Source organism: Carassius auratus, chromosome 40 (assembly GCF_003368295.1).
Source record: "Carassius auratus strain Wakin chromosome 40, ASM336829v1, whole genome shotgun sequence".
In the NCBI taxonomy this organism is placed as follows: domain Eukaryota; kingdom Metazoa; phylum Chordata; class Actinopteri; order Cypriniformes; family Cyprinidae; genus Carassius; species Carassius auratus.
This window is the reverse complement of record NC_039282.1, coordinates 15,898,824-16,386,323: the sequence shown is the minus strand read 5'-3', so window position 1 is coordinate 16,386,323 and position 487,500 is coordinate 15,898,824. Positions and strand designations below refer to the sequence as shown.

The 487,500-nt window shown below is 37.5% G+C and overlaps 7 protein-coding genes and 1 pseudogene across 10 annotated transcripts in view; 4 read left to right on the top strand and 4 right to left on the bottom strand.

Moving 5' to 3' along the window:
• LOC113058718 (ephexin-1-like) overlaps positions 1 to 14,716 on the bottom strand; it is a 30,919-nt gene extending 16,203 nt beyond the window's left edge. The window contains exon 1 of one of the 3 annotated variants that reach the window (XM_026226875.1): positions 14,666 to 14,716. Coding sequence is in view for 1 of the 3 variants with exons in the window: in XM_026226873.1 (XP_026082658.1) it covers positions 3,734 to 3,941 (208 nt within the window). In the remaining 2 variants the exon portion in view is untranslated. Of the gene's footprint in view, positions 1 to 3,733; positions 4,270 to 9,581; positions 9,664 to 14,665 lie in introns of those variants that run through there. The other 2 variants (XM_026226874.1, XM_026226873.1) reach the window with 2 other exon arrangements.
• LOC113058719 (lysophosphatidic acid receptor 6-like) lies at positions 9,529 to 18,844 on the top strand. Its single transcript, XM_026226876.1, has 2 exons — positions 9,529 to 9,652; positions 16,461 to 18,844. Exons 1-2 carry the CDS (start codon positions 9,634 to 9,636, stop codon positions 17,456 to 17,458), a joined length of 1,017 nt encoding a protein of 338 aa, XP_026082661.1. The 5' UTR covers positions 9,529 to 9,633; the 3' UTR covers positions 17,459 to 18,844.
• A 1,023-nt stretch (positions 18,845 to 19,867) lies between these two features.
• Positions 19,868 to 22,021, top strand: LOC113059031 (lysophosphatidic acid receptor 5-like). Its single transcript, XM_026227269.1, has one exon. It carries the CDS (start codon positions 20,377 to 20,379, stop codon positions 21,292 to 21,294), a length of 918 nt encoding a protein of 305 aa, XP_026083054.1. The 5' UTR covers positions 19,868 to 20,376; the 3' UTR covers positions 21,295 to 22,021.
• A 2,755-nt stretch (positions 22,022 to 24,776) lies between these two features.
• On the bottom strand, positions 24,777 to 31,327 carry LOC113058717 (integral membrane protein 2C-like). The gene is made up of 6 exons (XM_026226872.1): positions 31,011 to 31,327; positions 28,253 to 28,396; positions 27,256 to 27,444; positions 27,063 to 27,173; positions 26,830 to 26,980; positions 24,777 to 26,004 (listed from the first exon to the last, which is right to left on the bottom strand). Exons 1-6 carry the CDS (start codon positions 31,104 to 31,106, stop codon positions 25,913 to 25,915), a joined length of 783 nt encoding a protein of 260 aa, XP_026082657.1. The 5' UTR covers positions 31,107 to 31,327; the 3' UTR covers positions 24,777 to 25,912.
• Positions 31,328 to 31,639: 312 nt separating this feature from the next.
• On the bottom strand, positions 31,640 to 42,970 carry LOC113058716 (calcium-binding protein 39). Its single transcript, XM_026226871.1, has 9 exons — positions 42,811 to 42,970; positions 39,386 to 39,540; positions 39,141 to 39,305; positions 37,024 to 37,142; positions 35,485 to 35,653; positions 35,307 to 35,366; positions 34,804 to 34,869; positions 34,069 to 34,212; positions 31,640 to 33,980 (listed from the first exon to the last, which is right to left on the bottom strand). The coding sequence occupies exons 2-9, from the start codon at positions 39,497 to 39,499 to the stop codon at positions 33,792 to 33,794; spliced, it is 1,026 nt and encodes a 341-aa protein (XP_026082656.1). The 5' UTR covers positions 39,500 to 39,540; positions 42,811 to 42,970; the 3' UTR covers positions 31,640 to 33,791.
• Positions 42,971 to 51,794: 8,824 nt separating this feature from the next.
• Positions 51,795 to 54,297, top strand: LOC113058715 (40S ribosomal protein S5). Its single transcript, XM_026226870.1, has 6 exons — positions 51,795 to 51,915; positions 52,507 to 52,614; positions 53,252 to 53,461; positions 53,592 to 53,720; positions 53,945 to 54,043; positions 54,180 to 54,297. Exons 2-6 carry the CDS (start codon positions 52,507 to 52,509, stop codon positions 54,246 to 54,248), a joined length of 615 nt encoding a protein of 204 aa, XP_026082655.1. The 5' UTR covers positions 51,795 to 51,915; the 3' UTR covers positions 54,249 to 54,297.
• A 52,722-nt stretch (positions 54,298 to 107,019) lies between these two features.
• LOC113058714 (roundabout homolog 1-like) lies at positions 107,020 to 327,709 on the top strand (annotated as a pseudogene).
• A 25,980-nt stretch (positions 327,710 to 353,689) lies between these two features.
• On the bottom strand, positions 353,690 to 413,378 carry LOC113058713 (roundabout homolog 2-like). 2 transcript variants are annotated; one of them, XM_026226868.1, is made up of 28 exons: positions 413,133 to 413,378; positions 412,063 to 412,183; positions 411,544 to 411,682; positions 407,778 to 407,914; positions 406,292 to 406,303; positions 403,678 to 403,802; positions 402,392 to 402,563; positions 398,011 to 398,216; positions 396,933 to 397,014; positions 396,389 to 396,554; positions 395,957 to 396,123; positions 395,365 to 395,486; positions 393,282 to 393,513; positions 388,974 to 389,098; positions 387,398 to 387,569; positions 386,373 to 386,555; positions 384,852 to 384,878; positions 381,614 to 381,656; positions 373,807 to 373,928; positions 372,400 to 372,675; positions 371,115 to 371,240; positions 366,251 to 366,410; positions 365,023 to 365,286; positions 363,797 to 363,999; positions 358,212 to 358,370; positions 357,488 to 357,742; positions 354,069 to 354,263; positions 353,690 to 353,924 (listed from the first exon to the last, which is right to left on the bottom strand). In XM_026226868.1, coding segments are annotated over exons 1-28 (4,227 nt in total). In that variant the 5' UTR covers positions 413,367 to 413,378; the 3' UTR covers positions 353,690 to 353,922. The 2 variants fall into 2 exon arrangements, with proteins under 2 accessions (XP_026082653.1, XP_026082652.1); XM_026226867.1 differs by lacking the exons at positions 371,115 to 371,240; positions 384,852 to 384,878 and adding an exon at positions 358,930 to 359,115.
• Between the last annotated feature and the right edge of the window lie 74,122 nt (positions 413,379 to 487,500).

The following is a 487,500-nucleotide window of genomic DNA, read 5'->3' as shown; positions in this document are numbered from 1 at the left end:
GTTCAAGAATGTACGTGTAACAACACTGCATAGACTTTGTACGGTAAGATTAGGGGATTACCGTACAGACTGTGGTCACCGCACTTACACTAACTTATGAGGCATTACAAAACAAACACATTTACTTTTAGCATTAGCAGTGGAGTAAATCCTCTGACAACGAAAGACACATTCTCACACACTCCCTCTGACTCTCACTCTTCATATTCACACCAAACCGTCAGTGAATAAAAAAGTGACAAATTCCAGAACAGCACATATTCACACAGTCTTATACACCCACAAACACACGCACATGCAACAGTCACAGGCAGCTGCAAAAATCAAACACCACCAGAGCAGAGAGCACAAGAATTTTGCAGTTTTGCAATGATGAACACACAATAACCAGTGCAATGCTGAGTCTGCAGCGTCATGTAAAAATGAACGATAATTAACCAGTTTTAAAGGCTTAACTGAATTGTATTCGCTGGCTGCATGCAAACCTCAAATCACATTTTGCATACAATCTTCCCTAAATAGTATCCGAGAATAGAAAACATTCAGCACCATGTAGTACATTTCATACAGAAAATCACACGAGTCGGTTTTTTTTGGGATCATCAAAAACATAGCACAATCAGGGTCCGAATCATGAATAAAAATGATCAAAAACACACCCACAGCTAATGTAGTCAGACTTGTGAGTATGAACTCTTATGTACTGGTTATTTTAGTGCATCTAAAACACATTGCGCAACCACATGACTCTAATGCAGCCGGATCTTTTTGGTTCATCAAAAACATTGCAACAAACAAATTGTGAATCAGAAAAAGAAATACCATGCAACTAATGTAGTCAGATTCATAAGCATGAACTCTTGAACTTTGTTGTTGTTTTTTTTTTTTTTTTTATCATTTGTTTGTGAATCGGATACCCTGACTGAGTACATGGCACAATCACGAGTGACTCCTACGAGCCGGATCTTTTAATGAATCACTTACTCAAGACTTGCTGGTTTAATAAATCCTTAAATGGATAATAACACCTAAAAATGAAAATTCTATCATTAATTACCCACCTTTATGTTGTTCCAAACCTGTAAGACCTTAATTTATCTTCAGAACACAAATTTAGATATTTTTCATAAAAAACAGAGAGCTTTCTGAACCTGCATAGACGGCAAGGAAACTGCCTCGTTCAAAAATTTGCATTTGAACCACTTATATCACATGGACTATTTATTTACTAGTTTTCTGGTCCTTGAATGTGATAATTCCATTGCTGTCAATGCAGGGTCAAAAAGCTCTCGGATTTCATCAAACTTATTTTATTTTTGTGTTCCGAAGATGAACAAAGGTTATCCGGGTTTCGAATTACATGAGGGTGAGAAATTAAGTGATTGAATGAATGATTTTTGGGTGAAGTATCCCTTTAAATGAACACTCTGAGAGGGGTTACTGAATCTTATTCACTGAAAAACTGTATATTATTTCTTTCATTAATGTTAATATGGTATGATGAGCTTTCAGAACCTTTCATCTCTAAACTTTCTATGAGCAGAACACTAAAAGGTTTGTCCTTTTTATCACAAAATGAAAAACAATTCACACTGCAAATCCACCTCTTAAAAGGGCTGTTAAAATAATGATGACTACAAAGTAATTTAAGATAATAATAGGATCATGGTAAAGCATTTTGCACTGACATTTTCTTCAGACAGCCTAATTAAAAATCCAGTTTCATCTTCTTTGACAAAAGAAGGTAGGTGGGTTTGATAATGGCTTTAAGTAAATGTGCAAATCCAGAAGTCTTTTGACCAGCCACTTAAAACAGCTTTCTCTGGAAAAACAGGTGAGGCACTGTGAATAATACAATGATTAACAGTGGCACATCAAATGAAACAGATGCTGATACACTGTAAGCAGGAACTCATGCCAAGAAATTCACACAGTGTTTGGTTTAATTTGTTAGCGGCTGCTGAAACCAAGGATGTTTACTGGAGATCAAAATACTAAAATACCAATTGCTGTGTTGTTTTGCTGGCAGATTCCATAAATACAACATGTGGGCAAAAACCTCAATTCACAGCTCTTCAAAAGCACACACACATTCAGATGAAATAACATTTTTTGAAACATAAATCACAGGGATGCTGGCAGTGGCAAGATCTCTTAGAAGAGGTGAAATTGACTTGTGGTTTTCTCTGTTTGCTGTCTAGAGTAATGTACGGCTCAAGTAATGGGTTCAAAAAAGTGTCTCAAAAACTGATACACAAGAAGCAAAGACAGTCACTTCTGATGTTGTGTACTTTGAGGCCTTTGTGTGCTAGAAGAGCAACCACCATTGAGTAAAACAGAAATGCTAACAGATAGCTTTCTCCTCTTGGACATTATACTGAAACCTATTGATGTGGAGAGAAACCATCACACAAAAGCAAAGCTCTTTGATTGAAGCAATACCTAAAACACTGACATATTTGTCATTCATTATTATTCTTGTCATCTTTAAGCTTAATCTCAAGAACAGAGCCACAACTAAGGAAACTGTGTCGTTCTATGATTCAAAATGGTCTGCACATGTAATTCTCAGAACAATTAAAAACAAACAGTGAACTATTAAACCCGTTTCTTGAGTTTCGGTTGCTTTGCAATTTACCGCAGGGCAAAAGCATGCACTTTCATTCTCTGCCTCAGAAAATTTCTATGACTTGTACTGGTTTGCCAAGTCATAATTTTGTACAAGCCATTTAAATACACGAAATGTTTTTATTTTTCAGGACTTGTTTGACAGGCAGATCTATTACTGCTGTCACTCATCAGAGGCATCACAATCAAAAGAATCCCATTAAAAAAATTCAAAGTATGCATAAACTTCTTAAAGAAGCAGTACTTAAGGTTTGATACCTGTACAAAACTGCTTTGGTGTTTGATGTTGGTTTCATCACTCTTAAAAATAAAGGGGTTTTCACAGCAATGCCATAGATTAGAAGAACCATCTTTGGTTCCCCAAAGGACATTTCTGTAAATGGTTCTTAAAGGGATAGATCATTTTCAGTGGCTGGTCCTCATTGAATTCCATAGGATACAGGAAAAAAACACACTGCAAGTCAATGAATTATCCATTTAAACGATTTTAGTGAGAAGAACATTTGAATAATCCAAAGAACCTTTTTCCACTCCACCTTTTGTGGAATTCAAAGGTCAGTGGATGTTAAAGGTTCTCCATTCAACCTTTATAGATGCCAATAAAGAGTGTTGCACAGTACAGGTCATACAAGTGAAATGAAGAGGGTTCATTTTGTTTAGCTACTCTATACAAACCCTACAGGAAACAATAGTTCACTCTGGTCAGATGTTTAGACCGATTACTTTTGCTAGGTAACGCAAAAACAGCAAACATATCAGTTTCAGGATCATATTCAGAGTTATTAGCCAAACAATTATAAAAGCTTCACTGATTTTAAAATGACAGATGTTACTCCTTTGATATATATAATTAGATATATTTCAGTTAAATGTTTTTTTTTTTTTGTTTTTTTTTGGCATTTTTATCACATTTTTAACAGTATATGTGAGGTTTTCTAGATTTCAAATTGTTATATTATATTATATTATATTATATTATATTGTATTATATTATATTATATTATATTATATTATATTATATTATATTATATTATATTATATCATCATATCATATCATATCATATCATATCATATCATATCATATCATATTATGTAGTATTCTCACTTTCTTGTTGTTCTGAAGTCGACGTCAACTTTTTCTTTCTCATTGAACGGTAAAACCGTGAATTCCTGCGTATCGGAGGTCTGCTGGGCAACGTCTCATCGTCATCCTCGTCATCCTCGCTGGGCAGACGGGGCACTGGCGCCTGAGGTTTGGTCTGGACCACTTGAGGTTTATTACCCCACATTCGGAACAGGGCTGTCATCGCCATCAGCTATCAGTAACAAGATCCAGCCGTTCATGGAATAATCCCCATCTGACAAGCACAGAAGGAACTCCCATCCAGACTGAATCCAAAAGTTCGGGCTCCCAAACACACAATCCCACCACAGTCACAGAGAAGTTATGCGCCCTTTCTAGATAAACAACTCTCTCATTCTTCTTTCGCCTCTTTTTTTTCCCTCTGTCTGAGGGGCAGGCGTGTTTTTAGCGACTAGTTCAGAAGTCTAAAGTCTGTCTTTCTCTCTCTGAATCCTCTCTTGTTTGGCAAACCTGTCCTCTGGCCCTCAGTGTCAAAGTTCTCCCCCCTCCCTCTCATTCATTCTCGCCGGCCCAGCCTCCCCATGTCTCCCGCCCTCTTTTCCTCCTCTGTTTCGCTTGCCTTACCCTGTTCTTCCCTGAGCACATAACTTCTAGCCCCACGTGTGTATCAAACAGGTAGAGTCAGTCATCTAAAACAGCAGATCTTGTATTTTGAGTTGTCACTTTGTTAATATGACGTTCACACCTCACCCATGATGTCTCATCTAACAACATTAATGTAACTACTCCCACACTTTGAAAGAAGCTTTGTCAAAGGATGCACGGTCAAAAAAGAGCATTCTGAGTTGTAAAGCAATGATTACTGGATTATGCATTACGCAAAAATACTATGTTTATATGTTTTATAAGAAAATCCTTTTTCAATATTTTCTCCTTTAAAAATTAATGTAGAGTTCAATGTGCTACTTGCTGATTCTTTGTTTGGGAGATTGAGATAAAACTGTTTCTACACCATTTTTCTTTTTCCATGTTAATGTACTGTATCAAAATCTTTCTGTCTTAATTTTCAGTTAAAATAATAATAATAATAATAATAATAATAATTTTAGAACAATATAGAACAATATGACCACACTTTTGTAGATTTAGACTTTTTAAAATAATATTAATTAATTTAATATATTTTAATTTTCATTATTATGCATAAATCTGACCAATAATGCTTACAACAAGAACAATGTTTTTTTATTAAAAACTTTAAAAACAAAAATACTTATATAATATATATATATATATATATATATATATATATATATATATATATATATATATATATATATATATATATATATATATATATATATATTGTGACGAGTCAGCTGCCTCCTCCCTGATTGTCACCGGCACCCTGTCCTAAATCGCCGCCCTTCACCAGGCTCCCGACTGGAGTGGGTGTGTGAGAGGAGGGGCGCTGGACGAGTCAGGGCTGGCGGCGTGTGATGGGGCACACCTGAAGGAAGTGGAGCCTCATTACCGCCGCTGTTTAAAAGCCCAACGCGCCTCTCCTCAGGAGACCGGTCTCTTCCCTGTGCATGCACACTGGTGTCCTCGTGGGTCCAGGAAGGGTGCGTTGAGGGACTCCCGCGCCACCAAGACGTGAGCTGCCGGACCCGCGATCCGGATGGGAACCGCACCCGTATACACGGCCGACGGGCCAGGATGCCGGGCCGTCCATCCCCTACCAGCGCCGCGGCCAACGAGAGAGACGCGGCCGCTAGGAGAAGCCGCCGCCCCTCGCGCCCCGGACCAAGGAGGGGAGCGCGTGCGGCCGCCGGACTCCGCCCCTTGCCTGGACCCTTCCTTGATGAACACTGCCCGACCTACACAAATCCCGCAGCACAACGAGGACACCAGATTCCCTGTTATTTTGGACACTTTCCCCCTTTTGGCCACTTTTATTCCCTTTGTTTTATGATTTCTGTTAATAAAAGCCTCTCCGAGGCCTGACGCCACGCCCACTGTGTCTGTCTTGTGCTCCTCCCGTGACACTGGTGGAGAATGCGGGCAGGCGGAGCCTAGACAGCGCAGTTGGGAAACGTCTGGTGACGTCACCCCCTCTCGCTTGCAAACGTTCGTGAGAACCCAGACTGGGACGGAGGAAAACTGGGGACAGCCTCCCAGCCACACAAGGGGTAAGTGACTGTTCCATTGTCATTTTACCCTGTGGTTGGTTGAGGCTGTCACTAAAACCCGGTTTCTCTGTCCCTGTTCTGGTGCGCTGCGAGAGGGAGGACCGCCCGGAGAGGAAGCCCCGCCCACTCCGACCGTTTGGAGCCTGGTTGAGGATGGTAGCACTCCCGTGTGGGTGGCGCCCTGGGGACGGGGATGTCGCTTGGGAGGGGGAATGTGACGAGTCAGCTGCCTCCTCCCTGATTGTCACCGGCACCCCGTCCTAAATCGCCGCCCTTCACCAGGCTCCCGACTGGAGTGGGTGTGTGAGAGGAGGGGCGCTGGACGAGTCAGGGCTGGCGGCGTGTGATGGGGCACACCTGAAGGAAGTGGAGCCTCATTACCGCCGCTGTTTAAAAGCCCAACGCGCCTCTCCTCAGGAGACCGGTCTCTTCCCTGTGCATGCACACTGGTGTCCTCGTGGGTCCAGGAAGGGTGCGTTGAGGGACTCCCGCGCCACCAAGACGTGAGCTGCCGGACCCGCGATCCGGATGGGAACCGCACCCGTATACACGGCCGACGGGCCAGGATGCCGGGCCGTCCATCCCCTACCAGCGCCGCGGCCAACGAGAGAGACGCGGCCGCTAGGAGAAGCCGCCGCCCCTCGCGCCCCGGACCAAGGAGGGGAGCGCGTGCGGCCGCCGGACTCCGCCCCTTGCCTGGACCCTTCCTTGATGAACACTGCCCGACCTACACAAATCCCGCAGCACAACGAGGACACCAGATTCCCTGTTATTTTGGACACTTTCCCCCTTTTGGCCACTTTTATTCCCTTTGTTTTATGATTTCTGTTAATAAAAGCCTCTCCGAGGCCTGACGCCACGCCCACTGTGTCTGTCTTGTGCTCCTCCCGTGACAATATATATATATATATATATATATATATATATATATAGTAAACCCCCAAATATTTAAGCCTAAATTAACCTGGGTTTTTATTATTGTACCTCTAACCTGTAGTTTTTATTATTTCAGTTTTAGTCAGTTATCGGTTAATATTATTAATATTTAAACAAAATATATATTATTTAAAAATGTAGTTAAAGGTAACATTTGTGATTTTCATTCTAGCTTTCATTCAATATTTATATTGGATTTTATTTCTGCTTTATTTCAGTTCATTTAATTGATTTTTAATTTCAGTCAAAAATAACAACACATTCTCTGTAACACCCTGTTCTCTACAGTCAGATGACTACTCATGGTCAAAATGTTCTCTCTCTCCTGCTTGGCCAAAAGCTCTCTGTCTAATCCCATTGTGCTCCTGCTGATTAACACACACTGACAAGCACACAAAAGCATGGACACACACACAGATCACAATGTGCATGTAACCACAAACATTTACAGAAATGTAATCCTAAAATTTCCATTGAAGCACAAACTTCAGGCACATGCTGATGGAGCAACATGCATCAAGAGCAGACGTAAATGAGGCAAACCTGAGTCAGGCAATCTCACAATCTCTTTCACAGAAAAGAGAGAAACGCCTCTTACCGTTACCTAGTCAAACCAAGGATCAGCATTACATTACAAAGAGATAGAGCAGGCATACCTGAGAGATAAATAAGGATTATAGGATGTCTGTTTGTGTGCGTCTAATCGAACCATTCTTTGGAGTCAGGATTGCTGGATAATGTAAGTTAAGTAAATCTGACAAAACCAATTTTGAACTTTTTCGTATAGCAATAAGATTTGTATTTGTGTTTGTATTTTGTCTTATGTTCTAAATCTGTTATATCCCCATGTATACAGCTAGGTGAATGTGTGTGTGTCGGAGTATTCAGGGGTGTATAAACCAACCCTGCTGTCAATATTGAGTTTTGGGATGGAATGTGGATTCATTGAAGCCTTGGATTCCTGATGTTATGTAATGCCAGTGAAAAGAGCGCTGCGTCAATGTGAAGGGCACACCTCGCTCTCATAACTTCACCTGTGAAGAACAGGTGTGCTGCGGTTCTATATGCTACATGAAAAAGTGCCCAGCCTTGTCTAAATGATTATCAACAGTGAGATCAAGTTCCACGCGATAACAGTTTTACCTCTATTATATCTAGTCATTAACTATATGTGAACAAATATTATTAGTGCTGTTGCTCATGTATAGCTTCAAAAATTGCTATATTTTTTAAACATAAAACATGCAAATAAATAAGAATTAAATTATCGGTATGATAAATACTTTTAGTAAGCAAAGTGGCATCAGAGGTTACAAGGCATTTCAATTTAAGTATTCGTGAAAAACCAGCTGAAAAGCAGCTTAGTGAGGCTGGGAGAAAAACTTAAAGCCAACAATGGCTGTTTTCTTCAGAATTGTGGTGGTTTTAAGCGTTATTAACAGAGGAACTTGAGGTTTGTCGTCATCTAGTGGTGAGGTTTGGTCCTTCCCGTTGCAGGCCCTTCTGTAGGCCACTACTGTACATGAATAATGCTGAAGAAAAGGAAGTCTGAATGGTTATTTGGCTTTTAAAGCCAATGCCATTTCACACACTCTGTCTTCATCCATCTAACAACAAAGATGTTCTCAGAAATTGTGCTAATGTTTCATTAAGCTATAAAGGTTATTTCTGAATGTTTTATGAACATTTAAAATATTTGTTTTATGTTTTATAAAAGGAAACATTCAAACATTGTGGCAACATTATTTTGTATGTTCTCTAGACGTTTTTTAAGGGAACTTATAAAAAAAATATTTTTTTGTATATGAACCAAAAATTTTTAGACTGATACTGAATATCTAATATTTCAATGTATAAAACTAAAGACTCTTTCCTTGGTAAAGATATATTTTGTTGTATAAAAATGAGAGTTTGGAAATTGGTGATTAATTTAATAATTGTGGATGGGAAACACCATATACACAAACAAATATTATATAAAAGGGAACTATTATTATACATTGCATTGAAAGATCTTAGAAATAAAAAGCAAAAAGGATGTCTAGAATTTTGTTAAAATCCTTCACTTGTGGAAATTATTTATTTTCTTCTGTTTGTTCCTTTGATGCTATTGTTAATGTATGTTACGGTTCTGGTTATGCAATAAAAACAGACACACACACACACACACACACACACACACACACACACACACACACACATATTTCGAAATTTTACACTCATAGCGATTGTTGTAGCGGCCACATTTACATAATATAGTGGTCATTGTCTATCCATGTTTTCTAAACCTGTATGACGGCTAAGCAAGTCAACACAGTAAAACCCAAACTAAAGAAGTTTATTTATCATATTTGTTGCTCAAAGGTTGATACTTTTAACTGTTACGAGTTTCATAATTTGTATTGTTTAATTGTTGCTAAAAGCCTGTCTATTAAGAAGTCTTCTAACCCATATAGTGTAACAAGATGTCTCATAATCAGCCACACAATGCGTCTGCAGCTTAAAGTGTAATTATTTGGCTTCTCGTGTGATCGAGCGCACCGCGCGTGCTGTAGAGGCGTACTCTTGTGCGCGTGATAGTGTCTGTTAGAAAACCCTCACTAGTTTCTGTCTGATTGCACAGTTCAGCTTGTCTGCAGCGGAAACAGAAGAAAGAGAACCCAACCGCTCAACAGATCAGACGGCACGCGATGCTTAAGCGACATTTTTCACTACACATCCCGTGAGGACCTACAACTCACCTTAAAAGTGTGGATAAGGACAGTGGGGAATAATCATCCACCGGCTGTGGGAATGAACTCCAGCACACAATGTGAGTAATCCGCGTCTGTTCAACACAACCACAGCTTCCGACAAAGATACAGCTATATCTACAGTTACGATCTAGACTTCAGACTGTCGGACATGGGTCTTTTGTTTTATTTATTAAAGTTAATAACTAGACGTATCGTTGTAGATATGTGGACTACAGATGTGTTCGGTTCAATTGGATTCAGTTCAGAAAATATTAACTGAAAATGTTGTAGATTCTCTTGAGTACTGTCATTTCTACTTCTTGATTTCCAAGTTAAGAATTTCTTCATAACTACACACATTCAAAGTGAACTCTAAAAAATGCTGGGTTAAATACAAATAAATACATTTATGGACAAACCCTGCAATTGGGTCATTTTGACCCAGCGCTAGGTTATTTCCCAGAATGCTTAGTTTAAACCACATAACCCAAATGCTGGGTCGAAACTAGTTGCAGGGTTTCTCCATATATCACCCAGCACTGGGTTGTATTTAACCCAGCATTTTATAAAACAAAATAGGCAGCAATTAAAATGTTAACATTTTAGTGTAGGTTCCATAAAATGAAAAAGACAAAAGCAAAGAAAAAAAGCCCCTGGGCGACCACATTTCCAATTGCCACCTTCACCCATGATATCATCAGAGAATTTCCAGTGATTGGCATTTGATCTCAGGTCTGACCACACAGATTTAATCTAGGGGTACATTTGACCTCATTATAGCACGGAAAAGCCACCCTCTTGATACTTATATAAAATATCATATCAATTTGACTCATTTATAAAGATAATTTTAGGTAGCATACATGTTTCTCTGTGCTAAAGTAATATTGTTAATGATACACGGATGTGGTCAGCTCCAGTCAGCTGTTATTTACATATATTTTCATATTGCCTATTGTTTGTTTTAGATGACATATATGATAAAAGTCTAATCGCTACAAGGATTGGTATTCAGAACATTAAGACATTTCACAATGAGAATGATAACTATAAAGATAAATAACTTGTACACCAAAAACTATAAAGTTCTGTGTATTATACGCATGTGCTGCTTTTGTCCTCTTTAAAGGGTCAGTTCACCCAAAAATGAAAGATAAAAAATGAAATTTTTCACATTTTACTCATCCTTGAAGCATCCTATGTGTATATGACTTTCTTTTTTCAGACGAATCAAATCAGAGTTACATTTAAAAATTATCCTCGCTCTTCCAATCCATTCCTTTCAATAGGGGTAAATGGGTGTTTGTTGTCAACAGGGGGAGTTGTGGCCTGATGGTTAGAGAGTCGGACTCCCAATCGAAAGGTTGTGAGTATATGGCAGGAATTGTGGGTGGGGGGAGTGCATGAACAGTTCTCTCTCCACCTTCAATACCACGACTTAGGTGCCCTTGAGCAAGGCACCGAACCCCCAACTGCTCCCCGGGTGCTGCAGTATAAATAGCCGCATTTCCACTGTCGGGCCAGTGCGAGCCAGGGCTTAAAGCGGGCCGGGCGGGGCTCATAGCCCCGGGCCAGTAGCACGAGGCCAGAATAGCGCAGGGTTTCCACAGAGGAGCTTGAAGCACTGCTGCACGTCACTAAAACACGCCCTTTACACGCCTCTCAGAACAACGTCATGCAACCTCATTATTTCACCAACAAAGAGAAGTTATCAGAAAACTAAGAAATAAGCCACTGGAACATGCGCGATCACAAAACGAACACAATAAAAGCGGCCGTTTGTTTGCATGCTTTGTTATATATTCAAATTCAAAAGCATCGATGTTTTAACTATAGAATTGATTTATTTTATCAGGACTCAAAATTAATCACACATAAATACACTTATTACTATTTTATTTATTTTTAACGCTTATGAAAATAGCCTGCTTATTCAGTCGAGTCTGTTTCTGTTTATTAGCCACAGTAGCCGTCACATTTAGAATTAATGATAATATCTCTATTTTTATAAAAACTCCCGAACAAAAAACATTATTAGGCTATATTCTTTTATGATAGGCAACGTGAGAAAAACTCTCGAGACGAGGCTTAAGTTACTTAATAAATACACGACTGTGATAGAGAATAAGAAGCTGACGTCTGATTTCTCCAAGCAGTCATATTTAACATCTTTACTGTGTAACGTTAATGTTTAGCGTGCATAGTCTTTTACATCGCTTATAAATATTTCTGCCTTGTTTAGTGATTATAATCCACATCGGATCAAGTTATTTCAAACACTTGCTGCTAACTAAGAGTGAGTTTTGAGCTTAACTTATTTTAAAAGTCTTTAATGCTGCTGTTAAAGCTGTTATCTTTCTGAAATGATCCACGCTGACGCTCTCCAGACGCTGAGAAACTCCGCCTTTGTTCATAACCCCTCCTCTAGCCCCAGCTGGCCCGCTTTGGCCCAAGGTTTTCGTCGGGCCAAAAAACTTGGCCGTTGGCCCCGAGGAAGCCCCGGCGAGGCACGATCAAGCCCCGGAAGTGACTGTGGAAACGCGACTGGCCCTGGCACCAAGGGGCAAGGAACTCCACCGGAAGTTGAAGTCGGGTGGGGACTGCCATCTTTTAGCAGAACTTCACTTGCGTTAGCATTCCCATTGACTCCCATTCATTTTGGCGTCACTTTGACAGCGAATAACTTTACATCTGAGGCGTTTAAAGACTCTGTTTGTCCATTATTTATTTCTAAAGATACACGACAATGTATAAAGGGCTCAATTACCTTCTATGTTACATTATGGCCCCGTATAAACAGTTTTTGTAAAAAATAGGCTAACGATTGCGTCATAACCACTCGGCTCTCTGTCGCATTACCGTACAGACAGGAGGAGAAGCTCGCAGGCAATTAACTTAATATGGCGTACTGTCGTTACATTTTAAAATACTATACAAAATAATTAATCAGAATACTTACTCCTACTCACTCACGACAAAGAACTCCCCGCTCAAGCTCGCCGTCTCTGCAAGATTAACGATGGCAGTTTTCACGCACAGCTACTAGAAGATTTACATCTGCCAGACAGGTTGCTGACTTCGTCAAGCTTCGTTTGAGTCTGCGCGTCAGAAACGGAAGTGCTAAAAAACGCTAAAACTGGGCTTCATTTGTCTCAATTGAGTTCCAATGGGGTCGCTGTGTCCATTTCTTTTACTGTCTATGCCTGGCACGCACTAGCACGCCCGGTCCTAGCTCGATAGTGGAAACACGGCTAATGGCTGCCTACTGCTCCGGATGTGTGTGTGGTTGTGTGTGTGTGTGTGTGTGTGTGCACTTCGGATGGGTTAAATGCAGAGCACAAATTCTGAGTATGGGTCACCATACTTGGCTGAATGTCACGTCACTTTCACTTTTTTCTCTCCACTTTTTCAGTTCTGAGGACGTGAAACAAAATGCAAGCATCTGTAATAAAAAGTCCCTCACATGGCTCCAGGGGGTTAATAAAGGCTCCCTCTAACAAAATTTAATATAACTCTGATTGGATTGGTCTGAAAGAAGAAAATCACACACACCTAGGATGCTTTGAGGGTTAAACATGGATGAATTGTCTTTTTTTGGTGAACTATCCCTTTAAATGCTCAATCTTTTTAAAGAGGGGTGGAATCTGATTGGCTGTCACTGTTTTTATTAGTCATCAACAATAATTTTTCATCAACAATTTTTAAAGTGATTCCAATGATATTGTTCCTCTGTGCCATTATGGTTGCATGTTATCGTTATCTCTGTATTCAAATATGTTACACAAGTAATCATAAAATTTAATGTAAATATTCAAAAATGATTATTCAGGGAAGTTCTGAAAAGGAAACCTATTTAAAACACACACACACACACACACATATAACTGTTAAAAATTAATACCAGCATGAAAAATGTGTTAAATATGAGGCAGCACATATCATCAAGCAGGATGTGCTTTCAACATGAAGCTAGACAAACCTCAAGCATAGTGTGGGTAGACGATCCTGAGAATTTGGTCAGGACAGTGACAACAGTTTCGGCAAACCTGAGTAAACTAGAACCATGATGTCACTAGTGTACATAGTGTATACGTTGTTCTTTATGTCAAACAAAAAACTGGTTTCTGACTTGATACTTGATTCCTTCCACATATCTAAATATTTAAGACAGACACTCGTGTTTCCGTGTTTCAGCATTTATAGAAGTCAAACACAAAGATGTTTCCATATTCTGAAACATAAAAGATCATCCCACAGCCTCCTTTGTTCATGAAAGCCATTATAATGCTAACTGTAAAATGTGAGTTTATAATGAGTACAATGTGGGTCTATAATTAATTCATAAGGTCTGCTTATCTGCTATATATCTGCTATATATATATATATATATATATTATGCAATATACAATTCTTGCACATATTAAGACAGGAGGTGTTGATTTTGGATTCATTTTTAGTGCATATGTGCATTTGTATTAATGTAAATATGATTTGTAGGTCTCTGAGAGACTACACTGAATATTGTAGCTAAAAAAAAACATGTCACACCACAAGATTATTAAAGTGAACAGCCAAATTTATATTATAGTTATAACACCTTTGTATATTCTCCCATTTATAGATTGGCAGTGGCAGTGTAAAAAGCTTGCCTTCTTTAAATAAAAAAGCTGTCACTTTGTTCATTGCGATCTCACAAAGTTTTGTTACGACCAATGAATCATTGGTCATACATTCAATAACATCAAAATCGGTAAGTAACAGGTTCTTTTCTACCCTGGTTTTGAGGACGGCTCAAGAAATGCTCAGTTTTTATGGGCATGTCACATTGAAGACTTGGAAATAAACACCCACTGATAACACTGGATAACAGTTTTGCATAATAAACTATGCATACAAATATGCCCAGCAGCCATATCACCCTGTCGTAGGGTTGAGCTGGTCAGTACCTGGATGGGAGACCTCGTGGGAAAACTAGGTTGAGGCTGGAAGAGGTGTTAGTGAAGCCAGCAGTGTGTGCTCAACCTGTGGTCTGTGTGGGTCCTAAGTATAGACTGTAAAAAAAAACTTGGACGTAGTGTCTGTGATCTCACCTGTTCCTGAAGAGTGTTTTTGAAGCTCAAAGTAGGCAGAACAGACCGTCGCTTCCTCGTTGGCTTCATGAGACAGTGGGAGGTTTCTGCTTGGTCCTAAAGCCCCAGTGTAGTGATGAGATGTTAATTTGAGGTCCTCAACAGTGTTGGAAGTAACGCATTACAAAACATAATAGTTCTATTTCCTGTCAATAGCTGCTTGTGGTGTCCACTTTGGATATAAAGACTAAAAGACAGCCTCTGATATATATATATATATATATATTAGCAATTTTTATTTTTATTTTCATTAATTTCTCTCTCACTGGAGGAACTTTTTTATCAACACTTGAATGTAGGTAAGTTTTATAAAAAAATAAAAAAGCAATTTTTTATAGGCACATTCCAGATCCATTCAGTAGATGCATAATAGTGCCCCCAAGTGTATAATAGCGAGAATGGAAAATCCTGTGTTTGGCGGGGAAAGAGTTAATCTCAGTCTCTCTGCAAACCCAGTGTCTACCTGTTTCTTGTGTACAAAGTAGTCCTTGGTGAAATGAAGCAAACAAACACTCAATGTTTTACTCATGTGAGCTGTAACTTCAGATTTTCCTACCAGGGTTTACTGCGCATGCGTGCATCAATGTTACATATTTTTTTCATGCTGAACAACCATATTTAATGTTTATGCATTACTGTAAGTGTAGGTTTAGGGTTGGTGTCGGTGTAGACTTTAATACAACACAATCTAACAGGTAGAAAAAAATATTTATTGTTCCTGTTAATGCATCAATTAGAGCTACAATGCAATTATAACACAATTACTGTATTTGCATTACTGTAAGGGTAGTTTTAGGGTTGGGGTAGGTGTAGACAATAATGAACCACAATTTCAGGTCTGAAACTTACAGGATGTTATTTTGGTATGATGACCTCTTATATATCAAAAGCTCAAATAGAAGTTGAAATAGCTCCCTATGGTTTGCACTTATTAAAGAGCAGGTCATATGGGTTTTCGAAAAATATATATATTTTTTGCAATTTGTAACATAGCTATCCTTCAATGTAAACAGTCTGCAAAGTTGTTAATCAAAAAAGTGCATAATTAATAAAGATGTTGTCTCTCAAAAGAAAGAGTCGACTGTGAACCGTGAAACATGACCACTCTGACCTGCCCACAAACACTTCAGCTAGTGTGTTTATATCATGTCGAGAAGATGCTGTTTTTTCATCCTCACTGGGCACCTCAAATAAGTAACAATGACTGCAATAAAACTGCTGTCACATCATGTGAAGTACCACATAGAAAGTTTCAACTTACCACTGAGAAACGTCCTGATCGAGTCATGCTTGCAATTGAAATTCCGGTTAAGTGACTGCATCGATGCCATTTTTGTAACCCACCTGCATCAGTTTTTACAAGTAACCCTCCGGAGCAAAAAAAAAAAAACGTAATTATGCTAATAGACATTTTTTTATTACACGGATTGTCGACTTGGCCAGGCTTCTTTTGGAAGGGAGGAGTTTACAGACCATAAGCTCAGAACTGCTTTGAACGAATCGTTTCAAAATAATTGAAAAATTATTCTAATATTAAATGTTTTCTGCCCTTATGTATTTAAACCTGGTGTAGGGGATTCTAGCACAATATTAGGACACTTTAAAATATCATATGACCTGCTCTTTAATAATGTACCAAAGTTTATACAGTGTTTTTCCCCCTCTAATCATGCTCATGCTTTAAATATGACATACAGCACTTTTATTAAGTATTTCTTCAAATTCACCTCTTTCTTTCTTTCTCTTTCCTGGACAGACAGCTGTGATTGGGTGTGTTGGGTCCAGAGCTGTGTATATATACCCATCCTGGTTTTGGGTTTCCCTCTGATCCTGGCCGCTCTGTGGCAGTTGGTCTTCTGCGTTCGACAGTGGAGTGAATCCACGGTTTACCTCTGCAACCTGATCATCAACGACGGCATGCTGATTCTGTCCCTGCCCTTTAAAATACATGCATACAAGAGGGTTTGGACCCTAGGCAAGACTTTCTGCTCCCTGCTGGAGAGCCTGCTCTATGTCAACATCTATGGCAGCATCATGCTGAGTGTGTGCATCGCAGTCGACCGATTCGTCGCTCTACAGTTTCCATTCGCTGCACGCCGTCTGCGATCTCCACGCAAGGCGATGCTCGTGTGCCTAGCCTTGTGGATACTGATCTTTGCATGCAGCATCCCCATCTTCACACTTCACGATGTTGAACAAGATAACGAAAATTTTTTTTGCTTCCAGGACTTCTCCAATCAAACATGGACGAAAAGTTGGATTCTGGCGACTATGGAGACGGTGTTTTGCTGCAGCGCTGTGGTGATGGTGTTCTGTTCAGTGCGCGTGGTGCAAATCCTGCACAATCTGAGAAAGCGCAACCCTGGAGATTCAAAACTGCGCAACAACAAGAGCATGAAGATCGTTCTCAGCAACCTGGTGGTCTTCCTCACATGCTTCATTCCTTACCACATATCGGCGCCCATATACTTCCATGCAAAGACAGGCATGTGGCTGAACCACATCGATAATCTACGCTACTTTGTTCACATAACCATATGTATTAGCAACGTGAACATCTTAGCAGATGGCGCATGTTACTATTTCATCCTCAAAGAGAACCTGGAATCCGCAAAGCGTGAGAGGAGAATGGCTATACGCATCAGAGAGACACGAATTCGAAGCTCAAAGAGTATAACGTTTGGAGAAATGCATACTGTTATGTCCAAAGCCACTAAAACTATGGAACTATGTGTGGACACTGGTTTTACATAAAGATCTACACCAAAACTAACAGAGACAGAATGCTAGGAGGATTAATCCTGAAGAAACATAGCAAAGGAGGACAGAAGACAGTGAGTCATGCTCAAGTAGATGAGTATGCAGGTGGATGGGAAGTATATACACACGGGATGTGTGTTTACATCATGTGACGTATGAGAATTTTTGGGTCCCAATTAAAATCGCAGTAACTAGTATACACTGAAACTTTTAAACTGCTTTTTATAAATGTGAAACCACAAAAACTGTTAATGTGCTGGAAGTGTTGTAACAAAATACAGAGGTTTTTTTTTTTTTTTTTTTTATCATGTAAAAAAAGAAAATTCGGGTGGGGAGTGTCCAGGTCAGATTCCCCCAAAATATGTAACTGTCCCCATTACTGTAATCCAAAATAAAATCTAATTCTCATTATTGTAACATTAAAATTACTAGCAAAAAATAGAATAGAATAATAAAAATTATTATAGAAAACAATAATAGAAGAGGAAAAATAATCAAGTTATTTATGTTGATATTTTACTGCCTTTAATTTATTAAAAGATAATTTAATTTAATTTCTACAGTAATACAGATGAATAAAATTTTTATTACTGTGTATTATACTGTGTATAATAAAGAAAAGACTGATGCATTGCAAGCAGTGGTAACTGAGTGGTAAAATTAGCTTAATTATAAAAATTAGCTTAATTATAAAAATAGAATATTCTGAAGCCTGTCTTTGGTTTTAGGAATGACAATGTTTTCATGACAATGTTTTCATGAACACAAGTATTCCTCTTCTCACCAGCAGATGACGCACTTCCGATTTCACATTTGATTGTGGTAAAGCCTGTCAGTCAACAGGAGTTCAGTGAAAGTGCTCATGTTAAAAGAAATGACTAACTTTAACATAGAATACATTTTATTTCATAGAATAAAATTCAAGTTGATGTCAAAGGTTGTTGTTCTGAAGCAGATGCATCTGTGTGTGAAATGTGTCATGAAAGAGTAAAGGTTAAATGCAGTTGACGGCGAGGGTCTTGTTTTATAACAGCAAAGAGTGATGGTGTGCTCTATTTCAACTTTGTCAAATGTTGACATTAAATGTTGACATTTTGTGAAACTATTTCGTTTCTGCAACAGATAAATGTTGCTCTGCTTAAGATATATTTCCATGTGTTTTAGAATTTAAAATATAATTCTGCAGTAATGTTGTTTTGAAATTTGATAAAAGGTTAGCTTGACTCTTATTATCTATTATAAGAGTATTTTATCTTCAGCTACAGTTTTCGAGGTCCCTCACAACGCACTCGCAGATACTTCTGATGCACTGTTGTCTCCATCTCCCTGTGTCTGTGTGATATTCATGTTATTTATTGCAATAAATAAGACTATTAAAACATGTGTGCACCATTTGAGGCATATTCAGTTCAGCTTTCTCAAGATGATTGCCAGTGCTGCTACATGAAATCAACCTGTAAAATTTAAATCACGAGGATACAGATTTTCAGTTTTGGTAACGTGTTCAGGCATATAAATGTCACAAGTGCTCTCAGTAACACTCACGCAGTAGTTTTATGAATACAATATAACCACACTGCCATGCATTGAAAGTTTGTTCTACTTAAATATCAACTTGGGGGCACATTGTCACATCTGTTTGAATTTTATATATTAACCCAAATAGTTTATAAACCCCTAATATTTCTTCTCAATATTTGTTGTCTTAAATGGTTTGATATTGAGCAGTACAGAAGATACATAGACGTGCTTATATAGATGAGCAAGTGGATGTAAAGTACACACTCAGTATATGTCATCTTTGACATTACTGATATATGTAATATTTTCCAAAATGACGCTACGATGATGCAGAGAAACACAGAGGAGACTAATTGTGGAAAGAAGTCGTTATTTTTGTTTCCTTCGCATACAAAAAGTATTTTCGTCGCTTCATAAAGTTACGGTTGAACCACTGATGTCAGATGGACTATTCTGACGATGTCTTTCATACTGTTCTGGACTTTGACAGTGTAACTTACAGTCTATGGGACAGTCACAAGCCTCCCGGTTTTCATCCAAAATATCTTAAATTGTGTTCCAGAGACAAACAACGCTTTTACGGGTTTGGAACAACATGGGGGTAAGTGATTAATGACAAAACTTTCATTTTGGGGTGGAGTATCCTTTTAAGTTGTCTACTTTTACCATCAAGTTTATTTGCTGTGATGCAGAATAAACATTATTTTACATTACTGTAACATAAATACAAAATAAATAAAACATGTAAGTACATCAAAAGGCATTTACTGTACTGCCTTGAACAAAACATTTTTTTACAGTTATTAAAAACTATTAAAATAAAAAACTACATGCACTACAGTTATGACACTCTTCATTTAAGAATAATTCACCACAAATACTATAGATGCATTTGTAGACTTCATATAAATCTACATTTTATTAACCACTATATTAATTGTTTTATTTGAAATATTTGTTGTCCAAAATGTCACCTTATATCGCTCGTGCATTTTTCTTTTACTGTTACAATTTTTCTTTAAGCATATAAATAGGCTATCTGTTTAATGTTTTGTCAGGTTCCCACGTGACAAATCTCACGCCATAGTGTGACAGCATGTCCCAAAAGGTCAAAATGAGGTCAGAGAACCGTGCAATTTTCCTGGACACTGAAAGTGGACGCTTTTGTAGTCCATCAAATTTGACATTCAAAAAATCTTTCTACTGTGAGAAACGGAACAAGATCTGCTGAAGAGGCGGAGAACCCCCTCACCTTAATCTACATCCTTCCGCTTTAGTTTTTCATTACTCGCCGGGTTCCCTCAAAACCACTGTAAAATCTGCCCAGAGGTCAATCGGCCACCTTCGACCCAAGCTTTCTGATTTCGTAATCAGCGGTTCTCCTCTGAAACATGAATATGTCTGGGAACTTGACTGACCCGTGCACTCCTGTGGATCGGGACCGGCAAGTGGCGTCGGCCGTGGTGTATGGACTGGTTCTTGTCGTGGGTCTACCGCTCAACACGTTGTCCCTGTGGATCCTGCTGCGCAGTCACGGGTTCCGGTCCCCGTGCGCCGTGCTCATGGTGAACCTCGCCGTGTCCGACCTGCTCCTCGCGCTCTCCCTCCCGCTGCGCGTCTACTTTTACGCAACGCTCAAGTGGCCGTTTGGAGCGGCCACATGCACCGCTGCCATCGTTTTGTTTCGCGTGAACATCAGGACGAGCTCTATCTTCATCACTTTAATCAGCGTGGACCGGATGGTCGCCCTGGTCTTCCCTCTGCGCTCCCGCTCTCTGAGAACCTCCGCGTGCGCGCTGAAGTGCTGCGCGGTCGTGTGGATCCTCATCTCCATCCTTTGCATCCCCGAGATTATGAAACTTTACGGTTCCCTGAAGCAGTGTTCCAGGGCATCGTGCTTCGAGGTTAAAACGCCAGGAAAAGACTCAATATTCGCGCTCTCACAAGCGATATTTTTATTAATACTCCTGCTGGTCAATATCGTCTCCACGGTCGTGGTCATAATCACACTTAGGAAGCGTCCCAGCGCTGACGCGGCCAAGGTGAACAACAAAATGAACGTCATACTGATTTTTGTCATCAACATGTTGGTGTTTACGATATTTTTCCTGCCGTTTACTTTACGACTCTTGCTGTACAACGAGAACAACGGAAAGCATATACCAGCGCTCGTGTGCCTGGCGAGTGTCAACTGCTGTCTGGATCCGCTCATCTACTACTTCTCTCTGGACTCGTTCTGGCAGGACAAGGGGAAAAAACAAACTGATGCAGGCACTCATTCCCTCAGCAGGACGATGGAAATGTCTTGACAAGCTGAGGACAGAAAGGATAGACCATCCTAAGCAGCCCCCCAATGGGACATGGCGATGTATACAAATGTGAGATGGAAGGAAAATTATATTAGTGTTTTTCCGTTTGCTTGAGAAAACTAGCATTTGCTCGCAAAATTATTCAATTAAAGTGAAAGCAGGTAAATTGGGCACTTTTGCCAGCCATAGAGATGACTTGGAAAAATATATAATAATACTTTATTCACCACTATAGGTTTTCCTCTGACGTTTTTAATATTATTTCCATCGCAAGAGGTTCTCTGTAGGCAATCTTTTTTTTTTTCTTTTTTTTTTTTTGAACCATCATTTTTTTTTAGCACACAATATAGTTAGTGTTCAAAACACATCTGAACACTTTATGATTATCAAATCTTAGTGGAACATGTTATTGTGGCAAACTTATTGTGTTTTTAATCTTCTCGAGAACTTATTTCATTCATCCACTAAAAATGATCCTGAGCAGGTGAAACCAAGTTGATTCGGCATTTTATTTTAAATGTTCTATTTAAATCTCACAATTTGCACTGTGGGTTTATGTCCTGTTTGGTAAGAGTCACATATTGTGATTAAATTTATTACTCTGTAATTTCGTTATTTTTTAAACTGCCCTATGCTGAAAAAATAGTATAATTTTAACTGTAAAATATAGTAAAACTGATCTTAGAAAAGTAAGTTCCTGTATACACGGGAAAACTGTAAAAGATCTAACCAGACATTTAATGTAAATTTACGGTAAAATGCTGTTATTTGTAAAATGTTTAGGTGTAGAAATAGAACAAATCAACTATATATACATACATATATATATATATATATATATATATATATATATATATATATATATATATATATATATATATATAAATAAATAACTATTTCTACATCTAAACATTTTACAATTAACAGCATTTTACCGTAAATTTAGATTAAATGTCTGGTATATATATATATGTGTGTGTGTATATGTGTGGGGTGGTTACATCTCTGTTGTTTAATGAATGTTTATTGTATTATTTAATTGTCATGCATTACCATGATGGTGTTTAGAGTTTGTGCAAATGACTCGGTCTGCCTTCTATATATTAGTAATACTTCTGTCATGATTCTGCCCTCGTGTCCTTGATTTTTCCTAGTCTTGAGGCAGGATCATGACAGACCCGTGTTTTGTGTACAAGCGCATGGCCTTGTCTTTGGGCCATGTGCTTGTGTTGTCTCGTTCCCTTGCCCCGCCCCCCTTGTTAACCTAGTCGTGTCTTGATTGTCCCATCTGTGCCACCTGTCGTGTCTTGATTGTTTCCCCTATTTAGGTCTCCAAGTGTGCTCTGTCTTGCGTCGGTTCATTGTGATTTGTGTACCTCATATGTGTTCCTCACCTGTGATCGAGATATTGTATCCTGTATAACCGTGAGTGTTATTTGTAGTTAGTGTTCTCCTGTGTTGAGTCTTTGTTTATCTTGATTATTCAGTCCTGTTTAGTTATTGTTGTATCTGCCTTAGTCCTGTTTTCCCCCTCGTGCGTTTTGTTTTCCCCTTTTGTAAATAAACCTGTTTGTGTTGTAAATCCTGTCTGCACCTGAGTTCCTCCCTTACCAAAACCCTGACAACTTCAGCTTGTGGAAAAGCTACTCGTGATGAACAGATTGTTCATATTGCTGTCTCATTTACCTCTTGCATTATTATGGTGGTTGTCAATTATGTTAAAGAAACAAAACAGATTTTATTAGCAGTGTACATTGTGGAATGTACTAGTTTACACTCAAGAGTTTCTTGCTTGGAAATTATAGTTTTAAACTCTTAAATTTACAGTTTGTTCTTTAATTATTTTATTATTTCTGTATTTTTAACAAAATGATTCTGGCAACCACAGCTGGCAAAATGAGTTCGTAAAAACTTTTTTACGGTGTAGGTACTTGAAATTTAATTTTAGTCTTATCTGTGGTGGAGACTTGTGTGAAGACTTTTAGAATATCTAAGAAAAAAAAAGTTATATTTTTGCTGATAATGTAAATATTTTTTAGTTCTACATTTTATTTTTGTGATTATGGCCAATAAACCAAATTGAAGTTATGCTTTTTACCACTTCCTGTGTCACCAATGTGCAAAAACATGTTCTCATTCAATGTGCTCTTTAAAGCAAAACAGTTTGCCCTAAAATAACACTTCAGAGGAACTTCTATCTGCATCTGTCTTGAAAGCATGTCAGTCACATCCACAGCTATGTAAATTTACAGAGTCTGGTTCTGTCTAACACGAAAGTCTTTGATGTCATCTTTGATGATCACACTGTGCATTAAATAAAAGGAATGCTGGCTCCATACAACATGAAGATATTTTGGATAAAAAACTAGCATATCCATTTTTTGTCATCATCATTGTTAACAGTTGAGGTGGTTTAGTTATATTGTTGCAGTGGTTTATCCAGTGTTGTGATACATTTTCATAAATCAATGTCAGATGACAGTAATCTTGATATAGATGATTTCAAAGCACTTTTTTATGTCATAAATTGACTTCTTTAACACAATAATACATTTAATAAGTTTGTATTAATAGCCTAGGTTTAGGTTTCAACAATTATGGTTAATACAGATTAGATCTGATCGGTTGCCTTGCAGGTGTTATATTTTCATGTTGAGTCAGGTCTCCTTCTTTTTCTCCCCCGAGTTCCTGTGTACTATGTGTCAAATACTGTAACTAAATATAACATAGATTCCAATATGCCTTTCAAATGAAGAGCAGAAGTGAAGATAGTAAACATCCTTAATGCAAAATAGTGTTTCTGTTGTCTAGCATCTACAAACCTAATCTAATCCTAATAAACCTGTTTGATGAAAAATGTTTAGAGTCTGCCATTAAGAGAATTTGTTCTATAAACTATGATTATATATAATACAGCAGTGTTTTTCAGTTTAACATATTATCAGATTAGATTTTTGTCATATTTGGGTCTCATTTAGTTTCATTGCATGGAAAATAAATTCTTGTTCCACAGAAGAATGGCATATGTGTTTGGAACAACAGCTGATAATGTTTTCACCTCATTTGACTTAATTGTTCTCATTCTATTTGCTGTTAGGCACCCATCTAATTATTATGCCTCAGATCTATGCTTACAATCTTACTTTTTAACCTGAAACCTCTGGTGGTGAAGGGTGAGCATAGCAAATGCAAGGGCACAAGATGGTGCAAGATAATTTCAAAGTCATGCATAACAGTTATGGGGCAGAAAGCTTGTGCATATTTCATTTCACATTTTTTACAGTTTCAGAAAGAATACTGCAGACTTCCTTTGGGCTTTGCAGACGTTTACTAGCAGCTTTAACATCAAAATTAGCTATGATGAGTGTTCTGTTTGCTGTTTACCACCAGGATGTTTTTATAGAACCTGCAGAGGGTGTGAAACAAGCGGTTAAGGAACATCAACTGCAATTTTTGTATTATGCGACTACTTTTGTTAAAAAAAGAAAAGGGTTTGCCCATGCTATCAATGTTTTATAACAGAAATGATTAAAGAGGATGTAGCATAGCTAGGTCTTTTTGGTTTATTTGCATGTTTGCTTCACCCAACTAAACAAGGTTTTTAACTTCAACAAACACATACACGAAGAGCTATTGAGATTGTATACATAGTCCAGGGCATGAATCTGGCCTAAGGCTTCACTCATATGATAAGAAAATACTCAAACAATGCATGTTTTGTCTTGAAAAGCATGCAGACAAACAAAGAAAAAAGGAGGAAGTAGCACAGGAAGAGTGTGGTAGAAGCACTCAAGTGAAACTGGATATTGAGATACATAGTAAACATAAACAAGGGGTAAATGTGATGATGGCTGCAATTTTTCATCAAACGATTTAACTGGCATGTTTAGGATATCCATGAGTAGTGATGCACCGAAAGAAAAGTGAATATTGTGCTCAAGACCATACAAATTAGGGTAAAAAAAACTGTGTTTTTGCAACAGATGACACTTTACCATTCCAAATGTTTTGAGCAAAATAGCCTCAAGACTTTTGCACAAACAAACTTTCTTCATAATAATGTGCTTGACCAATAGTGGAAACAACACTAAAATATTAATTAAGAAAATATATTTTTTTACTGTGTACATTAACTGAACCCGAGTTCAGAGATTGGATGTAAGAGTGATGCTTTCTGATATTTGGGCCTGTTTTCACATCATTTTATGGTATTTATTGTCATAGTGTCGGTGCATCTCTATCCAAGAATAGGACTAAAAACACACAAATATATAAGAGAGCAAAGAGCAGTTTGAGGGAGCACAAACGGCAAGTTACACACAGGTACGAGCATGCAAGCATTGTGCAGCTTAATGCCCATGTGATCTTCCCATTTAAAGACTTCAGATGCTACAGTTACCGTTTTAAATGCATCATTTTGAAAATGCTCATTATTGCAAATATGCAGACACAAACTGTTCAGACACCTGACAGAGAAGAGATACAGACAGAGAAGTGCAAAACAGAGATAAATGGGGTGTAAAGGCGTGAAGAATTGTGTGATTTTCAAAGGGGTGTGGCTACTGAGAACATAGAGTGTGATCTCATCAGAAATAGGCGGGCCAAAGAGACGAACAGCCTAAGGAGACTCACAAATCACTGTCTCCACCACAAAAGTGTTCTCAAAGTGACGGATTCGGTGACAGTTCTGCGCCTCACGCTTGGTGATACCTAACAGGAAAAACACAAAAAATTTTTCATAAATTACTAGGGTTATTATACTGTAGTTAAATCTAAAACAGAAATTCAAATTCAAATAATTTAAAAAAAATTATTGTATGAAATTAAATAAAGCACAAAAAATTTAATGCTGTTGTCAAAGCAGCATTTTAATTTAGTTTACCTTTATGTTCTAAAATAACTAAAACTGAATTTTTTTTAGCGTGTGGACTACTATAAAATGTACAAGTACAAAAAACTTAAAATACATAATGTAATCACAAAATATGATATATACAATTGAATAAAACGATATAGAATATGAACTGCATGTCTCAATGAAATTGTCACTGTTTCCCCAAAGTTTGTAGTTGCCATGGATTTTATCATATTATATTCTCACAAAAAGATCTTCAGTAAGCAGGGAGAAGTAGATTGCTTAAAACAGGAAGCCGTACCGTGGGTGTTACTTAATTGTACCGTTAATTAGCTGCAATGAGCTATTTAGCTGGACTTGAATCAGATTTGTATGGCAGCTGTGAAGCCACAGAGGAAGATGCAGAATTAGTTCTGGATTAATATGGTATTGCTAAACTGGACTTGTAGCGCAGTACTGTGCATCTTATTTTTGAGATGAAAGGTTCATACATCAGTTTTTTTAAACAGATATTTTTATTTATCTTTCATATTGGGTGGACTATCCCATTAAATATGATGTAATTTGTATCTAATTTCAATCATGCTGTATGCTCTCTACTGAAAACAGCTATTATATGATCCATATTAGTTACCACTACAACTCACACACAAAAAAAAGACAAAAATGTGTGAACTTACGACGGCGTGAGTTGCGGCGATGGAGCCTGTACGTATCTTTACCGTTACACAGACGGTAAATAAAGCGGCCAAGCTGATGCATGTTATTAACACGGCCAGTCACCACCATCTCTTCCTGAACAATGTACGTCTGGGGGAGATAAGTCCCTCTCTACAAAAAGACAGAAAGGCAACGTCACCACATAGATATAGTTTACATTTCAACTGAATTTATATACAAACAATACAGGTACCTTGACGTTGATGAGCAGCTCCCAGAGGTTACGTGGTGGCATGACCACAGAGGTGTTGAGCTCGATGACATAACACTTGTCTAAAGCAATGTCATGGTAGGCTGTCAGACCCTAAAATCCAAACACAACACATCAAAACATATTCTGTTGATGCATTAGTATCAGTATATATAACGAGAGCTAAGAGCGCTACCCTGTTGAAATCATGAATGATATCAGCAGGGTCTGTGTTGCTGAAGTCGGGCACAGGAATGCTGATTTGCTCGTAGTTTTCCTTCAGGTAGATCCCAACGCTCTCCTCCAGCTCGTGAGACCCTCGCAGGGGAGCAGCCACCGAGTCCTCGTACACGACACGGCAGTGGAACCGACTCTGATCCGGAACCTGAAACACCATCACATACAATACTGTTTCGATGACTACCATGACCTAAGCCAAAAGAAACCCTGACAAAAAAACATTGATTTTCATTGTATAGCACTTGAAACATTATGAATCTACATTTTTAACAGTAAAGCATGATATTTAACATATGCAGTCTGAATAAAATGTGATAAGATAAATACTAAAAGCTAGAAAAAGCATTGTTTATTTTCTGTTGAGTTGTCCTCGCAGGCTGGTACACAACGGAAGTTCTATTTAGTCAATCCAAACTGTCACAAACACCTTTTGGTGTGAATTACAAACAAAGCAAACCGACTGTAGCCTATTTTGTAAGCAAATTACCATATTTTTTATATAGCCAATCCTTATGAATCATTCAAAAGAACTTGTGAACTCGGTTGCTGTATGAATCATTCTCACACATCATTTACTGACTGAATCAACATGTCAGCCACGTACCTGTGTTTGCTCATTTCTGTAAAGCTGACAAATCTTTCGGTGACTCTTTTTAAAGGTTATACCGCAACACCAGTAGGTGATTTATTGAGGCATCTATTCAACTGATTTGTTCAAAAACACTGATTTATTCAGTAATCGCAAACATCTTTATTAGTGAGTCATTGAATCATTCGCTAAAAGCAATTCAAAAAACGAATCACATAGCAGACGAATCACAGCAGTGAGCCATTAACAAAACATTTAAGCTCTGGCGGAGTCAAAAACAGAAAACTAGAACTAACTGAAGCTTCAGCTTTTAGCTAAATATATCATGGTTATTGTGAGTTTTATGCCACTCGCATAACTGTACCTGAGGGATGATGTAGTAACGGTAGATATAAATCGAAGCGTATATCAAACTGCAGGTGAAGACAACCAGTGCAGTTGTCAGACAGCAAAGTCCACTCAGAGAGGAACGTTTCCGTCCTACAGGTAACACCAGTTCCTCTTCCACCTACAAATACAAACACACGCACACACACACACACACACACACACACACACACTCATGTTGGTATATGTGGTTTATGGGGACTCTCCACAGGCGTAATGGGTTTTATTCTGTACAAACTGTATTTTCTACCCCAACCCTACACCTAACCCTCACAGGAAACTTTGTGCATTTTTGAATTTTCAAAATAACTAATTCTGTATGAGTGAGTGAGTGTGAGTGAAGTGACATTCAGCCAAGTATGGTGACCCATACTCAGAATTTGTGCTCTGCATTTAACCCATCCGAAATGCACACACACAGAGCAGTGAACACACACACACACACACACACACACACACACACACACACACACACACACACACACACACACACACACACACACACACACCCGGAGCAGTGGGCAGCCATTTATGCTGCAGCGCCCGGGGAGCAGTTGGGGGTTCGATGCCTTGCTCAAGGGCACCTAAGTCATGGTATTGAAGGTGGAGAGAGAACTGTACATGCACTAACCCCCACCTACAATTCCGTCCGGCCCGAGACTACAACTCACAACCCTTCGATTGGGAGTCCAACCCTCTAACCATTAGGCCACGACTTCCCCATGATTTATAAGCCTTTTGAATTACGGGGGCACTAAAAATGTCCTCACAAACCACCTCCTCATTGTAATACCTGTGTGATACCTATGTCATTATACAAATTTGTGTCCTCGTTAACCACATAAACAAGCTCACACACATAAAATATATTCAATACATCTGTTTTGCATATATTTAGTCATTTATTTTTATAACTTTTTGGATATGTTTATTTTTTTCTTGAATAAAGAATATTATATCTATTACTACCCCCTACCCCCATTTTGAAAGAAGACATTATTTAGGGATTTTTAAGTTGTTTTCATCATAAGCTACTCTCACAAGCCTCCACAAAGTAGGTCATTTCAGGTTATACTTTCTCTGCAGGGACATTTGGTCCTTACCAAGATGGCAAACCCAATGCACACACACGCACACGCGCACACACACACACACACACCCACAAAGTAGTGACGAAACCGTAAAGTCCTCAATATACCATGCCACTTTTAGTATGATCACCCACACACTGGGAGACGTGCTACAATGGGCATGGCATTCACTTGTATCCCGTGCAGCCAAAAATTGGATTATTCAGTGCTCTCGTACTACAGTAGGAAATTATTAGATGTGAAATGCTGATAGGCAATGACTAATAACACCCACAGTCTTGCAACCCATCTGCCAACTGCACGCACATGGCCTGATCTGGCCCACATTTGCAAACATCATGCACACATTTGGTTTGATAGTATGATGGAGACTTCCTTTTGACTTGACGGCTTATTGTTTTACATCAAGATAATAATATTTAAGATATCTGAAATATACTAGTCCAACACATACCCCATATAGGCATTGGTACGTTAAAGAAAAACATAATTTATTAAAAGGGAAAGTATTTTTCATGGCTCACACAGCTTTATGGGAAAGTGTCCACTGGCTTCTAACAAAAATATGTTCTAAGAATAATGTTCTCAAGAATAATGTTACGAAACCATAATGTTCTCTGATTGTCCTTTTTTTGTTTTAATGCAAACATTATGGGATTTTTTAAAAGTCTTTCAACAGTCTTTTTTAAGAAAAAATATTCCATGAACGATGTTTATATAAATAATGTCTTTGTGCTAACATTTATTACCAGATAACGGTGAGATCTTCTAGTGATATTGGAATAACGTTTGAGAGAACCTTTCCAGAACTAAAGAGCCAAAGTTCTTAAAATATTGCGTTAGCTGGGTGTTTGCCTGCTGTTTCATCAATACTCATACCAATTTGACATGATTTTTGCATATTTTATAGTCAGGAAGTATGTATAGTGGCCCAGAATTTACACACCTTGTTGTTTTCTTCGTTGGGAGCTCATTTGGCCCCGAAACACCACAAACCACCCCAACACACACACACACACACAGAAAACGTTATTAAACAGCTAAAGCTCACCGTAGCCATCTGCCATTTTGCCTCTGTTGGATTTGTGCCTGTGTGTGTGTTGCTTATACACATAAACCTGTGCTGCGCCATGTCAAATTTGATCCAGTCATAAGCTCATGAGAATCGAGGCCTTTCGCTCTGGCAATAACAATCCACGTTTTCATTACAATCAATATTTGTTAAAATACAGGACAGGGTGTTTTGAGCTATTTTATATTAGTTTAATCGTTTAATAAATTATTAAAGAAGAGCGATTTTATTAAAATATCACAAGTGTGAGTGCATGAAGAGATACAGTGCACATTTTATGGCTGATATAATCATGATGCATGTTTTATGATGTGATGTGATTGGTGCAGGTGGTGCAGCATCCATGTCATCTTGTTATGAAACCACAGGGCAACAATATTCCAGTACAAAACAGCTACAAATACATAAACAAGCATTAATGGAGCATTATCAATCAGTTAGATCGTATCACCCCACTAAATGACGTGATTACATGGTTTACCACGTATGTTATTTCCTTTCCGGATTTTGGTTCGTTTCAACCGCTATTTTCCGTGACATTTTAGCTGAGGCACACAAAAAGCGAAACTTACGTGTGGATGCGATATGAATATTTGAGTTTTATCTCCATCACTCTCATCTTTCTCGGCTTTTTGTCCCGTGATGGGCTGAAAGCTGATCTTCACCATGATGATGAAGGGAAAAACGAAGGTTTTTTTTTTTTTTTTTTTCTAAGCGTGGATGCAGATCCTTTATACCCCTCTTGGCTTTCTGAAACAATATTTGCCGTTTGTTATAGTGGACCGGAAGAATCTATTATTTATTTATATATTTGGATAAAAATCGCTCTTAAAGTCACAGCGCCAGCAACACTGGTGATGATGCGCGCGACCCAGAATGAGCAAGCGCGCGCACGTCTCATGTGCATCGTATGTGTGTACGAATGTTGCTTTTTAAAATATTTAATTTTATTTTTCAATCTAATGGTACTTTAATATGCCATATTAAAAATGGTAAATGCAATAAAGCGACCAAGAATGAAAAAGCGTGCGCTAAAAAAAACATGCAAGGCAATATCTTTCTGCCTGTCTACATAAAAGGCGAAATAATGTTGTTATAACATAAATTTGTTACCTTGTTACAAGGTCCAAAAATGGTTTTACCTTAGTATTTTAGTGAATAATCAAAAAAAAAAAAAAAAAAAAAACAGTAGACACAATTATTTTTATTCCAAACTTTATTTCCAATTGTTAGTCTGGCTACTATTGACTTTTCAGATGAAACTCCATCACTTCTGTGCCCGAGTCTTATCACTCATGCCAGATCTACATTATAGGTTAGATTGGACTGTTTAATTGAACAGACAGCAGGCCAAGAGGTTTCCAGTCCGCCCATTAGACGTTCATGCTTAATCTAAAAACATGCACTGATATGCCAAGATAAGTTTGCTAATTCTCAGAATCCTTAATGCTTGGGGCCAGAATGATGTCAGGCATTCAAGATGACTGTGAACGGCTGTTTTTTTGTGCCAACCAATGAAAAAGTCTAGATAGATGCAGATTAAACTACAGATTAGTCTGCCATATGCAGAGACTGAAATATGAAAAAAAAACATCTTTATCCTAAGTAAGGTTTTTTTTTTTCTTTGTACATTTCACTACACTAAAATACTGTTGTAGACAATCCCTGTTATTCAGACCAGTACTGTAAACATTCAGCAGAACATGTTTTATGAGAGGTCGGGTAAAGTTCTGCATCGAAAATGAGTAAGAGTTAACATTATGAATAACATCTGCTTTCACTCTGGGAAGAAAAGAAGGGTTTTATGGTAGATGGTTGCGGCTGTCTTGTGAGTAAAAGCAGTAATGCAAACTATAACTCAAAAAAGATCAACCAAACCCTCTAAATCACTTTCAGTTTTGTGTGGTTTTTCATTATTGCACCCGATTTAACGTATTAAATGAAAACCCCCATCAAACACTGCACTGTTCTAAAAACAAACCTACATAAAACATTCATAAAGGACGTAGCTGCTCAAATGTCCTCTGGGTGCTAATGTGAGCTTGAGCTTCTTCTCTACATCCAACCATTTCAGATTAGTCTACTGATAAAAACATCTCATACTGGACTCATTACTTCCCCCTCCTTAAAACTTAAAACCTACAGTAAGGAAGAAGACACAGTATGTAAGCTGGTGCATTCAGTCAAATATCACAAAACCATTAATGAACATGACCAAGTCACATTTCACCACAAAATGAAAACAAAGATATATGAAATTATAGTTTGTGCATGGTATTATAACTTCAGATTAGTAAAATTTCTGCAATGCATAATATACTAAAGTTTGTTTACAAATATAATTCAGTAAAATATTATTATTATATATAAAATACTTTTTATAATTATATTTTAAAAATCGTACATATTTATAAATGTTTTTAAATAATAAATATTAGTACTTGTACAGACTTTCTACCAATATAAATAATAATATAAATAATAATAATAATAATAATAAACCTTTCTTCTTTTGATTTTGGGGTGAAATGTGACCTAGCCATGTTTTTGTGTGACTCACCCATGAACATGAACTCATCTAATTATCCAAACAAGGGACAAGTTAACACATAAACTATCTAAATGTTATGAGTGGTAGGGTTAGTTATGCTGAGAACTAGCACTAAAAGAAAAAAAAAGGAAAAAAAAACACTGGCGCTAGTGCACAGATCTTAAAGTCACCGTCACAGAAAGCAGAGAAGTGAAGTTTCCATTACACCCACTCGACACAGTGACTAATGAGAAGACATTAAATCAGGGTCAACAGCTCTGACAATAACTAAACCCTCCTCGGTCAACACATTTACTAATTGCTGTCTTTGAAAATGAGTCTGATAGCAACCATAAAGGTGAAAAAGCCTATGTACACGTTCACTCACTCACTGTATGCAACCTCAAAATGAGCACAAATGTGCATCTGAATATCTTTCCTGGAATACATTAATATCCAATTAGCATCAAGAGCCATTTGAGTGTATGTTTGTGTATGAGGTACAGAACCCTCTTTCGTTTATGTGCAAAGCAGCAGCATCTACACCCGCCTTTTCTGTTCATTTTGCTCGATTTTTGTAACATGAGAATAAAACATTGCAGAAGGACAGGTTGAATTTCCAGCGAAGCAAGACTACTTTTCATCCTTGTCGTCATATTTCTCACCCACCGAGCTCAAATGGCATTTAACGGTTCCTGCAAAACACAAAAACATGCCCAGTGCTGCGGCCACTCAACGTCCCAGAGAGCCAAACATCATCCAGACGTTGCCTAAAACACTGTCTAGATGTCCTCTACGCATGTGTGTACAGTCGTGATCCTTCTCAAGCGTCCTGCGGGGTTGGCCTCTTGAGGTCTCGGATCTGTTTGATGAGATAGGTCTTCTCGTCGCCGAACTGCTCGTCCTCGCTGCGGTCGTTCTGGAACTTGCCGAGGAACTCGATGAGTTTGGTCTGGTTCTTCAGCAGGATGTCGAGGATGGGCTGGGTCTTGTTCGGATTGGCCACAAACACCTGAATGCGCAGAGAAAGCGGTCATCGCTCAGAATACTGTCGCTCGAGACAAGATTGAAGGAGGGAAGATTCAGCTGACAATTCATACCTTAAATACATGAAAGGCCTCAAACTGGATGTTGCGGCTCTTGTCTCTCAGCAGGTTCATCATGAGCTTGAGGTTCTCTGGTTTGCTTATGTACTTTGTCATTATAGTGAAGTTGTGCCGGTCCAAAAGCAGCTCTCCCAAAAGCTAAGAAGAAGAGGAAAGACATAAACCATCATAAAATAAAGATCTAGTGTACTACAGTAAACATTCACAGGATTTAGTTTAAATAATTTGTTTCACAGCATCTATACACACAAATAAATATACACTACCATTTAAAGTTAGGGGTAAATTTGACTTTTTAAAGATGTATTCATCAAAAGACATTTATAATGTTACAAAAGTTGTTCTATTTCCATAAAAATGCAGTTCAAACATTTTATTAATAGAAGCAAAAACAGCACAAGAATGAGCAATAAACTAGCATTTTAGAATGATTTCTGAAGGATCATGTGACACTGAAGCCTGGAGTAATAATGCTGTAAATTCAGCATTGCATCAAAATAATAAATTGCATTTTAATATTTATGGAAATAGGAAATAGTTATTTTAAATTGCAATAATATTTCACAATATTTACAGTTTTTAATGTGTTTTTGATCAAATAATTGCAGCCTCGGTGAGAAGAGGAGACTTCTTTCAAAAACACCAAAAATTCTTAGTGATCCCGAACTGTCGAACTTTAAGTAAGCACAATCATCAAAACACACAACATAGATATTAACCATTTCTTACCTTTAGAGACTGCCTTTTAGTCACATAGTTTTCTGAATGAAGAAGTTTCTCATATTCACTAAAGAACTGAAGAACAAACGTGGAAAAAATAAGGGATAAATATTAAATTAACCTCAAAGATATATTTGCATACATATAGCACACTTGCATTAGATAAAATACCGAACCGAGTGGCGTTTATTTATAAAAAAAAAAAAAAAAAAAAAAAAAAAAAAAAAAAAAAAAGATAGCACTTTCCAAGTACTAGATTGTTTGCTAATATGATGATGTAAAGTTAGTTCTGAGAAAAGCTCTAGCAGTATTTTTTGGTATTTTTTTTATCTTTTACATTAGATAGTCAAGTCAGACATAAGTGCCCATATACTCTTTGGACCCCATTAAAATTCAAATCACTTCCAATTGTATTGACTTTCACATTAAATTCAAACAAACAGTTGTGAGAAGGACCCGCAGCAGAATGACTGACAGATCCACTCAGATCCCAAACCAACCCAGTGACTCACTCTGTCATAGTGCTGCTCCAGGAACTCAGCGCTGAGCAGCTTGTGTCTCGTCAGCAGATCCTGGAAGAAAACCAAACAAATGCAATTCAGAATACACTTCATCTGAATATGAAGTAATCAAAGAAGCCAGCCAGACAAAATGAACACCCAAGGCTTGTACATTTACAAAAACACTCACTTTAAAAGTGGCAAATGCGTCCGAGGCGATGTCGAAGGTAGACATCTCCACGTATCTGAAGAAATCGTAGAACTGCTCGGAGCAGAGGGTGATCTTGGCCAGCGGCTCGTGCCGTATGCATTCCCTCAGCATGATCCCACAGTTCAGAGCGATGTCTGGAGACTCGTAACTACAAAAAGGACAGGAACTCAACATCAGAAAGATCATACACACATTCTCATGTTGATCCAAACATGTTTGACTTTCTTTCATAGACTCAAAAGGAGATGATAATGTTCATGCCGCTTCGGTTCTTTTCCAGACAATCAAACTAAATGATCCTTTATCACCATTCACTTCCATTTTATGGAAAACATCAGTGTGTCCAAACATCTACTCTTGTGTTTTACAGGAAGTTTAAATCAACACTAGGGTAATTAGTAATGGTAAGTAATGACAATTTGACAGTCAACTACCAAAAACTGCTTATATGCACACAGCAAACGTTGACTCAAAGTTATCTTAAGAGTAAACACTAATCTGTGATCAGATAGTGCCCCTAAAAACTCATATTAGTCACCTAACCAGTTTCCTGGATGAGATTTGATCTAAACACCCGCCTAGTAGTAGTAGTAGAAGTTTATTTCGAGCAAAAAAAAAAAAAATGTAATCGAATAAAAAAAATGAATACATATTAAGACACATACATAGAAAATTAGAACAATTTATCTCACATATATATGTATCCATACATATATCCTACACATAATAACTACAGATATGCGCACACACACACACACACACACATATATATATACACACACACACACAAAAGAAGTAGAACTTATTTGCTCCCACCCCCAATTCATCCCCATATATTACACCATATGGTTACTTCCATTGTCTGTTACTAATAATTTATAACTTTTATATACAAATACCCTATTACAATAGGACCATCTCAAGAACTCAAGAATCAAAATGATACAATATAATCTTAAACATTATAATATGTCCCAGTATTTATAATACTCATGAAATATAACCATATCCTATTATATTGTTAGATCACAGTTTAAAATAACAATAGTTACCAATAATAACAATGATAACGATAGTAATAATAATAATGTATTCTACCATCAAAATAGCAATACATCAGTTCCAATACTACTAATGACTACATTTTAGTTGTAAATTACAATATTGTGGTCATTTATTTATCTGCTCGTGTCATTATAAGAATTATTATTTGGTTAGCTATAAAACTGTATCCCAATCTATTGTACTAATATGACCATTTATAGTATCACTATTAATAGTAAGAACAATTAAGATCATCCCCACTACTGTTTTTATGCAATAACAATCATCTCAAGATCCCTCCCTCTGCCTTATATTTTGTGACCATTATTTATTTATATCTTGATTTAAAACAGGTAAATATTTGGGCATTGCTTGGCCTCTAAATCTTAAAAGTCAAGAAAACGGCAGAATTTTTATGTTATATATTAATAAATAAAAATAAGTCTCCAGAATATCTTTGTGTGCGTGTCTCACCCTTTAAGCAGCATGAAGAGTATATTTTGTTGAGTGCACAGGTATTCAACCGTAGGTGTCCGAGTGCCGATCTGACGTCTCAGGATATTGTTAAAGATCTGTGCCACATCTTTCTTGCCCTAGACACAAATAACATAAAATCATATATTAAACTGGTAGTATAACTATATCTCGGCTGAACGGATCATAAGTGGCCAGTCAATGCCACTGACATCTGATGAATGTAGACAGTATTAATGTCTCTCAGTTGCATAAGTAGCCACTTTGATTAGATCTCTTATGAGGATACATAAGGGAAGATGTTACATCTCCTGCATAAGGTTTTTCTTTTTGTTTTCAATTGAATGGTTGTTTCTTACCTATTAAAGTTGAAGTTTACATAATTATGTTATGAGTTGGGAAACATTAGGTGGCTTAAGCACAGATGGCTTAAAATGATTTAAAATGAGACTAAACAAACTTTAAAATATATATTCATGGAAAACCTTTTTTGTGATTTTTGGACCTGGAAAAAGCATGAAAAATTTATTATAAATTATAAAAAAAGAAAGAAAATGTTTATTATTGTTTCTAGCTATGTTACTCTTAAATATATTTTATCAGGTAGAAATAGCCATTTAAAAAAAAAAGCGTATAAAAAAATGACTAAAAAATTGTACCGAAATTGTGTCTATTGGTGTAAACCAAAACCATTTAGTTGTTGAAACTTCTGCAATTACAGAATTGTATTGTAGTAATTACTATTATTTTAATTAACCATTATTATAAAATTAAAAATATAATTTATAAGATTTATAGTAGGGCTGTGCGATTAATCAAAATCGAAATAAAATCGGATTGGAGTGTGCGCGATTTCTAAATCACTTTATAGCACAGTTTTCTGCAGCCCCGACCTCACGCAGTATGTTATCTGGTAGACTGGGCATATGCCTAACTCCAGGTTCACACACTCGGTCTGTGATGCGTAGCCTTTTTTTTCGAGCCCATGTTAACAGAACAGACCATTCACATTGCATGCGGTAAAAAGATGAGAACAGAAAAGGTTATAAATAGAAAGGTGCGAAAAGATTTAATATCTTGCGTATGAGCACAGAGAGTTGTGAGTACACAGGACACAGGTTGAGTGAGAGGAGACACGTTGTAAAGCAGCATATATCTGATCCTTATACAGTCTATGATCTGACTCTGAGCACGCGCATCTGGTTTTGTTAACAGAGCAAAGGAAATCTGCGTGCGAGTCAGTAATGCGCGGGTTGATCCAAAATGAGCGGGTGCGGTATTTAATGATATAAGAATTTTTTTATATTTTTAATGATATTCGGGTCGCGGTCAGTCGGGTCCTAGTACTAGACACATTTTTTAAATACATAGGCCTACACTTTATTGGCTGAATAACTGGCATGAAGATGATTCGCGCGAGCTCAGTCTGCATGTAGAGATGGAGGCGGCAAAGAAGACTGCATGGGGAGCAACGTCGCTGTTTTTGGTAAAACATGATTTTGACGCCTTCATTAAGTTTTTTTTTTTTATAGAAAACTCTTTTTAGTATATTGGGCAAAACATATAACACCTGATGCACAGCTACAGTGAGCTCTATGACCAATGCATAGAAAAGAAAAAAAAAAACACGGTTTGAACATGGTTTTATTTTATACATTTTTTTTCCATATGTCTAGACATTATGTTTGACATCTTTACTTAGTGATTATTTTGACTTATGTCTGTTCTAGAGACATTCGATAAAGCTCTAATTGGTTTTCTTTCGGAAATATGTTTCAAATTTATAATGAATGCACTTGTGATTGTAAAGCATGTCTGTGTGTCAAAATCGTGATTAAAATCGAAATCGCAAAATTGATCAAAAAAAATATGATCCATATCGCACATCCCTAATTTACAGACATATTTAATTAAACTCATTTAAATTGACACTCTTGGTTTCTGTTTCTGTCATTAAACCCTCAGAGCAAGAAAAGAGAAGAGCAGCAGAACTAGATGCATATTTAATGTTGTTCGGGATTCGTGGGGTATTTTGCACTACAAATGTGTCCCTGATGACCTTCACATCACAGTTTGATTCATGTGTCCTGCGTAGGTTGTTTTGACTCATTTGTCACCTCAAAGTCGATGAGCTGCAGATCTGCGACGAGGGTGCTGAGCAGGCCGCTGTTGTAGAGCTCCTGAGCGAGCTGAGCCACGGCTTCTGTCTGCGGCTCCTTCTCATTCGTGCCGTAGAGAATCTCCTTCATGGCCAGCAGAGATTTGGACACTTCTTCAGAGGCCTGCGGACAGACACTCCTCTCATTAATGGCTTTTAATGGGTAATAGTCAAGCACAAACACACTGCATATGTCTTTATTACCTTCTCAGCCTTCTTGTCTGAAATGTCCTGCTTCTCCAGAATGGTCATGTTGTCCTTTAGATTCTTCACAATGTCGGCTGGACACTTGTGAGACTTACCGAAAGGGAACGGCATGGCAACACGTTACCAGGGCAAACCAGGTAGAAGAAAGCCAACTTGTGAAAGAGAGAAAAAAAAAACAGAGAGAATGTCAAAAAAAACTGAGAAAGAGAGAACAAACAAACTCATTTACAAACAAAAGAATAACCAAACAAATGAACAAATAACAGAATGTACCACCAATTTCAGGAAAAGGAAAACATTAACTCTCAATGTCGCAGAACGCAAGAATGAACTAGGAAAATGAATAAAATAATGATCAATGGAAGAAAATGTGAAAGAACAAATTATTTAAAAAAAAGAATGAACCAAATGATGAACACACAAAGAGAAAAAATTACTTACGAGAAAAAAACACACAAAAGATTGAACATTGGAAGGAATGAATAAATAAACAAAAACCACATGAAAAGAAATGAAAGTACAAACCAATAAAAACAAGCAGTTGATTGAATTAAGGATCAAACAAATGAAAGCACAAATTAATGAATAAACTAAATGAATGAATAAACAAATGGAAATGTGAACAAACAAATGAACAGGAATAAAAGAAGGAACTAAAGAAAAAACATGAACCATTAAACAAACAATCAGGAATTCAAATGAAAGAATGAACGAACAAATGGAAAAATAAATGAAGTCATGGACAGATTGAACAAACAAACAGAAAAAAGAACAAATAAATGAAACCAATGAATGAACTAAAGATCAAAGTGACAAACTAAATGTAACGTACACTTTTCATCATTACTTGCTTTTTCTTAGAACTGAACCCATGAACTTGTGGTTGACAGTGCCACACGTTACTCTTTGACTACAGGAAGGTCAATTAAGTAATAAGCAGATGAATGAATTAAAGAATAAATGAATGGAAAAACAATTGAGAGAATGAACTGACTAGCAAAAACATGAATGAACAAACAAACAAGTCAACAATAACAAAAAACTAAATAATAAGCGAAAGATGAGTAACAAACTAGATTAAGAGAAGTGTAGGAAGAAGGAAGTAGATGTGTAGATAAAGTCAAAAACTGGAATCACCACAAACACGAGACTCACACTGAACAAACCAGACCCTGAACACACGGACCAATCAATGTCAGCATCAACCACACCCTACATATACAACACACACACATCATGCACACTCTGTAGTAGCCATGTGCCACTAACTGAATGACTGCTGGGAGCATAAAGTTCAAACACACACAGACACACACACACACACACAGGTGTCTCGAACAGAACAAATGTGCGAAGTCGCCAAAGCAAACAGGAAACGTGCATCAAAAACATTTTCAATGAACACGGCTGCATGCTGGCTTCCTCCATAAAGATCACAGCAGTGAAACTCAAGCATGCTTTATAACGAAACAGGAACTCAATAAATACTGACCTGAATACAACCATTCATAAGTGCTGCAGTTTTTTCATAACTCTTCCCCAAAACCAATCAATTACACTTTTATTTATAATAACTATTTTTCTGCTGCATTATTGAACACTGTCTGCATGTGGCAGCTCATGGGACCCTTGTGTCACAGAACCATACGTCCAGCCGGTTAATCTCCACACAGTTTGTGCAAGTTAGCCAAATCCTTGACCTGGTGACCACACTGACCATGTCTACCCCAACAGATACCACGGCTCGCTGAGACAGATGACTGACATGATGAGTTTACATGCAAACAGATGCATCTAAACTCTCACTCCACATTAATGTAATGCCATCACAAATGATTGCTGTTGCATCTGATGTTAACATGTGCATTGCCAGCAAAAATGGCTGCAAACTCTCAGAAATACAACAAATAAGATTTAATGTCAAAATCATACTTTACAAAATTATATGCAAAAGAGACCGGGGCTAGTTGTCACATGCCACAAGAGCTACATCATAGTATCTGGTTGATGTTTATTTATTTTTATTTTTTCACGTTGATTTCATTGTGTATCATATGTTGTAATTCTATAAAATTTATTTACTACAGTTAATTATAGTCTATTATATTATTATTAATCCATCAATAAATCTGTTTGATGTAGATCAAATATATAGTTTTACAATTTATCAATAGCTTGGAAATTATTATAAGAAAACCGAAAAAGTTTATTTAACCAAAAGTAAACTTGGATGACAAAATAAACAGATAAAACAAAATAAATCAAATATAAGTGATTTTTATATATTTATTCAGGAACTCTAAAACGTTTTTTAATCAAACAAAATCAACAAAATATAAAAGAGTAAGTACAGAAATCACATTTATTAAGGTAGTTGAATATTGCATTGTATGTTTATTTCTATATTTATTTTAATATAAAAGGTTGTTTAACAGCAAGTTAAGATTGTGACAACTTACCCCATATAGTATGATTTTGTGATATTCTGTGAAAAAATCTTTCATATAATGTTATTTTTACTTTAACAATTTGAATATATTAAACCTCATTTTTACACTTAATATTCATAATATCATTTTGCATACTACAATTTATAAATATAATATTATTATTTACTGGAAAAACATTTAACCTTATTACTAAACTATCCCAACATATAACTATACAGGCTAGTTCAATGATTTTTAGTATCTAGTAAAAGGTTCAGGAGAGAACTTCAAAAAAATACAGTAACATGCATACTTGTGTTCTAACTGTAAGTATTTTGATTTAATTCATTAGAGACTGATCAACATATGTATGGGTGGTAATGAAGATAATAGATCAAAATCACAGTAATAGAGGTGCATGACCAATATTTTATAGCTCTGGACACGTCCAAACTGTTCATATCAACCCACACTGGATGCAGCATCAAGATCTATGCAGATCAGCAGAAGTTGTGAAGCTTATCCCCCTGCAGATCATGTCTAAATGTGATATAAACCCTTAAACAAAACTCTGCTCATCAATCTGAATGACAGAGGAGCTAAAACAGAGTCAGCTGTCAACTTAGAATCATTCTATAATAATGATTCACTGGTTTAAACATGTCTATGATTGCCAAAAATGCCTCCTGTGTAGTTTGATCACATGGTTTGAGGCACAGCCTCAGTAATATTACACAGCCAGGGCTCATGGTGATGGATACAGGTAACTGATAAGTCCCATTGCTTTTGTTTATATCAATTTATCAAAATGAAGTCTCAGCACACTGCAAAAGATACGAAGCCACTTTCCTCCATTTAATATCTCACCAGAATCAGGCAATGTGCGAAATTTGTGGTTTGTGCATATGATGGCTGTAATAGGCCTCTGCGTGTTCTTTACAACACTGAGCTTCACAACAAGAACCAAGACGAGAGAAGTAAACAACATCGCACCTTGTTTGGGTCTCCTTCGGCCTTCTCTAGTGAACGGCGATGTAAGTCCTGGAATATTATGTTTAGGTGTGTTGTTTCTAAGGCTGTTTTGTGCGGACAACCGTATGTGTATGTGTGTGTGTGTGTGTGTTCAGCAGCGAGGACTTCCGCAAACCTGCAGCGAGGAGGATTTCAAAATAAAAGCCTCTGATGCTTTCAGGTTAAACGCAAAATACTTTATTCACAAAATTAAATCGGAATCACTACTACACATTCACCTATTTTAAAATATAAATGGGTCACTGCCTTCATACTAACAGCAACACAAAATAACAAAGCAAAACGTACTGTAGCTAAGTTACTCTAAAGACTTAAATATATATTTTAATTTATTAATTCACAATGCACATCATGTGGGCCCTACGATAATTGATTATCAAGATACCTATTTGTATCTTTTTCTTCTTTTAATATTGTTATGTTTATCTCAGTATTTAAATGAATGAAGTAGTAACTATAACTTATTATTTATAAAATGTGATAAAACAAGTTAAACAGATAAAATAAAAAATGAGGTAGGCTATATTTGATGTGATCAATATCTAAATATTTATGAGAACATTAAATTGATATTATATGAAATTAAAATATACCAATAAAACACAATGAAGTACAACATAATTTAAATTAATTAAAGTCCATAAAGTCTTAAATTAAATTAATTTGCTTTACATCTTGTCCAGGCACATTCAGTAGACATTCAGGTGTTGTCATCCAATTTAAAAATTAAATTTATCTGTAAATATTTTCTGAGAAAATCATAAGAAACAAATCAATAAAATAATAGTAGTAATAATAATATAATAATAACATTCCAAATAAGTAAAATAAAAGTCATTTATTTATAAAATGTATTTTATATTATTCTGTCTTATTTAAGTCGTTTCCGTTTCATTTAAGATTATTTTAATATAACTACATTTTAATCATTTTAACATTTATTGTGACCGCTGGAAGTATCTTGAGCCCCCCTGGAGGGCCTCTGACTGAGAACCTCTGCTCATTTCAAAGCAAGGCTCTGCCGCCCTCTAACGGTTAAAAATATTAAATAGAAAACGACCAGTAGATCCACCAAAATACATTCAGAAAGGTGAACATGATGTTTGTATATTAATAGCCCATGCACATGAATCAGGGTATCTTCCGTCCATTCCAAATCCGTTTCAAATTAAAAAACAGAAAACGAAAAACTCAAGAGGATTCAAGTGAGAGAACATGAATTAAATAACGAGAAATGGAAAGATGGCTCGTTTATTCGTTATTCCATCTAGGTTAACAAACGGAAAATTAGTTTTTGACTTGATTTCTCATTTTGTCGTTTTGGGTTTAAAAAACGGCTTATGGCTTCAATATTTCATTCGCACTTGTGGGCGGAACTGAAACGCTCCTTTCATCTGATTGGTCGGATCGCTCCGCCTTCAACTCGATCTTACATTCTTTCAGAATAAGAGTCTTATAAGAGTAGTGTCTAGAAACCACCGCTCACTGTTAATTAACATAATATTTGAGTCAGATGTTGCTGCGCACATAATTCGTGCTGCTGTGACTTGCAAGTCACCCCTTTAAATTATTTCTAGGTTATAGTATTGTATGAATATTGTCCCACTGTAAATACAGTGCAAATAGTTTTGTCTCCTTGGATAAAAGTGAAGAGGAAATAAAAATCAATAATAGACTGAACAGTTCCATGATAATATGTCTGTAACATTTACCACTCTCATCTTTTAAGTCAAAAGGCACTAGGTAGGTGTGTGTGACATTAATAATTAATTGGGAAAATTACTATAGTTAAATTTATGAAATATATTAGCAATATTCGTTTTATTACATACTAAATTGAATGGTTTTTCTTTTAGTCTTCTTTGTTGGCCTTGAGAAAGCCAACGTATATTTGAACATTATTATAATTTATTATGAGAGTAATTGACAACGACTAAAATTTTAATGTTTCACCAAATTTCCTTCTCAAAAAATCCTAGTGACTTTCATAATCTGAGCAATGAAGGTCTTACACTTAATGTCCACTAGAGGGGGAGACAGGATTTCTATTTACGTAAAATGGCAAATAAATACATTAATTTCATGTGTACTACCATGAATATGCCATATTTGTGTACAAGAATAAACTTCACACTTCAAGCTGTACTTTAAAACTTCCCATTCTGGCTTTTTCAACCTACCTCCAAATGTATTTTAATATATTTTTTATTCACACTGGTTTATTCATTTAATGTTTGTCCATCTAGAACTTTTATTTTTCATGAGCTGTACATTTTAAGATGTACTCAGTGTTGATAAATCACATGCACTGAATGTAAATGCTAATGTCAGGACTCTCAGTCCTCCTCTTGGATGGCCAGTGTCCTGCAAAGTTTAGCTACCCCAAATAAACACACCTAAGCTAAGCAAGGTCTTCAGGATCAGTAGCAATGTCCAAGCAAGTGTGTTGGAACTGAACTCTGCAGAACATGGTTCTCCCGGTTCAGGACTGGGTTTTAAATCTATAAATGAATTTGTACAGTTGGGTGTCTGCATGCAGAGGTGTACTTCAGTAAGTACAATGTAAACTGTAATCTATAAAGACAAATCTTCAGATAAGCATTAAGGCCACTGCCTTGAGGTCTCCATCCATTGGTCAAAACAGACCTCGCACCCCACCACACTCCTGCTAGCTGTCAACATTAATTGCGGCTGGTGCCAAATAAAAATTATTATGTATCCCTTGTGCATTGTTCAAATTCACTACCCTTTCGTTATGTTCGGGATGAAAACATTCACTCAATTAAACTGCTATAAGCATTAGATAAAAAAATTTTCCCCTAATTTATTGTTGGTGGATGTTTTTTTTTCACTGACTTCCATTATAATTACATTTTTGATTGCAAAGCCATGAAACATAATCATGCATTCTTGATTGTTTGTGGTTTTCCCTGTTGGGAAGAGGTAAAATTTGTTATTTTTTACAGTTGATCACTAGGTGGGACCATCAACCCTTTAGATAGGCCTGTGCAAAAAAAAGCTTAGTTTCTGACTTGTATATAGAGTTATGTGGAGTATAACAGTAAATTATATTGTGTGTATGTGTGTAGGAGAGAGAGAGAGAGAGAGAGAGAGACTTTTGCGCACTTACCTTGATGTATTTGAGAAAATCTAAATGTACACCTCAGCTCTCAGAACTACATGGAGTAAACAAAAGTGTATTTATGCACCTGCTGCCTTTTAATGGTGGTGATAAGTATAGACTAAACAAAAACAGTACATGGATTTAAACACTTGCATGCCATCCTTCTGGTCATTTGATGGTGAGAAGAGCAGCAAGCAATACGAGAAAGGGCTTGACTTGAACCAGAGTTTTAGAAATGATTATGCAGCTTGACCCCTCCAGCGAGTTGCTGCTTATTTGAAGTTGGTATTGCATTTTGGTCCATAATCAATTATGTTCAAAGTAGTTTTTTTTTAATAAGATTTAAAGGTTTTAAACTGGCTTCACCATCAAGAAAAGACAAGTATTTCACACATAGGCCCTCCGTTCTTTTCACCATCAAAAGTCAGCAGGTGCATAAACACACTTCTTTTTTTTATTGTTTAGTCCATGTAGTTCTGAGAGCATGAGGTGCATATTTGGATTTTTTCAGATACATCAAGCTAAGTAAACAAAGGTCTCTCCCACACTCTCTCTCTCTCTCTCTCTCTCTCTCTCTCTCAAACACACACACACACACACACACACTATAATTTGCTGTTAAACTCCATATAACTCTATATACAGGCCAGAAACTAAGCCTTTTTTTTGCACAGGCCTAAAGGGTTAATGGTCCCACCTAGTGATCAACTGTAAAAATAACAAATGTTACCTCTTCCCAACAGGGAAAACCACCAACAATCAAGAGTGCATGATTATATGGTGTCATGGCTTTGCAATCAAAAAATGTTGGTATAATGGAAGTCAATGGGACAAAAACAGCCACCAACAATAAATTGAGGGAGAAAAAATTAAAATCTAATGCTGCACAAAACTAACAATACATCAAAGCTAATCTACAGTTACTAATCTTTGACATGCCCAAGACTGTCATAAAAGGTAAAAAAAAAATATCCAGTCCAAAATTACTTTTTATATTGAAAATATGTCATTTTGTGTGTGTTTTTTCTTCCCAAATCAGTGACATAATTTATGAACTTGGTAATTAAAGAGTTAAAATCTTGGATTTTTTTTTTAAACATTTGGTGGTTTGATCAGGACTGAGGGTGATTAATAGATTTATGCAAAAAAAAAAAAAAAAAAATCTTTATCTGAGGACATTTTTACAGCATTTTAATTTAGTGGGTGTTTTATCCCAAACATAACAAAAGGTTAGTGAATTTACCCACAGTATACTGTTGAGTTTTTGAAAAATTTCAAGCATTTTCCCAAAATAAGTGTCAAAATAAGATTTGTCACCAATCATTCCATTAGCTGCAACACAGAGAAAGTTGTGGCCAAAATAAGACTCAACTTTACCCCCTAGTGGACGAAAACGTCCCTAACAACGCATATGGGGTATTATGTAACAGCAAGTCATTTGTGCAAGTACATTTGACTTGCAGTTTTTCCAAAACTTAATCATTTTTATTTGGTACCAGCTGCAGTAGTTAATGTTGTTTTATATTATACAGCTATCATTGAGCTAAGGTATATCCCCCTACCACACCATCTATCATTGAAGAACCTGTGTTACACAGATATGGCATATTCATGGTAGTACACATGAAATTCATGTATTTATCTGTCATTTAAACTTACATAAACAGAAATCCTGTCTCCCCCTCTAGTGGACCTTAAGTGTAAGACCTTCATCGCTCAGATAATGAAAGTCACTAGGATTTTTTGAGAATAAAAAAGTCTGACCAGTTACAGCAACGAGTCAAACGAGTCTGAAGATCTGAGCTGAATTTGGTGAAACAATAAAATTTTAGTCGTTGTCAATTACTCTCATAATAAATGATAATAATGTTCAAATATATGTTGGCTTTCTCAAGGCCAACAAAGACGACTAAAAGAGAAACATCATTCAATTTTGTCTGTAATAAAACTAATAATTCTAATTTATTTAATAAATGTAACTATATTAATTTCCACAATTAATTATTAATGTCACACACACCTACCTAGTGCCATTAGACTTAAAAGATGAGAGTGGTAAATGTTACAGACATATTATCATGGAAATGTTCAGTCTATTATTGATTTTTATTTCCACTTCACTTTTATCCAAGGAGACAGAACTATTTGCACTGTATTTACAGTGGGACAATATTCATACAATAGTATAACCTAGAAATAATTTAAAGGGGTGACTTGCAAGTCGCAACAACGCGAATTATGTGTCTACATCTGGTTTCAGATATTGCTCTTGTAAGACTCTTATTCTGAAAGACTGAGGAGCCAGAGTTGAAGGCGGAGCGATCCGACCAATCAGATGAAAGGAGTGTTTCAGCTCCGCCCACAAGTGCGAATGAAATATTGAAGCCATAAGCCGTTTTTTAATCCCCAAACGACAAAATGAGAAATCAAGTCAAAAACTCATTTTCCGTTTGTTAACCTAGATGGAATAACGAATAAACGAGCCATCTTTCCATTTCTCGTTATTTAATTCATGTTCTCTCATTTGAATCCTCTTGAGTTTTTCGTTTTCTGTTTTTTAATTTGAAACGGATTTGGAATGGACGGAAGATACCCTGATTCACATGATATGTGTGATACTATAGTAGTTGAATCTCCGAAGACGTGATTCCTTCTAAATCTAGAAAAACCTTCTGCTGAAAAAAACATAACACAAAACAAAACATGCGTGAGGTCACAGTACACGTTTAAAGAGAGACATGCCATCTTAATTTGAATTGTTTCATATTCACAGAGTTGGGTAAACTACTTACATATTGTAGTCTGTTACTGATTCCAGACGACATGACTAAAATTGTAGTATAACGGAATCCAATATCAATATCACAATGATTTAATAATCTTGTACCCTATATTGTTATAAAAGTTCAAAGAGTAAGACAATTCCATTCATTAAATGACAACATGAAGTGCATTACACATTACATTACACCAAGGTATCCCAAACTCGGGTTTGTAAATTAACTGCATGGGTTTGTGAGTTTGACGAAAAGCTAATAATTATTTTGAAATCAATCAAAATAAAACATTTACTAAAAATGTTGTATATTGCATGTGGTTACATGCACGACCATTAACCAGCCTCAGAGAACCATGGACATGCAAATGTGATATTTGATTATTAAATTATTATTTTACCCTCTCAGGGAGTCATCAAGTAAATATGTTGGTTGAAAAAGTTTCAGCTGACAAATGTTTGGGAATGTCGTAATCAGGGGCGGATCTACCGGGGTGGCATACAGTGGTAAATGCCACCCTAAAAGAGACCCCAGTTGGCAGCAACGAATTAAATGTTATGGCCAATTTGAAAATTTACGTGCGCGAATCTTTCGTGATCCCTCTCCGAACTCCCGAACTGATTCAAATGATTTGCGATCCTCAAACTGACTCAAATGATTCGCGAACGCGCTCCGAACTCCCGAACTGACTCAAATGATTCGCGATCCCGCTCCGAACTCCCAAACTGACCCAAATGATTCGCGATCCCCATAACTGACTCAAATGATTCGCGATCCCGCTCCGAACTCCCGAACTGACCCAAATGATTCGCGACACCCATTACTGACTCAAATGATTCGCGATCCCCATAACTGACTCAAATGATTCGCGATCCCGCTCCGAACTCCCGAACTGACTCAAATGATTCGCGACCCGCTCCGAACTCCCAAACTGACCCAAATGATTCGCGATCTCCATAACTGACTCAAATGATTCGCGACCCGCTCCGAACTCCCGAACTGACTCAAATGATTCGCGATCCCGCTCCGAGCTCCCGAACTGACCCAAATGATTCGCGATACCGCTCCGAACTCCCAAACTGACTCAAATAGTTTGCGAATCCCTCTCCGAAAATAAACCAAAACCAAAACAACCCACCAAAATAAAAGTATGGTCTAACTCAAAGAAATAATGTAAGAAATTGTACAGTAAAATAGCCTACTTTTAAATAAGATATACTAAAACATTATTTTAAAGGAATATCACACAAGTTTTCATAGAAGTTTTAATTCAAGCTTGCCAAAACAATAACACTATATTTTCAAAAACAATTTCTAAAAGTACATTTGTATTTGTGCCTATAATGCTTATTTATTTATTATTATTTTCAGCTAATAAAACCTATGCTTCAGGGACCATATTCATATTACATCTAAGTTAACATCTGAGTTAGATGGTGATTAACACTAAACAGAAGAAAATCCGTTGAGTCTCCCCAGCTGGAAATGTCATTGGCTGTTAATTTATAACACTGAACCTTTTATAATGCTCTTAAGTACATGTCGATGCATACTGTATGCATTAGTGAGTGTGGTGGTGCTTATGGGGTATGGTCTCTTGTTCCTTGTTTCAAATGCAAGACATTGATTGCATGAGATTAAGTTTGTAAATGGCAGCCTGTGTCCTTTTGTAGTGTGCACATATACTATTTGATAACTGTGACTAAATTCAGTATATATACGTCTGCCATACGTTGCCACCCCTCAAAAATTCCTGCCCCCTTCTCAACACCCCATCAATATTTTTCTAGATCCACCCCTGGTCTTAATGCATCCAGTGGACATAGCCACCTGTCAAGTGACTGGTCTTTGTGTGAATCTCCACAAAACTGGAAAATTTACTGAATGTATAAGCAGTAGGATATTTTAGAAAGGAACATTTAAAAGATGAAGAATTAGAGAGAATCAATAAGTTATGAATAATTTATTGTTATTGTGCGAATAATATATGTTTATGTAATCATTAAAAAAATAACTTAATTTAATTTAATTGAAATTACAAGTAATTTGGTATCTGATTATGTAATCCAGATTACATTTGATCAGTTACTATTAGTTTTGCATGTTGATTGCATAAAATCACAATAAAATGTTATAAAACTATGTCATAATTGATTTGTGTGTAAACAGCAGCCCCTGTTTTGAGAAAAAACTTGGTTGCAAGAAAAAATGGTTGCTTTTTACAGTTTATTGCTAAAATTACAAAAGCATGATATTAATCTGTTTTAGACTCTGTTTTAGGTTGTCTAAAACAGCAAACCCCACACAAAATGAATTTTAAAAAGTAGCTAATTTAATAATTCAATATGTTGTATAGTTTACATACTATGGCTATTCTTCAAAAAGAAAGTCTTTTATTTTGAAGAGTTTAGGTCAGATTTATTTGTACCCTTCTTCTTCTTATTCTAATGTTTATTGACGGCTGGCAGACCATCTTATTAGTGCATTATTTGTACCCTATTCATAGCAAGTGCCAGGTGTCAAAAATTCCCCGAAAACATTCATAGGAGAATGCAGAAGAAGAGCTTGACTTGGTACAAAGACCCAGTAACTGGACAAACAGTTGGACAATCTATATCCATCTTTCTAAGTATAAATATGCACATAAATGCATAATATGCACACAAATATATATATATATATATACATACTGCAAATGTGGACTTCCAGAAACTGTAGAGCATTTAATAATCAATTGTATGGCACATGAAAGGGAAAGAATTCAATTAAAAACTATTTAATTTCTGTTGAACTTTGCAAAATATACGTAACAGTTCTAACAAAGGATATGAAGCTCTTGGTTTTGTCTTGTTTTTTGTTTAGTTTTTTTTTTTTTTGAAAGCAACAACGTTAGAAATATAGAGAGGTATGGTAGGTGGTCATAAATATATTTTTTCTTTTTCTATTCCTTTTTCTTTTACGGTCTCTTATGATGTCACTGTCTTGCACTCCATCCCAGTAGGTGGCGGACTATGCATCGAAGCTGGTTTGCCATCCGCCGCTAAACGTCAGAGAAGAAGAGCTGGACGCGGACGCGCATCGAGCGGAAGTGGTTTTTTTCTCGTTCCTCGTGTTGCTCCTCCTTTCCGCCTGCTCGAGTGCGCCATTCACACACACGCTGCGAAGGTAACGATGAAAAACACGTATTAAAACGTTTATATCCCTTCCACCCTCATGAAAGTGCACACATCTGATTGTTAACATACTTATATTGACGTTTTGGCCCATATATGTCATATATGGCTTGTCAAAATGATGAATTTATACGCTGTCCGCGAGTCTACGGGTTCTTTAGAAGCGAGCATGAGTGAATCCTCACCTCGGTTCTGTGAAACTTTTGTTTTTATTCCTCAAATAACGGAAGAATTGATAGAATCGCTGTTTTTAATGTGTTTGGAGTGTATTTGGGATGTAAATAGTTTGTTGTCGTTTAATGTTTTCAACATGAGGACAGGTCGCGGTAATCCTTTTTTATTATTTGGCAATATCGTATTCATTATGCATTTTATTACGTTACTGATTAAAGCAAAATATTGCTTTTTCAATGACTGAAGTGTTTTCATATGAAAAATAATTTAGAAAGTCTTGTTTTTATTTAATATCAGAATTGGTACCCCTATTTGTTTAGTTATTTTGGCCATACATCTGCAAGATTTGTTGTTTTTTTAGACACCCTTGTGTAACATAAACTGATATTCTTCTCATTTGGTTTTGAAGATGGCTGAAGATTGGGAGGCAGTACCAGCTGTAGCTGAAACACCAGAGATCAAACTCTTTGGCAAGTGGAGCACAGATGATGTGCAGATCAACGACATCTCCCTGCAGGTGAGTTCCACATATTCATTTACAGCTTTTCTCAAAATTGCCTTTTATTTGCCCATTAGCCCTTATATATGAAAGTAAATTCTTTCCTCCCCAAATAGAAGTTTAATTTATGCAAAATATAGAAACATGCAAGAAAGTTTGCATATGTTTTTTTTAAATTCATATGATAAATTTTAGGTGTATAGAATATAATAAAATATTCTTTATTTTTTTTCCATCTCTATATATATATTCATGTGCCTTTTATAAATATAATAGTTATATTTATTTATTGCGGTGAACTAAAAGAAATCAAGAGATGTGCATTAACATTCATCAAAAGTCTGTTATATCATATTTGATACGTTTAATGTTTAAGTTCTGTAATCAAATGTCAGTTCTGAAAATGTTCATATTCAAATATTAATAGGAAAGTTGAGTTTGCTTAAAATCAATGAAGATTTCATGCCAAGTCTTTGTAGGAGCTGTTTTTAGAATTATATTAAAAGATCTTTTGCTGACTATAATTGGATAAACTATTAATCAGACAGCAGATGGCTTGAAGTAGATTTTTCAGTAACATTTTTGATCATATTTGGAGGCTTTAGAAATTCATGTATCTGGTACAATACAACAACACGTGTCTCTCTTTCCTCAGGATTACATTGCCGTGAAGGAGAAATATGCCAAATACCTCCCTCATTCCAGCGGCAGATACGCAGCCAAGCGTTTCCGTAAGGCTCAGTGTCCCATTGTGGAGCGCGTCACTAACTCCATGATGATGCACGGACGCAACAACGGCAAGAAACTGCTGACCGTCCGCATCGTCAAACACGCCTTTGAGATCATCCATCTGCTCACCGGCGAGGTGAGGCCACAGTTCTCCACAGATTTGGCTTAAATGTATAGTAGAATGTGAAAGTATAACTATAACAATTTATCAAGCTACTTCTAAGATGTCTTTCTAAATCGTAGACGATGTCTATTTTTTTCCCCAGAATCCTCTGCAGATCCTAGTGAACGCCATCATCAACAGCGGCCCTCGTGAGGACTCCACTCGTATCGGACGTGCTGGAACCGTGAGGAGACAGGCTGTTGATGTGTCACCTCTGCGCAGGGTCAACCAGGTCTGCTAAAACAAAGCCCAGATAGATATTTGTTTATTGGCTAACCTTTTATTTTTAGGGGTAAAGAATGCAAATAAGTTCACAGTGAGACCAGAAACATGGCATTAAGAAAGTCCATGTTATAGTCTTTAATGGACTTGTCTTATATTAGGATGCTTGTTGTATCTCAGGTGAAGATATGGTCTTATGTGAAAGTGGTCACTTACTGTGTGTGTTGATTGTAGGCCATCTGGCTGCTTTGCACTGGAGCAAGAGAAGCTGCTTTCAGGAACATCAAGACTATTGCTGAGTGTCTTGCTGATGAGCTCATCAATGCCGCCAAGGTGAGAGAAACCATCTGATTGGAGAGTTTTACTTGTACTATGTCTTCAGCACTTTCAGGCCTTCTATAGTAAATAGTATTTTATGAATTTTTGTAGTTGATTTGCTATTTCAAAGTTTTTTTTCTTTCTTTTGCAGGGTTCCTCCAACTCTTATGCCATCAAGAAGAAGGATGAGCTGGAGAGAGTGGCCAAGTCTAACCGTTAATCTCCATTTTGTTGCAATTTTGACTACAATAAAGGAAGAGTGAAAACTATTCTTGCCCTGTATTAATTTTCTTTTAATGATTCATTGCTGCTATAACCACTGTGTTTTGCATTGATGGGTAAAAGGTATAAGGGTAAATTGTGGCATTTCTACAAATGAGATAAGACAAAAAATGTTTTAACAAAGTAATCTATATCTAGTCAATACTCAATTTGTTATGCAGGCTATTTCAGCAGTTGTGTGGTCAAAAATGACATCTGTTTCCTATTTTAAGGGTATTTCTGTGCACTGTTCAGAGAACCATTTGTGCCTTGTTTTGCATTTAAGCTGCCTTGAGGAATCAGTAAAAAATTTTTATTTTTTATTTTTTTTGCAACGTTTAACATCTAATTCAATTTGTGCTGCTGGTCGGTAAGCCAGCTTTTTTTTTTCAGGGTGCAGAAAGCATTTTTAATGTTTTAAGGGGAGGGTTATAGGAAAATTATATAATGGATAATATACTTTTATATCTGATTTGAGGGTCAGATCAGTGATAAAAAAATGATCAGTTAATGTACAAACTGTACCGTTCTGAACTGTAAATGAATTGTGCTGATTAATTGCTGATTAAGAAAATCTAAACATGTTTCAAACTTTTAAATGCGTTCGCTCAGTCTGTAACAGATGAGTGTAAATTTAATTTCAGGCATCGAGAACTTCAAATATCATCATCATACTCGAAGAGCATTATCTTTAAACATTTATTCAAACCTTAGTTCACTGTGCCTTACTAAAATGAGCCTGAAAGCTTTGTGAAGATAATATATTGCCAGAACTGATGATTATGCAACTGCGGATACAAGTGATTATTAATGAAAATACAGGAGAGTGTGTTTTTAAAATCTGACAAGACGCTTTCCTCAAAATCAAGAATTGTCTAAATATACAGTGTTTTTACACAGTGAAATATATCTGAAGACAGTATTTTACAAGAACCAGAAAGAATAGCTGTGAGTATAAATGAAGATGAAGAGGATAATGGAAACCGTGAGGTAAATTAATAACTTATGCTTATTACTGTTTTACATCTAAAGTCCCTATTGCGTTACTAACACAATAATGTTGCCATTGTGTTTAATTGTAGATTGTTCTGAGTGTATTTGTTCAATAAGGACAAATTGGAATAAGCGACTATGACAGTCATGAATCTCTGGTTTTTTATGCCGGACACGATGGACAACAGCGCCCTCCACCTGCTGGACAGAGGTACTGTACCTCAAATCTCTCTCAGACTGCATAGATCAGTCGCTGTAGTTCTTTTCCATCATCTCTTAATTCTCTTTTTTTAATATCTCTGACACTACTTACCATCTGAGCTTTTGGATTGAACTGTATTTCGCCCGCTGCATTTTGTTCATATATTTTCTTGCATGCACAGTTTCTGTTGGTTGCATAATATCAAATCTAGTCGAAGAGAACAGTAATGCATTGGGCTGAAGAATGCATTTTCTATTTGTTTGATGGCCATTGTGTTTACAGTATAATCCATTTTCTGTTTTAGTCCAAATGTCATAATAACAAGTGCCAATATAAATAATAATAATATGTGCAAGTATAATAAAGTGCAGTTTACGGTAAAACTATATCCTTGTTCAGACGGTTCAAACAGTTTTCATTTTAATTATATGCATTTTTTTTTTATGCAGTTTTTGTTTTATTCACTTCTTTACAGAGAAAAGAAGGATGGTGGGTCTCCAAGATTTCCTGACGGATGTGGCTCATGCTGAACTGGAAAACCTGGACCCTCGTTTCTCCACCTGAGCATCATCTACATGCCTCTGGCCAGGAGGTGATTAATGCTGCTCTCCGTTTATTAAAGTCTGATGTGTTAACTAATTGTTGACACAGAGCTATTAACATAAAGGTTGCAGGTTCAAATCCTTGTTGGAGTGACCCAATAAATGAAGTGTCAGTGAGGTGGCCATTGTGCCCCTGAGCGGGTCACTTGTGACCCCAGCTTGCTCCCTGCAGGACGACTGTTCCTGTAATTAGTGCACTGCAGCAAGATAATAGCAAGCAGCTGTAACGACTGTACAGTAACAACTGTGACATCAGGGTTAACAGAAGCAGCAAACAGAGCCGTTTCATTTAATAAAGGAAGAGCTTGCAGTTAGTCACAGAATTTCAGTTTATTGTGAAATTTCTGTGTCACCAAACAGAACTCCAAAAATAATGATTGTTTCCAGATTACCCAAATACTCCTAAAATCCTCTCACTCCATTGATTATGCAAACAGGAAGTACAGGAAGTTCCCTAAAGGGCAGAATCAGCCTATTAAAGGTTTACATATGTGATCTCTGCATGTTCAACTTTGACAAAATGGTTTAATTTTTAAAATTGGAAAAATGGCACATTTCACCAGATCCTACTGAAATGAACAAAATGAATAGGTCTGAGAGAGAGTTATTGATAATGAGCAGCATAAGGTAGGTACTGCGAGCCAAATTTTGTAGTAGTACATACAGTACAATCAAATATCTGAAAAAAGTTAATGGATACTGCTTACATTTAACTGATATACATGATTACGTCATGATATTTCATTCTGTGTTGGATGATAGATTGGATTTTTACTGTCAGTGCCAAGATTACCCAACATGCTGGATAAACAGAGCTTTGAGACTGAGGGTCTTGATTTAATCGTGAATATGACAATACTTTTAACACAATATTTTCAAGGTAACACCATTAATAATTTAATTTAAAATAATGTCCTCAAATATTCGTGATAGGGTTTGTTTTAAACTGGAATCCGCTTATTGCACAGACTTTATCTCGTAGATAGTTTTATATGTCCTTTTGTATTTTTGATTCTTTTTAAACTTGTTTAAGATTATAGTTTGAAAATCTTACCTTTATTGCATATGGATCAAAGTGCTTCCTTTCAACAGAAAAGCAAGGTCATGGTACTGTAACTAATATTAATCACAGAAATTCAATGTGCACATGTGGAGTACATATTTCAGGTCTCTTTATCTTAGACTCATTAATGTTTGAGGGGTTGATAAGAGCTGATTTTTGCAATTAATTTATGGATTATTTCAGTTCCTATCAAAGGACCAACTGCTTTACCGTAGCACTCGAACCAAAGAGCTGGACAGCATGCTGGGAGACCTGCAATGTGACACCATAAGTCCTTTCTTTCTTTCTTTCTTACTTTCTTTCTTTCTTTCTTTTGAATAATGAACTGATTGCACAGAACCCTTATTGTGTCTTTTAAAACTGTTTGTGATCATGTTATTTTTTTTCAGATCTGGAGATGGCGGTAATGAGGAAGCTTCAGTCCTCATTGCTTCAGCTGAGCGACTGTTTGTATGAGGTCATGTCTCTGTGTGCAGAGATGGACTGTCTCATTGCTTTAGCTCAGGCTTCTCTGGATCACGGCTGCTGCTGTCCAACCCTGACACTGGCCCTGATTGAGTCACAGTACAAATCATCTCTTCTAATGAGATGAATTTTCTGATTTCTCTATTCTTCTGTTTATATGTTCATCATTCTTTGTCTTTCAGACATCCGTTGCTGGAGCTGTGTACTCCAGTATTTGTGTCAAACACCTACATCAGATCCGAAACTGAGGGCAAAGTGAAAGTTATAACAGCAATAAATATCACAGATTTTACAATCACGTAGCACTGTACATAAGCTTATTTCTAAATAAATAATAAAACATTTCATAGCAATAATAAAAAAGACACTATAAATATAGCAAGACAATGCACTTATATTACTATGAATGGGAGAAAGTGCAATATGCAGTATAGTGGAATAAATCCCTTCATTAGAAGTTGCAGTTCCCAGTCAGTGTCCTGAGATGCATGCTTTGGACTACACATGCACATCTTACATGAAATAAGATTTAAAGAAAAGAAACATCATTCATGGGTCAGTACATGTCAGATTTTTATTGCTGAATTGAAATGCTATTCAAATGTGAGTTTGGCAAGCAGTTTTTGAGATTTTGGTATTTTCCTGTTCATGTTGATAGAAATTAGACTTGTGTGCCAGAAAAAGATTCACGGAGGCATTACAGATATGTACAATGAGTGAACTGACTTTACTTGAAATGGACTTTACTTAAAATGAACTAAAGACAAGGTTCCATGACACTTGTTTGGTAATAATCCTAAATTTCATCGCTTTAACTGGTTACTGGTGGCTTTACTGGTGCAACAGAAACATGCTATGACCAGATAATAATATTTTCATCAACCATTTTCCGTCACTGTGATTTCAAGATCAATAAACCAATTTATGCAGTTTAGGTTTATGTTTGGCAGACTCTAGAGACAGCTATAGAGGGAGAAGAGTTGGTGTTTTTGTACCAAGTAAAAAACGGTATCTTCCAGTCGAGTTGTGCAGCTGGCTGGCATTCCTGATGACATGGTCAAGAGAGGAGTGGAGGTATGAGACAGTCATTTTATATATTGAATTAATTGATTTATATTGTTTTCTACAGAATGCCACAAAATATTTTTCTTTAGATTGATTTAAAACCAGTTTTGTTGTTGACTTGTTGTGCGATTCAGTTGAGTTCAGATTCCAGTTTGTAATAGTCCTTTGTTCATGATTTGAACACACTAGTTATGCTTCATGTTTGTTTGTTGTTGCAGCGAGTAAAGATATTTCAATAGAAAGGCATGTTGTCCGGTGCTGGGATGCGTCTCATTAATTTACTGTAAACAGGATTTGTATTTCATCACCTGTAGTTCACAGGAGCACCACCACCGAATGGTAGTGCAGAAAACACAGCAATTATTAACTCTCTAGAGGGCTGACTTGATTTCAGAGGAGCGTTAATGAGTTTCCTCAAGTAATCAGTTGTCAACAGCATTAGAAAGAAACAACAACTTGCTACGAGTTTATCAAATCAATTAAGTTCTCGTGCCATCTGTCGCAAGAGAACCAAAAAAGATCTGCTCCTGTAGGATTAGCTTCTGTGTGGGAAACCGAGCAGATCGAGAACGCCCACCACAAGAACCTGAAATAACATCCACGGCATTTATTACAGAATCAAAAACACTCCGTAGAGTGAACCAGAGGTTTGTCAAAGGTTATTATCTATTTACTATTGTAGTATTTATTAATGTTTTTTATTATTTTGAATTTCATTTATATTTATACTTTTCTTTTAAATGTAGCTTTCAGTAATTTTGCTATCTGCTTTTGTAATTTGTATTATTCTTTTTTAAATATTTGAACATAAAGCTTTAATAGAGTCCATCCAATGTGAGCCAAAATTCATTTTTAAATTGCTTGAAATTATTTTTGGTTACAACAGACTTGAGAAGTGGGAATTTAACCAATCTAACAAGTGCAAATGCCAGATTTGGCTACAAAAGGAGTGTAAGAGAGTCTACAGTGTGTTTGTGACGTACAGTCCTGGATAATTTGCACAAATGAATTCAAGCCATCTGTAAGAGCCATTATGGGCTATTGTAATTCTGTGTTTTACCACTGGGTGGAGTAAGGGCCTAAATAGGTAGGTAAAGAGTAAGACTGGGCAGGTGTGTAATTAGAGGGAAGCACAACATTGTTTGACCATGTCTGGATGTGATTATGTGGCAGCATTCGATGTTATCATAAGTGCATTGTGCAGCAAAACTGTGAGTTAAAATGACCAGTACAAGCTGTGATGAATAAATCTGAGAAAGCTGACTTTGGATCTCACGCGTCAGAAACTACCCTACAACACCTCAAGTGACAAAATGATTGGTATTTATGACACTATACCATCTATTCAGCTTTCTGAGTGCTATTGAGATGATCTATGTGCTGAGCTTACTGAAATGCATCTACATCCTCAAGTAACAGTTGTTAATCTGTAATGAATGAATATATGTCTGCTTGTGTCATTAACTGTGTTGAAGAAACACATGTTTGCAATGGTTGTGCTCGGACAGAGGCTTCACTGTAGCTGCAATAATTGCTGTTATATTGCGATAATGACAAAGCATGTGAATCGGCTATGTCAGAAAAACTGACATCATTAATTTAAATGGCTAAACAAATCTGTGACATTTTAAACAAGAGCAGATTGGGCTCTCTTAGATACTTCATATTGATTGAAAACAATACCAAAAACAAAATCTATAATAGATAACAGTTTATTTGTGTTTATAGTGTAAAAATTGAGAAACACTCATCAATGCAGTTGATATACAGTTCTTATTAGCAGGGCCTTGCACAGACCTTTTGAGGGGCATGTGCTGAAACTGAAAAAGGGCACACCCCTCCCTTTATTTGCAGCAATTGGCTTTCTTCTCTTGTTTCGTCTGGAGGTAATTCCCCCGCACCGGTCTCCATCACATTCCCTTGATCTACACTAGCAGTTCCATACTGGCTTTCTTCTCTTGCATCTCCTTCTGCTAACTCTCCTGCAGAGGCTCCTGTATCTTGTTCACCAGCAAATTCTTGTACATCATCTATCGCTTCTCTCTCTACATCTGAATTACTGAATCCGCCACTCACACGCGCGTATACAGCACTAAATCAATAATCTGTGCTAATTATTATACATTTAATTCATTGTCAGCTTCGGGTACTTCATTTATTATTGTTCAATTAAATGTTTGAAACAGAAAAGGGTTGTATTTCAGTGTCTCTGCAGGGGATTATAGATCAACAGCGCCACCTGCTGTCGACACAGGCTCCGAAGTCCCGATCTGAATCAACCGAGTCGCGAACAGGCTCCGAAGTGAAGATCGTCATTGGCGCCGATACAGGATGGCTGCCTCCGTGACATGCTCTGCAGTTGTTTTTGTGTTTTTGTTAGTTTGTCCTGTCTTTAGTTATATTCCTGCAATCAGTTTCACCAGGGACGAATTGCTGGACATTCGGCAACACGCATCTCCCGATATATCACCGGTTTTCGACTATTTTGATGTTTTGCTGGACATTCTTGTCGGCGGAGCGGCTGCGCTGATCACACGCTTCAAGAGGACGTGCAGACGGGGAAAAAGAGCTGGATTTCGAACGCCATTGCCTAGCATCCATCTGGCAAATCGGACTAACTGCTTCTGCTCTCTCGGACAAATAAGTGTTTCACGGAAACTTGGCTGAATGACGCCATCCCGGACAGCGCGCTCCATCTGCCGGACTTTCAGCTATTCAGAGCGGACCGCGAAGCAGAATCAACGGGGAAATTGCGCGGTGGCGGGACATGCTTTTACATCAATGAATGGTGGTGTACAGATGTAACTGTGTTAAAGAAGATGTGCTGTCCTGATCTAGAAATGCAGTTTGTCAACTGCAAGCCGTTCTATTCGCCGCGGGAGTTTCACTCGTTCATTCAGGTGAGTGTTTACATTCCTCCGCAAGCGCACGTGAGCTCAGCTTTACAGAAACTCGCTGAGCTTCTTTTGTCGTTTGAAGTTTCTGTTTATCTGTGAATCCTGAAAAAAAATGTCATGTAACCTTTTCCACAAAAATATTGTTCAGCTGTTTTCAATATTGATAATAATCAGAAATGTTTCTTGAGCAGCAAATCATAAAATTATACTGATTTCTGAAGATCATGTGACACTGAAGACTGGAGGAATGAGGCTGAAATCAGAAATAAATCAGATTCTAACATATATTCACATAGAAATCATCTATTTTATATTCTAATATACTATTTCACAATATTGCTGATTTCACTGTATTTTTGATTAAATAAATGCAGCCTTGGTGAACAGTTTCTGACTTTATCTAATGATCTAACCGACCCCAGATTTTTGAGCAGTAGTGTATGAATTAAGCTTGTTTAATTATTAAATTACTATGTAGTTGTTAAATTTCAATCACGTTGTATTTTAACAAAAAATATAATGTTTCAAATATTTTACAAATTTTTCTTTACATCCTAAGAGTTCTATACTTTTTTGAAAAAAAGTATACATTTTACTGACCACAAACTTTTGAACTATAGTGTTTATTGTTAGAAAAGTTCTATTTTAAATAAATGCTCTTCTTTTTAACTTTTCATTCATCAAAGAATCCTGAAAGAAGTATCACAGTTTCGGCAGCACAACTAATAATAATAAAAACTAATAATAAATCATCATATTAGAATGATTTCTGAAGATCATGTGATTCAAGATTTTTATTGGTCACATACAAAATTATATATAGCATACATAACCAGCAGTGAAATGGGAGTCAGGTCCACTCCATGGACAGTGCAATTATTAAAGAAAACAACACAGATGAAAAATACATAAATATGTAAGAATGAAATAAAAGTAAACAATACAAATATAAGAATAAAATATAAAAAAGATGTATATTGTAGAATTAAATATAGAACGCAAAATAATGTGCATGAATGTAAACTGTATTCTTAAATATTAAGATGTACAAGGATGTACAATTTGCATATATGCATTTGATCTGAATCAACCGAGTCGCAAACATGCTCCGAAGTGCCGATCTGAATCAACCGAGTCGCGAACATGCTCCGAAGTGCCGATCTGAATCAACCGAGTCGCGAACATGCTCCGAAGTGCCGATCTGAATCAACTGAGTCGCGAACAGGCTCCGAAGTGCCGATCTGAATCAACGGAGTCGCGAACAGGCTCCGAAGTGCCGATCTGAATCAACGGAGTCGCGAACATGCTCCGAAGTGCCGATCTGAATCAACCGAGTCGCGAACAGGCTCCGAAGTGCCGATCTGAATCAACCGAGTCCCGAACAGGCTCCGAAGTGCCGATCTGAATCAACCGAGTCGCGAACAGGCTCCGAAGTGCCGATCTGAATCAACCGAGTCCCGAACAGGCTCCGAAGTGCCGATCTGAATCAACGGAGTCGCGAACAGGCTCCGAAGTGCCGATCTGAATCAACGGAGTCGCGAACAGGCTCCGAAGTGCCGATCTGAATCAACGGGCGAACAGGCTCCGAAGTGCCGATCTGAAAACTTCGACCAAAGAATGTAAAAAATAAATGCATTTTAATATTAACAGCCTAACTTTTAACGAGCAATGCACCATAAGATCACCTTTAAACTATAAAAAACACTATATTTCAGCCTTTATTAATAACCTATATGTAAGGAAACATTGAATACTTGCCAAATTCATTAAACACGTTATTAAAACATAAATAGTTTTTAAACACTGACAGGAACTTTCAGGTTGCGTTTATAAAACAATTCTATGAAAGACTCAGATCACGTATCTAAAAATAAATCGCTATAGTAAAAGAGAAATAATAAGAGGAGTGAAGTTTCCTACCGTTCTGCTGTGTCCTCACGCCCGTCTGACGCTCCGCGGCGCGTCTCCGCCCCTCACACGCGCGTTTACAGCGCTAAATTAATCATCTGTGCTAATTATTATACATTTACTTCATTGTCAGCTTCAGCTTCATTTATTATTGTTCAATTAGTTAATAATATTTTAAACTATTTTCAATCTGGTTTTAGAACTGGTCACAGTACCATTACTGCTGCTATGGTGGTGATAAATGATCTTATTTGTGCCTTGGACAGAAAACAACATTGCGCTGCTTTATTTGTAGATCTTTCCAAGGCGTTGGATTCTGTAGATCATGAATTGTTTCTGAATAAACTTAGGGATGTGGGTTTCTGTCCTAATGCTGTTAAATGGTTTAGAAACTATTTTGTAGATCGAACTCAGTGTGTCCATGCAGAGGGCCAAAAATCTGAGTTTCTTGGGATATCTAAAGGGGTCCCCCAGGGGTCTATTTTGGGACCTATTCTTTTCTCTATTCTTATAAATGATTTAGGTAAGGACGTTCAAGCAAAAGTACACTTTTATTATGATGACTCTGTCATTTATACATATGCTCCTTCCATAACACAGGCTGTGGAAGAGCTTCAGACTGCATTTAAGTCATTACAAACTGCTCTGCTGAATTTAAAATTGGTTTTAAATCCTCAGAAAACGAAGTTCATGGTCTTTTCAAAAACCCCCCTACAGTTTCTTGATGATCTTAGCATTTTTACATCTGATGGTAAATCCATTGAAAGGGTACCCACGTACAATTACTTGGGTATATGGATAGACGACAAACTTTTATTTAATGTACATATTGCTATCTAGTTAAGAAGCTTTAAATAAAGATTGGCTTTTATTTTAGAAATAAATCTAGCTTTACTTTTAATGCAAAAAAAACTTGTGGAAGCTACTTTTCTATCTGTGATTGATTATGGTGACAAATTATGTATGCACGCAGCTTCCTCCATCTTACAGAGCCTTGATTCAGTGTATCATGCGTCTCTGTGCTTTATTACAAATGCAAAGTCCCTGACTCACCATTGCATTCTTTATGATCTGGTGGGTTGGACAGCACTGACCACCCACAGAAAACAGCATTGGTATATTTTTATATATAAAGCCATGCTAGGTAAACTTCCAGCTTACCTCTGTACCCTTCTCTGTCTCAATTCTGCTAGTTATCAGCTACGCTCCTCCAAGTGGTTGCTTTTTAATGTACCTAGGGTTTGGACAGATTTGGGGAAAACTGCATTTTCATACTATGCACCATGGGCATGGAATAATTTGCAAAAAGATCTTAAACAAGAAACGTGTATATCAATTAATGCATTTAAGACCATCATAAAAAATGTGATGGAGACATGTAGCTAGTTGTTTTTCTTGAGAGGTCTTTGTATTTTAATGATTTTTGAATGATTGGATGTGTGTATGTTTTTAGCTATGTTGTGTTATGTATGGCTGCTACCTTGTATGCAGCATTTTAATATGTTGTTTTTGCATGGCTGCCACCTTGGCCAGGTCTCTCTTGTAAAAGAGATTTTTGATCTCAATGAGACTTCCTGGTAAAATAAAGGTAGAAATAAAATAAAAATGCACTACGTCCACAGTGTTTTTGGCATATTGATGCACTGTTAAATGGTCTTTCAGGTCTTTTGTATGCTGACATTTAATTTTTAAATTTTTTTATTATAGTCAAAAGTATAATTTAATGTGACTGAATGACATACGTTATACCAGCAGAAGTATTAATGGAGTTAAGATCAGGTAGAAGTATAGCATGCTAAGATATTAATGTTTTTTTTTCTTCTGCAGTTATGAAGAATGCAAAACTTTAAGTAGGCTATATCTATTGCAATATATATTATAAAATGACAGACAGATTTTAGCAACATTTCCTCCTTAATGCAAAAAGAAACTGAAACGGTTATAAAAAAAAAAAAAAAAATTAGCTCTGCATCATCAGCTTTTACTGGGAAAAAAGAGGCTGCCTAAAATTGTGTCTTGTCCATCACATCTTGGCCCAAAAGTGCAGTTCATTTCATATTTGGATGACGTTATAAATGCTTCTTATATTTGTGTCAGATTTGCACACAGTAAGCCTCCCCCTTTTCATTAAAAGACATTTCAAAAAGGTACTTTTGTTGGCATTAATGGCCCATCACATGATGCACTGTTATCATCACATGAAGTTTTTCTGTTGTAATTTCAGGTGGATCCTTGTCAAGTCAGAGCTCTTCATTTTTACCACCTACTGTCAGCTTGTGAAGGGAGAAAATGACATTTGACATTTGCGGAGGCAGATGATGAAAGGGTCAGTCAGTCGCTCAGGATTTAGTGTCTTGCTGAAGAACACTTGAGTGCAGGGGGCTTGACAGAATAAGATAAAGTCAGCATTTAATGTTTTTTTTATGCTTCCTGCTTTCTTAATAGATTATTTTCTCACCAAAACACATTTTAATATAATGATCAGATTTATTTGCTGGCAAAAATGAAAGCTATGAGTTCATGAAAACAGCCGTATGTTGTTGACATAATTAGACAGTAATGCTAATTAACTTAATCCTATCCATAGTTGTGTTGTGCAGTTGCTTAAATTATTGCCCTGCGATGGGGCAAGCGACAGGAGAGTCTCTTTCAGTCAAATCTGGTCCTCACAGGGACAATCATGGTCTGCTTTGGCTTCAGTATCACTACAGATTTGAACTGCCACTTCATCCTTGGACCAATGTGATGTTCTTTTTAAGGTTTTGTGATGACACGGGGTTGTGAGTGATTGAAGTTGGTTGCTGCAACCCTTTTATATGTAAAAACCATCTCAAGCCATCCAGCCATGTCTCCTGTTGGTTTTCAATGGTGGTTTATGGCCATAGCTTGTGTTACTGCTCCATTTTCTGGCTGTTCTTGATGAGCAACTTTTCGTTTTAAATTCTTTCATGGGACCATATACAGGGAGTTATTCTGTAGTGTTGACGGCAGATTGGCTTCTTGGCTCCCTCTAGTGGTAAGTCTTTCAATTTTTTTACATGATGTGCATTACTTTAGATTTTTGCCAATTTCACTGTTTTACATTTCTTCATTTGAATGTGATATTCTGTGACAAACACATGTCATTTTGAACAGAAATGCCGCTTTGGATCTGGAATGTTGTGCATGTGGAGAGAGAAAGTGAAGAAGGATGATCTTATCTTCATTGTGAATCATAATGAATCAGCAACAGTGAAATTAAATGGTGGGTTCCTCCTGCATCCTCTCTATCTGTTTCACTCTCACTCATCCTTTCTCTGAGTCAGTTTGCTGTTTGTTTAAAAATACAGTCTAAAATGTGTACATTTCCTTGTTACCTTTAAAAGCTAATATATGATATATATGATTTCCATTACAGTTAAGCACAATTCTGTTACTTTTATTACTGTAATGAGATGCATCCAATCTCATTCACATTACAGTAAAGCAAAACACAGACAGTAATATTCTATCGAAATGAGAGATGTCATGACAGTATTTGTTCTGTCTTTATTTGTGCTGAAATACACAGTAAATATTTTCTGTATGAGAAGCAATGAAAATCTCTATTTAAATACTCAAGTTAAACAGTTACAATTTATGAGAATGCATGCTTAATTGTCATCAAAACAGTGTTTTAAAGTAATTATGTTTTTGCTAGAGTCTGAATTTGTTTCCATTCACATATCAACCTTGCAAATTATAACAATTTTCTCTTCATTGGAAAGATGCAAATATTCATTAGATAGAGTACATCCATATTCATTCCTTGTCTTTTGCTTTTACATTTCTCTTTCCAGCTTCTCTCTGCTTTTTCTCGGTTTAGCACATTCCCCTTGCAGTTGTCTTCTAATCGATAAGGTTTTTCTGCCTTGTATGTGCCTCTGTATGTGTGAGAGAGGGAGAGAAAGAGCGAGTGTACATGTATGTATTGATATTTCAGGTAAATTGCATCGCTCTATTACAACCCACTGAATTTCCCAAGACAGCTTGATGCTCATTGAAGACTGTAATACATGTTCTAATTACATGAATGCAGGAGACTGAGCCTTGACACATCACGTCTTATAGACAGACAAAAGACGAGACAATGCAAAGTTATTTCTTCTAATCGTGGTATTTAAAACACAGACAGTGCTCTGTCGGCATGTTTGCCTGTCACTATAATGTAGTCACTATCATTTTGATGCTGTGATAAGATCTTTCCCAGACTGACTGTGCACTATATGTAACATGCATTAGAAAACAGATTGTTTGCATGAGCTATTCAGAGCTATTGTGCCGTGACTGCACAATTGAATTTTACATGAATGCACAAAGTATCTACATTGCTTGGCAACCATAAACAGCCTACAGTTAGACTGTATTACTGTATTAATTGGTAGAAGATTCGATGTACTTGAAGCCTTGACATTGGTATTTGTACTTGACATTGAAGAGTAGACATTGGTGGCTTATTTAAAATCTTTCTTTGTCTTTGCAGAGGCACTGAAGATCTCGCAGACTATAACGGGTGCATGACAGAGTGGACATGAGACAGAGAATGGAGTATGCAGCCCATTTTGGGTTCGGTTAATGAGAGGTAGGTGGTCTTTCAGAGAGGAGGAGGTGCCATCAATGCCTTTAGCATTTGGCAAAAAATACTCTCATGTTTATTCATGTGGGTTTCTTGCGGAGCCCGGAGGAATAGGTGTATTGCGCCATAATGAAACCAAGCTACAGGCACGCACGATATGCTCGAGTACAACCTTAATTGCATTTGGCTTCCACTAATTTATCATTTCTAGATGAGCTTTTAGTTTTTTTTTGTCCCTGTATAATCATTCTCAAATTGGCTTTTGAGATTTTTTTTAATTGTCTGATGTCTGGATCAATCAAAATGAGTCTTTTTTGCGGTTAAATTATTGCATTGTTTCATGGCAACAAGCTACAAACATGGTACTCGCTATTCATAGCCATGATGTGAGTCAGGTTGACATCCAGAGGTAATGTAAACATTGATTCATGAGGTGAGATTTGAAATTCAGATTTTTAGACGATGAGACACAGGGCTGTAAATATACATTGGAAGAACCACCTCTGCATGTGTGCGACGTCTGTATAGAGTCTGTGATAATAGGATTCATGTAGATGATGGGGTTTGGATGAGCTTTGCGCTGTGGGGGTTGCTCCTCTTTGGATGAATCTGATGTCTTTGGCATCGTCTTGGAATCTCTTTGGTGCAGTGGGACAGCGGGACAGCTGTTACCAATGACCAGAGGAAAAACATTGATTCCTTTCCTTTCTGTCGGGCTTTTGTCTGAGAAGGAATGGGAGGTTGCCAAAATCACTTTTAATTGGCTGAAGGTGCATATAAAGATTTCTTTGTCTAGATTAGGACAATACTCAGTGTAATCATCACTGATAATTACCCCAAATTGATATCTGGCTTATATATGTTATTGTATGTTTGTCATTAAAAAATAAATATAAATTGTTCATTTTTATAATATAAATGTGTGTGTGTGTGTGTGTATGTGTGTAGTACAGTATACAGCTCCTGTGTCCCAGTATTTAATCCCTACATATTGTTCCTATGTCAATAATTAATCACTAGTGGAAATACTTTCATTTGGGGCTTTCCTTATTTAATTAAATTAAATTATTTTTGTCACTGCAAATAATATTACCAGCATAGCAATTGGAGTTGAATTGAAATGTGCATGTATAATATTACATTATTTAATATAAAGGCATATATTGGATTGATTAAATGCAGTTGTAAATTAACGTTCAGGGGGAGCATGTTCATCTGTTCCTGTCAATCACAATGCAATATAAACTGCAGCTTGTATCATTCATCTGTTACCCCTCCACCAACCAAAATCCACTTTTATTACTAATCATTTCTGTTGTATATTCAGTAATTATGTAGTCAGGGGGATTTGCAATGTGAATGAGCATTTGGTATAATACATACATGTTGTTTGCATATAGATGTAGTTTAGGTAAGAAAAAAAAGCAGATTATTAGTGGTGATGTTTTTTAATATATGTGTTTTATTTGTGTTTTTCCCAAATATACATTTTAATCCGTGGGAAAGGTGTCATGTTTAAGATCAGCAGCACTTTTCTCATCTTCTCAACAGAGTCAGGGATCCTGGTCTTTCATTAGCTAAAATCAAGACCTCACACTCAATGCATGAGCTCACGCCTCAGAGGACTACACTCTCTATTTGTGTCAGTCACTCTTCAGAAAGGACAATTGAAAGCAGAAGACTTTTTGTGCCACTGAGTTTCTGTAGGATTACCAATCACAAGCAAATCTCACAGTGACAAGTAGAAGCCAAACGTCATCTTCAAAGTGTCTGTCTTTGCTCCAATTAGCTCTCCGTCTTACTTTCCCAGCATCCACTGCATGTCCAAAAGGTTCCACTAACTGTTTTTTTTCTCTCTGAAAATAATTGGTACCAACAGAGATCATTTTAAATGTAGTTTTAAAGAAAAGAGACTCACAGAAGAACACTTGCAAATTTGAGGTCTGTCCCACAAGCTGTCATGTTACCAGTCACATTTTCCTTTTTAAGTTACAATTTTCAGTAAGTCTGCAAGAACAATTCATCTTGCTGGAATTATCAAGCCAGAACTGGTGGATGGCTACATTTGCATTCCTTCAAACAATTATTTCACTGTTGTTTTGCTCCTGAGACTCCTGCACCAGTGAGAAACCCACATTCATATCAATCAGCCACGGGTCTGTCACGGCGGTCTACGCAGCCAGTGTTGCATCATGGCATAAACTAATGAACTGACCATCTGGTTCGAGGAGGTTCTGGAACACCAGCAGTCATGAACTGGAAGAAAAGCTTGTTTCAACACATTTTAGTTTCAGTTAAGCCACCCAGATTATACTGAAACACTTTATGATCAGACAGCATGAAGAAACTATCTTGAAATACGTTACCAGATTGTCTCTGTCCATCTCCAGCTGGTGACCTTTAACACTTATTAAAATGCATAGTCAGTTGTGTACATTCGTTTCTTAAAAAGGCGTTTGGTTTCATGATGGAGTGCTCACTTCAGCATCAACTGCTGACAAAAAGGTCAGTGGAATCCAATGTTACAGCAAATTGTTAAAGAAATAAACAATTTACATCTAAAGCTTTTTGATTTGATTAAGAATTGAAGATAAAGCAACCACTTTTTACATGTCCAGATGACAGCTTCCATTTCCTAATTTGTAGAGTACAGATTACTAGTAATTAAAAACATGTATGTAAAGCTATTAATGCAGTGAATATTTCATGACTTACTTTCAGTTTAAGCCTGTAGCCTCTAGAGACTAGAGTCCTTGTGGAGTAATTGAATCATTTCTTTGCTCTACAATGTAAAAGCCATTTGAATCTCATCAGGATGTCACGTTTCTTTGAATTTACGGGCGGTTGTAATAATTTTGATTTTAATAGTGTTATGACTGGTCTTGTGTAATATTCTGATGAATGAAATTAAATAGACATCTTATATATGCTGAAAACAATGCATATGCAAAAAATTTACTGATACTTTATTTCTTTGTGAGGCGAAAGGAAACAAAGATGACTTCTTTGTAGAGAAATGCATTTGTCATGGATTCAAAAATGGATCTGAGCCACTGATTAATGATTAGCATTTGCACCTATGGATTACAGGACACTCATGCATAGCATTATGTGTAATTATTTGATTAGATTACAGTTAAATTTATCTGAAGTGATTGTTCTCCTTATACAATCTGCATCAAAGAAGCAAACATACTGTGACTTTTTAATGTAGCACAGAGCTGACGTGAATGTATTGCTGGAAACAATGTGTCACATGTAAAATTTTGATAAAAAACAATGCACATCCTGATTAACATGACGGGCAGACAGTGTGAAGACACAAAAGTAGCATACTTTGGTAGTTAAAGATGTGCACTGTTTGCATTGTGTATACATTTTTTCTAAGTTCATTGGTCCATCATTAATTATTCCTTATATAAAGGGAAGTAATGCAGCATTAAGGTATTTTTTTATGCAGACCATCTAATCTGAGCGAGATTATCTTCAAACAGGTTTTTCTGCAATAACACACGGCATTATATTGAACAATAATAAGTGAAATACCTGAAGCTGGCAATGAAGTAAATGTATAATAATTAGCACAGATGATTAATTTAGCGCTGTAAACGCGCGTGTGAGGGGCGGAGACGCGCCGTGGAGCGTCAGACGCCCGTGAGGGCCAAACACAGCAGAACGGTAGGAAACTTCACTCCTCTTATTATTTCTCTTTTACTATAGCGATTCATTTTTAGATACGTGATCTGAGTCTTTCATAGAATTGTTTTATAAACGCAACCTGAAAGTTCCTGTCAGTGTTTAAAAACTAATTATGATTTAATAACGTGTTTAATGAATTTGGGAAGTATGGTATTCAATGTTTCCTTACATAGAGGTTATTAATATAGGCTGAAATATGGTGTTTTTTTTATAGTTTAAAGGTGATCTTATGGTGCATTGCTCGTTAAAAGTTAGGCTGTTAATATTAAAATGCATTTATTTTTTAAATTCTTTGGTCGAAGTTTTCAGATCTGCACTTCGGATCCTGTTCGCGACTCGGTTGATTCAGATCGGCACTTCGGAGCATGTTCGGGACTCCGTTGATTCAGATCGGCACTTCGGAGCTTGTTCGGGACTCGGTTGATTCAGATCGGCACTTCGGAGCCTGATCGCGACTCGGTTGATTCAGATCGGCACTTCGGAGCCTGTTCGCGACTCGGTTGATTCAGATCGGCACTTCGGAGCCTGTTCGCGACTCGGTTGATTCAGATCGGCACTTCGGAGCATGTTCGCGACACCGTTGATTCAGATCGGCACTTCGGAGTCTGTTCGCGACTCGGTTGATTCAGATCGGCACTTCGGAGCCTGTTCGCGACTCGGTTGATTCAGATCGGCACTTCGGAGCCTGTTCGCGACTCGGTTGATTCAGATCGGCACTTCGGAGCCTGTTCGCGACTCGGTTGATTCAGATCGGCACTTCGGAGTCTGTTCGCGACTCCGTTGATTCAGATCGGCACTTCGGAGCCTGTTCGCGACTCGGTTGATTCAGATCGGCACTTCGGAGCCTGTTCGCGACTCGGTTGATTCAGATCGGCACTTCGGAGCCTGTTTGCGACTCCGTTGATTCAGATCGGCACTTCGGAGTCTGTTCGCGACTCGGTTGATTCAGATCGGCACTTCGGAGCATGTTCGCGACTCGGTTGATTCAGATCAAATGCATATATGCACATTGTACATCCTTGTACATCTTAATATTTAAGACTACAGTTTACATTCATGCACATTATTTTGCGTTCTATATTTAATTCTACAATATACATCTTTTTAAATATTTTATTCTTATATTTGTATTGTTTACTTTTATTTCATTCTTACATATTTATGTATATTTTCATCTGTGTTGTTTTCTTTAATAATTGCACTGTCCATGGAGTGGACCTGACTCACATTTCACTGCTGGTTATGTATGCTATATATAATTTTGTATGTGACGAATAAAAATCTTGAATCTTGAATCACATGATCTTCAGAAATCATTCTAATATGATGATTTATTATCAGAGTTGTGCTGCTGAAACTGTGATACTTTCAGGATTCTTTGATGAATGAAAAGTTAAAAAGAAGAGCATTTATTTAAAATAGAAGACTTTTCTAACAATAAACACTATAGTTCAAAAGTTTCTGGTCAGTAAAATGTATACTTTTTTTCTAAAAAATATAGAACTCTTTTAGAATGTAAAGAAAATTTGTAAAATATTTGAAACATTATATTTTTTGTTAAAATACAACGTGATTGAAATTTAACAACTACATAGTAATTTAATAATTAAACAAGCTTAATTCATACACTACTGCTCAAAAATCTGGGGTCGGTTAGATCATTAGATAAAGTCAGAAACTGTTCACCAAGTGTTAAAAGTATTGCGCCCTTATACATTAGATTACAGTATACAAAATTAGCTTTAGTTTCTATTTGGAGGTATACAGTTGTGTACGTGATGACGTTATATCATTACGTGATGTTCTCAGCTAAAAAGTAGAGGTGTGCGATACCGCTAGATTTGGTATCGATCCGATACCAAGTAAATACAGGGCCAGTATCGCCGATACCGATACCAATACCGATACTTTTTAATAATTAATCAACCTAATTAAGGTGCGTCTTCAACCTAAATCTAAATGAATTTTCATGACTTTTAATTTGTTTTTGTGATTTGCATTTTGGGTTATTAATCAGTACTACAAAAGCTTTTGTTCAGAAACAACTTTTGGTTACTTCTGATTTATTTAAATAAACAAAGTTACAAAATGATTACTTCACAAATATAAAAAATGTAAAAACAAATTCTCTTTTCAAGTAGCATGTTAATAAAAAAATGTTTCTCCTCTTTAGTGCACTTCTTTTCAGGATTTTTTTCTTAAAGTCACAACGTTTTACTTCACAATGTAAAACAAATTCTCCTTATACAAAATTTCTGAAGCCGACATCTTCCACTATGGAAAGAGGCTGCAGTTCCTTCACAATCATTTCTGATAGGCGCCTTGTTATATCCACTGCTCTTGGAGAATCAGCTATTGATAAAATAATAAAAATAATTAAGTCTGGTGCACATCTAGGTGAAGTTTAAATATAGAAACTAGTATCACTTTCACAGCTAACACAAAAAGGGTAGATCGGCCTGAAAATACAGCCATACAACGCTCCTCTTTCTCTCCGCCTCTGACTGACTGCTGTTAGAAATGCGCGGCTGAGCAGTGCGCGCGCCTGACTGCTGGTGGTAGCGCTAGTGGTGAGTCGCGTGACGGTACAACACAGGAGAGGGGGCGGAGAGCAGTGTCGAGGACGAGCAGCACTCTTAAGAGCTTGCTCTGCTCTGTGACAGCAGCAGCATTTTGACAAACACGGCCAGGTCGCAAAACGAGAGAAACTGAAACTTAAGTATCGATATTTTCCCGTTGGTATCGATCAATACCGATACCAACGTTGGTATCGATATTATCGATATTAGTATCGATCTGCCCACCTCTACTAAAAAGAAAAGATGTGAACTGATGTTATGTTCAAGTGATGCTGCTAAAATAAAAAGCTGCTGAAGAAAGGATAAGCACTGAGCTACGTTTTGTTTGTTTTCCCACACGCGAGTGAAAGTGAATAGCGCACTCGGGTGCTCAACAGGTTATGGGCCCAGTCACGGAAACAAACGAGCGTGAGTAAAGTTAAGTTCAGTCAGACGCGACGTATAACGCGTGCTATAAAGCTAACGATAAAGCTAAACTGAAGAAACATATAAGAAGAAAGGTCGGTGATCCTACAAAATGGCGAACAGAGCGGTAGGAGTCATGGCACACTCTTTGTTTGATGGATCTGAAGATAAATATGATCTTTGGGAAACGAGATTCTTAAGCTATCTACACACTCTAAAGCTAAAAGAGACTATTTTGCATGAGCCCACCGGTGCTAATGAAGAACAGCTAGCTGAAGACAGACGGAAGAACGCTGATTGCTATGCTGAACTTGTAAGACTGATAGATGATAAAAGCCTATCACTGATAAGACATGAAGCTGCTGACGATGGCAGGAAAGCCCTAAGAATACTGAAAGAACATTATTCAGGGAAAAGCAAGCCACGGATAATAAATATGTACACATCGTTAACTCAGCTACGCATGTCAGACAATGAGAGTGTTACAGACTACTTGATAAGAGCAGAGAACATCATCACAGCACTGAGAGATGCAGGAGAAACCATGAGTGATGGATTAACCATAGCGATGGTTCTTCGTGGATTACCTGATATTTTCAAGCCGCTAGCCGTCCACATAACACAGAATGAGGACGACGTTACATTCACAGATTTTAAGAGAAGACTGCGGATTTACGAAGAGGCGGAGAAAATGAAAGGAACAGAATCCACAGATAATGTGATGAAGACACAGACGAGACAAGGAAAGGGTCCTGCCAGGTACCACACTAAAGAAAGAAAAGATGAAGACACAAATATGACATGTTACAAATGTGGAATAAAGGGACACAGAGCGAGAAAATGTTACAAGAGAGTGTGGTGCAATCATTGTAAAAATAGTACACACGCTGAGTTTCTGTGTAAGAAAAAGGGTGACCAAGATGGCGTCAGAAAGGTTACAGATGAACACAATAATGACCCAGACCATGACCATCTCTTCAAAGCTGAACACTCAGAATATGAAAAACCAGCAAACAAAGTAAAGATGAAAGGGATCATGGTAGACGCAGGAGCTACGTCTCATATTGTGAGTGACATCAGAAAGTTCAGAAGTTTTGATAGCTCTTTTCAACCAGAGACTCATTCAGTGGAATTAGCAGACGGAACGAAGTGCAGCGGAATGGCGCAACAAAGAGGAACGGCAGTGATTTATCTCCTAGATGACGCTGGAAAACAGCACACTGCACAGCTACGGGACGCGCTATACATGCCTTCGTACCCACATGACATTTTCTCGGTAGCAAGAGCGACAAATGGAGGAGCAACAATCATTTTCAAAAGAGGAGACAATCACTTGATAACCAAAAACGAAAGCAGGTTTGATATTCATGAAAGTGGAAACTTGTACTATTTACCAACACTAGAAGAGGATGTTGACCAGTGCAAAGTGTGTCATGATTTACAAACCTGGCATGAAATTCTGGGACATTGTAACTACGAAGATTTAAAGAAGCTACAAGATGTAGTAAGAGGCATGGAGATAAAAGGAAATAAAGTGAAAGAGAAACAGCTATGTGAAGTGTGTACACAAGGAAAATTCACGCAGACCAGAAACAGGGAGCCAGACAGAAAGGCAAAGAAACCCCTAGAACTAATTCACACGGATCTGGCCGGCCCCATGCCAACACAGAGCAAGGAAGGACACAGATATGCACAGTCATTCACAGATGACTATTCAGGTACTATGTTTGTGTATTTCTTGAAGACTAAAGGTGACACAACACAAGCTACAGAGAAGTTTTTAGCTGACATTGCACCTTTTGGAGAAATCAAGTGCATCCGTTCAGATAACGGCACTGAATTCATGAGTCGAGATTTTCAAACACTGTTAACAAGGAATAAGATTCGACACGAAACATCTGCGCCTTATTCACCACATCAGAACGGCACAGCAGAGAGAGGATGGAGAACACTCTATGAAATGAGTAGGTGCTTACTGATAGAGAGTGAATTACCAGATGAGTTGTGGAACTACGCTATGCAAACATCAGCCTACGTGAGGAATAGGTGCTACAGTAGACGTACAAAGAAGACAGCATACGAGTTATTCACAGGCAAAAAGCCAGATCTTTCCAAGATGCAGAAATTTGGATCAACATGTTTTGCTTACAAACAAGAGAAAAGCAAATTTGACTCAAGATGCGAACAAGGTGTTTTCATAGGCTACGACAAGAACAGCCCAGCCTATCTAGTGTACTATCCCAACACTGAAAAAGTCCAAAAGCACAGATTGGTGAAGTTTACAGCAAAGACAATCAGTGAAAGAGAAACACAGACATCTGAGACACACACAGGATATGAAAATATGAATCCAAAGATCTTCAGCAGTGAACTTAATGTTGATCAAGGTATGGAGGATGAACCAGATCAGGGTTTTCAGAGGGATGTTCCAGAGATTTCGCCTGAACAAGCTGATCCCAACCAGTCAGGTAGAGTTGCAGAAACCGTGTCCAGAAAGAACCCACCAAGAACCAGGAAGATGCCAGCTCACCTACAGGATTTTGAAATTGAGGACACAGAAGACAAACTGCAAACATGCATAGATTTTTGCTACAGAGCAGTATGTGACATACCTCAAACCTACCAGGACGCCATAACATCAACAAAATCCAAGCAATGGAAGGATGCTATGGACAAAGAAATGCGATCATTGGAGGAGAATAAGACCTTCACACTCACGAAATTGCCACCAGGAAGACAACCAGTAGGAGGAAGATGGGTTTACGCACTCAAAAGAGACATTGACGGATCTGAAAAATACAAAGCAAGATTTGTGGCGAAAGGTTACAGTCAGAAACAAGGGACTGATTACGATGAAACATTCTCACCCACAGCTGACATGACAAGTGTGAGAGTGGTTATGCAGAAAGCAGTGCAAGAAAATCTGATTTTGCATCAGATGGACGTTGAGACAGCTTACTTACATGCACCAATAGATCACGAGATCTATATGGAACAACCGGAGGGTTATGAGCAAAAATCTGAAAGAGATGCAAAGTTAGTATGCAAGCTAAAGAAATCTCTCTATGGCCTTAAGCAATCTGGCAGAAACTGGAATGCTGTGTTACATGTATGTTTGACAGAGAATGGTTTTACACAAAACCCAGCTGATAACTGTGTGTACACAAAAGAAAAGCCAAATGAGAAAGTAATCCTGATAGTATGGGTTGATGATTTAATTATAGCTGCTAACAATGAAAGTGTTCTGGAAAATGTGAAAAGAATGCTCACAGAACGGTTCAAAATGAAAGACATGGGAAGGTTGAAACATTTCCTGGGCATAGATTTTGAACAATCAGAGGGTCTAGTCAAAATGTCACAGGAAAGATATGTGAGAAAAATACTAGATCGTTTCGACATGCAGAACTGTAAATCTAGGGAAACTCCATGTGAACCAAAGCTTGATTTTACAGAAAATGCTGAAAAAATGAAAGAGCCAAAGAGGTTCAGGGAGGCAGTAGGAAGTTTAATATACTTGTCCACTTGCACGAGACCAGATTTGAGTTTTGTCGTCAGTAAACTATCTCAGTATTTTGCTGAACCAACAGAACAGCACTGGAACACAGTAAAACATGTGTTCAGGTACCTTAAAGGTACAGTAGAACAGCAATTATGCTTCAGAAGGAATGACACAGAGAGGCTAGGTCTGAGTGTGTATAGTGATGCTGACTGGGCATCGGATACGAAAGACAGACGTAGTACCTCAGGATACTGTGTTAATTTAAGTGAAGGAAGCTCTTTGATTTCATGGAAAACCAGAAAACAACCAACAGTAGCCCTTTCTACTTGCGAAGCAGAATACATGTCCTTAGCATCCGCCATGCAAGAATGTATCTACTTAGAGCAGTTGCTTAAGGGTATGGACTCATACAAATACGCACAAACAAAGGTGTATGAAGATAACCAAGGTGCCATTGCATTAGCCAGAAACCCAATCTGTAGGCAAAGATGCAAGCACATTGATATCAAATACCATTTCATAAGAGAAATTGTAAATGATGGCAAAGTTATCTTGGAATATTGTCCTACAGAGACAATGATAGCTGACATAATGACAAAGCCACCCACCAAGCAGAAATTAAAGAGGTTTACTCAAGACATGTTTGGAACATAAAAAGTGTAAAAAATGTATGTAACACTAAACTTATGTGAAAGTTTATTTGTTATTTAATTTGTTATTTTTGGTAATACAAATGGCTAAGAGCGAGTGGGGGTGTTAAAAGTATTGCGCCCTTATACATTAGATTACAGTATACAAAATTAGCTTTAGTTTCTATTTGGAGGTATACGGTTGTGTACGTGATGACGTTATATCATTACGTGATGTTCTCAGCTAAAAAGAAAAGATGTGAACTGATGTTATGTTCAAGTGATGCTGCTAAAATAAAAAGCTGCTGAAGAAAGGATAAGCACTGAGCTACGTTTTGTTTGTTTTCCCACACGCGAGTGAAAGTGAATAGCGCACTCGGGTGCTCAACACCAAGGCTGCATTTATTTAATCAAAAATACAGTGAAATCAGCAATATTGTGAAATATATTTCACAATCAGAATTGATAAAAATCATAAAATTATACTGATTTCTGAAGATCATGTGACACTGAAGACTGGAGGAATGAGGCTGAAATCACAGAAATAAATCAGATTTTAACATATATTCACATAGAAATCATCTATTTTAAATTCTAGTATATTAGAATTTAAAATAGATGATTTTTATGTGAAAACCGGTGATATATCGGGAGATGTGTGTTGCCGAATGTCCAGCAATTCGTCCCTGGTGAAACTGATTGCAGGAATATAACTAAAGAAAGGACAAACTAAAAAAGACACAAAAACAACTGAAGAGCACGTCACGGAGGCAGCCATCCTGTATCGGCGCCAATGACGATCGGCACTTCGGAGCCTGTTCGCGACTCGGTTGATTCAGATCGGGACTTCGGAGCCTGTGTCGACAGCAGGTGGCGCTGTTGATCTATAATCCCCTGCAGAGACACTGAAATACAACCCTTTTCGGTTTCAAACAGTTCATTGAACAATAATAAATGAAGTACCCGAAGCTGACAATGAATTAAATGTATAATAATTAGCACAGATTATTGATTTAGTGCTGTATATGCGCGTGTGAGGGGCGGATTCAGTAATTCAGACGTAGAGAGAGAAGCGATAGATGATGTACAAGAATTTGCTGGTGAACAAGATACAGGAGCCTCTGCAGGAGAGTTACCAGAAGAAGATGCAAGAGAAGAAAGCCAGTATGGAACTGCTAGTGTAGATCAAGGGAATGTGATGGAGACCGGTGCGGGGGAATTACCTCCAGACGAAACAAGAGAAGAAAGCCAATTGCTGCAAATAAAGGGAGGGGGGGTGCCCTTTTTCAGTTTCAGCACATGCCCCTCAAAAGGTCTGTGCACGGCCCTGAAACCCATGAAGGATATCACAGTGATTTTGAGCTGAATGGAGAAGCGTTAGAAGCGCCACCTGTGCCCAGTTCCAAAGGTCAATGCAGGGGGACAACCTTGTCAATCAATCCCCAGGACCACCCCTATGAAACATGTATATTTTAACATGCGCATTAAGGATGTGACATGTGACATGATCACCGTTTTTTTGGGATCCAAAGACTGATGTGTGCTTATCAAGCCTGAGATCATATTTAGCTACCCGACGTTTAGATATCAGGGACAACATTATTAAAATGCTAATAGAGATCTCTGGTATTTGACGTGCCATTAATAATAGGCATGGTGTGACCTTTTCAAATTCGGCTCGTTCCTACTGCGTCATATGCACTGACTTGGACCACTGGAGCATTTAAAAGCAGCAGTGGTGTTCTAGATGTGTGAATAACAATATATGAGGTCTCGCAATTGTTTTTAGATGTCCAACTGAGCAAAGTGAGAAAATTGCCTTACTCTTTAGTTACCAGCTTACCACTCCTGCTGTTTTAAAAATGTGAACATCTGAGTTGGGCAAAATTCAGAAAATTCCCTCTGTTCCAATTTATGAGATCCATCCATTAATACATCATTCTAATGTTCTATTGTCCATCTATGCATCCATCAGGGCTTCAAAACATTTTCAAAACCTTCTAAAGGCATCACACCCATATTTGTACGTTGTATCTGTATATTTTCAGTACCGGCCTTTGTACAGGTCAGTAAATTACTTCCACACCAGACACAGTAAATATTTTCTTTGCAGACATACCTTTATGTATAGAAATAGTACAAGACCCCCCCCCCCCCAGACACTTGCAAAAAAAGAAAAATTCACACTATTTTCTAGTAGCATTACAATTTGTCTTCACTGGTTTATTAGATTAATATGTCCACATATTTTTAGTCATGTAGTGTTATATGGTGGAATGGAAGTCAGAAGCATCAGATTTTAAATGCAACTGAATTTTAAATGCAATGAAAATAATTGTCTTTTGATAATTGTTATTGTGTCAGAAAAAAAAGATAACATGCCTTTAAAAATTAAAATGCATTTTTATTTTTAATAAAATTGCATGTTGATCACTGACTGCTGTTAGTTGCAGTTTTATTTATTTTAAAAACAATACATTTTTTTTTTTTTTTATTTGGGTGCCTTTCATGATTAATACATTAGTAACGTATGTTTTTTCCCTCTCTTTTGTCATGTCTTATCTCATCTAGGGCATCAGATGTGCCGGGATTGGCACGAATGCCCACCTGAAGAAAGAAGGTAAATAACAATGATATCCAAGTGCTAGCTGAATACTAAAGACACTCAAAATACCAGTGGATCTCAATGGCAATGCAGCACTTAGCTATGGAAATTGCATTATACTTTCTCATTAAATACAGCTCCATTCATTACTTGAATATGACTAGGTAATAATCATATATTGGGAATAAATAAAATGACAATTAGGCTGCAATAGACCTCTCCCCCCAAATTAAGGATTTATAGCTTATTGAACCAGAAGAAATTTGATGGAGTCTGGTGTGATGGCTCAATGTTGCCCTAAACAAGGTCAGTTAGCTGTACTGAAAATGCAAAGGATCATTAAGTTTTAACAAGTGGCTATCATCATTAAACCCATGAAATTCATTAAAGAGAGCGAAGCTTCGATCTGGCCTCCCCTAGTCCTGCACAACAACATCAGAGCCATTTTCAGGAAGAGCATGGTGGTTGCCATGCATCCTTGAATCTTATGCCCCTTTTAAGGCCATTTTCTCAATTAACTTTAATGGTCAATTGTGTCCGTTCGTGCTTGTCTCCCCCTCAAGTCCATCTCGCACATTGTCTTTGCTCACTTTCTCCCACATCTCAAGCGTCAGGTGTTTAAACTGACTGCCCATCCAGCCAGTTAATCAGTATAGCGATGAAAGCTATAATTGGTTTACTATAGAAATGGAAAGGGATAATCCTTCTGTTTGATTAATGCTTGTCTAATAAATTGGTGTCTAGCAAAACTGCCCCTCTGGTCAGATTTAGGAACAGCTGGTTTTTCAAAAGGTCAGACTGATGCAGGGCAGAATGTGTCATCCAGAATGATAGATGGAGCAGCGGAGGTCAAACCACTCTGATTTGTAAGAGGATTTTGGCACATTTGCTGTTTTTGACCCCTTTCAGATCTCTGGATGAGTTTTTTGCCACCCAATATTAAGCATTCCACATAACAAGCACTCCTGCCATTCAGCTTCATACATGGTGCAATTCAAATAATTTGCTTAATATTTTCGTATTTGAAGGTATTTATATAGGTTTTCTACAACCATGCCACCAGTTCCTTTTGTGCATTTTCCAAGACTTAAAAGACCAACGGGCAATGGAATTTGTGTCATGTGACCAATTGTCTGCTTGTATGCTAATGATCATTGATATAACCCCTTCCTTGCCCTGACCTTTGTCCAGTGGTGTATCCCACATATTGACTATCAGTCTCATAAATTTGTCTTTGTTTTAAAAGCAAACGAGCAGTTTCTTTCAGATTCATATCGCAGGCATTTATCTCTTTCATTTTTTACTCTTAAAGAAAGAGTGGCCCTCAAGCACAAATCACCCACCATTTTTCAAGTCTTTTCATCTATCTTTCTAGAGCTTCTTATTGTTGGTGTGTAAATCAAAAGGGGCATCCATTTAAGAAATACGACCACAGTCATTCTTCTTACACAATGCGAGAACAAACATGAAAAATATCGTCGGTTTTTATAGATCTTGGAGAAAATCCCCAGCGAACCATTCCTCATTTCACCCTTGGGTGATCAGCCGTGATGTGAAACATTACATTTTTTTATTGATTGTTTATTGATTACGATCCTTTAAACCGAGTGCAGCGCTTCAGATGCTAAATTTATTTTAAATCCTGGATTAGTCTTAGTCTGTGTTATATGAGCTGGCTTTCGATATTACCCAGAGGGTATTGACAGCCTACTTACAGCTGCAAATAATCAACCATTGAGCACCCAAACAATGCTAAGCATAGCTCATTATTAGAAAAGTACAAGCGTTCAGCTTCAGACGTGAATTCACCCTACACAATTCCCCAACAATAGCTCTCTATCCTCTTACTATCCATACTGGATTAATGTCAGATTCAGGAAAAGGCTACGGTGTGATCTGTTCAGTTTCTATCCTAACATGGCATTGCTCGTATCTTGGTGCTCTGCATTGACCCTCAGTCTGTTTTCCAGCAGGAGATGGGCTTAGACTTCAGGAAGTAAAGCTGTGGAGGGGGCGGCATGGGTGCAGACGGTATTAGGGTGGAAGTCTTCAAAGATTCTGCTAAATTCTGGCTCATCTAAAGAGTCCTTTAATTCTTTCTTTCTCTCAAGTCTACTGTCCTACAGTTGCTATGAGCTTTCTGCTAGACTATCGTCTTGGATCTCATTTGCCAATGGCGCTATGAAGAAGAGTTGGATTGATACTAGTCTTGCGTAGCCAGACTTACAAAATTACTGCTGAAGGTCTGGAAGTCATGGAATCTTTCACTGGCCAAGGCCTTCCCATGAGGCCGTTTGACTGACATGTCAAACAACCAATCACAGTTCATTTCGTTCATTGTCAAGTTTCAAGGCGTGAAAATGTCGCCAAAATAACAGAACGATGTGTAAAACTCTCAGACATATTTTAAATTTTGTATGCCGCAAACTTTAAATATTTCACATACTTTTGAAAATCTAAAAAGCGCTCATCGTCACAGCTGTAAACACAATGACTTTCCTTGAATGCAATGTCAAGTCACTTTGGATACAAGTATCTGGTAAATGCATAAATGTACATTTATACATTTATTTATTTATTTATTTTATAATTTAGTGATGAGAAGTGAGAAGTCAGTTGCAGAGATAATTTTTTTTTTTCTTTTGTACAAAAACCATAAATAACTCATACTTTCTGACCAAAGACTATATCTACAGTTTTATTATTTTTTAATAATTCCAGACGTCATTCATAGCTACCTATTTCACACCCAGCACTTTTAATTCTGTTCATAAATTCATGCACTGAATCAAAAGCCGCTGTGAATCTTTCAGTTATTTGGATTGAAATGCTACAGTAAAGCAGCTACAGGTTGGTAAATGCAGCTCGGCAGCTTTATTCTGCACAATCAATTTTCTCTTGACCAGGCATGAGGAATATATGACTTTTCAATAATTCATTATGTTATGCAGCTTGAAAGCAGGAGTGCAAATTTTCGGCCAAGTGTGTATACAGAACAAGATGTGAAGCAAGCAGTTAATATCAATTACAGTAAGCAAGGTCACTAGAATGAATAGTTAATGTGAAATAAACTCACTTCACACTTCAGTGAGACTTACTGGCTCTCATGATAGAAATGGATGAATACATTTGAAGTGTCTGGTGCGGTAACTGCTTAAAGGGATATTTCACCCAAAAATGAAAATTTTACTCATTTATTCATTTGTGATGTTTTAAAACTGGTACACCTTGAGCAAAATCAATCAAAAGACATATCGCCTACATGCATTACGGATAATTTTTATGACACTTTAATGGAATCATTCGACCAAAAGTGAAATTTTTAAATTGGGCTCCAACTACCAAGATATTTTTTTAATTTAATAGAAAATACCAAAGAAGCCTCATGTCACGGAGTTTTTTCACATGTGGACTTCACCCTCTCAGGGACAGTAAACAGTAAATGAATCTGCTTTGTGCACCTCGTTTGAGAAGCGTGTACAAAAGAAGGGCAGTGGAGTGGACCACACAGTGTTATGTAATCAATATCATTGGTCATTTGGAACTAAATGGGCTGCCAAGCTGCTGACTGAAGCACTGTTTACACATTTCCTTCCCCCCTACCTCAGGATGCCGCCGCCAGAGAAGAAAGAAGCGACGGAACAAATAAAGGACTAATCTTTGTGGGCCAATGGTGCAGTTTAATCCAAGCCAGTCTGAGTTGATTGAGGATGCTTGCAAAAGCACCTAAGCCCGTGACCCATGTCACAGCCAGCCAAGGTCACGGCAAAGTTGCTTATCTCTGTAAATCAAAACTGTCGGCGTGAACAATAGGGGACAATTTCAATTAAAGTGTGTTCAGGAACCAAAGAAACACTGGAGAACAAACTAAATGACTTTGAGCACAGAGTATTGCAGTTCAGGAGTCCAGGCTAGGCCAATTAATGATTCAAGTGAAGTTTTGATTCACAAATTTGGCACTGGAAGACAAAACCTATAAGGCAGAGTTGGTGATTTGGTTAAAAAAATGTTTTTGTTATACTGTATGAAAGTCTCTTCACATTCCGATAGCAATCTATTGCTAGGCTCTCCAAAATTGATTACCATCCATATAATTGATACACTACTGATACTTTAAGTGTATACTGTAATTTGTATGCATGTATTTATTTATTTTTGAAGTTGTAAATTACACAATGATTATTTATTCATTACATTTTTCAATTTTATTGGAGCATGTTTATTGGATTATTGGATTATTGGATTAATGTGCGATTTGCCATTTCTTTGTAACTATATGTTAATTTACTATATCGATTTCTAGTATAAATTGCTAGTATAAAAAAAAAAGACGAAATAGCAGGTAACACATTGAATTAAATGTATAATTAAATGTATATATTTATAAGTAGAAAGCCTGAAAAAAAAAATCTTTTGGTTCAAAACATTTTTTTTTTTTTACAGTTTATGTTTAAAATGGTAAAATAATTTCTTAAGGCCAGATTTTATTCCTTCTCATAGTGTTATCAGTTTGCCACACCACATATCCAAATGCCCACGCCAGGATGGCATTCTAATAATGCCAATGTTTCTGGCAGCATTGGAAATCAACATTAGCATCATGGATGTGGGTTTTACACCAGAAAATGTAAAAATGTAGATAATTATCAGCTGTCACTATAACTTGCCAGATTTGTGTTTTGTGAAACTAGCAATTATTTACGACTAGCATGTTCTACTGGCAAAATGAACATTCATTTTGATATTTCGAGCAAGAAAACATTCCTTCCGTTCAAATTATTTGGCTCAGAGGTTTCAAACCTTTGTTGTTTGTTCAAAGGTTTCGCCTCAGGCGGAGTGATGCGTTCCAGTTTACTAGAGGGGAACGTCAGCGTTTTCGCACTTATCTTTTAATCATGTTTGCCTAAAACCTAATTGGAAAAATTATAGGGTCTCAATTTATTTAATGCAGATCTCAGCATAACTAATACAGGTAACAATCTGTATTTGACCCTTTTTTTGGAACTGATTCAAATGAGAATGGTATGCTAATTAGAATTGCATCCAAATTATCAAATTTTGCATGCTAAAATACAGAAATCATTTATTTTAATTTCGAATAGAACTTGAAAAAGACAAGAAAAACAGACACCTGTTGTGTGACTTGCACTTAAATGTTTTGCTGGTTGCCTCCTTTGTCACAAGATTTTTGTGTTGAGAATTTGCTTGATCTAAATGGCAAGTGCTTGTATTTAATTTGATTTCTTTGCAAATGCGTGAATTATCTCTGTTTGAGCTCAGTTGAATGCCTGCCTGGAGACTGATGGAAAGAACAATTTGAAAGCTCAAAGAAACAGAATAATTAGTGTTTGCAAGCCAATACAGCATTGATTTTTCTCAAACATTTTAGTTTGGGTTTGTTATAAACATCCAGCTGCAAGTATTACAATTCATAGACCCATGGACTGCTTTTATAGTGCTTTTATGACCTTTTTAGAGTTTAACAAATCGATCTAATGTCATAGTTTTTAACTCTATAGATTAACTTCCACAGAAAATGAACAGAATGGCATGAAGGTGAATAAATAATGAAAGGATTTTTATTGTTAGATGTGAGTATTCCTTTAATGTTTTAAAATTCCAACCGACTTTTATTTAATAGAATGTTCAGCATTCAAAAAGTATCTGAAAGAAATTACATGTCTGTAATATTTGCATATTTATTCTGATTGTCCTTCTAGGATCGGTTCAGGTTTTGCTTGTTATGCATTGATTCCCATGCAGTCAACAAAAACAACCAAAACAAGAAAATGTGTGCTGATAGTCATGACAAAAGCAAATTGTCTTGCATTTCCTTCACACCGAACAAAGTCTAAAACCTTAGCTTATCGTAACAGTATTTCTTTGGTATTGGTATTCCCTTTATGCAGTGAAAATCTTACTTCCTCTAGAAAGTTTTATTATTAAACAAAGTTTCTGAATGTTAAAAAAGCTGTCTATGCATTTTCAATTTCAAAGCTATTGGAACATTTATTAATGATGAAAGGTGCATTTAGTGTTCATCAATTTTGAATTATTTCAATTATTGAGCACTTTACCATAAGTTAGTCCTTGTGACATTCGATCCTGATACTTTTAGTCAAGTTAAATCATTCTACTCAACTGTGTAAAAAGCACATTAAATCTCACTCCTATTGAAGTGTATTAAATAATGGATCTCCTCACCCACTAGCAACTTTTTTAAGTTCTTTCTTTTTCTCGATCGGGCGCTCTTGCGATCGGAAACGCAGACTCAGGGGTGTCAAGCAAGCCTCTGAACCTCAGTTGGTGAGAGCAGTGGATGGGTCATGGGACGAAGGATTAAAAGACTCTTCCTGACTAGAGGAACTCTCACGTAGACCGGCACACGACGAGTCAGTCGTAGCCTCGGGCAGCTGCTCGTTTGTGGTTTGGCTGATTGAAGAGGAAAGACATGAACTAACAACTGATCTGAAATCCATCAGTAGTTCCAACCGCATCTTTCCAAAGTTTAGATGGGTCTTTCTGACCTTCACATGACAGCTGCGTAATGCACTGTCTAGACTTAATCTAAACGTACATTTGAGTCCTTAGCAATACAGATTCAAAATTGTAAGGTGCAATTAATAATTTCTAAAATTCTGTTACAAATTATAATCTATTTAATATCATGTACTGTTTTTCTTTTCCCATTGACCACAAAAGTGAATGGCTACTAGGGTAATCTGGCTAAAATGCTAAAAAGAACTAGTTTGTATGTGGAAACCTGTTTCTGCCACAGTATACAAGATTTGTATCAAACAATTCTGACTTTTTTTAAATTGCAAGATATAAATTTGCAATTCCGAGTTATACATTTGGAATTGCAGGATATAATCTCATAATTGTGAGGGGAAAAAAGAATCAGAAATTCAGGTATAACTCTAACTCTAACTCTAATTCTAACTTTTATCTCACAGTTCTAAATTTTTCTCAACATTCTGACTTAATATCTCATAATTCTTTTTTCCCCCTTAATCTTGGAATTTAACATAAAAAAGGTAATTGCAAACTTTTATCTCATAATAATTTTTTCTCACAATTGATAGATTATATCTCACTTTTCTGACTTTTCTCTTATAGTTTATAACCCATAATTATGAGTATATGTTATGAGTTTTTATCTTGCAATTCTGACTTTTTTCTCCAGTTTCTATAGTTTCTATTTCACATTTCTTATTTTAAATTAAAAAAATTGGGAGATATAAACTGGAAACTTGCGAGATATGAAAACAGGATTCCATACTGTACATATGACTCATGTGCTATTTGTTTTGGTAATCAAAATTTGATTAATTTCTTTTGAAAATCATCAATTCTGCCATTGATTTAATTTGCACTTCAGTTTGTCACTCCGTGGTCAATAATGAAACGCTTTAAGGTTATACAGTTTTCAGTCTGTATATTTGGATATAATATAATACTTTTTTTTCAAGAACTGTATGATTTTGTAGAATATTGAAAAATAAACAATTATATTGAATAGAAACCACCAGAAGGCCATCCACACTTTGTGAAATCAATGCTGCAACACAATAAATGTATTGTGGTGACTAATTCCTTTGATTTGTGTTTGGCTAACAGGTTTTTTAGCCCATGGGGACAGACGTCTTAATTGGAGAGGATATGGAATTGTAGAGCTGTGAAGATGATGACACGGGCCTCTTCCTCTCCGGTTTGCCTGCAGGGGTCTAGATGATTTCATTCATTTGCAAGTTGGCTGCTGCATTCATGCGGTCCTCCTGTGATGTTTCATTATGTTTTCAAACAGAAGAGCTCTTTGGTATGGAAATAACTTTTCATGGGAAAAATCTCTCTCTTTACGCCTTCAACACACACTATGCAAATGAAACATGAAACCTAAAAAGCAACGTTTCTGTTATATTTTTAGAGAAGCTTTCAGAAGCCATGCTCAGGTGAAAGTAAGACGCAGGAGACTCTGTCTCAAGCTGCAACTGTAAAGGATTTTCCCAAGCAGACTAATTAAAGATATCAGGTTAGCTAGACACATTTGACCAAAAACCAAAAATATATTTTTTATATATATATTCAGGAGTTTGTATTAAGTAAAACCGTACCATACTGTTTTTCATGAGCATAACACATTGTGTGGCTTAAATTCTTAACTTAATCACATAATAATAATTTAAACCTAGTACTGTCAGTACTGTAAAGCAACCGCATAGAACACCAAATTGAAAAAAAAATAAAATAATATAATAATATTAAAATCATTTTAATTTCCAATTTTAAATTTAATTCTGATAGTTTTGCCCTGAGATATATTTATTAAAATCACTTTTTTTTTTGGCACATCTTTTATGGACAAATTACAGTAATGAATTGGGTTTTTGATTTCATTTTTATCTTTTGATTATTGTATTTACAACTGGAAATATATGGAAACATATTTTTCACATGTCAAGTGCTTGCTCTGTGATATAATTCCCCGTTTGATGAACGAAGATGAAACGGTGCCGTTTATCATTACAGTTTCTTTCCCAGCATGCCTTCAAATCTCACACTTTCAGCGTACATTACAGACAGAGCCCATCTGCTGAGGTCAAACCTAGAGTCACAGAGCAGAAAGCTGATGAGAGAATAAATTTGTCCCAGTGGGAAAAAGCAGAACTGCATATGTGTGTGTGTGTGTGCATGAGTATATACAGACCCTGAGGTGGGAATGCAGGTACATGATACTGCCGAGAGTCAGGACGCCCAAAAGTGAACCCAGCACCAAATCGCTCTTATTGATGCTGTTGCCACAGAAACCAGGGTCGAAGGGCTCAAGTACACACACACAAAAGCACATCTGTGTTCACCTGCACACACACACGCACACACACAGTAATTGTTTTTCTCAGGCACTCTCAATTGTCTGCAAATGGGTTAGTGCTTTTAAACAAGAAGCAGGTTTTTGAAGAATCCATTTAGATTTTAAAAGAAGAAGCCACTGTTTGCAACAAAAACCTGAAAGTGACCTGAAATGAGGGGTCAGCTCTTTGTGCCCAGCGAATACGTTTATAGTACTTGTGATTGTGAGATTGAGATCTCTCCCCGCAGTCTAAAACAGAGGGCTGTATGTAACGCCGGGCTGAACATGAAAGTCCTGGTGGAGAGCTCTGTAGGACTCATCCCGCCCGAAGCTGAAACCTGTCTCAGATATTTCAGCTTTGAGTCCCCCATGAGCCCCTTTTCATGTTGGTGCAGTAAAGAGCCTCATAACCCACAGAAGAAAGCATTAAGCTTCCAGCGCGAGAGAGGCTGGGAAAGAAACACCTTATCAATCACGTCGCCGCTGTACCGGCTCTGGGTGTAATTCTCTATCAGGGGTTTAAAACTTTACAGGTCGTCCAGAAACTAGAATCACTGGCTGGAAGCTTGAGGATTGTTTGGTGTTATATTGGGCCGGTTTGTCTCCCAATGTCCTAGGTGCACATAAAGATCTCCCAAATGCAAAATAAAATAATTTGATTTTTACAGATTTTTATTTTAATCTTAGCAGTCTTTCCCTGAGACGAGAGAACATGAAATATAAAAAAATCCGCTGCATTTTATTTTTTGCTGTACACAATGCATTTAAAAAAATAAAAATAAACAAATAATAAATAAATATATTGAGTGAGGTCTGATTTGTGACCTACAAATTATTATTAATTCTATGCAATTTTTGCCCCCAAATAAAATAAAATAATAAAATAATGTAAGTGAGGGTCTGAAATTTGATTTGATCTTAAAATCAAAAGTTGTGGAGAATATCTTAATCATTTTATGAAATAGCCCCCCTCCCCCCAAATAAATTTGACTTATATTTAAAACAAAACAAAACAAATGTATTAATTTATTTACTATTATTATTTATTTATTATGTATGAAGGTCTAAGACAATACTGAGACAAGGTTTGAGAATTTTTTTTTTTTCACATATCGTTGTTTATTTACAGTTAAATTATAAAGAAAATCCTGGCTTTTGGTCTCTGACTTTTAGACAGCACTCCTTGTACTTCGTCACACACTCCTCCTCATATGTAGTTCAAAATGTCGGGGGTTATATTAGCATGCAAAAAATAAGCATGCATGGGTGTGCATGAAAATCATTGGCATACTTTTTTCACCATGATATGATTTGGGACGCTCTATTTCTATCCTTTCTTGCATGTAGTATGAATTAGTATGCAGCGACAATGCAGATATCTTTTACTGTTTAATAAGACACTAATAATGATTGCGAATGTGTTCTATTGTATCCAGGTCCTTCGGCCAGGTGGCGGGATGTTTATCTCATGCATATGAATGAGTCTGTTAAAATGGAATTAATATTTTTACCACATCGTTGCGGGCCTTACGGCATGCAGCTTGGATTTATTGTGACGGAATTCTGTCTCCCCGAAAAACAACATCGACAACAATGCCAGAGAAAAGATGCCAATCTTAACGTCTAACAGGAGTTGTGTGAGACAGAAAGAAAGATTGTAGATGAAGTCGAGTGTATTCAGGTATGTGTTTTGTGTGTGTGACCCTTGAGCTCACAGGTCTATTTGAGTCCAACTTTTCGGCGCAAGGATAAAATTGGATCTTATTTGAATACGGTCACTGGGGAGCACAAGCCAACGTTTGCTCAGGTGTTTCATGAATTTAATTTAGTGTTTTAGAGAACATCCAACTGTGCGGAGGAGATGGCAGCCCCAGCTTAGCATGCTGGCGCTGAGGAACTGGCACCACGTCTAAATGACACGGAAGTCTTGAATGATAAACAGGAGGCGAGCTTTGTATCACTGCAAAACTCTGCTGTTTGGCAGCTGGGATCTGGCAGAGCCAAATTCCAATATGTTTCTCATCTGTCTCATCTCATCTGAGCGGAGAGAGAAAAGGAGACGGGCCGGGAGAGGGAGAGATGAGGTGCAGGTGTTACGGAATAAGATCTGAGATGAAATTCTCAAAGGTCACAACCTGTATATCAACTCCACTCGCAGAAACATTGAGACACCAAGCTAAGCCTCTCACCTCAACTGCCCTTCTCCATCCGCTGGAATCCACCGCTCAGAGCGAGCGAAATGAGACTGGGAGAGTGAAATCGAGTGTGTGTTTGTGTATGTGTGTGTGTGTGTGTGTGTGTGTGTGTGTGTGTGTGTGTGTGTGTGTTTGTGTGTTTGTGTGTGTGTGTTGCAGCCAGTGGTCTTCTGAAATGAGAAGGCAAAATCCCCTCTCTTTAGTCCAATGGAAATTAATTTTTAATTTCATGTTTACACAGTTTACACAAGTAGAAAGCACACAGAGCATTATTTTACATTGCACATGGGACTCAGCGAGCAACCAGTGCCATATTTATTATTTAATAAATGATATTATGAAAATATTATTTATTGAAACCAGTTCAGCAGTCTTAAATATTGCTTGAAAAAATATTAGTTAGTAGAATACAATTGCCAACAACCAGCAAACCACAGGTTTTTATGTACGTATTATTTATATTCAACTACTTTCTTGCATCATTAGTCATCAAATCCTCTGTAAACACCACAAGGGTAAAGAGGGTCACAGCTATGGACATGTAGCTTTAATTTAGCTGAGAACCTGTTAAAATCATTCACAGTTCATTTTGATTCAAAAGCAACCAAAAGTGGTTTATTTGAACTAGTTTTAATCATTCTGGGACTGACCAGTTGCAAATGTAGTTGATATGAATTTTAGGCTAAATTTTAATTTTAGACTGTGATTGTGTGTCATGCAGAATTAGTATCGGATTCAAATTACTATGTTCTGATGACTGTTGAATTATTATGTTCAATGCAAAATAATATTTATTTATAATTGAAATTATTAATTTATATTGTAAATATTTATTATGAAAATATTGATTAAATCAGGCAAAATGCACTTTATAATAGAAGTTTGAAATAAATAAAATTAAAATGATTTTCTTTACAGGGTTATTGCAGTTATCTAAAACAAACCAAACCCAAAAAAAAAAAAAAAAAAAAAAAAAAAAAAAATTAATATAGAAAAGCTAAATCATATTTTATTAAATTGAACGTTTATTCAATCATTATTTTGATGTAACGATATAACTAAAACTGAAACGCAAATAAATATTAATAAAACAATGTAGACAGATAGATTTCTGTTTTATTCCATAAAATATATTTAACCTAATTAGTCAGAATGATTGATGTAATTATTTATGATTGCATTGGCATATGAATGTCTTTAAACTACAATTCAGCAATTCACTTTCAGTGTTTTTCCAGTTCTTTTCTCTTCCTCTGGCCAGTTCAGTTTATCTGCATTGAGATCACAGACACATCTCATATTCAGAATGTTCCTCAATCCTGCGAAGTGCCTCTGCCTTGTGTGTACATGCTAAGAGTTCATGTCAACATCAATACTACATACATATATCATGAGTTGACATTTACACAGCATACGTGAGTAGGCAGAATCATCAGTGTTTCATGGCTGGGGGAAATATGAGGCATCAGAATGCTTTGTACCGCTTATTATGACCTTTGGAGGCTGGGTTCAGACTTCTAGTGCTCCAGACGACAGGTTTAGACCTGACCTTTAACCAACTGCTGCCTCCCATCACAAATATTGTCTGGAGCATCATCTGTTGGTTGTCCACTGGTCTTCATGATGTGCCTTTATCAATGTCGTTGTAAAGAATATTCCATTGTTATTTCTGATTAATTTACATTTATGCATTTGATCCAAAGCAACATAAACTGCATTCAAGATTTATATTTTTATTAAATTTGTGCATTCCCTAGGAATCCAACTCTGTATTGTTTGAGCTACAGGAAGGCTGTTAGAGTATTTCTGGTTAAATGAAACGGGTAAGATTTCTGTAATAGTACTAAACTGAATGTTTTGATGTAATTATTTATTTTGTAAAACACAATAGGCAGGTTTATACATTTATAATCAATAAATACAACTTGTTTCAATCTCTATATATCACTTGTTTCACAGATGGCCATATTAAATCATATTCATACTTTTTTTGCAATGAACAGATTCATGATGATTCAAAGAAGTTTGAATAAATGCATTTTGAAGATATAATTAAATCAAGTAGATGCAAACATTTTTTTGTTTTTGTGAGTGCATAAATCTTACATTTTTTAATGCTCATTTTTGGTTTCAGCTTTTTACTTCAATTTCGTGGTTTTTTTTTTGTCTGCTTGTCATGATTTTTCATTTTGCAATTTCTTTGGCTTCTGGATATGATTTCTGTTATCATTTTGAATAGCACCAGTAGAAGGACACTTTTGGACCAGATGGTGTAGTTCTGCCTCAGCGGGGGCTAAACAGGGCTTTGACCCCTTGCTTGTGTCCTTGTATTGTTATCCTCCCTATTTGTGCCTCTAGTTCTGGTTTGTTCATCTGTTAGTGGGTTTATAAGTGTCAAAACAGATAAATATTTTTACAGCAGGTTGCTAAAATGTTGTCACATGACCTTGTATGTTGAATTCTACGAGTTGCATCCAGAAAAATAAAAATAGCTTTGCATTTTAATCCAATTTTATGTAAAAATCTCTTCAGTTTTGGTAACTCAGTTATCCACATTGCATTGTTGTAATTCATATACAGAAAATGTTACTCAGACCTCAAACTATAGCTACTGTATAACCTGCTTAAACTGTATGGAAAAGTCGGCTGGCCAGAATGGTCTTTCTGGTGAAGTGCGGGGTGGTGTTAGCACAGTGGATAAGACACATGTCTTTGGTGTGAGAGACCCGGGTTTGAATCCACTGTGAGACACCAGTGTGTCCCTGAGCAAGACACTTAACCCCTAGTTGTTCCAGAGGCGTGTGACCTCTGACATATATGGCAATTGTAAGACGCTTTGGATAAAAGCGTCAGCTAAATGAATAAATGTAAATGTAAGTTTGCTGAGCAGATCTCGTTGCCTCGTTGCAAGCAGCAGGATGGGGACAAAGCAGCACACCAGTGTCCCAAACACAACATATGCTGATCATATCAGCAGGGAAAACCTCGAAATTAGGTTGATTACACACGACTACACCTGCACAACAGAGAACAGTAGTAGTTTAACAAAGACAGTGTTGTGGTGGCACAGGGGTTTGTTTTATTTTCACTCTCTCTCTCTCTCACACACACACACACACAATCACATATAATGGGAAAGAGACTCGTGCTTACTCTGAGACTCTGACCTTGACAAAGAAAAAGAGCTCACTTCAGCAGTTCTCTCCCCGAGTCTCTCATGATCATCTCTACAGCTCTGCTCTCTTTCTCTCCCTCCCTCCACATCTGTCTGTTGTTCTCCTCATCCTCCCGATGCACCAGCACAAAAGCTCTGCCGTGCCCATCTGTATTTGCTCTCTGCACTGCATTTTGCATCTCTGTGTAAATATGTGATTTGCCTTTACACCACTGCATTATGAAACACCACATTACCATGCTTGGCATGTTTCCATGAGCATCACTATATGGAATAATTACTATTGTTTGTTCAGTACTAAAATAATGATTAAAGAACCAAGCTGCATTTTTACATAGGAAAACAAACAAAACTTGTGCACAATATTGCCTTTCAAAATATTTTAAGCTTTATTCTTCATTGGAAATCTGCCTCTGTGCTATAGCTCTCAAATCCAAATATGGCATCAGGTTTTATGGCATTTGATGTTAATTACATATTTAAGGGAATATTTTATTATACTAAAATTATATTGTTTTATTATTATTTTACAATTCTGTTTTATTTTGCCATTCTATGTCATATTTTAAGGCATATTTTATTTTATTAAAATTATTCTATTATGTCATATATGTATTTTTTTATTATTATATTACGTTGTATGTTATTTTGCCATTCTATGATGTCACAATTTATATTTTACTGATTTTTTATTTAAAACATGTTTTTATTGAATTTATTTTAATTTATTGGTCTAGTCAAAAAAAAAAAAGTGACTTCCATAGACTACTACTACTTTTTTTGTTTTTGAAGCTTGCAGTGAAGACAGCAATGGTCACTAACTATGAACTGTCATTGTATGATAAAAGAGCTGCTGAAAATACATCAAATTCTTTAAAAAGTGTAGCATCCGGGTTAAAAACAATGTGAAGGTGTGTTCATTTTGACAGAAGTTTTATTTTCTGTGAGAACACATCTATTAAACTATTAAAAGTAGCTCAAGCCTTGAGCACTTGCACGAATGAGAACTCATGCAAATCAACAAAAATGCCCTCGTCACCCACACTCACTCACCCAAAAGTGCTTCTGGGACACCAGAGTAATATTTCACTTCCTAAAATTACTAAAATGAGCAACAAATACTGTGTGCCGCCATGAGCACTTCTAGAGAACGCAGTCAAGGGTTCGCCGGCAGTGGATTATGAACGGTGGAAAGGTTTAGTGAGTTGTAATTAAGAGCAGTCTAGGTGGTGACTTGCAGAGCTGAGATAAGAGGGTTTCTGAAGCGCACCGGGTGTAATTAAGTCTATTTGCTGCAGCAGTTAAAGCCTCCAGCCTGTAAACACAACGAATTACACACTCAACTTCCCCTGTGCTTCTAGAAAGTGGAACCAACACGACCAAACTTAAGATTAGCAATAAGCGACAAATATTTGGATTTCATATCATTGAGATATCTTAGAGTAGCCTACTATGTAAATATCAATCTGCATTAATGCTATAATCATTCAACATCAAAGTGTACCAGACATTTTCCGACCCTGTTTCCAACTGCTGTTTTTCATAACAAATACTGTAATTTAATTTAGTTAGATTTGATCTAATCATGGTAAATAACTAGTTATGCTTTTACCTGTGATATTACTGTGGAAAAAACTTCCATAAAGGCAATCTGTATGTGAAATCTGAGTGATGCGCATTGATTCATTTCTACTTCATACTGACACTACTTTATACTGAAACACCTGACACGCAGGAGCTCTTGTGATTGTCAGGCAGACTTTTAATGAAAATGATCGGTATTCACATAAACACAAACACACAAATCACCAGTCGAGGCAGACAGCCTTTAAACTCATGCCAATCTGCCTTTTACACACCAGAGATTTATTGAATCTGCAAGACTGGGGGAAAAAAACACCTAGGAAGAAAAGACCCAGCAGGGGTTAAAATCAATCCGCAGATTAGAGTGAGCCGTAAACAGAAAGTGCAAGTGGGAAAAAAGTTTTCCTCAAGTAAGTTTAACTCCGTATAATATAACTGGAAAGTCTCCAGCTCTCAGCAGAGGCCTTTAACTCGCCGGTGACTCTGCATCTTATATCTGTAGCGATGATAAATTAGCTCTCATTCAGCATTTCACCCCAGCAGCTCTAATTCATTAGTCTACTTTCTTGTTCCACATCAATACCCACAGTTCATTATCTTCCTCTGGCTGGTCTACATTAGGCAATAGCACGCTAAGGATCTCAAGCGCAGGATGGAGGAAATTGATGCTACACATATACAGACTTTAAACAGAACAAGCTGTACCTGTGTCGAACACCTCAAGAAATTAGCCATCGTGCTTTGGAAATAAAAGATCCCCTAGAATCAAATCAGTCTGGGCATTTTATCCAAATGCTGAGAATATTATTCGAAATAATAATTCAGAGACTTGTGCACATGAATTGCTTATGCACAGATTAAAAAAGATGAAAACCTGTCACCCGGTCCTGCATTATCATTTTAATAACCAAGAAGACACAAGTGAATATGATCAATATAAGAGAGCATGTTTGGGAGGAAAGAAAGACTTCCACGCAGGGAGAATTGCAGATTGATTCTCAGTAATCATTTATAATCATATTAAATTTTCATGCGAGCAACGGGATGAACTGTTAGGGCATTTGCACAGAAATTGTCTATTTGCATACGCCATCACCATTTCTCAAACATGCACAGATAGTCCTGGACTGTGAGCGGCTCCTTGTTTCAGTCGCATCAGCGGATGCACTCAATCATCCTGAAAAGGTGTTTTAACTAGGTGATTGGATGGCCTTTCCAGGTTGTAGTGTAGGTCTGCGGAGCATGTTTACAGGGGCTGGATCCTCCTCCTCGACAGACCCTCATAAAAACCATAATCCTTTATACTGACAAGGCATTTTGCTGCAGGCCTGACAAATATCTCCCCAATCCATAAAATGCCTGTGTAGGTTTTTCCAGTTGGTACAACAGAAAAGGTCTGTAAACCTGCGGTGCTCCTGGATGCAGGATGTTTAAACCCTTATCTTTGTGCACTGATGTTTTGATGGTCTGTTATCTCAACAGGGCTCATGTGAATATTCTATTATTTCTTTGTTTGTGGTTGTTGGGCTAACAATTTAATGGGATATGTATTATGAATGAAATGGTTTGACCTGCAGAAGCAATCGGAGCAATCCCCGGGACAGAAAAGGGAAAGGCGGATCAGTGTTTTAACGTAAATGCTAAAAAATCCCACTGAGTAGATGCATGGAATGCTGGGTGTTTTTGAAACTAAATTGCATCTCCTGCGGAGAGTATTAATCAGTCTGTTTACCAGCATCATTCATGCAGTTGATTGGAAGACAATAGGATGCAGCTCAATTTACACCTAATTACTGTTTTAATGTGTGTTATTAAATACATTGCCATGTCCCAATTAGCAGAAGCTGGGCTCATACATCACACTAATTGATATCTAGCGCCTACTGCACTAGAGGCTGTATTGCAGGAGAATTCCCAGAGTAGCCCACATGGCCGCTGAGTAAATGTGTGAACCAAGTTATTGTCATGTTTTTATGTATAGCACCAAAGCAAGTGGCCATAGAGCAAAAATAAGGACTTTTCAAACCAACGAAAAAATAAAATTATTTTCTAGCTGTTTTTCTAGAAAATTATGTTGTTTGAATTATGTTAGATAATTAACAGGTTTCTTTTTTTTGTGTGTAGTTTTTTTAATATTTAAATGTTCTGTTTATATTATATTTTCACATATTAATTTTAGAAATCACCAAAATCTTACCCAAACACTTATCTTGCAATTGTTTTTTTTTTTTTTTTTACTCATATTTAACAAATATTAACAAGTTATACTTCCAGTTTGAATATTTTGAAACTTTTTGAATCTCACTTCCATCACCTCCTCTTTACATGGACAAAATATATATTCTTAAATGCTATGTTAAATGCTATATCAATTATTTTAAAAGTATACAGAAACATTCGGTGGAGACACCTTTGACACAGTGATGAAAAAAAAAAACAACCTCATGGACAAATTGTATTTGTCCACTGAATTATCTATTTTTAATTCAGTTTGAGATTGTTCAATGACTCTTCCTATAAAAACTATTTGTCACATTATTAAATCTGGTCGTTTTTATTGATATGTGTTAAGGTCTCCACAGAGTGTAGATAATAGGCTCATAAATTAGCACTAACAGTCTCCATCTCCAGTCATTATGATGTGATGCAGCTGTGAGGAAAAAGAGGTAAGAGAGGCCAGATGCTCTATCACCAAAAATAACACAACACAGCTGATGGACGGCTGCGAATAAAGTGCTAGTGCCACTCTAAGACCACTTCGCCCACTGTGATTGTGTTCTCTGTTCATCACCGCAGAAGAAGATAGAGAGGGAACCAATCAATAGCCATTTCACATCTGCACCCTTGATGTGATCCTTATCAAAGGGCAGAACCTCTCTTTCACCTGTCGTGCCTTCACTGACATCAGACCATCCTCTCACGCGGTCTGCTCATCTGTTGCCATGGTTGTGAGTGGGCTTCTGAAAAACAAACATATTATTACACAGACTAAAAACACAATCAGTATTGTTAACATGTTTATGCACCGTTGGGCTTGAGAGGGCTAAATATCAGCAAACAGTACAAAGCATGGGATGAATATCTAGTTTGAGGCTTAAAGGGACAGTGAAAATCCTGTTACCGTCTACTCTCGTAATTTGATTCGAACATCAGATTTGTGGATTCGTTGTGTTATTTTTGTGCACATGCACAAACTTTTATCCCACACATGCTTTTGAATGTTCAAACATGCTGCGTTTTTGTTACATGCAAGAATCAACCAAGCAAACAAGTCACTCTAAAACAGCTCTCACTCTAAATTCAGACTGGATGTGCCTCGTTTGAGCACATATACAGTAAGAAGGTGTAAAATAAATGAGATAAGCAGCTCAGAACATTTGGTCTTTGAAAATTTCATAAGCAGTGATCAAGTGCATATTGAAATCTTGATTGCAAACACTAGTATTTTTGTGCATCTGAATGCACTTTAAGAAATTGTTGGAATCCTAGAGGAGACATGAGGTTTGCATATTTATTAGAAAGGTTTAATAAAAAGATCTTATTAGTGATTTTTCTTTTCTAGATAGACAAATAGATGATAGACAGACAGACAGACAGACAGACAGACAGACAGACAGACAGACAGACAGACAGATAGATAGATGAATAAAGAGTTTGTGCAAACATCAGTGTTTTTTTTTTTTTGGCATGCTAACCAATCACAGAGCCTGATTTTAATTGATCAGCATATTGACAGTGTGAGGTGGAGAGAGGCTGCCCTCGACCCGACCCCAGCGCATCCTTAATCAAATGTATATTAGCACACACAGGCTCTCCAAAATCAACAGCGGAGGCTTCTTCTTTGATTCCCAAACAACATTAGATGAATAAGCTGTTGACTCGTGTAGGGAGAGGCAGTTCTGCGGCCTTGCGAGCGAGTCAATCCAGACCCTTCAAAGAACTGCATTAGCTTTGAGCTTCTCTGCAGCACAATGAAAGCAATTCAGAAACGCTGGTGTTAAAGGAAACCGGCTCACCTGGGACTGGAGTCATCCGTCCCCATTTCCCCGGCTAATAGCTTTTGGTATTGGAAGTTAATTTTGTGTTGGAATTAAATTATATAGCATGTCAAAACAAATTAACGTCCAGTGGCGAGCAGGTGCTTTTGTTGACAGGCCGAGGGAATTTGTAATGTAGTGTAGAAAGCCTCAAATGCATTAGTATTGCGGTCCTGTGAATGAAGCTAATACTCCAGGTTTGTCCTCTTCATGTCCTGTCTGTGTATGTGTGGATGTGGTTTTCTGACCTGAAGCACAAACAAACACAAGAGGACCATTATTCAGGATCCATGCTGGTCTAAAGGCATCTTTACACAATACAGCCAACTATGATGTTGTTTGACAGAGTAAAAAAAAAAATGTTTTTATATATATATATATATATATATATATATATATATATATATATATATATATATATAGTAATTTATGGTTGCATATTTTTTTTTTCATAATTCTGTTTATTATTTCATGTTTCTAAATTAATAATTTAACATAAAAAAATCTATGCATTTCCAAATATTATTTGTGCAGTTTTATTTTCTGTGTAAATGATAAACATGGCATTTTAACTCACACCCAGTCTTGCGTATTCAGACTTTGTCATGCAAAATAAAGTCAGGTCCTCCCTGCAGTTTACTCTGGGTTTAGTCTTCCCCTGCTGAAGGACTGGCATGACAGCTTGCAGCTATTGATTAAGCCTGTGGGACAGCAAAAACAGATTAAGGCTTAAGGTTTTCCATTCAATGAGCCAGACCTTCCAATGGCTCCTGACTAATACAGATTTATTATTTGCAATAAGAGATGAGCTGGTACTTCCTCTCCTGATGAGAAGTGATTTGGCTATTTAAAGGAACAATTCACCCAAAAAGAAAAATGTAATTATTTACACTGCAATGCAGTGATAGTTTATCATTTTTCAAGCTCTAAATTTGACAACAACAACAACAAAAACACCATAAAATTGTACATATAACTTGTGAACTAAATTGTGACAGATGGATGGATGGATGGATAGATAGAAGTCAGAGGGTTCGAGGGTGTGAGCGAGAGAGAGAGTACTGGACTGTTTTTGAAGGAAGTATAAACTCTTGAAGCAGCCAGAGGGCTAAAGACTCTCTCTCTCGCTCATTACTCACCAATAATCTACTCTGGCTCCCTGATGAAGGTCAGAGTGAGTCCTCTCGTCTGTATCATAGCCTCCGTGTCTCTGCATGCATACTAAACACAGTTTCACTTAAAGGGGGTACGGAGGGGGGCTAGGGTCACAAGGTCACCATTTGCTCTTTAATTATGCCAACAAAAAAGGCTGACGGTGGAAGGTAAATATAGTCTAATGAAGCTTGGCAGACAGGAAGTAACTATCAGCCTGATGGAATCTGCTCTTTGTGGCTCATCACTGCTGGATGAGTTTAAGAGGACTAATGAGGATATTTAGGAGAGAAAATAATTAGGGAAGGTTTGGAATGAACTGATTGCAAAGCAAGTAAGGATACTTTTCTTTCATACTAGTTTTCTCCTTTAACTTTCCTATTTGTCAAAAAAAGGAAAATCATTTTTGGATCTGATATTTACAGTAGCATCCAAAAGTGTGAGAACACTAGAGAAATGCTGCTATTTTGCATTTTTCAAATTCTAACTGAAACCTTTTTTTTTTTTTTTGTCAGTTTAACAATTGAATGGGGAAACAATGAAATAGATCAATATGGATTAAAAAAACAGTAAAAACACGTAAAATGGAGTAAAATACGCTAAATAAATAAACCCCCATAAAATAATGGATTATATAGATCGTAAAGGTGTGACAGTCACTCACCTGCTTCTTTCTTATTGTCTTTCAACCACAGCCGCACCATGAGTGGGATTTATTGAGCCTCTACATGGATCAAAATCCTCCTGAGAGAGAGGAGCCATTATGGTGACAATTTGTGAGGTGCTTTTGACTGATCCATTAAGGTCTGAACTCACACCATGATGTGAGTTTTAATGAGACCGGTTCCGTGTCAGGGTCTGGGTCCCCAGCAAAAGCACCTAGGCAGGGATAAAAAGGAAAGACGAAGCATTATAGGCAGAGAAGTTCATATGAGAGATGCACAATCACCTAATATCCAGAGTATGACAACCAACTCAAACCGTTCCACGTTTGTCTAAGAATTTCCTCGTCTTAAATTCAGATCTGACAATCTTTCTGTTAAATACCAATGTGTCCATCTCAAGCTGGCAGAAGTAAATGAAAGGAAGCCTTTACATAGTCACATTACACTTTTATCTTCAAAGTGCCATGAGAGCCCAGATGGAATAGATCTTGTATTTTGATTGAAATTATTTCATCTCGGCCCATCTGTTTGCTTCCAAGCCTGAACCTCAGCATGTGTTGCCTTATGCTAGAAGGAAACTCTAAAGATTGTTGCTAAAGAGTTCAGACTTCATGTTTTGCCAAATTTGAATATTTAAACTGACTTACTAAGGTTACATTCGGGAACCTAAGAATCAAAACACATCGATAGCTTGCGTCCAGGTTGTTGTTGATGAAGAACTTGGGTCTCGTCTCCATGGACACTCTCGGATGGAAGCCCATTGAGTCATCTGCAGTGAGAACTTAGCTGTCTCACCCTCTCCCACTAACCAGCTGTCTAACCAACTGCATCAAGCCAGAATCTTTTCTTTTTTTCTCTCTCTTTGAAATGCACTACATGAAGCTTTTAGATGGAAACTTTGTCCCTACAGAAAAGGCCAGGAAATGAGAATTGTGTTCCTGAATAAACTGGGGTATAGCCTGTGCAAATATCAGCAGGGTGAAAACTTTCACTCGAAGCAATCTCTTGAAAGGATCTCTGGTTTTGATGGAGGTAGGGAGCATTTCAAAGCCCCAAGTAAAAAAACAACATGGGGGCCACAAATGTGTGTGGAAGTCCATTTGGATTGCTATTGTAATGCCCTTGACAACTGCTGTCTGGCACACCTGCTCACTGCTCTGCCAATCTGCTTGTCAGCTTTTCCAAATGTTTACATGCATGCAAATTAGTTTTTATGCATGCTTAATAACCTTTTGTCCACTCATAATCGTATGATATCAATAACTAATCATCTAAGCTTGAGAAAACAACTAAATTATATCAATTTTGTATTCTTTTGAATTGGGATGAGTATCGTAATTATTATTATTAATTTTTAATGGGACTTTTATATTTTTGGATTGCCAACTTTAGTTGCCAAGATTATTTCGAGTTTAACCGATGTGAAGTTATATGCCAATTTGAGCTATTTTAGAAAGGCTTTGAACCTGATTCATTGAATCAGAATTTTGTTTTAACTTTTACGACTTTTGATGTAAAGCCTCAAGAAAAAACTGACATGGTCACAGTTATGTGTGAAAGTTCATGCTAGGTCCCATGTGACCGCTGTTACAATGCTCTTGACCACTGTCTGTTTTAACTAACTGCTGTCTAGTAAACTCTCACACAGCTCTGGCAGTTTTTCAGTTTGTTTAAATGCATGCAAATTGTTTTTAAGCATGCTAAATAATAATTTTTTTGTCCACTCATAATCACATGTCATCAATAATTGTAATCTAAAGCTTGAGGAAACAACTCAGTTACATTAACTTCAATGTCTTCTTTGGAACTCGGATGAGCATCAGAATTATTGGGACTTTTATATTTTTCCAATAGAGGCATTTATGATAGCCAAGATTTTATTAAGTCAGAGAAATGTAGTTTTTTTTGGAAAACTTTTGATGGCATAGCATTTCAAAGCCTCAAGAAAAATAAATAAATTATAAAAAAATTCTGACATGAGGGCCGAGATTTGTGTGTGGAAGTCCATTTTAAGCTCTGTTTGACTGTTACTGTAATGATCTTCACCACTGTTTTTACCAGCTGCTGTCTAAAACACCAGCCTGCTGCTCTGCCAGTCTGTTGGCAGCTTCTTGAATTGTTTAAATGCATGCAAATGACTTTCTATGCATCCTAAATAACCGTTTGTCCACTAATAATCATATGACATCAAAAACTGTCATCTAAAGCTTGAGGAAACAACTCACTTGCATCAAGTTCAAGACTGTTATTTGTGTCTGCTTTGAAACTGCAACGAGTAGGCGTTATTCATTTATTGGGACTTTTATAGTTTTACTGGCAGTTTTTATTAGGTTCATCAAATTTCTCAGGAGAATCTCGCCCTGAAAGACACAGTATTACTGATATTCACACTCATCCATCATTGTGGCTTGACAAGACGAAAACACTGAGACCCTGAAAGCAATTACTCAATAATGTAGTTACAGCTGCCTAATGTGAGGGACTCAAAACTGGAGGACTACACCAAGCTCAGGGCGCTCCTGATGAAGGTTTTAATAACAGGCGAAGGGACTGACCTGCCTTTGGGGTCGCCAAACATTAGACGGGATGGAGTGTCTCTCTATATTTTCAGATGAGGTGAGTGGCAGCACATTGGAAATGACGGGCGTCTCTCCCATTCCCTTTGGATGTGACCCAACCCCTACAATGGTCAGCCCTGGTAAATCTATTGTGTGGTTGGCTGGAGCACAAAGGTCTGTTTAATTCTGTGTGGATCACTTGGTCCTGCCAATGAATGACAAGTTGTTGTTCCTAAATGCCGTATCTATAAATGGGTTGAACATTTTACAAATAAACAACTTCATGTTGTGGACAAAGACATGTAAAAGTGTGAATGACTGAATTGGGAAGTAAGAAAGCTTAATACTAATAAATTAATGTCAGTTCATAATGCATATTCGATTTAGGAGTCACGCTTTTAATTTAACTACATGCCGATGATTAATTACCTTATACACCCATGTCGAAAATGAAAGTGAATTAATATTTGAATGTGCAATAAAGACAACATAATTCAATATGCAAAGAAATCGAGAAATCACCATTAATAAACCATTCTTTTACTCATTACAGTTCAAAAGAAGACAGAATGCAAAATCACTGTCAAAACTTGATGTTGATATAGTAAGACCACTGCTGGCACAACAATATGGTAAAAGACACTGAGGTTCAATCAGTACTGACTGAGATATATTACTGACAGACAGTTTAGTTCATTAGAAAATCTGTAGGGCGTTTATGGTGGCCAAGCAATGCAGCAACTTAGGCCTATAGCAAATTCAACTGATGTTTCACTAAATAAGAATTTAGAGTCCATTCACCATTCACTGCTATTTAATACAGTTTATTAAACCAATGACAACAGTAAAACCTCAAGTGGCTTGCTTAAAAAAATAGTAGAACATATTATTGAAAAATTACTGTTCAGAAAAGATTAATTTCTTGTAAAATGCACCCCAATCATCTTTGTTTTAATTTCAATTTTGAAAATCATTTTTACAAATAATTTCCTCAAAGCTGCGAGACACACACCAAAAGCCATACAACACTTATTTGGATTAATATTGGAGCATTGTCTATCTTTTTAGGCCTATTTATAATATTTTACAGCTTTGAGTTTAGATTTATTGTAAGTACGACTAAACTGACAGTTTGATTGCATTCTGTGCATTAGGGTGAATGAATTGTAGAAAAGATGGAAGAGTGAAGACGTTTCCCGGATGATATAATGCAATGCTCGCGGTGCAGTAACTCATTAAAGTTCAGTGGCGCTGCGGTTCAGCTTTAGGACCCGGGGAAGCAGAGCGCAGTGACAGCGCGTGGAGAGGTCGGTATGCTTTACCGCGCACGCACCGCATCAGCAGCGCATGAGAACGCGCCTAAAGACACAATCCACCGGTACACTCCGGTGCTCGCCTCGCTTTTTTTCTGAGTGGCTGAACTGCCATAGACTAAAGCTCACCTTCGTTTCCCAGCGCATCTAAATTTCCAGGTGCTGACGATCCATTGGAAAGTTGCGCGCGGCTCAATAGAGAGATGGAAGAGTAGTTTGACTTCTGTTCTTGGAATTAACACGCATCGGCTGTGATCAGGAAAGTGGGTAAGAGATTCTCTTTTCATAATTGTGTTTTGTGCACTAAGTCCTTTCTGTCAACTTGCATAATTTCTTGCGTTTTGGGGTGTTCGGATTATATTTTTGAATAGAAGTGTCTTATTCAGCCTGAACTGAACTTTCTACTGGATATGTATTGCATGCAACAGAAATTTTGATTAATAAATAAATAAAAATTAGATGCTCTCAGTGTTACAATTTTATCAGTCTACAGAAGGATGCCCATGGTTTGGTGCTGCATTTAGGACAATGCATTGAAAGTGGAAAGGTGTTACCTTAGGTATAGGTGTAGCTTTTCTGCCTGATCTCACTTTTCTTATTGTGTCCTATGTAGTCAGATTGATTTAGGTTGATTGTAGTTGTTGGACTTGGAACATATGAATATAATCATTTGATTTAGATGTGTGTGTGTGTGCGTGTGTGTGTGTGTGTGTGTTTAATGTTATTATAAATGGGATGGACTGAAGCACTTATATGCATGGTAGAGATATTGATAATTGACTAGATCACCATAGCTACTGCTATTATCATATGACATAATACAAGCTTTTTAAACTTTGCATGCAATAATTTGATCAAGTAATATGTGATATTCTCAGAGAGAGACACTTGTGATTTAAGTCTGTTTGAATGTCTAATTGCTTCTGCAGAGTAAGGTTTAATATAGACTCATGGCCCTGAGATCAGAATTTTGCTTAGACTTGCAATGAGGAGAACAGTAGACTGCTGAAACAGCGTGCAATTACACTGCTTATTGGTGGTATGCCATTTAACCCAAATGTTACAGTATGTATTTTTTTTCTCCAAATTTTTCCCTCTAAACTAATTAAACCCCAGCAGACAGACATTATTAAAGCTTTAGCCTGCAATTTCACCACAGAATAGCATGCACTTTTCAGACTATTATGATCAATTTGATCTCTTCAAAAACACATTCAATGCATTTTTGGTTTCTGTAACACCAACCAGGAGTAAAGTCTCTCACATAGGGTTTTATCATAAAAATAGGGATGTTAAACTGATATATAGGCATATATTTTAAAGCTATTTAAGAAGTCAGAACACTCATGTCTTGAGATCATGAAATTGGGAGCTGACTCTGGTGCTGAACATGTGTTGTTTAACCCTTTTAGAGAGATTTTCCATTTTAATTCCTGTTTTGAAGTTGAAATTTTAGTTCTTTGTTACATCCTAAGATAGCAGTCATACATATATTTTTGAGCCATTAAAAGTGGCTTGGTGTCTGTAAAACTCCAGACAGAGCATGAGAACATTCCTCAGTGTGTGAAAGTGAGAGCTGTCCCTACTGAAAGTTTTAAAGAAGAGCCAGGTGTGCTTGGAATACATAGATGTTTTTTTAATGGGTAACGTCCTTCATAAATGTATGAAATGGAGAATGCGTCCATGAATTAATCAACGCTCTCAATGTGCCACGTTTGTTTAATCTAGTTATTGGAATATAGTCTTTTGTACTATTCTGCACTATGCCCAAGAGAAATCAACCCAGTGCGGTCTTTCAATAAAGCTGAAAATATTTCAAATTACAAAATGCATGACCTGCTACAGTTCATTATATATGTTATCAAGCCTCAATTAAAATCGATGGCGAGGAGACATTGAGCTTTGCCATTGTGATTCTTTTCTAATCACAGCGAATGAAAGGCAGCTTCATCAAAGATCAACATTTAATTTTCTTTGCATGAGTATGAAACAGTTCGAGCTCTGAAAAAAAAAATAGTGAACAGATGCCACCAAAGTGATTGTATGGCCTCTCATGGCATTTGCATGTGTGTGCATGTGTTAACCACACAAGACATACAGTCTCTAAGGTATTCGGGCTGTCAATTTGATCTCATTTAGTGTTGTTATCCAGCCAGGTGCTGTAATTTAAAATTCATCGTTCCAGCACACTCTTCATTTGATGATAAAGTACTTTTTGGTGCCCTTTTTTGGAGTCTCTCTAGGGGTCCTTTGGCAGCCCAGTTTTAAGTCCTATGAATTGTATTACTCTGGGTTTCGATTAAAGACTGAATTTGAGGGTTCTGAAGGAAGCAGGTGGACCAGTGGTCTGTAAAATACTCTATTCCTCGCCTCTATCTGGGCTCTTTAGGTGGCTGGACCCATGCGTGACCTCCATAATGTCATGTGATTCACCTCAGTGAGTTCTTCCCTGGCACGCCAATTTCTAGACAGCATTACTTGATAGACAGTTCTGGACCAGCGCCAAAGTCGCTAGATTGCCATCTCTTCTTCTATCTCATTTTTCTTCTTTCTACTGTGTGTACGTCCGCAGGAGGTCTGACAGGAATTGTGTGACAGAACAGACTTTGCTTGGCTGGTGGTGTTCGGAAATATAATTTTGTAATCTGACATACACTACATGGCCAAAAATGATATGACCACCCTTAAACATGTAAACATATAATCTATTTAAACATATTTTTAAATGTAATTTAAATATAATTTTCAGCATCATTTCTCCAGTTTTCAGTGTTATCCTTCAGAAATCATTCTAATATGATGATTTGCTGAAACATTTCTTACTATATTATCAGTGTTGAAAACGGTGCTGTTTAAGAACTACTGAAAAATTTTCATTGGTCAACAACTATATCTTAACAGTTCAACTGTTGAAATGGTAACATCCTGAAATTAATATGGAAATTTGTTAATTTGAGCTGTTTTGCAAGCTTAAGAAGTTGTAACATTGGTGGAAAAGGGTAGTATTGGTGATTTGTGTGAACAAAGTCAAAATTGTTATGGTTTAAACACATACAAGGTGAAAGTGCTTTGAGGTAAGAGACATCTGCCGACAGAGTTTGAGCAAATTACTGACACACATAATCCATGCTGTTTACCAAAAATCACAATAATTTTTGTAGTGGAAAGAAATGTTAGATTGGGCAGATGCTTAAGCAAAAGACCAAGTGTATAAAGGAATTTGTCTGCAGATTAAAATTTCCCAAATTATATAGTTTTTTCAGTATTTTGTTATGCAGATATAGATGTGTTATGGTAGTAATACAGATGAAATATGCTAAGTTGTTGTATATGGTACTGGAAAAAGTAATCAGTCAATTTTACTGTAATTGGTTGTGTTTCATGTGTGAAAGTGGATAATTATAGAGAATTATAGATAATTGTGTGCCTTAGGGTTGGGCCACAACAGTAATGGCTGACAGACATCACAATGTTGAACCTGTATCGTTCAGAGTTGAAGTTGAAAATATCTAGTGGAAAATGAGAATGTTATGTTTTTAATGCTAATGCTTTCTCATTACAATTAATAAATGTACCTGGATGCACTTTTTAGAGGGACGCGAAATAAGTACCAATAAGTACATCACTGCAGTTTCCAAAATAAATGAACACTGGAGGCAGTAAAACTCCTTTTATTCCTTTTCACACAAATTTACAGAATTTCAATTATTAAATAGCGATTTTTGCAAAATCAATCTTATGACTTCAAAACCAATATTAATATCCTGGGAGATTTGAAAACAGATGCTTTTTAATGCTAGTATTTCACATATTGAGCTTCATATCTATGTGTTTTCATAGGTATTCGGTTTGTTCGGTAGCTCACGGAGTAAGAAGATCTACTTGAGAGGCGAGGAGCTCTGGTTCAAATCCTGTCTAACCACGGTTCAACAAAACAGCTCAAATCTGCATATCAGAAAAGTACAAATGGCACAATTGCATCGGCAAATGTGTTTTTATATCAGTTGAGCATTTGTTAACACTTAACACTTGGTTAACCTAGGCCTTGCCTAACCTGTTAACACTAGGTTTAGGGTTAGGTTTGGTGTAGGGCATATTTCCAACACAATAGAGAATTAACTTTTAGTGACAGTTCTCGGATATTTGAATTCTGAACTGAAGAAAAGTGCACAGAGGTACGTTTTTTATGAGACCTGGTTGGTGAAAGTAGTTAGGGATTGTGTTTGGGGATCAGGGGTTGGAAAGCAAGAGGTGGTTCTTGAGTGAAACAGTATGAACATGAATTGTATCATCATTCTACACCTGTCTGTACTCGATACCACACCGCCACGGCCACCATGCCCCTTGCCACTTCCGATCAGTCTCTGTTGCCCTTTTCTTGGATAAACGCATACAATCCAAAGAGGAACGCAACTCCAGTCCTCACGACAAATCTGAAGCTTATCACAGAAATTGGATTTTATCCTCCGTGCTGCAGCCAATGGGGACGTGCTGATACTGTCTGGTCTGGCCCGTGGAGGTTAAATATCATGAAATGTCTAAGGATTTAGAATTGGAAATGGAAATTATGAAATTCTACAAAAGCGGGGCACACTGTATGGTCTGTTCTCGGGAAATGACTGGTTATCAGCGGACTTATCGTTCAATAACCACAGACCTGAATAGCCTATGGCTGTTAATAAATCTCGCTCGCCCTCTTTCTCTCCTATTCACTCGCTCTCTGTCTTTGGGGAATTGTGGAGATAGATTATTTGTTGCGCATGTGGATGTGATCAGATGTCCTCTGGGTAGGTTTGCCTGAATTGTTTCCTGTCTTGTACCGCTGTCCGGAGGAAACCCTGTGTGCGTAACAGATGTCAGAGGCCTGGTTTTGTGACCCCTGTGTAACTGTAATCTGAAGGGAAGGCCTGACAGATCGTAGCCCTCACCCTGATGTGGAAAAGTGCCACATATTCTGTCAAGCCCTTAAACAAGCAAACAGAATTGTAGAGAGAATGCATGTATGAACTATAAAGTGCTTTTTGTCTGCTGCAATTCTTGATCCAAATAGGGTTAGGAATTCTGAACTCCATTTTAGAACTTTGGTAGAGCATAACAACTTTTAGAAATATATAGTTTGAATCCAAAATACTTGGACTACAGTGCATAAGTCAAATGGTCCAATTTTTTATGCAATTTTGGATTTTCTCCATTTTGAGCATACTCAAACAGTAAGTGATGGCAAAGTCATGGGTTTCTGTTTCCAATGAATGTAGGATAAATGCATGCTGGCGTATTAAAAGCCAAATGTATGTATTTTTTAGATAGCTGTAAATATATACAAATTCATAATTAAATAATTTATAAGAATTCATTAATTAAACAAATGCTCATTATGTCCTTCATATTGCGTAAAAGAGCTTCAACGCATATCGTATGAAATCTCTAAGCTGACATATCTTAGTCATTATCTGCTTGTAGTTTATCGTAGCCTTTGGCGCGCCCCACAGCATCACCAAGAGGGATGTGACTGCAAAGTCATCACACTAAGCACTGAGAATATCATAACAGCATCAGCGGACACCCTACAAACACTAATAGTTTAGAAAAAAAAGTCCCCGTTTTTTTCATTTGTATCCTCAGCCGAGTGGTGTTTCATAATTTAGCAGGTTTTAATGTCATAAAACAGCTTGGGGCTCAGCAGGGGTTTGGGGAGATAATTGGGGTGTTTTTCATCTTCACTGGTTTTTAATGTGCTTTTTAAGTCAGGACTTTCCTGTGGCCCATGTGAAGTACAGTCAGCGCTTCTCATCTCGGTCTCTGGAGGGGGAAGCGGGTGGTTGTGGGGGGCTCTTTTCAAATGGTCACTTCAGTAGGTGCTTTTCTCTTTCTACAGTCAGGCATGAATTGAAAGATGCCACTCTTCTTTCAATGACGTCTCTCATTCTGTCAGGCATTAAAAATGTCAGTTTTACCATAAAAATGAAGATTATTGTAATGTAGTTTTGGCACAGTGAACTGTTCCATTAAAGACTAGTTGTGCATGATGATGCTGAACTTTTCTAATGTTTTTCTAATTGCAAATTTATTCTCAACTATTTTTTTTTTTGCACCTCTGTAAAATTAGATGTTCTTTGAGTAGTTTTTATTCATTGTTTTGTGTATACTGTAGGTAGTTTCTTGCAGGCCCACCTTCAAGTCTCTGTCGACTGCAAATTTATGAGATTTTATTCACCTGTTTTATAAAATTAATAGCCCACCTCTTGTTAACAAGCCATGCAATTCATATTTGTAGCACAAACATGGTTAGTCAAAAATTATTTTTCTCATTGCTGCGCCTTGCAGAACAGCTTATATTTTGTTTGTGCTGCTATGTATGTGCCATTTCTGAGAGTGTAAACTTCTCAGTGCATATGTGCCCCCTCTGTGGTATTTTGTGCTTCACACCACAGTAAATGTGTCAAACAAGGCTTAACTCATTTTTTCTAGGGTCTTCAGTACTTCAGGGTTCAGAATTGAATTTAGAATACGTTTATTAAATTCCTGATTTTGAAACGACAAAGCAGTAAGAGAAAGAAGTAGAGGTTTATCAATAGGTTATTATGGACAGTCTCTTAATTTTGGTCTGGGTACATCTACCAGTCATCTATACTTAGATCTGTGCTCATTATATTTTCTCTTTGGCTTAGAGTAAATATTTGCATACTGTCTTTCTTATAATTAATGGAAAACACAACGAGTACACAATAGCTCTGCCAACTGGTGCTCATGAATGTCCCAACTGTTGCAATAACAATCAACTGTCATAATAGCAATGCATTAACAGTATCTCAAACGAATTATAATGACAAACACTGTTTTCCAAATCTTAACTAGCCAACTCGCTGCCAGTTTGAGGAGACACTTTGGCTAGTTAGTGTGCCAATTTGTAGTGCAGATGACATAACGCTTTAGTTCTGTGATATTTTTTCCAATTTGTTGGCATGGCAGCTGGTTTCTACAAAGCCTTACAAACATTGCATACTGGGTTTTGTGGTCAGTTGTTCTCAATTATTCGCTTGCATCTTTTGGTTGAAAACCATTTACTGTTCACCAATGATTGAGTTTGGGTTCTTGCTGCCAATTTGATCTCCATGCAAATTTTTTGCTCGTAGATCTGATCACAACTCTTCTAGGCTCTTTGTTGCCAGGTTGGCCTTTTTTAAATTAAACTTACAGTGACGCTACAGCTTTCCTCAAACCACTCGCAGTCAAATGCTAACACAGCCACAGCAGTGAATCACAGCTTTATTTGAGACAATAAAGTTTGATGTGACAGGTGTACTGCGCAAACTGATAACTCATCCATCAAGTCCAAACCACTCAACACTCACTTTCTTCAAGGTCAGCAAAGAACAACGGGCAGTCAGATGTGAACCTCATTCAGCTGCTTGGTTTAATAGGTACAACAGTGTTGGTAAAACATTGAAGTACTTCATCAATTTGCATAGAACTGTTCCATGCTTGTACGCACCAAAAACATTTTAAGTAAATTTTGTGCATGGACTCTGAATTTAGACATTTAGGTTCATGTGACACTGAAGTCTGGAGTAATGGTGTTCAAAAATTCAGCTTTGCATCACAGTAATAAATTACATTTTAGAATATATTAAAATAGAGAACAGTTATTAAAATTGTAATATATCACACAATTGTATTTATATTTCATAATAATTTACAATTATTTTATCAACTAAATGCAGCTTGATGAGCATTAGAGACTTTCAAAAACATTACATAAACAAAATTTTACCAACCTCAAACTTTGAGATCAGTAGATCGATTTAGAAGAATCCTTCAGCTTTTGGGATTTAATGCTTTGTAAAAGACCAAATGTAAAGACAAAAGAAGATGAATCGCGGAGCATGCATTCAAATCAGAGTGTTCAATCGGTTGAATATGGGTCCTTAGGTTATTGATGCGACTTGTCAATAGTGTAGGTGAATGACCGATTGACTTGGAAATTGTTCTCAGGCCATTTGCATGCAAGTTTAAATCAGCGACTAACAAAGAACAAAGGTTTGGGTTAAAGGTCAGGTGAGGATTATGGGTGAAACTGTTATTCTATCCATATTTGGCCCTGGGATAAATGCCCCGGATACTTCCAATATTTCCCATTTCTCATTTAATGGAACATCATTTGACATTTGCTACTCAAAATTTGTCAGTATAATGAATGCTCTGCTGTCTGACAAATAGTTCACTGCCCTGAGGTTTTGGCCAGACGTCAATTTCGGTTTGTTAATGGTTGGATTTAATGTCCCCCTCTGTCTCTTTTTTCTTGGAGTGAGCTGATGGGACCATCCTGCCGTTTGTCTGTAATTACGCCCGGTGTACATCACCCAACCTATCCCAGCAGGCTTTGGCAGAGATGCTATTATTTTACTACTGGCCAGCTTTCCCCTTGAGACAGTGTTGTGTTTTAGAGCGATTCCTCTGTAAACAGTCCAGTAGTGTCACGTAGCCAGACTTTTGACTTGCGACATTTAGTTTGGCCCTTTTTGGAGGTTATTCTGGCCAATAGACTATCTGGCCAGCATGTAAAGTGGTTCTTTAGATTTACAAAAAGTTTAGCGGAGGGTTTATTCAGGATAAAACTATGTGGTGTTGAAAAATGAATTCAAATAATGATGCAGTGTCCTTCAATAAAGACTGTACAGAAAGCAGCAAACAAAATAGCCGAAAATGTATTTCATAGATTTGAGTTGGTGAATACAGAGGAAGAAGGCAATGGGCTGCAATGCTTTCTCCTGTTGATTAGCTTTTTATTCATTGCACTTTTTTCATTTTTGCAAATAATTAAAAAAAAAAAAATCATGTTCAACTTGACTTTAGTCTGAATCTTTTTTTTTTTTCAGTGTACAGACAATAATTCTGATTTTTGGTTTGAATTTGATATTGACATCTGTGTATTATAGTACATTGTAGTGTTATTGTGTTTATTAATATTAGATTTTATTTTTATATTTTACATTTTCCTTTTCATTTTAGTTTTTTTTTCAGCATTTCTATAATTTATTTAGCCTTTTTTTAGTTTTAGTAATTTTATTACTTAATCTTAAAAATATATATTTTTATATTTTTTAAAGTATTTTTTCTTTATTATTATTTTTGTAATCATTTTATTTAATTTCAGTCTAATTTCAATGAACGCAAATTATTTTGAACAGTTTTAATTAACACTGTTAACATCTTCAAAACTAGTCATTATTTCAGTCTAGTGCTTTGTGATCAAGATGAAGTGATCATGAAATGAAGCCATGCCTTTATCCAAAAACCCTCCCCAAAGCCACACCCTCCACCGGTTTTCCAAAGGAAGTGGCCCACCGTAGATGTCCATGGTCAGCATTCACCTAGAAGCCATTCCCGTCGTCCCTCCGTCAGATTTTTTTACAACCAAAAAATTCCTTTCATCCACAACATACTTTAGAAAAGCCCTCCACCATCTGTAATGCTTTCAATATTTCCTGACATGCTCTATTAGGCCCCTTAATGTAGTATTATAACAAACACAACTGAGATTGGCTACACCGGCCCCCCATCCGTCTGCCTGCGTGTCAGCAAGTCAAACTAAGACGGATGGAGGCCTGCCTCCACCCCAGCTCCTGACCAATGCCTTGGGGCCTCTACACTTATTGAAATGACCTAATGTAGATTCAGACTCAACAGGGAGGGATATCTATCTATATCAACCTGCAGGAGACAGAAATGTGTGTATGTGTGTGTGTGTGTGTGTGTGTGTGTGTGTGTGGCAGCTTCTTAAAGAAAGAGTTGGGTTGCTGCTGTGTCTTTGTAATTGAAAGCAAAAGAGAAATAACCCTGTGGAACATTAAGCAGGATGCTTGCCTCTGGACACCAGAGTTGGACATAAGGAGAGATGTGAAGAATGAAGGGTACAGGGGTCATAAAATGTATGTCTGTAACACTATGGGTCATTTCATTTCATACCTTTGTTATTTTTTGCTTTTGCAATCGGAGAAATAAATGGACACATGAAGACGTACAAGTGAAGTATATACCTTGTCAAAACTGATTTGTATTGCTGATGGAGATACTCATTTTGTTGCTTTTGTTGTGTTTTGTTGACTCTGAAAGAAGGCTATGGTGATAATGTTAACAAAGATAGCAGTAGCAGCAATGACAAAAGTCTTGCAGTTTGCCGTGTTTGTTGTGAATAGGAAATCGAGTTTCATTGATCTGTGGTGGCGTTTTTTATTGTGTTTCAAATGGATTGTTTCATTCAGTTTGTATCAATTCAATCTGATCTTCCAAGGTTGCATTTGGAAATAAACGTCATAACTTTCCTTAAAATATAAATACAGTATATTTGATTTATTACGTTTCATTAAGGCCTTATTTAAACATTTGATGCAGCCATGCAGGTCTAGCAAAAAATGGTTAAATGCTTGCTTAATGGGCTTTCTTTATTTTTAAAGCAAATAAACCAGCAGAACAGTGAATAATTGGATCTGTGATTTGCTTTGAGTAATCAGTGCTGAGAAATGAATTGAGAACAAAAAAGAGATCAAAATTGATTTTTAAAATGGGAATTTAACTGACAAATATATTAACTGAAAAACACAGTTGGCCAGACGAAAACATGTTAGCTTCAACTAAATATAAAATGAAAAGTTTATCCAAAGTGAAAGTTCTGTCACCATTTATTCACCGTCATGTCATTCCAAACCTGTGTGATTGTGTTTTGCTGAATATTCACACAACCAAAACATAAGTGAGACTAGAAAATTTACCAAAGAAGCAGCCATGCTGCACACTACATTTTTAAGTCTTCTGAAGCCATACAATATCTTTATTCAAGGAGCAGACCAGAATTGAACCTGTAAACATGGCATATTGTATAATAATTGACATCAAACTGGTGATGTGTCTGCTTATGCCAAGTATTCCAAGTGAACCTCTCCATTAGTGTTCTATACAGAAGAAAGAACATCATACACTTCAAAATAAAGGTTTGTGTTTTCACAGTGATGGCATATAAGAACCATTTTGGGTTCCTAAAAGAGCCTTCCAGTGAACACTACTTCTTAGAAGAACCATGGTTTTCTTTCTTTTTAATAATTTAAGGAATCTTTTTTTCACTATGAGGCTTAAGGTTTGCTTTGGAAGCATCAGTTTCAACAACAAACTTTATTTTCAAGAGTGTCTAGGTGAATTAAGGATGAAAGTATTTTCATTATTGATTCAACTTTTCATTTCTTTTCAGTTTTCAAGCCACTTTTTAAAATCTGATCATGTTATAAATACATTTTTGAAATGCTGTTCACACTTCACTCGCACCTAGACATAATTCATGTACAACAAATGATCTCAAAAAGAGGAAAAAAGTCCATGTGTAGGCTCAAATATCCTTTGACCTCTGCTTCCACATCTTCTCCCATTCTAATTGGGTTTTCTTGGACCTTCTCCATGATCCAAACCTCGCAGTGCAACTTCATACAAGTCTTATTATTATTATCAAAAGCGCTTTGAAGTCTATTCATTAAAATCACACAGCCACATGAAAGACCAGTATCTCATACAAATAATTTCAATACACAATAGAGAATGACTTGAAGCGTGCATTTTTATTGCCTGCTCTTGACTTCCAGCATTTCGTTTGACTCCAGCTCATCATGGCCTTCTCAAAAAAGCAGTCACATCCACAGCGGTCTCCTCTGATTAATCTACGAATCCTGAAAGCGCATTAAGATGTGATTCATTTCCCACACAAATGCGCCGAGTTCCACACTCTCTTGGCTCAATAACCTGCAACTAATAAGCCAATTTATGATAATATACCATCGGTGAACACAGGCGGAAACTTAATTTTGCCCTTGGAGTGAAATAACGAGAGTTCAGGTGTGACTGCAGGCTTTGTTTATGATCGTAGATATGCAAATGATGCTGTTGTGTTTTCCTTTGTATTATTGCTCATCAGGAACAATTATGTGGGACACTAGAATGGCCAAGCACCCTCTTCATCTCTCAGGTGCTTTTAATGAGGATCCAACCCTTGATCTGTTAGAGAGCATTTGATTTGGGAAAGGGCTGTTGAAATGTTTCAAGCTGTCTGCGAGCTGGCGAATGGGCGTTTTAAAAATGGATATCACATTTTTTTTTAAGCCAAAAAGCAAAGTAAAAAGAAAAAGCCAAATTGTTATGTTCTCTATTAGTGTATAACCGCTTGAATAATTGTGTTTGTCGACTGTACATCAGCTTTCTAATTAGCTGAGGCTTATGGGAGGTGTAATCTAAATATCTATTGTTATTAAAATGCATTATCTTTAATTAAGCTTGTGTGATACTGCTTACTGATACCGATAGTGCAGTGTCATTTATTTGTGAATAATCTGGTGAATTCATCTGAGGAGCTGAGCAAATCAGTCTGTCTGAGTTAATTATGGTGTACGAATGATATGTTTAATTGTCGGAGCTGAGTTATTCGCTGTGAGATTTCCCTCAGGATTTAGAAACGGTCCTGCCATCAGAGCGCTGGGTTCAGCTTTACAACCAAAGACTTTACATGCATAGAAGTGTCTGTTAGGAATATTATGGCATTCAGCATGTTAACGTAGTCTGACGAATGAAGCCTGGTTAAGAATAGTCCAGCCAAAATGTTGGACTTTTCTTCTTCAGTGAAACACAAAAGGAGATATTTTGCAAAATTTTCATGTTACGCGTTTTCAGAAAGCTTAAAAGAACTTTTAAACTGTGACTCTACATTTTAGGCCTCCAGGTCTTCGTAAAACTATCGTATGAAGTCAGAAAACGCACAAATCACATGGACTACTTTTCTATCTGTTTTTTTTTCATTGTTTTAGAGTCTATGACCATCATTTTTCACTTTAATGGAAAAAAGCAGATTGAACATTCTGCTAAACATTCATTCAAACATTGCCGAACTGAATTGTGGATCCGTCTGCAACGTGCGTAGGCGTTGAAAATCTATCAACTTTACAAGCGCCAATGGAGAAGTCAGCCAATCAGATCGCCTTATGCAAATAGCGTAGCTCAAGTGCTAACCAATTGCCGTCTAATGTAATGTTGTCATTATGAGGATCGCATCAGTTCCAAGCTAAGACACACACTCCGTTAGAGTTTCATGGATGAAAATGTATACTGGTTGTGAAGGTAAATTAATTAATTTCTTGCAAAAACTTAAAAACAGTGGCTTATAATATCTTTAGATCTTTAGCTTTAGCTTTGCTCATTTTGATGCTCAAGCACATCTTTTGATAATGCAGTTACTATCAAATCACTAAATAATGGGAAACACACAAATCTTTATTTTATTATTATTATTTTCTTTCAGCATTAAATCTCTTAGAAACAGGAATTTCTAGAACTTACAGACTGAAAACAATTTTAAAAATCCTAAATTATTTTTTGATGATTCCTAGTATTCCTCACACCTTACAGTGAACTTTGTTTCAACTATGACAGCTAAAGTTAACAAGTCATGTATGTATTTTTAGTGACAGTCACTTGTTATAAATCATAACATGTCATCCTCCGGTGAGTGCCGGCATGCCTGAGACATCCCGAGTGTTTTCGTAGTGGGACGGTGACAAGTACCAGTGCAGAACAATGACAAGTGGCATTTAGGGATGTGTTTGCAGCGCACTACTCTGGTAATTAACATCGTGCAACCTCCGTGCTTACAAAGCATCGCTCTTAATTAGAGTTATGATTGCAGTAAGGCAAAACCGGCGATCCTTGCTCAGGATAATGACTGATACAGTCAGAGTGGCAGAAGCTTTATTGTTTGCACGCTGGACTTCTGACATCTGGGATACAAAGCGGCACAATAGAAAGCTAGCATTCTTTGTTCTTTCTCTTGCTGATCCAATCAGAACAGGCAAATAGAGCCCAGGCGTCTTCCAAATGAGACCCTCTCTCAGCCTGAGCGGCGCAGACACCTTTGAATTGAGCAATAATGTGGAAAATCTCCTTTCAGTTGAAGGACCGCACACATGTCCTGTATCAAGATAAGCCTGTGTGCTGCAGTGAATGCAGTTTTTGAAGGTCGTCTTTCCCATAATGCATCTGTCTATAACTCATAAGAATGATAACGACAATTATCAGTTGTAAGAAGTTGTTTCCATTTATTTTTGCAAGTTTATGTCTCACAATTCAGAATTGCACCTTTCCCCCCTTACAATTCAAAAGTTATATTTCACCATTCTCACTTTTTTCTCATAATTCTAAGAAAGACTGACTTTTTTTTTACATCGAACATAATTTTTTTTTTACTTTTCTTTTTTTTTTACATCGAACAATTTTGAGTTTATATCTCGCTGTTTTTACTTTTTTTTTGAGTTTACCTTGCATTTCTGTTGTTTATATCCACCATTGACATTTCCATGGCTTTAAATTTTGAAAATAGCATTAAATGTTGTTTCTGGAGTTTTTAGGCAAATGAATTGTCCAGTAACGTCTGTCTTGATGGAGGACAGCTCTTAATTCTGTCATGATTCCCCCATCCTCCTTCTTGGCAGACAGTTGGGACTAATTCATCAAATTTAGCTCGCAGACTGGGGGGCCCATGGTTTTCCTCTTCTCCCTGCAGGATATAATCAGCTTTTAATTTCTCCACGAGCCTGCAGACCAAAAGACGGATAACTACGGTTGGTCCCTTCGGTGACTGGGCCTGTCTGCCTCCTTGTTGGCCAGGAATGCTCTGTTGCTTTTGCAGAAAATTAATCGTAATTTTGGCTCGGCCTGCAGTTTCTAATAAGAGGCTTGCATGCACAGACACTGTCAAGTCTTAAGCATAATTTCCCCAAACGTTTCCACCAGGGATACCCAGCGTGTCTTGTTACCCAGGCTTAACAAATCTTTTGAATAAATGTTGTGCTATAAATATATATGAAGAGGTTGATGGTTTTTCCTGTTCATGGTCGATTTCGGTAAACGTAAGCAAGATGGATTATGTTGACTATGCTTTTCATACTATTCTGGACCTTGACAGTGTATTTTACTTGGCAGTCTATGTGATAGTCACAAGCCTCCTGGTTTTCATACAAAATATCTTAAATTGTGTTCCAAAGATGAACAAATCTTTTATGGATTTGGAACGACATGAGAGTAAGTGATAAATGACCAAATTTTATTTTTGGGGTGGACAATCCCAAAATGAAAAATCCCTCTCATCCCTTGGAAAAGTAATAGCACACCTTTTCTGAACAAGATGCACAATTCATGTCCTCAGCACCGTTACACTTGCCAAAGTGTTAGGGATTTGTTCAAAGTAGAAGGAAAATATATGCTTGCCTTAGCAAAAACCCAGAGAATTTTAAAAATGTTTCCATAGTTTGAACCCAAGTGAAAGCTCTCTCAGCCAGGTTGATATCTCCGACCTTGGTTTTGTAAGCAAAGGCCTGTCACCGTGTTGGGTTGCACTCAAGATTCATAGCGCATTGCCCTTCTTCCATCTTTCTCTGCACAGCCCTGCAAGAGTGTGAGAAATGGGTGCTTGAGAACGAGAACGAGTGTGCGTGTGCTCGCATAGCTTGTGCAAGCACATCATGATTAGTGTGTGCTCTCCTGCTGGCCGACAGGAGCTAATATACACTGAGAGGAACAGACGGTGTGGCGTTCCTGCAAAGCGAAGCCGCAGGTTAATCCTTTTATTGTAATGAAGTGGCAGAAATATTAATGCACTGTAAACACAGGACGTTTAAACCCTGTCCGTCATCTTTATGAGGGCGGAGCTGTGTGGAGAAAGCCGAACGGCGCCATCCATAACAAACATGACATTGACTCTGCAAAACAGCTGAGCAGTCACTTAAGGAGATTGTCCTAACGTCTGCGGCAAAGCCTCGTTCTTTCCTTTTCCATTGCTTGCTCACTTGACTGCATTCACACAATGGATACCGACGGTGTGTTTGTAGTATGTAATGAAGCCTGCTATCCGAATTCGTCTATTCAACAGCTTCTGAGGGGCAATTTTGCCAGAAGACTAGTTGTGGCACATGATTCAGCAGCTCTAGCGCAGAAGCTTCTCCCCCTCCTCCAAACTCATCTCCATGCTCCGCGAGCTTCACTGGCCTCACATGCTGATAACGGATTACAATAATCAAAGAGCTGAATGTCTGAGCATGAAATTGTGTTTGTTCGAACAGTTTGATATTTATTCAGAGGGCTTGTTGGAGAGTGCGCATGGAAATTGAATGCCAGCATAATGTTTAAGACTTTTACTGCATCGTACCACTGTGAGTTAGAGCATTTTTCAAACATATTAATGGATGTTAGAGATTTTATTGATGAAATACATTAAAAACAATATGTTATAGTATAGTTGAGAGTGGATGGGGAAACAGTAAATGGCCCTTGTTGCTTGTTTCAGATTTGGGCAAAAATAAATTTTTTTGAATGTGACTTGAAATTGGATCGGCCCGACCCAACAAGATTTGGACTTTCCAAAAATAATTTACTAAATTTAAATTCAAAATGATTTGACAGTCTTTCTTGTATTCTATTTTTCTTTCCCAATTTTGTGGAAAGATCTGGGAAAGCATATTTTTCCACTGTCTATCTGTTTGGATGAACAATCATACATCATACAATCCTTTTTGTTGATGCTGGTTGTGCAGAAATGTCAGATTACCCATTAAATTACCTTTATCTTAAATAGCTCAATTCAAATTCAGTAATATTAAAGGCATTCTCAACGAAAGTGTCCAGACCTGCTTATGTTGAAGTATTTGTGTTTGCCTCCAGGCCATGGCTTCTCTATAGCCCCTTTCACACTGCACGTCGGACCCGCAATATTCCCGTAACATTGCCTGGTCGCCTTCTGTGTGAAAGCAACCACGTCCCGGAATTGATTACCGAATCGAACCCGGGTCGGGGACATAGTAACATTGCGGTAATCGATCCGGAACGAGCGCTGTGTGAACAAAAGCCAGATCTAATTCGATATCGAAGTGATGACGCGCGTTATCGCGCGACTTTTTTACCGGCTGTTTTGAAGGAAGATCAACATTCGCGACGAAAACATATGTGCAAACTGTAATGAAGCAGAGATCAGTTAGTTCCTCACTTTCCGCGCTGACGCAGAGATCGTTTGCTTGCTTCAGTTAAAGTATAACGTGCCAAGCTTTGTCGACTCGTACATTACACGTCACGCGCTGATGTCACGTGTCGTTACGGGATCTTCAAGGGTTGTGTGTGAAAGCACGCACATATACCGGGTCATCACTGGCAGTGTGAAAGTGCCAAATCTAGCGACCAGGGAACAATTACAGGAACACTTTACCCCTGTATTTGCCGGAATGGCAGTGTGAAAGGGGCTTATGTGATTAAATGCTGCCCAGTCTAAACAACCTGCTTTCAAATTAATGAACAGGGAGGAGGAAAGGCCAGTGGAAATGCAGTGCTGGAGGTTTCACTGAAATGCCTGGAAATCATGAACAATAGGCGAATATGTGTTTACTCACTATCCTGGCTGTAGTCCCGGGGGACAGCATCTGCGTTGTCCAGATAGTGCACAGTGTAGCTCTAAAGCATGAACAAGAAATGAATACGTAAGCGTGCCGCTATAGAATGCTTTGCTCCTTATGGCTTGCATTGCACACTCCTGTCGGCGCATTGCATTATTCCCTTAAAAACGTCTCGGTCAGGCTAATTGAACCACCAGCCACCTTCCCAATAAGAACACCAGTCCATTGGGAAAAGCCAGCGCTGGGCAAAGATAATGATTGGGATATTGTGCATCTCTGTTTCCTTTCCATTTGGACCATAATGGAAATGGAGGATGATTTAGATTTTTAACAATCGCAGACCACTTTGTTATTCATCTGCTTTGTTCTCTCTTTCCTTCCCCTCCCCAGCTCTCGTAGCATCTGGCTCCCTGGGCTGAAGTTACAGGGAGCTCCTAGGCTAGAAATTGGAAGATGAAAGGCGAGAGATTAAGCTGAAAGGAACAGTGGGTGTTGTCAGAGGTAATCTGAAGTGCATTTGATTTCTCAGAGCCCTCTGAACACTTTCCTGCAATAATTTATCGGCTATATGCCTCCACCTTTAACACGCCAGACGCCCCTCATGAGATGTGAAGAGACCTATTCATGCGGAAATGGTGTCATGTCATGTTGGAAATGAAAGCAGTGTGTAAAGGAAATGACAGTTTAGTCGGTGTCTGCCAAACCTCAAAACAGTACATGGAGGGTCGGGTGGCTTCTGACTTTGTTCACGTCACCCACTATGACAAAAGTAACTCCAGAAGCAGAAGAAAAAGAGATGGGGACACCAAAAGAGCTGCTATTTCTCTCAGAAAGCACTTGTTGTGCATTTGTTAAAACTGAAATGTCTTCATCTATTTCTTGTTGTACCTTTTTTTGATTTTTTCCCCCATTCAAATACAGAGTTTTACTGTGAGTCGGTGAGGTTTGGGCCTGGTTGTGGACTTATTTATTTATATTTTGGTTAACTCTTTCTATAAGTGTTGATCCACAGCGATCTGTTGTCCAGATGACAGATGGAGGACTCATTCAGGCTGGAATTTGACACGGCATCTTTCTCAGAAATGTTTCAGAATTTACCTCTACTTTTCACATTTGCACACATGTACATACATTTCTTGCTCATAAATAAGTATGTGTTTGCAAAGATAAACTGGAGAAAAGGGTAGAAAACTGATTTTTGTAGGCTCAGGTCTGTTTGTTGCTGATTGGCCCAATCTATGTGCATGTAATTTGGAAAGAGGATGTCCTACACATTAATCTTCCATTATCTTTAGTGGTTATATTCATTAATCAACAGAATTGAATAATTACTCTTAGCCATCTCCTCTGCCTGAACTCATTGGTGCAGTGTGTCAGATGAGGAGGCCATCTTGGTTTGGTGCACCTCCTCTGACCCGCCGACAGTGGCATCTCACCGCTGGTAATTGGGTGTTTATCTGATCGCTTGTGAAAGACGCTTTTGGCTGCTTATCTGACACAATTATCTGGAAGAATTCAATCCGACCCTCCTGTGTCCACCACAGAATACTTGGAGGAAGCGGACCAGAGTGTTTAATGAATGAAAGAACCCCAAGAGCTGAAAAATAAATGCAACTCGCACTCGACCGTCCGGTTTGTAGTGACTGCGTCTGTCATCATAGCATGCAAATTATGCAATTGCTAGGCACAATAATTCTATCAGGCTGCCAGAACACTAGGGAAATAAAAGATGATAAGGTACGATTGTGACAATGAGACGGCCGGTTGCTCCAATCAGATAGTGGAGCTCTAGACTGCTGTTTCAGCTCTGTGGCCAGGAAACGGTCCATTTGGAGACAGGGAGAATGTTTACTGTGCGTTCTATGATAAGAGTAGAATAAAGCCCTTCTGTCAACAAGCTTACTCTGTCTACTACAAACAAGACATCATAGTTAAAGAGAATTATGAAGTGTTTTAGAAAAGTAAAGATGTCTGTAAATAAACTATATATATATACATTTTATATTAATATAAAATTGTAAATGAATTATTTTATTTTATTATTTTTTTATTTTATTTTACATGTAGCAAGTTGATTTGGTTTGTGCAAAGTCATTTCATATTTCTGGATAAGTTGTGTTTTGTCATGCGTTCTCTCATCAGATATGAAAAATATTATTGCATCCAAAGGATGTGATGCTTACTCTTTGATTTTGGGTTTCAGATCGGTCTAGGCTGGCATGCAATCTCAGTGCATTTGTATTCTGCAGATGGTTGTTTAGCATTACCAACAAATTCATTTTGATCCAACAGGCAATATTCCTACTGGGCATGAGATTTCATATAAGTCTTGAGCATTTATCCACATAAGTTTGGTACATGAGAGAATAGGTTTTTAATCTTTCAGTCTTCTGTATCACAAAATTCACCTCTTTAAATCTGATTGTCTTTTGACACCAGACCTCAATAACTACATTTTCTGTTTTGATTTGATGCATCTGTATTAAGCAAAATATAAAAAATTAAATGATATGTATAATTGACCACCGACCAGTGTTATTTTTGTATCATTGATATGCTTTTATGCTTTTGTTATTTTGAAAATGGATTTTATTTATATTTTCTGTTTTCACTTTCAGTTTATTTAAAAGTGTTATTAATTTTGTTGTTTTTGTCATACTCTTTTTGTTACTAATACGGCAAAAAAAAAAATTGTGTATTCATTATTTATAAATGTTAATTATTTTAGTCCTTAAAGTTAAACTAAATCAAAATCAAAATTTTTTTGTATTAATTCAGTTAAGTGTAAATTTGTAAAATAAAATTATTTTTTTATTTTTATTTTTATTATAAAACATTATTTCAAGTAAAAAATATATATATATATATTTCTATAGTTTTAGTCAACTAAAGTAAACCTTGCAACTAGATATTTTATGATATGTAAAAAAATCACTGAATCATTGATTATCTCATCCAAAAATGCATTAACAGAAGTTTTCAGCATTTAATTCCTTTGATTTTCTCTTTCTCTGTCTAGATTTAACTTGGAGACATCCAGGGATGCCAGCTCTGTAAGAATCATGCAGGTCACATGGTCAGGTACCACAGTCCTCATCATTTCCATCTTGTTGCAGTTTGTCCAGTCAGAGCTGTCGGAAAGTCCTTTAGTTCCAGGTAAGCGTGCATGAGCCCTGTGTTTTGTGATTTTATTCCCAGATTCTGATGTGGATTCCCAGGTTATTCCCAAGCTACTTGGAACAGACACATAAGCCTAATAATTGTATCTGAACTCTGAAAAAAAAAAATAACAGTTGTTTTTTTGGGAACACAGAAATATCCTGACTTTATATTCTGCAGTACAGGCTTATGTGCTTTTTCTATGTGGCTCTGGTGTGTTTTTCCACTTCGTCTGTACTTCCAGTCGAATGATGAACTGTCTGTTTGTGTGATGGACACCATTCAAGGGATTGTCAGATCAACTGGTTCTCTATTTCAGGTGAATGATGAATAATGTTAAATGAAAGGAGGAATTCAAGATAAACGACAGACATCAGCTAGGAGTGACTGCTGTGTGACTGTGTTCCTTTATCATGGGTTGAAGAATTGAAGCGGATATATTAACTTGTATGAGTCACATTTGAACCGCTGAGCTTTTAAAGGGACAGTTCACCCCAAAATCATTTACGTAGCCTCATGTTGTACCGAACCCACGTGACTTTCTTAATTTAGAGGAAGGTTCTTTTTTTGTCCTGGCTGTTCTTATATTGAAAGTGAACTGTACCATAAATTGCAATAAAAATTGGATACTCCAATTTGACTTTTGGAGACAAATAAACCACTTCTATTGTGAATTTAGGAGATAGACAGTTCTAATTCTCCTTCATTATACTGTACACTACTGTTTGAAAGTTTAGGGTCTGAACGATTTTATAAAATTATTTATTTATTTTAAAATGTCTCTTATACTCACCAAAGCTGCATTTATCTGATCAAAAATACAGTAATTATTTTAAAATATTACTATTTAATTGTACAGTTTTGTGTTGTAATATACTTAAAAATGTAATTTATTCCTGTGATCACATTGTGTGATCAAAGAAAAAAAAAAATCCACGTGGGTTTGAAATTACATGAAGGTGAATAAACTAAGACAATTATAAATAGTCATTGTATGGGTGACCTATTCCTCTAAAGCTTTTTTCATCTCGTACACTTTTACCTAAGGACACCTGAGTGAGGGTGTCATCAGTTTTTGCATCACTGGCAGCATATTGTTTGTTCCATGTAAAGCGTAGTTTATTTGTGCAGTTCATCGTGACCGACTTCTGCAACAAGCTCTTTTTGGTCCTCTGTATCGTCATTTATAGCCTTTCCTTTCCTAATTCACATCAGCCCGGATGATATCTCCCCAAATCTCCCTGTTATTGAACCATTTTCCTCTTTATTGCTACACACTCCTGTATGATTCCTTCTCCTCACTTGTTTACCTTCCCTCCTTCTCATCTCCCTCCGATCCCTCTCCTTTCACCATATTCCTTTGCCTGCTGCTTTAGAAACAATTTACTTGTCAGCTCAGTCTGTTGGTGCGCGTCTCTCTGGGTTTAATGTTCTTTTCTGGTGTGCTGTTGGAGGCGGCTGTAATTTCAGTCGCGAGCAGGCGTGCGGTGATGCCTTTTGCTCGCTGCGAGCCTGTACTGATAGCTGGAGCCCGATATAGCAGCGTTAATGAACAGGGCTGAGCGAGGCGCATCCTGCCTGAAGTCCAATTCACTCCACCTGATGCGCAGGAACCGCCGCTGAGCTGTAAACAGATGCTGGAGCCCAACAATGAGCAGAGTGCAGCTGAGCATGATGGGTTGCATTCTGCAACCACCTGACAATCTGCAACCGCCTGACTGTCTAGCTGTACATTATCTCTTATGTATAGGTTTGTAAGCTATTTTTATACATCTATATCTATAATATCTATGAGAAACTGAGAAAAAGGGGCCTTGAAGGAGGATTAAAAACACACAAGTGGACTATGTGTCATTGCTAGATATCTGACCGAATGTATAACACAGCAGATTTGGTAGCTGTGCATCATGGGAGCAGGCACTTGAAGGAGAAGACTTGAAGGCATCCCTCACGCGTTGCTGACAGCAGCACTTTGGTCTGCATATGTTCCATTGCCCTGCCACACCAGGATGCTCCGTCAGTGTCCTACCCTCCGTGATTAAATATGTAGTTAATACAGCGCTATAAGATTATTGAATTACACCACAGCCGCTGTGACCTTTTTTGAAATTACAGGGTCAATTGTGCGAGACGACCGCAGCACTTTATAACAGGTGCCGGCTGGAACACAGCCTGAAGGAGAATACATTTTCACCGCTGATGACCGGCTCATACTCTCTGAATGCCACTGGAACATTTAATAGCAACAATATCACAGCGGCACTTTCCTGTTTGTCACTATTTATTGCCATTTCATAATATTCCCTATATTTACACTTTATCACTATATAGCTCCCACATGGGCCTTTCACCCAAGACTGAAGGGTCTTTTTCCTTATTCTTAAGGTAAAATGCAACTGTTACAACTTTACCCAACGTTTTTTTTATATTTCTATGTATTTAAAAGAAAAATTGTGAATTGTGACCAGATTTGAACCTGTATTGCCGACACAAGCACCATGGCTCAATGCATTAGAAGTGTTTTGTTTTACACCCATCTCTAATATTTTATAATGGTCACTGTTTTAGTTTTAGCTCATTTCAGCCATTTCTAACCTCTTTAAATGATGTTTGTCGATGTTTTGTTCCTGTTCCTGTTTTTCCCCTTGCAAACCATTTTCCCTAGAGGGTTGTGTAAACCAATCACCTCAAAGAAGAAGCCGAGTTTGTCCGATTTCATCCAAGCCATCATCTCCACTTGTTCAGATCCACCATTCACCTAAATGATGTGCAATTTAACCGGTAATGTCCACTCTTGGCACACGGCGCAGGAAAGCTTTTTAGCAATGAGACGGGTACAAATCACAGCACTGAACGCAAATGCCCTCACCTCTGAAGAAGAGCAGTTCAACATGACTTTGCACAGCACTTTGCAAATTGCCTTGTAATTGTGTTTGTTTGAAGAACGTTGATTTCAGGGCCATATTTTCATTTCTTTTGTAGTCGGAGACGGGGCTATTTTTGAAACACTGGATTGGACCGGGGTTGATATAGACAAATACAGAGGGAACAAACAGAAAATTCTACGCAAGTCATTTAGTGCTGAAATACTAAGCAAGCGCCTCTGTAATTTAGTGAGGAAAACATCTGATATTGAAGATATTTACAGGTTGTCAGGTTTATTTGGAAAGTTCTGTGTTTTGCACGATAAAGCAACAAGTAAGGAAAGCTTTCCTTCCCATGTAAATAAGAACATTTAGTTTAGTGAGTTCACTAAATAGTTGAGGTATTCAAACTGCTGTATTTTAGTTCAGAAAGCATGCTTTTACCTATTTAAAGGACTTTTCTGAAAATATATTGTACTCACCTTCAGATCATCAAAGATAATTAAGTCCATCATTAAAGCTGTTTTAACAGATCGAGCACCTTTATTTATGGATGTGTTTCTTATAGACATGCAGCTTTTAGCTTCACGGGATGCAAATGGAGTTATGTGGATTATTTGTAGATTATTGTGATGCTTTTATTAGCTGTTTGGACTCTCATTCTGACGGCACCCATTAACTAGCAAGTGATCTAATGACAAATTCTATTAATCTATTCAAATGAAGAAGCAAACTCATCTACATCTGCATTTTAAGGTATAGATGTATGACTCTGTATAGGTCCATGAATCTGAGAGATGGGGATTTGTGCATACATGAAATGTTTTTTGAGCATAATTTTCATTACCAGAGTTACCTATTCTTTTAGTGAATCAGGGAAAACAATGCAAAAGCGCTTGCATAAATGATGCTATATCAGCAGGCACCATTTATGTTTAGTGAAGTGCATTTACACATTAGATGATCTGTACAGATTAATAAAGGACAGGGGCGGATCTACCCCTGCTGCCACCCCAGTTGGCAGTAACGAATTTAAGGTTATGGCCAATTTGAAATTAAGAGCGCAAATCTTTCATGATATTCACTTTCAGCTGATATTCACTCAAATGATTCGCGAACCCGCTACGAACTCTCGAATTGATTCAAATGATTCGCGATCCCCATAACTGACTCAAATGATTCGCGATCCCACTACGAACTCCCGAACTGATTCAAATGATTCGCGATCCCCAAACTGACTCAAATGATTCGCGATCCCGCTCCGAACTCCCAAACTGACTCAAATGATTCGCGATCCCCATAACTGAGTCAAATGATTCGCGATCCCGCTACGAACTCCCGAACTGACTCAAATGATTCGCGATCCCCATAACTGAGTCAAATGATTCGCGAACCCGCTTTGAACTCCCAAACTGACTCAAATGATTCGCGATCCCCATAAATGATTCAAATGATTCGCGATTCCGCTCCGAACTCCCAACTGACTCAAATGATTCGCGATCCCGCTACGAACTCCCGAACTGATTCAAATGGTTTGCGATCCCCAAACTGACTCAAATGATTCGCGAACCCGCTTTGAACTCCCGAAATGACTCAAATGATTCGCGATCCCCAAACTGACACAAATGATTCGCGAACCCGATTTGAACTCCCGAACTGACTCAAATGATTCGCGATCCTGCTACGAACTCCCGAACTGATTCAAATGGTTTGCGATCCCCAAACTGACTCAAATGATTCGCGAACCCGCTTTGAACTCCCAAACTGATTCAAATGATTCGCAATCCCCAAACTGACTCAAATGATTCGCGAATCCGCTTTGAACTCCCGAACTGATTCAAATTATTTGCGATCCCCAAACTCAAAGTATTAATATACTGTAATATTTTTGTTGTTGTTGTTGCTATAAAAACAGACTTAAGCCATCAATAGCCTCATAGCATTATATAGCTCAAAATGCATTATATAAAAAATAATCAGGCAATAATGATTGGTTAATAATAACACTGTTAAAAAACATAATGTAGGCAAATACAAAATAAACTATTTATTTACATGTTATTAGAAATGCCATGTGATTGCTGCTGTTACACTTACAGGACAATCAAATGCTTGTTTAGGCTACTGACCAAACATTTCATTCAAATATTCACTTAATCTTTCATTTTTGGCCACCTTTTTGCTATAGATGACACAGGCTTTATAATTTCTTCAACAAAAAACGTGCATATCACAACCCTTACAAAAATAAACCATGGTTTTATCATAGTAAAACTGCTTAGTTTCCTTTTGCATGATTTCTGAATGCTTGAGACTATAAAATAAATTATAGTCGTAATAAAGTTATAGCCACAGGTAAATGTCAAGAGCTACAATTGTAATTTGTAAATAATACAATTTATTCATTTAGTTTTTTATTTGATTAAAGTTATTTTTTCACCCCCATAGTAGTTTTTTTTCCCATCATCATATTTGAGGAAGGGGGGCACAACAATAAATCCTGCTTATGGGAACCCTTAAGGTGTTGTTATACACATCTCAGAATGTGTGCTCTACTACAAACACACATACACACACACACAGACACTGAAGCACACATGGTGTTTTCAGCTCTTCACTATATTGATGCATGATGTATGCTACACATATCTCAGTGTGCTATGAGAGGATTTCACCATTTCATTTGATAAAACTATTTGTGCCTATAATGATTATTTATTAATTATTATTGTCAGCTAATAAAACCTATGCTTCAGGCACCATATTCATATAACATCTAAGGCTAAATCTAGCTCTTGACTGGTTGAGTTAGATGATGATTAACAATAAACAGTAGAAAATCAGTTGAGTCTCCCCAGCTGGAAATGGCTGTTAAAATCTTGTGTTTCTTATAATAAATGGACATATTGATAACATTGAACCTTTTATAATGTTCTTAATTACATGTCGATGCATACTGCATGCATTAGTGAGTGTGGCGGTGCTTATGGGGTATGGTCACTTATTCCTTATATGTTTGTAATGTTTGTTTCAAATGCAAGACATTGATTGCATGAGATTAAGTTTGTAAATGATAGCCTGTGTCTTTTTGTAGTGTGCTGCTCATATATTTATCATCAAACTGATAACTGTGACTAAATTCAGTATATATACGTCTGCCATATGTTGCCACCCCTCAAAAATTCCTGCCCCCTTCTCGCCACCCTATAAATATTTTTCTAGATCCGCCCCTGATAAATGATAAAATATCATCTTATGATGCTTGAGTTAGAGACATGCATTTGATGTTAAAGGCCTTTATGATCTATATTTATTGAACGATACTATAGATTAGGATTGTGTAGTGCCATGTCTATGTCATAGTTAAGTAATACCCAAGGGTTTTTGAAATACTGACCGGTCTTGACAGGAATGTACCTTAAGATCAACACAACATGGACATGCTAACCTTAGCAGGAGCAGGAAAGCAACCTAACATTGCCAGACTCATGCAGTTATCTCTCTTTGAGAACCAGTGCGTTCACAGGCTTTACTGTAATTGAGAAAAGGATAAAAAGATGGAGGAATATGAGCCGTCGTTGTGTTTTAAAGTGCTGACAGAACAAACATTTAGAGCCTACACACTGGAGTTATCTTGGGAAATCCTAATAATTTTCTAGATAATCAAGAAAGATGCCTCGTATGCATTCGCTCCTGGACAACACTGTGGTACACTAATGTTCAAAAGTCAGTTTTTTTTATTTATAAATTACTATTATTATTCAGCAAAGATGCTATTAATTGATCAAAAGTGATACATTGTTACAAAAGATTTCCATTTCAAATAAATGCTGATCATTTGGACTTTCTAATCATCAAACAATCCTGAAATCGGACTGTTTGATGAATAGAAAAAAATCACAGTTTTCACGAAAATATTAAGCAACACAACTTTGTTCAAGATTGATAATGATAAGAAAGGGCTGATGAAAATTCTGTATTGTCATCACAAGAATAAATTGTGTATTAAAAATATATAATAGTTAAAGTAAAATAAATATTTCACAATAGTAATCAGCTTTTACTTTACTTTTACTTTAAATTGATGTTTTTGGAATAATTGGTTATGGGACTGCTTTATCCATCCATGCTTTTCCCCCCATTTGCAGTTTGGTCTGTCAAGCATTTGATGAAAATCCTTTTTGGATGTGATATGACACATATCAGCCAAAAGCAGCAGCCACTCACTCATCTCGCTATGGAAGCTGATATTCAGCCATCACGATTTTTCTCTTTTCCATCTCTCCATCGACATACACCCTGCGGACTCTCCCCGTCTCTGTCAGCTCCCAGCAGGCTCTCTGCGGAGCGATGATGACTTATTCCTTGTAGCATTTGTTGTGTCTACAGAAATGATGCCCCTGTTAAATCGCCACAAGTGAACGGTTTGCGACCATACTCAAAATATCAAAGCAAAGTGATGAAAATCTCCTCGTTTAACTTCTCAACTTCTGCAAAACGGTCTTGCCAAGCCAGTGTGAGTTAGCTACATATGTCTACTGATAATATCAGAAAATAGAGCATGCATTGTTGATTTGAAAGTCTCTGCCGTGGTTTATCTGTCATTGTTGTCAGAGCTTTCAAAAGTAATATATTTAAAGGGACAGTTCATCCAAAAATGACCCTTCTGTCATCATTTACTCACCCTCATGAGCTTTCAAGCTTCAAAAGGAATGCAAAAGTATCATAAAAGTGGTCCATACAACTTGTGCACTGTTCTGAAGTTCATTTGTGAGTGAATTATTCCTTTAAATCTTTTTTTTGTCTTCCATCAAACCTCACCCGCTGAAAACAAAGGACGGACAGGTTAGACAGGACTCTGTGATAGGAAATCCATGAGGCTACGTGCCAGGGTGGAAAATGAGATTCCCTGTCTTTCCAAACCATACATCCTCATCCAAGTATCATGTTTGAGAACTTTTATGCATATTTATTTTGAGAGAGATGTGGGTGTTCGGTTTCTGTCATCTCTGCATTTAGTTTGTGTGTGTGCTGTGATTTGCGATTTTCTGAAGAGGCCCACATCCTTGATGCCACCTGCTGTTTCCCAGCATGCATTCATCCTTCTGCGCATCTGAAAGACTCTATGGAATATGAGAAAGAGCTTGGAAAGCACAGAATTTTTATTACCCTGATGCAAAGACCTGCATGAATTTCCATGCTTGTTTAGGATGGTTATGCTGGTTGGTGGACAAACATAGTTATTTTTGTCGATTTGATATTAATATTTTTTTTAAAGAACATTCTAGCCACTTTATCTAGTGGATAAAGACTTCAAGACTGTCAAGGTCCACAATGACAAAAAGTGGTCTATGTACTTTATTCCAAGTCTTTTAAATTAAGCATAAAATGGGGAACACTAAAAATTATTGGTCGCTGATTATCTTCTCCAGTAGATTGTTAATGAATCATTCTTTGAGTTGGATCTTTTCAGTGAATCAGTTGATTCAGTTCACTGCTTTTTGGGGATTTTTTTCATTGTTTATTTTACCATTAGATATCTAAGATTTTTTATCATATGTTCTTTTTTTTTTTTTTTTTTTTTTTTTTTTTTTACAAAATTTGCAGAATTCTAACTGCTGTATTTTTGTGTTTATTTTGTTTTTATTCTGAGTTTATGTAAATGTGAATATAGTCTTAGATGCTGACATGACAATAAAAAAACATTACTATTACTGTTACTACCTGAATTCGACATCCACTTTTCTCTGGCAAGAAGAAAAAATGTCATACTTTCTTAATTATTGGTTTTATTGATTAAGCAGGAAGTCCACCACCGCCTGGTCATGTGATCGTGTAGTTATAGAGTTTTGAATCTTTTCCCATTAGCTGCTGAGTGAAGCACATTGATCCCTCTGCGAGGGGATTCATGAATATGTAGTGTTCTTAGCAAGGCTTGGTGTGGCCTCTTTTTTTAAAGTGCGGCATTTAGCGCTGCTTTTGAAAGAATCGAATGATGCCAGTTTCCATTTCTACCCGTCTTTCTCTTCCTCTCCCAGGTGAGATATTAAAGATGATCTCCGATTTGGCAGCTCTCTTTCTTTTTAAAAGAGAAGCCATTTCAATCCTTTCATTTGTCAATCACAGCTCCGCCACGTCCGGGCCAGGAAATAATTGTCGGCGTCTCTCCTCTTCCCTGGAGTGGCCGAGCGCTTTTGCATGAGAAAAGAGAGTAAGCAGAGGAGGAGGAATGGAGAGGTGAGGCTGGAATAGATGCACAGCTGCATTGTTTTCAGGACTCGATTTATGTTTACTATGCCAGGAGAGTCTCGGTCCGCCGAGGCAATCAGTGAGAGTGTCTTCTTACATTTACAGGAGGGTTTCTGCGTGTGATGCTGAAGTTTCTCTCACTTCAACACAATAGCTGTTAGATTTCACCTCCTATCTTAGCTGCTATTCTCTTTCAATTCATTATTGTTTAAATAAAGACGAATATCAGTGATCTAGTTAAACTGTGCAAATAAAAAATGCCATAATTTGATTAATTTTAGTATTCAGTACACCCATTCTGTCATCATTTACTCAACTTCAGTTTGTTCCAAACCTGTATGATTTTCTTTCTTCGATTGAATGTGAAATAATTTTAATGAATGTTGGTTGACGGTAGCCATATCATTTTTTTCCCAATAAAGTCAATGGCTCCCAGCTATACTTTCCTTTGTGTTGTTCTAAAACTCTCATGAATCCCTTGACTGGCCTATATCAGAAAACACATATACTAAAATAATAATATTTAGAAATACTGCACATTCATTTGATATTTAAAGTGCTTTAATGTATGCTAATCTGTTTGGTGATGCTAGGTGCATGAAAATGACACACTTATTTAGCATTTTCATGTTTGGTTAAAGGCAGGAACAAAATATTTTACTATTTTCACATTTATGAAGAACAAAATATGTGAAAAAAGACATACACTACCATTCAAAAGTTAGGTTGCAGTAGATTTTAAGATTAAGATTTTAATTTAATTTAATTTAATTTAATTTAATTTAATTTAATTTAATTTAATTTAATTTAATTTAATTTAATTTAGAAAAATACTTATACTTTTATTTGGCAATTTACAGTGTTACAAAAGATTTTTATTTCAAATAAATGTACATTATTTTAACTCTTTATTAATTAAATAAACCCAAAATATGAAGCACCACAATTGTTTTCAACATTAAAAAAAGAAGAATTTTATATGTTTTATATTTTATTTTATTATTATTTTTGAGTGCCAAATCAGCATATTAGAATGACGTCTGAATGATCGTGTGACGCCGGAGTAATGATGCTGAAAATTCAGCTTTGCATCACATGAATGAATTACATTTTGAAATATATTACAATAGAAAAACTTTTATTTTGTATTGTAATAATATTTCACAATTTTCAGATTTTTACTGTATTTTTTATCATATAAATGCAGTCTTGGTGAGCATAAGAGTCAGTCATATTAAAAATGATTAAGAAATCATAAAAACTTTTGAACACTAGTGGAGCAAATCAAGCACAAATAAGATTAGAATGTCAATGTCAATTATGAAAATGGCACTTCTGAAAAGAATTGCATATACAGCATTGTAGAGATTCAACTCAAAGTTAGCAATTTTTCAATTTAAAACTCTGTGATTTGTTTCAGATGCAGATGTTTGAAGCTTGATTTAGGTAGAGGTGCTGTTTAAGTTGTTTAAATAGTCTCTAGCTCATGTTTAAGGTGTTTACTACAACGTTTCATTTTCATTTTCCATCCGGCGACAGCATCTCAGAGCTGCTTTTACAGTTCCATACTAGTACACAGCTGTTTCTTAAACACACAAACATGGTGGATTAATCAGTGCTCTTATATTCAGAAGCATCCCCAGCTCTTTTAATTCTATACCAGCTTCTACCCTTAAGAGTCTGAGTGTGTGTGTGTGTAATGTTAAGCATCTGTACACATGCTATCAAATATTGATGTGCATTGTGTCGGTATCTGTTTAATGAGCAGCTCAGGGGTTTGTTTAGTAGCCTGAAGGCTGGATGCTGTACTGATGCACAGAACGTGAGACCTTCCCATCAGCCCTCATCTCTTCTGATCCGTTCTTGGAGTTAATCTGGAGGGGTGCAGCTTTATGAGTCACGAGACTTGAGCGAGCTCTCCAGACCACTGCCGATGGCGGCTGGCTCTCTGCTTTCTCCCAAACGCTTGAGCTGCAAGCAGTGCTGCTGTTTCATATCGGCTTCTGTTTATTTCCTACAGAACGTGAGTGATATTGTGCCGTTCAGAGGCACAGGCTCATAATGTCTTTTAGGAAATGAAAAATAGAGAGTGAATCATCTGGCTTTATCAGCACTGTGCTGCTGCCTGGCCTTAATCCAATGTATCTCCACCTGAGGTTACATTTCTTCAGTAACTGAATTTTAAGTTCTTACAGATGTTTACTCGACCATTATATTTAGTAAACTTTGATTTAAAAGTTTTGATGAAATCATAGAATGAGATAATAGGATTGCTGTTTTTAAGTTTGGTGTAGGGATGTTTTATATCAGGGACTTGATTTCTTTGTAGTAAATAATGGATATGTACAAATTGTCCTAATACCTTTTCATAAAGGGATTTATCATTAATTTTAATTACTTTTCAAATGCCTTTTATAGGTTTTATTGTGTTACGAGACTCAGACTTTCCATCTTAAACAGTATTATTCAAACAATGCTAAAATAATTAATAATACAACGAATTGATGAATATTGTTTAAAATTTTAATGAATAAAATAACAAAAATATAAAAATACTATATTGAATGAATTTTTTTTTTTACATTTCTATTTTTTGTTTGTTGAAGTAAAATTGTTTAAAAAAAAGTTAAAAAAATTAATAACAATACTAAAGTATATATTAATAAATGCTATAATAGTATATAAATGATACTGAATAACAGCATATGAAAATCCATCAAAGAATATTAATTATTTGATCTGAAAGCTCTGGAACAAAGAGTGACAAGCTATTTTAATGTTAATGTGAAAATAATTTTACCAACCTTTGTCAGTGTTGACCGTCCCAGCATGGTGACATCATTTCCACCCATGCAATTTTACAGCTAATTCTTTTTTTTCAAAGGTAAATGTGCTTCCAGTAGTTACCAAGGAAACAGCAGCATTAGTGGAGTGCTTGAGATGAATTAAGACATGTGATGTGTCAAGACAACAAAGATAAATCTAGGTAAATATCAGCTGCACTGAATATTTCTTTAAAGTGTTTTTTTTGTGCAGTTTTTTCAGATTATGCAAAAATGTAACAAAGTTATTTAATTGTTTGTATTTTAAGATGCATTAAAAATAATTAGTCATTGCAAGACAAAGAAGTTGGCCATTTAAAAAAAAATGCCACTTACATTTCTATTACCATAATTTCCATATTAAAATATATGGAGATGTACGTGGAAATGTAATTTGCTCATGTCGTACATTTTCAGAATTCATTCATGCCCTTATGACTTAGTTCCTAGAGTAAAAAGTGTGTTTTAAGACTGTTTTCTCTTACAGGAGCCTGTGTGCGTATAGTTGAAGTAACCCCCTTGATAATAATTCCTGCTGTTTACTCTCTCCTGTCTCCCTCGACTGTTACGTTTGAATAACAGCTTATGCATTTTGTGCTAAATTAATCTTATTGTAATCAATGTTGTCATCGCTTCTGTGGAGTCTCGGGACTCAGGTTTCCGTCTGAAAGATTATCTTGATTTGCAGTCGTACCTCTGCTGGTGTAGTCACCATCTTTAATTAAAAAAGATGTTCCCAGTGCGCAAAACACAAGTTTACTTGATCAATGACTCAAGTACAAACTCATTAAAATGCATCTCACCTTGTAGTTATATCTCATTTGTTATCTTATTGTCTCTCTCTTGCTCTCTCAACCCCACAAACGCTCACAAATAACCACAGATACTCTGGAGCAAAATTCAGCCACCCAATCAAACAGAAAGGTTTCTTATTGATCATTTTGTCCAGTGTGGTTTAATGATCGTCATATTGTATTTGATGGATTCTTGCATGACACAAGATGAATAAAGATACTTAGAACTAGCGATAAAATAATTGTGTTTGATTTGCTGATGATATGAAATGATAAAACATTGTGAATTTCACAATAATTTTAATGTGATTATTACACTATATATAATCTTAAATACATTGTAAAATACTGTACATTTTACAAGGAAATACTATTTCCAACTTTCTGTTTTAAATGTTTTATTGTTATGTGTTACTTGCCATTTTTATACTTATTTATAAAACGGATCGTTCCAGTCCTTGATTCTGATTGGTTGAGCTGCGTTCGAAGCTGTTGTAAATTACACTACAAACATACACCTTTTGTTTACTTCTGTGTGTTGCTCGGCAACCACTTTGTCGGAACCACAACTGTTTCTGAGGAACTACATTGTTTGGTGGAAGATATGGAATAACCATTTTATAAAAGCAATAAGCCCTGTGAAAGCCATGGTTTATAGTGATTTTATAACAGCTTAAGGGGGTTTTAACAACACTCCTTAGCTGTTATAAAATAACTGTAAACCACGCTATCACAGGGCTTATTGCTTTATTAGGAAATTTACTAGAATATATATATAAAAAATAAATCCATCATCAGTTTTTGTTTTGTTTGTGTGTGTGTGTGTGTGTGTGTGTGTGTATTTACTTGTATTTAGCCTTGTTATATTAGTGTGTATAAACTGTTAAATGTTTCATTTAAAAAATAAAAACATGCAGAATCTAGATTTTAACTACTGGTGTTACAAATAATGGCTCCTTTAACTGAAAACAAACAAACAATCAGAAGCCATTGAGAGCACATACATAAACATTGAGATCTATTTTTAGTTATATATCCGCCAGCCCTATTTCATAGCCCTGTTATAACACACTTCTTGATTGAACTTCAGCATGACATTGGTTTAATAACGGCAGGGCCGCGTTAACCGCGGAGACACAGTGCTGATGAAGACAAAACTTTGCTGAAATGTTATTGGCTCGCATCCCAAATCAGAAGCTCTGAGGGATGTTGAGGATGAGAACTCCACACATCAGTGAGATGAATTTCAGCAGAGATGTCATCATAATCAGGCCCGGCCCGTAGCCAGCTATGAGGGCACCGAGGTCCGGACCTCTGTAAATTTTTCATGTTCGAAAATAACATTTGTTCTCTGATTGATTCATTTTCTACTAAACTCCTCATATGAATGTCTGCATGCATAATTCAGAATGTTTAGCGTCCGTGGAATGAAAAAAATAGCTTCGAGACGCTGCCGAAGTGAACAATCTTCAGAGTGTTGTGAGTGAGAGCTCACGATACTCTGTTATCTCTAACACTAGTGCAAAGATCTGTAGAACAAGTAACTTAGGGTACAGAATGAAATGAAATACCCAAACACTAGCCATTAAGAAGTCTTATGCTAAGTCATTCAGTAAAGTTAAACTCTTACAAATCATGCTATAAACATTCATAAGAGCACTAGACAAAGTTATCAGCTATATAATGGTGATAAATAAAAACAATAACAGCAATATGTATGGTTGCATGAATAGTAAACAACTGATAAAATTATCCACACCATAAATATAGTAAAGTAATGTCATGCAATATACAGGGTATGATTTAAAAATGAGCATCCCTCCAAAAACATCTAAATTTCTGTCTCTTTTCAAGTGTTGGAGTATATAATTAGTTGTATTTATATGGGTTATAATAGGACAATAATATAATAAGGGGGTTATTGTAGAAACCCACTGGACCTCACTAATTTTCAAAGCCTGGCTACGGCCATGATCATAATACTGCAATTAAATTTGAGATCTGGTCTTTTTGCACACACCCAACACATGCATGTCAAGACGTGAATTTTATTGTGTGCCATTGTTACTTCACAGTAAAAAAAAAAAAAAAACTGTTTGTCACATCTTTTAGACAAACACTTTAAAACACTTGTGTGACTACAATATCAGATTAATATTATAATTTATTTCGGTAAGTTGTGTTAATTGGCTCATCAATCTGCAGGGCTTGTCAGTTTGAATGTGAGTGACGCTTGTGACTTTCAGGCAGTAAATATGGCTTGTGAGACGTGTGTCATTATCAGATGGGCTCCGCATGCTTCTATCTGTCCTTCACATTAATGTCACGCTGTCATCTCACTGACGGGCCGCAGAGACACACACACACAGAGATGGAGAGATAACACAGGTCATCTGTTCTTTCCTGTGTGGTGTCACCAGTGCATTCAGAACTTCTGCCTGTTATTGTTGTTTCTGTGCATCTGTGATTTACGTCACTTCGACTGAAAATATTTTAAAGGTTTTTAAATGTGTTTATGTTTTAACTTTATGGCATGGCTGACTCACAGTGTTATTACAGTATCAATAGCTGTTTTTCCATTCAAAGCTATGAATATAACCCACACACAAAATTAGAATATTGCATAAAACATTTGTAATTAAAGCAGTGTTTCCATCCAATGTGTTCCAGAGAATAAAATTGTAACTTCCTGGGAAGATGGCACAACCTATATTTATATTTAATCTTACATTATTTTATTTTATTTTTATGGTGTTAGTTTACTATAACCCTGCTGTTTCTACAGGTGGTCTCATAAGGTCTGAGGGCCCACAAGATGGTTCATAATGATTAATCAAATCATTACTTCTGACAAAGATCTTTTTATGACAGATTTTACACTGTTGGTGGGCAATTTCATGGTCTTTCACAAACCTATGTGTATGGCTTGCTTTATGGGATGACAGGGGAATTAGTTCACGTTTGTTAACCAATACAGTGATTGATTCAGCTGAAATACCGTCAGACTGAGCTGATGGTTTGAATGTTGGCTCACTAATGAGGCAGAGAATCTTTAGAGCGACTCTATGATGTGAAATGTTCAATAGAACACGCTCTACTGAGGGTCTTTCGGCCCAGGACTTCAGCCTACACACTGAAAACCCTTACTGTATATTGCGCAGCATCTCAAATAGATGTATGTGTGTGTTCCCCTGTGTGTGTAATGTTTCAGATTTTGAAATCTAGTATGAAATGCTGATGTGCTTTTAAAATTAAATTAAATTAAATGTATGCATTTAGCAGACGCTTTTATCCAAAGCGACTTACAGTGCATTCAGGCTATCAATTTTTACATATCATGTGTTCCAGGGGAATCGAACCCCCAACCTTGCGCTGGCTTGCTTGTTAGCGCAGTGCTCTACCAGTTGAGCTACAGGAACACAAAATTTTTATTTTTAAAAGAATATAAACAAAAGCTTCAGTTTATGTTTAGGCCTGTGTCGATTAGTTTCTCCTGCTAAGTTTTGTTGTTCCATAAACTAGTATTGTAACACGCATGCATACAGTACAGACACACTCATTATGCACACACAATCACACAAGCCTGTGAAAATGCGCATACACTACATGCGTCATACATATGTAAATGTGTACACACTTATATATGAATGCACACACACACTCAACAAGCTCAGATATACATAAAAATGTTGCAAAATCATGTGCACACAAAGGTTATTGCTTTTTCAGATTAGTTTTATTTTAATACTAATGTAAATTTTTTTGCTACTTTTTTGCAGTGGTTTTGGTAGTTGCAGTTCTCTGGAAATATGTCTTGTGCATTTATATATATTTTAGAATAAGTTTTAATTTGAGTATTTACAGCCAATGAATCAGATAAGTATGAACCTTACTGTCAATACTGGAGTGCTCAATGACAATTTGATTTATTTATTAATTTAAATACGGTTACTTAATCACCTTTATTTATATAGTGCTTTAAACAAAATACATTGCGTCAAAGCACTGAACAACATTCATTTGGAAAACAGTGTCTCAATAATGCAAAATGATAGTTAAAGGCAGTTCATCATTGAATTCATTGATGTCATCTCTGTTCAGTTTAAATAGTGTCTGTTTTTATTTGCAATCAAGTCAATGATATCGCTGTAGATGAAGTGACCCCAACTAAGCAAGCCAAAGGCGACAGCGGCAAGGAACCGAAACTCCATCGGTGACAGAATGGAGAAACTTAACATAAACATTTACATTAAACACATTTAAACATTTAACTAAATTTTTAACTAAATTAAAATGTAGTTTATTTTAGTTTCCTTTTTACTTGATGCTGCTGGATTTTTTGCTGAGGGAATTCTTTTTTATTTTTTTACGTCACTGAATAAGGATTTTTTTTAATTTGTTTAAAATTAAAAACCTATATTTAAATGTTATATATTGCGATGTATATTCATATTTCATTTAAATATTTTATTGTATTTTATGTTTTATTATGCACACATGCAGACTGTGGTGTATTGTCATGTATGAAGGCTCTTCACACTCACAGATGCTCTTTCCATCGTCCCGGTGTTGCTGTAGTATCAGATGAACTGTGTGGGGTGGTGCTGGGGGTGTTGTGGATGTCAGTCATTGACTGGCCCGTTGAATCTTTCAGCCCACGTGGAGCTTCGATCTGTATGGATTGTGTGTAGGCTGAAGGGTGAAGAACTACAGACTTTTGTAATTCTGATCATTAATCACACTGTCACCAGGGTCCGGGGTGTCATCCTGTCCAGCTCGCCACACACTTACACACAGGTGTTATCCAGCTAAACTCCTGCCGACACTCTCTTTCTCTTTGGCAGAACATCTCTCTGTCCTTTTTGGCAGACCACACACATAAGCCTTGTGTCATCACTTCATCTGTCCTTGGTGTAGCTCAGATAGTGAACAGAGGAGGGCCGGCCACCCTATAGCAAACTGACAACTCTGAGTGGATGCCACTTAATGCTGTCCACAAGAAAAAATATATACTATAGGGCAGACAGACTTATATGGATAGTGCATCTTTAAATAAATTACAATTATGACATCATTTACTCATTTTCATGTTGTGACTGATTTTCTTTTATGGAAAACAGGGAACCAGGGTTACATACGTAACCTTAGACGTTCCTCTTCAGGAACTCGAGCTGTGTCGAGAACGTTTGGGGAACGGAATGCCCACACCGCCAGACTTTCAAATCTCTGCCTAGTGTGGAAGAGCACAGCTAAAGCAAGAGAAGGAGACAGGAACCTGACAATAATCGGGGACAACCTGTCCAATGGCCAACTTCAGAAGGAGTGAATCTTGACCCCCAAAAGAGGGGAGATCAGAGGACTCGAGGCTTAGGATAGCATCCTGATCACCGCTTAGCATAAGCTTCTTCTGGCTGGAGGCCTCAGCTTCAGCGCACCATGGAGGAAAGATGTAACCAGAGGGTCTCTGCCAACTAACTGGCCACGAGAGGGGCACGGTAGGCCGCCATGGCCACCACATAGACCTTCAGGGTGGAGTGGGTCAACCCTGCGGAGAGCCTCCATTGGATTGATTACACACGTTATTCAGAAACGTCACGCTGGAGGCGTTCCCCGAACAAAATGTAGTATATTCTGATATTGTTGCCCCAGCAACTGAATAGTTCATAAAAAATAGGGCCCAAATGTTAATATTTAAGGAATTTTCCATATAGATTATTCACAGGTGTTTTCCTTATATTTTGAATTGCACATTTTGTTGTTTTTAGACTTAAACAGATGTCTGTAAATTCAACCGATAATGTCCTGGCAGAAAATTGCCAATACCTTTTCCATTTTTTTATTTTTAGTTTTACAGAATTGTTTCTTACAGGTTACTATATTAATTCATTGTATGTAGAATTTTCATTCTATATCAAGTCATTAGAATTAGAATATATTGGTCCACCAAATTCACTCTTGCCATTTTTTAAAGCTGAAGTATCTGGCTCATGCAAGAATCTATTTGTCTTTATTTACATGTGAATCACAGAGTTTTCATTTTTGGATGAACTGCAAGTTCATCTAATCATTGTGGCTGTGTTGGTTAAAGTGAGAGTTATTAGTCAGTTTTTTTGCTGAGATGCTCATGTGACCAGCGTATTATGCTATGGTGCATTAATTGGAACTGTAAGCCAGCATGGTATTTTGGCATGTGTTTGCACTTTAGATGGAATTTTTTTTTGTCTGTGAGTACATGTGTGTGAGTGTGTGTAGGCCTCAACAGCTGTTTTGAGGCAAAGTGCAGCACATCTTCACCCTGACGCAGAAAACGCTGACGGTGCACGTGTCATGAAGTCAAGGTTACATGTCTGTGTGTGTTGGCATCACCCGTTTTTCAAGCAGAACATTATTTATTTATTCCACCTATTTATTTGTCTAATAGGTTTTCATTCCTCTGTGATGACCCAGTGATTGTCTGGAATTCCTCAGAGACTATGAGATCAATAAGTAGACAGAAGACAAAGACAAGGGCTGTGTGATACGTCTTGACTCAGTACAGATGTGTGTGTGTGTGTGTGTTTTCATGTAATCATTGTTTAGTTTTTGCTTTTACCCAGAAGAAAATTGGATTTCTCTGATGTTTCTGTCTCATAACTCAGAAAACTTAATTGAGAATTCTTAGTTTTGTTTCAAGTTTTGACTTATAGGAATAGTTCACCAACCCCCAACCAAAAAGAAAGAATCACTGTTGTCGTCACTGTTGTTCTTCCAAACCTGTATTGAATTTCTTCTGTATAACATGAATATATTTTAAAGTCCATTTCAAACATTTTTGTCAATAAAAGTACATGGGATCCAAAATGACATGAGATAATTTCATACTGAGATCTTTGAAATTTGATTTCTGATTCTGATATATTTTCAAATCTTTTCAAAACAGTTTCAGATGTCTCTTCAGTAGTTCTAGGTTAGACATATGACATTATCTGATTTCAGTAGATAACTACCTTTCTTTTTTCTTTTTTTTTTGTTGTTGAAAGAAATCAATACTTTTCTCATTAACCAAATGATCAAAAGACTGACTCAGCACAACAGTTTTTAACTGATAATAACAAGAAATGTTTCTTGAGTATCAAATCAGCATATTAGAAAGATTTCTGAGGATCATGTGACTCTGAAAGCTTGGAGTAATGATCCTGAAAATTCAGCTTTGCTGTGACAGAAATAAATTACATTTTAAAATAGATTTGAACAGAAAATAGTTATTTTAAATGTTAATAATAGTTCATAATTATACTGTTATTACTGTATTTTTGTCAAATAATTGCATCCTTGGTGAGCAGAAGAGACTTCTTTCAAAAACCAGAAATCTCACAGTACACCTTTAATGTTATTGCTGTCTAAAATAAACAACTGAGATATTTTAGAGATCTCATTTATGGTTTTCTTTCCTCCGGGTAACTCTCTTTTTCATACTCTCATTTACAGACTGATGTGTGAATAGATGTTCTAGACCCTTACACACTTCTCACTCCGTCATGCTCTTATCACATCCTCATTTCTCTGCTGACAAGTGTTTCTCTTCCAATCTCTGACATCACCAGTGTACGAGTCTCATCTCTACTCAAAGCGCTTCTGAGAATTTGGCCATTCTGTATTGATTCCCCATCAATCAGTGGGCCACTTTGGGGTTCGGCCCAAAAGAATAATCCCTGTGTGTTGAGGGCCAGAATAAGAAGTGAAATTGATGGCAGAGAGGGATCGATTGTCTAGTGCTGGTCTTTGTCCGCGCTCGTCTGTAGATCCCCTAGCATCAGGAACCCGTAATGAATCCCTGTTCTGAGAATTTCAATATTGATGAAGATGTTTCTGCTGACAGTGGATTTGACACTTGTACAAAGCATATAGCGTTTTATATGTCAAATTTATAGTGGAATACAAAATTATGCATTTAAAATGGTGCATTTAAAATCTTTTTAATGTAATAATCAAAATACCATAGTAATATATTTGCATAAAAACAGATCAACACATGCATGTCTCAACATCTGAGCATGCCTTTATGAGTTCATCTATCATTATACTGATATTAGAGACTATAACCAACATGTGGCAAAGTGTGGTGGTCTCACACAAAAGTGTAGCACTCTACCTAATGGGATCTGTTGGGAAAGTGGAACTAATGGGTAAATTTAGTGCCATGCAAGGCCTTGCTAGTGTATTTGGTGCAGCATACTCTCTAGGAATCAGCAATAAGTAAAACGCAAGTCAAGCTCTATTGACCACATCTGCAATTACCACAGAAATGAATCATACAAAATGTGTTTACAATAACACACTTCCAATGGAAGTCATTTTTTGTACTAGCGGGAACTATTTTCATCCTTAAATGCTGTCGATAGAGCTTAACTTGTATTTAACCCAGAATATTGCTCATTTTAATGCTGAGGTGGTGTATTTCACATCATACTTTACTCTGTTAGACTTGTACAATTAGACTTGACAGCTAATTTAATCTGGATCCAGTGCGCTGATACAGACCTTGGTCCAAAGCTGACACATGCGATGATTAACCGCCAGCGGTCCACAGCCCCAGACAGACAGCGGGCTTTTAGTGTATTAACACACATTAGCACTTTCCTCAATACAAAGTCTTACTTCAGCCCTGAGCTGCCAGCAACACAAATTGAGCAGAGTTTTTTAAAACGACTGACCTTCCGATTCAGCGAGTGAATTATGGGCAATTTTATTACCTCACAGGCCTTTCAAACAATGCAGATACCATTTTGGTCTAGAAGAATTAAGCTAATCGAATGGGACCACTAGCCGGGGGGTGTCAAGAAGACAAACGGATACAGAAATTTAAGCCAGGTCCATTTCCGCATGGAAATGGTATCTAGAGACATCTCATAAGACCTTTAGCTCAAAAATAATGATCACCTCAGTTTTAAAGGCGGAGACTTAGAGACTTTCTCCATTTTTAAAATGAAGCCAATTATCCAGCCTTAAACCACCGTCTGACCCGGGTCTTTCAGTTAAGCATGTGCTCGTACCAGTGTCATGGGTACCCAATTAAGCTAGCCGGGGGAGACAGGTCCTCACTGCTGCTCTCTCGCTCCCTTGCTTCCCCATTACGGAGTAAAAAAGTCTGAGAGGAGGATGCCTCAGGTGGACTGACCTCCCGACCTGGTGAGGAAGGGGAGCAGTGCTTTCATGAGCCCTAGAGCCTACAAGTACCTGCGGGTTTTGAATTGAGTGTGTGTGAGAGAGAGGAAGATTAAGAGAGGATAAGAAATAGAGAGAGACAATTCACAAGGGAGGAAGCGAGAGAGAGAGAGAAAAAAAGAGGCCAATTCAGTGACTTTGGTTTCCCTATTTTTATATTTATGGAGTGCACACTTGCACATTTATCAGTGCATTGTCACTTACACTTTCATATAGATTGCTATGTCAAATATCAGTGGCCAAATACACTCTAAAATGATTTGTTAGGGACTACCACATTTAAATGCATGAGAGAATACACTGTAAACTATTCATTAGCTCCAGATTCCAAAAATAACATCTAGTATCATATCTAGTTTATAATTCATCTGTAGTTTTGGCAAATGTTATCTTGCAAGTTGGCGTTGGTTGATCATATCTTTATCTTTCCTCCATGCAACGCAAACACAGCATGGGCAGTGATGTCCGATTTGCAACCAAATGGTTCTTCTTAGCCATAAAGTTTCATGAAACCACCTCAAACCTGTTTGTGAGTGAACAGTTTAATCATTCAACAACAAGTTCACAAATGACTCCCTAATTGAACTTAAGTCATTTTCAATTTTTGTTCAATTCGAAATAAACCGGGAATTGTTACAGTGATATATACGTTAAATTTGTGAGACTTTGTTTACATTTGTGTTCAAATGACAATGTGTGATTAAAGATACAGTCACAATAAAATTATGTTGAGTGAAATGAATTATATGCTAATAATAATAACATTTAAAATGTGATTTAATCTAAATTTTTTTGATTAGTTTTTAAACATATGAGGTCCAATGGCTTGAACAGGACTAAAAATTATTTAGATTTGAAAGAACCCTTAAACTTAAGTATGAGCAATAATAATAGGGATTCCTTAGCAAAACCCATTAATAATACTGAATGATGTTCTTTTGTCTGTGTCTAACATAGCAGCAATGATTATTTTATTTTATACTGTGCCCAGTGCAACAGTAAAATGAGCAATAAGGAGCCTTTATGGCTAATTTAAGGTGTTGTGTACAGCCCTGTTGTTTTCTTAAAGAAACAGAACGCATATAAAACCTTTGGCAGTCATAAAACTCTGTGACTTTATTTTATTTTTGTAAAAATAGCTTCTATGAGAGATCCTACAGTGGGTCTTAACAGAACCTATATGCACATGGTACATGGAGCATGAAGGGTGCAATTCTTGCACACAGAGTTCATCCGTGGCCATAAAATCATATGGCGTGATAAATCCTCCTCTTCCGCAGCATCGCCTACATGCTTACTCAGTGCTTTTGATCACCCGTGGTCCAACTGTCCTTTTCCCTGCTCTCCTTCTCTCTCTTTCTTAGACTCTTTGTCTCTCTCTCTTTCTCCTGGGCCGTCTCTCCATCTGGAAGGATGGCAAACAAGGGCTGGACCTCCACCCCCCATCTGTCTTTCTGGGCAGAGTTTGTTCGGTAAACTCAGAACTAACCATGTAAACAGAGGGCAGCACATCCGATGGTGGACATCTGTCCAGATGAGCCCAGTGGAGACAGCTGTTGTGTGTTTACTGTTGAGAGTTCTTTTTTCTTCCAGGTACAGACCCTCCACCCTGGTGCAGACCCCCCCTCAAGGACAGGGCTGCTCAATCTTACTGACCTTGATGTGCGCCTAGAGATTTTTTGTAGCTTTTTTAAGGTTGATCGTTGTGTAACATTCATGAGAGCTATAAAGAGCAGAGCAGACAACTCCATATGCCAGGGATAGGCAACACCGGTCCTGGAGGGCCACTATCCTGCAGAGTTTAGCTTCAGCCCTCATAAAAACTCACCTGCCTTTATCTATCTAGTAATCCTGAAAACACTGATTGCCTTGGTCAGGTGTGTTTAATTAGGGTTGGAGCTAAACTCTGCAGAACAGTGGCCCTCCAGGACCTGAGTTGCCTATTCCTGCCATATGCTTTCGAATCGCCTTCACGTGTTTGTTCGTTCGTTTGACTTTGTTTTTTTTTTGGATCAAGTCAATCGAACAAACAAACACGTGCACATATTTGCATCGCTCTGATCGTTCCCTCTAGATCTCACCTTCTCACACGCAGCCCCACGATTGGTTGATTATGTGCAATACCTGCATGTTATTGGTTTAACTGCTCTGGATGTTTTAGGCAATATTAAAATCCTGGCCGGGACGTGTCCCGTATGAACGGTGCATATTGCCACCCTAAATAACAAGGACTTATAACTTATTAAATATCCACATATATTTGATATAAAATAAAATATAAAATATAAAATGGCAATTGAACAGGTGTACACTTTATACCGACCGGACACTTTATTAGGTATTCCTTTTCAATTGCTTGGTAACACAAATTGCTAATCAGCCAATCACAGGGCATCAACTGCATTTAGGCATCTAGATGTGGTGAAGACGACTTGCTGAAGTTCAAACCGAGCATCAGAATGGGGAAGAAATGGGATTTAAGTGACTTTGAACATGGAACGGTTGTTGGTGCCAGACGGGCTGGTCCGAGTATTTCAAAAACTGCTGGTCTACTGGGATTTTCACGCTCCTGTCAGCTAAGAACAGGAACTGGAGGCTACAATTCACACAGGCTCACCAAAATAAGACCATAGAAGACTGGAAAATATTGCCTGGTCTGATGAGTCTTGATTTCTGCTGCAACCTTCAGATGGAAGGGTCAGAATTTGGCCTAAAGAACATGAAAGCATGGATCCATCCTGTCTTGTCTCAATGGTTCAGGCAGCTGCTAATGGTGTAATGTGTGTGGGATATTTTCTTGTCACACTTTGGGCCCCTTAGTACCAATTGAGCATTGTTTAAATGCCACAGCCTACCTGAGTATTGTTGCTGACCATGTCCATTACTTTATGAACACAGTGTACCCATCTTCTGATGGCTACTTCCAGCAGGATAATGCACCATGTCACAAAGCTCAAATCATCTTAGGCTGGTTTCTTGAACATGACAATGAGTTTACTGTACTCAAATGGCCTCCGCAGTCACCAGATCTCTATACAATAGAGCAGCTTTGGGATGTGGTGGACAGACAGACATTATTTTGTTGACATTGTGACAGAAGAATCCAAGAAAAAGCTCAAGGTTTAGACAAAGTCTCTAAAATGAGGTGAGACTGGAGGAAATTATCATAAAGAGTGCTTGTGACCGCGCACCCGCTCAAATAGATTCAGAATCTCAGACAGACTGATAAAATCAACAGCGGCATTCTGTATTCTGTGAATGCGGAGGACAAAATCAGCTATAAATATGGATGTCCAACAATCTTTTCTTACCCTCTCCCAAAGACAAAAAAAAAAAAATCCTATTCAGCAAGCTGTGAAGTACAACATTAAAACTAGAAACAGGAGCCTCCAGCCGCGATTAAGCTTCGGCTGAACCATAACCTGGTAATTGTGCTGGACAACTGCAGCCCCATGATGATGATCCAGGGTCGCGTTAGTGAGAGGATGACATGTTTGAGGCAATGAACCAAAAGTCCAAAAAATTAGATGATTCTTGGACACCTTCCTGCGCGTCTGGTCCTCTGGACGGTTAGTCAAACCGTAACTGAGCAATTCATTAATGAGGACGCTGAGAGGAATTGGATTCACGCTTGAACAAACAGCCAGCAAACACAACGAGGCTCAGAGACGAAGACCCTGCTGCATTTACATAATTTCGAGTTTGGGTTCGGGAATGGTATGATAAAAGTGTCATTAGGTCTTGTGTGACGAATTCGCGAGCGTGAAGATGAATTCTCTGTCGCCTTCCTTTCCACTAATATGCCATAAGACCTAACGTAATGAGTTCAGCTTTCCTATGGTTAATATACCTGTCTAGCCGTATTGTCCCCCAAAAGACATACCAGTGTTAGTTGTTATTTACAGTATGACCTGCCGTCCCCAGTGTCCTCTCATGTTATAGAATATATGAAGTTTATGAGCTAGAAGAGATCGATAATTTAGCACAGAGAAAGAGATATTGGTAATAGAAGCTCTGCATTAAGGAAAATCCTTCAGTGTGATATTTTGATTATTTTTTTATTGCTCCCATATTGTTTTGACAACAAAAAACAATGAAAATGTTGGAAAGAACAACCAAAAGTTCTTTCAAGAGACATCCTCTATGTCTTTAGGTACAGATGATCTGAAAGTTAATGTAATTGCAGCGTGCATGTGCTGTAGCTCTTTCTTATGCAGCGCAGCATCTCACTTTTTGCTGCAGGGAAACTTGCTGTTTAATTTGAAGTGTCTCAGAATAAACCTCTCGTTTGCTAAAATACTCAAAGTGTCTGATTCATGCAACCATATGTTTCAGATACGATCCCACCAAGACCACGAATACCAATGTTTCTTCAATTATAGGCATGTTTATGTCCCAGGGTCTGATTCTGTTAAAACTGGCATATTTAAATAGTTTCTTTGAGGTACATTAAACATAAGGTCTAATTAAAATTCTTGGAATTCTTGGAAGACATAACCACCTTATTTTATTGTGTGAAGTGCAGTATATTTATTTACTTATACATTTTCATACATGCATCCTAAATACACAAAATTAAAGTAGTTGTTGTGTGAAGTTATGATGCATACATTTCAGACAAGGAAGTATGATTAATTTCCACCACCAATGGTATGAATGGTGATTTGATATGTGATGCAGTTTACATTTATTGATGCATAAAAATGACCGAAATCTCCTGTGATGCATCTATATCCACTTTTGGACACTGTTAGTGAAAATATGCGAATCTGAAAACTGTGTTTATTTTCTAACTGTCCACAGGGTCGAAAGTGCCAGTGGCTGGAGAAACACCCGTGCATGCACTAATCCTTGTGTTACACCAAATTCCCTGTGACTTTTTTCTGGCAGATCATACCCTATTGTGATTTCTCTGGCTTACACAAGTAGCATTGCCCACAGTTTTGATCTACAGCCCCAGAAATCTAATGAAACAACAATGGCAAAAAAAAAAAAAACTGCCATAATTCCCCTGAATAACACACATTGGTCCTTCTATATCTGTACAGCAAATGTCATCTGGGCAGAGAGCTGTTCCATTCGTCAGTGGAAATGGCCCTAAAGACTACATCTAATGTACATTCAAGTGCAGTTTATTCTTCTTGCAACAGGGACGCAATGACACTTCCAACATCCAATCCGATTATTAAAATGGCTCCTCAAGCCACTCGTGTGTGGCGTCTTTTTTTTTTTTTCTCGATTACTGTCGTATCTAAGGCAGTAGCTCAGCAGCAGATGTCAAAGAATCCATTTTAAAAGCTTTGACCTTAACAGAATATGCCAGCAAATAGAGATTCGGCGTCTCCAATGACATTTCCCCGGCTTAGATAATACAATGGCTATAAAACCTATTTGGAATCACCCCTCACGGTTGTGGATTAAGCTGCCCTGCTTGATGAATTTCCCGCCTTAAATCTATCCGAGGGAAATTTTCTTTTGGAGCTTGTGTCGATGTTGAACTCTTTAGGGCAGACTTAGCTCAATGTGGCGGCTTTTGACAGGGTTTGTGGTTCCTGGGAATTGGAAAAAAAAAAAAGTTTTTAGGTGAAACAGAAATAGTTAACATTTAATTTAAAGTCTGTTTATATAATATGCAAATTTTGAGTCAAATCAAATGTTGTATTGATTAACTGCACTGCGTTTGAACTTTTTCACCCAAAACGATGTATCTGTATTTATTTCCTCTCACAATTCTGGAACCCTGGCTAGTTTATGTTTAAGGGTCAGTATCAATTGTCTCGTCTTGGTTTGACTGTAGAATCATTCGAGCGTTGAGGCCTCTGAGCTCAATCTGGGACATTATTGAGTCTCGCTGTTTTGACACGCGGCTTTATTGAAAAATCCTGAGACAGTTATATCGAAAGGACGCCACTTTAAGAAGTGCCGAGATGGCCGTGTTGGAGAATCTATATCTAATAGGCCAACACAGAGCACACACAATTGAGAAAAATCAATGCCACTTTCACATCTGGCAAAACACTGGACATACCTAAAGCACTGCGGTCTGTAGGTTTTCATCAGAATGAGGAGGGCTTGAAATGTTGCTGGGCTTTTTTGAGGGATATTAATATACTGTTGGTGTTATCTATCTATCTATCTATCTTGTTGTTTTTTGTCCTTCTGACAGGGAGGGTATATATTTATCTGTATCAATATCTCCCTATTAAAGATTGTTCAATGTCATGTTGGGGTCCTAGGGTTATTTTGTGGAATTAACTGGCTGGCTGTACATTTATCATTGACTTATGCATACAGATAGGAGGAGAGAGACAGCACTTGTTTGGGATTCAGATAGCAGTGCTTTAGCTTAACAGGAAGTAGACTGCTCTAGGGAAGCATCTTGTAAGTTTTAAAACAGCAGGAGTGGACTGACCGCCTGATCCCGTTCATCTTTCCCTTTCAGAGAGAGATTAGGAGAATCCGAGTTTGAGTCTGAGAAATCCACGCGATGGAGAAAAACCAAGTGTGTAGAAATGAAAAGTGTGAGCTTTTGTCTTGGGTCGGTAGGGAGTCCCCATCCAGCTGCGATGTGCCGACTTCTCCACCCTAGTGTTAATGTCACTTCGCTCTACATGGACGCTATTATAGCCGCAGAAAACGAGGTGATATGGAGGGAAGGATGACGGTCTCAGCTGATAACCCTCAGGAGTGGTACATGAGACGGAGCGGGTGGCTGTTAGCTCGGGCGCTGCAGGGTCACGGCCGGCGGGGTCATGCAGGGTGCCACAGGTGGGGTGCGGCTCGGTTGGCACTGATGAAAGAGAAGCGTAATAGATCTGCTCCCTTCCCCCAAGCCTTCTCTGTCCTAAAGCCACCTGAGCAAGTTTAACATCCCTCCGCTCTCCTCCCCTCTCCAAACCTCCTACTGCGCCTCTCCGTTTCATCTGCCTCCATCTGAGCGAAAGGGAATTTCAGGAGAAATTAGTGTGTGGGTATGTGTGTGTGTGTATGGTGTGTGTGTGTGTAAATTGGAGCCAGAAGTTTGAAATAATTCTCTGGATTCATCTGTTAGTATGCTGGTTGTGTGTTGAATAATATTCTTTTGCTTGAATATATATGAATAGTATAAATAAGATATACTATTAACGAAAATATATAAATCGTAACATATCCAAACACACACACACACACACACACACACACACACACACACACACACATATATATATATATATATATATATATATATATATATATCCAATATACACTGTAAACTATTATTTATTGTAAAATACAACAAAGATTAAAGATAAAACAATTTAGTATGTTTATAAAGAAAATAATACACACACACACACACACATATACATACATATATATATATATATATATATATATATATATATACATATATGTATGCATAACAATTTTTATTTTTTATTATTATTTTTGTCTTGTTTTATTTAATATTTCTTACACTGAACCTGTATTTCTGGCTAGTTTTTAATGAAGGTAAAACACAAAAATTAGTGCAATTATACATGTAATCAAGACAAAGCACATATAACAACACAAGAGCGTGTGGTTTATCCCATGTGCAGAAATTTGACTTAGAATGTCCCTAGTCACCCACTGGCCCATTAGGAGTCCATCAAACCAATATATAAAAACAGCCCCCTCCACCCATCCCCTCACGCTATCATGAATTCCCCTCATGGGCTGCTCCCCGCCCTGGCTTGGACCCTTTTTGGGTATGAACTGAAATTCAATCAGATGTTTAATTACATCTTAACACAGGTTCCTCGCAGCTGGCTCCTATTCCCCTGCTTCTGATTAAGGGGATTAGAAAAATTAAATTTATCAGTGGATTTGCATACTGCCACTGAGAAGGACCTGCCAGCACGTCTCAGGATGCTGTTGGGATGTCTCGCCCGGCCAGCCGTTGATCTATGTTTTTTCTCTCTCACTCTACGCCCCTGTAATGCTTCAAATGAGCCATAGGTAAAAAATAGCTGCTGTCTCGCACTGCACACTCACAGTGCATGTGGATTCTTAAGAGTTTGTGATTATACAAAGCCTCCTGTGTGTTATTGAGATTGGTGTAAGTTGTATAATTGTAGTTATTATAGTTTTATAGTTTGATAACTTAAAGGGTTAGTTTACCCAAAAAATTTGATGAGGAAAATATGAGGAAAAAAATATATGTAAGTCTCACTGGACTATAAGTCGCATTTATTTAGAACCAAGAACTAAGAGAAAACATTACCGTCTACAGCCACGAGAGGGCGCTCAATGTCTTCAGTGTAGACTAGAGCAGCATAGAGCGCCCTCTCGCGGCTGTAGATGGTAATGTTTTCTCTTGGTTCATTTCTCTCGGTTCATTTCTCTTGGTTGATGTCAAATTAATTTTGATAAATAAGTCGATAAAAAAAATTTAATATCTCATACTTTTGGATTTTATTTTGCAGAAGCATTGCAATTAATACTTAGGATAATTACAATCACACATACAATTTGCAAAATACAAATACAGGGATAAGTTTATACAGATTTTTTTCACCCCAAAATGAAAAGTCTGTTAATTATTTACTTACCCTCATGTTGTATCAAAGCTATGTAGACCTTATGTAGCCCCGCCCCCTTCCATTTGTTGTCTTCTGTTTGTATTTCCACAGCATGAAGTTAAGGTTGCACAAATTTTGGAATGAACCGCTCATAAAAAAAAGACAACTGATTCGAACATTACAATGCTCATCAAATCTTTCGTTAACTCTACAATAAGTAAATCCACTTCACCAGCTAATTACTCTTCAACAGCGTGGCTATAGAGCTATCGGAAAAACGGAAGTTTAAAGACAGAATTCTAAAGACAGCTGCACATATGTCTCTCTCCCTGATAGCACACGTAAATCACAGAGATGTCTATTTAACATCTGCATTTACTGTATAGCTGCTTCTTTTTTATTTTTTATTTTTTTGAGTTTTTGCTCATCTGCAGTATGTCTATATAGGATGTTTCCTGTCAGATGTCAAATAGATGTTTAGAAAATGTCTATGATTTAGAATTGATGTAAAACTGACATCTTAAAGATGTCTAGTAGATGTTTGTACGCAGCAGATGATTTCCAGATGAAGCGATCATTAACAGATGTACGTGTGCTATCTGGGCTGGCACATATGGTTTATGACTTGCTTTCTTTTGTGAATCATAAGAAGATACTTATATCTCTCTGTTTTTTCTCCCATACAGTGTAAGCCAATGAGCTCCAATGTAGTTTGGAAAATCTTCTTTTGTGTTATACAGTTTTGGAATGACATGAGTAAGAAAATGATCAGAGAATTTTAATTTTGGGGGTGGACTATCCCTTTAAGCGAGTACATTATGAATTTTTTATTTTATTTAAGGCTAAGGCTAAGAGGTTAAATAATGAATTATGCCTTTCTATCCTCCATAGCCAAACATTTTAGCTACTTATTTCTGATGAAAACACCCTCATATCATCTGGGCAACTTGCATCAGATTCAAACTTAAAAAATAATAGTCGTAGATGTTACTAAACTTTCTAGTTTTGTTCATGGGGTTCATGTGAAACCCTTTGATGAAGGTTTTTCTCCTGATTGTTTCATTCACAGCGGTTAAACTAAGCCAGTCCCGTCTTATAAAGACTCACCCTCACCGTAGCGCCCCATTGATCCTCCCCTAAATAATTCCTCTGCTCCTCTTCGAGGGCTTACAGGCTTATTAATGAAAGCGAGGTCCTCTGCGTTATGCATTCCAGTTTACCCGGGGTATTTGCATTATGGATGTATGTGTATTTACTTAGCCCAATTAGTCGCTCCATGCGCTAAAGGAGCCATTTTGGATGTTAATTTGAAAACAAACTGCATCAATCATTCACATTCTGCTTTTTGAAGAAGGACGGTAATTAGTCCCAATGAAACTCTATGATTGCCTGTTTAAGGCTGAGGTAATGCTCTGGTTTTCTGTCGAATTCAGTCCTCTGGTGATATATGTTTGTGTGTATAGCATATATATATATATATATATATATATATATATATATATATATAGTCTTGTATCAAATGCTAATATGGTGTTTTGGTAGTACTGAATTATTACCATACTTACACCATGAAAATACACCACAACTTCCAGAAAATATCATACTTCTGTGTTGCATATCCAAAAACACATTATTACCATTCTATAATCTTTAAAATGTGCTACTTTTTTGTAGACATTTAAGTATAATAGTCATATTTTACTGGTCAAAATGCACCTAAATCCCAAAATAGCACACAGAATAAAACGTTCCTCCCCATTGTTAACAAAATCTGTGCAGAAATTCATTCTGAGCAGTGAACAGAAATCCTTTGTTGAGAGATTGACTGTTAGTGAGATGCTGCCATCTACCGGTTCAGAGGCGACTTACAGCTGCAGATGGTTCAGGGAACAACCTCACTGACCCTCTTGCTGTATGATTGATTAAAAAGTTTTTTCAGAGAACACGCAGTCATTGAAAATGCCTTTGAGAACATGATCCTTTGAGGAATTTTTATTCAAAGAGAGCTTTTTGAAGAGCCATTTGCAAATGAAAGGCTCTACTGGGAGTGAAAGGCTCACTGAAGTGTATTTTTTCAGCCAAATCTAAAGATTCCGAGAGTTAAAAGACATCTCTACTGTTCTACGTGACAGTGAATGTATTGATATAAGTCTGACAAAGTAATGATTTTCTTTTGACTATTCTTATTTAAAACTACAAATAGCTGCTGTCGCCTCAAATACTTTTTAGTAATGCATCCTACACCACAGAGGTGACAGGGGTCCTTTGGTGCATACATCCATAATGTGTGCCAAAAAGTAATACTGGTACTTGGTTTACTTATCTCTGGTGGAGTTATACTTCTTACTCAACACTGCCATCTGCTGAAACTACTGTAGAAATGGAGAGGTTATGTAAAAAAAAGAAAGAAAAAAAGATAAAGATGGGGTGGATTTTTTTAAAATACTGTTTTGCAGTAATATTGTTATTATAAAACAAAAATATACTAATTTAATATAATAATATATTTATAATATTGGTTTTTTTTTGAGGAGGAAGGAAATTAGCTTTTAATCATGTTTTAATTGATATATATATATATATATATATATATATATATATATATATATATATATATATATATATTAGAGAGAGAGAGAGAGAGAGAGGAAAGGGAGAGAGAGAGTGAGAGAGAATAATTTGAACATTGCCCTCTGCTGGTCAGACTAATGTTGCATAGAGAAACTTTTGCTGAGACTGAAAGAAAAGTATTAAAATCTTATATCAAACTGGAATAACTTATGATAAACGTATTTTCTTTATAACTGTGATTTGTTTTAGCAAGTAAATTAAGTTTCACATGAACGCAAATACACTGAGGAAAAAAGATCAGTTTAGCTTCCTGTAGATGCAGACGTACATCCTCCAGCTGTAATTACTCTTACCCACTTCAGAGCAGTAAAGAGAGATGCTAACAGAACTAAATCCGTTCTGCGGGCCGCTAAAGCAGCAGTAAATCTCTCGTTGGGCTCTGGCTCTATTATAAGAACGCAGACGAGGCAGATTTCATCCGAGCAGCAGAGGAAGAGTTTTACACTTCTTCTGCCTCATCACTTCATTCAGGGCAAGTCATCAGTCTCTAACCTGCCATGTTTCAGGCTCTCTATTAAAACCTCTGAAAGAGCGACAGTACTTGTTTAAGGTTGAGGGTGTTTCAGACTTTCCGAGCCGTTATGTGATATTCTAACCAGCTAATCACTGAGCTGTTGGTGAAGCTAATTGGTATTTAATACATTTATAATTGTGACTATACAGTTTCGTTTTTACTAATAGTTGTTGATGAACCATTGTGATAATGCTTGCTACAAAACTTGTTTATGAGCTGACAAGCTTTGGTGGCCAAATTACATTTCTCATCATTCCTTGCAGCAGCACAAGACTGCTAATATGCATAAAGCAAAAATGTAATACTAAATGCACATCAGTTGCTCTTTGTTTTATTGCATTAGTACCAAGAAAGCTTTCTGTCTTCACCAGGAATCCAATTTGTTCACATAAAATTGTGAGTTTAGAAGAACTTCCCAGGAGAACATGAAGGCTGCATTAGATGCAAAGTAGCAGCTTCTAACAATTTCTAACAATTTCAGTTTCAGAGACCTTCAACAGTGTTTGTTTAGTATTTATTAAGGGCACTATATATCAAAACAAAGAAAGATGCAACGGTGTGATTTGCTGTGACTGAGTGTAGAATCATGGGAGTTGTAGTCTTCTTCCCTACAGCCAATGCAATCCGCTGGGATGAGCTAATAATTTATTAATGTAATAGAATGAAGAAGGGTGAGACTGAAAGCCGTTGAAGCGAAACGAATGATGTCTTTCTGAAAACAGGAATGAATTATTAAAAGTCCCAAACCATGATGCCCGGAGTCCAGGTCGTCAGGTTCTTACCCTCTAATTTTACAGATTCTGTGAAAAGAAAAAAGTGACCCCGTTCTTTGTCTCGAAATAAATAAGAAAGGCTTTGTGTAGTGCAAACTATAAAACAGCTGTTGATAAGGTAACAAGCCTCATGATTACCCCGCTCACCTCATGAGTAATGGCTGCTGTTTGCCTGGTCTTGCATGCATTAACCTTCAGCCCACATCAGCTGTTAATTGATTCAGGCTCTCTGGAAGTGTTTCAGCCACTCTGAAGAAGGGATGCAGCGGACTGATTGTGGGGACGGAGCTGGTGTAACGTGGGCTCCTCATCTTGCACTAGCCCCGTGATATAATTTTTTAAAATAACATTGTACAGACTGGATAGAACAGTGACAGGATAGAACAGTGTAGAGTGATTCCAATCGGGTCACACCACATAATATTGTAGGATTCATCAAATCCATCGCTAATACTTACTTTTGCTGTTGATTTTCTACCATACATGATGTCACTTCCTGCAGAATTTCCTGTAGCAGTGAGTGAGGTTGATTTCTGAGAACATAGCAAACACCTGTAAGTTGATTATCAATACAACAATGAAAACATTGTTTCTTTTTGCATGGCAAAAATATTAAATATATATATATATATATATATATATAATTTTTTTTTTTTTTTTTTTTTTCTTTTTTTTGTTAAAGTCCTTGTCTGTAATAAGATCACAGAATAAATTTGGTAAAGCCTTATATTTACAGCTCAGACGATGGACTGTAAAAAAGGGTGCAAGCAGAGGAAGAGATTGAATTGGAGATGCTGGATTTCCATTCACTCTGTGTGTGTGTGTGTTTGTGTGTGTGTGTGTGTTTGTGTGTGTGTGTTGGCGATTGAGCATCTCTAAATCACAATTGTGGAGTTGTGGACAAGGTCAACTGAAGAAAAACTCTGCTGCTTTTCTAGGGAGGCCACAGCTCGCTGCTGTTTCACTTATTGCTTCCAGCCTTTATATCTAAAATAGGTGACGTCCTGCCAAAAAACACTGAATGGTTTCAGGGTCATAATTCAGTTTTTGACTTATTTTCTTCACTCATGCATCCTCATATTATAGATCTCCTGTTTTGATGGTTTTTGAAGGGTTTTGGGCCAACTTTTGTTAAGAAATATTTCTATATCGTACATGTAAATTGTTATGCTGTTTAATTTTCTGTTGACCATTTGAACAAATGTGTTGCGGTCTATATTTTCATCCTCATCGTGGGCAGGTCTTATCTAAAAGTTGCTGTATTACTGGCCAAATGACATTATATTGGCAATGTGGCATCTATGGTAACAAAGTAGGCCGCAGGGTCCTTGGCGTCCTCATAAAAGTAATTTCATTGTAGGAGTAATCATTAAAGTTTCATCAAAGCAGGGCTTCATCAGCTGCTAATGTAAGCTCATTTACTTTTTTTCATATATTTTCAAGCTATCAATAAATGAAGAAAGGGCTTACAGCATCATGCAGCCCTGTCACAAGGATCTAAATGGCATTTGAAGGTGTTGATGTCCATCTCCATTTATTTCACTTGATCAAAGAAACAAGCTGAAATTCACCTAAATTGATTTTGATCACACTTCAGCAAGCAGATGTAAGCATGTGGTTTAGTGTTTATCCAGAAATCCATGATTCCTGTTTGGTTAGTTTTTGTGTGTATGTGCAGAGAGTTTTTTGAAAGACAGCATGATATGTATGTATAGAGAATATTAGTGGTTAACTAATGTTCCCAGAATCAAAATTTGAAGTTATTGAGCAGAACTTTGTCATTTAAATGGTGTATGTCTGCATGTATGTATGTGCATGGAGGACTCAAAATACTATTCCATAGTTAACAGCTCATCCAAAAAGAAAACACATTTGTGTGTGAACAGGTGTGTGCTGTCTGTGGCAGTGGGCGGTGATGTTTGATGCCTGTGTGGAGCTTGATAGACACGCTTGAGTAACAAATAAAACTATATGAGAGCATTTTGGGAATACTTTTTTCAAAAACATTGTACTGTCCCAAAACCTAACATTGTTAGAAAATTCTAATATTGCAACTAAAATCACATCGCAATTACAAAGTAGTAAGTTCCCAGGAGTTCTGTAAAGAGCATTAATGTATGAGCCTCTCTCACGTCAGGGAAGCTGTTACTCGCCTGACAAGAGCTGCCTTAATCGAACGCTTGCCACTTGTTAGCTTGAATTGACTTTCTCTCTTATATACACACACACACACACACACACACTCTCTCTCTATCTCACACACACACTCAGTTGCCGTGGCTGCAGGACTCACTCCACTTTTGATTTATCTGCTGTGTTCATATCAACACAAGCTTCTCCCTGGTGCCTCTGATGAGGCGGCTGTAACAGGGACCGCCGCTGCTGTCCAGAGGAGGAGCAGTGTGCCGATATCTTTCTGACACCTGGCCATGCTGATCACCGACAACTCTCGTCTTCTGTGTCCAAATTGGATTTCAGCTGGAGCTAGAGTGTGTCTAGAGAGCTGCTCGGCTGGCGTGGTAGTAAATATTCTGGAGTGGCTGAGTGGGATGTAAAGATCAGTATTTTGCTGCTGAACCTGGTATTTCTTGACTCATCTTCTTCTGGTTTTAAAGTAGCAGCGTGCAGTTTATAGTGACACTTCTGAAGGGTTATACAGCTGGATGTGATGTGATGTGAAGCTGCGTGTGGATCTTTCTCTCTGGAGTCATACTGGAATGAAGGCAGGGCTGGTGTTACCCATCGCTCTCCTGCTGCTGGGGGTCTGGACTGCGATCGGGCTAAGCTGGGATGGGGACAAGCCAGGGCGAAAAAAGGGTGGGTGGAGATGGAAAGGGGACAGGTCTCGTAAGTAACCGTCCTGCTCTTAATCACTTTTTTTTTGTCCTCAATACATTTTGGGGTGTTCCTGTGCCCTCTTCTTTCAGGATTTGTCATGCTGTTTTACTTTTCTTGCACTGCTGTGGTTTTCTCAGCCTCTGTTGAATGTTTTCTGTTGATTTCCATCATAGTTTTGTGTGTGTGTGTGTGTGTGTGTGTGTGTGTGTGTCTTCTGCTATGCAAAATACATTTTTAAAATCCCTGAATTTATTTAATTGGAAATGCAAAATACATTTTTTTCATGTGATGCAAACCTGAATTTTCAGCATCATTATTTCAGTCTTCAGTGCCACATGATCCTTAGGAATCATTCTAATATACTGATGTAGTGCTCAAGTAATATTTCTTATTATTATCAATGTTACAAACAGTTGTGCTGCTTAGTATTTTTGTAGAATATATAATGTGATAAATTTTAAATACGGAGTGTCTATTTACACTAAATGCAAATAGCCCGCCTTGTTGACAGAGGCTATTTACACTAACTCCACCCACAAACGAGTGATGGGGAAAGTCAATACTATAAAAGACGGCTGTCAGTCATCAGCTCCAGTTGCATAGATGGTACAGTGCGTACAGTATTTAGGGTAGGTGTAGGGAGGGCTTTATTGTCCCAATAAGGTGGCATCCATTTAATAATTTGAATTAAAATGATATAATTTACACTCAATCCATTATTATTGCATACTGTTTTATAATGTACTACTATGCAGTTTTGCCAGTATTTGAGTAGGTATTACAAATAGCAGAAAATCCTGTTATTTTAACAGTGTAAATAGAATGTATTACTGTCTGAACTTAGTGTAAACAGCATATTAAAAATACTGCAAGTTTCACTTAGTGTAAATAGCATCCATCACTATTTGCACTTAGTGTAAATAGCATCCATCACTATTTGCACTTAGTGTAAATAGCATCTATCCCTGAGAAAATATACTATTTTTACTTAATGTAAATAGCCTCTGTCATGCAAATAGCCACTGCCTTTTATATACTGTATATTTTCAGGATTATATATATTTTCAGGAACATTCAGGATTATGTGATGTATTTAACATTCAAAATAAATAAATATTTTGTAACAATGTAAATGTATTTATTGTCTCTTTTGATCATTGTAATGTGCCCTTTTTGAATAAAAATATTTTTTTTCTTTAATTCCACTGGATAAAATCAGTCCCGCGCCAACATATTTTTTTTTTTAACTGAATCCTTGGAATATTCTTTGTTACTCAAAAATGACATTTTATTTAAGTAAAATGGGTTGTGAATGGCAACTGACTGTATTCAGCTTCACACTCCTCATTGAATGTCTTATGACAGATCATCAGTACAGAACCAAACAGAGCAGTCTGTTGTCTAAAGTTCTCCTCTTGCTCTTGTACGTGATCAGTGATGAGCAGCGTGTGAGAGCGCAGTAAAAGCATGCACACTTAAGACGTCCATTAGTGATGTTTAGATGCAAGTGCAGGGCATAGAAGGCCTGTACTTATCATCAGAACTCTATCAACTCTTAGGATTGTCAGAAGACTCTTTGTGGTGACTTTGATTGACTGCCAAAAAGTGTGTTTGGTGATTGCTGATCTGACTCTCATCCTTTTCTAGAGATATCCTGGCAAATGGTATTTTAATATTAGAAGTTGAACTTATTACATGCATAACTATTCAGTTATTTTAGTGTCTCTTTCAGCAGCATTACACATATTGGTCCTGTTATGCATTCTTGCATGGACCAAATGTTTTCTGGTCTGGAGGCATCATAAATCATGCGCTGGTTACTGTCTGTGTGGCTCAATGTGGTTTGAGTTGTTTGAGATTCAGCATTTGGGTTCCATGTGGTTTCAAACTTGCGACCATCTGTTTCGTGACCTTTTCTCTCTGTGAACTATGATGGTGTGAAAGCAGAGTCAGGTGCATGCTGGAGAAAAGCTGAAAATATTTAGTGTCAGATTTATTTAGTTATATTTAGTTTATTAGAGTATCATTTGCTATTTTAACATACTAGGAGGACAAGGAGGTTTAGTTTAAGATTGTAATCCTTATGCTGGGTACACACCAAAAGATAATCGGGCTGATTTTGGGCCGATTTCCCCCCTTTCGACAATCCTAGCTATGTCCTGATTATCAGATTTTCACTTGGTATGAGGTGTGTTAAGAGTGTCCGAATCATAAATATTCAACGTTTAACATTTACGATCAGAAATCCTGATGTGTGGGGGGAACCCCGAGGACAACGTGTGCACACTCTGGAGATTATCATGTGAAACGAAACAATATCCAATCAGAAAGCGAATGATCACGTTCTTAAAGAGTGATGTAAGATCTGATAACAATTATTTAAAGTTTATTTAATAAGGCAATTTCAAAGAGAATAAGATATCTTTTCCAAGAGATAACTGAGAAGAAACATTATAAAAAAACATAGCTGTGTGATTTTGTGAACACTGCTCCCTCTAGCTCACTCTGTAACTTGTACAGACCATGTCCCCGCCATCCCAATGACTTTACCCAAACCCTTTTCTTATTTTTCCGTGAATTTTTGTGTGAAAATCATTCCAAACACTATCATTGCAATTTCTTCTTGCATATCATCCGCAATGGTTATTCTGAAGTCTCACAAGATTTTGCGTGATTTCCTGTGTTCACAGTTGAGACTCTGAATGAAATGTGTTCGTGTGTGGTGTGTTGTCTTTGTCACATCATGGCACACCACACACTATACCATCTGTTGGCCAAATTTCAACAAGACAGATGTTACTTTCAGAAAACTTTTTCAGTATAAATGAACTTTACACAATGTGTCCACTAACTTGTGTAGATTCAGATTTGAAAAAAAAAAAAACCATAAGATTCTATTCAGATATTGTTTTATTACCTAATGCAATTAGAGATTTAACTTTTTAACCTGGCACGGGTCATGATAATGTTTTCCCATTCATTTTCACTATTAGAATTTTCACCAGCTCCACTATGAATCACATTTCAATCTTTGAATGAAGTACTTTTATTATAGTACTTCAGTGGTAATATAAAACTAAATGTGTATATTATGTTTGTGTGTGTGTGTGTGTGTTTTGAGAGCATAGGAAGGCCAACTTGATTAAAACAGAAAACTGTCAAAATAAGTTTTTGACATTAACAGATCAGAACTTGAACGTGAAATTGAGAGACAGCACCCTCAGGGGTCACTGAGGAAATGTTCAGAACTGTTACAAACCTTAAAAAAAAGATCTTACAGAACCATGGCAGAAAGATAACTAACTAAAAATGAAATGCAGTATGATTCTGCAGAAGAAAACATCATATGTGTGAAATTTATCAGTGGCATTCCTCAGGGCTCTATCCTTGGCCCATTTTCACTTTGATTTACCACAGTGTTGATTTCTACTTTATAAGCAGACTTTCTTTTACTAATGGCTACATTACAGCAGAGAGCTTTTGAAAATAAAATGAGCATCCTTCCATTACCTATCAGAGTTCAGGAAGTGGTATCTGATGTGTGGTCTAATGATTCTCGCTCATAAAATGTCCATTTAGTCGCACATTCTCTAGGCTGCAATTACATGCATGAGCACAGCTCACCTTTAAAAGCGATAACGTCAGCCGTGCTCAGCAGCTTGCAGGTCACTGTCATAACCTGTAAGTAAACTCAAATGCATTGTTAACCAGATAAACACAAACACAATTCTGGCTTGTGTTTTATATGAGGACAAACAGAAAGCGAAAAGAGGACAAGATGCTCTGGGAAAGTTGAGTGGATGTGATAAATAAAACAAACATACTGTCAGGTCTTGTTCAGACAACAGAGTGAATATTTGATCCTTCTTCTAGAATGTTCTGACTAAAGGTGTATTTTATTTCCCTCGGTGGCTGTCAATTCAGTGATTGCTGAGGAGCAACATGATCTCACTGAGAGAAGAAATGGACACGATTATGACTTGTGAAAGCTCAGGGAATGCATTTGCTTACAAGAGTGAGAACAAAGGCAGATGCTGTCAATTAATTTTTCTGTATGTATATTCAACTGGCTCTCCCTCAAGGTTGCCTATGTAATTTCTCGCATTACCAAGTCCTTCAAGCAGCTAATGTATCTAAATGTGTACAGTATGAAAGTAGACACTTTTTTTTACACTTTCACTTCTACCTGCTTACTTAAACTCAACTTGAAATACATTTTTGTATGTTAGAGCTATGGTGTAGCTTAGTATAGTGTGATGTGTGTGTTTATTATATATTTGAGGTCTTTGGCTCACAAGATCACAGTTTATTTGTCCTGTAGTGTGCTGTAGGATAAATAATAATAAAAAGCTCATCTAAAAAAAGCTATTCTTCTCTCATTTTAGTGTTAAAAGTACATGATTATTCATATGTTTAGGGTCATTAAGATATGTTTTTAAATACATTAATACTTTTTTTTTTTTTAGAAATGGATTAAGTTTATCAAACGTGACATTTAAAATGACACTTTATATAAAGATAGATATTGTTAAAAAGATTTATAAAAAAATATTATATGAAACAGTTATTTATTTGTTTATTTACATATTTATGTATTTATTTTTTATTTACATTACACTTTAATTGTAATTTATTTGTAATTTTTCATTTAAGCTAACAGGTATTAACTTTTTTTGTTATAAGAAATAATTTATGTAAAAATCTTTTTTTTTTTTTATACATTTTATTATTTCTTATTTTCAGATTTTGTCTGTACCTCAGCTTGTATGTCATTTCAACCAACAATTTTGTCCATAATAAATCGAGTGTAATTTTTTTACCAGGAAGACAACATTTTCAATGAGATGCAAAGAAAAATCAAGGTAAATTTTTATCAAGGAAATATTTAATGACCCATAATTGAAGAAACACCCCTGTATGTAACCTTGCACAACAGTAACATCGAACTACATTTTAATTGGTATTCTATGTGATTGTGTCAGTGTGCTTGAGCAGGTGTGTGTGTGCTGTCTTGTCTTAAATATAGACAATGTGCATTAGAATAATAAAGACCTGTGCAATAGGCCAGCTGCTAATTAAAATAAGGACCCAGATGCACCGTCTCTCATTTAGAGGTCACTGTTTCACGTCTGCTGCTCTTTCTTTCACAATCTCTCTCACTCTCTCTCTCTGTGCTTCAGGAGGTTTGAGGTGTCTTTAATTAGCCAACAATGAGCGGTGAATCTCAATTACTGTACGCTCCACAAGGTCAGAGCTCAGAGTGACTACATCTGAACCTCACAGCATCTGTGGAACCAATTCGGGCTTTGGACAATTGAAATGAAATGGGTTTTTGAATGAAATTGCTTTTAATTGATCAGATTACCTGGGAAAATCATAGACGTTAGCATTGTGCTTTGTGTAATATCCTGTTGTAGACAGCATAGACGTGTTGTTACCAACAGTGACAGACTGATATATCAGACTCAAATTCCCTACTCTCATTTTTTTTTTTTGGGATCAATTTTTTATTTCTTTTTCAAAGAAAGGGTCATATACAATTGTATACAATTTCTTCTACAAAATATACCATACAAAAATGACCCTCTAAACCCCTCCAATCACCCACCCCACCCAGCCCCCCAGCGGTCCCCAAGTCCAGGCCACCTTAACAAAAAAAAAAAAAAAAAAAAAAAAAATATGCAATCAAAAACAATTTGCCTACAAAATTTAAAGAAGAGAAAATAAATAAATAAAATAAAATGCAATATAAATAATAGATACTCCAAAATTAAAAACTTTTTTACAAATAAAATATGAAATAAATAAATAAATACATACAAAAATAGAGGCAATCTACAATATGATAACCTTAGGCTAAACAAAGTACCACATAAATCATGTTAAACATTCAAAATATACCCCACGTTCATTTCTACTAAACTTGAAGTTTTTCTGTTAAATCCTTTGCAACTACTTTCCATGACTCAATGGTTGAGGCTCTAGCCTTATTTATTCTGGCTGTTGAGAGTTCTAACATTACTATTTCATGAAACTGAAGTAGCCAGTGTCGCACAGATAAAGTATGAGGAGGGAGCCATCTTTGTGCAATTATCTTTTTGGCCGATGTTAGTCCTGCCAACCAGATCTTTCTTTGTAGTTCAGTGAAACCTAAACTGGAATCATCATTTAGAAGAAGCACTACTGGTTGCACTGGAATATCTTTTCCTATCATATCAGACAATATTGAAGAGATCCTTTCCCAGAACTCATAAACTTTCTCACATTCCCACACCATATGCATAAATGTTCCCACTTGTTGGTAGGTACAGAAATTGCAATGGGGACTTAGAGATAGTTTAACGAGAAAACGTTTCTTTGGTGTCCAGTACAATCTATGACAGAATTTGTAATGAATTAATTGGTGGTTTGGATTTTTTGATGCACCGAATATATTCCCCCATACAGTCTCCCAATCAATCTGGTCAACAGACAACTCCCTTACCCAAATAGTATGCAATGGCAGTTGTTTTACCTTAACTTCAAGAAGGCGAGAATAGATAGCTGACACTCCTACTCTCATTTTTTGATAAAATACAGAGAGGGTTTTTATAGCTGGACTCTATCTCACGCTTTCCACCGAGAGGAATGTGACTTCGGACTTAGCAGGTTGTGAATCATGGAAGGAATTGAAACTTTCTCGGGCAGGAGCGAAAAAACAGGTGGATTAAGAGGATGAGAGACAGCCAATAAATTAAAGGTTCTGAGAGGCAGTCCATTAGGAAAGGGGGGGGGGGGTTGCCTCAGGGGCTCTTAGGATCTGATAGAGGTCATAAGGTCATAAGTCTGCTCAGGAAGGAACTTATGGAGTTCAAAGCAGATCAGAGAGTCCTTTGAAGAAGAGGTTTCTTTCCTTTACGATGCCCTCATTTTCACACATATATGAACACAAATATTGATTGTGCACACATGCACACTGCTGTAAAATACACTGTGTCCCGGTCAAGACACCTTCTCTTGGGGTGACACTAACAGGAGAGAAGTGCTCCTTAAAACACATGTTTCTGGTATGTTACTGCTACATTATGATTTTGTTATTTGCTTCTTTAGTAGGTTTCTTAGATGTTGTTAATTTATCAGCTTTCTCTAACATAGTTTTACATAAAATATTAAAATTATCTTATGAAAGTTGATGCGTTTTAATTTGGCAACTCTGCAATACGACGGGATTATCCATTTCTCATTGGGATTTTCTTTTTATGTCGTATCATTATATTCATTAATTTATTTGAATAAATTTTGTATTTACCCTGATACAATTGTATTTATACATATTTTGTATTGTTTTTCAGTTTTATTATTTGTTTTTCTTTTTTTTATGTTTTAGTAGTTTTGTGTGTGTGCGTTTCCATATAGTTTTTATTATTATTTATATTATTATTTTTTCAGGTTTAGTTATTTTAGAACATAATGTAACTAACTGAAAGTTTTTTTTTTTCATATTTAATTTTATTTCAATTGGCTATAATAACCCTCATATAGACTTTCCAATTGACATTGAGTTTCCTTTTTTCACCCTTTCTTGTAATTAAATTTCTTGTTTTGTTTTCGTTTCTTTTTTATTTTTTACATTACTTGAATAGGACGATTTTGACATGCTACATCTCTGACACTAGGGGCAGTATAATTTTTACCTCAAGGTTTAAAGATGAAGTATGTAATCTTAGAATTGTCACCAAGAACTGGGGTCAAAATGTGAATTAACATGAGCATCGCTCTACGGTTGAGATTGTTGTTAGTAAATGCAAACTTGACTTCCTTTCAAACAGGTAAGCCTGGCTAGCCTACTTCCTTGTTTACATGAGCTTTTTAGATATAAGCTAAATTTTCCTGGCTGGATTGTTACTGGAGGAGGCAATTGGAGGTATTGGAAGTAATCATTATTTTGCTAGCTAGTCAAAACTAAGAGACTGTACACTGAGAAGGTGTGGAAAAGAGTTACAGATTTCAAGGCCTCAGAAATATAGACAAATCTGTGTAATCCAAGTTCTATTAGAGAATGAATCCCGAGTGTGTCTTTGAAATTGTAATTGTAGATTACAACATTATTTCCCCTGTTATATTCCTTCTAGATCACTGGATGTTCACACACAGTTAGATGCTCTGATGTGAAGTTTCAGGACACTAGGCCTTTTATTAGGATATACTTTATAATTCTGAGCACACGCCTAAATATGCTTCAGCAATGGAGCGATTCCGTTTTTGGCCACAATAAGGAAAGGACTTTATGGCAGAAAAGCCATAGATGGTGGTTAAGATGGTGTAGATATAAGGAAATGAATGGCACATTCATGGCACAAATGAATGGAAATTCGAGGACAAACGATGGGAGGTGTTACTTTTCACCGTGGCCTCTCTTTTGTGCTGTTCTAGAGTGAGAGACAGGCAGAAATAAAGCATTTGTTTTGGCCGATTTCTAATGCAATGGGTTAAGTATTGAAATTGTCAACTGGAGACAGATTGAAATAATTGCAAAACAATTTAAGAAATAAATGAAAGAGGGTTAGATCAGAATGAACATCTCATTCTGTTCCTGGAACATTGTCATTTGCAGTAATGTTTTATATTTCCAGAGCTTGTATGAAGGGTCAGTAGGTGAATATTTAACTTGCACTGTAGTTTCTAGCGGTGAATGAGTTTGAGCAGTAATTAATTTGCATATACTTTGAAAAATAAAACTGTAGTATAGTATTTTTTAAATGTGAGAAAAAGTGTCTACTTTCATAGAAAGTCAGCTATACTAAAAGAACAGAATGATTATTATTAAGATGAAATGTATGTTCATTTTTGAATAATTTACATTTTTTTTTGTGACAATTTCAAGTATTATGATTTTATTTGATCTCATTTTACTTTTTATTCGATTTTTGTCTTAAGATGAAATATTCATCTTTATTTAAAAAGGGACTGTTGTATTGTTTTATTTATTTAATATTTTAGTTTAGTTCTCTCTTGGCAGTTGCTGTTAATGTTCAGATCAGTTCCAGAGTGTCAGGGCAGCACTGGACACATTATTGATTGGTGTTGACCATCAGGACACTCCTCTTTTCTCCAGCAATATGAAAGTAGCAAAACTGTTACCAGTGTCATCTGATTTGTGTTTAAGTAGATTCAGCATGCTAAACAGACATAATGCATTGTAGACCCCATCATGACCATGACTGCTGCATCCAGATTTAGTTTTGAGAGCTGTGTTTACTAAAAAAATAGAATGAAGCAGAGCGGAGGAGGTGAGGAATGTGAATTCTTCTCCTCTGATCAATATGTTTGGTTTAGCCTATGGGTGTCAAGCCAATCGGCAATCTGGACACATAACTAATCAACAGCTACCAATAAACAGAGGTGTTTGTTTGTTTGTTTAAATAAATGAATAAATAAATACTGGTCTAAATGCATCAGTATTTCAGATTAGTAAATGACATGCTATTTTAAGGTTTAGTTAGGATAGATATCACATACACACACAGACATATAAATTGTTGTTGTTATTATAAAAAATAATAACATTATGAAATATGAAAAAAAAAATCACAAATGTAATTTTATGTTATTTGTTTTGTACATTTTTATATTAGGATGAAATGCACATATTATTTCGAGTTTTTAACTTCATTGACCAACAAATAAATAAATCAATTTTAAAGAATATTATTTAAATAATAAAATGTAATATTATTTTTTAAATATTATTTAATAAAATAGTATTATTAAAAAAAAGTATATGTATATTTTCAGTTGCCACATAAATTATTTTATGTTAGTTTGTTGAAATGTATGCACATTTTTTCATTAGTTACATTTTCTTCATTAAAAATAATGATTTATTCCAGATTTTATAAAATAATATAAAAATAAATAAATAAAGCAATAAAGTACTTGTAATATAACAGCTTTAAATTATTAACACAATGTTACTAGAAAATGATGACGTCAATTTTCTAGCTTTTTTCAAATTTATCACAAATAATTTATGCAATTAGTGTGAATTGTGTGAGGTCTGTGGGTGAGTGGTGAATTACAGTAGGGCTGAAGTTAACATCTGGTTTGTGATGACACCGTAACTGTCAAGGACATTTAATACTGGTATTGTGTGAAACCAGGGATATGAAGAAGTGTGTTTGTAATCATATACACAGGTTAAAAGAGGTCTCCATAACCTGAAGGATCACATCACATCGTATGCATCCTGTATGTCAGTTAAAAACACTGACAGCCGGGTGGAGCACGCTTTCTTCTAATGAGCTGCGTCTCATTATAATGAAATATTTCAATTTGTTTTATGACCTGTAATTATGCTGTCATCAGTCATCAGTCCCTTCAGCAAAAACAAGTTCATGTTTGATTATGTGATGGGCTCAAAGTGTGCAATGACAAAAGAGGCTTTAGAATATACAGCATTGTTTTTTTTTTTCTGCAAGACAGTAAGCTTGCACAGTTTTCACATAATATAAAGAGTGAAAAAACTTTCATTTTTAAGCTGCATTATGAACAGTTAAGTACTAAGTTACAGCTTCAGCAACATCAGGTTTAACTTTAAACAGATCATTTATAACTCTTAAAAATGCACTTTAATGTCTTTAATAAATCACGTCATCGTGGCATATTAAATACTTGTGAGTAGACCGCAATCCCATAAAATACTCCTCAGATTTCCAGAGAAGACAGATTTCCTTTAGAAGTTCCACACATCCATATCACTTGTGTTTGTCTTTTTGATAGTTTTATTGTGTCACTGAAATGTTATATGCAAATAATCATAATTGATATAATTTGTTTTATAACTCATAATCCCAGCTTCCCCGACCGCCCACAAACGCCTTCCATCTTCCACTGCCCCGGAGCATAAATCATTTATACAGTGTTGATATACTGTGAATTCTTTACAGAGTAATCTTTCAGTAGGAATTACACCCACTCTGTCCCACAGTCCCCTCAGGTTAAAGATGGCAAATCCATTTAACAGCGTCATTCTCCTTCAGCCAAGATCTGTAAGCGAGGAGCTTGAGCTCTGAGACATTATTTCCTGGTATGTTGATAAAACAGAGCAGCGTTTCTCAGAAGGGATGCAAATACTGCTGTCGAACTGTGGTGTCAGTGAAATGCATATACAGTAGTTGCACAAGTTGTGGATGTGAATGTTTGTTTGTGAGCCTGGAAAAGGCAGATAGGCTCTCGCTGTTTGTTCAGCTTGCCTGACTCTGGATCAGACGGCTGGTGAACTGTGACCAAAGCTTTCAGCTGAAAAATCACACTCTAATTATTCTTGAAGTGTAAATTATCTGCTCCGGTAGATCCCGTTTTTCATTTGAGTGTATAATTTAAAGAATTTCAGTATTCATTTTATTCTAATAACGTGATCCTTTGAAATCCATAACTGACTGTTAAAGGGCAGTTTATATATATATATATATAAAAAAAGAAAATAATCTTAGGTTATTTATCTTTTTGAGCTTAAAACACACACACACACACAAAACCAAAAACAAAGTACATACCATATTTCAAATCTCATGAATCTTAAGCGATTGTTAATTAAAAATGACTTTCTACCTGTATAAATCTTGAGAATTGTATTGTATAAGTCATCTTTCTTTCATTTCTCCCTCACACATGCAAATAAGTCCAAGAATGAATCATCATTATGTAGAGTTTTTTTTTTTTCTTAATGAAACCTTGACTCTTTTGCCCACAACAAAGTGCAGCAGTGGTTGAAGATTGATGTGATTCAGACATGAACATGCGGTGAAATAATGCCGCTTCAAAGCCTGGAGCTCTGGTGAATTAGCAGAGGTTCTGTCACCCTCTTAATAAATCTAGAAGAATTCCCCTGCTATTGTCATGGTGGCACGCAGTGGCTGTAAGCCTGAAGGAAGCTTGTACTGTTGAAAGACTTTTTCTAATAGAAATAGAAATTTTGAAAGAACCGTGACCTTGAAGGAATGTACCCTGGACCTCAGAGTTAGATTTTAGAATGAATGTCTCTATATGACTGTCCTTTATGGAGCAAATTATTATTGACATCATTTTAAAAGAACAACTTTGCACTCACCAAGGCTGTATCTTTTTGATAAAAAATACAGTAAAAACAGTAATATTGCAAAATATTTTTAAAGCATCATTACTGATCTTGAGTGTCATATGCTGATTCGCTGCTCAAGAGACATTTTAGAGTTTTATAAAGATTCAAACATGTGTAATGCTTAATATTTTTATGGATTTTTTTTGTAATAAATTTTTTTGGGCCAGGAGTTTTTGATTAATCAAAAGTTCAAAAGAACAATGTTTATATAAATAAACATAACAGTGTTAAAAGTCTTAGTCACGTTTGATCAATGTGTCCTTTCTGAAAAAATTCCATTTATTAAATTTTTTTTTATAAAAAAATCTTACTAACCCCTATACTTCTGAACAGTAGTGTAACTGGGGTATATATATATATATATATATATATATATATATATATATATATATATATATATATATATATATATATTTGAAAGTTCTCAAAGTTACACTTTTACATTTCAAATATATTTTTAAAGTACTTTTAACTTCTTTTCTTTGACCTCTGTGTCACCTTTTATTCATATTACATTAGAACAACAAAGGAAGCCATTGGTTTGTATCAACTTGATTTGAACTTGAGCCAACATAAGCACCAAGGCTCAATTTATCAATTTAGTGTCTTGAGAATGGCTTTTAAGTACACAATTACCTTCAGAGACCAAATAAACTTGAAGAAGAGCTCAGATAAAAAAACCTTGCAAAGTGTGTCTGTCGGATTGAAGGTGGCTTGTCCTTGTGGCGATCATTAATCATGGCTTTTATAACGCTGCATTCAACAGCTGTGCCCTTTCACCACAGTCTTCAGGACCTGAAGTGGCTTTCATTTAGTCGTCACAGAAAAGCTTATTGTACTGAGAGCTTTAACCTCTGTGGCCTGAGCGATGCCCATCATGTGCTCTGTTTAGCTGCATGAGACCTCGCCAGCTGTTCTGACTTTCACAGGCCTGCCACGAGTTTGACGTAGATTGATTGGATTATTCCTAGAGCACTTGACCGCGGTGACTCACTGAGCCACAAGCATTCGCACCGGTGCTATTCAGAAGTTCTCCTTGTAGAATTGCTGATGTTTTTGGACAGCGGTTGTTGGATATGTTTCAGGTCAGGTGGTCAGAAGATGATTGACTGGTTTGTTTGGCGTTTGCAAGCTTAGTTGAATATGTGAACAAGCACCTGGATAATGCATCCAACCACGTTGCTTAAAATAAATGAGGAAGCCCCTCAAAGCTAGTCTGCCTTGCTTTATTTTTAAATTGTCATATTGCTTTATTATCAGATGAACCGTCTTAACTTTGCATTAAACCTAATGGGGAGTGAATGTCATTGTCTTATTGCATTGACTGCCGTTGAACATTGGAATAATGTACTTGGCATTTACGACACTCAACTGGAAGACTGGTTCAAGTGGATATTGCAGTTCAATTTGAATTACTTTTTATTTAAATTAGTCTGACTTTAATTAATTTTACCTTTTATACCACAATCAAGCAATCATGTTTAAAGGTATCAAACAATATTTAATGGTTTTTTTTTAGATCCCTTCTTACTGAGATTGGTTTGTCGTTTATATATAAGGGATTTATATAAGCACGTTTGTTTTTTATGTCAGAAAAACCACAAATTATATGTCTTTAAATATCTCATGTATTTATCTTATACATCAGTAAGATTGGAGAACACACTTCTTGCTTTAGGTTCCTGCTTCTTGTTTTATTTCTTTACAGAAAAAGTTTTGTCATGATAGCACAGTTTAAAAAAAAAAAAATGCAATTAATGATTTTTCATAAATTTCCTGAGATATCTGTTTTTCTTATACAATAATGTGGATATGTGGAGAACAAATGAAAACTAGAGACTAGAGTCATTTCTTTTGTTTTTTCCCCCCTGAGATTTATGTTTTTTTTTTCTTTTTCTTTACATAAATGATACATCTCTACAATATACTGTTATTGTTTCATTTGTTTCTATTTATATTTCTCTTAAGGTGCCTTAGGGGAAACATCTGAGACATTTGAACTTTCATTAAAGTTGAAACTTCATTAAAACATAACAATGAATTACATTAGGTTTCATAAGCTTTAGAAGAGCAATAAAAAGTGGTCCAATACTAACAACCTCAACAGCACTATACTGTAGATATGGAATGTCTATAAACTTTATTTAATATCTAGATGGTCTGATTCTCCTAAGCTCTGGTTCTGTCTTTCGAATAGACAAAACAGCAGATTAGAATAGTGTGCACGAGAACGTTAAAATTATAGATTTGATTGATTTTATCATTGTTGGATTGTTGCTGGCACAAGCTGGTTAATATGATTATTGCTGCATGTATCATTAAATATGATTAATTTATGATCTTGTCATATCATTTAAACAAGTTTCCAACATGATAACATTAGGTATTTTCAGCAAAGACATTTTGGATCTATTTGTAATCAGAAGTAGTATGTTCTTCGTATGTGTGCTTTGTCCTTCCACAGAATCTTTTAACATAATCTTTGTGAATTTGCAGTCTAGTTGCACTGTTCACATAGTTATTTCTCTCCGCACGTGTTCATTGTGTCCTGCTAAGTTCGATCATGTGACTTAATTAAACCCCTTTCATAAGTCAGGTCCTTTAAGCAGAACTAAAAATGAGAAACTGCTATCAAAAAAAAGTGTTAGTGTACTGATTAATACTGTGATTCATTTTCTTAATATTTCCCCTGGTCTCTCCTTCCTTGAAAAATAATTAACCGAGTGATGGCGGACTCAACAAATGGCCTTGATTTTTAAAGCCATTGAGATAAACGAACCCAATTACGGTTGTTGTGTTTATGTCTGGGCCCGCTGTTATTGAACTAGTTCATCACCTTCTCCTTAAATCAATAAAGCCAGAAAACGAGAAAGCAGGGTGTGTGTCTGAAAATAAGTGGGCAGCCGGGGGTTTGGGGTGCATGGGGAACATCCTATGTAGACATGTCAGCTAGCCGCATAAGGTTTGGTTTAATTAGCCATCAGGGGAGGAAGGGTGTTTTGGATTGGTTTGTGTGGATCAGGGCCATCTGAATGTGAGGGAGCACCAGGTTTTTGTTTGTGTGTCCTCCAGGGCATCTGGGTACACCACCTGTCAATGAGTTGTGGAGCGTACTTTCTAAACCCTACCATAAATCCCAAATTCTACGGTCTGTGCAGTTTTGGAGCTATGATAGTCAAGGTTTCCTTGTCTACATTGATTCCCCATGGGGATATATAATATTTGTAATATTTTATAAATATAATCAAGATTTCCATATTTTTTTTTTTTTAAGTTGTATGCATATTATCCCAAATAGCTGATCTATAGATGTAAATGTAAAGTTTAAGCTTATACATTTGTGTTTAGTTGTCGTGTAGAATTTTGTCAATGTTGGCTATTCCGGTTCTTTGGAATTCTGTGGGTTGAGCAAATTGTGCAGAGACAGGTTTTATGTTTGTCAAGCATGTACAAATTAATTGATTAAAAGCTGTAAATATGTCTGTGCTTGTAGACCTGGTATTAAAATCTTATTTATTGAGTCATTTGCATCACAAAGAGCTCAGGTTTTGGGGTTTGAACAGAAGCGCTAATGGTATGGTGAAGTCAATATGGTGTCTATACACAAACAGACAGACTCAAGTAAATGTGTGAGTTCTACGTGTTTGCATGCATGCTGTTAAATGTTCATAAAGTGTCCTTTTACATTGCTAAAAGTGTACAAATGTTAAAAATGTGCAAACATGTATTTTCACTGCTTTAATGCTTCCAACACAAGCTAGCCAAAAGTCTCATGATGGTCACGACCTTGAGATTCTGTGAATGTACCCAGCGAGGTGTTTGTTGAGATACTGCCATCTCAGCATAACGCAGGCTAAAAGTGGCATTTCACTAAACGCATCAACAGAAGCGCTAGCTAGTGTGGCCCAAGTCACACTAAAAACAGGCATTTGAATTCTCCTGAAAATAATTCAAGCACTCAGTAATGACTTTAAAAAGTTGAAACAGCAGCACTGTTCGTTAGAGAGCTCTAGCGACAGCGTGAATGAAAGGACAGACAGTGGTCACACTTCCCCGAGCTCTAAGTGCTCTCCAATGACTTCCTTTTGTTTTGCCTGTCTGCCTTTTATTCTCCGTAAATTATGTCAATCTTCATTCACGATCCTGACAGGATGCTTCCCAGTCATCTGGCCCATTCTGAGCACCTTTATTTTAAACAGGCTCCTTCACCTCCCCTCATCCCAAATTAACCCCGTCAGTGCCTAACAATGGAAGTGGGCATGGCTCCAGTCTGATTTATCCCACACTTCGCCATGATGGGGGGCATCTGCCACACCCCCTGCCCAGTCCTCCCTTTCTAAACCAGGCATAGAGGAGGGCTGTAAGTCTGTCTTCCAGAAAAGCGACGTGCTGATTGGGGAATTAGTTTAGTCAATGACTGTATGTAGAGCTAAATAGGGTGTGTGTCAATGACTTTGTGTGTGTCGGCCTACTTCTGCCCATGCGCTGCAAGAAGCCACACATTGTCACTCCTCAGACATACACATAGACGATCAAGGCTAACTGCAACTCTTTAGGCCTGTGAAGAGAAGGAAAAGGCCACATTTAGGACTTACACCCTTGGGATTCTCCAATGGATTAATGGCTAACAATTGATTAACACCTCAGAGTTTGAAGATTGAAGTGCTTTCTTGACATAATAATGCAGTTTGGAGATTGCAATTGCAGACCTTTTAAAAGTTGCTGTCTACAGAGCCTAGTGCTCCTCATCTGTTGGTATCAGGGATACTGGGGGCGCTACCATGTTGCCGTTGGCCCAATATTCTTTGCTCGAGGACTTAGAGTCTGTGTTACTTCCAACAGACACGGGGACTCAGGAGGGGACTAGCAATAGGGTCACAGAGGCCCCCACTGCAGAACACGATGACGACAACTCTCTGGGCTATACAGGTACTGCTGCTTATTTCTTACCTAAAAATACTGCTTTGTATTTACCATCGAAGAGCTTCTCTCAAATATCTTATTTACTTTAATTTATGAATTACTTTAAAACATATTTACTCTGTTGTAGGATACTTGCATGAACTTTTGACATTTTGGAAAGATAAATGAGGGGTTGCCTGGTGATAACATGGCGTTTTTATGTAGATATGACCCGTTTCTGATCCAATCATTGCAGGTTCTTCTGTAGAGTCTCTTATTCCGCTTGGGTTTTCATGAACTTTGCACAACCTTCACCTTAAGTCTGTCAGTGCATCTGTATTGAGCGACATTTTCCCATTTATAATCTGTTTATGTTCTTTAAAAATGTTACTTAAGTCAAGCTGTGGAAATTGGACACCCTTTCTATGTTATTTTCGGGAGATATGCCTGGAACATTCTGATGCTTATGACACAAAGGTGTAGAGTCAGCCAGAACCTCAATTTCCAGATTAAATGCACTCAGATGAGATGAGTCTACCTGCGAGAGGAGATCCCTGACCCTTTTTGCTTAAGTGGAAATAGAGTTCACCTTCTAGGGCCCTGGGGGCCAGAGCAGAGAATCTCCTGCAGTGTGTGTGCTGTTATGTTTGGAGAAAGCTTGCTAACATTCTGAATGGCGGCTTTGGCTTTGTGGGTGATCCTGGGGAAGATGAGAATAGCTGGTATAGAGCATAGAGAATGACACTACAGCCTCAAGAGAGCACTTTGTTTCACAATTTCACAAGGACAGAGATACTGCCTGGCTGACTGTGGTAGAAAAAAGGTAGAGTTCGAGTATTGCTGTCGACATTTTTCCTCTGACATTTCCCCAGCTCATAATACAGTTACAGAGCTAGAGGTTTGTAATGTTATGTATTGTCAGAAAACACAACAAACTCTTTTTATATGTGTATTCAATTACGTTTAAAACATTTATAAACATTTACAGAGCTCTTGATAGAAATTACTCGCTCTGTTTTAGAACCTGTCTTCTGTTTGGGGTTGGTGGGATTTAAAAAATATTTTACGTTCTTTAAAAAAGTATTTTTAATGATATTGTGGAATATTATTACAGTTAAAAATGGCTTTCTATTTTAATAATAGGAATTTTCAGCAGCCGTTACTCCAGTTTTCAGTGTCACATTATCATTTAGAAATAATTTGGATATTATTATTTGGTGTAAAATGTATTACATGTAATGTTCAATACTGGACCAAGAATAGTATATCTGCTATATATCTATATATTTAATTGCTATATGTTAAAGAACTGTACCCCTTTTCTTTTTTCTCCTGTTTTAAAATCAATTGTGCATCACATTTCTGTGTATGTAGAACGTTCCAGATAAGTCACTTAGGATGTTCCATTTCAGCTAGTGTGTTGTCATAAAAGGTGGCTATGTAAGTAGTATGAAACAAGGCAGCTGAATAGGCTTTCCAACAGAGCTGTAATCTTTGTAGACTACTTTTGTGCAAAGAATGGCCATGTATTTTTGCCTCGAAACCCTTTAGCTTCAAAAATGAGTATCAAAGATGTATCATGTTGGATTCATTTTGTATAACTGTTTGTGAAAGCAAACAAATCTCTCATGAGAGCACTAACAGTCTGTTTATTCCAACTTTTAGAAAAAGAGACTGTAGGAAAATGTTAGTCCAGACAACTTTTGCATTTCATGTGTATGCCATAAAAACTTTCTGTACCTCTTATTGAAGACTGAATCTTTGAAATATATTGAAAATCAATTTATTGGGTGGTATGATAAAATATTTAATCTGTTTGTGATATGTAGTCTTCATCTTGATGCAACAGTGCTTCAAATATTATCATACTGTGATGCTTCCAAATGCACCTGGTTTTCTGGGCGTGACAGTCTGAGACTGAATTAGTCCCGTCTCCTGTGCATCCTCATAATGGGGTCCTGCCCAGGCCTTAGAGTCCTGACTTTGAAGGCCCCACAATCATTAGTATGACCGCCTTCCTAATGCCTTGTATTATTAGGGCCATGGCTTCTGCCTCAAGGGCATGCAAATGCAAATCTCCCACATGTTTAGAGTTACATTTTTCCACCCTTCGTGGAACACAAGCACTCTTACAATGGAGCTTAAACACAAAGCGTATTCCCCCCAAAGCGTTTGCTTCTCCCAAGGGTGGAAACCATGGCAAATGCGGGTCCTTGCTTTAGGTCCGATCCCACTTGAGATGTAATTACCTCCACCGCAGTCAACCAGAGGGTTTTCGTCACAAGAGGAGAGGATGTGGGCTCTTCTTATATTCATTTTCCAATCTCTTTTCATCACAAATCCTGGAGCTTTACTCAGCCCATCTCCCAGGAAATAGGGCCATCAGACTAAACTCTCAATGCTGAACCAGGCTAATTCTGTCGAGAGTGGCTGGAGTGCTGTGGAGAATGAAAGGAGCGGACTTGTTGGAGATAAGAAGCTGGTGGTGTTGAGGTTCTCATTATTCTGCAACACGTCTGTTTGGTATGGGATAAAGAATTTAAATGTGTTTATTATTGCAGCTGAGATTAGTATGGGTGAAGGAATACAAAATTGTCTCTTTGTTGCCAAATGCTAGCTAAGCGCTATTTGGTACACAAAATTAAATGGCTTTCAAAATTCCAAATAAGTAGTAATTTTTAATCTTGAGGGAAAAGAATGTTCAATGACCCCCCTTTGGTGTTGAGTCTGGAGGTCCATATGGTCCCCTCATGACTGTCAAATGAGTTTGCACATGACTGGCAGATAAAAAAAAAAAAAACACTATAAAATACTCTTGCTGGTTCCAAACCAGCATATTTAGAAATGCTGGCATGTAGCTTAGAAAAATTCTGACGCACATCCGACTAGCCAATTGGTAGCAACGCTATATTTAAAATGCAATTTCCACATAAATGGCAACCTCTATCAGTTTACTTGAATATGGCAGAAAATCACCCCCCCCCCCAAAAAAAAATCATTGAATAACTCAACAAGAGTACTTTAAAACTCTCCAAAACTTCCCAAACAAGAGGGTGGCTGGAGAATTTTCACCTGTGCCAGTTGCCAGAGGCAAAGTTATGAAAGTGCATCCAAACAATTGCACATTTTACATTTACACTGTATTTCTCTCACATGTGGTTTTGTCATGGAGGAGTGAGTTTGTTTAGTCATCACAAGCTGGACTCTCTGCTCGCTGGGGCATGAGAGTACATGGAGGGTGAAAGTTCTCGCTGAGTGTCATAAATCTGCATGGCACCTGCTCCCCCGCACTCCTTCGGCATGTGTTGTGAGGTCAGTGGCACCCCATAAGCTGTACATCATATTTATAGTGCTCATCGCTGCAACCTGCATGTTTTGGCAGCTGACGGCAGCAGGGAGACAGAAAGAACCCTTGCGGTGTTTCTGTCGGTGGAAGGACATGCTTTCAAATGCAGAGGACGTGAGAGAGGGAATGTAAGAAGTTTGGGAGGTTGAACATTGGAGCATGTGGGAAGGAGAGTGAAAAGTAACTTTTTTGGGCATTACTGAAGAGATCTATCTCACATGTGAGTTCCAGGTGTTAGACCATTTCAAACAGGTTGTAAATCCACCCGTTTGTGGTGCAGATAAATCCGCTTCAGAGAAATATATTAATTCACACATGCAGTAGGAGATGTTTTTCTACGTCAATGTGATTTGGAAAGTAAATGCTCAAGAATATGTCAGTTTTTCCGTAAATCAGAACGAAGAACCATGTGCATTCCAGATAAATTAAATCAATCTGAAATGCAGGGTTTTCAATATATTAGTTAGTCCAGTTGCGTCATTCTAAACAGTCAAAAGCTATACTAGCTCCACTCTGTTAGAATGAACATTTTCGACTCCATTTGAGACTGATTTTCTGGTGCTGAATTAAATGCGGCATCTTGGTTTCTAGGGTTTTTGTAAGCTGGAAAAAGGGTGGAGGAACTGTCAATGCAACACACCTTTACAAAGGCCAACCAAATTATAGATGCACAACTCTGATGTGTTGAAGTGTGATGACATTCTTCCTTTTGTCCCAAAGATTGGCAGTTAATTCCACTTTTTTGTTGGTGCTGCAAGACCCTGTGTTTGTATCAAGGGTAATATGGGAACAATCAGCAAAAGTGCCACTTGTTCTTTCTGCATAGTCATGATTTAATCATTACTTGGGATACATAAGCTTTGATTGAGGAATATCCAGTTGTCCTTGCTGAAGTGTAGTATAAAGTTCCCCAGGTTTGTTCCTGCTCCTGCTCTGCGGGGCTGCGTTAATAATTCAGCCGGACTGCTGGTGAGGGTCTTGTCCAACAGCTTGCGAGGCACCGATTGGTCGAATCCCCTGTTGTGAAGGTGGGGAGGGCACATGGAAGCCAAAGACAAAGGCACTACTTGGCTCAGTTTCTCTTAGACAGCTTCTCCTTTCATTTAAGCTTCTCCAACCAGTAAACCAATTAAGCCAATTAGGCATGAAAACACAATGCATCTTGTTCTTGCCAGTCTATATAAATGATATGGGGAGAGCAGCGGGACATGCTTCTTTCTGATGAGGGTAGTTAGAGATTGGGACAAGCTAAAAAAAGTCCCATAGTCATCTGAGACACCATTGTTTCTTTGTTAATGTATCTGGATCCTGTCGGCCTGTTACTCCTGTTGCACTCATGCATGGCATTGTGCACATTAGATGTGGTGGCTCGATGTCAGCACATGTTAAACCACATAACCAGTTCAATTTAGTTGTTTCACCAATACACAGGTGAGACACAGATTCATACTGTTGTGCATTTTTTATTATGATCTTCACCACTCTCATGCCTCAGTCTCTCCCAGTCAATTGCTAGTCTCTGTCTCTAGAAAAGATACTGGGTGCTAAAGGCGATTCAGCCCATGCAGGCGAACAGAAATGCAACAGCCCGTTTACCCACTAGCCAAGCTTTTGTGTCTCCCATTAGTGGCGTAATGCAAAGCTCTTGTTCTTTTGCACTTCCCTCATTTTTTTCATGTTAGTTGTGGCAGGGTTCTACATGGAGGGCCTCTCTGAATGGCAAAACAAAAACAGATTTGTTAAGCTTGCCCCCCAACCCCTCCACCCCCATGTCTGAGCGCACAACACAGGGTTTGCAATCAATGAAGAGAATGTCCTTTTATGCTGTTTTTGTGCAATTCTAGTCCTTCATTCGTTGTGCGCGTTACTGTCTGATGTATTTTTGCATTTTATTGTTTGCCCGAGAAATGTGTAGCTCTGTTGTGCCTCACCTTTCTGAAACTTTGTTTGTCCTTTAAAATATTTCAGCATTGATTAAAAGCATTTTCTTGTTGTTAAAACTTTTTTCGGTTGATGTTTTTGATCTGGTTGCAGCCCAGATGGCCCCTTCTACAAGGCATTCTTTCCCAGTGAAAACACTTGCGCTGAAGATGTCCTGAAAGATGTCCTAAACCAAGCTTGGTTGTTTCTTAGCCAGGCTGACAAGTCACAGAAGTTTTCTGCTTGGAGGAATCTCAGGGAATGACAGGGGAGCACTTAGCGCCCCACAGTGTTTCCCAGCCAGTGTGGCCTTGTGTCAGAGGTCTAAGGGTAGAAGCTCAGCAAGGTCCTCGCAGGATTCACTCCTCGTCTGAGGTCTGAACAGATTTGTCAGTGCCCGTATGGAGCTGCTCTGTATGCATGATGGCAGACAGGCAGCTGTGTGATCTGTATTCCTGTACATCACTGTCTTTCCTTATAGCTGGGTTAATACGGTGACACTGCAGATGATTTGTATCTTCCTGACGACTTTTTTTGGATGATCCCCTGAGATTATCTTTTTTTTTTTCTTCCTTTGTCCTCTCTTTTATGAGGACAAATAACTCACTGTAAGAGCTTTTTATGGGATTAGAAAAACATTTTCTCCAAAGACTTCGACCACAGTCATCTCACAATGGTTTAGAATAGGAAGTTAGGTAAGAAACCCAATTCTGTTCTTTTGAGCATCGTATCTGTTTTCAGCACCTGGAGTGGAAAGGAAGTTTTCAGCATTGTATATTGAATTTTAAATGAAGTCTGTAAGTAAATAAACATGATTTTGTTCCCAAGGACAACATCTGAACGTTTTGGTAAGGAATGGTAGAGGATAATATTCGAATAGGGGAGCAGGCAACAGACAATTTACTACGGTCTTCCTCACACTATAAATTAACTAAATTAGTTCTTTTAAAAGGATTCAGCTGATTAATACAGTGTTAACAAACAAATCTGCAAAACACCCCTCTAATCTTGCCCAAGATTTCCTGAATGAAATCCCAAGATGCACTGCTACTCCCCGATGAGATAAAAATGTGACATTTTCCTCTCTCATGTTTGGAAAGCGGGCTTTTCTTCTCTATGGGGGGTATTGTTCATGGAGAATGTTTTTGTTTTAGCCTGTGCTGTTTTGTTAGGTGATGCTGCTTGAAAAGGAGGCGTAAAATAGTCTTAGTCAGGGGGAAAGGGAATGTGTTTCTCTCTCTCTCGCTGCGTGTGTCAATCCCTCGCCCCCATACTGATACGTCCCAAGGTTGATGCCCCAGCATGGAGTCTGAAAGGGACCCCTTCTTTTCTTACCCACACAGAAGCATCACAAGAATAGAGAGAACATCCACCAAAACATGCTTTGAATATCAAACGGAGAATTACAGAGCAAACAGGATAAAGGTTATTATGTGTAAGAGACCCAAAAAAGGGGAGTGGCCCTCGCTGACCATATAGTAGTGTCTATAGTGTCTCTGTTTGCACCTGGCTCATTAAAAACGTTGTGAGATGAGAAATAAAGCATCCATGAGAGGGAATGACGAGGTTATATTTGGTTTTGGGAAGACTGGGATTAAAAACTGGTATTTAAAGTGTGTTTGGAGTTATAATACGTAATGGATTGTTTTATTTTTGGATAACCCTTGGATTCCAGAAGGTCATCTGATGGAGAAAAGTTAATGTGTTGAAGTATATTCATTTAGCAGCATCATTTAGCAGACTTGAAGATAATCTAATAAATTCAGAAAGCTTCCACCATGGAGGCCATCACTCCGGTTGTTTCTGTTTTGGTGATGTTTGTCATGATGGGCATCCAACATGGAAGAACTCCAGGAGTCCCTCGTCATGCAAGCCTCAGGAACCCATCAAACCTTTGGTGTAAGCGTCTACGAGGAAGCTCGCTAGGAGCCCATCACGGCCCCACGAGTCCTCGTCATCACAACAGCAAGGCGCATAAATGCTTCCAGGTCCTCCAGAGTAAGTTCACAATAAATTCATGTGTCTGACATGAGGGTTAGATTAGAATAGAATCATGCCTGGAGTTTTATGAGTTTGTATGCTGATTCAGAGTCGCTGTACAAACCGTTTCATGCTGCTCAGAAATGTTGAGCTCTTGATGAGGGTTTAGCACTCAAAGGAACAATGTGTTAAATCAATTAGCTGTTTTTCTTTCTCTTTTCTTTTTTGAGGATTTTGGAAACGCTACACTGGAGGTTTGTTGTAGAGGAACAGGAATATTGTAGTTTGGCTGTCCTTCTGTGTTCTCAGAGGACAGGTGAAGGATGGATGTTTGGCTCAGATGTTGGATCTGACAGCCAACAGCCACTAGTATATGAGGACTGGTGAAGGTCAGGAACTGTTGTTTTGTAGTTTAGGGCTATGCCTGCATAGTGTTTTTGGGTTAATGTGGGCTGTTTATTTGTCATACTACCAGTGGAAAGATTAGACACTGCACTGAATTTGTTTCAGATGTTCAAATGTTAATGTCTTTGTTTGTGAAGTTAAAACCTTTGAATCAATAGACTTGAATGCATTTTTAAATGGATAACTTTGAACAGAGAGTGTATTTGTGGTGAACAATCTAAAATAAACGTTTTTTGTTCACTGCATAATTCCCATGGCATTTGTGTTCTTATTTCATAGTTTTAATACTTTTTCTAAAATGTGGAAACTACTCAAAATTAGCTATATATCCAAAATTTTCACTGGTAGTACTACACTGTATATTAAAAATTGTATTAAGTTGCAAATAAGATAATTATTCATAGTCCTGTCTTCTTTTAACTGCCTTTTCTAGCTCCTTTCTTGAGTATATTGATATGGCTCAGAGTTTTGCAGGAGGTTGTGCATTTTACTCAAAATTGCATTTTTTTCTGTTAGTATATTGGTTGTAGTGGATTATTTGTTTACATGTAATTTTGTCAATTCATTGGAGCTGAGGTGAATTTTGATGAGAAATGCATGTGTGTGCAACAGCTTTGTGTTGATTTTAAGAGGGCCAGTGAAGGAAAACAGGGATGGAAACCTACAAAATAAGGTTTAGGAACATGTATGCAAATGGACATTCATTATAATTAGAATGGACTTTTAGATTTAAGGTATGAAATTGTAAATTCACAAAATTACATATTTTTATGTTCCTATAACTGTATACTTTCAGATTCTAAACCTCTCTTTGAAATTGTCTGCAGTGTACTGGAGACAGCAGAGGGCGCTGTTGGGTTACGGATGACGCGTGTGGCAGCTGAATGCGGAGACTCACACATCCCAGTACAGCCACTGCTTTAATACGATTATTTCTTAAGTAAAACAGAAAAATTTATAAACCACAGCCTTAATAGAGGCATATGAGTTTAACGAATGCAATTTTGTAGATAAAGACAAACACACACATGAACCAATTTCAATCCGCTTTTCCAAAATATATGCATATGAACTTCTCCGTAAATCCACGTAAACGCGTCGCCTTTTAAAATAACGAAGAGCAAATTACTCTGTTTCACAAACACGGTGAATACCTTTTAAAGCTTAAAGCAGTTAAAGTTTGATAATACATGCTCTTGACTTGAGGAAACCGTTTCTTTCATAGGCGATGCCGCACCGAAGAGGTAAATAATTGTTGCCAGATTTCACTGGAAACCTGTAACAGTGTAAATACACGATTTAATTAATTTCATTCAAACTTGCATACAATACACGTTGAGTCTATATTATGTTGAGCTAAACCTTTAAATAAAATGTATTTTTAATAATTTTACAAAAATAATTAAAATTGCTCAAATGGCTAATGTATGGAATTCATCTGGAAATAAGACGAAAAAGCAAGCCATATATTTATTTATTTATTTTTTATATTGTACTAATTGTTTTACATATTTGAGAAATACGAAGTGCACTCGTTTTATTAATAATTTAATTAAAAGACTTTGTGAAAAATTGAAGTCGCTTGTAAGCGGAGCTGGCAACACTGAAGTAAATTCTCCCTAGGAACAATCCATCCTTCAGTCCTCGGAGGGGGAGCCTGGGACATACCATGCCGTTTACTATTCATGCCGTTTGAATGAAGTACCGTTGTTTCAAATCCCCTCAGCCCGAAGTGACGGGGGACCTTAATACATAGATCCTAATATTAAAACACAGAGAGGAAGAACTGAAAGAAGAGGAAGAACTGAAAGAAGAGAAAAAAACAAAAGAGGGGAGATATTGGAATTACATTTGAATTAACAAAGCAATGGAAAAGTGGAAGTGATCTATATCCAATGGACTTCAGTCAGCAAATTGTTCAGCATCAGCTTCTGCTGTTCCAGTGGAAACTGAAGTTTCTGAGTTCGAAATGAATTCTTCACGTTGTTTCTGAATGATGTGACACTGGTCGCTTTTCTAGGCTGGGGACCTTATTACCTTTAAAACATTAGAAAAGAGTTCGAGTTCGTTTCTTTTCACTGGCTTTCAATGGGATCTTTTGGGATGCGATCAGCGGATACAAAGTGACCAACTCTGCGCTTGAAGAATTATTAGGCTATTCTCTGGAGGTCATTTCAAAACATTGCAAGGCTTATTTAAACTTTTTTTTTCGATTGATTTTGAGCTTTTCATTCATTTTGGACTCATGGAGTGCGTGTTTGAATACAAATAAACTGGATTACTATCAGGCTATTGGAGACCTATAAAAAAAAATCAGCAAATTTGTGGAAAACAAAAGTATTCTGGAAAACCGAAACATATTGCATTTGGATATTATGAAGGATCAAAACAACACAAAAATCTGATTTATTATTATTTTGCGGATTACACCGCTCTAAAAGCGAATATTTGAACGATGACGGGGAGAGTTATTGGATCCGTGCTTTTTATCGCAGTTATACACGTTTGCACAGGTACGTACATTTAGAACAAGGACTCTGAGGAAAGTTTCTTAAAAAAAACAAAAAAAAACAAAAAAAAAAAAACACCTTTAGTTGTGGTTTCAGTGGAATGGTGTGACCGCTTGACATTTCCGAGTCTTTCGATGCTGTGGTGAAAGTTATTAATTTCCGTACCTGTTAAAGTGATTCTGTTTTAATTGTGTCTTAACTGTATCATTTACAAATGCTACTTGACGAAGTTTTCTCGAAGTTGTTTTTGTAAACTGTATCCTCGCATTTATCATGCTCTGTTAATGTAACTGAAAGGCATTATCTTGGCATGCTTGCTTAAGAATCATAACGTTTACTTTGCTCTAAGATCACGATGTTTCCACAGACTTTAGTGAAGCATACGAGAGCTTTAGACTAAGTATCCTGACCGTGCTTGAGGAGTAACTTTTATTTGCCATGGTATTTAAAATCTGTCTTTGAGGAACCTCCAGCCAATTTTTTCACTACTTTTTAAAGTTTTGCATAGGACAAGTGGACGATGAGAACGGTTTCGTCTTTCCCGATGATGCTCTCCTGTCAGTGTGCCTCCAGTGATTATATGCTAAATCAAAGCTTATGTAATTTTTACTTCAGTCAGCATGAGTTAAAAACAGCGCTCTCTTGGTTCCTGGCTGGAAAAGTCATGTAAATCTTTGGTTAGGAAGTGTGGAACCCTGTAGAAATGTATTTTAATGTATTCTTTGTGCTAAAAATAATTTTGAAGCACCAACTTTGAGGTACATTGTAGATTCCTTGCTTCCTTAATGTTTTTTGTGGTTATGATAAACCTGTTTGTCTTGTTCTCCTGAATAAGAAAATAATTTGTTGCTTTAACCAAGCATTAGGGCAGTGTTCACTTTGGCACTTGAAGTTTATATCATTTTATTATTCCTCCATTCCTTTTATCATATTATATATGTTTTTACATTCACCGTTCTCATTGTCAATCATTGACTTTCATTAATGATTAATCATTCAAGTCATAATTTTCTATATTTGTATGCTCTTGTTTCCGGTTGCTTGGTTTAAACCATCCCACAGCTGTGCCGAGGCTATCCCATATTGAGCTCACTTGTCCCTCCTTCAGTTTCCAGCCTCTGGCAGGCCCGGGTGAAACTGCTCTGAGCAGAGATTGTGACAGAAACCTTAAGCCGAATGTAATAGACCTGCATAATCCCGGTTGACGCTGCCCCTGATCCTCTTTCTTCACAAATAACTGACTAAAACAAACTCTGAACCTCTTTATCTGCAAACCTAGCGACACTGTCACACATCAAACTGGATTCCCTTTATTTATTTGGGGTTTTGAGCATGTCAGTATAGACCTGGTGCTCACTGCGCTCTGCTTCTTTAAGGAAACTTCCCTGTCAGGCAGGTCCCATTGACTGTGAATGCGTCTGTTTGCAATGCTGCTTTAACATGATGATTTAAAGAGACAGTCTGGTTTATGAGCCTGTTATGACTTAAACCGTTGATTGCTTTATTTTATTGCTTTAGTTTGCTTTGTGATTATCCTTGAGCCTGAAGTAATTGTGTTCAAGTTAAAACCTGGAAGAATATACTTTTAAACTCAAGTGTATAATTTTTTAAAAAGCACTTTTCAAATACTTTCTCTTCATTCAGCTTATATTCAGAGACAAATAGACTGTAAACTACTATTTCAGTCTTCATACTCAAAAATGTCATGTTTAGTTCAGTCTTTGTCGATTCTTTGTAATGATTTGTGAAATTTACTAGCAATTTCATGGTTATACACCATTTTTTTTTTCAGTGTAAAAGTAAGCTTTTTTTTGGTTGGTTTCCTAAATAACTGTAAACATAATGGCAGTATTAAAGGGATAGTTGACCCTAAATTGAAATTTTTTAATATAATTTAACAACTTAATAACTTAACAAGAAGATATTTTGAAGAATGTTATTAACCAAACAGTTGCTGGTAGCCATTGTCTTCAATGGATACCAGCTATTGTTTGGTAACATTCTTCAAAATATCTCTTGTGTTCAACCGAAGAAAGAAACTCATACGGGTTTCAGGTCTCATTGAAGGTGAGTAACTGATGACAGAATTTTAATTTTTTGGTGAACTATCCCATTCATTTATTAATTCAAAAGTGCAGTTTGTTTGAGCATCCACACAATTCATCATTGGCTCAACCAATGGCATGAGTTTGGGGGTGTGACTATTTATTTGCTCACCTTATGCCAAACAAAACCTATTTGAAAAATTATTATTTTGTGTTTGGTCCATAAGTGACACACTTCAGCTTAAAAATGGTCGTGGGACTAACTTTCTGCGATTATGTTGTGCAGTTCTGCATACGTGGAGTGAGAGAGAGCATTAGAGTAACTAGATGGATTTACAAATGCAACTGAATAAATAAAACATAAGGCAACAGATTACAGACTTTTCATGTCTAGTGATTACAGATGAAGTGATTGCTTGATTAATGTTATCAAGAATAAACAGCTTAAATCATGTCTATCAGCGAGCTGAGACAGAGAGGAGGATTGTCGGATGAAGGAAATTAATTCGGGGAAAAGCATGGACCCCTTTCCCATGTGCCTTGCTTGTATTGAATTCTGATGGAGCTGCTCTGAGAATTAGCTGTGGGACGCACCACTGCTGAGAGGCATCTGCTCATTGAGGAAACAGTGTAGTGCATTAACAAGCACCTGTAGGGAGAAAGGTCAAGGGTCGTGGTTCGAACTTCATGGTGGGGCTCATCTTCTCTGAGAGATGGAGAAACACAAACTTTCCTGTTTGTGCCCCGGTACAGAGTTCTGTAATCATGCTAGGGATTGTAAAAGTGTGTGCTATCATTAGATCTGAAGAAAAGCGTGTCAAGGATGGCTTTTGTTTTGGGCATAGTCAGCAATTTGAGTCTTAACCACGGAGCTTTACAATCAGCTGGAAGATTTCAAGAGCCGTTGAAGGACATGGCGACAATCCCAACTGTAGATTGACAGAGGAAACGGATGTTTTTGCCCAAGAGCGTTGACACATGAGGAGTTGTTGTTGATTTCTGGCTACTGAGCAGTGTTTTCTGCTTGTGACGATGAATGATGGAGTTGTTCTAATCCTCGTCTGTTGTACAGTGAGGCCTGTGAGGACTTGATGATTAGCTCATGGCTGTTATGAGGCTGGGAAGTAATAGTTAAGACAGAGCACATCCGTCATGTGGCTCTGATTCATGTTTCACTGCAGGAACCTATTTTATTACTGTACTTCAAACTGTCCCTAATAAAGGCTCAAATGTCATCTGTCAAGAATTCACCAGCTCTTCCATGACCTCTGAAATCATCAGCACTTAACCCAAAGATGCAATCCGTAATTGATAAAACAGTGGCAATACAGCGAATAGAGATTTTAAATGGAATAGAGAGCTGTATTGAGGACAAATTAGAGACTGTAAAAACATAAAGTGGCCGATAACATATATATATATATATATATATATATATATATATATATATATATATATATATATATATATATATATATATATATATATATATATATATATATACACACACATATATTATATACATATATATTAATATTTTTTAATGTGTATTTTTAATGTGCACCACCACCATTAAGTTTTACAATTTTTTTTAATTAGCTTTAGATGGTCTTTTGGCGTGATAGAAAAGATCAAATAAGCTTCATGCAAAATAATAGTAAAATAATTAGTCAATTATATTGAATCATTTGATTACATCCTATCGTATGTTCTGTATTTTTTGTAAAATCGTTGAGGCATACCATTCATTATCGTTTCACTTGGCATTTCATTGTCAATCAAACAGGTTGAGCCAGGTAGCAGAGACTGTCAACGGAACAAAATAAGCTGTACATGTTTGCATGATGGGCGGCTCTCAATGGATGCACAGAGTATTTGCATCCGTACGGAGTGTCGCACGTGTTCTCTGATCCTCAGAGTGAGTGTGTCCATATATATGTATATAAGGCAGCGAGAGAGAGAATAAGAAACAAAAAGAAAGCACGAAGGAATGTCTTGAGAATGCAATCCATCACGTTAACCCCTGCAGTGCGGCGCGGTGGAAGTTGGGATGGATGGTCTCCTAAGTGCAGATAATAAATTGTCAGTGTCTGACGGGGCACAGCAGGCACCAGAGGCCAATTAATGGCCTCTGCTCTCGCAGGTGAGCGATGTATCTGTCTCCCGCGCTCCTTCTCTCTCCGCTCAGGACCTACACGCTGGCCTTGACGACTCACATGTGGCCTAATGAAATGATGTCAAGATGATGAAATCCGTGCATGGTCGCGCTTGCAATAATAACGGTAATAAGAATATCATCAGCAGCTACAGCTATACTAATAATGATATTGGGAAAAAAAGCCAGCTTTGACAAAAACACACCAGTAGTTGCTGCGATTTCCCACCAGGATGTAGTGTTTGAGACCGGGCCAAGGGATTAGTAACCCTGATCCTCACACACCTGTGAAAAATGACAGCGCCCACTGAGCCGTGCGCGCCACGTTCACCTAAATCCCAATTAACGTCTGCCTAAGCCTAATTAGGTGGAATTAAACGACATGGTGCTTCAGATTAGAGGCCGAATGGTGGGTTTACCAATCTGTACAGACTCAGGCGTAATGGCAAGATAGGGTTCCATACCTTTTGTTTATTTTGTTCATTCTCCATGCCTTTATTAAATCCATTCTTGCAGCCTCACTAAACATTTAATGAGCATGTGAGAGCTGTTTAATTGGATTAATTAGCAGATGAATACGACATCGATACTTAGTGAAGCAGCGTGCCCGATGATAAACTCTTCACAGGGACTTGATGCCCCATACTGGTTTGATTCGAAGCCCCTGGGACGTCCTCTCTGCGACCGCGTCTGTTTGTCTATATCTCTCAGCACTCTTGTGGTATTTTAAACCCTCGAGGAATGCAAGCGTACCCCTTGGGCTGTCACAGGGCCAGCGCGGTGATGAGGGGTAAAGAGCGATGCGGTGTGGTGCTCGCTGCCTTGGACTGTCTGGGAATGAGCTGCAAGATTGTCAGAGACGCTGGAATGACGTTTAAAGGTTGGAAAGTGATGGCTCAATGGTTCTGGGAGGCTTTTTAGACCATGATTATAGGGAAAAGGAGTGTTTAGGATGGCTCTTGGCTTAGATCACTATCTATTCAAAATGAAAATGAGCAGAGCTGGAACATACGGTTGTAATTAGACCAAAAAAAAAAAGTGTCATCTTGCCTCAATGTTTGTTTATCTGTAATGCAAATAAAATTCGGAGCATTATTGCACAACATTGCACAATTTTTAAAAATCTTTTCTAATGTGATTTTAAGCAGATTAATGTGGATTTAATGTCGTGAATTTAATATTAAATAAATAAGTTTAAAAATTTTATATTTTGACACGTAAAAATTGTCAGACCATTTGAGAGCTTGAAATTTACATCACTTGTGAAACATTGGATTTAGATCTCACATTTTCTGAAACCAAAAACAAATGTGGTTTTGTTTAAATTAATATGAATTTGAAATTCATCATGGTGATCAAGTGAACTTTGCATATAAAACCATGCAAACACATGTAAAACATTGGGTTTACAATCCAAATGTTTCAAAAGCGCATTACTGCACAACATTACACATTTTTTCAGCTTTTCTTATGCTACCCCAATGTTGTCACTGTTTTGAAATCCCCCCCCACACACACACACTTATTTTGACTGTTTTTAAGACTTGCCTTTTTGTTGCCAGCCAGTGCGCCAGTGCGCAAACTGACATGTAGAAAAGCCCAGTGGGGACTGACACGGGGTTCATCCATTGTGTCGTCTCAACGGGGTAATTGTTAAGCCCAGAGGAAGGGGAGGGGCTTTCCATGAAGGAATCGAGGTCTACAATAGCTTCCTCAGGGAGTAAAAAAGCAGACTGAGCTCTGTCCAAAAACATAAACAGCAAAGAGCTTCTTTTCTGCCACACTTCTATCACACAACATCTCTACATTCTTGAAAATAAAGGTTCTTTATTGGCATCTAGGTTCTATAAAGAACCTTTAATATCCATTTAACCTTTCCAGGTTATTTGGATAAACCATTCATTTTAAAAATTAAACACAAAAGCAGAGATTTTAGAAATATTTCTTGGGACGAAAAGTAAATGCATGAGCATGCATTACTATAAAGGCTATGATTTACGGATTTATGTTGTACAAAGAGACACATCAGGATTTTGGCATGTTTTGCAGTGCTCAGCAGTACTCGCTTTGGGCTCAAGTTATCCCAACTCAGCCTTTGTTGGGTTGAATGAGCTGTAGGCTTGCATGGGTCATTTTACAACTCAAAACCCAGTGTTTCTGAAACCTGAAAGATGGCATTGAAGACCATTCCTTCTCTGAAACCCCCTCCCTTTCCACCTCATTCTCTTTTCGGACAGGATCAGCTTCCTAGTAGCCATTCTATTTGGGAAAGCTTGGAGACACTTTTGAAATGCTAACGCTCTCTTTTGGAGGTGTCGGTCTGGTGGGGAGAGAACAATCAAAAGACTTAAGAGAAGGGAATGAAATTAGCAAGCAAAAAAGATGGTCCGCTAATTAGTAGATTTGAAAACATAGACCCCCCTCCCCCTTCCGTTATGTTCACCTTCACACATACACAGGCTACCTTTGATCCCCCTCAGCTCTGTTGCATTGTGGGTATGTGATTTCCCTCAATTACGGGGTCTTTTGCAGCCCTCCCCCTGCTATTTGTAACTCTGCCCGGTATAATTGGGCTTCTACAGAATACCAAGTCTGCAGAATACAACATTTTGCTCATTTGTGACCAGATTAGTTTGATTCAGTTTGGCAGGCGTTGATATAAATGATGATATTAAAGATTGTCTCATGCCCAGACTTTCATATAAGTTTGGTGTGCTGTGATTTCCCACCTCATTTTTGAATGCTTTACCTGCTGATGAAGAAGCTTTCAGGCCAATTTGACGAGAGGCTTGATCAGCATCTTAAAGAGCTCCTTGCCCCAGGGCTAATCCCAGAGCAGACAGGGTGTAAAGCAGAATAGCGAGCTCCCCAGACAGACGAGTCCTCCAAGAGGAGTAATTATCCAAGGCCTGACCTTGAAATTCTAGCTAAGGAGCTGCTATATAATGTGCTATCATCTCTAGGGTATAATCATGGAAAGGAAGTGAAGGAATTTGATGTGTTTGCTCAACGGTGTATGTGTTTGCAATAATACTTGCATGTGATCATATTAATCTGATCTCTCAAAAGTAGTTTTTAGGTCATTGGAGGCTCAACTTAATATGCATATGTTTAAAGATTTTACATATGCATTAAGACATGCATTCATTTAGCTAAATGCTTAACAAGTTTATAACATTGTGGAAAAATCGTGAAATTAACTTTAATCACATTTTGACACTTAAAATATTTTTCAGATCATTTGAGGCCATCATGTGAAATTTTGGGTTTGCATGTAAAATGTTCAGAAACTACAGAAAAATCACATGTGATTTTGTGTAAAGGAATGTTTTTTTAAAAAAGTTTTTAAGATTGTATATACTTTTATAGATATATTTTAGATATAAAACACAAAATTTATCATGGTAATCAAATTTTATTTATAAAACCTTGTCAGCCATGGGAAGCATTGTGTTCCAAAACTACAAAAAAAAATCAGATTTTGTGTAAATTGCTCTAAAATTCATAACTTAACATGCTAATTTGCATGTAATGTGCTTAAACATTTTGCATATGCATGAAGTGACAAACATGAAAGCAAATGTGAAGCTAGTTCTGTAAACAAAAGCTTTCATAAAAATAATTGTATAAAAGATGTCAAAAGTATGTTTATGAGTAGATTAAAATAATTAATCCCATTTACCAACCCCCCACCCCCACTCGATCTGAATTTTGCTGACTGACAACATTTTTACAGTTATCAGAAACCAAGCTGAATAAATGTTATGTTCCTGAGGCTTTGTTCACACTGTTCTCAGATATTTGAGGGCTGTGCAACAATAAAAGCCTTAATAGTATAATGTTAGCGCTGTCTGGCCGCTGGCCAAACAGATCCTGTCATTATCTGTGAACTGTTCTTACACCTTTTGTTGTTGCTAACTGAAACAAAGGATTTTGGCTTGGCATTAGAGCCTTCACTAGAGAAACCGTTCCTTACGCTCAGATTTCGGGTTGGCCTGAGCTTTGCTGATGTTAAACAAGCTGTCTGGCGAAGGTCCCTGGTGTGGGCACTTCTGCTGCTATGCTGAGGATTATTGCAGCCCTGTGTTCCTCTGACTGTATATCACTTTGAAAGCTTGTGGCATCACAGCTCATTTTCAGATTAGATTTTTTGTTTTCTTCCCCTACGTTTAGCTCGGTGATAATAATTATTGTCTCAATAATCGCTTTCTTATGCTCCTGGCCCTTGGTTGGAAATACCAGAATGTTAACTTTGCATGGTTTCCATGTTCCTCAACCGCAAGAAATGAGTCAACACAGACACTTTTTAAGCGTTGTTGCACCATGCAATTTATTTATAAAAATAGACCAGCTGTTCGACTCATGTTTAGTGGCATTTTAGCTGCGTTTTATTCCAGTGATCTTGACATGAAACATGTTTGCTTGGCATGCATGGTACAAACTGCTAATGTGTGGTTTTTAATGCATTCTGGATAGAAAATCTCATCGTGCTCTCAGTGATGATTGGCGGCGTTTAGTCTGCCGCACCCAATTCTTTATATGTGGCATAAAAGAGGGATTTTAATTGAAAGGAGAAATGTCAGCCGTGTTGAAGTGGCATCCTCAGGGGACGAATGACATTCACAGGAGCTCCCGAGTAATTATGGGCAGACAGGAAGTTGTGTGTTTAAATGCGTCCCTGAATCTTTTATGTGTTCTCAAGCAACTGGAGAGGGAACAAATGTTGTCATGCCGTCTCAGGCGTGGCCGACTGGTTTTGATGCTTACCCGGGGTAGAGTGTCAGTCTTCAAAGCACTGGACGTCTGGGCTTTAAAAGGAATCCACCCCTCACAGTTTCGATCTCTCTGAATAATCCACAAAGAATTACGGTCGTAAAGTTATAGCACACAATATGCAGTCATAAAGCTGTGAAGAGTCAGTGATTCAATATCAGTGAACCACAGAATGATGCGTTCATCAGATTAGCTGGAATTCCCCGGTCCTATCAGCTGTTAAACATCAGGTTTAAGCAATCATTCGAGCAAAGTCTTCATTACATGGTTGAAATATTAACCCTGATTCACACGTCAACCTGTAATCACACTTGTGCGACCCAGTAGCGAACCCTGAGGCACTCCTACCGGCATTCCGTGTCCTTTTCATGTACAGTCTCCTGAAAACCGTTACAGGCCATAAGCCATCAGATAAACGCTGATATGTTACCCAACTTCCATTACACTGCAATCTCATCTGCCATCTCCTAAATGATATTTAAAACGCATTAATTTTTTTTTGCCTGCCATGCTTATGTTTCTGGCAACTTTACAGTCGTTGTTGTTTTCTCTGTCTTGGCATGGAGCCCCGAGTGCCATATTCATCTGTAGGCTGATTGTTCCAAGTGAGGGCTCGGGTCAAGTTGTCTTCCCTCTGAGAGGTGAGATTTGAACAGAAGAAACACACAGAGAATGCTTGACCTTGAGAAAACTCAGATCTGCTGTTGCATCAAATGTGTTTTAATCGTACTTGAAAACATTGTGCAGTACAGTAGGCAAAAATGGAAAGGGCCCTAGGCCAAATGTAGAGTATTGTACACATGAACACATAGGCTGGCTATGTATTTGACACTGTTGGGAACGTTACTTTAAAAAAGTAATTAGTTATAGTTACTCACTACTACAAAAAGTAACTGAGTTAGTAATTGAATTACTCTATAATAAAAGTAACTCCATACCAGGGAAAGTAACTATTTGCGTTACTGTAAAAAAAAAAAAAAAAAAAGTTGCTATATGTCAAATAATTTTTTTTTTATTATTATTATTTTTATGGTTTTCACAATTCAGTTAAAATGAGTAGAACAGACAGGTGTTCGTACATAACTTTCGATATTTATTGCACGTCAACAGACAGCAAGAGTTTTATCCTGCACTTCAAGTATTATATTTGCAAGAACAGTGTTTTTGGCCACTAGCTTTGTAGATGCGTGTGTCACACATTGCATGTACACATTACATGCACGTTCTTGACTTTGACCACAATTAATTTGAAGTGGTGCTTTTATCTCCACCTTGAAAATGCCAACTTTTCATCGGATTGCTCCTGACTCGCCATTTCTGCTGCTGCTGCGAATCTCTGTGTAGCTGTTGTGTGTGTGTTGTGTGTGTGCGTGTTTGGCGCCGCTGGCTCGTGTGCCGGCATGTGTATAAAAACACTGGCTCTGATTGCCACCATGAAACACATGACTCTGCCTTAGCCAATCATAATCGCTTATCTCGTTATTAGCCCACCTCCTCACTCGCTGGGTGAGCAAGGGGTGCGTTCGGATTACATAGTTTATTAAATCAATGCATCGTAACGCACTGCATTTAACGTCCAGTAATGGTAATGGCGTTGTTACGACGGGAAAAGTAATTAGTTAGATTACCCCGTTACTGAAAAAATAACATCGTTACCTAACGCCGTTCTTTTAAACGCCATTATTCCAAACACTGGTATTTGATCTGAAATGGGTTGATTTGTTTATTTATTTTTTTAACCAGGACCTGCCATTTCAACAAAAATTCATTTTTGCCAAGTACATTCAGAATATATACTCAATTATTTTTTGAGTTTTGAAGCAGTTCCTTGATGTGGTCAGCTTGAACTAATTGAGATAATTTATTTTATCATTGTTGCGAACAAGTAATTGAAATTTCAATGTTTATTGAAGTGGACTGTGGATCATTTAAATTTATTGGAATAGTTGACCCGTATCATTGATGCAAACAATACAACATTTCTATTGATCTTCTGAAGTGGATTAAATTCACTTGCACTGATTGGATCATTAAATTTGATCACTGAGGCAAAATAATAATAATTTTTGAGTTGGTTCATTGATGTGAATCATTAAATTCATTCACTGATGCAAATAGATTATTGAGTTTTGAACTGATTAATTGAAGTGGACTGTTTGAACTGATTTAAATCATTGATTTGAATTACTGAAGTAAATTAATAATTGAATTTTGAATCAGATTAATTGAAGTTGACAGTTTGAACCTATCGAGATTAAATTAAATCATTGATGCAAAGGAGTCATCAAGTTTTAATTCTATTAATTGAAGAAAAGAGTTAGAACTGAACTGAATCATGGTGTGAATCACTGATGCAAACGAATGATTGAGTTTTGAATCAGTTTATTTTAGTGCACAGTTTTTAACCGATTTCAATCATTAAATTGAATAGTTGAAATGCACTGTGTTTTGAATAAACTGATTCACAATTTTTTTTTTCAACTTAGCAGCTTTAAAGCCATTTGTTCTACTCATGTTTAAATCAGTGCTAGAATTAATCTGCCCTGAATGTTTTCCTTTTTTCCATATAAGAAATTTAAAGAATGAGAAGTTGCCAGCTTTAAGTTAGTTGGACTGGGAGGTGAAACTTTGAGATGCACTTGCTCCATCCTGCTGAGTTGATGAGAATTTGGCCTGCGTTTTTGGCATGGGTTTGTAAAGTCTATTTAAAAACGAATAGAACATCCCCTGTTGGGAAATTAATGTTTCACATTCTTAATTTATTCTTGTGTGTGGTTCTCCTGCTAGTTGGAGTTGTCCTGATATACAGTGAAGACATCGGTCAAAGTCGCTTTGCCTCGATGGGGAAAAACTAAAACACGATGTAACTGGCAGAGTGCTTCACTCACACATCTCCTCTCCCAGTGTGACTCTAAATCTCTTCACCACACACACACACACACACACTGGATCTTCAGCCTGCGTGCTGGCCCATATTTAATTGCAGATACCATTATTTTACTTGAGCCTTGTACACTGCAGATACCATAGTACTGGAATCACAGCCATCCCCTGAGAATGAAAGCATTTTCACACACTGAGAGGTCTCGTAAATCTACACATGATGGGCTAATTTAATTGTCAGTGACCGTGAGGAAGAGTGACAGTGTCTCTGTGACACTATCAAGTCAGAATATTCCATCCACTGCTGTATCCAAACAGAATTGGTTACCCTCATCCACTAACAAGGAGCTGAAACCTGCTGCTGTGAATCTTTCCAGGGTAAGGACGTGAGGACGACATGTGAATTATTTATATGTGAGGAATATGATACCTTGTACATTTCTTTTTTTCTGATTTGTAATTCAGAAGAAGCCAGTATGTGAAATGCTGTGCCATTCATAATTCCAAAAATATCTCAAATCAATGTCAGGGTGTTGGATTTCATACTGTTTAAATGTATATAGTATGTATAAAGTGCATAGATAGCATGCACATGTGTTCTACATTAACACTGTATGTATATATGTACCGGTGTATATATAGGTCATCCAGGGTCTATGCATTTTAGCACACTGTATTCTCCCAAAATGCAGTCTATTCAGCTTGACCTTACTTTTTGCGCTGTGACAAATGAAATTGAATTAATGTAAGCTCAAACTCTTGCCTCAAACTTTAAACAAACCTAAGATGTTTTTACATAAAATTGGATTAAAATAATAAAAAATGATCTGATATATTGTGTATAAAATAACTGGATGTCATTATGCACACAAAAAGGTCATGTGACAAAGTAGCTGTTTGAAATGTTTTGTAACTTTCAAGTGTTATCACATTACCTTAAAAAAAAAGTTCATATCTGGTTAATTTGTCAATTTATCTTTTTATTTTATTTTATTTATTTTTTATTTTTTTTCACTTAATTTTTAATTCATTTGGATAATACTGACTGTTTTATTGTAATATATATATATATATATATATATATATATATATATATATATATATATATATATATATATATATATATATATATATTTGTTTATTTTTATAGATAATTAACTATAGCCAAATTTTCAGAAAAATCTTTTTTAAAACAAATGTTTTTTAGTGTGTATTATGCAGTGCACTAGTTTTTCATTACATACGGAGCGATGATCCTCAGGTCTCATATGCAGGAGTGATGCTCAGAATGACTTCTGAGTGTCACACATCACTCTCACACTTCACTGTGCACATCCAGCTTCATCTTCTCTCAGGAAAGCCTCAGCCATTCTCCATCTGTTTCGGGGTGTCTGTTGAGATTGACTGAAGCCAGAGGCAGAGAGACTGCTCTTATTGTTTCAGTCCTCCAGACTGGGGGGCCCCTGGGCAGGATGGGCTGCAGTCTCCCAGAGGAGCCCTGCTTCTCTCTTCGGGCTGCCCCTGACCCCCACAGCCAGAGGAGACCCTTTGGATCTGTTTCACAGCTGACAGAGGACTTCCTCTCCAGGCTCACCTTTGTTCCTGAAATCCTCCGCCGGCCCCAGATGGGACTCACGAGGATGGACGTTTCGGCTGAGGCTTGAGTTTGAAATATGAGGCCTGGCATCTGTATTCTGAGGAGTTTCAACAGCACTTTCTCAAATAACATCAAATGACAGAGAATGGCAGTTCACTTTTCTGAGCCCTCTGATCTTAAGCCTCGTATATACAGTGTAGATTTCTCTGTCCTTTACGATTGTAAACTGTCAGCTTGTACTTTAGCAAGCTGTCAGACTGTATGAAATGTAGGACTTTGGCTAAGCATTTTAATGTTTTTAATGTTTGCCATCTCACCTTAACCCTAGCAAGATCTCGTGATAATGTGGGCAATGTTTCAAATGCAAAAGAAAACAAGAGAAACTGAATGTCTGGAGTTTGTCAAGGCTAACATTAATTATGTTCTAAATAGAGTAGAAAATACAATATTAAGGTACAAGTGGGCATCTTGTGTCCTTGTCTTGTTTTTTTTTTCAGTATCGCAGAGCAGCTCGGTTTTTGCAGTAAATGATGATCCACACAAACTCATTTGTTATTTTAGTATTGTAATTTTACAGTTGTGCTGTAAATGTATTATTATTATTATTATTATTATTATTATTATATTTTTCTTAAATATACTTACATATTTCTAATTTTGTTGAAAAATTTTATTTAGTGATAATAATAATAATATGCTAATAAATCTAAAAATGATAGTAAAATATTTATAAATATATTATACAATTATTTTAAAATATATAAAAATATTTATACATCATTTCAAACGTTTGGGCCAAACTGTGCATCCCACAGCAAACCTTTACTTGTTTTTTTTTATTATTTTTTTTAAAATCATAAATCAGTATGGATGTTTTATCTGAAGTTCTCTCATGCTACAAGGCTTTTTCTCTGTCAGAAATAAGGCTAAGATTCATTGCAAAAGACATTAATTAGCTCGTACAGTGGGCATTTGACCTTAATTAGTTGGGACATGACAGACAAAAAGCGTTGATTGAGTTCTCCGATCTCTAGCATTCAAGCAGATCCACCCTCTGGTTTTTACGACTCTTTGACTCAGTTTTACAACTAGTACAGGTGTTGCTAAGCTATGTCTGTGAAAAGGCTGAATGTGCTTATCTTGTCCAATAAATCCAACTAAATGACCTGATAATCACTGAATAATGGTGTTACAAATAGGCCGCGGCCCTCCGCGGTGCGGCCGTCTTATCTGTGCTCAAATACTCCTATCAGAGTTGGGCCAGCGGTGACTGGAAGCGGTTCTGAAGCAGCAGAGCAGTGTTGTGTGGTGAGTCATGCTTTTCTTTGTTTCAGCGCTGTGCTAAAGGGCATGTTTGCAGGAAAGGGGAATTTTGAGATTCATTAGGGCCTTTGAAAAGTAGCGCATCTATATCTGTACACACTTCAGGCTTGTTTCTTTATCTCCTGAGTCATGATAAAGAAAGATAGAGAGATTTTTACTGCAGAGCACACACAAATAGACGTGGTAAAGTATGGGAAGTCGTGGCCTAGTGGTTAGAGAGTTTGACTCCTAACCCTAGGGTTGTGGGTTCGAATCTCGGGGCGCTGCAGCATAAATGGCTACCCACTGCTGTGTGTGTGTGTTCACTGCTGTGTGTGTGCACTTTGGATGGGTTAAATGCAGAGTACCGATTCTGAGTATGGGTCACCAAACTTGGCCGATGTCATGTCACACAAGTATCCATGTTTGTGACTCAACAGGAAGTTGATATTATCCATCAGGATTTGATTGCAGTGTGGATATTCTTAAAGAAGTATCTTGTGCTCACCAAGGCTGCATTTAATTGATTAGAAAAAAAGTAATATTTTTATATAAATTATGACATTTAAAAATAATTGAAATATGTTTTAAAATTCAATTTATTCCATAAATTGCAGCTATTACTTTAGTCTTTGGTTTCATGATCCTTCAGAAATCATTCTTTTTTTGCAAACAGTTGTGCTGCTTAATATTTTTGTGGAAACTGTGATATAGATAAAATGTTCAAAAGAAAAGCACTTATTTGAAACTTTTTTTTGTTGTTGTAACATTTCATAAGTGTTACTGTCACGTTTGATCATTAATGTAGGCTAATTTTTTTTATCTTTTACTTTTAGTCATTTCTTTTTTATATTTTATTTTTAGTAATTTTGATGTGTTTTTGTCATTTTATTAGTTTTTTTAATATCTATATACAAAGTTTTATAATTCATAATATGTTTTTTATGTTTTCAGTTTTCAGTTTCCATTTTAGTTTACTATACAAACGAGTATAATTTCTTTCTTTATTTCTTCAGTCATTAAATCTCTTTTGCTTTCTTGTTTGATCTGTGGTTCTGGTGTCCAGTGTCTCTCACAGACTCCACTAACCCGCTGTATGACCTTGGCATCCTCAGGCGATCGGTGTCTGGCTGTAGTTCTCTCTCAGTGCCAGGATCTCGTCTCCTCACCGAGAACAGCTCATTTCCATCTAAAGTTAATGCAGGCACTGAAGCTGAACTTATTAAAACTGCCGTGTGACACCCCCCCCCTCTCTCTCTCTCTCTCTCTCACTCTCTCTCTCTCTCTCTCTCTCTCTCTCTCCTCCTCCCCCTCTCTGTGGAAGTAAATGAATTGAACCGCACTGAAGGTTGTAATGTAATTGCTCTATGCATGTATATAGCTGTGAGCTGTGTAGGTTAACATGGCTGAGAGGTGTGTGGAGTTTTTTAATTGCAAAGGCAGACTAGAGTGAAAGCACCCTACTGATACGCTCTCTGTTCCTCCCAGGCAACTTGACAAACGTTCACACACACACACACTCACACTCACACACACCTAATTGAAGAAGACCTCAGATATAACCATTATAGATCAAACCACAATGATTTTTTCCCACCTTCAGGCAGCAGTGCAAGTTACTGTAATGAGAAGTATTTATTTTATTTATTTATTTGAAATGAAATCTATTAAATAATCCTAAAAAAGTACAAATGAAAAATGTAAGTAGTGATAATTGTCAGAATGAAGTCATGTTCAATTAACATGAATTAAACCTACGTTTCATTGTTCAATAAATCACATTATTTATGTATGTGAATAATTTTTCATACACACACATGTGCCAAGTGTTTCAAATAATTAACATTTGATCAAAAATTAATTTGGAAAATATTATTACAATACAATGTTAAATAACTGTTTTCTATTTTAGTATATTTAATGTATTTAATTGTAATACATGTAATTTATTCTTGTGATGCAAATATGAATTTTTCAGCATCTTTACTCCAGTTTCCAGTGTCACATGATCATCCAGAAATCATTCCAATATGCTGATTTTGTGCAAAAAAAAACAATAATAATAATAAAAAAAATACTTTTATTATTTTTATCAATGTTAAAACCAGTTGTACTGCTTAATATTTTATTCAAAGGTTTGGGGAAATTATGATAGTAGGATTGAATGACAGCATTCTTATGTTTGAATCAAATCAAGCAGAGATTTTCCAGCTTGTGTTGAATCCCGTGTCCGAGGTTTCCTCTCCCTTTAATTACCTCCAGTGAAAGCCTCCAATGGCTTCCCTCAGCCCGATGAGGAAGAGTGGAGTGATAGAAGGGTAGCGAGACAGATACGGCCTCACATATTGAGTATACTTCATGTGTATGTATCTAGTATGTTTGTGTGTGTTTGTGTGTGTGTGTCAGTCTGAGAGGAGGGAAATGATTCTTGCCCAAGGCAGCGATCGATCAGATCTTAGGTGCAGAAATCCCAGCGTCCCTCCGCTGAGCCCGTGGAGCTGATTAGCTCATCTCATATTCTCAGAGCACAGGAGGAAAGAGCATGGAAAAAAATGGAGAGGGGGGGGGAATGAAAGGCTGCAGGAGACCAAAAACAGTGGACAAGCAAAGGGATGAAAACAGTCAGATGTGGAAATAAACAGATGAAAGGAGTCAGCGGAGCACTGAGAAAGAAATACTGGAAACAGCTTTTATTTATTATCCACGAAGAGAGTCAGTAGAAAGAATGCTCTTTCCTTTTCTTTGGCCATTTTTTGTCCATGTAATGTGGTGCTGTCTTCAGAAGTACCTCTCATTATTGAGCATATGCAGCATATACACCATATAAAAAAATAAATAAAAGAAGTACAGCTGGTCTCTGGCCGAGAGCGAGAACAGGGCTTCTGCATTTCAAAGTGCAGTGGGAATATTGCATGTAGTGAGGTCTTCTGACTTTGTGAGTGGACTCGTGAGCACCACGGGAGGAGGAGGAGGAGGAGGGCAGTTTTCGTTCTCTCCGACTGGATACTTCTCTAAGTCGGACTACTTTAACAGGATCGAAGAGCCGAACCTGAACAGGGTCACTTAATATGCAGATGATCTATCTGTGAGAATCCCCTGAGCCATTTCTTCCTCATTTTTTTCGCCATCACTCTTTTAGAAAACACACAGACATAAAATATTCTCTTATTAATTCTATGCATTATAATAACACTTTTGTATGTACAGCATCAGGTCATTTCTGTACATAAACAGTACTTTCTTATGGCTGCTAGCAGACAATAACCATTATGCATTCACTCTGTGTTGTTTGCAGAAAACTACTGGTAGTATATCGTCCTGTGGGCATGCAGTGTGTTTGTATGCATCAGAAAGCACAGCTCATTATCTACCCATTACATATTTACACGTACTGTAAACATGAGAGCCAACCATTCTCCATAACATGCAAATCAATAAATACATTTCCTCGCTGTCTAATGGAGCTCTACTTCCTCAGAAGGGCCGGAGGGAGGGATGTTTGGATGTAAGGAATGGGGGATGGGATGGAGGGAGTGTGAAAAGATGCTGGGCTGGATGAGTGAATTTTGACCCTGAACTGCCAATTAATCCTAGCTCTTTTTAATTGGGGCTGAATGGACTCCAAAGGGCAGTGTTGAGATGCACAGAGACTATATTGTAGCCGTTAGGTATTAAAGATGCAAGCCTCATTTGCATATAAATCAGGGTGCAGTTCACTGGTCTCTGAACACAAGCAAATGACTTAAGCCCAGAAAGGCAGATTGGCTGTCTCCAATTTGAGCTACTTTTGTATTTCCCTACGCAGTGACTGTGCTTCCTTTACACTTCCAGCCTTCAAACGCACACACACACATAAACCCACACATGTGTGTCTCTCTGTAATGCCTCTTATCTCCCTTTTCCTCCAAACACCCCCTCATCCCTAACTTTTACAGCCCTCTCATTTCACGTCTTTGATCAGGGAAGTGGCACACCACTGAAATGAAGTAATGAAGGGCTTCGTTCCCTCCCAGAGCTTTTGTGTTAGTCATGTTTGTAGGAACCTACCAACACCTGCTTCAGGAATTACACACAAATATCTCAAGGAATGGTTCATTTGGTCATTCATTCACCTCATGCTGTTCCAAACTAGTGGACATTTCTTTCTTTGAAAGGAGATGTTGACATTGCACTTTTCCATACAGTGGAAGTCAATGGTGACCATTTTTTTTTTACATTTAAGAGAAACTTAAATTAAGAGAATCTGTGCATATCACTGGAAAAAAAATGGTGCAGAAACAGTTTTCACTTAGAAATTGATATTAAACTTCACAAAGAAATGGAAAGTAGCATATTGTATTGAAGATGAAGTTTTGAAGTAGAAAACCTAAATGTTATTTAATCGTCTCTCTTTTTTCCAGGGTCCCGTTTGCGGCAGGAAGATTATGCACCCCGCATTGTAGAACACCCCTCTGATCTGATCGTATCTAAGGGTGAACCGGCCACCCTAAACTGCAAGGCCGAGGGTCGTCCCACCCCTACTGTGGAGTGGTACAAGGATGGAGAGCGTGTGGAAACGGACCGGGACAACCTCGATCCCACCGCATGCTCCTGCCCAGCGGCTCGCTCTTCTTTCTGCGTATCGTACACGGCCGTCGCAGCAAACCCGACGAAGGCTCCTACGTTTGCGTGGCCCGTAACTACCTGGGAGAAGCAGTTAGCCACAACGCCTCACTGGAAGTAGCTAGTAAGTGCACGGCTGGTTTCTTATCGCGCTGGGTTCTTGTGTTTTATGATATCTACATATAGTGTGCCATATTAAGTTTTCAGATGTGTTTGGATAACAAAGGCATAGCAGTTCAGTTCCAAAGGATTCATGTCGTCTTCCATGAGCGGTTTGAAAGCAGGCCAGTCTTAATTTGGCTTTGTGTTTGTGACTTTCCTGGCCTGGAAGTGAATATAAGAGAGCCTGTAGGCTCTCCAGCTGAATGGAAAGCGTTTCCAGTTTCCTCTTGGGTCTCTGGGTCTCAATGGACTCAGTGGGTCGGATAATCTCGCTGGAGATGGGCAGGATGTGACTGTGCCACTGGACCTGCATGGTGATCCTGATGGAGGAAACAGGCCTGAAGAGAACAGAATAGGTCTCAGTAGGTGGTCATGAGCAATAAAAACTTTAAACCAACTCTCAGTAGTTTGTGATATCTACAGTAGAGATCACAAGATAGCGCTTACCTTTATCTGTTACACTTTATTGATGTGTGCTGTATCTCTCTGTCCAATTGGCATTTTTCATTTGATTCAGGAAGTTATGCATCAACGGGGTCGATTTTGATCCTTTTTAAAAAGGACTCGAGCAGGAACCGTTTTCGTGTACAGACTCAAAGCAGATACTTGAAATGGGCTCATTACTTAAAACTTGTGGTTTTCAGCGATTCTCCTTGGCCTCGGACGTGATGTGCATTACACAGCGTCTCTCTTTAAGCTTGAAAGGACTGCTCTCGGATTTCAACCGCTTTTCAAGTATGTCTAGGAGCTGTCACCAACCCTCTTGTTGTAATCTAATCGAGTCAGTGCTGGACCTCGGGGGGTCGAGTCGCTCGTGTAGTGTGTACCAATGGCATTTCTTACTCACTCTTAAGATCTGTTATTAAAAACAGACCTTACACTTATGAAAATGTACTCTAGTTCTTGCATGTACTGTAATATAAAAAATATTATTTATTTCAGTATTTTTACTGAAAATATTTATATAATAAATACATTAAGTGTATGTCATTATATGTGACCCTGGACAACAAAATGTTTTTAAATACTTTAGTGTCAAAATTGGGATTTATACAACATCTGAAAGTTGTATAAATAAGCTTTCATTGATGTATGGTTTGTTAGGAGGACAATATTTGGCCGAGATACGACTCAAACTACTAATCAAAAATTACGTTTTGATATATTTATGGTAGGAAATTTACAAAATGCTTCATAGAACATGATCTTTACTTAAAATCCTAATGATTTTTGGCATAAAAGAAAAATCGATAATCTTGACTCGTACAAAGGTTTTTTTTTGGGGGGGGGGGGATTTTTGAGAGAGTTTTAATATGCTGCAAAACTTTTCCTCTAATGTAATTTTTTATTGTTTTCCTTTTAATATTTTATATAAAAGCCTTAAACGCTTATTTAAATTTGGTGATTATTGATCGGGTAAGAGAAATAACCTGAATTCAAGATATATTCTTTGAAAAGAAATTTTCTTCTTGCAAAATTTTGCTTCTGAAGTATTTTTTTTCCAGTAAATATGTAATATAAACACCACAAGATTTAATTTGAAATCTAGTAATTGTTGTTACTGTCAACTGTACTTATATACTGTGTGTGTTTCTGTGTGTGTATATATATATATATATATATATATATATATATATATATATATATATATATATATATATATATATATAAATATATATATATATATACTTTATTAAAAACTTTTTTTTTTTTTGCTATTTATAAATAGTAAGTAATATAACTGAAAATAAAGCTGATTCTTTGACCCTCCAAACATTTAACTATTGGGCCAAAATCCCATGGTTAATACAGTTAATGTTACTTTAGTAAAACCATTTTCGTAAAGAGTACCAGTTGTAAAGCTACGGTGTTTTTATTAGCTTCTGTAGGCCAGTGCTGGTCAAACAGAAACATAAATTTGTATATGTTGAAGTTGGTGGGAAAATGATGTGAGCTCAGAGACTAAAATGTGAGAAAATAGCATGCGGTATATCAAGCAGAGGATGATATACTGTATGCTATTTGTTCTGGAGGCTGCCTTTTTTTTTTTGCAAGAACGAAAACAAGAGGTTTGGCGGCCGGGCGGACGACTTGGCCCGACATGAGGAAAAGCTCAGGCTGTTTGGCCACAGCCTTCGGGCTGCTTATTCTGAATGAGGTTCAAACAGGACCATAATGACACAGTGGCAAAGCTCAAAACCCTCACTGCCTGTCCGTCCCCTTCGCCCCCCTGCCCCGCCGCCACGCACGTAATTACCAACCATCATGGAAACCTGCGACAGGAAGGTAGTACAATTCCTGCCTAAACTCCATTTTTCCATCCAAAACTAGACAGTCAGTGTCGGAGGCAGAGAGAAATCTATCACTTCTCGGATATCAACACTCACCTTCTTATTCAGACTGACACCAGGAATGTCAGACGTGCTGTCTTCCAACAAAACCGCAGAAAAGGAAGTTAAGACCTCAAAATGTGTTTGTTCTGCCTGCTCTTACAAGTACATTGTGTACACAATCTTTCCTTTTTCTAAAGTTATTTTAATAATCCCACTTCTACTATCGCCCAACACCCGGCGGACCATAAATCTAATCCAGCTTTCAACAAGCCATGTCTGGCCAGGCAGCGACGCTGAGCGCAGATCTGTTGTGTGTTTATTATGAACTTCACGTACAGTAGAGGCTCTGTGCGCCGCGCTGAGGTAAAATAGGTCAATCTGGGCATTCGTTCTGCTCTGTATGCCCTGTGTACATCCCTGAAGTTGAATTTGCTCCTTGTGTTTCCATGTTTTCCTTTCAGTATGAAACTTGGAGGATTATAATGCTTCATGTGTCACGCTTTGTTAGAGTATAATGACTCGCAGAGGAACAAAGAACGAGAGAGAGGGGAATGTAAGGAAAGATGGGCCTGGCTTTATCCATAAGAGCTCACTGTTCACCCCGATGGCTCCGGGCCACGTGTTGTGTAATGTGTAGTATTAGCCTGCATCTTTAAGGATGACAGATGTGTCTGTTGCAGGGTTTCTCGCGCTCTAAAAACAGCTGTGAAATGCCGATCAAAGAAAATAGAGTTTTAGGAGCCGCATAAATGACAATGTGAGATTTTTAAAAGATTGATGGGCAGTATAATGTGTCATTTTATTGTTATGACCACTTACAGTGTGAAACAGCTTAATAAGTAGTTTTACTGGATTTCCAGTTTAAACGTCTAAAAATGCTTAAACTTGATCAATATTGACAGTGAAGAGATTTATAATGTAGTCCAAAAATTGTTGAAAAAAATATTTTCTAATTTTTTGATTCATCAGCAAAAAAAACAAACAAAAAAAAAAAAGCTGGAAAATGTTACCTGGAAAATAAGTCGAAAAACACTAGTTCACCTATTTAGAAGTCGATTTTTTTGCACTGTGTGTGTCATAGAAGCTAAACTTTTCCCAAAACTCCCTCTTTTTTACCTGTAATAGTTCTGAGAAGTCAGCTTTGTCCTTTATTAGCATGCTAAATAACTGCAGCATGTGGAAAGCCTCTAATTATAGTGTACTATTCCAGTTCTTAGGCTGCGGTGGGAATGTGGATCATTACGCCAGACCCCGATAACCCCGCCAGGACGCGTGGAACAGTCTATAGCGCTCTCTAGTCTTGGGATAAGAGAGACTTATTAATCCAGGAAATCATTCAATAATCTAATTTAAATCTAATTTAAATAATTGAATTTTTTTTCGTGGGTAAAACTATTTATACCATATATAAGAATTAGTTTTCTAATTCATTCTATATAAGAATGAGTTTTTAATTTCCAATCTGATGCTGAAGTTAAAAGAAAATCACTTTTAAAATGATGTGGACTGTCATTTAGCACATATTCTTTATGTCGTGGCAATCATGTGAGCATTCAAATCTATTTAATGCCGTTTCCCTGTCCCATTCCAGCATATTCTTCCCATCATTTCCTTTACTTTCTGAATTAGTATTAACAGTAAAAATTCCAAAAAGTTTTAGGGCTGGTGCGAAGGAGGAGCTGCTGTCGTGACAGACACAAAATCAAGTAGACATTTCGGAGGGGGACAGTTGGCATTCATCCTTTGAAAAGGGTGGATGACATCCCTCATTATTCCCTCCCAGGATGTTCCCCTCCACTACATCTGTGTGTTCCCATCGTCTTTGATATTCAAACAAACCCGTTTCCATTATAGATTCATCATAGCTGTGCAGAATTCCCTTCCTTGTCCTTTTCCCCTTCGCAAGCTCCAGCGTGCTTTCCACTGTTTGCTCTGAGAATATTTGTGTTTCATTAAGTTATTATAAGAGTCAAGTTATGAAGACGACAAGGGTTTGTGTCCCTGGAGAGTCCACTTTCGTGTTTCTTTAGTGCAATTATAATGTCCCATGATATTTTCAACCCTCTTCATACCTCTGCTGACATTTCAGAAATTAATTTAATTGTGTTTTTTTTATTTTGTTTGGAGGAGACACGTAGGCGCCAGATTTTGGCTCTCAGATTTAGCAGTAAGCTAAGTAGCAGACTTTTCCCCTGAAAATAGTTAAACGCCATATTGTTTCATGGAGAAAATGAACTATATTTGAGATGTATTCCCAATCCGAGAGAAGCAAGAAGACAGGGCTCCTCACATCTGCTTTTGAGAAGTCAGTATGGGTAATCGTCGCAGAACGGCTCTCTTTAATTGGCTGGTGGGTGTGTTTCTCCTTTACCCAGAAGATGCCCAGAAATTACAAGGAAAACTAATCTGCAGTTTAATTACAGCACTGAGGAGAGTTACTGACAGACCAGAGAAGATAAGTGCAGGTTCTCCCTGGTTTTTCACATGCTATCATGCTCTCATCTCTCTGGAGATCCACACTAGCTCTTGTTTTGTACTCAATCTTATTAACATTAATATGGATCATTGCTTCAACTTCAGGTCCCCGAACCATGCAAGATCTGACATGCATATTCAGGCATGTGATTTATACACACACACACACACACACACACACATATATATATATATATATATATATCGGTATATATCGGTATGTATCCATTATTGGCCGATATAAGATATTTTTATTGGCATTGGCCAAAATATTGTATTTATGTAGTTGTTCATGCTCAGTTAAGTGTGATTTTTAGCAATTATCAAAATAATTAATCTATCAAATTTTCATACTTTATAATATTGTGATTTTATTGTTTTTTATAATCAAACCAAATAGTAAAATTAAATAGTTAATTAAGTAATAAATAGTGAATTAAATACATTTAGTTTAAATTTAATAAAATAGCATTATAATAATATTCTTATATGCTATCACTTTAAAATTCACCATATATCGGTTATTGACAGTAGCTTGGAAATAATTATCACTTATTTCCAGAATTTGTATATTATGCTTCACTAATTGCAGCTGTTGTGATTCATAAAAAAAGTTGAATTTCTGTTTGGGACTGAAGATCAGTGCCCGGATGTTTCAGAAAATCCTCACTAGAGAATTGGAGAATTGTACAGAAAACCAGCGATCTGTGGCTTGAAAGGATAAAGGACTGGCGAGAAGGAGTTTTAGGGCTTTGTTCTGCTTTTGTGGAAGACAAAGATCTCCCACTGCTGAGCTCATAGATGAGGAGAGATGGACGAATGGAAGTAGGGTCGGAAAGTTCACCGCAGTAATGAGAAGTGGCGAGAGCTGGATGGATGGATGACAACTTTGGGATGGATTGCCATGTGGAGGGTAACCGGTCCGGACAGTAATGGTGAGGCTCTGGACATGTCATTAGTTTAGTGTGACCTGTCTGTCCTCCTGTATCTGTCCCAGTGCATCCTGGGTGAAGAAATGAGACACTTTAGTGACTAGTTCTGATAACGAATGGGTTATCAGAACTCCCTATATATGTTTAATCTGACTTGGACTACATTGGAAATAAGTGCCTATGCGCTGCATACTGGCTTGTTTAAATGATCGTTAATACACTCATGTTGCCTCAAGATAGATATGACTGGAGCAACAGTAAAAATCCCCTACCAGCAAACAAAAAGAAAAAGTTTGAGTTATAAAAGAACTCTGTGAGGAGGAAACAATCGCATGGTTTGAACAGATGGTGGATGTTGATCTTCTTTGGGCATCTGGGCTCCGCTTGAAATGGAGGATAGGCAGGTAGATGTGTGCATCGGTGGTAATTAGAGGCCCTCAGCATGACCAGGCATTTCAGACTCGCTTTGATCCCAGGAAATGCACTGCATCCTCAGACAGGTGGAGATAACTTCTCCTGAGGTCATTTCTATGGACGACGGTCAACAGATACAAGGTAAATCCTTCTGGAACCAGCGCAAATCATTCCCTCTAGCGTGCAACTTTAATTTATTAAATTGTTATGGTTAAAATCTGGTATTTAATTCCTGTAAAAGACTTTGTAGTTGTTCTGGGATGTCTTTATAGGGGTTCATTTAGAGTCCTGTCCTTCAGCGGTTCAGTTTGTTCTCACACATCTTGTACGGTCCTGAAGGGAGTCGTGCTGACGCAGCGAGTGCCGCCCCATCTGGGCCCCGTGCACCCGTCATGATAAACACAAGGTAGCCGGAACTATTTGGTCCTCCTGTGGCAAGAGCCTTGTAGATAGGACCCATGTGATTCAGAGTGATTTCCTCTTGGCTGAACTCCATTTGCGATAAACACGGCTGATTGTACAGTCCCTCTCGGTCGGAGGCCCAGATAGGAAGTGTGTCTCGGAGGCTAATCTTCCAAGTATTAGTCCCGCTGCTGTCTCTAATCCCACACTTCTGATTTGAGAGTCTCCAGTGGCCTTTGGGATTGAGAGGAAAGTGTTTTTCTCTCTCTTTTTCCCCCATGTTTATTTTTTGAAACATCTTTATGATGCTGTCCTGCTCTGCTAAACTTAAGCATTTATTAAAGCAAGGTTAAGCCATCGCTTGAAGCCTTTCAATCGACTAAGGAGTCCAGAAAGGATTAACTCATTTCAGAAGATGAGAAATATCAGAGATTTTGAGGCAACAATTTCTTCCTTTTTTTAGAATCAGGCCTCATGTCTTATAAGTGTCATGTATTTTTATTGGATACTCCACTGCTCGTTACTTCCAGCTGGAAAGTTCAGGAATAAGTGATGCAACTAAAGCGTAACTCAGTGGGTTTTTTTCTCTTTTTTTTTTCGTGGACATAACAGTTCATGCATTCCGTCTGCTCTCATTTGCTCACAATCTTGTTTGCCTGTTGGTCTAGCTACTGGCTTTTTTTTTTTTTTTAATAAATGAAGAATAAAATAATAATATAACTTAATAAACCAAATGGATTTCTGACAATAATAGTCTATAAAATAATTAAATATATATTTAATATATATAGAAATATGATACTTTTCTTTACATATTTATATAAAATTTACATTATTTATTTAAAATATATAAAATATGCTTGCATATTTATTTATTTATTTTAATATATGAAATATTAATTGGGTTTTGGATAGAAATTGGGTTCTAAATATATTAATTTATGCATGTATTTAGTTAGATTCACGAATCACATGCTAAACATCACACGAAATCCCAGTCTGACTGATAGATTAATGGTGTTTGCATAGATAGATACATCTCAGAAATGTCAAATTACAGGGTCTTCTCATGTTTCTCGACTCTGTATCGCTAAGTTTTGTTGCAGGAAAGAGATGAAATTATCAAATCGCTGTCAAGCAGCTAGATGAGCCGTCTGAAAATGTCCCAAACACTCCCAGCAGCCTCCTTTGTCCGCCTTTGTCCGGGTGTGGCTGTGAAACTGTAACATTCCTGCGTAACCCCACACCGCGCGACCATAGAGAAAAGACACAAAGAACATGGATGAAATGATTGAATGGAAGGGGGATAAAGACGAAAGAGCTGTCTGAAAGAAAGCTTTGAACAGGGTTTTTGGGAAAGGTTTCTCTGGGTCCGCCCGGGTTGACTGGACTGATTTAATTTGAGCAGTGCCTGCGGATCAGCTGACGGCACTGATTTGAGGGTCAGTGTGTCAGGCTGTGAGACGCGCATGAGATTTAAGATTGTTGTGAAGAGCTCGGTTTTGAACCTATAGTCGTACAGACGCCATGTTAAAAACATTTTCTTTGTTTGCCCTTACGTGCATAATATTCCAAAGTACTTAGAAGAAGACTATGTCCAAAAAACATTGTATTGCTGTGGTAAATGTCCCAAAAAAGTGAGAGGAAAAAAAACCATATTATATACCCAAACCATAGTAAAACCCTGATAAATTAACCCCCATTATTCACCAAGGATGTTTAAATTGTAAAAAAAAAAAAAAAAAAAAAAAAAAAAAAGAAATGTTTAAAAATGTAAATATAAAGTATATGCTTATTTATTTTATTTTTTAATAGATGCACTATTACTTGGATTTTGGATAGCAAGTGGATTTTGAATGCATTTATATCTGCATTTTTTGGGTTTTTTGTATAAAATTTTGTAGTTAATTTTTAATTTATAAAAAATAATTAATGTATTTTTTTATTTTAAATATGTTTTAATTTATTGCATTAATGTTAATTAATTTAATTGGACAAGTATTATTATACATATACATTTATAATATAATATTTTGTTTTTTTTAAATACAATAATCAATGTGTATAAATATTTTTATATAGTATTGATAGTTAATTACACATATTTTAATATACATACATTTTAATTGAATTATAATATATATATATTTTGTATTGATCAAGAGTGACAGTAAAGACATAATGTTAGATTATACATTATATACACATAAATATACATACATTATATATATTATAGATTATAATGGAAGATTTCTAGATTGGGTCATGCTGCATAAATGATAAATCACCATATAACAACAGAATGACTCGAATGGTAGAGCCAGTCTCAGTATTTCCACAATATTAAAGTTGCAGCCACATTTGGAGCTGACACAGTTATTTGTGTTTTTAAAAAATGCAATGGAAACCACAGTTTCCGCTAGAAAACCTTTTAAAGTTATCGTAAACCCTGCAAAAACATAAGTTAGCATGTTGAACCACAGTTTTAAGGCACATACTATAACTGTAGCGCCGGATGTTTTATTGGGACTGGTTTTCAGGGCCACCGGGTGAAGTGAACTTATGTTAATTGAACGCCAGAAATATGTGCAAACACCGGTGGGAAGTGTAATAATATTTGGAGTTCCTCCCCAGTTCTGTGCACCGCAGTGCAGGTGTCCTCAAGGACGCTCCTCGCTTTCCCAACACAGCTGCAGGTTTTGTTGCAGGTGTGTGTGTGTGTGTGTGTGTGTGTCATTGGCCTGCTCTCCCTCATTACACCCTTTCCAACAGGATTACCAGAGTGCCGAGTCTGCAGGTACTGTTATAAGTTAATTTCACCTGCTGTTTGGGAGCCATAATAGCTTATTGATTGGCTGACAGAGATGCACTGGGGCAGCGTAGAAGGACGTCCGCCGGAGGAGGAGGAGGGGAGAAGTTAATCGCAGTTGAACGTGGGTGAAGAGAATTCGATCAGACAACCCTCCAAGGCTTAGAAGTGGCGTGTAAATTTGTGTCCACCTCAGTGGATTGGACCTGACTGAAATCTGAGCACTAGCGAAGTAAAGGTCCTGAACAGGAAAGTGAGAACCTGTTCGCTCATGTTTAACATGTTTAATAAGTTCGCTTGGAGGCATTACAGTATATAAACTCCTGTCGTTGATCGCTAAGCTTGCTTGAATAGGCTTGAACAGTTGAAAAGTACCATATAATAGTTACTAATGCTACTACTACTGATTTCTTCGTGACTTTATAACACATACGGTATGTTCAGTCAGGTGGCCATCTTGGAATTTAACAAATGTTTTAAATCATAAAATGGTAAAATAAATTAGTTTATTATTAGTTTATTAGCTTAAATCACACTAAAAGCTAATACATCACTCAGCTCTTTTAAATGAAAAGTGTCTGTTTTGACTATATTCCAGGGTTTCATTTATTGTAGCCGCTCACAGTAACCCAAAATCTGCTGACTCTCATCGGAAACTCTCTTCCGATAAGCTCCACATCCTGCTTTCTCATCGACAGCTGGCCGCCGCATCAATCTTGTGCATTTAGATGTGTGTGTGTTTTCTCAGAGGAGCCGTGGCCCATTAGCTTGACCTGTCACACACACTTTCCGCCTCCGTTACCTGGAAACTGAACATCTTTATTTGACCGCCCGGAACTGGGTGCCATTCACGGGGCATTTAGCACAGCCGTCTAGCACACAGCCCTATTCGCTCAGACCCGCTTGCCCTTTGACCCGTCTCATCGCGTGCATCGCGTTTGGACGCCGCTGTCTACTCTAAACAGCTTGTGCTGTTAAAGGAACCGTTCTTCCACCCATGACGGTCCGTCTTTGCTTTCTCATACGTATTCTGGGACTGCTTGTGTCCCTTCCAGGCTGGTGCTTTCCTTCTGGTCTGGCAAATCTCTCCTGTCTGCACGTAAACGCTCTGTTGACACGGAGACAAACAGTAGATGATGGCGGAAAGAAAAATGAGGTGAGACCGAGAGACCCAACACGCAGACCTTGACCCTCCAGCAGACACAACCCTCGATTGGTCATCTCTTATCTTATTGTGATATCAGGGCCAACGAGAGACGTGACCTCTCCGTCACCCTCTGTGATCCCACGACTACCCCTGCCATTCCTTTTAACCGTGCCGCCCAAATGCTTGGATACAAAAACTGTCTAAATCGACCAACTGTCAGAACACATGGGATATTACCCAGAAACAGCTTGGCACATGGTTCAAAGGCGATCGCAGAAAGAAAACAAATAAGTGGAGGACGATAAGAGCAGTTGTGTAATGCAGTTAGATGTGTGCTCCAAGATTTGGGACAAAAACATTCCAAAAACACTGCTATAACTTAGGAAACTAAGCATGATATTTATTAGCAGAGTAGTAACTATTCTTTACATTTTTGAAAATGATGTTATAGTGTTCACGATTATTTTCTATAATGGTAATTTATTTATTTATCTATTTATTTTTATAGCTGAGATGAAGTAGTATTTTATACATACTCAGCACAATTATTTAATATTTATTTAAAATTTTAATTAAATTAATGATAACATTAAAATGTATCAAAATAATTTGAACAATTTTAACATAAATATGATGTGTTTATATATAATTTATATTAAATACATTATCATTATTATTATTATTATTATTAGGATCCATTTATATATTGGCACAATTTCAAATATTCCATAATATTTCCATATTTGCAATGAATGCTAAACTATTATTATGTAAATTATAGGCTTGGAACCAATGTTGGAACCGATGTGTTGTGTGTGTCTGTGTGTGTGTGTGTGTGTGTGTGTGTGTGTGTGCACTGGCTCGGTCACTTTAACTGTTTCCTTATACCAGCAGAATCAACACTTATTGTCTTATTAATAATTCATCTCTGTATAAAGGTCTGCTTTTATTTGTGTACGCTCACAATGAAAACAAAACATTGTGCTTTTCTAAAGAAAACAAATAGGATGTGGCTTTCTGCCATTTGAGTTTCCTTTCTGTGAACAAATTAAGCCTGTCACATAAATGAACTGAAACTCAGTATGTTACGTGTCACACTGTTTTTTACCTTGTTTATCTGTAAACTAAATCAAATATATTTCAATAATTTATTCCTTGTATGTATATATGTACTTGCAGAATTTATATATATATAACATGATGTAAAAATATTTCATATTTTCATATCTAGGTGGATTTTTTTTTATTATTACATTTTTAATTTACATTTAATATATATTTTTTAAACACACAAACATATTTATTAACATTTATATTCAGTTTATATATTATATGAATATTTTACATAAAGTGTGCTCACACTTCATTATTCAGCCAAATGTTTACTGATAAAACCTGTTCTCTTTTTCAAATTATTATTATTATATATTTTTTGAGTAGCCCTTTCTACTCAGAAATAGGTCACACTGCATGAGTAAAGTGGGCTATGAATTCTGCTTTGTGTGGACTTCAATAAAAATGAAGTTGATAGAACATTAGGAAGATTATTGTACTCGCAGTAGAACATTTTAACCTGTAGAAACTGTACTGTATTTTAATATTCCCCCAACCAAAATGGAATGTTTGGAAAGCATTTTTAGAACACGAGTTTGTTAGCAGGAGTGAGGGAGTGAGACAGAGAGAAGGGAAAAAAGCTGAGAAGCTTGCTGTGCTTGCATGGAGAAGATAAGAAGACAGGTGGTTTGTAGTCTGATGAAAGAACGTCTGACAGCTGGCAACTCTCAGAACGGCTCGGTCTGTGTGTGTGTTTGTGTGTCTGTCTGTGTTTGGTGAGTCTCTGTGGGTCTGCCAGCTGAGACACATCCCAGAAGACCCGTCCTCGGTGTCTCCCTCTCCTCTGGCGTCCCTGGCTCTCACCCAGCTAATGCCAGCACCCGCAGACGGTTTAATGTCTGACACCAGATCCGCACGGGAAGGAAAACGGCAAGAAACATCTCATGCTATGTGCTGAACATACAGACACGTTAAAGGGATATTGCACACACACACAAACAAAATAAGAAAATCTGTCATTATATACTCACTCTCAGGTTGGTTTCACACCGCAAGCGTAGGCGGCACATATTTTTTTCAGCATGCGTGTTAACAAATGAGTGCCTTCACACCAGGGGCAGGAGCAGATCGTGAGCATCGAGCAGGAGCAGGATGGTAAAAGAACTACAAATACACAGCAGAAGCTTGTCTACTGTGTTTTGACAATAATCGGGCATGTCAGAAACGATAATGAAGAATCAAAGATATGTATGGAAGATTTACCCATTTAAACTTGTTTTTAATTAATCAGTTTGGGTTTAAGTATGAAGTAATAATAATAATAATAAAAAACAACAACAAAAAAAAACATTAAAAACCGCATGTTCTGTATCAAAGTATGACATGACCAGAGCAGTTTTTGATGTTTACCATTTACATGCAAATCCCGAATTATTTTGAGAAAAAAACAACAACAACAGCAACAAAAACCTTTTCGTCCATACTCTGCAAATGGCTTCTTCATGCTTCTTTCTTTCTTTCTTTCTTTCTTTCTTTCTTTCTTTCTTTCTTTCTTTCTTTCTTTCTTTTCTTCAGAAGAACGTGCATGCACTCTTAAAAACAATATTTTTTTTATTGCTATTGATGGTTCCTTTAGCATAGTAAGAGCCTTTCCATTGCACAAAAGGTTCTTTATATTAGAAATTGACATTATTAACATCTGTCTCTTTAAGGGGCGTTGACAGTGATTGACAGTGACCAGTGTTCATTTTCTGCTATACTCAGAAACATTTGGCTAATGTGAATATAAGAAGTGATTTTAGTTTCAAAGTGAGTTTTTTTGTGTCATTATGGCTTCTCTGTTTGACGGGTCACTCCAGTGATCTCCAAATACTGCCATTGTGGCGATAGGGTGTTTTGTTTGCCCAGAGGAGATGGCACAAATGGGGCACACACTGTTATTTGCTGTTGGCAAATAAGTAGAGTCCTGGGCAAGCACAGCGTTGTGTGCTCCACACGACAGATCACAGTGTGCTTCACATACCCTGGCTAAAAAGCTTGAAAGTGCCAGGTCACTTTCAGGCCACAGTCTAAATAAATAATAGCTGTGTAACTTCTCTTCAATGATGAGAGACTTTGATGTCCAGATTTGTCCTCTGGATATGATGCTTGCTGAAATGGCGTGTGAAGACTCGTCTTTACTATATCAATGTCAGTGGTGTTTTTGTCTCATTTCTCAGGGTGGTCTGTTGGCTCTGTTCGGCAGTTCAAGGGAATAGACAGGACTTAGACTTTGACTTTTTACCCAAGAGGGCTAGATCACCTGTCCGTGCAGAACTTCAGATGTTTTCCAGGTGCATTAGCTTTATTCTGTAAGTAAGAGAACCAAAAATCAGAACAAATGGTGTGGAAATAATGTTTAGTTTTTTTTTTTTTTTTTGCTTCCTCTGCATCCACTGTTGCCATCCATTTATAAGCTTTGTTTAAATATTTAAAAAACAATTTTTAAATATACATAAAACAATATTTTCAGATTAGCAGATTACATTTTAATTGTGATGGACATTGTGTCACGTGCACTTTTTTATATTAACATTTATGAAATTTATGAATGTTATTTATATTGTATAATTGTATGATGTATTTTTTTGTTTTTACATAATTTTTTTATTATTTTTAGAATAATTAAATTAAATTTTATTTTAATTCTTTATTTTAATGTGAAAGCTTATTAAAATGTATAAATATTTACATTTATTATACAATTTTTTATTTTTATTATTATTATTATTAATATTATTATTATTATTATTATTATTATTATTATTATTATTATTCTGCTAATACATTATATAAATGATCATAAGAAATGATTTTATTATATTATAATATTTATTATTATTATTTGTTATGTTTATAATGTTTTTATAAATGCATTTTTAAAAATGATATTTAATTTTATTAAATGTAATAGACCAGAATTGGCATGTAAATCAGTGGATAGAAACCTGGCAGCATATATCCATTCATCCCTTGTACTTGTCGTTGTAACCCTGTAGGAGTCCATGAGCGTCCATGACCGTAATAAATGTTTTGATGAAGGTAATTGCTTGGTCAGAGAGTGATCACTGGATGGGGAAAACGAGTCCCACAGAGCACTACACATTCACATTACCAATTTTGAGACCACCATTACATTCATTCACAAGCCAGCGCACCCTTTATACCATCGTATCTCCAGTAGACAGATATTTGCTTAAGGATCCTGATTTATTAATTTATTTCATTAGATGATACGTTTCGATAAGCCGCCGGAGTTAACCACCCTTGCGTAAATCAATGAGTCCTCAACGCGGGAGAAAAGTGGGTTTCAGTTCGCTCTAGCGTACTAATGAATTGCATATCAGTGTGAAAACAAGAGGATTGACTGGAGATTAGAGAGGAAGATTGGTTTGGCTGTTCCAGCGCTCAGAGTATTGGTCTTTATCGGATAGCTGCTCTCTGCTAGGATATTTATTATTGCTCTCCACACAAACTCCCCAAACACTTACGCCACTGTCAGAGAATCTATGCATTTCATTTCATAAGGGGTTCAGATAAGCCCGAGGGTATAACCCTATCTACACTGCCTTTTTCCCTGACGAGATAAATGCAATACTACAGCGGATAAATGCAAACTGTTTATTGCAAAAAATGAGCTAATCCTGTATTAGCATAAATCACACGCAGTATGGACACACTTCCTGCTACCTATCACAGCACACTGCATGGTAAGTGTTGACATTATAGTAAAAATATCAGAAAAGTACAACTAAATGCAAGTCTTTAAAATGTGTTTTAGTGTCATTAATTGGTTTATTCTCTGTTTTTCAAGGCCCTGTCTGTTCTGCAACTTCTAGGGCGTTAAGAGTCATGACAGACAGAGAAGTGTGTGCTAGACATTGTGATTGTTGGAGAACTGAGCGCCTCTGTCCCGAGGAATCATAGCAGTACAGCTTAACCTGCACAAAAGAGCTACTGTTAGGGATTCACGTATGGCCGTTTTGCTCTGTTTTTATTCATCTGCAGTCGGAGATGACACTGTTATGAAATATTAAGGCCTTCCAACCAGCAGTTTCGATTTCCCGGCCCTTAGGGAATCGAGTACTTAAAGCCAGCTTTGTTCTGGGAAGAGGTCTTTTTTTGGAGTTGTTTCAGCTGTCTGCTTGTTTTAGCAGATCATCTCTTGGTCATTTTGTCTTCATGCTGTGGAGAGCAGACGGTCGGAGGAGGCTAAGCAGAGTGTCACGCTAGCTCTGCTGTTAGCTGTGGGTATGACAGTTTACAGGATGATAGTTTTCCTTAATTAAACTAAGTGAAGCATCACAAATTGTCATAGTTTTTACCAATGCAATGTACTTCAGGATTAAGTATTATACTCATGCACATGTCATTGTAGATGCTATTTTTTAAGTTACATGGAAATATTGAAATAATTAGAATAAATCATTTTATTATGCAATATTAGAGAATCACAATTATTGTGCATTTTAAAGTCACATGTTGCCATCCAAACAAGGAATTGTTTAGAGCCGTAATCTTCTGGATGTTTAATACCTTAAATCATCAAGACGTGAGCCAGGAGGCAGCCAATGGACATTTTTAAGCTGCAAACAGGCTTAAATTTTGGAGTCGCTGGTTTGTCTCACAGTGACGTTTGTTCCAACAGCTCTGCTATCAGCGCTGTCCGCTCCCTCGGTGTTGATCTGTGTAAGCAGCGGTTTGTGTTAGCACCTGATCTGTCAGTGTGAGGCGAGATAAGGCTGCTCCATCACTCTGCATTGGCAGTGGATGAGGAATTAACACAGACCTGCTGAGGTGTCATCTAATGGCCACTGTGGGAGCGCTGGCCTGACAACTGCTGTCTGCCGGGGAAACAAGGAACCATTGTGGTACCGCTCTGTTTCTGCAGTTGTGCCCATGTGATGGACAGTCAGAGTTGGAAGGACTTAACTGGAAGAAGATGTGGAGATTGAACCGCAACTGATCAGGAACAGAGGGTCTGTTCTGTAATGAAGCGCCACGACACATGACCCAATGAGTAGTTATGTGCTTAGCCATAAAAAATGACAGCGTGATATAAATACAATCACTTTTTTGTCCAAAATAATTGGGCTTTGTATCCCTGTTGTCTAAGTTCAACTGCCGGTGTAATGTGCTTTTTTTGCCATTTTTAAAAATGTCACGATTATTAAATATTCCCCATCACTATTATTTAATATAATATTAATATAATTTAAATTCTAGTCACAGTATTCACCTCAAGTATTTGATATATCCACGATTATTGTGCTTTTTAAATTCTACTTCTGTCCTTATTTGCCATCTATATAAAGTGTTTAAACAAAAATGACAAGACGATGAAATAACGGTTTTATTTTATTGTATTGATTTTTTTACCTTATTTTTGTAAATTAAATAAAATTAAATTCATGCATTTAGCAGATGCTTTTATCCGAAGTGACTTACAGCTAAGTTAGTGTTAGTTAAGTTAGTGTTCCCTGGGAATTGAACCCACAACCTTTAGCGCTGCTAACGCAATGCTCTACCACTAAGCCACAGGAACACTTTGTTACGTAAAATATTTTATATCATATTATAATATTAAAAATATTCAAATTAATCAATATGTAAAATAATATTGATTATTGTGCTATTTAAATTGATATGTTGTCACATTTTGGCATTCAAATAAGAAGTATAAGCTATTATAACAATACATTTAAATACGTGAATTAGATTTTTTTTTTATCTTATTATTAAAATTTAATAAATATTTTATGTAAAATATATTTTTATAAAAATAATACAAATAAAATGTCTTATATATTTCCGTTTTATATTATTTAGTAATATATAAAAAATTACCATTTATTTATTTATTTATTTATTTATTTGCGCAACCATTCAAAACCATTGAGGGCTGCATCGTTCTTGGTCAGCGTTGAGATAAACAGACTCTTCTACTAGAAGATCTTTCTCTCTCATGCTCTGCAAACTGTCTGGAGATGTGTTTGTGGACCAAAGTGAGATAGATTAGACCCTTGGGGAAATCTTTCTGCTGAAACCGTGTGTGTGCTAATGCTAACGTGAATGTAGCTCCCTAAACTGTGGCCGGTTTCCACAGCCTGACTGGAACCCCTCTGGGAACGAAGTGTCCGTCATGCAGTGCTACAATCTCTCCACACTGCTGACGGCACCTCTCTCTGATTGGCCCACAAACATTATGTTTCCTGTGTGTACGGTAAGTCAAAAATCAACTGCAAGCTAGCTTATTCATTGCTTTGCTGGGCTTTGTCACTTTACAAAAATATTTACTTTGGTAATATTATTTAATGTATTTGAAATCATGAATTAATCAAAAAGAGAGCCACTTGATTCATTAATAAATGAATGTGTGTTTTAGAACACATCAGTGAGTGAATGATTCAATGACTCACTCAGAAAGATAAAACTCGAGTGTCAGAACAATTTTATGATAATATAAATAAATATATAAATATAAAATTCAATGATGTTTAATCTAGATTAACACATGTTTTACAAATCATTGTTAGCTTGTGATACTTAATGCATACATTTTTAATTTGCACAAACAATTCACGTTGTATTTGAAAATTAAAATAATTCTTCCAATATAATGAAAGACAACTTTAGTGTCATGCCAAACTCTGTTTTATGCTGTTGAAATAATGAGATGGGTTTATGTTCATCACTTGAACACTGACACAATAGCGTTGCTACAGTAGGTGATCCTCAGACAAGCAGACTGTCAGAACATGCCGGAGTTTGCTAGTGGAATCTGAACATGGACTCCAAGCGCTCTTAAGACAGGGTCAGAGACCAACACAATGAAATTAGAGGTGAAGGTTACTCTGTCAGAGTCACGTTTGTCTCTAATGTGTCAGTAATCACAGAGGACTGAAAGCACAGTGAGCTCTTAAATTAATCTAAATTGCAGCACATCATCTAATGGTCCAGACAGCAGGCAGATGCCTTCATCCCGAGAGCGCAGTTATGAGCTAAATGTGCTGTAATGTGCCTCTGGGCTTTCTTAAGATAGTATAAATATGTTTTTGTAAGATGTTTACCTGCTTTCAGTCTACAGCACTGTTACGGAGTTAGTTACGGAGGATTTAATGTACTGATCAGGAGGGACTGGGAGTTTTTTATCTTGTGTAAAAGTGTTATGGAGGATTTATTTTATTTTTATTTTTATTTTTATTTTTATTTTTATTTTTATTTTTATTTTTATTTTTATTTTTATTTATACAACCGTGTTTTTTTGTTAGGATAAAGGGTGTAAATTCAAAATGAATCCTCATAATGAATGAATGAAGGTGGCACAACAAGCAATTTAGCTTTTGTAATGAAGATCAAAACAAATTAGAATAATCAATGTGGAAAAAGGTACAAATTAGTAGACAAATTAGTATGAAAAACAGTAGACAATTTGTACCTCATTTTTTCCCCCATGCGCATGTGCAATTTGGTTTAAATTAATATCTCAAATTATGTCTGTAAAAGATTACTTTACCTGACTATTCCTGTCCGAACAGGGCTTAGGTTGAGGTCTTTCTTACCTAATAAGCAGGCTGTGTATTTTAATGAGGTATTGAAATGCACTGTAATTGTAACTCTCTTGGTTTTTGTGTGGTCCTGCAGCTTTCAGTGAGCCACTTCCCAACCCAAGTGTTATCTATCAGCTAGAGAGTTTGCATCTCTCAATCATCTCGTTTCGTATTCCCTGACCTCTCACCTCAACACCTTTGACCCTCCCATCTTGGTATAGAAACTATATACAATCTGACAAGCCTAAAAGGGGGTGCTCTCCTCACTTTAATACTGCATGCAACACTTTGACAGGGGAGTGTGAGAGACACTGAAGGATTTAGGGTAATTGTTCCCCCATCCACATGGGACTCCCGAATATAGTCTTGGGCGACCTTTGACTCGGCAGCGAAGTCTGTTTTCTGTCCTTTGGCTTGACTGAAATGGGGCTGAGGAGGGTGTGGAGTTCATATTTATTTATGTAGCGTGTTCACGGGTTTGTGTGTGTCCCAGACATGGATTATCGATCGGGAGGATCGGGTCTGGTGGAATTCTTCTCCTGGGAGGGTGTAGTGAAGAATGTGTCACGGGGTGATGTTATTTAGGGGTGTTAAGTCCTGCTTGTGTGGGAGATGTCTGGCACGATTAGTGTTCACTTAGCCTGCTGCTCTTTGTATATGTCACAGGAATGTGCTTTCTGTGTGCGTACAAGTTCTCAGGCAATGTCTCGTCTGTTGCATAGTGTTTTAATTATCGTGCAAGGTAATTAACTTTTGTGCTGATGACCCCAGTTAAGAGTTCTTACAGTCTAACTATCTCAAGGAATGGTGGATAGTTCCAGTATCACAGCAATTTCAGTCTCTTTCGGTTCGTCATCATTTTCCCGGGCAGCATTCGGGCTCAATGCAGGTCAGAGGTCAGATGGATTAATCTGAAAGCCATGGCATTGTTAAGCAAATTCTAATGAATCTCCCTTTTCTATTGCTAAGCAGAAAAAACAACCTGACCACAAAGCAGCATGGGATATCATCCTTTTCGGTGTTGAATTTGATATTCTAGTTCTGGGTGGATGACATGGCTTTTTCTAATTTGTGCTAAAAGAGACAGTTTAAGTATTTTATTTTTATTTTAGGTTTTTAAATGATTCATTATTTAAATCTGATGATTAAAAAACGGTGTTTCTTAAAAACGTATAAAGTATTATTCAAATATATTTTATATCATATTATATTGAATTTTTACCTTTGCTTTGGCTACTGTTTTGACTGCCTGAGATATCATTCCATAACTTTAAATAAATTTCGTAAATTAATAATAATAATTTAAAAAAAATCACAAATGCTTTAAATGACAAAACATTTATGTTTAAATAAAATGGTTATAATCAATTCATTTTTTTATGTCAGATTATATATTTTTTATGTATGTATATATATATATATAGTCATTTGTGCTTTTTGCTATATATATATATATATATATATATATATATATATATATATATATATATATATATATATATATAGAAATTATTTTAAAATATTATATATAATATATGGTTTATATTCAAATTTATATAGTCACCAACACTAATTAGTGTGAGATGGTGCATATAAACAAACACAATACACAGGTTTTGAATGCATGTCTGTCAGTGTTTTGATGCCAATATAAAATATAAATCAGGTTTTCCTTGTATATTTTTTTTCTAGTGAGCGGATTTTTGGACCATGACGGTTTTGATCACAGTCACTGTACAAAACACGTCTCTCAGAGTGTGTCAAACATGTTTCAATCTCAGTTGTCTTTGTGTCTCCAGTGATAGCTTGTCATTTTCTTCGTCAAAGAATGACCGTGGACTTACAATTTGGTCTGTCCACGTGTGTGTGTGTGTGTGTGTGTGTGTGATTCTTGATAATGCTCAACAATAAAGGTGAGGCAGAAAAAACATTTCAGAAAGCACACACACACACACATACTGACAGGGAGGGTAGAGAAAGGAATTCGGAAGTCATTTTGAGCAGAACTAGGATGAGAAGCCCTGCTGAGGCAGGTCTGTTGGTATTGTTCTCCAGCAGCCATTCATCTCTAATCATCCTCATGCAGTTGTGTCTTATCTCGCTTTGTTTCCACGTCCTGTTGCTTCAAGCACCTTGTTTCACTGTTTGGATTCAGACTCTTTTATTGTGACGTTTGTCTGTACAATGGCCTTGGGTGAGTAAGGCAAACTGAAGAAATCATGTAAGTGTGTGTGTGTGTGTGTGTGTGTGTGCATTAATAGAAAAATTGCAAAGATGCTTGGTGAACAAACAGTCTGAAGCGGGAGGAAGGCATCCAGTCTGCGTTTAATTAATGGCAGGAGTTGCTTTAGTTGGAACTAGGATGTTTGCTTAAAGTTATTTTTGCTCCGTTTGTCCCTTCTATCATTGCACGGCTGAAACTAATACTGCGAGCCCACACACAGTTCTCAGAACAGTAGACAGTAAACACTAGACAGTAAACACTAGACAGTTGACAATTCCAGCAAATGGCCCCCCGTCCTGCCATCCTGCTCTATCCTTGCACACTCTTTCTTTGCTGCCTTCTATCTCTTCCCTGCCAGGTTTTACACATCTGTCCCTGAGATGAGGGGCTGTTGACTCACTCAAGTAACAGATTTATGTCATGTTTAAGTTTGGCAGAGTCGACACCTCTCGTTTTGACAGGAGTTGGTGGGGAGCTGTGAAAGAGGTTTACACATGGCACTCAGGTTACTGACTGCTCTTCAAATAGAGCTGTTTCTGCCCAACATCATGTCAAATTCCATTCAAATTCCTTTGAAATTCCGTTAGATGAAAAATAATTGGAATATTAATAGAAATTGGCATAACTGACCAGTTTAAACCAGTTATACCATATATAAGGTTTGTTTTGGGCACTATCATCCTGCCTTTTATTATGGTTATGTCGGTTAGTTTGGTCTACACAACAATAACTAGTTTAACCACCTTGTGCTAGTAACAGACATGCATTACCCATCTATAACTAGTTAACACAATTTTAAAAAAGAATCATATTTTAGTTATTTTATTTAATTTTTTACTTATTTATTTTTTGACAACCAAAAGTTTTTTTGTTTAGTTTTTTTTTCTTCGAAAATATTTTTTGCTTATTAAAAATATTAATGTAATATTTATATAATATGCAACAACAATAATAATGTACAATAATAATATATAACAATATTTTTTGTTAATGTTTATATATATGATTTATGTACTTAATTTTTCATTTATCACTTTATTCATTACTTTTTTTATTTTTTCTATCAGATTTTTTCTATTTTCCAACAGTGCCTAACAGTAGTGTCCTATTGGCAGGATTCTCTGGCTAAAAGTTGCCCATCACCGTTCTGTTTCTTCTCCAAATCCCATCGCTCCCCGTGCTCATGTTAGCATCCACACCTGCCAAATGCCTCTCGTGTTCCAGATGCACCTCCATCATCATGCCAAGATTTAGAAGACTTCATGTGGCATCAGACTAGACCTCTAATGGTTTAACGAGCAGGCTATTAATAAACCCCGTTTACAAATGCACAAATGGCTCACGGAAGAGTCTGAACTCAACAGGGACAGTTATGTGGGACACTGGAGATCTCTTATAGAAATCCGTGCTGAAAGGTAGGTGTGGTGATAGATTGCATCAGTAGATATTCGGTGTGCATGCAAGTCCTCCGCCCCGTATTTTTATCTGTATAGAAAATAAACCCCCTTTAAGAGTGACCCCGTCACCACATGTGTCCACAATGATTCCTTTCAAAGCCGTTAAACCGTGACTGATGTCCTCAGTCAAATCCATGCGGAGCACATGTACAGTTTTCTGATATGTAAAGAATCTGATTTAACACTTTGTCATCCCAAGTGACATTAATGTTTGTGAAGCATGCCGGTTTCTTCTCTGCCGTAAACACGCTACCTGAGCGCCAGTACGAAGGAATGATTCAAAGGATGAAATCAGAATAACGGTGACAGTAATTTAATGCTGCTGCTATCCTCATCTCATATGATTAGTCCCAGAGATTCTCTAAAAACAAATCCTCCATGTCTACACATATCAATTATTTCTTCTTCTCCCTGGGTTTTGGGTTGTTGTGACCTAACTTTGGACCAGTTAGGCTTGATAATTTTGGCCTGTTTGTTGCCCGGGGATCCAGTGGCCTTCTGTGGGGATCAGCAGACATGGAGTCATGGCCCAGATCCTGTTCTTTAAGGCCAGAGAGAGAGAAATATGGCATCTGTCATTAGGGTTTCTAGCTAAGGACACAAAACAGCCGCTGAGGTGCTCTGACAGACACAGAGCAGCTGTGAATGTCATCACAACAGTGCTTGTGTCCGTCCGTGTGTGTATGCGTGTTTGAATCTGTCTTCAGTATTGGCTATGCTGGCACACTGGGGCCCTCTTGTCTTGTTAGAGGGCTGTTGAAGGGTGTTATGTCAAATAAAGGCTGTACCAAAGTGGCCACAGTGCTAGCTAGTCGAACTAGATATGGAAGACACAACCTGGTTGTGTAGAACTGTAAGTGCTGATTAAAGGTCTGATTGTTTGGAAACATGCTGCATGGTTTCCAGAGTTTCTGCTGTTGATGCAATAGTTAAACTGTGGTAACTTGGTATTTTCCCTTTTGAGGAAACAAAGGCTATTTAAACAGACTGTGTGTAATGATGTCTGGAGAAGATCTGTGAGAGGGAACTCTGTTTACCATGGTAAAATGTGCATGGGTAAGAGTTCCATTCAAGAGTCTGAGGTTGGCAAGTGCTTTTTGTGCTTTCGAAAAAATTGTCTTCTGCTCATCAAGGCTGCATTTATGAAATTAAAAAAAACAGTTAAAACAGTAGTATTATGAAATATTATAAAATTTGGAAATAACTGCTTCCTATTTGAATATATTTGAATATGTAATTTATTTCAGTGATCCAAAGCTTAATTTCGAGCATCATTACTCCAGTCCTCGGTGTCATAGAAAGTTCTAATATGCAGATTGAGTTTTCAATAAATATTTCTCATTATTAACAATATTAGAAACAGTATTTTATATATATATATATATATATATATATATATATATATATATATATATAGTATATATATATCCAGTAGTCGGAAAACACTAAATGTTGTCATGTTGTCCTTCCTCTTGGGAAATGTTTAAGCATAGAGTGCCAAGATTCAAATTTTTTTTTTTTTTTTTTGCCTTTCTGTTTTTTTGATATAGAGCCACAGGCGTTTAGCAGTCCAAATCAGGCCGAATCCCCATGTGACGTTTGGCATCTCTTCTGTTAAAAAAAGAAGAAATTTACAGGGCAGCGACAACTGTGAAATCACGCGAGATGCAGCGAAGCTGGTGGATCAGCAGCCGTCTTTGCTGTTCGAAATCCCTCGTACGATTGTTTCCCATCCATTCCTTGAGTTTGCATAAGACCTGAGTCCTGTCATCCTCCCTTCCCCATCTCTAAATCACAGCTCCAACAATCCTGTTCTCTCCTCTAGCCTTTACTGAATGCTGTTCGTACTCTTTTCCCCTCCCATCCTCCCCTTAAAATTCCTAAGCCCTTGACTTCCAGCAGGCCCCTTTGGCTCCAGCTGTGTTTTGCTGATTTCTAATTGATGACTATGGGCCTCTTGTTTTGTCCTGTCATCGGCTGGGGCCATTTCAGAAGAAGTCCTCTCAGCGCTGAAGTGTTTTTGCTCCGGGTCTCCCCGCCTCCCATTCCCGGACCACAATGCCCGTGCCATTACCCCTTCGCCACACATGTCAACCCTCTGCTAGCTTTATTTAGGATCCGCTGCCCTCCTCTATGTCCCAGAACCAGTGGAGGACAAGTGTATAAAGAGCAGAGAGGCTATTCATCCCACCTCTCAAGAAGATGGACGAGAAAAAGGCAGCGAGGAGAAAAGTGGGGTTTCGTAAGACAATCGCTCTCCGGCTGGCTGACATTTCTGACTTTTTTTTTAGATGTATGAACCGCTGCTGGTTCATCAGGGTTTTGCGTATGCACTCGTACGGCCGGTGGAACGGTTCCAGTGCGAACACAACAATGTTCCTTCTGTTGGTCGGTGTCCCCCGCCGCTGGACGACTGCCCCGAACACATTAACAAACAGCTAAATACAGCTGGATAAAGCTCTTCTGTTGTCCCTGACAATAAAAAGTGCCCTGGTTTCAGCTCGGTTCTTGCCAGGTCTTGGCTCCATTTGGCTCTAGAGTTGCCATTACTCAACTGCAGTAAACCGGTGCTGTTGAGGACTGAATGATTAGCTCTGGATATTGAGGGCTGCTTTAGTGTTTTGGCTTTTGGTAGGACTGAACACACTGTTTTTCTGTGATACAGTCTAAGAGTGAGGCATTCAGGAGCTCAGTTGTTCGCCGTAAGGTCACTAGTGCTGGACAAGCTCATCATATTTTCCAGTTATTTGTTAATTATATGAGTCTTGAAGGGAAGGTTCACTGATTACACAAATAAATGTTTTTACTATCAAGGTTTTTCTTTTTATTGGCGTTCGCCAGAATAACATTGCTGATTTTTGCTTGGCAGACTTGTCTTGAGCCAGTAAGCAACCAAATAGCAATAGACTAGAAACCGCTTGGAACGCCTTAGCAACCACATAACAACACCCTGGAAAGCACCTAGAACACCCATACAAGTGAGTTCTGCGTGAAAAAGCACTCCGCACATTTCTTTAGAATACGTATTTTTATTTAAAAAAATTTTTTTTTTTACTTTTTATTAGGGCTGCATGATTATGCCAGAAAACGTTGTTGATTGTTCCCTTGAAATTGTAATTGTAATAATTAATAACGATTATAACAATTTACATTGAATTATGTTTATGCCATTTTTTGAAGTAACTACATGCCATATTTTTATCTAAAAATAAACAAGCTGAAAACCTTCAACCGAAAAGCTTTTTTTGCTTTTCTATAGTATTAAGCCTCAAATGTCAACCTTACATTGAATTGGATTCTTATTTAAATAATAATAATAAAAAAAGTTCAAATATGCATTATTATATTAATTAAAACAACGAGAAAACCCTTAAGATAACATGTAGAAAGAAAAATAAAAAAAAACACTCAGAATAACATAAGTGGACTTTAAATGATTCGATTAATTGAGAAATTTGAGGTCCTAGTAGTAGTATTTCATATATAATTGTATATTTCGAATAGAAATTTGTATTTAGTGAAATTATATTTCATAAATTAACTTTTGTGAACCAGGTTGAAAAACTGATCATTTCCTAGAATCGTTCCTAGAACATTTTTTTTCTCTGTTGTATTTCCTACAGCTCAAATACTAATTCAGCTGGAATTTTGGATGTGACCAATACAATTCAGACTGATTTGAATTGAATTGAATTAAATTGAATTCATTAATTAATTAATTAATTCATTCATTCATTCATTTAGTCATTCTTAAAAAAAACATTGGTTGCTCCAATTGGCTCTAAATTTTTTTGCCATTTTACTTTTATTTGACTCGATCATGATTTCTGTTTGTGAAACCACATATTTACATGCTAATATGTGTATGCAAAGTGAATGAAGACCTAGTTTGTATGAATATAATAGAAAATACACCCAATTAAAAATAAATAAAGCATTTAGGTCTTGGAACTCCAACCACAACTGAAAAAAGCATGTCTTTGGAAGTCCTTAATGACTGTAATCATTCCCTCATTGGAGGATAGTCATAGTTCTATTAACATTGCATCCGCTGACCGTTGATCTCGCACGCCACAAGCCAGGGGCTTTCTCTTTATTACAGCAGCAGCTGACGCTTTCATTTATCTTCCTCAAGAGCGTGGCTCCTCTGTTTACATGCCCTGTGTTCTTTTAATCCATTCTGTCCTTTGTTTGTGGCGGTCCGGAGGAGGCAGCGAGTGAGATACGGAGGGAGCGGGCCGTTTCTCTCGCAGTCCCCGCTGTTCCACTGTCCTGCGTCTGGAGCTTAGAACTGGCAGAGCTCATTATGGACTGATTTAAGGTCTGCCAACACAAACCCAGGGGGCCTGAAACAGCACCGTGTGCAGCACATACCAGGCAATCTCCATCGTGCACACACACACACACACACACACACACACACAGGGATCTAACACCTGCAGAAGCTCTGTTGCACACAAAAGCCAGGGCCACAAAAATGGCCATAGTTAAGCTAGATACATCAGAGGCCCTTGCTGGGTGCCCGGTTTGCCGCCTCTACCTTCCCGCTGTAATGTTTTCCATATAAAAGCATGCAGGAGGAAGGGGGGCGGTGTGTGCTGGTGCTCAGGGTCCCACAGCAATGCATGAGGTCTAATCCTCTCATTAAGGGCAGTCGGTGCACGTGCTCAGATGGTGGGCTGGTAGAGTGACAGCGAACATGGACATATGCACACCAACATACATGCACATGCCTGCACCATCCATTACGGATGCAGGTTGCTGGTGTCTTCTGCATGTTGTCATGGTGAACATTTATGGATAATAAGATCCGTGTGTGGTATGATGTATAGCTATCCCATTTCTGGAAGCTATCCCTCAAGCAGGTCCTGTCAAATAAAGAAATGGCGTTTTGAAAAATAGACGTGCCTCTCCCAGTCCTTAAAATACACTGACAAGGTATTCAATGCATTTAATTCCATTTTCACCATCCGTCTTGTGTTTCCTCCTGCCTATCATTCCTTAACACACCGAGACCTTTCACAAGACACTGATGGACAATATTAGTAGCTCACTCTTCTAGCTTATAGGATTATAAAGAGAGGAAAGTGCTCTTGTAAAAGTGATTCACTGACTACGTAGAAAGAAAGATGATCATGTAATGGAGCATCAGAGCTTTTAACATTCCAGTTCCTTTTTGTTCTACAGCAAAGTGAAGTTCTCATCCACAGTGCCTTTGCATTCAGTTTTGTTTAGCTGCAGCTCTTGTGCTTGTTTTGCAGTCGTAACTTTGTGTACATGTGACGACAGAAGGTTTTGGCTTCAGGTTTTGCAAAACTATTTTTTGCCTCCACATCTGACCAGATATTTTTCAGTTTTTTAAATTAATTTATTATTATTATTATCATTATCATTATTATTATTATTATTATTATTATTATTATTATTATTATTACTGTATATATTATGTATAGTAACACTATTTATTATTATTATTGTTATTACTATTAATATGACTGATGTTGTAGTTGTAATAATTTGAATAATGATGAGAATAATAATATACTTTTTATAATAACAATAAATAATATATACACTACTAGATACAGTAATAAATAACAATACATTTAAGAATAATAATACTAATTATTATCTTTATTATTTTGTTGTTGCTGTTGTTTTATTTTTATATTATATTTGTTCTATTTAAGTAAGATATCAGTATAGTATAAAATCTATTCATATAGGTATATAATATTAATAATTAAAAGAAATGTTTTTAGTTGAATACATTTTTTTTACAATTTTAGTTAAAATGTAATGTATTTAAAATACTTTTTAAAAAATTATTATATATTTGTGTATATATACATATTATGTTTTAGTTATTATTGTGTCAAAAAAATGAAATAAATGAATACATAAATCAGACTACTCTAAATAAATAAATAATAGTATTGTTTATGAGAAAAGTTGAATGAAAAAAGTATCCGTTCCAGTAAAAAAAAAAAAAAAAGAAAAAAAGCTGTATCAGTCATCACTCTTTTCCTTGTACAACACTGCAACTGTTTAGTCGCAAATTCACTAATAGGCATAATGTAATGTCTCATCCACGTTTCCGTTCTGTTTGATGTTGTTTAGCTCCAGATCGTGTGCCTGTTTGGCAGTTGAAGCTTTGTGTATGTTGCGACCGGCAGATGGTTTTGGCTTTGAGTTTTGCAGCCCTGTTTTTGGCCTCCACATCTAACCAGACTGAGCGATCCGGGTCACTTTGGAGTTTTTTGCGGACAGCTGTGTTCTGGATTTGGATTTAATGGCAGGCAGATGCTAAGTGATTCTTTGCTGGGTTGTTGGCTGGTGGGTGAGGCGCTTATGTCTGTTTAGAAGCATCCTGAGAATAATTAAGACTCGAAACATGTGCAATGCGGAGGTATTTCAAGGGAAAGGAACGCGGCAGATTTTGGGGGCGTACACGTGGGCACTTGGTTTGCGTACACAGACTCGCCTTTGTAGCTTGATTGTGTCCTCTTTAAAGTTCGCTGGCGTGTGGTGATTTCCACCCTCCCCCTTTTTTCTATTTAGGCCCCGTCTTCGCTTAGTGCATCTCGTCGCGTGGCATTTTGATGTAAACCCACGAGCAAATCAAGGCGAGAGAAACCAGGCGTCAAATTGAGTAAACGAATTGAACTGCGTTCTGTCCGGCTGATCCAGTGTTATTAGTTGTCTTTCTCAGTGATGCGTAATGAGGGCTGACACTCTCTGAACGCGGACGGCATGACGGGGACCTCCAGGAACCGAAGGGGAGCTCCGTGGATCTCATCAGGGCTAGAAAATGGTTTGTTAAAGATAGTCTGTTTTGAGTCCTCTATGAAATTAAAGGTTTCAGCTTGCCAGGGGAATGAAAGAGAGAAGAGTCGATAACCTCTCCCTTCTGCCGTTTGATGGACAGTGTGAGAGCGAACGAGTGGGGGGTGAGAAAGAGGCATGCTCTGAATCCCTATATCATTACACCGAGATAAAAAGAATATTAGATGAGAGATAGAAAAGATAAGATAGGGAGCAAAAGAGATGACGGATCGAATGAGAGTGAGAACATTTGTACACAGGGTTGTAATTCTCTATTTAAGAGTTTGGAGTACCCAGTGTGTCGTGTCTCTCTAGGGACTTGCTGAGTGAGTTATGGGTCCATTCTGTGTGTGCTGGCAAATGGAGACGGGGGCCTGAATACAAATAGAACACACAACCTTGACCAGAGCTAAACCGAGAACCTTCAGAGGTGTGAGCCAAAACATGTGGCAACGCAGGCTGACCCCGCAAAACGGTAAAAATATTCAGCCTGCAAACAAGCATTGTGTTCTGAGATAAGAAGAAGTGTCCTCAGTCTGGTAGGAAATTGGTAGGAAAGCTCCGAATTTTTCCTAAGCATTTTTCTGGTTCTGAATAAAATCCAAATATGGGATACAAACAGATTTAGTCATTTGCATACATTGTTAAATATAAAACCATGTCTGCATTTGTGATCGGAGAAATGACAAACAACAAGCGCTACTCTACACTGCTCAAAACTCGCGTTTGCATCATCAGTGTCAAATTCTTTAAATATGAAAACGTACTTACAGGCTGTGAGTCAGAAGAGCCAGACTGTCCTTGCAAAGTTGGAACTGCCCCACTTTATAAAAACAGACACCGACCGGAACAGTGTTGTAGATACAACTTAACCACTGAGCAGCGGCAGGAACAATACTACAGCAAGAATAAAAGTTACACCTTCTTTTGCCTGATCATTCGGCTGGCGTTATGCAAATATTCTCACACAGTGACGTAGACATGGGGGTGTGTTAGAATGAACCGTTTTAGGAGGACGTGGTAGACTATTAACTTTTATAAAGAATATCTCTTTGGATTTGAGACTTTAGTCTTTGCAACTTTACATATCTGATTTATGCACCAAGAGCTTGTAACACTCCAAAGAGAAAGGAACATTTTTAATTGCATCGTAGTCCATTTAATTTTTCAATGTCTGTTTTCCGACCACCTATCTTCAGTCTGGTATATTACACTCACTTTTCTTGATTTAATTTAACTCCAGATGGATAAAATCAAGTTCTGTTGTAATTGTGTTCTCATTTATATCCTGTTTCGCTCAGATATGTGAGGTCACTCAAGTAAAATAAAATTTTTCGAGCGGCAGTGCTGACTTAAATTATGCCATCCACCTGTGTGACAGTTTTATTTTAATTGAACGGTGTTTAGGTAGTTTCATTGTGTGAACACACGTTTATTATGCCAACAGTTTTTGGCAGCCAGGCATAAAACTTTCCTGCTGGATACTCAGCAGAGATGAGAACTCTTTCACACTGCACATTTCCATTTGGAAATTAAGCCGCAACACATTTCTTGTGTATTTGAATGGCACAGTTACCATTCTCTCCCACTCCTCGCATCCAAAGACAGCGAGGTTTAGTTTGTTCATGAGCAAATGCCAGCTACTGCAGAACATCACATGAAACTCTAGACTCTAACTGCATGCCACATTATTTACTTTATTAATACCGAAATCCCCCTAATATTTAATCTCTGTAACTTTTGTTTGTTTTGAATCTGCAAGCATTTTGATTTGAGGCAAAATAGAAGCTGAAAGCATTGAATTGGATTGGAATCAATAGGATTTTATGAAGTTATGTCATCTTTAAAGTATGATGAATTTCTTTGGGATAATTAACGAATGAAGGTTTTAGAGTTTCCATGTAGCACTCATTCATTATTTATAATTTCCGGAATCATGGTTTGTCACAAAATCAACTAGCACATTTATAATTTAGCATGTTCGCCTTTGTTCTTTTCATCACTCTTTCGACAGCTCTTTGCAGTCCTTTCTGAGTAAGGCGAATAAAGCTAAATGTTGACAGATTAGGAAAGACTTCGGATGTGTAGAGATTAATTTGTCATATGTCCTTAGGGTTTCAGTCTGACCTCATGGTGAGCAAAACAGTGAGCCTTTGCAAATTCCCACATTCATTTTGAATATGTGTTCATCATGTTTAGCTCCACCAGAGTTGTATATTTTGCTGTTGCTGTGAATTGAATATGATGAGATAAATCATGGATTTGCGTTGAAGCTTTGCTGGTTGCATGCAAAAACGAACATGTTGCGCAACCGGTGTAGTCTGATTCACGCACAAATGACTCCTATGAACTGGCTTTTTTATTGAATCGTTTATAGATTCGCAGACCGAGCTGAATTCTGTAGGATCACTGAACTTGGCTCACCTTTCTGATATCCATCCATCCCTTTCTTTTCCATCATTCCCTTCACTGAAGAGGTAAAAGTGAGGTCATGAAGCAAATGAAACGCTTTTGTTTGTGAATTATTCTGTTCTGACAAGCCCTGTTTACCTTGATTATAGAGACTTTAATCATTCAGTCTGCCGAAATCCTGCGACTGCTCTCAGGTCAGTGGTTTAGTTTAGAACATTTGTTTTGAGTCTTTGGCTTTGAGAGGAATCGATAAGCTACTTCGGACTAAAGGTTAAGCGTGCTAACAGCAGGCTGATGAATGGCGCTCTCTGCTAATAGCTGAGGAAATACCCTTTCAGCGCGTGTCAGGACATGAGTGATTAACCTACATCTAAGCTAGCACAAAGATAAACCCGTTCGAACGGTCTCGCCCTCAACTTGACACACTGACTGAATAAGAGGCTTTGGGATCGTGATATTGCGGCCCAGCCCCCCTTCTCCTCTGCTGTTCGCTCTCATTTGAGCCGTATCTCATTTCTTTAGCATCTGGGTGCCTCTGTCAGAAGATGCTATCTCCAGGGAGTCCGTCTCTCCTAGAATGTGCTGACAATGAGCAGCTTTAAACTTCTCATAGGGTTTCAGAGCTGGACGGAAATGCGAGCAAATGTCATTTTGTTTTTGCGTAACTTATTTTGTGGGGTGTCTTGAGAGTTTGTCATATGACCTGTATGAACATGTTTTTATCAGATGTGCAGTATATACATTAGCAGGTTTTTCAAAAGAGGATATATGGAGTAATGTGAAAATACAAACACTTATTCTGCTTCTTATTATTCATTATTGTGGGGTTTAAACTGAACTGAAAAGTTGATGTTTATTAGTAGATTTTTATTACTATTTCACAGCTTTGAATGTAGGTTTTTTGTTCAAAATATGAAGTTGGAAGTATCCATTTTATAATGTATCTTTATGAATAAGTATTTTACTACTACTGCTAATAATAATAATTATTATTATTGTATTTTTTTATTTATTTAACAATTTATTGAATCGTTTAATAAAACATTTATAGTTTAAAAATGTTATGATTTGGAATGATTTTACTAAATATATATTTTAACAATTTTATTCAATTTAATTATACATGTTCTTTCTATATACATTTTTTGAAAAAAAAAAAAAAAAAGTTTTCTTGAATGCCTAGGTACATCTCGTGATTTATTTATGTTTTTATTGCTAGTATACGTCCATCTTCCTCTATAATTTATAACAAAAACTGATAGAGGACGGACAGATCAACCGAACCAGTCTAAGAAGATTTGGTATAAATCTGTGTAAGGAATTTGCTGTTACTTTAAGTGATGTGACATTCAGCCAAGTATGGTGACCCATACTCAGAATTGGTGCTCTGTATTTAACCCATCCAAAGTGCACACACACACAGCAGTGAACACACACACTGTGAACACACACCCGGAGCAGTGGGCAGCCATTTATGCTGCGGCACCCGGGGAGCAGTTGGGGGTTCGGTGCCTTGCTCAAGGGAACCTAAGTCGTGGTATTGCCGGCCCGAGATTCAAACCCTCTAACCAATAGGCCACGACTCCCCCAATCTGTAACCCTGACTGTACAAGTCAGATCCTCTGTGTGTTTCCCCGATCTGCCTGAGGTCTGAACTCAATCAGTGTCACTCGAGTCGATGAGTCTTCAGAGCGCTGAAGGGAACGTGAGGAGGTGAAGAGGAGAACGAGAGCTAGACACTGGCTCAAGTCAGCACTCTCTGATTTACTGCTGGGTTATTGATTTTCAAGCCTCTCTCGTTCTCTTTATCTCCCTCTCTCTCTTTTCTTGGCCGCTCGCTTGTTTCTGGACTCATCAGATTCAGATGAGTCCCATCCCAGCGGAGCGGCTCCGAGCATTGACACGGCTTATTTTCCTCCCTCGTCTCCTCACTCCTCGGCTATGATCTGTATTCAAAACGTTGAGATTTCTCCTGGGGGCTTCGAACAAGGAATATACTGTTACAGGCGAGGAGATGGAAGAAAAAGAATGAGCTGGTGTTACTAGATACCAGTGAAATCAAATCTATTTGACTTGCCCCTGAGCAACATTCATTTTCCAAAAACGCTGGACTGGCTATGTGGAATGTAGATGGTCTGAAATGTAACATTCAGTCTTCCTGATTGAGAAGTTTGTGTGCGTTAGACACAACAGCAGCAGGACTGAGATAAGGGCTTCTGTTCGCTCCTCAGCATCTCTGAAGAGTTGATCAGTAATCTCACTCTCCTCCGGAAAAGAAAAACATAGTGACATGACATCATGTCATCCCACAGGAGCATTCTGTGTCTCAGCGCTAACTCTTTCATAGCTCATGGAGATCTCAGTTGTGAAACGAGATCACCTGGTGGTTTGTTTTTTTCCTGTTATTTTATTAATTTCTGATTTCATTTTAATTTTAGTTAACATTTTATTAATTTGTCTTATGTTTTTGTCATTTAGGTAGGTATTTTTAAGTATGTATATGTTTTTTTATAATCTTTTAAAAATAATTAGTATTTCAGTTTTAGTATCAATTATTAGTTAATAAATTAAAATGTGAAATGTTTACCTTTACCTGTTTGCCTTTTTTTTTGATAATGTGTGTGTAGATATAATGTGTTTGTGTATGTATGTGTGTGTGTTTGTGTGTGTGTGTGTGTGTGTGTGTGTGTGTGTGTGTGTGTACATGTGTATATATATATATATAAATATATATATATATATATATATATACATATATAAATAATATATATATAATTTTGTATTTTTTTTTACTAAAACCAAAATAAAAATTAGCATTACTTTAAAAAAAATGTAAACTAGTTATATCACAATTTAATTTAGCTTAACCTGATGTACTAAAATTTTAAAAACTTAAAAAACAAAACAAAAATTAAAACAAAACTACACACACACACATGTATATATATGTATACAATATATGCATATATACAAAAATGACAAAACCACAACTACATTACTAAAACTTTTAACTAAAATTAAATTGAAAACAGAATGTAAAAAAAAAAAATCAACATATTATCAAAAAGTAAAATATTATCTCAATTATACTAAAAATAATGAATAAAGCAGTGACATTTTCTTTATGGTTTATAGTTTTTTTTTTAACTATCAAAGCACAGTTTCAAACCTTGTTGAGAAGTCTTTTGAAACTGCAGATGGATGTGTGATTGATCATGTCTCAACCTCTGAATATATTTTGAAAAGTAAGTAAGTCACACATGTTTGAAACAATATGAGGGTGAATAAATGATGATGTATTTCATTTTAGGGTAGACTGTGCCTTTAAGACTTAAGACAGTCTCCATTTGTTCTTCATTTAATCTCATGCATATATTAATGCAGTTTGCTTTGTAAGTTTCCTTTGGGATTGTGCTCATGAAATAAGTGTAATTATTTTCTTCATGATGTATTCCAACTTTAGTTTTTCGTTTAGGGTCAAATATGACTAAAAACTCTCAGTACTCCCTCATAAAACTTCTGATCACAGATGTCGAAAGTTAACATCCCCCTCAGCACTTCAAAGAGTACTTTGTGTGTGTGTGTGTGTGTGTGTGTGTGTGTGAACAAGCAGACAGTAAGGGACAGTAAAAACAAGAGTCTTTTCAGATAAATAAAAGAGAGAGAGAGTAGACAGTAAATGTGGTTTTGTGTCCTCGAGTATTGTGGCAGATGAAAAGCTCTTCAGTAGCGTCGGTTTGTGTCTGTGTTTGTGCTGGTCAGGTTTTGCCAACATTGTGGTGACAAAGTGTTTTCACAAGAGTAGTAAAACCTGAAATCCCCTACAATGTAGAGCAAGCCAACAGTTCCTGAGAGGAAAACAGCTTAATAAACATACCAAGTAATGTCTATCAAAACAATAAAAGCTAATGGAAAGTCCCTATCACAATTGTAGAAGTTTGTAGTTTAGGAACTAAATTATTCACAGAATTGAGTTGAAAAAAAAAAAACCTTATGGTAGATGCTCAAAAGTAAAAATAAATGTTTTTTTTTTGCATCACACATTACAATATGGTTGTATAATTAGTTAATATGTGTATTATAAGTCTTATGCATGAATGAACTGTGAGTCCTGTATGCATGTTAATAATTTCTTTTAACCACTAAAAATATAAAGCTGAAAAAAATATAGCTGAAAATATACCTTGTTCTTTGTACTTTTCTTTATATATATATATATATATATATATATATATATATATATATATATATATATATATATATATATATATATATATATATATATATATATATATATATAATGGACAATTCTGTCTTGTTTTTCCTATGTATTTATTATTATTATTATATTTATTATTATTATATTTTTTTAGATTTTGAATTTATACTTTTCATTGTTTGGTTTGGAATTTTTTTTTCCCCTGATGATAATCTCACAACAGATCTTATTTAGGGTAAAGACCATCTTTAATTTGTGTGATGTACAATCTTTAAAGAAAAAAAGTCTAATTTTACCATTTATTGTACAGTCATATTTTCAGTGTTTCATTTTTTTTGTTTGTTTTACACTAATTGTTCAGTCAATAATATACACAGTTCATTCAAAATAACCCTAAAGCTAATAATAGAAAGCTACCCTTGTATCCTCGTTCGATCTGTGGAGCACACAGGATCTGAGAGGCTTTAGAGAAAGAGCGCATGGGGGAGGAAACTTAAATGCAATATGGAGACTAATTAGAAGCTCTCTGTGAAGACGAGCCCATTTATCTAACTGCTGAGAGGGACTTCTGTGTCTGTGGGGGGAAACGGGAAGTCACACGGGAGAGGAAGAGGCCAGAACACTCTTGGTATTTGCATATGTGAAACTAAAGAGCTCCATTTCCCTCCAACTGGAATAAAAGCAATTCATCTTCAGTTTTTATGTGCAGAGTCCGCCCTACGCAGACTCCCATGATTAAAGAAAAACAAAGAGAGATTCCCCTGTCATCCACAATTCCTCCAGCCATCAGACAGAAACAATTAATGTTTGACCTGGAACCCTTTTTGACGAGATAAGAGATAAAAGATAAGGACCTCGGGAGAAAAAAAAAGGAATTTGGAAAATTTGATCCTATACACATATTTTCTCTTCTTCTACCCAGAATTATTTTGGGCTAATGGAAGAAAGCATTCCAGAGGTTGGAATTGGGAAAGAGGAATGACCATGATTGTATAAAAATTCGAAAAAAAAAAATTAAATACTAAAATTATTAAAAATTTTGTTTTGTAAAAAAAAAAAAAAAAAAAAAAAAAAAGGTAATTGAAATAAAGCCAAAACACAATATAATTATTTACATTAAATCTAAAAAGTAAAAATATTAAAAATAGAAATGCAGCCTTGTCAACTAACTGAAATAATATTGGAAAGTAATAGTAATAATAATCATAATGTCAAAAAATGCATGACAAAATTACAAAACAAAAAATACAAATTAAAATGAATACTGAAAATATACAAGTAAAAGTGAATTCAAAATATGAATAAATGCTATAATAATATATGACTAATACTAAAATAACACTATTGGAGTGGTCACATGTGATTTCTTAGACATGGTTGAGTGGTAATGACCTGCTGGGACACACACTAGTCAATCTATCCACATGACATTCCTAGTTACATTCAGAGAAAAGTTGCCCATGCATCCTGGCTTAATTATGTGAGTCCGTGTGTGTGTGTGTGTGTCCTGCGGGAACAGGTCAGACTGAGATGTTTTTGGTGTCTTAGGGTAAATTGCTCCACTGATTGACGGCTCTCTTCCCCACTCAGGGGTCATTCACGGTCTCCATCCACTTAGCGGCACAGTCTGCCACCCCATTCTCCTGCAAACAGACCAGCGTGGAAGTCTTTGCCCCTTGGAATTCAGAACACACTTGCTGTTATTGATGTGAGGGGTGCGTTTTCAGGTCAAGGGTGACAGCTGTAGGGCCACTGTGCTTCAGGTGTTACGCTGGAACCTGGAGGTCGCGATGTCATGCCCGAAATGGTGGCCAAAATTATTGGACACACAGGGGTCGAGGGTCATGATGAGGTAGAAGGATATATGTGGAGTTCAGCATCAACATTGACGTGTGTCTGCACATGCTCAAATAAGGTTATTAGCATTTCCTTCAGCCAGTAGTCTGATCAGGAGCATGCATGAGTGATCCAGCTCATTTACAGTCAGCAATGGTTTGACTCTTTCTTTACAGTGAACAAACTCCTAATAAAACGCAGGTGCCATTCATTATTCTCTTTTCCTTCCCTTCATCCCTTGATCTTCTCTTTGCTCATTTTTATTTCCTTTTTGGAGGTTGGTTTTTTACAGACAGGTCTTTCAGAGTGAGCTTTGAACAAGCACTTGGACAGAAAACAGATGTGTGTTCGATCGCAGGAGTACATTTCTTCTGTTTTAAAGAGGATTTACAGTCTTATTTGTGATTGGTCGTCTGTCTGTCGTCTGCCTGTCTGTCTAATGCTTTGTCTGTCATCTGTTTGTCTGTCTGTCTGTCTGTCTAATGCTTTGTCTATTTGTCTGTCTGTCTGCCTGTCTTTCTCTCTAATGCTTTGTCTGTCGTCTGTCTGTCTGTCTGTCTCTCTCTCTCTCTAATGTTTTGTCTGTCTGTCTGTCTCTCTAATGCTTTGTCTGTCTGTCTCTCTAATGCTTTGTCTGTCTGTCTGTCTGTCTGTCTGTCTGTCTGTCTCTCTAATGCTTTGTCTGTCTGTCTGTCTGTCTAATGCTTTGTCTGTCTGTCTCTCTAATGCTTTGTCTGTCGTCTGTCTGTCTGTCTGTCTGTCTCTCTAATGCTATGTCTGTCTGTCTGTCTGTCTGTCTCTCTAATGCTTTGTCTGTCTGTCTGTCTGTCTAATGCTTTGTCTGTCTGTCTTATGCTTTGTCTGTCTGTCTGTCTGTCTGTCTCTCTAATGCTTTGTCTGTCTGTCTGTCTCTCTAATGCTTTGTCTGTCTGTCTGTCTGTCTCTCTCTCTAATGCTTTGTCTGTCTGTCTGTCTGTCTGTCTTATGCTTTGTCTGTCTGTCTGTCTCTCTAATGCTTTGTCTGTCTGTCTGTCTGTCTGTCTGTCTCTCTAATGCTCTGTCTGTCTGTCTGTCTCTCTAATGCTTTGTCTGTCTGTCTGTCTGTCTGTCTGTCTGTCTGTCTGTCTCTCTAATGCTTTGTCTGTCTGTCTGTCTGTCTTATGCTTTGTCTGTCTGTCTGTCTCTCTGTCTGTCTGTCTGTCTCTCTCTCTCTCTAATGTTTTGTCTGTCTGTCTGTCTCTCTAATGCTTTGTCTGTCTGTCTCTCTAATGCTTTGTCTGTCTGTCTGTCTGTCTGTCTGTCTCTCTAATGCTTTGTCTGTCTGTCTGTCTGTCTAATGCTTTGTCTGTCTCTCTAATGCTTTGTCTGTCGTCTGTCTGTCTGTCTGTCTCTCTAATGCTATGTCTGTCTGTCTGTCTCTCTAATGCTTTGTCTGTCTGTCTGTCTGTCTAATGCTTTGTCTGTCTGTCTGTCTTATGCTTTGTCTGTCTGTCTGTCTGTCTGTCTCTCTAATGCTTTGTCTGTCTGTCTGTCTCTCTAATGCTTTGTCTGTCTGTCTGTCTGTCTCTCTCTCTAATGCTTTGTCTGTCTGTCTGTCTGTCTGTCTTATGCTTTGTCTGTCTGTCTGTCTCTCTAATGCTTTGTCTGTCTGTCTGTCTGTCTGTCTGTCTCTCTAATGCTCTGTCTGTCTGTCTGTCTGTCTGTCTGTCTGTCTCTCTAATGCTTTGTCTGTCTGTCTGTCTGTCTGTCTGTCTGTCTGTCTCTCTAATGCTTTGTCTGTCTGTCTGTCTGTCTGTCTGTCTGTCTGTCTTATGCTTTGTCTGTCTGTCTGTCTCTCTAATGCTTTGTCTGTCTGTCTGTCTGTCTGTCTGTCTAATGCTTTGTCTGTCTGTCTCTCTAATGTTTTGTCTGTCGTCTGTCTATATGATGCTCTAATCTGTTTGCTGTCTGTCTTTCTATCTCTGTTACTATCTCTGTCTATCTAAAGCTCTTTCTGTCTGTCTCTCTGTCTTATTTGAATGTCATTGCTGTACTAAGGTTTTATTGTGTATTGTAATCCAACACATTCTCATTCTGTTTATTTTAGTATTGGTTTATTGTAAGGAGTTCAGCACAGCGAGGTCTTTCCGTCTAGAATCAGGAATGTGGTAATGGATTTTAACAGTGTTCCTCTGTTAGCGCTGACTTCACCATGACAGATTTAAGCTATGAGCTTCAAACATTGGACTCAGGGCCGGAGACGTGTGTGTGTGTGTGTGTCTGCCCATTAACCTGCTGTGTGATGGATGGGACAGGCCTGGGTGAAGGTGGGGGCACGCCGTGTGTTTGCTGTGGGTTTGGGTGGGGATTTGAGCGGAGACAGAGACCTGCTGCTCTCAAACCCGCTGCTAATAAGGTCCACGCTGCAGGGCTCATACTGTCACTTTGCAGGTGGTCTCTCTCGCTCACTCGTTTCACTCTTTTTAATTAATATGATTCCATCAGTTTGGCTTTTTCAATGCTAAGTTGAGAGCTATGAACAGCTCAGTCTATCACATAGGTGCAGACCCTCCACTGTCTCTATCAGAAGAAACAGTTATAGGTTACTTATGCCTTTCCTGTGGCAAAAACGCACTATGCAGAGACGAAGACAAAAAGCACATCTATACATCAAATACTAAGCATTACAATTTTTTAAATATTTTTTATGATGATCATTAATTAAAATTGTGCCTGTAAGGTCTTGCAACTTTACAAGTACTAAAATATCCAACAAATATATTTTAGATTTTAATAGATTTGCTGGCTAGTGCTAGTTTGGTATTCTTGATTGTAAATCTAAGCTAAAAACCAGCACTAAGACTGGTGTTAAAACTTCTCAGCTAGTCCCGTTTGTTAGGTATCAAGGAACATCTAGACCTCAGTCTATAAGATGCTGAATAACAATCTAAGAAGTTTTGCTAAAGTCTACATTGAGTCTGTAGAGGAGACAGAGATCTCCATCTGCAGTGCCAGATTTGGATAAACCTTAAAAATGTAGTTTTGGAAATGGGACACGACTTAGAGTTGAAACTTTACAAAACATGTGCACATAAAACTGTTCCCTGCTCTGTTCTCTAGTGCTTTTGTCTTTCTTCTGTTCCAGCGAGTGCCGTGGTGCATCTTTTCAGCAGATAAGGATGTTAATTGGACGTGCAATTTTTAGGGAAACTCATGACGGATGTTTTGCTTTTAATCATTTTCTTTGTCGACTCAAGAGTGGTTTTTCACACAGAAACAAATGCCATTGATGGCTGACAGCACAATGGAGGATTCATAATCTTAATAAAAACTCTCGCAGTAAAATGACGGAGCTGTGATGTCAACACCTATGCGCTAGAATGATGATTATTCTTCATCACGACAGGCAGCTCCAGGGTTCCTGGAGGGATGCAGTTATAGGAGAACTGCAGGGAGCTGGACAGTATAAGACGAAAGGCCTTGTGAGTGACAGATGGAACATTCTGATCATGTTTCTGTCCATGTAATGGTTTTGCGTCGTTTGGAAAGGCCTGGAATGGATCTAGAGCTTTCAAACATACCCACATCACCCTTTTCTTTTTATTTGTCTTTCTTAGTCCTTTTATTTTTGAATCAATAACCGAGTGCTCTCTGCTTGCCCTTTTTTCTCTTTCACTCACAAAGCTCTGCAACTTCATTGAAGGAAGCAGAAATGGCTGGAGAGTGATTTATTTATATTTATATGGACTGACGGGTCAAAATGTATTTTTTTCTCATTTCAGTACAAAATGTCTCATTTTGGCTGTCTTTGTGTTGCGCACATGAGATACTGCATCTTCAGTCTTTCTACCTGCTCTGTTCCCAATCCTAGTGCGCTGCCTACTAAGGGAGCATTTTAAGGCATCATATTAATGCATCATAAAGTTAGGGAGCCTGATTGTGTTTGATTTTGCCAGATTAGAAGACAGCATCACATGTATACTACATAGAAAATGCAATCCCAGAATGCATTGTCATTTCAGTGTTATAAATAAATATGGTGGATTTTTATGAATTCATTTCTTTTTAATGATAAATATATTTGCATTTATGCATCTGGCAATTGCACGATTGCTTTTATCCAAAAGTCTCTTCTGTTTGTATTACAAGGAATATACACTTATGTAAAAAATATGCTAAATTAGTCATGGAAACATTTTTTTTTTTTGTTTTAGTTTTTTTCTCATCAAATGAATTTAATCAATTTCACTTTTTAAGTTATACAAGATCCAACTTTATATATGCATATGTAAGGAAGAATCATTAGCTCACCAAATTTGGCACAGAGCTTCTGTCTTTTCCTCCTCCAAGACTTCTCTAAACAGACGTGATAGAAATACAGTATGTCTTGAATTATGGCAGGGTGTATTTTGAGAAACTTTTCATTTCATGACAAACAGCCCATGGAAGTGTTCATTTTACAGTGCAGACAGAATCGTTTCTCAGGACTGCGCTGGATTGATTTATAACTCCGTGCCGTTCAATCGCTGTCTGATGGTTGTTCCCGATTCGTACGGATGTCCCGGATTGTTTCATCTATCAGCAAATTATATAAAACCACGCATTTCCAGAGTGCTGCCTCATGCAGAAGTACACTCTTGCTTTCTTTCAGCATTTTAATTTACTCCTGCTGTCAGCCTAAAAAGCCTCTTCTTGGCTCTAGCTAGTTTATTTTTTTTCCTCTTTGAAAACAGAGGAAGACATTAGGCCATTATATGGTCTGCAAGTGCAGCTCTGAGACTGGAGCAGCAGACGTGGTTTTTTTGAGTGCTACCAGAGATCGCAACGAGCCAAGAAAGAAGGCCGGCTGGAGGGCTTGAGTAAAGAAGGGGGCAGAAGGGGAAAAAGAAGGACGACAGGAAGAGGGAGGAAGAAATAGAGCAGCACAGATGCATTATGTGTGCTTGCTGACACTAAAGATGTGCTCTTCACAGCTAGTGAGGGAATGTGCCCTGCAGCGACTGCACACACTTCAGCAAATGAGCGAGAGCGGGGTAAGATGAGACACATCTAGTTAAGATCTTCTCTAAGCAAGGAGAAATGAGGTAAAACTAATGTTCTTTGTGATATTAGATTTACATGACAAGAATCTATTTTCAATCATTTTAATAGTGAAAATGATTAGGGGACATAAAGTAAATATATATGCATTAGTACATGATTATATATATTATATTGAGTTGATAATATATAATTGCCTGAATAAATGTAAGTTTGACATACAAAATGTACCATATCCCCTCAATTTACCCACTGACTTACTTTCCCATATATTTTATAATCGATTTTTTTTAAATGTTTCTCTCCGTGTGTATGCTAAGGGGAACGCTGATGTTGGTGCATGCCAAAGTGAAGCGATGTTGGATTTGTTTCCGTCTTTGTCTTCTCTCGCCAGCACTCTGTCATGCTCTGTGACATGAAACATTGGTTTTCCGCCATACAGTCTGTTTAGTATGCGGTGCTGGCTTTTGATTGGTTGACCCAGAGTCATGGAAATAAGAGGGCAGTGCTGATTGGCTTGGCCTTTCCTCATTGACTTTTAATTCCCCACACTGACATTCTGAAAATTGCATCTCCTCGCGGTTTGCTGAAGCACCCTCGCCCAATCACACGACTCTTCTGAGACCGACTGTCAATAACAGCCAAATGCTGATCAAGCACCCAGAATCCTCCCAGGTGAGCGCGAGCGACCACATGACCTCATTCGTCTTACCTGCAAATAATGATATATTAAAGCACAAACGAGCATAATAACAGGACATGCATTAAGCGTCTGAGCTGGCAGTTCATCGAAGGACAGCCAAGGACACGCCCAGCCCAGAGATTCTTCACAGGATGGGCTGTTAAACAGAGGTCGGAGGTCGCGGTGAGCGTGCAGAGGGGTGCTGGTGTTAATTGCGTGGCATGGACGAGCTCTCTGGTGCAGGGCAGCTGTTGGGTATAAACTTTGGCCTTCACAGCAGGAGGCATGCCTGTACATGACAGGTGCTGCTCGGCCCTCAACCGCCAGACATCTTCTCAAGTTTTTATTTGTTTTGATGAGCTATTTTGAATGTTTTGATTACTTTTAATAGATATGACTTAAACAGCTAGCAGTAATGAACTATATATTTTATAAAGACTTTTTTATTTTTTGTTGTTGTTGTTGTGAGTGGTTAGAATAATAATAATAATAAAAAAAGATAAACAAGCAATAGTAGTAGTAATAATAATAATAACAACAACAAGCATTATAAATATTGTATTATTTATATATAAATAAATATATACATTTACATTTAAATTTATTTTATTTTAAGTAAAGAAATATTAAATAATTGAATAAATGTAATGTCATATTTTTTACCTGAATAAATTTGCATAAATATGACATGCACATTGTACCTGAATAAATTTGCATAAATATGACATGCACATTGTAAGTGAAAGTAACAACAAACAACAATAACATTAATAATAATGTTTAATAATATTGTTGTTAAACTATTTTAATTCACTTAAAATAAATTATTAACATTTTATTTTTCAATATTTTTACTTGTACTTATTAATAATTAAAAATATATATTTGTACAACAAATAATAATAAACAGATAAAAACTAATATATATATATATGTGTGAAAAAAAGCATGTCCCCACATTTTCTTGCTTCTTCATAAAATTACAACACTGTCCAGAAAACAGCACAGGAAACTCTCACAGCTGATGCACACATAATTTCCCATAATATTGTTATTTCTGAGGATTCCCTTTGTTTTGTGGAGGTTTTAGGTTGGTTTTCAGCAGCTGATCTTTGGCTATTTCCTGGCCTAGAATGACTCCTAAACCAAAGCCTAAGTCTCCAGAGAAGGAAAAGAGAAAGCAGTTTGCTTATAAACTCTGTCTGCATAGAAGGCATAGTCTCCATTTCTGCGGTGGTGGAAATCACACTCTGGCTGCAGGCAATGAATCGCAGAGCACTTCCTCTATTTGAAAATGTTACAAGATACTGTTTGGAAGCAAAAGGCCTCAATTAGTCTCAACGTGAACACAATGTTTAGAATTCAATAGGCGATCTGTGAGTAATGACTCTTTATAAAGAAAGAAAACTTGACTGAAGTGTAGATCCGTTGACATGGCTTCAGTTTGGGAGTTTGTAGAAAAGCATTTCCTGGACGGTTTGTTGCACTTGTATTCGTGTAGGTGTGTGTGAATGTGTTTACACGAGTGTGGGTGTGTGTCGTCTTGATCTTCAGTGCTGAGTCACTGGAATTAAATGCACTTTGTAGGTCACAGACTTTCAGAAAGCTGTTTGTTGAACAATTACTACATAAAGACTCTTTATGCATAAGGGCGAGTCGAAATCCCATGGTTTTATTATTTTTGTCTTTTATAGAGACTGCTCTACTTTCAGTTTTCCCAATCAAGAAAGACAGTGATTTAGAAAAATCAGTAAACCAATAGCAGCTGCAGGGATTGATGTGTCTGATTAGATTATTAATTAATACAGCATATAAGCCATATTTGCAGTTAAGCGAGCTGCAAGGTTTTAGAATAAAAATAACAAAAGTGAGTGTACTTTTATTAGAGATGTGAGGAAAAAACATTAGCTGCAACCTTTTATTGCGCTGATGCTTGGCAACTTTTAAAGGGGTCATATTCTTCACCGTTTCAGCTTTTCCCAGAACTCCTTTTCTTGTATTAGTCAAGGTTTCTTGCACAACAGCAGCTGTAATTTAGTTTTACATGATCGTTTTCCACCCTTTCTGTAGCCTTAACGTTAAACAGGTTATTTTTAACTTCTATACCTTCAAAATTGTTATATGTCAGTTAAATCTGTTATGATTGGCGGACTGCTTTTTCCTGTGAAATGAGTTTGAAAGGCGCACCTTCAGTGTACCAGCTGTCAAAAATGCTCTTTCGCAGCATTTTATTCTCTTGAAGTCCACTTATAAGGTTTATTGCACTGAAAAGAGTCATCGTTTAGTTCTAAATGATCATTTTTTTAACCTTTAGCATATTATGTTTTTCTTTTCCTAATGTACCTATAAGATTTCTTTATAACTAACTTACGTCTTTGCATGTTAAATCAATCAAACACATACTAATAGCAAACAGTTTTAAATAGTTTTTTTTTTTTTTTCTGTGATTTGGAATATTCCAGATTAAATACAATGTCAGACCATTTATATATATATATATATATATATATATATATATATATATATATATATATATATATATATACATAAATTTTTTGTCTATTTAATTTTATAACAAAAGTAAAAATCAGAATTGTTTTGCTGTTAAGATGCTATTAATAAAGTATTACTTTATACTTGCCATATTCGTGTAATACTAGAGCTGGAGATAATTACAGTAAACCTCAGAATCTGGCTTGGGAATATTTTTTTAATGTGGAGATGACAGATGTAAAGCTATAAAACTCATTTCTATATTCCACAGAGGAGATGTTGTTGGATAGTTTTCACCTCTCCTCGATTAGATGTCCTGGTTCACTGCAGTAAATTACACCCCTCTGTCTGGTGCGCTTGTTTGTTTGGGTTGACCTGTGAAATTTCCCTCCCTCCACCACCGAGTGCCATGCAATTAAAGCCAACAAATTTAGCAGCGATTTTCATCTGCTTTCACAACACTGCTTGGCAAACAACCAGCAAAATGAACGGAGCAATGCAGTGCAGATATTATTCATTTTCATTCATTTTTCAAGCATTTCATAGTTTGATCGTATCCTCAATTTCATACAAAGGAAGCCGAAACTAAACCCGTCCCCTGAGGGCAGAGCATGCAGTTATTTCAGGAGTGGGCCAGGTGGGAATTATTCATTTTTCAAGAAGAGAATCAGCATGTTTTGTCCATTCATCTTCTGCATTAAAGAGCAAGCAGGCCTCATCCGTCACGTTAGATGGATTCTGTGCAGTAAATGAACGTGAGGAAAGACCAGAGTCTCAGCGAGAGAGAAGGAGGGAGGAAAGCTTGACAGGAAGGTGTTTGTGTGTATTGTTAAGGGTCAGTTCTCGGGTGGAATCTTCTAGTTTTTGGCACTGATGACCTCTGTGTGATTGGTGTGGGCGGCCGCAGGCTAACTGCTGATGTCATAATGTCATGTTCTGCTATAGATCAGCTCTATTACCAACACGCCACACGTCTGGTTACATGTGATTACGAGACATGTAGAACAAACCAGCCGGATGCTGGAGGTGCTTTTTCATCCTGTGTGAAACATCCCTTCCCCCAACGCACACTTTTTTTTTTTTGTCTATGTATGTTAACTTTCTCCACACTGCTGTGAAAGCCTCCGATAACTGTTTGGGTTCGTGTTTGATTTGTTATAGTTTACTTTAGTTTTCATTTCACCGAGCAGCGGGCGGCAGACGCACCTGCCCCATTGTGTCGGGGGGACGGGGGTCTGTTTGAGGTAACAGGTCAGTTAACTCCTGTGCACAGAGCTAGTGGAGTGGGTTGTAAGATGTCTCCGTTCAGGAGGAGACCTGGGGACAAGCCTCGAAATGAAAGAAAAATAAGCAGGATCCATCTCAGGAAGGACAACGTGTCCAGTCATCCAAACCAGATGTGTGTACATCGGCCTCGTACCCTGGTCAGATCACTGTTTTAGACGATCACCGGTGTCGAGGTGTTCCCACGAGATAGCAGTAGCTGAGGAGGAGGGCAAGCTAAAAAAAGAGATATTTTGCTTGTTAATTGTACCGCCCAGGTAGCTGACTTGGGTTTAATTAAAGCGAGTGCATTTACAGCCCCTTTCAGAAATCATTCCAGTTTGTTTATACACCACAGATATGAAGCGTATCGTAGTTTTTCACGCACTCTTTGCGAATCTCCACCACACATCAGTGTGTGTAGTCTAAACACACCACTTCAGTGTCGCGTGGACTCGTTGACTAATCCAGACATAAAGAACCCGCGAATCGCAACTTTCATCAAGACTTGTCATCGTCGCATTTACTTTTGGAACAAATGAGGTCATGGTCCCAGGAAACTGTTCCTCTGGGAGATTAGACAGACCCACCCCGTCCCGTCCCGTCCCGTCCTGTGCCACAACACATGCTGGAGTACCTCAGCACTGAGACTGAAGCTCATGACGTGCTCCAGGAAGAGTGTGTGGTCTCCTCTTAGAGGAAAACACAGACATGACCTCAGTCATAGATCCCAGAGCAGCGATAGGGTCACCTCTGGGCTCACCTGCTGCGGTTCACTGACAGAGACGCACGCGTTAGTAATGACGCATTAAAACATACAAGCAAATCACAAGTGCAACAACAATATCAGTCCAACTTTTTAAGCAAATTGGTCATTTTGCATGTAATGCTTTATTACATCAAAATGAATTATACAATTGTATTAATAACATATAATTAATAAAATGCATTTCTTTTAATTAAGTTTTATTTTAATAATTTTATTGTGCATTACTATTATTACCTTATATTTCGTTTTGATAAAATACCAAAAAATACCTGCTCTTTGAGAAATGCTGCTTGTGAAAATGCACTCTAAAATGTATTTTTATTAATAATTTTTTATGAAATTCATTTGACATAAAACTCATGCTGAGCTCAAATTACGTCAAATTTTTCAAAATTTTTAAAATAACATTTTAAAGTTAAATTGAACGCATTTGACAGTTTTCTTTACAATAGAGTACAACTTGAAGTGTTATGGAACAACTGGTTTTTGAGAAAATATTCAAATGGAGTATATTTTTATATAATTTTTGCAGTGTCATTTTGCAAAAGATCAGAATCTTATTGCATTTCCCCCTTTACCTAGTGTACCTACAGTAGTAAACAGCACAGTCTAATTGTATTTTTATCCTTTTAAAATATTTTTTTTAGTTCCTTCCATATCACACCTGCAGATTGCATTTCACCCGCAGTCGAGTGGAACAGAGATCCGTGGGTCATGTGAAGCTGTAGCTACTTGCATACACACCAGACACCAATTAAGAGGAAATGTAGCATCCTCTCTATCTGAAATGCCAACAATAATGATGAAACATCAGCTTTCCATTGACTGCTCTTCCATTTACAGTGAATGGGGTTAAAAGGTGTCTGAAATCTCTTGATTTCTCTGTTTAATCCCTCTCTCCATCTGCTTTATCCGTCTCTCTTACCCGCTAAGTAAAATGCCCGAGTAGCTCTTTGACCTTGAGCACCTAATGGATGGAGTGAATGGAATGGGAGGTGTGATGAAGAGAGGAAGGAGGAAATAAAAGAGTGAGGGTTGTTAATCAAGCCCAAATGGTTGATGGAGGATGGGGGCAGTAAATGAATGGGATGTGGGTGCAGAATGATGGGTATGGCCTACAAACTCATGTGCACTGTTGAGGAAACTACCTTGAATCTAGCGTCCCATTTTTAGCACGATAGCTATGTTTCCATCCAGTAGTTTTTTGATGTCATTGAGTTGAAAATGGTGGGAAGCAGAAGCATTTTACTAAATATTTAAATATTTAAAAAACAAAACTCTTTGGAAGACCACAGAAAATGCAGGGAAATGAATCCGTGAATCAGTTTTTTGGACTAGTTTTTCACACAAACTAAACAAAAGTTTCTCTGAAAAGAATTGGACTTCGGAAGGAGCAATTTAGAAGAGCGTATCTGATCAGTACATCTCTACTGCTATAAAGCCTGTGAATGGTAACGTGACTACAAACTGAATTTTGATGACTTTTATCAAATTTTCTAGAAAGTAGCTTGTTACTTTGAAAGCCAGTGAATAAGTATAACACTAATGAATTGTTGCTTAATTAGCAGTGTTGCTATTTTTAGCTAGTTATCTCCTAGTACTGTCCGTTACACACACACACACACACACACACAGTTGTTTTGGAATAATTGTACATCCGATTATGATACAGTAATTGAAAATGCAGTCCAAAGCAGAAAAGAAACAGGAGGGAAAATGTGGCAGAAACATTTCACATTGGAGCGCTGAATTCATTCCAGACAGTTTAGCATGTTTGCATGACAATAAAATGAGCTTTGATAATGAAAAAGCACATAATTAGGGAGTTTATGATGGGTTTCAGCTGGTACACAAACACAGCTGTTTAGATCTACACACACTGGAGTCTGGAATAAAAACATGTTTGCTGTCGAACCATTCAAGGCCACCGTTGGTGTTTTCCCTTCGTTTCATCAGGCTGAGGCGAATGGAATCCCTTTCTGTTTTATCAAACAAAGCTGAAGCAAATTCCCTCGTTCTGTTACAAGAACACTGGAAAATATTGTTAGTGTGCTGCTGATATACATACGATTTCATTGATTCATTTTTTTTTAAAGACATTTTAAACTTTCTTGAGGTAATTCTTGCTGGCAAGAATTCAAAGAGTATGAGAACAAATGAGAACAAATGTATCAACAGGAAGTAGGTTTTCTGGATTACTCCCATGACAGATGTATGCATGATAACACGTGACCCGACCCAATTAATGTCCCTGTGATCAGCATAAACGCACACACATACAAGTGTCATTTCCCTTATCTTAATAGACCCAATTACTGAAACTCAACACAAGGCGTTATGTAGAGCTCATTGAGATGGTAATTCTGTTGTTTTGAATGGCTATGCTTCATAATGAAGTAGGAGTGAATTAATTCTACACAAATTACATGCGCTGTGGTGGATTATGCTAATACACAGAAGTGTAATTGTTGGTTTATAGTCTCTGAGGTGGTAGGCAATTTTCAAAAAGTGCTGTTGAACTGGAAATATGTGTATGGATTTATTCATTTATTAAATGTTCAGATCCAGTGCTCAAATGAAATCTTTCAGATGAATAGGTACACTTTGAATTGACACCCCAATGACACATTTTACATATCCGGGACATTTTTTCAAGCAGCTATTAACATCTCAAAAAACAATGGTGCAACCATGATCCTAAGAAGTTATCCTCAAAAGATTAAGTTATCGTGTTAAATGAGAAAAGCATTAAATAGGCATTACAAAAATTAGCTTTAGAAAGATTTTATTTTTTATTTTTTTCAACACACAATTTATTAGACATACATTTTTATTAATTTTTTTCTCTGAATTGATATTTAGAGATATTTACTGACCTATTGCTGCCCAGATGTGGCATGAATTCATTTAAACAGCAGTTGCATAAATAATTTCATGAAATGACTGCGTTTTAAATGGGTATACCCAAAAATCTAAAACATTTTTTTATATACAATATAAGTTAATGGTAACCAATACTTTTTGGTTACATTCTTCAAAATATCTTTTTATGTTCTGTCTTAAATGTATTATTATTTTACAGTAGTAAACCGATGTGTGTTTTGGCTAAAACTATGGTCACTGTAGTAAGTCTGGTAAGGGTAGACTCATTTTTAGCTGTTCTAAGCATATGTGAGCAGTCTAAACGTATGAGCTCAATATTCTGGGAGTATAACACTGGCACTTGATCTGACACTCACTGCGCTGCAGACTTGTTTGACATGACTAATTAGTGTTCAGCAGTCCTCCATTCCTCTGGATTTAACCCTGACATTGACCAGAGCTCCTCATGATTGACACCATCCAGATCATTCTCAAGGAGGGATAGAATTGAAATTCAAGTGCTTCGAGAGACTGAAGGCTTGGAGACCGGTGGTGATTCTGGAGAGCTGAAAAAGGTAAAAAGAAAGCATTCCTAAGCGGAGGCGAGGATGGATCGGATGACTCAGGGTCTCGCGGTGACACCCGCAGTCATGGGGTGTCGGGTTCCAGGCCTGGGAAACAATGACCCTGGCATCTGTCTGGCGCGAGGGATTGACAGCGCCGATGGATTGTGTTCCAGTGCTGGTGCTGAGGATGACCACGGCTGCATCGGAATGTCTTTAATGTAATCTGGTATATCCACCTCTCACCCTCCACCGCTCATATGATACCTCAGAGCCTCTTTTATTGGAGAATTTACACAAAACAAGCCCTTACCTTCAAGAGGAGGCTCTTAGGCGCTGAGAGGATGCTGGGAAGGTGTTTGACTGAGCTAAAAACCACATGACGTGCTGCTGATTTGACCACATCTGTAGCGTAGATGTAGTTTTGAATATAAAACAGTTCACATTTTAAGGAATTTTGTGTTTTAAAAATAACATAAAAAATAAATAAATAAATAAATAAAAAATATATTATATATATATATATATATATATATATATATATATATATATATATATATACATACATATATATATATATATATATATATATATATATATATATATATATATATATATATATATATATATATATACATATATATATATATATATATATATATATATATATATATATATATATATATATATATATATATATATATATATATAATTTGTTTGTTTTGTTAAATATAAATATTTTCAGATTTTTTTTTCAATGTTTCAAAAAGACAATATATGTATTTATTTATTTATTTATTTAGCAGTCCCCCTCCCCCCAGAATATCTTGTTTAACTTGGAATAATATGTCAAATTGTGGAATTAAAATAGATAGCAAATACCATTTTATGTTAAAGTGGCACAGTTGTGTACAAACATTTGTTAAACATTTAATCATGAATATTTTTTGTTATCATTCATAAACATTGCAAAAACATTTACTGAATGTCATTGTAGCATCCATCATTAAACATTTATTAAATGATTCAGTGTTGAAATGGCATCGTCCAGATGAAAACATACACTTCGAATCAACGTCCTAATGGCATACTTTTCATATCCACAACATTAAAAAGAAAAAAATATATATATATATATAAGTGTCTATCACAACTACCTGTCAACCTGCATTTATAACATCTGAGATCTTCAGACTTTGATGTGTGATCCGCAACATTAACTTTCCACCAACAAACCTCTTGATCACTCATCTGGTTTATGGGTGATTCCCGCGGTTGCTTCCATGAGAATATTCTCCTTCAAGTCCTCCTTTTACACTGACGCAGGAAGTGAGTAAATTAGAGGGCAGTTGCTTCAATTTAAGGCCAGTTAGATGCCTTCCCCTCCCTGAGCTCTGTCTCTGCAGATGTTATCTGTGGAGAAGCACTCAAGAACACTCTTCAAGACAACAGAACCGACTATTGAGTGCGGAAGTCCTCAATTTGTGGGAACGGACCAATATAAACATGTAAAATGGACATTGAAAGGAATGGATAAACAAGCGCTGAGCAGTTTCCTGAATACATTTCAAATGAAGGAAACAAAAGGATCTTTGTTCGGAAACCTGGAGTTATAGTTACTGAGGGCCTTTAGTTTCATTTGGGTAACTTATCATGGATTTTTTTAGCATATATATATATATATATATAAATATATATATATATATATATAGAGAGAGAGAGAGAGAGAGAGAGAGAGAGAGAGAGAGAGAGAGAGAGAGATAGAGATATAGAGATATATAGATATATATATAGATGTTGTGTAGACATTTATATATTTAAATGATATTTGTTGATGGATGGTGAGGAGCAGTTGTGTCAATAGATAAAAAAAAAACAAAAAAAAACAATATATGCAAGTAGAGAAGAAACATATACAGTATATGAATATGTACAGTAAACCTGGATCTGTGATGAATTGAGGTTTTCTGATTTTTAATGAGAGGCACAATCTTTGGAAATTGGCTCGTCATCAGAGAGGTTGGATCTCGAGTCACCTTGGGCTCAGGGTCTTTGCGGTTGTGTTAGAAACACGGATAAGGCCGCGGTCACATCCCCGGTGTGGGACACTGTTCTGTCTCAGCCGTCGGGCTGCGGGCCAAAGGCTCAGGGGTCGATCTCCGGAACTACACTCTTCCATCTGGCTTTCATTGAACTCGAGAAGCTAATAAGCCCATGCTGAAGCTGCTCTGGGACTGAGAGCTTGTTAGGATTTCTTTTTATCCAACCATCAGCATATAAATTGGTAGGGTTGCTTAATAGGTCTTCTTTTGTTTTTAATTGTTCCCAAAATGTTGCTATGCAATTGCTGAGGTTTTGAGCACATTGTTACAGTATACCACATTCTGTAACAATGTGCTCAACACCTCAGCAATTGCTAAGATCTTCTGACCTGTAGCTAGGTGACCCAAGTCAAACGTTCCCATCTTCAAGTCTCTACACTGGAAATGCTCATTGAGTATTTTTGTCTTATTTTCCAGTTTAATCCAGTCACACTTTATTTTAATAGTGAGAATTGATCGGTAATCTAAAATGTTACCACAAAGCTTGGAAGAGCCAGGACAATATTTAATATAACTCTGATTGTATTTGTCTGATAGAAGAAAGTCATATAAACCTAGGATGCCTTGAGGTTGAGAAGATCATTTTTGAGTCAACTATCCCTTTAGAATGTCATTTTTTTGCAATGTATGATATTTTGGATATTCAGGCCTCAATGCAAGTGTATTTTTACTCCTGTTTCATGAAAATTGCATGTCTCAATGGCTTAGAAAAATAATAGCACAGGTTTGTTGAATGCATTTAGCATTGGTGCATATCTTTGTATGGATCAGTAGTTCTGATGTTTGCATTAGCAAGCACCGCTAATAATACACATGTACATGTAGAGCTTCAAATGAAACGTGACTTGAGTTCTTCGAGCAGATTGAATGTTGGATGTTCGGTGAAACTGAAAATGGATTATAAGTAGCAACACCACTAATAATGTACAAATATATCTTCAGTTTCACAGAACATCCAACATCCATTCTGCTCATAGATCTGTTCGAGCAACTCAAGTCACGATTCATTTGAAGCTTCTCCCAGGCGCTGAATATGTGATGCTTATCCTCAGAACTATTGAATTCTCTAGGTTTTAGCACGGCCTGTTCAAAGCTGAAGTGTGTGATTTTTGAGCACCAAATTGAGTCTCTGCATATTAAGCTCGGATTGGAGACTGTATAACAATGAAGAAATGGCACACTTCACCTTTAAGTGAAATATTATGGCGTGTCTCTGGTGATCAGCTGTAAATGGGGCATCATCACAGCTCTTTTGGCACAGGAACGCACAGGAGAAGGATGTTCAGGAGGTGATATCTCACATTTAGCAGCTCTGCCAGCGATTGAACTCTCTGCTCCGTGTGTGTGTGTGTGTGTGTGTGTGTGTGTGTGTTTCTAGCTACATGCACATGTTTTTTGAATGAATGTCATGCTCCATCCATCTTCCTGAGTTATTTCATTTTCTCTCCATTATTGTAGTTATTGCAGTGAAAATGAAAAACACCTCAGGTCAGGAAATTAGCTTTTCATGTTTTTACCCTACTAGTCTCTCTCTCTCTCTCTTTCTTTTTTCGTCACTGTCTCTTTATCTCCTTCAGACCCATCAGCATAGTTCAATGATGGAGTTACTTGAATTTCTGACCTCGTCACCTCAGAAGGAAACAGATTTGGAGACAGTGATGAATCCCAGACGGCTGAGGAGCGTGAGATATGATGGAAGTGTGAATGAGCGGCGCTGACGGGTTATGTGTGGACTTCCACAGGGAAGGCAGACGAAGAGTTTTTGTGTTTGCTTAAGAGCCGGTCAGAACTGAAAGGCTGTGATTTTGTGGAGACAGAGACACGGTGGTCCGATTGAGTGCTGTCCAGAACAAAGTCAAGCTGCCAGTCGGTAACCGGCAGAGAGAGGACATGCTAATAACTGTCAACAGTTTGGAGATTGAATCAGGCACGCACACCTTCTAGTCTTCTTTGCAGTACCTTGGCATTTGACACCAAATGGAGGTTTGTGTTGTGTGCTGTGTTAATTTTTGGATCATAGTTTGTATGTTTCGAGAAAAATATCTTCTAAATGTGTCTTCTAAGTGTTCCTGTAGCTGAACTGGTAGAGTTTTGCGTTAGCAAGCAGGCTAGCGCAAGGTTGGGGGTTCGATTCCCTGGGAACACATGATAGGTAAAAATTGATAGCATGAATGCACTGTAAATCGCTTTGGATAAAAGCGTCTGCTAAATGCATAAATTTAATTTAATTTAATTTAATTTAAATGCAATCAGTATTTCATCATATAACACAATAAAATAATAAATACATTTAAAGAATACATTTTTTTATTACATTTTACAAAATTTAGACTTTTTTTATTTTACTTTGATTTAATAAATTTTTATAAAGTGTATTTTATTGAAATACATTATTCACTGCAATTGTCATTTAAGATTTTTCCCCCCCGAAGGAATTGTTAGCTTTAATATTTCACTGTTTTTCTCTTAAAAGTATGTTTTAATTCAAATCGAAAAACCCTTTGCTTATCAACCATTTTTGTGTGCAGCAAGTTAGCACTTGTTGCAGTGTGGCATTTTGGCAAAAAAAGCTTTGACAAAAACCGAGTTTTTTTTGTCTTTTTTGTCTGCTTTTTGAAGAGACAAAAGGTTCCTGAAGTCATGAGTTGATAGAGCGTGTCCCAGGATCACTAGAGCTCAGATGAAAGACTTTTGTGTGGACTTATTTAGGGTTTCTTAATCTGTATCTGGACGGATATCTATCAACCAACCCACCGGCCTTATTTACAAGGTCTTCAGGTTGTCATCCTCTGCCCTCATCTCCACATCCCGCTCAGACCTAGAAATCAGAGGCACCATTTTTCATTCAACATCCTTGATGTGAAGAACTCTGGGTGGTCTGAAAAGCATGGGAACAATGTTCGGAAGAGTCGACTATTTTGTCTGAATAATGCATGGGTTATGTATAATCAAAAACCGTAGCTCTTTATTATACAATTTTTCACGGCTGGACGACATTTAGGTTCGGGAGTGGGAACCGACAAGAGTAAATCCTGCTCATGTAGAGCATTTGAGATCCCGACTGCCTCACTCACGCCAGTACAAACAGAAGTGAAGTCATCTTCACTTTGCCGTCCCGCTAAGAGCAGCACGCTAGTCGGCCAACACAAACAAAACTGCTGGTGACCTCCGGTGCCTGTGAGTTTTTGCCAGACACACTTTTATAGCTCACGTTAATCAGCCTCAAAATCAGTTAAAGTGTTTTATGTGGCCTTTGTGAGTTAGGGATTCGGTATGAAAAGAATTGGTTTGGATTTAGACAAGCCAACATTTACTCACACGGTGTCCTGAAAATTCTCGAACTCTTGACCAGATTTGAAAGTTCCTTCTGCGGTAACGTCGTGACATCGATAGGTCCCGTTTGAAGAGCAGGTCTCTCGACTTAAACAATGCTTTAAAGAGCGTGCGATCTAATTCACGTCGTCACACGTAGTCTGCGGTCGGCCCGTGACCTCACCGAGTCTCAAAAGCTTTTTCCACTCAAAGGCAGAGATGAAACGGCACTGTGATTGTGGCTGGAGGATGGTGGAGAGCTTCTGAGGGCCTATTCGCTCAGCTATTCACACATCAAAGGTGAACGTCAATGGGCTGCTTCGTATTGTCATCTTCTTTTGTGCCGTGCAGGTGTGCTGCTCCGCTCCAGCAGATGTAGAGCTCCAGATCCTGTGCTTGACAAGAGGAACATATACCCCCCCTTGAGGCATTCAAAAGCAACAGGAGAGGATCAGGTGTGCGTGGCCTGAAATATAACGTGTGGACTGACGGTTTGGGCTTAGTGTTAAATATTTAACTACAGATTTTGCCTGTGGCTTGGGATTGTACTTTATCTTGCTTTGGGAAAGTAGAGCAGCTGGGAGGATTGTTGAGTCGGGAACGTTGCCCCCATGGAGAATTCTTTTTTTTTTGGCCCGCATTTGACTGTATGCAGTGAGGGCTTGTTTTTGTTTTCTTTGTTTAGAGATAGCAAAGGTTGCATCTGCCCTGCTGGAGCGTGTCTGGTCACATCTTCTAGCATTCGGAGCGGAATACAATGTAGCGTTTTAGCTCATTGATGCGCTATCAGTTCTTGTTTTTCATATTTTGGTGCATCTTTGGAGTTTCTACATGAAACATTGAGGCACTTGAACTGACTCTTTTGGTCGTGGACTGAAATCAGTCTCTTATCTTTTTGCAGCATGTGGAACGCAGCAGAGTTTATCTTTTCCTGTCATCACACTGTTTGTTCTGCCGGCACTGAACAGCCCTTTGGTGAATCCGACTTTTTTGGTGGCTCTTCATCTCTTCACTGGACTGTTAAATTAGACATGAAAATGTCAGTATATAAATGAAATAGTTTATCGTATTTGTACTTCCTGTCTTGTTGACCTCCTTTAATTGCATTGCAAGCTAAACTGAAAATTTTTTGAGACTTAGTATTTTTTTATTATTATTGTAATTATAAATGTATTATATATATGGAAAATGTTAAAAGAATTCTGTTTTCCAATGATCTATTGACATACAAAACTATATATATATATATATATATATATATATATATATATATATATATATATATATATATATATATATGTGTATGTGTATATATATATATATATGTATATGTATATGTATATTTATATTTATATATATATATATATCCCCTATTGTAAAAACAGCAAATTGTTTTTTTTTTAGTTGAATTCTTGAAAGAACTATTATTATTTTAAAATGAAAAACAAATAAATAATAATAATAATAATAATAATAATAATAATAATAATAATAATAATAATAATTTAAATGAAAACTATGATCTTGGATAACATTGCCAGGTACCCAGTGGACATATTTTTAGGATATTTTAATATACAGTTATCACTTTAAGGTTTAATTTGTTAACATCAGGTAGCTTCATTAATTAACATGAACTAACAATGATAAAATACAAAGAAAAAAATATTAAAACATGCATTAATCTGAGTTTGTGTTCATTACAACTTTTACTAATACATTATTAAATCATATGTCCTATCTGTTCATATTATTTAATTAAATGTTCGTATTTGCTAATACAGCATGGTGATGTTGGGTTGGGGACAGGCCAAAAAGCATATTTAAGATAAAAGAAAAGAAATAATTCATATAAAGTTCCTAGTTCATGTCAGCGTGTTGAGTAATATATAAATGTATATTTATATTAGTATATAGTTCAAGCTGTCATCAGCAATCTCACACAAATGGTTCCATTTTGTAGAATGAGCCACATATTTTCTCTAGAATATCAGACTAAATATCAGACTGATGTTTGGATGAAAGCACATGTTTTCTGCTAATGCCTCCTCTGTTTCTCTCTTCCTGTCCTGGCTTGATAAAAGGCACCAGCGCTCGGGACCGTCCGCTGACAGCAGGCTTACACAGGCCGCTGGAACAAACACTCCGCTACTTTACTTTGGCCAAGGATTTTCTAACATCTGTCGCTCTCTCCATTCATCTTACACTCATTTCATTTCCTCCTATTTTTTCTCTGTAGCTTTCCAAATGTCATAATCTAACCAGTCGCTGTACACTACATATGTGTTTTACTGTAGTCTTACCATGGCATTTGTGCGTTTTTATCTCTTAGTTGTTGTTTTTTTTTCTTGGAAATGAATGGCTTATGCAGTGGTATTCACTTCCGCTTTATGACACCAAGCCATCTGCACAATGACGATTCGGCAGGACAGAACATCTGCAGTTACCCAAGCAGATTGGAAACAGGCTTTAAAAGAACAGTAGAAGAATCAAAATTGAATTAGCTATCATGATTGCATTATTTAATCTGATTAATAGGAGAATTGTCAATTATGTTGAGCATTTTTAGTCATTTGGCATGTATGATGTTTTGATTATGTGCAAACAAATCAATGAAATTGGCTGTAAGTATGTGTGGAAAAGCTGGCGATACAGAGATGTATTTAAATATGCTGGTGCTTCACTGATGTCCCATGTGCTACCTTTGTTTCGAAGGAGAAAACAAGGAATGACATCAGAGGAAAAGCCTGGCTCAGCACCATAAATTTTTAGGAATATTCCGGATTTTAGTAGTCCTACATTTTGGCAGGGCTCTATAGTGCCTGAGGAAAAAAAAAAAAAAAAAAGAATCGTAGATCATACAGCAGAATGTCTTTACGATGTACAGTAGCAACGTCCGCCGTAAAACATGAGGAGAAATCTATGGCTTTCCTCAGCGGCGGATTCTGAGATGACCTGCGACCCAGTTTTCCACAGTCTTCCCACATTGTTTGGCTTTGTTGTGGAGCTCCGGGAATATTGTAATGAATTTTGCAATTTCAAAGCAACATGCCTGTTTGCTTGAGATAGAGGATTGCATAAGATAATATTTGTTTTCAGAGTTTATTTGAAAGATTATATTTCTTACCCCACTGGCAAATAGTTTTTTTTTTCTTTTTTAAAGCATAAATCTAGCTAAATGAAGGGCATTAGAGAAGGAAAAAGAGAAAAATTGCTTTTGAAAAGTTGTTCATTTGGATAGAATCAAGAGAGAAGTAATGTTATGCCTTTAAGAAGAAAAAAGTAAAATAAATAATTTATAATATTAAAATAATTATTATTATAGTCATCATTATTTTGTAATACGTATTTCTGTTTTGTTTTTCAATGTGCATTCTCTCTCTCTCTCTCTCTCTCTCTCTCTCTCTCTCTCTCTCTCTCTCTATATATATATATATATATATATATATATATATACATACACACACACACACACACACACACACACACACACACACACACACACAGTCTGGTGCAAAAATCTTAGGCCACTAGTATTTTCGTCAACAAAAAATGGTTTTAAGTCAGTTATTTCTGTTTTGCTGTAGTGTGTCAGTATTAAATATCAGTTTACATTTCTAAACATAATTTTTGCCATTAATTGTAATAATCTGGAGAGATTTTTGTTTGCACAAGGAATCTGACAGCAGTCAGTGCTCCACACAGAGATCTGATCTCACCATCATCAGTCTGTCTGGAATAACACAAAGAAACAGAACAAACTGAGACAGACTCAATCCAGAAGAACTGTGACAATGTTTCCAAAATGCTTCAAGAAACCTACAAAGACCTGCAAGAATGCATGCAACACTACCATCACATAATATTTCCATCTTTCCACTCTTTCCACATTGCTTTCTCTCTCTCTCTCTCTCTCTCTCTCTGTCTTAATCCACAGCCATCCTCTCTGAGTCTGAGATCCTTCTTAAAGATAGGGGTTATGAGCACTGTTTCATCTTCCCCAGGCTCATCTGGTAGAGGTTAGCAGGCATGTGGAAGCCATTGGGCTGAAGACCCGGGCTGATCAGAGAAAGATGTGCCTCTCTGGATCTACTGCTGCACATGTTTGAATCCCGGGACCCTTATTTGCTCGGTCTCACTTTTTTAACATTCCTGCCCCTCTCATTATCTCATTCCCTCTCCAATTACCCCCATCTCTCTCTCTCTTTCTCTCTTTCTCTCTCTCTCTCTCTCATTTGTAATCTCTCTTTCCTTGTTTGAGAGGTCCGGTGAGGAGTCTTTAGTAAGAAATCTGATAGATTGTTTCAGACAGTCAATCGCACTGTTTGCAGTTTTTTCCTCAGTGGATCTACCCACTTTTGGGCGTTTTTGCACCACCGGAACTGGGTGTAATTTTAGTACCGGACTGTCTTTTTTGAGAACCAAATTATTTCCTACTCCAGAGCAGGGTCTAACCAGCACAACTGGTACTTCCCGTGACGTAAGTATACACTGATTGGCCAGACGCACTAGAAAACACCCTCACCCACCATGATTTAAAATGCCATGTAAACACACTGTAAACATTGTGACAACTTATTTCACAAGTATTGTTTAACAGTGATAGATAGACAAATGTTGCACTGCCAGTTGTGGTTGGAGATTCTTAGTCCTCCTTTCTGTTCTTTCATTCACTTTACATATACATCGACATTCCATGTCCATGATTGTGAAACCTGCGATACACAACAAAACATAGTTCTTTGTTAACATTATTGAACGTTGCACACAAATGATGTCGCTGTTGCCCAGCTAAAATCACTTCCTAGTACACACTCTTGGTGCGGATGCAACCCTTTAAATGGTACTGGGAAATAGTTCACGCAAAAATCGTTCCATTGCTTTAGTACTGTACATTTAGTTTTGGAACTAAAGTGGTGTGAAAGACCCTATGATAACTGGACTCATGAAGTCATGGGACAACAATTTTTGAACACTGAGGCATTAAATAATGGCTACTGTTTCACATACTATTTTTAAAAACTAGCTACTTTTAGTAAGTAGTAAGCTAAAGTTCCATTCCCAACATAGCCTGAGTGAATATCACTGTCTGTCTTACTGTAACCTTCACGCTCTTTGTCACTCTCTCTCTTTTCTCTCTTTCTTACAGTATTTTATGACAGTAAAAGCCTGTATTATGTTTCCTACTTATGTGACTGACGTAATCCCAGATTCTCATCTTATTCAGTGCATTACTGTCTGATACACACTCTCTCCCATTCTCTCTCTCGCACATGGACTGTTCGATTGTTCCAAAAAACAGCTTGCAAAATAATTAGTTACAGATACACATTGCCAAATAGATACAAATGATCTCAACAAACTAAAATCTCAAAACCAGCTTAATTTTTTCCACCAACTGGCTTTACAATATTTTATAATGTACCACATCTTCCTAGAATTCACTGCTGGAATAATGACCATTCCACTTGAAAGGTATGGCATTAATTTTAGCACGCCAATATGAGAAAACAAGGCTTTAAACTTGTGTTGAGAGTCATATGGAATGTTAATACCTCTTAAAAAATACCTCTTTTACTGTCTATTATCTTTTGTATTTTACTGTTTTCCTTTTTTTCTTTATTTTAAATTATTAATTGCTCGTTAGTAAACAAATTTATTATAAATTTTTACATTTTATAAAATAAAAACATGGTGGTAAACTTGTGCACAATCAAATGAACAAAGAACATTCAATGTTTTTATTTTTATAAAAAACGGTGTTAAACGAGTTGCACAATCAAAATGAAGAGAGAATATTTTAATTATTTAATTATTTTTATTTAAAAAAAGAACAAGGTGGTAAACTTAAGCTGCACAATCAAAATAAACACTTTTAATTTTATGTAATTTTATTTCAACTTATTTTAGAAAATGAGGTTTAAAACAACGCGTGCATGAACATTTGTCGCATAAAAAAGTTTTATAATCAGCTATCATAGTAGTAGAAAGGTTAATGAAAGTATTTGACATTTCTGTTTGGTCGTTTGATTGGTCAAATCTTTGTTGAATACAACATACTTTATATAACTAAAATGCATAATTTTTCATTATTTTTTCAAAAATCACTTGCATTTCTTTGTGTAAAATTTTTAATTTAACAAATGACTGAGTGCACCTTTAAGAAGACCTCACTGGCTGATCTTCTTAAGGTACTTGGGGTATTTTTGCTGAACAAACCGAAAAAAATGTAAGAAAAACAAACCAAAGTGGTAACCAGCACTTAGCTGAAACCACTGATCCTTTCTTAGCGATCGCACTGTAACTCAGTGTCCTGATATATCACTTTACCCGTCATGCTGCCAAGACTCAGTATTGGCCTTAAGAATAAATAATACATTTGTACTAGCAGCTCACCGCAGTCCCTGATCTCCAGACCCACGTCTCCAGAGTCTTCTGACGGGAAACCAGAACACGGTCGGAGCAAAGCTGGATTAACCCACTCTCCTGCTGCTATGGGACGCACAATCTACTTTTGTATACGTATTTATGTTCATTTTATGTGGATTTATGAAGATCTGTTTGGTGTTTATGGCTTTGGCTCACTAAGACGTGTATCTGTATGTAAGACGATGGAAACAGCACACAGGCTGGATAACTACTACAGCTGTTGGCTTTTCTTGGCACGCTTCCTGCTCCAATCTTTCACACACGCACACATTTATTTCTGCTCGTTACTCATGGTTGCAAATATGTGGAGATGGTTGCCCAAAGCTTGTAGTATCTAATCCTTTTGTCTGATTTAGCCTATTTGTTTATGCGTGTAAAAATCTGATTGTTTAAGTATGCGGCAAATGGCAATTTTGGTGCAAAGCATAAGAATAAAGCTCAGAATCAAGCCAATAAACAATACAACTTCATTCCAAACAAAAGAAAACCCAAAACGGCTACTTCTGACCCGTGTCTACACCATTATCTAGCCACAGATGACAACTTGTAGAGTATTGTGTGGTGTGTTACGTATGTAAGTGTGTGTTTCTGAAGACCTCAGGCTTATGTTACGGTCCCTGGGGCTCGATGGTCCTGCTCGCTGTGCCTTAGGCATTTCTGCTTTATTTTGGAGGAAAATATCTGGAACAGACAACAGTACGCCTGTGTTCGCACTGACAAGAGCTTTCATTTGCTCAACCGTAGTTTTCTAAACAAATCATCCATTTGTCCCACCGGTTTTGCAAGTAGAAACTGGAGATGAATGTTTAACTTGAAAAGCTCTAACAAAAGGCCAAATGTAGCCACAAAATTTGTTTAAATCATTGATTAAGGTTTTTTTGGGCTGACGGGTGATCTAAAGTGACTCGAATCATATCATATATCTACCGCCCATAGCACTTTTGCACATGCAAACACCTTTCACATTTTGATCAGAATATGCTAAATTCTAGTCCAATTTGTTTTCGATTTTTAGTGAGACTCATTTTATTCTTGCCGTCCACTAATTGAAACTGTCGTTCGTTGTTCTCCGCTGTGGCGGTTTACCGTCCTAGCTACATGAGGACCTGTCAAATGCTCTGCTGCATTTCTCTTGACAAAAAGCCCTCTACACAAAACACCACCATCATTCAAGTGGGCCGTTATAACTTGTTTGGACAGTATATTTGGAAGCGTTGTGTTTTTATTACAACGTTTGTTTACCCCCTCGCCATCAGTGCAACCCTGTTGTTTGATGACGATTGTGAACACACACCCGGCAGCGATTCTGTTAATGACAGCGGACGCTGAGCACTGTGGGAAATGTGACAAAGGCTTGATCAAACTAATAGCTACTTCGTGTTTCGTTTGCCTCCGAGGTTAAAAGAAAACGGTTGGGGACCATGCAAACAGTGTGTTTTCAAAACCAAGCAAGTTATATCTGATAAAAGATATACTACTGTTTGTTTTAGCTCTTTTAAATTGAAAGTTAGCTGAAAATTCTGCTTCTTAAGCCAAACCAAACCTGTATGAACACAAAATATATTTTAAAAGTCAATGGGGTTCAAGCAACCACGGAAGAAAGTGCTCTTTTTTCTGGTTTTAAATGAGAAGTAAATGATGATATAGTTTGAGAACTGTCCATTTTCCCAGAATGCCTTGCTGCATGCTTAACATGACCCTGAACGTGGGTTGGTGACCTCCTGCCGTTCTTCGAGTGCCTACGAACAGCTCTGAGCATGTTAATAAACAGGTCTGTTAAATAGACTCTCTGTCTCGTGCGCTTTTTAGGGTCGCCGTTCTGAATGAGGAAGGGGCTCCTATCAATAGCTGTTTCCTTTCAGGTCCTCTTCCACTAGACTTGATGAATTAGCCCTTTTCTTAGTCCGCCACCATAAAATAACAGGTCACTAAAACCTGACAAGGACTATTAATCAACCGAAACCTTTTCCATTCGATTCCAACTGCATTCATTTGGCATCTCCAGTGACTTGTTAAATGTTTTTCGTAATCGTAGCCAGTTAGGCCAAGTTTCAATCCCTTACGCCCACCGAAACGATGTTTCCCTCAAATGTGTTTATTGATAGTAGCGTCATTGTTTAAATCTCTTGATTGGAGCTTCCCTTTTTTTTCTCTCGTAATCCCTTCTTGCTGGAACCAGCCAGTTGGGGAAAGTTCAGCATAGTCTCCCAAACTCAAGTCTTTTCATCCTGATTTCATCCTTTTTTTCTCTCTCTGTTAACACTCTTTAGCACTCCCAAATGAGTTACAAGACCCTCTAAATCACCCAAATGAAGTACACTACATGTCCTGTACCGTGTCTACCACCCCTAAAAAAACAGGTCACTAGGTAATTGAAAAGTTAAGGGAGGACTTGTCCTTCATCAGCACCAAGCAAAGCATATGGCCGTAAAATCCTGCGCCTGCTGTTTCATTTCCACAGGCCCCCTGAAGAGTAACAGACCGTGGAGGGGTTGAAAAGAAACCTTTATTTCCACACACATATCAGAGAACGGGCTGCGTTTTGAGGTCACTGCGAGAGCGATAGGGGAGATTTGATCTGAAACGCCACTGTCAGTCATGCTGGTTAAGTATTTGGGTGCTTTTTTTTTGGAGAATTCGGTCATTGCTGTTTATGTACGCTCTATGGCACTGTTTACCCCATCGCCAGATGCTGTACACACTCTCGCACATGCTCAATAGAAGTTTTCAATATTGCTTCGTTTCCTTTGAGATCCCACCCTGCGTCCCGTCTCCTCAGAGACACCTGATCCTCGCACACACCAGACCTTGACTGTCCCACCACATGGGCGCAGGAGCAGGGGGTTAAAGCCCCGTAGCAGGGGGCCTTCCTTTGAAGTCGAGACTCGCCAGGAGAGCAGTATCAGCTGCGGTGAGCTAAAGAGAAAGAGGCAGAGTTGTAAACCCCAGCGGACGCAGCAGCTCCAGGCAGGGTTGGCTCGATGTGAATGCACTAGTGGGTTCGTATTCCCCAATCTCCTCTCAGCTCTCTGCTGCTAATGAGAGCAGCATATCGATCCACTCTTTGAGACTTTAGGCAGGTATAGTATGTCCTCGCTAAAATGTGCAGCATTTCCAGCAGCAAGTTCTGGGCCTCACATGCACCAGAGACCCTGCAGACAGCGGAAAGGGTTGGAGCATTAGGCAGTGATGAATGAGGTGGGCACTCATGATGGTTTGGTGGAAAATAATGGAGGGAGAAACAATGGAGGAGGCATTTGGGGAGGTGGAAGTAAACTAGAGATTATTGTAGTTTGAATGCCAATGTGGGCTTTATATATTTATATTTTTGCCATTTGTAGTTGATTTTAGGGCTGTAATTTGAGTGAAACAATATATTCACATTTATGTGCTTGTGGTTGCCTATCAGGAAGTGATTAGATTGTGAAAAGTGTGCATCACAAACCAGAATGGAGCCAGACTGAATGCTATTTAAAAAAAAAAAATTACTAAATAGCTAAATGGCATTGACCAAAAGCCTGTGCAGTCTAAGTGACGTCAATGAAATACAAAGTCATTGTACAGGAGAGCAAGTTATTCTGTTTTCTTGGAAATGTTGTGCAGTGATAAATAATTAGCACATTAGTTGGGTGGATAATTACTTAAAGATTTAATAACGCTGTTGAATATGACATTGCAAATAAATAAAAAGTAATACTATGCATTTTTATTTTATTATTTTATTCATACAAAATAGTAAATTAAGTTGAATTATTATTATTATTGATAATAATAAATTAAATATTATTTTGTTTTATTATTCAATGAGTAATTTGAATATTTATTTATTTTGTTATTATTATTTTACTTATTTATTTATTCATTTAATGACAAAGTAGAAGAGTTTTATTATCGGCCCTATATCGTTTATCGGCTATAACAATAATTATTAGTGTGTCAACTAGAATTTAAATCTGGTTCATCTCTATGGTATTTATCAAAAGTACAGTGGTATTGGCATTTGATGCTGTCATTATTTCATGGTGCCGCCACGGTAGTTTTTGTAATGGCAGACATGAAAATAAACATTTTTCTGGCAGTTTCGTTCAGCTCTCCATTCTTCAGTACTGTTTCTTTTAGCGGGTGGTCTCAAGTGTTGGATAACCAGCAACTGGCACAACTCCAGCTTCGATCTGACCTGCAATGGTGCGGTGACCCGGGGTGAAGAGAGTGTTCTAAATGAGGTCTCGCTCATATTTGTCATCCCCACATTTTTGTATTATGTTTAGCAGGCACCATGTGGACAGATGATCCGGAAAAGAGAGGAATGTGCGCTGGTGTTCCGTGGGTTCACATCTGGGAATGATTGCATTCACATGCGCACATTGTTCATGTGGAATTGTTCTCGCAAAACTGACGTCCGCGTTCTAGTTTCTGTTTCTCCAAATATTCTCACGTTTCCTTAATTTTGTCCCAGTGACATTTCGTCCTCTACGTGATGCCTTGTTGGACATATGCAAGAAGTTATCGATTGTTTGGGTGAAGTGATTGAACATGATGATGTTCGCAGTTCCTTTTCATTTCTAGAGCAGAATTCCCCATGGTTTGAAACCTACAAACCTGAAATGTTTGTTGAACCATATTTCTTTTTGCTGAACACATTGGTTTTGCAGTGGAAAAACAGGTTCTTGCTAGTTGGGCTGGTCAATTTTTGTAGTTTTTCTAGTTTAGAACGACCTGTAATTCTATTCTGGCTGTGGTTAGGCAGTCTAGTGTGGACAAACCAGCATCCAAAAACACAATATATCTAGTCTTTTCACCATGATAATGCTCAGTAAGCATCCAAGCATGTAGATATAGTGATTACAATACACATTATTCTTATTTAACTGCTGTATTTGGATAATTCCCCATTGTTTCTCTTCAAGAGTATGTAGATTCCCAGTGGAAAAGGCACACAATCCTGTTCTTGACAGATCTTCCCGTGTCTTTGCCAGCTCTGGGTTTTTTGAAGTGCTTTTTTTTAACAAATCTCCAGTTCCCAAGTGGCTCCAGTAGAACACTCCAGAAACCCTCAGTTGGTGGCTCAGCAAAATCCATTTCATTTCCGCCCAACATAGCTCGAACTATCATCTCTCTGTAACCAGCGTGTGGTATTAAATATTCATTTCATTAATGTTGAAGGCATATCAACACAAATCTCATTTTAATTTGACATTGCCACATCTGTTCCGAATTTCTGTGAAGCATGAAGTTCTGCAAATTCTGGAAACTGAACAGCCACATTTAGTTCAATGTGATGATTTGGATGGCAGTGAAGAAGCTGAGCAGACTTGAAACTGTTTATACACCAATGCATCAGTAGTATTTGGTATCATTCAAAACCGATATGGCCTATATTTGATCATTAATCATGTAATTAAAGGTGATTATTTATTTAATGTATTTTTTTATTTAGGATATACAACCAACATAAGTTAATAAGTAACAAGAAACCATGAATTGTATAGTATAACCCAAGTCTTAATGTACATGTTCTTCAAAAATCTATCATTTGTGTTTCACAGACAAAAAAAAAAAGGTTATATTACTTATGTTGGATTAACTCTATAAAGTGAAGTGCTTGACTTCTCTCTCTTTCTCTCTTACCATCACTCTTTCTGTCTCACTTCAGTGGTTTATATCATTTCCAGGACTCTATTCCCTTTTTGTAGACACATGTTCACAGACACACACACACACACACACACACATACACACACAGAACTTTCCCCACAAGACCCTGTTAGAGAGGTTATCAAGTTTCTCAGCTCAGGGTGCAAATCAAGCGTGGGCTGGTTTCACACAACTGTACAAACTCAATCCAAGTTTGTTGATCCGGTGAGAAAATCAGAATCCCAGTGCTGATCCACGGACAGCAAACACAGTTCACATTAGACACTGACCCTCATCTCTCTCTCCACCGGCCAGTGATCTTCTGCCCTTCATGTGAGTCGTTCCTCTATAGACTGCCTAATTATGCCGGTCGGGGAAACGAGATGCCTGTTGAAATCCTTGGCTGGAACGAATGATATGCTTGAGAGATTGTTACAGAAAAGTGACGGATAAAAGAGAGGGAGAGAGGAGGAGAAGAAATGATTTCCATTTCTTTACACCTCTTTTCAGTGGGGTAAAGGGGGACTTTTACCTGTTGTGACACACAAGCAGTAGAAACTGGAATCATATGGCCAATTAAGTGCTTAAAGTCTTAAAGGAATTTGGAGGCAGTCAGGAGTTCAGGTTACCTTGAGCATCTCACTTTGATCTAGCGCTGAGGTTAATCGTGCCGACGGGAATACGTTCAGGAGCGTGAGAGTTGAAAGAAGTTGTGTTTCTGTCGACTTACACGTACCTGAAATGAAGGCTTAAGTCATGAATGAACTGTGCTAGTTTCATGTGAATAAGTAATAATAATAATAATAAATGTATAGTCAAATGACCTATATATATATATATATATATATATATATATATATATATATATATATATATATATATATATATATATATATATATATATGGGACATTTCTGATGTTTTTGTGCACTTTATATATATCCTTTGCAATAAAGTGCACAAAAAAAATCAGAAATGTGCATTTCATAAACAAAAATGGTTCATTTTGATTTCACATTGACTTTAAATTACTGTACAGGTTGGCAGCTGACTAGGTTTTGGAAAATATCTCATTTCAAGCTGCTATGTTTCACCATGTGTGCTTCTCACGTGTCATGTGTATATAATTTAAAGCATTGGACTAATCTAATGTGCTGCTGCACAGTATCTACATGACACTGAAAGGAAAGCTGCCTTGAATTAATGGGAACGCTTTAAGCGAATCCATCAGCAGGCTAACTCTCAAACATACAGCGAGTTTGTGTGAGCAGATATTAGATGTTATTGCACACTTGAGCAGTGGTTGATGAATGATGAATGTTCGATCTTCACTGCTCTCTTGTGTCCCGCATTAATATCACTTACATGCAGGAAGAGCACTTTATGTTTCAAACCCTTCTTTGAGTTTTTCTAGTTAATGTAAACAGAAGTTTTAGGTTTAATCTTTGTATGTTTGAAATAGATTAGAGGAGGTTTGTGCTGGGCAAGAGTAGAAAAATATTCCTCTTTTGGTTTCTAATTTGTTATTCCTCTCCTTTAAACATTGACATGAGTGATTTCATGATAGAAATTCTGTTCGTGTTTCTGATATCTGTTTTTCTTTCTCTCTTTTTATCAGTTCTTCGAGATGATTTCAGACAGAACCCTGTGGATGTGATGGTGGCGGCGGGTGAGCCAGCGGTCATGGAGTGCCAGCCGCCCCGCGGACACCCAGAACCCACCATCTCCTGGAAAAAAGATGGAGTCAACATAGACGACAGAGACGAGAGGATAACGGTAAGGATATCTGACAGTGTTTCCCGTAACCCTGACTGGTTCATTGTCTATCGGGAGGATGAATTTCGATGTTGTTAATCCCACAGCTCTGATTTAGCGCGAACTAACATGGCGGCACCCATCACCCATTTTAGATCAACTAGCATGGTCATTCTAAAGGTGTTTAAACCAGCAAACACGTTTACTTACACATATTTGAGAATTGTGTAAGATCAGATATTTCATAATATAATGAACACGTTTGTGAATATTTTGAATATCCCATTACAAAACTGACGATTTCAGCAAAATTACTGCTTAACTAAAAATTTATTGGAAGACAGTGTAAGTGCTTTAATAAAATTATGGGCTTCACGTTTCAGCGTTGTGCTTGCAAATGAAACCACATCCCTTCCTCATTTCCAATTTAGAATTACTACCAAAGACCTTCTGATTGTTAATAAAAAGAGACACAGCAAAAAGAAGTTCCCTTGTTTAATGCATGTGGATAACAACTGCTTCTGCTGCATTTTTCGAGCAAATGAAGGCCGATCAGGGCTTCTGCTGATGAGGGTTTAAACTGCGTCACGTCCTACTCTGTCAGGGAAAATTAATGTAGCCCATTCATCTGATTGGAAGGGCATGTGGGAATGAAAGTTTGCCTTCGCAAGCATTCACGAGCCGAAAACTTGCACTCTGCCGATTTAATGAAGTCTTTAAACCAGGGCCACCAATTAGGTTTTTCTAATTAAATGTGTTGGAAATGAAGTAACAGGATCAATCAGGCCTCTTTTGTCGTTAAAAGCGTGATGTTGATGTTGATGTGCTTGTTTTCCGTTGGCATTTTTGTGTGTAGAATAAAGCTAAAGGTGGTCTGAGTGGGGTTTGTTATTTTTAATCAAACCATAGACAGGGTTTCTGTGAATACAAATTCAGTGCTGAGCATTGGCTTAAAAGGCAATAAAGGAATGTGTTACACATTCCAGTGTTCGGACAACATGGAACTAAGATGTTGGTGGAATGCGATTGTGTTGATTATGATGAAACAGAATCAAGAAAGATGAAGTCTGTTGTTGTTGTTACTGCTGGTCTGTGTGTGTGTGTGTGTGTGTGTGTGTGTGTAAGTGTATGGTTTATCTCCAGTCTGCAGTCTACAGTGTTGAAGACAATAAACTGTCTGGTCATCACACACAACACAAAACACGCACACTAAAAAAACAAAGCACCACAACCACCAACACAACAAAGTATATACTTAAAGTATACTATATATAGTATAAAGTATTCTCTGAGAAAATTTTATAAACTGATATTCATTAAAACATTGGCTCAACTACAGCTCTGCGTACAGTAATGAGCATCAACATTATTCATTCGTTTTGCGTTCCACTGTTATCTCTAAATCAAAGCGCTCCAATTTGACCATTAATTGCTTTTCAGCAGTAATTGCTGCAGTCTGCTCTAAAATTAACCGGAGCAGTGCGGCACATTGAAGCTGACGCTCCGTATTGTTTCGCAGCGTTTCGTTCTGAGTGTGTGTGATTATCTGGCCTGCTGAATGACTCCACACTGCGAGCTCTGTTCAGATACTTCTGCTCATGCAGCGTTCCACACAAGACAAAAGGCATGCGAATAAAGCAATCTCCCAGAGCTCAGACTGATCGCATCCTCAGCAGCCGTCCTGCTGTTACCTGAGGACGGAGGGAGTGAGGGAGGCTTCATTGACTCTGGACCGAGAGTGAAATGATCCTGCCCTGATGGAACTCAACATATGTGTCTGTGTGCTTGGGATGTTTGGGTAGTCGGGTAGTTTTTAGGTTTCATGACTTAGACCACATGTATTTTTACCAGATAAAGCACAATACATTTCAACAAGCAGCTCACTATCTTTTGAAATGGAGCTCATGTTTTTTCCTGAAGCACATTCTCATTGTTCCTTTGGTTTCAGCCTCTTGTTTACTGTATTTTCACTGCATTCACACACACACACACACACACACACACACTTACTCCTACATCTGACCTGACCTTGCCCGCTCTGTGAGTCTTGTGCCGTTTTAGCCGTTAAGCTCTCGCTCAAACAAACAGTAACATAATGACACTTCAAACCCTCTCCAACACCACGGGGTGGCCTAAAAACACTCGCCCTCCTTTCTTCCCCTCCGACCTCTCCTTTGTTTAAAGACTCTTTTCCACCATTAATATTTAGAATTTGCGACAGGACTGAAGAATGCTTCAGATCGTTCTAGAACCTGTCCGGTTTGGAAGTGTTCAGAGATGTCCCATATGACCTGGTGATCCATCCATCCGTTTCTTATCGTTTCTTGGTTAGTTTCCATTCATCCGTCCATGCATTCATCGTTTCTTATGTAGTTTCTGTTTTTTTTCCTTCTTTCCTTACTTGCTTCCTTCCTTCCTTACTTCCATCCATCCATCCATCCATAATTTCTTCTGTAGTTTCTTTGTTAGTTTTCATCCATCCAAACATCCATCCACCCATACATCCACTTATCCCTCCCTCCCTCCCTCCCTCCATTCATTTATTCGGTAGTTTCTTTGTTAGCTTATACTTCCACCCGATCATCCATCATTTCTTCTGTAGTTTCTTTTTAGTTTCAATCCATCCATCCATCCATCCGTTGTTTCTTATGTAGTTTCGTTGTTAGTTTCCCTCCCTCCCTCCATTCATCTATCCATCCATCCGTCCATCCATCATTTCTTATATAGTTTCTTTGTTTTTTTCCTTCCACTCATACATCTACCCACCCATCCATCCATCCACCCATACATATACCTTTCCCTCCCTCCATCATTTCTTATGTAGTTTCTTTTTGTTTCAATCCATCCAATTTTTCTATTCAATCTATCTCTTTGTGTTTGACATTTCTTCTACAGTTTTATCTGTCTGTGCATTCATTTATTGTGAATTTCGAGCTGTGACATCCCATTTTAGTGCAGAATTGAAGTTTGTTTGTGGCATTTGTGCACATGATCTCATAAGTGCATAATCTGTCTCTAATTTGAAAATGATGGGATGTACAGCGAATGCCTCTGGTCTTTATCACTGAGACTCTGGTAACACATTCCACATGTTAACCACAGTCAGATCCAGCCGCTGGACTCAACACTGACCGCAGTGGATGCTAATCAATGAGACATGACATGATCTGCCATAAAGTGAGCCCACATGGTGACCTGTGTAAGTGGAGGCAGGTAGGGGGCCGCAGGAGAGCTGCCAAATACTGCTCCCCCTCATTGACTCTCGCCGTGTGGTGTCCTGATGCAGGGGTCAGATTTGGTGTGTGTGTGTGTGTGTGCGATTTTGATCCACTCGGGTTCATGAGGACCCCCAGCTGCCCTTACAATTGCCTGAGAACAAAAAAGACCTCTTTTGGCATGAAATCAGATGCCTGGGAAAATATAAGCTCAGCTGAATAGCCACTACACTCATTTACACACATTTTTCATATATATATGTATATAAAGCTTTATGAGTTTGACCTTTGATATTGAAATATTACATATTTTCTTTCCTACAGATACGGGGAGGAAAACTAATGATTACCAACACCAGAAAAACGGATGCAGGGAAGTACGTGTGTGTGGGAACCAACATGATGGGGGAACGGGAGAGCGAGATCGCAGAGTTGACCGTTCTTGGTACGTTTTTGGTATATTTCTGCTTCAATCTGTGTATTTCAATATATCAGATGTCTGATTCTCAGATACTCCGGCACATGATCTGCCTTCTTTACGATGCACGTGTTTATATAATCAGGTTCCCACACAAACCTCTGGTGGATTCGATTGTGGAAACGCATGCAGATGGATTCACTTAAACACACACACACGTCGTATGAAGTGTTTGTTTATGGGCAGAGCAGGAGAGAGTCCAGATGTTTAGAGTTTGTGTGCTTAGCTGTAGAAAGACTCCAGCGTGTCATTGACCCTGTTTAGGAGACGTGGACCCATTATTCTCAGTTTGCCAAGAAACAAATACCAGCTCACACTTCACACACCCCTTCATTCCCAAATACACCCAAAAATATAAATTCATCGGTCATCCAACACCTTAACATATCAGTTTACACTACCCAACATCAGAGCTGTGACCTTTGACCTTCTCTCCGTAATCCGTGCAACACAGCCGTCCTCATCTTCATCACTGTCAACCTCAATATTCAATGTTTGCTGGCATATTTAGAAATGAAAAACATCAAAAAGCAACCAAGCTCCTCTTGAAATGATTTTTCGGTGTATCAAAATAAAAGGATTACACGACGAGATACTAGGTATCTTATTTTATTCTTATGAAGTGCAATAAAAGTGCTCAGTGCATGTTAAAATCAACATACGGACGTTTCGGTCATGCAGGACCTTCCTCATAAGTAGCCAATCAAATCAAAGAAGGGAATATATCTTAGGGAAGCCTAGGAAACTTCTTGGATTACATAATAAGTTGTGTGTTTGTTTGCAGAGAGGCCCAGTTTTTTGCGAAAGCCGAGCGGTCAGTCTGTTCTGGTGGACCAGAGTGTGGAGTTCAGATGTGAAGCTCAAGGAGATCCCGTGCCCACCATCCGCTGGAGGAAAGAGGACGGAGATCTTCCCAAGGGAAGGTATGAGTGAGAAAGCGTCTGGTTAGTTTATATTAAGAACAATATAATATGAATGGGAAATGCCCAGAAGGAAATAATGGTTTCTGTTCTTTAGAGTTGGAACCTCTTGCATGTGTATTTGTTTGTGTACCGTCATCTTCTCAGGCATGAGATCTGGGAGGACCACACGCTCAAACTGAAGAGACTGACATCGGGGGACGCCGGCACTTACACCTGTCAGGCGGAGAACATGATGGGGAAGACGGAGGCCAGCGCCACCCTCACCGTCCACGGTAAGAACACGCAAACATGCTGTCACTCATCTCACGCTGCTTGACAAACTGCTTTGATCCTGCCAGCACTTATCTCTAATTTGAAGTAACGAATGCCCTCAGTGGGCGGGAGATTGTGTGTGTGCTTTGACCTGCTTATTCACAGCTGTTAGCTTTCAGACGAACGTTTTTCTGCTTCGACAGCTTGTCAGGTTGCTTTGTCTGACTGGATGCTGGATCATTCTGAATATTCCTTATAATTTTTTCCTAGCTGTTAAAAAAAAATATATATATATATAAAACCTTTTTTAAAATAGCTTGGAAAACAAATATATTTAAAACAATTATATATTTCTGTATCCTGTGATTTGCACGAAATGAATTCTGTATTTTTTTCTGACAGAATAATAAAATTAGAAATATTCATAATTTATATTAAATATAGATACAATCGGTCAAATTCTGTTGATTTTTGTTTTATTTAATCAGTTATCGCAATTCATATTTTATCCTAAACTTGCTCTTAACATTTGTTTTCTTAGTAATCCATTTTTCCCAAAAATCTATTAATTAATTATTATTATTATTATTATTTTTTTAATGGAAATTATGTTACATCCTTCGTACATTTACATTTTATTTATTAAGAATAATAATTGTTTGTTTTAATTTGATACTTACAATTATTATAATTTAGTGATAATGAATTAATTTTGTTTAATAATTAGTGAATAAAAATACCACAGTCCCTAGTGTATAAAAGAGGTTTAGTTGTAGAAACAGAACACACATCTTTTAGTCATGATGTAAATCCATTTAGCTCAGCTCTTTAGAGAACAAATGTCCACATTGTGTCCTGACACCCCTGAGCAGTTTTCTCCTTCTCTCTCTCCTTTCCTGCTTCGCTTACAGCTTTTACTGGTTTTTACCGCTTCCAGAAATTGCTGAATTATTATTTTACATGTGTGTTTAGTGAGCCAGCAACATTGAAACCAGACTTATAAAGTCCAGTGAAGGGGCTTGTTACTAAACTTGTCTTTGGCACAGCATTGCTTTTCAGATGCCAAGGAATGAGATTCCTCAACCATTTCAAACGATGACTTCGATTAGAGAATGTATTTTGTCTGGTTGCTATTTTGTAGGAATAGCAGGGCTCTGCTTCAAAACCTAGTGAGCTACCTATCTAGACGGCGTGTTTGAGCATTATAGGTGCATTTGAACAGTCAAATGATTCAACAAATGATTCATTAAATGATTTGTCAATTCAGCTGTCTAGGTTGATATGCAGTCAAATGCACACAAGCACACAATCTCTGAGAAAAGTCATATCAAGTAAGAGTCAGTTTGCTGTTAAAAAGCCATGGAAAGATAATGTTGGGCACAAACCAGGCCTCTCTCAGCTGGCGATTTAGTCATTAGTAGTGATGTATTTGAGGAAAGTGCTAGAATGCCATGCGAGTCCCAGGAGTAGCTACGCTAATGGGCCATGGAAACCAAATGGAGGCGCAACCACTGCCAAAAGAGCAACCGGCCCGTCCAAGTCATGTACTCTTTACCCAGCTGTTCTCAAATACACCGCTTTCCCTCATTTCTCACCCTTCATTTGTGTCTATCTCATAGGATCGACTCCAAATGGGCCGAGTTATTACATTTCAAGTTAAATTTGACCTATTAACTGAGCTTGCTTAACAAATGTTCTTGGTTTCATTGTGTGATTTCTGTATTCTAACAAAACTTAATAATCTTTCAACAAAATTGAATTTCCATCCTAATTTATTCCAGCTGAATAGTAGGTTGAATTTGGAAATATGTCACTTTAAAGACATTAAATGCCTTTGTGAATGCCGTTTCATGTTGTTTTCATCTTTTATAAAACTGTGTAGGCTACTGGAGAGTATAGGTTTTTGCACAAAAAGAGAGTTTTGTGTTTCAAAAAATTCAGATAATCAGGTAGTCACGCCCCCTCTCATGCCATTGGTTGAGCCAGTGTGTGGTTATTAGTGCTGTCAAATGATTCATCGCATCCAAAATAAAAGATTTCGTTTTCATAATATATGCGTGTACTGTGTGTGTGTGTGTGTGTGTGTGTGTGTGTATAAACACACATGTGTACAAGCAAGCTATCACAAGGTTGGGGGTTCGATTCCCCGGGAACATATGATAGGTAAAAATTGATAGCCTGAATGCACTATAAGTCGCTTTGGATAAAAGCGTCTGCTAAATATATATATATATATATATATATATATATATATATATATATATATATATATATATATATATATATATATATATATATATAAACAAAAAACTTTTATTTTGGTTGCGATTAAACACCATTAATCGTTTGATAGCACTAGTTATGTAAAAAAAAATATATATATATATATATAAAAAAAAAAAAAAAAAATGTACACACTGCAGCTTTTAAAGGTCCAGACCCCGGGTTACACTAATAAACTAATAAAATCTTTGGCCAGACCAGAAGAATAAAACCTCCATTCATCCCTCACGCTCACAACTCAAGACTGATAGAATTGTTCTTTTGTGTGGTTTATGCCATATATTTCAGCCTCATGATATATTTACAGCGTGTGTGTGCTTGTCACACCTTATGTTCTGTGTATGTTTTTGCGTTTTATTCTCATAAATACATCGCTGCACTGATTTTGTTCAGTAAGCATATCCTGTCATTTTTGCTTCATGTCTTGTGCGGTTTATTTGCGCATCTATCTCATCTGTGTTTTATCATGCTTCTATTTTTTTGTTCTTTCCTCTTTCAGTTGTGTCTGGTAAGTTGCAAATGTCACCCGTCACCATTTTTGCTGCATTGACAGCAACAGGAAGTTGTCAGAACCACCATCCATCCACCTTCCATCCTCCCACCAATCAGCACGCTTGTCTGGGTTGTCACCGGCAACAGTGACAGCACAGCAGGTCTGGGTAAAACTAATGCTCATTCTGAGCGTGCAAGGTAACGTTAAAATCGCCTCATTTTATTCACACTTAGGTGAAAGTTCTTCCTTTATTCCTCTGGACGCATTACAGCTGAATATGATTTGACAGGTTTAAGATTGCTTTAGTAGTTAAAGGAAACCGTCGTAGGGGGTCATGCTTTGTGTCACATATTATGAACATATTCATCTTTATTACAAGCTGAAATAGCTCCATGCTGTTATGGACACTGAAGATGAGTTTGCATCAGAAATCAGCTCCTCTCCACCCCGAAGTTTGTCATTAAGAGAGATGAGAAACCTGCATCCTACACGATGCAGTGTGTCAGTATGGGACAGATGGGCCAAATTTATCACCCAGCTCCATGTAAATTCTATTGCTTTGTGCCCTTGCCCATGCAAATGAAGCAGACGTGTCACTCATGCCGTTTTTGCATTGCGCCAACATCTGTTTTTATGTTTCATACCTGCACATCCGTCCATTAAACAGCAGCATGACTTTCTCTTTTATGGCCTGCCGTTAATGTGACACTGAAGGGTTGAGCTCTGTCGGTCTCCAGTTAATTTATTGTATTCGCAAGAAATTCGACTGATGTCAAAGACCCACTGATATCAGAATGAGAGATCTGCTTGTTGAGGTTGAAATGCACTTATAAAATTTACAGGCTTTCTCTTCTAGGACCAAAAATATTAATGACACGTACTCTCTAGAATGAGAATGTCACAGCTGCGTCTGTGACATAAACTAAAGATTATCGACCCTACAAAAAATATAGTTTTAATAGAAAATATGTCAACACAGGAAAGGAAACTGTGCTGTTCAAGTCTTTTCATAGCATTGCTTAAAGAAATGTTAAAATATAAATGTTTAGACAGCCATAAATAGAACATTGTTTTGATAAAATTGCATTTACCGTAATTCACTTACATTGGAAGATTTAAAATGTTATGTATGTGTGTGTGTGTGTGTGTGTGTGTACATACAGTATATAAGCAGCACGATTGTTTTCAACATTAATAATAATTAAAAAAAGTTTTTTTTTTGCAAATAATCATATACAAATAATGATTTCTGAACGATCATGTGACTGAAGACTGGAGGAATGATGCTGAAAATTCAGCTTTGCCATTGCAGAAATAAATTAATATAGATATTACAAAAGAAAATGGTTATTTTAAATGGATATATTTGCAAGAAAATGATTTTATAAATTACAGTTAAATACATTATAAAGTAAAAGCTGCGCATCTGTTTTACACTGTCTTACCATCACGCTCCATAGACTTCCATTGTAAGTGCATTCATGTGAATGGGTTTTTGTTTGTTTTTACATGCAAGGGTCAAAATCTTTGGTAATTGATTTATTTAACTCTTATTCTTGCAGTTCCTCCTGTGTTTGTGGTGCGACCCAGGAATCAAGTGGTCGGTATGGGTCGCACCGTGACCTTTCAATGCGAAGCCACCGGAAGTCCTCAGCCTGCCATATTTTGGCAGAAAGAAGGCAGTCAGGTGAGAATGTTAGTGTTTTCTTGCAGTACAATGATGCTTCTCCTGAGCGCACTTTTACAGTAACGTATAAAATGCTTGGCACTCTTCCTCATTAAAGTCAGTCAGATTTACGAGGCCATCTGCACATTTACACACATCTACACACTCCGCACCTCTAACACACCTCCACTCATCTTGCTTTGATCAATATCTGTCATCACACACTCGGGAATTCAGGCACACCGTGCCAATAGTAAGTGTAAGCGTGCAAGTCCTGACAAGGTGTTTATTTCTCACTCACTGAATATTTGTGCAGTAATTAGTGTTTATGTTTTATATATTTCTATTAATAAAATTCTACCTCTATTCATATATCTTTTTCCTCTGTCCCCTCTCCAGAACCTTCTGTTCTCCTCTCAGCCTCCTCCTCCTTCCAGTCGCTTCTCTGTCTCTCAGACGGGTGATCTGACCATCACATCGGTGGAGCGTTCGGACGGAGGATACTACAGCTGTCAGGCTCTGAACATCGCTGGCAGTGTGATCACCAAAGCCCTGCTGGAGGTTACAGACGGTGAGATGCACGCACTCAGCACAGATCAGCTCTTAGTGAATGCAAAAGTGCTTATGTGCATATGCTTTTGCAACTCCGTTTAGGGAAAGAGTTGTCATTTTTATTTATTTATATGCTTTTTTTATGAAATTTTTTTCACAGTAAATGCCTTAGGCACTACATTATTTACGGACTTGTTTGTAAAACCCAAATCAACCGTTCCCAGATGGGCATTGTAAAGATAAACAGTGAATTTTATGCCGTTACTCATAGATTTCTGGCTATTAGTTACATTTAGCCATGTCAAATGTTTTGAAATTACATTACACAGAACCTGATTTTACCAAGTGAGACAACATTTTGATTAACCAATTGAAGAACCAGTTTATAGATTTTGTGAAGTTTACGCTTTAAATCAGTGTTTGGTGCTTGTACATCAGTGTCATTCATCTATCATTTCCTCAGATTTTAGGGATTACTCATGGTTAAGGTTAGGTTTAGGTGTAGGGATATGGTCAAGAAAATATTTTTGGAGTAAAATGTTGTTCCAGGGTCAACAAAATATGTTGACCTAGGAACACATCTAACTCAGCAAAATCAGGATGTGCATTACGTTACAATGCAGTTCAGAGTTTTTTTTTTTTTTTTGCCAGGATGCAACTCATTTTACTTTTACATTTTAATATTGTATTTTTTTTTTTTTTTTGTAAATCTAACAAGTGATGAAGTAAATACTTAACTCAGTAACTCCTCTAAATGATCTCTGAGCGAAAAGGTCCGACTCTGCAGTGAGTTTTTAGACTGTTTCATGAATCTTTTAGATTGAACGGAAATATTTTGGCTAAATAGACATCACAGCTCACGCTGTTCATACTTGCATGCAGGAAAATGTTGACACGCATTGTATAAAGGCAAAAAGCTGTTAAATATCAATGGCTGGACTTAAAATTTTGGTTTAAACTTAACCATAGTTCCCATATTCAATGCAAATAACACTATTTTATAAAAAATACACACATTACTCCAATACTGATTACTCCATATGTTCAAATAGTCAATATGACACTTGAACAGAATAGTGACAGTTCGGCAATTCACTCTCATCCAACACAATCTACTATAAGTGCCATAAAAAAAAAAAAAAAAAAAAAAAAACACCAAAGCAAGACAAAGAGAATGAGAGTGAGGTAAAAAAAAAAAAAAGATTAATAAGTTGTTTTAGCGCCAATCTGCTCTATGGCCTCACTCTTGCAGCGAGCACAGAGCGTAATTCCAGGTCTCCGCCGCGATGATCCAGTAATTACAACAGCAGTGATGCGAACATGTCACGTGATACATAATCCATCCCTTTGATGGCCCTTGCAAAAGTGTTGTAGGGCTTTGAAAACGCGCTGTAGTGGCGGTTATGCAAATTGCAGCCATATAATGCTTCTAGCGTTGTCCAACACAATAAGCTTCGCTGCGTTTATTATAATTAGACGGCCCAGGTCTGCTGTTAGAGAGAAGAGGACATGGCCGGGGGAAATTGTAATAGTGTGGGGCATTTCGGTGTGTTTTAGTGTGGTGTTGATGGCCGGTGTGTGTGTGTGTGTGTGTGTAAAAGAGGTTTAGTGCTTTTAAAATGCCGCCGGTATTAATTGCTGGTCTCACTCTGCTACTTCTGTTGACTGATTAGAAAATTGCTTCCAGTTGAAAAAATTGGATTCCATCTCTATTTCTCTCTCTTTGGTTCTTAAAACATGTACTCAGCTCGTTTGTTGCCAGACATTCCACTCTCACTTGCACTTTTTCCTTGGTTACATTTATTTTTATTTGCATTCTTCACTCTCTTTACCTCTGACCATACACGCACTCGCTTCTTATAAAATGTGGAAGGATTTATTTTGGATTTTGGTTTGGAGTACAGTTGTGTTTCATTATAGTTATTATAATGATATTAGTAGGTCTGGGACAGCTTTAAGACTCTGTGTCTCCTTCTCATTCTGTCTTTCGGTCTCTCAGCTTTAGTTTAATGTAGTTGTGTGCCATTATAGAGCATTTACATTCAGTGTTCCTGTGGCTCAGTGGTAGAGCATTGTGTTAGCAGTGTGAAAGGTTGTGGGTTTAATTCCCAGGGAACACGTTAGGTAATAGATGTTAGCCTGACTGCACTGTAAGTCGCTTTGGATAAAAGCGTCTGCTCAATGCATAAAAGAGTTTATATCGTGAAAGATTTTGCAGCAAACATTAAGCTGCATGCATAGAATATTTTATTTTATTTTATTTTATTTTGCAGACGCTTTTTTTGCTTTTATCTTTATAATAGTATTTGATCTTACTTATGTTTTAAAAACAAACAACGTGAAAATAACTAATTATTTATTTATTATGAGGAATACAACAAAGTGATTAATCTTAAAGCGGTTCCGTTTCATTTTATTTTATTATTTCATTTAAAAAAATAAGGCAAAGAAAAAATAACAAGAATAACAAAAATAATGTTAATAATTTGTCATTATTATGAGGAATACAAGAAATTGACTTATCTTAAAGTGACTCTTCTATTTTATTTTAGAAATAAAGGCAAGGGAAAAAGTAAAAAGGATGAGAAAAAAAAAAAAAAAAAAAAAAATATATATATATATATATATATATATATATATATATATATATATATATATATATATATATAATTTGTTATTAATAGTTAATGATTTATTTATTTAGAAATAAAGGGAATGAAAAGAAAGTAAGAAGGTCTAGATATTGATAATATAAGTAACAGTGGCATTGTAAAATGAAATAAAATATAAACCAAATACAAATAAATAAATATTTGACATTTATAGGAATAAAATGATTTTGTTATTGTTATTATACTTTCATACTCTTAAACAAGGAAGTGACTGGTCTCTCTCCGTCTGTCTCTGTCACAGTGATCTCAGACAGACCTCCACCCATCGTCCGCCAGGGTCCCACCAACCAGACCGTGGCTGTGGATGGGACGGTGGTCCTGGGATGCCAAGCCACCGGCACGCCGACTCCCACCATCCTGTGGAGGAAAGACGGGGTCCTGGTTTCCACCCACGACTCTCGCCTCAAACAGCTGGACACGGGAGCCCTGCAGATCCGTTACGCAAAGGTACGCTGGCTCTGAGAGCTCAGAACCACATCAAAGCCTGACATGTTTATCGTCCAGATAGATGTACAGTAACAGGGGACGTGACTCCAGTTCATGGGAACCTTTTCTTTTTGTGGATTTATAACTGCTCTCTGACCCTCATGATGCAAACGCTCCCGTGGAGGTATGAGCATGTGATCGTTTGCTGCACCAAACCAACTTGTTTTCCTTAGTAACAGATTTGTGTGGAAGTTTCCATTCCAAACACACCACACATACAACTATTTACAGGGAATCTTGAGCAGTTTTGTGCTGTGCCGCTCGTCTCAGACCCAGCACCTCGCTTTCATTTTTATGAATATTTTATTCATGGGGGTTTCTGAATGCGGCAGGGTGCTTTAATGGATGCGGTTAGCTGCTGTTTCTTTGGCAGATTGTTTTTTTAGGCGTTAGCTGTTTTATTCCTGGATATCTGAGGCAGCACTGCAGGATTCACTGACAGATTAAAAAATCTCAGCCCCCTTTATAAAAAAAATATTTACACATTTGGGTAACATTTTGACAGATTTACCACATACTAGTTTGCAAGGGCATAAATTCCCACAAAATGATTACCATGATAAAATGTAACTTTTTATTAACATTTGTGTTATTTTATTAACCTTGTTAGCTTTATTAAAGTTCATTAATGAGTACTGAAAATGATTTTCATTTTCATGATTTTCATTTAAAACATCATTAAAAAGAAAAAGACACCTTAATTTAATTTAATTTAAAGGAACTTTCCCCTGTTGCCAAATATTTTGTTTTTCTTTAAGCATAAAACCCAATAATTTTGTCAGATTTATGTGAAAAAGAGACTTAACATCTCATTAATGTTTAATATCATATCATACCTCATCTGTCAGTTTGCTTCTCAAGTGAATTGATTGTTTTTTGTTTTTTAATAATTAATCTTTTCTTTTATTTCCAAGTTTCAACTAGATTTCGAATCCCATATTTACAGTGTGGTTAAATTATTTGGGGCCTAACAACAAATTCATGAAAAATACAAGTCTAAAGTATTAATGCAGTATAGCCATACTGGGAAATATATTATTATCAATATGATTATTATTATAGAAAACAAATTTAAAGGGGAAACTCTCTCTTTTTTTTTTACTAATTAGGCCAGATTTCTTCAAAAACCAATCTTAATATATTGTTTATATTTCATACAATATCATATTTCATCTGGAAGTGAAACTAAGTAGTTTTAAGGATATGTAGATGTTTTTTGGGGGAAATCAAGTAAACAAAATATATTATTAGAATATATATTATTAAGAATTGTTTTTTATTTTGAATAAATGCAGTTCTTTTTAACCTTTTATTGATCAAATATATTAGACAGCAGAACTGTTTCCAACACTCATAATAAATCAGAATATTAGAATGATTTCTAAATGATCATGTGATCGACTGATGTTACATGTGACACTGAAGGCTGGAGTAATGATGCTGAAAATTCAGCTTTGCGTCATAGGAATACATTTTTTTTTAAAAGTATATTCAAATAGAAAACTATTATTTTAAGTTGTAATAATATTTCACAATATTACTGTTCTTTCTGTATTTTTGATCAAATAAATGCAGGCTTGATGAGCAGAAGAAACTTCTTTCAAAAACATTAAAATAGTAATGTTTCCAAACTTTTGGTCTGTACTGTATATTTATATAAGAAATGAAAAATGTATATTTAAAAATAATTCTATTAATTTCCAGGTTTAAACTCAAAAATTTGAGTCCTGTATTTTCAGTGTGGTCTAATTCTTTGGGCCTCACTGTAAACTAATATAGATCTGAAGTACTGTTGCAGTATAGCTGTGCTGATATAGGATCATACATCCTTAATTAATCATTGAAATCTGCTAATGATTGCAAAGCATGAATAATATAATGTGTATGCATGCACCTTTGAAGGTTCGTGTGTGTGAGTGATCACAGACGTATGTGTGTGTAGTACACCATCAGACAGGCTTTCCTTTCATCCCTCACTAGAACAAACCTCATCGTCTCACACACAGACGGCCAGTGTTCAGAGAGCTGTCGCTCAGCAGGTTTTGATGTGTGAAACACACACTCCTGCTGTCACCCCCCTTCAGCTGCGAGGGGGAGGGGAGCGTTTCCTGTCCTCGCACACACACACACACACACACACACACACACATGAGCACCCGGGTTCCCCCTGCACGGGGGTCAAAGGTCCCCGCAGTGTGGGCTGTCAGAATATGACTTTAATTAACATAGATGTCGCACTTGATGATGTCTCGCTTCTTTTAAATAACAGAGGAGAGATAAAGCGAAATGAGGAGATGCATCTTTATCTGTTGTGCTTCGGGCGCTCCGCAGTAATGAACATGTCATTAAGTGAAAACACACACACACACACACCAGTAGCTCCAGATAGACTGTCTATTTCTGGTGCCTGTGTAAATTGACTGACAGATCAGCTGGTGTGTAATGAAAATGTTCTTATATCTATATTAGTCCTTATTCTGTCTCTTACCAAGTTATTTATTTATTTACTATTTCATTCATTTAAATAATTGTTTTGGTTACCTAGTAAGTCATAAAATTAACTACAGATTTGGGAAAGCTGTTATTAATATCTTATTTTAGTTTCATTTTTTATATTAGTATATGTCTGTCTTTTTATCTCTCTTTTTCTCAACAGTTAATTCATTCTTTCAATTATTCAGTTAAGTCATCCAAATAACTTTATTTTATTTTATTATTTGTTTATATTTTTTTTTGCTATTTTGTTTGCAAATGCTAGTGGTGCAAAATACCACATGCAACCTTTACATATTATATTTGTATACATCTGATTATCATTTTTTTTTAACATATTTTCATATATTCTAAATAGTAAACATTGCAAAAATATCTGCTCAACAATTTTAACAACAGTATTACATACAAACAGACAAAAAAATGCATCTTCAGCATGAAAGCAATACTCTGAAGAGACATCTTGACAATGTACTCTGTGTATTTTGGTGTGAAATGACTCTATAGTGTCAACCTAGGAGTTATTTTGGAGCTGAATGTAGAAAACGTTGTTATTACCGTATATGCATATGTATGTATTTGCATTAATTGAGGGGTTTTGTTCCTCATTTCAGCTGGGAGACACTGGCATGTACACCTGCACCGCGTCCACCCCCAGCGGAGAGGCGTCGTGGAAAGCTTACCTGGAGGTGCAAGGTACGACAGGGAGACCGAGCACAAGATAACACACAGTAGAGAAACAGACGACAGGAAATTACGTTTAAAATTGAGTTTGAAATTAAACCTTCTTCTGGCTGTAATTGGCTTTTATAAAGTCTTGATGCAAATTGATTGAGTCACTGCAACAAATAATTTTGTTTGTCAGTATTTTTTTCTTGTTTTGTATAAATAACTGAAGGTCCTTAAAGCCAAATACATATATGCTAACATGGTGAGAAAAATAAATGTAATTCAAATGGACAAATAGGCTTAGCATAAAACTTGCAGAATTGTTTAATAAAAAAAAATAAAAAAAGACTTAATACCTGTGTAATATTTCATAGAATGTTTCATATTGCATGGTTATTTAGACTAGAAAAAAATAGTTTCTTTTTGTTCATCAGTTTCTGGTGTGTTTATGGTTTCAGAGTTTGGTGCTCCGGTTCAGCCGGGCCGACCTACAGATCCCAACCTCATCCCCAGCGCCCCCTTCAAACCAGAGGTCACGGATGTCAGCCGCACCTCTGTGTCTCTGTCCTGGAAGCCCAACCTGAACGCTGGAGCCACGCCCACCTCCTACGTCATAGAAGCCTTCAGGTGACATCATCAGTTTTGAGCATACTTATCTATCATTGGTCGGTTTGGTGGAACGAGCGTGTGTTTTCCAAACATTTGTAAATAGTGTTATTACAGTAGGCTAATGGGGGTTCGGTAAATACCCAGTCTATTTACTGTGGCGTGTCATAAATAATCATTCCCATCTCCTTGCTTTCCTGAAAGCCCAGAGTTTGGCGGTAACCTTATTGTTTGGGATAATGTTCGTAGTTGCAATATTTCGCTATAAAGCATGGGCCGCAGGGTAAACTGAAGTTTGATTTGTGTGGTGCGGACGGCAGCCATGCGACGGGCAGCAGCTGGCAGACGCTCGCGGATCATGTGAAGATGGAGAGCTTCGTCCTAAAGGGTCTGAAGCCCAGCGCCATCTACCTGTTCCTGGTGAGAGCGGCTAATGCATACGGCCTGAGTGACCCGAGCCCCATCACCGACGCGGTCAAAACACAAGGTCAGTTCACCTTTTGACCTTAAATACTTAGTTTAAAAAATGACACCTGGGCTATTGGTATTCATATGTGCTTGTGCTCCTTATTTTGTGCTTATGTGAGTAGATGTCCCACCAACCAGTCAGGGAGTGGACCACGGGCAGATCCAGAGGGAGCTGGGAGATGTTGTCATTCACCTCCACAATCCCACGATTCTCTCCTCATCATCTGTCAGAGTACAGTGGACTGTGAGTGCTGCCACATCTTCTTTTAAAGGGACAGTTCACTCAAAAATGAACCTTCTGTTTAAAGTTTAGTCACAGCTTGGCATCTTATTCAAATGATCCCACTGGGAAAATGCAGTTTTAATCAGTGCTTTATCTTGTTTTTCAGTGAAATACTGTATCTATAGATCCTAAAAGTAAGATATATATTTTATTGAAAATCACAATTTTGTAAGATAATTATTTATTTAAAGGTAATATTTATTCAGTTAAGTATATAACTCAATGACACATTGCTCTCTATAGTGTTTTAAGCATAAATTTTAAATTAAGCATAATTTTAAGTTGGCACTGAACAAATGCATTTAGAGTTAATTAAACAGTATCCTCTAAACATCTGAAGTCGAGGTTAATTCTGTACAGATTTTCACCCCACAAACAGAAATATTCCCAGTATGTTACCTTTTAACATTTTGGGTCGTTTGCACTTTATACCTATTTAATCGGAAGCAGCTGAAACGACTGCTTTTATTGGGGCAGATCAAGAACTGATTAAAATCTTTACAAGCGTGTACAGTTCTCCTCCCTCCACGGCCACATGGACTGATCCCAGCGCTGAACACCTCCAATATGAAAATGACTTCACAACAGAAGCTCAAATCTGAATCTTCAATGTTGAGTTTGCATATTAAACCTAGGATAAGTATGTCAATGCATAAATCCACAAAAAAAGGTTTACTTCCAAAATTTTAGAAATATCGAAATACAAAATGTAAATATTTAGGTAAAAACATCAATGCCTGGGATTATAGTTAAATGTTTTGTGAACTATGTTAGTATGAAAGATATAATAATGAAGTATAGTTTGGCTAACTAATAACAAGTGTTGTAAAACTCACTGTCTTTAAAGCTTCCTGGACAATGCTAAAAAAACGTCTAAGTGTCTAAGTGTTTTTGTGCTTCGGGTTTGCCTGGTTCTTCCTCTAGGTCGAGCAGCAGTCTCAGTACATTCAGGGCTTTAAGGTGATGTACCGGCCGTCTCCAGAGGGCGCTCAGCAGCGGGTGGAATGGGCCGTGTTTGAGGTTCGAACCCTGGGGGAGAACAGCGCACTCGTCACCCAGCTCAAGAAGGGCGTGACCTATGAGTTCAAAGTCCGACCTTTCTTCAACGAGTTCCAAGGCACAGACAGCGACATCAAAGTGGGCAAGACCCTGGAGGAAGGTGAGGAGTGTGCTTTAAAGCTTAATGTCCCACGATTCCTTTCTCATTCACTTCACAAGAGTCACAATACAAAGTGATATGAAGAGAACAGTTGATGCCTTGCATGTCTGAATATCTGGGTTTCAGACATCGTGTTGCACATATATATATATATATATATATATATATATATATATATGTGTGTGTGTGTGTGTGTGTGTGTGTGTGTACGGAATGTACGAAAAAATAATCACATTCCTGGATAAACAGTGGAAAATGGATGGTTGGATTGATAAAATAAATATAATATTATAAAATGTAAGATAATGTTATCGAATAATATTTAATTAATATATAAATATCAATTATAAATGTTTAAACTCACAACTCTGGCATTATTTGAATTTCTGGATTTGGTTTGATCAAGGTTCTTTGGATTAGGTTAGGGACAAGGTTTCAGTCAGATATTTCATGCTTAATTTTTCAATTTAAAGTTCATGTATGGTTAAAAAATATGATTTAAAAAAAGAATAATATTACAATGATAATAATAAAACAATATTTCAGTCAGATTGTTCATGCTTAATTTTGCAATTTTAGGTTTACATATGGTTTAGATGTAATATAAAAAAGTTTGTTTTGGACAAAGTTTTAGTAAGTTTTTTCATGTGCAATTTTTATTTCAGGTTTAAATATTGTTTGGTTTTGTGAAATAAAAATTATAATAAAATACTTTTTTTTATTATAATAATAATAATAAAATGGACCATACATTGAATGAATTGAATATACATTTTTCTAAATATTTTTGCATTCACATTCCTTGGCGAAATCAATCAGTTTTGCGTTTTGCATTTGCGCCTGGGTGTACCCGCTTGGACAGGAAATAGTTAGACGCTGAGTTTAGATTTGGGTTGGCTTGATCACATTTACAGGCTACATTCATGCTTTCTGCGTGTCATGCAGACCTCTGGAGTAAGAAAGGCTTTCCCCTGCATTCAGTACTTCTCATTTCTGTTAACGTGTGGTCTGTGGCCCATGAGGGAGGGAGGGCAAAGAGGGCCGTTTAAAACGCTTCACGAAAGCCAAGCTGCCAACGAGAAGCCAAAAAGCAAAAGCTCAAACAACTGCTGTGCTAATTGTTCTAAAGGGGGTGGCGTCTGTGGCTCTGGTGAACGCCAGCCATTCGGTTTGCTCCAAATTTGCCTGTGTGTGCGCCTGCTTTTTTATGTAATTGAAATGCAAAACGTCAGAGACCGCAAACACAGAGCAAATGTTTCACTTCAGGGCTTTGTGTTAACATTCATGTATTATGTGGATAATAGTTATGTGAAGTGAAGTACAGTGAGTGACAACATTGTGTTCAGCTTGAGCTCGAGCATTGGTTCTGCTGGCGTTCGGCATTGGGACGGCCCAGTCATGTCACTTGACAGTCGCCTCGCATTATTTAAGTGCACGAATACCACTGAGTGTGTACTATTAAAATGAGTGCTTACATGTGTTTCAGAGAACACACACACACACACACACACACACACACACACATATATATATATAGCCCATATGCATGTGTACATGTTTATATATGCACACATGCACATGTAAAATTTAAGGTGTTAAGAAGGCATATATGCACATGCAAAACACACGTGTATATTGTAAGCTGTGTGTAATATCCCGCTACTGTCTCTTATCGCAGCGCCCAGTGCTGCTCCCAGGGGGGTCACTGTAACAGGAAGTGGAGACAACGGCACAGCTATACTGGTATCCTGGCAACCGCCCCCAGAGGAGGAGCAGAACGGCATGGTGCAGGAGTATAAGGTACGGACCTGAGGAAACAAAGAGAGAGAGAGACAAAGGGAGTATGACAAAACAACAGAATGAGGGATGGTAGTTAAGTAGTAGGAGAAAACGTTTATATATATATATATATATATATATATATATATATATATATATATATATATATATATATATATATATATATATATATATATATATATATATATATATATAAATTATATTTACTGACTTACACTCCATTCATTTTATAATAATGTTCTGCTGAATGAATGGAGAGTGTAGTGGATAAAAGGCTGATTTTCATTGGGGGGGATTTTAGATGTTGTGACATACTGCCACCTAGTGGTTCTCCTGGAACATTACCAGATGTTGAGTGTGTGTGTGTGTGTGTGTGTGTGTGTGTGAGCTTGTTTATGTGGTTAATGAGGACACAAATTTGTATAATGACATAGGTATCACACAGGTATTACAATGAGGAGGTGGTTTATGAGGACATTTTTAGTGTCCCTGTAATTCAAAACACTTATAAATCATACAGAATTAGTTATTTTGAAAATCCAAAAATGCACAAAGTTTCCTGTGAGGGTTAGGTTTAGGTGTAGGGTTGGGGTAGGGCAATAGAAAATACAGTTTGCACAGAATAAAACCCATTACGCCTGTGGAGAGTCCCCATGAACCACATATACCAACATGAGTGTGTGTGTGTGTGTGTGTAAATTATGAAATATTATTTTATATATTTTTATAAATTATAAATTAAATGTCTTTTTGATAAGAAGATTTTTGTTTATAAGTTGATTTTGATTAAGTAAAATGTGCAAACGTTACTTTATGAGCATGATATATATTTTTTAGGTAGTTTAGTTTGAGAATTTTTTTTTCTCTTTTGATGCTTTGTCTCTCTTAGTGTCTGCTTTTTGTATTTGTAGTCATACGCAATCGCACATTCTAGCGAAATATAATTGCGGCAACAATTTCCTAGCTATATTCCATTCTTTCTCTTTATTTATGTTCTTTCTGGGTATCTTCATTTGCTTTTCATGTCCGAACAAGATAACAGAGCCTATTTCAGCCGATGTTCCTCTCAGCTGCTGAATTTTAATGGCTTTGAGGTGTTTCAGTATTTAGTGCTTTGGTTGGAGTCGTTCAGTCCCAGTTAATTTTCCAGGTAAATGTTTTCAGGCAGTTGAAGGAAGGTAGTGATTAATTTCATGCTTGTTAAATTGGGCAGAGGAGGGTTTTTCACTAATCACTTTTCTTGTACACTTATTTCTTTCTGCTCCATTGTGCCTCAGGAGAACTTCAGAACATCCTCGCTCATTACTTCCCTTTCTCTCTTTCGACCATAATCCACTTTTTTTTTCTTCTCCGAAGCCTTCAGGGATGTCTAAATCTGGTTAGCGTTTTCGAAAAAGGGGATGCCAGCATAGAGAAACATATAAAAAGCATTTAATTTTTTCGTGCATCATTATGTAGATCAGTGTTTTATTTTCATGCATGCAAATGCGTCAGACTGGAGACATTAGCTTGTGTAAATATGTTTGCATTTCGTTGCATTCCACAGAACTCTGACCTGCGAATTTGAATCACGTGAAACTGTGTAAACTACGGCAGATCAATACGGCACAGTATCACCTCGTCGTAGATGTTGTTTTGTTTTCAGGACAGTCGTGGATTATTTTCTCACGATAAATATTTGTATGTAACATTGATAAAGTTAGCGAAACAATTCATGTCTATTTGTGCAAATACAAACGTTTGGACACACTTTACTGCTTCTCGTGATCTTATAGAAATATTTTGATTAAAACAGTGTTAAAAAAAATATCTATATTTAAACATGTACTATTAAAGTCATGTGAAGCATACAGTCAGGTGTGTCCAAACCTGTGTAAAAACATATCATTTGTATCTATGCTTCACACGATCTCAATGACAATAATAAATACCAATATCAATTTCTTAAAGATAGACACTACATAATTTCCCATGCTTGAAGACGATTCAAATATGCAAAATAGTAGCAGGCATGCCCAAACTTGTAGATTATGTTAGTAACACTTAAAAAGGTTCGCTCTTTGTTATTCAACGTAAATAATTTTTTAATTAAGTGCTAACTGCCTGTCCCCCATCATGTTTTCTTTACACAGATCTGGTGTCTGGGTAACGAAAGCCGATACCACATTAACCGCACGGTGGATGGATCCACACACTCGGTTCTGATTCCCGGCCTGCTCGCGGGGGTCAGGTACAGGGTGGAGGTGGCAGCCAGCACCGGGGCCGGTCCCGGGGTCAAGAGCGAGGCTACGTCCTTCCAGCTGGGTGAGTCGGACCGAGATGTTATTCTGGTTAACCGAGATGCTCGACTCTGCCGGACAGCTGTTATTCAACACAGCAGCTAAAGAAGAGCTCGGTATGAATGGTTGATTCTCCTGATAACGGGTTAGAGAAACACAACAAACACTCTGATAGCAGCTACCGGCCCGTTTTAACACCCGACTGTGCTATTATGACTGGAAAGGTTCGTGATAATGGCCGTTATTTAAGTCCTTCTCTTTATAAAACCTACTGTTTAAGCTTGGGAATGGCACAGTTGTAACTTGCCTTGTGGTTAGCCATCAAAAAGTATGTAATTTACAAAAACAGCCTCATCAGAGTCTTCATTCTCATCCGAGAATAAAGGAGACGTCAAGTAAAGTGCAGTTTATTTCAGTGCCACAAAGACTTTAATTGCCTGAAGTTTATTTCTCTATTAACTTGCCGGCTTTAACTTGTTCAGCCTCGAGAAATAGGTGGCAGCTGTTAAACTACACTGAATGGAAGTGATTGTGACACAGCCTGGTGTTGAGCCAGTGCACACAGGTGAACAATAGCCAACCAGTTATGCAAATCTGTTTTTAATAAGATGTCAATCAGAGAGCTGGAAGAGACTAGTTTATAGTCAGTCATTTGACAGAAAGAGATTCAATGGTATTTTGAAACCCTGTTGGATGCAAAAAGAGACTCATACAGTAAAGAAAAACAGATGATCAACTTTTCATAACTTTTAAACTATATATATATATATACACACACACAAAAAAAAAAAAAAATATATATATATATATATATATATATATATATATATATATATATATATATATGTGTGTGTATATATATATATATATATATATATATATATATATACACACACAGACACACACACACACAAAAATTAAAATATATAATTTATTTAATTTTGTAGCATATTTCCCACATATCTCACGTATCATACTTCTCTTTTGAAAGGAAGATTTGTTTTTAAATAAATTAATACTTTTATTTTGCAAGGACACATTAAATTGATCAAAAGTAACAGTAATTACTGTTACATTGTTAAAAAGATTTCAGTTTCAAATAAATAATATTTGAATAATGTATGAATAAAAAGGATAAAATACATCACTTTTTTTTCTTAAAAAATATTAAGCATCATATCTGTTTTTATAATTAATGATGATGTTGATAATAATAATATTAGTAATAAAGAGTTTTTTGAGCAGCAATTTTTTTTTACAGCTTTGATCACAGGAATAAATTACATTTTAAAATACATGACAATAGAAAAGTTATTTTAAATTGTAATAATACAACATTGTTTTACTGTAATGAAGCCTTGGTGTAAATAAGAGACTAAAAAAATTGTATCGATCCCAACTTTATTTATGTTTGTTTTCATATATTGAAATGAGTAGCATTATATTGGATTCTGGGTAATACCAGTGTTTGTTCCACATTGAAACATGTTTGGTAGCACCGGTTTGAACCGTAACCTCACAAACAGAACCACAGAAGAGAGCCGCAGATTTTCAGTGCAGTGTGGGATGAATGCACTCGGCTCCTCTTGAACACAGTGACTGATCTGCTTGCTTTCACTGCCGCCGAGTCCCCTGCTGAGTGTGCTTCTGTGGCCTTCCACCGCCGCCGGGAGCAGAGGACGCAGGTCTCAAAAGCATTTGTCACACCGTGGGCTCTCTCGCATCTCCGCTTCCTACGCACCTGTCCTGGCCTCTCAGCGGAGTCTCAGTCACAAGCAAACAACAAACAGAACCTCTGAGACAGGAAGTACAGAGGACAGAGTCACAAAGACAGAGCAGGGAATACAGCGCCGAGCTCGGGCTGTGGGAGAACCTGTTTGCCCCCAGCTGAAAAAGAAGCTGAAACTGAACAGCGTCGAGAAGATGAAAGTGACGCCCACGTGAAAAGATGAAAAAAAGAAGCCAGTCAACAGAATGAGATTTCTTCTGGGTCGACAGCACTGGTTTCTCTTTAATGTCAAAATAAGAGCGAGGGCACAGAAGGGAAGATGCTTTGTTGGTTGCAGTTCTTTCAGATAACGTCTTGTCATTCATAATTCATCTTTTACATAATATTTAAATCACTGAACTCACTTTTCACTGTCTATTCCAATTCTTACTCCACTTCAAAGTCAGTATTTAGCTAAATTCACATTTTAGAATTTATAATGTCATTTTATTTTACGTTGAATCTTTATGTGTTATTTTGACATGAATAATTATTGCTGCTGTTGTCGTTACTATTATTATTATTAACAAATAAATATTTTGCAAATTTAAAGGAATATTTTGGGTTTAACAAGTTCTGTGACATACAAAAAAATAGTCTTATGTTAAAATGTTTATTGATTTTATTTATACATTAATTAATTATATACATTTTTATTATTAAGTACAATTCTTCTTTAATTGTCTATTAAATTAATTGGATTTAATATTATATTTATTGATTTTAATTGTCAATGCATTCTTTTTTTTTCAAACTGGAATATGTACAAATGATTTTTTTTTCTTCTGAAATTGACAGCTTGCCACACGTGTATTTCATGTCAAATATTTCTCTACTCATTGCATCAGTGATGTTGTTTATACTCAATATTTGATGAACTTCATCATCTGTTTCTCAGACTCTTCAGGCCGTGTTCTTTCGCCGGCTCTGGGCGAAGACGATACGTTTTCCCAGCAGATCTCAGACGTTGTGCGTCAGCCGGCCTTCATCGCGGGCATCGGCGCGGCCTGCTGGATCATCCTCATGGTCTTCAGTATCTGGCTGTACCGTCACCGTAAGAAGAGGAACGGCCTGAGCAGCAGCTACGCCGGCATCCGCAAAGGTTAAACTTGATTCTTATTTTAGCACAGATGCAATAACTACTGATTTAACAGTGCATTCATATATAATGATTTAAAAACTAAAATATAAAATCATCAGTAGGAGGTTAGTCACACCAACCTAATAATTCTGAATCCCTGAGCTTTCATTAAGGAGGCGTGGCCTGCGTCTCATCTAAAACTGATCTTTTAATATTGAGCTTGTGTGTTAGTCAGAGGCAGATGTTTAATCGTTTCATTATCAACGATCCTTTCTTTGGCTGGTAGTGTCTCTGGCCTGGAGCTGTGCAGCTGCTTGGGGTTTGCTTTGTAATCTCAGGTTAAATCCCAAACATCAGGCTCTTTTATTAAAGCTTGTATGAGAATGCTTTAGGTTTTGCGCGACTTGCTCCCATTTTCCTAAATTAGATAAGCCCGATCCCTTCCCCTGCTTTTTTTTTCCTGTGCTCCCGTGTTTTAAAAAGCCGTTTCCGCTCGTGACCCTGATGAATCATGGTCTGAATTCAGAACAGCTTTTGCTTTCTTTCCGTTTTCTCTTTCATCGAGGAGATGACTGAGACGGCGAACGGAACAATGCCGTTTTTCCGATGTGCGTCTCAAGGACATGAGGCTAATGGAATGTTTATTGGCAGGAATCTAAAGGAAGAGATCCAAGCCATTCATTAGCGTTCGCATTCATAGACGCCCAAGGCTGGGCCGCATTCAAGTGAACTGAACGTGTCGACCACAAGAGCACAGAAAAGCCCAAGTGAATGTGTCCATCTTTCAAGGTTGAGAGCACCTGAATTCACTTCGCAGCATGACTCGACAACAACCGCACAAGACTGACAGGCAGCTTTTAAAGAGACCTTCTTTCTAAATGTTAGTGGAATTATATAAATTATATTTTTACAGTACATATCCAGCAGCAAAAATCTTTGAGCCCTAAATTATGCATGAAGGTATAACAATATAGCTTAGAAGGTATGTTGAAAAGTAGTGCTTTTTTACGCCCGCAAAATTAGATTGCAAAAAATGACTTTTGGCACAACAAAGGGCCTTTGCATTGAATTTAGGTTCTGTTGAACTACTTCCTGTGTTACTCTGAAAGCCACAAGAAACACAGGCTGCCATATCTGAACCACTAGCTGTGAGGCTACATATGCATACACGATAAAACCATCAAAAACTCATCTTTACTCAAAGCACTGCGGACGAGCGCAGCCGATAAATGTGACATTTGAAGAGAACGGCAGCAGCTGACAATTCTAAAGGTTGTTTTCCCGTAAATATGCGAAGATGAGAAGGTGAAGACAGCAGGTGTTGAATTATGATGTATGGGCGCCAGAAAAACAATCCTGACACCATCACAAGCAGCAGCTTCCTGCACAGATACTTTGATGTTTCTGATTATTATGATTTCTGACTCCATATTGCTCAGATTGCTTATTGGAGCCTTTGATCAACATGAAAGAAACCAGACTGCACATCAGACCGAGGGCATATGTTATACTAGATTTAAATTAAAGTTAATGAAGTATACTGTTAGAGCCTGGCATCAATTCACATGGTACATGTTTGGGCTTATTATTATTATATTTAATTGACTTAATTTTTATTATATGAATATAAATGCTTATTTTTAATTATATTAATTGAAAGCACATTTTTATTATTTGTTTTATAATTGATCCTTAAAATTATATATTTTTAGAATAATATGATATTAAATATTATGACGACTTGTGATGTTTAAATATTTAAGTTACTAATTTAATGGAGATTTAGCAGCAAGTATCAGTAGATTTTAGCCACATAGAGGGACCAGAATATAGTAAAGTGAGCTCTTTTTTTTTTTTTTTTTTACTTGGGCTAGTAAACAACATCCCAGAACACCCTAGCAACTGCCAAACAACATGCTTAAATAGCAACCATCTACAAAATCCTATGGTGACATTATCTTCAGAAATTCTGGATATCAATATTTTTCTCTTGTCTCTGATATATATACAATTAATCAGACCCACAAACCCACAACTGTTAAACCACAGAGTTCAGATGATGAGGGGAGTGAAATAACCGGCGTATTTATGATGAGGTTTCAATCTTCGGAGTAATTGGTAACAGACTCGTCACATCAGAGACTGTAAAATATAATCGCAAGGGCCTTTTTGAAAACTTTTTTCCAATAACTGCATAAATATTTAAGTTTAATGCACAGTACTGCTATGATATTTAATTGAATAATAATTACGAATCTGGTGAATAATTAAAGTGCTCTTTTTCTTTCTCTTGGTGTCTGCAGTGCCCTCCTTCACCTTCACCCCCACAGGTAATCACACCCTCCTCACAGCACATATGCACAGAATTCCCACAATCCCTAGAGTCTGACGACTTCCTGCCCACTGGAGTTGGAAAGTGCACGGCAGTATAATGTTTCTCAGCCATTTTAATGAAGTGTCCCTCAACACACTCCCTTCAGTCACGTTCGTTCTGCACAGCAAATATAGCACAGATGAAGTGTGGGAGACACAGCCTCTCTTTAAAAATACATCTCTCCACAAGAAAAGATCCCCAGAGTTTACATGGATAATCAAAGAGAACTTCAGCATTAAAAGAAGTACGAAATAAAAGACAGAGAGGGAGGAAATGCTTAAAGAGAAGAGTGCTTGACTAAAGAGGGCTGTTAGAACTGGCAGAGCGGTTGATCAAAGCGCCAGCGCCCACCCTAACGCTTCGGAAGCTGTGACATCACAAGCCTCGTGGCCAATTAGACGAAGAGAGCCGCCAGCTAGCGTGAGGACTGAACTTGGATGACTTTTACATACCAGAGAAAGACACTTAGACCCTTTCATTATTTCTCATCTCATGCAATCTTTCTGTAAGCGCTGTTGACTCACCTGGTTATGGGAGGATGAGAGGGGCGGGAAGGATTGAGAAAGAGAAGGCTGGTTTTTAGTAGCAAATGCAACCAACAAGCTTTATTTCCACACGTTCACTGGTTTTGATAAAAAAAATACAAGGCCAACAAATCATGCTTAGATTAGCCGGTTAAAGAAATTATTCGCCCTAAAAAAAAAATCTGCCATCTTTTATTCACCTACATGTTTTCATATTTGTTTTCTTCGGTGGAACATAGGAGAATGTTTTTTGCCCTTAACAGCAAGATATTTCTTTCATTACGTTTTCCATGTTATTTGTCTTCACTAATTGTAATTTCGGTTATCTCCAGTGGCCTATCAGAGAGGAGGAGAAGCCGTCAGCAGTGCTGGAAGGTGAGATGTTGAAAAGAAATCCACTTTTTGTGAAACAAGCCATCAATGTCCATGTGCAGGGTGTCTACTGTAGTGTGATTGCATTTTATTGTCACTAGGGGGCATTTTTGTCTTTGCAAAGACACTTTTGGAGGTTGTGCATTGAGATGTAACCCTGCAGAACACAGATGAGACAAAAGCCCTACGCTTCTACCCTGCTAATGCAGTAATTTCCTACCAATTCATTCAACTGTTTACACTGGATCATGTGTGCATGTTGGTGCACATGTGCACGTGTCATCTTTGTCCTCATTTGAATAGCTGCAGACGATACTTTGTGTGTGTCTTTCCCTTTATGTTGTCTTTTGGAGTCCAGCTTTTAATCTAGCAGGTCTTCGCCCTTGCCTAAAGGAAAGGTTTAAGCCTTTTGAAGCTAAAGACTCTGTTAGAAAAATAAAAGAGAGAGACATACCATGCTGCAGGGATACGGAGCGAACTAAGAGAAAAGGAAGCCATGTTTACTTTGAAGCATCACGTTGAAGAATCATTGCTCAAAACTTTTTCTTTGAAGTTCTTTTTTTAATGTGTCTTTGATAATCGACCTTGAAAAAAATATTCCCTTCTTTATTTCCTCAGAAGCATTTTAATGTGACCTTGTTTTATCATGAAAGCTAACGACCTAACAGAAATCAGTGTTTTAAAATAAATAACTTTACCTGCAGGATTTGATAGAAATAGTTACTATGGGCACCTAGAGAATTCATATATGCGTCTATCCAGAGCCTCTCCAGCTCTTGAGAACAGGTTGATTGACTGTGACACCCTGGCATGCGCTGAGAGCTCCCAGCTCTTCCTTTGGTGATGACTCGGTTCATTCGTGTTTTTCTTTCCCAGGCTGGATCAGCAATGTTCTCCAGCGCCTGGGTAAGCCACAAGGAGATCTAGCAGTCACAAGGCCTCGGGGAAACAGTGTCATCAGCCATGAGCGAGTCAAGCAGACTCAATCCATTTAGCACAGATACAGCCTAATGCCCTGAGAGAGTAGATGTCCTTATTCATGGCAATAACCGTTCTAAGATAAAACAGAAACAGTACTCAACACAACTGATCAGGATCATACGTGTGCATTTACCCTTTCCAAGTTAGTAATGAATCACACTTGTGTCTGTGTTTTCCAGGCCAGGTTTGTTGAATATGGGTGAACCAGCTACCCAGCCCTGGCTCGCGGACACATGGCCGAACAGCTGCTCCAATCACAATGACTGCACCATCAACTGCTGCACCGGCAGCAACGGAAACAGTGACAGCAATCTGGCCACCTACAGCCGCCCAGGTGAGTGTGTGTGTGTGTGAGCGAGTGTGTGTAGTAGTGTAGTAGTCTACAAAGGCATAATGCTGCGCTATATTCAAATTCACAAGTAAGAAAACCCTTGTTATCTGATCTCAGATTTCCAAACGTAGCATTTCAGTTTAAAATGCATGGAAGATGATGTGTAAAGAGACCAAATTACAAATATAAGTAGAGATGATTTCACATTTTTTCCATTTACTCAGTTAGAAAGTGTCCTCAGTTAGCAGTTTATTCAAAGCGACAAATGAGGAAAAACTCTTCCAGAAGTAATGACGTAAAGAGGTTTTATTATGGTAACTTTGACTTAGTGACTCGTTTAATTTGATTTAAAGCGTTTAACATTAACCTTATACAAAATTGTTTGTGCAATGACGTTTTCATAAATCTTGTTGAAGTTTGGGCTGTTTTAGGGAAAATAAAAGTGGTCGCATGCTGTAGTCCAGCTAATCCAATCAGCGTCTCATTTCCATACCGCTGTTAGAACCTTTTAATGCAGTTTCTCATAAGTGTTCGCTTATTCTGGAAACCAGGAGCCGTTACAGAGGTCAAAAAAGACCTGAGAGAGAGAAAACAGAGGGGGCGAGGAAAGACAAGGAGTTATTGAGCACCTCCAGGTGGCTTCATTTCAGGAGTCAGCAAGTTTCTTCACAAACAATAGAACACCAGGTTGACTCGCTAGTCCAAAGAGACACTCACTGAAAGTGACAAAGTGGTGTTAATATACACAGTCACCCAGATTTCACAAGCAACTCTTAGTTTGGACAGCGGTGTCACTGTTGGTTCATTTAATGATAGTTAAATGTCACTACAAGAGCTTATTTGTTCTCAGATATCAGCTGCTGCAACTAAGCCGTTTGCTAGGAGTATTTCATTCATAGCGGAACCCTTAAATGCACCCAATCCTTTTAGGAAATGTATTTCTATTGAATTAAAAAAAATTAGCTACCATTTTCATGGGTAGGCTGAAGAGTAGGCTTTGTGTTTGTTCATACTGTCCATAGAAACTGTAGATGGGGCTTTTTAACCAAAAAATTTCACTTTACATTTGATTTATTGGGAGTGTGTTTTCACTAACACTAGATTTTATCCCTGTCGCCTTCATCAAAACTGGAATGAAGGATAAATGTTGAGTGATTCTCACAGCATGACGTTTTAAATGCTTGAAACCCCGCTTGCCTGGTGTGTCAAATACTAAAAAATCTCCAGGATATTAACCGGATCAGTACCCATAGGGCTTCTCTGAATAGACGTCTTAGTTTGCTTCATTCTATAGGATCTTTTATCATTGATACGTCAACCTTTGAAGTGCAGAGCCGTTCCTTCTTATGGAAACATGAGCCACGCTTGAAATCCGTCCAATGACAGGCCACGGTATTTACGCGCCAAGCTTCTCGCTCAGATCCCAGGGAGGATTTGAATATTTTATGAGCCGGGGAAAATTGGATCTGTCAGAGGATGGTGTTTTACAGCGTTCCTCGTTAAGGAGGCTTTTGATTCGGACGTGTTGGAACATCCTGCTTGATGAGCTGGGATGCCTTTCTCGCGGCTGCTCGGGAAACTCAAAGTGACACGCTTGGCTTGTGTTGTAGTCGAGGGAGAGGCTGTAGAGGAGGAGGAGGATCGGAGTGGCAGGGATTCCACATGATCTATCTTTCTGTCTGAAAACATCATTCTCGTTGGTATAACGCTAATTAGCATATACTTAAACCAACCTAGTGTCTTCTCTCTGTAAATGTTCCCTTATCTTAAAAGCACTTCATTCTTATCAGTACATCAAAACCTACAATATATCAGAATCCAGGTTTATCCGTAGATCCTAAACACAAGGTTACTTAGGGTGTACTCACACTGCCAGTTTGAACCGTGCCCGAGTGCGTTTGACCACCAAAGCGTGGTTCATTTGACTAGTGTGAGTGCTCCAAATCGTGCCCGGGCGCGGCTCGATTGGCCGGCCCTGGCCCGCTTGGAAGAGGTGGGCCAGGGCACGGTTCAGTTGGACTCGGGCGCGGTTCGCATGCAGTGTGAGCACTAACCGTGCCGGAGCACGGAAAAGGACGCTTTGCATCACGGTTTTGCGACGCTCCAAAACCAACATGGGAGGGAAAGGGTCGCTTTGGTCTACGGCAGAGGTGCAAAACGCATAAAAACTACAAACTGCAAAGTCCTTGCAAACATCCTCATACGAGCAGCACGATTACGTGAAAATTTTCGCGCCACTAAGGCGACACATCTGTTTAACAACAGGCTGTGGACCAAACAACACAAAATTATCCACAAAGAAAACAGAGCGATGCACTCCATTGTGTTAAGAGAGAGCCGCTCTTCCTGTTTATCCCGAAACGTCGCAACATAATGACGTAAGCGTGCTCCGGCACGAATGCTGAAACCCTATATGTGAGTGCAGGCCAGAGGGGGAGTGGGGAGGGGGGACAATCGTACTCGGGCCCTGTTCATAGCATCCGTGCCTAGTGTGAGTACACCCTTACTCCTTACAATGGTTACTTACTCCTCTTCTATCGTTCAGCTGACTGCATCGCCAACTACAGCAACCAGATGGACAACAAGGCCACCAACCTACTGGCTCCCGACACGGGCCTTTACAGCGACGTGGACCTCTCCAACAAGATCAATGAGATGAAGACCTTCAACAGCCCCAACCTGAAGGACGGCCGTTTCGTGGGACCCGGCGGTCAGCCTACGCCCTACGCCACCACCCAGCTCATCCAGTCCAGCCTGGCCAACAACAGCGTGAACAGCAGCAGCGGAGGAAGTGCCGACCTTAACGAGAAGCAGAGCTGGAAGAGCAGCCAGGGAACACCTCAAAAACAGCCAGACATCAACACACCACTGCAGTATAACGTCATGGAACAGAACAAACTGAATAAGGGTGAGTTTTGTAGATTTATTTGCGGTCCACAAAAAGTTTTTGGTGAATTCCGTTTTAAACACTAGATCAGGCTCTTCAGAGAAACGCTTGCCATGTTCTTCTCGGTTTACCATGAAAGTGCATCATCAAATTGCTGCTCTTCTTGTCTTGTTGCTCTATTGTCTCCTCCTATTCAGACCATAATAAAAGCATTACATGATTTTGAATCTTAATAGCCTCCCGTCACGGTTGCTCATATTGTGTTTGTGTAATTCAACTCTTTGCTCTGCTAGTAAACTTAATCCATATTTATAGCTGTTGTTTTACTGTTTGAATGGGATGAAGGTAAAGCACAACATCGGATGTCTCAGAACAGTGTGAAGCCAGAGATCTTAGATTACTGTACAAATAAGGGGGAATGTAACTCAAGCTCAAAGCTATCCATTATCTGCTGCTTCATATTGTGTCACTAAAAAGGTCATTGTGTTTGCTTTTCGACTCGACTTGCATGAATCTAACTGAGTGTGGGTGTGATATTTCATACTTTGTAGACAATTGAAACCAGTCACCAACAAGTCATAACAGCTTATGACTGAAACCCATTTGTAAAATTTTTCCACTTGAATGTCGACTGTAAAGCTTTAAGCGTAAGCATAAGCGTAAGAACTTATATTCGTCTAGTTCAAAATAAAACTTTTTTTCATTTACTGTGGTATGTGAAGTACTGGTATATAATGCCTCACCCATATGTATAATAAAAACTAAAACTCAAAATCTCTTGACTGCAACCTCTTAGACCACTATCGAGTCGAGGGGCCCATCTCAGGCACCATCCCCTATAACCAGACCCAGGACGTCCTCACAGGAGGAACCTACAGCAGCTCCGACAGGGGGAGCAGCACCTCTGGTAAGATATCCATCCATCCATCCATCTATCTGTCTATCCCTCTAACATATGTCCATCCATCCATCTGTCTATCCCTCTAACATATGTCCATCCATCTATCTGTCTGTCTATCTGTCTATCTGTCTATCTATCTATCTATCTATCTATCTATCTATCTATCTATCTATCTATCTATCCATTCAACATATGTCCATCCATCTATCTGTCTGTCTATCTATCTATCCATCCAAAATATGTCCATCCATCCATCCATCCATCCATCCAACATATGTCCATCCATCCATCCATCCATCCATCCATCCATCCAACATATGTCCATCCATCCATCCATCCATCCAACATATGTCCATCCATCATCCATCGATCCAACATTTCCATCTATCCATCCATTCAACATATGTCCATCTATCCATCCATCCAACATATGTCCATCTATCATCCATCCATTCATCCAACATATGTCCATCCATCCATCCATCTGTCTGTCTATCTATCCATCCAACATATGTCCATCTATCCATCCATCCATCCGTCCATCCAACATATGTCCACCCATCCATCCATCCAATATATGTCCATCCATACATCCAACATATGTCCATCCATCCAACATATGTCCATCCATCCATCTATCCATCCAACATATGTCCATCCATCCATCCATCCATCCTACATATGTCCCTCCATCCATCCATCCATCCATCCAACATATGTCCATCTATCCATCCATCCATCCATCCAACATATGTCTATCCATCCATCCATCCATCCAACATAAGTCCATCCATCCATCCAACAAACCAAGTTGTCTCACAAACCTACAGACATCATCTACTAGACGGTTAGCCTGCAATTATTCAATTTTCATTTCCATTGTTTCTGAGCCTTTTCATCACTCAAGAGGCAGTAAATCATATGCAAAACAGGACATTTACAAATCGCTCACTCATTGTTGAGAACCTCAGGGAACAAAGAGAAACATTTACGTCCGAACAAAAGGAGGCGATTCTTCCTCACGATTTCTGAGGTTCAGGAGCGCATTTCTTAAATTGCAGCAGCTATCTCTCTCTCAGTCCTTTAGTTAAAACCATGTTCCCTGCAGATTTCTAAGGTCTGCCGCATTTTCCCGGGATGTTTCTGATTCGGAGGATATCCCCCTCCCTTTTTGTGATTCACACACAGTCATTAATTACTCCAGCGTTCATCCATCCGACTCAAAGAAAGGGGGATAATGTTGTCAGAAAGCCGGTGTTTGTTGCAGGACAAAGATAAATGAGGCCCATTCTGCAACGTATGCAAGGCTGCCGGCATAATGCATCTGATCTATTTTTATATTGTATTTGAAGTTCAGGTAATTAAAGAGAGGGTCCTCACAGCTCATTGGCTCTGAATTTTAATTCCTTTTTGTTAACTGGCCATTCAATGTTTCTCTTTTTAATGCTCTCTCTACCTCTCCTCTGGGCAATGAAGAGTGTTAGTTTTGAAAAATTAGACTTTTTTTTTTTTTTTGATGGAGAGTGCAACGTTAATTACAAATAGAGAGATAATGCACATAAGCATTTTACAGTGCATAAATTATGGTGTGGGTGTCATTAATGTTGCTTCTCCTGAGTGTAAAAGTGCCATTTGTTTCACAAATGCCTCAAGCTCAGCAAACAAACCAACAGAAAACAAAGTGAACAAGAGCTTATTAAAACATTTTAGTTTGCAATCAAATTAATTCATGAGTTCAGATGGCATTGTGGGCTAGGAGTTGTTATAGCTCTGTTTGTATCACACTGAATGGGCATTTTTTATTTTTCTACTTTACAGGAAGTCAAGGACAGAAAAAAGGTGGGCGAACAACTAAACAGGCCAAACAGAACACAATGAATTGGACCGAACTGTTGCCTTCTCCTCCGGTTAATCTAGCTCCGTGTCAGGAATACACCCTCATGATGGACGACAGGTAAGATCAACACACAGGTTTCCACTTAAGCTATGCATGTTCATAAATGCATATCTATTAGGAAGTTTATTCATAGTTTATGTATTACCTAGGTTTTTACCATTGTAATAATATTATTTACATATAGCATATTATATTATGAATTTATATTACTTTCAAATGTTATATATATATATATATATATATATATATATATATATATATATATATATATATATACGCACACATACATACTTTAAAGTAAAAATAAAATTAATTTAAACATAAAATTATTTAATTGCCATTATTATGTCATTATTAATTAGTATTAATACATCAATAAAATATTACTATAATACAAATTAAAATAATACAAGATAATGTGAAAAAACAATTATAAACAATATTGTAATGTTTATACTTTAATAAAATAAACTATATCAATTTAAAAATAAAGTAATATTATTACAATTATTAATAAATCAACAAAATATGAAAACAGCTAAAGTAAATTACAATTTAAATTACAGAGATATTTTAAAATAACAAATATAATCACTGTTATATTAAATACATGTGTCAGACAGTTTGTACAGCATCTTTAGTACACATCAAGTCTTTAGTAAATATTAAATCCTAAAAAGATTACACAAAATACGTAAGTGAGATTGCAAGATGTGTTTAAAAATGTCTGTGATTTAAGTTTTTCAGAGAGATCATGTGTTCTTTGGTTCTCTGTTCAGTTATGACACAGATCTGCAGTGCCCTTTGCCGCCGTCTCGTATGTATCTGCAACCTGACGAGCTAGAAGAGGAGGAGGAAGAGGTGGAGCTGGAGCGTGGACCAACACCGCCCGTACGGGGAGCTGCTTCCTCACCTGCCGCTGTGTCCTACAGTCACCAGTCCACCGCGACCCTCACCCCGTCCCCTCAAGAGGAGATGCAGCCAATGCTGCAGGAGAACCCTGACATACACGAGCGCAGGTACGCCAGCTGCAACAGCTAGACAATGCTTTTCATTTAAACCATTTCCAGTTTGTTGTATTTGACTAATCGTCCTTCATTAGGCGACTCTTGGTGAGCCCACCTCCTCCACCACGGCCCTTCTCCCCTCCACACACGTACGGCTACATATCCAGCCCCCTCGGTCTTGACACAGACGGTCTGGAGGAAGAAGAGGACGAGGAAGAGGGTGACGAGACGGATGCGGAGGTGGCTCGAGTCCACCAGCTCCACACCCACCCTCACCAGCAGCACTTGCCCCAGCAGAGGGCTCTCCTGCGGGGCCTGGAACAGACCCCGGCCTCCAGCACCTGTGACCTGGAGAGCTCCGTGACCGGCTCTATGATCAACGGCTGGGGCTCGGCTTCAGAGGAGGACAACGCCTCGTCGGGTCGCTCCAGCGCCGTCAGCTCATCAGACGGATCTTTCTTTACCGATGCTGATTTCGCCCAGGCTGTAGCAGCTGCAGCAGAATATGCTGGTTTACGAGTGGCAAAGCATCCTGGGAAAGGCCACCATCAGCTACCAGTGTCTGGAGGTACTGAAACGTGTATATGCTTCCTTAATAAATGTTCCCGATGTTAATGTGTGTAATTAAAACAGGCCTAACAATATAAATCTACCTTGAATCCATTTTAATGGACAAACTCAATCCCAGGCTACATTATTATTATTCCACTGAATATTCGTTTCACTTGGACATTATGGAAGATATGGAAGTGTCTCACCAAAAGTTCCTAATATTTGCTCATGAGATTAAATGATAATTGTTTTAAATGGTGACACTAACTGTAACGTTATTCATCCTACAGTGGCTGAATTAATTTGTGTTTAATTCTGCGGCCTTTAATTAATAGAGCTGAACTAAGCAAACTCCTCTAATTTGCCAGCAGCACGGAAATACCCAAACTTCCCAGCGGGACACCGTCCAGGCAGCCCAGTGTCCACAGACAGTAACGTTAGCACAGCCCCGGGTCAGAGGAGGCCTCTAAAGAGACAAAAACAACATCCAGCTGCTCAGACAGGCTACCAGCGCCGAGAGGTCTTCACAGAGGGTACGTCCACACAATTCTGCTTTCTGTACACGGTCATTAGGGACGACATCATCAGTACTAAATACTTAGTGACCTTGTTTGTTTCATATATATATATATATATATATATTCTGCAAAATATTACAATTTATATCAATACACCCAAAAAATGTTTTAATGCTACCAAGCATGTTATAATATACATTACAAATTCATAATCCTTTTTAATGATAAAAATAGAAAATATATAATTCATAAATGTAAAAACAATTTATGTAAAAGTTAATTATATAGATAATGAATTTTTTTTTAATAAAGAAAAAAATTGTATAATTTACTATTAATAAAATGTATTAAAATATTAAGTTTATGATAAACATTATACTATTTTTGGTAACATTTTAAATGTTTATATTGTTACAAATATTATAATGTTTTTAATATAAATTACAATATTTTGGTAACATCCTACTAGTTTTTTTTAATTATTATTTAATTCAATGTTAGAATTTATTTACATTTAATTGCCTTTTTTTTTTTTTTTTTTTTTTACAAAACTCATCTCATGAGACTTAAATCCACATAAAAAATTTGAATACATAAACAGCTTCCCTGAAGGAATTCAAAATGATAACTCATAAGTGCAACGGATATGGAATGTATCAGCTACCCACACACAAGTATGCGTCTTTCAAACATTTGATCTGTACATATATGGAGCAGGATCATAAAGAGCGAGAGGAGATGGAGAGGGCAGTCTCTAATGAAACTGCAGCAGGTGCCAAAGCTTCACTGAAGCCTTCAGAAAGCTCACGTTTGTTGCCGTTCCACAAACATTACACGTCCAAACTTTCTGTACGAGCATGTATTTGTGCACACGTTCTCATCTGCTGCGTCTCATCATTGAGTCAAGTTGTCCTTGTGTGTTGACACTGAGATTTAATATCAGTCACACACAGGCCTTGGTTGGCTCTATCAGATCAACAAGCCCCTCTCATCTGTCCTTCACTTTAATCTCGTCCTCCCCCTCTTCCAATCTTCTCCGGTATCTCTCTCTCTCGTCTCTGTGTGCTGTTGGCCGCTGAAGAGTTTCTGTTGAATGTGTGATTTGATAGGCCTTGGTTGAGTTACGCTGTGTGGGAGGGTTAAATATGTTTCACATGGAAAAGGAGGAGGTGGTTGTGGTTTGAATGCATTTCACATAAACACACTCAAAACTAGATCTGATATACATATTGCCTACCAACCCCCCAAATAGCAGGCGTCAAACACGTACTCCCCCCGCCTCTGTTAATTTTGCTCTTGTTTGCTCAGTGCTTTGGGTGACACCAGGCTTATTATCTCGTCCTCCTCCAACTCCTCTCCAGAAGGCCTCTGTTAACCTTTCATCTGTCTCCACTTCTGTCTGGAGAGGAAAGAGCCAGTCTTTTCCAGACGTTCATCTCTCCCTTTGTCTTAGTTTCCTCTGCAAGTTTCTATTAGAAGTATGTTTCCAGATTTCTAGAAAAGTTGTCTGCAGGAATGCTAAAGGATGTCTTTGGTTATCAAATGTTTTGAAGCAGATATGAGAAAATTTGTAAAGTGGCTGAAAAGAAACTGAATAATATATTCAGGTTGAATGCATTTCCATGCCTGGAGATTGCTTTAACCCACAGACTAAAAAACACCCCGCGGCAACAGTGTAAATGTAGCCCAATTCTGCGGGAAATCTGACTTGGCAACACTGGTTGGTTGACAAGAATTTGGTTTATTTTCACTGCAGCCAGGCAAAATGACACTTTAGAATTAAGCTATAAAAATGGGTTTGATGTTTATGTTTGATTAGAGTATGTTAAGCAATTGATAAAATATATGTTGATAATATATATATAAATGTTAAAATTATACCAAAATTACAATTTACATTTACATTCAAAATCAGTCAAAATATTTGATAAGAAATCATAATCCCACTGTTCAAAAGTTCTGGGATGGTTTTTCTTTTTCTTTTATATATGATCACCAAGGCTTCGTTTTTTATTTTTATATATACCGTATTTTCCAGACCATAAGTCACACTTTTTTTCATAGTTTGGCTGGTCCTGCGACTTATTTATCAAAATTAATTTGACATGAACCAAGAGAAATAAACCAAGAAAAAACATTACCGTCTACAGCCGCGAGAGGGCGCTCTATGCTGCTCACTGCTCCTGTAGTCTACACTGAAAACATATAGCGCCCTCTCGCAGCTGTAGACGGAAATGTTTTCTCTTGGTTCTTGGTTCTAAATAAATGCGACTTCTAGTCCATTGCAACTTAGTTTTTTTCCTCGTCATGATGTATTTTTGGACTGATGCGACTTATGGGGGCGGCAGTGGCTCAGTGGTTCATGTAGGTTGTCTACAAACCGGAAGGTTGGTGGTTCGATCCACGGCTCCACCTGACCAAGTGTCGATGTGTCCTTGAGCAAGACACCTAACCCCAGCTGCTCCCGATGAGCTGGATGGTGCCTTGAATGGCTGACGCCGCAGTTGGTGTATGAATGAGTGTGTGAATGTGAGGCAAATTGTAAAAAGCTTTGGATGGCCATGTGGTCTGTTGAAAGCGCTATATAAATGCAGTCCATTTACCATTCATACTCAAGTGCGACTTATAGTCCGAAAAATACAGTACTTTTTAAAAAATACAGTAAAAACAGCAATATTGTTAAATAACACAATTTATAACTATTTTCATATATTTCAAAATGTTACAATTTTTCAGCATCATAACTATAATAAAAAAATATTTAATAATAATAATAATCTTACTGACACCAAATTTTTGAGTGAAAAAAAGGCACTAAAACTTCTGTCATGAAAACAAATTCCTCGTTTGTGTTAACATACCTGGCAATAAAGCTCATTCTGATTCTGATTCTAAACATCAATCATTGACATCACATCTAAGCAAGAAAGGCCGTGTTTTACCCTACTTGTAATTTCACAGCAACACAGGAAGTACTCGCGCAAATGAGGACAGCAGAGCTAGCTGTTGTATAAAGCAGAGAGCCCTCCCTCACTCGTCCTCCCTTCTCGTAAATCTAACAGCTCTCTTCTGCTCCTGTGAAATGCGCCCCGTCTCTCTCACCCTGGCATCGATTCGCTGCCTGACTACTGCAAGACACAGAGCTTATAAAAACCATCCACGTCCACTGACCCCTCTCGTATTTTGCTGAGTGTCAGAGCGGTGATGAAGGAGCACTAAGCTCTCCTCGACAAAACGAGGCATGCACTCGGTGAAGACGTCGGCTGTGCTTTGACCTTGAATGGGTAAAAATGTTGACGCAGCTCCCAAGCACCATTTGAGCACTTTTTAAACTTGTCAACAAATAGTCTTAGTGACGCAATATTTACGTAACATGTATATTTGTGACTGGAGTATTTGGATGTCATTTCATATGCATGCATGTTGATGTGTAATTGAATAAGGTTTCAGCATTTCTGGCACAAGTTTACGAAATTCGTCACGCACAGAGCTCGGATGTCTCTTTTAGCCGATGCTATTATAACAAGAACGGGAATGGTAAACAACACTGAATAACTGGCATGTGAAGCATGGAGACATCCAGTGACAGTGATGAACCGTCATTCACAGTTTCTCGACTGACTAGCGGCGCCGCGGTGGGAAAGAGCTCCAGCGTGCAGCTGTTTAGAGGGTTGCAACGCAACAGCACAGCTGTGTTTCCACGGCACCTTCCGGGTGCCAGACAAATGAGTTCTGGTGTCAATTAGCTGAATGTCTGGTTCTGAAGGACACTAGCATGTGTGAATATCCACCTTATTTTGCAATGCAGAAGGAAGCTATTTTCATTAAATGTGCGAGCCGTCTGATTAATTAGCCACTAAATAACTAAAACAATAACTAGGTGTAGTAACTGCACTACAAACCAATGCATTTATTATTATAATACATTAACCTATGTGCTACATAGAGGTCTGTCAAAATGTGATCATAAAAATATATTTTTGACTGCTTTTACTAACATTTTTTTTTTTTTACCAACATAGCTACCAAAAATTGCTTAATTTTCAGGAATGCAGCTTTTTAAATCCATTTTTATGCATTATTATTTTTGTGCATGATCATAATTACCGGAGGAAAGCGGTGGCATCAGGTGGAAAATTTAACCATTTAAAAAAAAAATAATTTTTGAAGCCTAACCTAAGAATGCATGATTTTTTTTTTTTTTTTTGCTAAAATGGCATTGCACCTAAACGTTGTTTTTTTTAAACGTCGTTTTTTTTTTAGATTTTAATAAGAACATATAATCTTTGTAGTCCTTATTTTAAGTTTTTTTTTTATATATATGTATATTATATTTGTAATATAAATTAACTTAATCTTTATTTATTTTTTTTTATTATTTTTTTTTACCAGATTTGTTAAAGGAAAATTTCAATAAAAGCACATTTCTGGTTATATTTAGGCTGTTTGCATCAACACAGCCAGAACTAGCAAAAAAAAAAAAAAATGATAATAAAAAAGTCCCTAAAGACGCATATGGGTTCAAATAATATGATAACGAACACCAGTTTATAATATCAAGCAGTATAGCTAAATATAACACATGATTCCACACATTCAAGTTACAAATGGCTGCACCTGCTCTTATGGCAAAAATAAGGTAAATGACGAGCTAAAATGTACACTCCCACAACATATCAAACATTCACACAAAATAATTTCTTTTTGTTTGCTCACAGATCTTCCCCCTCCTCCGATTCCTCCTCCAGCCATGCTGAAGTCTCCAACACACCCGGCTAAAACCATCCCAGAGGGCCCACGGGGGGCCATGCCGCCCAGATCCAGTTCTGCTGATGGCAAGGACAAGCGAACGGGTTCGGGCGGACCCAGACCCCGGGATGGCTCGGACACTCGGACCAGCTCTTCAGAACGGAGGGAGGGCCAGGATGTACAGAAGGGTCAGAGAACTGGGAAAAGCAACAAACAGGATGCGGGTGCAAGCCATAAGAGTCGCCAGCAGCCAGGTACTGCTCTACAGTCCTGTTTTCTCACCTTAAATACTGTGATAAATAATACTCAAGTTACCTACCTTTCATTTTCATATCTCTCCGGCTCAGAGGACATCCTACCTTACAGTCGCCCATCTTTCCCAGCCGTCCACAGTCCTCGTGGAGAAAGGGACCCAAGCTCCTCCAGTTCACTGTCCTCTCGAGGATCCGGTGGACGGCGGAGAGGTGAAGGGGCTCCGGGGACCCGCAGAAACCCTGCAGATTTTGGGCTGAACACCATAGGAGCCTTCCAGACAGGAGGGGAGGAGCTTGAGGTGTGTTTTTACTTCTTTTTACATACCTAGGAAAATGAAAGCAATACTTGATTCTGATTGGTCAATAGCAATCTGTGGTCAACCACATTTACATAGTGACTGCGAAACTGTGTAACTGGACAAGATGCAAACCAGAGCACCGTTAATTTGCAAATCGAGTGATGAATCGTTGTGAATATTGAAATTCGTTGCCATTTCAGTTAGTTGCTAATGCAACATTTCTCATTTCTGTTTAAGCAAAAAAAAAAAAAAAGGAAACATTTTGGTAACACTTAAAAGTATTTATGTGTAATGCGTTATGAAGGGTTAGGGTTAGTATATAGGGTATTATGCATTATAGTTATTCATAAAATGCATTGTAATACAAAATATCTTGTCGTAATTATAACTGAATTTAAAATGCTTACTGTAACATTGAATTAAATGTATCATCTGTGGTTACAATTCATGAGATTGTACAATGCATTATAAAGTGCATTATAAGGCATAATAAATGCATTAAAATTACTTTTATAATGAACTGACAAATAATTATATATATTATTCGACAATGGAAATTATTGTCAACAATCTTGAAATAAGTTTAAGAAATAAAAAAAGGCAAAAAATATGTTTCATTGTATGTTCGCTTTAATGCTTCGGTCTTTTCTTTTCAGATGGTGGAGAGCTGAAGATAAAAATACGTCTGTCTAAAGTTCCTCAGCAACCATCTTCAGCGCAGTCTGACCATCTCGGCGGTATCTTTTACTGAAAACTACCGACATAGAGTCATGTTTGGAAAACTGACCAACCATTCTTCATTTATTTACCTTCATTTTCAATGTGCATTTTAAAGAAGAAAAACTAAAAAGTGCATTTGAGAGGGGCTAATGCAGTTTTGTTGTGTTTCCAATGCAATATGGCGTGTCTGTTAGCTCCTGAAATCGATTATGGCTTTGTTCACCCTGGGGAGAAGGTTGTCAGTCAGCTGTTACTGTAATGAAACTCCATGCACAAAGGGACTGGCTGACATGTACATACACGTGTATACATATCTAACTGTCTTTTATAATCCATCGTGGTGCATTCAATTTGTCTTCCTTGGTTTATTTGAATAATTTTTAAATTACGCCAGTTAATATAATTTGTATAATTTTTTTATAGCCCGCCATCCTGGTTGTAAATTGTCCTAGTGTTTAAACTGCCCCAGGAAAAGTGCCACATTTTGAGTTATTGTTTGTTTTTGTTTTTATAATGCACTGTTATTCTTTTGTCATTGTCGGTGTTTGTTGTTCTATGTTTGACTTTGGTTTTAAAAGCACAATCACTAAACTTTATTTTGAATTATGTTATCGATTAACCTTTTTGTCTTACGCGAGGGGAGCGCGGACGGTACGACAAAAGGCCTCGTTAAACCTGTTGATGTAGGGTTATGAGAAAAGAAAAAGGATAAGCTGTTTACAAACGACAGAATGAATGGAAACGAATCCCTTCATCCTTACCTTTGGTGTCTTTTCCAGATTCTCATTCCAGCTCAAGACTTCCTGCAAAAATGAAATAAATATACAGGAATTAATGCAGGGATGTTATTTTTACGAAAGTATTGCTCCACCTGTGCACTTTCGTTATTAATAATTAAAAAAAAAAAAACATTTTGATTTACATATGCACTTAACAGGAAATGGGTGTCGTTTTGAGAATCTGGGGTGGTTGTGATTGGCCGGCTGTCGTGGGTTGGCTGTGACGGTCACGATCTAAAAGGGGTGAGGATGTGAGTGTTAATTCATTTGACATCTGCAAGAATTTGTTTCTTAAAACAAAAAAGCATTTTAAAAAAATGAAGAAAAAATAAAAGCAAAATACTGAAACTGACCTGCTTGTTTTGTGATTGATACATTCTGATGCATCTTGTGACACTTCAACCCATCACCTAGGACACAAAGCTGACCCTAAAAAAATGTAATAAAATAAATATTTAGCTTAAACTTACCCCAGTGGTCAGTGAAAACATTTCATAGGGCCAGCAACATACAAAAACATTAGAATAACATAGGTTGACTAAGAAAATGCATAAGTTGAACGTTTTAGCCGTAAATCAGTATATACAGTATTGTTCAAAATAATAGCAGTACAATGTGACTAACCAGAATAATCAAGGTTTTTCGTATATATTTTTTATTGCTACGTGGCAAACAAGTTACCAGTAGGTTCAGTAGATTCTCAGAAAACAAATGAGACCCAGCATTCATGATATGCACGCTCTTAAGGCTGTGCAATTGGGCAATTAGTTGAATTAGTTGAAAGGGGTGTGTTCAAAAAAATAGCAGCGTGGCATTCAATCACTGAGGTCATCAATTTTGTGAAGAAACAGGTGTGAATCAGGTGGCCCCTATTTAAGGATGAAGCCAACACTTGTTGAACATGCATTTGAAAGCTGAGGAAAATGGGTCGTTCAAGACATTGTTCAGAAGAACAGCGTACTTTGATTAAAAAGTTGATTAGAGAGGGGAAAACCTATAAAGAGGTGCAAAAAATGATAGGCTGTTCAGCTAAAATGATCTCCAATGCCTTAAAATGGAGAGCAAAACCAGAGAGACGTGGAAGAAAACGGAAGACAACCATCAAAATGGATAGAAGAATAACCAGAATGGCAAAGGCTCAGCCAATGATCACCTCCAGGATGATCAAAGACAGTCTGGAGTTACCTGTAAGTACTGTGACAGTTAGAAGACGTCTGTGTGAAGCTAATCTATTTTCAAGAATCCCCCGCAAAGTCCCTCTGTTAAAAAAAAGGCATGTGCAGAAGAGGTTACAATTTGCCAAAGAACACATCAACTGGCCTAAAGAGAAATGGAGGAACATTCTGTGGACTGATGAGAGTAAAATTGTTATTTTTGGGTCCAAGGGCCACAGGCAGTTTGTGAGACGACCCCCAAACTCTGAATTCAAGCCACAGTACACAGTGAAGCATGGAGGTGCAAGCATCATGATATGGGCATGTTTCTCCTACTATGGTGCTGGGCCTATTTATCGCATACCAGGGATCATGGATCAGTTTGCATATGTTAAAATACTTGAAGAGGTCATGTTGCCCTATGCTGAAGAGGACATGCTCTTGAAATGGTTGTTTCAACAAGACAATGACCCAAAACACACTAGTAAACGGGCAAAGTCTTGGTTCCAAACCAACAAAATTAATGTTATGGAGTGGCCAGCCCAATCTCCAGACCTTAATCCAATTGAGAACTTGTGGGGTGATATCAAAAATGCTGTTTCTGAAGCAAAACCAAGAAATGTGAATGAATTGTGGAATGTTGTTAAAGAATCATGGAGTGGAATAACAGCTGAGAGGTGCCACAAGTTGGTTGACTTCATGCCACACAGATGTCAAGCAGTTTTAAAAAACTGTGGTCATACAACTAAATATTAGTTTAGTGATTCACAGGATTGCTAAATCCCAGAAAAAAAAAAAAATGTTTGTACAAAATAGTTTTGAGTTTGTACAGTCAAAGGTAGACACTGCTATTTTTTTGAACACACCCCTTTCAACTAATTGCCCAATTGCACAGCCTTAAGAGCGTGCATATCATGAATGCTGGGTCTTGTTTGTTTTCTGAGAATCTACTGAACCTACTGGTAACTTGTTTGCCACGTAGCAATAAAAAATATACTAAAAACCTTGATTATTCTGGTTAGTCACATTGTACTGCTATTATTTTGAACAATACTGTACTTTGTTATAGCCATATTAGACTAATTTGTGTGAAAATACCATATTGCCTTTTACATTTACACAAATGATATGGAAAGCATTTTCACAGCTCTTTTAAACATTGATAGTAAAATAAATAGGCATATTCTAACTATGCAAAACTGCACAAGGTAAGATGAATTGTAGTATTTGCATTGAACAATTGTTTTTACTGAATAGAGTCCATGTGTTCCCAATCTTGTTGCATCCCATCTAGGGCTGGAACTAAAAATTATATATATATATCAGTTATAATTGATAATGATAATTTATATCAGTTGATTAAAAAAAAAATGTATCATGATAAATGTAAAATCTTTATATCTTTTAAGTTTAAAGGCAGATTTTTGTTTCTAAATGACAGTTGTAGAAAGCAGACCATTAAGTGTGATTTTAAACTATACTCTTTATAGTCAGAACACTTCACAATGTTTAATTATTTACCTTATTTTGCACTAAAAATAAATATCTTAATAAAAAAATTAAAAATCTTGGTATCTGCATGTTCTAATAAGTGCTGTAGTTTCAAATCATGAAACAGGTTTTATACATGATTTAGCACACTTTGCAGTGTGGGCTGCAATATTATTACATTTTATTCAGTACCTTGAGATGCAGATGTAAACTTATGTTTATTATCAAAAAAACTAACATCTGTAAAAACTATAACAACCTTGTTTTTATATGCTGAAATGTAATTATTCTGAGTTTTATTGAAATTAACCATTGGTCTACCATAGTAGCCCGTCATCCATTTAGATCCTGATAACAACCACCGATATAGCACCTCAACACCACAGTAAAAAAAAAAAAAAAAAAATTAGTTTCTAGGTCTTTATGTGAAAAACAGTAGTATAAATACATTTAGTGTAGATGCACAAATGCTATAGCTCAATCTTGATTTTGTTCCACTCTTGGCACATACACATTGGACAATTATCAAACTCTTGGTATTGTTTTATTTAGGAAAATATTGCAATTGCGCATATTGCGATAATTATCGTTTTATCGCCTAGACCTATTTTTTTTACATAAAAATAAAGGTCTCCTAATTAATTTGTCTGATCAGAACCCAAATCCAGCCTCATTATACAGTATTGTTCAAAATAATAGCAGTACAATGTGACTAACCAGAATAATCAAGGTTTTTAGTATATTTTTTATTGCTACGTGGCAAACAAGTTACCAGAAGGTTCAGTAGATTGTCAGAAAACAAACAAGACCCAGCATTCATGATATGCACGCTCTTAAGGCTGTGCAATTGGGCAATTAGTTGAAAGGGGTGTGTTCAAAAAAATAGCAGTGTCTACCTTTGACTGTACAAACTCAAAACTATTTTGTACAAACTTTTTTTTTCTGGGATTTAGCAATCCTGTGAATCACTAAACTAATATTTAGTTGTATGACCACAGTTTTTTAAAACTGCTTGACATCTGTGTGGCATGGAGTCAACCAACTTGTGGCACCTCTCAGCTGTTATTCCACTCCATGATTCTTTAACAACATTCCACAATTCATTCACATTTCTTGGTTTTGCTTCAGAAACAGCATTTTTGATATCACCCCACAAGTTCTCAATTGGATTAAGGTCTGGAGATTGGGCTGGCCACTCCATAACATTAATTTTGTTGGTTTGGAACCAAGACTTTGCCCGTTTACTAGTGTGTTTTGGGTCATTGTCTTGTTGAAACAACCATTTCAAGGGCATGTCCTCTTCAGCATAGGGCAACATGACCTCTTCAAGTATTTTAACATATACAAACTGATCCATGATCCCTGGTATGCGATAAATAGGCCCAACACCATAGTAGGAGAAACATGCCCATATCATGATGCTTGCACCTCCATGCTTCACTGTCTTCACTGTGTACTGTGGCTTGAATTCAGAGTTTGGGGGTCGTCTCACAAACTGCCTGTGGCCCTTGGACCCAAAAAGAACAATTTTACACTCATCAGTCCACAAAATGTTCCTCCATTTCTCTTTAGGCCAGTTGATGTGTTCTTTGGCAAATTGTAACCTCTTCTGCACATGCCTTTTTTTTAACAGAGGGACTTTGCGGGGGATTCTTGAAAATAGATTAGCTTCACACAGACGTCTTCTAACTGTCACAGTACTTACAGGTAACTCCAGACTGTCTTTGATCATCCTGGAGGTGATCATTGGCTGAGCCTTTGCCATTCTGGTTATTCTTCTATCCATGTTGATGGTTGTCTTCCGTTTTCTTCCACGTCTCTCTGGTTTTGCTCTCCATTTTAAGGCATTGGAGATCATTTTAGCTGAACAGCCTATCATTTTTTGCACCTCTTTATAGGTTTTCCCCTCTCTAATCAACTTTTTAATCAAAGTACGCTGTTCTTCTGAACAATGTCTTGAACGACCCATTTTCCTCAGCTTTCAAATGCATGTTCAACAAGTGTTGGCTTCATCCTTAAATAGGGGCCACCTGATTCACACCTGTTTCTTCACAAAATTGATGACCTCAGTGATTGAATGCCACACTGCTATTTTTTTGAACACACCCCTTTCAACTAATTCAACTAATTGCCCAATTGCACAGCCTTAAGAGCGTGCATATCATGAATGCTGGGTCTCATTTGTTTTCTGAGAATCTACTGAACCTACTGGTAACTTGTTTGCCACGTAGCAATAAAAAAATATACGAAAAACCTTGATTATTCTGGTTAGTCACATTGTACTGCTATTATTTTGAACAATACTGTATCAGGTCTATCAGTCATTTCAGGCAACCCCCTGTCCACTCGATTTTGTGAAGGAACTTTTATTGAGAGCCACTGCACTGATGACAATCATGTACACGCTCCATTTGAAAATCCTCAGACAAATATTGGGACATCCAGAAAGTAAAATGTCAAACGCATGCCTTCTCCTGTGCATCTGCCAGGCGTCTTGGTTGCTGTCAGAAAACGAGAGCAGTTCCCCACAGGTGTTCCCCTATTAAACACCTTTTAAATGAGAACAAATCTGGAGCAGCCAAGAGCTTCCCCTCTAGCTCGATCCATCATTATAATGAGCTAAGGTGTGTATGCTGTGCACAATGAGGCACAGGTGATTAAAGCTGGTACACACACAGACACTGACTCTGCTGCTAGTATTAGGAATATATATATATATATATATAATATATATATATATATATATATATATATATATATATATATATATATATATATATATATATATATATATATATATACTACATATACAGTATCTGACAACTCTGGGTAAATTGTGAGTCCCCCCCCTGCTATCAGCTTCACCAAATTCGGGCTGAAAAAGAAAAGGTCTCCTTTATGTGGAAACCGAATGTGCTTGACTAGAAATTGCAAGCTTTTTTATAACATAAACGGAGGTGAGGAAAAAGGAAATGAACAAGCCGTCCAATCTAGCTTTGTTGTGGCGCTGAGAGCTCACGAATTAAACGAGATGCTAAATTCGAAGGCTAATACAGGCAAACATTCAGTTTAACCTAATATCCTTTGTTAGGAAATTCATGTCTGTCTTTTCCCCCCAAACTGGATTAATTAACTCCACACGCATATCGGAGGTAATTAAGAGTAACAGCTGTATGTTGTCAGGAAAGCCGTCCTCCTGTCTGCAGCTGCCCACAGAGACCCTGCAGATCAATCCCACCTGCTCACCCACCACCCTCATTCACCCGGGCAATGCACATCTATCCAATTCATTTACAACCTCTCTGGAGAAGAGATGACAGGATTTTAATTTGTGGAGCGAGTTCATTTTCTTTCTTTGTTTCCTCCTTCCTTCACCAAAATAAAGTGAATGGGTCCCGCTGGAGTGAGAGTCCGAACAGCTGCTTAAAAACATCACAGTAATTCACAAGTAATCCACACAACTCCAGCCAATCAATTAACATCTTGATCTGTGCAGATTTCTGTCCTGATTCAGCCGAGACAACCGTTTCAACTGGAGAAAGCATTATTGTGGACAGAGGACTTATATTTTAGATGATTGCAAGGGTTTGAACTGAAAAACTTCTAAATTATGAATTTGTTTCTTACAAACTCAAAGCTGTTCACTTCACAAGACATTAATTGATGGACTGGAGTGGTGTGGATTATTGTGATGTTTTATCAGCTGTTTGGACTTTCGTTCTGACGGCACCCATTCAGAGGATCTGCAGAGGATCCACTGGTGCACAAGTGATCCAATTCTATATTTTCCAAATATGTTCTGAGGAAGAAAAACTGCCTGAAATGAGTAAGTTTACAGAATCTTTAACGTTTTTGGAAGAACTTTTCCTATAAATTAAACAGAACTCATTGATATAATGCTTGCAACTTGATATATTTTATTTAGAATTTTTAGAATTTTATTTAGAGTGTTCCTGCTTTGATTCTTTCATACCATTCCCCCAGCTTATTTAATTTTCTTCTTTAGTTCTTTCTTTTCCATTCTTCCTTCACATCCTTTTCTTTTTACAGCATGTGTTTCCTGATAAGATGAGACCTTAAAATAACAACAGCTCATCAGCCTGGAAAATTTCTCAGAACTTTGTGGAACAAAGTTGTTTTAATTCAATTAAACCGATGCCCGACTGTTCTCCAATCATCTATCTCTCAGCTGTAATAGTGGTCCTCCCCTGAGTCTCAAATTACAGGTTTTCTTTTTTATAACTACATTTCAGCTTTATTATGAGTTTTCACCGATTACATTATAAGGCTCCATCGCACAGTCAGGAGGATGTTCAGTCAAATTTATACAACTATCTCCCTGCCAAAAGCACTGGAACGAGCCAAATCGCCAGCGACTGACGGGAAGTTCTGCTCATTCTGCTCTATCTTAAAGGAAAATGAATGGATGAATTATGCATCAAGATGTCTCTATAAACCAATGATTAAAAAGAACGGCATGATTCCTCACAGACCTGCAGTGCCACACGATAATGGTTTCAGACTGAACCTGTTAAATATTACATTCGTTTGCAAAACCCACTAAATGTTGCATAAAAAACAATTCAAGGAATCCTTTCATATCCTTTGTATGTAATCCTTTATGCATTTGTTCATTATTAGATTTATCCATCTCTCCAGTGCCATCAATTAGTGCTAACATTAAAAGGAAAGTCATTTTTACGCCACTAGCATTACTAAAGGGAAAATAGATCAGGATGCTCAAACAAACAAAGCCAAAGCTTTTCAGAGAAATCAACCAACAAAATTTTTATTCTGAGATCAAATCCTTCCAACAAACGAATATATCTGCACATCAAGTTAAAGGGCACTTCCAAAACCGATGCTTCAAAAAAATTAAAAATAATAATAAAAATGCAAACACTTTAATGTATATATCTATATGACCACCACTTCTGGCCAACAAGTAGGGATGGGAAATACATTTACATTTATGCATTTAGCAGATGCTTTTATCCAAGGCAACTTACAGTACATACAGGCTAACATTTTTTACCTAACATGTTCTCTGGGAATCAAACCCACAACCTTTTGAGCTGCTAACGCAATGCTCTTCCACTGAGCCACAGGCCAAGAAATATTTTTTTCTCTCTTAAGGGAAAGCTGTAGAAACCAGACCATTAATTGTGGCTTCAAACTATGCATTATGCTCAGCACATGACAAACAATTTTCCAGTCATTTTTTCTTAAACAAAATAAATATCTTAATAGAAAATCTCAACGTCTCATGCATGTTTTAATGAGTTATATAGTTAAAATCATGAATCAAGATCGTGTTGCCTGACTATGATGATGACTATCTTCAGCAAAGCCTGCAGTGCAGGCTGCATTATTATTATTATTATTATTATTATTATTATTATTATTATTATTATTATTATTATTATTTTAATACATGGTTTTATTCAAATTAACCATTGGTCTTCCATAGCAGTATACATTTAGATCGTGATAACCACAGTTAAAACAACAAATATATCATCTTAATAACATTAAGTAAATAATTTTACTATATGGTGTCTATGTATTTGTATGAAAAACCATAGTTAATAATATATAATTATATTCAGTTATATAATACATTCCATTACTCCTTTAATCCATCTTAAAAAAAGTCTACATTAATAATAATAAAATTCAATATGAATACATCCCACATTTCTGCCACAATACCATTGTATCATTGTGCACAGTGTTTTCTCTTGTTTGTCAGCGCCGTTTCATCTGGCTTCAAACTAGTTTATATCACAGTCATTTGTCTGAATGCAATTGCTTAATTGGAATAATATTGCCTAGCCCTAAGTACACGCATTCACGGACACAAACGTCAGGATGTTGTGAAGCTTCAGCTGTGTTGTGAAACTAGTGCAAGTTCAGCTCATGAACACATGTATTAGTTGGCCAAAAGCAATGGTTTATTTAAAGGGTAAAATCTTAGTGTTATCTCCCACACACCTATTGTTTCACTTCAGAAGAAATTGGCTACGTTTACATGCACATTTTTTGGTTCAATCGGACTGAATTCATTCCAATTTATGAATCTGATTGTAGTGTTTACATGAACTCTAATAAAAATGATGTGCGCATTTATGTGTCACAAAGCTTCAAATCAGATTTTTTTTCTTTCGTACACTGCACAAATATAGAGTTTCTCACTGTTAGCACATAATAACCACTTTCCTACACGTTTCTTCATTTGTTTTTAACTGCAGAATTAATATTGATCCATTTATGGATAAATGTATAAACCTCTGTGCCGTGCTGCTCACATTTATCATGCAAAAAATAAACTCCTTCCCACACCCAAAATGGGTTGCCTGTGGTTGTCGTGCTCCACTTCACAGTTGCCGAGTGAAAGGAGAGTTTTATAAAGACAGGACACGTATTTATACCACTTTATACAAAAGGAAGAGCGGTTTGTTCTACGAGTCAAACATCATTACGCTATTTCTGCGTCATTGCACATGTGCAGTCCTTTCAGTTTCTTGGATCAATCCGATTGAGTGTTAACATGCACTCTCAATCGTATTAGAAGAGGAATAAACCACCCCTTCAATCAGATCAAAATTTCATTCCTATCAAGCTCAGTCGGATCGATTAAGGTGTTTACATGTAGGCTTTTCAGTCCGATTGAGCTGTCAATCCGATTACAAACGGATTAATTGGTTGCATGTAAACGTAGCCATTGATTCATCAACTGGGCCTGTATGGATCGCTGTCGTCTTCACTTTGTGTGATTCTTGAAAAGCCAACTTTGGAGGTGCCATACACTTGGAATAATTAAAAAAAAAAATTGTAATGTTCATCTGCAGAAAGCAAGTCATATACAGTACATCTGGGACAGGGTGAGGGTGAGTCAACAATGAGAGAGTTGTCTTCCTTTTAAGATACAGTATGTGAGTTTGTTTTAACAAAAAGCAACAACCAATTCATTCAAAAACTCTTTTTGTTGAACTCTCAGCAAGCTAAAACTCCACAATGATTGACCATGTCCAAACAGCGTTTGAAGATGTCTATTGACACAAACAGGCTAAATTGGCATGTTTTGGTAGTTAAACGACACACCGAACAGACACACCACGATTGCAGCGTGATGAATGATGAAGACACGGGTGAACGGCCAGGAGAGGCTTGTGAAAGCAAAGAGAAACGACTGAGGTATCACACTATACGTCTGTCACTCCTTCAAATTCATGCTTGAAGAAAAACCTTCCCTATCCCCCGTACCAAACACAGAACCTGAAAACATTTGGAGGGCACATTCTCAAACTCTACCCTTGTCAAAAGCATTTCTGTGAACTCGACATATTGAGTTCAGCTCTTGTTTTTACAGCATTACAGAGACAAAGCCTCACACTAGCGGCTCTCATCACGGATGACACCACAAACAAGGGGCTCCCCTCAGGTGGTCATTGCCTGCTGATCAAGTGTTCTTTTCATCAACGCATTGAACGCCACTTCATGCCCTTCACATAGAGGTAATTAGTTAAGGCCATCTCCTATCATACTTACTGACATCAGCTGTGAATCTGCAGACGGCAGTAATGCTGAAGGTTCTGTCCGAGGCTTGTTCTATTGATCAGCACCTCCATCTCCTTTTACCAGTTTAATGACCCCCTTGATTTTCACCGGATAGGGTAATACAATATTGAAATGTCAGATGATTAATGCCATTGTTCTTTTGTCTGTTAAGGGTCTTGTTGGGGAAAGTGACAAATTTCTTGCCCTTTTCGCTTTTTGCTCTGGTGGCTCACCAGGCGGCCTGATACATCGGGGAGAGGGAAATGCAGAGACAAGGAACAGAAGAGCAACGGAGGAGGAAAAGAAGACTATGACACCACATAGGGGATGGGTTGGCTTGCTCTGGTTCTGGTGTCAGGGAATAGATTGGATAAATCCATCTTCATTAGACTGATGGGAAGAAGTAGAGAGATGCTACCTGGTGTGCGTTCATGCATGCCTTTGTGCAAGAAGCTTTTATAAATGTGCAGAATGAGTATAAACTAATACCTTGAAAAATAAATCAAATACATGGTTTCAAATGGTATGCATGATAGAAAATGCACAATGTCATGTATCTACACTGTGGGAAAAAAAATGAAGAAAAACTGATACTAAGGCCAGATGGGTGGAGTATGTATTGCTATAGGATTTTACAGTTATATGGATCTATTTGCAACAGGGATGCTGATCCACAGTCAGATCAGGGTTACATCATTAGCTACTAGTCTTATGCGCTCAAAAAAAAAAACCAGTTGTCAAGGTTATCTTCTGATGATTTCAACATGTTGTCATGTTAAACATTTCTTACAGCGATCAAAGACAATGAATAAAAGTCATATTTCTTACCAGCCACAAAAGTTTATAAACAATTACTTTAGAAATACTAAAAAAAAAAGACATTTTAGATACAATTTTAACCTTATTAATTTAAAAATATTATTTTAATGCACCAAAGACATTTGTTTTCACATGACAATATTGTCTTCCACAAAAACATTTAGATTTTTATATATATATATATGTTTTGGTGAGACATATTACTGAAAGATATATTACAATGTGTGGCCACAGAAACACTTTAGGCATTCTAAATTCAAGATTCTAAATATCACTAAGGCAGTCATTAGAAAGATTTGAAAGGCACAATATAGGTTTACTTTAGTAGAACATTTTCCATTGCTTACGGCACATCAAACTTTCATTCTAATAGCATGATTTAAACCATGTCATTCACTCCTTTCTGAGATGCTAAGTTGCTAAAAAGCACTTAAAACTGTATCCAAACACACTGTGCATACAAAACACTCTGAATGAACTCAGAAATCCATAGAGTGGCTGCATAGCTTACTCCTTAGACAATTCCTCTGGCAACAAAACAATCCTTCAACAAACCAGGACAACCAGTTTACCTTCATCAACACAAAAGATTTTGTTTAAATTGTGAAATCGTTTAAAGTGTCCCCCAAAAAATATATCGGCATTTTCTTTTTAATTTGTGATCATTCAAAGAAGTAAATACTACAATGCTAACAGAAGCTAAAAACTATCTAAACAAAGGTTTTAACAAGAGCTTGCATCAACTGAATAAAAAAACGAATAAATTTTCACATACTAAAACCATCAAATGCAATTTTGCATTATATTTCATGTCCTATTCCTGACTTAGCGGGTTCGATCAACTGCGTTCTGTTGTGCTAATACTCCTGGTCCTGGTCATTTCAAGGGGGGTCTCATGAAAACCAACAAAAAATACAGTGAACACGGCTGATAACTTCATATTACTGCTACTAAACAACAAAAACAACACATCATAACAAATACTTTGTTTTTAATTAATTAATCAATTGCAGTCTGCAAACAATATGCTCAAACATTAAAGGGTTGGTGTTCTAAATATATATTACTGTTGTAGTTGTCTAAAATCGAACACCTTTGCAATGTAAACAAATGACAGGCTACATTTGTTATTCATATCCTTCACACTGCACTTTGATGTCAGGTATATTATGCATTTTTTATTGACATTGATATTTTTACATTTATTTCCAGAGAGATATTATTGAGTTTACAGGCTAAAGTGGTCTTGCTGTTGTGAACAGTGTCGCTATTGTATAATATATATATATATATATATATATATATATATATATATATATATATATATATATATATATATATATTTGCGTCACATTTAAAATATAATTACATTTTAATTCATTTCTGAATTGTTTTTATTTTTACAATGATAATTCAGAGAATGAGAAAATCTGAATAAACCTTACCAGTGTTGTGACAATTATTTTAAGGTTTATCAAATAAAATAAAAAAGACCCAGACCCCTCGATGCCTGTGAAACGGAGGAACGTGTCTCCCTCAAACAGCACGCTAGCGTTACTTCTACACTACAGGCTACACACAGCAATATAAACAACATATTTGCATGTTCTCACATCACATCCTACATGTAAAATAATAATGAGGAAATAAACATCAAAATCACTTCGCTGAGAATGAAACACCACTTACCAGCTGCCACGGTGTTGAAAATATCCTCTAGCAATAAAAAATGCGCGTCCGGCGTGAGGTCGTCGTCGTCGTCGTCAGGTCAAAGGTCATCATGTTGGGCATTTTATTTACGGCTAAATTATTATTAATAAATTGTACTAATATTATGATTGGGGGTGGGCAGGCATTCACAAAAGCGAATGTCATTACAAAAAAAATCGAGTAAAATTTGTTTTGACAAAAGGGCACTTAAGGTGCAAAGGAGCAGGTGCTCAAGTGAACCGGTTCTTTCGGACAATTCGATCAAATAAACCAGTTGAAAAAAAAAACGGTTCACCGGTTCTTTTGCGCTCGATGTAATGTCATTGGCGATGACTGCCCTTTATTCAAGCCTTCGGTTTATCCGCGCTTATAACATTAGCACAGAATCAGTTCAGAATCAATCACCAAACGAATCAGTTCGGTTCAGACCCGCTCTGTGTCGGTCTGCTTCACGCTGAATCACACATGCGCAGTATCATCAGCTCCTTCTCGAATCGGACGCGTACGACAGAAACGGTTCTCAGTTCAGTGTACGAATAAATGTCGAAATAATTATTATTTATTATTGTTCTGCGTAGTTTGAAGATACTTTTTTATATATATTTATCCCGGATTTATATATATGTTTAATCAGGAACAGGGGCGTAGCAAGCTTTTCAAAAGTGTGGGGGATGGATGTGGTTTGTTTATAAACAATAAAAATTATGAACACATTGATTGACAGAGGGGTACAAAATGCAGGGCTTAAAAAGGGCTGGGAAAAAAATAATCCTACATTAAAAAAAAAAGAAAAAAAAAATCAGAAAAGGGGAGAAAAAACGCAAAATCAGAAAAGGGGTGAAAAAAACGGCTTTTTCTCTGGTGAAATAAATAATGTAACAATTTACTGTTTTTAAACATTAAAATAATATACACTTTTATTTCATAGTTCTTCAACAGGTATGCAAACAATATCAATTAGCATTAGTCTAAAAAACGAAATATAATACCGAAAACACACGACATGTCAACAAAACGATTAACAGAACATCTTCCCAAACACATATCAAGCTTATTTAAAAACCTCTAAAGCATAAACACTCATTCAAAGTACCTGGAAAAGGGAGATGTAAATAACCATAAGTTCCCGCCTCCTTGGCACGAGCTGACCGATAACACCCCAAGAGAGGCGGGACTTAAGGCAGAACAGCCAATCATCAGCCGATCACACTCAAAGCCGGTGTCAAGTTTGAGAGGAAGGGGGGAGGAGGCAGCCGCGGCGAGAGCAGACACAGAGCGGCCAGAGAAACGGAGGAGCGACTGTAGCAAGGCGTTTGTGCAAAACTGCGGAAAAACTGCAGAAAATGTGCGGGTGTCGAACCCTCTCACCGGGAAAAGTGTGGGTGTTAAAACCCCCACGTCCCCCACGGGTGCGACGCCCCTGGAAGAGGGTGGGGGTCAAATGGGGGGTCAAGGTGTTTTTTGGCAGGGTCTTGACTCTTGAGACCCCCCAAGACCCCCTGGCGCCGCCGGTGCTAATACTGATGTATCACACTCTTGAGAGCTTAGCATTATCAGCAAACATCATAACCACATAGAGTCACATTTTTTACATAAATATTTAGCTTTATGTGTAGAAAAACAATTGCATAAGGTTGTCATAGGGACCTATACTTTGACCGTATTTTCACAGTTGTGTTATCAGCATACATGCCTCTCGTTTGTGTTTTTTTAATTAGGAACCGCAGTGTTCAGACGCAATACAGATAATCTCCTTTCGGTCTGAGATGGGGGGAAGCCAAGCATGAAAGTAATTGGTGAGTGGAACACAAATTGGACGGTAACATGATTCTATCCCTCCGAGGCAGAATTTACACATCCATTAGAACAATGCTGTTCTCTGCACATTTCCAAACATTTTATTACTCACACACATACACATTTATGATCAAATGCTTAGCAGGCTTAGTGATAAAATCCCATGTGAAGGGGTTATAAACCTACGATAATATTAAACACAATGGCTTTGTGTAAGGGGAGGCATTTATGATGGTTTTACAATGCAGTATGGCAAATGTATGTTCTGTCACCAGTCTGAATGAAATAAAGATTAAGTGGCTTTAGGGCATTAAAACGATTCATGGTAATGTGTGTTGGGAAATACTGATAAAATCTGAAATTTAAAATATGTTGCCTTCATTTACATGCTTTTTCAAAGCATGTTATGAGCAAAAAGGGAATGCAATATGTTTGGGAAAAATGCAAACTGATAAAATATGAATTTACTTGCATAAAAGTCAAATAAATTATTATACAACTTAATTATATAACATAATGAAGTGCTTACCCACAGAGACTTCTTGTAAAAACTGCACAATATATACACTCACCGCCACTTTATTAGGTACACCTGTTCAATTGCTTGGTATCAAAAATCAGCCAATCATATGGAAGCAACTCAATGCATTTTGGCATCTAGATGTGGTGAAGAGGAGTTGCTGAAGTTCAAACCGAGCATCACAATGGGAAAGAAGGGGAATTTGAGTGACTTTGAACGTGGATTGTTGAGTATTTTAAAAACTGCTTATCTACTGGGATGTTCATGCACAACCATCTCTAGGGTTTACAGACAATGGTCCAAAAACGCAAAATATCCAGTGAGCAGCAATTGTGTGGATGAAAATGCCTGGTTGATGTCAGAGGTCAGAGGAGAAGGGGCAGACTGGTTAGAGATGATAGAGAGGCAACAGTAACAGTAACCACTCATTACAACCAAGCTAGGCAGAATACCATCTCTGAATGCACAACATGTCAAACCCTCAAGCAGACGGGCTACAGCAGCAGAAAACCACACTGGGTGCCGCTCCTGTCAACTAAGAACAGGAAACCGAGGCAATTCACACAGGCTCACCAAAATAAGAAAATAGAACACTGGAAAAATATTGCCTGGTCTGATGAGTCTTGACTTCTGCTGCGAACTTCAGATGGAAGGGTCAGAATTTGGCGTAAAGAACATGAAAGCATGGATCCATCCTGTCTTGTCTCAATGGTTCAGGCAGCTGGTGGTGGTGTAATGTGTGTGGGATCTATTCTTGACACACTTTGGTTAACCCTTAGTACCAATTGAGCATTGTTTAAATGCCACAGCCTTCCTGAATATTGTTGATGACCATGTCCATTACTTTATGAACACAGTGTACCCATCTTCTGATGGCTACTTCCAGCAGGATAATGCACCATGTCACAAAGCTCAAATTATCTCAGACTGGTTTCTCGAACATGTGTGGCCAACAAATCTGCATCAACTGCATGATGCTATCATGTAAATATGGACCAAAATCTCTGAGGAATGTTTCCAGCACCTTGTTAAATCTATGCCATGAAGAATTAAGGCAGTTCTGAAGGCAAAAGGGGTTCCAACCTGGTACTAGCCAGGTGTACTTAATAAAGTATCCAATGAGTGTATATGGCTGCATATCTCGCTTGTTTGGGAAATTTTGCAATTTTGACTTGTTGCTTAAAATACTGCACATCTGCATGTGGAATAATCGGTAATCGGATAGATACTAGAAATTAATCAACAAAATATCGTGCTGTTATGGATTCATGAACGAAATTTTAAGCTGACTGCATTTCATCCTCGTTTAACACTCTCAGAGGAGTTTTTTGTATACACACGTGTTGTGCCCTTGAGGAACGCTGTTCTCAGTTACCTGCTCAACATCTAATGGCTTCCACATTACACACGTGTTGTTGTCAACACTTTGACAGATTGTGAGATTAAACGCCGAAGGAAATTGAGAGGTGGGAGTAAAAGGAAACAACATAAAATTGATATTTCTTTTCTTCTATTTCCCCCTTTCCCTCTTCCATAATATGTCTACGTCTCTTTGTGTTAGTTTGCTGCTTCAGTGAGACGCTACATCGAAAGCGCCATGTCTAATAACTTCAGCCACCTTCACGCAAAAAACACGCTCGGGTGCCACTCAAATTATTTAAAAATAAATAACATCCAATATCATGCGTCCCTAAATCAGAGAATTTATCAGACACACAAGACAGGGTTGTGAAACTTTTGCTGCCTGTGTTGAGGGTAAATTTGACAAGAGATGTCTCCGGCGTTTCAACTTCCAGGTTGTGTCGCTAATGTCGGCATTCTCCTGTCTGGATCTAAAAGATGACTTCAGGTATGGTAACCTCCTCAATGACACCTTTTTATCTTATTGTGGGATTACTGGAACTGTTTTAAAATGTTCTGTATGCAATAAAAACAACTGAAACTATATTGTGTACTTTAAGATCCCAACCTTTTTTTTACTCCTGGTCCTAAGTAAATGCTGAATGACATTTTCCCTCAAATTAACAGATTATCTTGGGCCTGTATCATGAAGGAGCTGAACATACTCAGGGTTACAGGATTCGATTTGAGTTAACCAAACAATTCCAATCCGGCTTTGTTGGTACCATGATGCTGATCAGAGGTGGGTAGAGTACCCAAAAACTTTACTCAAGTAAAAGTAATTCTAGAAATATTTACTCAAGTAAAAGTAAAAGTGCTAGTCTTGAATAGTTACTTGAGTAAGAGTAAAAGAGTATCGGATAAAAAATCTACTCAAGTAGTTAGTTACTAGTTACTTTGGGTCATATATACGGAGCCTATTTTTATTTAGATAAATAGATAAAATGTATGTAATGTATGCGTGTGTGTATAAATGTATATATTTCATCAGCCTTTACTCCAATGTATGTAATTTATTATAAAACCCTGTCTGTTTACTTAAGTAACAAATATAGGTGTCATGCCATAACATATTTTTAATATGACTGACTTTATATTAAATGTGAATTTAACATTGAAAGTTAATGTGATATAAATATTGCTACTAATCTTTCATTGTTCAGAAAGAGAGCAAATAACATCTACATGATTAAAGATAATTTTCACTGAATGTCTAGATTTCAATCACTCTCAGAAACTCCCATTAAAATCGCTGAAACTGTTAACACTGTGAAATCAATATCTTAATTATAGATTCGTACACACATCTGCACTTTGTTGTTTCTGACGAGAGAATTCGCCAGAAAGAGGTATTCAGTAAGTGAGCGAGTGAAGGAAGCACCGGCATTTCAGCGATGACTCATCGGAACACTTCTGATTGGCCATTACATTCAAAAGCTCAACAGAACCGTGTGTGATTGGTTAATGCGCAGCGCTGTAAAAACGCGTCTGTCTCTGGCTCAGCGCCAGCAAGCGATCACAGATCTGAATTTAGCAGCTGATGATATGACTTGCTGAACGTACTCGCACCGGTGTGATTGTATTAAAATTAATACAATCTTAATCGGCTATTTTTTTGTCTTTTGGAAGCTGCATTCAACTTGACTCCCCTCTGTTATAAGCCACACACGTACAACAAACTAATGTAACAGTGGTATCCTGTACTGTAATCGAATGTAGCCCAAGTTATTACCTGTTAAACAGTAGACAGCACACGTGGTGTTCATCTAATAAGGATCTCCATCGGAAGCAAATAATAGCTTTTGTAGATTTGCTTTCAATTCAGTGCAGTTCCATATCCACGTTTTCAGCGCTGCTGATATTCTTAAACGTTACAACTCTGAGTGAACCGCTTCAGACGCTCAGCGCGTGCAGCATGGAACCAGGGCCGTCGCCAGAACAAACCAAATGGGGGGGCATTTAATTTTCATAGGGGGGCACACTTTTTTTTAATGATCTGAGACAGACCATAACATAAACCCATATTAGGCTATAACTAAAATAGACCACAATAGTCTTGTTTTGTTCAATTGTTCAAATAAAATAATTCACCGTTTGATCTCAACGTCTCTGTTTATTGTCTCTTAACATTTCCAAAACCGCCAAAAATTTATTCTGAGATCGCATGCAACGCACAGCTCAGCTGCGCAAAGGAATTGCGTATAAACAATACAAAACTGTATGCTTAACTAAATGAATTGCATGATTTATATATACATATACATATACTTACACACAAACTCCATATTGTAATTTGAATTAATAAAACTACTAACACAAAAATAACATATTGAAAGGTCTGCTGCTGGAGACTTGCCATTGGCTGTTGTATTTGAATAATTAATGAGGTAGGTCTTTGCAAGGTTTGGGTGCTGTTTTGGGATGTTTTAACAGTCATTTATGAATATAATTATATTTAAAATTATGTTCTGTGTAATAATGCGTTGAACAATGAATCGTCTGAATCATTTCTGAAGGTAATGTGTTATGCATTTCTAGTGTTACCGTTGTAGTGATTACTGTTCCTGTGAGCTAAGTTCTGCTGAAACAACGTTATTAACGTAATGATCTAATTCATTATCATTAATTCATTCCAATAACATTCAATATCAAACGTCTAACTGCGCGTACACACCAGCGGCGTCGGGAGCGTCAAAAAACGACCTTGCTGGTCTGTTTACGACGCTCAGAAAGATTCGTGAGCGCTCAGATGCTCTGACATAGACCGAATGCTTAATTTGTATTAAAAGTGGCCGCAAAGCAAACAGGCTTGTGGATCTTATGCAGACTAACCACAAGGAGTTTAACGTTATACGTTGATCTCATTAAATGTTGTTGTGGACGAAATATTAAGATCCTTTACTTAAAATGAACGATCTCAGACACCTTGGTCCACGTATCACTTTTAATTATTTTTTTATGTCCCTGTACGCAAAAAGGGACACATCATAGATTACTGCAAACGCGAAACAGCAATAATCAACCTGTCTCTATTTTGCTTGGGAACTAATGTGATCGGAGCTGCGTCCTCTGGAATCCTCTCAAGCGGTTGACTTCTACGTTCCGATTGGTTGCTGCCCAACCGCGTAATAGCTCATTACCATAAAGTTGCCTTGATTTAAACTCTGCTCGACGCTCTCAAAGGCCAAGTCGCGGTCGCGCCGCGCCGCTCCTCGCCGCTGCTCGACGCTGGTTTACATTGAAAATGAATGACTTCCGGCCACTTTGACGCTCTCGACGCTGGCGGTGTGAATGCACAGTAATGCAAGTTTGGTTAATTGTTCTGTGCGTTACGTTTAGGGGGGCACAAAAAGTCATTTGGGGGGGCACTGCCCCCCAATGCCCCCCTTGACGACGGGCCTGCATGGAACTGAACGACTCATTCAAACTGATTCATGAACCAATTCACTCGTTTTCCATTTGGTATGATCAAGCCTTTGAACAGAATTGACTCAAAAGAATGAATCATATGCGAATGGGCATCGCTCATTGCCCAGAGAAAAGTAGACGGCGTGTTTGGAATAAACTGAAGCATTTATAACATTTATTGCTTTAAGATAAAGTAACGAGAGGGGCGTCGGCCACAGTAACGAAGTAAAAGTACAGATTTTTCCCAAAAAATTTACTCAAGTAAGAGTATAAAGTGCCCATCTTTAAATATACTCCGAAAAGTATTAGTTCCCCCGAAAAATTACTCAAGTAAATGTAACGAAGTAAATGTAACTCGTTACTACCCACCTCTGATGCTGATCATCCGTTTTCTCTGTCACTCAGGCTTTGATCTTGAGTTCATGGAGCATGCACATGAAAGTGTAACATCAGTAATGAACAGCCAATCACATGCCTGTGATTCACTTCTTGTGAGAGAGTCAGTGCATATTGAAAAATATGAAGAATTTAAACATTTAAACATTAAGATGAAAATATCTTTCTGTGGACATCTTAAAGAAAACATCTTGCCATATCAGTGCAAGTAAAAGTTCTGAAGTTAGTTTATATAGTTTTAATGTCAATAAACAACTGTTGATTATTACTGTAAACAAATAGAAGGTTTTTTTGGAAAACAGAGGGGACTCAATCTGACATTTTTTTTTCACCAAACATGATTGTTTGCAAATGTGCATGTGATTAAAGCTTACAATTAATATGCATGTATGTTTATGCGTTATATTGTGTACATCAAAAGTGTATATGGTTTAGTATTTGGCTTGGAACTCATAATGCTCTATGTTGTACAAGTTTGGTTAATAATTTTAAAAATACCAATATATTTAAGTAATAATATTTAAGTAATAATGTCATTTTTTACTCACCCTTGTCATTCCAATCCTTGACTTAGATCTTATTCTATGAAAAATCTGCAAAGATACCAACAAAAAACACCATTAATATGGTTTGTTCCAGGTACTATAAATCATGGTTAGTTCTAGGACCAAAAATGTTTATCTAGGAATATTTAACAAAACATTGTTTTTCAGAGATGAGAGAGAAAGAGAGAGAGATCAGGTTTTGTTTTAAACCACCTTTCCTAATATATTTATGATTGCATTACATATCGCAATATCCTAATGCTTTATAATTATCAATCACCATGAGTAGCCTGCACATATAAATAATTTTTAACAGCAAAATGCAAAAGGACCATAGCCCCCTCATTGTCCTTTGGCGGTTTCTTTTTTTTAGCTTCATTGTTACCCTTTAATTAATAAATTAATTAATCAGCCAATGGCTCATGGGTGTGGGGGGTGTGACTGAGCACACATCATTTATCAGGGCCATTCCCATTAACCGGGTCAAGCAGGGTCATGCTCAAACAATTACAGCTTGATTAAGAGATATTCATCGAGAAATCCCACCTGAAGACCAGCCACGGCTCGGACCAAACCGGTCTCTGAAATCTCCAACAAGTGGATGTGCTGGTGAATACGGAGTGTGAGGTTAGGAAAAATGATTTTCTTTTTGAGACTTGGTTGAATAGATGTTCACTTTCAAAGAGTTCCTTCAACTTTCATTCAATCTGAAGATAATGTCACAGCTCCCCTGAGACGAGCCTTCTGGTTCCTTCAGGCTGACAAAAGGAAAAGCTGCAGCAAGGGTTCATGGGTAATTACGACACTCCTCCAGCTAACCGTAGGAAGGATAGCTTATAAAGATGGCACTGAGAGCTTAGTGGAGCGGACTCTGTGAAAAGATGGTAGAGCTGCAAGATAAGAGGAAAAACAAGACCTTGGAGTCAAAAGTAAAATGAAAAGAGAAGACCTCATTTGAATGTATCTGCTTTCCAACAAAAGAAAGGACTGACCAGCATGGGAAGAATAAATGTGTTTTTAATTAATTTACACAGATTAGATCTTACTGCAAAAACAGATGACATGGTGCATTGAAACGTGCTCTTTCTAGCTGAATGTACTGTAAAAGCAGTCTAGTGCCTCTTAGCACTATTTATCAACACAATATTATTTAAAATAACCTTTATTAAACAAAATAAGTGCTGGAATGAACTTCCCTATGTGTTTAAATGAGATGTCTGTTGGACTGGATGTAAGTTCCACACACAAAATACAGTAAACCTGTAGTCACTGCACTTTGAGTTACCTCACCATGACACTAAAAACTCAGCCAAGAGGTCATTCTGTCACATTTACATCTCGTACTGATCAAATGTATTCATGCAATGGGTGTTCACATGTTTGAATTCACTTCATGTGCAGTAAAAGACCAAATTCACACAGTTCATGTTTCCAGCGTTCACATCCTTCAATAATGCAATGCAGCAAAATCAACCAGTGTGAAATCAACAATGCCAGTCTACAGTTGCAGTTACACAGGAGAAACAGGCCTAAACGCTGTGTATTTTGCTTATCTTGCACTTTTTAAAAATGTAAATGTAAACATGTTGCAAGACAGAAACTCAAAAAAGTGTAAAAAGCGAATAATTACTTTGTCTTGACATCCAATCCAGTAAAACGGCAGTTTCAGCAGAACCAGAGGAGATGGATATGGGTCATTGTGCTGTGCTTGACAGTTACCAAAGACAGGAATTAGTTTCCCAGTTAAATTATAAAAAGAGAGGACTATTAACAGTGAGGAAGTGACAAAACGGGGGTTGATGAAGAAAAGCAACTCAAAGCGTGTGCAAGAAGGGATGGGGGTGCAATGCTAATTTTCGGTGTCTGTTCCGAGCAGCTGGCTTTGGTATGGATGACATGAATGATGAATTGTGCTGTACTGGTACAACCAGCCTCTCTGCTTCCATTCCTCATTACTGTGTGTGAGAGAGAATACAAAGAGAGGGGAGGAAAACAGCAGCAGCATGTTTCCTTTAATTAACCCACATACCAGCACATCTCCAACAACCACAAATGGCAACACACACTCGTGCATTTATCTGCTGCAGTCGTGGGTTCAAAAGCAACACTAACACAATGAAATCAAACACGTCTCACACTCCATACACACAATTAAACATCAATAGTCAAGCGTTAGCTCATATCTTATTGCTATAAGGACCAGCGATAAAACGGTGCAGAAGGAGTGTTAATATTGCAACTGTAGAAGGCAATCATTTCCTAAAATAAATGGGAAAGAGGTGAAAATATGTTTAGGCGAAGCAGGTAAAAAATGAGAAGGAAAAAGCCATGAAATTGGGAAAGAGAGGAAAAGTTGCTTTGCTGGCGAAATAAAAGAGCTAATCATTATTTTTCAGCCTTGCGGGCTTACAGGACGCAGCAGTTTGTGTGTGCAGTTTACTCAAAGGGTCAGAGTAAATGAACACACAAGCTGGGTTATGGTATAAACACAAACACAATCATTTTTCAGCGAACACAGTCGCTTAGTATTACAGAAATCTTTTGCTTTTTCTCTTAGTTTGGTTCCTTTTTCACTGACAGTCTGAATCCAAGTGGTACCAAATAAAGGCAAAAGGTTCTTTATGTTGGAAGAACATTCTTTAGATTATTAAAATATTCTTTAGTCTTATTCTTTAGATTAAAACAGTTTTGTTAAGAACTGTTCACTGAATGGTTATTTGGGGAACTAAATTAGTTCTTCTGGCATTGCTGAGAAACCTTTTGCAACCTTTATTTTAAAATATCAACACTTTGGTAAGTACTATGCATGTGCCAAAAAAAATACAATAAATATATACATTGAAACGGGGGCAGAATAAGAGCATTTACCATTATAAAACAGTATGTGTCATGTGTCCCATCTCTGGAAAGGATTGAACACTATTTTACAGTTTCTGTATTTATCATTCTTTTGTAGCCTTTTTGTTGAGAAAGCAGGAGGAGGTTGTGCACACAAATGATAAAAAAATGATCTGAGCATCAGTGTTGCCAAGTCTGCGGTTTCCCATCAGAATTGGGCTACTTTAACATTGTTGCTGTGGTTATGTTTTTCATATCCGCTGGTTGAAGCGACTCCAATAACATGATGTTTATCCCATGGAATGCGAATTTTAGTAGGGGAACCCCACCAAAAAATTTGTATTTTACCCACGAAACGCAATTTTTAACTGTGGACCACCTTGAAACATGATTGGACTAGTTTTGAGAAGCGATTGGGTGGGTTTTTTTTGTGAAAACCAGGCAACCCTGCTGAGCATCTCAAATTCAGCCAATTCATCCCGTGAAAACAAAGCCCCGGTGTAAAACGCAGTAAGTGCTGGAAATGGAGGAGAAAATCATCACAGACCTTCATGCATTTCTCACAATATACCTTTATTATCTTAATAAATACAAAAAAAGAGAAAAAAACAAAACAAAACAAAAACAAAACAACAACACTGTGATGTTTAAAGAAACAATTATTTAAAAAGACACTCAAATGCATAAGACATTAGAAATATCAATATTAATTTTGGTATGTTCTGTAAGTGACATCTTTGTCTTATGGACATTTAGTGTACCGGCACGTTTTCAGATGGAAGAGAAAGCAATGGAAATCCACTGTCGACAGGGCCAAAAAGGAAGAGAGAGCATAGCAATCCATCAGGTACAAGGGGTGGAGAAATGATTCAATAGCGAACATGGAATGAACTCTCTTACGTAAGGATGCATATGAATATATACATTTATATACACCCACATCAACACCACCAATATAGCTGTAAAATCACCTGAGATACTCGTTCGCACCTCATTATTCCAAACAGCTGGACACTACTAGCATTGAAATGATGTGAATTCTGAGAGAAAGACGTGGGACGGGACATCGGCCCGGTTTGAGAGAACTCTCCTACGTAACATTGTACAAAAACAATGACAGAAATAACGAAAGAAAACAGTCATTTCACCAGTAACTCTGTAAGTTTCCACAGTAAAAATATCCTTTTTGAGCAGCCTTTTGTACATTTAGTTGTTATAATATATTTATATTAGTAAAATTTTATCAAGCAAAATGAACCAACTGGACTGTTTGATAAAAGTACTGTAATGTAGTGGCCAAAGACAGTGGAAATGTTTTCTGGAGGTCTGACTGACGCTTTACAGCACACACCGAGGATGTGGATAAATCATTCGACCACTATGCCTAAGTGATCATGTGAGAGATATTGCCATATTTCTGCAAAGTCAAATGCATAATGTTATTGGCTTTAGCTCGATAGTCATTTTGAGACTTCCGCATGTGATTACAGGACGGATATCTGAATCAAGATACCAATGAATGTGGATTTATGGATCTTGCTGATTCAGAGCCCTGCATAGGTAAAGTAGGTCTTGAAAATAAGGCTTTAGGACATTGTCAGGAATATAAAAACAAGATACATTAAGTGCTCAACGAAAACTTTAAATTAAGTTACCTGAATTGATTCTCCACTCGCGATTTAAGTCATACGCAGAATCTCAAGACAAGCACGGGAAATGACGTCTACAAGACCTCTAGAGTAAGGCAGAAGCCTTACGGGAAGGCAGGGGTATTATAGTCTTGTTCATATGGCTTTTAAATGAATCACTTTTCAAGTGCTTGCAATCAAATTTTGAGTGAAGATCAAAAATATTTAAAACCCAATTGAACTATAAGCACAAAGTGAACTATTCACCCCCAAACTGGTGTCTATTAATTTGCTATGCTCAGATGGATCAAATGAAACACTAAATGCAAAACAAAAGCAAGCTGCAAAAAAGTGAGCTGGGGAAAAGGCAAAGTTGGTACCTGTAGTCCAGTGTAGTTCAAAGATCTGGCCTAAATATCTTCCAATTGGAGCAAGTGGACTAGACTGAGTAATATTAACTAGTAGGGGCAGCAAGATGATCAGTTTCCCTGCAAACCATTTCCAAACCTATCTGTGAGGGTCTGGTTCCTTCTCCCAGGAACCCCACTGCCGAAAGTTCGTAAGTCATTTCGTCAGAACTCGAATTCTTTCCGCTGGCACAGATGCAGGCATATCTTAATATATCTCTGTACACGGTTATATATTTTCTTCTCTCTAGTTACAGTACAGAAACTCCCCTTCACATTTCCTTTCCTCCAATTCTTCATGTCAGCAGGAGCTATGGTTTTGTGCTTATCACCAAAATTGCAGTGCAAAAGAAAATAATTAATTATAATAATTATTATAATGACATCAATTAATAAATGAGAAGTATTAACAAATGTTGGATGACAACATAATTTCTATGGCACCACAGCCCATCAATTCACATATCGTACAAACGACCAACACCGTAAAGAGGGAGGAGAGCGCAGAAACAGAACTGGGCTTGCATAGCAATGCAATAACAATAATGTCATTTTCAATCTCCGATGTCAAGAATATATTTACAGGAAACTTGATTTCCTTTTCACAAGTTCACCAAAGTGGGGGCAACTCAGATCTCAGGCCTTCCATCATTTTTGATTTTTTTTTGTCCTCTACATTTTTCTTTTTTCTGTGAATGAATAGTTTGAGGAAGGTGAGGGATGTTGCGGATCTTGTGGGTTGCATGTCCATCTTTACATCACATTTACAGTTTGTCCTTTTCATATTTTTTTCCTCCTTCCTTCCGATGCTTCATGAGTCCATTGCACCGAGCAGGTGAAGCATTTCCAGAACAGATAAAGGCATCCTTCAGTTTCCATCAAAAAGGCTCACTCTGAAAAAGAAAATACAAAGAGAACATGCCAGTCAGTTAGTTTTTTATACTGTTCTAGGAAAGGTAAATCAGCAACACTTGACCAGAAAACATCAAGGTTCCAAACTTAGTAAAGTTGTGCAAGGATAACCTGTTCAGACTCACATAACTCTCCAGAGTACTGCGCGTTGGTCCCCATGTAGCTGCTTTCACCCTGCTCCGTGGTGGAACGCTGGTGCTGTCCCCTCGTCCCTTCACCTTTACGAGGACCCGTTGACCCTTTAGAAGAGGCCGTCCCAGATGAGCTGTTGCCCCCAGGAGATGGGAATGATGGTTTGTTGTATGGAAATATGGCCTCTTCTGAAATCATACACATATCCAAAACATACATTTAGAGACAAATAAATCTTTTTGAGCTTTTCCAGATTAGAACATGTTCATGATTGGTTTCTTTCTGACTAATACCGAGGTGACCAACTCTTGCCAGCTTTGACCAAACCCTGATCATAGCAATATGCTCCAATGGCTAAATGAATCTCCACACCGAAGTTTAATATGAAAATAAAGACGTATGAGACCAAACCATCGGGGTGGCCCAACCCACGTCCCAAGTTGTGTCGAGCCAGATCCAAGCCTGGTTCTTTATGCTTCGTTTGGGCTGGAAACCCAGAGTGGTGGATCCTAATGATCAGACAGGCACAGATGGAGCTTGGCTTCATTGCAGCATGTGTGTGTATACAGTGAAAAATGAGGGCTGGAACGATTAGGGTACATCTGTGCAGCCAAGTGTGCCTCCTGTCTGCTGGTTCCTGGAGAAGGCCGGTGTTGGCCATGGAAGAGCTCACTAAAAGGGGGAGGCAATGCAATCTGTTTGCTCCAGTTTGGCCTCCTTACAGCAGGGACCGTAAATGAACTCCAAGGGTCCACAGCTGGTGCTGTCAAACATCTGCCTCTGATGACCATGATAGCAAGATAATATTTTACAGACCTGCTCTGCTGAATTAACCCTCTGGAGTCTAAGGGTATTTTTGGGGCCTTGAGAAGTTTTGTCATGCCCAGACATTTGTGCTTTTTTCAGTTTCTTATAAATATCTAAATGGGTAAAGTCTAATATCACTGTAATCAGCACAAACTGGGCTATAATAATATGTGAAATGCATGCATGTACATGATTGTATTTTTGAGAAAAAAAATGTTATGCATGGTTAGTGAAAAACTAAAAATGTTAAATCACTTGAATAAGGCAATAAAACACATACATAACATTGGTTGCCGGAAAAGTTGTGAATTGGAGCTTGTAGCCTAGAATTTTTCTTTCTGAATGATGTGAAAATCATCTTGTTTACTCACTCACAGAAAACAATATATTGATTTAAATTTTCTAAAACACTTTTTGTTGGTAAAAGTCATATGCGAGTAGGCGTCAACTATCATGAATATCATTGTGATTTACACCTGAGAAGACAAAGGCCTGCATAATGAGCTGCATAATGAGCCTCCCATTCAACTGTGCCACTGTGAGGGAAGACTTACAAGAAAGAATGTAAGAACAAAATAAATGTATATAATTTTATGTTTGTAGTTTATTAAGAATATATTTAATTATCCCACAACATAATTTAATATCCACTTGGGGGAGCAGTTAAACAGTTTATTAGGATAAATCAAAGCTGACTTTCATTTTTTTTTGGCATCCTTTCTCTAGTCACACAATCCTTCAGAAATCCTTTTAACAATCTTATTTTCTACCAAATAAACCCCATTTATTATCATCATCATTATTATTATTATTATTATTATTAATGTTGAAAAGAGCTGATAATATTTTTCAGGTTTTTTTAGGGGGAATAAATCGAAAGAACTGCATTGTTTTTACATTTGTTAGAGTTATCTCTATTTGTCACATTTATATTATTTACATCAAGCTTTTGAATGGTATAGTATTGTATATTGTTATTGAAACTCCATAATGTTTCACTTGATTATACATTTAGTCAGGAATTATAGTTTGGAAAAAGTATTTGGAAAAAGTCTAACTAGTAAAATGTTTACACGTTATGTGAAAACTAGTACAAATAAATAAAAAGAGACTTACTCATGTTTATGATCTCTGCTGAATAAAGTGCTTCATTCTTTTTTCTGAGGAAATCCATTTCCCAAATCCTCAACCACATCACATCTTTTTGGGGTGAATTATGTCTTAGTCCTCTCATCGCGAAGCAAACAGTAAAATAAAATAAAAACTTGAAGAATAGTCTGGCTGCTTTTTCTTCTGTGTGGGCGTATTCAAGCCGCGTGCTTCAGTTTGAATCTGAATAGCGTGTTCAGCGCGGGGGCGTGGTCACATTAGATATAATGAGCGGAGATATGAAAAATAGACATCGCGTTGTTTTCATATGGATTACTTTATCTCAGAATATTTGTTTTCGGCAGCACTTGTTTAGTTTAAAAGTAGACATTCCAGGCTTTCTATAGATATCTCTCTCATGTCTCTTCGTTGAGTATTCACGGAGTTACAGTTCATTTTAATGAAATGTTTGTACATGACGATCAGCGGAGACAAAGACTGTAGACAGCGCACCTTGTTTGTTATCTTTATTTTATAAGTGCACAAAGGTTTTTTGTTATTATGTCTGTATCCAAAAAAACTAGACCCTTTACAGATTCGATTGATGTATTGCTCTTATCTGTACGATTAAAACTGAGAGTGTAATTTAAGTTCTTTTCGGGGTTATCAGGTGAAAATGACTCAAAACGCATATATGCGTTAATCGACTCGAAAGGGTTAAGAGCGTGTTTAGTGTGTCAGACTGATTTAACTCATGTGGACATGTAAGGTCAGGTCTTTCATAAAAACATATTTCATATTTTGTGTCATTTAAAAGGAAGTCAAAACCCCTAGAGACAATTTCTTCTGAATACTTGAGCCAGGATGATTAGGGATAGGTTGGTGCTGGTCTACTTTGGAAGCTGATTGACCAAAATGTCTTTTAGGAAATGCATGTTGACTAAGGACATCTTGGTCTTGAAGACCAGGTCCAGTCTTAAGTTGGGTAGAATACGTTTGGTTTTGGCCTAGTTTTTTGCTGGTGTAGTTGGTGAACCATTACAATTTTGGAAACTGGTTGCCCAAAATGTCTTTCTGGACAAGCTGGTTGACTAAGGAAGTCTAGGTGCTGAAGACCAAGTCTAAAATTTAGCTGTTTAGCATTAGTTTGGTGTTGGACTAACTCAGTGGTGTCCAGGCCTGCACCTTGAGGGCCACCTTCCAGAACTTAGTTTCGATACACCCCTCTTGATTGTTTTTATAAATTTATTATTTAGGGTTGGAGCTAAACACTGCAGGACATTGGCCCTCCAAGAGCAGGACAGGATACCTGTGACCTAGCTGATGAACAGCATGAATATACTGGTTTGGATTCCTGGAAGCTGGCTGATAAAGAACCCCTTGGTGTATTAGTTACTACCTAACTCATGTGTTAAATCAAAATCTAACACTGATTCTAGTGCAGTGTCTCCTTTATGTCTCATTTTAAGACCTCAATGTGTCAACAGAGTTTAAGGTAAACCGTCCGTCATCCTACCTGAAACAGGACAAATTTTCTGTCCTCTTTTGCTCTCTTCTCCTCTATCTATAGATCCCAGTCTATCATGGGCCTGTTGGTTGCGCTCCAGTGAGGTTCGGGCCTGCCAGTCCAAGGAAATCTTCATCTCCTCTAGGCCCATCATGGGTTGCCTCTCCAAGGAGGAAGCCTTTCGGTCAGAGGGGTGGGGCAAGTTCCACGCCCCCTGGACACGAGTTGTCTGGCAGGGTGGAGGCGCTGGTGGTGGAGGCAGATCTAGGAAAGAAGCAGAAAGGACCATTTGAATTCAAACAATAGGTATGGCATTACCATTTATGTACATCCTACATTTATCATCATTTGACAGCAGGTGTCTTGTGTGTCTACCTAAATGCCCTCAAAAGGGTAATATTGATTTCATTCAGTTTGATAAATTATTATAATGGCTTGGATATTAGCTATTGCTACATGCATTTGCTTATGACCCCATCTGTCTCCTTTAACCAATGCTGACTTTTCACATTAATTCAATAAAACATGCAAGAGAAATCTGCTATCTACTGTAAATCGGATTTTGCCATTCAAAAATGGTCTAAATCAAATGAATGTATTTGTGTTTCATTGCATACATAATTCATTAACTGAAATATTCAGTATTTTTAGTTTTGTCTTCATGGATTAAATTGATCAAAACTAAACCAGGCTTTGGAATTATCTGTTCTGTAAAAACTGGACTAAACCATACCATCAGCGCTGGCATCACGGCGGTGCGGGGCAGTGCCAGGGCCTTTGTGTTTGCGGGTGGGCCTTGCTGCCCGCTGGTGACCAAGGCTATGTGTGCCCACCGTGCTTCCATCTGTGGAGAATGGGCTAGCGGGACGGGGTCTATGAGGTAGACCTTTATCTGCAGGGAGCAGAGAGAGAATTTAGCTTAGCCCATAATGTCATCGAAACGCTACTCACAGAGATGAAAAACAAATCTTGAAAGGGAAGCATGGCAGGATGCTCAGGAGGAGGGCAGATAGCTTGTTAGTTTGATTCAGATGCAGCAGAATCAATCAATAAATTTCATTTCTATTGCAAAGCATGTTGGAGAAAAGGTTTAAGATTGTGGAAATAGTTTTATGAAGATCAGTAAGATCATCATGGAGTCAGAAAGAGGCATGAAGTCAAACCTGAAGTGCATAATAAAAGAAACTGAAGACATCAGCACCAGATCTGTTTCCAGTCAATTCATTCCCTTGCAGTGTAAACCGAATCGCTTCACTGAAAGCGCTACAGCTGTCGCCAAGACCAAACAAATCGATAAAGATGTTAGTATTTGCACCGTGCTGCTTCAACAAGAGTTCACCAACGTAAAATCAGAAAGCAGAAAAGAAGCATCATTCTTTTAAGAGTGAGCCATATAGCAGTTAGCAAACACCAGACTTCCAGGCTCTAATTCCTATTTCCTCCAAACCGACCTCTCTTACTCAAACTTGTGCCGTCCAGACGGTAACCAGCCTTGTCTGCGGCCGCCACCAGGGCTTGTGCAAAGTTGCAATGGGTGAAGAGTGAGCCGTCAGAGGAGCTGCCGGCACTAGATCTTCTGCTGGAGAAGTTTCTGTCATCATCTTCTGAAGCCGAGCCCCAACCGTTCACCATAGAGCCTGGAGGGGAGCGGTCGCATGGGTGTAAGATTTACCAGGTTTGCTCGATTTAAATTCCAGAAGAACAGGGCGTACTCTTGAGATTTTACTTTATTAATATTTAAATGTTTATAAATTACTGATGCATTTATAAAGGCAAATGGCAAACTAAATTTATCAGAGTAATATAATGGTGCTTTGGTGTGTGATATAAATTATTATTCTCTTATCTAAATGAAGATGTGTTTTATAGCACAGGTGAGTTTCATGTTTGAAAAGAGTTGAATCAGCCATCTTTATAATATTTAGGTATTGCCAATGTTATGAAACTAATAAACAAGGCAAAATGACTGAGGAGGGTAGATAATGGAAAACATAAACAGCTAAAACAAAACAAAGAAGAAAAACACCTAAGCACACAAAAAACACAGAAAAATAACGATGAAACAAACAACCAACAACAACAAAATCACATCAAACTAAAGTATAAAGCAAAACAAAGGAGGGTATATTATTGAAATCACAGAACAGCCAAAACAAAACTAAACAAGCAAACAACGCTAAACATGAGACAAAATGTCAAAAGAAAAACAAGAAAACAAAAATAAATAAATACAAAACAAACAAAAAGAAATAACGGCTTGAGTCAATGTATCACTGTTACATTACGTTCATAATTTATCTAACATTTTTTTTGGTTCACTAATCCAAGCTGTTAGGTTTTTTTTCCCTTCAGTAACATATCCTACTTTTATCCTCCAAATAAATGTACACCCACCACCTGACTACTCATCACAACCTCACTTCCTTTTGATTGCTCTGATGGGAAGGAACGCACGCTCCTGCGCATGGCCTGAGGTGAAGCAGCAGATATCGCACACAGAATCACGCAGCATAATCAAAGTGCTGTTCTTCTTCTTTGGCGCTTGTCAGATTTATGGCATGTTTTTTTTTTTTGATTGATGGCAACCCGAGACAAACACCCTCGGGGAAGATGATGTGAGATGGCACGACTATTGTTTAATGGTCTGAGAGGAAAGTTAAGAGGGTTACACTGGTTTATCTAGCCTGGGTAATATATATGGTTTCAAGTATGTTTAAAGATAGTTAATTAGGTCTTGGTGACAGATTTATGACAAATATTGTTACAATTTGTCAATGATAAAATACTTTCTATCCTAGCCTTATATGCAGAAAAAGTAAAAACATTCCAAAAGATTAAGCACTGTGGTAGTGTTGTGCATATAGGTAAAACAAAACAAAAAAACTTTTTAAAAATACTACTAAATAAATAGTTATTTATAAAAATAATAGATAAATAATAATAATTTGGATTATAATATAATAAAAATATTATATAATAATATATAATATTATAATATGTGCAAATATAACAAACACTGTCCCGCAGCTTAATATGCATAAAAATAAAAAAAAACAAAAATAAAAAAATATATAAATAAAAAGGCAGCATTAAAAAATATTTACTACTACTATTAAAAACTACAGTTATTTATAAAATAAATACATAATAATAATAATAATATGTATTGTTTTATTATAAATAAAATTGTAATAAAAATGTTACTACTACTACTACTAATAAAAAGTAGTTCTTTATAAAAATAATAATAATATCAATTGTTATTATATTTATAGTTATTACTATTATTGAAAATATGTGTTACTACATTTACAGTTTAAAGTAAATACTGATTGTTGCAAAAAACCCTTAAAATCTTATTATAATACCAGCAAATACAACAAAGGATTTAAAAGCACCAACATACATTTAGTTTGTTTTCGCTTGTCTAAAAAATAAAAGAAGAATTGGAAGCAGACACACACACACACACACACACACACACACACACAACTATTCCTAGCAGTCTCTTTCTTTTAATTTCCACAGAAACGGCATACGGCTTTGTTTCACTAAAAAAAGTTGAGTCCCCTGAGACTGTCTCTCAGCAAAGCAAGACTGCATATAAAGAATTGGATGTGCTGGCAGAGACAGAGGCGGGTACAGAGCTCCACATCAGAGAGGACGGCTCCTGCAGAATACCTGCACCGTGCCTCAGCGCCTCCTGCCTCCCCCAGAGACGACATCCTCTCTAACAAGCAGCCACCTAAAACAGATTCCTGAAAAAACCAAGCCTTCACTCTTAGCCGTATAATCATGCTGCCAGCTGCAAAACAATAACAATTCTCCGGCCAAAATAAATTCTGGATCATATCCGCAAAACCAAATGTTTTTTATACAGCGTGGCTCACCATCAAGAGAACTTCCCACAAATTGTTGCTATTTTGGAGTTGGCAGTCACGAACGGCAATGTTTGAAGCTAGAATACTGTAGCTTCTATAAATATGGGGCTCATACAAAAATGTTATGGATTCAGTAACGTCTATTCTTGAGACAACTGAAGCATCTTTCCATTCTGTTAATCCACTGTTAATATTCACAGCTTGGCTAAATGGAGTTACGCAGGACTGTAAAACTCATCAAACACCCTTCTGCCACTAAAGCTGATTTACACTGCCCCGAGCCCTCATCTGCATATCGTTAAGCATCGTAATCATTCCCCTTGACGAGTAGGCGGAGACGCCTGCCTCAGGACACGTGACCTCACGCTCGGCAGTCAGTGCAAGGTTTTACGGGAGCAAAGTGGAGCAGGACAGTAAGCTCACAACTCCCATAAAATACCCTCACTATTTCACAAACTCACAAGTTGTGTATGCAATAAATAATGAAACACAATAAAGGGAAATATGTTCCAGTGATCTTCATTTCACATTGACTAAGCCGCCCAAAAGAAAGAATTGTTAAACCTCTTTTTTCTTTTTTTTCTTCTTTGCCTTTGGGTCTGTTAGAAACCCACCACTAGTGTAGTGTCAGTTTGGTTCTACTGTGGGCAAAAACAAAGAACACTGGTGGAAGAAAGCAGTGAAAGGAAGCTGTCAAGAGTGTTACAGGAGGACATAGACATCACTGAACAGCATTTGCTCTGCGTTTCACCAGATATCTCAGTCCAAAGAGATGTCAGAGATGACCAATACTAAAGTGTTCAGGGGAAAATGCACCTCAGAGCTCCAGTCCAGTAAAAGAGAATCAAAATCAGTGAAAGCGTCTGTCTGTCTGTCTGTCTGTCTGTCTGTCTGTCTGTGCACACATGATAATGCATTCAAGTACAATGATAATGCATGCATCTCTGCCTGATTAGAGGAACACCACTGGCCCATTTTGCTTCAGTCCTGTGGTAAATTGGAGAATAGAGGACTTTTAGTTTCTAACCCCACAAAGTCATACCCTTCACGTGTCCCCTATGACAGACGGCCCATAAAACCCTTTCAATAAGTTGTAAAATGGAAATGGTGCCTCCTGTCTTCAATGGGGAAATGGAGACATGAACGTGAGATTTATTCTAAATCTTCACAGGAAAATGTAGGCCGTGAAGGCTGTGCTTGTGTAAAATCATTCTGCTACTTCTTCATATAAAGAAAAAATAACAACAACAATAATACTATAAAAACACAGCAAAAAGAGTCATATTGTGAAATATTACTACAATTTCAAATAACTGTTTTCTATTTAAAAATGTTTTAAAATGTAATTTACTCCTGTGATGACAAAATATTAGGGCTGTGTGTTAATGTCGTTTGACCTTAGTTTGTTTGTTGACAAGTATTAATTTAAGGTACATTTAGAACAGAAAAAAAATGTGTGATTAAGTATCCAAGTGTTAATATATATAATATATGTGTTCCTGTGGCTCAAATGGTAGAGCAGTGCAAGGTTGTGGGTTCGATTCCCAGGGAACACATGTTAGGTAAAAACTGTTAGACTGAATGTACTGTAAGTCGCTTTGGATAAAAGTGTCTGCTAAATGCATACATTAATATTTTATATATATTATTTTCATCTTCCCGGCATACATTTAATTTCCCCCCATGCTAACTTTGTTCTGAGTCTTTTAGTCTGTTTCTCATAATGATGATTAGAGTTTATCTCCCCAAATGCCTGAACAAACTGGATTTCAGAATGCCCATTTTCAGGTGAGATGGGAATAAACAACACGCACCCGCCAAACACGTGAGCATAATGACAAACAATGCAGCTATTTGCAGACAAGCAGAGCAAAACAGTATTTTACCACGCTAAGGCAAACAAAGCCACTACATGCAGTACGCATGTGAATAAACAATGACCGGTTCCCAAATAAACATCAGCTGCACAATCTCAAAGTGCCCGCTGGACTGAAATATTCTGCTTTTAGATTAGATATCAGTACCTCTATTATATTGTTTTATCTTAATGCTGCACATGCTGTTGAATTGTGATTTGATTTGTGGGTAGATCATATCATTTGGTGTCTCTGACCAAATGGACTGTTTAATTAACTTTTTAAATAAAAAAATTACATTGATTTTTGTCTATACTGTTCATGCTGGGTTCAAACTGATTCCTGAAATTATTAAAGAGAGATAGTAATCCTAGATTATGAGGACGACGTATGAGATAATAAGCAAATTAAATAACCACCCCTTCATTGAAATAGCGCAATCTGCACAGGACATCTAACTGTGCACCAAACTGAGTAGTTCGAAGGTTTAGATAGGTTTAGCACTTTATGCTCTTTTTGAAGAACTTCAGAATGTTCTTTCAAAGGAAAAGTTAGAAATGAAAACAAAAAATGACGCTTACCTGTAACAGAACTGTCTAAGTTGTCCATGCTGGAGCCTGGTGTGTGTTCGATGCCCCTAACTTGTGGTGACATCTCATATCCTTCATCCTCCTCATCATCTTCATCAGGGAGGTCTGTCTCAATATCGGACACTAGGGTGCTGGAGACATAACCCACGGGTGGCGTGGGGGCCTGGGGTGGATAAGGCCCACCCTGTATGTGCCTACGGAGAATACAAGAAGTCAAACATGAACTTTACATGCTTTTTTTTGCATAAGCAAGCAAGAGCTTCAAGGGTTGTCAGCGGGAGACAAAGGGTGTCAATGAGCGACAAGCCTAGACAAAAGACAAATATGTAGTGTGTGCTGTCTGTCAGGTGAAATTTGGTATTTCTAGAACATTCCTTGTCATCTCTCTTCTGGATTGGAACAATTCAGCTAATTCAGCAGCACCACGGTCTGCATGCTAACACAATGACCTACTAATTGCACCTTGAAGAGGATACAATGGCAACCAACACAAGCATGTCTTTACTGTGGCTGTCACCCACTTGACAGCTAGGTTCTATGACAGCTCCACTGTGTGTCTATATATATGTGTATTGGTGTGTGTTTGTGCAGTGCTGCTGCTGCTTTGATGCGGTCTGTGCCAGGATTTGGATATAATTATGGGCTCTTCCCAGTCGTCACAAATCGTTCTATGAGCAACATACTCATTATGGCGGTAACATGACATCTTCCTCCTGACAAGTGGTGACTGTAATAAGAGGAAGTTGGTTTCTCTTGGTAAGACAGGTTGAAATATAGGTTTATCATGGGGGCTTTATAAGAATAAGTTATGCAGTCTGGGGGGGGGGGGGGCTGTTGGGGGTGTAGTGACTGTCAGTTTTTTATTACATATTTAATCCAGCTACATTCATTCATTTAAATCATGCATTTATTGAAAAAAGACTAACAAATGTTTTCCATTAATTTTTTTTAATTTTTTTTTTAGTTTAATTCAGTTTGTGCTGTAAAAAAGAAGCCAGTTACGGAAAAAAAAACCTCATTGAATCCTCAATGTTAAATAGTCATTTATATATTTTACAATTGCATTTAGAGCCTGTATAGGCCAAACATTTTTACAACAAAGGAACAAAATGCAATCTTGGAATGTAAGTGTTGAATTCTACCTTATAATATGAAACTAAATTTTTTTAAATCAAATTCACATCTTTTATTTACATTTTAGTGTAACGATATCTTACCAGTTCTGTTTAGCCATGTCCAACTGGTAAGCGCGGGTTAGCTCATCTAAGTGGGCTTGGAGCATGGGCTGTATTTCTTCACGTGGGGAAGGGCTCAGTGTGGCTGTGGACTGTTTGCCAAAGGAAACTGCTGCAGGGGAGGAGGCCACGCCCCTTATGGGAGGCGTGGGCACCCGTTCATCCTCTTCCTCTAGCTCATCTTCTAAACCCTGATGGAGGTACGTCTGCACTGGCAAGGGTGGGCCCCAACCATCACTATCATATCTGGAACAAATGAGCATAGAAACAAAATGAAAACGGACTACAGTCAGGTCCCTGTGGCACCCCACCAACAGTTGTGTGCTAATCTTATTATTATTTTTTTTTTATGTTAGTCTAACTAACAGTTATGGATATAGTGAGACTCAGGTTTAGTGACATAGTGGTAATGGTGTAAATCTTGGGTTAAATGCAAAAAATCTAGAGCGATTTAGTAGCTTTACTTGCTCTTTAATACAGGCTGATCTGGCAGACTGGCTGCATTTTTTATTTTATTTCCCAGAACTGTGCTTATACATGCTGAAATAATACATGCCATAAAGCTAGCGTTCATTAAAGGAATTTGTCAGTGCACATCCCATAGGACATAACAGTTTTAATCTGAAGCCATTAAAGACAGTGGCGAGATTTACAGCGTAGAAGACTACTCATTTGCTAGAAAGCCTATTAAGCCCAATGACTCTCCGAGATGGAAATTAACAAGGTTGAAAAGCAAGCACACCTCTCCAGCAGGATATTTAATTTGTATCACCCCCTTCATGTTTTCTTTTAACTGTACAGATGGGGCGACACTGATGTCAGACAAGAGTGGAGTGCCATCCAATGCGAAAGTATATTAAAAGTTGCTGAGCATGAGCAGTTTGTCTTGCAGGGTTTTAATATTACATCTTCTCTATTTATAATGGACAACAAATAAATCATTTAGTGCTAGTGTCTGATTAACTCACTAAGGAATAAATGAATATCAATAGCAGATATATTGATTATACATTAGCTAATCTTTGAACAATTTCTTACAAACATCATGGCCGGTTTTATTTTAAACCAGCATTTTTATCACTTGATATGAAAAATCCAATGCTTAATTACATGGATCATAATCTCTAGATATTATAGATGTGAATTTGCAGTATAGACTGTCACTATTACTTTTACTGAGTAGAGTTGAATGAGCAACTTGGAACCCTACCCTACTCCATCTTGGTGCTCTGAGGCATAGTGGTCCATCTCTGTGCCTGGAAGAGGGTGGACAGGAGGGGGAGGGAGTGGAACATTAGCCCAGTTGGAGCCATTCATCTTGGTGGGCTTGGCGTTTGCTTTGGTCTTCTTCTTCTTTCCGCCTTTCCCACCTACAATAGCAAAAGTTGTGGATACTTGTTTGAGCTTGCATGCAGAATGGTGTCACATGATGAGACAATTTCCATGTTTTCATCTTAAAAATAAAATCCATTTATTCCCCACATGACATGTGTTTGAAATTCTCCATGCTAAGTGAAGGGTCTTGCAATGCCACTGTCAAACACAAACGCTTGTATGTTAGAATGCACAACTCCTCTGTACACAACTGCTTTCAAAATGTTCCCAAGCCAACATGGCCATAAAAGCAATCTCAAGGCTGCGTGTTGAAAGGAAGAGTTTGCAGCTTGTCAATGGCTGAAAGATGGAAGACTCAAACAAATTACTGAAAAAAACCTTTAACCTCCTTTTTACTACAACTGCTATTCATGCAACTTGCTGGAATATATTTGTTTACAACTCTTTTATATTAATATGCACTTAATTTTCTTTACTCTAAGAAAAAGTATTGGGAAAGTAACAGAATGTGTCAAAGATAAAGAAAAGAAAATGAACTGAACTGAATATTATGCATCCACAATGTCCCTGGACAAAGGGTTTGGCAAATTATACACTTGCCCAAGAACTAGTACGAAGGATAGTAATTAATCACCCTTCTGTCACAATATAATTAACAAAACCATCTAAATCAATGCCAGATGAAGACATTTGGGACGAGGAAGTGATGTGTGTCCTCCACAGACTGTATGCAGAGGCGGCAGGATTCATTACTGTAAATTATTAATGCCACTGCTGGCAAACTCAACATGACCAGTGCATTGCCGCCTGTTGCCAGATCCTTCCGTGTTTCAAGCCAGGCATAAAATAGCTGAGGTTGATGGAGTCAGACACACGGCCAAATGCAAATGGGGGGGAAACCTTCACTGGCAGCACTTGTGCTGTATGGGATACTATCTGTCATAATCTGCCTCTGTCTGCCAATGGCCTATAATCATCCCTGCCGCCTCAAAATGTTCAGATTCAGGCAACCCTGTGGCTTCAAACCTCATGATATCTAATATGATGCCAGGACTCTGATGGGGCTATACATAAAAATAAAAAAAAACTCCTTATAAAAGCCATGTTCAATCACATTCAAGGTCTATGAATAGACTATCTTCCTTGGATCTTAAAGGAATATTCCACTCAAAAATAAAAATGATGTTTCGAAATCTTTTGTGAAAACCAGATAAATAAATCTGAAGACTTGTGCTGGTCAAAGAACTGAATTAAACAAAAATATGAAAATTGATTTACGATTAGTTTGTGTTAAAAACAATTCCAAATTTAAGTATTTTACTGGCAAAAATAATGTTTCCTTTTGAATCTTTTCAAACAACTAATGTTTTCGGTTCACAAAACCCAGTTCAGTTCAGCATATGTGAACAGGTTCGATAAATTGATCAATGGTTGATTAAGTAAAAAAAAAAAAAAAAACGTCTAAATGAATCGCTTACAAAACAGACTGATTTGGCTCGAGTTCAGTTTATTAAACGCCGTCTCAATCAGTGTTGTCATTGTTACTTATATTTGTAAGTAAATATATCAGGGAGAGAGCGAGAAAGTGAATGTTTTCCAAATATAAATTTTAAGTTGCACTGTTCCTTTAAGAAAAGCAATAACAAGTGTGAAAGAGTGAGCATAAGAGGATGAGTACTGCCGCTATGCACAGTTTAAGACAGATTTGTCATACGATGGCTGACGTTTATGATTCTCTCGGCAGCCAGCCTATTAGAGAGCGTTCTCATCACCGGAACTTCTCGCTGACGGTGCGCTATTGTACTGAGGGAGAGCAGGAGGCATTAGAAGTCTTGCAGAGGGATGGAAGTGTCAAACGAAGATGAATAAAGCATAGTAGTAATAAAAACGTAACAACAGGCTAGAGGCAGAAGTGGCTGGAGTGGGGAGAAGTAATTGGGTTTCCTAATCGTTCCTCTGGGTGACGCAAGGCATCAGCCAATAAATGGAGAGATGGCATGATCACTCAATCACTCCCTCTCTCTCTTTCCTCCTTTCTTTCTCCCTCTGTTTGTTGAGTAGAGGGCATCAATAACGTAAACGAGTCTCTGCTGAGGAGTCGGGGCAGCTCCTGAAATTACCAACGTAAGAAATGTGAGGAAAACAGAGAGGAAGGGTGCTGTGGGACGGCAGAGACTCGACTGACAAACATGAGCTCGCTTACTGAATAAGGGCCAAAGCAGGCCAGCAAAGAGGCAAAGGAACTTGGCTGTTTCATAACTTATAAAGTTTCACTCGGTTAACACATCAATGAGAACTTGCTCAACTCTGACCTGTTCTGTCTTGTGCAATGAATTATGATCTAATTGCATGTTACAGTGGGAAAAAGTAGTAATAACAGTATTTGAAAATAATTATCTTTTAATGGGGCAGTACAAATACTTTATGGGCTTTTGTATTACAGGGAATGCGTGTGTTTCTGATTAGGTTTTTTCACTGTTCAAAGCAAGGTTGTGAATTTCGGCTCAAAACACGTGTGTAAAACAGCAAACAAATGGGTGAAATACATTTAATGTTTTCATTCTCTTTAAAGACCTTTAAATTAAAGTGACATGATCTCAGATATAAAGCAAAATCCCAATTTGTCAAAAAATTATCTCAAGCACTGAACATATTCATAGTTTTTGAGTGGAAAAGATTCACTGCATGGGATCAATCCTAAAAGTACAATTATTTCAGAATTATTTGGAACAGTAGACCAAAGTGACTAGTAGTAAACACAAAGTCCATATAGCTTGGAAACAATCAAATTATAATACCTTTTAATACATTAAATTTAAAATACATATTTTGTCTTCAACAATGCATACTTCAAATGTAATCGCTGTCATTTATTTACAATACAGTAAGTTATTTTTTTTCTACCTACATGCTAAACTATCTTTGAAAAGAAAGTAAAAAAAGAAATACAACTGTTTTCAGCAATGATAATAAGAAATGTTTCCTCTATATATAATTAAATTTAAGCCTCTCTTTCTACATATATAAATACAATTGTAATATTTTACATAATTACTTGTTTGAATGTATTTTAACATTTAAAAGGGTAGTGTATATTTCCAAAATGTGTATAATTTGACAACAGTTTTCATGTTAATGAGCTTGCTACATATAGAGCACACATGCAATATCTCTTATCATTCCAGCCCTTAAAATGCTGTACAAAGGTTAAACAAGATCAGATTGACTGAACTGATCTCTATCTTCTAAATCTAAACCATCTCTGGTTGAAGAGGTTGAGATGTTTGACCTAAATCTACCCTTGGAGTCCTAATTGTAGCCCATGAAACACTTGAGCCAGATGCTTGGAGAGCTTCCCATCTAATGTCTGAGGCTGCGTTGGATTACTGCACAGTTAAAGCACTGGCATGAAACTTGATTAGAGAGGAGAAAGAGAAAGAGAGCCACATGGACAACAAGACAAGAGGATGGGGGCAATCTCTGTGTTCTATAAATGACATTGTAATTTTTAGTACATTAATTTTATTGTAGCTTGTAACCATTAAAGGGAGGATTCGGCTCAAATCAACCTGCTCGAGTGCATGTGCGCATTTCGCAGTGTTTTCTTTTACTTTTAAACAGTAACTAATGAAAAAACAAACCTATTCTTTAATTTTAAACATACTGGCTTTGTTAACACAAGGTTAATGGCAATGTCAAAAGATAAAATTATAGCGTGTGCAACAGGTCAAATGTAGCCATTTGATTGGATTGCCAATTTTTGATTGGATAAATGTACTTTAGTTTTTTTTTTTTTTTTTTTTTTTTTTTTTTTACCTTCATTGGAATAGTAAACATTTTGGTAAAGGTTTTGGCATTGCTATGTGAAAAAATAAAATAAAATAAATAACACTTTTACTGTTCATGGTGAAAAATGCCAGCATTGGATTTTTATTTTATTTTAAGGAGCACTAAAAAAAAAAGAAAAGAAAAAAATTAGTTTGCGGACACCTTGCAAATAAAGCTCTGATTCTGTTTGGAAAGCAAATTTAATCTAATGGAATCATTTGGTACTGCGGCCAAACAAAATGAAAACAAATTTTTTGAAATATCAACCTCAAATTTGGAACACAACTTGTTTAGATTTATGGCTTTGATGTTTTGGAAATCATATATTTCATATAAAATGTAGTTTTTACTTTTTTTTTTTCCACTTACAGCAATATTCTGTCAAGTGTCTTCTTTAAAGAGATCAAAATGAACCCTAACCCTTACAATTAAGATTGATGTCAGTTTAAGTTGGACATTTTATTTTGAGTTCTATGCTTAAAACGTGGTTAAAAAGTAGTTAATGTATCATAAATATTCCATAAATATAATTTAGAACCATAAAATTTGCCATGCGAGCAGCATCAGAGGGTTAAAGAATGAATTTTTGGAATCAAAACATCATTATGGAAAGCTCAATGCCCTGAATCGTCTACCATCTATCTTACTACTAGAAACCCTCTTGTTTTATATAAACTGGCTTTTTTTTAGAAAAACTGGATTTTTTTATCCAGGCCGTCACCCAAAGGCTGCAGATCCAGCTGACACAACACCTATGAGGAACACAGTTATTAAACAAACCCGTACTACTGACAATATAGAGCAGGAGGCACGGCGTGTGCACCACGGTTAGTGGAGGTGAAAGTGGGAAGGGGTAGACTGAAGGAAAGATGCGGGTGGGCTGCTGACCCCTGGACCAGTGAAATACCAACCTGACAGACTGTTGCTCCGATCTGAGCTGTTGTGGGAGCTGGTGGTGCTGAAATCCTGTGATTGGTTGTGCGGCATTCTATTAGACAATCCGTCAGCCAATCGGTAGTCAGGAATGAAAAGGAGTGCTAGTGGAGGCGAAGGGCAAAAAAGTGGCATCAGGTGGAGGGCAAGATGGCAGAAGCGCATGCAAGGGCGTGCAGTTAGAGCAACAAGCAAAGCGTTGATCTCACACACAACTCTTATTTAAACTCACTATTCTTTCTAATCTAACAATTACTTTTAATACTTTTCGATTTGTTCTCAATCAAGTGAGTGAAGGCATTATTAGCATCGGCCGTTCAATAATCTACACTGGTGAGTTTATATATATATATATATATATATATATATATATATATATATATATATATATATATATATATATATATATATATATATATATATATATATATATATATATAATAGAATAGAAAATATACAAGTTGCTGCCTTGGTAAATTGTTCTAAATCATTTCGTTACGATGATTTCTTTCTTTCTTTCTGCATTTATTTATTTATTTTGGTTAGGATGCTGCCTAGATAGGTAGCAGACAACATGGTAGCTCACTAGAATCTGGAACAGATCCTTAATTGCTTTAAAATCTCTCAATTAGTCTAGTTCCTTTGGAAAGTGTCTAATTCAGAGGTTAACGACATACATTAGTGATCATTTTACTGGAATTAATTCTATTGGATGGCAGGTTAACCAGTTCATGGAAACATTTATATGTGCTATACAGTAATTTCACAGTAAGAGGTTTATTCAAGTCCAAATGAAAGCGGAAATGGTTTTTAATTGAGTTAAGGTACATCTCAATTTTTCATTCTGTTCAACTGTGGAGAATAAGTTCATTAAAATGGATAGTAGCACTTTTTTGCTTTAAAAAAAAAAAGAAGAGTCCATTTGTCTAAAAGCTTTTCAAAATAGAATAAATCTTGGCTAATGATGCTACATTCTTTTAGCCCAAAGACAATTTAAATAATAAATGCGTTTGGTCGGAAGCAAATTCAAGGTTCATTGATTTTGTTATGGGCCAATGATACTAATTCTTATTGTTCCCGAATGTCAGAAAAATGCAACATTAATACAACTATGGTCAAATTAACACTGATATAACCTCAGGCAGTACCCAGAAATAGAGCAACTGGCTTTGTTTCAAAAGATTCTGAATGCCAAAAACTCCCGCACGCACACACACACACACACACACACACACAGACCCGTGGCCCTTCAGCCCGACTCACTGTTGTTGCAGGAGTTCTTGTCTGGCAGTGAGTAGCCCAGGCTGGCCATCTCCTGCTTGGCCTGTAGGGCGGTCTTCCACTGGGCCTCGGGCAGATCGACGGCCAGCTCGTGAATGCTGTTGGAGTGGAGGATCTGGGTGGTGGCGTAGGGCGTGGCCTGGGAGGCGGGGCTTGGACTGCCAAACCCACCTTTGGTTGTGAAGTCAATGCTGCTGTAAATGGCTCCATCTGAAAGCATGGTGCCCGTCTTATCCGCCTGGGCACTGGGCATCACGTCTGTGTGGAAAAAGAAGATGGAAAGAAGTGAAGACGACAAGATTCTGAGGTTAATATGGTGTTAGAGAAGAAGTTTGGGAAGAAGTGCAGAAGTGATGACAGTTTTGCAAGATATCAAAACAAAATTTAGATTTTTTTTTTATCAAGTCTGAAATATTTTATTTTATTCCAAAATGCATTTATTATTTATTTTCAGACAATCACATTCTAGTCCAATGAATACTCAAAAAACACAAACAAACACATTCACACACATAAATAATACTAAATTATGGAATCCTGACATTTAGGTATCGGACTGAAATAACAACAACAATTATTATAGAAATTATAAAATTATATGACTACACAAATACTTAAGAATAATAAATCATCATTTATAATAATAATTATTATTTATTTAAATGTTTAATAATTATTATATTATTTATAATAATAATTATTGCTATTATTTCATACCACCTCATATACCAAAATGTCATAATGTCACCCATAATTATCTGAGCATTATAATAATAAATAAATAACAACAAAAAACTACTATTTTTTGTATACTACTTATACTACTACTTTTTTTTTTTTGAATATGCAATAATTTTGGTGTGAATAGGCCTTTAGTTTCTTTTCATTCTTTCCCACTGACTCACTGCTATTATATTTAATTAGCATTTTCCTTTGCACTTGTGAAGGAGGAAATGACGCTGTAACTCTACATGTGTGTATATATATGTGTGTGTACTGAAGAGAAAATGATATAGAGCAGCTGCATCTGCACCACTCAAGCTGCGGCTGTCCTTCACGACTCACTGCTCCACCACCCCCTCTCCTCCGCTATCGGCCCTTCCTCTGTCTGACACTGGGTCAGAACCACAGCCATTAGTTTCAGCATGACAGCAGGATGCGGGTGGCGATATAAGACTGTCACAGTGCATGAGAAATAAATGTGTGTGTCCAAAAACAGCCGATCCAATATGCATACAGGTGTTCATCTTATGGACAACACTAAGACATCCTGAATGAATCATTGCCCAGAAACACAAAATGGAAAGAGGACATTTTCTTTCAACCGATGGAGAGAACTTGCTTTTATCACTTGACTACAACCAAGTTCCTAGCCCAGAGTTGATTTACCTCCACGGCCGAAGTTGCTGAGGTCATTGGGTCCTCCAGAACCACCGTTAACACTGGTGGCCGGCCAGGAGTCGGCGAGCCATGGGTAGCCCGAATCACTGGCATTCAGCAGACCAGGACGACTGCAGGAAGACAAAACAGGCATTTCAGACTGGATTCTCTATATTCTAAGTTTCCACAGTTTGAGCAATGAATTTCCATAACTTTCCAACTCATTTGTGATTATTGGATATGTATTTGACTGAGACAGACGGATTAATAATTGTGAAGCGGTTTGACTGAAAAGAATAATTCATGGAACAGAATATGGAACAGCAGCACATGAAATGTTTGTATGTATATTCAGTACAGAAAAAAAAAATAATTAAAATAAAAAAATAAGAAATTACAACTCGAATGACTTTTCCTGGCTGTTCTTTCATTTATTTATTTTTTTATAATATGACTGAAGGTAAAATCTAATAATAACACTAATACTAATTAATATTATTATTATTATTAATATACTTAATGCTCTAATAATATGGAATTATTAAATGTTGGTGTCTGAGTCAGTGTGAAATTATTATTTCAATTTATATAATGTATGTAAAACAACAACAACAACAACAACAACAATAATAATAATAATATTAATTAATCCAAAGTATTTCCAAAATTTTGCAGAGGTGCACAAATGTGATTTTATAAATATTTGTATATAAAAAAAAATAATTAGAAAAATTTGTACAGGCACAGTAAAGTATAGCAAAATAATAAAAACATGAGAAAAAAAATGAAATTTTGACTATAAATTTCAAGACATTACATTTAAATCTAATGCAAATATGAAGCTTTTATGTAATGAGTCTGGTCTTTGTCTGTCTTTCTGTTTCAATCTAAGATTTTCCAAAAAAGGATTGAAAACAATAAATAATTGACACGTGAATCTGCAGGGAGTCCAAATAAATACACTGTGTATGAGATTCTTACGGCATCTCTTTTCAACAGCAAATGCTTATTTTCAATGTGACATCTATTCTTATTTGATAAAACCCAAGTAGTATAGCAGGGCTAACTCAGTATATATATATACACATTTAAATCGGGAAATTTTCAGAAAGCTTTAGGATAAAAATAAAAGACAGAATTGTTCATTATATTTGCATAAGAAAAAGTGACCACCCTTCTGTACATGTTGACACAAACACCCTAAATTAACAGATCACCCTCACTATAATACACCATCTTTAGCTCACTGAACTCTGATGTTATACAGCTCACTCCTCCACATCTGACAACCACGCGTGTGTACAAGCCCACACATAGGAGTTTCATTTAACAGGTGTTGGGTGTCTTCCCAAGGGTGTGTGTGGCATAAAGGCATCATTAAGACTTTAAGCTGTCACGGGTGAGTGCTGTAGCCATTACCACCACTTTACTGTGCAATCACCTCGCTGATGCTTGTTACCATGGGCAACAGATGCAGAGGTGAGCTTGTGCTGTTACCCCATCCCTTCATTTGTGCTGCTAAAGCCACACTCCCTGTATAAAAATGGCAGTTTTTTTTTTTTTGATTCAAAATGAGCGCAGATGGAAATAAAGAGCCATTGGTTGAGGAAGACTGGGAATATAACAATAGAGGAATGGAGAACGAATGGAGAGGTGGATGAATGAAGCGCTCAAGGACTCCTTCAGCTCTGTATTTGGCCTTTCATCATTGTTAGACGAGCAATTTGTGGTCATGGTCGAGGAGATGGAGCAATGCCGCCACAAACAGACGATTTTGAAAGAACACAAAGACATGAGCACAAACCAAAAGACATTTTAAAAAACAAGGGAGGCCACATATTATTGAATAATAATAATAATTATTATTATATATTTACAAAGAAAACAAAAAGTAAACGAATTAATAAGTGCATAAATTAATAAAATAGTGAATGTTGATTGAAACGTATTTCTGAAACATACTGTGATTCAAATTCGGTAATTTTCTCCTTAATCAATAATGAAATAATACATAATAAAATATGATTAAAATATAATAATAATTCTACATTATTATTGTTATACAAATAAATAAAACAACAATAATATTTATATTAAATACTATTACTTTTTATTAGATTTTAATCATAATTCAATCATTTTAGTATAATATTAATAATTATAATAATAATTATTATTACACATAAATAATCAAAATGACAAACAAACAAAGTCAAAGATCCATTTTGGCAAGTAAACATTCAACAGTGCTATTTCTGTTTAACCAGCCATATATATATATAAATAAAAATAATAAAAACAACAAAATAAGTGTACAAAACTTGCCACATATATATTTAAACATATATTTCTTTAAAAAGTCCAGGCTTCTCTGCCAGCTGCTATGTTGAATGTTGTGATATCTTGTTTGTCTGGTACACAGTCTGTGACACAAAGAGTCCTCCAAAGATGTGCATCGACACACCCCAGTCGTCTTTGTCTCTTTTCTTTCTCGATTTCTCTCGTCTCCTCTCAGTGCGAGTAGATGTACCCTGACGTCTCCCCCAGGCTCGGGGAACAGTGTGTGGTTTTTTGAAGCCGAGGGCAATGTAACAGTAATGGCAGTGTAGCAACCCATCGCTCGCTAAGCCACAGGTTTTAATAAGAACCAGCAGAGCCCGAATGGAGGGTCTCGGGCTGGGGAGGCGGGGGTCCTGACAGACTAAGCACCCCCTGATGTGGCAGCTGAATGCCAAAACAGGCCCTCGGGGGCACGAGTCATTCAAATTGATGGCTCCTCCTCAGACACATCGACTTCTTTTCAGGTAATACGTGGAGAACTACGCACACCTTCCCCCTTCCGCATCTGCTTTTTTCTGTCTGAAAAACAATCCTGCACCCTCCTCACCTCCACCGAAATACAGTCAGGTCCTCTCTACTTGCTGTTTTTGTTTTGTTTGGCCCTCAGGTGATCTTTAGGAGTTACTTTTCTTTTTCAAATGTTTTTTTTTCTCAATAGCAATTTATTTAAAAGAAATGTTCCTATCTTTGAAATAAATGTGCATGTTATTTAAAAAGATCTTTTTTTTTTTTCATGTTTTATCAAAAATATATTATGGAAGCCTGTTTCTGCCTCGAAGTAAGAAAAATGAAGTTACTGAGACTTTATTTCTCATAATAGTGACTATGTACGACTGCATTTTCTCCTAATTATTGAAAAAAAAAATAATAATTGAGAAATTAAATATAAAATAATAATATTTATATTTATTATTTTAAATGATTTTTCCCATTGTTGTGTTACTTTAAAGGAAAAATGGCTTTCTTTCATGTTTCATTAAATACGTTTAATTACTCTGTTCCCAATTTTTTTTTTCTTATAATTGTGATTTTCTGTATGTCTGCATTTTTTTTTACATTTTTTATACAGAATTATATATATATATATATATATATATATATATATATATATATATATATATATATATATATATATATATATATATAAATAATAATTAATTATTTACTATTTTAAAGAAATCGTAATTTCTGAATTTCTGTTGCTAAAAAAAAAATGACTTTGTCTCATAACTGTGACTTAATGTTTGATTTCTTATTTTTAATATATATATATTTTATATATAAAATATAATAACAATTCTAAAAATATATATTTTAAAATCTTTCCCTCCAAGGCAGGAATGGGCTTACTCTGAAACAACATTTCTTCTGAATATCCAAATCTGACATTTTATGTGGGCAGGGAATATAACTAATCATATCATATATTATGCCTTATATTTCACAATAAAAAAAAATATATATATATATATATTTGACCATGTAGTTACTGTACTTTATACTACCCAATACTTTCTTGGGTAAGCACTCTAAGTACTTACTAGTTAATGTAAAATAAAGTGTAGCCAAAAATTTTGAAATAGCCTACACAGTAAATGTATTCTGTATGAATAAAAAATTTTTTCAAACTGAAGAGCTGGTAAGTTGAGCTCAGCAGAGAAAAATGGGACTGTTTTCATGAGTTTGACTGATTTCTCAGGTGAACAACCACACACACATGCAGTGTTCCAGCCAGTCCTCACTGGATCATCTGTAAGTGTGGGTGATGATGATGTTGACTGTGCTAACGGCGGGCGGCTCTGTCCTTGCATTCATCTTCTCCCGTGCGAGATGATTAGACTGAGAAATATCATTTTAGCGGGCATATTTCTGTCTTTAAATCACCAGGAGCGGGGCCAGGGGCCTCATCCCAGCCCTGAATCCCTCTCCTCAGAAAGAGAGAGCGCTCTGTGGCCTTGAGACCAAAGAGATTTGATTTGGCTTCCTTTTTCCCTGCCACGCTCCTAGACATGCGAGCAAAATGTGAAATACAACCTCGCAGCGAGTCTGTGAGGATCGTCGTAAACAAGCCGATGGAGCAATATTAATCCCAATCTTACTTCATAAATCAGCCGGGCTTTACAGGCCCACACACCCTCCAATACAGCAGCAGAAAAACAGCACCGGAGAGAGAGAGAGAGAAACAACCTAAAGCATGCACATTAAATTACACTTCAGGCATGCTGAAACATGCATTTGCTTTTCACAATTACACTGGCTGGAGGATGCTGGCGCTTACTTTGTGCACAACAAAAATCTAATATACACACACATGTTCATATAAACATATATATCTGAAAGAAAGCAAGGGAAGGAAGAAAGTGCCTTGAAAACAAAGGACAGAAGAAAGAATGCAGCTAGGAAAGAAGTGGGTTCTGTTACACATGACTTTTTGATATTATATGATTTTAAATATATATATATATATTTTTTTTTATATAATTTATATAATTTGAATAGCTTATTATTTACATTAAATAAAATAATACATAATAGTAAATTATTATATTATAATATTTATATTAAATATAGTATAAATATGTATGTGTGCGTATGTATACATTGTTTATAACTTTTACAGATAATTTAGTATTATTATATTATTTTATTTAATATGAACAATAAGATATTCAAAGTAAATAAATTATATACAGGATGGAAGGAAGGGGCCAAGAAAGAAAGAAAGAAAGAAAGAAAAACTGAAATAAGGAAAGGGAAGGAAAGGAGAAAAAGAGAAAAGAGAAATGGCGGTACTGAATTTGAAAAAAGAAAAAAACATATAAGGTGGTAGATAAAAGATAAAGTAAAAAATGAAATAAGAAAAAAAGTATAAGAGAATTAAAGCATGTAAGAAAACGAACTGCCATTATCAGTTTCCATCAGTTCAAGGCCTAACCAATATGCCACCCATTCATCTTCCATGAATCATTTATTCTGGGATCGATTAAGCTTAATTGTTTAGTACGAGCAATTTGGCATCAACCAATGAGGAGCTGCAGAAACAGATGCGGCTTCATTTGCTATCGTCTCATTAATGCGATAAACAAAGACTGTAACAAATGAACACATTCTCCCATCATCTCTCCAGGAACTTTAGTGACGGGGATCCACTGCAGAAGGAACATCAACTCTTCTCTGATGCACAGCATAAACCCACTTAAACACACATTACCAAAATCAGTAAAACTTCCTATGAAGCATGCATATATAATGCGTAATATTACAGTCCTGGATGTTGACTGGTCAATATATACAATAGAGTAAGAGTTGAGAAGTGAAACACCCCTCAACTGTGTTGTATTCTGTTACTAACATATAATGTTCCAATATAAGACTGAATTATTCAATAAAATTAACATTTTACATTAATAACTTTTATATAAAAATAGCACATTTTACAAGACATATTTATAAAATATTTACATTACAGCTAATCATTATTAATGTTATAATAATATATGTATTATAATGTATATACAAATTCTTCCTTTTTATTACTATTATTACTATTATTATATGTTAAAATGGATTAAAATATCAGTAACTTTTTGACAAAAAAAAATTATTTTATAAAAGAAATAAGACATTCTAGACTGTACTTTTTACTATATAGAAAATACAGTAAAATGTATCCTTAAAGCATTCATAATGCAACAAAACAGCTTATAATTATTGTAAACAGGTTATAATATAATATAATATAATATAATATAATATAATATAATATAATATAGGCTTAAATTGAGAAGAATAAGGCATTGTAAATAACTTTATAATGCATTTAATACACAGACCTCAGTATTTCCAATATGTCTTTATTTAGATCTACAGAGGTAAGTGCTTATCTCTGATCTCTTGGGTGTTATATAGCTAAAAAAAAGAAAAAAAAGAAAGATATTACAATTGGACGTCCTCTTTGATTAGATAGGAGACCCATGGGATCTGGAATAGAATCTTCAAATCAATCAGCAGAACTTGACTTCCTGCTGGGGTTTAATTCCAGCATCTGAAACACCTTCGGTCTATTGATACAGCGACAGAGACAATGAGAAGAAGTCTGGGTGTGCGGAATTTGGCCTGTCAGGTGTAATAAAAGACACATGGACACAAAATAGACAGACCTTCCACTCCAGACGGACCAGCAGGTAACTGGTGTCATTCAAACGAACACTTGCTCTCCTTTACGGCCCGTAAAAAAAACTGAGGCCCGCCGAAAGATTCCAGAAGGGTAAGTCTAGCCTCTCCCTGGGGTAATTATTTGTACATTATTACACGTGCTCATATTCCAGCCGCCCAGCTGAGGTGACAGGCAAATTTATCACTGCGGGGGTCTGTAGCGTGGATGAAGGGAGGGTGTCTGACAAATGATAAAATAAAGCCCCTCTCTGCTTAAACTGTTCCCGCTAATTCTTTTTGGGGGGTGAGATTTATGAGCGGCTAGCCGTCCGTGAAGGGAGATGTGCGGAGATTTGTGTGCATGCGTATCTATCTATCTATCTATCTATCTATCTATCTATCTATCTATCTATCTATCTATCTATCTATCTATCTTTAAATTTTATAATTTATTTTAATATAATTTATTTAATTTCAGTTGCTTAACATCTACTTTATATTAAAATTATACATAATTTATATATACTTTTTCTAGGAAGCTTAAATATAATTTAATAATATCAATAATAATAATTTAATAATATTATAATGTGCATGTCCATATAATTATAATATTACATTAAAATGTAAAAATATTTTTAGTTACTATATATATATATATATATATATATATATATATATATATATATATATATATATATATATATATAATTTGTAAATAAAATATTAGATTTTATATTGTATATACACTATATTAGATTTGTATATAACCAAATGATATATGTATAATATTGTCTGCATCACTGATACAGATCACCATGATGTCATTGAACACCCACAAAGTGGTGAGTATCAACAATGAATCTGGTTGACTTATTTATTTATATCTGAAAGGGCCATGTTTTAATGGTTATGCAAAGAATCGTTCCGCACTGATGGACTCTACTGTGACTTTTAGAAGGTTAATCAAGCGCTTGACCCATGAGAAATGGTTGTGTGTCGTAAGAACCCTCACGAAAACCTATAGGAATAACCTTAAAATAGTCTGCAGTGTCTCTTAAGACGTAGTTCTAACAGTGCAGGAATGGCGTGAACCCTTAAAAGTGGAGTACGGGTTGGAAGACGACTGCCTTGTAGAGGATAATGGTTTTGATGACCTTCCAGGCGATGATGGACAGAATATGAATGAGGTTTGGAATTGAGGGGCTGGTCTTTGAATGTTAAAGGCAGGTGATTGGCACATAGATAATAACTAGTGCTGTTTTGTGGCGTGCCGAGGAAAAACAAGGAAGAACGAGAGAGTGGATGACAGGAATCTTACCTCCCGTTGCTCATCAAGCCTCCATCAACACGCTGGAACGTCACTAGAGTCAGAAAGAAGGTAGAAAACAAAGAGAGAGACAGAGATTGAGTCATTGTAAGAAAATCATGGAAGAATCAATAACTTATGCATCATGCTCATAATTCATGATTCTTTAAACATGATTCTAAATTAAACAGCTGGAACCGATTAAAACTATTTAGAAGAATGCCTTTGTCCATTTAGAAAACACTAATGCATTTTTCTAAACACCTTCTTTTCTGTTCCACAGAATTAAAACAAATGCATACAGATTTGGAATGACATGAAGGTGAGTAAATTAATAAAGAAATGTTCCTTTTAAGAATGTCCAAGTATGCCAACTTATTCATCAATTATCACATGAACTAATCCAGAGTGAGTCCTGGTCCGTGTCCACACCCTGCAGAGAATCTGAATTAGATCAGTGACATTTTCTCTCCACTGTCAACAATCCATCACCTCTTCTGTCAAACAGACAGTCCAGACATTAAATTTGAGGAACACTAACCGTGTCCGTCTCCCCTGGGCCTGCTGTTTGTTGGCTTTATTTGCATTTGTCACTAATTCCAGAATCTGGCATTTCAGTAAATTGAGAACAAACACTGAAGGTATTTTCTCTCCCCAAGGGACTCGTTTTATGTGGCGCTATGTGTGTGTGTGTGTGTGTCTGTTAAGTGCCTATCTACAGTAGGACACATTGCTGGCACTTTGATGTGGCCCGCAGACTGGCGCTGGTCTCAGCTTTAGGCTGAGCTCCAGATAAGCACTCTCTCCAATATGAAAACTGATTATTCCTCTTTAATAAGCATTTACTGCGGCACGACAAAATCGGCCGCATAAAAATTCAATCAAATCCTTCCTTCCAGTGCAAGCACATCTTGATTTAGCCTCGCGGCGATGACAGGTTTAAAGAGGAAAGTGGGTGTTTGTGTGAACAGGTGTATTCGCTTTTTTACCTCTTACACCCAACAGTCTCGATTAAACATACTGCTTTAGAAAAAAATGCCTTTGTGCAATCGTTTCGGAATTGTCTGTCTTTATTTGTTCTATAAACCCTGAAATGTTTGCATGGTTTGCAATGAAGCATGATAATGACACAAAGACAATTTGGCTCCAGGAGACAAGAATAAACGAAAGATTCTCACGTGGTGCAAAAAGCTGCACTCGCAAGCATGGACCGCTGCCTTCGTGAGAGTCTCGCATATGGGGTCTGGCATGCCGGTAATGTGTCTGAACGCCACACTTATCTGCTCGGCACATGGGAGCAAGAAACCAAGAAAGATGTTGACCCCTGGGAGTGAGCAACCTTGAAGCCCACTGAAGCGGTGGTGAGGAGAGACCACTGGAGTGCATTAAAATGAAGTCGAGGGATATCGAGGCCATAAGACTCGGACACCTGACTGTTCTGGTCTTATCTTGGGGAAAAGTGGAGTGCAGCAGTGTCAGCTTGCAGCAAGGGGGACTGATTTAAACGGTAATGAAGTTTGGAGCGAAACCCTCCTACAAGATAAAAGCACACCTCAATCTGCACACAATCCCCGAGAGACATGGAGGGAACCTGGGCTAGCGGAGTGATTTTCTTTTCCGTTGTGCTTTTTTGTGCTATCAATTCAGAGAGTGATTGTGGCCGACCGTGTGACTGGATCAGGTCATTACTGGTTAACCTTTGGCAGGCCTTTGAATCTCCAATATATCACATAAGCTGCGGACAAACCAACCATTGAATTACAAACAATTCTCTGCTACTGTGAACATAAAGTGGAAAATCAATGGCAGTCTGACCATATTTCAGAATGAGATTATATCTGATGGACAGAAAGTCATGAGATTGGTGACAATATGGCTGTGTTCGGAATGATATACTTTTCGATTTGATGCCGTATATAGTATGAATACTGTGTTTACTAAAAGGTGCAATGATACATGCTTCATGAAGAACAATATTCCACAATGCAATGCATTGAATCATTTAATATCAATCATCTCTTAGTTGTTTATAAATTGATGCCAAATGTTGACAAATAATTACAGTTTAATAAATTTATATATATATATATATATATATATATATATCCTAAAAATTTTAAATTTATAAATTTAAATATAAATTTTATTATCTTTGTATTTTATTTGTATTATTAATTTAAATCATACATTACGATAATTAAGCATACTACTAATATTTGAAATGCATACTAATACAGGTACAAGTACTGTACAGGCATATTAACATTAATGAACCCAAAATAATATAAATTAAACCTAAACAGAAATATAAAAACAATAATGAGAATAAAAATGATGCATATAAGCACATAAAATTACAAATAATTCAAAAAATGAAAATGCAAACTGAAAATATAAAAACAAAATGATTTTAAATTTGAGAAAGACTATAATAGCATATACATAATCATTAAAAAAATATATTTTTAAAAGATATTTAAAAACAAAACAAAAAATGTTTAGAGTGTATACTACTGAATAGTATTAAGTAAGCTGGTATTCAATTCTGAACAAATCTTTTTTTTTTTAAACCCAGATCTGTGTCCATCATTTTTATACTGTTTAAAACAGAACAAAACCTTCAGAAAACATGCCGACAACCTCGCATGGAGGGAGAAATTGATTCCCACATGTAAGTTTGTTCAAGCGGTTAATAACAAAGACAGGAATGAATCAAAGAGTGGAGAACTCAAGTAGAGAACACCTGCACAAACAAAAAGTCAGAAATTAAGATGAAACAAGAGAATAAAAGGAGGATAAAGATGAGAAAGAAAAACCACATGAGAAGATCAGCACAGGTGATGACCACTGAAAACATGACAAAGGAAAACTAACGGAGAACTGCAGGACCCTGAAGCCCACAGATCTCCCACCTGACTCTGTTAGCACTTATAAAGATGTAAAAATGTGTTTATTCAGAGCCAACAAATCAGTGTTCCCTACTTGCACTTTAGTTTGACTTTGAATCTTATACTGTATTTGTTAATAATAATAATAACATTATGCATCGTCTGTCCATAATTTGTGTTTGAGACCCTTACAGCCAGATATTGATAAACTTCTCATATTGAGCTGATAAAGTCAGGTGGGCATCATCTGAAGACCTGCAAACTTGAATCATGGGAAGGCATATTTGACTGTGTAAAGGAAAGTAAGATAATGCAGGAAGAGGGGATGGGGGTTTCGAAAAAACGGGACAAATGAACAGTACCTGCAGGGGTGAAGGTGAACGACTGAACTGCAAAAACAAGAAGACAGAGAAGAGTGCGTGTTAAAAAGCCTGCAGTGCTCAGTCGGGCTTTGGAAGGTTTGTGTGTTTCTGTGTGTGTGTGTCATGATTTGCATGCATACTGGAGTGTGTTGGAAGGTTTGTGTGTTTCTGTGTATGTGCATGATTATTTGCATGCATACTGGAGTGTGTTGGAAGTTTTGCGTTATGCCATCAGATTTAAGACAGCAAGAAAGCAGCCAAAAGAATGAGACAGTCTCACACAGAAGACACACAAACACACTTAAAATAAAGACTGGGTTTCAGTGGCAACTGGTGCTTTTCAAAAACTGGGAAGCACATATATAACCTATCAATGGCAAAATGTGTACTTTATTATTATTATTTTTACAATCTACAAAATTACTAATAAAAAGTTAAAGTACATATAAAATGATCAATAATTGAATTAAAAGAATTGTGTTTTTCTCTTAACCCTCATGATTTTTGGTCAGTTTGACCTGGAAAATGTTAGTTAATTTTATTGCATTGGACTAAAACTACTGACTTTGCACACAAAGGAAATAACAACATCCCTCCAAATAATTGGATAATTTTGTTCTTTTCCAGTGTTTCTGGTCAAAAATAACTGGCCTACAAAAAATGCTTATAAATGTATTGTTGTGCTATATTATAATAATAGGCTAAATATAATTAAGTATTTTTATCAACTTGATTTATCAACTTTCTATTAGCACAGGTTGTGTATTTCTTTTTGGAACTGATTGATCGTAGACCTCACTGATCTAAGCTTATGCGCCTCAGATTTTGGGTGAACATCCACAAATAATGCTTAAAAAAAATAAAAAACCTGAGTCGCATAAGCTCAGATCAATAAAGCCTAATCGCAGTCAGTTCCAAAAAGAAATACAAAACCTGTGCTAATTGAAAGAAAATGTTTTTGAATGTTTTTGAAAGATTGAAACCAAGATTTGGAAATAATGTAGCATAATGAGAGATTAGCAAGCACTTTTTTAAAAAAGGGAACAAAACTAATTAGATAAAGGCTTGTCAACACAGCAAAAGGGTTAACTTTAATATACATTTTTCAATTATTGGCCATTTGCGGCAAAGTCCTGTCCATTTGAGAGATTGAACAAATCATCATATAACAAAGCTGGGACAAAAACACATTGATTGAAAGCCAAATACATCCCATTCAAAAGCTTTAATAATACAAATAAGGACCCAAAATGGCACTTTACAGACTCTTATAAGATGGACATTGCTTTTTGCTTCATCCAAATAAATAGCACTGGAATCTACCATAGATTCCCAGTAAAGCATGGGCTCTACGGGCCATGGTTTATTTTTCTAAAATACTTCCATTATTTGTATTATTTGTTCTAAACACAACATTGAAGAATTTTTATGACATTATAGGGGAAGATGTGCTTCCAGTGCCATTTGAAAACACTGGCCAAGCTGTGTGTTTGTGTAGCTGCAGGCAGGTCTCTTCTTTACCTGCGTAATTGCTGAGACCCTTTCTTTTCTTTCTCCTCCAGTAGAGCCAGATGCTGAAGCCCATCAGAATGACCCAGCAGGCCCCTCCGATGCCCGCGATGAAGGCCGGCTGCTTCACCACATCCGTGATCTGCTCCGAGATGCTGTTGTTTCTGCTCATGATCACATCCCGGAAGTCTTTACCTACATGAATACGCACACACACACACACCGAGAGAAAACGGCTATCTAGTAAACTGAAAATTGTGGGTGAGTTTTTAAATGAGTTTAATAGCAAGAGAAAAACACTTGTGCTCCAGTAGACATCAGCACAGAATTTAATCAACTCAACTAGAGCGTTAAAAGCTCATCACCTTGATCTTTAGCGTTACTTCAGTGAACAGAACAGACAAAAACTTAAATAAACACAACATGTTGCATAAATAACACAAAACAGCATTCACTGCACATTTCATTTCCTTATTGTGATATTATTTCAACATTCATCAGAAATCATTCACAAGATTGGACAGAATTATGTTAGATTATACATATTAATGTTGATATTACGTAACCCCGCCCACATGTCCCACTGTAATTATTTACAATAAAACTAGGTATATTTATTAGAGCTAAAAAATATTAAGTATTTTTATATTCTTTTGTTGCAAAATCAGCCTTTTTTACTTCAAAAGATAGTAGGACACACACATACACACAAGCTGCAGTCTTGATAAATAGTCTATCAGCCCCTGGCTGTGCGTGAAGATGGATAGTGAGCTTGACATTTGGGAATAAGGGCATGTCACCAGCCAAATCATCACTTATGGGTCAAAACCAGTCACAACCTGCCACAACTCACATAACTCACAGTGTAAACACCCAAAGATCTTCAGCCCTGACCGTGAGATTTAATTTGGATTTTGGTGACCCCGCCAAAAACCATTCAGTGAATAGTGAGCTTTTAACATATTTCGCACCATCACAGATAAAGGGTAGATGCAGTGTGTCAATAAAGGTTATCGAAACCAAAAGATGTCCCGTACCAATAATGATGGTTTGTGGTTCACTCTTCACCCCCACCCCTGCGCTGGTGCTGGCGGCCACCTCCACCCGGTACTGGACCCCCGCCTGGAGACCCCCCACCACCACTGAACGGATGGCTGCATCCACTGTCTTATTTACATGGAAACGGGTCTCGTTCCCTAAACACCAGATCTGTGTGAGAGAGAGAGAGAGAGAGAGAGAGAGAGAGAGAGAGAGAGAGAGAGAAAGAGAGTTATTTGTAATGATTGGGCCCCATTAACGACAACGATTTTTGTGTAAATTACTCGTAAAACCATTTTTATGTAAATTGTTGCATTCAATTCAGTACAGTTATTTATGTATAAAGGGATTAACATATAAATTTATACATAATTTTTTTTCTCCTTGTGTTTCAAAAATGAGGCCCATTTTATACAAAAGTAAATAACGTAAACAGTTTTCTAGTATGCGCTTCTATCCAAAACAACTTCTCGTACAATTATCATTTATAGAGTTTAGCCCCTCGAAGCAACTTCAAATGCATTAAATTCTAGTGCAGATTTTACGACTTCACCTAACCCAATGTGATATAATAATAGTATAATATAGTATGGTAGTATAGTAATAGTATAGTATAATAATAGCTAAACATTATAATTACAATAATAACATTATATATATATATATATATATATATATATATATATATATATATATAGAAAATGTAAATGTTTACAAAATATAATATAATATAATATTAAATATAATATAATATACTATACTATACTATACTATACTATAATATAATATAATATAATATAATATAATATAATATAATATATTTTTTCCCAGAATTAAAGGTACAGGTTGTAGGACCTGCCACGAGAGGGCGCACTTTCAAAACAATAACAATCACGTGGGTTTGATAACGCTAAGGAGGAGCATGGAATGATGGGATTTGTTGTCTTCTACCCAACTGCTGACGGCCATCAATCAGACGGAAAGATAAATCCTGGATTTAACGCGAGTTCAACGATTTGCGCAAGTAGATTACATACAAAGTCAATTCAAAGACGTGATCAGACTATGGATCAGACGCATCCTCGCGCAGGTCTAGAGATACGATGCACCGCATTTGGCATGTATGCTACTAATCTTGATGATCGTTATAATAGCATACGTTTTCTGTAAAGATACGAATCAAAACAACTCACCTGTCGAGTAAAACAAAAGCGAGATCGGCATCTCTTTCTAGTTGAAGTTTGTCGCGAAGCTACTTCTGCATTTGTCCACACACAGTTGTCATGTGGTTTCTACGTCAGTAAAGGCGGTAACAAAGGGTAACTAACGTCATTGACAGGCCACTGCACTGCCCTGTGCCACTGTTTAGAATGGGAATTTTCTCATGATTTACAAGTAGTTGAAAACATTATAGATATTGTTAGTAATCAGCTGGACAAAATATATAACACTGGCCTAGTTGTTTTTGGATATTTTACTACAAATATCTTACAAATTGTACCTTTAAGTGTGCAAGTTGATTTGGACTTTTATTTCTCAAGTTGTATGTGATTGTTAATGTCACATGGAATTTACCTTATATTCCTGGATGATGCCGTTCTGATGTTCTGCAGGAGGAGGGTCCCATGAGATACTGATGGATGTGCTGTTCTGACTACCCACTGTGAGGACCGTCACTTGCTGAGGAGGAGCACTGGGTGCTGGGATACAGAGAGGGAAACAGAAACACAGGGTTTAATTTCCATGACTTCCATGATGTTCGTGTACACCACTGACATTCTAGACTTTCCAGAAAAGATTTGCGGCTGCAGCTGCCTCTGATTGTTTGGCAAGGATTTATATACATCACTCAACACTCATGCCATGACACACTCTCATTCTGTTTCCTCTGAAAGAGTCTGTTGTAAGTCACTGCATTAGCATTAAGCAGTCGATGTGTGTGTTGAGCTTTAGAACGTAAGACAGGTGGCCACGCGTGCACAAGTTCAATAGATGGGGATTTTCTTCAGCCTGACACTGCTGCTGCTTCACATTTCACTATGATTTCATATCCTGCCTCTGAAAGAAGGGATTTACTCAAAAAAGACATTTACTGAGAGACAATGAGATGGTGACCCATCCGAACAACTCAGCTTTCGAAGCAAATCGCTCTGACAGGCACGTAGGTCGCTCAGCTTGGGGAAGAATGTGAAAAACAGAGGTATTTTCTGAGAGCTGGATGAGGAAGAGTAAAGAATGGAGTGCTGGGTAAACATATTGACATGGATGCATTGATTGAATGAGGCCAGTTGTGAATCCAAGACCCCGAGTCTGTAATGTGGAAGTCGAGACCCCAGGCAGTTGTTTTATCAACTCCATCAGAGCCACAACGTAAAAAAAAATAAAAATAAAATGTTTTTTCTCATTTCTGTGGCAACCCAAGGTGCGGCGACAGCGGAATACTGACAGCTCAATTACGGTAAACTACGCTCAATCACTCTCTTTCACTTCTCTTTACTCTGACACCCCACGTAAATGGCACATATCCCAAAACTACACTCATCCCTCAAACGTGGTGGTCCATTTTAACCCCCAAAAGGCCTGGTGGGACAAATGCACATAATTATTATTTTTTTCTTTAATACTGAATAATAAATAATATCTGTACAGTATACATGTATTTTTTTAAGAATTAAGAGTGCAATCTGATTTGGATTTTTACCCTAACACTTTAAATATTACTGTAATCATCACAGAAAAAATTAGAATTAAGAATTTTTAAGAATTAAGAGTTTAAGTTTATCTGCATGTTTCCTTACTACTGTAAATTGTACAGTAATTGATTAAATAGTAATTGCACATAATATTAAATTTTTCATTCTTCAACACTGAAAAACTAAATCAATGTAATTTCAGCATGTTGCAGCTGACAAAACCCCTCCTATAACAATGCAGCCAATGTCATTCAAAGTTAATGCTGCAAATCATTTAGGAGCTTATCATTAAGCACATTTGAACCAAACAATACATAATTCTCATTTGGGGAGCGATGGCGCAGGCGATGCTAACAGCGCCATTAGCGGTGTGATGTATAGCCAGAGAGGATGTGACCTCTGTTTCACTGCCGCTACAGTAGCCTGCAGGCGAAAGCTGATGAAAAAACACACTTTGTGAAGTTAAACCAAGCTAATACTGAGACCCCCGGCGAGCGGCAGGACTTTGAATGTGAAGAAATGCTACATTGCTTTACTATGCCATTAATCAATGTGTGATAATGACCCTCTGTAAAAAAAAAACTCTCATTGAGAAGCTGATTATTAACCATAAAATGAATTAAAAACACAGAGGAGTTTCTGAAAGGGCCTGTTTCACCTTTTCAACCTCTATAGTCAAAAAATCCATCAGCATTGATATTAAAGGAATCGTCTGACGTTGCTAAAAGAACATTATTTTGTGTATTTGGTGTAATGAAATGCGCTTATGTGGTTTACGGTAAAACAAAAAAACATTATTTTCCACATATTTGTACATTACTGGTGCTCCTCTATGCCCCGCCTTTCGGAAACGCATTGATCTTTGCAAACTGATTGGCCAGGTATCCAATGCATTGTGATTGGTGGAAATCTTATGCCCCTTACCATACTGTGATGCCGTGTCCCGGCGCGACAAGACAAAACCAATAAAACCCATTACAAACGAGGCATTTGTTGCATAATTGCGGATGATAATGACTTATACTGTGCTTTTTTAAAACATAAAACCATGTCAGCATTTGTGATCAGAGAAACAACAAACAACAAGCGCTACTCTACCCTGCTCAAAACTCACGTTTGAATAGTCAGTGGCAACAATACTACAGCAAAAATAAAAGGTACGTCTTCTTTCTTTGCGTGAACATTTGGGCAGTGTTATGCAGATCTTCCCACACAGTGATGTAGTCATGTGGGGGCGTATTTAAACGAGGCATTTTAGGAGAGTGCTCAATTTAAATAAGAATTCCCTGCAAAATTTGTCACTTCAGCAGAAGGTCTAAATGAAAGCAAAAACACTTTTACTTTTTTGGGAAAGACAAAGTGGGAGAGAAATGGCAAAACAGAAAAGAAATTGATGTGGCGAGCTCTAGAGAGAAGCTATAATTGTCTAATCAGACAATGGCCAATAAATCATCCTCTTCTGTGACTCTGACAAACCTTCTCAACTACAACAGTGGGAAACAAGAAACAAAAGAGGGCTATCGCAGCCGTGGGCCCCGTGACGCTCTTCTGCCAGGGGACCAGATGTTTTGTCTTGCTCTGGTAATGGCGATGACATGCAGGTGTAGGGTGTGAAGGCGGTGCAGCGGGGCTTCAGGAGACGGAGCTGGTGTGTGTGGAGGAGATACGGCTCTCTGCGGACACTCTGGGTAACAAATGAGCCTGTCATTGCGCTCAGACTTTAATCAGCAAACCTTCTGTGCTTGTGTGAGTGTGTGTGAATTTATGTCTTGAGAGTTCCATATGCTGTTTAAACTATTCGCAAAATGTTTTTTTTTTTTTTTTTTTTTTTATATTTATGTGTGGTAGCAGCCATCGCTCACACCTGGAAAAAACATCTCAAAGCACTGCGGTGAATCCTGGACGGTGGTCAGCTTTTAAGTAACAACCTGCTTGTCTAAAACCACAATTACATTACGATATGTCCTGGGTTCAGTTTTGGCAGGGTCCAAAAAGTTTAACTTACAAGCACCAAACTGAGAGCTAAAATTTAGCTTTCATGAGTGAAATAAATAAATAATATAACATATAATTACATTCAATAATTGTTACAAATGTATTTATTATTTGTTACATCAAATTTAAACAAATAAAAAAAAGAATGTATTTTTATTTGAATTAAAAAAAAATCATTTTACTTAAAAAATATATATATTTTAAATAAAAATAGTATTATATAAATAATACATATATAATAAAGGATTATATTTAATTTACAGTTAAAAAAATTGTTCTAAATTTATATAATTTTCTAGATTGCATGAATCATATTTATTTAAAAAAAAAAATATATATATCTTGGTAAATGTAAAAAGTTCATTTTGAAGGCTAGGTATGGACTGGTGGTTGACCAAATGAAATACAGAAACCAATGAGCTTGTATAAATCTGGCTCTATGGCTGACAAAGTCTTTTTTTCATCAGCTGGGATTGATGGGGACGCATTCAGTGAAACCAATGCTTATTTTAGTGTCCCGCCAGCCATACACACACACTACCAACAACAAAGAAAAGGTCAAATCCTTTGCCAAAACAATAGTGTCTTTCCTCTGAGTCCCGTCAGCAATAGAGACAAGCTTACTACAGTGCTGTGGAAAGCAGGCCAGTATCACTTACTACAGTATTTTTTACGACATTGGCCTAAGTGTGAATTATGTATCACTGGCCCAAATTGCTGTGGACTTAGAGCAAGCTGGAAAGAATCTCCAAGAGATCCATCTCTTGGGCTTATGTCTGCATTTGTGTCTCTTAGTATCTGTGACCTGTACGCTTCAGATGCATAAGACATCGACAAATTTAATACAAAACTATGTGACTTTAAAGTCAAAATGAAACCGAATTCGCAAAGACATTTTACTTCCATAATGTGATTTGAAACAGAATATTCTTTAAAAAAAATATCAAGCTGCATACATCAGGCTATTGTATAAAAAATAAAGTGAAAAAAAAAATGCTACAAAAGTAGCCCAAAACAATGCCTAAAAAGCTGTTTTACTAACCTGTATGATTCATGCCAATGTGCTTCACTAAGATGATGTTCTTTTATTTAAATGAAAGGTTGCAGAGAAATTTTTTTTATTTAATAAGCAAGTAAATGTGGTTTATTTCGATTTCAGATCTCATGTATCATTTCAAAGAATCAAACATTGTACCTTCCTCTGTTGTTCTTGCCGTTCGGGACTCGCTGTCCATGCCCTGGAACTCGTTGAAGTACGGACGGACTTTGATCTCGTAGACGATGCCTTTCTTCAGAGCCGAGAGCACCATGCTCCTCTCAGAGGGGACCTTCACATCCTGGCTCTGCCAGGCTCCAGGGGAGGACAGCCCTGACATCTGCCTGTACAAAACCCTGTAGCCCTGGATGAACTGAGACTGGCGGTCAACCTGAAGGGGAAAGATGGTTCAAACTTAAAAACTGCAACAGAGTGTGAACAATAATTGAAAAAGGAGAAACTCTGCTAAAAAGACCTAGCTTTGGGTGCTGCATTAGGTGTCTTAACTACTGTAGTTTAACTAGCAGTGCTTTCGTGGGTCAAACAACTTAAGCAGATAAGCTGGTTGACGAGCTTTTACAGATATATTGGTCCTTCAACTAGACCAGCACCAAACTAGCAGTAACCAGCTTGGACCATCATGGAAAAGTTTAAAAGACCAAGGAATATCGCCTCTTTTTCACCTTAACAAGTATTTACATATAACAACAAGTTCAGCCAATCAAATCCCTTTGATAAAAATGCTCTACTTGAGTCATACGTACTTACGACCTTGACAAACTGTAAATAAAACATCAATAACAGCAATCACGCAAGATGTAACTGCTTCGAAACAAACATGTTGTGAAAAAATGCTCAGCTGCGAAGAAATAAACACATATGTACAAGTATATACAAACGCGCACAAAAACAAAGTCAACATCGAACGTGTCAACATAAGGATCAAAGAAGAAAAGCATTCTCAAGGTAAACAAGACACTTCATTCGGCGAAAGCCTCATTCTGTTTTTAGTTTGCCGAAGAAAAGTTGTATTTACAGAGCGAAGGAGTGTGCACAACTCACAGTAATGTCTTTCTAACAGCACGGATATTAAAAATCTGCTTTTCCTCCCGACACATGGAGTAAATCAGCCCAATGGGCATCCATCCTATGCTTTTTATCTTTCATTAATTGAAAGATTCAGGGTCGTAAAAGCTTTCTTGACACCACCTACATTTACCATGAGAGTGCTGCTGTATTCAGGGGCCGCGTAGGCCGATGATTTATGGATTATTCATATGAGAAAAATACCTCTGAAACAGTCTATCCCCCATTTAGGCTGAACAGACAAGCGCTTATATTTGTCTCTGTAATGATTGTTGATGGCAATCATTAATATACCACAGGAGAGTGCTTACATACTAATGCGACAAAGCCATAGCTGTAAAATCTCCATTTTAATGCAATTCAACACACAGTAAACACTTTTAGAGTGTTTATATCAATGCTGGAAGACTGCAGCGGGAAACGGGAACAACAAACAAGACGAGTAACAGAGTTAACTTGGTTGGATATCAAATAATATACAGTACTGTACATACCGTATAAGTTTAAATAATGTACAGCCAATAACCTGTGCAAAATAGCTTCATTCTGTATAGAGATGATGTTTATTCAAAACTATGAAGTAAATTTAGTTCAAAATAATCAAATACTATAGATACTATAAAATAGCTCATGTCATTCCAAACCTTTCAAAATAACTTTAATATATATTTTTTGAAATATTGTAAAAAAAAAAAAATGAATAAATAATTATGTAGATACATAAATAATAGCTACTTTATTTATTTTGGTAAATTTTGTCCATATAATTAAAGTCAGTGAGGTCCAGTGATCTATAGGACCATTCTATAGATAAAAAACATTCTTCAAAATATCTTCTTTTGTGTTCTATATAATAAAGTACAGTTTGGAACAACACAAGGTTTAATAAATGATGGCACAATTTTGTATTTCTGGGTGAAAAATAAGATTAATACTGCATGATGTTCTCGAACCTCAGTCCAATCACAGTTTAGATGCTAAAATTTCAGTCCAGTCACGGTACCTATATAATAACCTCTGTCCAACAGCAAGTCATGTTCTATAGTCATTGTCTAATCATAGTTTATGTGTCAAAACAGCGCAATTTCAAGACTACAATATCTCTTCAAACACAGTTTACATGCTAAAAGCGCTGTCCAATCAGAGAGTGCCTTACCGTCCATGTGACCTGTATGGTGGTGGGGCTGAGGACCACAGGGTTGTGTAGCCGCACAATAACCTCACCCAACTCCTTCTGCACGTGTCTGTGATCCACTCCCTGAGCTGGAGGACTTACATCTGTAAAGAGAGACACAGAGGCCAATGCCATTACCTCTTCTAGTGCACAGACAATGCTAAATTACTGGTCAGTACAGGATAATTCCTTAAATACAATTTAATCCCCTAAAAAAGTGACAAGGAGCCGCAAACAGAACAACTTCAACCCTACCTGTGAGGTTACATCCACCCCAGGGTCTCAGAATCACTCACCCCTAATGAACATACGGAAGACTCCGTGGCACTTTAATCAAATCTTTTTCCAGTCGAAGTTGGTCCTTTATTCTCCTCGTAATGATCATTAAGGTACCAGCCAGGTCACTAACTCAATTATACACTCCAAAAGAGGATGATGTTTGTTCTACATTATTCTCTGTCTCTGAATCTAATGAGTGTATGGGACCCTTAGACCCTGTAGTATCTAGACTAGATCTCGTTCTCGGTGAGCAACAGACTATATACATAATTACAGCAGAGTTTCTGTGAAATACCTTGAGTGCGGACGGGTTCGGACATGGGGCTTGGGTCACTCAGGCCTTGGATGTTGACTGCTCGCACCATGAACAAGTAGATGGTGTTGGGGCGAAGACCCTTGATAGTGTACTGCGTGGTCTTGACATGATCGGCCACAGTCTGCCAGCTGTTGCTCACCGATTGGCTGCATGCAAATGAGATAGAGTGATGTCAGAGTCTGAAATGTCTTAGTCAGACCGGATGCAATATACAAGGACAGTCCTTTCAAAACATTGTACCAGCTTGAGATTGAAGGTCGCAAGATGTTTTCTGAAGACTTTGTATGTTAGAAATGTGTATAAAGACATATTTCAATCTAACTTGAGTACTTGAGAGAAAAAATTAACTAATTTAATGTACTATTCAAAAACAGAAAAGACACTTGAATGGCAAATAAACTAAATTCATACCTGAAAGCCTCAATAACATATGACGAGATGGGTGACGCTCCAGGAAGGCCAGGCTGCCAGGACAATGACACACTGTTTTTGGTGACGTCTGTGACCTGAGGTTTGGAAGGAGGACCTGGGAGCTCGTTCTCATCCCGGTCTTTAACTATAACAAGACTTCCAGACTCTAAAGAGAGGAATTATATAAGAACATTGAGAAGTCAAACTGTTTCTGGAAGAATAATGCTACTTAAAAATCACATAAACTCTTCTTTAAAGGTTCTTCTCAATGGTTCTATGAAGAACCTCTAAGAACAAAAGGTTCATTTATAATGAAATGGGTTCACTAAATGGTTCTTCGGGGAGCCGGAAATGGTTCTTCAGTGGCTTTACTATGAAAACACTTGCAAATTTTTTTAACTTTTTTGAACATTAAAGTTTATTCACAACCTTTAACATCCATGGAAATCGATCTTTATACTGGAAAAAGTTTATTTCTATGTGCATATTTCTTATTAAATTATTCTTTAAAATGTGAAACGTTTGTGAAGTTGCACGTAAGTACCTTTGACTTCCAAGAAAGCACTCCAAGATGTTTCCCCACTAGAACTTGCTGCCACACAAGTGTAGATACCAGAATCAGAGAGCTGAAAAACAGAAAAAAACATGCATTGATCTTTACAGTACATCTTCAGATACTGTGAATTCACTAAACGGCTAATCAATTAGACTCATGGCAAGTCCACGCTTCTGATCCTGACACTAATATGGTAGATATATTCTATTTTCTGCACCCTTCAGCCAGCTTTCATCCTTGCTGGCAGATTCACAAACCCACCCACTAACCGCAGTGAGAGTTAGACTAATTCATTTAAAGGGGTAGTCGCTGAAACCCTCTGGACCATTGACAGCTGGCGCATAATCCCCCCTCTCTACCTTTCCGGGACGGTCTCCCCGTTGTTTGTTGCCTTTCATCAGGGTGCCTCGCCTCCATTTATTAGATAAAATGTCAGAGGTGGGCAGCACTGTCAGATATAATGGCTATTCCATCCCGAGCTGACGGGGAGGGCTTGGGGACTTTAAATTCAATATGGCCCTAAAGTGTGCGTGTGCATGTGTGCAAATGTGTGTGCAGCTGGATCCCATCCAGGCTTCCATAAATGATTCTTGGGAGAGCTGTCGTATCCCTAAGTTATAGTATCAAACAATTTACCAAAATCAATATTTCCAATTCATCCCCGTAATGCAATATGATTCCCTCTGCCCATCTCTGTTATGTCTTACCGATATCTGATTGAATTCTGCTAAGCTTATAAGACGTTGAAGACGTTTCTGACAGATGGTAGTCACACAAACACACATACGCTCTTAGAAATACACAATAACAGATACACATCTGGACATTCAGTGATGTATTGGTGACTATATCAGTGCTGGTCTAATTTAATATAAAAACTGGTCTAATTTGGACCATGTTGAAAGTTGATGATATATGATGGATGCACTTTTCTATGCCAATTCAACGTGCAAATAAATAAATAAGAGATCTAATTCATTCATTCCATATGGATGCATCCCTACATAAATTCATTACAAAAAATAAGAAATAAAAAGAAAGGAAATAAATAAAAGTTTTGGCTCACCCGCAAACCCTTGATCTGCAGGCTGCCGAGGTCCTGCAGGGACATGCGAGGGTCTTTGCCCAGCAGACTGACCCCATCCTTCAGCCAGCTGATGGTTGGGACCGGTTCTCCAGACGCATGGCACCTCAGAAGAGCCACACTGTCTACACCCAGAGTCTGGTTAGCTGGACCCTGCCGGATGATGGGGGGAGGACGATCGCTCAACACTAAACAAGAGAGAGAAAGAGAGAGGAATTAAGCCTACATGTTGTTCTCACTGTTTTAGAAGAGATGCATCCCAATTTGTATCCTTGGCTGGTGATGAACAAAAATAAGCTTCTGATTCAGCTTCAAATTTATCAACATTTTTCAACTGAAGAATGAAAAAGAGAACTGTCACAAGCACTTCTCCCATTGCACAGAAGAAATATGAGCGTGAATACACACTGCGAAAAGTACACCACCAACTTTCAATGTACTATCAATAATTCATTACATTTATATAGCGCTTCTCTGCCTTTTCTAAACACTCAGAGTGGTCTACATTGTAAAGGGACTATTATCTGAATCACACTATTTATCGTACAGCAAATACAGACAACAGAGAGGAGGCAGGAAATAATTAGGAAAAGAGGGCGAGAAAGTGTCCGGAAAACAACTGAAACATTTCCTTTGTGAGTGCAGTGACTCAACATGTCTGGAGCCCATGTGCTAATAACTAGACCATGCCTCTGAATTAGTTCCTGATTTTACTACTGAAAATGGAAACACAGGAAATTGGTAGCAATTAGCATGCATGTCCATCTAGAATAATATATTCTCCACAGATTATGACATCATGGCATGAGCAGGCCTCCTTCTTACATCATTTGTTGCTTTAGCACAGGACAGCAAATATGTTCGTCATTAAAAGTGTCTGAAGACATTAAGATTGTGGCCGTGTCCCGTGTGGCACAGGAAGCAGGATGAAGCCATGATTGCCTTATTCCTGGACATATCAGGGTTATATGCACATTTTGCGGTCGCACCACAGGGCAGCGTCTACCCCCCAAGCATTCTGGGAAGAACTGGGAGAAATGCTGAGTCTTGGTTTCTAGCTCACTGATGTGGCAGTGAGGAGGTTTTGTAGCTTCCAGTTAGTGCCTGAAATCCTTCATTTAGGAACCAGACTCAGAGTAAAGTTTCATGTTTTACTATATATCCGACTATCAGAGGCAGTGTGGTCATTTAAATATCTCATGCTGGTTACGAGAATGTCCCCTCATAAACTGCTTCTCAAAACATGAACTCACCGTCCTAGAGCACACAGATTGCGCGATTTTTTTTTTTTTTTTGTGAAATATAGTTATATTATAATGACATGTGTTCATGTAAAGATCTCCATCTATTTTCATCTCATTGTGAAGATACTTTAACTGCTTACAGTAGAGGAAAATCTGTGAAATTTTAAGGAGCAAATATAATTATGGCAAAATTGTAATTATCAGATGTGAACCATGCCTTCTTGGGGCCTATTGCTTTAGTAAAAACACTTTATTGTCATTGACAACAGTAAGTAAATAAATAAACAAACAAATTAACATTTTCAATTGTTTGAATTGAATTGTTTAAAAACAGAGATTTTATTTATGTATTTTGTGTTCAAAAATATGTAATTGAAAAACAAACAAATAAATAAATAATTACAATAAATACTAACATAAGTATATTATTCAAATTTTTTTACATTTAAACTATAAAAATATTAAATATTTAAAAAATATATGAATAAATAAAATGCATATAAAAAAATAAGGAATTATAAATGTAATAAAGTATATAAATTAATTAATTGAGATTACATCTCACACAGGTCTATTGATGTGATCTGATGTCACATATATTATTATTATTGTGCTTTAGACAATATGGACTGTTTCAAAGCAGCTTCACTGTAATAAACACGAAAATAATAGTTAATCTTCAGTTATGAAAAAAAAATTCAGCTGTAAATTAGCTCTAAAAAGACATTAGTGTCATTAGTCAGCACAGTTTAGTTTTGTGATGATTCAATATAGTTCAGTAACAGTGTGAATGCTGCAAAGTTCATTAGTTATGACACAAACTTGATTCAATAGTAGTAATAGTAATAGTAGTGCAAAGTTTATCAAATTATGAAACAAGCTTCATTCAGCTATACGCTGCTTTAAAGGAGGCAATAGTGTCATTATTCAGCTCAAGTCATATCACTGCTGATTCAATTCAGTTCATTAACAGTGTTGGTGATTCAGCTATGAAGCAGCAAATATAAATGTACACATGGGCATCAAATGCCCCTTGAGAAGTGCCAACCATTTATTTCTTCAACTAATATTAATACGATAATCACAGCCCTGTCCTGTCCCCTGCCCCTCCGAGGACACATTAATTAGCAGGTGTGAATTAATGACCAAGAATATGGTGGGCGCTAATTAGAGACTGCACCTCTAACCCTTAAACACAGCTCTAGATGCAGTCTTCCTCTGTTCTCAGCTGCGTTACTATTTGTCTCACTCTGTATAAAGAATGGTATTTATATTGTCCAAATCTCCATCAGAATGCCTCATTTGGGCTCGGGGATGAAGAGTTGCCATCCTAATTCATCAATGTGGATTACTCCGCTTCAAGGTTAAACCCCAGAGTGCTTTGCAGGCACATCCATCAGGCCGGCGTAAACCCCAGTGATGCATGTGCGGACGGATAGAGACTGATGAGGCATAATGGCTGTGTTTGGATTAAAGCTGCATCCTCTGTTCTGAATGAGTCTTTCGTGTTGCACTGTTGCATTTGACTTTTCTCCTTTTGCAGTGTCTGCTAAGTTTAGGCAGTTTTTTTTTTCATGTGTGAGTGTAATAAGACTAAGTCATATGTGCGTTGACATGACATGATGGAGTGCTGTTCATCCGACGGGACGGTTTTAGACCACGTGAAGGCCTTGGTGCCGTCTGTTAGCAGCCGTTTTTCATCAGATCTCTCCTTGAACCTGTCCAGCTCTCCCTGCCACCTCAACAGCCACTAAATCACACTCTTCCTCCAGCGCAGGCGTGGCCGTGACCCTCTTCCTCTTTCATTCCTGTCATTCTCCACAACATCTCACACACACTCATTTCTGAGCAAAAAGTGTTTATGAAAGTCTAGATCATAATGTGCTCTCTAAGACAAAATCGCTTAATTTTTATGCTTTGCAATCAACTGTAACAGCCATCACCTTGAAATAATTACACTATACTGTTAGACTGAAGATGTAGTTGAAAAGTTCATACACAATGACTTCCTTTGTAAAAAAAAAAATTATAAATAAAAAATCTCTCTTGCACAACCCAAACCATGCATGTTGCAAGGTAATTTTTCCATGATCAGTATCTGAGGTTTTCAAGGACTGCTGTTTTCACTCCCTTTTGGAGCTGAAATGAAGTTTCACAGAGACGTGCTTCTGTAATATTCAAACAGGTCGTCAGGCTTGCTATTCATTTCACATAGAGAGGCTGAATCAATGCAGAGCTCAAGGCCACATTCCATTTCAGCTCTGAATGTGGATCCAGCAGCAACAGAAGCCGTTTTCATATGACATTTATCTTTCTGCCTGTACTTTTGTATGGGGTACTGAGGCCTTCGTTTGTGTCGGGTGTGAAAAATGTAGGCTGACATATGAATGAGGGAAAATGAAAGAGTGGTGAAAAGAGAGCGGCGGCGAGTGATAAAGAGCGAAATAATGAAAATAGAGGCTTAACAGAAGTCAGTTAAAATGTAAAAATAGAATTCAAAAATAAAATATTTAATTCTAGTAATTATTTAATTTATCATAGTATTTAAAAACTTCTGTAGAATCCAAATGCAAATAAAATAAAATATTTATTTATATAAATCATGGGTGGAGGGAATGGGGGACTTTTGGAACCTTCCTAAATTTATTATTATTATTATTATTATTATTATTTAATATTTTTATAATTTTATATTTTGTAACAAATTTATCAATAATAAAAAAAAATTTGTAAAATAATAAAATATAAAATAAAATGCAATTTAAATCTAATGATTTCAATTAATTAAACTATAATTAATCAGGACTGGTTCAAAAAATTTAAAAAAAAAAAAAAAATAATAGCTTAACATAGTTGGAGGATAGGTTTGTTATTTGCATTTTTTTATCAAAAAATGTTTATACTGTATAAAAAAAAAAAAAAAAAAAAAAAAAAAAAAAAAACGACAAAGAGTTCAGTTTGTGGCAGCTGCAGGAGGATATTTTAGAAGGAACTAAAATTATTAAAAAAAAAAAAAAAAATCCTAAAACTAAAAACAAAGAAACAGAATGAAACACCAGCTAGGTAAGACCTCCACATTCCCAAAGCCTTGTTGTGGTCCGATCCACCCCAGTGCTTACCGTCTGTGACCTCAAGCTGTGCTTTGGCCAGGATGCTGCCTGCCACCGTCAGGGCCTGGCAGATATAGTACCCCGCGTCTGCCCGCTGGACCGCTGTGATGGTCAGATCTCCACTGGGCGACACTGAGAACCGACTGTTGGGCTGCTGCGGTTGATTTGGAAACAGGAGGTTCTACACAAAGAATAAGGATTTCCAGAGAAAATTTGCTACCTGAAACCCATTGTTCTATGAATACAAACACACCAGGAAATATATTTTTTTGCATTAGAGGGGGTAAATTATATTCTGTATAATCAGCTACTAAAATTCTGAAAGGAATTACAGTGCCATGACATTACATTGTGCAACGCTTTTTAGCATACTGTTAGCTTTTGCTAACAGTATGCAAACCCTGACTGTGTATATCTATCACTGTGTGTATCCATTGTGTCCAAATGACTCCAGTAATTGCTTTGGGCTGCATAGTTTACTCACTCTGGATGTTGTATTTGAGGAGTAGGTCAGGTGATTCGTTGTTAATTCACCACCAGCGGCCGGTTTTGACTGTTTGCTAATTACGGCAGATAAAAAGCTGGGCTCATTAATGCCCATCAATGACAGAACCCTCATATTAACCTCAGATTTTCTATCCTTGAGATCCCTCTACTCTTCCTTTCATTTTCTCTCTCTCTCTTTTGATTTCTGAGTCCTCATAGCTGACGGTCAGAAACCCAAAGGCATTAGCTGGATTCAATTACACCTAATGACTTTAATGCTCCAAATTATGCTCCAAATGATGTTTTTTTTCTTTCTTTCGCTCTTTTTTTAATTAGCCTCTCACACATGATAGATGTTGGGTCCATTATCCTCAAGTGTGACTGAGAGGCTTCTCTCAACGCTAATGACTCAATAACTGCTTTAATTTTGCCTTTTTACAAATACCTTCATATCTTACTTAAGAGAGGAATGGTAGGACAGAAAATGTAATAGAACATTTAATATTGGGATTAAGAATCAAATCCTCCAGTATTTCCAAATTGTATTACTTTTATAGGAATTTTTAACTAGCTCGCCATGCTAAAGCTCACTGCTAAAATGCTAGCATGCTCTGGTTGCCAGTTTTGCTATTAGTAATGTCTTTTGGGGGGATGCTAGGTGACCAATCCCTAGATATAACTTGTTTTGCTTCTTCAATATAAATCTAAGGGATTTGTCAATACACCTGTGGCGTGTGTGCTAAGCACTAGCCTAATGCTTTCGCAAAAATATAAGTAGGTTAAAAAAAGAAAGTTGTTTGGTCTCTTACCTGACTTCCTTCTTTCTGCCAGAAGACCGCTGGCTGTGGGTTACCTTTGGTCTCACAGGGGAAACTGGCGGTCCGTCCCTGCGCCACAATCTGATCCCGCGGCCTGATCACGAACTGCGGTGCGGCTAAGTCAAGAACCAAAGACATAATCATTACACCATACCCTTAGACACAAACACACACTGACACATACACTCTGGTCTCTGGGAGTCAGTGGGAACGTCAGGCATCCACAGGCATTGACTGAGACAGAGCTTCCATGCATCAGCCCGTTTCCAAAACCATTCGGCCTCTTGGATTATCTGTTTGCTTTGACCACAAACAGCAAGGACGGACAGCGACAGCAACCACAGGAAGCCATTCATCCAGGTGGGGCCGCGGATGGCGCTTCTGAATGAATGACGGCAGCTTTCAGGCACAACACCAGAGGGAGGGGTGGGTCATTCCGGTCAGGACACACGGAGAGAGGAGAAGCTAAGTGTGGACACCACACTATGAACTTGAGTGGATAGTTCTTTTGTAAGTGGGTTTAAATGCTGGACTCTATTTACTCTAGGTACACAAAACAGTTTCTATTCCTGTGTCAAAAACAAGCAGAGGTCACAAGCTGGACAATCTTGGAAAACAATGAATTGCTGTTGGACATCATTCTCTATTCAAACTGCAAACTTGGGTCAAGTTGTCACATAACAAAACAATTTTTTACCGACTTATGCGTCACACTTAGCAAAGTATTTTTCTCAACTCACCCGGCACAGAAACTCAGAAAACATTCCTGCAGAGCACATTCAAATAAACTAATTAAAAGTAACATCTTCCCCGCATTCCCTGTCTATCCTGACCTTAAATTGGCATCAGAATTCAGAAACAGGTATCCGAACTTTCCCCTGCTACTTTCTCCTTAATGAGAAGGTAGGGGAACCAAACATCTAAAAAAGGCTTCAAAGACAGGGAATGGCAGCTGGAGCTTGTGAGAAGATAAAATGCTATTGCAGACTGTACTACTCATATACAGTTAGGGAGTTCCAAGGATGGAGAAAAGGTCTCTATATGGAGGAAATAAATTTTTTAGCTGACCTAAATAAAAAATAAAAAATGTGCTTCTGCCAGCAACTCTGGATGGCGACCCTTTTTAACCAAGCAAAAATAACACAGAATGTACTAATGTTAAAAACTGATATGTTTCAGTCATGAGGTTCACAAGAAGTCCAAAATTCAGACCAAAAACAATAACTGGCATGTAATTTGAACATTCTGACGCTGTGTTCATTTTATACTTGTAGCCGCAACAACAAATCTAGATGCAGGACTCCAAACAGTTGAGTTTGTTTAGCAGGGGAACCATTATTCACGGTACGCCAATCTACAAAAGAAAGTTCTGACCGTGAAAAAAACGCTCTCCCCATCCATTTTGATGCCTAGATGAGCTTTTCTACTGTCTGTGCAGCTGGCAACTGTGGACAAGAGAAGTCTGCAAGTGTTTGTGATTTATGTGGCTGATCCCTTTTTTTTTGAGGCTGTACACATTCAGGCAAGTTACAGATGGTGGCAGATTTACAGGCTTCCCAATCTGGGCGAACGGTGGCGCGGGCACTTCTGTGAGTTTGGGCATAACACAAAGGCTTTAAATCACAGATTGGCCCCATTTAATTCTACTCCAGAGCTTTCTTTTTTTTTACACCGGACTGAGCGGGTATAAAAGATGGGCATTTACCCATGCCACTCATTCAAAGTGATTGTTTAATGACTTGGACACTAAACTTCATTGTGCAGTTGAGAGTTAAAGACCTTTTTGGCCAGGAGGGGAGGAAACACACACACACACACACACACACGAAAACACACACATCCCAAGTCTATCTGAGTAGAACAAAGCTAGTCATAAATAAAGTGTGTTTGCATCCTTGGTACGTTCTTTAATGCATGTGTGCTGGCCTCTTTTCATTGGGAAGTGTCTGCTGGGAGAATGATGCCCTGTTAGAGGAGAATAGCTGTTTGGCTCCCATATTTAATTCATGACGGAGCACATCTGCTTCGTACTGGAGAGAGTTCACGACTAAACACACTTCTGAGAGCTGTAAATAAACACACACGAGAACAACAGGGAAAAAAGCATGCACGCTCTCTCTCCGAAATGCACACACAGACAGAAAAATAAACAGAAACTGACATGAGTAATCGAACACCTTCGCAGAATGCTAAAACACGCTGTTTTAAAGTATTTCAACTCAGCCAAATGTGCACCCAGATGGCTGTGTGTGTTAGGAAGACTGCTGAATTATATTCATCAAGCAGAAGCCACAAGTTTTAAGCAATTAACACACTCATAAGCTTTTTTAGCAGTACTATTACAACCTATAATCCTATAATAAAGGTAGTTAGTACAGCCACAGGTTAGTACGGGATAAAATTCTACTTTGTTAGTTTGCTATCAAGTTCATCAAGGATGGGAAGGGGAAGTAGTGAAGCGACAACAGGAAGTACTAAACCTCTAAAGAGTTAGTTGAAGAGTTAAACCAGCACACTGTATGTGTGCGTGTGTGGAGCAGGAGAGGAGGAAGGAGCACAGAAGGCACACATGCAGTATGAAGGAGTGACTGGGATGGGTACTTACCGACAGGGCGAGCTGAAGACACAACAATGGTGGAGTGAAGACAACAAACAATGACAAAAGACAGGCACAAACAGAAAGGACGAACACAGAAGAAAGTCAAAAGAATTAAGAACAAAAGAAACCAAATTCAGAATGAACAATGGCAATGTGTGTTCTTTTTATATTTATATATTTAATTTTTTTTTTGTTTTCAGCACAGTGTTGGTTGGTGGAAACCAGAGATGCAAGGTGGAGAGAGAAAATAAAATGTATTTTATTCTATTTTACTTTTCAACTTCAATGTTGTTCGGAAAGTTCAAATAAATATCACAAAAATCTGGACTAGCACCACCCGGTGGCAGAAAAAATTCTGTTTATTTTTATTGAATGAGCATGTGGACAGTTAAAAAAAATCAAACCAATGCTTATGTCTCTCCTCCTTACATGACAGGTACAGTATCTCTTTCCATATGAAGTCATCATTAAAATCGGGGGCTCGTCCGGGATACAATTCAAATTATGAAATCTGCTTCACCTGTAACAATGAGGTCTACAGTATATACACAGCTCTCTTTAAAGAAACTGAACCAGCACTAAAGAATATGGGCAAAATAGACGTAATGGCCAAGCGAAACTAGCTGACAAAAAAGCAGTTCATATTTAATGCAGTAGTGGAGCTGTCGAAGAGGCTGAGGATATATTGACATTAAGAGGGAGCAATCATGCTCAGAGTGCTGTCCTCTCCTTCCTTCCCTCCTCCATTCTGCATTCCCACAAATCCCTTCATGGCTGAACTCGGTCCGCTTGTGAATCCTAATTTCAAAAGGGCTGAAAATTGACGGCTGTCTCTATTGGCAGCTCCCGACCCCTCCTGAAACCCCCCACGCACCTACATGAGGATCCTTCCCCGGTGCATCTAAGTTAGTTGTTTAAATGTGGTGAGAAGAGAGGGGAGATGGAGAAGAGGTGGAAGGGGAGAGAGGGAGATTATGGTGAAGAGTTAAAAAAAATATATTAATCTTGCCCTCCCAAACTGGGCTTTATGAGGTCGGTTTACAGTAGTAAACTGTGAAATGGTTTTGCTGGTGTGGGCTGGAGTGTCACAGTGGGACCGAGGAGATGTGTTTGTGTGTGTTTGGGGGGGGGGGCGGGGGAGGTGTTGGGGGGGGTAAATAATAAAAAATAATTGGTACCTAGGGCAAGATCTGTTTTGATCTTTCTCTCTCTCTAATATATCCCTTTTTAAATGTATTTAATCTCTATAAGATCTTAAACAAAGGGTACAATTTAGGAATCCAGCAATCAATAATTATAATCAAGTAATCAAAAACAGTAATTAGCAATCAATGATGCAATTAAAAGCATTCGACTAAGCTGATTGCATGAGTTGCTTTTGAAACATTCTGATGAAATGCACATTTTTGAAGGTAACCACACACCCTGTGAGGCTGGAAAGCTGTGAGCAGTGTCATTTAACTGTTGTGGTAGACTTGGACACTCAACGCACCTCTGACCGTGAGGCTGGCAGACGCCTCCGTTTTGCCAACTCTGTTCTCAGCTACACAGGTGAAGGTTCCTTCATCGCTCGCTGCTGCCTTCTTTATCCTCAGCACATAGTCATCTTTATCATATTTAATATCATACCTGAAACACATATGAACAGAAAATGAGTACAGCAATTAGAAACAACTTCTGAGTATGTGATAAACATATGTACAGGTACAGTAAATACAGTATACAATATTGGGGTCAGTAAGACTTGATTTATTAGATACAAAATAGATCTAAAATACTTTTGTTCAGCAAGGATGCATTGAATTGATCAAAAGTGCTATGTTTCAAATAAATGAATTTTTATTCTTTAAAAAAAAAAGATATATTTTTTTAAATCATAAAAAGATTATCTTACAAACCTTACATTTTGTGGTGTATAATACATAACATACATTAAAATTATCATTAATTTTGATAATACATAATAATACATAAAAATATGGTATACTCAGTGAAAGAACACTGTATAGAAACTGCATTTTTTTTATTACCGACAGAGAGAAAGATAAATTATTCAACAATGACACACACTACAGAGAAGGAGGAAGCTTTCAACTGGAACCGCAGATGCTTCCAATATTTATGAGGCATCCAATGTGTGTGTGTGTGTGTCTGTGTGTGCGTGTGTGTGAGAGAGAGAGAAGTGGGCGTATCTGGGAGCTAATTATAAAAACAGGCCGATTCCAGGTCAGACTGTACAGAAAGGGATTCGAGATGTAGACTCCAGCCGTATTGATCTGCACCTCTCTAGCAGCTTCTACGTACTTCAGGAACACTATGTCCTGGAACCTGACAGCCAAAGGTGCTGAGCTGTGTGTTTGTGTGTGAGGTGAAAGTGCGGTTGAGAAGTTGACAGGGCTTGCAAGTTAGCCTTCTTTTTAGTATTTTGCTATAATTGGGATTTCCGGAGAGTGTATGTGTGTCCATGAGCAAGTGTGAGACAACACTCTGTCTGCTGTCTGTCACTTCAGATCCGCCTTTCCACAGGAAGCAGGACTCAGAGAGCAGGCCATGTGGCGCAGGAGACAGACCGATCCCTGACATGAGGACCGATAAGACCAAGATTATTCTTCTACAGACTGTTGTGAATGAAGACGATATACAGTCAAACCACAGAATGTTTGCTGCTTCATTTAAAAAAAAAAAAAAAGAGGAACTTCACCATACTACAGTGTGACATATTACATGTGTTGATCATATATGTAATATCACAAATTCCAGGTTCACTAATAGGAGAATAAAGCTGATACCGTTTGAGTGAAAACAGAAGGAGAATGGCTCTTCACAGAAGCCAAAAATTCCAATGTATCCTGAGGCAAAATCTGATACGACTGGACGCAGAAAGAGAGGGAAACGGAGATTAAAGAAACAACATAAACAGATGCAAATCAGATTTTCAACCACTAAGACTAAATATTGCATGAAACAAGCCTGGTAGAGCGAGACACTGAAACAGTAGTGCTCTGTATGTGCTTCCTCTCTGAGCTGGAACTGGTCTCTATTAGGAGAGGAATGCAGTTACACATGAAACAGGATACACACACACATATTACGCGACAGATTTGGGGTGTAAACATTTGCAGACAGAGCTTTTGAGTGTCTTTTCCTTGTTAATTTGTCCTTGGAGCTCAGAGTTGCTGTGAAAGTCTGCACCAAGTGGCCTGGTGTTACTTTGGCAAGCTAAGAACTTCATATCTCAGCTCTGTACGAACAGCACAGGCATCCTGACAGCAGCAGAAGTTTGTTAACTTCTGTAAGAGAGTTCCACATTGACAACAATAAGATTCGGTGCTCCGATCAAACCTATTCCCCTGTTAAATGTGACTAAAAGGTTGTGTTTTGTGAAGGTGGGTGTCTGTGGGATTGTGTAACCTGAGGGTCAGCTGGTTTCCACGCCGTTATCGACCACATACGCAAGCTCTTTAAAGTCAGACATCTACATAATCAGAACGATGAGGAGAATACAAGTGACTCTGCACGACGGGCGACGGCTGAGAATGTCAAAATTAAAATAATCTGCCGCTTCAGAGACAGGAAATAAAATAAGACGAGGAGACACGTGTTTAGTCTGGGCTGTGTAGGGCTGCGAGTTATTTAATTATTAGACTGTCATTGTTTCTTTCGAAAACCGAATTAATTTCTCGATATGCTTCTTGGAAAGAAAAGAGCAGAAGCTTGTTGAATTATTACCTGACACATACACTGATTGTAGCACTCGCTGAATTAATTACTATGTGTGTTTTGGCTGACAGCTGAATAATGCAGATTAATCTAATTGTTTCTAACAAAACTAATAAACCATGAGAAGTCTTCACAGAAAAGCACAGAAGGACGTTTGTGATCTGATGAAAGGAACATGGTAAAGTAATTATATCTTAATCTTTATGAATTTATTACATTTAGCAACTGCACACTATAGGACAGAGTATAATTATGACGAATGCCGACAATGGACTAACAATAAACCAGTGTTACTTTAGTATCACTAGCTTTCATTAATAGTTTGAATCCATTTTTTATATTATATTATATTATATCATATTATATTATATTATATGTTTTTACAAAATTATATACAAAATGGATAATAAATGGATAAAAATTCAACCACACTAGTTCTAGAGCCCATATTACAGTACATTTTCTGACATGATTTATTATTATTAAAATATTAAAATAGGCCATGAAATATTATTACAATCTAATATGCTGATTTGCTGCTCAATAAAAATGTATTTGGAACTTTTTAGCAAGTGAACATTGTTTAAGATCTTAAAACTTTACATTTTGAAAATCCATATAAATGTGACTAAATAATTTAAATAATAAATAAATAACTACAAAACTCATTCTAATATTCTTATTTGGCGCTCTGGATATATTTTGAAAACAGTTGTGTTGCTTAATATTTTTCTTGAAATCAAGAGAATTTTTTTTTTTTTCAGGATTGTTTGATGAAAAAAAAAAGATTAAAATAGAAAGATTTAAACAGATTATGAATGTCTTTACTGTCAATTTTGATCAATTTAATGCATCATTGCTAAATAAAATATATTTATTTATTTATTAAGTAGTGTTTAATAATAATAATACTAATAATAATAATAATACTAATAATAATAATACTAATAATAATAATAATACTAATAATAATTCAGATAAACAAACAAACAAACAAAATGCCATATAACTTTTTTGTAAGAGTGAAAAGAGTAAAATATTAACAAAGTAAAAAGAGTAATAGTAAAATTGTTATCCTTTCTCAGCCCTAAGATCATTTCCCATCTTTTCATGTGTTTTTTTTATGAATTCAATCCCAGATTTATTGATTCGGACACGATGTATCTGGTCTGTGACTAAATCTTTCTGTATAAGGCCTGAAGCATGATCTTGGTCAAAAGCATTCTCTTCTTCTCTCTCTCTCTCTTTATCTCACTGTCACAGCTTGAATGAAGAGGCCTGAGGTTTCATCGCCTCACCTGCACAGGTCCACCTGGAGCCTCAGCTGTCTTTACCTCAGGCCCTCAGCACGGAGCAAGAAGAACAGCAACCACTGAGGCCCATGACACAGCTCTGGTTTATATTATCTGCAGGGGGGCTCACGACAGATCTGCTGTGTTTCTGAAAATGTGCCCCAGCATGGAGCTCAACACCTACATCACAGACTGAAATAATGCTTTCGATTGACAGACATCTCTGCCAGCGTGGCCCTGTCTCACCTCCCACGGGGGATGTCAATTTCGTCTTTTTTCCAGCGAACGGTAGGCTGCGGGTCTCCCTGCACCTGACAGCGAAACTCCACCGCCTCCTCCTCCAGAACCACCTGGTTAATGGGCCGGCGTAGGAAGGTAGGTCTCTCTGAAAGACACGCAGAGGAGAAAAGGCCATAAGGGACACAGAGATGTCATTCAGTCGCTGTGACTCAGCATCGAGTCAGAGCTCCCGAAACAGAAGCGCTCACAGAGATTTGTGGTATTGTGTAAGAGTATCATATGCTTTTGTGTTCCAGCATGTTTTATGACTGACGTGGAGACACAAGCATAACAGAGGAATTAAACATGACACATTCTCTCATGCTGGAAGAATTGGAATTGTTCAAACTTGTTTATTTACAAAAGCATCAACTATGAGATGATTTACATTTTTAGAGCATGACTGAAATATTTTTTGTTTTGTTGATATTTTAAGGCTTTTTTTTGTGTGTAAATTGGAAATGTCAGACAAGAGTTGGCACGTACCAAACACAGTGACCTGGGCTGTCTCACTGTCTCTCTCACCGACCATATTAGTGCCCACACAGATGTACATGCCAGCATCACTCTTCCTCGTGTTGGAGATCATCAGCTTCCCTCCACGGATCTGAAGGGGAAGACAGGAACGTTACAGTCTCTGCAACGACTCATGTGATAATCTACTGCAACACTCTCTGTGATGTTACCTGAAGTCAGGTGCCTTGCTCAAGGGCAAAATAGATGTGGTTTATTAATCAGCTTTTGATGGTTTTGAAACTGTAATTTTCTTGACTCAAGGCCGGATCATTAACCACCACTCCACACCCTTAAAATAAAGCTTTCTTTGTTGCTAAAAATGTCAGTTAGTTTAGAGACATTAATCTTAAAACAATATTGTAGTATATTGAAACCATGACCAGACACTTTTTGCCAAGTCACAGAATGATTTTGTCTAAAAAAAAAAAAAAAAAAGGTTGGGTTTTGAAAGTTGTTGTTGTTGTTTTTTTGGTCTTTCAAAACTTTTTAGCAAGTGAAGATGACTGTTTAAAAAAAAAAAAAAAAAAAAAAAAAAATATATATATATATACATATATATATATATATATATATATATATATATATATATATATATATATATATATATATATATATATATATATATATACACACACACACACACACACAGGGTTTGGGTAACAAAACAAAATTATCATAATATGACAATTATAATTTAAAAAATATTAATAAATATGTTTTATATATATATATATATATATATATATATATATATATATATATATAATCCATTCAAACTGAATATGAATAGGGTTGCAAAGAGGCAGAACATTTATGCTAAACTCTAGAAACATTCCAGAATTCTTTGACACTTTCCATGATTTTTCAGAAACTTTTGGGAACATTTTTGAAAGCTTTTGCGAAAATTTTCACCCCTTTGCAACCATAAATATGAATAGTCCCTGACTCTCATTCTCACCTTTACCCTGTTATCCTTCTCATCAAATTGGAATGAATGAATGAATGAATGAATGAATAGTTTCTGTCTCTCCTGTTCTCACCTTGATCCTGTCATCCTTCTCATCGATTCGTACTTTGTCTTTCTTCCAGTAGATGGTAGGCTCCGGGTGTCCACGAGGAGGAACGCACTCCAAGATGGCCGGTTCTCCAGCAGCCACCACCACATCTGTAGGGTTCTGTCTGAAATCATCACGTAACACTGAGAGAGAGAGAGAGAGAGAGAGAGAGAGAGAGAGAGAGAGAGAGAGAGAGAGATTAGCTCGTTCTTTAACCATTTGCAAATTTAGTCATGCTTACATTCCCAGAGGCACAAATAAATGTTCTTTTGTTGCTGAAACAGATGTCATTTCATTAAGTCCTCTGAAATGCTAACACACTCCAGCAGTGTTCAGATGTTAGCTCCCATTCAACAGGGGTGCAGAGAGACACCTGTCTGAAAGTTCTGTTAAGGTCACGGGAATGACAGACGCAGTAAAAGTGGGTGAAGGCATCCTTCAGAAGGGGATGTATGAGTTTTATTTGATGGGGTGACTACAAGGGAACCTTAATTTAACTTAATGGGGTTCCCTATCAAGGCAGAAGAACAAACAAAGAGACGGCAGAGATATTGTGCCCTCCAGCTCTGTGTCACTCATATGCATGCAGCAGATGAACGTATGCGAACACACACACACACACACACACACACACACACACACACACACACACACACACACACACACACACACACACACACGCACACACACACACACACACACACAGTCGGTGGGTGGGCTGGTAAATCTGTGCCAACTAATCACCCATGCACACTCTTTCACCACAACCTATGCCTCTGGCCATGACTAATGTAGCAATTAACGTGACAGCAAAAACATACATGAGGTCACCCAATTATCAGCAATGAATAAATGCAATAAATTAATAAACACATCTGCAGACATCTTCACATTCATCAACAATGCTTTATTAATAAGTCGGGTAATTATACTCTAGTGCTGTCCTGTGAGGGACCAAATGATAAATCTGTCAAATGATCATGCAATAATAGAGAAAAATGCTCTCGACTTGTCTTAGTTAAGATTTATGAATCAGATAATGACTTATTTAATAATAATTGTGAAAGAGAGCACTCTGATTTAAAAATCTGATTGGATAAATCATGTTTAAAGTTGTTCAAACTTCAGTCATCCCTGCATTAGACATGTCATGGAGCTGCTAAAATGTTTAAAGCAGTTGCTAACATTTTGCATTGCAGTTGCTAGGGCATTCTAAATGGTTGCTAGGTTGTTGCTCAAAAGGGCACACTAACAAGTCTCTATGATATTCTTCTGATCTCTCAGATATACGTTAGCTCACAAGTCTGTGGCTTTTTTCAATCACTTAAAAAAAAAGCAATAGCACATCTCTACATCCCTCAAGGGCAACTTATATGCTGAAGTTTAACAATTAAAATTAGTGATTTGTTCAATAATGCTGTAAAAAAAAGACAAATTGCTGTGTATGTGTGAAATTTTACATTTCTTAACTTCCTGACTTTTTCTGGCCTTAGGCCACACACAGACATTCAATACGCATAATTACATTTTCATCCTTACAAAAGCCTCGACTTTCAGCTCTCTTACATCTCTCTCTCTCTTTCTCTCTGGGTGCGATGAGCCTCTCGATCTTCTATCTGATTAATATTTATGTATTGTTCGTCTCCCTCCTCCGCATACTAGCGAGAGCAGCATCTGTCTGTCAGGCTGGAGGCTAAAGGAGAGACTTATCTGCCGAATACTCCTCTGCCACCCTCCTTCTCTTCCTCCTGGAGGACGGCTGGTAGAGGTGGAGAGGGTGTTTTTGGGCTACACTGGCAACCTTGCAGTTTTTTTTGGCTAGATTTCAAATCTTTTGGTGCAAAGTTAAGGGTTTGCGGTGGAAAAGTGTAACAGGAGATTATGCAATGGAAGGAAGCCAAGAGGATCATTAAAAAAAGGACAGATGCTACTTTGTACTTACTGTAAGTGTGTTTGGAGTTGTCCGATATAGTCAGTGCCAAAGGCAATTAAAGGGCCTGATATTCTTCAGTTTATTATTATTATTATTTTTTTTTCTGCTATGTTTGGCACCTTAAACATCTTAAAAACAGAATGTCCATGTAACAAGATTGTAAGCGTGATCTAAGATTGTACTACAGTCTAAAAATATGTAATACAACTATGTGAAGTAGTGCTACTTTAAACTACTATATATCATTCATTCATCCATCCATCTTACTTTTAATTATATATTATTTTATAAATGATCTCTTTAAAATAAATCTAAATAATATTAGAACTAATATTATTTATATAATAACTAATCTTAGAAATCTATAATCTTTTAAAGTTTTTTTTTTTTTTTTTTACAGTTTACCTCATTATATAATTTACTAATCATTTATAACAATCTTATAATTTATAACTAAATTTTAAGTTGTAAATAATTACATTGAATAAAATATAATTCCAAACCTACGGAATGGATAATATGGTAATGTGGGCATATAAATCAGTTAGTTTTTACCCATCATGCACTGCAGTGCTGGTAGCTTGTATCTTCATCAGAGCCAGCGAAGGTCAGAACGCAGTGGGATTACAGCACTGAACTGGCCTTGAGCAATATCACACTCCTACTGCACTTTATAACAACAACACTGATCCAGAGAGAGAGAGAGAGAGAGAGAGAGAGGGGTGCAGAAAATGATTGTGGACAGAACGAGGGTCTTCCCAGCATGTTATAAGCAGTGATAGCGTTTCATTTGAGTGCCTCTCTAAAGTGTTCACTACAGTTGATGCTGTGTCTGATGTGGCTCTCGCATGAAAGAGTGTAAATATTTCACTTTTAGAGAAATAGCACTTCTTTTTCCCTCCGCGCTGCCCCTGGCTCTGTTCACGTGTGTGTGTGTGTGTGTGTGAGAGAGTTACAGACAAGAGTAATGCGATGTGTCCCAGTCCATTGTGGGGAAGAAAGTTTTCCTGTTATGAGCTCAAGCCCCAGTGACCCCTAAAAAAAACCCATCTACACGCCCACACACTGCAAATAAAGGTGTCCAGACACACGCACGCACACACACACACACACACACACACACACACACACACACACACACACTTCTTGTCTTCATCAACATCATCATCTTCACCCCCTCCTCCCTAAATGCTATAAATACTAGCATACTAGCATTAACAGCTGCACAAACACTGCTGCCTCTATCCCACAGCCACTCACACGTTATTCTCTTTAGTACGAATCTACTGAGAATCTCTGTCACAGCACATTTTAACTGTCCATTCATGCACAAACATGTTTTTTATGTAAGCAGGGACGAAAAGGGAGTCTCTGTGTCAGGTTTTGTGTTCTTAAAGGGATAGTTCACCTAAATATGATGGTTCAGTCATTGTTTACGCAAACCTACTGTCACTGCAAACCTGTTTGACTTTCTTTCTTTAGGAAAATAAGAACCACTTCTATAGTCTTTTGTGCACCTTTTGAAGCTTGAAAGCTGCAGTATTATTTGTGAAATGTCAATGTCACTCATAACATATACAGAAAGTAAAAGTAACTTTTAGGATACTTTTATTGTGTTTGGAATCAATTTAAATCGCATTAGCTTCAGTGCGCAAAACAGCTAAAAAATGAGGGCTACAATGAAGCAATTACAGTATAATCAGCTTAATTTGACAAAAACAGAAGGTCAAACGAAGGTGTATGGACTGGCAACAGAACACCTCTCAGTTTCTAAAGCAGCACTTCCACCGTTAGCCTAACAAGACTGCCGCTAGCCAAGCCGCTAATGACTTCCGCCCCATGCTAACGCCTCCGACTGGACCCCTGGCTCCAGAACACAAGCTCATCACAAACAATATAATTAACTCTTAATGAACCTCTCTGCTCGTTGCTCTGTCCTCTACGTGCACTTCCCAAATTCAATTTAGCCTAATCCCGAGTTTTATGGTAATGTATAGCTCATTAAAATGTTAGCTAAAAACTCATTAAAATGCACTTCAAGTAATAGCTTCATTACTGTGATATTGCTGAAAAGCAAAGACAAAATGAGGAAGATGGGGAGAAGAAGAGAGGAATGACGAGAGAACGGGATAAAAAAGAGAGAATGATGCTTTCTAATCACTTAATTGTGACTGAAAACAGCGTTCATTTGCATAATACACAGACATTAGGTGGCTAATTTTTACTGTGACTTGATAATTAAGCAAACATGACTTTTGGATTTTCTTCCAAAAAATCAATCAATCAATCAATCAATCAATCAATCAATCTATCTATCTATCTATCTATCTATCTATCTATCTATCTATCTATCTATCTATCTATCTATCTATCTATCTATCTATCTATCTATCTATCCATCCATCCATCCATCCATCCATCCATCCATCCATCCATCCGCCCACCCACCCACCCATCCATCTTCCGTCCATCCGTCCATCTCTATCCATCAATCTTCCATTCATCCATCTGTCTGTCATCGTCCATCAGTCTATCTGTTCATCCATGCACTTATCCATCCATGTTTCCATCAATCCATCCTTCATCCATGCATCCATCAATTCATCCATCCATCCATCAGTAATAAAAATAAAATAAACTAAAAAGTCTTCTGATGCCATGCAGAAGCTTGAATTGAAATGGAAAGCTTCTCATTAAAAATGTGAAAAAGAACAGCGTCGTCATTTCACTAGATTTGTGTTCTACAGAGCAAACTAAATCATACAATTCTGAGAGTCGGAGGAAAATAAAAAAAATAAGGGGTCAAGAGGATATTATCACAAAAAATGACATGCTTTACTGGTGAGCATCAGACTTATGGACCAGCACTAATCACCATAAACCAGCCTGGCCAACATGGAAGCTTAAACTGGACTAAACTGGTTTTCCAGCAGGGAACAGTGTGATCCAGACACACACACACACACACACATCACAGATCGTCAGGCACTTCAAAAGCCACCCACGTGTTCCTAAGAAAGTTCCAGCAGCCGTACGGAGAGCCTGATCCACTGTAATGAACAACTCTTGAGTCTTGAAGCCTCTACAGCACAGTGAGAATCCTGCTACAGCAAACGCCTGATCAAAAGCCAATCCTTCTCCCTCCTCCGAAGCTCATCTCTACATGCTTCGGATTCGCACAAACGTCCAAAGCAGAGAGTGAGTGAGAAAGAGAGAAAGATGAATAAAATGAAGGCTGCTCCTATTCCACAGATATCAAAGATCTCAATCTCTTGATGAAGGTGCTGAACTTTTCGTTTGGTCTATTTTTATGTGACTGAGGAGATGGCTTTCCTGAGATCTCCCTCTGCTGCGTCTTTTCTCCTGCTCTTTAATTAGTTCCTCAAGATGAGGAAACGTCACGAGAAATGTCCTTGGGGAACACTTTCGTAGAATCAGAGCTGTGGTCAATTTATACTCTCCCCCGCCCTCTCTCTCTCTCTCTCTCTATATATATATATTTCATTGTGGGTCAGAGGTAATTTTAGCATGGCTGCCTTTTGGATTTTCCCTCTGCCTGCATGGTCTTAGCTGAGGGGGGTTTAGACTGGAAATGGGCTGAAATCAATCTCTCTCTCCCTTTGAAAGCTTTTCTCCATTCCTAAAGGAACAGTTACAAGAAGATAAGTAAAGTTTGTTTCTTCATATGAACAGAGTTGAAGAATTTTGGCATTACATCACTTGCTAACCAGTGGATCCTCTGCAGTGAATGGGTGCCGTCCGAATGAGAGTCTAAGAAAAGCATCACAATATTCCACAATTAATCCACACCACTCCAGTCCATCAATTCATGTCTTGTGAAGTGAAAAGCTGTGAGTTTGTAAGAAACCAATCGATCCATAAGCTGTTTCAACTTTAAACCATTACTTCCAGCCAAAATATGAGTCCCTAATCCATAATGCATTATTGTAATGTTTTCATCAGCTGTTTGGACTTTCATTCTGACGGCACCCATTCACTGCAGAGGAGCCATCAGTGATTTTTCCAAATTTGTTCTAATGAAGAAACAAACTGTATATTTTGAAGTGATTTTTATTTTTGGGTGAACTATTCTTTTAAGAAACAGATGCTTCAGGATTTTACATTGTAGGCTGACCTTAGAAATGTAACGTGAGGCCCACGGTGGAGCTCTGTGAAGAGGCCTACTGCTCCCATTCAATAGAACATCACTCAGGCTAACAGTTTCACTTGAGCGCAGCACACACACCCATACACACAGACACAATGAGGCTGAAAGTGGATCTGAGTTGTTTGCCCTGATTGCAGTCTTCTGCTTTAATGCTTTGCTGCAGTTAATTGAACTAGATGGTGGTTTGTGAAAAGGAGTCTCATAACAACTGTGTCCCTCGTTTAATTAAACTCTCTACTGGAGATGCTGCATTAATGAACCAGCGCTGAGCCTCTGAGTGAGTGTAGGTGTGTGTGTGTGTGTGCTCGCTTATGACAACACAAAATGACATCACATATCCACTTTGGGTTTTGTCTGACAAAACAAAGATGCAAAATCAGGATATCTATTCATTCATAAAGACATCTATTCATCTATCTATTCATCTATCCATCCATCCATCCATCCATCCATCCTCTTTTTCCTTAACGACTGCTACATTCATATTCATATTAATAAAATAGCCGGTTACTCTTTATTTTAAGGTGTCCTTGATACAGTGTAATTATACATATAAGTACTGAGTAATATTAATTAACTACATGTACTTACTATATGGTTAGGGTTAGGATAAGGGTTTGGCTTAGGTAATATAATTAACTGTTATTATAACAGTAAGTACATATGTGTAACAAAGACACCTTAAAATAAAGTGCTACCAAATAACCTTTGCATTGGCGAGTCACTCTTTATGAATGTGTGTGTGAGTGTGTGTGTGTGTGTGTGTGTGTGTGTGTGGGAGAGAGAGAGAGAGAGAGAGAGAGAGACACTGACAGGGGTCTGGTGTTAAATCTAAGTCAGCTCTCAGCTCACACACTGACGTTAAAAATGATTTATTGATGGTTTTATGGATCTTAACAGGAGAGAAAGAATTAAAATTACACTAGATATGCTGATGACCTTTACAGCAGTCTGTGCCATGCATAGATTGTAAAGACACTGGTGTGTGAGACACTGGGAAATGCGATATGTGAACATTCTGAGCATCCTTCTGCAGTCATTTGTGGTTAAGCTGTGTTTGTGTGTTGCATCGGAGGACAAAATTAATGGACCTTCAGCTTAAATGAACCAAACCAAAAGAGAGAAAGAAAACAGACAGTGGGCTGCTAACCCTTTACAGCTAAACACTTGAAATAAATTCATTGGTACGTTTGCAAACTCAGCATCTTTTCAACATTAGCCACAGCTCATCAAACACACACACACACAAACACAGCGAGTTGAGATGGAAAACAGAAGGACATTATTCCAGCACCAGTGGCAGAGCTCTATCTCTTGTTTTGCATCGCATCCAACAAAAGACTGAAGTCTTATTGTCAGAACAGCTTATATAAACCCGCACATCCTTGTACATCGCACACCTGCACATCAAAACACATCTGGTGCCTCCTTAACAGATGTTTCTTTCTGTCTGCAAAGGTTTCTCACAATCCTTTAAGAGATTTGGCCTGCATCCTGTACAATTAGCTTGGGTCTGAACTGCTCAATAAAGTAGAGACACACATGCATGATGAGACAAAGACACACACGACCCTTTCCACGCCACACTGAGTCGTTTGCATGATTCTCTTGCTGTTAATTGCATCACAGGCGGTGGGAAGTAATTGAGTTTGTCTGGCTGTAATTGGCTGGCTGCTGCAGTGCAGTGGGAGCGGATCTTCTGTCGCTTTCAGAGCACTGCTGCTCTTTGTATACAGCAGCGGATCTTGTTCCAAAACATGGTTTAGAGAGAGAACCATCAGTCAGATCTGACAGAATGGTCTGATTCAGAGTTGAGCTGTGAAACGGCCCCCCTGCGGTGCCGAAATGTGTGTGCCTGGCGGTACATCTTCTTATATTGTCATGCAAATGCAGCAGGGTGCTCTCCACAAACTTGCAAGCGTCTGTCTCTGGAAAAGGCTCCACTACAAAGCAGGCATTGGTACCTGATGGAAACTATTTACATTCTTAAAGTGATAGTTGACCCAAAAATGGTGTTCATTCTATCATTATGAGGTTGAGTCTTAAATCTTATCTTAAATCAATCAAACAAACAAAACTTTCAGATTAAACAGTCCATACATGTTTTATATTATATTGTCTTCTGTATAATCAAATCAGAGTCGATTTAAACATTATTTTAATTATTTTCCAAAAAATCTATTTTGAACAGCACGTACAAATTAAAAAATAAAATACATATAAATAGTGTTTGGTCACGTTATATTTCAGTCAGACTGTCTAAGGGGCGGTTCACATATCGCGCCTAAAAATAGGTGGAAAAAAATAGGTGCTTTCTCCTTCTTTCCAAAGCGCTCAGGCAGTTGCGCCCCTGAGGCGTCTGCCTTTGCTAAGCAACCAGTGCTCTCTCCATGAAGATGCATTTTCAGCTCTAAAAATCACTTGCAGTAGCTCTGCTACTAAATTTATTTCAAAATGGCAATCCATATACAACTATGATCAGCTGTTCCTTCATCTTAGCTGAGCTTTCAACATTGTTACGGGAAAGGACCTTGTCACCTTGTCACATGACCCACGGTGCGCTTGGGGCTCTCTAAAAAGTTAAAATGTTTTTAACTCGATGCGGTGCGGACGTGCCTGGAAAAAACGGGCGCGTCGCACTGCGTGTGCATCACGGCCGTGTCGCTTCCATTATGAGCGTGCATACCGTGCACCTACATTGGAAATAACGAATTTAAGCGTGCAAAAGATGCGATATGTGAACGGCCCCTAAAGCGGTAGTTCAAGCTAAATTGCGAACCAGACTTTGTCATTTAGTACAATCTGAGACTTAATTCTATGACCTTCAGATATAATGCTTATTATACATGCCATATTATGTTGTTATTATTGTAGCTGGAGAAGGACAACAATCTGAGCAATTCTACCAGATCGGCACATTTTCAACTCCAGCCCAGTGAGAACTTCCTGCTGAGTCTTGTACCAGAGCACTTGTGACTTCACACGGCTTTCCCTCGTTCACAGATTCCACATTTGAATTAAATGGCAGACCCAATTTAGTTTGTGACCTAAATTATAGAACACTATTAACATTAGCCACTGAAAAATACACCACATCATTACTAATCTACTCACTGTTAGAAATAATTCAATAACGCCAGACTACCGCTCCAGTGTGAAAACTGACGACGTGTGCATGTTTCCTGCTTGGACAGTAAATATCTCTGTGAAGAGAGGAGAATAAACGACAAAACTTGAGCTGTAGTGCTTACCGCAGCCACAGCGAGACAGACAGAGTAATCTTTGGTTATCTGCTGATGACGGCCTGTTATTGAGCATCATTACTTTTCATCATCATCTCATTCTCTTCCAGCGCTAATGACCTCCATGACCGTGGCTGACAGATCGAGCGTCCACTGATAAGAAGACGGAGACGGGCTGAGAAACATCTAAGTGTCTTTCTGCGGTTCATATGAAAAGTTCACAATCGCAATTTGAAATGTTTCCATTTTCCGTAAATCTATAACACATACTTTGTAATTAAATGTCACTTAAAAAAATAAATAAATAACTTGTTACAATAATATAACAAAATATTTAAAAACAACAAAACTAACTAAAAAGTTACTTTCTGTTTTAGACATTTATGTTATAAAATATATCAAAATCGTCTAACATAATTTAGCTTTTAGAATTTTGGTACTTTATAAAATAATAAATTAAAACTAAATATTACATAAAATTATATATCATACATATGTTAAATAATAATTATATAATATCAAACATTATCTACAATATTAATCTTAAACATATTAATAATTATTTGTAATATACACAAATTATAACATATAAATTACTTATAACATATTAAAAGTATCTACATTGATATATGAAATTATATGTAATGTATATATATATATATATATATATATATATATATATATATATATATATATATATATATATATATATATATATATGGGTACAAATTCTTAAATATGAATATATGAAAACGGACACTATACTGACAAAGATATGAGATAGCCAAGGCTTATAACATATTGAATATATGAGTGTGACCCAGAGTATCTGATTGCTTCCAGGTCACTATAAGGCCAGCATGATGTAATGACATTTTAAATTGTCTGTTTCAACATCAGAAAGCAGGGCACTGGGTTGAAGTCCAGCAGGGCCATCTTAGATTAAAATCATTTTAGGAGAACGCAAAGAAACAACCACATGACTGGCTTGCCTTCTCGGGACTTTCTGAAGACTTAAGAGTTTGAGCAGCGCAGTGGGAAAGTTAAATAAGAGACAAAAGACACAAACACACATTAACACTAAGGAATTGTGAGGAATTGTGCGTGAGAGGTGGGCAGCTGGGCCTCTGGTTCCCTAGTGTAATGAATCTCCATTACTTGACTGCGGGCTGCTGTAAAACCCAATTAGTGTCAGTGTGTTATCTGCTACTTGCAGATATCCAGATAACACTCAATATAGGACACCAGAGCGAGAACCCAGTGTGTCTGCAGACAGAGCGACACAGATAAAAACAGCCACTGCTCCACCTCTGACTTCTCATTTCTGAGCATGTCCTTTCTACAGCTAAGTGGACCTCTCACCACGGCAGATTCATCAGCAAGAGCTGAAATCTGGGAAAAGATTGGCAGAGAAACTCCAAAGCGCTTAATCATATTGACAAAATGGCTTTTTATTAGGTTTGGTCGAAGTCAGCAGAATTTCGAATGCTTCAATCGGATGCATCCTGAGACTGTGGGAAAGCAGCCTTGCATTGCTTCCACTTCAAATGTCTCGGTTCCTGATGGAAACATGAAAGAACATGAAACATTTTCTGCATACTTGTTATACACACACTTTTTTGGTCCGTTTCATTAAATTAAAAACTATTCAGTGCAAGAGTTTCAATTCCAATGCAGCGGGTTTAAAATGTCCCATCAGAAACAAAAACACGCTAAACAAAACAACAAATAAATACATAACTAAAAAAATACATGACTTCAAATCTGATAGCTAGTCTCTGTTCCCTGAGGGGGGAACTGAACACTGAGTTGCAGTGAAGGGTGGAATTTGAGATCCATTATGTTTGCGGAAAAGTCATTTTTCCTGCCATGCCATTTCCCAAAACAATTTTCGTGCATTTGCAAGCCTGTCTAATGTCTTGAATGACTGCACTCAGAGAAAAAGGGGGTATGAAGTTTGATTTTTCATAACAACCATTTGACTACAGTAGAAGCGGAACCACCAGCAAAAAATCCATCTTGGAAAACTGAAGGGTGAAGGAATGGGGCTTTCGTTAAATTTGGAGATTGCCTCAACCCACCCGTGACTCTTTTACATGGCCCTGCCTCAGTGTGGGCTCCCTGATCAAAAAAAAAAAAAAAAAAACGGCAGAAGAAATTTCATAACAGTTGAGCGTCAATGAAGCGATGAAGCAAGTTTAATCAATCTTCAAAGATGGCTTTTATTATTCAGGCTCGATTTAGACAGAACAGAGGCAAAACAGAGGCCTTACGGTTTTCAGAGCCGAGGCTCCTTTGATAGCCGCTGACCCAGACAAGCCCCTGGATCTTCCGCTGAATAATTCATGGGGAAAAACGTGTCCGGTCTCAGAAAGGACGGCGGTGACATTCTCGAGCTGGTGGGGGAAATGAGTGAAGGAGATGAAAAGGAGTCCCAGAAACCCGTGACCCTGTTGTGATGGCTTCCTGACAGCATCCCTGTTAGTATTCTCAGCAGGGGTGGCCACGGAGGCAGGTAATTGTGACATGTTTTACATCAATACGCTCCCAGAAGTGTCGTTGTTTGCCTAGGATGTTCAGTTTTAACCCGTCCCGCTAAACAACAAACCATTACTCCCACTAATTCCGGCTTTGAATTCCAATTCCGATTGATGTCGCTCAAGTCATCCAAAAGATTCCGTGTTAGAAGGCTGCTTTTTTGGGAGGGGGTGGGGGGTTCAAAAGCACAGAGATTACCATAATCAGTTCATGGCTGAGAACGTTTTGTAAATACGGGTGTGATTAATGCCGGCAATTACCTCGGATAAATGCCGCGGTGCCGGACACGAGAGAGAGACAGACATCGATCCGGATTACAGAGCGGGAGTTTTTCAGCCAGATTCCACAGCTTCCGTAATGGAATATATCCGCATGCATTCACAATCCTCATTTATATGGACACCTCTCCATCAATCTCATATTTGGGATTATAGGAGCAGAAAGAGTATTTCAGAAATTTTTATCCCTGCTGAAATGAAATATTCCAGACGAGCGCACACTCTTCTACCAGATCACTCAGCACTAGCTCTGCAATTTATTGTCAGGCCAAGACGATTCACCCTCCATTAGCAGAATCCACTCAGGCCTGCCTTCAATTAACAGAGGCAATCAATTAGCTGGGGAGCCACATGTGTGCGAGCGTTTGTGTGTTTGGAAAGAAAAGACAGTGAAGTGGTCTTAACAGATCATAACTCTCAGTTAGTTCCTCCTACGTGCACTTTTGTGCTTCTGAAGTGTGCCGTTCCTGCCTATAAAGCCAGTCAGTTGAGGAACATTCACAGGTGAGCATACGGCCTGCCAAACTTCCAGTTGAACTGCACTCTTTATGCATTAGCTCTCTCACTCTGTCTCCATTTATCTCTTTCTCACTTCCTGTTAAAGTGTGAGTAATAGTCATAATGATTCCAGCGACCGATCCAATCAGGATGGTGATTCTTCTCTGGAGCAACAGTGATATATTATGGAGACTTACTGGCTGCTTTTCCAACACTATATTCTCAATCAATTTCTAATTATTTTGACATTTTGTAAAGAAAAGCATACATAAGAACAACTGTCCACATGCAGTATTTGTCAACAAAACCAAAATCACACGCGCTCATGCAAACGGTCGATGCGTCCTGTGCCAGCCTGTCAGGCGCGATCAATACATCATTCCTCCTGTAACGAGCCCGCACCTCTCCACCTCTTCCTCTCCTTTTCCATCTCATGATTTTTCCTCCTCTCTTACTTCTCCTTCCTGATCGATTCCTCGTTCCATCCCAAGTAAGGCACACCACAATTAGAGCACTTTCTTATCTTCCCCACTGTCTGTTTCTCGTTCACTGCCTTCCATTATGTATGATATAAAACCCTCATTGCCAACTCTAATGAAATCAAACAGGACTCCGAAGTATTAAGTCACTTAAACACTCGACAGCGGGGCTGAGAGCAGATCTCGATGGGATCCAGATATCCGTCAGCGGTCCACACGTGGTGAACGGTGACTCAAATATCTAGATTTTCTGACCATGCAAATACTCAGCTGTGGCTTTTCACAATCATTTTATGCTGAATATACTGTCAGGAAATGATGCAGGCTGGACTAGCATAAGCATCATGTCCCAGCATGTCAACACAGTTATGACTTATTCATTTTCCAGTAAAACTATATAAATATCCTTAAAACAAGATAAAAGTACTTGTTTTCAGAGCCTATATATATTAAATAAGACGTATTTTAGCATTTACAGTACGTTAAAAAAACAGTTTAATTTAATGGTTAAAAAGTCCTATTTTACACATATCTTGAAAATATGTTTAGATCTTTTTCCTGAAAACAAGATGCTATTATGCTAATAAAGAAAATGTATTGTACAGTGTATGCTGTGTGGTTTACATTAATACTGGAGTATATATTAGAGAAGGCATTTTTGTGCTTTGAAAGATGCATTTACGTATAAATATTAATCTAAATAACAAGCCTCTTTGTCTGTAGATGTTTCCCGCTACAAATGCTTACAATTACCAGATGCTTTCAACATCTGCCGCACCTTTCAGAGGGAAGAAATGACAGCGTACTAAATAAAGTTACATTCTTTAATGAGATCTCAATCAGAAGAAAAACTAAAATGTCCAATGAGAGATTTATTAATACATTATATACAATAGATGAGCTGTTGCTAATGAAGCCAACTCAGCGATGAGCTTCAGTTGTAAATGGATCATATTTAACTTAATGGCACTTCCAACACTGGACCTGTCAGCTACTTCTAACACCTGTTAGATGAAATCATATTTTGTAAAAAAAAAAATTCCAATAACCAAAGTCACAATGGATATAATGAAGGTGCATTTTTTTTTTTCAAGATCTACATTTAAACCATCAACATGTGTTTCTAATTTATGCTCCTGAATGACTGGGTAACTGGATCAAATTACATTTTTTTGCATGCTTGGATAGATTCCCTATGCTCTTTTGATTTGTGGACCTTACAGAGGTGCAGGCCATGCTAATGAGACACCTCTCCGACTAACCCTACGGATCTGCAACAGCTCACATGAAACATAGAATCATCAAAGACGCTAGCCATGAACCAGGGAACAACAGACCAAGCCATTTTTGACACTTACAGAAGAGCAGAATAGCACACTCACATAAGATAAAGGCTTCAGTCATATTAGTGACCTAGAAGAGGCAATTTTGTCCCATAAACAGCAGGTCGCCCCCTCCTGGTAGCCTCCATATGTTGACAGCCAGAGCTGGGTAAATTGCTAACAAACGGTTAGGAATGATTTACTGCCATTGTGTGAAAAATATGTAATCATGTAATCTATAAATATGTAACTGTAATCTGATTATTACCTTTTCAAAATGTAATACACTTTAATAACAAGTACTTATTATTTTAGAACCTGATTAAGCCTGATTATGCCTAGCACTGTAGACTGCAAACTTAATGAAACACATAAAACATTAGAAAGATATAATTTACTCTAACGGCACTATAGTAAACTCATTAAATCATCCAAAGAGAACTCAAAAGACTAGAAATCTCCCTCAACCTCACTCAGTTTTGTGTGGCTCATTTAGCATCTACACACTTCCTCTTCATTTGTGATAGCGATTACAGAAAAGCAGAGGACAGTGACTATTTATCGTGCAATAACCGTTTCAATGTGTTTTTGAGATTATTTAGCTCTAAATAAGATTGGTGTCACTGTCTTTAGGTATTACTGGATAGCACCAATGAGTCCCTGTGCGATGCTGCTATCTGCCGAGAGTCTGAAAATCAAGGTCGCCAGTAAAATAAAAATATATAAACAAACCGACAGTAAAAGTGTGTGTGTGTGTGTGTGTGGGCAGAGACAGAGACAGAGAGAGAGAGAGAGAGAGAGAGAGAGAAGCATCATAAACATCTCTCTCCTGCTTCTGAGCTGGAGTCGTTTTATGGTTCATATGAAAAAGGCTATATAAAACATGAATTAAATCTATAGTTTATGCCCAAAGTTATTGTAAAGCCTATAGTGAAATGCCGTGTTAATATTTATTACACAGAGTATTTGAAGTTATCGGTCACACTCAAAAAGATCTAAATGTCATTGTATTAGAGACGTTTGTTAGATTATAAACTATGAAACAGTAGATCTACCGTTCAAAAAGTACTCATGAACATGTCGTGGTTGTGACATTCACCTGTTTTTAAGGGTGGTAGAAAAGTCCAAATAGTTTTTGGGGGGCCAATATAATAAAGCTGCTTCACTCACATATTTGCATGATTCTCATTTCATGCTACAGCTACCAAAACAATAAAAGACAAGGAAAGATGAATTAGTTTGACCAGTGGATGGGGCTATATTGTGTGTGTGTGTGTGTGTGTGTGTGTGTTTGAAGGACTAGTTGATCACAGACAGCCTGCCATGTCATGCTGGGTAATCCTTGCAATAACGTCTGTGCTGAGTGAGATGGCACAGTGGAGTGCTATAGACGGATCTGCAGCATGGTGTCTGCACATAAAGAACCCTGGAGCCTCAGGGGCCCGACCTCTCTCAGAGCACGTGCACACATACACATACGTTATATATATATATATATATATATATATATATATATATATATATATATATATATATATATATATATATATATATATGAATTCAAAAACATGTGGGTATTTGGAACATATGATATGACATCAGAGTGAAAAAAGAATGTTAAATGTCAAATAATTGAGGGTAGGACTTTTGTCCTCCAGAATAATAATAATAATAATAATAATAATAAAAATAAACAATAATAAACAATTTCTTTAGAATAATGTGCACTGATGAACTGTAAAAAATAAACATAACTTTATACATTAGACCTTAAAAAACAGGCCCCAGTGATTTCATTTTTTTTTTTTTAATAAACAGTCAAGAGGGAGTACAATGAACAATAACTTCATCATCAGTACAAATAATGGCACAGATACTTCACATCAATCGTGACTCACTTCAGATGAATAAACCGCTGGGATCTGCGAAGTGATTGATCTTGAGGCCTTTCAATCAATAGATTTACTGGAAACAAGCACACTAAACAATCTGAACCCGGGCCAGTGAAACATTTAGATGAAGTACAAAGACAAGTCAACTTTCTTGTGTGTGTGTATGTGTGTGTATGTGTGTGTGTTTGCATGTTCACAAAGTCTGCCCCTGTGGGGCGAGCTCAGGACATTTTTCAAACAACAACTCTGTGTTTTATAGGTCATCATGTTTTGACAGTGCAAGATGAACTTGAAATTCTTTTGAACCTAAGAGAGGGGAGTTAGCGTTACCTCACTCATGCTGACAGACTTATACGACAGCACGATACACTTATTCTACTGTTTCACCAGCAGTCATTTCACTGACGGACTGATGACAGAGACTGGCCTGTCTTGTAATACGACACACAAACAAAATCTCTCTAGAAAGGACAAAAGTACTGGAACACACTTACTATGTGTCTCACACAGACATACGCTGGCCTGAAGTGTTGACAGTCACATTAACGGCGCCTCTCTCTGTAATTTCATAACCTCACATAATACATAAAACATCCTGCCAGCACCCCCCATTATGGGACTCTCTGTTTGGTAAGTGCCCTACCAAACTTAACATTTAAACAGTTCCTTACTACACACATGATTTTTGGAAAGAGGACCTTTGGTGCTTTACTTTTCATCATCCAGAGTTGATAATACTCAAAAACATAAAAAGTTACAGACACTGAAGTCCCTTGAAAAAAAAAAAAAAAAAATTATATATATATATATATATATATATATATATATATATATATATATATATATATATATATATATATATATATATTGTATTTTATTTGATATAAAAATACATGAAATCAGTCCTAGAGCAATCTAGAAAAGTAATTGGTTGAAAGTCATGTCTCATGAGTTTTCTATTTCAAATCTGAAGAGGATACCATGAAAAATTAGATTCATGCAACCATTTTTCTGAGACTATGTCTAGTCCATCCCCCCGCCACCCCCCCCCCCCCAAATATAAAACACATTTTCCAACTGTACTGAAGGGTTCTACAAACTATTTTAGTCATTAAACATACCACAGCATAGTTTCTCAATTATAAAACAATACACAGAATCTGAGACATCATATAAGTGATTTATTTGAGCACTATAAAAATACAATAAAAATTATTTGAGTAATAAAAATAAATAAGAAAAAAAAAAAAAAATAATAATTATGTATGCAAATTACAGTACACCCTGAAATTGCTAGAAATACAGCATCTACACTGATTTCTGCTCATATAGTAAATAATCAGTTATAGAGATGGTAATCATACAAATGCGGCATAAAGTCAATAATCACTCTATTCATATAGACGGCATTCACATTGATAGCTGTGATTACACAGTAAAAGCATCCTGATTTGCGCTCAAACAGATGTTAATCTTGCAGATACAGCCACATTCACCATAAAACACACTCACACATATGTGAAAAATGTTACTAAAATATATTTATAATAAAGATTAATTCAAATAAACAATCCTCCGCCTATCTTTGACTTTTTTTTTGTGGATCATCTCATCCTGATAGTGACACTCTATGCTACAAAATCATGCTGTTTTTTAATACCAAGACGCAGTTTTCTGAGCGTGAGTTACCCCGTAACGGACACAAACAATACTGTCCCTAAAGAAATGAAATGTAAACAAAGGAACTATCATCCATATTACAATGATATTGCTTCGTTGGACTAAAAGTGTGCTATGAGATGTCGTTCAGAGGACCATTACCTTTCTAACTAAACCAGGATTTACAGCTGTGGATGTGTTCAAGACTTGCGATTTACCACGAATCTGGTATGTGCTGCGTTTTGATTCTTCATGTTTCGATGTGTACTGCTTACACAAATTTAGCAAATACATTCCTTAAAAGCTTTCCATTGAAAAACAGCGATCTGTCGTCGATGCTTGAGGCTTAGATCTTTATAATGATTTATAGTTTGTCAAGATTAATTTTGTTCCATTTCATTTGATCTATTCATAAACATTGACACATGCAAACAAAGAGAGTTCAGTGCATAGGCGTCCAGGTGCGGGTTAACAGGTTTTAAATCAGAATCAGGAGACGCAAAAACATTTCACACAGTCAAAAATACACACATTTCCTTGTCCAAGCCATTGCTAACTTATCTGATCTGAATCTACCGCTAGGATATCTCTCTATGACTATATATTGAGGAACCGAAGGAGAAATGTTTTCAGGAGGGGTGACTGAAGGGCCATCAGGTTCAGAAAGGTCAGCCGTGCATTTACTCAGGCTAAACTCGACACATATGAAGACAAATAGAAATCACAGATGTAGCCAGAGGATGTGGGATGGGGTGTAGGCACATTTTGAACGATGACATGTTCCCCCTAATGATGGACTGTTTACAAAGTCAATCCATCCTGACCTAAAGGTCAAAGGTTATGCCATCAGCCGGTGGACGGGACGGGATGTTATCTCAACCACATCTGCTTATCAGGACAGATTGTCCTGTCCACACAGACACAGAGACACAAAAAGGACGGTGGTCAAAGTTAATGGCCATCAATTAGCGGAACTTAAAGCTTCAGTGCTCATGCAGAAAGACATTAGAACAGCAGAAGAGGGAGACGGAGCAAACAGAGACACAACAAGGAGACGCTGAGGAGCTTCAAATGAGCCGAACGGTGATTAGACGGCAAAGTGCTTCAGCGGTGACAGAGAAACGCAAACAGTAATTAGAGAGAAGCTACGTCAGCGGGGATGGTGACCTCGCAACCTGAAATTTAACAGTGTTGTGTTGATTATTTATTATTGGTGTTTGTGTGACACCAATGCAATTGCATTATGTTGTTGAATTGTTTGTATATATTGACCAAAGTTATTACAGGTAAAATATAGAATTCATGTTAAATGTTATATATTCTGGATATAGTGGCAATTTGTAAATATATATATATATATATATATATATATATAACATTTTTACATGTTTTACATTTTATTTTATATTTTTATTTATTTTACATGCATTTAATATATATATATATATATATATATATATATATATATATATATATATATATATATATATATATATATTTCTACCTCACTAAATACAACTTATGTCATTTATAATTAATATAAAATTTAAACAAGCAAGCAAATAAATAAATGAAGTACCTCCGAAGATCAAAAGACAGCAAACTATGTTTCATAGTAGAGCCTGACACCCAAAAACATTAAAACTGAACACTACACTGAAAGAAAGTTGCATGTTGGACCCTTATCATCTGGCTCTGGTTCTGTATGCGTTAAACTGAGAGAAAGGATAAGAAAAAAAAAAAAGAAAATGAAGAGAAAAATGTGGTTTGGAAGAACAATCCCTGGAAGGATTTGAGAGGGCAGTCGGGGTCAGCGCTGTGCTCTCTGGCCCGTGGAACAGCTGAGGAGAGATCGATCGAGAAGCAGGGAGAATATCTAATCAGGGAGAGGGTTTACTTTTGCGCCGTGTCCCAGAGCAGGGCTTAGGCATCAGGACAACACATTAGAGAAGGAATTATTCAACAGTTTTACCTCTTTAACATTTCAATGACTGTGGAAAGTCATTATTTTGAGGGAATGGGAGGTCTAAAAAAAACAAATCAGAGCAGCGGAGCAATTCCAGCTATGATCCGTGACCTTTAAAACTACTCACCTGAATGCAGGCTGCTGATGTTTATATAAGCTTATTTAAATATTTACTTGAGTTATTAAAAACTAGAATGCATTAATTCAACTCCGGACCTTGACAAATCAGATTCCGTCTCCAGCAGTATTGTAGGCGTGATGAAATTCGCAGAGGAAGCCTTGTGATGCAATCAAGTCAAAATAACAAATAAGTACCTGAGGCTCGAAGCTTTTACTACACAAGGACCGAATCGCCAGAAGCGCACAGAGTGAGGTGGTAAGTGATGGCACTGTCTGATTGGCCCAAATAAAGGGGAACTGAACATTTCATAAACGGGGGGTTGGCATCAAATTCTCCGCTTCCCACCCTGTCGTTTGCTACCTTGGCAACAGACGGAGAGAGAAATATTATTCTTTGTGTGTGTGTGTGTCTGTGTCTGCGCGATATGAACATGTGGGATTGAAAAATAAATATAAGAGTGTACAGACCTTTTGATAGCATACAATGAGAATGAAAAAAAGTACAAAAAATCAAAACCCAGTTATTAATAAGGCATGAATGTGTATTATTACCCTTCCATCACCTCTAATTAGCCGTTAAACCAGTAAACGACCAAAACAACATAGCTGTCCTTGTTGTTCTCTCTTAGTTTCTTTATCTAACGCTCGCATGAGGGAATGGTGAAGATGATCTAGTTTGAGCAAAAAGACACTGATTCATCTTAACTGGACGTAATGCCACCTAACACCCGCTGTTACAGGACCAGCAGCTTCAAACTCACACCTCATGGCTGCCATTAACTTCAAAATGAAATACAGATCTAACCTCCATCATCCATCCATAAACTGAGTGAAAGAGAGAAAAAAAACAGTTTGTGAAATACTTTTAATAATAATGTATATAAAATCATAAATATATTTCCATTTTAATAAAATCTGAAAATTATTCATTAAAATGAATAGTTCTAGTGTTTTTTAAAAAAATAAAAAAATAAATGTAAATAAATGTATTATATTTAAAACAAAACAATAAGTGGTAAAATATACATACAACTCAATAATAATAATAAAATATTTATTTATATTTATTTATAATTCAAATAAATATTCATTTTTAATCTTTTAATTTTGAAAATTTAATTTTTTAATTTTGAATCTAGCTATACTGAAAAATTAAATTCAGAAGCTGCTAGTAAATTTCACAGATAATTACAAAGAAATGACAAGTAACACTAAGTGTCTGTCTGTCTGTAGGTGTGTTTACATGGACACTTTTTGCTTCCATCAGAATTTATTAATTCTGATTGATGAATCCGGACGTAGTGTTTACATAAAAACTGAATAAAGTGATCGGATTGATATGCGTTTATATTTAACAAGTTTCCCGCTGTTGTTTTAAAAAGCACACGCGATATTTATCGACTTTGGGTTCTAATTAGGTGATGACCAGCACATGAACTGTTGTGCAGTGCTGCTTACTTAAAAAAAAAAAAAAAAAAACGTGTCATTTTTTTATGCCGTTTGTGCAAGTCCTATTACAATTGGGTTAGTAGGGTTCATGTAAACGCAGCTTTTGTCTCTTTCCATCCATCCAATTCTCTTCATCATCTATCATCCATTTCCTCTCTATACACTGTCCTTCAGTCAGTCTAATTCGTTTGCCCCTCAATATTGCTATAGGGTAAACCTGTCTCTTTTTCTTCCATAAACACCTTCAATCCATCATGATGGGAATTCTGGGCCAAACCTCTCCATGAGCAGAAGCCAACTCACCCACCCTTTCTACGCCCAAATCACCAGTAATCAGAATGAAGGATGGTGGAGTTTAGGTGGGTCTATTTGGGCAACTCTCTCTCTCTCTCGTTTGCTCTTTATCTCTCTCAGCCCCAGGTGATGGTGCTAAATACTGTTGTCTCCAGAGAAGGTGAATCACCTCTCCATTTATTTCATAAATGAGTCCTGCCGGCCTGTTTGATCTATCAAAGAGCAAGCATTTTCAGAGTGCACGTCTCCACTGCAAACACAGACTGAGAAATGGTGAGCTATTCACAAAGTGTGAAGAAAATCTGTCTACATCATCAATCACACAGTGAGGGAATAATGTTTTAGCTACTTTTGAGAGATGTGTCTATGCATTAGAGATTACTGCATTATTATTAAATTGGTACATTAAAGGATGTAGATGAGAAATGCATAATGGTTCAGTCATCCTTCCATACCTATAAAACACATTTCTGTTCAAAACTCTCAAGTTTATCTAAGCACTTAACATTTAATGAAAGTAATGAAAATTCTCATTAGAAAAACATCAGGCAAAAAACATCCAAAAATGCCACCACCTAACAAAAAATGCTACTTTTTTTTGTATTTGGCGGCTAAAACAAAGCAACAATGGATCCAAGTGACTCTGGAAATAGAGACTGATATTTCACTCTGTGTTTAAAAGACATGTGGGTTGCTACGCAAAGCCTCAGGAAAAGCCACTGGTTCGTGTCCTTTGAGATTGACCTAATTATGGTTTGAAGAGTTGTGATGAGGGGGTCCACACAACGAGAAGGGTGGAGCCGTTACCAGGGGAGCGATCAGTCACGTTTCACACCTGATGCTTCATGCATCCACTTCCACAAACCAGAGGAAAATTTCCAAAAAAAGATGCAGAAGAGGTCTGTTTCTCTTCACTGCAGCCTGCTGGCACTAGTCTCCCTTCTGTAAGTCCCTCCATCTGCCAAAACACACAGCACACTCTCTCAAAACCTTGCGCTTCAACCCCCAAAGCCTGGTCAAACAAACACAGCGTGCCACAGAGAAACAGACAGAGAAAGAACGAACAGGAAGGGAACATGAGAATTATTCAGGCCCTTATTATAATGCACATTATTAGGCAATATGTTCTAATTAATTGAATTGTGGTCCTGTTGGTACATGCGGCTCGGCTACAGCACGTTTCTCCTTCACCTAATGAACAATAACAGCCGTCTCCAACACAAAGCCATCAGGGACTCGCTTGACGGCCTCTCGCTGTAATTGGCTAGTTGGCTCCCGTTAAGGAGGGGCGGCTGTTGTTGTAAAAAGCCAATAAAGAAGCATTAGGCTAGTGTTTCAGCAAAGTTCGACAGGGAAAACTCAAAATGTCAGAATCTGAGTGAAGGAAATGGGAAGTGGATATATAGATATATATATATTTTTTTTTTTGTATGAGTTCAATTTGTTAATATGCAGTCACACACAACAGATCTGCTCAGGAATCGAATGGAAAGAAAGGCTTCCATTAAGGAGAGGTGAGAGAGTGTCAGAGCTCTATCGGCGTGTGAAAGACACATCTTGAAGCTCGGCCAAACGCCGTGTTGAGGGATTTTCCTCTTCATTTACCAGCCTCTCTCTCTTCTCACTTTGGTTACTACTGTTTGCACAGCCAACAATTTAAACTGTGAATCTGTCAAGGGCCAGAATATTACAATGAACAATTACCTTCTCTTACCATGAGGCAGATTATTTACAGCTAGGCCCAGCATGTCGAACATAAAACGAGCACGACGTTTCATAAAAAGTCACAGCATGCCATCTGAAGGGTCAACGCTGGGTGTCTTGCATCTTGACAACTGAATGCAGAAGTTGTAATGAAAATGCAGTAATAGTAAACAAAAGGTGGGCAGATGTGGCTGTCTGCATTATCTATTACACAACTCTACAGAATACTTGATTCTAATTATATTTCAGGAAATCAATACAGTTATTTGAAATTAAATCAACATTTCATTTCCATTTCATTTCCATGTATTAACTTATTTGATAAGCAGTCATGTGATAAGGAAATGTACAGCTAACCAGTTAATATTAAAAAATAAACCATTTTAAATCAGGTTTTGGAATTAAATGCATTAAAATCTGCCAAAGTCCCTGCATGCACCTCTGAAACCACGCAGATGTTTGCTGACTGAGGCTTTATTGAGACAACTAGTCCATTTAACTTTGTTCTGCTTTTAAATGGACTACTGGGAATACAGTGCACTTCCACTGGCCTTATATTAACCGGCTGAAAACACGAGAGAGGAATTACATAGCGTTCGCTAAGTCCACATCTAAAACACTGAGGGGAGGAGATCAGCGTAAATGTCAATTCCAGACACGTTCGGTAATTTTACGATATCCAGGGTGGATATTATATGGTTAGTGTGCTCTGTTGAACTCTGTAGTTAGTGCATTTCAAAGTGCCCTCAAAACTCGGCAAGCATGCAGACCGCAGGTGCAAACAAAAACACGGCCTGACCCGCTTGAGAATAATTAGCACTCTGCTTTAAAAGGGCTTCCTGCAGTCACGCATGCATTTTCACACTCTTAGCATCTTTCTCTGTGGCAATGCAAACATTCAAGCACAATTTCCAGACACAAGCACATACAAAACAAGGCAGTTGCATAGCTTCTGGCATGAAATGAGAGTGAGTTCCCTGTGAAAAGTTAATTAAAATCACATTGCAAACATCAAGTGTCACATTCTTGGAGAACTACTACTACTACTACGGGAAAAAAAGCATGCCTCTAACTCGGGTGGTGTCATTAGGACAGTCAATCATATAAAATTTAATTGATTAGATAATATGCCAAGTAGTAAATCAAATTATGTCATAGCTGTGTCCCAGAGGCTGTTGCACATGCACATGACATAAGAGCGTTTGCCACTTTGAACTGCCCCCATTATCCATCTAAAGAGCAAAATGACTGTGACCCACCTGATATTATGGTTAACCCATCAAAACACACACATGCTAGAAGGAATCTAGTCTAGCTTACTGAATGTCCCACTTAGATACAGAAGAGGAACATAAAATAAATCAGAGTCCATCTTTACAGAATGCACACTCACACACAGAAAACAGACTCCGTATGGACCGAGGCTTTGCAGAGAGATTTACACACTGAACACTGAACAGTCTTTGAGTACCAGTGGACACAGACACTCTGATGGCACTTTCAACGGCAGATAAATGCACTATGTGTGTGTGTGGAGAACAAAGAGGGTCCTCAGCAACTGCGATCAGACTGCTGGATAAACGCTAAAGAGTGTGTCTCAATCATCTCTGGTAACCTGTAGCAACGACCCTGGAGAGAGATAAGTCTGTGAGCGTGGAGGAGGGTTTGTCGAGAAAAAGAGGGAGGAAAAGAGGATAGAGACGGAAGAGGACTTGACCTCAATATAATGTAGTTTTGTTATTGAGAGGTAAGCAAAGTGTGAGCTTTCAGGAATGAGTTAAAACAACCAAACTAATTTAAATACAGTCCAATTATTGTTCTGTCACATCAGCACAATGAAATATGGGAACGTGGAGAGAATCAATCACTGTCATCTTTACAGGGCTATAAATTACTGGCTGTTAACAGCCGTTCTTCACTGAGACATTTGTTTGACAGCAGGTCAGACTGTGAGATCTGTGAGATCCAGATTTATACAGCGATGTCACGTACAGTAACAGTAGCCGAAGGATGGAGGTAATCTAGCTGTGCTATTAGTCCGTCAGACAGACTGAGGAAGAGATCAAGACAGAAAGGAAAGACAAATACATCGAGGAAGAAGCAGAGTCAAGGGTAAAAGATTAGGAAGAAACCAAGACTTTGACAAGGAAGACATTAAGGCAGAGGAAGCGGGGGAAAAAGAAAGGGAAGCACCCAAGATGAAGAAGAGGAAGATTAAGAAGAAAAGCGAAAAAGAAAAGGAAGAGAAGATGGTAAAAAGAAAGAGGAGTAGGATGAGATTGAAACAAAAGGCAAGGCACTTTCACTTTCTAATTCCTCTACTTCGCCTTTTGTCTGATGGGAAGAGTAAGAGGCTGAGACCAAGACAGTGAAAGGATAGAGGAAATGGAGGAGGAAGAGGAAATGACTGAGACAGACACGGGGCAGAGGAAGAGGAAGAGCTTAAGACAGAAGCAGAGAGAGAAATTGAGATTGAGCAGAGGATGGAGAAGAGGAAGAGCCAGAATTAGAGATAGAGCTCACAATGGAGGCAGAGGCAGAGTCAGAATAAAAGTCAGGGGAGGAAATCGAGACGGTCACAGAGGAAGAGGAGGAGGAAGAAACTGAGACAGTGGTGGGGCAGATGAAAAAGGAACAGATCAAGACAGAAGCAGAGAGAGAAAATGAGACGGACAAGACAGAGGAAGGTGAACAGGAAGAGACTGAGACAGAGGCAGAGGAGAAGACAGAGGAAGTGGAAGAGGAAGAGGAAGGGGAAGAGGAAGAAATCGAGACACTTAAAGGGGAAGAGAAAGAGACTGGGATATTGGCAGGACAACTGACAGGGAAGCGACAGAGACTGCAGAAGAGATGAAGAGGGAAGTGATCAAGAGGAAGCAGAGGACGAGGTGGAGATTGAGACAGAAAAGGAGAAAAAAAGAAGAGAAGGAGAATGAAGCAGACAGGGAGGAGAGGAAGAGACTGAGACAGTGATGGGGCAGATGAAGAGGTAAAGGAAAATGAAAACGAAGCGATCAAGTGGAAACGGGAAAGGTAGGATGCAGAAGCTGAGACAGCAACAGTGTAGGAGGAAGAGATCGTGTCTGAGACAGACTCGAGGAAGAGGAAGAGACAGAAAAAGAGGAACAAGCTGAGACAGAGATAGACAGGGAAGAGGAAGAGATTAAGACAGAGGTGGAATCAGAGATAAAGGAAACGATCGAGACAGTGACTGGGAAGAGGAAGAGAACAAGACAGGAAGAGGCTAAGTAGCAGAGGAAGAAGAGGAAGTAAGGAAAGTGATCAAGAGGAAGAGGTGGAGATTAAGATAAAAGAAGAGGAAAAGAAGATAAAGAGGTGGAGAAAGAGGAGGAACAAGATAATAAGACAGTGACGGGGTAGAGTCAGAGGAAGAGAATGAGAGGGACAAAGGGACAAAAACTGAGGAAACTCAGAGGAGAGGGAAAGAACGAATTTGACACTGAAATTGAGAAGTGGACAGTCACAGAAAATTGGACAGGACCATCAAGAATCCAGAGTGAAAATAAGTGACTATGAGGCAATCTAAAGCTCAGCAAAGTGCTTGCTAGGTCTAAACGTGTTAGTGTTTGTGAAAACATATGTGCAGGTCACAATGTCAAACATGTCCTTCATCTATTTCCTCTCTGTCAGTCGCCCTTCTCCTCTGAGCTGAGACAGGCCCATTTAAGCCAATTAGACCCACTTTTCCTCCTTATCCATCCTCCCATCTCTCTCCATTTTTCAGTCATCCCAGCAGGCCTTAAGCACACACACTGGGCCTCCCCGAACAAATATTAACTCCACACACTCACGGGACAGCCTACATTCATCCAGCCAGGGACTGGGCACTTTTACAGAGAGTTTGAACACATTTAGGAAATCCTGTTAAGAGCTTTGGACATGAGAATGCACATGTTTATTTATATCTCGCGCTCTTGGTTTAGTCTCGCAGTCTTACTTTATTTTCATTTCATCAACTTCCCTTCACTGACAAACTGAAGCGTGTCGAGGCGAGGACACTGTTGTTTTGGTGTTAAGAACCATCTGTTGCTTCTAAGGACACGAGTGCTGGACATTTTATCAGGATTATGAGAGCCAATATGCTAATAATTGAGAAAATGACATTTAAAACCACAGTAATCTCATTAGTGCTTGTAGTCAACTTTAGAGATGCTAATCGATGTGAAAAGAGCACATTATAATTTTGTTTACGATCCTCATGAGTCGGTTTATCAAACATAAACAACGCTGACACTCTGCACATATACAATATTTTAATTTTAAATGTCTAGTAGGTGTCTTTAACAGCTCAGCAAGGAATAGGAACAACATTTGTGGATACACAATGTTCTGAATAAAACCTTAGCTAAAGAAAAGCTGCTTTTGTTGTGTGTTAGACAATGGCTACAGTAGGTTTTGGAATATAATACTAGCTACTTATTGCACAGTATATACTGTACTAGTGTGTTAATGTTTCAAATGTTTATGGTTACATTTTTTTGTTTAAACATGGCATAAAGTGTCAGATGACCTCATGTTCAGCACAGCACTCCATTTAGAAACTTTTTAAAACCCCTTTTTTTATGAAAAAATGTGATGGCAATCCCATCAAATAATCAACTAAAGTGTTCAAAATAAAAACTTTACACTGGAATTGGAAGGTCAATTTGATTTTTTTTGGATACATTCGCCCACATAATGTGCTCTTCTTTATAGTGCTAATTTAGCATGCTATTCCAAACAGTGTGTGAGAGAGAGCTATTTCTAAAACTTACCTATAGATGTGGACGAGAGGACGAAATCAGGACACACACAGGAACAGCAGAGATCCAGGAAGATAGAGAAAAGAGAGAAAAAAAAACTACTATTAGATTTGATTATGAATAATATATAAATATATAAAATAAAATAAACAATAAAAAATACTAAACTAAAATCGTAACATCGAAACTACCCATTTGCCAGTATTTTTGTTATTTATGTTTTTTCCTTTGGAGGCAATTCAGACCCTGGAGGAGACCGACTCTCTATCTGAATATGCTAACACATATTTAGTATCTTTATTTACACACACACACACACACACACACACACACACCCAGACACGGTCACCCAGCCCTCCCTCTAACAGCTGCTAGGACTTTGACCTATGGCTGGAGGAGAAACTCTCTCTCTCATTGACTGTCTCTTGGTTTCATTTTGCCTGCTGGGAGTCTTATGATTCTGTATTATTATTCCATTTCTCGAGCAAAAGAAAAACAAAACCTATTCTGCCGGGGAGGCAGCAGGCTCCAGGCTAGAGCAGAACATGAGAACACAGGTCAAAACCTGTGTGTGTGCATTTGACATAAATGAGCGCATACTCTTACCCAGAATTCCAAATGATCACAGCACAACATAACGGAGGACGCCCATGCAAAAACAACACATCCCTCATTGAATTAAGCAACTAGAACAAGCTAACAAGAGTTTTTTTTTCCTTCTAAGAATTTTTCTGTGTGGCTAAATGAGCTCATCAATGCCCCAAAAATGTCACTAGCAATCAACGGCAAAAGACTTAAGTGGAGGCATTAAAGACACATCCAGAAGGCAATGACTGCGGCTCGCAGAGAGAAACTCGGCTGAGTCTGTCTTTAGATTCTGTGGTGGAAATCTCCAGCTATTGTGCCATACTGATTGGAGCATTACCACACCTGCTCTTAAACGATTCAGGCAGATTTACAGACACCCCACTGAACCAACAACAAGTGGTTGAGACGATCGCGTCTTTCTTTGCATTGAAAGAGATGTTGCAGATTCGTGCGAACAGAATAAACAGTTTCTTCAAAAAATGCTAATATAAGCTCAGATTAGTATCGATTTAAGATATATGACATATTAACACACACACACACACACACACACACACATATATATATATATATATATATATATATATATATATATATATATATATATATATATATATATATATATATATATACAGAGAGAGAGAGAGAGAGAGAAAGACTTGTGACTGGCTGATATCTATGACATGATCCAATACGTGTCTCGACTTGTTTTGCTAAGTACTGCATTAATAGATCAGATCATTAGCAGACAGACAGTACAGGAACAACCTGCATACAAGGCACAATGTGATATCAGCACTTAAGGCAGTCGTACAGTTGAATGGAAGAGTGCACGGCATCAGTTCATGTATATAGTGTCAGGGTATAGTTATTCTGTTTAGGCTAGCATGCATCTCATCAATCAGGAATAAACATCAGAACAAAACAAATTGTTCAAGAAGGGATTTTGTTGCCAAGTAAGACAAAAAAAAAAAAAGGAGAGGAAAGGAAAGAAATAAAGATGGCACCATTGTGAACAGAAAGATAAGACGAAAGACGGAGGAGCAGGAGGAGAGGCATCCAGCGCTGCCTACAGGCCAAAGCCATGAAGGATCAAAGCAATGTGCTGCAGGTCTTTGTTGTGGACTTTAGCTTCTGCTACAGCACACACACACACATGAATCCGACTGATCTGGGGACCGTGCGGTAAAGGAAGAGCCAAATCGCGCCCTCTGGGCACTGACATTGTGACAAACAGTGCAATCGGACATGTATAATAAATCTTCTCTTATGAATCATGTATTTCTTTTGCTCTCCATGCTAGTGCAAAAAGGTCTTCCCACACACACACACACACACAGTAAACACAGAGGTTTCCTTTCCAAAAGTGTCAGTACCATACACTTCTACTATATGATGACAATTTAATCATGATGAAAACCTAAACTTTTAACATTTAACAATTAACATTTAGAATAAAATAATAATTCTCTCCTCCTCCTGCCCAGGTTTCGGCATCAATGTAACACAGTTCGTAGATCAGGATGAAGGAGGCAGTAGTCATAGCAGGAATAGTAGTCATAGTACTACTAGTTATATTACTATATTACTACTACTACTAGTTATTTCAAAATATATTTTGAAATATAAATATATTTGATATATGGGTTAAATAAATGAATACAAATTATTATAATTCCCTGTATTGCCCTGTACGTTTTGTTTTACTCTATTACTATACTAATTCTGAGTTATTATGACTTCAGAGTAATAAAGGTTTAAGTGTCTAGTTTCAGACAATACCAGATTTATAAATTTACACCATAGGGTTCAAGAGCTACAGACATTTTTATTTGGGTATGTCGTTTTTCAGAAAATGCTCAAAAATAGGGGAGCAGGATAAGAGGTTAAAGATTATTTTCTCATTTTTACATTTTCCTTTTTTTAATTTCTAATTATTTAATCATTTAAAAACATTTATTTTATAAAATAAATGTAATAATAATAATAATAATAATAATACAATTATTCTTATTACAAGTAGTAGTCATAAAAGTACTACCACTAGTAGTAATATAGTTATAATAATTCAAAAAATAAAAATAAATAAATAAATAAATGTTTATATATCTTATATATATATATATATATATATATATATATATATATATATATAAATCCATCCAACATTTCATCAAAATCATATCAGTAGCCTAATGAGAATATGATCACAAACTGCTTAGAACGTCCACTGCAACGCCACAATTCAAGAGCACTGCTTAATGAGAAAAAAAAAAAAAAATACAGTATTTCTAGACTACCCTTAGTGCTCCTATAGAATATCCAGAGCTCACTTCAAAGGTTGATACAGAAGTTATTTAAATCTTGCGTTGAACTCAAATGAAACGCAGTATTTGACAAATGGCTAACCGCAGGCTAACCGCTGGACCCGGCTAAAATGGTTTTAAAAAAGACACAGCTCATGAAGAGAGTTAATCACACATACAGCATACATCAGCCGCCCGATTGGCAGCCTACACCACATTTATTTCAACCAGGCAAACATTACTTGAAATATTAATCTCTGAAGCCAAATCGTCTGCATAAAACCTCTTATGCGGGGGCGGCAGAAATTGTGCACAGTGGGCCATGTGTTAAAACATGGGAACGGTGCATTCGAACAACCTCTAGAAACTTCATTTGTTTTAGCTTAAATAACATACAGTGAGCCCTTTGAAGTGCACTCATTTACTGTGATGTAATCTGTAGCTGTGTTCCATTTAATTTGGATGATTATTTCCATCTCCCTGGCAACACAGCCCAGACCAGACAGACTTTGACCAATCTCTGCCTGCAATTGGGTATTTATTTTGGAATGGGGTTGGTAATAATTCAATATGTGGATGCCAGTTTCGAGGCAGTCATAATTACTTGCTTTTCGTTGCCTAATGTTATTTTTGGTGCCACCGGCCGCTGGCCAGGGCTGAACGTCGCTGTCCGGGCCCACGGGGGGAGCAGACCAGCCTGGCCGTGGTTCTTGGCCAGGATCCCTGAGGACTGGAAGTCTAGATCTCAGCCTCATTCTGCACTAGCTCTTTGTTGTCCCTTGTTTGTTTTCTCGCGTCCTGTACCTTTCCGGATCTTTCTCATATAATGGGGCTTTTCCCCAGACTCGACCAGTCTTGCCTTGCTCCTTGAGTTAATTTGAAATGAATGACAAACCTCAGATGGTCTCTGGTGTGTGTCACAGGTGTGTGTTTGTAATAAAGTAAAAACACATGTGGGGTGAAGCAGGATAAGGATTTGGTGGTTAAAACAAAGACGTTACTGTGGTTGTTGTGAATGAGAGCAGGAACAGTCAAAATGTGTTAAACACACACTCGTAAATATATATATTAGAATGTATATATAATGTGCTCATACTTTTCTAAGCAACTAAACTTTCAACATTTGCCTGGCGGATGATTTTTATATTGAATTAGAGACTCAAGCCATATCTGGGCTTAAAAGTGTGCCAAACAAGATGAGTGCATAATCGTACACATCTGAAATTCTCTATAAAACAACACTGGAAGGTTTAATCACCAACAAAACAATGAAATAAAGATCATGATTGAATTTTTTTTTTTTTTTTTTTGTGCTCCTGTGCTATAAAACTCTAAAGCATCAAGGCAAAAGCATTGAAACTACAGTCAGAAAGACCTGTGGAAAGCCTTTATTCGTAGAAAGTGTGTTTGTGTGATAAGATCCTGAGGTCACCTCTGGTCACTCCACAGCTGTGAGCTGGGAAAACTGATGACCTGTGCTGACCTTTGACCTGTGTGGGAGAGTATACAGCACTTAAGATGATCTATACTGACATCAGGCAGCTTTCTGTTCAGAACGTTTCCTCTCCATCAAACACACCACTCATGCCAGATTTCATTAGCTACAGCTGGTTAGTTCTGATTAATTAAAGCTTTGAAAATGATGGATTCTGTTAATACATGGATATGCATAAAAAAAAATCCATACTACATACATAAATGAATAAATACAATTTTACATTGTTATTGTTATTTTCATTCATATCTATTCATGTTTAAAGCTCTTATTAATCAGAACCATCCTATTTTTAAAGTAAACATTTTTTGTAATGAAATAAAATTAGATTATGAAATGAAATATATAAAATTATAAGCAGCAGTCCAGCATCTCACATTGAATCACTAATGTCATGGACAGGGGTCACAAGGGGATTGTGTTATCTGTAGTGATGAAACTCCTCTCGTTGTATGGTAGTGCAGCATTGCTCTGGCAAGCATGCAATTACCCATAATCCTTTGCGTTCTCTCTCTCTCTCTCCTCCACATATGTCTTCTGCAGGCTTTCAGAAGAGTCTATCTCAGGACTCAGAGCTCAGGTCCTGACTGAAGTCTCAATAGTGTGCAATTACAGGGCAGTGGCCTGCTGGTCTGCCCCAAATACCAACAAAACAGCTCTGCAATCAATCCACCTGCCATCCAGCTGGGCAGGGATGGGTGTCTCTGAACACATCTGCAGCTCATAGAGCAGAGGGGACGGAGAAACCAGACAGGAAGTACAAAAGACACGGGACAAGAGGTCTAATGAGTGCCTGTATAACAATATGAACTATTATTATATGATTCTGAAAGGACCAAAACAAAAAAGAATTTAGCGACAATATCCTGTGGAGGGCCAAATTACTCAAATTAAATAATTACATAAATGTTGAAATATATGAATAAATTGTGAAAACATACTGAAATAATTAAATACATAAATGAATGCATAAATGCCAAAATGAATATATATATATTTTTATTAATTCATGTCTTCATTTATTTATTCATTTATTTCTTCAATGGTTGTGGACACATCACTCAGTGGGCAGTGTCACCTTTCAAACTATTTATTTGGTCTTTCTAATGTAGGTTCCTTATTCTTGTTTTTCGGATCACGAAATCAGGTTTGAAAGGTGACATCGCATACTCCGTGACAAATGTGGAGGGAGGAAATAAAATGAATAAATAAATAAATGACCAAATAAATGAATAAATACATAAACAACTGAACAAATAAATACATTCATAAATAAATAAATACATAAATGAACAAATAAATAAAAACAAATGAATAAATAAATAAACACAAAGAAAGAAATGTATAAATAAATAAATTAATATGAATATATTTATTTCTGCATTCATTTATGTGTTTAAATATTTCATTATGTATTTATCAATTTGTTTAGATATTTCAACATTTATTTAATTATTTAATTTTGAGTAATTTGACCCTCCATCATGTTTAATCAAACATATTCTGTGCTAATACAATACAAATCCTATACTAATAAATATATAAACTATATTGGCATCCACTGAATGTTTATTATTATCATTATTATTAGAACATTTATTTATTTAAATAAATATTTTAATAAAGATATTATAATACAGTCATTAGATAAGATAACCCATTTGATAACCATAATATAATACAGTCATTCATTCTGAAAGTTCATTATTTAGGACCTTTAGTCAAGATTAACAAGTTAGCAAAAATGTATCTTCTTTTCTTTCAGATATTTGCAGATATTTAAGCACTGAGTGCTTTTGTTTGAATGTGACTGCGTTGTATTTTGCTGTCAAGATGGAACATTTTTCCCCCTATATGTAAACATTTACCAGATGCCTTGGGATTTTCCAGTGCAAATAAAAAAGGCTATCAAAGTGGATATTTCCTCCATTACCCACCATTTGCTTAATCCCTGATGAGCCACTGGAGAAAGAAATACATTATGTATGTGTATGCTAGCAGGTGGTGTGTGTGTGTGTGTGTGTGTGATGCATGTGACATTGGTTTGCTGGCATATGTGCATCTGTATGTGTGTGTGTTGTTTTGAAAGTAAACACCCTGTACACAGAGCTTGCTTTTTTGCTGTTCTCTGTGTCTTAATGATTTATGAGTATTGCATGTTTTTGCAGCGAAAGCATGAACGTTTGTTGATTAATGCAGAGGCGCTTAAAAAAAACAACAGTGTTTAAAGTGCATATCTTTTATGCGTGTGTGCATGAGTGTGCAAGCGTTTAAGAGCGTATTAGAGTGACTCATGCGGGGAGGCTCTCTCTACCCCGGGGAGTTGACCGGGACTCTTGATGCAGCTTACTGCTAAGGATTATTTCATCCAATCTGCTCTAATAACAGATAAACGCTCCCCACTGCTCAGGCTAGTTGAGGACCCACTCACTCCAGCCTCTCTGAGGACCTGCTTCCTGTATTCACACCAGCTCCTACATTCCACAACAGGGAGTCTTTCCTCATTCAAATATGGGCATCTTGAAGGGCTGAAACATACACATTCTTTCATTTCTCTTATATATCCGCTTACTGTAAGAGGGGAGAAACATGTCTGGCTTATTCACTATTGCACTGATAAATCTAAAATCAAACACTGGAGCTTTATAGCACCGGTAGCCTACATAGACTGTTTTCTAAAGTACCAGAAGATAAAAACGTATTTTGTGGAACTAGCCAGTTATTCTGTACTAGTTGCGATCTATCCTCAGCTACTCTAAAATGGAAAGGATAATGCAAAGAGAAGAGGCTTCATTGTAAATGTAAAGCAGGAACATGACATCTGCGGCTACCTCAGGACTGCCAGTCTCCTGCCGTAAGCCTGTGAAGTCAGGTCGGACTCTGCTATGTGTCAAAAACATTCAAAAATGCAGCATAGATTTCAGTCCAGCCCATTTCTGTCTCCACCTTCAGCGTGTCTCAGCTGTTTCATGTTCACAAACTGACAGGTCTGCAGGCCTCGGGCGAAGAGGGTCTTAGCGGGAGCTCGTTAACCAGTGAGCAAGTGTCAAACAGGAGCAGCTCATCAAATCCAGACCCTGGCTTCACCTCGGCCTGCTGGATGTCTGTTAGCCTGGGGCAGGAGAAAGATCCTGCAACTTTGCTATACTTACAAAACCAATTTTAGTGCCAGAAATGAATAATAAACTGGATGTGTCATGTCAAAGGATCAGCAGAAACGTGCTTTCTTTTTTTCCCTTAGGGTTTGGTCAATGAGAAAGTGTCTGCTGTTATGCTCTAGAAGTTTTACTAGTGCCACATGGACTGATAACACTACAGTTCGTGACTTGCTTCAACTTCTCTCACCGCTAACTTACACTTAGTGCCTACTCATGTGTCGCACGGCCTGATAACATCATGATTGGTGACAAGCTGCTGCTTTCCAAGCTAGTAAGTCGTAATTAGTGCTGAAAGGTGCAAAGATAATCTTTAACAAAGAGTGTATGGCAAATAGCCTGACGATACGGCACAATCATGTTACCTCTTGCTAGTGAGGAGATTTCATTACTTTCTGGCTAAAGATCTTGGCAGAGGCAATAAATACTCACACAGAGGTGAAGAAAAGTTAGCTCTTATTGGCTGGAATCCAGAGCCCCTGTTTTGTTATTTTTCTCAATCCTGCCATAACACTCCACATGGCAGCCTGCCAGCGCCATCACTCCACATCTCTTTTTCTCCTCTGTTTTTTTTTTTTGTGTGTAGAGCTTGTATTTAGCATTTTCTCATCTTTTGTTTTCTTACTCTTTCTCAGCTATACGCATTGAACCATTCACCGCTACTTAACATTACACAAGTCCCGTTATCAAAGCAAAGTCTTTAATGTGTCTAAATTAAAAGGGTTACTGAATAATCTGAACCAGAACCCATTCGGGTTTTTTTGTGTTTTTATTTCTGCTAAAGTTTTAAAGTTTGCTTCATAAAATTATTATATAAGGTAAAATAAGGTTTTATTTTCGGGTTTCCAAAATAAACAACTAATGCCTATTTGTTTCTATGTCTAACTCAATATCTGTGATGGTTACACCAGAACATTTTTTTTACAATAAAGATGTAAATAAACCATACAAAGCAGAAACCACCACAAATCCAATAAAAAAAAATAAAAAACACCAACAACAAAAGACAGTCAGAACAAACGATTAACACACTTCAACAGATCCCTACAGAATGATCAAGATCCATCTTTTATCCTGGCTTGGGGCAACAACACACAATCCCTTCCCCGTCTGCAGGGAGCTAGACAAGCAGCAGCTCATCTGAGTGAGGGGCATATCAGCTGGTCACGGGGCAGCATTTGATAGGTTAATCAGCCTCCCAGCCATCGCCTCTAATTATATATAGAATTACACCCCATCCACCATTTATCTCACACCGGAGGCCTGGCGCTCAGTCCTGCAGGGCTTAAAGCGGATGGATATAGAGAGTGGGATGGATGAGGAGGGACGGGGTATCTATCCCTCCCCTGGTCCCGGAGGGGTAGAAACTGAAGAGATGGAACAGCAGAGGAAGAGAAGACAGCAGGTGCAATGGAATCCAGATTTCATTGCATTATGCATGCCAGCAACAGTGAGACCAAGGGTTGAATGATGATAGATGCACCCATAGTCCGCCAGGAGGGGCTGGGAAAGGAGCAGGAGAAAAAGGTGGGAGTCGGGACTCATCAGTAAAATAGCCCCGAGCTGAGGTTGAGAGGTCAAGGATGTGGAATCATGGAATCACTTTAATCAGTTGTTCTTTTTTGAAAAACAAAAGCATCTCTTGTTTCCACAAAAATATTAGGCAACACAACATTGATAATAATATGAAATGTTTCTTGAGCACCAAATCAGCATATTAGAAAAAGATTTCTGAACGATCAATATTGCTGGAAACACAGCTTTGCATCACAAGAATTATAAAAATAATAATTATACAAAAATTTCACAATATTACTGTATTTGTAAAATAAATGCCTTGGTAAAAAAACAACAACAAAAAAAACAAAAGAAAAAGAATAAGAAAAAGGAAATTTAAACAATTAAAAACAACCTTCCCTTCACCTTTTATGTTTAAAAGCCGGTATGTTCACATGACAACAATATACTAAAAAAACCTTCTGAAAAGTTTTGCATATGGACGACAATGTTCCCAAAACGATCCAGTTCACACAGATCAGTGAAAACCACTAAAAACGCTGTATAATGCATGCCAGGAGAGTAGTTGGTGATGTCACTTTGTACATAAACACTATGCGCCTGCACAACTTCCTATGGACTAAACGTGCTTGACATCACGATTTTCTTTCATTTTTTAAAACTTGACTTTGAAACCCATTTCCAAAGTCAGAAGATTTCAAATGGATCTGGTTTTAAGTGTAGCACTGCCAGATAACTAGTAATATAAACTTGCTGTTTTCAAAAACAAACATCAAAGTAGAGCCTAACGCTCTTAAGTGAGCACACAGCCATCCATAAATTCAAAGAACCTGCAAGGATCAATGGAGGAATCGTTTATATCTAAGCTACTTGAATTAGAGACTCATTGATTTTTGTTCAACAACATTATAAGCTATTTTATCTCCGTCGTCATCTCAGGCTCTCTCTTATTTTTAAGAGTGAATATCTTTAACCAACTGGATAATTGAAACTGTGACACAGATGGTGAGGTCGAAACTGATTACACTAAGAGATTTATTATGAAATAGTGACAGCCAAGCAAAAGAGTGAGAGAGATCCAGAGAAAGCCTCTGTTACTAAGCAGCATAATAACCTCCTAAATCACATTTGACATTTTAAAGGTAGACACAGAAACCGTGCTGGCCAATATCTGAGGTCAGATATTAAAGTCCTCCTCGGCCTCTAATCTTATTGCTTTTTTTTGACAATCCTCCATATGAAATCCCCCCCCCCCAGGGACCAGCATCCCATCATGCCCCCTTTCTCTCACTCTCTCTCCAGCTCTCGCCCTGACACCGGTTGCTAATGGGACCTGCTTCTGTAGGTGCACCGCCGGCTACAAGAGCATGCCGAGACCCCTTCGGTTGCATCCTGGTTAAATATGCACATGCTTTGCAGAGCGAGAGGCGGATGAGGAGGGCTCTTTGTACTCTGTAAACGTTACAGAGACTGTTAACTGTCTCTGGACTCATCTGCTAGACTCCAGCTGCCTGCCTGAAACCATTAGGGCTGTCGGCCCGTAGTCAGAACACCAGCTCAAAGAGAGACACAGAGAATCTGCATTGAAGAGAGACAAGGAAAGACATGATTCGGCCTCTGTCGAGAGGAGCGTTTAGCATATTGTGCCGTTTGTTGCAGCCTATCCAAAACCAAATTTGGATTTTTAGCTTGAAAAGCACACAAAGCAAGATTTCAAAATGAAACCAAGCAAACATGGACATTTATGCCGGTTAAAATAACAAACAATTAATTCAGGTTCAAAAACTGGGTTTTTACAGTTAACTAAAACTAAAACCACAATAAGTTATTACTTGGAATAAAATAAACTTTAACTGAAATAAAATAAAACACATAAAAAATGTACATTGTTGCCAAGACATTTCACATTTTCATTTAGTTTAAATTCATGTTTTAAAATAACAAAACTGAAATAAATATTAATAAAAAAATATAGATACTTATTTTAAACAAATAAAACACACGTACATACATATATATATATATATATTTTTTTTATTTTTTTTTTTTTTACAAAATGTACATGTAAATAAAAAATTAAAATAAAAACTGATTCATTAAATATTTAACATCAGCATTTAACATTAGCACACAGCATTTTTTGTCACTCTGTAATTATATATATACATATATATATATAATTTATTTAATTGTTCAGATTTAGAATCATTTACAATCATTTGGCCTGGTGATTTTCTTTTAGGTAAGTTCCAAAAATAAACATTTTAATTTTTGAAACATTTTAAACATTTCTGTCAGTAAGTTTAATTTTTTTAAACATTTTTTTAAATACATTTATACCATCAAGTGTGTTGTTTAAGCACCCCCCCACCCCCCAACAGCCCTCCTATTTTTTTCATATTTTGAGTTTTTTCAGATAGTTTGAGTTCAGAATATTACTTGCAAATATTTTGCACAATGTTCACATTGTAGCCTGCTCGCGAAAAGTATGAACAGTTGTAACATTATTTTCAATATATTACCCAATGAATCACCTAGATAATAGTTACATATTATTCTGAACAACAAAAAACATGTTGCTGTTCCGAAAACAGAACGATTTCGGATCTTATTGCAGTCTTTGGGAATGAGACATAAAGAGGTATGTAACAACACACACACACACACACACACACACACACACACACACACACACACACACACTGCCCCACCCTGGTTGAGTGTGTTTTCATTAGTACAAAGACCTGAATGGTGAGTCGGTCCCCTGAGGTGAGAGGCCAAGAGACCAGAGACTGAACAAAAGGACAGAGACCAACACAACAGGGCCCTTTAATTAGTGTAGCACACACAGAATAATAATGAGCACTAATTACCTGTGCATGACACCAGCCATACGGACAGAGACGTGCGTGAGGCAGGACAATGTTACGACACCAGCCGTGAGAGATGTGGACCAAGTGCAAACAGACAAATTTTAAAATGATCAGATGTCAGATTCGGTCTAAATTCAATGCTACAGCAGTCTGTAAACAAGGCGTGAATAAATCTGTCAAGCACAATGCAATTTTGATGGCAAAGAGAATATAAATGAGAAAGACCAGGTAGTGTCTATCTGTGGTGTATGACAGCTCGGGATCCCTCCTCTCTCTTATTTTTGTCTCTTTCACACCCTCTCCATCTCTCGGGTCTAACTGGTCCGCTGGGCACTTCCAGTGGCTGAGGTAGAGGAGCTGACATGACAGCTTTTTCCTCTGGAAATCTATCTATCTATCTATCTATCCACACACACATCTTTCTTCCATCCATCCATCCATCCAATCAGCTAGCCAGCCTTATATATACTCATCTAGCTATCCATCCATCGTTGTATCAGATCTGTCTATCCCCATCTGTCTGTGTGAATATATTTATAAAGATTACTTTCTCTAGAGTGATTACCCATAATCACGTGGAAATAAAATGTGGCATGTACAGCTTGCTTAACTTAATAATGTACTGTAATTAATCAACCCTCACGTCATTATTTCACCTAATATCAGTCTGTGCTGTTTCTGTGGGTCAGTGTGAGTCTACGGGTGGGCGGAGTTATTCTCAGAGGGACAGAAGCTTTTAGATGTTTCAGTAATCATCCCGAAGTGACCCGCCCCCTCCTCCTCCTCCTCTTTGACGAGGACATTTCAGTGCACGCAAACGACCAGCAGAGCAACAACTGTCACAAACACACACAGCAAAAGCTCCTTTTAGGCTCTAGTGAGGTGGGGAGCTGGTAAGCATATTGTCATTAAGGAGAACAGCTTGGTAAGGGGAGGTCTAATGTCTCTGAGGTTCATCTCAAGAGCTCTGCTGTAGCCCTCTGGAGTGCCATTTCTTTACTTCACAATGACAGCCCTCACACACACAAACACTCCCACCAAAAACACATTCACAGCAGTGTGTGTGCCTGTAAAAGACTGACATAAGCGTAAATGTCAATAAAGGCACATGCACATGCAGCGACACAGATGTTTTTACTTTTCCGGATTAGACAGAACATTACAGGAATCTAGATTTCATTACACATCACAGCAGCTCACATGTGTCTCTTCATTCTAATTTGTATTATTATTATTTTTTTACTTCATCAAACAGGCATCCTAAATATTGCCTGCCATATGTTGAAGAAACAGATAGTCCTGGAGTCCAGGGCTTTCCTGTTCCCCTCTTTACTTCATTTCTCAAGCTCTCAAGTTTTTTTCTTCTTTTTTCTTTTCTATTTTATTTATTTATTTATTCTTTATATAAAATATGTATCAGTTTTTATATATTTTTTTTATTATTATTTTATTTTTATTTTTTATTGTAAAAAGCTACATAAATGTTACACATGAAATACAAATGAATCATAAAGAAGCATGTGTTGAGTTTCTGGTAAAACATTGAAATGGAAGAATATATCAATAAAAACTTCAAAGGTTAGACATGAAAATCAAAGGCAACTTCTTGTTTTGGATTCTAGCAGGTAGCTGCTTGTCTCACAGCTCAGAAAACCAGATCAAAGAATGTTTGAGGTGCTGAAATCTGACCGCACAAAAACAGCCAAGGACACGCGTTTACACTCAGGTTCATATGCAGGTGAAAGCAGCTCATCCAATAAGCATTTAGAGTTAAAATATGTTACAAAGAGTGTTATAAACACTTACGAGAGATTGCCAGCAGGGACTGAGGAAGTACCATGTAAATCTACAATCTTTTAGGCCATATGGTAATATTTTCCTTGAGTCTGTGGCTTTGGCTGGTGGAGTCATTAATTACATCACTGACTGTGAATATGAACCAGAACATGTTCACCATGGTTGGAAACACTTCCTCATGATGAAAAAAACAAAACAAACAAACAAAAAAAAAAACCCCAAAGACAAGCGCTAAACAAAAATCTGGCCAATCAGAAGGCAACACAGTAAAGCGTGTCCCTTTAAAGACTAAAATAAGAGTGACTGGATTATTTTGGGAGGTACGTCCACAAACACTGTACAGAGGTCTGTAAAGAGTCGAGCTATAGAAGAGCAGAATTATTTATGAGGTACTGTAAAAACAGCATTTAATTACAGTGTTTTGGGCTTTATAAATGACAGCCCGGTGGACTGGAGTGGTATAATTAAGGCAGGAGAAGCAGAGGCTGATGAAAGGAGGGAAGGACAGCAGCACTGTGGAGATCTGAGCTCTGATGTGGTGGGGGACCCGGAACACACCCACTATAGGATGACATAGTGCTGCGGGGGCACGTGCGTGTGTGTGTGTGCGTGTGTGTGTGAGAGAGGCGAGCGAGAGGTTGTGTAAAGTTAACACAGCATAAACGAAAACCTAAGCACTTTTAGCGTCTCCAGTATGCCTTACAAAAATGACAAAACAATATACAATAATGCTATGATAATATCCTGGGACCCCTTCATTCTACTGTGGTGGTCCCGTAGTATAATGGTATCAGACGGAAATACTGTGATATATTTCTAAATACTAAGCTATTCGTACCATACTATACTGATGGTTACTTCTGTGAATACAATGTTACATATGCAAACAGTCAGTAATTCAATACATGCATACTTTAGTAATACCATAGTGCTATTTTTTATGCATAATTTATCTAGCAAAAACTGTTACAATAAATAAATAAACAAATAACATATTATATATAATTTATAATTATTTACATAATAAGATTTAAATTATATAAGTATTTTATTATACATAAAATATTCATTATGTTTAATATAATATATTAATATTTGCATTAAATGATGTGAATCTGAAAATGCATGGGTGTACATACAAATATTTAAACATGTATTTCTATTTTACATTTAATTCTTTGGTACCATATTATATGAATATTTTATTTATATTTAACAGACTTTATAAGGTAATAATTTGGATGATACTATGGTACTTTTTGTAAAGCTACTGTGGAATTACTGTCACCGTTAGAATCACAATATATGTCTAAACCTTGATACTGCCACAGTGAAATAGAGGCATCATACAAACGCTTAAAGGAAGGTCAGACGTCTGACCTTGAAAACGCAATGACAGCAAACACATTCACTCACTCGCACATGCATCATGGGTGGCATTCTCTACTAAAGACAATATAAATCTGACTGAACCCCTTCACTAATGCATATAATGACAGAAAGTGCATTTAGGCAGGTTAGTGACTTGACCTCTGACCTTAGGGACACAGCCCCGGGGCATACTGGGCCCATCTCTGTCCGAGTGTGCTGCAGTTTGCATGTCCTTTAGGACACTGATAGATCTACTAATGATGCTCCATACTGAGCAGCCTTAACCTCCCCACAGCACGCTAAGACAGAGTTTAACTCAATGGACAGCACTCGGGCTGGAATCAATACTGCCAATCTTCTGCTTCTACAGGAGCTTTCATTCAGAGCACAGGGTTATCTTTTCTTGTGAGGCTGACTGTGCACTCAAGAAACGTTCTCTGAAGCACAGTACAACTTGTAAGGGTTGTATTCAGCGGTTTCAAATAACGCATGGCTACATAAAAAACAGTAAAAGGACAAAATGCGTAAAATTTCGGTTTAAAGTTAGGAGATCACAAGCTGTAGCTGAAAATAGCTAAAATCTGGCATTTTTCCATCTGAAATAATTTTACAATTGCCTGAAAAGTCCCCTATTGATGCTATACATGAAGTATAATGTAACATTAGCATCTTGAACATGTGAGAGTTTATGATGTTCTGATAAAAGAAGCACATTTGATAGTGCTGAATTTCATTTTGGACACACTTAAACTAGCCTAAACTGATTAGCTGGATTAATAATTCTACCAGTCTGTAGAAGTTAGTCTGGACTTAAAAGGTTTTGGCACTTTGCAGTTAACCACCATATTGTCCAGGCTGGGAGATTGACTTGAACCAGCTAAGACCAGCAAACAAGCCTAGGCTGGCTTAAGGATTTTTTATTAGCATGGTAATACATATTATTAGCAAAAAAATAAAAAATAAAAAAATAAATCTGTTCAATAACAGATGTGGTACCCTTACCAGATAAATTACTCCACCAATTTATCAGTTTAAAATGGTTATTGTCTAACTTCATGTATAAAAACTGAATCTATGATAATTAGAATTAGACTAATTTACTGACAATAAAATCAAGGGAGGCCCTTGTGAGTACATTTATACTAGTTTATGGCTGTGGGTGAAATATACTTTAGCTTGAAGATGTAGATCTAGCCTTCTTTGGACTCCAATGTGCAGGTTTGACTCCTGTGAGAATCGACTGGTCAACAGGGATGCTATTACCACTCATCTAAGACTCCAATACTTCTTTACACCCCGAGCTGTCTCACGGACACATACACACAGACAGAAAAACCCCTACAGCTAAACACAAAGCAATTACTCACTGATACACAAAGGGAGGCTGAGAAAGAAAACACACGGAGGACCCAACAAGCCAAAAGCTCTACTTTCAGCTGAACACATTTACCATATTTACAGACACTGGGCCAAATCAAATCTGAGGTTTTATCATTTAATGTGCAAATTACTCAGAATGTACTAACATATACAGTATACATATATACAGTATATATATATATATATATATATACACAACCGTCAAACAGACAGCCTGCCCCAAACTACTTTAGTCAGTGTAATGCCATATTTTTTTTGACAGGAATTACATTTTAACATTTTTACAGGGATCAGCCTAGAAATGGCTTTGCATATTCAGCTGAGAATTGTCCAAATATGGCCTACTTCATCCTTAAATCCATTCCAAAACCTTCAGAATAATTCTTCTGACAATCAATGCTGAAAATATGTATCATAGTAATACTGCATCTAAAACAGGTGTTATAAAATCAACTGCCTAGAATGAGTGTTTATTTCAATTCAGTCTTTGGGAGACAGGCAGACAGACAGTGTGTGATCATTATGGGGTGTGTGGTGGCATGCGGGCGACAGGATTGTGCCGTTAGCCTTGTGCTGAATCCGTAATGATGTGTGTCTGTGCGCAGGGACAGACAGATGTCAGCCTGGGGATCACGTAGGATGCAACCCCCTTTTGCCCCTGGGCTAAACACACACACCCACGCACACATGCACACACACACACTCATTAGGTGGGCTGACAGCACCCGTTCCATCCTCATCATTAAAGCATGTAAATGTCCCTGTCACTCTCACATACACACACACGCATGCGTCCCGCAGGGCCTGCACACATATGCTCTCCAGGAGATGTCTTGGGTGAGAATTTGTCCCTAATTAACCCACCTTGTGTGGGTGGAACAGGGCAGGATGGGCTCTACTAACAAACAGTGTGCGGTTGGTTTGAGCTGACAGAATCTTCTACAGTGGCACACGGCTGTGAAACGAGAGATCAGCCATCACAACACGTTTACAAATTCGTTTGAGGCTGCCGGGCACAAGTGTGTAGAAATGCACAAGAAAAAAACAGTTGAATTTGAGATTGTAGTTCTCAAGAGCAAAGTTCTGGTTGATTCGATAGAGTCTGTCAGTCTAATTGAGAGAAAAAGCAATTCTATCTTCTCTCCTTTTATCCTTTCTTCTTGGTGCATGAGAACTTAAAACTTATTTGAAATTTCATGAAGGAAAAATCTGTGCTTGCAACACAGCGATGTAAAACTGTAGCCATTATTGATAAATTACAGAAATACAGAACGAAAAACAGTCAAGCAACATGTTAAATGTTACTTATATTGTAAAAAGTGTCCAAATAGTGGCCCTTTTTGGGGTCACTGGGGACCAAATCACAAATCAGTGTGCACATACTAGAATGAAATTATTAAAAACTAATTATTAATACAAATAAAATAAATGAATACAATACGTGTATAAACATTTAAATAAAACGAACAAATAAACAAACAAACATTCTACTCACCTGTACAGCCATTTTACAGAGAGATGGATAACAACAGCACATGGAAGAAAAAGAGAAGGACAAAGTAAATTAGTAATTAGACAACATAACACCCACAGGTTAAATGAAACACACAATTAAAGGTCTTTTTAGCCACATGTGTGAAATGGCAGTGAATTCTGGGATAGAGTGTGACCTTAATGGAGCTAAGGAAAGGTCAGTGAACATAGTCAGATCCTCAACAGAGCTTAATCTCATCTTAATCTGATCACAGACAAACTCTCCAACATGAGGTTCGGAGTCCGTGGTTAGAGAAATTATTGTGCATCTCTCAGGAGCTGTTCAGTGCTGAATCGAGCAGGTTTTCTTGTATTACTTTTATTGTGTATATCTGAGCATTCACTTTCAAAAAATCTTTCTTCCCTGACTGAGTTTTTCCTTAACTGCATCAATATTATTGTGCACAATGGAGTTGCGCAGAAGGACAGTTGTCTTCAAAGAACAAATGTTCCCCAGAAAGCCATTAATGTTCAGCACTGGAGAACAAACACCAGCACTGATCCCGTATGCGACAAGATCTGATGAAATCCCACCATGACAAAGCATGCAGTATTAGCCCGGCGTCAACTACATGTCAAGAAGTTTTTCATCATATGATTAGCTATGTCATCACCTCTGAGAGTGTCTACATGTGTATTTATGGAAGAATGGCCTAATAATGGCAACACAAACATACATACACGCACACAGCTCAGCCAGGGTGCTGAAAGCCTAACAGATTCATGCTGGGCTCTACATGGACTCCGGACAAGAGCTGTCAGCACGGCGTCTCAAGCTAACAGCCTCCGACAGGAACTTGATGGGCCCTGGAGAGCAGCAGCACTGTGCTAATGACATTATCTGCATATAAGCCCGAGCTCCAAAACAGCCTCTCTCTCTCTGAAGTAACCCTTTCCTCTTCAACCAATCAATATCGGCAGGCCGGGCAATAACAAGAATGGATATGAAGGCCGATGCATCAGAAGAGGTAGAGAGAGAAATGCATTGACCCTTTTCCATTCCCTGTGTGACCTACTTCAAATGAGGGAATATGAAAAGGAAAGATAGGTGCGGATGGATGGATGACTGGAACAAATGAATTAATGAAAAGCTGGGCTCTTCTTTATGACAGCAGGGGATTCCCTACACAGTCCCACCCTCAAAATCAAAGACACGCTTTAAAATACATCCCAAGATGAAGCAGAAATGAGACCCTCTCAGGCAGCAGTGGACAAACATATGTGCCATGCGTAATAATTATGGCGTTGGCTGCCATTACCGGTATTATCTGCTTTAATCGAGCTAAGCCCAAGGAATTCCCAAGACTTTAAGAGGGATTTAAAAGTTGTTCGCTGCTTGAACAGAAAGGCTCAGGCTGATATACCATGCTTAATCCAAGCAGATTAGCATTAGGGGGAGTCAGGTAGAAAGTAAACACAGAAACGTCTGGAGTGGGTTTAATTTGAGAGAATGATATACAACGAGAGACTGAACTCTCTTATGAATTGTTGACAACGAAAACGCTTCCAGTTTTCTGTGAATGTGTAGTTCTTTCCCTCCTGCTCTCCTCCTCTTTTGACCTTGAAAGACTCCTCGCTTGGGCTTTTTGCTGTAAGAATGTCAGTGAGGCAGAAAATCTGTCTGAAGTTGAATGAAGGGGAAGAGATGGGGGACGGGAATGAAAGAGAGTGGGAGAGAGATTGCATATTCAAGCATGATCCGCCATTAAAGCCCTGGCATTGAAAACCGCATTCCATCCCGAAGGACTTCTTTATATATTCCTTCTATACCTATACACTTCTTAGAAATTACACAGGATTCATAACATATCTGAAAGAGCAAAACATTTCACTCTGTATTCTGATTAAATGCCGTAGGGGTCTGTTAAGTGTTCTTTATACATGCAAGGTCACAGCACTGAGGCAGAGAACGTTGGAGCGCCAACTTGATTCGGCAAACTTGATGGTGGGTCCTCAAAATACATCAAAGTGCACGCACTCACTCACTCACTCACTCACTCTTCCACTGTAGCCTGCAGTAAAGAATTGCTCTGTCATACATTCGCCTGATCGCTCTTTGACACCAATCATAGGAATGGTTTGTTGATGTAAATGGATTTGTGTGGGTGTAATGACTGTGCAGTTATTTATTTATTTTTGCATTGCTTCAGTTAAATTGATTTTGAATATATGCACAGCAAAAGGCAGGCTAGTTAGACAGCAAAGCACAGAGCCTTTGATCATCAATCCGGAATCTTTGAAGCCACTTAGGACTTCTGCCGAGTTTGCACTTCTAATGCAAACAATTGAAAAACATGTTAAATGTATTTCTGGGCCAAATGCAATTAAGGTGTAGTCAGTTATGCCATTTTTCGCTCGAACACACACACTAACAACAATGCAGTCGGTATAATTTTGCAGTCAGTAAATGAAGAGGTTGTGTTTGCTTTTCATTATTGAAGAAAGATTAAACAATAGATGAGGAGAATCATAGAGAAGCACAGAAAACTGATAAATCAAGATAAAAACTGTATACGGCTCTACAGAATTATAGAATTATGGTTCAACAAGTCAGTGATCCAAACAAGTCAGTGTTCCAAAGTGCTGGTAACTTACTTACATTAACTTAAATATTATGAAGATAACAACAGCTTGATTTAAAGTTTAGAAGTCAACCGTTTTTATGAAATTGTATTGCATTTGATTTTGATTCTCATCAAAAAATAGCTGAGTACTTTACAATGAAAGTTCTTATAATGTTAAATGCATTGTTCAATTCTGTTTCTGTCCAAGCCATCATTCCATTAACTGGACGGTAATGAAAGTTGAAGATAAAGACCGGAAACCAGGGAATGGTCTTCTTTTTGTTCTTTTGATTTCTTCTTTATTTCTTTTTTAACTTGAAGGTCTCCATTAATATTACTTCGGAAATGCCAGAGCATTTTATCTCTCACAATTATAATATTAACATGAATTCCAGCAGGGACTGGGGTTGTTTTTATGGCTTCTTTCCTGAAGACACTGAACAGGAATGGTCCAGGCTTATTGAAAAATAGAATAATGAAAATTCAGTTCCAGAGGTCAGTTGCTTTCTCCCAGGGACCGTAACCTAAAAAAAAAAAAAAAAAAAGGCATGGAAGGGGATGTGGATGGTTAAGCAGCAATGCAACCATGTTCTGTCAACTCCACATGAAGGCTGCATCTCAAACCTTTCAACCTCCTCTCTCTGAAAACGACCTTTTCTATTGCACTTGGTGGCAGGTTGCAACAATGAGTAATTGTTTCAGGAACAAGATGCAATAGGTAGTCATTGGGTTCAAACAGGATGTCTTCGGTGCACCAGTTCCCTCCCCCTATACCTCTCTAGAGACTGAAGTCCTTAAAGGTAATCCTCAAACACTATGACCGTGTGTTTCCATTAGCACAGTGTGTCTTCGCCTCCAATCCAGAAATGTGCTTTTGGACCAAACCCTGCCTTTCTCTCTCTGGAGATGGGAGCGAGGTTAATATTATATTTGTGAGACACATACAATTTTTTATTTATTGAAATGCAGTCGTGCGTGACACACATGCTGGGGTGCTAGATTAGTTGACCCCCAACACTTCGACACATCATATAATTCACCCATCTTCACACCGGCCCCCGAAAATGCATGTCACATGGGGTGACAAACAGAGATGAGAGGTTGAACCATTTTAAACTCATCCCCAATATCGTTTGTCCTGTCCGTCAGAGTAGATGGCCCTCTATCCAACCGACAGCTTGGAAAAGCCATTAAAAAGAACTTGAGGAACACTGAGGTCTGGAAATCATGCAATGCTAAAGCTTCAGAATCCACCCCCACTCTTATTCTCTGCCCTTTATTGACATTGCCCGAGAAATTTACAGTAACAACCTCATCCCTCTTTCCTGTAGCGATTCCGAGGGCCATCGTTTCCCTGGAGAGCTGGCGACAACAGGACAAACAGACAACACAAGCAGTGAAAACATGGGGTTGGCTACTCAAAGGGAAAAGAACAGCACAACAACAAAGGAAGAGCAGAAATTGACAGCTAGAATACTCCAAACATAAAGCAACAGAGCAAGCTTTCAGCCCACTTTGGAAGAACCAAGTCTTAATTTCAAAATGATACGAAAAGAAAAAAACAAAGGTTAGAGGATATGAAAAATCTCATCTGAGAGTCTGAGCCATCCTTCAACAGGATTTATGATGAGGAATAAAGCATGACATAAAGCCTTGGAGGACCACAGGAACCCAAGGTCTCTGAGACCACAAGCACACTTAATCAGGTATCATGACCTGCCCATCTCCTGCTGGACAAATAAAGGACACTGTTATGACCAAAGCACACAACCAACCAGATTAAATGTCAAGATGTCCAGTTAAAGGAAAGAAAAAGTACATTTACCAAAGTGCTAGTCCACTAAAAAAGAACAAGGAATCTTTTGAGCTCAAACCAGACATTGCAGTTTTGCTAACTCTATGTTTTCCCAACCACATTTATGCAGATTTTCCAGGAGCAGAAATTTTTTTGGAATTTAAATACAAATTAAGTCTGGTTTCTTTTTCTTTTTTTTTCCGGTTACCATTAGCACATGAATCAGACAGAATCAAGGGAGAGTGGAATCGGTTCAGTCATCCCTGTCCAGCTGCACTTTAATCCACATGCAGGGATTGTACTGAGATGCTGGTGTGACCCAGGGTTTTATCCACTTACTGTTATTAATTTGGCAGCTCTCAGAGGGGGCTGCAGGGGACGCGTGTGTGTTTGTCAGTAGGCGGTGAGTTGTGCATGCAGCTCGACGGATCCGCACACAGCCTCTAATTGATTTATGGTGGGAGAATGTGCTTCTGATAAGGTATTGTTTTATAATCAGGCAGTGCAGGGACAGCCGACTGGGCTTGGCTGGGTTTAATGGATAAAAGAATGGAGGGGTGGAGATGGAGGAGTAGGGTAAAAAACAACGTCCTTCATTCTTTTACTCCTTATTTATACATTAATCGCATTAGTTGTGCAGGCCAAACATGAGGCTCCAAATCTGATAATAAAGCCAAACAACATTACTTTTTTATTTTGATTTCATTTCAAAATTAAAGCATGCATGTAAAAACAAATCAATCAAACTGATAATAATCAATAATGAAATGAATCCACAACAAACTCCTTTATCAATTAGTCTGCGTGCTGTGCACTGAGAAGAACTTGGAAGTTAACATTAAGTTTGTGGTTTAATTTTAAATAGTTATATATTTTATCATTTACATTTAACCCTTTTTGAAAATGCATTGCGTAGATTATTTTGAATAAAAAAAACGAATCAAAGAAGTAATCAAAGTCATCAACTATCAAAATAATTATTAGTTGCAGACATAACAAACCTGAACGTTTACAAAGAAAAATAGCGCGAAGCAGACAAACCTTCAACATGCAAAACTTTGATTGGATGCTTCTTGCTCGGCTTTGTATGGTTGTTTTTAAAGGGATATTTAAAACCACAATGCTGAGAAAACTTATGAAAAAAGCTGTCTGAATAAATAATATAAAGCAAACGATTGTAATAGAGTCGCAGTGTGTCGTCTGAGCTTGAGCTTTGGAGCCCGCGGGCTGCTACAGCAGCACAAACGGGAAAAGAGCCTCTTTCCCAATTAGGCCTTTGTGCTCAGTGTGGCGGCGTGATTATCATGTATTTTTCATGCTTTCCTCTGTCTCCTGCTCTGATTCCACGCTTGGCCTGCAGCTCCTGACTGACAACATGACGTGGGGTGGCCCGCCGACCCGAGAGAAAGCACACACAGAAGGGAACACACAACACAAAAAAATGCAAACAGAAATAAATAACAAAAATACAGCACACACACTAAAGAAACCTACGCAAAGACAGATTCACAGTGCAGAACCCATATTGGCAATGAGGGGAAACAATCCCAAGCACCTATCAAACAATGAAGCTTGATTTCTATTCATCTGTCAAAGGCAGGCAGAGAGCTTACATTCGAGACGCGAGCGAGCAAAGTTATTCTGACAGGGCGGAGGAGGAAAGGCCTCTGTTAAAGCTCCTGAATGTAAAACAGATGACACACGTCTGATATGCAGACAATATTCCAGATGTCTGAGTCTTAATGGGGGGTAAATGGAAATCAGTCTTCACTTTTCATCCACCTTGACATCCAATCACTGCTCATTGTTTTTATCGAGACACTTTTGAGTGAAAGACGCCTAAACCCCATATCACCACCCTTACATCTTTAACATAACTATACAAATGCATTAAGATTAAACACAAAACGCATGTGCTTGCTTTCAGGGAATTAAATGTTAGCGGAAATAGGACGCAGCTAATCTTATTAAACACAGGCACAATTATCTTTATGATACTCATCGTAGTGAAAAGTGTCAGTCATCGCATTGAGCACGGCAAGTCACCCGCAGAGAGTCAATTAATGAAATGGCGAGATTCGCTGTTGAGAAACATGGGCTTTTTGTGGACTGAGATAAAAGAGACGGCTGTCTGGATACGGCGTATTAAGCGACTGAAAAAACTAATTATTAAATAAATATTAAATGAACATGATGAATGGAACAACAAACGCTTTTTAATTACTTCATGCCATTTAACATACTGATAATATATTTAATATTACAAACATCATGGTGTCTTTTGAAAAGGTCAATCGCAGCATGTGCTATTCGCTGTTCAGTCAGAAGGAAATATCACATGAAAAAAAAAAGTGACAGAGCTTCTTCTAATAGAAACTGACACGACATGCAACTTCCAGCCACCAGAGACATCATTGCAAATTAGCAGCTAATTTAATATTTTTTCTTTCATTAGGGAAGTAATAAAGCAACACCTCCCCTTAATGTCTTCATCAACCCCGAGACCAAAGAACCCACCAGCTACCATGACCATTTCCTCAAATGAAAAGATGGGATCAACCATTACAAGGCAATAACTCCATATAATGTCCCTAGCTAGTTCTGTAGCTGAAATGGAGATTCCTGAGATTTTGGAAATGTATGAATACGTTTCAGGAATGGGAATGGTGTAAATGGATGCTAATCAAAACCTCTCTTTCTGCATTCATTTTCAGGAAAACACGTTGACCTCTCCCACCTGGAGCTGTGCTTCCAGCAAATTCTCCAACAACAGTCAAGCAATTCATGTGCAGGCCTCTAATTAGAGCTCCCGTCTCAGTCCACTGAGTGTGCACCTGCAATTGCACCAAAGGATCATGGGAGTTTGAGTCCAGGGCCGCTGAATGCTGCATATTGGTAGGCGAGTGTGTCCAGGCTGGCTGGACTACAGGACTGTGATTACACAGCTCTTGATAGGAGTATTAGCTCCCGGCCATGACCTGCTACTGACAGGAGAGCGTGGCCCCACCTTCATGCTCATTGATCCGAGTAATTACACCGACCAGCTCACCCACACAAACACGTTTGCACACAAACAGACATTCCATTCCCAAAAAACACCTGCACTGTAAGGCCGTTCCTGCATCGCCACTGGACATGTCGACAGATCACAAAAAGGTTCAGTTTTGCTTTGACTTAACACTAAAGAGCATTACTTTTGCTTGTTAAAAAATATAAAATATTATTTAAGCATTGTTTTAAGCATAATTGAGATAAAAGGTGCAGATTAAGGGTGCTTTAACAACTATAGATCGATTGCTTTGTTACGAAACAGGGATTAAAATTATTACAATGTTGATTTTATTTTGGGTGCGGTTCGTTTTCACACAACAAAGTTTCTAAATGGACCAACAGTGTTAATACAAGTCACATGCGAGTAAGCTGTGCTCTCACTGGTAAAAGTTCCACGGTTTACTTTACAGAATTCCACTCATAGCTGTCACCCGTCAAGATGGAATGACAACAGCTTTGAGGGCTTATCGTCTTTTTTTCTTTTTTTTTTTCGTAGCTGTCATTACATTAACTTACTATTTTGAACAGAAGTTCGAGATTCATCAGGAATTTTTTTTTTGGAACCAAACCGTTACTACGAAGATGAGCAATAAGACATTATAAGAGCAATAAGCATTATACAATTATTTTGAATGGCGAAGACCATGTCCCAATGTGCACACTCTCCATCCTGAATTCTATGATATATTAGTAATTTATTTAGGGCATGTAGGGTGGACAGTTTCAACACTGGGACGCCAGGACGTCTACAGCTTTTCATGGAACATATGTAATTACCCATTATACATTGGATGTAGCCTAGTTCTTTGTTCAGTTGGATCAGATTGGTTTCTCACTACAACCCGGCCACTCCAGAGTTCGTTTTCAGTCGCCCGAGACCACTTTGTTAAGGTGATCTCGGACCGATTGTTTTGGCATGGATGCCAGCATGATTACGGTGTTTACATATGCCCATACAAACTGAGCTAAGGGGGGAAACGCATCAGGTTCTGAAACAATGGGCCAGGTGTGAAAGCACTCTAAGGTTTCGCTCAGAAAATGTCTTTGTGTCTGCATTTAGAAGAAGACTGAAGCAACAGTTTGCAGTCTAAATACAGTCTGTACCCTGCAGGCCTGAGGAAACCTTCCATCTGTCCTGGAAGCTGGGCAATTAGAAGGGACTACTCTTGATCAAGAGATACTCTTGAGTAGCAGACAGACCCTGGGGGACAAAAATATTCCACTTCCCTCATTCTTTTCTACTCTTCTCACACCTCTCTGGAATCCCTCACTTCCTAAAGTAGGTGGAGTCCTACCCGATCAGCAATTTCGCAGCTGATAGACTTTATTTTATTTGATATAATTTATAAGTGCAAGAAAGAAAACAAACAAATGAGACAGAGAGAGAGAGAGAGAGGGGGGACGCTAAAAATCAAACCTACTCATATGAATGTATGAATGGAAGGGAGGAAACTAGGTTGGATGGAATCAATGAAGGAACAATGAAAGAAAGAAGTGAGGAAAGAAAATAGGAATGAATGAATAAGACAAGAAAAAAAAGAACCAAAGAAAGGAAAAGCTAAAAATTTATAAAACAAAAATGATGAAGCCAACAGAGAGAGAGAAAAAAAGATTGAAGTAAGGAATGGAGGAAGGAGACAGAAAATAAAAAAGAAAGAACAAATATTACAGAGTGTGGGTTTTTGCTCTTTCACACTCTGCCACTTCAAAGAAATCGGAGAGCGGTACCTAATCAACTGGAAATTTACAGTTTCAGAATACGGTTGTTCATGTCTGAACATGCAGATTATTTTTCTGTAATTTAACACAATATTACTGAGCTTTGCATTGCAACATAAAGGGTGACCTTTATATTCTGCTGACATCTGGTAAAGCTCCAAAAGCTTTTCCATCCTCAAACCCAGCTTTACTGAACAGCAGTCTGTTCCACTGTCAGCAAACTCAAATTTGTATGTGAATGGGAGATCTGTACTTCAAAACATCTGCTGCACTCCTGTACCTTCTGGCTGCTGCTGACACACTGCCAGGGGCTAGATCTCCATCCTCATTCCTCAATAACCAATGACCCAGGCCACCCCCACCCTCGCTCCCTCAAAGGGCTGTGTCAGCTGGGGGGATAGGAACTGTGGGATCAATGATGGTGGAAAAGGCCTTATAATGGCCTGAATTAATGATGAGAAATTTGGCTTCACCCAAAGAGTTCCCAAACATTTATCACCACAGAGAGCGCTGCCAATTGGCAGATTTTAGACACCTCCTGACCTCAGAGGCCAGATCACGAAGAGGCTACTCCAACTGCTGCTGTTTCTGTTGCTTCACCCTGTCCAGCTGTGCCGCTGGGAGTGGTACGTAAGCCTAGGCCAAGTGCCTAAAATAGCAGGGATACGGTTGTGCTCTGGAGACACGGAGGCCATGGTCAGTCGCTGCATGCCACGCTTAATGTTCTCAGCTGTGCCTGGTCGATCCCTGGAAGTCGCTATCGTTAAAGACACCCTCTCATCTTGTTCTCTTTTTTCCCTTTGTTGCTTCATATAGTAATATTACAAAAAGAAAAACAAGTGCATTTGGAGAGTGCTTTAGTGAGAGAAAGAGGAGACAAGAGAACAAGAATGGGGGGGGGGGCAGCCATTTTCTCCAGTTTTTGTCCCTATGTCTCACTCTACAGGGATGCATTGCTTTTCAATGCACACCGGAGATGAACCCTACACATTAGAGAAGCTTTCTACAGACCTCCAGATAGATACAGGACTATTACAACACTTCCAGACCAGAGAGAGGTCTTGAGAACTATCCATCTTCAGGCCCCATAGTGTTTCCAAATGACTTCTCAGTCATTAGCCTGAAGTAATTGGTGATTAGGACCAGTAATTGGTTTTGCTTCTGTTTGGAGGGAAAACATGACACAGGTGTCATTATGACTGGGCAGATGTTGCATGTTCTGAGGGCAACTTTAAAAAGCATTGGTCTGACTTTCTTTGAAATGTTCTGCATTAAACTTGTATGAGGAAGTTGTGTGCAAACTTACAATAAGACCAGGGTCAAAAGACCTCTCTGTGGGCATTTAGTACTTTGCAGATGCATCAGAGCTTTTTAGAGCTTTTAGTCACCTCATCTGCCTATCAACACATGTGCCTCCTGTTTATTAGCAAGTCTACCTGACCATCTCACTTTGTAAGAAAAAAAAAAACAGTTTTAAGTTCTACTTTGTTTTGGGCAACCAGTAGCTTTCACCCAAAAGTTAATTTCTTCTGCATGTTAAGGACTCTCATAAACCATGTATATGGGCCTGTGAGTTGTTGTTACACTATGGTATAAAAAAAGATGTTTCCCCAAAGTGGTACACTAAAAGATAACTATATATCCTCCTTATTCCAAACAAGGGCAGAAACAACATGGAATCTACAGAAGAGACATGGCCAATTATCTGCACCCTTTCCTGCAAGCCACATGGCAAGACCAATAAATCCATGTCTTCAGAAGCATTAATAGACAAGAGAGGCAGTTATCCAGGAATGTGAAGCATGGGCAGATATTGGGAGCAGGTCTTGCGGAGTGAGGTTGAGGGAGGAAAGCAATTAGGAGCACTGCACCATAAGGACTGCAGGTGTGCCGCGGCGTGATAAGGACTGAGGAGGAACCATTTCTCAACCCAATTTATCCCCCCACCCCACTCCTTTTCCGCCTCGACCACAATGGCAAATAGCCTCCCCGGAAAGCCAGAGCTGTTTGGCAGCCTACGGAAGGTTTTGCTGGTCCTCCATGTGGCAGAATTGCTAGGATGATAGAAGGCTAAAGGGGAGGGTTTGCATTTCATCACATCAAGCAGGAAGAACAGACAGGAAAAAAATATATATAGTGTGTGCAATTTTGCACTGAGAATTCCTTTAGAGTAATGACATGGACTTTGCAGGCTGTTCTGACTGGCAGGCAATTAAGATTAATTAAGAGTTTGCTGTGGCCATTTGCAATATGGAATGCACCTTTTATTATGAATAAAGGTCCTTGTTAATGGGTTATACGACTTCATTATTTAGGAGCTGCTTATTTACAAAAAATGATGAATACTATGAGTAAAACTAAAGAATAGGATTGGGAAAAGCCAGAAAAATTGAGGCAAAGGAGAAACTACTATAGAAAGAATGATATGTGCCAGGACAGGAATATAGAGGGTGAGCCGTAAGCCATATAAGCTAAACTTCACAAGAGGAGGAATTTGTTAGCAGGCATCACGCTGGGCATCTCTGATCACACAGTGATCCTGAAATCACATCCTACCCTGTCAGCACTTCTCTGCTCTGGGTCTCTGAGCTCTAGCAGTCCTCCTCCACCTGCTTGCATATCTGTATGTGTGCTCAAAGGTGTGAACATGCATATAGATGTGCAGGTCCCAGCACTTGACACCATATTGAGACCTGAGCGTGCTGGAGGGGTCGTAGGGGGACAACGCAGAAAAGGGCATCTCTCTGGCACGACACACACATTGTCACGAGTGACATTTATCCCCGTCGCTGTCAAACATAAGAGTGCCATTTTCCTTCCATTTAACACATTCTACTGAAAGACCACACATACGGTTTACAGATTTAGGCATAATACTAAAAATACAGAGGGTGTAAAACTTGAGGGAGAGAGAGAGGATTGAAGTGAGAAAAACACATAGGAGCCATTTCCAATTTTGACAAAAATAAATCTGTAAGCAATTTCTGCAGAGTTTTCTCCTTTCCTTTCACTTATAGTGACTCTGAGCTGCTGATCTCAGCAGTCTCATTCTCTCTTCCCCCTGGCTCACTAAAAATGTGAGCTAAGGTTGAGTCTGTAACAGTCCCATAGAAATACACCATTTCAAGTCGCAAACTCCCCCAATAGCAGCGTGAGCTAAAACTCCCTTATCTGCAGTTTATTAAACCTGCAATTCTGTAAATGGTACAACCTGGTCCAAAAAAACACTGCAGTACATGCTGAAAAGTCTTTTCATTATATCATGGGCTAAAATGTAGTTCCAAGTTATTACAAGTGGCATTTTGCTTTTGGAAAAATCAGGTTATATCAGATTAGGGTGGTCAAGATATTTTGGAAAACTGTAGTCAAGGTAGTCTACATTTGCACATCAAGTTGACCAAGGCTATTTTGTCTTGGATGAACTAATGGCCAAAAATGACAAGCTAAATGCAATGTAAACCCAGTTGTCATCGCATTTACTAAGGCTTGACTAAAATATTTATATCCATAAACTCCCTGAATCATGTTTCCCTGAAGTATCTAATATCTAATTATATCTAGTATCTAATTATCGACTGTTCCAGACAGAAATTCAAGAACGTTCACATTCAGAGCTGTTCATCCCCTTAACCTAGTCATGCATCTATCCAGGCCAAGTTCTGAGAGAGAACAATGTAAGCATTTGCCTCTCTGTCTCTCTTTCCATCACCTTCTTGGCTCTGTAGTCACTTTAATTAGCAGAAACTAATCTAATGTTTGGAGATTAGCAAAAGCAGACACACTGTAGCAAAGATAACCAAACATAACACACTGGAGAGATGCTAAAGCCTGCCATCCTTACAAACAAATGAGCGCATTTGCATTCAACGAGGTGATGAGTGAGCGAAGAGAACAGAGAGAGAGAGAGAGAGAGAGAGAGAGAGGGAGGCACAAAATGCTGGCTAATCTACAATTCCCTAAAAAACAGAGGGTCCAGCCCAGAGAGGGAGACAGAAGGAGGTCTTCATTGACTGGAACAGACAAAATAGTGCAGTAATTAGCGACTAAGCCTCTCTTATCAGCCCATGCCGCTGTCAATAGTGTTTTCACTCAAAACAGTCTCATATGCACAATAAAATACATTGTATTTAACCCTTGCAAAGATTAAGTTAATTCCTGATGGGTGTCTACATTAGGCATAATATGTACACTTGCACTTCGTTACACACAGTAGAAAATAATCTAATATGACAGGTACTGCAATAGATGACAAATTATGCCCATCAGCAGAGCTTAATGAGAACAACATTTCTTATATTTCTGCTAAAGAAACACAATATATGAATTAAATTAAAGTATGATTGCACTGGAAGCTCATGTACATCTCCAAGACATCAATAAAAAATGCTCATCATCTGGAAAGCAATGCATTCTACTTTAAGAGTCATAAATGTCTCAAATTAATCTGCTTAACATTGTTCTAATATCTGGCAAGCTTTAGCACTTTTTTTGCAGATGAACAAACTCTAAAAATTACTCCTTCCAGATAACAAACAAACAAACAAACATCGGCTAGACATCTTGGTGACTTTTGTGTGCCTTAAAGGTGAATTATTTGCTAAGTTAAGCAAGCCTATGAGGTAGATCCAGCTTCTGGCAGGAAGGCTAGGTCAGTAGAAAGGCCGTCCTCCCTCAGGGGAGTTACTAGTGTTGCAGAAAGTGTTACAAAGCCATGGGGCTTTCAATAGAGGACACAGACAATCCATACTGGAACCTTTTCAGCAGAGACAGCAGTCATTAACTCACAGAAGATCTAATGAGGAACCACCATCTCACACTTGAAAGTGAAAGGGGATTAGAAAGATTTAAAGCTGGCTCAACTAATGTATCATTTTCAAAGACACATAGGAAAACCCTATAAATCCCAGTAACACAAACAAGGGAAAAACAGGTATCTGTTTTCTGGAATACTGTTCTGATGTTTTGGTCTGAATTGGGGACAAGGTGCACCTGCTTGACACACACACAGACCCTTGAAGATACTTAAAATATAATGTGTGTATTTCAACATGGAGCAAATCGCTAAGGTGTTCTGGTGCAATCTTGACCTTTTCCTTGAAGGAAACGGAGACGGAGAGGTACATTTCCCTCTCTTTCCTCACAGTCTTCTTGTTTGTCCAACCTACCAGATTTCCATTGGATGCTTCCATGAACAGAGATTTTACTTAATCTCTGGACTCAACTGCATACAGAAAATAATTTTGGAGAGAGGTCACAAACCAGCTTTGCTTAGCCCTAGAGCAGGGGTTACCAGTCCTGCTCCTGAAGGGCCACTATCCTCCAGACTTCAGCTTAAATATGAATTAACACACCTGAACCAGTTAACCATGGTATTCAGGGTCCCTAGAAACATCCAGGCAAGTGCAGGTTGAAGCTAAACTCTGCATGATATTGGCCCTTCAAGGACAGGACACTCTTGTCCTAGAGTTAAGGTGCAGGTAAAGGGTGTCTAAAACCACTGGCGGCAAAAAGTTCTACTTTATGCAATTATACACAATGGTGTTTACTACCAATTAGACAGTCATTCTACCCATCCTACATTTTATGTCTTCCAAACTTTCTGCAACAGAAAAACAGATATTATGGAAGCAATTTTAGGAAGAATTTCTAGGTACAAGTAAACAGTACCACTAGAGGAATCCCAATGGAATGGGCCTGGCTCATGCCGAGTAGGTGACTAATGGCAGCTTTGTTTTAGTTAAGACTCAACATGCAGGAAGACACTCTGTTGCTTTTGGCTTTATCCTTTGATGAGGATAATTATGCTGTGTACAGAGCCTGTGGACTAGAGCATTCATTATGCATCCACTACTCTTATATGAGTCCCAGAGCACCACACACAGACAGGGCCTACAGCCCAACATGATCCCAACAGACAGAGCCCTGCTACAGGGCTACAGCACCACCATCTACCCCGCTGCCCCTGGAGCTCTGCATCACACAAAATAATGGCATTATACAAACACTAATACATGCATGCACAAACACGCACTTCTGAACAGCTATTTAAAAATTCAGCTTTCAGATCATACAAATAACTCCTTAAGGCTGACAGTATCAGCAGTGCAAGAAATGTCTGTTCGAAAAAAGAAAATAGATTTAATACATTCAAAATGGGGAGGGGGGTACACTGTTAGAAAAGCAGTCATGTACTAAAAAATAATTTTCTTAAATGTATCTTGGGTTAAGGATGAATATATGTTCTGATGAAAAACAAGACGCAAACACAAATTAAGAATAAAATATGAAACATATGTTTAAGAAAAAAATTAAAATAAAAAAATCCTCTCTTTAGTCTAAAAGTAAGATGTTTATAGGAAGTTAAATAAAATAAATGCAAAATTAAAGCAAAAAAATATATATATTTTACATGTATCAAAGAAGAAAAAACATCAATTTCAGGTGGTTAAAATGTTGCATTGTGGGATCATTATTTTTGGTGCATCAATGGCTAGAGTCAATTTGCTATCAAAGAAATTGATTATCTATAGTGTCCTGTCACTAAAATTTTTCACAGACTAAGTTGAAGTTGAAGAGAGAGTCTTCAAGGAGCCGATGCAGTCCTTTGCATTAACATAAGTCTAGAATAAACAGAACATCAGCTCAAGCTCTTATACCTCGTTGATATATTTTACCTTGATTTCTGATTGTACAGTTGTCTTCACTGATCTCGAGTCTGTTTTACTTACAAGAGGTCAGCAGACTCAAGAGCATTGAAGACATCTGTTACATCTGTAAAGGTGTAAAAATCAAGGTATAAGATCTACTGCTTTGAGGTGGACTGCATCAGTGTATATGTGGAAGAAGCCAAAAGAGAGTATGTGAGAAAGACACGCATGCTCAGTGATGTTGCGCAATGCCCTTTTTCTAAAATCACCCCTCTTGCTCCCTCTTCCTCCCTGCTTCTCATCCAGTATTAATGGCTGCTGTTTTTTTAATGAGGGAGAGTGGGTCCCTATGCTTCTGAAGGTTTTTAGGGGGTGGTGAGTGGGAATAGAGTTCATCTCATCCGTGGGCTATGCTGTGGATGCAGCAGAGTGGGTGTTTGGTGGAATTGAGGGGGGTCTGTGCTATAATGGGAATGGGTCTCCTAGTAAATACACAGATACTCCGATCTGCTTCAAAGACCACATGCAGCTTCATATATACTCTCTTTTTCTCATCATGTTCAATGGGGCTTGACAGTGGCACTGTTATACTGATAGATGGAAAATAGCCTTTCTTTTTGCCTACAGCGTAAAACAAAAACAAAAAAATGTTTGGTGGGCCTCGAACGTAAGATAAGTTTCATTTGCCAACTTACTAGCGGGCGACCCTGCATATTTACAATTTAATCAGAAACTGCCAAGCTGTGACCAGGAAGAGAACACTTGCTTTTATTTAATTTATCTGTCCCTATTGCTCGCTTTTTTTCTGTCCTTCTTGTTTTGTGAGATCTAATAACGGGTGAGCGAATCGCCAGCTGTCATGGTCGCGGACACTTCATAAAAATCAAACTGGAGAGAAAAAAGGGGGATGATGGTGAATGAGAGGGGAGGAGGAAGAGAAAAAAGCAAGGTAGAGATAGCTAGGGGAGGGAGATGGGATGATAGCCACCATGAGGAACTTGATTTAGGAGTCATCTGCATCTTGCCTTGTGAAGATGGTGTTGTGGAGTTCTAATGGCCTATAATGGAGCATGTAGATGACGGAGATCTGAGTGATGCCCGCAGGGTGGTTTACATCATTGTTATTTGTTTTGTTTATTCAGACAGTGTGAAAAGACACTGGGAGAAATGCAATTTTCCACCTGATAGACTACAGTTGCTTGGACAGACAGGAAGATAAAGAGAACATGTGCAATTTAAAAGAGGAAGAGCAAGACAAAGAAGAAAAACATTAATCATACATGTTACATCTCAGAAAATAGCTTCCTCCATATTCCAATCAAGTGAAAGGTATGTCGACAGAACTCTTTTTTTGATTTGGATACACCCATGAGAGATATATTTGAGAATGAATGATTATACATTTAAGATGCATGTGTAAAATTGCTAAAAGAAAGGACTTTTGGAAAACACGTCCTCAAAGATAATATTTAGCATGAGTTTACCTACTTTAGGTTTGCGGAATTCCCAAGATCTAAGGTCATGAAATTCAGGTTGCTAAACTGAGGTTAGCTGAGAGGAGCTCATAAATTAGTGGAGGACTTTAAAGCTCACCGAGAGAAGAAACCAGGGACAGATGGAGGTAAAGAAAGAAGAAACCCAACAAGTAAGGATACAAAGAAAAAAGTAACCGCTTGCCTTCTAGATAAGCATCACCTCAACTGAGATGTCTAGTGAAGGCTTCGTGCTGAGCTGCATACTTGTTACTTAGTTTTTTGAGTATTTTAGTGTCCACAAACACACACACACACACACACTTCAATACACAAATAACACCTCTGGCACCATGGCCGGACAAACATCTGGGTTCTCAAAACAACCTCTCCAATGTGATTACATCGGCCTTCACCATTCTCATAAAAGCCCAGATGTCAAATGCAGATACCCTAACATCTGCTCCATAAACATCCCCATATTGTCTCCATAACTTCCGCCTGAAAGTCCTTCCACCCTGCTGCACATCGGACTCATCTTCGCACTTTCCAGTTTCCGTGGCATCTGCATTCAGAAGAGGTGCCAACCAGCCTGGCCCACAATGTCGCCCGTCCGTCTGTGCACCCATCTGTAAACGGGGGTCCCCCCTCCTTCCAGTTTCACACATAGACACACAACTCAATCGCTTGGGAAGGAGGGGTTTCCATTGGCATGACGGGTGAAGCGAAGGTGCCAGACACTGACAATGAAACGATACTCCCCAAAACCAGCACACTCCCATCTAACACGTTTCCAATGACTCTAACCACCCTGTAAACCAACCCATATGAGACATATTAATATGCACGCATTAATTAATGAATATGAAGGGTTTACAGGTGGGGCTCCATGCTAATTCACTGATATGTAGGAGTTAATAGGCAGGGCACCGTGTTAACTGTATGCTAGATTTGATTCGCATTTGTGTATTAGAAACATTAGGAGTGTTTGGTGTCCCAAATGGACATTGAATCCAGATAAAGGGAATGGAAAGCTAACACAAAAATTTTACTTTCCTACAAACACTACATATTACACATCTGGAAGTGTCCCGCTAATAACCTTAGCAAATGAGGTTTTGATTTCTGTAGATGTTTCCTCATCTTTGATGTGTGCAAGTACAGTGACAACATTCTCAAGTAGACGGCAAAACCCTGCTGAGAATAGTGAGCACTTCAGAAATTTGAGATAAGCAACAATCTTTTTATGTGTGGTTTTCCTCAGCGTTTTGCTACCGCGAACGAAAATCTGGAGATGAATGAGGAGATAAAGAAAGACAAAGAGGAACCTGTCTAGCACATTTCCACGACAGAGGAAACCCAAGCTGTTGAAACCACAGCTGTACAAGACAAATATAAGCCAACAAAAACGATCATAATTAGCATAACTGTGTTTTGCTTTTGTTCTGGATTTATGTTGTTTATATGAGCACGTTTCGGATTCGGCTTATGAAATTTTGATCAGCGCAGAGAAAAGATGGAAAACTAAAATGACTGGTTAATGAGGAAGTGCGTCAAGGAGGGAAAGGAGAGATGCGTCATATTTATTTAGAGGGCAGAAAGAGAGCTTTTTGACAGTTACGCTAGGGACAGAAAAAAAGGAGGGATTCAGTCGGACGCTGTCATGCTCAATCATGTAGAATTTCTATCTGCATTTGTCTCTCTGGAAAAGCCACACGTCTGTCTCGAACCTGCTACTGTTTGGAAGCCCTCTCACTTTTCTGCCATTAAGCTTCAGTTGCTGTAGCTAAAGGCATAGACTATTGCAGAAATGTATACTTTTATTCTGCAAGAATTCATTAAATTGATCAAAAGTGACAATTATAGATTTTATTACCAGAAACTTTCTATACACCAAAGAATATTGACAAAAAAAAGATCACATTTTCACAATATTATTAAGCAGCCGATATAAATAAATGTTACATAAGCACCAAATTAACATATCAGAATGATTTCTGAAGGATCATGTGATGCTGAGGACTAGAAAAATTGTTGTTTTCCCCACCTTATACAGTATGTATTTATCAATCTACTGCTTTTTTTTTTTTGCTTATTACTTTCAGTTTCTCGCTCTCTCTTTCTATTTCATACGTTTTAACTAGTTTACACTATTCTTTGCTGCTTTTCTTGGAAAATTCCTTCAGGAAATACAAATCAAATTTTAACTTTTCGCAATTATATTTTAGCAATTCGTACATTTTTCACAAGGTGGCTTACTAGTACAAATTCATACGATTGTTGCCAAATCGTCCGTATTTTACGAGTTGCACAATTCGTATGAATTTGTACGAATGACCTACACCTAACCCCGCCCCTAAACCTAACCGTCACTGGGGTTTAGACAAATCGTATAAAATCGTACGAGTGAGGTCGTACAAATTCGTACGAATAAGCCACCTCATAAAATACGTACGAATTGGCCGTGAGATAGCGTTGGTTATTTTGCATTTCTATAACTTCCATAAGAATTCAATTATCCCACACACAGCAAAACACATTTCCTAGAACCTAAAAGACTGCCTTCTTTTTGCTGACAGAGAAAATGATTTTATGCTTTGAAGGAATACATTTTTAACAGTTCCCATTGTGTGACTGCCGGCCAGCCTGAAATTCCCTTATAAACAAGTAAATAAATCTGTGTCCTTATGAATTGCACCGTTATTTATCCTCTCTCAATCAGCAGAGTGACATGAAGTGAGGGAAAGGAAAGAGAATGAGGAGAAATCTCCCAGCACACCTCCAGTCCTCCCTCCCTCTTCCAGTATGTCCCTAAAGAGCAGCAGCAGAACACATTTCATATTGTTTAATTGATCCCCTCATCCATCACGGGAAGATCCAATATGTGGCGCTTTTAATCTCCGTGGGCCTCTAATCATAACCGTAACTCACAGACGCTCGCCCCGCACGTACTGTACTCATCAAAGAACGGAGAACGTGAAGGTCGACTGTTGCAGCACATGGATTGAAGCTCAAATTAATGAGATACAGCAGAAATGTGTAGAATTTAGCAAATGTAAGTTTTAAACAGATGACTTTTTAACAATTCTTGTTCACCAACTTCGGTAGTTTCCGTGGGTAAAACACACAATTACACAAAAACACACACTTAACTAAGATGGTACTAACACATGTAATCGAGCGTCTCGTCTTGGACATGTAGTCTGTCCTTTCCCTGTCAGGTTCACATAACTGATGGCATTGCTAATGAAGGTTTACTAATTGATTGCGGAGAAAACAGCATATTACTCATGGAACAGTGGTGGGATCCATGGACTAGCGGGACAGGTTGTCAATGCCCGCTGTTTTTTCATTGGCTATTCAGCCATAAATGTCACTGTGGTTGAATAGCAAGTAAACACGGGAAGAAATTTGGATCAAACTTTCAAGCGCCGTCGCCTGCAACCGATCCTGATGTGAAAACACATTAAACGAATTAATGAACATTTATCCAGACTAACACAAACAAAGAGGCTTTCTACACATAATTAACAGAAAACTGAAAGCAATTCAGTCGGAAAACGCTTCGAAGGGGAACGAGAACGGCAGCGGCAGGCTTTCTATTGTCTGTCATGAGCAGTCGCACACTGACCTGTTTTTCACACAAAGCCGCTAATGCAAAAGAAGCTAACACTTGTGGGTAGGCACTGCCTTTGATTAACTAATTATCAGACGTTTTCAAGACTAAACCGAATCCATTAACTGCTGGTCTGTTGTAGACATCCTCTCATTTCCCCCAGGAGTAAAGAATGGCCCTCCCTGCTGCTAGATCGCTAACGTTATACACATAACTCTCCTATCAAATCTATAAATACTAATTCCTTTCTTTAATGAGCCTCTAATTGACTTTTGCTGGTCGAGGACAATCGGCAGCTACAGGTTTCTCTTTTTGATCATAACATAAACACATATTTACTTACCTATATATGACAACCTCTCACTGACTTCCATTGATTTTATATTAAGCTAATTGCAATTATGATACTGAACTGAATCAAATCCTACATTTTTCACTAAAATACAAATAAAATAGAATATTTAGTCTTTTCAGCCCAGTGTAATGTCAGTATCGGTGACATAATATTATATTATTTTTATTTTATTATTTATATATTATTTATTATATCATAACATAATATTTTGTTGTTTTTTATTAGTTTTTTATGCCTTTAATGTTTTTTTTTTATTATTATTATTTTATTTATTAGTTTTAGTTATTTTAGTAATTCAAATTAAATGCGGGTTTGGCAACTAGCTGAAAAAATAATAATGTTTTGTTTATGGACAATAAACCTGTAATAAATAAACTAAATAGAATAAAATAAAATAAAATAAATAAACCTCACAATAAACATCCTCAGAATGTGTGTTTTTGTTCAATTTAGTTAAAAACGTAAGCCGATATTTTAAGCAATATTTGTCTCCAATATGTAAAGGTTCTGTATATGATACCACAACTAATGACATAAAAAAATAAAAATAATAATATTTCAATTTGCAATTTACATCAACAAATACAAGGTTACTGCATGTTAACTTTGAACTCTCCACTAGGCCAAACTGGTTTTAACAGTCATTTTCAAACAAATTGAAATTAAGAGCTCTGGCATGATGTTCATATGAATATTTATATTTAATAGATGAGATAAAACATCTGACACAGTAGATTCAGTCGAATCAGAGCCACATTTCCTGCCAATGAGTCGCACAAATGATTGTCCCCAGGCACACTGGGAGGGTTGGAACTATAGTCACGGACGGAGGAAAATTTCATCAAATCATGACTTCAGGGAAGATGAATGAGTTATCTGCTTTTGTTATATCACTCATTTATCTAAGGTTTTGAGTCAATTGGAGTACTACATATTAGCATGTATCCTTTATAAATTTGCATAAATGTTTTGAGCCTGAAAAAAGGAATTTAATATAAAACCACACAGTGGGACAGCTCAGACACATAATCAAACAATATTTGCTAGTCTATCTATGGCTAAGGTTAACAGATTCCCAGTGCCATTTATTGCTCGGTGTGTTTCCGAAATCATGCTTTGCTTGCAAGATCCCAGCTGCTGCACGACCGCACAGCAGGTTGAGACAGAAGGGAAGAGAGAAAGCAGAGAAGAAAAGAAAAGAAAAGGTAGAAAGATCAGGCCTGTTGTACCTCTAATTGAGTCCTTTGGGCCGTGCCTCCTCAGATCAGAGGCCTTGTAACAGGAATCCGGTTTCATGCTTTTTAACAATGGGATTTGGAAGAAAGGGATTTATTGTCCTGGGGGACGCTCTTCTAACATCACGTCCATACCCCCCCTTCACACTCTTCTTATGTTTGTTATTCCTTTTTAGTCTCCCCGATGTCTTTCCTACAATTTCAATCCAATCATTTCAACAGGATAAACACCGGTGGTTAGCCTGTTAACGGCACGGGATGAGATTCAGAAACAAGGGCTTACAGAAACACGGGGGACCTTACAAACAAAGAGAAAAAAATAAAGGAGATTTGGAAAATGAGCACTGATTTAGATGAGCACATCTAAAGGCATAGCTCACCAAAAATCTATATTCTGTCATCAATTACTCACCCTAATGTTGCTTCGTATGTATGTGTGTGTGTGTGTGTGTGTGTGTATATATATATATATATATTTTTTTTTTTTTTTTTTTATTTGTGGGTAGATAGATTATCGGTTTATGTTTATTAAAATATGTATGTATTAAGTGCAGTAAATTTAACATTAAATAATAAATGTATTTCATCAAACAATAAAGAAATTAATTAATTAATAGTCAAATGTATTTATTTATTGGTAGCTTCTCTACAATTTTTTTTTTTTTAATGATTTTGTCACAGTTTTGAGTTTCTATCTCATAATTTGGATATCCCAAATGATTTGCTTTAGTTATTCACTGTAAACAAAACTGGTATGTGCCGCCTATTTGTTTCTTAGGAACTTGATTATTCATAGCTCCAGTGTAAATATTGTGTAAACGCAGATGCACGGATAACAACGGTGTGTTTGAAGAGCACAGTTTTCAGTGCCTCGCAGTCTGGTGATGAAAGCATTCATTTTGTAATCAGCCTCACTGAGACTCTGAGTCTGGATGTGTGCGTTTGCAAGGAAGCTTTGTTGAGCAGAAAAGGAAATGGCCCTGTGTTTTTAGAGAGTGGAGCTGAGTGACAGACAGACTCGTCTCTCAGGCATCCAGAGAAATAAAACACGGTAAACACAGGGATTTAAAGCAGTCCGCAAGCTCTAAAGTGTAACAGTTCATGTATGAAAGGATACAGGGCTGTGTTAACGCTGCCACTTAACGTATACACACAACAAGGCCATAATCACAGAAACTATTGTGTACACAATACCAAGAGAAACTGAGAGGAAGAAGAATAGAGATGGAGACAGACAGTCCCTTGTGTGTGATTGTCTCCTCAATCTAGGACGTTTCAAATTGCTGTTATACACTATTCAAATAACACGCACGCACACAATTGGACACAAACTCCTTAGACAAGGCCCACAATCTGGCATCAGGTGGATAGACCCTGTCTGTGTCTGTGTGTACATGTAGAGAAGATGAGAGGAGAGCCAAAGAACAGACAAAGCTCACAGCGGGAGAACTTCTCACACACATATATACACAGATAGTAGGCCAGTGCTGGAAAAAACTTTAGCTGTTGACATCTTGTTTTAAAGGGACAGTACGCTCAAAGCAAAAACAAAATACCGTATTTTTCCGACTATAAGTCGCACGTATAAGTCATATCAGTCCAAAAATACATCATGATGAGGAAAAAAACATATATAAGTCGCACTGGACTATAAGTCGCAAGACCAGCCAAACTATGAAAAAAAGTGTGACTTATATTCCGGAAAATACGGTAAATAAAAATATGTCATCTCACAATTGTCATTCAGTCTCATTTCTAAAACTGCAAAACACACGTTCAACATTGAAAAGTGCCATGTTCAACAAAGAACGAAGTGATAATGGTCTGTGTAGCATGTTTACATAGATAACATGGTTAATAACATAGATAATAAATGAACAATAAAAAACTCTTATTTCATTTCACTGTATACATATAAAAAAAAAATAGGACAACAGTGGTTGGTAAGACTATTAAAATAAAAAAACTTATAAAAATACCATAAAGCATGTTGAGTTGAACTAACTGAATGATAATTAGATTTGAGAGCTACAGTTATGGCGGAAGGGGAAATTTTCAACAAATAACTTCAATTCCAATCCAAAAGCTGAAAATACTTGAAATAAGTCTTGAAATATAGTTCACAAATCACCTGGACCATTTTTATGGCACATTATGGTCAATTTGTCATTGTACAGAAAAGAGCAGCCTGTATATTCTGCTGCATAACGTCATTTTTGGTTTAATTGCTTACAAATTATATTTTTTTTCTTCATAGAAAAAAGTAGGTCCTACAGTTTAGGAAAAAACACGAGGGTGAATAAATCAATTCTAGGGTCCTTCAAAATAAAGCACTATAAAAATACCATAGGTGTGTTAAGTTGAAATTGATTGCAAGAGCACATTATGGTGGGGGGGATTTTCAGCAAATAACAATCAATTTTAATTCAAAAGCTCAAAAGGGTTCATGCATTTTTGGGGTGAACCGCCCCTTTAAATCCACTGCAATTCAAGCTTACAATAAGAGCCACGGCGATTAACAGCATTTGTTCAAGTCACTGTCTATTCAACTTCTGTACAAGCAATATCTGGCTTCCCCGGAGCCTAATCCAACAAGATTTGTTTGGGGACAGTGTGTGCGAGTCTGTGTTTGTGTTTTTAACCTCACAGCTCACATCAAACAAATTAACTCAACTGAATATTGCTGTAAAAGTATGTAGGTCAGGAGGAAGAAAGATGCCACTTTGGGGAACCGGCACAGCGCTCAACACACACACACACACACACACACAGTTGCCTGGCAGCCACCTCTGGGGCCTAATAAAACAAACTGCAGTGATGGAGTGGTAATGAGAGTGGAGAAAGAGCGATGTGACAGGCTGCAAAAAGATACGGAAGTGTTTCTACACGGCACAGCGCAATAATGAGACTTCAGTCGACATGTCTGCACATAATGTCTCCGATGCATTTTACCAGACTTTGAGATATTAACGGACAGGTAAAGCAATAAAGATATAGGCCCTGTCCATGCGGTCCACAAATATATTACAGTAAAGTTACACTACCATAGTGTATTCATATAGCAATCATTCAGTATGATGGTAAAGTCCCATGGTGATAGTTTAGGAGATATGTTCTGCCTAACAGGGGCTATTTTTGTCTTTGTATGGGTTTATTTGGCTGGTTGGGAGCATTTGCTTAAGTAGACGGAAAATAAATATGCAGGTATTAGTTCTGGCTTCGTAGCCAATCGGAATAAGCTTCTTCAGTTCAAGCAGCCGAACAAACCCATTTGACACTGTTCACCAAACACACACACGGCATAGACATGGACATGCATACAAATGCAACCTCAAGAAAGTGCTAATGTGGAAATGCACACGGTTTTAAAAATACACAGAAGTAATACACACACTGGCTCACAATTCACATAAGAGCACTAGGCCTCATGCAGGCTTACATTGAAAAACAGACACAACAACACAATCACGCAAATCTCAGGTTCAAATAATCTAAGATCTAATAGAGATGTAATAGTAGAGCTTCAAATGTGTGTGAGAGAGTATATTATCCATCCCTTCTGAGGGGAACTGACCCCTAAACAACCTCTGGATCAATCAATGCAATCATCCTCACATCACTGACGCACTGAACGCATAAATATTCTACCATTCTGCCCATCTATTGCTCTTGTCCACTGTGTAAACGCCATCTCTCTTTCTGTCAGTTCATTTTCGTTCAAAAGGTTTGAGGTCAGGTAAATCATTTCTGTATTTATTTATATCCCAAATACATGCTGTTCTTTTGAAATTTATATTTCATCAAATAATCTGGTATAAACAGTTTCTTCAAAAATATTATGCAACACAACTGTTTCCAACATTTATAATAATACGTGTTTCTTGAGGAGTAAATCAGCATATTATAATGATTTTCTGAATGATCATATGACACTGAAGACGGGTAATGGCAGAAAATGAATTGTGCAAATTAATTATTTGACTGTCTGAATAATCTGTTAGGACTATACGGCAAAATTTAACTGACTATTTAAGGGGATAATTCATATTTACTGAAATGGGAAAGATTTTCAGCGAATAACACCTTTAATTTTCATATCAAATCATATCAAATAGATTCAATAGATTTTTTTGCATAAATTGTACTGTTTTACACTTTTAAGGGGACTTTTTTTTTGCATTATTTTTTTTTCTTTTTAGCCGCAGTCACTGCCTTATATTGTATGGATAAAAAGAGTTGCTTTCAAATTCAGTTAAAGAGCTTAAAGCAAAAAGATCATAGAAATTTTGTGTAATATAGGATTGTGAGTAGAAATTGTGGGTTTATTTTTTTTTTTTTTTGGGTGAATTGTCCCTTTAAACAACTGGTAAGTTTAAAAGAGAGAAATTCAGGTAGGAAGCCATATTATGAGAGACATCGAGAAGAGAGAGCAAGAGTGAAACGGCCAACAGAACAGGCCGAGCATAACCCTTTATGCCTCGAGGGATTTGACCTGTCCCAATTAGACATAAAGTGACAGTGTGTCAGTGTGCCCCTGACATAACCAGACCGGTTTGAAAGCTTACAGCTTCAGGACCCCCGCATCTCCCTGTCCCTCCTTGCTTCTCCCCCTCATTCTCCAGCAATATCCCATCGTGTAAAGGGGGGCATTTGACTCTGACAGCACTGTCATGGCTGGCCAATTCTCTGACATTTGAGCCTGTCAAGGGTTGCCACAGTGACCTGGCAAATCCATTGACCCTTTTTGGCCCCATGCGGATGGGGGATTTTGGTGTGAAGCAGTAATATGTGTGTGGGGTTCTTGTCCCAGACCAAAGATAGGGAGTCACGGTAGGGCATAAGCTCATTTCCAGTTGTCATAAGCCCTTAGGTCTGTTTATTTGGGGCTAGACAAACATGTGGGGGTGAATAATAAAGAAAAGTGAAGAGGGAAAGACTGAGACTGGGAAGAAGTGTGAGGTGAGTTGTGGCGGGCACCAGGATGCCAGCTGTCAGGAAACAAGGCTGCTGCATCCATTAAAAAGATAGAGACGCTCACTGGTGTCAAAGACACACACAATCCATCACATGGTCATGCACTAAACCACACACAAATCTCAGCCACACTGCAATATATGTTAAAGTTTAGTTTTCATACACCATTAAACATACTTATCATAAACCTAACAAAAGTTTGTTAGATTTGTGTCTACAAAAAAAAAAAAAAAAAAAAACATTTAAATCAAGGTATATTTTCTAAAAAAAAAATTTTTTTGACAAAATGTTAAGTAAATGCATCTTTTATTAAGGCAAAAAATATAATAAAATAAATGTTACAGTAAATTATATAAATAACAAATATAAAAAATTGTTAAATTAAGATACATTCAGTTCAGAAGCAAAATTTTGTAAAATAATGTATAATTTATAAAGATTCATTTTCCCATTTTTTATCCTATATTAAGCATAAACCTAAATAAATTTTGTTAGAATTCTAAAAACATTTGTAAGAGATAAACGTAAGTCTATATATTATATATATATATATATATATAATATATATATATATATATATATATATATATATATAGTTAAGCAG

Bases quoted from the DNA above. Each gene is read 5' to 3' on its own strand.
- LOC113059031 (XM_026227269.1), top strand. From the start codon at position 20,377: ATGAATATGTCTGGGAACTTGACTGACCCGTGCACTCCTGTGGATCGG.
- LOC113058717 (XM_026226872.1), bottom strand. From the start codon at position 31,106: ATGGTGAAGATCAGCTTTCAGCCCATCACGGGACAAAAAGCCGAGAAA. The intron at 28,397-31,010 runs GTAAGTTTCGCT...TTGTATTTGTAG, and splicing joins TATTCATATCGCATCCACAC to GTGGAAGAGGAACTGGTGTT. The intron at 27,174-27,255 runs GTAGCGCTCTTA...TTTGGATTTTAG, and splicing joins TCATTCATGATTTCAACAGG to GGTCTGACAGCCTACCATGA.
- LOC113058716 (XM_026226871.1), bottom strand. From the start codon at position 39,499: ATGCCGTTCCCTTTCGGTAAGTCTCACAAGTGTCCAGCCGACATTGTG. The intron at 39,306-39,385 runs GTAATAAAGACA...GTCTGTCCGCAG, and splicing joins CAGACAAGAAGGCTGAGAAG to GCCTCTGAAGAAGTGTCCAA. The intron at 37,143-39,140 runs GTGACAAATGAG...ATTTGTGTCTAG, and splicing joins TGCAGCTCATCGACTTTGAG to GGCAAGAAAGATGTGGCACA.
- LOC113058715 (XM_026226870.1), top strand. From the start codon at position 52,507: ATGGCTGAAGATTGGGAGGCAGTACCAGCTGTAGCTGAAACACCAGAG. The intron at 53,462-53,591 runs GTGAGGCCACAG...TTTTTTCCCCAG, and splicing joins TCCATCTGCTCACCGGCGAG to AATCCTCTGCAGATCCTAGT. The intron at 54,044-54,179 runs GTGAGAGAAACC...TTTCTTTTGCAG, and splicing joins AGCTCATCAATGCCGCCAAG to GGTTCCTCCAACTCTTATGC.
- LOC113058713 (XM_026226867.1), bottom strand. From the start codon at position 413,366: ATGGTTAAAGAACGAGCTAATCTCTCTCTCTCTCTCTCTCTCTCTCTC. The intron at 412,184-413,132 runs GTGAGAACAGGA...CTTCCCCTTCAG, and splicing joins AGAAGGATGACAGGATCAAG to ATCCGTGGAGGGAAGCTGAT. The intron at 381,657-386,372 runs GTAAAGAAGAGA...TTCTGACTCTAG, and splicing joins GGGTCTCAGCAATTACGCAG to TGACGTTCCAGCGTGTTGAT.